This window comes from Mirounga angustirostris, unplaced genomic scaffold (assembly GCF_029215605.1).
Source record: "Mirounga angustirostris isolate CCGP_5_RB_7025 unplaced genomic scaffold, mMirAng1.0.hap1 SCAF_6, whole genome shotgun sequence".
NCBI lineage: Eukaryota > Metazoa > Chordata > Mammalia > Carnivora > Phocidae > Mirounga > Mirounga angustirostris.
This window is the reverse complement of record NW_026991714.1, coordinates 90,337,845-90,914,560: the sequence shown is the minus strand read 5'-3', so window position 1 is coordinate 90,914,560 and position 576,716 is coordinate 90,337,845. Positions and strand designations below refer to the sequence as shown.

Below are 576,716 nucleotides of genomic sequence, written 5' to 3'. Positions count from 1 at the left end.
TTTAATATTTAGAGTGAGAAAATGCCCCTGGGCAAGGTCACAGAGAAGTTTCTGAGCCAGGTAGGCTGTGACTGACAACAGTGGCCACTATTTTGTGGGTAAAACGAGGTGAGCTGCACCACTGGGCCTTTCCTCGAGCTTCTGAATATGTGATTGTAATCACGTCACCGTAAACAAGTATTAACTGCTTTGCTCTGCGGAGAAACTAGAAGAAGTATCGGAAAGGCATTCACTTATGGGTTGTGTGATCTTTACAGAAGAAGCAAGAAAATTCCTAAAATATTAGATTCTGAGCTTTTTTCTAGGTGGGGTAGGTTTGTTGTTTTTCTTTCTTTTTGGGTGATACCCAACCTCATGAAAATATGCAGTTAGTCAAGTTATTCCACACTCTGCTGAGCAAAACTGGTGTTACCCCATAGAGTACTTTCTGGTCCTGACATGTGTTACATATTGAAGATTTAGGATTAACTATTCAGGAAAGGCATTCAAAGTCTGTTTTGTGGTCTTCAGATACAAACTACAATGTAGCCTTCATACTTGAATGCTTTAAAAATTTTTTTTCTTTAAATTTATTTATAACTAGAAAATTTTTATTAATTTCAATTCTAAGAGGATATATTCCAATAAAATGTGGCCTCTTTATCTAAATATTTCCTAAAAATGTCTTGCTTTAAATTTTTTATAACTGGAAATCTTAATAATTTCTGTTTTTATTTCCTTCTCTTTATTCCACACCCTTTTCTGTAAGAATTTTGGGCTCAGGTCTTATTTAAAAATGGAAGAAATACAAAACTAAAATGTTGGAAATATTCCTGCTGAGAGACTCAGCTAGAAGTAATGGTGATGGTAAAGTATGGTTGATCTTTTTTTTTTTTTTAAGATTTTATTTATTTATTTATTTGAGAGAGAGAGAGAGAAACAGCACGAGAGGGGAGAGGGTCAGAGGGAGAAGCAGGCTCCCTGCTGAGCCGGGAGCCCGATGTGGGACTCGATCCAGGGACTCCAGGATCATGACCTGAGCCGAAGGCAGTCGCTTAACCAACTGAGCCACCCAGGAGCCCAGTATGGTTGATCTTATCAGGAAAATAAGCTTACTAACACAGAGACGTAGGAGAAAATCCAACTGGGAATACACCTTGACATCTATCATCGACTATGTCCATGTATGTTGGGTGGGTTTTGGAGTTTTAAATGATGTTCACAGTGGTTCTTGTCTTGTATGCTTTAAAATGTCACTGACTCCCTTTGACTGACATATGAAACCTCATGTCATTGCAGTTTGGGGCTTCATCTTCTTGAAGCTGGTCAGCAGTCAGCAGATCTCATTTGTAGAAAGATGCTCTGGGAAAGAAAGGCTTACTGTTAAGCATGTCAGGCCTCTTTCCTTGAGCTGCCAGCAGGTTGGAGCCCAGCAGAATGAGCCGTGGACACCTGCACTTGGGTGAAGCACACTGTCCTGGGCTCCGTGGGTGCTGTTCCGCCCTCAGCAGAGTTGTCGTCTCAAGGGACAACAACTTTAGAAGTTTATTTAGAGAAAGAGCTCTAAGAGATGCAGTTTGAAAAGGTAATAGATTAAAAAAATAAAAAGATAACCTAAAGAGCAATAACAACACAGACTTAAAGGTGTATTTTATACTGTGGTGTGTGACTTTTGGTGTTCATCTGAAAAGGTTGTTTGGAGAGAGCTTGTTTTGAACCAGGGTGGTAAGCTCATGATTAAAAAGCCAGAGAAGTAATATAAATGAATAAATGCGGGGCAGTGTAGACGGTTTCATAATTTTGTAAGAAAAGCCAGAAGTCTAGATTTCTAGGTTAAATCTCTTGATATTGAAATATTGAAACTAATTAATAATATTTTTTGAAAAAACTCATTGTGTGGCCAAAACAAGCAAACAGACCCAATGGGCAGTCTCCTGGACCCCAAGTTTGTATCTTTGTTTTTAGTTGTGTTGGCCGTAGTCTCCAGTTCTCTGAGTAGACCTTTAGAATCCATGAATTCTCATCTCTGCTGTTGTCCAGACGGCAACCATGATGTAACTGTCGTGGGCTGAGTGTGCAAACTTGGTTGTTATTCCAGTTGACGTGACTGCAGTGCCTCAAATTTTCAGTCAGCAAGGGACTTAGGATCCTTTGAGGGAGGAATTTGCAGAAAGGGTGACAATGGGTTGGGAGAATATCCTGGAGATAGTTGTGGAGCACTTTAAGAAATGCTTTGTCAACCACCATCCTGATGGCACAGGAATGTATCATGTGTGTTTGAAGACTCAATGGTGCCCCAACAACCGAAGGCACTCATGATAAGGACGAGTAAAGATCAGAACGCGTGAAGTTTTAAGAATGCCTTAACCAGGGGCGCCTGGGTGGCTCAGTCGGTTAAGCGACTGCCTTCAGCTCAGGTCATGATCCTGGAGTCCCCGGATCGAGTCCCGCATCGGGCTCCCTGCTCGGCGGGGAGTCTGCTTCTCCCTCTGACCCTCCTCCCTCTCGTGCTCTCTGTCTGTCATGCTCTCTCACAAATAAATAAATAAAATCTTTAAAAAAAAAAAAAAAAAAGAATGCCTTAACCAGTTTATTTCACTTGTATCTTCTTATTTCAGTATGTATAAAGGCCATATATGATACAAGTTTATGTATGAGCGAGTGAATATTTTCAAAAAGAATAAATTTGAAAGTTCATGTGGTAATACTTTCTCACAATTTCATTGACAGTATTTTTCTTTGTTACATTAAAAATGGCACATCTCATAATCAGTGACATCCTAAATTGATGAAATACAATAGTGAAAAACTGACTTTCCAAATTAAAAGTCAGAGCTCAGAAATAGCTTGTGTTTTTAGGACTAAAATTAGAAACTTGATCATGCTAAGTATCTATTAGATGAGATTATAATACTGTGATGCTAAATTATAATTTTTAAAATGCTATTTAGTTCTGGAAAATAGTATTTTTATTCAAGGTTAAGTCAAAGTCAAAATAAATATATGGATGATATACATCTTCTTTTCAAGTTCTTTCATCTTACTTTGTAAATGGCAGCTTGAGAGTCTGCTGTGTGCACCAACTTCAACTGGTAAATAAGACCAAATCAAATGTGAAAACATAATTGAACATCCTGGAAGTTAGTTGGCTCTCACTTTAATTCCTTCAGTAAATATATTTCACCAACAATAGCCCTTTCTTTTCCTTTTAATCTCATTCTTATTTTTAAAAATATAGTTGTATTTTAATCTGTTGTTGACTGGTTTGGCCATCCATTTTCATTTTCAAAGCGTATTTTTTTTTATGCTTATAGCACTTTATTTATAATTGCCTCAACCTGGAAATAGTCCAAAGTCCATCAACAGGTGAATGGAGAAATAAATTGTGATTGTGATGTGATTTATTTTTTCTTTTAAATTTTTATTTAAATTCTAGTTAGTTAACGTATAGTATAATATTGTTTTCAGGAGTAGAATTTAGTGATTCATCACTTACATATAACACCTAGTTCAAGGTGCACTTTGAAAGTATGACAGTGCTAGATGTCCCCAAATATTCAGTTTCTAAATTTATATATTAGATATTGTTAAGTTGAAAGCTCAAGAAAACAAAAAATCCAAACGGGCATTTTGTTGTGTGATATATTGAAAAGAGAACCAGTATCATGATATTGGTAATATATGTGTTTGAAGAAATAGAAAATGTTTAATTTAACTTGATGTGTAGACAGTTCTTGATAAGAACACGACTAAATCTTCTCCGAAACTGTGGATGTACAGAAGTTAGGTAACTTGATTTCTGAAGAGACACTGAATGATGTGGTTGACATATTAATCAGAAATATAAAAAGGCGTAATATTTAATGCAGAGGTAAATTGAAAAGGACAAACCAAAAACCTTGTTAGTTTATGAAAATGTCAGAGAACTATAAAGAAAATTTCACTTTGTGATAGCAATGCCTTGTCCATAGATAGATCAGCTGCTACATTCTGTGTTCTTGCTTTTCTGCTGGACATAAAAGGTGAGCACAGAATGGTGGAGTTAAAAATCATGTACTTTTAAGTCTTTATATTCTTGTTTTTCCATCTGCCATTTTGTTTTATGTTTATCTTGTAGAGAATGTATTTTATTGTCTTTTAAGTATACTATTTGTCCTAGAAATACCAGAAAATACAAAACAGCAAAAAATAGAAGAAAGCTACGTAAACATTTTGAAAATTCAATTCCATATTTTAGACTTTTTAGAAATTCTCATCTTTCTTGGACTGTTTAGAAGACTCCAAACACATGTATTTTCCCTTTCTTTTTATAAAATGGTACACTAGCCTGAAATTTTTTCGAATACATTTTATACCGAATAAATGCCTCTTAATTCTGTTACTTACAAGAAAGGAGTCTGTTAATCATACAATTTAAAGCTACTTAAGATAATAAAAGCTGCTCAGATATCTTACCTTAATCAAGCCTATTTATCTCTAGCACACAAGAATGTTTTTATAATATAAAATATAGATGTGTAACATATAAATATATAATGAATATTTATATATAACATATAAATGTTATATAAAATATTGTATAATGTTTTAAAGCCCTGTAATTATTTAGACAAATTTTATGGTACAATTCACCCATGCTTTTACTGTTGTGATTTTTAGTTTCAATAATTTCCTTTTTCACAAGATATGGCAGATTATGGAATAGTTGTGTTGTTTTAGTTCAAATAATTCTAGTTCATGTCAACACAAAGAGAGGTTCTTTATGAAAGCATAGTAAGTACTCTTCTTATTTTTTTGGTCCTCTACTACTCTCCTTATTAGGTACCTGTTCAGACAACCCAGAGTAATATGCCACCTAGTGACCCCATTAAGAATTCACAGTTTTCAGTCAATGATCCAGCATGCATTAAAGCCATTTCAGAGTATAGGTCTTTATCAAAATGCTTTTTAATGACACCTATATACATGTTGCTTTGGATCTTCTCTTTTATTTGTATTCTCAAATTTCAATTATGATAAGAATATTTGGATTGGATATAGAAGAAACTTCAACATATAATTTCCTTCCACCCGACCTAATAAGAAATGTGATAGTCCTCAGTAAAATCTAAGTTTAATGGCCAAATTGCCTAAAATTCTGGGCAGATTAATCTACTTTGTGCATTGAATAAAGTTTAAATGAATTTAAAATACACTGAAAGCATAGTTCAACAAAATACGAACTTTAGGGAGAAGTATTATTAGGTCTTTCCCCCGAAGAGGAAATAAGCGTCAGGGTCTTTGAGCATTACTTACATTAGTTGTAAGAGAAATGCTGTATTATTATTACACAAGAACAAAATGTTAAGCCATAGCAAATTAGTAGTAAAAACAATATTTTAAGGACATTCGGATGAGGATAACTTTATTGAATTGTAAGCTGTTATTAATTATTAATGTTTTAAACTGTCATTTTTGAAGCCTATTTCAAAGTGGTTAAATATTTCAGACTCATGGTGTATAACATCTCTTGGAAAACCATGGTGTTTCTGTGTACACGCCAGTTGGCGTGTGTGTGTGTGTTTGTGTGTGTGTTTGGAACAGGCCCTTCTCTGTCGATCGTATGTGTGACAGTGTCTTATTAGCTTGGCTTCTTAGAGAACTGTAGTATTCAGAAGCTCTGGTAGTAAAGACTTAGCTTCTTATTTAATTTCTTTTAGAATTAGAGCACCCATGAAATTGCAGTTAGTGAATTTGACAATGATACTTACTCTTAGGTGTGTGATTTGGCTTTTGTAGGGTTTAGGTTGTAGATTAAGTGAGCAGAAGTTACAAAAACTGATTGTAGAATGCCCCAAGGCTCTCACCTTCAGTTTTCTGATCTGCAAAAATAGGAATAAGATGATGTCTGCCTTGTGAGAGTGGTTTTTGTTTTTTTTTTCCTTCAAGATTTTATTTGTCACAGAGAGAGCGTGCGAGAGCACAAGCAGGGGGAGCGGCAGGCAGAGGGAGAAGCAGGCTCCCTGCTGAGTAAGGAGCCCGGTGCGGGACTTGATCCCAGGACCCTGCGATCATGACCTGCGCTGAAGGCAGACACCCAACCGACTGAGCCACCCAGGCGCCCCCTCATGAGAATGTTTTAAGAATGAAGTGAGATTGTAAATGTGAACATGTTCTCTGTTATAATGTGGAACAAGAGTATAAATGTAGGTTTCCAGGGGCACCTGGCTGGCTCCCTCTATAGGGCGTGTGACTCTTAGTCTCTGGGTTGTGAGTTCGAGCCCCACGTTGGGTATAGAGACTACTTAAAATTTTTAGAAATTAATAAATGAATAAATCAACAAATGAAAGTTACCATAATAATTCAATACTACGGTATTTTAAGAAGTACCTTTTTATGAGAAATGGAGTAATAAAATACTACAACTTCCAATTATAAGGTAAGTAGGTCCTAGGGATATCAGCCAACACTGCCTTATATATTTGAATGTTGCTAAGAGAATAGATCTTAAAAGTTCTCATCACAAGAAACAAATTGTATCTATATGTGGTGATGGATGTTAATTTTAAACGTACCTCGGTGGTCATTTCATAATGTCCACATATATCAAACCATTATGTTGTACACCTAAAACAAATATGAGATTCTATGTCACTTCTAGCTCAATTACATTTTTTTAAAGGCAACATATGCAGATACAGTGGTTAAAAGTATGCCTGTTTTCAAATTCTGCCTCCCTAACTTATAGCTGTGTGACCTTGGACAAATTAATCCACCAGTTTGTGGCTCGGTATAATCTGTAAAATGGGGCTAATATTATCTACCTGCATAGGGTCGTTAGGAGGATTCTATGAGTTAAAGACCACCTGGGCCTGGAAGCACTCCGGGAGGGCCTGCCAAAAAAAGTGGCCTCATGCTAAATAAACCCTTTCCTGATCTTTTATTTTGATGCAAGTATTTCCTCTACATGCTTTCTTGTAATTATTGCTTTTCCATGTAGTATGCATTCTACCTCTTGTATTGCAAAAGTTAAGCCTGCTTGCGTTTTATAGATAAAGAGGGGTCATATGCCTGAAGGAAATAAAGACAGCGCAGGAATAAATAGGCAATTGAATGGAATAGAGTGGCGGTTATTGCTTAGTTATAGTTCATACTGGAATGTAATAGTTTGCCCTGAAGTTGCACAAGGCTCCTTGTGTTTGCCTTGGTCATTTCTGCGGACCCTCTTACATTCAGGGAAAAGCTCTCAAGTAGAGAAATAGAGAAATACAGTTGCTTTCAGGAGAAACAGTGGAATTAGGGATCGCCATGATATTGCAGGATAACTGAAATGTCAGGGAGGCTTGCTTTCTAGAAGACACTGCGAGGCCTCACATGTTTATCTCTCAGTCCCCCTGGGCTGAAGCCTCTTTATGAAAACTCATGATGGTATCATCTAGTCTTCTAAGTGGATAATGGCACAGATCTAGGATTGTGCCAGTCATAAAATTTTAATGACAAACTGAGGTAATATTGCTATTGTGCAACATCCTTAATTTGAGGAAATATTAACTATCATATCACCAGTTCTTAATTTATAGTGCCCTCTCTGTGTTCTTTGTGATCTCTGATTTTGTGGGTTCTCTCTGGACACACAAGGTCTTTTGCTTTGACTTGAGAATGCTTTAAGCTAAATATAGTGTTTTTTGCAGTCCCTTGAAAATCTTACACATTCACGAGAATCGTGAGAACTTTTCTTGCCATCATACTTGGCAAGCATAAAGGCTTCTTGAATATTTGTTTTTTGGGTTTTGAACCAAGTTCTGTAACACATGCTAGCACAGAACTGACCGGAAACCCTGGTAATCTAGAACTATTTTTTTCTTCATCTGACTCAGATCCCTAGAACCAAGTACCTAGAACAAAATTTTAGTTCAATAAAAGACACCAGTACTCTCTCTGGAGACTCATGGCTGGACCACAAGATAAAATTGCTGTCCCCAGACAGATAATTTCTGAGGCTGCTAGTTCTTTAATCTCACTTTCCTCTTCTTTCCTATGACATCCCTTCCTGTATCACTGAGTTTCTCTCTCTTCTCTTGTTCCTCTGACCTTGCTGGTCATTCTTCAGCACTCTGATTGCTGCTTTTCCCACCCTAATACCATCACGATTCATCACAAGAGTGATGTTCCTATTTTATGTATCTTTCATATTTACTATGGTTGTTTGATTTTTTTTTTTTTTTTTAAAGCATAGAGCTTTGCAGGTAAATTAAGAGAGCCTTCCAGGGAAGAATCAAGAAGGGCCAATCTCAGCCAAAATAACGTGGCATTTTCTTCCATTTTCCAAAACATTATCTACTCCCCATAACGCTGAATTCACTGGAAAATCAGATAACGCTGCATCTGCCACTGCATTCCTTAAGAATTTTATTTTATTTTATTTTATTTTCCTTAAGAATTTTAAATGGGGGCATCTGGCTGGCTCAGTTGGTGAGGCATGTGACTCTTGACCTCAGGGTTGTAAGTTTGAGCCCCATGTTGGGTGTAGAGATCTCTTAAAAATAAAATCTTTAAAAAAGAAAGAATTTTAAATGATGTGTGTTAAAATATCTGTGGAGACAAGCAGTATGGAAATTTGTAACCACCCGTGATGAGTCTTTAGACTTCTTTAAATGTCCTATGTTAAGCAGTGCTATACAAAATGATCAAGGCAGCCTTATAAATGAGGGGAAAATGGTTAAAAACATATTTATTTTACATTATTTTGTTATTTGCCTGTGTTTAGATTAAAATCCAAGTCTGTCATTTTGGAGTGAGTTGTCAGATATTTTCCTATTTGTAACTGCCATTTAGAGATAACTTAAAGTTCAGTGCAAAGTCATTATTTTTTTATTTTATTTTATTTTATTTTATTTTTTTTAAAGATTTTATTTATTTATTTGAGACAGAGAGAATGAGAGACAGAGAGCATGAGAGGGAGGAGGGTCAGAGGGAGAAGCAGACTCCCTGCCGAGCAGGGAGCCCGATGCGGGACTCGATCCCAGGACTCCAGGATCATGACCTGAGCCGAAGGCAGTCGCTTAACCAACTGAGCCACCCAGGCGCCCTAAAGTCATTATTTTTTAAAGGAAGAATTTGTTAACCTGTCAGAGTTAAAGACTATTAATGGTGATTAAATATGAGAGAAAATGGAAAGCAATATTTCACCTGCTGTCCTGAGGAAAGCAGGAATGTACAAGGGTGGCAAATGAGAATGTTATATTCTTAATTTTTACATTTAGTATTTTGTAATCATCTTTTTATTACTCTTCTTTACCTCTCACAAATTATAATGATATTCTGAACTTAAATTCTGATGTAACAACATCAAAATCAGATAGTCTATTGAGTTAAAGGGTAATATCTCAAAAAAGGTTGAAATAGTACAAGCCTAATATTCTTTTGTGCTAGGAGACATTGAATGGGCTCTTAGAATAAAGTGTATATAGATATTTATTGATGCCTGCCCTATTCTCTAGGTTGTGCTGTGTGTGTGTGTGTGTGTGTGTGTGTGTCTCTGTGTGTATGTTTCAGATACTGCCTTTTACCCAATATGACTGCTTTCTGTAAATTTCTGGGCATACGGCTTACACATCTCTAGAGCCTGCTGTGTTTTGCACTGTAATAAGACATAGAGAGAGGTGTGGACAAAGTCTTCTCCCCCACCCCCTCTCCTTCCCCTCAAGAAGTTTACCTTCTTAGTGAGAAGACAGGAGCTTATACAACAAGAACCCTGGTGGAACAGACACAAAATGGAGAATAGACCATGTTCTCCACACATTTCACAGAGATGAGCCTTGTGTCTCGGTAGAGTAGAGAAAAGCCCCACACTGAACTAGGATTTAAATTGCGCCTTGAAGGATTTGGCAGTTTTAAGTAAGCTGGTGGGAGAAAGTCAGCATTGTGAAAAGAATGGGATTTGTATTAACAATTAACTGAAAAGTGTTGAGTTAGCCATTGAAAATTTTAGATAAGATTTTGTGAGATTTTAGAAAACAGTTATTTCCTTCAGAATAAGTACTGCAGGTACATGGTATGAAAACCACAATGTGTGAATAGTGGGTACATACACCATGACGAAGCAGTCCCTCTGCAAGGCAGGGTCACTGTTACCAGTGTCCTTCCAGAGACAGTCTGTGTATACTCGTGTGTGTGTTTGTCTCGATCCATTGATCAAGCTGTCTGTATTTTTTTCCTGGACTCAACTTTTTCCACACAGAGTTACCTTGTTCTTTGCTGCAGGCCATCCCATTATTTGGAAGTGCATACTTGAGGTACTTGGACCCCTCACCTACTGATGGACACTTGGCTTAGTTTTAATCTTTAGCTTTTCCAAATGCTGCTGCAGTGAATGTCTTGCCCATTTATCTTTGTGCATTTGTGTCAGTGGGTTTGTGGGATACATTCTTAGAAATGGAATTCTGGGAGCAAAAGACATACACATTGTCAATATGTAGGTATTGCCAAATTTCCTTCCACAGAGTATCTCCCATTTTATCCCATATTTGCCTATCAATAATGTATGGGATTTGTGTTTCCTGAAAGCCCTGTCTTCATGGAACATTGTCAAGACTTTGGGATATTTTTCAATATGAAAGGTGAAAATGTATGTCACTGGAGTTAAATTTGCATTTCTTAGTTTCACAAGATTTTAAGTAATATAAATAGCATGTTTCCTCATGGACTATTTAAAACAGGACATTTGAAAAAGATTTGCTGTAAATTTTTTACTAGAAGGATTACTCATTGGATAAGGTCTCCGTAATAGCTAAAAAAAGTCAAGCTAAGGGCAAGCTGAATCATGTTGGGTATGTGGGGGACAAACTGTCTCTGTGTTGTGGGTATGTGGGCAGCAAATTACTTCTACATTTTTCTGGCTTTCACAGTTTTAAACCCTATTAAAACCAGTAAAAGGAAATGTAGTGTTTCAAACTTCAGCCTGACCCTGAGTGGGCTCAACTGCTTGAACAAATGACCCAGTGAATGGATTGGAATCCTAACCTTTAGACAGGTGAGATTTCAAAGGTTGAGAAGACAAATCTCCTGTTCTAGTTTTATTCTCTGGTTGTCTAGTTATTTTAGTTCTCTCCACCCAATACCAGTCAAGGACAGAATGAAGGAACATGCCTTATATTACCCATGGTGTCCAGAAATCATAAATGTACTTTATAGATAAAATGGCTCTGGGTTTCTTTGTGTGAATCCCTCACTCCCCTGCCCCTTTATATCCACACCTGCTATGAGGCATTTTGAAACTTAATATAGTTGTAGGATTTATCTTTTTAGTTAAAAAAAAAAAAAAAGAAACCTCATTCAAGGGAGAATACAGCCAATCCAAACATACTTAGCATTTTTTCATGTTGTGGACTGGTGTTCGAAGGAAATGCCGCTCCCCAAGCGCGATTAGGTATTTTAGGGTAAATTTCTGTTGTAACTGTGGTGTGAACCTCAGACATGATACAGGAAACAGACAATTGCTGGGGGTGGGGACTTTTGTATTTTTCTCTAACAACATCAAATTGAGTCCAAAATTCACAGGAAGAGGAGAAAAGACATTTTTTAAAAATTACAGCCAGACAGTTGGTGATTGGTGTGTGGTGTTCACAAGTATGAGGGGAAGTGAGAGGATGTTTCTTGGCATGGCCGTCATATTCCTAAATAAACTACACGTGTGTTTACAAATTAAGAGCACACTAGTCTATGGCACCTCAGTCCCAAGGGTGGTTGCGCGCTCACAAATGGAAGGCTCCCACAAGGAGCTTTGCTTGCTGTGCCAGATAAGAGAACCCTCACAAATAAGGCAAAACCCCCGTCACCTGGTTCTGAGGAAAAGTCTCTGCTTTATTTTTCACCAAGTACCTCCCAATTTAGCCTTTTGGGGAAAACCTGTCAGGCTGCCATGACAACCCTATTTTTCCTTCCCCAAAGGAGCTCCCTCCTTTGCCAAAGCCATATTCTAGCCTAGAAAGTAGTGCGACTTCCTCTCTAGCCACACTTCTGGGAGTACTCTAGGGAGTATGGGTGTTATTCCTACGCTATTTATAGCAAAGAGACTTAAATGAAAGCTGGGTGCTGTGGCGGCGTAGGGGGTATTTTTAGTCCTTGCAGCACTTTGCGCCTTTTCTAAAACCGCCGGCTTCTGCGAGCAAGATGTAAAAGCCCTAGGTTTCTTTCTTTACAGATCTGTAGTGCCGTTAAAAAAAAGAGAAAGAAAGAAAGTTTCTCTTCCCTCACATTTCCAAACCTGCGGGCTTGCTGGCAGTTTTCATATAGTTGAACACTTTTTTCATTCTCCGCACAGGCCTGGCTTGAGTGGTGTGCCCTCACTGGCTCGCTGATTAGAACGGTGGTGTGTGCGTACTTGTGAAAAACGTTAACACGGAAGACAGCAGGTGTGAAAATGAAAATGCCCCTTTAATCCCGATCTGACCAATTCTCCTCAGTGAACAGTTGGGAGGAGAGCCTGACAAACTTTTCTTTGCATATTCTCATTACATGTAGAAGCCTACACACATATATGCTTATTTTTGAACCTCAGACAATATTATATTTCTTTCCTGAGCTATTACTTTTTTTTTTTTTTTTAAGACTTTATTTGCGAGAGAGACAATGAGAGACAGAGAGCGTGAGAGGGAGGAGGGTCAGAGGGAGAAGCAGACTCCCTGCCGAGCAGGGAGCCTGATGCGGGACTCGATCCCAGGACTCCAGGATCATGACCTGAGCCGAAGGCAGTCGCTTAACCAACTGAGCCACCCAGGCGCCCCCTGAGCTATTACTTTTTTCCATTTGCCCGTATAGTTTGATTATCATTGCATGCCGATACATGTTGAATTACCTAATTACTTTTTACGTATTTGATGTTTGCTTAGGATTATGCCATATTTTAGTAAACCCAATTGCTGTTTGATAGATATGTTATTATCTTAGAGGCTGCTGCAGTAAATATGCTTGTGCATGTAAGAATGTGTACTCGTGCAAATGTTTCTCTGGCATGTTTGGAGTGGAATTTTGATATGTACATTAAAAAAACTGAAGACTTTAAGATGAGCAAATTGGCACTGTCATGAAAAGTTTCTCAAAGGTAGGGTTCTTTTAGAGCCTAAAACCAGTGGCCACATTGGTGTTAGGTCCTGTCAACTCCCCATTCAAGGTGCCACAATGCAGGAATCTTTCCTGGGCTTTAGAGACATTCTAAACTCTTCTTTATGTACCTCTGTGGAGCTCTCACCATGGTGCCCCTTGACTTACTGTCATTGCATCTTTATCCCACGTACTCCTCCTACCATACCACACTTTCTCTGAGTTGACAGTATTTAGTATGAATTTGATAAATTTGTTTGTATATAATGTGCTTCCAAATGGAGCCAAGATAGTAATTTAATCTAGTTGTAATAACCATGTTTTAGAAAGCTTACACCCATTTGGAAAATTACCTGAAGGATCCAGTTGGACCTCACAGACCTCATAGGCTTAAAACACAACTGTAGCTTAAAAAGAGACTAGGACCAGGAGCTGGAAAACCATGCGGAGCTAAAGTGCCTCCATCTCCCCAGGACCGTATGGTTTCTGATCTCTATTCCTTTGTGCCCATCTCCATTTTTCGGATGATCAGTGGTCTTGCCCACCAAGCAGAAGTAAGACACCCCTGGCCATTTTTACATCACTGCCTGGTTCAAGCCTTTTAAAAGAGAACAGTCTGGAGTCCTGATTCCAAATTCCTAGGACAGAATATTTTATTGATTGGCTTAGTCAATGTGTCTGTCCGTGGGATAGGGAATTAGGTTAAGGATTGTCAACATGCCTGAAGGTTTCTTCTTGTCATTCAGTTCCTCTTTCTTGGATGTTACTATCTCAGTGCTTTGCCACCCACCCAAAATGTGCCCCTTGCCTGTGACTTTCCCTCTCATGATTATGCATTATTCTTCTGTGGCACTTAATCTTGAGCTACTTATTTTTTGTCTTTTTCTCTCATTATAATATTAGCTTTGTGGCTATATTGTGATTATATTCATTGCTGTAATCCCAGGGCCTAGAAGACTGCCGGGTGCACAGTGGGCACTCAATAAATATATGCTGAATAAAGACACAGATGGACAGACTTAGAAGATGTTCCTATATCTTGCAGAGGCTGTGCCTTGGGGATTTTTAGTGGCTAGCGAAATTGTACATTTCAGCTTCTCTTGACTACTTTCCTTATTTGAAAGAACTATGTATTTCAGTACCTCCTGTTTTAAATAGGGTTTGCTAGATGGTTTCCTGGACTGGATGAGAAAGTCAGGTATAATTTTGTTTGATAGTAGCATTATTGAGATGCTGGAGGATTGCACACTTTGTTCAAAAACGAACACCTAGTAGATAATGGATCTTATTTTAGAACCCAGGTCTCCTGATTCCTATACTAGCGTTAATCTCATCAGTAATTCCTAGCTTTTACAATTAATTATGTGGAGTTAACAAGGAGTTTTTAGTTCAGACTCAAAGGTGCTATTTGTTAATAAGGTAAAGCAAAGAACCATGTAAAAAAAATCAGTGGGGGCACCTGGGGGGCTCAGTCAGTTAAGTGTCTGCCTTCAGCTCAGGTCATGATCCCAGGGTCCTGGGATCGAGCCCCACACTGGGCTCTCTGCTCAGCAGGGAGTCTGCTTCTCTCTCTCCCTCGGTGTGCTCTCTCTCTCATTATCGCTCTCAAAAAAATAAATAAATAAATAAATAAATAAAAATCAAAGGCATTATATACCTTTTTAAAATAAAAATTCCTGTGGAATCATTTTATATACATGAAATTTCTAATTGTAAGTCGTGTTTTCATAAATTTGTATTTTAATATCATGTCAATATAATTGCAACATTTCAGTTGCAGAGTGTTAGTTTCTTGTTTGTATTGATGGCCTACTTTATGCTTCCCTTGTTTATGGATCTCTGAAGATGTATTACCAAAGAAAAATATGGTGATACTGGCATTCTCCTTCATTTAGCTTTGCTTGCTATCAACAGACTACTGTGTGCTGTGTATAAGGAACTTTATGGATACAACTTGAATCAGTCAAATGTATAAAACCAAAAATAAACACTGAATTGAAATGTATATGCCAAATAATTCTATTAGAAGTTGTTTTTTCAGGGACTGTAACAGAGATTATAATTTTAAACATGCCACTTCTGAGAAAGTGTAAAAGTCGTTCATTGGTGTGTGTCCCATCCAGCAGTAAATGTATATTTACTACTTTCTGTGTAGGAGGAAAGTGTCCCTGCCTTTTGGAAGTTTTAAATGTAGAAGGAAAAGTTACATTTGAAAACTAACTGCAGAATTACATTGTATGTTAAATGTATATGAACATTCCTTCTTTGTATTTGGTGCAGTGTCTAGCGGATTTCCTGGTGTATAGAATAGACCATGTAGATGTTTGTTGAATGACCAAATAAATGAGTAACCGAATAATTGAACACACTGCCAAGCAGAGTGATTAAGGAAAAGGCTGATGAAGATGTCAGCTTTTCAGAGGCAATCCAGGGGCCAGAATGGGGGGATTTTAGGCATGGGGAATGAACATGCATAATAGTTTCCTTTTCCAAGGAAACAAAAGATCATGTACGGTGGCATAAAAGCTGCTGACAGACTCGTAAGTGTGAGCTGCTGGCCGTTAAGAATCTTGTATCCTAGGCTACACGATACACCTAGTTACAAGACTTTTCTTAAGTGACATCTAAGAAGTTGCTTTAATTTGGAATTCTATGGAGCAAACTTCCTCTTACCTGTTATTCTTGTTTACCACTGGTTCCTTTTCTTTACCTTATTCAATTTCAACCACAATTCTGAAATATCTACTCTGCTTCTAAAAACAACCATCCAAGAACACGTGACCTAACCCAAATAGGAGACCATGACTGGTGAACCATGGCCTCATGGTTAAAGAATAACACACAATTAAGTATAACCACACTTACCCTGCTCAAAGTGAAGTGATGTTTAACCGAAAGGATTTTTGATGCGCTCTGATTCCTTACTGTTATTTTAAAAAAAGAGTTTAGAATTTATTCATTAGGCTAATACATTTTCCCTTTATTCCCGTATAAGAATGAGTCATCATGAATCACACATTATAGGGGCATCTTAGTCATTGTACACAACTGAAATGGTGACACAGAAGACAATGGAATGTCACCTTGTTTGTTCCATGATGGGGGTAAGTAGGACTTAAAATTCAGATCTTATTTGAGGTTATGTCATATGACTAATATGATGACACTTTCATCATATTTTTGAAAATCAAATATGAAATTTTTTTTTTTAAAGATTTTATTTATTTATTTGAGAGAGAGAATGAGAGACAGAGAACATGAGAGGGGGGAGGGTCAGAGGGAGAAGCAGACTCCCTGCTCAGCAGGGAGCCTGATGTGGGACTCGATCCCGGGACTCCAGGATCATGACCTGAGCCGAAGGCAGTCGCTTAACCAACTGAGCCACCCAGGCGCCCAAATACGAAATATTTTATTTCTGTGAAATAAGGCTGCCTAATAATATTTATTCCATTTGAGCAATACTTTTATTTTCGCAATACAAAAAGTTGTAAGTACACTTCATTTCCATAGCATCTACTAATCTCCATTTTCTTCTGAAATTTCCAAAACAAACTTTTCAGTGGCTTGGGGTATTATGAATATACTACAGCAATGTATATGAAGAGTGACTGATGAATCTGTGCGGTAGAAGTGTTAACTCCGCACCATCACTTCCTCTGTTTTCTGTGTGTGAGAGACCCATGCAGCACATTGAGGTTCTCAACTGAAAATGATCTCCATTGTTCTCTTTAAAAGCATTTTTGTATCATAATCTTAAAATAATTAGTATGTTCAAAAGATACGTGGAAAATCTAAAACTAGATTTACATCACACTAAATGGCTGGAATGTTTACCTCATCCCTTCTTAATTTTTTCTCCAAATCTTATATCAACCATTAAAAAACTAAATAGCTATAACAGTGCCATTTCAGGAAATAAGATAACTGTTTTTGTTCTACAAAATGACAGTTCCCTAATGAAAACAAAATTCATACTTAGTTGGTTATGGAATTTAAAATCCTTTCCCCAGATTTTCATTTCTTCTAAGTCCTTTCACCGATATGATATTTCTGTGTGCCATTATTTTCTCCGTGTAATTATTTTTGAAGCTGAATGTCAACATTAGCATTTTCTGGCCCTCGCTGAAGCAGACATTAAGGTTAATGCTGCTGCTGGCTTTGTTTCAGTCAACTGAAGAACTTTGATTGTAATTATTGGTATTACTTTAATTTAGAAAAGTGCCAGTCCCTTTTGTGAGCATGATTTATTCTTGCATAAATCAAATTAAAAGTTTTTATGGCCAGCAGACCTGTCTTCTTGGCTCTTTAATTCTTGGATGCACTATTACTTCAAGAAGAAGGAACTGGAAGAAAGGAGACATGACTTCTCATTAGAGATGAGACAGATTCAGTAGTGGAAATCTTTGTTAGCAACTGACCCACAGTTTACTGGTTGGAAGATTCTTGCTGACCCTTCCTTTTAATGGCAGAAGTGACCATTTTTTATTGTTTATAAAATTCATCTTTTTTGGAGTGACATGAGAAGATCCCATAAAAAAATTTTATGCATAAACTTATTTTGCATTTATTTCAGGATTTTTAGAAAAGAATGCCTCTCCTTGAATGTGAAATGTTTTAGAAATTTACTGGATTACTCATTTTTTTAAATGAGGAAAGTATCAAATGCATTGTTAATTGAATTTAAATTAAAAAAAATGAGGAAAGTGTTTTTATGTTTAGCTTGTAGAATTCTGTTTGAATTTTTTTGGGGAAAAGTGGATGAATTGCAGGTGGCATTTGTCTCATTTTTTGCTATTACATCATTGTAACAGTACACGGCTTGTTAATTTGTTATGCATGCTTTTGAAATTTGTACATTATTCTGCAAAACGAGCTTTCTGGAGTCTAACAAAAGGGATGCAAGTTGTTACATCTTTGAAATAAGATTGTTAAAAAAATAAGATTGTTAATTTTTCATCAACAATTATAAAATGATCTGATTAGGATTTTGATGGAAGATATTATATCTATTTTACTATAGTAAAAGAATAAGAGAAATATGAATTCCTGAAAAATGGTATGATCAACTTGTTAGAAATAGTTTTTAGTCGTTCCCAATGAGATCACAGCATTTTGTAAAGATATTTGTAACCATATAGAATTCTTCCCTGCTTTATTGCAATTTACAGTGATTATCCTCAAAAAGAAAATTATTTGATTGTCACCGAAAGCTTGAATTTAAACAATGAATTGTTATTTCCAGAATAATAATTGTGATTGTTTTGGTTGGAGGCTTCAAGAAATTGCTTTGCCAATATCTAGAGCATTGTTTCTCAAGCATTGTTTCCCACCTAAGGAGTCTCTTTCGACTTTTTAAAAAAATCCCCTCAATGGAATTTTAATATGAAATACTGCATATCTCCATATACTCTTTATATACTGTATTTCTATCTGTGCTTAATATATATAAATAACGTGTAATGTCTGAGGTTGTTTTACCTCCCCCCACCCCCTGCCCTTCATCCACAAGAACCAGTATTTTTTTTGTGGGGGACAATATCGCGCCCTTGAGAATGCATGGTCTAGAGTAGACCCCACTCAGTCCTGAAGTAAGATCAGTGTTAAGCCAAGAGATCACGGCCCCTTGTCTTTATTGCTAAGTATAATTAGCAATTATATATATATACATTACTTACATTACTAAGTAATGTGGAGGATACATAGTTTTCTTACTTATAACAGTAGGCATTCTTGTCATATTATTTCACTACATAGAGCTAAAGAGTATTTACAACTCATGATTCAAAGGGGAAATAATGACGGTCTCCTCAGATCAAGAGGCTTTCAGAGTCTTCTGAAGTAAGGGGATCCCCTACTCAGAGAGGACTAATTTGGCTGGACATCACTGAATCAGAAATTTCAGATGACCTTATTTTCTTCTACTGCTAAGAAACTAGAGGGATGAAAAGTAAGGAATTTCCCAGTCAGGATTTGGCTCACATAGTACATTAATTTAATATCTGGGCTAAATCTAAAAGCCCACTGATACTGATTGATGACATAACTGCAAAATCAGAGCCCAATAAAAGTGTTGTTGTTTTTGAAACTACAGATGCAGTGGTGTCAGGTCACCAGCCTGTCCTCCTAGTGGTAATGCTCAGCGATGTGACAAAAAGGAGAGCGTGTCTCAGGGTTGCAGCCCTAGGGCCCTAGCTGCTGTGCGCACAGCCAGCCTCCAGCCATTGGGTGGCTATTTTCCCAGCTGAGATCAAGTGGGGTTTGGTTCTGAGGGTCTGTGAGGCTTAACAGTGGAGGTTGATTGGCACTGGTTGATCCTGCTGCGAGTTTGTTCCTTGCTGAAAGGCTAGGGAAGTATTTTTCCATCCTACAGCCTTGGGACTTTTGTCACAAGCCAGGAGTTCACCAATTGCAGTAATAAGACACACGCATTTCCCCCCCTACTTGAAGCTTCGGAGTCGTCATTTTAACTGTTACAGCTGGCTTATGGCTGCAATTCCAGACTAATCACAGTTTTCTCACATATACTAATAGCTCTAATTTAGAATTCTTTTAATAATTGCACTCTCAGGTAGAACTGATAAGCTTCTGAGAAATGGAAACTTTGTATATACCCTAGAGGAAATTTAGGTCGTTGTAAATTTAATGCCCTAATGTACTGTAATGAGTTGTATTATTTTTCTTGAGTGCTTCTATAATTTATACATAGGACTCTTTGAACCAGTTTCAAGTAGTAAAAAGATCTATATCTTAAAGACTTTGACTTGTTACTGCAATTTAGAACACTCATTTATCTTTTGTTATTGTATAGTTGACCTTTGACCTTTGCAAATTTAACAGCACAGTCCCAGTATTTCCCAAGTGATCCAGAGTAATCTGTAATTTTGCTGAGACATGGATGTGTGCAGGGTTCTAGAAGTCTGGGGTGCAGAAGCAAGTGACTTAGTGAGCAAGGTCATCCATCCACTCAGGGTCTACTGCCCATTGTACCTACATTGTCCTGTATTCTCTGTTGCTTACACATGTGGAAATTATATCCGGGAGGGATCTATGACTTTGGGGAGCGACAGATGTCTCTTGCTCTTCTAATGATATGTATCAGCACTGTAGTGTAATTGTTACTCTTTGGTACTAGTGGAGTAGCGATTCTTACCACCAGCTAGAGATTCTAGGATGGCTCTCCTGAGAATCACTTCCATGGCCATAGGGTTGTGGCAAAACCTCAGGCCTGTCAGGGCAGGAAAGAAACGGACTTGAATGAGGCTTGAAATATAATAATAGAAACAAAACTCCTTAATTTCTTATTAAATATTTTCATATATCCAGTGTTACCATACTGTATGAAGGTACTTAGATGGTAGAATGGCTTTTTAATTAAGTCTTTGCAATTAGATCAAGTAGAATAGTGTAAAGGGGCTCGAGAGCAGTCTCTCTCTCCTCCTCTTTAATCTTCTCTTCCACCAGCTAATCATTATAAATTTACCTTTGGAACATAAAACAACCATATCTAAGCCTAATTTAGCCAGCTCATGACAAAAATAATTTGCATTACAAATAGTGGGGTCAGAAACGAGTTCCGTTTTGCACTGCACTTTGTCTTCCCCTCATCTCCCACTCTTGTTGCTCTTTCCAACATCACAGATACTTCCCCCCAAACCCACAGAAATGTCTTCTTTTTTAAAATTTTTTTAAAGATTTTATTTATTTATTTGAGAGAGAGTGAGAGTGAGAGCACAAGAGGGGGGTAGAGTCAAAGTGAGATGCAGACTCCCCGCTGAGCAGGGAGCCCGATGCAGGACTCGATCCCAGGACTCCGGGATCATGACCCTAGCAATGGCAGTCGCCCAACCAACTGAGCCACCCAGGCGCCCCCAGAAATGTCTTCTTAACTCCACCTTCTGGGATACTACTAAGCTATAATATGCTCTAACTTTATCTTTTGTTCCTGAGAAACCCTTATCGACATGTCTGAGAGGGTTTTTTGTGGATTAGGCAAGGAGAAAAAAAGAACCCCATGTAGAAGAGCCCAGCGTAGAGAGCATGGAGCCCCCACCCTGGAGGGGAAATGGGCTCTCACTGGGGAGTGGCCGAACACTTCACCTGCTGCAGTTCATAGATTCCTCAACTGGACCATGGTGGGATTTTCTTGGATTGCACAGATACAGTCCAGCTCTAACATTGTAGTCTTAGTAAATTCTATTGATCTTAGTCACTCCATCATTTATGCAACCCGGGAGCCATTTTTTGACCCAGGGCCTGGTGCCATCTGCATTTGGTTGGCATAGCCCCGTTCAGATTGGGCAGCCAGCTTGTCAGGATAGACTGCTGATGGGAGCAGTGGTTGTCAGCCTTTAAAGTTCAAGGATCGGTTTCACATACAGGAAATGCTGGAGAAACATCTTAAGATTTCATTGCATTCCTACATGTTACACTCTATTTTATGACTTTTCTGCTGGATAAGACCTGTTTGTAGCCCTTACCAGGCTCTCATAGATACTCCTGAGGGTACCTGATAAACATTTAGCTCTGCCTCTTATTACCAAATGTTCCCTACACAACATTGCACAGCACACCCTGCTCAGCTCAAAGTTCAGTCTCACACTTATTCCCACCAAATTTTGCATCTTCATTGAGTGCAAAAATTATTGTACATAGGGACCATATTTGGGAGCATGCTTAGAAAGGGCATGTGGCACCCTGGCTGAGAACCAGTGGACTAGAGAGAGAAGTGGTTCCCAAGGGGGCTCAGACGAACAGCATCAGTAGCCATATCACCTGGAACTTGTTAGACATGCAAATTATCAGTCCCTCTCCCCTGTTCTGCTGAATGCAAACCTCTGCAGTTGGGATAATGCAATACATGTTTTAACAAGCTGTCCGGGTCATTCTGATGTGCACTGAAGTTTGGGATCCATTGTACAACAAGAATTATTTCCATGCATACACTTAACTGTGAGAAATAGGCATGGGACTGGGTCTTTTTAGTTTGCCATGTGTAAATTAATCTCAGGAAAGCATTTGGATTGATCACAGCAGACTTTGGTTTTAGGAAGTGATTCTCAAACTCTGGCTGCGTGTCAGATTCAGGCTGTTAAACAATACACATTCTTGTGTTTCATCCAGGATATTGTAATTCAGTCTAAGCTGGGGCCTGGGAGCCTGTTTTCAGCAAACAGCCAGTCTGCAACGTGCTTGTGAATTACTGCTCTGGCTCCCGGCTTCTGAGTGGGCGTTAGAATCACCTGGAGAGTTTCTTTAACCAGATCCCTGGCCCCACTCCCAGAGATTCCTCTTCAGTAGATCTGGGATGAGACTTAGAATTTGCTTTTCTGACAGATATTCAGGTGATGCTGGTTCTTGGCCCTCAGTACTGGTCTAGAATGCTGTAACACAGACGTCCAGATCCCAAATAGGTGTCATACTTTACTTACGTGAGCTCACTATAAGTTGTAGCAGTCTCCTCCAAGTCTTTTATTTATTTTAATTTTTTTTTTTAGTTTTTGAAATAGAAGTATATTCACATAAATAATTTTTAAGTATAAAAGGATGTATAGTGGAGTGTCTCTCTTTGGGTCCACAGCCACTGATTTTTCCTCTCCAGAACAACTAATATTACTAGTAAATGACATATCTTTCCAGTGATATTTATGTTTATATGGACATACATAGATAAGTGTACACAGACTGAACCTCCTTTTTAATTAAAATGCTAGAATCCATTGCTCTGTACCTTGCTTTTCTTACCTGATACATTGTGTGAATCTTTCCTTTCAGGACATGGAGGACTTCCTGGTTCTTTGGTGTAGCTGTGTAGTAATCATCGTGTGACTGCCCATAATCTATTTAAACAGTCTCCTCCTGATGGACATAATTGGGTTTCTAGTCATGCAGTTCACAAATAAACCAAAGAGCAGACACCCAAAGTCCAGAAACCTCCTGTTTGAGCAAATTGCCTCATACTCCCCATTAGCTCCTGAAGAGGTGACTTTGGCATTGTCCAATAATTATATTCCCATTGATTCTAGGTAAACAAGAACAAAGTTTAGTTTTGATCAGCATAAAATATAATTTTTTAAAGATCTATTTATTTGAGAGAGGGAGTGCACAAGCGTGAGCGCAAGGTGGGGAGGTACAGAGGGTGAGGGAGAGAGAGAGCACAGAGCCCTGAGATCACTACCTGAGCTGAAACCAAGAGTAGGTCGCTCAACCAGCTGAGCCACCCAGGCACCCCTGATCAGCATAAAATATAATTTTTAAAAATTGCCATTAAAATATTAAATGAAGACTTTTACTGGGTAATGAAGAGTAGACAGTAGTATTTATTGTGTATACCTTGGGGGCCAGGCCTTTTCACTAACATATTCTCAAACTCAAGTCATCAGAAGGCAACACTTCAATAGATATTAATCCTGTTTTTACACAGAACTAGCATGTGGCTCAGAGAAATTAAGGTTTGCAGCTGGTAAATAGTGGAGCTAGTTAGCTCACTTCTTATTAACACCGGCACCCTGTTCTTTCCCTCGTGACTGTCTTCAGTTTAGTGGTGTGCCCGAGACCGTGGGGATTCAGTCGCAGACCCAGCACTCCCACTCTGTGTGGCCCCAGGGCTCCTGCGGCAGGGCTGGTTCTCAGTGAGTTGAGGCCTCTGAGGCACAAGATTGAAGGAGAAGCTTACTCGTGAAGTCATGCGTGGATGCCCTATGTGTGTCAAACCCTGTGCCTTGGTTTCCTAATTTACAAAGTGGGGATAAAAATCACATCTACCTCATAGAGTTTTTTTTTTTCCTAAATGAGGATTAATAGAATTTACACACATAAAGTACTTAAAACAGTGCCAGGCCTACAGTAAGTTCAAGTTAAAGTTAGTTATCATTAAAATTAAGTTTCTTGATATTCACTTACATAGAACAGTCATAATCCTGCTTTAGTAAGTGGGACTTTGGAAGCTAAAAACTTTTTTTAAAAGAACAAAGGAATATTTTTATAGCTCTTTATGAGCTTGCTTTCATGACCTAACTCAAATGGGAAGATCCTGACATATCCTTTAAAGTCACCAGCTTCTGAAGATCCCACCAGACCACCGCTTGGGCACCGAGTTGTTTCTGTGTCAGGGGCACGGGGTGGGATGGCAGGACTCTGGGATAGATTGGCCTGCCCAAGGGGTCGAGCCTGGGGCCAGCTTTCTTGTGACTCAAGTTCTGTTTCCTTCCCCTTTAGAGGCAGGAGGTGGGGTGGGGGAATCCCAACTCCGATTTAATGCCGGCTTTTATTCAGTTCCTTTTGAGAATTCCCTCCTTCCCACACTTCCTCCCACTCAATACCCAAAAATATTAATGCCTGAGAAATAAAATGAATTCTAAGGCTTTTAAATAAGTACTTCAAAAATGTCTGTCATGTGTCTTTATATATCTGTAAATTGTTTAAAAAATAACAAGGCTGGTGTTCGTGTGTAGATAATGATGATGTCTGATTGCTGTATTATCTTATATATGCCATTGGGAACCAAGATGAACTGATAAGTGATCAAAAACTGTTCAATCGATGTTTTAAGGCATGTTTTTTTCTTCAAGAATGAATTTGCCTTCAGACTGCATAAGTAAACATTTGAACTTTACCATTTTTGCTTTGGATAGGAGAAAAGTGAGCTCAGTTAGACTGTATTTCCTACGTACGTATCCCGGAGTGTGTGCACGAGCCTATATTTCATCAATCTTAATTTTCAAAAATAAATCGTATTGGTTAGACCTCCATCTATGTGTGGGGGTGGCATGAAAGATCAGTTTGTGACTAACAGCCTCTTCCATTGTGTACATCTGGGAAGACAGTCCTTTGGCTCCTGATTGTGACTCTCAGTGTGTTTATGACTAGGCAGTTGAGAACATTTTGTGATCTGGTGTTCAGAGCCTTCTGAAAGCCTTTGCTTGGGAAAAGCATACCCAGGCCTGATGACTGCATGCTAGCTGGCCTATCTGTGATGGTTGCTTTTGGTGCTTCGCAGATAGGCTTTCTTTCACCCTTATGGTCTATCCCTAGTTTAGCTTGGGAGAGCAGCTGTGTCGCCATTCACTTGTGCACGGGTCTTTGCACATGCCTTCTGTACATAGCATGGTGCTATCATGAGTTATCATCAGTGGGTTGTTAGATCATAACATTCATGGCGATGATGAACCTGTCTTAGCTTTAACAGATGGCTCACGTGTGAAACTCATGAAAATGTCGATACAGGGTTAGCATCATGGCATTATTATAAATGTTAATGGCAGTCGTCTCTGTTCTCTAGGACAGTGGTGTTCACACTATTTCAATCATTTATTCCAGTAGTAAAAAATCAACACATGCACTCATATAGGAGTGGTTTTCAACAGGGGATGGTTTTGCCCGCCTGGGGTACAATTGACAATGTCAAGACATTTTGTTTGTTACAGCTGGGAAGAGGGTGTATACCGACATTTAGTGGGTAGAGGCCGAGGATGCTGCTAAACATACTAAATGCATAGGACATCCTCCCAAAAGAAAGATTGTCTGGCCTAAAGTGTCAATAGTGCTGAGGTTGAGCGATGCTGATACACAGGCTGAACCATATGAAATGGCCCACAATTTCTAATTATACATATAGATCGAACCATATGAAACTGCTAACATTCTATTCATTTGTACTTACAAATGCCAGTTTCACACATTTCAACATAATAGGTGTAATTATAAATTGTATGAACTACGCTACCAATAAATTATTTACATAATAAAATTCACAAAATAGCGTCTTTTGAAGGGGTTATTTAAATAGAGTTTTAATATTTTCTTCTTATGTCCCTGTAGGTCATTTTGCATATACTCCACCTTGGAGAATACTGCTCTAGACTTTAGTTTAATCTAGAGTTTGATGTGACTGCCATTGATTGACTTACTAGGCTAGAGTGTATTATATGGTGCTCTTTGGTATAGTTAGGGGTTCTCTGGTGGTGTCTGGAGTGACTGGCTGCTTCTTGGAGGGCAGAGCTGCAGGAATCTGGGCTCTCATCTGTTTGCCCCCTCAAGCAGAGTAGCTCTCCTTAGCAGTGGCTTAGATCTTGAGCTTCCGTTTAAATTGCATTTGCGGAGAGGGTTTAGTAGGCAAAATTACACTCTGTGAACCACTGCACTGGACAGTGACCTTCTGAGGTGCAGGGACTATTTCCTTTCTCTTTATTCTCAGTACACAGCACATAGTAGCTGCTCAATAAATGCTCTTTTGCATGAATTCCATAGGACATTCTACTTGAATAAAGAAGTACTTTGAATAGAGGAGAGTTTTTTCTCTTAATATCATCTTTTGAAAAACTCTGATTTCCCCAAGGTTCTTAGGTTTATATGCTATTTTTATTTTGTTGGTTTATCAGGTGGTATTTATTAAGAACTCATGTGGGTGTGGGTGTTTCTGAGCCCCCCCCTTGTATTCTTAACTTTTCTGCAATGAATATGGATTAGCAAAAACAAAAGACTTCTGCATATGGTCACATGATGTGCATTGATCCTATAAAGCACGTTGGAGAGATTCAGTGCATATCATCTTAGCACATCAGCAATGGATCAACATTAGACTTACATAGGGAGCTTTTAAAAAAATGAAGACATCAGATTTGGGGTAGGTCTCTAACATCAGTAAACTTCAAATGGTCCATAGGTGATTCTAGCTTTCAGTTAGAGCTGAGAGCCACTGATTTAGAAGTTAAATACCATTTGTGCCCTGCAACTTCTTTTTTTAATATAATTGCCTATCTTGCACTTTATGTAAAAGGTTTTCAATATCTATATATTCAAGGGGAAAAAAAATACCTGATGCGGATATAAATGTATATACGTGAGTGCATGTGGAAAAGAGACTCACTCTTTGTCCAGTTTGCATTTTCTCCCATGAGCATTTTTTTTTTTAATGCAAGAGCAAAACAACAAATAGCACTCCTACCAATCTACATTTTTTGTTTCTTCATATTAGTTTTTTCCTAAGGACTCTGTCGTAGGTCTCTCATTCCTTTTCTATGGCACTGACATAATTTCTTTGGAAATCTATTGAAGAAAATATTAATTTGCATTTGGAAAAAGCTGATTATCTCTCTCCTAACAGCCTCTTTAGAAAGATTCTGATGTATTCCTATCACAATGCCTTTTTTGTTTCAAATTCTTTATGGGTAAGCATGTTATATCAAAGAGCTGTTTTATCACAATGGTCTGCAATAATCACTACTGACATTTTTATGAGTCACTGCAAAATTCAAAGAATGTCTCTCTGATGGAATGCACAATAAAAGGGACTCCAGTGTGTAGAATCAGGGTATCAAGAATAATGTTGTATATTACAGTTGCCTCATCTGAGATGGATACTGTCTTTAAAGTTGCTACTGATTTCACTGTTCCAATAACACTGAGGAAATCATTCTAGGGAATTCATTTTACAGTATTCTGAGAACAGTCAATTAAATACATCTATTGTATAGTCAAAAAACTGACATTTCAGAAAGCCCTTCTAATTTTTCTGTCACTCTGCGTAGAATGATGAGTGTGTTTGATTTCACTAAGAAAGGTTTACAAGTGAAAAAATACCATTAGGATAGCAAGTTTTTTCATGGCTGACTTGTTGTTTCATATTGTCTTGAAGAGTCAGAGCTTCTGACAAATCCCATCTGTCCTGATGAGCTCACATCATGTTTTACCTCTTTGCTCTTTGAGATTCAAATATCCTTTCTTTGCAGTCTCATTGAAATAGCTTGACCAGTTTGGCCTGGTCTTTCTTGACCCCCAGCCTCAGGCAGTCTGGCCCAGTTCCACACACTGCCCCCTCCTTTTTTTAAGATTTTATTTATTTACTTGAGAGAGAGCGCGAGAGCCAGAGTGAGCACAGAGGGAGAGGGAGAAGTGGACTCCACTGAGCAGAGAGCCTGTCATGAGGCTTGATCCCAGGACTCTGAGATCATGATGGGGAGCCAAAGATAGCCGCTTAACCGACTGAGCCACCCAGGTGCCCTGCCCAGTTCCTTTTTATACAAATAATGTAAATTTCACGGCTGGGTAGAGTAATTGAATGGACAATAACTAGCCTTTGTGAGGCGCCTGATCATTTACCAAATGCATTATCCCATTTGCTCCCTGGAACAACACTAATGATGTAGGCTTTCTGTTCTCTCCCACTTGCATGTGGGGCTCCCGGAAGCTAAATGATGGTCCAAATCCACACAGTTTATACAGATAGAACCAAAACACATACTAAGGGGGGGTGGGAGTCCCTTTTTGTTGGCTGTGGCAGTTAACAAAATCTAGTATGTCTCCACCCACAAGGAATTGCAACTACAAACAACAAACCTTAAGTCTCTAATTTTGGTAAGCACCGAAGTTCAGTACACACAAGAGGCTTCCAGAAAGCATTTACTGTGGTATCTCTTTCCAAAGATGTCTAATGTTGAGCTCTTTTCACATCATGTTCTCTTTCTTTAAAAAGGTGCTAAGAGTTTTCTTGAGCCCTTCTAGCTTTTGTCTATTCCTGGAACAGTGTGTGCAGTGATTTTCCCTAGTGCACCTTGCATTTATCTCAATAAACAGTATGTGTTAAAATTTTTACATGGCTTCTGGGAGTGACAGTGATAACATCCTCTTCTCAAGATGAATGTTTATATTTATAATAGAATCTTCTGACATTTTTGCCCAAACGGGAAGCTTCTGTTTATGTATGTAAACTGTGTTGTAATTTTATACTTAACCAATTCCTCCTACAACTTCCCATTAAAGTATTTGTTCTTTGGGGTGGGGTTTCTACAAAGAAATTCATGTCAGATGAAATTATTAGAGGGAAAATAAAGTATTTAAATTAAATTTATTTGGGTGTTGAATATCACAATGCTTTAAATGAATAAACACTACAAAGGACAACGTTTGCTTTATTGATTCAGCTTCAACTACATTACAAAACATCACACTTTGTGGTTTTAGTTCATCACGTGAGCTGTATGATCGTGGATTTTCATTACTTTTGGGGTGATTCTGCTCTTCAGCCTTGAGACTGTGCCCTCACAGGAGTCTGAGATGAATAGAATTTCACTTGACCCCAATCTCAGTTTTGTTTGTTTGTTTGTATGTCTTTATTCAGCCAGGAGCTCTTGTGGTTTCTGCTCTTCTGTGGACTACCCTCTTCATTGCCACGCTCCAGGATAGTGCCTAATCTAGTGTTTCTTCAACCTGCCTGGTCATTCAAATTACCTGGGATGCCTGATTAAAATTCCCAAGACCTTTTCTCGGAGACAAGATTTTAGTTAGCCTAGGCGATTGTTGTCATCATGGTGTATAACCCATTAGCTGAACCACCATGCCCAGGGCAGGCAGTTGGTAGAACTAGAGATAACCAAGATAGTAGGGATGGGAGAAAGAAAGGGGAGGCCAGAAGGAATTGGATTGTTCAGTTCCTTGTAGACATAGGCATTCTGTAGCATCTCTCTAATTTAATACAAGAAAAGACCTGGCCAAAATCTTGGATCTTTTGAATAGTCCAGTGTGGGTTTATACATATGTTTGCAGATGTATACGTTTGCTTTTACATAGCTGCCATTTGGTAAGCACCCAGTAGGTCCTACATGTGGTCTCATTTAATGCTACAGCAGCTTTTTTTTTGGTGGTAATGGCAGAAAGAGTACATTAAAAAATCATGTACTAGATCATTTATCTAAAAAAAGTAGGTCTCTGACAAATTACTTTTAGTAATTAAATGTTTTAATATACAAAGCTGTTTTGCACAAATCTACTTGTGTATATGCCAGGCACAGTTGTAAAAAACTTTGAATTGGGCAAAGAAAAAATTACGAGGTGTCTTTTCAGGGGAATATTAGGTGATGTCTACTGTGTTCTTCCAAGTCCTGTAATTCTCTAGAGGTCTGTGTCTTTCATTATCATTAACATGGGTTGCGGAACACTGTTAGTAAGGCAAATAATTTTTGTCTCATGGCGACGCAATTGACACCATGCATATTCTTGGTGGAAGAGGCTGGTTTGGTATCTGTTAATTCATCTTCGCATTCCAGATTGCTTATGAATGTGTCTGCTCTTTGATATGGTTGTAACATCCTACTGGTTCCTTCATTAATTTAATGGCTTCCATAAAATCTTTAAAACCTGTTCTTTTTATATGTGTAAGAATCATCATGTTAACCTTTAAAAAGATTATCCTTTAGCTCCTATTATTCTTACAAAGCCTCATGAGGATATATAAAATGGGCATTATTATCTCCATTTAACAGATGGGAAAAATTTAGCCTGTGGGTGGGATTAGGAACCTCTAATCATCCAGATGATCTGGATGAGTATTTAGGAGTTTCTGGTTATGCTACACCATGGGATCTGGAGCTAAGCAGTTTAGTGTGAAGGCTCCTGCCACAGCCAGACAGGAGGCAAAAATCCAAAACCTGGGTCAAGGATGGAAAGGCAAGGGTCGAAGATTTAAACAAACAACAGTTGTGGAATATAGGGCAGGTGAGCTGAAAAGTTTGAATCTGAGAAAGGGGCTAGACAGTAAGGAGCCCGTGATCCAAGCAGAAACCTGGCCAAAAAGCATGCATTGCTTACAAAAAATATGTCTTGATATGGAGACTTAGCAGTCCCTTTGTGGTCCTGTGTCAGCAGGAAACAACCCCAGCCCCCATTTAAACTAAGCATAAAATTGGAAGAACCTGGTCCCGAGAGGGAGCTGCGGGGGTGAGGCAGGCAGTGACTCCTGCAAGGGAGGTGGGGACAATGACCTTCAGCTGGGCTCAGCTGTGAGGAATTGCATTGATTTTTAGCCATGTGGTTTCTTTCAGAAAACTGCACACATTCCCCAAATCCCCGTGGAGCTGACATTTTCTTGCCACTCTGATTAATCAAACTGTGTTCAGAGTGAAAAAAACTTCTCTAGCCAAACTGTTCTTGGTGGTAGCAACATTACCTGGTCTTTGTTTTTTTGGTTTTTGTTTCCCCACTTGAAATTATTCCTGAAGTTATGTTTGCTCCCATTCTAATTTGGAAGGAGGTTCAGTATTTTGGTAGCTTTCCTGATCTGTTGCAAAGACTCAGGAACTGATTATGTTTTGGAAGTGATCAGGAAATGTGGAGATTTTGTAATTACTTTGTGGGTAGGACCATCTTCAGATTAAGGCAATCTTTCTCACAGCTTTGATCAATTATATTCAAAGGGGAAAAAAAAGTGATTCCAGAGTAGACCCAGCATGGCTTGTAAGAAACTGTTTAAAATGTAAGATGTTAAAGTGATTTGGGTGCTTCATTCCACACCATTATCCAGTGATGCAGCTACTGTTTTGCATTAATCTCTAATTTTAACTATGAGATCTTGCAAAGGTAACTCATCATGATTACAAATGAACTTTAATCAGATCTGTCATGAATTTACTAGTTATTTTTTGTGCTCAGATCTTAACCTCTGCTCAGAACTCCAAGCTTTATTTAAACTCTAAGGTACTTAATACAAGTATGATTTAATCCCCAGTCTACTCTAGGAACCTAATTAGACACATTAGCTTTTCACATTACATAATGTATAATACAAATGATGGAAGTCCCGGGATGGGACATTTAAAAAAGTTATCTGTTGTAGGATATAATTCATTCTTAAACTGTGACTTCACTCATGAGGCAGATTCATTAGAACTCAGGAGATGTAAACATACTGGCGGTCTGTACAAAGAAAAAGATCATCCTTTTACAGCTGATATATGAAGAAAATGATAAGTTCATTATTCACAGGCATGATTTATATTTCCCCCAAATAGATGAAACTTGGCTATACTCACCAAAGGGCTATCGCTTTTAATACTTTATTTTTAAAATTTTATTTATTTATTGATAGAGAAAAAGAGCATGCGTGTGCCCATGAGTGCAGGGGGAGGGGCAGAGGGAGAGGGAGAGAATCTAAGCAGACTCCCCACTGAGCGCAGAGCCTGATACTGGGCTCAACCTCATGACCCTGAGATCATGACCTGAGCTGAAATCAAGAGTCGGTTGCTCAGGGCGCCTGGGTGGCTCAGTCATTAAGCGTCTGCCTTCGGCTCAGGTCATGGTCCCAGGGTCCTGGGATCGAGCCCTGCATCGGGCTTCCTGCTCGGTGGGAAGCCTGCTTCTCTCTCTCCCACTCCCCCTGCTTGTGTTCCCTATCTCGCTGTCTCTCTCTCTGTCAAATAAATAAATAAAATCTTAAAAAAAAAAGAAAAAAGAGTCGGTTGCTCAACCAACTGAGCCACCCAGGTGCCCCTTATCACTTTTTATACTTTTAATTTTGAAATAATGCATTTTTTAGAACATAATGGCTGGCTTGCTTCTGAAACATAGTGCTCTGACAGTGTTTAGCTGGTTTGTGAATCAAATTTTAAAGAACAAAGGAAATGAAGCAAAGTAGAAAAAATTACAAAATTGCAAAGTAGAAAAATGATCAGAAGTTTTGGGGCAGGTACAAATTTGGAGAATTTGGAACATGTCACTCTATGTGTAATTGGTCTGTTAATATCTAAAAACTGTTTTTGATTTTTACCTTTGCCAAGGGGTCATTTTATACAAGTTTTGAGAAGGGTAAGTTTTCTGTTTGCCAATCAGTATGATTTAAGTGACAGCAGTGGGTAGAAACACTATAAGTACTCGGGGAGTAATATAAAAAATAGAAAAGCCTGTGCTTTTACTGGAGTGGTTTATGACCTTGATGGCAAGGCAGAAAAAATGGACAAAAAATTCAGAGGACAGAGTATTAAAAGATTGTTAGCATACTGGAAATTGTATACACATTGGGCAGGTTTCTGAAGATGTCTTGGTTGAAAATTTTTCTCATCTTTGTTTTACTTCTTTGAAATGCCTCTTAATTTCATAATTTCTTTTTATCCCTGTGCAGGTCAGAATGAGAATGGGATTTGAAATCAATAGACCTGAGCTTGAAACTTAGCCCACCATTTTCTGTCGTTGAGTTCTGTGATTTTGGGCTGACAGTGCTGAAATGGAGACCCACAATCAGAACACAACACCGTATCACTTCATGACAAAGAAATTTCTCAACACTGGTTGCCCCTTTAACCCATCATCCTGATCCTGCACACACCTGGGGCTTTGAGGGCATTCTTTATGATTCCGTGCCTTTGTTCCGACCATGGTGGGGATATAATGAAATTAACACGAGAATATAAGCTCTCTGAAGGCAGTGATTCAGTCCTTTTCACCCTGTATCCCAGTACCTAGAACACAGTAGGTGTTGCATATACATTTGTTGGCTTATATAGAAGTAGAATACCTGGGATGAAGGCCCAGGCTTGTTCTTAGCTGACACTCAAGTCTCATCCTCTCTGAGAATCCATTTAAAGATAGAATTTAGAGAGGCACCTTTCCTATAGGTAACACGAGGGGCCAGAGCAAGATAAGTTTCTCCAAGGTGTTTTGCGGTTCAGTTAGTGGGAAATGATTTCTCCCTCCTCCAGAACTCTCTGTAACAGATTTTCGTTTATCCTTCCCTTTGATTAATTGTTCAACCGTGGTTGGACTTTTAAGGTTCTGCGGTGTAGGTACTTTGTGTGAACATGGATGGCATTCCCTATAGCACCTGCCTGGAGCCTTAAATATATAAGACACTCTGGGGATTTTAAGGGAGTTTCTGGATAGACCTTGTCTGTATTACGAGAAGTGCCTGGAGACGCACAAGCAACTTTGTCAGCCTCTTTGCTGGAGCTTGTCATTTTTTTTTTAAGATTTTATTTATTTATTTGACAGAGAGAGAAACATAGTGAGAGACGGAACATAAGCAGGGGCAGAGGGAGAGGGAGAAGCAGGCTCCCCGCTGAGCAGGGAGCCCGATGCAGGGCTCAATCCTAGGACCCTGGGATCATGACCTGAGCCGAAGGCAGACACTTAATGGCTGAGCCACCCAGGCGCCCCAAGGAGCTTGTCATTCTTAATGTCTCATCCAGGGCATTGGGTCTGGGCCAACGGTACTTCTCGGCTCCTCAAATATGGCGGACGTGCTTTTCTTTATTCTCCTTATGCCTACAGCAAGGAGGGAGGCAAAGGTAAGATTCTCTTACTGTATTCTCTAGCATCTACAGGAAAGGCTTATTATGGTGAAGGGGTGGGGGGTGAAGAAACTTAATTTCCTATCCCTGAGGCAGGAGGGAACCAGGTCAAAAGGAGGCTCGGAAGTGAGCCAAGAACGGGATGGGGAAGGCACCAGTACTTCCCAGCAAAACTGGGGCTGGGTCCTTTTATCCTTTTGGATCAGTTGCGAATTATCAAAATGCCTACAGGCATCATAGACCAGATTTGCACGTTGACTTGGATAATCAAAAGCTGTTTCCAATCAACAAATTTGTATTCAAGCCATTGGTAGTCTTGAGGTGAAAATAGTCTTCCTGTCATTAGGGTTAATTAGTGTTGTGTGTTTAGGAAGTTGGAGAGAATGGTTTCGCACAAGGTGAGGCTGGGGTTTGGAAGGGAGGGAAAAGTGGAAACTGAATACTGACTCGTCTCTAGCAGTCAGCTAGGCTACTGTGTGCAGCACGTCCCAAAAAGGCAGGAACGTAAGGCTCCTTTGGGGCACACACTCTCAGGCCTCTCCCCTGGAGGTTCAGATTCAGGGATGCTGTGGTCGGGTTGGGAATCTGGATTTTTAACAAGCGCCCCAGGTGATTCTTATAAAGGGGTGAGCGTGCGGAACCTGCTGATAGCCTCTGCCTGGGGGCTTTAAAGTTTGCAGTGCTGAGGCTCTCGAGCCTGTGGTTGGGGCGGAGTCTGGAACAGCAACGCTACAGCTTTTTTACGAGTCACCCTGCGTGTGTCATTTTTTTAGGGAGTAGGAGCTTGCTATTTTTTCCTTTTTGACATTTGCTGGTACGCACCATGTTATTTGCAGATAGGAAAGTAAGTGAATTTTACATAAATTATTTGACTGTACCAGAAACTTCTGGCGACAGTGAAATAAGTTCTTCCATGATTTCTTTCTTGTCCCAGGCTTTAGATTTAGATTTGACTCAGGTGACCTCCAGGGTGGCGTGGTGTTTTGCTAAGGTATTTTGGCTATTCTAATTAATAGCAAAATTGATCACATCTTACTATGTTCTAGGACTTTGCTAAGCAAATGAATCATACCACTTAGGCTTCATGACCTCCCTGAGACATAGTAGTATTCTTATGCCGAGCTGGGAATGGGGGCTCAGAGAGGCTGAGCAACTAGCTGGTGGTTACACAGCTAGCTAATGTGGTGGTTCTCCGGCTCTTAAGCCTTGCCCTTAGCCGGTGCCCTCTGCAGCATGCTAAAGGGAGAATCAACTGTGGTTGGTCCCTGGGTACCCTTGGGAGTCATCTTAATTGTTCTTACACAGAATGCATTTCTTGTTAAAAACCATGTTCTGGATGGGCATATATTTTACAACTTACAAAGCACTTTCAAATGTAAAATTTTGTGTGATTCCCAACAATCCTGAGACCAGCTGTGTAAGAAAAAGCAGAGTCTTAAAGCAGTAATGACTTGTCCAGGGTCACATTTTTGTTTTCTCTTTTTAAAAACTTAGTTAAGCCTTCGGTGTAGCTAATACATACACGAGGCACGAGAGCCAAATGGGACGAAGAGTATGTATAAAAACCTTTTTACGGGTCTGCATTCCCAGCACCCTGTTTCCTTCCCTGAGGGTAAATCCAGGGCTGGAAACCAGCCCTGCTGACCCCAGTCTTGTGGCTCCCGTGCTGCCCCGTGGCTCTTTGCTGTTGGAGCTCTCAGTAACCTCCTGTCAGGACTTGTCCCTGCAAAGTTGGACTTGGATGAGTCGAGTGCCTACAGTTTGAAAGACTGTAGCAGTGTATTCCTATCGATAAAATAATGTGGTTCTTCTTGCTTTTTGAGAAGGAATAATGCAGTTCTTAGACCTCTGTAATAATTCCAGACCTTGGGAAAACATGGCCAATGGAAAGAGCTTTGGGATAGAGCATCCCCAGGCTTTGAGTCAGCCAGCTGTGTGTAATCTTGGGCAAGTTATCTGATCTACTCTGACCCTCAGTTTCCTCATTTGTGAAACTGGTAGGATTGTGAAGATGAAGTGAGGTTTACTAGAACAGGTCCTGGCTTTCAATACCTATCCCCTCAGTCATATGAAACTATGTTAGAAGTAGCTTTTCCTCCTATTTGGGCTAAAGGTGCTTGATACTTTTTTCCTCCTTTCCAGATCCACCCTTACAAACATTTGGCTTAAGATAAGGCAGTACTATACACTTTTATGGTAGCATGTCTTCAGGGTTGTGGAATTAAGTCCTTGGCCTGTGGGACTAAGGGGACCTTACACATTTCACCTCTTTGGCTGCTTTAATTAGGTTGCTCCCAAGTTCCCCATTAATCTGGATTCTGGTTCCCTATTTATCACATTACCCCTGCCCTAGTGAGCCTCTCTGTGAGCACTGACTAGTCAGTACTGACATTGGCTTCTTTGTGTGATGTCTGTCTTTCCCATTTAGGTTGCAGCTCCCTGAAGGCAGAGGACATATTTACTTTATGCATCGGTGTTTATCCAGCACGAGCATGGTGCCTGGCACATTGTGGGGCCCAATCGTCTCTACCAATATAATGACACAGTATTAGCTTTCTGTGTTTGACCGTTGGTTTGCTTCTAGTTTTCTGTTTAGCTGCTTCCCGTGCCTTCTAATTCTAAGCAAAACAGAATAGGAGGAAAGAGGAATTTCTCCTGTCTCATTGCTATAGCCATGAATCCTGTAGCCGATCCCTTGAGACTAGAACTCGGCATTGCTAAGGGACATGGGTGGTTCTGAAATGCGCCGCTTGTTGTGAACCCCTGGATACACACAGCCTCCTATAACTCGAAGGCACTGCCATTTTAATAATGATTTATAATTCTATCAAAGTACTCTACTACTGAACTAATTAAGCATGATTCTAGTAAATTTAGCACTCATTTATTTTGAAAAATTATTTCTATCCTTCTAGTGGGCCAGGAAAGTTCCTATGTGAGCATGATGATCCTCCTTGTGGATATATTGCTTTCTTGTAAAATCTTAATTTCACCTTCATTTCAAGCCAGGCCAGACTAGACCCTGTTTAATGTGCTAAGGCTGGAACCCCTGGGGAGCATTTATGGCCAATGCTTCCTGCAGTTGCACTCGATTCCCTAAGTAATAAGAAAACTGGAGAGTAGTTTAATCATTTTTGCCCTTGTTTGGCCTATGATGTCAGCTCCTTTCTGGAAATGTTCATATCTGTATCACCTCAGAATGTCTAGCACGATACATTACCTATTGTAGGCTCCTGGTCCGAATGTTCTGAATAAATAAATAGTTTTGGTCTAGTATTCTCATTTATTATTAAACCTGTTTAGCTTGAAGCTGAACATATTTACATTTATTTAATGAGCGTGGTCTTTTTTTTTTTTAAATTTAGCACTCTTGTTATTTTAGAGCCTGTTTAAATATGTGGTTAGAGTCCTCAACCAAACATACAATTCTTTACAGTAAACTTTGACATTTTATATAAAATATCTGGGAGAAGTAGCTCATTAGATGTACCTTTCATTTATTTACTGTTTTTGTTGTTGTTAAATTTCTGATTCAGTTAGGTTGACATAGTTATAAGCAACTTAGAAACCTACACCTAGACTAGTGACCTACTTCATCCTCTGGTGACTCTATTTTCTTTCTTTCTTTATTTGGAGATCTTTTTAGGGGTGATCTCAGAGAAGAAAGAACGATCACAGAGCAAGGTTGATAGCGAGGGAGAGTACAGAGAACCTGAATCTGCTTTATGTTTTCTCTGTTCATTTTGGGCTTCAAGGAGGAGAAACCCACTCAAGAAAGCTCAGATAGGAAGGAAACTATTTTTAAAGCACTAAAGGAATAGATACTGGGGAATTGAACCGCAAGAAAATAGCACTATTTCCCTGAGGAATAGGGAAACTGTCAGGCGGCTCTGTTGTCTCTCCTTTTTGTCTGAGTTGTATGATCTCTGTTTCGACTTTCCTCTGTTCGTCTGCTTTGTGGTTGTATTTTTTTTTTTTTTTAGACAGACTTTTCTTCTCACTCACTTCCACACAGCCCCATATAGCCTCCTATAATGGCCACCTCCTCCTCCAGTGGTGGACTGACTTGGTCTCAACATTTTTAGCTCAGGCTGGGCTAGCATTGCTCAGGTGTCCCTCTTGGGTGGGTTTTGGGGCATCTGGTACGAGTATGACTGCGTAGGCCCACCTCTCCAGGAGGGCCTGGGGTGGAGGCAGATCCTCTCTGAAATATGAGAGCAGAGAGGCAAAGATCAGCTTTGCTAGTTATATTTTCTTTTCTGAAGTAGATTGTCCTTGATCACATTGGTAATTTTTAGTCTTTGAAATTTTTTTTTTTTTTTTTTAGATTTTATTTATTTATTTGACAGAGAGACAGCGAGAGAGGGAACACAAGCAGGGGGAGTGGGAGAGGGAGAAGCAGGTTTCCTGCCGATCAGGGAGCCCGATGCTGGGCTCGATCCCAGGACCCTGGAATCATGACCTGAGCTGAAGGCAGACGCTTAACTGACTGAGCCACCCAGGCGCCTCTAGTCTTTGAAAATTTATGTTTGAAAAGAGTGCCACAAATTACACAAAATGTGACTATGTGAGGCCAGACTACTATGCCTGGTAGACCTGGAGTTCAAGTTCCCTGGTCATTGTACAGCTCCACGGAAGTCTGTATTCATGTATGTGTGCAGCAGTCAGGCGACCACTAGATATCTTTTTTTTTTTTTTTGGTGTGTGTGTTTGTGTGTTAAATGTATTTTGAATTGATCTTGCAATAGTGGGCAATTTTGAGCAAATCAGTGCTAGAACTGGGGGCTGATAATCCCCCAGGTGAAGCCTAAGCCCAATTCTGATACTCCGGGGACCATTTTGATCGCTTCATGCCTAACCTTACAGCTAATTAAATTTTGAATATCATCCCTGGTTAGCATTTTTTTTTGGAGGGGGCAGATTTTTATTATATCAACCTGCTGACTAGTCTAGATATATTTTTTAAGGCCATTCTGATTCTGTAATAATTACTTGTTTCTTACTACTACTTGAGTTGGTGCTATACATAAGATCATCTGTTAAACAAATGTTTCCCCTTCCGTGAATGCTGTGCACTACTTTTAAAATATTATACAGATGGAGTTCCTAATTTTTCACAGTATGTAGAAGGCAAACAGGAAAGCATATTTAGGGGGAGGTTGTTATGTTACCAGTTTGAAGTCATTTGACTTTAACATTAGGGCCCATTTTTCATTTTCAACCCTCCCCCGCCCTTCTCAACACTAACCCCCATTCTAGCCAAACATCCCTTAGCTTCCGAAGACTTGTCCCCTTCAGTTTTCACCTCCTTAGAATTTTTTTTTTGTCAAAGAAACCTCCCAGGTTCCTTCTGCCAATGGAGTGTGGTCTCTTCCTGGTCTGAACACTCACAGATGATAGCACTTACCATCAGAACAGTTAACCACTTACAAAGTAGAATCCTGACTGGTAGTTGGCTTTTTATATTTTATTATCTCCAACTAGTTTTTTTTTTTTTTTTTTGAATTAAGTAAACTCTACCCCCAACATGGGGCTCAAACTCACAACCTTGAGATCTAGAATGACATGATCCACCAACTGAACCAGCCAGGCACCGCCCCTACCCTCCACTAGTTTAAAAGGTTTTGAGAGTGATAGCCATCTTATAATCTTTGTGCCCACCATAGCATCTCACACCTAGATGTGTCTTTGTTCACTTGTTGAACACACCCTGTGGATCAAGTGTTTTAGATACCACAAATACAAAGGTAGACAAGCTGCTCTCCAGCAATTATCAAGAATTTCGTGAGGGAGGCAGACCTGTAGCTTAGACATTAATAGAGGTACTTATGCAGCCTCTTGAAACAAATTCAGATTTCTATATCTGATGTTTTAATCTTTATGCCATGAATTGAGACACAGCTATTATTTTTAACACTAAAGTTCATTATGAGAAAACTCCTCAGCTTAGATTTTCAGTGAAAAGTAGTAAGTATGGGGGCGCCTGCGTGGCTCAGTCGTTAAGCGTCTGCCTTCAGCTCAGGTCATGGTCCCAGGGCCCTGGGATTGAGCCCCACATCGGGCTCCCTGCTCCGCAGAGAGTCTGCTTCTCCCTCTGCCTCTGCCCCTCCCCCTGCTTGTGTTCTCTCTCTCTCTCTCAAGTAAATAAATAAATCTTTAAAAAAAGTAGTAAATATGAGTTATTTAAATTAAGGAAATAATTGTTCCTCCTTATTGTTTCTATTTTTAGTTTATCTCTGGTGAATTGCCCAGATCTCCCCGCCTACAGCCCGCCATGACTGCTCTTTCTCAGCTGTGCCCACAGTACTTACCCCTCCCTGGCCGTTAACATATATATATATATATATATATATATATATATATATATATATATATATATATATATATATGAAATCCAAATAACGGTTTTTTCTCTCTCTCTTTTTTTTTTAAGATTTTATTTGTCAGAGAGAGAGAGCACAAGCAGGGGGAGTAGCAGGGAGAGGGAGAAACAGGCTCCCCGCTGAGCAGGGAGCCTGATGCAGGACTCGATCCCAGGACCCTGGGATCATGACCTGAGCCAAAGGCAGACCCTTAGCTGTCTGAGTCACCCAGGTGCCCCACATAACAGTTTTCTTAAGTCTAATATTTCTCTTGTCTATGTCAAAACTGTAGAGTAATATTGTTATATAAAATTTAATTCCCTAAAGAACCAATTTTCCAGATTGTTAGAAATCTTTGAAAGGATCATCTTCCCGTTAAATTAGGAGACTAAGAATGTCTACAGCTAGGAAATTATTGATAGCATCCTAGGCCAGCAGCAAAATTGTTTTCCTTCTGTTGTAATGAATAATTGATTTGCTTAAGAATTTTCCTTTGTCCTGTGGAAAGATCTTTTTGCTATTTCCTCTGTGTGAAAATAACCCCTGGCATATACACCAAGACACTTTCCCACGTGGGGGTAACTTTAACATTTAAAACCAGTAGGGTTTTTTCATTAATTGGATGAATATTTCCTTTCAGAATTTTTTATTCTTTAGTTAAATAAAAAACCAAAAACATTCCAAGGAATATTGCATTGCTTGATGTACAGGGCAAAAAGAGTTCAAGATAGGAGTGAGTGTTGGTTTCCAATCACTACACTGAGACAACTGATGCAAAACAACCCTATTGAATTCTTGTTTCTTCGTTGGTTTTTTTTTTTTTTTAAGATTTTATTTATTTATTTATTTGACAGAGAGAGACAGCAAGAGAGAGAGCACAAGCAGGGGGAGTGGGAGAGGGAGAAGCAAGAACCACCTCATTAGAACAAAAGACAGGGCACCTGGGTGGCTCAGTCGTTAGGCGTCTGCCTTCGGCTCAGGTCATGGTCCCAGGGTCCTGGGATCGAGTCCCACATCGGGCTCCCTGCTCTGCTGGAGGCCTGCTTCTCCCTCTCCCACTCCCCCTGCTTGTGTTCTCTCTCTCGCTGTGTCTCTGTCAAATAAATAGGTAAAATCTTGAGAAAAAAAAAAAAAAAGAACAAAAGACACTGCTATCACCTAGGAAATTCCAAAGGATTTAGGAGCTCTGTGTCGGTAACTGGGGTCCACAAATAAGTGTTAGAAGAAAAGATTTTCTTTTTCTTTTTATTTGACAGAGAGAGAGAGACAGCGAGAGAGGGAACACAAGCAGGGGGAGTGGGAGAGGGAGAAGCAGGCTTCCTGCGGAGCAGGGAGCCCGATGTGGGGCTTGATCCCAGGACCCTGAGATCATGACCTGAGACGAAGGCAGATGCTTAATGACTGAGCCACCCAGGCTCCCCTTGTTTTTTTGTCTTTACTTACTTCCCTGTCTCTGGGGAGATGAAGATGACCTTTTTCTACACGGGAGAAGACTCAGACTGATGTCTGCATGGTATACTTACTTTAACTGATGGCAAAGGTGGAAGTTCTCTGAAACCAGTGACTTGTATCTCTGTCCATAAAGGGTGAGTTCCCTGGGTGTCACGCATAGTGAAGTTGGACACCCTCTGCTCTATGTGGAGTGCTGCTAATGTTTCCAGAGCATAGATCATTCCAGGTTCGCTATTTCAGTCTTGACTCAGTAGGTCTATGCCTGAGATTTCATTACACTGAGGGTCAAGACCTTTAAATATCTCCAATGCTGTCACTACCAGGAACATTTGATTCCTTGTTTAGAATGGAAAATATTCTGTATACTACTCAATTTGCAGTCTCCTGCTGTTCAGAAAAAAATGATCTTCACTGCTGTGCTGCTCATGGTTGTGTGAATGGTAGGGGAAATGGCAGGTAAAAAGCAGGGAAGCAGTCTGGTACTGGGGCAGATGGGGTTTATCATTCCAGTGTTCTGCAGAGATGAGGTCTTCTGAATGTGCATAAGAAGCTGAAGCCATGTGTCGTCATCTGCAAATGCTTTGCAAATAAGGTTCTGAGACACGTGAAAAGCGATTTGCATAAAACAACTGTATTAAAGACAATCTCTAGAAGATGCACTAAACATCCATTTTCTAGCTGTTATTAGGTTTTATCATGCAATTCTGGAATGGAACTTTTTTTAGTACAGTGAAGCACAGGTGTATTAGTGCTATTCTTCTACCACAATAATTACCTTATAGTCTTGTGGAATTTATAAAAAACAGAACTTGTGGAGCTGCTTTTTTTATTCCTTAGTCTGACTCCTTTTCCTGTCCGATTCCTTTTCTAATTCCCCGGTAATGGAAGTTAGAGCCATAGTAACAAAATACCCATCCCAGACATTTGTCGATGCGGTAATGGAAGTTAGAGCCATAGTAACAAAATACCCATCCCGGACATTTGTCGATGGCTAGCATTCTCTTGCTAACAAATTTAGGGCAGAAAAGAGACAAGACAAAGTTGGGACAATTTTGATCATTTCTGTTTGAACTAAAATTGGCTTGTGAGCATATAGGTATAAATTCTCTCCAGAGCATTCAGGTAGTATCCAGAGAGTAAATATGAGTAGGACAGAGATCCAAAATACAAATCCTAAGAAAGAGTAGGCATGATGAATGTTTTTTTTTCTCCCTTTTAATGAAAAATGTTCCCACTCGGTAGACCCCTGTCTCATATTATCTTTATAAAGAGAAGAAGATCAGTCATGCAGCTAGATGCCAGAAGGTGGTCTAGAGGATATCTTATGGTCTGGACACCTGGGCTGCAATCCCAGTGAATGGCCATGTTAACTTTTGGCCTTTCATGCTACATTTCCAAGTCTCTGTTTCCTTAGCTATAAAATAAGAATCATTTTTTTTTTTTTTTAAGATTTTATTTATTTATTTGACAGAGACAGAGTGAGAGAGGGAACACAAGCAGGGGGAGGGGAGAGGGAGAAGCAGGCTTCCCGCAGAGCAGGGAGCCCGATGCGGGGCTCGATCCCAGGACACCGGGATCATGACCTGAGCTGAAGGCAGACGCTTAACGACTGAGCCACCCAGGCGCCCCAAGAATCATTTTTTAAAGAGGATTTTTACTAAGGTAATTTCAGCTGATGTGTAAAAATGCTTAGCCTTGTACTTGGTACCTGGTAGGTAATCAATGACTATTAATTGAATTAGATCCTTTCTGTGATTGGCTTCAATGAGAAGGACATTGGTGGAGGAAAAAACCACATGCATGCCAGAACATACAAAGAAATATTTTGCCTTCATCATCTGCACTCTAGAAAGTACTACGCATGTCCAAGAGATAACTTGCCTGATATATAGATGCATGTGTACAGCTATATCTAATTATCATCTGCCTACCTGCCTACTTATCTAGGTGATAACTTTAATGAATGGACATACTTTGTAAGGGTGGATTTGATTTTTGAAAATGTTTTTTGGCATTAGGTAAAGGACTACTCCCATCAAGTAATACGGTTTTTAGTCAAAAATAAAATGTTACCATAAAGTAATGAGACTATTGTCTTGTAGAATTCATATGTCTGAATATAGCTTCAGAAAAGTTTCCAAAAATAGTGGAATAGCTATTGCCGGGGAGGAAGCACATAGCTTCCAGGTAGGGATGCTCTGTAAGGAGGTAAGACACCTTTGACTAAAAAAGGTCCTGTTATATACATATTATATGCCATTTAATATACCATGTATCAATCCTATGAACAATCCCTGAAGGATCTTTCATGAGACCAGTTTTATAGAACCAGTCCAAGGACAGATAATGACTTGATACTTACAAACTGATTCATCGAAGCATTTTATTTCTCTCAAGCTTGTATTGTTAATACTTGATTCTAAGGGAATGATGTTCTTTGTCTTACAGAAAACAGCTGTAAAGCCATATTGTCATTTTGATGTTTTCTGACACACACAATTACAGACTTCCTCATTCTTTCAGTAACATATCAAAATGAATCCCATGAGGGAAAGAACTTGATGTCTTGGCTCAGGAATCTGTGAAATCTGAGTTGATGATAATAGAAAATAGATCTCTTTATTCTAGCTTTGTCACTCCTGGCCATGGGGCTTTAAGCAAGTTTTCTAAATCTCCTACTTCTTAACTTCTTGATTGACAGAAAATGAGAATAATACCAGTTGTTGCCTCAAAGAGTTGTTTTAAAAACAAAATGAGTTTGCACGTGTAAAATGCTTTGGTACTTGGCACATGAAAATAGCCCAGATATTAGCTGTTGTGATGGTTTCAGGTATAGAGAGCTAGCTCATTTATTTAGGTTTCTTTCTTTTCTTTTTTTTTTTTTTTAATTTTTCCTAGTTCTGTGTCCTTGGTGCATCCGTATTTTAGACATTCCCTATGCTTTGAGACAAGAGGAGTGCTCGTGCTAAAACGTGCCCCTGCGAATGTGCACCCTGAAGTGGATAAGGGCAAAATGATGGTGTTTGCTGCTCTATTTATGGCTTTTTACGCTGTCAGTTGCCTAGGAGATCATTGGCAAAATCCCAGCAATAACTAGCACCATTTTATCCTATAAAGAGAGAGCTGCAACTAATCTAGTAATAATCATTAGAGCCACCCTCCAGATCTCGAGCGATTGCCTTGTCTCTCACTGTTCTATTGCCGTATCTTCTCGTCACCGCACCATACAGGAATTGACTTATCAACTCATCATAAAGAAAATAATGACTCCATTTCTGTATCCAATTATCTTGTGCCTGCTTAAGAAGTCCTAGTTTGTCCATGGGAGGACGGACCGTCTGTTTTCAAACGTTATTAAAGGGCTCAAGGTTATATTTGTCTTTTTCTTTATCACATAATCTGCTTTAAGTCAAAGCTAATTAGTAGACATGTGGGGAGATAAATGTGATTAGAGCCTTTTAAACCTTTGCTCTTTCTTTTTGTAGGTAAGTGAACATGGCATTGGGCGTTGCTCATTATGCTTCCTGTCTGGCTCTTCCTCGTGTTGTCATTTTATGGACTAAAGCTCAACAAGGCAGTTAAAATAAAAATACTGAGATGCAGGTACTGTGGATACTATTGGAGTATATGTTCTGAGAGAGATGGTAAGTGTGTGGTGTTCATTTTAACATGACCTCATGATGCCAAGCTGGGGACCCACTTCCCTTCCCCCTCCTAACAAAAGTGGCTGTGTTGGTTTAATAAGCATCTCTAGTTGGCACAGCCAAAAGAATGAAAATTGAGATTCATGTTGCAGACCTGTTGGATGTGCTTTCTGGAAGACAACTAAAAAAACAAAAACCTAAAATCATTTGGTGGTGTTGGTATTTTAAATGAATCTCTACCACTGTGCGTTGTATTTCATATATGGCCAGTTTGGAATGAAATTTAGAATATCGTGATACTACGGTAATGTAATGTCACTAGATGGTCTGCGTAGCTCAAAAAAAGAAACTCTAGCCTGACAGAAAAGGGTCTAAAGTCCCAGCCAAAGTAAAACACTAAATTAATAGTTGCCTGAGGACTAGAGTATTATTAGATTCCTTTTTTGGAATTCAGAGTTCTAAATCAAAGAAGTATAATTGGAGTTTTCTTTTTAAATATTTAAAAACTATATTTACTAGGTAGACATTCAAATATTAGATCTATATTTAGAAGGGAATCTAAAGGCATTTTAAGCTAAATAGGAATGTGAATTTCCGTTTGATTCACTACTGAAAAGATACTGTCATTAAATACTTACGAAATATCCAACAGCTTTTTAATATTATAGGACTGTTATAGCTAAATCCTTGATATATTTCCGTTGTTAATTTCTAAGAGTTAAAAGTCTAGTGACACCTATGTGTTTTTTGAAATTTGGAGTTCAGTTCACTAGCTGGCCATTTCTTTTTGTTGAGAATTATTAATTTTTCATTCTGACTAAAAATTAGATCAGAAAAGTTATTTAAATATAAATTCTTGATGGGTTGTTGTTGTTTTTATTATGAGAAAACAAATATTCCATACAGGCTTTCTTTTGAAATATGCATAAGTATATTTTCACGTTGATACTACTTAGAAATTACCTGAATTTATTGGTCATCTTATAGCTTCATCTGGGATAAGAGAATAGAAATATTATCATTACCTGTAGAAATTTTACTCCACAGGGACTCAACATTAAAAGTATTGCAAATGCTGATCAATTTCTTTTTTTCCTAGGAGGCAATGTTTAGATGATAGCTATTTGAAGATGATTCCTTTAATTCTTAAGTGTTATGCTGCTGTGACATTAACCTTTGGGGATGGTTACTTTAGTAGAAAACAAATCTCTGAAAGCACCAAATTTTGTACATCTGACACTTCATACAGTCAATTTCTAAATGTTAGATGGATATGTGAATAAATCTCATTTTTATAATGGTGGTTATATTCTCAATGAAATGTTATCTTTTACTTATCACAAATAGGGGACCTCTGATTTATAAATAAGTAGAATATTACCATTTACAATGTAACTTGTTTTACTGGTAATGAGAAATACCCTTGAAAAAAAAATAGGACATAAAAACAGAACTTTCACAAATGAAGCCTTGAGAGAATTAGTCATGAACCTCAGGCCTCTGAAACCTTTAGTTCGTCTTGTATGTTGTAAATTTTAATATTTTGTTTATCAGAAATCAATCTCAATCAACATTATGCTTGGACCCAATAAACATCATATTATCAGTTCCTACTATCGTGGATTTCACTAGGGCATTCCTGGTCAAAAGTTTTGAATTCTGATTAGAAGCAAAATCATGCCTGTATCGCTGAGCTGCAGAAATCCAGAGCCTTTGGTTTTTGGGGAAATCAAGCATTCTTTAGAACCCTCCAAGAAGCTTGAAGATAACTTAAAATATTGGTAAATTGTGTTTGTTTGGAGTATATGGTTCATACTATGTCATCTTATGTCCTAGCAATGCCCCAGTTGTGTCTTTCTCTTTCTTAGAAATTCAGGAATAACCAAAGTTGTTGATATTGGGGGAGCTTTCCAGAGCCACTCTGAAATTTCCTTGAGTGACTTTTGTCTGCAGTGTGTTGCATACTCCTGTAAAATGGGTTCTGATGATGACCAAGCTACATTTCTTGTAGGAGCTGAATCATTTTGGTGGACTTTATAGCAGGACAGTGACTTCCTTTATCATTCAAATAAGGCCACTGGATGAGAAGGAAATAATTATATTTGAATTTCTGCTATGTCAGTGAGCATTCTCCTCAGTTTTAGTGTTTACATTTGGAAACCTGAAATAATCACCCTGTTTCTTTTATGCTCTGTTGTGCTCCGCTGAGGAATGGATTTCAGGGTCTACTATGAATATGAATAGTTACTTAATTGGATGAAGAAACTGGACCCAGGTGGCTGTAGAAGTAGGTTGTTTTTGAGGGCTGACTGGACAAGTTTGAGCCTATCCCAGGTGATCTTCACCTTTTCATTGTGTAAGCCAAGATAGGTTACTCGATCTGTTTGGAATTAGAATATATTTTTCAATTGTGGTTGGAAAACACAAAGTTGAAATTTCATTAAGTTGGAAGAATTTTTTCTAAAAACTCTAAGTCATTTCGGAGTTTTCTGATGTAAATACTAAATCTTGACATCTAAAAGAAACAAAGATTGTGAGTGAGTTGGAGTTGGGAGATAATTAGGACATTTACTGTACCTTTGGACCCTGCCTCTAACTGTGACAGACTTTGCATCCTAAGTAACTATATATATATGGCATAGCAAATAGCTACCATTAAGTTTGGAAATGTCAGTAAATACAAGGTTTAATTCATAATCGTGACAATAACCTTTAGTTGCATTTTTCCTTGTAATTTTCCAAGAAGAATAGCTAATACTTAATTTGAACAATGATTAGCCCTCATGTATTAAAATGTTGAAGACAAACTAAAGGAAGATATATCTTGGTGGGCAAAACAAGTGATTAACGTTTAACAAACTCTCAGTCAAATGATAAATGAATTTGAGTAAAATATCAGTTCTTTCAAAAGCATAATTTTATATATCTTGCATGTTAAAATTTTCAACAATCATGCATTTTATAATTCATGTCAATTCAAAACAGTATATAATAGTTTTATGAATCTAGCATTCTTAGATTCTCTTTAAGTAAAACTTCTCACTATGAATTTCATCATAAACAAGAGATTTATCTAAATATCATCATTACAGATTTATCAATTGCCAGCATTTTGCTGTAATTACTGTAGTCTTTGGAGGGGTTTGATGACCTATTGTAAAACAAATCTTAGACATATCATTTCCTCCTCAATACTTCAACATTCATGTCAAGGAAAGGGGACCTTTGCTTATATAACTAAAATATTATCACACCTGGAAACTTCATAATCATTCCTTCATAGACTCTAATACCTTAGTCTATGTCCAAATTTCTCATATGCCTCAAAATGACTTTCTGCAGCTAGTTTGCTTGAATCCAGTCCAAACCAGTTTCCACTTGTTGCATTTGGTTGTATCACTGAAGGGTTTTAAAATTCAGAATAATTTCACCTCCTCCTTCCTCTTTCTTGTGCCGTTGACTTGTTGACGAAACTTGGTCAAGTGTCCTAGGAATATTCTCTACTCTGCATTTTTCTGGTTTCCTTTTGCTGGTGTCCTTTAATTTGTTCCTCCATTCCACCATACCTGTAAACTAGAAGTTGGATCTAAAGGATTGACTACATTCAGTTTTAATATTTTCAGCAAGAATACTTCACAGATGAGGCTTTGATAGATCCTCTCAGTATCTCAACCACATTTGTTTAGTAACTAACTTCATTTCATTCCATTCTTCAAGTGGACATCTTACTATAATTTTTTAAAGTTTTTAATTCCAGCATCAATAACATACAGTGTTAATTTCTGGTGCACAATATAGTGGTTCAACAATTCCATATACTACCCAGTGCACTCCTTAATCTCCATCCCCTATTTCACCCATCCCCTACCCACCTCCCCTCTGGTCACCATCAATTTGTTCTCTAACTTATTTATATATTTAATAGCAATTTCTTTTCAGAAAAAAAATTGCCTTTTCCTGCTCATTTAGTCTTTAGTGTAATTAAATCCTTTAGAGTGAATAGTCAACTTCAATTAATTGATGCCTGAAATATGGGAAGCAGAGTGGACCCTTAATGTCTCTGAATTTCACCCTGCATAAAGAAAGCTGTATTCTCCATATTTGTCATAAACTGTAAATGACCGACCAGATGGAACCCCCTGCCCACACACTGCCCCGTTGTGAGCAGGTATCTTCCCACTATAGAGAGCTTTTAGTTACATGGACTTGCCACTTGGATCTTGATGCATCAGGGTTTTTCTACCATTGTTATATTAGGAGTTCATGTATTCAGGTTTTGGATGAACAGCTAATACATGTCACTTAGGCATAAAATAGATCACAAGAAAACATGGTAAGTGTTTGGTTTGCTTACAAACTCTGGTAGATCCATTGTGTTGTCCTTATTTTGATATTTTAATTCAGCATCTCTTCCACTTGTAGTCATAACATATGAAATTCTCACTATCAGGATCATTCTTTATGGGCTTTTTCAAAATGTGTAATAGAATGAAATTAAGGTATCCCATTATCTGGGAAGGATAATATAAGACTCACTGTCACCCAACCAAATGTTAGCTACAGTGGGTACTATCAGAGGAATGTTCTAACCTTGGATGGGCATCTCATCTGGAAATATTGCCTGGGACACTGGACATTTGGAGAACAAGGCCTTATGATGGCCTAGTCTCATAGTAGAAGTGGGGAGACTTTAAAAGGAGAATGGGAAATCTAATGGGATTTCTGACTCTGGTTTCTAATAAACTGAATTTTATTGATAGTGCCTATCCCAGGCTCCATAGCTCATGGAATGAACAGTGGATTTGGAGATAATGAGTTTCAGTTTTGTATTTTAAGCAGTATAGTTTGCTGGTCAAGAACACAGGCTTCAGGTTCACATTTGGGTAGACCCAAATTGCTGTTCTTGCATGTGATCTCAGAAAATTTACGACTTTCTGAGAAGCCCTAGTTTCCTGATCTCTAAAATGGTGATAATAGACCTTAATTGTTATGAGGATTTGGTGAGACAGTCCACGTAAGTGCTTTCATAGTTCTTATATGTAGGAAATAATCAAAGAATGTCATCACTGCTCTTTCACTATTGATGGTAACTAGTGGTTGCTCCCTTTAAGACCTTCATAGTGAATTCTGTCAGATCTATATTTGTCAGTTGGACTCCCTTAGTTTTTAGGTTTCTTTGACTAATGATAGTTATTTATTAAAAAATTTGCTCTTTGTATGTCAAAGATCTCTAATGATAAAAACTAAATTTAGTAAGTTTAAAGAGCAACATGTCAGCAGAAGCTCAATCACCCTGTTTGTGGATTGTCTAATACATGAGTAAAAATGGATATGAACTTTCAGAAATATAAAGTTACATATATGAGGCTACATACTTAAGCATGCATATGTAATTTCTAATAAATATATATGATGAACCAGTAAGGTTGTAGTTATATTAGTTAACCAGAGAGCCTTCTTTAGTGCCAAAAATTCTGCCAAATGTTTTATGTCGATATTTCATATAATCTTTGAATCTGTGTAACTCTGGAGCTGTGTGTTATCTTCTATATGAACTCTCTAGTTTTCAGAACCTGTTGTGAATTTAGAGGGTTCTTCTTGCCTTCTCTTTGCTAGTGTGATATGTTCTAATGAAGGAAGAGTAAGTGTTTGCGTCTTGTGGCCTGAGCGTTTTGATGATGGCTGTGATCACCTGAACTCAGCTCTGGTACTTTGGTTACTGACAGCTCAGCCTTGAGGCTTTGTCATTTGAGTGAAGACTTTTCTAGCTAGTCAGAAGTTCTAGATAAAGCGTTTTCTGTTTATTATTTTGGTTGAAATTAAGATCTTCTCTAGTCATCCAGGACAACATCCGAAATGCGTCCTCTTTTAAAGGACTACTCTTCATTTTGAAGGGCTGCCCCTCAGGTGAAGAAATGTATCCTCCTTTGACAGCATGAGGTTTAGGATGTGGAAAGAAGAACGCACTCTCCCTGAGAAAGGGAGTTCCCTGTAATATAGTTTGCATTTGGCTAGGATGTAGATTAGAATGAGTGTTCAGCTCTAATATCTAAACTCTGTCCTTTCCCCCCACCTCCTCTCAGCGCCCTGCCCTCCCCACCCCCTAACTCTTTGGCTTACCTTAAAGTCCGAGTTCTCAGAAATGTATTGATTTGGACTTGCAGGGAATTTATGTATTGGTGAAGCATAATTTTGAATGTTGTTTTTTTTTTAAATGGTGTTCTTCATTGCCTCTTCGTGGTGACCCAAAATGATTACATAATTAAATTGAGAATGTAAAGTCCTGGACGGCAGAATATTTATATGGTTTTTGCATCTCTCAAGGTAGATAGCATTTTCAAATAGTAATATTTGCTTAATAAAGAGATAAAATTGCCGCAGTCAATTACCTAATTGAGAAGTGGCGTAGTAGTACGTATGTGTGCAGAGACTTCAAGGTGACTGCCTTTAGTCCTTTAAGAAAAGGTGCTAAACCCTTCTAGAGAAGTGGTTTTCAAACTTTGGCACTAAAGGAATCACCTGAGGTACCTCGATTTCCCTGATAGAGATTCTGTCTGAGTGGGAATGGGGCAGGGCCTGGGGATCTGTATTGCAAACTATCCCAGTTATGTCCATGCTGGGGATCCCCTTACCATCTGTGAGAATCACTGCTTTAGGCTTGCTCCTGTCTGGGGCAGGAGGATGGGGGTCAGGGATCATTCTTCTGGGGACTACTCCAATCGCACAATGCAAGGCTTGATCTTCCTTCCCTTTCTGTAAGGCTGTGTTATCAGCCGGTAAATCAAACAACATTGTAGCTTTTTCTGGTTCATCAGAGATGCAGCAGCAACTCAGGTAATTTAGTCAAGCTCTCTTGTTTTTTTTTTTTTTTAAAGATTTTATTTGACAGAGAGAGACACAGCGAGAGAGGGAACACAAGCAGGGGGAGCAGGAGAGGGAGAAGCAGGCTTCCCGCTGAGCAGGAAACCCGATGCAGGGCTCGATCCCAGGACCCTGGGATCATGACCTGAGCCGAAGGCAGACGCTTAACGACTGAGCCACCCAGGGGCGCCCTGAAGCTCTCTTGTTTTTGATAAATGATACAGTTGTCTGTTTTATAACAGGTGGCATTTAGTTAACCTAGATGCTTCTGAAAGATGCTTCTGAATTCTTTAAAATAATTCAGGAGGTGTCCGTGTGGGAGGGATTGTGAGCAGTTTGGCCAAAACGAGTGTTTTTATGTTTTGTTTTTTTTTTAAATTTTTAAATTTTTAATTTTAAAATAGATTTTATTTATATATTTGACAGACACACAGCGAGAGAGGGAACACAAGCAGGGGGAATGGGAGAGGGAGAAGCAGGCTTCCCGATGAGCAGGGATCCCGATGTGGGGCTCCATCCCAGGACCCTGGGATCATGACCTGAGCCGAAGGCAGATGCACAACGACTGAGCCACCCAGGCGCCCCAAGTGTTTTTATGTTGATAACCACAGTGCACCCATTGCTTAGCTTCACTGATTAACTATGCAACTCTGTATATGTTATGTATATTTGAGTTTTTTTTTTTTTTTTTTTTTTACTAATAAGACAATAAATTGAGCTTAAAATATTCCACTAAACTGGGCCAAGCTCCGAGTTTTACTGTCTTTGAACTAGTCCCTCAGAACTGTATTGTTCAGATGCTCTCAGAGCCTGGCTTCTCTACAGACCACGCTTGCACACTGCAGGCTGAACATAGGAGGGGAAGACATACCAGCCTTGGGGGAACATTCTGTTTAAGTAGCTTTTATTAAACTGGTGTTTTTCCTCCATGTCTCTCACATTTTAATCTGGACAGAAAAGGTCAAACCAAATTGATACTATTTGGATATTTGTTTGATTCCTTGATTAGGACATTTCTAATGTCTCATGAATTGTATAGTTTTTAAGAGCTGAGCTTTTTAGTATCTTTTCCTTTCTATTTATGAAAACGTGTGTATAGAAATATCTGTATGTAACTAGAACTAGAAGTCCTATGATATTCTTTATAGAAGACTGATAAATGCTACTCACAGGTACCCAAATGCGGCTGGATAGGAGCTAACTAAATTTCTTTTTGCATGGTATAAGATTCCCATGACTTTTCAGAAATAATTTGTATGACTTTATTCATGACCTTTTTGAAGGAGACTATTTTTGTCAGGTAACTAGGAAACTGACTAATTTTTATAAACATATCTGGGCCGTTGGACCCTGTGAGGGCAGGAGCGTGTCCTCATCTGCCTTCCTTGCAACATCCTGGAGAACTGTATAACAGGGACTTCGACTATAACAATAAATAAATGAACAGTAGTCAAAAGAACTGCCACTCTACTGTGACTAAGAAGATAATGTGACTAGATTGTTTAAAACACTTGATGTGACAGGCATATATTCATTGAAATAAATCATTCTCATTGGGTTAGTGTGAAATGCTTCTAATCTCTATCCTTAACATGGCTATATTGATCTTTTTATAAATATATTTTATTGACCACATTGAAATTTGGTCTTTTAATAGCATACAATGATAACTAATTTTTTGAACGGCAGTCTACCTGGCAAAATCAGGCAAGTCAGTTAAAGAAAATGGAATGGGATAGAATGTTGAACAAGTGTTTATGCGTGCATTGCAAAATTTATTGTTAAATATAAAAATAAGCTAACCTCAGATTTGCAGTTTCATTCCCAAATCCTCTCTGCAAAGCAGTAATATACCCAGATTCAACATATTTAAAGAGCTGCACGTCACAAACAGTGCTTTGTAAATAGGAGTTCATTTTCTTTTGAAATTCTCCTTGAGCTACAATAGCTCAGGAGTGTTCGAAGAGCAGCTGTTCTAATCCCACATGGAGACTAGATATGCCCAACAGTTCAAGGACACAGGAGGTGAGGGTCTGGGGCTAGAGAGGGGGAGATGGGAAAGAGACTTAGGAAAAAACTGGAGGAGCAAAGGGGTTGAGAGACAGTTTGGAGGGAGGGATTGTGGGTGGATTGTCAGAAGTCCGACGGTGATAACGAATGCTCCCATGGGGGACACAACCGCTGATAAAACCTGTAAAGAATATTTTGTTTTACCGAGAGATGCCAAAGGTTCTATTGTCTGAGCTACAGGGGTGAAATCTTACTGCTGATTTATGGCAACCATATTTTGTCTTGCTGAGTTTGTTGTGCTTTGCCTGGTACATCTTAATCCCTGTATTGTGATTTAGGGCTGGGCATCAGAATCACCTGGGTAGTTTGTTCAAGCTGTGAAGGGAACCTGAACTTCTGACTTAAATTCAAAGGCTACTATGCTAATTAACTGAACATTTTTAGTAGGTGAATATTATGACACAAAATCCCAAGCAAAGGAGCCTTCTCATTGTTCTTTAGAAGAACCTCAAGAGCTGTATGTAGGAATACCAAAGCAAAATTAAAAACAAAACAAAACAAAACAACAACCCAAAGTTTAAAAGATTGATCATGCATGTGTTGAGTTCCCCCCTAGGATTTTGCTTTATGCATGGTTATGTTTGTTTCTATCACAAACTCAGAAGAGCAAAATCTGTCCATGTGGCTTCCTAGGACTTAATTTTGTGTGTTATCTATTGTTGGCCTTTGGGATTGAACATTTTTAAATGCAAGTAAATACCAGGGCAACCACCAATCACTCTGAGTATGCCATCGAGAGAATTGATATCAGATGCACATTTATTTCAAATCACTTGGACTATTTTTTTTTCTTTTTTTTTCCCCAAAGCCTGTGTTCTATTCAAAGAGAAAAACATTCTTCCTGTGTGAAGTCCTTTCTCAGAAGAGAACATGGTGGTAGTCTATGTAAATGTTTGTAAATGATGAGGAAAGATGTGGTACAAATGCATAAGAAATTGGAGACCCATACCCTATTCCTCTGTCTACCTCTGAGCTAACTACTAGCCAGACTGTTCAACCTTGCCTTGCCTTGCGTTTTTCTCCCTTGTAAATTAGGATGATCTTTTTTTTTTTTGTCTCAAGATATTGTACAAGGGATACCAAATAGGAGTGGAACATGTCTCTTATTTGGAAGGAAAGTTGTCTTGCCTTTAGAGTAATTAAAATTGAATAAATTGAGCTACAATAGAAAGGAAAACTAATATTCATATAGAAGATTTTCTTCTTAAAGTCATTTTGGAGAAAAGTGAGCAAATTAGATTTCCCCAGAGGTGGAATACAATCCAGGTTTCTAATTATGAAGAAATCATAGTTATAAAGAAATAGGGAGTAGAATACATTTAATTTTGCCTTGCTTGTTTTTAACAATGATTTGTTTTGAGTTGGGGGTCGAGTTTACTCAATTTTTTTTTTTAAATAAGAGCAGGCAGTTTTGCTATTGAAATCTCTGGGCTGGGAGGTGGTGAAGAAAGGAAGAAGAAAATGAAACATGGATACACTGGGGGATCTGTCCTTAATTTAGATTACATCAGCTATAAGAATACCTATTACATGCCTTTTGGAACAGGGATTTGCAAAGATAAGTTAATTATTAAAGACAAGCCTCTGGAGTCTTCTAAAGAATCATAAATAATGGTTTCCTCTCTGCTTGAGTCTCCATGTCTTTTAACAGTCTCTGACCCACTCCATGTTATACTTATATAATTGCAAACTTACTTTTCCTTCTCCTCCCTCTACCATATTGGAATTTGCAGTAAGATTATAGAATTTCCTTTTTAATCTAAGTATTAAAAATCACACCCAGTGTTTTTCACAGTACTTCATAAGAAGTTAGCTGTCATGTTATTGTTTGATTTTGAATCACTGTTGGACTTTTTTGCTTTTTGCTGGAACGCCACACACACAGTGAACAGTCGAGCACTGCAATAGAATTTTAGAGGAGCTATCAAGAATCATGGGCTCTGTATTATTTCAATGAGAACTTAAGCAAGAGGTTGAATGGAGAATATTCCAGAATTTTGCTTCTCAAACTGTCATGTGTCTACCAAGCATTTAAGGATCTCGTCAGTGTGCAGATTCCGATTCAGTAGGTCTGGGTGGAGCCCACAAATATGCTTTTCAACACACTCCCAGCAATGTCACTGGTGCTGGTCCATGGACCACACTTTGAATAGTAAGGTTCTGCAACCATGGCATAAATCTTAACCTTAGGGGTTTTAGTATGGTTTTATAGGAATTGACACTCAAATGTTAGTTTTGGTTTGTAAAGCTTTAGATAGAAATTCTTAAAATTGCCCCGTCAGTCTGTACTGAAAGACCATTGCAATTTGCTGCTGATACGGACTTTTGGCCATTTTGTGGATATTTCTTATAGGAAATAGTGGTCTCTCTCTCTTACCAAAGAATGAGGAACAGGTTTCTTTCTGCTTTCTGCTGTTTCTAATTCTTTGGAGAAAGCATTGCTAATATTTCTCAGTTCTTTTATTTATTTATTTATTTTAAAGATTTTATGTATTTGACACAGCGAGAGAGGGAACACAAGCAGTGGGAGTGGGAGAGGGAGAAGCAGGCTTCCCGCAGAGCAGGGAGCCCGATGTGGGGATTGATCCCACCACCCTGGGACCATGACCTGAGCCGAAGGCAGACGCTTAACAACTGAGCCACTCAGGTGCCCCAAGATTTCTCAGTTCTTTTAAAGCTACAGGAATCTAGGCTTATAAATATCTTTGCTAATCCCTGTAGAATTAATCTTATTCTGTGGTGATGTTTTAGAATGGTAAGGTTACTGTTTGCATTAGGTTGTACCTATCTATGTATTTATGACGTCAAATCTATGTTATACGTAATATTAACTTTAAGTAGGAGTACTTAAAAATATGAAATCATAACTCAACTGTCAAGATTCCTACATTCCATTTTATTATTTTTTTAAAGATGTATTAGAGAAAGAGCATGGGGTTGCAGAGGGAAAGGACAAGAGAGTCTCAAAGTCTCAAGTGGACTCTGCACTGAGCGCGGAGCCTGACGTGGGGCTCGATCTTATGACCCTGAGATCACGACCTGAGCCAAAACCAAGAGTCAGATGCTTAACCAGCTGAGCCACCCAGGTGCCCCAAGATTCCTACATTTTATTTTATTTTATTTTATTTTATTTTTTATTTTTTTTTAAAAGATTTTATTTATTTATTTGAGAGAGAGAGACTGAGAGAGAGAGCACATGAGAGGGGGCAGGGTCGGGAGGGTCAGAGGGAGAAGCAGACTCCCCGCCAAGCAGGGAGCCCGATGCGGGACTCGATCCAGGGACTCCAGGATCATGACCTGAGCCGAAGGCAGTCGCTTAACCAACTGAGCCACCCAGGCGCCCAGATTCCTATATTTTAAAGTGTGTCTTTATTGGAGGTAATCGAGAGACCATCTCCCATAGTAACTAATTAAAAATAAAACCGAGGGCACCTGGGTGGCTCAGTCATTAAGCGTCTGCCTTCGGCTCAGGTCACGATCTCAGGGTCCTGGGATCGAGCCCCGCATCGGGCTCCCTGCTCCATGGGAAGCCTGCTTCTCCCTCTCCCTCTCCCCATGCTTGTGTTCCTGCTCTCTCTGTGTCTCTCTCTGTCAAATAAATAAATTAAAAAATAAATAAATAAAAAATAAAACCGATCAAATTTTTAAAACGAAGCCTAAAATTACTTTATTGGAACTGGTTTTTACTTACCCTACTGCAGACTTACATAATGACAGGCATCAGGCTAGACTTTAGGGAGAGAATGAGTAAATATCTGGTATTTTTATTCTTAGTGATGTTTTGATAAAATACAATAATCAAAAGAGGAAGAGTGCTTATGTTGATGTATACAGAAATATATATCAATAAAATCATATATGTACAAATGATTCATAGATCAGATATTTCTTGTGCTTATCTTTCCATATTGAAGCTTTTTTCCCTCTTTGTTTCAATAACAGCACTTCCTATTTCCACTCTAATGATTTCCTTCCATCTCCAGTGAAACCTTATATCTGTCTGTTTTTTGTTTTTGTTTTTGTTTTAAGATTTTTATCCATCCATCTGACAGAGAGAGAGACAGGGAGAGAGGGAACACAAGCAGGGGGAGTGGGAGAAGGAGAAGCAGGCTTCCCACCGAGCAGGGAACCTGATGCGGGGCTTGATCCCAGGACCCCGGGATCATGACCTGAGCTGAAGGCAGACGCCCAACAACTGAGCCACCCAGGTGCCCCAGTCTGAGTGTTTTCTACTTCAAGTAACAGAAACCCTGACTCAGTCTGACTCGCACATTAAAGACCACTATTTTCTCACATAGCTTGAGGTCTAGAAGCTGCACACTCCTCAGATCAGGTTGATATATTAGTTAAGCAATTTCATTAAAGGTCAGGTTCGTTCTTCTCCTCAAACAAGGAAAAATTTCCCATAAGTCTTCTTCCATACTTCTCTTTGGCCTTAGTTGGGTCCGTGAATACCCAGTTTACTAGCAGAGGACAAGAATTATGACTGACATGAGCTGATCATTTATAGTAACAGAATGGATGGCAGGCGATCAGGGTCCACTATCCTCTGTCTCTGCCAACTTTAAAATGTTATATTCCCCAGCTTTGTGTTTGAGAATCTAGTCTCAATCTAGTGTGTGTAATTTTATCCACCCCCATGGCTTGACTACCACCTTGGTGTGTGAAAATAGTTCCCACATCTATACACTCAACCCAAAATAGTTTTAGATTTTCATATCTATACATCTAGTTTCTTCCTGGAAAGCTCAACTTGAAATTGCCAACAAAGTCTCAAATCCATTATAGTCCAAGATTGAACTGATGGTCTTTACTTAAAAATTCCAACATCTCTACTCTTAATGTGGCAAGTCATTTAACCTAAAACCCCAGCAGTCCTGTTTGACCACTCAGTTAATCAGTAGCCAAAATCTGTTGATTCTTCATTCTCTTCTCTTGGTCTGATTTCCTTCTTTCCCAATTTCTGCTGCCCCCTTTGAGCTCTTATCATTGCTGGTCATTAACTCTTCTGTCTCCATCCAAGCTACAGCCCCTTGCCATTTCTTCACCTCTACTCAGTCAGCTGCCCAGAAATACAGCTCATAATTTCTGACTTGAAATCGGCTGCTCGCCTTTGTCAAGTGAAATTCCTTTCCATGACCTATCAGCATCTTCTGTATCCTAGCCTTATCTCATGCCTTGTATTTCAGTTAGCTTTTCTTACTTTGACCCCAAACATGCAGTGCTTGCTCTTCTTCATAGTGCCCGTGTTCCTATTTCCTTTACTTCTATGTCTCCACTCAATCATTATCCCCTTTTTAAAGACTTCAGAATTCTTCTACTCCCTTTATATTCCCAGGAGAATGGAGAAGGGGGCAATGGTGGTGTTGGTAATGAGAATTAACAATGACAACTAATATCTCAGCATATAGAAATACATATAGTATAAAGTATGCATGTAAGTTGTATAAACACTGTTCTGAATGCTTTATACGTATGAAGCCATACAAAAACACTATGAGTAGACACTCCTATCTCTATTTCCTAGTGGAGACTGAACCACAGAAATGAAGTCACCTGCCCAAGGGCTGTAAGCAATGACATTGGGATGTGACCTTTGTGTGGCCCTTGGGTCTGTGTTCTTAGTCACTATAACTTCCTGTGTCTGTCATTTGATCAGCTTTTTCTTGGGCAGCATTTTACTTGGGACATATTTTTATTCTTGCACTAAAAATATTGCACTGCACTGTCCTTCCTGTCCAATTTCCACTTCTTTGCTAGAAGTTCCCTGAGCAGTTCTTATTCACACCCAGTCCCAAACACAGTAGGCACAAGGTGTTATTAGGGTGAGGATAGGAAAGAATGGCAAGAATGCTTGCTTGGTATAATATTTATGGATCAAGAAAGGAGTTCTGCATTTCTCCCAAACACTTGAGAACTGTGAGCAGCTTTCTATTTGTAGTGGCAGGGCTTTTGATTGAATAGTTTAATGTCTTTAGGGCAAAGGTATTCCTGCATTTTTGCTGACTCTGAAACTTAAATTCAGGACACATAACCCAGATTCCCTCAGTATGTATGTTTATCAAACACAAATCAGTTTCAAAAAAGACACATGAGTATTCACTGAGTCCTGCTCATAATATAAACTGAAGCCAATCTGTATATCTACCAACAGGTGAATGAATAAACAGAATATAGTATATTCACATAATGAAATATTACTTGACAATAAAGAATAAAAAAGCATGAACAACTAATGTTATGCAACAACATGGAAGGATATCAAATATATTGAGCAAGAGAAGCCAGATACAACAGTACATACTGTATGATTCCATTTCTATGAAGCTACAGAGGAGGCAAAATTACTCCTAGTTCTATAAACTGGGTGAGTGGTGGCCTGAGTGGGTGAAGTGGAATTGATCGAAAAGGGGCAGGAAGGAACTTTCTTGGGTGATGAAGATGCTTTACAATTTGTTTTGGGTGGTGTTTACGTGGGTTTAGACAGTTATCAAAACTTAAAAACCCGAACCCTTATTTTATTGTATGTTAATCATACTTCAGTTTATTATATGTTAATCATACTGCATTTTATTGTATGTTAATCATACTTCAGTTTAAAAAGACGGTGGAAGTAGGGGCGCCCAGGTGGCTCTGTTGGTTGGGCATCTGCCTTTGGCTCAGGTCATGGTCCCAGGACTCTCCCGTAATCAAACCCTGCATCGGGCTCTCTGCTCAGTAGGGAGTCTGCTTCTTCCTCTCCCTCTACTTGCCCCCATCCCCAGCTCATGCTCTCTCTCATGCCCTCTCTCAAATAAATAAAATAAAATAAAAATTTTAAAAAGATGGTATAAGTAGCTAGCAAGGGAAATGGAGATCAAAAGGATTTTTTTGGGGGTGGAAATATCAGCAAGTTTATATGCAAATATAAAGTTGAAGGGAAAAATACTGCTGAATACTCAGTGAAGTGATGTACTTGAATAGGACCAAAGGTGGGATGCGAGCACAGGTGAGGGACTAGCTTTAGAAAGGCCACAGATGAATTGCAGTCTGTAGCTATAAATTGTGGGGGGTGCTTGGTTGTGTTGTTCTGAGTCGACACGAATCTTTGCGTGATTTTTCTCGGAAGTAGGAAGCCAGGACAGCAGTTCATAGTGAGGGTAGTGGAGGAGATGCAGGAAGTTAGAGGAGTATAATAGAGCAGTGTCATCAGAAGCGTGATGCATGTTAAAACAAATTTGCTGGCCCCCGCCCCGGAGTTTCTGGTTCAGCAGGGCTGGGGAACGCTCCGCAAATGGGCCAACAAGTTTTTAGAGGGACCTCAACAAGACTGTGGTCTTGAGAACCACTGGCATAGAGTTCTCACTTTCATTGTTGAGACAGTCCTGCTTTCAGGTATAAACCAGTTCATCCCTGGTGCTAGAACTGTGACGAATAAGTAGGCCAGGCCATGGCCTCCAGTTCAGGATCATCCGAGTACCACCCTGTCTGGTTTTAGAAAGAAGAGAGGTGGAAAGCAGTGGGTGCCCCAGGTGAAGGAGGGGTAGGTACTGGGAGAGACGGGTGGGGAAGGGAGTAGCTGGGATTACCAAAGCAGATCTTGCTGAGGTCACCTTGGTTTACTGTGCCTTGAATAAATGTGGGCAAAAAAATAGGTTTGTCCTGTTCAGTATACATGAGCATAACTTCAGATCTTAGGAGCGCTTTGTTTTCCTTTCTACCTATAAGGAAAATTTTAGAAAGTTTATTGATGGAAATAATATTACATTTTCTTAAAAAGGCTGGTACTTCATTTGTAAACAAATGCTTTCTTTGGTATATATTATATACATCATATATGTCATAAGTAAGATCATGTGAATATGATTGTGAAAATACCCATGAAATATTTAAAGGCCTTTTAAATTTTATGGACATACATGCTGAAGTTCTATTGAATAGCAATAGTGAACTGTGACTCAAACTATATATACAATAATTAATATACCTGTTTATATAGAGAAAAGGCTAGCTGTGGCTTTTCTCTAAGTAGTGTGACCACAGATGATGATTTAGTCTTTCCGTGTTTTCTCAGATCTTTAAAATGAGTATAGGTTATTTTCATAAGAAACTTATTTTAAAAACTATTTATAAAAAAAAAACTATTTATAATAACTAATACAATAACCTATAACATGTAACATAATAACTAAACAAAAACGAATTAATATTTTTTTCAGTGCACTGGCTTGGGATGCTTGGGTTCTTGGGATATTACCTATGAACAAGTAAGATGTTCCTGTCCTTTCAGAGCTTCTATGTTCAGACATTAATGATTAAACTCCCTGCATCTCAGTGAAGCTCTTGTTCCTGGTGGATATTTCAGCATAAGCTAGCTGCACATTAATATTTTCGTTTGAAGTACTGTTATTCACGTTTGTTTGCCCCCTATGGATTATAAATTTTGGGGGATTATGGGCTACAGCCACTGGAGAAGTTATAATTTGTTTCAAAGGCAACCATGATAAGAATGAAAGGGCTGTAATTTTGCCCAGAATAAATTATTAAATGCATTTTTTAGTATAAAAATATATAGCATCCATTTCTGGTGGGAGTCTATTCATAAATGTGAGCAAAAGAATGCCAAGAATATGCTTGGTAATGTCAGATTATATCAAATAGGATCAACTCTTTGATTTAAACAAGTTAGCCACTGGCATTATAGTATATTAATCTGATGCATGAATAAGTAAGGGCTCTTATAAGGGTTCTTCTTTTGTAAACACTTGGTTTAAAAATGCATTTTTTTTGGCAGTCAAAAGGAATGAAGCGCATGCTACATTCTACAATGTGGATGAACCTTGAAAGAAACCAAACACAAAAAACTAACAGATTACTCCATTTATATGAAATATCCAGAATAGGGAAATCCGTCAAGACAAAGTAGATTCATGGTTCTCTAGGGCTGGGAGTGGAGGGGGATAACTGGGGGTGTTTACTAATGGGTGGAGGTTTCTTTTTGGGGTGATAAATCCTAAATTGCACAGCTCTGAATACGCTAAAACGATTGAATTGTACATTTCAAATGGGTGAATTATATGGTATGTGAATTATATTTCAATAAAAACTGTCACAGAAATTGTTAAACATTTCTCAAGTCTTTAAGAACTCCTCATTTAAAGTGTGGTGCATCTTTATCTTTCTTGGATGACCGATTTATGGCACTGCCAAAGACTTTGACTCAAGCATCCCTTCCCGCTCACCTTCCCACTCCTTCTATGGCATGTGTAAACTGATCTGAGCATTTATACTTTGAAGTATAAAGAGAAGTGAAAGAGAACTTGGCCTAAGGGAGTTTCTTAAACTGAGTTACTTTTGGCAAACATTTTAATTAGCTGATAAGCAGAGAAAATCCAGATGGTATCTATCGCCTGTAATTAAACACTTTAAAACTTGTTTCAAATTCTCTACTCTCTCCCACACATCATTTTTTCTCTGTACTTTAATTTCTTTGGTGTAATAGAAAAAACCCTCAAACTGAAATCTATTTGCAGGTATGTTTTTTTTCTTATCTTATAATAAATTTTGATTAGATGCCCAGGGTTTCAAAAGGTAACCCCAAAACCAGGAGCATCGAAATTATCTGGGGAATTTAAAAATGGAGATCCTTAGTCAAGTTTCCAGAGATTCTTGGGGGAGGCGAGTCACCAAATACACTTACCAAATCAGAATTGACCAGCTGGTACCTGGAAATATGCATTTTACCACGTAGTCCTCCCTCTGCCCCCCCAATAATCCTTATGTGCACTAAAATTGAAAATCACTGCTAATTTATTAAAAATCCTGTCCATCGATCATGCCCAAGTATTGTTCATGTCTTTTCTTTCTCACTTGGTTTAGTTTTTCCAGGCATTAGGATACTCCTTTGCTTTAGTCTTTCCTTAATGAAGAGTTGGGCCAAATGCTTATCTGAGATACATTTGATTTTCTCTTGAAGACTGCTTCCACTTTTTCCCCTTTAATTCCTTTATACCTCTCCGTGTTTCTTTACTCTCATACAATGTATTGGGTGATTGTAGATGATATGTGCTAAATACTGGGTATTCTGAGTATTCCAGGATGAATAAAATTTAGTTGGTGTCTTCAGAGACTAACGGTATAGATTTCTCACTACATGGTTGAGTTTTATTTCCCCTCTAAAAAAAATTCGATCTTTTTTTTTTTAATAAATCATTCCACCCTGCCACATAACTGCTCATAGCTATAACTTTTAGAACTAATATATTTGCATTATTAAATTTGGAAAATATATGTGGCTCCTCAGCTTAAACATTTAGCTTTAAACATAAATAACATGGAAATTTAATAAAAAATACTGAATTTTATTTATAAGACTAGAATACAGACTAACATTTGCCACATAACTTTTAGGAGTTAGTCTCTTCTGAAAAGCATCTTTTAAAAGTCATATTCCTACATATGCTACTGAAAGTTGGAGAGACCCATTTCTTTACGTTTGCGGCGGGAATAGATCAATAATAGAAGTTATTAATTTACTTTAATATATATTGTTAAATAATTTTTTCCTTAACTTTCCATGGCTTGGAGTATTTTAAAAATATTGACTGCAAATAGGTTACAAAATAAAATCAAACTTGAAATTCAAGTACGCTTATATAACTTGGTCATACTTTTTTTTACTAATCACCATACATTTTAATGGAGGTTTAATATTTTCATTAAAACTGATAAACAACTCTTGCTATTCTTTTACTTAATTCTCACTTATATTCTAATTAATAAATTCTTCCCATCACATGTATTTATAACACTGCCAGGAATTCCTGTCTGAGGGCTTGCTGTTAGCGTGTCGATGTGCGTGACTGACACCTGGCGCGTCCACCTATAGGATAGACTCAGTCCTGTTTGAGTTAAGTTTTCCTTTTCAAGAACCTCCTTCCTGCTTCATTGGTTCCTTTTTTTTCCCTCCTTCGTTTTGCCAACTCATTCTTCTATTTTCTCTTAAGTTATACCTTTCCCGATCCCCTCCCTTTTTAGTATCCAAAAGCCCATTTTTAGGTGTACTACTTAAAATTTACAGCTACTTTAGATAGAATGTTCTCAATGTGACTGTGGTGTTCATATTTCCCATGCCATCTCAGGTTATCCTTACTCTCCCTGCAAACACAAGTGAAGAATGCCAGAAATTTCTGAATGCTGGAGATACACTGTGAATCAGAAAGCCACAGGCTCTGCCCCAACAGCTCATGGAGCTAATTATAAATCAGTGTGACAAATGTTTAGATTTGTTCACGGAACTATGGGGACATAGGTGGGGGACACCTAACCCACCCTGGGAGAGCTTTATCACCTTCCCCACCTGCCTGCTTCCCTCTATCTCCCTCAGAAGTCGTGGGTCCCTTGTTAGTCTTCCTATAACCCCTTTAGACAAATCTCTGTCACAGAACTGAGCAAATTATAAGGATAATCCCTTCCACGTGACTGGGACTCTAAGATTCCCTGCCTGTTTGCATGGCTTCATTCACATCCGATGAGAAAGATCAGAAATAGACTTCTCTTTGTGTTCCATCAGTCAGACTTGTTGAGACCTCAAGCCTTCCTAAAATTGGAGGTGTCATAATCTGTGGTGAGTACTGGGTTCCTGAACAGGTGTAGACATAGGGAGAAACAGATTGCAGCCTGTAGGTTGTTAGAACCTAGGGAACCTTGGGTGGCATGTAATAGAACCCAGTCATAGTGCAGATGATGAAGCTGGGACTCATAAGCTGAGTGACTTGCCTGGATTTACATGCCAAGAGTTACTTTCAGCATAGCTCCTATGTCTCTTAATTCTTTTTTTTTTTTTTTTAAAGATCTTTTATTTGACAGAGAGACACAGCGAGAGAGGGAACACAAGCAGGGGAGTGGGAGAGGGAGAAGCAGGCTTCCCGCAGAGCAGGGAGCCCGATATGGGGCTCGATTCCAGGACCTGGGATCATGACCTGAGCCGAAGGCAGATGCTTAACGCCTGAGCCACCCAGGCGCCCCTGTCTCTTAATTCTTTGTTTCCTCCAGTGCTCTTTTTTCTGACCATACTGCTTTTCTGAAATTAGTGGCCTTTTATTATTTTTCTTTGGTGAGCCTCATGGATAATATCCTCAGATTTAACTATATCGGTGTTATATAGTTAAATGCCATTTTTATAAATGTAAAATACACATATGTATATGTATAGTTTCAAAAATCATTATTTTACTTGCTATAAAGGGGAAAGTAACATTGGGGTCATCTTAATTGTTAGATGTAACCATGTAATAATTTCTTTTATATATTTTTAAGTGTTTAAATTCCAGTTAGTTAACATGCAGTGTAATATTAGTTTCAGGTGTACAATATCATGATTCAACACTTACATACAACACCCAGTGCTCATCACAAGTGTCCTCATTGATCCCCATCACCTATTTCACCTGTCCCCCCTGCATATCTCCCCTTTAGTTATCATCAGTTTGTTCTCTATAGTTGAGTCTTTTTCTTGGTTTGCCTCTCTCTCTCTTTCTCTTTGCTCATTTGCTTTGTTTCTTAAATTCCACAAGTGGGTGAAATTACATGGTTTTTGTCTTTCTCTGACTGACTGATTTCACTTAGCATAATACTCTCTAGCTCCATCCATGTCATTGCAAATGGCAAGACTTCATTCTTCTTTTATGGCTGAGTAATATCCCATTGTATACATACTACCTCTTTTTCATCCATTCGTCAGTTGATGGACAATTGGGCTATTTCTGTAATTTGGCTATTATAGATAATGCTGCTGTAAGCATCGGGGTGCATGTATCCCTTTGAATTAGTATTTTTTTCCTAAAAAGTTTAACTCAGAAATGGAAAATTCTCAATTTTTTTATTGAGGTATAATTGACCTACAATATAATATTAGATTCAGGTGTACAACATAGTGATTTGACCTTTGTATACATTGTGAAATGATCCCTACCCAAGTCAAATTACCACTTGTCACCATTCAGTGTTAATGCCCTATTACTGATTGTATTCCTGATGCTTTACATTATATCCCCATGACTTACTTATTTTATAACAGTAAGTTTGTACCTCTTGATCCCCTGTACTCCTTTTGTCCCCCCACCCTACTCTCTTTCCTTCTGGAAACCACCAATTTGTTCTTTGAATCTATAAGTCTGGGTTTTGTTTTGTTTTGTTTTGTTTTGTTTTAGCTTCTACTTATAAGTGCAATCAGGCAGTATTTATTTCTTTGTCTAATTTCACTTAGCACAATACCCTCAAGGTTCATCCATGTCTATGCAAATGGCAAGCTTTCATTCTTTTTTTATGGTTGGATAGTATTCCGTTGTGCATATATACCATGTCCTCTTTATCTAGTTGTCCATTGATGGACACTCAGTAAATAATGCTGCAAGGAACATAGGGGTGCACATATCTTTTCAAATTATGTCTTCGTTTTCTTCAAATGGATACCCAGTACTGAAATTTCTGGATCATATGATAGTCCTATTTTTTAATTTATTTTTTTTTTTGAGAGAGTGAGCGAGCACAAGCAGGGTGTGGGGAGGGGTAGAGGGAGAGAGAGAATCTCAAGCATGCTCCATGCCCAGCACAGAGCCCATCATGGGGCTTGATCTTATTACCCCAATATCATGATCTGAGATGAAATCAAGAGTTGGACGCTCAAACGACTGAGCCACCCAGGTGCGCCTATTTTTAATTTTTTTTTTAGGAACCTCCATACTCTTTTCTGTAGTGGCTGTCCCATTTTACATTCCCACCAACCATCACAAGCATCTGATTCCTCCACATTCTCACCCCATTTGTAATTTTCTACTTTTTTGATAGCAGCCATCCTAATGGGTATAAGGTGATAGCTCATTGTGGTTTTGATTTGCATTTCCTGATGATGAGTGATGTTATGTATCTTTTCATGTTCCTTTAGCCCTCTGGCTTTGAAAAAAAAATCTGCTCAGATCCTCTGCCCATTTAAAAAATCAGATTTTTTTTTTTTTTGATGTTGAGTTACAGGAGTTCTTCATATATCAACCCCTTATCAGATATATAATTTGCAAATATCCTGTCCTGTTCAGTGGGTTGCCTTTTAATTTTGTTGATGGTTTCCTTTGCTGTGTAGAAGCTTTTTAGTTTGATCTAGTCCCATTTATTGAGTTTTGCTTTTGTTGCCCTTGCCTTTGGAGTCCGATCCAGAAAAACATTGCTAAGACCAATGTTAAGAAGCTTACTGTCAGTTTTCTTCCAGGAGTTTCATGGTTTCAGATAGTACATTCAAGTCTAATCCATTTTGAGTTAATTTTTGTGTATAGTGTTTAGTTTTTTAGGTAGTGGTTTAGTTTCATTCTTTTGCATGTAGCTGTTCAGTTTTCCCCACAGCACTTATTGAAGAGACTGTCCTTCCCCCATTGTACATTCTTGCCACCTTTAACCATATATGCATGGGTTTACTTCTGGGCTCTCTATTCTGTTCTATTGACTTAGGTGTCTTTTTTATACCAATACCATACTGTTTTGATTATGGTACCTTTGTAGTATAGTTTGAAATCAGGGTGCAGGATATCTCCAGCATTGTTCTTCTTTCTCAAGATTGCTTTGACTACTTGGTCTTTTGTGTTTCCATACAAAGTTTAGCATTATATCTTCTGGTTCAGTGAAAAATGCTATTAAATTTTGCTAGGGATTCTGTATATTGACTTGGGTAGTATGGACATTCTAACAATATTAGTTCTTCCAATCCATGAGCACAGAGGTTATCTTTTCATTTATTTGTGTGTTCCATTTTTTTAAATCAATGTTTTAGGATTTTCAGTGTATGGGTCTTTTACCTCCTTAGATATATTTATTTCTAGGTATTTTACTCCTTTTGATGTGATTGTAAAAGATTGTTTTCTTGATTTGTCTTCCTGATAGTTTATTATTAGTGTATAGTGATATAACAAATTTTTGTATATTAGTTTTGTATCCTGCAACTTTACTGAATTCATGTATTTGTCTCAACAGTTTTTTGGTAGTCTTTAAGGTTTTCTATATATATAGAATCATGTCATCTGCAAATAGTGACAGTTTTACTTCTTTCTTTCCAAATTGGATGCTTTTATTTCTTTTTCTTTTCTAATTGCTCTGGCTAGGATTTCCAATACTATGTTGAATAAAAGTGACAAGAGGGACATCCTTATCTTGTTCTTGGTTTCAAAGGAAAAAGTTTTGGCTTTTCACCATTGAGTATAATACTAGTTGTGGGTTTGTCACATATGGCCTTAGTTATGTTTAGGTGCATTCTCTTTATACCCACTTTGTTGAGTTTTTATCATAAATGGATAATAAATTTTGTTAAATGCCTTTTCTGTATATATTGAGATGAATATATGATTTTTATCTTTCATTTTGTTGATGTAATTTATTACTTTGATTGATTTTTTTTGAATGCATCCTTGCATCCCTGGAATAAATCTCACTTGATCATGGGGTATGTATGATCTTTTAATGTGTTGTTGAATTCAGTTTGCTGGTATTTTGTTGAGAGGATTTTTGCATTTATGTTCATTAGCAGTAATGGCCTGTAAAATGTATGTGTGTGTGTGTGTGTGTGTGTGTGTGTGTGTGTGTGTGGTGTTCCCGTCTTTGGTATCAGAGTAATGCTGGCCTTATAAAATGAGTTTGGAAGTGTTTCCTTCTCTTAAATTTTTTGGAAGAGTTTGAGAAGGATAAATATTAAACCTTTGAATGTTTGGTACAATTCACCAGTGAAACTGTCTGATACAAGTCTGGACTTTTGTTTGTTAGGAGGTTTTTGATTACTGATTCTATCTCCCTTCCTAGTTATCAGTCTATTCAGATTTCTTATTTGTTCATGAGTCAGCCTGGAAGATTATGTTTCTTGGACTTTATTTTTTCTAGGCTGTGCAATTTGTTGGTGCACAGTTGTTCATAGTTTCTTATGGTTTGTGTTTCTGTGGTATCAGCTGCAACTTGTCCTGTTTCATTTCTGATTTTATTTGGGTTCTCCCTTTTTTTTCCTAGATGAGTCTGGCTAAAGGTTTGTTAATTTTGTTTAGAAAAAACCTAGTTCTTGATTTCATCTTTTCTATTGACTTTTTCATCTCTATTTCATTTCCACTCTGATCTTTATTATTTCCATCCTTCTACTTACTTCAGGTTCTGTTTATTCTTCTAGTTCCTTTAAGTATAAACTTAAATTGAGGTTTCTCTTGTTTCTTGAGGTAGGCCTGTGTTGCTATGAACTTCCCTCTTTCCCTTCATCCAGCTTATCAGTTGTCAATTTATTGCCATTCTTAGTTCATTTGTTTCTCTCATCACACATATATTGATCAAGGAGTACTTTAAAACAACCCCCAAACATCATATTATTTTATCTGTAAATAGGACATATATAATAGATAAGAACTTAAAGTATTTTTTTAAAAACCATTATTTTGTATAAAAAATAATGCTTTGATATCCTCTAATATCCATCTACTCAAATTTCTAAGATTGGATTTGAAAATTTAAATAGTGAATCACTTCGACTGGCTTCCTGCTTTTATTGATTAGCTTGATAAAGCCTCACTCTCATTTCATCCTAAGCCTGCCTGTCACAGACATCACCTGCAGTATTTCTCATTCTGTCTTCTCCTCACTGGCTTTGTTTTCCTTGTCATCGCTCGCTCTCTCTCAATTTGCCCTTCTTACATATATATTGAATATCATATACATTTTTAATACCTTCCTATTGACTACCATTGATGGTGAGTGTTAGTTATACTTTATTGCTTATTTAGGATGTCAGTTTAATAAGGAAAAAAAGATATCTCTAAGAGTATGTATGTAGTGTCAGGAGGTAAAAGTCCAGGGTCTTCACCTTAGCTTTACTCTAATAGTGGTAACCTGGGCAAGTCTCTAAGTCACTCTGAGTCTCTAGCTGTGAAATGTGAACAGTCATTGGCCATTGTTCTTGTCCTATTATATGTGTCTTTCACAAATGTATACAAGCCATTTTGCACCTAAGTTTCAGCATGAATAATGAAAAATTCTCTCTTTGTCTTCTAAGTTCTTTGTCAGGGGTATGGCAATGCAGAGTGTGCATTTGACTGGGTTCATGGTTACAGGGTATCCATCCATAATCGTTTCTGGGGGCTAAAGGGAGAAATCAGCAGAGAAGCATTTAGACTTAAAAAACTCTTACATCATTAAAATCAGAGGCATAACAAAATGTATTCTGTTATGTTCAAATTGCTATGGCATATTGATATAAAAGCAAAGAAAAAGGAAGAAAAAGATGCCACTTACCTTTTGAAAGCATAAAAAAAGAGCTGAATGGAACCCATTAAATCAAAGTCGTGTTTCATTCTATTTCTCACCATGCTGAAAATTATCTTTGAAGGAAAACGAGCATGAAGAAGGGTGAAAATGGGCAAAAAGTGTGGGGAAACATACTATTGTTTACAAACTTGGGATGTCATATCTACAAATTTGAAGATTCTAGGAATACTGCATGTAAAAATATTTTGGAAATGTTATTTATTTTCATTTTCAGAATTAATGTTTTGTGATACAGTTTTATAGGCAGAAGTCATTTTGCTTACTGTGAATCTTGATTTTCCATATTCTTTTTTTTTTTTTTTTAGATTTTATTTATTTATTTGAGAGAGATCACAAGTAGGCAGACAAACAGACAGGCAGGCAGGCAGAGGGAGAGGGGGAAGCAGCCTTCCCGCTGAGCACAGAGCCTGATGCGGGGCTCAATCCCAGGGTGTTGGGATCCTGACTGAGCCGAAGGCAGACGCTTAACCGACTGAGCCACCCAGGCACCCCGATTTTCCATATTCTTTTCCAGGAGAAATGACATTTTAGAGTGACTGAAAGATTGGGTCCTGGAGTCCAACAGACCTTGTTAGCAAGTGTCAGAGCTGGGATTTCAAACATTTCTCAGGACTGATAAAATAGACAACTTTGCCAAGTTTCAGTTTATTCATGTACAAAGTATAGAGAAAATACTTACTGTAAATTGTAAGAATTAAACAAAAGATTTACCTAATAGAGACTAGTGCTGACACATCCATGTGAAGCAACAAAAAGACATGGCTATCATGTGTCCTTCCTGGATAATCAAAACTTAGGATAATCCTGTGATTCATTCTTTAACTTTTCTCAATAAGCATGGTTCTGTTACATAATCGGTTGTACTATGTTTTTTGTTGTTTTCCTTGCGACCAGAGTCACTTATCTTGGGTAAATTATTTTTATTTTTATTTTACTTCGATAAATGAGACCTTCTAGATATTGGTAGAGTGTGGTTGTGATTGTTTTGATTGGGTTTCTGAGAACACTTGCAAACTGGATGAAGGAGATTTTATTTTACAATGGTCGGGGATTAGATGAAGGAAAGACTGGGAATACCTTTGGTTTGGGAATTGGAAGATTGGGTTCTGCCAGGAACTAGTTGGTGATTTCAGGCAATTTACTTCATCTCTATGGACACCACTGTCCTCTGTTAGGAAGGAGGGGTTTGGAATAGATGATGGTTACGGATGCTTTCAGTTTCAACATTCTGTGATTATCACTGGGAAGGTAGAGCTTCATCATTTGAACCAGAAAGAGCAACCCAGGAGCAAGGCTTATGGGTGGGAGTTGGGAATGAAAGAACACCAGGAGATGACAGAAGGCATTACTTTTCAGAATGAAGGGAGCAATATGGAGAGTGGGAGGAAATAAGAGAATTAAAGAACAGAAAAAGAGAGCAGTGCCAGGAATTTCTAGCTGTGTCCACTATTATTTCTGGTACATGTTTTTGTTTTTTGTTTTTGTTTTTTAATGCAATATTCAGTATGTAGACTATAAACCCAAGTTCTGGGGAAACCCCAGGTCTTTACAGCTCATTGGAGACAAAGGTAGTGGGTTTTGGTGTCCGTGCCGGGATGTACACAGAAGTATAGTGTGATGGCTTTCACTCTCAGGTTAAATCAGAGCTTCAAATGTGTGGCTTGTGTTGATAGCCAGTAGGAGCCGTGGGATTGCACTCGGTAGCCAGGCAGCAGAATGTAAGACATGGCTTTTGCTAGAGGCCTTGATATCAGTCATGCTGGCGGAAATGACAAGATCACTTTAAAAACATGTTGCTTATGTTGCCTGATGCCAATCTTTTGTAGAATTTCCAAAAATTCTCATTGTGACAATCTGGGATTGGATATAGGCAGGTAGGAAGATCAGTATTTAGCAGTAAAATATTCCTTGCTACTCTTTGTAAATAATCTCTGTTGTTCAGCCATTTTAGGTCACTTTGAGCAAACTTTAAAGGTTTCATAGTTAGAGATGAGAACTTTGGCAGAGCTTCACGAAACAACAGTATCTTAATGAGGTCATTAGCTTCTAAAATCAGGAGTTTAGTCTGGGTTTCCAGAAGCATCATGTGCCAGTGGATTCGTTGACAGTGTAATTCAGGGAAACTGCTCCTAACAAACGAAAATCTACAAGATGCTGATATATAAACCAACATGATGATTTACAATGAAACCTATGAATAGATTCAAAAGTTTTGTCAACTCTTTTCTGTCCAAATGAAAATTTACCTGGAAAGGCCATTATTATCAGAGTTTGCACAGAGTTTGGAGAAATAGTTGAATGACTTCCTTGGCCAGTATCATTAAGTTGTGATTATCTGTAGTTCAGGGACAGATCTACCCAAAGCACTGGGTATCCAAGCTGACTGACCAGGGAGCTGCCTGTGGTCATTTTTCCCTGCCTTATTTCTATGTTCATCATCATATATGAATTCTGTCTTATCATTGTATTTCCATTTCTAGTAAAGTGCTTATCATATATTTGCTGAATTATTGAATGAATTGGTAGGTGCTCAAATATATTGATTTGAATTTTGTTGAAATTGAATAATAATCTGTTTTATTTTAGCTTTCACATCACTTTTTCTTTTGCCTCTTCTGATTGGAATTGAATGTTCCCACGTTTCTGGGCCACAAATTGGGTTACTTTGTTATCTTGTCCATTAGGTGTGAATTATTTCAAGTTTCATTCTCTTTCTTCTACACATTCTCTCTACATAAATACTTCTGTTCCCATGGCTTTTTAATACCTTTATTTTTTTAAAAGATTTATTTATTTATCTGTCAGAGAGAGAAAGAGAGAGAGAGCGAGCACACAAGCATGGGGAGAGGCAAGCAGAGGTAGAAGCAGGCTCCCCCCTGAGTAGGGAGCCCGATGTGGGACTTGATCCCAGGACCAGCCACCCAGTCTTCCCTTTTAAATACCTTTAAAATGCTGATGATTTCTACTTCTAATAGGTCTTGAGCTCTCGTGGCCATTTCAAACTGAACATGACCACACTGAACACATGATAGTCACCCAAATATGCCCTTCTCTAAAATTCTCCTTCTTTAGTAATGACTCAGGTGCTCATGTTGGAACCCAGCAGTAATTCTTAATCTCTCTCTGTCTATACATCTAATTAATCCTGGTGTGTCAGTGTTCAAAAGTGGCCACATTTCCTAAACAATAGTGTTATTTTACCCAGGTTGTGCCTACCACCTTTCTGTATTTCTGACTAACCTCCAAATGTACTAAACAGTTAACGAATTTTTGCCTAGTAGTAAGGACATATTTTACTTGATGACTTTGAAAAATATTTAGCTGATATGTAGTTCTGTAATTTGATCCTATGTTTTCTAAAACCATCAAAACTCAGAAATGAAGTAGTCAGCATATCCTTTGTATGTACACTTTTGTTTCTTAAGAGGAAAAATCATTCAGTTGCCATGATCTGTTATGACTTGGATTTTAACCAATTCCTAGTACAACCAGTCACAATTTTAGTTTAACTTGTTAAAAATTGATGAACAAAATAGTGTAAATCTTGGAAGTGGCCTTAGTAGCATATACCTAGAGATACTTGATTAATATAGGTAAGAGACTGGTTTAGGAACAGCTGTATTTTCTTAAAAAATCAACAATATTGATAACAGTAAAAACTATTTTCATGTGCCAAGAATAGTATTATGTATTTTTCATGTGCTACCCTACTGAGACTTCATAACAACCTGTGAGGTAGGTTTTATAATCCTTATTTTATAAATGAGAAAATTAAGTTTCAGATCAGTTGTGATCCAGGTCTTTTGACCCTAACGTTTGTGTTCTTAACCACTAATGTGCTATTTGGTTTTCCATGATTTGTGTTAATGAAGTGTATCTATTAGGTTTTGCTTCTTTTAGTAAGAGTGATTCCATCAATGACAATGATTAGCTTTAAAATATAATGTTCTCTTACCTTCCTTATGCTTATTGTAACTAACAATTACTATCAAGGTGGGTTAAATTATCAGAAACTTATATCCTTCTTGTACAGTTTTTCTTTGTTCTCAGAATTTGCTCATATTAAAAATGATCTGTATATACTTGAAAAAAATACCTTTTATTCCATCATCAATTATTTAAATGCTGATGTCAGATTAGAAATGTGGAGCTATAATGGTAATTTCATGAAGTGCTATTAGTCACTCTTCATCCCATTTGATTTTTATTTTACCACTGTATAAAATCCTCTGCCATATAACCTGCTAATATAGCTATAGAATTTTTTTAGCATTGCTGAAAATGCATAATTCTTATCAACAGAATCAGAAAATATGAGAAAATGGCCATTTTCTAAAGTTTTGAATTTGAATTTTTAATAGGACCATGAAAAGGACCCCATTGGCTCAGGCTAATGATCTACCCAGGTTCATTTGCTAAAATTGTTGAGTGTTGGTTGTTCTACAGATGGATTGTTTGGAAAATTTCCTGCCCTAAATGTTATGTCATACTCCTCTCTTGGGGGCAGAGGGGAGAACAAATTCATTATTCATCCCCAATCTCTTTCCCCAAGTATTTCTTTTCTCAGTAAAAAGACTGGTATTTCTTTTCTCAGTAAATGAAAATCTTACAGAATTATCAGGTATGAATTTTAAACTTTATAACTTGCCTTCATATTATTCTGGGATGTCCTTTCTATGGGATAATTATAGATTGCATGTAAATGTCCATTCAAATTGTCCATTTTCAACCTCTTTCTTAATCTTGTCCTTGTACTATGGAAAGAATGGGGGCATACACTTCTCTAAATGGTTTTCAGAATCCACCTTTTTTTGCTTATCTGTTTTCTCAGTCATTTTGATAATTTTTATGTGAGAGTTTAACAGACTTCTAAGATATTTCTATTTATGCATTTCTATCTTCGAGCTTGAAGTAACCGTCCTGGAACCAGCATTCAATATCTTACTGTTCTTGTAGGTGTAGAAGTCCTGTAACACTTCGTATTTTCTGCTATTCTTCCTACTACCTGGGGTGTGTGTGTGCATGCATGTACTTGTTGCTTTGCATTCACCTGTACTTTGTGTCCCCAAGACCTGTTTTTTCTTTAGAAGTTAGAGCATCATTCCGATTCCAGTGGCACAGGAAAAAGGCGTCTATAATTCTTTCATGTAATTTCCGTATGCTTTTCATTTGTTGCCATATTTATTTGCTGCACATTAAATCCCATAATTATGAAGTCTCCAGAGGGAAAAGTTTATTTTCAAAGATAGGAACATCAAAGGCCGTCTGTTATCCACTTCCCCCACCTGCACCCCCCCATTCTTTCCATTAAAATGTGTATTTTAAGTAGCAATTTTCTGAGGCATGCGAAATTGTGGAATTGCATAGATTTTATAAAGGGGATTCACTTGAAGGCTAGAAGTGACCTTTCTTGGCGAATGTTCTGAAAGAATATTGCGGGCCCAGTGTCCTAGAGTGTGCTGCCATTAGCAATCGTGAAGCTGAAAATGCTCACAAACAACCTTTCATATTAACTTAGGAGGAAAAACAAATGTCCCATTCATGGTAATCTTAAGTTTCCAGCTAAAGTTGGATGATTATTGTTTTCCATTTTGCATCTATAATCTAATTTAACTTTTAAGTGAGGACCTTATTTTCTAGATTAAAGAACTGAATCCCCAGAAGTTCATTGACTGATTCAGGCTGATGTAGCCTATAAATAACAGAGCCAGGATTCAAATCTAGACTTCTGAGTATAAATCTATTCTCACCACTGGAGAAGAGTTACAATTTTGAAAATTGCCCCTTTAAACCTAGCATATGGTGAGTCTATATAATTTTTGGCATTGCATAAGATAGTTTAAAATAGCAGAGTAACAACCCTATGAGCTTATAGTTTTACATGAAGTCCTTGTTGGTTTGAACAAAACTGTTTTCTGCGTCCTTTTCATCGTTTCCTGAACAAGTTACATCATTTAAAGAGGGAGGTCACAATCATCAGTGCCTGGAGAAATTACAGTACTGTTTATCCCCTAAAAATACAGTTCTCATCATTCAATCACATGTGGGCTGTCCTGTATTTTGAATGTTGATGGCTTTTAAGTTTATTCCTTTTGTTCCCTCAACTCTACTCCCTCCCTCCGTCTTCATTGGGAAAACTATTCTGGAGAGCGCATTTAGAACTCCACTGTTCTCTTGTTCTTCAAGTCCCCTTTTAAGGTGTTTTATTGCTTACTTTTAAAGCTCCTGCTTTTAGGTTGAGCTGGAATATCTGTTGGCATGCTGTGTGAGTCTTCAGTGCTTCTTGGCTACTATAGAACCAGAGTTTTTAAAAAAGCAATTGCATGTCATGAGACCAGAGTCAATGTGGTGGCAAGATGGACAGATGCACTGGCGGGGACGTGGCCGGTCTTGGAGACAGGCTCTCTGACTTGTGAAAATGCATCTGTGTAATTGGGAGTGATGATCACTTGCTAGGATTTTTACCTTTTTTTGAGGAGGAAAAGATCATTCTGAACTTTATAAACGATTTTTGCGTACAGAGCTGATAGACTGTTTCAGAATTAAACGATATGGCCTCCTTTTTGAAAACAGTTTCCAGATACATTTAGACCAGGAAAAATGTGTACACTTGCTCTCTTAAGTAAGATGAGTTCTGTTGTTAATTCTGAGATAGGATTAAACCATGTCTGTACAGTTGATGTGACAAACTGAAGCCAAAATGTATGGCCACAGCTAACACCAGTAACCAGGAAGTGCAACTCTTATCTACAGTTGGTAACCCTAGGTGCAGTGTGCTTGTCTTGTCATGACTTATCCCATGGGTGTTTTTCCGATAAGGATTATGGTCAGTAGGTATGGTTATCAATGGCGTCCATTTGCTTTTATGAAGAAGAGGTTAAGATTTGTGTTCAAGGTTTCATTTTCATTCAAGCAGCACTGTACCACATGGTGGTATACATGCCTCAGTGCTTCCAAATGAGTCACTGCTGCCCACAAGTTTTATGAATCTTTTAATTTCTGACTAGATGTGTATGGTAGCTCTTGAATTCAGTTTGGGGTTATTTAACAAAAGAACATTTAGATCATGGGTACATATATACATATAATAGCCAAATTCGCTTTTTCATGTTTTAGATATAAAAACCTTAGAGAAAAAAAATTTAAATGTAGAAAAATATAAAGAAAATAAAAATCTTCCGAACCCCCCATTTTGAAATAACTACTAGTCACGAAGTAGTAGATATGCTCAAGAGGTATACACACACACAGACATGCATGTATTTCTTTCAAAATAAGCATGGACTATTTGAAAAACAGTGTAATTGCCTACATAATGATTAGATTTTAGATTTATGCTGGAAAATCCCCTAAGTCCCACAGAGCTTCTCATTAAGTCTTATTCATTCATTCATGACCCGTATTATTTTCAGGTGTACAACATAGCGATTTGACAATTATGTAGATTATGATATGCTCACCACAATAAATATAGTTCCCATCTGTCACCACATAGTTATTACAGTATTATTGACTGGATTCCCTATGCTGTACTTTACATCCCTATGAAGTCATATTCTTTTTTAACCAAAAGAAAAATTCAAGTCTGAGTCGTTTGCAAGGTCGTGATTGCTGGAGGCCAAAGTGTGAACTCCCAGATCCTGAAATCATCCAGTCTTCCTGTTCTGTTGCACATCCCTGAGGTTTTTATGTAAAGCTGGGAAATGATGTTTCATTTGATGACCCTGCAGCTCGTGGAGAAAAGCAAAGCCATCTTGAGCCCACTCTCCCTGGCTGCCTTCTCTTCAGAGTGACATAAGCAATCTGGAGAGATTTTGGCTCTCCTCACTGGCACTAGAATGCCTGAAAGATCTCTCATGCTGCCTGTGCATAGGGGATGGGGAGAATGGTCTCCATACAGATGTTAGTTTCTTGGCATCCTTTCTGGGTTTGTATTCATTTCCCCTTCCCGCGCTCCCCAGACTTTTTGAAAAATTGTTAGAGGGCACTGAATTCTATCTGTCCCAAACTGCAGCAAGCTTGAAATTCTTGGGAAGTTTTGGAAATTTTTCTTTTACGTTAGAAGTTTGTCAGCTTGGCATCCTATCATAAGTCAGCATTTGCTTTGATAGAAAGAGAATATGCTGAGCCGTCACCACCCACTCCTCCCTCAATTAAACAGGCACTCCAGGAAAATGTCCACATGTATCCCTGGGTTTTTGTACTCCACTCTCCTCACCTCCAGCATGTGTACTTGAGGTTGAGAAGCCACGAGAGGCATTCATTCATTTAAGTCCAGCACCTGGTGTTCCTATGTGAACACAGTAGGAAAAAGTGTTGCCCTTTCTTAAGAGGACCTTCATGCTCATACCCTTTTTGCTATTCTGAAGGTAGGGTCACATTTGAGACGAGAGTATTATTGCCTCAATATTTTTTGAGCCATGTTAGTAAATACAAAACCCCGAAGTTACATTTTTGTATTTGAATATGGAATTAATATGTAGACAAAGAATACTTAGGCATCTGGAAATTTTGGAGCATTGGCAAGTAGATTTGTATCCTAGTTTTTCTTTATAAATGGATACATATAGGCTTTTAATGTAATTATTTGTAAAAATGTAGAAAATAGAATTATAAAGAGAAAATCAGTGTCAATCCCATCACTGAGACCCCCCCCCCCAAAAATCACTTTTTTTAGCATTTCCTTACAGAAATTTTTTCCATTCAGATATGAGTGTGAATGTCTGTGGGTATGTATAGACATATTTGTGAGTATTGCAAAATGGTAATCATGTTTTATGTTCAGTTTTGTATTCTGCTTTTTATTTGCTGTATTGTGAGCATTCATTGGTATCATTAAATATTCCTCAGTTGTGCTGAAAATATTCTCAATTGTGTACCCTATTACTTAAACATTAAAGAATACCTATCTCACAGCTGTGTGTGGGGACAGGGTGGGACACTCTCATTGAAGGTGTTTGGTAGGCTTGGTAAATGGTTGTTGCTCCCATTTCCAACATTTTTAAGTTGCTTTCCAGAAGTTTTGTGTGCACAGTGTGGAAGAGAATGCCCTCACCAGCAATGAATGTTACGATTTTACAAATGTGGGGTAAATTTAAAACTTCAGTTTTCTTTATAATGAGAAGTTATTCATTCACCAGATTATTTCTTGAGCTTCTACCACGTGCCAGGGAACGTGTGAGCAGTAGAGACAGTCCCGTCCTCAAGAAGTTTGCAGTTGCCTGTTCAATCACTGTTGAAAGTAATAGTGCATGAGTATTTTAAGGGGAGAAAATTCGTTGGTCTGATAAGTTTGTAAAATGCTCCAACTATATCTCACTCTTGCATGCTCACAGAGCTTATGAAGTCTTTAAGCATGTCTTGCAGGGGGAAAACACCCAATATTTAGCTTCATTAAATCAAGCATTTAGTCAACAAATCTACCCACAGAAATCTTTATCCCATCACTCTAGGGTTCTCTTAAATTCTCCTAATGAGTATGGTAAATTACTTAGTGCCACAATATTTTTTGCAATTTTTCTGTTTATTTATGAAATCATTTATTTGTTTTAGGTCTGGATTGGAGGTTGAGTTGTTATAGGAAAAAATCAGTGTGGTGGTATAAATTACTGATGGACATTTTTCCTTGTCTGGAGTTAGTCTCAAATAATAGCATAAAGACCATCAATACCAAAGTGCTATCCTGAGATTTTAGCACTGCTTGATAATTACAGAAGACTGCTGTAGTGCTTACCTACGTGTGTCTGCTTAAGGATAGTTCAGTTAGTTTCTGCCTTGAACCTCTGAAGATCTCTAAGTTTATTTGATATCTGTCATAGCATGACTTGAAATGCTGAATTGGAAACCACTTGATCTGATAAAATCTCCTTCTCTAAAACTTTTTCTATTAAGTATCTCTGAAATAAATTCTGAGAGGACAAGGGCTTTCACTGATAATGGCTTCTTATCAAATATTAATATTGTTATTAATCTGCTTTTGGCTTCTTTTTGTAACTCTTCTCTTGAGAGCCTTTAACAGTGGTGCAGGCAAGCTCTATTACCCAGGGATGGCACCAGGCAGTGAAAGCAACATTGACAGGTATTTATAAGCCAAATTTCCTTCTCAGCTGACTTATTCAGATATGTTTTTCTTGTGCAGTATTTCAAAAATGTAACCTGTTGTCAGGCCATAAGTAAAAAATGCATTTTGATGTATCTGAAATGAAGTATAAGGAAATTGGTAGTTTCTTATACTGCTGATAGGAGTTTTAAGTTATTCTAATATCCTTGGGTGGCAGTAAAATGTATAGAGTTTTTGATTGAACAGTTAAACTATTAGAAACCCCTAGATAATGTACAAGGATAGTACATTTCAGCTCTGTCTTCCTGTAAGGTATTAAATGTCAATAAATAAAAAAAATGTCATAATTACATCCATGCAACTGAATACCAGGCAGCCATTAAGAAGTATAAATATATCTGCCTGGGAAAATTTCTAGCAAATAATACTAAGTGGATAAAAGCAAGAAGCCGAGTGGCTTATACAGAGTGATGCCTTTTAGTTAAAAGTAATAACAAAAAAAGTTATACATACATACACATATATATATACACAACACATCCATGTATGTGTGTGTATAGGTTTTCTGTTTTGTTTTGTATTTTTAAAGAACTATACACAGGAACTGTTGGCTATGTTTCTTTTGGGGATAAGGACCAGGTGTTTTGTGTTTTGCTTTTTACATATTTTTTTTTGTATTTGAAATTCTGAACTCACCGCATTTATTACTTTTTAGTTTTGTTTTGTCTATGGGAGTTGTCTGTATGGTGTGATTTGGGGTCTTTTTTGGTAAGTATTAAATGAGATAACACACGTAAATAAGCCTAGAGCAGTATTACATTGATGATTTCAATCCAATTTTTAAAAATCAGTATTATTCAAAAATAATAAGGGGCACAGGAGATGAGAGAGAATATGCCATGGAAAATCAGGAATGGAAATCAGGGAGAAGATTTGAGAAGAAAGATTTATTTGGGAAGTGCAGGGAAAGGTGGCTTTCTTTTTAAAAGAAAAAAAAAAACTTTACCAACTACAATTTCTTCACTTTTAAGTTTTATTCTCTCTGCAAATCTTCTGTGTTTGTAGTTGTGTTTCTGCCTTATTTTTTGGTTTCTTTATTACTGGATTCCATCTATTCTGTGCTGATACAATTTCTCCCACTTTCGGTCATTGGTCCATGTGGCTCTTGGCTGTGCTCACTTCAGCTTCAGACCGCAGGGACGAGCAGGGATTGGGGTGTTGACAGCAGGTAGCATCAGCTGCTGTCAAGCGCTTGCCACTGGCTGGCCACGTGGTTGATGCCCTCCAGCAGCCTGACTTTCAAACTTCCTAAAATGTGTACTTGTCCTTATTTTTGTAATTTTTAAAAAAGATAGAGAGAGAGAGCAAGAGCGAGTGGTAGAGGTGGAGGGAGAGGGAAACTTAAGCAGACTCTGTGCTGAGTGCAGAGCCCTATGGGAGGCTCGGTCTCACAACCCTGAGATCACAACCTGAGCTGGAACCAAGAGTCGGGCACTTAATGGACCGTGCCACCCAGGCGCCCCTGTGCTTGTCCTTATTAAATCAAATTTTGATGTTGGCTAGCTTTATATTAGGAGACAGTGAATTGCTGGATTTTTTTTTTTTTAATGGCTGTGAAATTGCATAATCATGATACTTCATTGGTATTTTGGAAAATGTGAAATAGTGCATGGTAGAAGAAAATAATTGATTTGCAAGAAGTCATTGTTTATTTATTGTCGTGATTATTTAACTTACCAAACATAGCTCTCTTACTGTGCAATTGTATAAATGAACAGCTGAGGCCTACAGTTACCCAAAATGACTAATTCCTATCCAACTGAACAACACTGAGCTATAAAATGCACACTTGCGCTGTGTTATCGTACATTTCTTGATGCTCAAATGCTTAATATCCCACCATTTCTGTGATTTTTTTTTTTTGACTTGACTGGTAAACCAAAGAAAATCCAAAGTACTTTGCATACTAATATGGGGGATTATTATAAATATATCCTTATCTACACAAGGAAAACAGTATTCAACTCTGATTTTGGTCCCCGTTGGCTTTTCTGTGTCACTAAGTCTAAAGTTAAAAGCTTAGGGAAGGAAATCCACATGAATAAATAGATTATCATAGAATTTGTCTGTAACTATTCAATCTAGCTTGTAAAGCTCAATGCCTAGCATGTCCCAGTTCCGTATAGGTGTGACCTTTGGTTAGGTGAGAGAATTGGTTACATTGGCACAGATTTTTTTTCCAATCTGGTAAATGAAAGGATGTGACTCATTGATAATGGGTTTATAGCCAGTTTTTAAATATAGCCAGTTTTATTTTATTTTATTTTTTAATGTTTTTTTATTTTGTTAATCACCATACATTACATCATTAGTTTTTGATGTACTGTTCCATGATTCATTGTTTGTGTTTAACACCCAGTGCTCCATTCAGTACGTGACCTCTTTAATACCCATCACCAGGCTAACCCATCCCCCCACCCCCCTCCCCTGTAGAACCCTCAGTTTGTTTCTCGGGGTCCATAGTCTCTAGTGGTTCATCTCCCCCTCCGATTTCCCCCACTTCATTTTTCCCTTCCTGTGATCTTCTTCTTTTTTTAACATATAATGTATGATTTGTTTCAGAGGTACAGGTCTGTGATTCAACAGTCTTACACAATTCACAGCACTCACCGTAGCCAGTTTTAAATGTAATAAAAGTACACAGTTGTAAACGAAATACTATGATTGGTTCACGTTCAATGTGAGTTCATAGTAGTATGGGATGATGACTTCAAAGAAATATTAAAAACAATACTGATCAAGGCAAGACTGTCTTAGGATTTCATTGTAGCATTATCTTTAATGATTGCATGGTATATAATAAATAATACTAACCAGTATTTACTGAGTCACGGTGCCACATTGGAGTGCTTTAGTTGAACTGTGATATCCCATTTATTCTCACCTTCACACAGGCTGTATCATTAGCTCCATTTTAAAAGGTAAAGAAATCTGCCAAAGTTCACCCAGCTGGTCAGTGACGGAGCTAGGATTTGAACAAGGCTAGAATATCCTTGTGGATGAATTGATAAGCATAGCAAGCAAGAAATTGCTTAGGGGACCCCTGGGAATCGAATAGGAAGAGAGACAGTCTGACCTTTATGATGACGTTTTGCTGTTTTACTTGAAATGCACATTTGTGGAATATCAGATACCCATACTTAAATGAGTACAGCCAAACTGTTGCAGTTTCCTTTTCTTTCAGAAGTAGGGTATATAAAAATCTGTTTTGCGTAATTCACTAATGAGTTTCTCTACAAACTTATGGGCATTATCCATTTTAAGTACATATGGTGTTGGACTACATACATACAAAAATGTTATATATATTTCCCATTTTATCTATAATTTAATTTTGTTACTAATTTCGTTGTCATGTAATATGTGAATTCAGTTTATCTCATTGATTTGCAACTCTGTAGATTCCCCCAACTTATTAATAAATAGCCTATAAAAATTTCAAGGAATAAAATTACTGTTTGATTTTTGTTTCTAAACTGGTTTCCTTTTCCTTTACCTGTTCTCTGCTATGAGAAAACAATATGAGTAGATATGTTACATTTACTGGGAAATACTTTTGGTTGAAAAATAATATAAAATAATTAAACCATTTTTGCTCAAATTATGTAAAAATTGAATATATGTGTTTTAAATATTTCTTATAAATATTTAGGTGAAAAATTCTCATGAAAGATTAATAATCCCAAGCTGTGGCTAAATATACATTCATTGATAATTGATATTTAAATGTGACCAACACAAACTTGATGGGCAGTTACTTTTGAAATCTTTAAGGAATAGAGCCATACTTTTCTATATATCTCATGGTGATTCCCCTAGGCAACCACTGATCTAATTTCTGACTCTGAAGATTTTTCTATTTTGGACATTTCACCTAAGTGGAATCATACATTCTGTGGCCTTTTGTGACTGGTTTCTTTTACCTAGCATAATGCTTTCCAGTTTCATCCATGTTACAGCATGTATTGGTACTTCATTCTTTAAATGGCCAAATAATATTTCACTGTAGGGCCATACTACCTTTTGTTTATCCATTCACCAATTGATGGACATTTGATGTTTCCACTAATGTTTCTACTTCTTGGAAATAATACTGCCGTGAACTTTCATGCACAAGTGTTGTATGGACAAGTTTTCAGTTATTTTGGGTATATACCAAGGGGTAGAATTGCTAGGTCATGTGATAACTCTATATTGAACCTTTTGAGGAACTCCCAGGCTTTTCTAAAGCAAATGCACATTTTATATTCCTATCAACAGCGGATGAGGATTCTTTACAATGGAATAATAGAGCCTATTCCACAAATGTCATGAAGATTAAATAAGGTAACATATGGTGGTTTAGCACACAGTGTGAGGGCTCAATAAATGTGTCCTTCTTTGCCTTGTCATCATTAGAAAGACCTCTCTTATCTTGAGCCAGAAGAATTTAACTGAAGAGAAACAGTGAATCTACTGCCTCCACTAAAAGTAGCCCTTGGGATACTGGAAGACAGTTATGATGACCAAAGACCTTACTTGAACAAATTCAGTCTTCCTCTGTTAGCTTTACCGTGTACATAAATGGGCACATATATTTTTATATAATTACAGAAGCATTCAAAAGGACCGAAGAGTGAATGACCTGACCCTCAGTGTGATGAAAGGGTGAGAGCTCTTGGCGAGAACCGACTTCTGTCTCTGCCACCATCAGTCCTTGAATTGTTACTCAGCGTCTCTGTAAAACAAGGACTCAGATGAGATGATCTCTAGGATCACTTTCAGCTCTACTTGACATTTGGATTTTTTTTTTTTTAAAGATTTTATTTATTCATTTAACAGAGAGGGAGAGATAGCAAGAGCAGGAACACACGCAGGGGGAGTGGGAGAGGGAGAAACAGGCTTCCCGCTGAGCAGGGAGCCCAATGTGGGGCTCGATCCCAGGACACCGGGATCATGACGTGAGCTGAAGGCAGACGCTTAATGACTGAGCCACCCAGGCGCCCCTGACATTTGGATTTTAATATAGTCACAAAAAAATAGCTTAAATCTACATGTTTGGACTCTTCCAAATGAAATACCTTTCCATTGTTGTAGAGCATTTTGTCAAGTTTTGCTATTAAATTCTAGAATTCCAGAGTTCATTTGAGAAGAGATGGTTCTGTGTTCTAATAGAGGAATCCTGGAAAATTTAGCCTAGGGGCAGAAGCAGCCGAGTTTCTTTCTCTCCCTCTGATCTCACTCCTTTTCTCATTTGAGTTTGGTTTAATTATACCCCAAAATTCTTCTAGAGCAATGTCTTTTCCTCTGCACTCAACAGTTTCCTGCCCTATGGACACAATGACTGATGACTAGTCAGGAATATATTTCACTGGACATTGAATAGGTAGATGTAGATATATATGTTATCCCAAGTAACTCAGAACCCATAAAAATTGCCCTGCAATTTTGTGCAGGTATATAGGAATTTTCATGGTCTACATAGACTCCAGAAATTCTGAGTGTCTTCCCTATTAGACTCAAGGGCAACACTCCTTCAAATGCTTCCTGGAATTTTGTAACTCACTAGTGAAACTCCTGTCCTGGTCTCAGTAGTAAATTAAGAACTTCTCATGATAATCTAGTTTACCATAGAAACATGGTAAGAAAATAGAACTCTTTACCATTTGCTTTGAAGAGCCCCAGAGATGTAGTGTGTGGCTCATTGATTTCTAGATAGAGAATAAACTGCAGCAGGTGAAGGAAGTGTTCTTATAAGCATTATATTTTTTTAATGTTTTAGGGTGGAGATTTTGCATTTTTATTTTTTTAAAGGTTTTTTATTATTTATTAGAGAGAGAGCACAAGCAGGGGGAGCAGCAGGCAGAGGGAGAGGGAGAAGCAGGCTCCCCGCTGAGCAGGGAGCCCCATGCGGAGCTTGATTCCAGGACCCTGGGATCATGACCCGAACTGAAAGCAGACGCTCAACTGTCTGAGCCACCCAGGCGCCCCAGATTTTGCATTTTTAAATATTGTGGGTATAAAATTAGTTCTACACATTGCAACCAAATTATAAGTGACATTTGTATTACAACTTTGACTATTTGCCATGAGGCAGTTGACATTGGGGAATAGCAAGGAGAGCATAAGCATAATTTACTTAGTTTTTGAAGATAAGAAATAGAGCAAAAATGTCCCATCTTCATATGCTAAAGGAGAGAAACAAAGACACTGGCAAACAGTAGTTCTCAGTACATTCTGTGAGGGGATCACTTTTAGTCAGATAATGTTTAAGAAGTTTTAGAGAAGACTGCCTATCTCCCTGCCCTCATAAAAAAACTTTACGAATCTGACAAATTATGGCAGAAATCTTGGAATCATTAGAGGTTATGTCATTGTCCACTATTATCTGGAAATAATATAATGAAATAATCTGGAAATATAGTATAATGAAAAAATATCTGGAAATAAATAATGAAAAATTATTTAAGGAAAAACTTGTTTTGAAGTACCACATTTTATTTTATTTTATTTTATTTTTTTAAAGATTTTATTTATTTGAGAGAGAGAGAGAATGAGAGACGGAGAGCATGAGAGGGAAGAGGGCAGAGGGAGAAGCAGACCCCCTGCTGAGCAGGGAGCCCGATGCGGGACTCGATCCCGGGACTCCAGGATCATGACCTGAGCCGAAGGCAGTTGCTTAACCAACTGAGCCACCCAGGCGCCCAGTACCACATTTTAAAGCAAGAACTGAACAAAAGTATTTTTAGTTAAAAATACTGAATACAAAAACTGAAGGAAAAAACCCTCAGTAACTTCATATATAGAATTTTTCTTCCCCAAATAAGTCATTCGGATTGTGCACACCCCTTGAGTAGTTCCATCATGCAGGTTGTTCTAACGTATGGTGACGAAAGCACCAATTAGCACACTCAACCTCTAGCATCATCATTTCCCAGTAGACTTTTAGCTGTTTCGTCCTTAATGTGAGTACCTAAAGTCTCCACATGGGAGGTGCAAAGTTTAACACAGCCTGGAGATAAATTCTCCATGTTAAGCAATGCCAATCTTCTCTGTGTTTCTGGACCATTTTAAAGTTATAGTGGAGTGCATTTCTTGGCAAAGAAGAAGGAATCTTTTGTTCCCCAGCAGAGAATTAAAATGTCTTCTTGATGGAATGAAGCCATCGCTCCCCAGGGAGCACTAGATACATGGAGAACTCTCCTCCAAACAAATACAAAATCTTTCTGGAGGAGGAAGAATTGAGTCTATTTTATTATGTTCATTAAATTTAGGTTCAGAAAAAGAAAAAGACTTTCTTTGCAAATACTTTCCAGTTAGCTCTCTCAAATCTGGGATGTTCTTGGGTATTTGGAGTTTTTTAAAGCAAGGTAATAAAACCATTACAGCTGAGAGTGAAATAGAATAGTTCTGGCATGCCAGAATTTCCTTAGCTTCTCCTTTGACAGGTTGCTAGCCTGGTAGATCAGGAAATTTCAGTCTATGTTTGATAAGATCACCCTTGATATTCTTATGGGAAAGATGGAGAAATTTTAGGAAGACAAAGAATGGCAAATAGTTGAATGATCCTACCTAAAGATAACAGGGAGTTTTATAAAAACATGCCACAGGATTCTGTCTTGGGCCTTGACCCAACCATTTTTGTCAGTGACTAGGATAAAATGTAGACAGAATCTTCTTGACAAAAAATATTGTAACAAGATCTGGAAAAGTGGATCAAAGAGATGAATCTTAATAGGGAAAAATGTAAGATTCAAGAAAATCTATGGAACAAGTCCAAAAGAAAAGAGAAATTTCTTAGCTGTGGAACCTCAAGGAAAAATGTAGGGCAGAAATTTTCAGCTTTGGTTACACATTCAAATCACATGGTGGGTATCTGGGAAGCATTAAAAAAAATGCCAATACTTGGGCATCACTCCAGCCAATTAAAGCAGAATCTCTGAAGTGCATGTATTGGTGTGTTTAAAAACCTCCGCTGGTGATTTTATTGTGCATCCAAGGTAGAGAACGACTGAACTTATTATGTAGGCACATTATAAAGCCGGCTAGGAAGTAACAGATACGACCATCCACCTTTTTTAAAAAGCTAAATTTTTCTTGGTTGGTAAAACCACAGAGTATTATGGAAAAAAGGGAAGAACAAGATTAAAATGGTGGAACGATGCAGGTCTTCTCTGAGAACTCTTTAAGCAGTTGGAAATGCTTAGATGGTTAACATCAATAGGCAGTAAGCATTTTTAAGGAAGAGATTTCTGCCTGTGTACCTTTAAATACTCCGGTGTATCAAGGAAGAGTCCTCTGGGTTACTATTCTGGGGATGTTACAAAAAACCTTAGGCTAGATTGCGTATAGAGAGTCTGCATATTATGAGGCTTTCTTGCAAGAAATAAGGGTTTCCTTAAACTGAGTCTTCTTTTGACAGTCAGGGTATATGCATGTGTATTAACGCTTGTGGTGTTTTTTGTTGTTGTTCGTCAACAGACTAGTTGAGAAACCACTGATTTCTGCCAGCCCTTGACCAAATCTTCCCATTTTGCCCTTCCTTGTTAAAGAACATTGTAAATTTCTTGTTTCTTCTAGTTCCTTTCTCGAAGCACAATCAAATTGCATATTTCTACACCTGCACTTCCACTGTTCTTTCTTTAGTTCCCTCGGGCACCCAAACCGCTGAGCGCTTCTTTCACAACTGAGCAGTGTTCTAAAGAACCTCCCCTTCCTCTTCCATCTTGAGGTGGGCAGCTGGGACTGGCTTGGTGAGGACAGAAGGGGGAAGAATGTGAGAAGAGGTTATTTTCACTTCAATCTCTTCACTCTGTCGGCATTGAAATGTGTGAATTGATATTTGATTGCATGATTCTCGACCTTGCCCAATCTGAGCTTGCAAGGGAGTCCTTTCAAACACTTGTGTGGATATTGAGCCACTTCAGTGACAGTTATGTTTGCCTTGTTATTAACTTGTCCTCAAGTTACTGGTAGCCTTTTCCTGAGGACATTTTTTTTTTTTTTAAAGATTTTATTTATTTATTTGAGACAGAGAGAATGACAGAGACAGAGAGCACATGGGAGGGGGGAGGGTCAGAGGGAGAAGCAGGCTCCCTGCCGAGCAGGGAGCCCGATGCGGGACTCGATCCCGGGACTCCAGGATCATGACCTGAGCCGAAGGCAGTCGCTTAACCAACTGAGCCACCCAGGCGCCCTCCTGAGGACATTTTTGCTGTGATTTTTGATGGGGCGTTGGAGTCCAAGCATATACCTAGACTAAGCAGCCTACCCGAGTGTGTCTTACATACACAGAATGTACCTGAAAGAAATGTGTTATTGGACCCATCTGGGCCAACAGTCTTTATTGTGCCTGCTTTGTCAACGTGTCTACAACATCAGCAGGTGAAATTCTCTGTAACAGTTGTTTAGACATTCCTATCCATTAGCAATGAATCTGTGCACTGAAATTATCATTTTGATCCAGTTATTTTTTTGGTGACTATTTTAATAACTGTAAAGCATTATTAACATGTGTTATTTTCATTATTGTTTGTCAGGATAAAGAAGTAGCATTCATTGATGATTGTTCAGGTTTGAGAAAGGAGTTTCTTCAGGTTTAGTATCAGAGAAGGAATGCTTGCTCTATGAGGGAATGGGCCAGAAATCAGGGCCTTCATTTTAATGAGATGTTAGCAGGCTGTGATAGGAGGTGATGCTAGGGAGGGGCCGCACATGAAAAACCAATGAGAGCATTCAGGGTAGATTTGTGCACAGTTAAAAATGGACATGCATTGAGAGTTGTGTGACCCATGCTCAGATCATGTCCCTGCTTCTGATGGGTCATTGACTAGAAGCCACAACTTTTCTGAACACTTGTGTCTTTGTAAAATGAGAATATTTGACCAGAATAATTCTACAATCTCTTGTCACTCAAAAACCTCTATGGTATTATCATTATAAAGCCATATCCCATTAATTAATAGTATTATGCCATGGTTATATTTTAATAAGACTTAGAAGTAATTTGTTCATCTATATAAACTTGCTGTTCTTGCATTGTCTTGTTGGCATCTTTACATGGAAAATAAAATAAATTCTTAGGATTTTGGGCAATATGGACTCTCAGGTATTTTTTTGGGGGAGTTGTAATACTTTCAAAATCAAGAGAACTATAACATTTGCCCTCTCACTGCCACTTTAACTACTTAGACACTTCAAAATATTAGTGAGAATATAAATTCAACATACAGGTATCAAATAATACAAATAGATAACTCAATGGGATAAAATCTGAGCAGTGCCCTTCAGAAAGCCCTGAAAACACTAGTCAGTCTAACGTAAACGCCCAAGGAGACAACTCGTCACTTTCTTAAAGAAATATTCAAGGATAAAGGAAAAATGAGATGATGTATCTGTTGAAACTGCATGATTCCTATTGCATTTTGAACAATGGGCCCCTACGCTCCGGGTGGATGCCAATTTTAATTCTGTGAAAATTGAGAGTTTGCATTGGTCATACCCAGCTAGGACAATTGACAAAGTGACCCAGATATGCTTTTGTCTGTTTGTTTGTTGTTGTTGTGGTGGTGGTGGTTATTGCTATTGTTTTAATTTTCAAAAACCGTATGTTTTCTGGATTGGATGTGCTTGTTTCTTTGTTCTAACACAGTACTTTATGGTAATTATCTTTTTGTGCCTTTAAATCGCTTAGGTAAGTACCATGCAAAGTTATATTTTCTCCTTGGGTTCTAATGATTTTTTGCTTTCTTAATATTGCTTTTCTGGTTTCTTTAGTTTGCTGAATCATTGCCTGTGCCTCTGGGAGACATGTAGTTATTTCCCAAAGGATTCACCCCCGATGAGACGTGATTGCCTACATATTAGCAGCTTAGGTGTTTCTGCTCTTGGCTTCTTTCTTGATAAATCACGGTTGTTGCAGAGCAAGTGTGCAGCTAAGCTCAGGAATAGCAGATTTCATGGTGGATGGGCCCAAAGGAATTGGTGACATGTTCTTCTCTGGCTTTTCTCTTTAGACCTTGTTTCAGATGTCAGAGGGTATTGGTGATAAAACCATTCTGCCATCTGCCCTTTTGAGCTGAGGGGTTTCTTGTTGTACCAGGCTTCTGTCTCATACTCTTGACTACTTTTGAAGCTCCTGCCACCAGGTGTATTATATATTTCAGAGACACAGGTGCAGGGGGTTTTATAAAGACCAACTAGAAACATGTCTAAGAGAGAGTGTAGGTTTCCAAAAGAAGTAAATTACTGGAGATGTCCTCACCTGGACAGTCTGAAGAAAATCGGGGTGATGGATCTGCGATCACTTGGGTTAATTAAGGTCATATTCCATAAAGTGGCTGTATTTTACTTCCTGGGCAATGAAGACTGGGAAAGCTCTTTGGAAACAGTTTGAAACACCATTATGCATCATTAATTAGAGCTGACAAAAGTGGCAATCAGTCAGAAAGAGAAAAGGCCTAGAACAGTGCTTCAACATTGAAAGCAGGTTATAATAAGGCAGAGGAGGGTCCCAGGCAAGTGTAAAAACAGCTACAGCTGCAGGGTCTGGAAGAGTCCATAGTACCTCATTCATCTCGTCCAGGGTTGTGATTGTCGGGTAGAAGCTTCTGGTTAGTACAGGATCCAGTGCTGTTTCTCCAACCTGCCAGGCCTTATAGGCTCTGAAAGTAAGGTATATGGCAAGAGACAGGCAGATGTGGACAGCTTTTAGGTAAAGGAAACACTGCAAATATTGGCAAAAGCTTTCGGCTCTCACACCAAGTGATTTAAAAGTCTATTAAATGTCACAGGGACAGAATCTCATACTGTTTATATAGCACGTCTGTCCTTTAAAAAATGAATAGGCTTGTTTCTTGTAAACCAGTTGTCCCAAGGTAATGTTGAGGATTTTTCAGCTTAGGTTCTTTATGATATAGGTGCCATCACTCATTTTGATGCACTGTATTTTGTGGTACTTTTTAGTTTGCCTTTTATTTCATATAAAAAAAAAATCTCACCCATATTTTAAGTAGAATAAATATGTCATCTACCTTTTTTTTTTTTTGCCAGTAGCATTAAGACCAATCCAATCCCCTTTGATAAAGGAGAGGCATATCCACAGTCTCTGTTTTGGGGGATATGAATAACCTACCTGTCCTTCTTACTTTAACTACATTATTCATAGACCCTAAACTATGAGACCAGTTTCCCTTCTTCATGCAGGCAAAATTCCACTGAAATAATTGGGAGTTTCATGTAACTCTGGCTGAAGTTAATAGTTTTCTTCTGCTGCTATCCCTTACACTGCCCATTGCTATGTGGCAGATATTTTTACGTAAGCTTATTTTTCTCTGTTTCCCTTTCATTTACCCATCCAAAATAATATTGCAAGTTCATAAGGAAAAGTAACCTTTTGCTTTAATCTCCTCTGCTCCCAAAGGATAGAACCAATCTCCTTCTCCAGCAGGTTCTTGCTGAATTTTCTTAGCATAGCTGTTGTCACCTACAACTGTTGTATGTGACGTCATAATCAGCTGGCATTTGTCTTTTTCTTTCTCTAGACTATGAACGCCTTTTTTGAGGGGGTGAATATCTTATTATTCCTCACAGTGGCCTAAGCTGTACCAAACACATGGTAGGACCCTAGAAATATTGAATTGTATCTTCCTTTGAGGGGCGTTATGGGACATAATTATGGAATATGGAAAGCATGTGCTGCTAGCAAATTTCATTTTCTCAAGTTACTTTGACAGCAATATGAGATCATTGGAAGAAGCTAGTTTGAAGTGGAGGAACATGACAGAAAAGAGTATACTTCCATTTCCGAGAAATTTCCTTCCTTACCAATAGGGTGCCAATTCAGTGAAGATGATTTTTGCACAGAATAGCACAACTTGCCTGAAAAATTTTTGCATATAGGAAATAATAGCAACCAGTGATTTTTGTTCATGCCATGTACTAGATATTTTCAAAGGTACTTTCTATCCATTACCTCTTTTAATCCTTACAATAACTCTATGAAAAAGATTGTATTTATTCCTGTGTATGTGAGAATATAGAGAGAGGTTATTACCCAAGAGCATGTTAAAAATAGCACAACAGACCCATGATTGAGCCTGTTTCTGATTCCGATCACATCCTCCCATCTATATGACACTGCCTTGCACCATACCCCACCACTGATTCTCCCTCTCTCAGACTCAGCAGGATTCACCAGGCTAGGAAGAGTGAGGACCCAGAGATTAGGCGGATGTGAAGGGAAAGCTGCTTTTTAAAATAATAAGACAGAAACTAGAACCTTCAAGGAGATTATCTTGAAGGACACCCTGAGGCCCTCACTCTTTTCCTCCCAATTTCACCTTCCCCATGAGGCTCCTTCCCTTCCTGTTTCTCAGCCACCTTCCTGCCTCAGGGAGACACTGATGATCTTTTTATCCTACGGCTTAAGGGGTGATGTCAGATGATGCCCTCCTTTGGTTCCATTAACATAGCAGAGCCCACTGGAACTTGCTAGATGCCACGGGAGAACAAAACTGATAAAAACACAATTTTAAAACTTATTAGCAATCCAGTCTGTAAATTCCAGGCTTCTGTTTTACCTGACTTAACTTTCTGCCCATTTCCTTCAATATCCATTATCCAGTATATATTAGCATAGTGAGTCACTGAATCCTATTTAGTGGCAGAGAGCAATCGGCAATAGGCTAAGGTTGGTTAGCATCAGGAACTTGACCGCAGGAAGCAGAGACCTAGACTAAGAGATGGGGCTTCAGGAGTCAGACAGCAATCCCCAAGTTAACTCTCACACGGCAAGACTTGAGTTTTGGAGGAACTTGGGTAGCAGATTAAAGCTAGGGCTGCAGCTAGATTGAGTTGATGTTGGCTGATGAGGTCCAAGGGTGGTGCCAGAGGCTGCTGCTGGGTCATCTGTTGATGATCACAGTGCCTCGAATGTAAAGAATCAGAAGGACAGGACACATGGTATGGAGGCAGACATGTAGTCAGGATCACAACGGTCAGTTTTGGTCCTGCTCCTTATCATGTTATAGTTGTTCACTGGTACTTCAGTTAGGTCAGTCATGGTGGGAGGCGGTAGGGAGATGGGGGTTGTCCCGGGAAGGGTGTGTTTCCTCTCTCTGTGTGATCAGGCTAGCGGGTAGGTATTTGAAAAAAAATATTGATCAGTGTTTTAACTTTTTTTACCCAGGGGGGAAAACAACCCTCTTGTTTTTATAATATAGAGTATGGAAACTAAAGCTCCACGGGTTCTTTTTGGCTAGTGGTAGGGAATACAGTGATTCACTCCAAGGAAGTGAATCAGAATCTCCTGGGGAAGGTGAGCTAATTTTGTTTATTCAAAGTGGGCACTGGTGGCTTGGCTCTTAACTGGAATTTTTTTTTGTCAACTCCTGACAGGCATTTACTTCCTTGGTTAGATGCAGGAAAGGAGGGTTTGCTCTCAGACTGAACCCCTGGCAGGTGTCCTCCACTAATTGGATTAGTGATTCAGTCTTTGAATATAGATGGATCTCCAAATTATGTTGCATGCATGACATTTTAAAAAGATGACATGCTGAGCCAAACCAGCTGTGAAGACCTGGCGTTCCATGCCTAGAAGACTCTTAAGACAGATGCACCTTTAACCAAAAAGGACTTGGTTAGATAGACTGAGGAGGGAACTATTTATTTTATTTATTTTTTAAAGTTTTATTTGTTTTTTAGTAATCTCTACACCCAACATGGGGCTCGAACTCACAATCCCGAGATCAAGAGTTGCATGTTCTTCCAGCTGAGCCAGCCGGGCGCCCTGAGGAGGGAACTATTTAAAAAATCTTTTTGCAGATGCTCTCTCCATAGATCATCACCATGTCTCCCAAGAGGGGTGACTCTTAAAGTTAGAGTGGAAAGAGGATGGACACCATTAAGACCTAAGAAGGATTCGTTCTTAAACCAGCAGCCAAGACTGAGTTCAGACATTGCCTGATTAGGGCCAAGAATGAACCTGCAACAGGGTCAGCCTGTTGATGGAGTCACAGTGCCTCAAATGTATGGAATTAGGAGGACATATAATGAGACAGGCATGGAACTAAAATTAGTTAACTATTTTATTAAAGTCAAAGTAATTTTGGAGTGTGATGTAGACAAATGGTTTACATTTATAGGCAAAGTAAAGGGAATAAATTTTAAACTGTGTTTAAACAACAGACATAAGAGTTTTAAAGTAACCAACTATAAGCTACTTAATCTATAAGGAATTACAGAATGTTAGCACACTGAAGCTTCTCAGTGCATTAACTTTTGTTGCCCAGTTGAATTATTTTGTACATACTTTGAATAAAGCTTATATCATCATCTATGTTCAATTGAAGAATATCTTGACCCAAAGTAAAAATTAAACAGTATTGTTTGAAACTATTTGTATTAATTGGCATTTTTCAGTACTGTGCACCCCAAAAGAAACTACAGACCTAATTTGAATGCTGAAACAGATATGATCTATAATGCTCAGTTTGAAATTTGGGGATAAATCTAGTAACCTTATTATTTTCATTAATCAACTTTAGAGTGAGCAAATTTGATAGAAAAATTAGATTTAATAAAATAATTTTAATATTTAAAAACCTCTTGTCCTCTGCATTGAGGGCTTCTTAAGATTTTGTTTGAAAATGGTTACTCTGCTTTAAAAACATTTTCACAACAAATGTTTAGACACACACACACACCAAAGAACGCTACTTAATGCTGCTTATTATGATACAGAAATGTAGTTTTCACAATTATTTACAACTTTTCCAAATTTAAGAACATGGCCTTCTTCGTATTCAATATATTTTGAGTGATTAAAAAATTATTTGTGAACATGTATGAAGTTTTACTGTCTTGACATTAGATTCTTTTGTGGCTCAACTTTCTTAGTAAAAACGTCTTTCATTAGTGTGTCAGGCCTGGCAAACATATTCGTGAATCCGACAAGTTCAAGTATGGAGGGAGATTACTTTATCTGTGATTTTCAGGTAGAGGCAAACAGAACAGAGGATCCCTTGTGTGCATTCAATGAAAACATCACTCCAGGATGTCCTATTTTAGGCACAGCCAGAGGGTGGCCTATTTTCATCCCAAGTGCTTTGAATGGGGCTTCTCTTTGCCCGGGGCCATCCTGTAAACCATCCTCCTTGGCCTTCTTCCCTGTTATAAAGGAAGTGCTCTTCCTGTCCTTATCAGTGTTGGGGTTACAATTTCAAGGGGGGCTCTGAAGCCAGGAGACACATGAGAGATCCTAAGAGGCTGGTTTGGCATTAATAGGAACTGAAGGAAAGAGCCTGAGGGCATTCTGTGGGTAGGAAAAGAGAAGGAAAAAAGTGTCATTCTAGATTGTGCTTCTACTGGCTTTCCATGGATTGTGCTTTTTCTCCCCCTCTCATTTTGCAGGATATAGAAACCAGAACATTTTAGTGTCAGAGAGGACCGAGAATGAGGTTATCAAGAGATACAGCCCTTGAGAGATTTCTACTCTGAATCAACATGACAGTTCAGTAGTTAGAATTCCAACTGCTATTATGATTTTGTAGATGGAACAAAAATACAAAAGAAGCATCCAGTTTCTTGTGAATTTAAATCCACACTTTCAAAATAGAAGGGAAGAGTGGTGGAGGAGAAAAATGGCTTTAAAAAGACCGAGTTTGCATATTAGAAAGAAAACATGCCACAGCTGTTTGGTTCATTGTTAGATGTAAATAGTTAGAAACCCATAAACCGGTCATGTTCAGTCTGGCTATAAATTTATATTTCATTTGTTTTCAGTGTCTGGTTACCAGTAGTAACCAGATAACCAGATTCTTATAAATCCCTGCTAATGGGACTATCCCAGGTAACTGCTAATATTTAGGCATAAAATTTCAGAAATTATAACTACTTCAGAAACAAGAACAATCTGGGAAATTCCCGTTTAACTATATTTTCATTTTCTGTTTCCTTTTGGTTGGGTCTAGTGGAGTAAAAGGTCCATCCTCCGTCAGAATAAAGGGGAAAACAAGGGAAAATGAGAAGGGGGAGTTCAACTTTCTCAGACATTTATTTGCCGTTTGTTCTCGATGTCTTCTAGATCCTATCCAAATCCCAAGGCCTTTTACTCTTCGTCTTTACGGTCTCTAAGACACGGGGAGTTTGGTAGCAGTACTCAGAGAGAGAGAGAACTGGAGATAGATTTTAATTTCCTTTGAGAACAGAACATCATGAGAACAATTTAAATGGCTGGAAAATGTATTCAAGTTAAAGAGGGAACTCTTAACTTGAAGGAGCTGGAATGGATTATGGAAGTGGGTCAGAGGATTTTATCCTCCAGAAAGTTTCTGCAATGTGCTGGGGTGGGGGTGGGGACGGGACAGGAGCACCTGTCACGCGTCAGCATCCTGCCAGGCATATGTATGTTCAAGCTCCACCACCGCTGCGTAGCTTCCATGTTGCTAATGAACTTGATGTAGGAGTAGACACACCCCGAGGTTGAGCACTTTACCCAGGTTTTCACAGCTAGCAAATGCTGGAGCCAAGATTGAAATTCAAATCCTTGAGGTTCTAAAAGTGCTCCACAGTGCCTCTTCCCCTAAAGATCATATTCATAAGTTTCGTTTTCTTTGAGGCCAACGACAAAATTGACTTGCCGAGTTTCTTCTGTCCCCTGCTGCTGTGTGCCACGGAACAGAGCTCTCATTGACGCCGTCCGCACATCCCCAGGCGCCACGGAATGTGTCCAGGATGGTTTGTGTCCGGGGATATGTGATGGCATCCTTTCCCCAAGGCTGTGAACATGTGAATTTCTTGAATTCATTCAGCTATGTTAAGCTTTCCAGTAGCCCTATAAGAAACATCCTTTCCCAACAAAACCTGTAAAAGGACAAGTTAAATGAAAAGAGGTATCCAAATTCTGTGGGCAACCTATATATAATTTAGATCAAAAGTATGATCTTTGAGAACTTCACTTAAAAAAATAAAACCTCGTATAATTAAATTGAGTTTGAATTTCTAGGTATTTTCATAAAATTCAAAAAAGAACTTACGATCAGAAAATTCACTTTGTGAATTATATTTGGCATTTATCACTCTTTGGTGGTCTTAGGCAGACTCATTACAAGGGCTCTCCGTCCTTTTAAGACTTTCAAGACATGGCAGGCAGAATGAATACTCCCTAAGGTCCCACTTCATTTCTCTGGCTATAGAGTATCAAGAACACTGAAAGAGTATAATGGGTGATTTTTCTAGTGATGGTTGTTTTTGCTGCTTTTGTTTCTTTTCTTTTCTTTTTTTTTTTTTTTTAAGATTTTTTGTATTTATTTGACAGAGAGAAGCACAGTGAGAGAGGGGACACAAGCAGGGGGAGTGGGAGAGAGAGAAGCAGGCTTCCCGCGGAGCAGGGAGCCCGATGCGGGGCTCGATCCCAGGACCCTGGGATCATGACCTGAACCGAAGGCAGATACTTAATGACTGAGCCACCCAGGCACCCCTGCTTTTGTTTCTTTTGCCATTGCTTTATTCTTTTGGAGTGGCTTTGCCATTCCTGCATTCCTGTCTGCAAGCGTTAGGTTGCTCTTCTTGCTAGCACTTCTATCAAAATGTCCATGTCTATAGGAGAGTCTTGTCCACAATGAGGAAATTCTGGGCTGCCTGATGTTATTTTCGATGTACACCAGAGACCTCGTTGGAAGAACAAGATCACCGTGGCTCTTTTCTTTTCTTTTCTTTTTTTAAAGATTTATTTGAGAGCGTGCACAAGCTGGGGGGGGTGAAGGAGGGGGGAGAGGGAGAAGCAGACCCCCGCGGAGCAGGGAGCCCAACAGGACTCGATCCCAGGGCCCTGGGATCATGACCTGAGATGAAGGCAGATGCTTAACCAACTGAGCCACCCAGGCGCCCCTCACCGTGGCTCTTGAGGTGAGCAGCCATTCTTGTATGCTGCCAGACCTTCATCCCAAAGGAACACCACTGGTTGCCGTGAAGAAACCACATAGGAGAGACGGTGGGGCTGCAGCCGTGGTGGTTACACAGAGATCGATAAGGGCACATTTCTGGCAACGTGATTGGCAGGGAAACAGTTCCTTGAAGTTTGTCCCTGGAAAAAGGTGACTAAAAGTGTTCCAGAGATTGATCCATCCACTCTGCGGGTTCGTGCTGTGCTCTGCTAGGGGATGGATGTCACCTTTCTTACCCCACACTTCGCAAGATTTCAGGTTTAAAGATAACACGTTCAGTGAATTTGCGGGACGTGTTATGCTGTTTTTGTTTTCCTCCCTAGAAGACAACGTACTTGAGCAGTTTATGGAGCGAGACAGAGAGGGTGCCTGACACCTGTGTTTTTCCATGTGACCTTGCCACTGGGCCTCCAGTGTGTGTTCAGTGTCCTAGAAGATGGTAGAAACCCTTGGGATAGACTTGTCAAATCCTTCAGTGGTGGCAGAAATCACTCCGTTCCTTAAGTGACTTCTGTCTCTCAGGCAAGGCTCCACACGGCAGTGGAGCGTGAGTCACGAGAGCAAACAGCACAGAGCCAGCTGCCCTCAGTGCTGCCACACGGCCCGAGGATACCGTAAGGCCAGCTAGATGGCCCAGGTCTGGGTGTTTGGAAACAGTCGTGGGTGCAGGCAATCGGGGCCGGAAGGAAAAGAAAGGAATGAGAGCATGATTCCATATTCTGGGCAGAAGGTGAAGTTTACCTCTTGCTTCTCCCTCTCCCCTTGTGCAGCTTTTGTACTTTTCCTGGACCCCCATGTGTTCTTTACAAGGTGAGGCCTTGTGAAATAACAGATGGAGCACTAGACCAGCGGCCGAGATACTTAGGTCGCAGTTCCAGCCTCACCAAGTTCTCGACCAGTGGTTTTGAACACATAACCTCACCTCTCTCCAGCCTTAATTTAACACTCATCTCCTTTTAGAGGTTTTAGGAGTTTCCGAGGGCTGCCGTAACAAATTACCACAGAGTGGGTGGCTTAAACAACACAAATTTATTCTCTCTCAGTTCTGGAGGCACGACGTTGGAAATCATGGCGTTGGCAAGGTTGGCTCCTTGTGCCGGCTCCTAGGTGGTTGTTGGCGATCCTCGGCCTGCCTTGGATGGTTGTCCCATCATTCCGATCTCTGTGCCCGTCTTTACGTGGTCTTTCCCTCTGTGTGTCTCCGTATGTCTCCTTTTCTGTCCCTTAGAAGGATGCTATTCACTGGATGCAGAGCCCACCCTAATCCAGGGCGGTCTCATCTCAGGATCCTTACCTTAATTACATTTGCAAAGACCCTTATTCCCGGGAAGGTCCCATTCCAAAGGTCCGAGTGGACATATCTTGTTTTGTATTCAACCCACTACCGGGGTGGCAGTATCTGCTTTCCCTGCTGCACAGGTGTGTGTTAGGGAGCCGTGAGATAACCCACATGTGTTTTGTGAGAGGGCAAGGGCTGTGTTTTATTCTTGTCACCGTCCAGCTCAGAGGCCTTTGTGAACACCCCCCCATTTGTGGAAGCCGCTCTCCTCTTCTTGTATGCTGTTTCCATTATGATCTGATCCTGAGCTGTATCTAGAGATTTGTTTCCTATCACATTCCCTACAGCATCTTACACTCTGGCCCCAGAAGATTACTTATTTTTTGAATCCTCATGCACCACACCCTCTTAATTTCCCCCGCTTTTCCTGCCCCCTCACTTTGCACTCACTTTTCTCTCCTACTTATCTTCCACGACTGGGCTGATAGCCCACTTCCTTGGCTAACTGTTCTTCCCCTAAGTTGAAATTCCTCCAGGAATGTACTGAAGCTAGCTCACACTGCCAAGAGAGCCGAATGCTGAGGGTTAAATATTCAGTAATGCTCTGGCAGCTTGAATTTAGCCACCGTGGGAGTGTTTCCATCATGGAAATTGGCAAGTGCCTCAAAGGAGAGCATTTTCTTTCTTTTTCCTAGCACACCACTGCGTCTTCCCTTTCTCTGCACCTCTGTAGCACATTGTTTTTGCCTCTCTTTTAGCATCATAAACATTATCTGTTTATTCTTAATTATTGAAATAGCCATGAGCTTGGTAGATTTTGAGTTCTTTGACACCAAAGAAATAGGCTGTATTCTGTAGAGTTGTCTTATATCTCACAGCACACGTGCTATGGACTGGTGTTTCCCAGGGTGAACGTGTTGAAGCCTTAACCCCCAATGTGACTATATCTGGAGGAGACAGGGCCTATAACGAGGTCGTTAAGGTTCAGTATCATCCTAAGGGTGGGGTCCTGATCCAACAATATTAGTGTCCTTATGAGACGAGACACTAGAAAGTGAGTTTGTTCTTTCTCTCTGTTCTACGAGCACACAGTGAGAAGGCAGCCATCCACAAGCCAGGGAGAGAGCTCTCACCAGAAACCTAGTTGGCTGACACCTTGATCTCGGACTTTTCTGCCTTCAGAACTTTGAGAAATAGAAGTCTGTCATTTGAGCCACTCAGTCTGTGGGATGTTGTTAAAGCAGATGAGCAGACTAATACAGCACCTAGTACATAGATGATGCTCAGCAAACATTTGTTAAATTGAGTCAGATAAAGGAACAAAAAGAGTAAGGACAACCAATGTTTATTGAGCCCTCCCTCCGTGCCAGGAACTCTGTAAAGCAAGTACTATTATTAGACCCATTTTATAGATGGTAACTGAGGCTTAGAAAAGTGAGTAGTTTGCCCAAAATCTGATTGTATAGCCTAATTCTTAAACACTATATTACATGTTTTTTTTTTTTTAAGATTTTATTTATTTATTTGACAGAGAGAGACACAGCGAGAGAGGGAGCACAAGCAGGGGGAGTGGGAGAGGGAGAAGCGGGCTTCCCGCCGAGCAGGGAGCCCGATGCCAGGACCCCGGGATCATGACCTGAGCCGAAGGCAGACGCTTAACCTACTGAGCCACCCAGGCGCCCCTACATGTTTTCTTGAATCAGATGAATTTCCTATCCCAGACCTATACCATCCAGAGGGTAGCCACTAGCTGTGTGTGGCTATTGAACAGTTGAGAATGTGGCTGGTCTGAATTTTGAAGTACAAAACACCAGGTTTCAAAGACTTAGTATGGAAAAAGTGAATGTCAACTATTGAAATGTTTAAAATAGTAATATTTCAGAGTAAGGTATATGGGGTCAAGTCAAATAATTTTTACCTCTTTAATATGGCTGCTAGGAAATCTTAACAACACACGTGGCGTCATTATATTTCTGTAGAAATAGACACAACTGTTTCCCAGGATCTGGGAACAGTAGCTGCTGAGTTGCTATTCAGTGTTTGTATACCCAGAGATCTCTGTGTAGGGCCAGACCCGATCATTCAGACACTATTCCACATGCCCTTAACTTCCTCCGGAATTTGCCTTCGGTCATTGCCCTGACCCTCTGAGACGAGCATTTGCCAGGGATAGAGGGATAGAGCCCAGTGCCTTAGTCACACTGGCATCCAGGGAGTCAGGGAACAAGGTTGGAGCCGTTGGCCAAAGTATTATCTCCAAATAATCTGTGAATATCGGTTACAATAAATCTTATGTCTGCTCAGTTGGAGGGAAGCCTCAGCTCAAAAGAAGATATTTCAAAGGAATTAGTAATCGATTCCTCTCTTCCTTTAAAGGGCAGGAAACTGCTTCCAGTAAACACAGAATCAGCCATGCTAGAATCCCACAGCTCTCCCCAACTGGCAGGTTGAGGTCATGGGGATGGGCAGTCACTTCCAGAGGAGCAGAGAAGAGAGACAAAGCAGGTAGCTAGGACTTAGCTGTTCTTTCCCCACCAGGTTATCGCAGGAGGCAAATAGTAAGGAAGGAAGTTGTATGATTTGTGTAAATAGGTCAAATCCTTTGGAAAAGAGAAAATGAAACACCAGTAGGTGTCAGTCAAAGGAATCCACCGGCCTCCTCGCGTTTCTGTTTCTCTGCCAGGGGAGTTCTCACATGCTCTGAGTCAGAGGAAAGAGAAGATGTAGGGACCCTAATTTTCCTGCCTTTCTAACGAAGAAATAAATTCCAAAAATGTTATGATGACATTATGTTTCTCCAGAGTGCTGTAGTTTCATGTAATTATTTTGGATTTTCTGCGGTGGTCTAAGCTTCTCTGTGAAGCCCTGGAAGCGTCGTGAATCTCACTGATGTTGCAGGCACGGAGCCTGGCTATTTGTGCCCGAGCTGCGGCGAGCTTGATGCGGTCTCTGACGAGCGGTTGCAGAATGCTGCAGGAGGCCCTTCCCTCCTGTCTTCTCCAGATTCCCCCGGTGCACGGAACGGGTCCTGTCTGCACTCCTCTGCTGGGAATGTGCGGGGCTTTGTGGAGGGTGGCAGGGAGGGTCTCCCCTGGCAGGGCGAGGACCCACCTGCTCCTTCATTCACGGAGCCCCGTGTGAATTTCAGGGGTCACGGTCTCCGTATCGGTTAATACCATTCCTCTAAGGAGAACAAAACCGTAACAGCTTCAGAGATGGTAAAGATTTTTAAAGTCATCTCGTCGCTCCCTAATTTTTAAAGTGAACGAGCCGGCGCGGTTAAGTCCTCAAGCAGGGCATGTCCGTAGGTCTTGGTGCCGCTAGCCTAGCCCCCTCCCCACCGTGCCAGCACGTCCTCATTGCAGCCACAGGAATAAACTAGGATGGCGGGATCCTGCTTTTAAATCAAGGTCAGAAATAAGTGATTGCCCCTTTTTGGCATAAGATGCAAAAATGCGTGCATGATGTATTTGGCCCTGGGAGCATCTTGTCTCACCGTGATTTTGGAATTCCCAGCTGCGTCGGTTTCGTGGGTTTCCTGGGCAGAGCTCATTTGTTTCTATTCGTGCAGATGACGGGAACTGAGCTCCTGCTCCTCCTGGAGCAGCGCAGGCTCTTCTCCTGTTTGTTAAACAGGAAAAAAAAAAAGGGAACTTGAGTATCCTTCAAAAAAGTATGAAGTTTCCTCAGGGAGAATTAGCTTCTCCAGCAGCGGTAGGAACGCTTCTATTTTTGCCTTTCCTGCACTGGCACCATCCCCTCCCCCCACCCTTATGCTGGGACTTCATCTCTGCTCTCCCTCTGTCCTGATCCCCCCTGGGTCACAGGTGGGGATGTTTTTAGAATGCTTTAAAGTAAAACGCCTCATTTTCTTCCTGGTCTCTTCTACCTGGGGGAAGCCCTCTAGGCTTTGAACACACACCTCTCCCTTTTCCCTCTAGGAGGAAGCAGGGCTCACGGCCACCCATGATGCATGATGCAGCTGGGTGGCATTTTGGCAGTGCGGTGGGCCCTGGGACAGTGCCCGGGCTCACAATCCCCTGGCATTTCCTGTACTTGTGGAATTTGTTGCCTGTCACTTTTGCTAACCAGTGTGGGTTTGTATTTTAAGCAGACTTCCTGCTTCCGCAGCACTTCTCACATACAAGATCCACAGTAACCCGAGGATCAAACAGAACGACTAAATGGCTAAGTACGTTCATCTTAAGTGGCACTTTACCTCCAGACACCTCTTGGGTTCCATCTTATGACTTTTTTCAGAGGCGTTGTCATTAGTTAGGGTAGTTTTGAGCAAGGCTTCATCTGTCTTAATTAAAATAAAAGTACCTTACTGTAGCCTAGTCTCGTTCCCATAGACAAGCCCCCAAATTACCCTTTGAAGTTGAAGATGCTTTTAAAACAACCTTGCCATTGCTATTTGAAAAAGCAGTATCAAACTTGATAGCCTGCACATGTTACCGTGGCTGGATAGAAAAGCTCCAAAGAACAAACGAGAGAGAGAAAGGGGAATAAAATGTTTTGTTTTGATAAAGCTGTCACCAAATGTCATTCCAAACCCAAAGAAGTCCCCCCAAATTCTCTAAACCTTGAATTCATCTACAAACCGGGAACTCCTATTAATTCATGCTAATCGTAGGAGTGAAGAGATGGAGAGGATAGAGGAGCGCACGGAGCATATCAGGTGCTACCCAGAATTAATACTAATTGATTCCAACTCAAGCTGCTTAAGCTTTGGAGATGAAGGAGTTCCTGGGGGCATAATGGAGTACACTGTGAGATGCAATTTTCTCAAATTCAGTTGGCCCTGGATGGATGCATTCCATTCTGATGGTTGAGATATTTGCTTCCTGGGAGTGTTTTCCTTCACTGCAGGCAAGAAAAATTGCTCCTTAAAATATACCTCTTCATGGTTGAGAAATACAAAACCCTCCATGGCTTAAAATTCCAAATGGCTAGCTGTTGTCAAAAGTACCAAGACATGAAAGCATCCAGGCACCGGTCTTGCTATGCTGTCAAGTTGGGTATTTATAGCAGGTCCTCATTGCCCCCGCCTTCCCTTCCTCCTCGTTCCTCTGAACAAACAGGTTGTAATTTCAAGAGCGGCACTAATAGAGAAAAATGTTGATGATAAATGTCCATGTTTGCCTCGGGCAGTTAGAAAACACATTAGCTTTCTGGATTTGTGTTCCCCCCACTTCCAGTGTCTGTATTTTTGTCACTGATGAATCTATTGCTGACAAGACTGGTAAACAAGATGTAACTGACCTTGAATCAGCCCCTTAGAAATTTCCCTGATAACCTGGTGGGCCACAAGGCTTGAGAACTATGGCTCATTATTTAGGTTACTGTTCTGACTGGAAGTTACCCAGAAATTCTTGTTTGAGGCTCTTATTGCAGTAACTTATGAAATTGTGTTTGATGATGTGTGAAACCTGCTATTTGATAGTGAGACTTGTAAAAGCAGGAATGGTGGTTACATCTGAATTTCAATTCTCATTTTGCAATAAGGTGGAGGGGACAGATTGCTGAATTTTCTTTAAATCTGTGATTTCAGCTGAATTATTAATTTAGTTCTTGTAATCCTAGTTTGTGCCAAGCACCAAATGTTATCTTTTTCCTAAACACAGAACTTCAAATGAATTTTTTCTCATAATCTGGACCATTGTATTTTATTTCAAAATTACTTTAAGATCAAGTTTATTAAAGAGTAAAACTAGCTCTCAAAACAGATTTTCTCTTACTTTACTCTCACTTTCAAGCTATATCATTGTGATGCTCACAGGAGGGATTCATTTTCAAAACAGTGTAAATGCTAGAAGATCTTATATATGATGAGATTTAATTTATCAACACTGTGTTGGGTTCAGTTGATGTAACTACAAAATTGCAACCAAATCAACACAGAAAATTAGAAGGTCCTCCAGATACCACATGACCTTTATGACAGATTCACATTTCAAAACTTAAATATGTTAAACACATTAAAGAAAATGTTTTTCTTAGCAACTTAAACTTATTTAAAATGAAAAAAAGGACCACTGCGCCCTCTAGTGACAAATCATAAATTAGCAATCAAATGCCATTTGGTTAATATTCCAAACCCCTTGGGAGGAAAGCCCTGTGTTTCAGTGGAAACATGAGTTATGACTAAAATCAGTAGATTGAAATGTGAAAAAAAAAAAAGAGCGTGAGGGGCAAACCTGGGTGGCTCAGTCAGTTGGATGGGATGGAGCCCCACATCGGGCTCCTTGCTGGGCAGGGAGCCTGCTTCTCCCCTGCCTGCTATTCCCCCTGCTTGTGCTTGCTCTCTCCCTCTCTCTCTCTCTCTCTCTGTCAAATAAATAAATTAAAAAAAAAAAAACAAAAAAAAAAAGGGTAAGTAGGACACACTTTGTGTTTTTAAGTGTTAATAGTCCAGTCCGTCTCTCCTTTTATTTAGTTTATACCTTCTTTTTTGTTTTTTGGGGTTTTTGAGAAGTATTAGATCATGTGAAGGGGTTCAGATGTACAAGCTTGCAGATTGATTTTGGAGTTATTTCACCATTTTCAACTTCAGTAATACTCCATTTTGCTCTTTAGTTAGGATTACGTATTTTAGTTCTGGTACTGGAATCACTGGCTAGAATTTCAGTACTAGGGGTGCACAGTAAATGGATATAAGGTAAAAGTAGAAAAAAAATACTACCAAAAGAAAATGAATGCTTATAATCCCACTACTCAGAAGTATTAGTGTTAATATTTGACATAGAGATGTATCTTTTATCATTTTTTAATGAAAAATACTGCCATTCTCATGCCAAATGTCAGCTCAGCAGCAGCATTGGGGTGGCTCCCTGGTGGACTGAAGGTGAGTTCAAGGGCTTAAGATGTGTTGGTAAAATGTTGGGTTGAGCTTATTCTGATGTATGTGCAGCTGAGATGAATGTGGGCCCCAGGTAAACAATATCTGCCACCTTGCGGGACACCCATCAGGGAGTTAGTAACTGTTCGCTGAATGAAGGAGGTAGACTCACTATTAAATCAGAATTTTGTAGATTAGAGCTTTTGTGATATACTAACCCAAGATGGACATCTCTTTTCCGATCCCCCAATGTCTGTTGGGATCACACTGGGGCACTCTCCTTGAAATTTCAAAGGCTTTTATTTTTAACGTTGGGGATGCTGAAATGAAGGAGTTTAGCTTGGAAGTGGGCATTGAACGATGTGATTGGGCAATTTTGGAAATTTGTGGTTTGTTATTTTTGAAAGGCTTGTGCACAATCTCTTTTTTCACTTTCATCATTGTCTCAGGGTCCTAGTGAGGAATCAGAGGCAGGGCAGAAAAAAGCTAAGCATTTCATCTAGGCCACCAGACAGCAAGGATCCATCCTCACCCTGCTTCCTTCCCTAGTCCAACGCGCACACGCACATGAAAAATGCTTGAGTCTAACCTGCCTCCTTTGTTTCCCCACCTCTATGCCTTTCCTCCTGTACCACACTAGGGGGGAGTGTTGCGAATAGCAAAAGAACACAGAAAGGAATGTATAATGGAGATTTTATTGTACTTAAAAAATAGTTTATTTCCTTATGTTAGATATAATCATTTTCTAAACCTGAGTAAGTTGTTTAAGTACTAAACAGATTTTTATAGGAATTCTGCTCACGTAATTGCTGTCATATGTGTAAGGGACCTACATATAGCATTTCTGAAAGAAAAATGCTAAATTTAGGAAGTAGAGATTCAGCTGTAGAAACATCACTTATTAGCAAAAGATACAGAGGAAAAAAAATCTTTTGGTAACATGAATTGGAGATTTCACTGTGTATTCATTCATGATACCTTAATAAAACTCATGCTTTGACTTAGAAAGATTTTTTAAGTATATTCGGATTACAATCCTGGATTTTAAGTTCTCAAGAAGTTATTTGTTTTCAGCTATTTGTAGCAATTTTTCTGATCTCTGTAATATCAGGCATGGGATAATATTTTGATTAACGATTATAAAAATAGTAATGGTTATTGAAAAGCAATTTCAAACAACGTAAGAGGAATCATATTATAAAGAGAGTAGAAATTGTCCACAATCCCTTTTGCTACCCAGACATGACTACTATGAATGTTTTGGTGAATATCTTTCTAAATTTTTTCCTGTCTTCTGCTGCTTCCCCATCCCTCTTCCCCACCCTCCTGCCTACAAGCAATAAACCCTAAATCCACATTACCAGCTCAAATATGTCTCCTGAGTGCCACGCGAATGTCCCACGCGCTCCTCAAACTGAATACTATTTTAAAACCAGTTTATAGAGAACGACTTCTTTTTAATTTTTTCATGTACACAGTCTCTAATATTAGTTCCAATTGTTGAGGCAATCTGCCAGACTCCTACAATGTATGTCCTACATTCATTGAGGCTACTGGAATAAATTCAGGTTCCTTTTTGCCACATAGTCTCTCAAGCACCGGGACCTCTCGGATCAAATCCCCAGGGAGCAAGATGAAATGCAAATTCCTGTTCTCTGCTTTTGGAGAGCCGGAGTCAGTGGATATTTGGGTGAGCAGCTTGGGAATCTGCATTGGTTCCAGCCCACCGCCACCACAAGTAATTTGGTACAGCTGGTCCCGAGCTCCAAGTTGGTGAAATTCCACACAAAGTCAAGGACAAGCAGGTGAACGTTGATGAAATTGTTACTCTCTTTGTCTTCCTCCCACTTACCCTGAAATTTGTTTTGTTTCTGTTTTGTTTTCTGGCATACATTGTTGTAGCCCCCAAGCTTGTGAATACCCACCTGCTGGCAGCTTGAGTCGTCTTTGAGTTGTGGAAGGTTCCTGGGGGCGCTCAGCAGGGAAGGGCATACGGAAATGTGTGTACAGATTGAAAAACTCCGTGTGTGGAATGTGTTAATTAACTGAATTTTTTTCAGCGAGGTGAAATTTGCTACAATTTGTTTAGGTTTTCACACAGTTTAGTCAGCTGCTGGAAGGAGGGATGTCCAGCTAAGGTGGGAATTTAGGACAAAATTGAAGTATAATCATGAAGTGTCAGAGCTGTGAGAACTTCAGAGATCATTGGAACCAATGTTCTTATTTCATGGAAAAGGGAACTAAAGCCCAGAGACTGTAGTATCCAGTCCAAGCCACTCAGCAAGTTATGGTCAGAGTCAGATCTAGAACTGAAATCTTCACTCCAGAGTACCACCTCTGTCTAGCGTGTGTTCTTATCCCAGATTAGATGGCACCCCGAGGCTTATAGGGGTTAACATTTAACCCCCAGGGTACCTGGTTTCAGGGTTTCACAACTCCAACTCTAAGTTCTCAGACCAGCTCTATTATGTGTGTGTGTGTGTGTGTGTGTGTTTTAAGGGGAGTTTGGAACAACAAATTGTAGCACATTGAATCCTATTTACTAGAGCGTCACATCCCACTCAGTGGCTAAGATCTAAAAGTCAAGGCATATCAAAATGAACCTTGAAAAGCGCTTAGGTAACGTATCATCTCTCAGTTTCAACAATACCGATTTCCCCTCCAGCTTTGGAATAGATCTTTGTTTCTTCCATGGAATTAGTTGGTTTGTGTTTGAGAATGATGTTATAAGAAATAAAATACTATTTCTGGGCGCCTGGGTGGCTCAGATGGTTAAGCGTCTGCCTTCAGCTCAGGTCATGATCCCAGGGTCCTGGGATCGAGTCCCGCATCGGGCTCCCTGCTCCTTGGGAGCCTGCTTCTCCCTCTGCCTCTCTTTTTCTCTGTCTCTCATGAATAAATAAATAAAATCTTTAAAAAGAAATAAAATATTATTTCTAACACTAGAATCACAGGGGTTCCCACATCCTCAAGATCCTGAGGCTTTCTGAGGGCATGATAGACTCTGCTCACTTGATTTGGGGGGACTTGGGAAACATGCTCATTCTGTGGCATGGCCAAAGGAATTTTCCTCGCTTTTATACTTGTGTCTCTCTCACTCACGCCCAGCAGCAAGGGACCAACTCATTTGCTCTTGAGGGGAATGACAAGCGAAGTGTTATCAGGGAAAGATCCCACAGCTCTGCTACAGTTTTCCTCATGGTGAATTATGGAGAGCACATGGTTATTCTTTACTAGTTCCTTCCCTGAGTAGGTTACTGCTGGCTGCTCAAGACTGTGGAGGTGTGGTTCTAGGGACTTATTTGGTCTTCTTCTCTTAAAATGTACTCCCCCGGCCCCTCCCCCCCCATCACTGTGAGGTCATTAATGGCTGCAGATGGCTCCTGCGTTCACGTTTGCCATCTTCCTCCCCCTACCTTGCATTTTAGACTAGGCTTTTTATTGCTTTAACGGAAGAAATAGAGCACCAGATGCTGGAACGTCAGGAACTAGGGTAGGTCCTTAAAGGGATACAGTCGAGGAGGAGGAAGTTGGGAGAATAAATTGCGTAGGAGCCTCATATCTTGTCATGGATGGCAGAGTTGGGACCCCATTTTTTCAGAGAATAGAGTTCGGGGTTTTTTTTTTCTCCATGTCTGCCCATCCCAGCCTCACCCTGCCTCACCCTCTCAGCTCACAGGTGCATGTATGTAACTTTGGAGGAGAAAAAGCTGGTATATCAAAAGTTATTTTTCATTAGATACAATGATAAAGCACTAGTTAATATGGGAGATCGAGTGGAGAAGTCCATGCAGTAACCACACATAGGGTTCATTGTGAATTTCTGGAGAAGATGTTTCTGTCTCCTTTCAGCTTTGGTAGACAACTCAGGTTTTCCATCTTGAAAAAGTAGGAAATAGTGCTTTGTTATTTAATAATTGTCAGAAATGTTATAGAAGCACAGAATCTTGGAGTTCGTAAGACCTTCAGAGCTAACTCGCGACAGTGTGATGAAATGGAAAGATATGCATTCTGGGGGCAAACTTCAAATCAAATCTGACTTGCTGTGTAGTCCCAGATAAGATACACAATCCTTTTAAGTCTGTTTCTTCATCTGACAGAGCAGTCAGGATGAAGACATCTAACGAGTAAGCTTGTTGTGAGTACTTGTTCTGGGTCAAGAGATAAATACATTCACATTTCTGCCCTCCTGCCTTTATTATGCTTTCTCTAGGAATTCTTTCCACCATGTTCTGCTTATTTCCAGAAACAAGGAACTCATTAATTCTTTGGACAGCATTTGCTATTTTGGGAGCTTGAGTGTGTTCATTCATTCTTGTATTCAGTCATAGTTGTTGAGCCCCTCCTTGAGCCGGGCACTGCTCTTTATATCAAATTCAGAGTCAATATCCCTATAAATTCTGCACTGGGACCCCCTCTTCTCATCCCGGCGATGATGCAAGTTTCCCACATGTGAGCCCTTTGGCTGGGTAAGGACAATCCTTATGTCTTCCGTGCCTCTTTTCTTCTAAGAAGTGTCTTCTGTGGTCTCTAGCCTCCTCACTGTTTTTTTTTTTTTCCTTTAAATATGGCACCCAGGAATCCTACCCCACCTGCTGTTTGGCTCATGCAAGTAAGGCTTTTACTTCCCCTGATTAGGACTATCTGCCCGGCATGATGCATTTGAAGACTGCATTTGCTTTCAGCTGCTTTTAGGTGGTAATTGTGAATTGTTGATGCCTAAACAAATGTCTCAATGCGCTGGGGAGTCAGTTGTAGCTCTGGGAAACAGACAGTCACTCTGTTAAAAGGAGCAGTGTTCCAGGTGCAGGGAAGGAACAGCATGTGCTAAGGAAGGAACCTCTGAGAATACAGTTGTGATGAGGACTGGTGCGCTCTGACCCCAGTCTACGTCTGACTAGATACAGACTCGATACCGTGATACGGATTCTCTGCAATACTGTGCTTATGTCTATTGTTGTTCTAAGTCCAAGACAACATTTGTGGACCAAGATGGGTTATATTGATATGACACCAAAAACACAAGTAACCAAAGTAAAACTAGATAGATTGGACTTATCAAAATAACTTTGTGCCTCAAGAGACACCATCAAGAACGTGAAAATACAGTCCACAGAGGGGGAAACAGGTTTGCAAATCAGTTGACAAAGAGCCAATCGGATATATTTATGAAGCTGTGCAGTCACCACCATCATCCAGTTCCAGAACACTCCGTCACTCCAAAGAAACGTGCCGTGCCTACTGGCAGCAGTTGCTCCCATTGCTCCCCCTACCAGCCCTTGTCAATCACTAATCTACTTTCTGTCTCAGGATTGACCTATCCTGGACATTTGCTGTAAAGGGAGCCAGGTAATATTTGTCCTTCTGTGTCTGGCTTCTTTTGCTGAGCATAGTGTTCCGAGGTTACATCCACACTGTAGCATGTCTCAGCATTCTGTTCCTTTCGAGGGCTGAATAATATTCCATTATATGGACAAACTACGTTCTGGTTCTCCGCTTATCAGTTGATGGATTGTTCCTACTTTTTGGCTTTCATGACTAATGCTGCTGTAAAGATTTGTGGACAACTTTTCATGTGGAAATAGGTTTTTAATTCTCTTGGGAATATATGTAGGCATGGCATTGCTGGGTCAAATGCTAACTGTCCCAGTTTTTGAGGAACTGCAAAACTGCTTTCCAGAATGGCTGTACCATTTTACATTTCCACCATGTGTGCAATGTGTGAGGGCTCCAGTTTCTCTGTATCCTTCCCAACGCTTGTTTTGTTGTATATCTGTTTGATTATAGCTAGCCCAGTGGGTGCGAAGTGGTATCTCATTGTGGCTTTGATTATTTTCCCTCATAGCTAATGATGTGGACCCTCTTTCACATGCTTGTTGGCTATTTGTATACATTCTTTGGAGAGCTATTTAGATCCTTTGCTCTTTTTTAATTGGGTTTTTTTTATCTTTTTATTATTGAATTGTAAGGATTTTTTCCACATATTTTAGAATTTTTAACTGAGGAAGATTTTTGAGAAAGGCAAAGAGTTTTGGTGATTAGAGCTCATCTAGAGAAAAGATCTTACAAGGAAAGGAGATGTACTTGAAATAAGAGCAATGAATAGGGAGACACAACTACACTTATTTCTCAAAGCACGAATTATGTATTTTTTATAGATGGATCATTATTTCCGATGTAAAACATCATTTATATCAAACCAGCAGGAAAATAAAATTTATTTACAAACTCTTAAAGATAAACATTCCAACAACCAACACACAAAAAAATTCAACCCATAATCCTGTAATGTCTTGTAATACCAGAAAACACTATATATTTTTAAAAACCTTGAGCAAAGTATTATGATCTTTTGTGAAAAGTCCCTTGTTTCTTGTGCTATTTCAGTTATCACTTGTATAAAAATAATCATAGTTCTCAGGATTGAGGTTGGACCATGGGAATAGGTGAGTGTTCGGGTGACCTCTGACCTCAGCCTCCTTTCAGATACAGTGTAACACTAGTTCATTGCCTCCTGCACTCCCTCAGCTACTTCTTACATCTGTACAGAGCTTTACATAAATTCTGATTTGGAAAAACAGTGCACATGTTGAAAAGGAACCCAAGTTCACATGAAGCTGAATTTTTTTTACATTAATCAAAAACGGAACATCAGTTTTCCCTTATTCAGAGAGTGTTCAGTGAAAAATTCCAAAGTGCAAAGTCATTGCAGATACGTACATTATGAAACCATTGATTTGAGCCTCTGTGAAAATGCATATACTGTACTAAATAATGCAAAGTCAAGTATTCTGGGGCGGGTGGTGCTGGCGTTCCTATCAAGTTATGCTTTTTTTTTTTTTTTTTTTTGTCTGCGTGTCTTCTCTGAATCTTCCACGAGGTGGCAGTGCAGGGAAGCCATATACTGTTAGAAAGTCCATTTGGACTGAACATTCTGGTACATAAATTGGCCCTGCTGAAGAATTTAAGGCTTCCTACCTACAAAAGACTGTTTTCTGAACTAGGAGTTAATGTTACACCGGATTACATTTTTAAAATAAAATAGGGCGCCTGGGTGGCTCAGTTGGTTAAGCCACTGCCTTCGGCTCAGGTCATGATCCTGGAGTCCCGGGATCGAGTCCCGCATCGGGCTCCCTGCTCAGCGGGGAGTCTGCTTCTCCCTCTGACCCTCCCCCCTCTCATGTGCTCTCTCTCTCTCATTCTCTCTCGCAAATAAATAAATAAAAAATCTAAAAAAAATAAAAAATAAAATAAAACACAAGATGGAAGGTGAATCACATTACAGATTTCTTTTGGCTTTATTTTGTTCTTGTTTTAGCCCACAAATACTCATTCACACAGTGAGTTCATGTACATTATTCAACATGTGATTTGATTTACAGGCCACATGCCAAAAACTCCATTGTATAATAAATAGGCTATATTGCTTCTTAATATTACAAATGTCGGCTGTGATAGAGTCACATAATTGAAAATAAATTTTGAAAATCAAAGTTACAGGCTCTTACAAATATCTATATATTGTGTTGAAATTAGGATGAACGTTCACAAGTAAAGGTAAAAGTATATTATTTAATAAAAAAATATGAGTGAACACAGAAGTGTTTGTTAATATTCCACAGAGATTTTGAATGTTTAAGTCCTTCCTTATTGTACAGAGCTTTGCTTGTGTATCTTTTTTTTTTTTTAAGATTTTTATTTATTTATTTGACAGAGGGAGAGAGATAGCAAGAGATGGAACACAAACAGGGGGAGTGGGAGAGGGAGAAGCAGGCTTCCCGCTGAGCAGGGAGCCCGATGTGGGGCTCGATCCCAGGACCTGGGATCATGACCTGAGCCGAAGGCAGACGCTTAATGACTGAGCCACCCAGGCACCCCAATACTGTTACCACATTTAAAAATAACAGTAATTAATATCTTCAAATGTCAACTAGTGTTCAGATTGTCGATTGCCTCATGATTGCTTTTTCTTTTATAGTTTTTGTCTTGAATCTGGATCCAAATAAGATTCGTAAATTGTGTGATTTCATTAAGTCTCTTTAATAATATATGGATTCCTTTCTCATCTATTTTCTTTTAAACATTTTTTAAAAGATTTTGTTTATTTATTTGCCAGAGAGAGAGAGAGCACAAGTAGGCAGAGTTGCAGGCAGAGGGAGAGGGAGAGGGAGAAGCAGATACCCCACTGATCAGGGAGCCCAATGCGGAATTCGATCCCAGGACCCTGGGATCATGACCTGAGCTGAAAGCAGACATTTAATGACTGAGCCACCCAGGCACTCCTGCTTGTATACTCTTATTTGCCTCACAAAACATTTGACTTTGTTTTTAAGTTAATGAGCAATAATGTAACTGATACTTGCTGTGAATTTCAAAACCCAGTTGATACATACCAAGTCTAGTAAGAGAGATTCAGGATTATCCTCAGCCCATGCCTGTGCTGCTGGCATGATTGCACAAGGAGAAGCAACACTCATCTGAGCTCCGTCTCATGTGTACTCAGGATCCTGAGACAGATCAAGAACTCGTATGTACTCCGGGAAATCCTATCAGTGGTGTAGTAAGAATGTTTTTCTAAAACAGTCTGTAAGCGCTATCAAACAATCCCAAACCCTTCTCCTGGTTCCATCCCAGCCCTCCACCTCCCATCCCCCACCCTCCACCCACCTCACCCCCTACCCTCCACCTATCTCACCTCCCACCTCACTCCCCATCCACCACCTCCCGCCCTCCACCCACCTCACCCCCTACCCTCCACCTATCTCACCTCCCACCTCATTCCCCATCCACCACCTCCCACCCCCCACCCACCTCACCCCTCTCCTCTACTTATCTCACCTCCCACCTCACCCTCCATTCACCTGGCCCCCAACCCCCACCTACCTGACCCTCACCCTCCATCCCCCACCCTCCACCCACCTCACCCCCTACCCTCCACCTATCTCACCTCCCACCTCACTCCCCATCCACCACCTCCCGCCCCCCACCCACCTCACCCCTCTCCTCTACTTACCTCACCTCCCACCTCACTCCCCATCCACCACCTCCCGCCCCCACCCACCTCACCCCTCTCCTCTACTTACCTCACCTCCCACCTCACCCTCCATTCACCTGGCCCCCCACCCCCCACCTACCTGACCCTCACCCTCCATCCCTCACCCCCACCCTCCATCCCTCAACCCCCACCTACCTCACCCCCACCCTCTACCCACCTTCCCCAAGTTGCTTAAGGATTCATTTCCACTAATTACATTTCCATTGTCAGTGTTCTTCATTTGTCTTTCTTTCTTTTTTAAGTTTTTTTTTTTTTACATACAGTTCTGGCCATTTACGCTATGATCAGTACCAGAAATGCGGTATTAAAACTTTTTAAAATTTATGGATAGTCCTTATTTTTTAGAGCAGTTTTAGGTTCACAGCAAAGCTAAGCAGAATGTACAGAGATTTTCTACGTACTCTCTGCCGTCATATACACACAGCCTTCTGGTGGGTGATGTTGTAGAGTGTTGGGGTTAGTTTCTGTTTTCCTGATCATACTGTTGCAAAGGAAGCTTCCATCTCCATGGCCAGCCATTGGCGGAAGCTGGAACGGAAGGGGATTTTTGATGGTGGAGTTGGCCTGATGCAGGAAGAAAGGCCTGGGGCAGATTTTCAACTTGCTCATAAGCTGTAGTAGTTCATCCTGTAAATGACTTTCTCAGAAAGATGGAGGAGCCACACTGGGATGATTTCACTTGGCAAGAACTTGCCATGCTCTCTTCCTTACTGTAAGATCTTAGAATAATGCTGATAACAGTTTTATTCCTGAACCCGTGCAGGGCCTCCTCCTAGGCCTCAACCTTAATATCAAGGATTGTAATATTTGATATTATGCTTGTTCAGCTTTTTCTGGTTCGGCTTGTTCAGATGCTTTTTTTTTTTTTTAAAGTTGTCCATTTTAATTATTATATGAGAAGGAAAATACTATATTCCATATTCCTCCATGTCTAGTCAATTCCCAGAGTTAAGAAGGAATAAAATAAATGTCTTGGAATGAAGAGTGAAGTGAAGATGGTTAACTTCCTGAGTGTTGGCAGGTGTTCTGTCAGCCTGAATCAAAGGGGGGCCTAGGAGGTATTGGTTACAGAGTTCTAGGTCCTGTCAGCCTGGTGCTGTCCAGAGAAGACCTTTGGGAAGTTTATCCTCAAGGAAATACAAAATACCTTCTAGGCCAGCTTTCTCCTGGGCAATTAGGGCACTTACCTCTTAAGGTCTTCATATAAAGCAGGAGAAAAACTGGTTTGAGGAAAAATCAGCATCCGTGTGGTCATAGCAATCGTTCCACCATCTCTGCCTTTAAGAAGATGGCAGCCTTGGAGGCCTGCCCTGAGGAGCACTTGCTCCGCCTTGTGTGAACATTAGGCCTACTTGCTGTGAAGTTATCGATACCCACTTTGCAAATAGCCATCAGAACAGTGCTTACTGATGACCTCTTCTGACATAGCGTAGGCTTCTTTGAACATTCCGAATGTTCACTGCAGTCCATGAGATAGGTGGGACAGAGTGTGGCATGGGGACAGCTCGTGGTCCAGGTGGCTTGGAATACAGGCTGACAGGCAATGGGTAGGGTGTGTCAGAAATGTAGAGACACATGAAGCACCATCGAGAAGTGTATGGTTGGTCAGGGGACATTTTGGGGGCCAAATACTGTCTCAGAATTTATACTTCAATGATAATATTACAAGTTAACATTTGTTATGTTCTAGGCCCTATGATAACATTCCATGCATAAACTCATTTAATCCTCACAACAGACTTGTAAGGCACACATTTTACCCCCTGTATTCACACGTGAGGGGACTAAGGCTCAGAGAGGTTAAGTTCTTCAGCCTAGGTCACACAGCTAGATTTGGTAGAGTTAGAATTCCAATCCAAATCTTCGATTCCAAACTTATGATTTTGAGTTATGAAAGATGTTTCTGAAACTCTGGGAATCTGATTCTTCCAGGAATTGGGGGAATAAGAGTTCATGATTTTTCTATTTCCCCCCAAGTTGATTGACTATATTCTACCCTAATCAATTCTCGGGGGGACAACATGTCTTAATTTAGTCTGTTGTCATTAGTATCTTAGACTGTGTGGCTTATGAACAAGAGAAACGATTTCTCACACCTCTGGAGGCTGGAAGTCTGAGAGCGGGGTGCCCGTGTGTCACATTTTGGTGTGAGCTCTCTTCCAGGTTTTAGACTGCCACCTTCTTGTTGGGTCCTCACCGGCAGGGCAGGAGCTAGTTAGCTCTCTGGCCTCTTCATATAAGGGCACTAATCCCATTCAGGAGGGCTCCACCCTCATGACCTAATTACCTCCCAAAGGTCCTACCTCCTAACACCATCACATTAGGGGGTAGGATTTAACGTATAAATTTGACAAGGACACGAACATTCAGTCCATAACAATACAGGTAACTAGGAGGACTACCCATGGATTGCCAGGGGTGTATCTGCTCATATCTGCTGCACTGATGTAATGATTGGTAAGCACCCCCTTCCACTCTCCGTAGTGCCCCAATTTGGACAACCAGTTACATGGTCACCCTATGTATAACCTCATTTCCGCCGGAGCAGATCTGAGAAGAGAAACGACCTGTCAGTTTGGAGTCCACAAGCAGATGGGTAGCCATCTTGGGGTATTCCACCCCAAGACAACTTGAGAGGAATGACAACTTTTGGTCATTGAACTGTCTTGAATCTAGATGTTATGTGCTGCAGATCAGTGAATTCTGGGCTGGTATTCCCTTGCACTCCTGTATCTAAACACCACGGTTCTCCCTTCCTCATTTTCTTGGCACTCGTCCTTCTGTCAGTGTCAAAACTTGCTGACCAGACTTCCAAGCTCCTGAGACACTGGCCACTCCATATCCAAATCAAGGGTGTTAATCAAATGCATTGGTCAGAAAAACTTTAAATAAAAGCTTTCCTGGTGGCATTATAGTCTTATGGGCCAGATGAGATGCTCAAGTAAAATTTCCAAAAATTTCCTACGATTTCATACAACTTCATACAACTGGTTATGACTTATACATGAGCAGATCTGGCACCACATTGGATAAATAGATACTCTTACCAGTCATCACAATCAAGGAACACTAGCACTTTCTAAACTTTTGTTTTGCCTTTGGGAAAAAGCGTATGAAGATCAAAGCAGTGGGGTTTTTTTTAGTTTCACTTTATCCTGTTTTAACTCGAAAGTGATGAAATATTAAATAATGTGTACTATTAATAACATATTTGCATATGGTGCTCTGACTTTTCAAAGAAGGTTTGCATCTGTTACCTTATTTGATCCTCCAACACTCCTGTGATTAAAGTAGGGTGGGAAATTTTATCTGTTTTAATAGAGGAAGCACCTGTGCTGGGGAGAGTCTAAGTGATTTTCTACCAGTTAGAAATAAAGTCAAGGCCAAAACTGGAAACTGTCCTCCCAGACCAGTCTCTTCCACCAAACCAAAGAAACCTCGGACTATTCATTTCCATTTCATTGGTATGTTGACCCAAAAGCTTAAAAATCATGCTTATTTGGGTTATACTCACTTACTGTTTTTTCCTACAAAATAAAATAATAATCTATAAAGAATTTTCTGGAGAAAACAATACCCACTCTATCTGGAGTGAAGGCATTGTTTGCTGTTTAGAGTGGCTACACCGTTTTTTCCCTACCTTGTGTCTCCCTTCTATTCAACATCTCATTACATAAGCCTTTTTCACCTCCTCCCTTACTTTCTCCTAATGTTTTAGAGAAGGTAGGAATAGGGGCTGCTTGGAAGAAGAAAAAAAAAAAACACCTCAAGTTATGTTGTTTACAAGTGACTAATGATTGTCAGTTGGATCTGAGGGAATACAGAGTTTCGGGATCGTAACTTCAAAACCAAATGACTCCATATCCAAAGATGGGGACCCTGTGGTCTGTAATCACATTAAATTTTGGCAGTAGAATTACAGTCAGATTTTAATACTGAACATTTGAGCTGCCAATGCATTAGTTGTTAATATTATCCAATAAAACACACGGAAGTCTCAATATAAAGAGCAGTGCTTATTCCTGGGGCTTGGATTGGGAATTATATTGAATTGTCTTTCTCACAACATGGAAGGCAAATTAAGACGTGTCTTTTTCCTCCCAAACAAGGGAAAACCTCCTTGGTAGAGTTTCTCCATTGCTTATGCGTAGTTAGTGCAAGTAGCTGCTGTTTCCAAAATGTTATAGTCCATTCTAGTCCCCATGGAAACAAGGTTGGAAACCACCCAGCTCTTTCTATTGAAATTATGGGGAAAGGACAGTATTGATTTGTTCAGGGAAACTCAGCATGTCTCCTATCCAGCCCTTTCTTAAGTCTTAGGAAGTGATTTCATGGAGTTTCTGGAAACAAGTGTCACATGACATTGCCAGTAAATCCATGTTCTCCAGGGTTGTGGTGTCATTTTTACAATTCTGGCACCGCAGGGAATGATGTCATGGTATAGTGATGAAGCAATCAAGTCACTTAAAAGTTAATTGTGAGGAACAGGAAAACGTTGGAGAGCAGCTTTTTTGGGGAGTATTTTATTTTATTTTTATTTTATTTTATTTTATTTTTTTTTAAAGATTTTATTTATTTATTTATTTGACAGAGAGAGACACAGCGAGAGAGGGAACACAAGCAGGGGGAGTGGGAGAGGGAGAAGCAGGCTTCCCGCAGAGCAGGGAGCCCGATGCGGGACTCGATCCCAGGACCCCGGGACCATGACCTGAGCCGAAGGCAGTCGCTTAACCAACTGAGCCACCCAGGCGCCCGGGGAGTATTTTAGATAAATGTCTTCTTAGGCCTTATCTGTCTTGGTATGGAGCCACCAAAGCAAGTCACAGCACCCTGAAAAACGATGAGTTGTGTTTCGAGAAGCTAACCATATTTCAAAGGAATGCTGAACACAGAATCTAGGAATGGCTCCACACTCAGCATTTGATAGAACTGTACTCATGCTTGGTTGTGTTTCAGACAGCTTCATTGCTTGAGCTTCAGGTTTGTTTTTTTTTTTTAAGATTTTATTTATTTATTTGAGAGAGAGAGAGCATGAGAGGGGGGAGGGTCAGAGGGAGAAACAGACCCCCTGCTGAGCAGGGAGCCCGATGCGGGACTCGATCCTGGGACTCCAGGATCATGACCTGAGCCGAAGGCAGTCGCTTAACCAACTGAGCCACCCAGGCGCCCTGAGCTTCAGTTTTTGATATGCTTGCTTAATTCAGTGATGGTCCAAACAGGCTTTTGAGGGACTTTATAAACAGCTTTGAAGAGTTCATTGCCTAAACTCACTGCATGAAAATGCAATTCAATTAGCCATTCAGAATTGGGTACTGGGGGAAGCGAAGCAGTGGGGAAAAGAGATCTAGCTGGTACTGCTGATATGGGCTCTGGCTCTGGGAGGGCATGGCGGTGCTGATTGCGTTCTCTGAATCAGTGCTTGCTGCCTCCTCATGGAAGGAAGACAAGGGTGCCTGCCAGAGTGGAGGCCTGAGATCCTCACCAGCAGCCATACTGGCAACTGCTCATGTAACCATGTTCTTCTCAGAAAGAACATGGGTGGTGCCCACTTATTCTGTGCACTTACAAAGAGTCTGGGCTCCAGTCGGGCTCTACGTCTAAGCCACCGACTAACCTGGTGACCTTGGGAAAGTCACTTCGCTGCTCTGGATCTGAAGATGAGACACCATCAGTGTTTTTCTGCTCTTTTTCTTTTATTAAGCCATGAACCCTTTTAAAAACATTAAAATTTCATGCCCTTGTGTTTTTTTAAATCACAAAATGCCCGTGGTGAGTACTATCAAAAACAGTATCATATTGAATAGGTTATTTTTGAAAGATACTTAACAGACTCGATTCTGATAGGCCATTCCTTTCACTTCCCGAGCTGGAACTCCAGAGGTTTCCGAGGGCTCTAAAACCCTACATTCTATGTCATAAGACCTATTGATACAAAAATACTTTTTAAACAATCACCTTGTGTTTTTTTGTTGTTGTTCTTCATGGTTCATCAAGAAGACTCACTTTACTCTTCACTTTTTTCTGGGTGTGAACTGCCCTGGGGTTTCCCCTAAGATGCCGACACCTGTGTGGGCCAGTGCCAGGATGGGTCCGGCTGCCTCTGTCAAGACCTTTCTGTAATTTTTACCAGAAAGAAATGTTGACTGCTGTCTTCTTTGATAATCTCTGATCCTTTTCTTGATGTAAATGTAGTGTTTTGTCGACCTGGTTACCTGCTTTGGAATTCGGGGTATAACTGTTGCTCTGTCTACGGATGATTCTCAGAATGACCTTCACCAAATGCTCTGTTAGTTTCCCATGTTGTAATGTCTTCTTTATCACTTACTTTGCTCATCTGGTTGCACAGAATGTTAGAGCTGGACAGGAACTCAGAGCGTCAGATTCAGCCCTCTTGTTTTTGCAGATGAGGAAACAGAGGCTCCAAGTTCATCCCCAATGAACCTCTCTGGGAATCGGATATTATGATTTTGCTTAAATGGCAGCCTCTCCCTTACTATGGTTACATGACACCTACCGTTTTCATAGCCCCAATTTGCATCAGCTGCTCTTTACATACTGTCTTCCTTACTTCATAAATGTAGAACTTGGGTGACCTAATTGAACATGCTGATTTTTGCTTTGCTTCTAAAAGCTTCTAAAGCTATGAATAAGTAATTGTGGGAAGACGCTTGATGGCCTTTCAGCTGAAATAATAATCTCTTGGATTGATAGAGTGTCTTTCCTACAAGAGCTAAAAGCACCTCTTACATATTAGCACATTCATCTTTGATATCCTTGTGGAACTACAGGGCCAGACTTGATCATCTGGATGAACAGAACTTTGAACAAGGCTTTGTTGAATGCCCCACTATGTGTTCTGCCCATAAGTAAATGAAAGTTGGCGGGATTTAAAGAAATTAGAAGGCAAGATCCTAGCTTTTGACTTCTTGTCATAATAGGATATAGCATCATGAAACAAGACCGAGAACATCAGGAGGCTTTGTATGGTCATGAAATTAGGAAAAGTAGAAGACGGTAATGTCACAACTGGAGACAAATATAGGGATGTGCCAGCTGTGGGAGCAGGTGGGATGGAACAGACTTCTATTGGAGCAAGGTGGTGGGAGTGAGAACTAGGTTTATTTATGTTAGATAGTAAAGCATCCGTGATATAGTGGGGGTTTTATTGGCCGCACTGAAAGCAAGAAGCAAGAGGAGACCAAGGGAGAAGGTTAGAGAATGTTTGAGAATGTTAGAGCTGCCAAGGTTAAAAACAAATCAACTGAAGAGCAAGAAAATTAGTTTGAAGTTTGTCTACATTTGCATACCACTTAAAGCTTTCTCAAAGTATTTTTACTTCCCTGTATAACGATCTCTAAGGCTTTTTCCTAACCCAGCAAAGGAGTCTACTCTTTTTTGTTGTTGTTGTTCCTTTTCCCTTTTTCTTCTTTAGATGATTAGGATTGTACCCATTTTAACAGATGAGAAAGGTGAGGCTGTCTCAAGGTCACATGGGAAGTAGTAGCATGAAGACTCAACACACCTCATATCTGCTGATCCTCTGGTAACTCGCACTCATTATTCTACCCCTTTTATTATCTCTAAGCTTATTTGAACTGAAACCCAAGACCCAGTTCTTTATGTGGGCTTTGCTGATTTACCTCAGTCATTCCCTTGCATGCCACAGGGGTCCACCCAAACTTCATTAATCTTTCATCATCCACTGGCTTTGGAGCTTTTCAACAAGGCAACAGCCTGCCTCAGGAAGAAAAACTTCTATTCACAGAGTATGTCTCTATTGTTAGGGTTGGTTACCTAAGCAAGGGCTTTAGCCCAGATTAAAGACAGGTGATGGAGAACACAGTGGTGAATGAACATGGGTCCCAGGGCAAAAGGGAAGGCAGAAGCTCTCCTACTTACCAATGACTGCAACTGCTTCAAGGAATCTATTATTTAAACACACAGGTCTTATGAACATGGCCAGCTATTACTCATCCTTCAAGATTCAGCTGAGGCACCATCTGGTCTAAGAAGTAGCCCTGAACTATACTTCTTTGCTGTCTCTAGGTGGGGATCGGATATCCCTTTGCACGTCCTGTTCTATCACTGACATGGTACACTGAAATAATAATAAATGTCTGTAAACGTCATTGTTTACCTTACATCATCACTGTTAATTCCTCTTTAATCTCTGTAACCACCTCATCCTTGGCACATAGGAAGCAATCAGGGAAGTCTTGTTGAATAGAATCAATGAGCCTATAAGAGGTATTATCTAGATTTTTCCTATGATAAAACTCATTTTCAAAATGATTCACTAACTTTACTAAGGTTCACAGCTTGGAACTGGGGGAAGGAACTGCTGTACCACACTGCATACCAAACTTCTGCTTTAATTTCTGTCTGTTCCATCTAATCATAAGGACAGAATTTAAGGTCAAGTACAGGAATGATACCTTTTTGTTCTCATTCCCTAAAGCCCAGAATATTAATATAGGAGGTGCTCAATAATGTTCAATGGGATTGATTTGAATTCTCTTCTTCTACCCCTTTTGATTATTTTTATTTGGGACACAGGACCCACCTCTACTTTGGCATATATGCTAAAGAGACACTATAAACTATTTTATGGCTTGCAGACATTCAAAAAGACTTGATTGGTTTTTTTCCCCTAAAATTAGCTTTCCAGTTCCTCTTCTTGGTGACTTTGTTATCTGTCTCCAGTGACTCTAGAAATAATGAGAGTGGTCACATAATTGATCACACTTTTGAGAATAAGAGGGAATGTTGTTTATAATTACATCAGGAGAGGAGACAGAATTGGGACTGTCCTGGGCGAACCAGCTTGTGTGGTCCCCGTGAGTGTGATGCATCACAGAGAGGAGAGACTTAATGCAGGGCTTTGAACCAAGCCCTTAAATCAGACTGTTCTCTTCTCAGTTTCCTATGTTGTAGAAAAGCCCCGGCAGTCTAGCACATCTTCTCAAAATGTGAAATTCCTGGAAGAAATCCGGAACGGTCAAGGAATTCGTATGTTCTTACTAATATCAATATGCTTGCATGTACCTCAAAGTTTATTTTTCTGCAAAACCACCAGTAGAGGTAATTTTTTTGAGTTATTAATGAAATTTAATAAAATTATTTAGTCAAGAAAAGTACATTGGTATAAAGTTATTAAAAGAAATAATAGTTTATAATATAGTATACTTATATACTATACAACTATATACATAGTACATTTATCTACAACAGTATAGCCTTTCATTCTTTTTTTAAATTAAAAAATTTTTTAATTTTAATTCAATTAATTAAGATATAATGTATTATTCATTTCCCGGGGCACAGGTCTGTGATTCATCAGTCTTATATAATACCCAGTGCTCATTACAAACATACCCTCCCCAATGTCCATCACCCAGTTGCCCCATCTGTCCACCCTCTTCCCCTCTAGGAAGCCTCAGTTTGTTTCCTATGATTAAGAGTCTCTCATGGTTTGTCTCCCTCTCTGGTTTCAGCCTGTTTCATTTTTTCCTCTCTTACCCTATGATCCTCTGCCTTGTTTCTTAAGTTCCACGTATCAGTGAGATCATACAGTAGAGGTAATTTTTAAGAAACGCTGGTAGGAGAGTTGTTTGCAACCAGAGCTACGGACCTCTAGTGTGCTGTAAGCCTTTTATGGGAATACTGCCAAGTTTGGATCATCACGTAAAATGTGTATTCTCGGTCTTTACGCCATCTCTAGAATGCCTGTCTGTTGACATCCTGTCTGACGTAATTGGTCATGAAATGCAATCGAGAATAGAGACCAACTGACTCTTAGTTAAAAGATAAAATGTTTGGCCACACGAAGCCATTGGCAAAGATAACGTTTTTCCTGGAATATACAAGAGGTTTGCTTTGTTGGTATGTAAGAGATACGGTCAAGGCAGTTGTCCTCAGTAGTCACTCTGGCCAGAAGTGTATCCACACGGAGATTGGGACAACTACAGATGCTATCAGAGACACTGTGAGTCAGTGTCTCTGCTGTTGTTTGATTGCTGGTGGTTCTGGGAGTTAAACCAGAGTGTGCTGTGAAAACAAAAGGATTGGGAAATGCTATTGCAGAATTCCGTACTACTCTATCCTACCTTGTGTAAGATTATTTTGGCTCAGAGGCAGCTGTAAATATTATTTTTTCTTCTTTTTTAAACCAACTTTGTCAATAAAAGAAAGGTGATGTGCAGATACTTGAGTTGGAAATAGACCACAAACAAGTTTTTCTGACTCAAATGAGATAAGTTTATCTTCTTTGGTTCTCCTCTTGCACTACAAATATATTTAGGACATATACCTTTGGAGAATTTCACTAGATTGGTTTTCATCTGGACTAATCTTTGGGAATTATTTGGAGGTGTGTTGATTGCTATAGCAACTAGAGGGACACCATTGATAGTTGGGTGGAGGTCAGGGAGAGTACAAACCCTTCGCCCTTCAATGCACAGAATTGTCCTGCACTATAAAGAATTGTCCTTTCCCAAATGTCAGTAGTGCCCTTTTGTGCAATGCTTGGAGCGCATACATTCTGATTTGGAGAGCATATTTTCTGTTTTCTTCATATGTACCAACGGTGAAACAATGTCTTTAGGTTTTGAAGTCACTGAAAATTACTCCTCGTTGACCTTTTTATTCTGTTAGTTGATGTGATTATTTTGACAAGTTTTTAAAAAATATTTGGCAGAACTAACTGTATTACCTTTTGCAATCTACCTACTGTCTATTTGCATTTTAAAACTTCCCTTATTGCAACAGCTGTACAAAGGCCATTACAGATTAGGAGGAAGAAAGGAGACCATATGTATGAACCAAATTAATGAAAGGCAAAAGGAAAATGTTTTTCTCAAGCTTTGTGCCCAGAAATGAATGAAATAATGTGTTGCTGAATCCAAATTGAACTGAAATATAACAGATAAAAATCTTATAAAAAGATATCCTACCTCTTGCCCCTAGAAACTTAGATGTTAGGCAGATGTTTATGATTATTTCAACTAAGATAACAGTATAGGGTCTGGGTCTCTTGGCAAATCACCCAAAGTTTAGAGCAGTTTTCTCAATTAAAATTTACACTGCTAATCACATATGAAAGCAAATAATTTTATAGATAGAAGATGTTCAACCGGTATTTGTTGACATTTGTATGAATGAATAAATGAATGAATGAATGAATGTTCCCTGTGGCTTTTATTAGCCAAGATCTGTGGCTCTAAGCCACAGCCAAGAGTAATTAAAGGTAGAATTGTTTTGGGGAAAACTTTGGTGGAAGTTATTTAAAATTAAAAGACAAGACAAAGTCAACATTTAAAAAATACTCCAAGGATAAAGTCTGAAAATAGATGATTTCTTCATCCCTCAAACCCAACCCATTTCCACAGCCCTGCTACATAATGTCTGCACTGAACTTTTGTCCAAGCACTTCTATATTTTTATACATCATAACATATATAGTTCCAACAATCCATTTTGGGGTCTGGGCCCTCCAACGAAAGCCACATGTCAACAGACTTTCTCCTTTTGGCCACCAGAGTGTCCCCTAAAATAATTGAACCCTGTGGGTTTTAAATATAGACCTGACTGATGTAACTTGATTACAATGACCAAGTTTGAATTCCAGCACAAATGCTATGTTTACAAGTCAGAGTATGGTTGGATTTTTAACAATAGATTTTAAAAGGTCTATTGAGGTTATCTGTGCCTCCTTAGCACTTTCCTTGAGTGCTTATCCACTCAACAGAAGGGCTAAGGTTTCACTTAGCTAGCCCCTTAGAATGAGGGCTTCAGGGGAACGGCTGGGGGGGGTGGGGTGGAAGGAGAGGTCACGGGATCATGGCATTGTCATACCTGCAGGGACTCCATTGGTGGAAATGCGCTCAGTCTACTCATTGCCCCTTACTTGATTTCCCCCTAAGGAATGGATACCTGATCGCTCCAATCCCACAGGGCAGTAGGTGGCGCAAATGGCCCCTCCTCACTCTTCACAGTGTCCTTGTAGTTTGCAGGGAGTGCTGAGAGGTTGGTTATCTTCTCCCCTGACCCACGCTTACTAAAGAAAACTTTCGCCTTTTGCCCACCCATTATTTTTATTGTGGTAAAATACATATAACGTAAAATTTGCCATTGTAACCACTTTTAAGTGACATTAATTATATTCACAATGTTTATAACTGTCTCTATGATCTATTTCCAAAACCCTTGTGTTACTGGAAACATAAACTCCTTACCTATGAAGCAATTACTGTCTAGTCCCCTCTCCCTCCAGCCCCTGGTGACCTCCGTTTTCTGTCTTTTTTTTTTTTTTTTTTAAGATTTATTTATTTGACAGAGAGAGCGAGAGAAGGAACACAAGCAGGGCGAGTGGGAGAGGGAGAAGCAGGCTTCCCGCAGCGCAGGGAGCCCGATGCGGGGCTCGATCCCAGGACCCTGGGATCATGACCTGAGCCGAAGGCAGACGCTTAACGACTGAGCCACCCAGGCGCCCCGTTTTCTGTCTTTATGAATCTGCTTACTTCAGATATTTCATGTAGCATGAATCCGAACTTAATTCCTTGTTATGGCCCGACAGTATTCCACTGCATGTCTGTATCATATTTTGTTTATCTGTTCCTCTTTTGATGGGCACAGGCACAGGTTCTTTTCACCCCTTGGCTATTGTGAATAATGCTGTAGTGAACATTTCACATGCAAGTATTTGTTTGAACCCAGTTTCACTTCTTTTGGGTAAATACCCAGCAGTGGGATCACTGGGCCATATCGTAATTCTATGTTTAACTTTTTGAGGAACCACCAAACTATAAATTTTTATTTATTCCCTTTTGGGAAAGGGATCATCTCCTCTTCTCCCCAAGTCTGGAGATGACCAGATGCATTATTGGAGCTTGCTGTGGATCTGCGTCTTATGTGTAAGCACTGCCCATTTGGGTGGGAGGGGCAAGTGCCCTATCTAGAGAACAGTTCATTTAGATCCAGACTAATACATAATACACAACTGTCCTGGAAACATTTTTTTCATATTTGTTTACTTTATGGAACATGCACTTTCCCTGTTCTGGGTGGAATTTAACTGTATTTATACAGTAAGTTCACCAGTAACTGTTCTGGAAGGCAGGCATACTTTATACGAAAGTTGCTCAGAAGACTCGGTTGTAGGCCTAAGTCTACTGGCTCATAGTCTGTGCTCATTCCTTCGCACTGGGTCTCATGACTTTGGCTTCCTGCAGTTATAGGCTGTCAGAGTTGGAGAACAGGGCCACTGAGATCATGTAAAAAATCCCTCTTCCTTTTATAGATGAGAAAGATGAGTGATGTGCCATGCCCAAATTCACATTTCAAGCTAAAGACTGAGGTGGGGCTGAAATGAGGTCTGCAAACTCCTGGTCCAGTACTTTTTATATTAAATTCATCTCTTCTCAAAGAATGTGTGTTAGACTCATGGAACATTTATAAACGTTTCCAAAACTTTAAGTTTCATTTGAGAATACAGATGTTTATATCCATAGATGATTGAATTCACGCGTTAGTGCTTTGAAATAATCAAATTAAGAATTTTTATTTTAATCTAAAATTTTATTATTTAGAAATAAAAACACGTAGGAGAGAATTCTTTTCTCCTGAAATGGATTGTAAATACGACATTTTTACCTGTAAAAGATCTAATAAAATTATGGATGTAGAGCCTGGGTTTGGATCAGTTTAAGAATATGAAACTTTATGAAACCCAGGGTATTTTATATCTCTGAAAGTGTCACTGTAAGTAAAGAGGAATCAAAAAATATTTTTAAGTTCTCTGAAAATTTCTATTTAGAGTTGACAGGTTAATACAGAATGCTCAGTTAAATTTGAATTTCAGATAAACAATAAATTTTTTTCTAGTTAAAGTTTGTGTATGTAATATTTGGGACTTACACTAAAAATTTATTTATTGTTTATCTGATATTCAGATTTAGCTGTATATTATTTGCTAAATCTGGTAAACTTATTTCTATTATATTTCTAATTTTTGCCAATATTACTATTTTTTAGAAGATTTTCATATTCTATGTAGATCATCCCCAGTTTAGGTGCAAGGTGTCACAAAATGAATAAAGCACCTCTTTCCCTGAAGGCATTGAGAGCAGCCCTGACCAGATAGAATTGTTGTGCTAAGTGCAGCTCTGAGGGCAAAGAGCAGAGGTGCGCAGCCAGCCCCGCGGTCCAGGGAAGGTTTCCACAGGGAACGATTGCTGGGCTCAAGTTCCACAGGTGAGAGAAAGTTAACCACGTGACGAGACATCCAAAGGGTGTTCAGGCAGATGCAGCGGCAGCAGTGGGCGCTACGAGGCATGAGTCAGCATGGTGTGTGTACGTTGAGGGTCTAGCGAGAGTCAGAGGGGCGAGAATGTTAAGTCTGCTCAGAGTTCTGCTTCAGACACACCATGCTGGGGTGACCTGGAGGGAGCATTTCAGGAGGATGGGACTGTTGGTAAGAAGGTCAGCATGGAGACTCCTGCAGTAGTCCACCTGGGACATGATGAGTCAGAACCAGGGTTACGATGATTGAGGAAGAAACAGACCAGACCAGATGTTCCAGAGATCAAAATCACCAGGCCTTGCTTGCTGATTAGATGTGGACATCACAAATAGCAGGTGATAACTACATAGGTATTTTCACTTCAGGACAATAGACTTGTGTATGTGGATGAAGTGCACACAGTTGTCAAAAGACCCTTCCCATGGTAATTAATAGGTGTATTAGTTTTCTTTCAGGTGGTTGTCTTGATTATATATATATGATGACCTTGATCACCTGTTCACCAGGTAGGAAAGAATGGTCTAAGAAAAAGACAGTGGTACTTATTTTCTTAATATTCGTTCCTCAAAATTCTCTCTAGGTTGTAGGGTCTAATTTATCTCTGTTGGTCCTTGTGGCCTCATCCATCTGCCATTTTGTTCCCCTCTGATAGTAGCAACAAGCCTTCCATGAAAACCACAGAAGTTCATATAGGTTTTCATCCACTCTTTCTGCAAGACGCTGACCACTTCATAGGTGGCACATCCATCTTTCACTGAGATCTTTCTGGATCCATTGTTCGGCTGCAATCTTCTCGAAAAAATGCATGCTCAGACATCTATTTTTAAGTTCAAAACCATTACATGAAACAGCAACTTTGCACAGAATTCCCACGTTCCCAGGAAATAGGCCTGCACTATGAAACCAGCTGGACAAACACATCAGCTTCTATACCTGTTTTTATAACAGGTTTCAGATCTTGGCTGGTTTATGACTTTTTATCTAACCCTTGGGGCATTCGATTTTCTCTGCTGGCCCCAGTGAAGTTGCTCTTTCTCAAACCACCTGAATCCTGGCCCAGTGATTCATTTTGGTCTGAGATACCTTCCAGAACCTTTATGTCTAATACCTCTCTTCCAGGACTTCATTCCCCTCTGGATGCGCATGTTCTCTAGAGGTCTCTTTCAGGTCTCAAGCTTTTTCTTGCCCACTCCTCTCTGTCCAATTAATTCAGTTCTTTTCAGTTGGCTGTATGCTGCAAAATGTTCCACATCAAATCTTCCTGCCTTCTCTAGAGAGCTGCCCAGGCTTCCTGCTTTTCTCACATGTCCTCTCTACCATCATCCACTTCCCTTCATACTTCTCTCTGGATCTTAGACAGCATCTATTGTCAGACATATTTTCTCTCAAAAGCTATTTTTAAGTCCATTTTATTTTGGTATTTTAGCACGTGTGTGTGTGTGTGTGTGTGTGTGTGTGTATACGTATGACCACTGGTGAAGTCAAAATATGGATATAGAACATTACTGACTGATAAGACTTTTGACAACAAGAAAAAATGTTCTAGGGGAGCCTGGGTGGCTTAGTCGGTTAAATGTCTGCCTTCGGCTCAGGTCATGATCCCAAGGTTCTGGGATCGAGCTCTGCATCGGGCTCCTTGCTCAGCGGGGAGCCTGCTTCTCCCTCTCTCTCTCTTCCTGCTGCTCCCCCTGCTTGTACTCTCTCTCAAATAAATAAAAAATCTTAAAAAAAAAAAAAAAGAAAAAGTGTTCTATTCTGTACTGTCCAATATAGTCATCACATGCTGCTGTTGAACATTTGAAATGTGGATGGTGTGGCTGAGAAAAGGAACCTCTCGTTTTGTAAATTTTTAAAATCCAGGGTCCTGGGATCAAGCCCCACATCGGGCTCCCTGCTCGGCAGGAAGCCTGCTTCTCCCTCTCCCACTCCCTCTGCCTATGTTCCCTCTCTTGCTGTGTCTCTCTCTCTGTCAAATAAATAAATAAAATCTTTAAAGAAAAAAATTTTTTAGTGTATTTAAATAGCCACGTATGGAGACTGTACTATACTGCGCAGCTCAGATATAAGACTTTTCCATCACCCCAAACTTCCTTAATTCCTCTTTCCAGTGCATCCCCTCCCAGCCCTACTCAGCAAGCATTACTGATGTCGAATTTTCTTATTTAGAACTTCTTATGAGTCAAGTCACATTGCTTATCTTCTTTTATGTCTGGCTTTTTAAAACAGTTTTATTGACATATAATTCACATACCATCCAATACGCATATTGAAAATGTACAGTTCAGTGGTTTTTACTATCTTCAGAGATATGTGTGGGTCTGGCTTCTTTTGCTCAACATAATGTTTTAAAATTCATCCATATGTAATTGCATGTAATAGCTGTTCATTTTTATGTATTTTCCATCATAGTAGAAACCTTAATGTAAATTACTGTTACTGTAGCCCATGTAATCTACGTGTCTAGTATTTGAATGAGCAGGATTTCGGAATCAGAAACAGCTGTGGTCAGTGCCCCTGTTGCCCATGGAAATCTTTGCTGATGTTTGATTTTCTTTGCTGCCCTGGTCAAGTATTAGGGCTCGCCCCACAACTTGTTTTGGTCACTCTCACAATAACAAAAGGCCTCTGGTCACTCTGTCACAAGAAGACTCTCATTTAGGAAATTAACAGGCTTTTTCAATAATAATAATGATAATAAAAACTTGGAACTTCATAGAAAGTTAAAGCCTTTTTTCTCCTTCCAGCTGGAGCCCGACTGGAAGCTTGGGGCTGGTGACAGGAGCGTGGAGTTGGGGCCCCACTTTCTCACTGGGCATTTAGCCTCCCTCCCCCACTAGCTCATCCAGCCTCCAGCTGCTCTGCGGTTGGAGCAGGTGGAGGGAGCAGAGACCGGACTGATCGCTGATGTCATCTGGAGAGGGTCCCCTCTGGCTGTTAAGGAATTGAAAAGTTCTCCTCTTTGTGCTTTGCACATGCTTAAAGCTGCTGCGACCCTCTGCCCTTTTTAGGGGCCCCCTTCTGAAAACATTCAGCTGTTCTTCCCCCGACACAGGCTGGCCTCTCATTTTTCTTCCCTCAGCCTCTGGGGTATGGGAGGCACTCTTGGACCGGATGCTGGGTAGCTGCAGACAGACTGTTCTCATTCCTGAGGCCCACAGCTGATCACAAGCGACACCCGGGCACTTCGGCCCTGCTGCAGGTGCTCTGGGGAATCGTAGGCACCTGCCAGGCAGTCTGGTTCCTTCTTTCTCCTGCCTGCTGCCTCCTGGCACTTGCGTGGACATGCACGCAGCTTCTGGAACCCCAGACTACCGAGGAAATTCCTTGACTCTGCTCTCGCAGTCACTGGTGGGGGAGGTGGGGGTACTCGGAGCATGCCGACGTCTGGAGGGATTCCTGTCGGCTCTTCTAAGCTCTCATGGTCTGAGGTGAGCAGTCAACTGAGGTCACAGAACTGGCTCTCAGACGTGATGCTGCCTTCGCAGATGTTTGCAGATGCTGCTGCTGCATCTGATACCTCGCTCTGCAAGGTGGACGCGCTCGGCCCGTCCCCCGGCTTTTTATGCCCTCAGCCAAATGGGAGATTGAAGCAGTCTCACTTTAACATCTTGTTAAACATGCATATGATTTTGGCAGCATTACAGCATTGACCTTGCTCTTGTGGTCCATCCTGTATAGGAGAGAAGGCATATTCATTTCAACCCTACCCACCTTCCCAAACCCATTCCTTCACAGTGGCATCCTTCCTTGATCTCACAAGGTTGTCTTCCCCAGAAATCGTACAGCTCCTTGTTTGTACCACCTTTTCTGTTTGTAACTACTTATGAGATCTTTTACTGTAGTTATTTGCGAGTATGTCTTGTGTTTGTTGAATTGCACTGAAGATCGATCATTATATAAATAACCTTGTACGCTTCTGAGAAACACTCAGGAGTTGTGCATTCCCGTCATGTGCTGGAGTCTACACCGCCTGACAATGAGGAGTACATTCAACAGCTGAACTCAGGGGGGCTACAGGACAGTGCCTCCCTGCCCAGCAGGGGTAGGTGTGGGAATTTGCTGAGAACGGATTGAATCTCTTTAGTAGAACAGGTCTCTTATAGGCATGTTTTTACATGATGAACGGAAATGTTGCTGAGCTAAAATGCCATTTTTTTCTTGTGCTGTAAGAATAATAGAAACCATCTTTTTCAAATTGCAAATGTTTTCAAAATTGGGGCAAGATAATAGTGCTTATTATCCTTTTGTGCTCAATTTTATTATGAATTATATAGCACCTGAGAGTATATTTTAGTTTATTTATTAAACATCCCTAAAATACTCTTGCATTGGGGTGCCTGGGTGACTCAGTCATTAAGCGTCTGCCTTCAGCTCAGGTCATGATCCCAGGGTCCTGGGATCCAGCCCCTCAGCGGGCTCCTTGCTCAGCAGGAAGCCTGCTTCTCCTCTGCCATTCCCCCTGTTTGTCTTCCCTCTCTCGCTGTGTCTCTCTCTGTCAAATAAATAAATAAAATCTTTAAAAATATACTCTTGCATCATTCTGAATAAAACATTTCCAGCTCCTTTTCATCTGAAATAAACTTGCTTTGCTTTTATACTTTTGCAGGATTATATGTTTATTTCATTTTGCAGAACCTTGTAGATTTCCCTAAAGTTAATGGGATATTTCATGGTAAATGATACTATTCTGGAATTCAAGAGATGGGTCTTAGAGATTTTTATATTGTCTCCATAGAGAAGAGATATTTCTTCATGACTATGATAGGAAGTAGATGTAAAATTTGTCAGAGTAATAAAGATTTTATCTGTATCTTTTCAAAACTTGTTTGTAGAGCTTTACCTGAGGCACTTGGCACGGAAGTGTAACAGGTACTCACATAAAGCAACATGGCAGCCACCGGTTTCACATGTCACGAGTTCTTCACTTGTGTGCCATGTGGCTCAACATCACAAGAGGAAATAGACTTCTTTTATGAACTCAATATCCTTTCTACTAAATTGGCCAAAATAAAGGCTTCATTCAAGGTCATAAAACTTCAGTGAGAAAGAAGTGGTGGGGCGCCTGGGTGGCTCAGTCGTTAAGCATCTGCCTTCGGCTCACGTCATGGTCCCAGGGTCCTGGGATCGAGTCCCGTGTCGGGCTCCCTGCTCTGCGGGGAGCCTGCTTCTCCCTCTCCCACTCCCCCTGCTTGTGTTCCCTCTCTCTCTGTGTCTCTCTCTGTCAAATAAATAAATAAAATCTTAAAAAAAAAAGTGGCTAGAATTGCTATAATCCCCTCTTATAAAAGGGCTTAAGATTAGTACAATGGAAAGTTGATCATTATTTTGTGCTTCACATTTCAGTTTTGTACACTCAGATTTTACTGTTCCACAAACTGGGGAGAAAGATGATTAATGAGGACACTTCGTGGATGATCCATCCTTTTATTGATTTGTTAATTCTTTCAATTTTTTATTGTGTTTCTATTAGGTACAAGATACTGTGCCGGGTGGGAATAAAAGATAAATGAGGTATGGAATCCGTCCTCAAGTGACTTTACAGAGAAATAATATATGCACATTAAAATAATCAGAATCCTAAATAGAAAGTCTTGGTTGTCATTAGAAAGGTAAAATCAATTAGTTGCATGTTTGTTGCATGTTTTCTGTGTGCTGGGTGCCATCATCAGCAATGAGGACACCATGGTGAGAACACAGTGCCTGTGTTCAGGGAGCTGTTCTGGCTTAACCTCCCCAATAGCTGGGTAGTAATGGGCAGTGAGATTTTTAACACTTGCACAGTTCATTGACCTGGTGGTTGCAATAATCTCTCCAAATGCTTCCTAACTAGCAGCCAAGGGGAGTCACCCTCCTCACGTGCCTTCTCAGCTTCATTTTTCGGGCTCTTTTCTCTCTTGGGTCTTCTCTGGTGCTTAGAAGCATTATAGAGATTCAAAAGTAGTTTCTCTTTAAGCAAAATTGTAGGATCCATTAAAAGTAGACAGTACACAGCTGAGATTAATTGCCTTGGCTCTTAATCTTTTTTTTTTTTAAATCAGGCACTTCTTTTTTTTTTTTAAAGATTTTATTTATTTATTTGAGACAGAGAGAATGAGAGAGACAGAGAGCACATGGGGGGGGGAGGGTCAGAGGGAGAAGCAGGCTCCCTGCCGAGCAGGGAGCCCGATGCGGGACTCGATCCAGGGACTCCAGGATCATGACCTGAGCAGAAGGCAGTTGCTTAACCAACTGAGCCACCCAGGCGCCCTTAAATCAGGCACTTCTACAGTACTTACTGAGATAAACGTGTCACAAATATTAACTCATCTCCATAAGAACCTCATGAGTAGTTTCTTTTTTGTCCTCATTTCAGCATTCTAGAAGTGTGAAAACTGAGGCACAGAGAGGTTAGGTCATGTGTCTGCGGCCATTCTTCTAGCAAGTGGTCACTCTGGGAATCAAGCTCAGGCAGTCTGGATCTGGGAGTCTGGGCTCATCTCCAGGACCCCAGGACCCCAGGGCATCTTTTTTTTTTTCTCTTCAGTTTTATTGAACTATAACTGACATATAACTTTGTATTTATTTAAGGCATACAACCTGATTTGACATATGAATATATTATGAAATGCTTGCCACAAGTTCAGTTAACCTCCATCACCTCGTATAATTAAAAACAAATTTTTTTTTCTCCTGACAAGAACTGTTAGAGCTATTCTCTTAGCAGCTTCCACTTCTGAATTCATTTGTGTTCAGACTTACCAAGGCTGGAAAGGTTGGCACCAGGTGCCCCTCCCCCAACTGGGGTCTGGTTGTCTTCCGGGGTCCCCCATGCCCACCCTTCCTGAGTGTTCGAGGCAGATCACCTCCAAACTGGTCCTTTCTCCCCAAGACTGCTCCATTAGAAGGGCTGCTTTTGTGGTTGATGATGTTGTTCTTGTTCCATGCACACACAAGAGCCAGCGAGAAAGCAGAATGCATCCTTAATAGCCCAACGACTTTCTCTAGCACAGAGCAGCTTAGCATTTCTGTTTAGGATGCCATGACCGGAAAGTACAGTTACTGCTCACCAGTTGTAGTTTTCAGATTGAAGCCTATTTACCTTTGAACTGTAAACATAGCATAACTGTTTCTCTTTTCCAGGTTAGAAAAACAAAATAGTCTGTGTAAGAAAATTCACAGAGGGTGATAACCGCTTTATCTTGTCTCTTCCCAACTCTGCAAGTTGGTGTAGTCTAATGGCTAAAACAACCCCTAAATTTGACCCAGTAAAGGTTTATTTCCTGTTCACATCACAGTGCAGTGTGGCCTGGCAGGGGGGGCGGGGGGGGCATGCAGTTATTTGGAGTCTAGGCCCCTTCCGGTTTGGAGTTCCACCTCTCCCAGGCCCTTGGAGTCCTTTAGTGGATCCTTGGTAACTGGTCAACAGCCATTAGAAGAGAGGGACAGAGGGAGAGGGACAAAGGTTGTGTGGAAGTTTTTAAGGGCCAGGCTTTGAGGTGCCATATGTCTCATCAGTCTGCGTCCCTTCCGATGTCGGTGACATTGCTTCACCTAGCTGCAAGGAGGCTGGGAAAGGAAGTCAAGGGATGTGGCCGACAGAAGACTGGACATCGTGTGGAGAATCACTGGGCCGTTTCCGCTGCACCAACCCAAGTTTGATATTCAAAAAAATGTTTTTCCCTTTCTGTCCTCCTTCCCTGCCTTCCTTCCAACAAATATTTAGTGAGAGCCTCCTATTAAGCGTCAAGCACTCTAAGCTCTGTGGAGTACAGTCGTGAAAAAAACACATATTGCCCTTCTGCTGGAGTTTACAACCTGGTATAAACACATTAGACTTAGTCCTTTGAAGGGAGGTGTGTGGTGCCTGAAACCTGCAGCGGAAGGAGCTTACTTTGTCAGGATGTCAGGAATGTGGAACTTCAGGGCATCTTCCCATATCCTGACCCCTGAGGGATGAGGAGGCATCATCCAGCCAAAGGGTGGAGGTTGGAGGGCTACAGCAAGGCCCGGCAGAAGACCAGAGTGCCTGGAACACGTGCAAGATGAAGCTGAAAGGGAGGTGGGGGTCAGAGCACATGGCCCGTGACGAAAGGCTGGTGAGAGAAGCTTCCATCTGGTGGGTGCTGGTGCCCTTCACTTAGCTAAGAAACAGTGGCAGACCGGTGGGGAGGGGGCATATCATGTGTTTACTTTCGGACGTTGTTCAGTTGAAGACATCCAAGGAAAGAGGTCAGATAGACGGAGAGAGCAGGAGGGAGAGGGGGAAAGAGGGAAAGGACCAATGGCAAGTAAATCAGCCAAGGCTGTTCTGTATTCATCTTTCACTTAATCAGCAGAGAACGCAGTTGTTGGTTTTAGCAAGTTGCACACGAGTTGGCCAGGATTACCCACAATGTGATATGTGAGGGATGTTTGCAGCAAGTTCATTTCAAAAAGGAACTGTGAATCCCAACTGATGAGAAAGGTTAAAATCAACTATGATTTTCTCTTGGTCTTTCTAGAACCGGAGAAGTTGATTTGGGAGTTTTCATTTATTCATACTTTATTTGTGAAGTTTCATAAACTGAACTCTCAAGCAATGCAGAGTGAGGCTACATGGCTACAGGAGTAAAGAGAGCCTTGAAAAAAAATCAAGCTGAAGAAACAGGGGGGAGAAATCAGCTGCAGTGCTCCCCGTGGCTGTAGCGCGGTCTCATTTCAGGAAAAAGGAATTTGAACCCAGCTGGCAACTTGCAGTAAGGATTTTACTTTGCCTTCCTTCGTAGATACATTGACATCACTGCCTGCTTAATGAGGACAACAGTGTCAGGCAAAAGCCACATAATAATAACATTGCTCCATGCCTGTGTGTTTTCTGAACTCCTTACTGTTGCTAATTAGTTAATGTACCCAGTGTTATTCGCTGATCTCAGAAGCACATCTGAGAAGGTGGAGTCTGCCCAGAAGGATCTGAGTTAGTGCAGAAGCCTGGCTGGGGGCAAAAAGGGAAGAAAGAAAGAAAGAGAAGAAGCCTCAGCTATTGGAGGAATGTGTCACCATCAGCCCCAGCAACTGACGTGATCTACTTGCGCAATGGGGGGAGATGTCTCACCACACTGCACTTTATTCTCTGAAGGAGCTTATAGGCTGATGCCTTCGTTCCTTTTTAGCCACTCCTCCAGAGCCCTGCCTTGTCTGAGCCGCACAGCTGATTGCTGGAATATAATGGCAAAGTTCAAAGTTGAGGGAATGTTTCAAAAGAGGGGGAGTCCCCGATTCTCTTGCCTTCCTCAGATTAATTCTAGAGAAGCTGGGAATAAAGTAGAAAAAAAACCCCAAAAAAACCATCCTGCAGGGGGTGTGCTGGGAAGTGAGTTGCCCTCCCAATATTTGTTAACTCTCCAGAAGGCAAGTTCTCTGCTAGATGGTAGCTCTGCCACTCCCCAGCCAAGGGGCATTAGGAAAGTAATTACTCTTTAGCCTCAGTTTACTCAGTTTGGGAAACAGGAATTATAACACCTACCTTACATGACTTTGGTATAGATTTGTTAGATAAATTATGTAAATCCTGCTCCCTGGTGAGTTCTTCATACACACTAATGAATATGTGAATGAAGGAATAGAATGGTTAACAGAGTGTCTGGCACATAATAAATGCTCATTTAATGGATCTATAATTATTGTGGTATTTTTTAGGAAGCCGTTAGAGAAAGTGGAAGAAATCTCTTCCCTTGTAACCTAATGCTTGGCTATAACCCTTGCAACTTTGCTCACTGACATATCGAGGAAGAGATGGTTGGGTAATTTGCATCCTTACAATTCTGTAGAAGGGAATAAATTTGAATTATTAGCATTTTGCTCCCTCAGTTGCTTCAAGGTGTTTGGAGAGAAGCCAAAGATAAGAGTGTAGAGGCACCAGACACTTAAGGAGAAAGTCAGTTTTCAGTGGGATTTTGTATATGAGGGACACACAACTTGGCACCAGGGAATAAATGAAGTCATACAGGTTAGAGAAGTGGCCTGAGAGAAAGCAGAAGTTTTAACTAATTTGTTTACTCAGGCGTGGAATGGGGGGAGAGTGACTGCGACCTCCATGTGATAAAAAAGAGTAGAAAACCTAGAGGGCCCTCAGTGAATTCCTTTCTGAAAGTTAACATAGAAAATGCAGGAACAATCATGCATTTCCATTTACAGTGCAATCATTTAGAGATTTACTGAACAAAAAGTCTACTATGGTTAATTAGTTTGGTCGAAGTAAACATTAAGCAGCTTGTTTTTCTTGCTGTAATTCATCCAGGATATGAAGTATGGTGGCAAAAATAGCAAGTGAGAAAAAGACAAGGTATTGAAAAAAATTTATTAAATATCTGCTTTAAAACAGGTACTATGCTAGTTACTTTATAAGAGTTACCTAATTGAAGTATCATAATAACCCAGGGGTATATAAAACACGGTCAATCTGACTCTAAAATCAATCCTTTTCTATAACTTCTATAGTGAATAAACTTGCATTATCATCTAGGGATCAGCAAACTATAATGCATGGCCAAACCTGGCCCTTGCCTTTTTTTGTAAATAAAGTTTTATTGGAACACAGCGATGTCCATTTATTTACAAATCGTGTGTGACTGCTTTCATACTACAAAAAAGCAGGGTGCAGTAGTTGTGGCAGTGAATGTATGGCCTAAGATACTTGCTATCTGGCTCTTTATGAAATAAAGTCTGATGTTTACTATTTCCTGTACTGACACTTTGGGTAAGGTCCCTTATGAGACAGTATCTTCAGTTGTAAAACACAGTTGATGCCAGCCTTGTCTATATTTACAGAGTTGTTGTAAGAAACTAATCTCTTATATATGAAAATTGTATAGAAACAAATGTGGTCTGTCTACCTTGTAGTACCAGTTTTAGTTTTTATTAAGCTATTAATATGCTATTAAGAGAATGCTAATAAGAGAATTTTCAAATATACCAAAAAAATGCTATTAAGAGAATTTTCAAATATACAAAAATTTGAAAGAACCATACAATGAATGCCCATATTCCCACTGCCTAGAGTCCACAATTAACATTATTCTGTATTTGTTTTATTACCTGTGTATCTGTCTGCCAATCTATCCATCCATTATTCCATCTTATTTTTTATGCATTTCAAAGTAAGGTGTGCACATTAGTTTAACTGGCAATCAATATGTGTTTACTTTTTTTTTTTTTTTTTTTAGGTAAAATGTACATACTGTGGCATGCACAGACTTAAGTGTACCCTTTGATGAATTTTTACAAGGGACCCTTGTTGAGATATAAAACATAATGATCACCCCAGAAAATTCCCTCATGCCCCTTCTCAGTCATTTCCCATCTCATCCCGACTTCCAACAGGCAACCACTGTTCTGATCTTTCTCACTTAGCATAATGTGTGTGAGATTCTGTGAGTTATGTATAACAGCAGTTGCTTGCTTTTTGTTGCTGAGTAATATGAATTGTATGAATGCACCAGTTTGTTTATTCATTTATCTGTTGATCCACACCTAGGCTGTCCCTGGTTTTGAGTTATTATGACTAAATCTGTGAACATTATTGTACAAGTATTTTGTGAACATATGTTTTCTTATCTCTTGTGTAAATGTCTGGGAGTGAAATTGTTGAGTCATAGTGTGGTTTTATAAGAAACTGCCAAAGTAATTGTACAGTTTCACCCCTTTCTCCCATCCCCCAACAATGTATTAGAGTTCTGGTGGTTTCACATTCTTGCCAACATTTGGTTTGTGTCTGTCTTTTTAACTTTACAGTTTCCAGTTGGATGGTATTTGGTATCTTGTGGTGGATTTAATTTGTATTGCCCTGATAACTAATAATGATAAGCAGCCTTTTATGTGTTGGTCATTTATAAGTATCTGGTAAGATAGAAGTTGAGTTACTTCTAGTGTATAGTGTGAAGTGGGAATAGAGGCTCATTATTATCCATATGGCTATGCAGTTGTTCTGCACAATTTGTTCAAAAGACTTTTTTCTCTCAATTGAATTGCTTTGTACCTTTATTATAAATAAATCAAAGATGTAACTGTAGGTCTATTTCTGTTCCATTGATCTGTCTGTCTACTTTAACACCAGTACCATACTCTCTTGATTATTGTGGTTTTATAATAAATCTTAAGGTAGTAGGGTAAGTCTTCCAACTTGGTTTTTATTTTTCAAGATTGCTTTGGATGTTTTAGGTCCTTTTTATTCTATTACAAATTTTTGAATAAGCTTGTCTATTAAAAAAACTGGGTGAAGTTATGATTGGGAATTCATTGAATCTGTAGATCTGAGGAAAATGGACATTTTAACAATGTTGGGACTTCTAACCCATGAATGTGGTATATCTCTACATTTATCTAGATCTTCTTTAATTTCTCAGCAATGATTTCAATATAGTTTAATTGTGGAGGTCTTGCATGTCTTTCATTAAATTTATTCCTAAGTAGGGGCTCCTGGCTGGCTCAGTCAGTGGAGCATGTGACTCTTGATCTTGGGGTTGTGTGTTCATGCCCCATGTTGAGTGTAGAGATTACTTTAAAAAATTATTCTGAGGTATTTAGTGATTTTTGGTGCTTTCAAAAGGAGGATTTTTCTTTTTTCTTTCTTTTTTTCCCTTGAATTTTATTTTCCAATTATTTGCAGCCAGCATATAAAATATAGTTGATTTTTGTATGTAGATCTTGTATCCTAAAACCAAGCTAAAGTCACTTATTCTAGTTGTTTTGTACATTCCTAAGGATCTTTCTATGGAAACAATCATGTCATCTGTGAAGAGTCCATTTTATGCTTACTTTCCAATCTTTATGACTTTATTTCTTTTCTTTAACTATTTATACTGGCTAAGATCTCCTGTATGATGTTGAATAGACGTGGTAAGAGGGAACATGCTTACTTTGTTCTTATTCTTAGTAGGACAGCATTCAGTATTTTACCATTATATATGATAGCTTTTGTAGGTCTTTCATAGACTTTTTTAAAATCAGATTGAGAAAATTTTCTTCTAATTCCTAACTTGGTGAATTTTTTAAAAATATCATAAGGGTGGGGCGCCTGGGTGGCTCAGTTGTTAAGCATCTGCCTTCAGCTCAGGTCATGATCCCCTGGGTCCTGGGATCGAGCCCCACATCAGGCTCCCTGCTCCGCAGGAAGCCTGCTTCTCCCTCTCCCACTCCCCCTGCTTGTGTTCCCTCCCTGGTTGTCTCTCTCTGTCAAATAAATTAATAAAATCTTTAAAAAATATATATCATAAGGGTGTTTAATTTTGTCAAATGAATTGTCTGCATTTGTTAAAATAGTCATTGATTTTTTTTTTCTTTATTGGATATTGTGACGCATTGTTTTCATTGACTTTTATGAAGTTTAAATCAAGTTTGCATTCTTGGAATAAACAAATTCTGTTGCTAAATTTGATTTTGCTAATATTTTCTAAATCATTTTGCATATATCTTGATGAGAGAGATGATTTTGTATATTGTTAATTTCTTTGTTAGACTTCGGTATTAAGATTATGCTGGCCTCATAAACTGAGTTCAAGTGTCTCTATCTCCTCTATCTTCTGAAAGACTTGGTGTGATATATACACATATTCATTGAAATATAGTTGACGCACAGTGTTACATTAGTTTCAGAAGTATAACAGTGATTGAACAAGTCTGTACATTATGCTGTGTTCACAAGTACAGCTCCCACCTGTTACCATACAACACTATTACAATACCATTGACTGTAACCTGTGCTGTAACTTTTATCCCCAAGACTTATTCATTCCATAACTGAAAACCTGTATCTCCCACTCCCCTTCACCCATCTGGCAGTCATCAGTTCTCTGTTTTTTATGGGTCTATTTCTGCTTTTTGTTTGTTTACTCACTTGATTTGTTGATTAGATTCCACATATAAGTGAAGCCATATAGTATTTGTCTTTCTCTGTCTGACTTATTTCACTTAGCATAATGCCCTAGAGGTAGGTGTGTGTGTGTTTGTGTATGTGTGTGTATCTTACATCTTCTTTATTCATTCATCTATTGATGGACACTTGAATCGCTTCCATATCTTGGCTATCATAAATAATGCTGCAGTAAACATAGGGTGCATATATTTTTTTGAATTAGTGTTTTTGTATTATTTGAGTAAATACTGAGTAATGGAATTACTGGATCATATGGTAGTTCTATTTTTAACTTTTTGAGGAACCTCACACTGTTTTCCACAGTGGCTGCACCAACTAAGATTCCCACCAACAGTGTATGAGGGTTCCTTTTTCTCTACATCCTTTCCAGCACTTGTTATTTCTTGTCTTTTTTATTCTAGGCATTCTGACACATGTAGGGTGATATGTCATAGTATTTTTATTTATTTATTTATTTTCCTTTTATTTTTTAAAAATTTTATTGTATTATGTTAATCACCATACATTTCATCATTTGTTTTTGACATAGTGTTCCATGATTCATTGTTTGCGTATAACACCCAGTGCTCCATTCAATACATGCCCTCTTTAATACACATCACCAGGCTAACCCATCCCCCGACCCCCCTTCCCTCTAGAACCCTCAGTTTGTTTCTAAGAGTCCATAGTCTCTCATGGTTCATCTCCCCCTCCAATTTCTCCCCCTTTATTTTTCACTTCCTACTATCTTCTTCTTTATTTTTCTTTTAACATATAATGTATTTGTTTCAGAGGTACAGGTCTGTGATTCATGAGTCTTACACAATTCACAGCGCTCACCATAGCACATACACTCCCCAGTGTCTATCATCCAGTCACCCCATCCCTCCCACCCCCCACCACCCCAGCAACCCTCAGTTTATTTCCTGAGATTAAGAATTCCTCATATCAGTGAGATCATATGATACATGTCTTTCTCTGTTTGACTTATTTCGCTTAGCGTAATACCCTCTAGTTCCATCCACGTCATTGCAAATGGCAAGATTTCATTTTTTTTTGATGGATGCATAATATTCCATTATATATATATACCACATCTTCTTTATCCATTCATCTGTTGATGGACATCTTGGCTCTTTCCACAGGTGGCTATTGTGGACATTGCTGCTATAAACATCGGGGTGCACGTACCCCTTTGGATCCCTACATTTGTATCTTTGGGGTAAATACCCAGGAATGCAATTGCTGGGTTGTATGGTAGCTCTATTTTCAACTTTTTGAGGAACCTCCATACTGTTTTCCAGAGTGGCTGCACCACCTTGCATTCCCACCAACAGTGTAGGAGGGTTCCCCTTTCTCTGCATCCTCGCAAACATCTGTTGTTTCCTGACTTGTTAACTTTAGCCATTCTGAGTAGTGTGAGGTGGCATCTCAATTGAGGTTTTGATTTGGATTTCCCTGATGCTGAGCGATGTTGAGCACTTTTTCATGTGTCTGTTGGCCATTGGGATGTCTTCTCTGGAAAAATGTCTGTTCATGTCTTCTGCCCATTTCTTGATTGGATCATTTGTTCTTTGGATGTTGAGTTTAAGAAGTTCTTTATAAATTTTGGATACTAGCCCTTTATCTGATATGCCATTTGCAAATATCTTCTCCCATTCTGTCGGTTGTCTTTTGTTTTTTTTTTTTAAAGATTTTTATTTATTTATTTGACAGAGAGAGATACAGCGAGAGAGGGAACACAAGCAGGGGGAGCAGGAGAGGGGGAGAAGCAGGCTTCCCGCTGAGCAGGGAGCCCGATGCGGGGCTTGATCCCAGGACCCTGGGATCATGACCTGAGCCGAAGGCAGACGCTTAACGACTGAGCCACCCAGGCGCCCCCTCTTTTGGTTTTGTTGACTGTTTCTTTTACTGTGCAAAAGCTTTTTATCTTGATGAAGTCCCAATAGTTCATTTTTGCTCTTGCTTCCCTTGCCTTTGGCAATGTTTCTAGGAAGAAGTTGCTGCGGCTGAGGTCGAAGAGGTTGCTGCCTTTGTTCTCCTCTAGGATTTTGATGGACTCGTCTCACATTTAGGTCTCTCATCCATTTTGAATCTATTTTTGTGTGTGGTGTAAGGAAATGGTCCAGTTTCAGTCTTCTACATGTGGCTGTCCAATTTTCCCAACACCATTTGTTGAAGAGACTGTCTTTTTTCCATTGGACATTCTTTCCTGCTTTGTGGAAGAGTAGTTGACCATAGAGTTGAGGGTCCATTTCTGAGCTCTATATTCTGTTCCTTTGATCTATGTGTCTGTATTTTTGCTGGTACCATACTGTCTTGATGATGACAGCTTTGTAATAGAGCTTGAAGTTTGGAATTGTGATGCCACCGGCTTTGCTTTTCTTTTTCAACATTCCTCTGGCTATTCGGGGTCTTTTCTGGTTCCATACAAATTTTAGGATTATTCCATTTTTTGAAAAAAGTGGATGGTATTTGATTGCATTAAATGTGTAGATTGCTTTAAGTGGCATTGACATCTTCACAATATTTGTTCTTCCAATCCATGAGCATGGAACATTTTTCTATTTCTTTGTGTCTTCCTCAATTTCTTTCATGAGTATTTTATAGTTTTCTTGAGTACAGATTCTTTGCCTCTTTGGTTAGATTTATTCCTAGGTATCTTATGGTTTTGGGTGCAATTGTAAATGGAATCGACTCCTTAATTTCTCTTTGTTCTGTCTTGTTGATGTATAGGAAAGCCAGTGATTTCTGTGCATTGATTTTATATCCTGCCATTTTACTGAAGTCCTGTATGAGTTCTAGCAGTTTTGGGGTGGAGTCTTTTGGGTTTTCCACATAAAGTATCATATCATCTGCAAAGAGTGAGAGTTTGACTTCTTCTTTGCCGAGTCGGATGCCTTTGATTTCTTTTTGTTGTCTAATTGCTGTGGCTAAGACTTCTAATACTGTGTTGAATAGCAGTGGTGATAGTGGACATCCCTGCTGTGTTCCTGACCTTAGGGGGAAAGCTCTCAGTTTTTCCCCATTGAGAATGGTGATATTCGCTGTGGATTTTTCATAGATGGCTTTTAGGATATTGAGGTATGTACCCTCTAGCCCTATACTCTGAAGAGTTTTGATCAAGAAAGGATGCTGTACTTTGTCAAATGCTTTTTCTGCATCTATTGAGAGGATCATATGGTTTTTGTTCTTTCTTTTATTAACGTATTGTATCACATTTATTTGCGGATGTTGACCCAACCTTGCAGCCCAGGAATAAATCCCACTTGATCATGGTGAATAATCCTCTTAATGTACTGTTAGATCCTATTGGCTCGTATTTTGATGAGAATTGTTGCATCCATGTTCATCAGGGATATGGGTCTGTAATTCTCCTTTTTGATGGAATCTTTGTCTGATTTTGGGATCAAGGTAATGCTGGCCTCATAAAATGAGTTTGGAAGTTTTCCTTCCATTTCTATTTTTTGGAACAGTTTCAGAAGAATAGGTATTAATTCTTCTTTAAATGTTTGGTAAAATTCCCCTGGGAAGCCATCTGGCCTTGGGCTCTTGTTTGTTGGGAGATTTTTGATGACTGCTTCAATTTCCTTAGTTGTTATAGGTCTGTTCAGGTTTTCTATTTCTTCCTGGTTCAGTTTTGGTAGTTGATACATCTCTAGGAATGCCTCCATTTTGTCCAGATTGTCTAATTTGCTGGCATATAGTTGCTCATAATATGTTCTTGTAATTGTATTTCTTTGGTGTTGGTTGTGATCTCTCCTCTTTCATTCATGATTTTATTTATTTGGGTCCCTTCTCTGTTCTTTTTGATAAGTCTGGCCAGGGGTTTATCAATCTTATTAATTCTTTCAAAGAACCAGCTCCTACTTTCATTGATCTGTTCTACTCTTCTTTTGGTTCTATTTCATTGACTTCTGCTCTGATCTTTGTTATTTCTCTTCTCCTGCTGGGTTTAGGCTTTATTTGCTGTTCTTTCTCCAGCTCCTTTAGGTGTAGGGTTAGGTTGTGTATTTGAGACCGTTCTTGTTTCTTGAGAAAGGCTTGTATTGCTATATACTTTCCTCTTAGGACCACCTTTGCTGCATCCCAAAAATTTTGAACAGTTGTGTTTTCATTTTCATTGGTTTCCATGAATTTTTTTAATTCTTCTTTAATTTCCTGGTTGACCCATTCATTCTTTAGTAGGATGCTCTTTAGCCTCCATATATTTGAGTTCTTTCCGACTTTCCTCTTGTGTTTGAGTTCTAGTTTCAAAGCATTGTGGTCTGAAAATATACAGGGAATGATCACAATCTTTTAGTACTGGTTGAGACCTGATTTGTGATCTATTCTGGAGAATGTTCCATGGGCACTAGAGAAGAATGTGTATTCTGTTGTTTTGGGATAGAATGTTCTGAATATATCTGTGAAGTCCATTTGGTCCAGTGTGTCATTTAAAGTCTATTGCCTTGCTGATGTTTTGCTTAGATGAGCTGTCCATTTCAGTGAGGGGGGTGTTAAAGTCCCCCACTATTATTGTATTGTTGTCAATGTGTTTCTTTGATTTTGATATTAATTGGCTTATATAATTGGCTGCTCCCATGTTAGGGGCATATTTACAATTGTTAGATCTTCTTGTTGGATAGACCCTTTAAGTATGATATACTGTCCTTCCTCAGCTCTTATTATGGTCTTTGGTTTAAAATCTAATTTGTCTGATACAAGGTTTGCCACCCCAGCTTTCTTTTGATGTCCATTAGCATGGTAAATGGTTTTCCACCCCCTCACTTTCAATCTGTAGGTGTATTTGCATCTAAAATGAGTCTCTTGCAGACAGCATCTCGATGGGTCTTGTTTTTTTTTTATCCAATCTGATAGCTGTGTCTTTTGATTGGGGCATTTAGCCCATTTACATTCAGGGTAACTATTGAAAGATAGGAATTTAGTGCCATTGTATTGCCTGTAAGGTGACTGTTACTATATATTGTCTGTGTTCCTTTCTGGTCTATGTTGCTTTTAGGGTCTCTCTTTGCTTAGAGGACCCCTTTCAAGATATCTTGTAGGGCTGGTTTCGTGTTTGCAAATTCTTTTAGTTTTGTTTGTCCTGGAAGCTTTTTATCTCTCCTTCTATTTTCAATGACAGCCTAGCTGGATATAGTATCCTTGGCTGCATATTTTTCTAGTTTAGTGCTCTGAATATATCATGCCAGTCCTTTCTGGCCTGCCAGGTCTCTGTGGACAGGTCTGTTGCCAATCTAATGTTTCTACCATTGTAGGTTACAGACCTCTTGTCCTGAGCTGCTTTCAGGATTTTTATTTGTCTCTGAGACTTGTAAGTTTTACTATTAGATGTTGGGGTGCTGACCTATTTTTATTGATTTTGAGGGGGGTTGTCTGTGGCTCCTGGATTTTGATGCCTGTTTCCTTCCCCAAATTAGGGAAGTTCTCTGCTATAATTTGCTCCAATATACCTTCTGCCTCTCTCTCTCTTTCTTCTTTTTCTGGGATCCCAATTACTCTAATATTATTTCATCTTATGGTATCACTTATCTCTTGAATTCTGCCCTCGTGATCCAGTAGTTGTTTATCTCTTTTTCTCAGCTTCTTTATTCTCCATCATTTGCTTCTATATCACTAATTCTCTCTTCTGCCTCATTTATCCTAGCAGTTAGAGCCTCCATTTTTGACTGCACCTCATTAATAGCCTTTTTGATTTCAACTTGGTTAGATTGTAGTTCTTTTATTTCTCCAGAAAGGGTTTCTCTAATAACTTCCATGCTTTTTTCAAGCCCAGCTAGTATCTTTATAATCATCATTCTGAACTCTAGTTCCGACATCTTACTAATGTCTGTATTGATTAGGTCCCTGGCAGTCGGTACTGCCTCTTGTTCCTTTTTTTGAGGTGAGTTTTTCCATCTTGTCATTTTGTCCAGAGAATAGATGAATGAGAGAACAAATGCTAACAGGGTAACAATGACCCCAGAAAAATATACACTAAACAAATCAGAAGAGACCTGAAACGAGGGGAAAAGAAAGGGAAAGAACAAAAAAAGAAAAAGAAGGAAAAAAAGAAGAATATGACCAGATATGATCAGGCTGGTGAATAGATCAGTGCCACACACTAGATTTTGGGCCTATTTTGGTCTGTTAGAAGAAACTGCCTCCCCAAATTTTTTTAAAGAAAGAAAACTTATATATGTACAAAAATAAGGGTAAATACGATGAAGGAATGGAAGATGACTGTAAAGATGGAAATTAGAAAAGATTTTATAAAAGGAATTGATAAGATAAGAAGTTGGTTAAAAAAAGAAAGAAGAGAAATTAAAAAAAAAACAAAAAAAAAAAGGGAGAGAATGTGATCAGGCAGGAGACTAGAACAAAGCCATACACTAGATATTTAGGGTATATTTCGGCCTGTTAGAAGAAACTGTATCCCAAAATTTTAAAGAGAGCACAATTTATATATATATATATATACCAAAAATAAGGTTGACTACAATGAAGGGATAGAATATGACTCTAAAAATGAAAAATAAAAAAGAATTTTTAAGAACAGATTGATAAGATGTTGGTTGAAAAAGTGGAAAATAAAAATTCAAAAAAAAATAGATAAAGAAAATTTAAAAAATTAACTTTGAAAGACTGAAGAATCGGGGGGGGGGGGAAGCCATGAATTCTATGTGCAGTGTTCCACTAGTGTTGGAGTTCTGCCATTCTCATTGATCGGTAAACTTGGTCTTGGCGGGCTGTTCTTGCTGATCTTCTGGGGGAGGGGCCTGTTGCTTTGTTTCCCAAATGTCTTTGCCAGAGGCAGAATTGCCCCACCCTTGCCGTTCCGGGCTCAGTAATCTGCTCGGGTTTGCTCTTGGGAGCTTTTGTTCCCTGTAAGCTTTCGTACAGCTTTGGAGGACAAGAGTGCAAATGTCGGCCTCCCAATCTCCGCCCTGGAGGAGCCGAGAACTCGGGGCTCCGCTCCTCAGTGCGCCCCCAGAGAAAAGCAGTCAATCCCTCCCGTCTCCATGGTCTCCGGCCGCACTCCGTGCTCACCTGGCCTGTGATCGAGCCTTTCTATCTCTGGCACCCGACCCCGTGTGGAGTCTCCAAACCCAGCAGATCCCTGTGGTACGCTCCTGTGCCACTCCTCCTGGGGAGGAAGGGGAGTCTCCCTGGATCTGCCACGTGTTGGGTCCTTGCTGGAAGATCCGACTGTGCTGCGGATCATGGTTTATGGCAACCCTGAGCTGAGAGCCCGCGCCTCGGCTCTGTCTCTGCAGCTGGCTTCCCCGCTCCGATACCTGGAAGCTCTGCAACACTCAGGCAACCCCAGTCTTTCTGTGACCCCGAGGGTCCTGAGACCACACTGTCCCGCGAGGGTTCCACCCCCTGCTTAGCCACTGGAGTGACGTCCCTCAGCAGAGCCGACTTCTAAAAGTTCCAATTTTGTGTTCAGTGGCTCTATCACTTGTCAGAAGCGGCTGACGGAGGCCCCCCTCCCCTGCCGTCTGTCCTCCCTAATATCGCCTCGGATTCACTTCTCTGCACGTCCTATCTTCCAGAAAGTGGTCGCTTTTCTGTTCAGAGAGTTGTTGCTCTTCTTTTCTTCGATCTCCTGTTGAGTTTGTAGGTGTTCAGAATCGTTTGATCCCTATCTAGCTGAATTCCCGGGACCAGATGAAATTTAGGTCCTCTACTCCTCCGCCATCTTGCTCCCGGAACCCTGTCATAGTATTTTTGATGTGCTTTTCCCTGATTATGGGTGATATTGAACATCTTTTCATGTGTTTGTTAACTATCTGGATGTCTTGTTTGGAAAAATGTCTATTCAGGTCCTCTGCCCATTTTTTAATTGGATTATTTGGGGGTTTTTTGGTGTTGAGTTTGATAAGTTCTTTCTATATTTTGGATGTTAACTCCTTATTAGACATATTATTTGTGAATATCATCTTCCATTCACTAGGTTGCCTTTTCATTTTGGTGATGGTTTCCTTCACTGTGCAAAAGCTTTTTATTTTGGTGAGGTCCCAATACTTTATTTTTGCTTTTGTTTCCCTTGACTGAGGAGACCTACCTAGAAGAATGTTGCTAAGGCCAGTGTCAGAAAGATTACTGCCTATGTTCTCTTAGAGTTTTATGGTTTCAGGTTTCTAATCCATCTTGAGTTTATTTTTGTATGTGGTGTAAGAAAGTGGTCCAGTTTCATTCGTTTCCATATAGTTGTCCAGTTTTCCCAGTACCATTTATTGAAGAGACTATCTTCCCCGTGAATATTCTTTCTTCTTCTGTCCTAGATTAATTGGGTTTATTTCTGGGCTCTCTGTCCCCACTGATCAACATGTCTATTTTTGTGCCAGCAGCATGCTGTTTTGATTACTACTGCTTTGTAGTATATCTTGAAATCTGGAATTGTGGTGCTTCCAGCTTTGTTCTTCTTTCCCAAGATTGCTTTGGTATTGGAGGTCTTTTGTGGTTCCACACAAATTTTGGGAATATTTGTTCTAGTTCTGTGAAAAATGCTGTTGGTATTTTGATAGAGATTGCATTGAATTTGCAGATTGCTTTGAGTAGTATGGACATTGTAACAATATTAAGTCTTCCAATGCATGAGCATGGAATATCTTTCCATTTGTTTGTGACATCTTCAATTTCTTTTATCATTGTTTTATAGTTTTCAGAGTACAGATCTTTCACCGACTTGGTTAAGCTTATTCCTAGATGTTTTATACTTTTTGGTGCAATTGTAAATGGAATTTTTTTTTTTTTAGTTTCTTTTTCTGCCACTTCATTATTAGTGTATAAAAATGCAACCAATTTCCGTGTATTTTGTATCCTGCAACTTTACTGAATCCATTTATTACTTCTAATTATTCTTTGGTCAAGTCTGTAGGGTTTGCTATGTATAGGATCATGTCACCTGCAAATAGTGACAGTTTAACTTCTTCCTTACCAATTGGGATGCCTTTTATTTATTTTTCTTGTGTGATTGCTGTGCTACAACTTCCAGTACTATGTTGAATAAAAGTGGTGAGAGTGTCTTCTTCCTGATCTTAGAAAAGCTTTCAGGTTTTCCCCATTGAATATGATGTCAGCTGTGAGTTTTTAATATATGGCCTTTATTATGTTGAAGTATGTTTCCTCTGAACACACATTGTTGAGGTTTTTGTCATGAATGGATGTTGAATTTTGTCAAATGCTTTTTCTGCTTCTGTTGAAATGATGTGATTTTTAACCTTCATTGTGTTGATGTGGTGTACCATGTTGATTTGTAAATATTGCACCATTCTTGCATCCCTGGAATAAATCCCACTTGATCATGGTGAATGATCTTTGAATGCAGTTTGTTTATATTTTGTGGAGGATTTTTGCATCTATGTTCATCAAGGATATTGGCCTATGGTTTTCTCTTTTGTAGTGTCTTTGTTTTTATCAGGGTAATGCTGACCTTGTAGAATGTACTTGAAAGCTTTCCTTCCTTTTCTGTTTCTTGGAATAGTTTGAGGAGAATAAGTATTAACACTCTTTAAATATTTGGTAGAATTTGCTTGTGAATCCATTTGGTCTTAGGCTTTTTTTGGTGAGAGTTTTTAAATTTCTGATTCAATTTTGTTACTAGTTATTGGTCTATTCAGATTTTCTAGAGTTGGTGTAATATTGATATTTCTTTCCTAAAAATTTGATAAAACTCATCAGTGAAACCATATGGGTGTGGAGTTTCTATGGTAGGATGATTTTATATGATTTTAGTTTCATAAAAAAAAAAAATCTCTAAAGGTTTTCCTTTTCATCCTTTGTCAGTTTTAGTAAGTTGCGATTTTTTTTGAGGAATTTGTCCACTTCATCTAAATTTTCAATTTACTGGCATGAAGTTATTCATCATATTCATTTATCTTTGAATATCTAGTCCCTAGTATTTATTCATAGTATTTGTAAATTGTATTCTCTGACTTTTTTGGTATCAATTATTTGTGATACATAACCAGTCACCCCAACATTAGTAAGTTAAAATAATAATGATTTATTTATCTATGAGTAGGCCATTTGGGCTAGGATCATTTAGGAAGTTCTTAGAGTCCAGGCAGGTTCACAGAGGGTCTTTGACCAGCTGCCAGTCTGCTAGGTGGCTCTGCTTCTGGGGTTTGGGTGGCTGTTGGCTGGGAAATGGGGATAAGGTGCCACATGTCTCTCATCATCTACCAGGCTAAGCCAGGCTTGTTCACATAGTGGGTCAGCAGTGTTCCTAGACAGAATAGAAATGTGCAAGTTCTCTTGAGGCCTAGTCTTGGGATATGACAGAATTGTTTTTTATCCACATTTTTTTGACCAAAGTAAGTCACAAGAACAACCCAGATTTACAAGGTTGAAAAATAGACTTTACCACCAGTTCCAAATGACTGTGGATGTGAGGCAGGGGAGAATTAAAACCATTTTTGCAATCTATCACATACTATGGTATACTATTGTGGGCGAATTGTCATGAATTTGGCAGTTTTATGTAAATAGTTGTCTTATCCATATTGTGATACAACAATCTTCATGCATCTTTCTGGAATTTACAGAACATTAAGTTTTTTGGTGTCTAATCAAAAGCAATGTCTTTCCTCCCATTAATACTTAGGAAGATTGTGATTGTTTATATGTTTTTGTTTTATACATAATTGTATATTTTGGTTATCTTCACAACCCCAAACCAAGTTTCAAGCTATTTTTTGGTCCATAATACTTTAAGAATTCAAAGTGTGGCACTGGTGAAAATTATCATGGGTATGTTGATTTGGGGCTTAAAAATAGGTTGAGTCTTAGATATTTCTCAGCTGTGGATAAACTGTAGGTAATACGGAAGGTAAGCGGTTTACCTTAGCATAGGTAATATATGTCTCTAGGTTTCTCTTCTTGTCTGTCAGTAGAGCAATTCTTGGACACAGAAAATGTAAGTAGAGTTGGGCATGTGATAATGGGATACAGTTTAATTCTACAAATCTGTAAGCATATATTTACATCTTGCTATTAAGTCACATTCATTTCACCTTTTTGGAAATCTTCCTCTGGAAATTTAGCCTACGTTACCTATGTATGTGTGAACTCATCTGATGAAAAGAGTGGTCATTGATAGCATTGTTTCTGTCATGGAAGAATTGGAGGTGATCCAAATGTCTAATGGAAGGGGGTTGATTTTTTAAAATATGATGATTCATCACATGAAATACTATACAACCACTTGAAAGTTATAGAAGAGTAATTAGTGACCTGTATGGATGTTCATTGTTTATATAACATATAATTAAACATATAAAACATATATGGCAAATAATTAAAAGATTATGAAGCTATTTGTGGGATTATATTTTTGATAAGATACAAAAATGTTAATGGTTGTTATTTCTGAATAATGGCAATATGATTTTTTTCTAGTTTTATTGAGATATAATTGACATACAGCATTGTAGTTTTAGGTGTACAACATGATGATTGGATATATATATATATTACAAAATGATTACTATAATAAGTTTACTTAACATCCATCACCTACAACTCTTTTTCTTGTGTTGAGAACTTTTAGGATCTCTTAGCAAGTGTCAAATATATGATACACTATTGTTAACTTTATTCACCACACTATACATTATATCCCCAGAATTTATTTATCTTATAACTGGAAGTTTGAACCTTTTGACCGCCTTCGCCAGTTTCACCCATCCCCTCTTTGTATCTGTGAGGTTGGTTTTTTTAGATTCTGCATGTAAGTAAGATCATACAGTATTTGTCTTTCTCTGTCTGACTTATTTCACTTAGCATAGTGCCCTTAAGGTCCATCCATGTTGTCACAAATGGCAGAATTATCTTCCTTTTCGCAGCTGAATAATATTCCTCTGTGTGTGTGTGTGTGTGTGTGTGTGTGTGTGTGTGTGTGTGTGTGTGGTGGTTTGTGTAACATTTTTTAATTTATTTGTCTGTCTACAGACACTTGGGTTGTTTCCATGTCTTGACTATTATAAAGAAAATGTGGGGTGTAGATATCTTTTCAAGATAGTGATTTTGTTTCCTTCAGATACATACCCAGAAAGGGTATTGCTGAATCATTTGATAGTTCTGTTTTCAGTGTTTTTTTTCCCATTAAGTGTACTCTTAATCCCCTTTATCTATTTTACCCATCACTCCCCACCCTTCTCCCCTCTGACAGCCACCAGGTCTCTGTATTTATGAGTCTGTTTCTGCTTTTGTTTGTTTATTTGTTCATTTGGTTTTGTTTTTTTAGATTTCCATGTGTAAGTGAAATTATATAGTATTTGTCATTGTCTGACTTATTTCACTTAGCATAATACCTTCTAGATCCATCCATGTTGTCACAAATGCCAAGATCTCATTCTTGTTTATGACAGTAACATTCCACTGTGTGTGTGTGTGTATACATGTGCGCATATATATATTTCCAGTCTAACTGCTCAGCTCCCTGACAAGGTAAAACACATTACATGTCTGTAGTAAAGTGGTATTTCTATTGAGTAAATCCCACTATTACCACTGATTGGCTAAACTTCGCTAGGTTTTAGTACCATGGCTACAAAACAAAAAGGCTCTATATTGAAGATTTTGATGTATATTTTATTTTCATTGACTACACTATTGGGACCAGTTCCCATCTAGGAAATAGTTAATGCAGCGTGCCATCTGTAATGCACCAGCATGTCTACAAGGGGGTAGTGAAATTTTGTGGGACCCAAATTAAATTAGATTTACATTAAATACATGCTGGCGAGATTTTTAAAGTAAGGCCAAGTGTTGTGGAATCACCCCCTCTGCAGGATAGACCACAGTTTGAAAAATGTTACTGATATGTTTTATCTGGTATGCTGCGGGCAGGCCCCCAATACATCTGGGTGTGTAGAGTTGAGTGCATGGTTTCTGGGGTAGGAGGAAGTACTGGGGAAGATTCTGCAAACCTCGGGAACCATAGCGGCTCCGTGCCTGCAGCGCTGTTGTATAGGCAGTTTTTTCCATGTCAACACCTGCTCATTAGGAAACGGACCAAGACTCCCCAAGAGCTCTCAGATGGCCTGAATTCTGTATCCCTGCCAATCCGCTCTAGAATTTAATAACAACCATGAGGTGAAACTTGGGCCTTTCCTCATTGCTAATCCCCCAAACCATCTGGCCTTTCCCTTTCTCTGAAAAACAGTTGAATGTATGTGTTGGGGTAAAGGAGGAGGTTGGAGCTGAAGAAGAGGAACAGACCTATCATTTGTTTCTTAAAGGACAGTCCACTCTCTTTTAGGCAGATAGAAGTCCTTGGAGATCATAGCTCTAAGCTTGTCTTCCATAGTGTCCACATCTTTGCCACCTAATTGTTTGAAAATCACAACATTCATTAACTATTGACAAATGTCCAAGTTTAGTTCCTTTAGTGAAATAATGCCAAAAAGAAGCATGTACATCTGTAATCATGATTCTGATATTAAAAACAAAAAGTTATGCATTTTCTCTTTAATTTTCTATTAGGTTTTAGTAGAATATTAGAAATATGGCAGATACTCCGTAAATAGTTGTTTATTCCTGCTCTACAACGGAATTGAAGTCAGTTAGTAGGAAATGCATAGACTATAATAGTAAATTACAAATAAAACATCAAACTTCCTCTGCCCTGCTCCCAACCAGGGGAGGAAATAGAATGCCCATAGTGAACCACGTGGCCTATGCAATGCATGGAGAATATCGTGGTTTTGGTCTCGTTGAAGGCTCATTCCAGGGCAAATGCTCCTCAAATGGAACTACATATGAGATCAGTTGTTCTACTTAAAATTGTTCTCTTACTCTCATACTACTGAGCACTTGTTGAGTTTGCGTGTCATAAATACGTGTGTAGAATTATGCTACTTCAGTAAGGGAGGTATCAAATATTTGTCAGTGAGTGAATTAATAAAGAAATTTAACTTGTCTGTACATGGGTTAGAAAAGCCAATAGTAATATGTCTTTCTATGACTCAAATGACAGTTACTATGTTCACATACAAAGGGTAGATGCTCATGGGTATTTTTGCAAATATACACACAGTCACACATTTATGCATGTACATGTGTATACACATAAATATTGCAAGCATCACGTTTGAAGAGTAGTGTCCATTCACTCTTTTTTTCAGAAACCCTCAGAACAGTATGTCATCAGCAATGTGATGCCTCAGAAGCGGGGAGGTGGTCAGGAAACTGTGGGCCTTGGGCCAAATCCAACCTTGTTTTTGAATCACCTACAAGATAAGAATGTATTTACCTGTTTAAATGGTTGAAAATGAATCAAAAGAAGAGTAATCCTTGATGACACATGAAAATTATGTGAAATTCCAATTACAGTATGCATAAATCAAGTTTTATTGAATCCTAGCCACATTGGCGTGTTAACCTATGGTCTCTGGCTGCTTTTGTGTTACAACAGCAAAGTTGAGTAACTATAACAGAGACCATCTGGCCTGTAGAGCCCAAAATATTTACTGTCTGGCCTTTTACGAAAATGTTTGCTGACCCCTACCCTAGAAAATACAAAAAATGAGTAGGATGGAATCTGCCTGACCACACGCCTCATAGTATTTGAAAAGATCTAGCCTCTACTGTGCCCCCCCTTTTTAAAGAGAAATTGGAAAAGGATAAGAAAATAGTTTTCAACTTTTATCTTTTTAAAAAGAGCCTCATAACCTATTTTCTCCAAACATATAACCTTATATCCCAAACAGAATATTTTGAATATTCAAGCTTTACTTTTTAAAAATTGAAGTACAGTTGGCATGATAATATTCTGTTAGCTTCAGGTGTGCAACATAGTGATCAGCCATTGCAGTCGACCCTTGAACAAAATGGGTTTGAACTGCACGGGTCCACTCACAGACTTTGATAAATACAGTTCAGTACTGTAAGTGTATTTTTTCTTCCGTATGATTTTCTTCATACTTTTCTCTAGCTTACTTCATTGGTAGATACAGTATATAATACATATACAAAATATATGTTAATCTACTGTTTATGTTATTGGTAGGGCTTCTAGGCAATAGTAGGCTGTTAGTAGTTAAGTTTGGAGGGAGCCAAAAGTTATAGGTGGATTTTCAACTGTGCAGGGGGTTGGCCTCCCTAACCCCATGTTGTTCAGTGGTCAACTGTAAATACATTACAGCGTGCTCCCCATAAGTCTAGTTGCCATTTGTCACCATGCAAAATTATTACCATATTATTGATTATATTCTCTGTGCTGCACTTTTCATCCCCGTGACTTATTTATTTTATAACTGGAAGTTTGTATCTCTTAACCCCTTTCACCTATTTTATCCATCCCTCTCCTTCTCCCCCATGGCCACCCCCGGTTCTCTGTCTTTATGAATCTATTTGTTTTTTTTCCCAAACTTTACTAACCCTTGTGATTATATCCTAACATGATACAATAAAGGGCAGGTAAAAAGGTACAAAGTTGTGGAACATACAACAGAAGGTTTAATTAGTCTAATTTATAATTGGCCTTCTGAAGCAACGTGAGAGGGAAAACCCACCAAGACTTACCAAGGTGTAGGACAGGTAGGAAGGGGACAAATCCTAAATGCACTTGCAGCCTCTGTGTGACAGACCTACCTCGATAATACCTTATGTTTACATGTAGCTGTTTTTGTCTAATGTGGTGATTGTATTGTTTCATAAACATTAGCTATCAAAACATACTAGTAAGAAGCAGATGCTGTTATTTCCATTTTACAAGAGGAAAGGGCTATAAACTTTGCATATAGCTCTTTCTACAGCAGTAAGTCAGTGCCAAATCCAAGGAGGTAATTTTTTTTTTCTTTTTTGTCAGGTAGAAATCTCTGCATGATTGATATGGTCCACAGTATGATAAATGATGACGTGAGTTGTAGTGTGAATAGTTGACTGATTTCCTTTACAGCATCTGGCATAGTGCTTAGTCATTACTATACTACCCTTGGCCACTGTATATGGCCTCACAAGTCAATGAAAAATTTTCTAAAAATAAGAACCTTTGCTTTCTCATGTGCACCACTCCATCCCTCATATAGAGTTTTAGCAAATGATCACTGAGTAGGCCAGCAGATTCCTGAATTTTCAAATCCTATCTCCTTCATACCTTTGACTTTTAGTTTCCTCTTCAAAGAAATGTTTTGAAAGCAGACTTACTTCCTTACATCTTGACAAGAACACACCCATGGAAGAAGCACACGTAAATCCATCATTGCATCCTTATTGTAATTATATTTTGGCATCACAGTGTGTGTATGCTGGGAGAAAGACTTTAGAATTCCTTTCCCTTTACAGATGTGGGACTCCTGAGGAAGGATAAGGGACTTCTTTAAAGTCTTACAACTATATGTAGCAAAGTTGGGGTAAGAGCTGTTTTGCCTTACTTGCTTACCTGTGTTATCTTTCCTTTGGGCCACTTCAAATATGATTATGTGTAAACATTAAATAAAAAGGGTTTAGTGAAACATCTAAAGAATATCCTTTCCTACAATGTTACGTTTGGCTCTGAAACAAGGTTTATCTCTGCAAGATGCATAGGAAAATTTATTCTATTACAGAGTGGACATTCTCCATCAATCTTATTGGGATAGTTATTTAATCATAAGTTAATAAAAGGTGATAGAAGCTATGATTATCCAGATAGTTTAGGAGATAAGTGATACAAGAGCATATCTATTGTTTACCTTCAGTAATAAATATATTTGAATTGAGCACATTACTTGAGAAAACATTCACATTCACCATCAGCCACCACAATCAGTATCTTAGTTAGAGGGCTATTTTGGGGAATCACTACCCTAATAGAGTGAAAGACTCAACTCACTTGTCTCTTCACCATCTTGACTTATTTTTCCTGGAGAGTCCAAGATGGAAAGAAGCAGAGTCCATGAACAATGGTTCCCCATCTAGTCACTTTCAATTGGGTCATATGGCTTTATTTTCTTAACAACACATGTTACCATCTGGAATTATCTTCTTCATGGATTTGCTTGCTTGTTGACTCCCCTGTCCCATACTCACAAGAATGGAAGCTGCAGAGTGTGGGGCCTTTTCTGTCTTATTCTGCATTGATATCACCAGTGCCTGGACCCTAAAGGGAATTCCACATGATCTGTTCAGCACATGAGCAGTTGGCTATGTGTCGAGAGTGTGAGGGATCAAATTGTGAAATTGTAAGTTCTATGGATGGTCAAGAGAGACGTCGTACGTGACCAAGATAGCAGTCTTCTGAGTGCTGATCTCTGTGCTCTAACTTATATGCCCAGCTCTGCTTCTACAGCATCTGTACGCATGCTGGGATTGCTGGGTCACTTGTCTCTCTTCCATCGATTACTGGACAGCAGGAACCAGTCCCATTCACCTGTATGTCTCAGGTGCTGAGCACAGTGACCAACAGGTGAATGGGCAAGCCCCTGCGTGCATGAGTGGTTCTTTTAGCACACACGCCTGGGAACCTACTACTCTTTGTGCTTCGCCTTTTCAAACAGAAAGCCTAATGACTGACTGCTGAGTGTCTTCTCGTGCTCATTTGCAGAAATATCCACCTTTGGGAAGATCATGTCTGGCAAATTAGGCTCTTTTTGTTAGTATGAGCTCTTTATATAGAAAATCACTGTAGTGTGAGCCACACACATAATTTCAAATTTCTAATAGCCACATTTAAAGATCTTTTTAAAAAGTTAAATTTATTTTAATGTTTTATTTGAGTGAACATATCCAAAATAGTTTCAACATGACTCAATATAGACAATTATTACTGAGGAGTTTTACATTGCTTTTTCTCATATTAAGTCTTGCAATCTGGTGTTATTTTATGTCTTCATTTGGATGCTAAATTATTGGAAACTTGATCTGTATTTTTCCAATAAAATTTGAAGTTGGAAAAGTCAATTCCCATATCCAAATTGTTCCAAACACACTGCAATGTGTTCCAGTATCTGAACTGAGTACATTTTTAAATTTAAAACTCGGTTCTCCAGACATACTAGTCACATTTCAGTGTCCAATCGCCAGATCGGGCTGGTGGCTACTGTATGGACCAGCACAGATCACAAACTCTTCTTCAATATACGTTTCCTCTGTATCTCCCTTTATTTCCAAACACCCACAACCTTCTGTCACTTCAAATCCTAGCATTTTGGGTTCGTGACAGGGTGGTCCAGCCACATCCTCCTATAGGAACAGGGGCCCAGAGAGGAAGTGGCTTGTTCAGTACACTTCGTTTGCCCACCGCTCAGCACTCTGCCAGGCACCACCAGTCTACTCCGGTCAGAGAGACCCGGGGAAGTGCCCGTGGGGCTCTTTCGTGCAGAGTGAGGGATCCCCTCGTCCCTGCCGGCCAATGTGGCCGTGGTGGAGAGACCTTGGGGAAGCCTGTCCCTACTGCACGTGTGAGGAGGCCCCAGGCTACCAGCTGGCTGTGCAGCACTGAGGTGAGCCAGCGAGCTGGACAGACCGTCTGCTCCAGGGATGGAGGGCAGACGGAGCACGAAGACTGACGGGCCTGAGGCCAGCCCTCATGGATCCAAAGGTGCCACCCCACGATGGCGTGGGAGGGACCACCAGTCTTTCCGTGTGGTCCGGCGAGTCATTTTTTTTTTCCCTTTTCTTTTTTTTTTTAAGCACTTCATGTGTCTCATCTGAAAATGAAGAAGAATATGTGATTATGAGTTGAGAATTTCCCAAGGTGCTTTTTTGTCATTTATTACCATTGACAGGTTTAGTGCTTGTTTTCTTTCCTGTTCCCCACATTGTTCAGAACCTGCTCAAGGTCTCTTGACATCATCTTTATCTAGGATGCCAAAATTAATGAAATGACGACGGATCCACTTTTCATTGTGAAGGAAAAATATTTTGACTCTTACGGTGAGGTTGCTCTGCTTCTGAGAAAACTGAAGTGGGTGCAGCACGGATAGTTTTCATTCCATCAAAACACACACTTTGCTCATTACCGAGAGCACAGGGTAGGTTTGGGAAGGTACAGCCTCCCTGGCAGATGAGAACTCTCTCTTTTTTTTTTTCTTTCTGTTTCCCATCCTCCATTTTTCTTTACACTCCCCATCCTCCCCTTCTCTACATCACTGTGTGATATATTTTTTAAAGTGCACAGTTATTAAAACTTCAAAATGACCAAGAAGACAGTATCCTCTTCATAGAAATCACGTACATTGTTTGTGTGTCCACCCAGCTCACCAATGTGGAGACACAATACAGAATGACAACCGAGAGTAGTCAAGTTACTAATTGGCTGAAGTAATAGAGTTTGTCTCAAAATCCTGACAAGGTGTAAGCTTAAACTGTGAAGAAAAATTACCCTCACTGGCATCTGAAGTCTGTAAAACATTCTAATGAGTTGACTTGGTTTTGTTTTCAGTGGGATATTTAGTCATAAATCTTTGATTCCTGGATTAGAAATTATTTGGGTACAAACATTACTCCAGCTGCCAAGCTAGAAAGTGATTTTTTACTGTTTTGTACTAGTGTTATACTGTAATGCACAGATAGGAAATCCTGTAAATAAAATTTGTCACTTCTGGGAAGAACCCAGGAATTATTTTGGGCAGAATCATAAGGAAAGTTTTTGACTTAAGTTCTGGCAACCAAGGTCCAAGCAAGGAAAAGACCAGGACTCCTTCTTGCTGTAGGATGCTGGTTTTCAAATTGCTCAGCCAAGCTGCCTTCCACAAGAAGGGTAGGGGGACATAAAGCTGGGCTCTAGGATACCATTCCTTCAATTCTGCTGTTATGTTGATTATAATTGCCTTTCCTATAGGACATTCAAAGAAGGATTTCTGCTGTGAATAAATTTGAAGGATCACTTTTACTTTATTTTTGAAAGGATGCTTTGGGAATTCCTATAGCTGGAACTTTTATAAAACCAGAACAGATTCCCCTCCCCCGCTTCCCTGGAGAGAAGTGGCTTAAGTATAGTCTTTCTTTAACTTTGAACAGCTTTGACATTCCATGCCCAGGCCATCCCCATCCTGTGTAAGTTCTGTGCAGTACACCCTCATGGCCAGTGTCAGGGAGTGGGACTGGAAAAGTTACCGGGTATGCAGGCGGTAATTGATGTGATTGAACCTTGCATCTCCTTCCTGCTCTCATAGACCAGCTGCCCTGCTCAGATATACACTCTTGTACCTGCTGCACCATCCGTTTTACTTAGAAGATTCATACTAGTTCTGTAACCTTGCAGAAGAGAGCGAACTCGAGTGGAGAAGTTTTAGGAATCTTCAACCAGAGAATCAAGTTTTTAAAAGTTCTTTTCATGTTTCATTTTCAGCTCTTATAAATAGCTTGCTTTCTAGAATTATTGATAGAACTCTCAATTCAGTTTGGGAGGAAAAAACCTAGTATTTGTGGCTATCATGTGTAAATGCCTTTGTATTGAGAATAAGTACACAAGAAGCTGAAGAGTTACTTGTCAGGGTGTAGGCTGGGCAGGGAGAAAAGAACTAAGACTTTAGTAGTACAACAATCAAAATCGTAGACCCACAGGGCTGCCTTCCTTGGCGGTATTGCTGTTAAAAGTTCTTCTGGCTTAGAAATGGAGGACAAAAGCCCACATTTTCTGTAAGAAAGAAAATCTAAACAAACCTTAGAATTTATTTTTTGATGGGTTAACCACTTACTGAGATACTGCAAAATCCAACATCACAAAAAGTTTCTATTATGGCGACAAAAGTTATGATGGATTCTCAACTTCTGATTAATTTGAGGGAAACCAAGAATTATTCTAGTTTTAAAAAATACCTGTGGCCCGTTTTCCTAATGTCCAACTATGCTTTGGCTGAGATCAATGGGAAAGTATAGCTTTGCAGCCTCAGACAAAGAGGTTACTCTGATCAAGGTTACTTACATATTTTAAAGTATCATTAGTGTCTATAAAGAAAGAAAAAAGGGTCCAGGAGCTGGTGGGAAACCAGCCAGTTCTTTAGCTGGCTGTTCTCTTCAGCTTGCAGAAAATAAGGAAAGGAAATCATATGAATTTTCCTCAAAAGTACAGGATAATTTGTATAAGGGGAGACTGTACAAAAGTTCTAATTTTAATTTTTTTTCTCCATCCCACCTATTCCTATTACAATAAAAAAATTATTCTGGTAGAAAACCACTTATTTATTTATTTTTTTAAAGATTTTATTTATTTACCTGACAGAGAGAGAGAGAGAGTGAGAGAGGGAACACAAGCAGGGGAAGTGGGAGAGGGAGAAGCAGGCCTCCCGCCAAGCAGGGAGCCGGACAGACGCAGGGCTTGATCCCAGGACCCTGGGATCATGACCCGAGCCGAAGGCAGATGCTTAACGACTGAGCCCCCCAGGTGCCCCGAAAAACCACTTATTTTTATTACTAAGTGATTTATTACTGTGATTTGTCACTTTTGGATCTGAGTCTCATTTCATTCCCCTCCTTCCTTTTCTCCTCCGTTTTGCCAGATGATGGTTTGCTAGGCAAGGGAGAACCTTTCCAGAACTCTTTCTTCCTGAAGGTAGTTTGTGTGGGGAAGAAGCACATGAGCATCATCAGCACACGAATAGGCCCCTGAGAATGGTTTGACCCATGTGGTTTTCACGCGGTTCACAGTGAGGCCCAAGAGGAGTGTGCCGTCCATTCGCAGCAGGGCCGGAAAGCCATGGGCCCGCCATCTTTCCCTTTCCGTTGCCTATCACTGCCCGCCAGAGGGTCAAGCCCCCTACAAGGGGACGGGGAGGAAGATCTTTGATCTCCAAGTCTAAAACGTAGTGGGTGGATGTTGTTTGCAGGAGCTCACACTGGAGGTTCTTTATGAAGCAGGTGAACAACAGCTCCAGAGAACCCCAGCCGACTCTTCACGTGGCGCCTTTGGCCTTCTTGCTTCAGCTTTCACACATGTTAGCCGTCAGTCCTGCAAAGCCAAAAGGACCATCTCTAAAGTTACGGACTTCTTGTATTGGAAGAAGCACGTGGCCTCATGGTATTGGAAGTACACATACTAAGTCTCTTCAGTGGAGTATCATCTTTTCTCCCCCTGCTCATTTTCCTGGTGCCTTCAGGGTTTCCTACCAGTGCTCAAGTGTTTTAGGTCCAGTCTACCATTCAGCCATTTCTTGCTAAAACCGTGTGAATCGCCTGTGTGTATACATGATTCCTGACTTCGTCCGTTTCTTCCGGTGTGTGCCTCGGCAGAACCACCCCGGCAGGCCTGGAGAGTGACTGCTGCTTCACTTCACATCATAAATATTCAGAGGCTGCAGTCAGTGAGGACTCAGGTGGCAAAAATAGTAAGGTGATGGAAGCAGCCCCTCACGTGAAAGCCAGATCTCCATTTCAGTGTCTCCGAACCCCTGATTGCTGCACAGACTGCCCGTCCTCGACCCGTGGACCACATGAGAGGAGAGTCCTGGGGAACTCCTATGAATCGGGCATCTGTTCCATACACCAACATGCTCACGTCTTTCTGTATGATGTGTTGTAATCAGCATGTTGTTTTTAAAAGACAACAGGCCCTTCTGTAGTCCTCGCCCACAAAATGCATTTAGGCAGATAGTTCAGCATAAAGGACGCACTGTTGAGACCAGCAATGCATGCATTGTTTTCCCCGTAACGCGGTCAGGATCTCCAGAGCAAAATTTAGTGCATTTTGTGAAATCTTATTTTATGTATTTTGTCCCCATCAGCAGTTAAACTCAAGTAGGAACGGCTCCATTCTCTTACGGGTTAAATTATGCTCTGTGCAGAACTAGTGGTGATGTATAAATTGCAGCCCTGTCTTTTTTTCGAAGGATTCTAAAATAGGTTTTCAGAATTAGTGCTGGATTTTCGCTCCTGCATGTGTGGTGACTCTGGACTTTTTCCCTTCAGAGAAGCATCCTTTGCAGCATTCCCCCTTCCGAGGAATCACTTAGACACTTCCAGCTGGTGGCAGGGGATACGGCCATAATACAGCTTCCTCTGCCCCAGCTGTCTTTCTCACTACGATAAATGCATTACGATGGCTGCACTCTCGTGTAAAGGTTCAGGTGGAGGAAGGTGGAGGATGAAGTCTGGAAACCGTCTTTTGGGTTTTTAAAAGCTTCAGCTTCTACAGCATCTTTGCATTTTGCGCGTGTTCCTGCTTCTGGTCAAAGGTTTCTCTCCAGTGATTGGAATGCTGCTGTAAGCCTGGCTAAAGGTGCCTGAGGAGATCACCTTATAGGAAGAAGCCCTGCGTGCTTGAGAAGCTCTTTTTAAATGCATTATGGCTCATGCAGCCTCACAATTAAAGAAAAACAGGGATTTAGAAATCAATGCTGAAGAAGAACCTGAGAAAAAAAGGAAACACCGCAAACGGTCCCGGGATCGGAAGAAAAAGGTAGTGGTCTCTGCCAGAGCATATAGCTTGCCTGGCTTTTTTGTTTTAATCTCCTCCTGGCGTCTGTTGGAGACATGAAGGGCTATTTTTACAGGCTGTGTAGGGGCTGAATTGGGAACAGATGATGAAGCCCACCGGTCGGGCATGGCCGCAGGACGGGTGAGGCGAGGGAAGGTTTTATGTTGTGTGGGGGTGATTGCAGGGCTGATGCGGAAGGTGTGCTTCCACCTCGAGGAGGCTGGGGCACGCCGGCAGGACACAGAAAGGGGGTGCAAGGGAGTGAAAAGTAGTTTCTTCCCAGCCCCATCAAGGTGAAACGGACTCCGGGGACTTGGGTTTGAGGGAGAGGCCGGAGAGCCAGTCTTGGTACTTCTTGGAGGTCTGGCTCGTGGAAAAGGAGCTTTTGTGCTAGAACTACTGTCACTCGCGTGCGTTTCTCCGGCAGATCTGTGACCTTAAAGACGGAGCAGAAAAGTCATTTCCTGCTTCGCGCTTTTCCACCTTTCTTTCTTTCCTCTTGCCCCTTATTTCTGTAAGGTGCTGCTCCTTAGCTTGTGCAATAGCAGTAAGCTGCCAGAAATAACTTTCTTTTGTTACATGAGGCTAAAATCACTGGGGTTTGTTTTTCTTGGCTGGGGGAGAGGGATTATCCTGGATGCAGGAATTCCCATGGCACCAGTGGTGGGGACCCGCAGGCTTCCATGCTGATTGCTTCTGATTAAAGCATGGGCATTGATCATCCCCAACTGATATTCTAAGGTGGTGGGGATGGGGGGAGGAGGAAAATTCTAGGTCAGTGGTGTTTTATTACAGCCTGAGAGTACTTACTGAGTGTTTAGCGACTGTGCCCTTAAATGTGACTCCTAGGTACCGGGTGGGGAGTGAGGGCCCAAAGCACTTTTCCTCCATGGCAATTAATAAAAATTGACTAAAACTCTGTGATCTGAATATGAAAGTCAGGTCATAAAGCATTTTAATGGCTCTTTGTGAGAATTCCCAAGGGAAAGATCATCTTAATTTGCTCTGAGCAGTGATGCATGTGCCTTGTAAATGACATGCCGATTTCATCCACCACATGTACCTCTCCTCAGGGATGATCAGGAATATTTCTGGTGCCTTTGCCGTTTTCTTCAGAGTTAGGATCAGTAAAAGAAGCCTCTCTGCCATTTGTTACGTGGCAGGCTCGATGAGATTGAGTTTGGAGGGCTACATTTGCTTTGCTGCAAGGTGGTTCATATAGATTGTCCCCCCTTCAGTAGTCTTGTAAATAAACTTCTTGGATATATTTTCATGAAAGTACGAACTCAGGTTGCATATTTCAAAGGCTTGCACAGCAGAGTTATGGAATTGCCATATCTGGCTGGGTTCTGGTCTAATTGTACCGTGTCAGGTTGTCTGTGCATAGGTCACTATGGAGTGCCCCCTCTCCACACATCTTTGCCCACTCCCACCACGATAAACTGGCTTCTAAGGACCATGCGGGAAGGGACATGTGTTTGTATAAAGATACAGCGTCACCACTGCTGTTCATACCCTGTGTAAGAGTTGTTGGCTGAGCCAGGCTTTTGCACCACAGTTTCCTGTGGTGATGACAGGCCCGCTGCCTTGGGGCCTGGGCCCCTGTTTGACTTGGAAGCAAAATCGGGAAGGGGCCAGGCAAAGGGAGCTTCTGGACTCACTGAGCTGAAGCAATTGCTTTGTGGACCAAAGTGCTTTGTTAATGAGTACAACAGAGTCTGTCCAATGTAAATCTCTTAGCAACCAGAAGGGAACATGGAGAAATATCAATATCGCTATGTCAACGTGTAAGCAGATTTAAATGTTTTGTTCTCAGGACAGTCACAGAGGTGATCCAGAAAGTGGCTTGGGGATAACACTTCCATTGCTGTTGTACTACTAGATTTATGACACAGTAAGATATGCATATTCCCTCTCAAAGATATATGTATTTCAGGAGATTTAAATATTCCTAGTCCAGTGATTTCAGGGACCACTTTCAAAGTATGAAGTCAAGATTAGATTACTTTGAAGACATAATCTAGATTCTTTTTTGGTCATATAGCATATGTACCACAAAGTGAATTGTTTTGACTTGGTGTTTCTTTTTCCTACCTTTTCCTAAAGATCCTAATTAAGGCTCGTGGGTTACTTTGCTCCGTATTATAGGTCCCATGTCAATTGGAAAAGCTGCTTTTATATACTTTGTGAGTTGTTATGGGGTTCGTTGCTTTTGCTCATATGTAGAAATATCCTCTGGGATCTTTTAATTACATAAGAGTAATAGTGAGCAATCTCCTAAAATCACAAAATAGACAAACTTAAGAAAAATGTAAAGAGTATCTAATTTGTAAAATAAGGAATTTGGTTCATGGTACCCGTGTAGTTCAGGTCTGAGCAAGCCCAAGATGAACCTTTCCTGATTCTATCCATATGGCATAACATCATACAGTATGGGATATTACTAAGCATTATAATCAAATCATAATACATGCATAAAATCAACACTGCATTCACATTTCATCAGTTTAAAAAAAAACCCACATTTGGTCTATTAAGAATATTGATAACCATGAATAAGTGATTACCAATTAAAAAAATAGGAAACTTCTAGGAATTTATAATGACTTGAATTTTTATAAGGGTGTGTTTTATTCTTGCCATAGCAACTCGTGTCAAGAAAAAGATCTTCCTATTTGTTAAAGGAAATACACCTAGATGGATGAACCCTTAATCTTTTTATCACCGGTTTTTCTGACTTGAAGCAAAAAAAAAAAAATCCAAAAAACTTTTCATGAGTATTTTGTTTAAAAGTTTCTTTCTACTGCATTTACAAATCTCCCTGATGCATACTTTCCCATCGCTCTTCCCTGATAGATTTTTCCCTTCCCTCTCTTCCTCTCCTGATGGGCTGCTGAAGCTGGCCGTGAAAGGGTGGCGTGCCCACGGTAGATGGAGTGCTTTTGGGTGGGTTAATATTGGATCCATGCCCTGACTGAGCAAGTTGCAGAGAGGAACTCTTTATATCCCCTGCGCTGAGCAAGGGCCTGGCCCACGGGCGCTGGTCAGTAGATGACCCAAGCTACTCCTATGGATTCATGAGGGCTAGAAGTCACAAATGCTCTCAGGCCCACATGTTTTGCCTTCTCTCCATGCAAACTATAAGATACGTTTCAATAATGAGGGGTATTAGGAGATTGACCTTAACTTATTCAATAATTTTTTTTTAATATTCACAAGTATGCTTGTATATATGTATTACATCCTATAAAAAATTTTTGAGGTGATCTAAGGAAATGTACACTAAAAAAAGAAACATATATGTATCACTGACATAGGATAATATATACTGGGATAAAGTGGCATTCAATTTTATGGTTAATATCGTTTCTAATTATTGACGTCAGACTCATACGGCTACTCAGTGGTAGAGCAGGAATGAATATTCATTGCTTCATTTTTGCATTCATGCATTCATTCAGCAGACATTTATTGGGTGACTTCTCTGGGTCAGGCATGGCATCCGGTGGTGGAAGCAAAGCTAAAGGAGGCAGAATTGCAATAGTACAGTAACTCCCTGCAGAGCGAGGAGAAAGATATGAGCACCATCAATCACCCTACATAACATGTGGAAAGGGAGCCACAGGAGCCCAGAGGAAGACTCCCAGTTCAACTTGAATTGGTGAAGCTGAGCCTTGGAGGAGGAGTGAGCAAGATAGGCAAGGAGGAGGACAGGAGTCCCATGCCCAAAGTGGTGGAAGTAAGAGGGAATGCTCAGGTGTGTGAGAAACAAACATTAATAAAGAGCAAAGGGGATGGGAGTGTATGGCAGGAAAAATGGCTGGAAAAGTAGTCCGGAGCCAGGTCCTGAAGACCTTTGTATGGGCTTGGAAATCACCCTCTCAAAGGAGAGGGACTCGAACCCACTTGAACGGCGGTGGTAGGCTGGGAACCGAACAGCTGCATGGTTTAGAACCATCCCTCGGGTGTCCATGTTGCAGACAGCAGCCGGGCTAGTGGTCCGGAAGCGCTGGTGGTGATTCGGGAGTGAGAGAGGCTGAGGGGCTGAACCAGGGCAGAGACTGTGACAGTGTAGAGGGGGTGTTGCATCCAGGAGATATTTAGGGGAAGACTCAACAGAACTTGGCAATGGACCGAACGTAGGATGTGAGAGGGAGAGATCGGATTCTAGGGTGACTGCCAAGTTCCTGGCTTGAAGCGGAAGATGAATAATTAAATTTCCTGGATTCAAGTCTTTTCTCCCAGGACATTTTTTGACCACTTAAAATGTACCAGATAGGGTTTTAAATTGCTTTGTAGGTGGAGGCTCACTTAATCTTTACAACAAACCTACAAAGAAAGTATTTTTATCATCCCCATTTTACAAATGAGGAAACTGAGGCACGAACCCATTAAGCTTTTCCTATACTGTTTAGTGGTACATCTGAGATTCCAGCCTGGAACGTCTAACTCTAGCTTATGCTCTAACCTACAGCACGAAACAGCATATGTAATTAATATTTTCACAGCTGTGTATCAAAATGGACTTGATTCAGAGAATCTTCTAAGTGATCAGCTATTTCCTAGACATCGGGAACCTCAAATAACAAGATTTATATCTCTAAGTAACCCAGTGCAGTATGAGCAGTGTGTCTGTTTTTCTTCTCTTCTGCAATAGCCTTTTTTTGAAGATTTATTTATTTATTTGAGAGACAGAGAGAGAACACGAGCAGGGGGAGGGGCAGAGGGAGAGAGCGAGAATCTCCAGCAGACACCCTGCTGAGCATGGAGCCTGACATGGGGCTCAATCCCACAACCCTGCGATCATGGCCTGAGCCGAAATCGAGTCGGACGCTTAACCAGCTGAGCCACCCAAGGGGCCCCCCCTCTGCAATAGATTTTAGTGTTTTACCTGAAGAATTTCTTTTTAAAATTTTGAACATAAGTGGAAAATTACCAACACCAGGACTTGAGATCCTCAAAGACATGTTGCTATAATAACATAACAGTGCCTTAGGTGCTTGCTGTATACCTGGCGATGTGCAGCGTAATTCCCGTGGATTTTTTCTACTGTTTTTTCTCACACCTTCTTTATGAGGCAGGCATTATTTTCATCCCCATTTTTTATACCTAAATGAAGACTTAAAGAGAATAAATAACTTGCCTGTGGTCATACAGCTCATACGTGTTGGGGCTACACTTAAATTTGGGTCACAGGACCCATTTGGAATCTATTTAACCCACTGGGTTTATTGTAATAAAAATCTGGCAGTCTCTTTTAGGATTAAAGCAGTGTACGGATTTGAGAATAAATTTCAGGAGACATAAACAATTGAGTATTATCTCTTGCTGTAGATGCTTAGTGCATCTATAATGCAAACGTATAGACATTTATAGGCCTTCACCATGCCTAGTTTCCTATGCACCTATGGCACCATGATGTGAGATGCCAGGCAGGGGGAGGTTTTGGACTACAGTGACTGGACCTTTGAGGGAGAGGATTGGGTGGACCTATATTAGATAAAAGGAGCCTACTCTGTTTCTGGCTGTGCTGAGTATGTAGACTCCAGATGTCTATAGAGTCTAATTTCTCTATTAGCATCCTTGATATTCTGCACTGTAATTATGAGCTTGCATATGTCTCACCCAGGAGACTGTGAGGGCAGAGGAGGTATCATATCACCTACTATAGAGGTAGGTGCAGAGTGGGTAGTAGATGGGAGGGAGGTGGACAGATGAGAGGCAGTATCACGCAATAATTAAGAGCATGGACTGTAGAGGAAGATTGTCTGAGTTCAGGTCTTTGCACTCGTAGCTGGTGTGACCTTGGGGAAGTTATTTTACCTCTCAGTGCCCCAATTTTTTACCTGCAAAATGAATATAATAATAGTACATACCTTTGTCAGAGGGTTGCAATGAGATCTCAGTGAATTAGGATTAGAACAGTGCTTGGCACAAAGCAAGAGCCACATAGTGGTAGTTGTTGCTGTTGTTATTGATATTCATAAGGAACAGAAGAATGAATGGACTGTTTCCAACCTGAGCCTTTAGGGATTGTGCCAACAAGTCAACTCACTGAAGCCAGGCAGGTCAGCTCCCTAGGAGCACGCTGCTGCCCCATCTCCACTCTTCCTCCATTTGGAAGAGGATGGATGGAACTCATAGAAAAGTTGTAAACCTTTGTCCTTTGACATTCCATAGCATTTAGGAATAAGGAAGCAATTAAATAAAACTTGTCTGCTCATTGGTTCTCTGTGCTCTCTCTTCCTATCGTGATACATCTTTTTATTCTCAAAGTCATATGTTCATTTAAAAAAAAAACACTTTCTTGCTCTTGATCAATTACCATTATAATCAGTGCAAGATCATGTTAGTATAAGTTATACATTTATTAATGTCTGAATATGTTATTTAAAATTTTGTTAGTTTTGTCATCGGCAGTCTATAGCTATTGAACTGTTTCTTCATTACTCTTCAGGTTCATGGTCTTTTCTGTCTCTTGATTTGCCTTTGGCAAGATGATATTGTATTGGGTGTATGTGTGTTTTATTGAATCTCAATGTGGAAAAATGTTTGCTTTTAGTAGGTATGTTTGAGGAAAAAGAGGATTTGGCAGTGCTTCATAATTTTTGTAGTTATATTGTTAGAAAAAGATACATTAATCACATCACATTTTACCAGTGTCTCTTCATTTAATAAGAATGTATTGTGTGCTGACATTGTGCCTGTCACCATGCTGGGGACTGGCAATGTAAAGGATGGGACCTGTAGGCCCATCTACATGCTCCTTTTTTTTTTGAAGATTTTATTTATTTATTTGAGAGAGAGAGAGAGCTCAAGAGGGAGGGAGGGGGAGTCTGATGCTGGGCTGGATCCCAGGACCCCGAGATCATGACCTGAGCTGAAGGCAAATGCTTAGCCAACTGAGCCACCAGGTGCTCCTACCTGCTCTTTTATATTCTGCTTGTACTACTCAACACAGGTAGGGGTGAAGGACTGGAGAAGAAAGAAAAAAAATAAAGATGCTAACAGTATGTCAGAGTGTTATCCACATGTTCAGAGGTTTTAGCCTAAGCTTAAGTTTGTTATGTAACTTGCCTCAGTAACAGAAATAACTGGCCTTGTAATTGAGCTCTGTATGGTTCTAAGTCCCTGGCTTGGGCCATCAGAATAGATGGATTAGATTTTTAAATGTGAGGCTCTTACTAATAGACATCTATGGTGAATTCTTATGTGAAGAGAAGAATAATCACTGTTGGAATGTTAAAAGGTAAATTATTTAGTATCTGAAATTTTATAAATTATTTATCTTTCACTGTAAAATCTAAATATTGCCTAAATCATTACACTTAAATTAGTGTACATTTAAGTTAGTGCGCATTTAATTTTAATTTTAATTTTATTTTTTTTAAGATTTTTTAAATTTATTTGACGCAGAGAGAGAGGGGGAGAGAGGGGGAGAGCAAGCACAAGCAGAGAGAGAGGCAGAGGAAGAAGCAGCCTCCCCCGCTGAGCAGAGAGCCCGACACAGGGCTCGATCCCAGGAGCCTGGGATCACAACCCGAGCTGAAGGCAGCCACCTAACCAACTGAGCCACCCAGGCACCCCAATTTTTATTTTTTTAAAGATTGTATTTATTTATTTGAGAGAGAGAGAGTGAGAGACAGATCATGAGCAGGGTAGAAGGGTAAAGGGAGAAGCAGACTCGTGGCTGAGCAGGGAGCCTGACACATTGCTCGTTTCCAGGACCCTGGGATCATGACCATAGCCAAAGGCAGACACTTAACTGACTGAGCCACCCAGGTGCCCAAAATAACTTTTAAGAGGAATCCAGTCGCTGAAACAAAGTAGAATTGTTCACTTCTATCTGTTGATTGATGAATAGGTTAAACGTTGAGGGATGACGTCTAAATACAGTGTGACACTGTTGGTTGTATAATCCAAATAGTATCCTAAAGAAAATACTTGCATAGAAAGGTAACATTTGAAAACAAGGAATCTGCTCTAAGTTTTACCCAGACTATGGTGTTTCTAGTTTGTCTAAATTAAAAGTAGAAGAATTGAAAGCAAATTAATGGAAATGAAGCCTGGACCTTTCACATATATTTCAGATTTTTCTGGTGCTTATCCCCTTCATTGAAGATAATGCTATCCTGGACCCAAAGTGGCATCATGAAAAAGAATGGCCCATCATCGTCAAATATAGGAGCTGCCTATAAAAAGTATAGATTTCAATTTAGATTTAGTTGGTTCCAGTAAATTATTTCTCAGTTATAGGTGACCTTTCTACTAATTAGGATCGTATCATCAGTTCTGTTTGAGTTTATATGAAGCCCATTAGAATGGATAGAGACTAACATTCTTATGTGCCCGGCCCATAGCTTGCCCTTTGGCAGAACAAAAGCCAACCAGTACCATCACCATAGAAGGAGAAGGATACATGGACTGTGTGGAAAAGAATGGGAACAGAGAACTTGGCCAGAGAGGGTTGGAATTAAGTCCAAAGTTTTCTAGTGACTGGAAGCCAGTGACACTAAAACATTTATAACTATATGTAGGTATCTCTAAAAACTTCATAGTTTCAATACTATGAACAGCATTTTATCCTAGCAAAGTACAGTTTTCTAAGAGGTCTATACGATTGAAGAGGGTAGGAAAATATGGTAAATTTTGTTTACTAGAGGATTAAAAACATTCATAAAGCAGGCGAGCAATAAGGAGAAAGTTGTGGGGAGGGGGATAAGTTTTACAAACCATGGTGATGGAAAGAATGGGCTTTTGGCCTCGATAAGAATTCATATTGCAGGTGCCACTCATTAGCTGTGTGGCCTTGAACTAAATTTCTTTGGGCTTCAGTTTCCACATTGTTCAAACCAGGATATTAGTCCTTTACTTGCATACATACTGTAAAGAGTAGAAACACTGTAAAGGCATTTTGCCAAGTTCCTGGCATAAATAGAGAAGTTAGCAAGGGCTTCCAGCCTCCCTTCCTTGGAGCATGGGCTCTCAAATGTAACCGGTGACTATAGCCAAGAAGCAAATGGACGAGCTGAGTAAATGAGGGGATGCTTTCAAGAACTTTTATACCTAGCAAGCACTCAGAAAAGTATTTGGTGGATGAAATTTTACTGATAAACTGGTATCCTCAAAAAGTCATTTGAGCCCGGCAGTTCAGCTCTTTGCAAACTTTTTTACAGCCCTCAGGGAATTAAATCTGTCATTTTGAGAAATACTTCCAAAGACTCACATGTTAAATACATTCTTCTATTCATTAACACTATTATTAATTAGCTTCTCTCAGTAGTTAAATGCTAGCCTAGGTTGATATTAAAGAAAGCTTAAGAGGGGCGCCTGGGTGGTTTTTGAAATGAGTATATTCCCGATGTCTTGTGTTTCATGCTTACTGTTTTCATTTTTTTTTTTTAAGATTTTATTTATTTGAGAGAGAGAGAGAACGAGCAGGGGTGGAAGGTTAGAGGGGGAGAGAGAGAGAGAGAGAGAGAAGCAGACTCCCTGCTGAGCAGGGAACCTAACGTGGGACTCAATCCCAGGACCCTGGGATCATGACCTGAGCCGAAGGCAGATGCTTAACCAACTGAGCCACCCAGGTGCCCCTCATGCTTACTGTTTTTATGAGAAAGCTATTGAAGAAGCTGGTTTTAAAGAACTCAGGGTCTCAAAACAGACTTATTTTCAGAGGCTAAATTAGAAATTCAAAATAATTTGTAGAATGGTAAGAAATTAGCAGCAACATTAAAAAAAAAAAAAAAAAAAAACCTCCTTGAGCTGATGACACTGATAAATGTTGGAAGTGAGTCACTAGGCACCGCCAGATTCTCAGCCAGGAGAGCTAAGACCTCTTAGGCCTTAGGAAGTGATACTCTTTCTATTTCCTTGACGGTAAGAACAATGAGTAAAAAGCTCAAATTTGGGAAAGGGAGTAGGCAAAAATTGGAATCTCAAAAAAATGGATTGATTATTTGGAAAGGACGATTTTAGGCTTTACTAGCACACTTTAGTCTGAATCAATAGGGACCCTGCTAGCAAAGTTAGGCTCCACTTACAATAAAGTAATTGGCAGGTGTGGAAGGCTGTTCTCTTGGTTAACGCTTTGAACCTCTGAGTTAGATGGCTTTATTCTCCTTTTGCAGATGAGCAGATTGAGACTCTGACACTGAATTTAACAGTAACAGTGAACAGACAGAGGCAGAATTTGAACCCCTTTCCCCCCTTACACTATTCTGCTTAGAGATGATTCACCACTCATGTCAGATTCTTACATTTGGAGAAAGCTTTTGCTTTTATTTTTCATTATTTTCTAATCAGTTATTAAATCATTTTTATGCCTCCCCATTACCAATGTTACTGTTCATTTGTTTTATGCGACAAATACTAGATAGGAAGTACTTTTTAAATAATGATGCATGACTTAAACCCTATGTTTTTATCCTCACATGTTACATGGGGACATTAAGTATTACTGCAAAGCACAGAGTAATTTTGAATCAGGTACAGAAAAATCGTAATTGACCTTGTCACTGTGGATTTACCATTGTCTAGGGAAGCAACATTAGTCAAAGCCATAATCTTGAACAATGCATTTTGTTTTCTATTAGTCCCCAAAATGCCCAATCTCATAATTCCCAGCCACATTCCTACTACCTAGCTGCTTAGGGGTGAATGAGAGAGGATGTGCCTGAAGGTTCTGAGGTCACCGAATCCCCACACTGTCCACTGTTTCCCCCCCACCCTGCCCCCCTCCCCTTCTGTAAGGACCTGCTCTCCCTCTGTGCAGTGGTTCGGCCACTGCAACCTGATTCAGTAACATAATGAGTGTATTTACTTAGCTCTGTCAACACTCAAAATGCGTTTGCCTGCCTCGAAATAAGAAGATAATCACATTGATGTTGAAAAGTGCTGAATGCAATTAATTTTTTTCCTTTGAAGAGTGGCCATTGTTAAGGATCCCTGCTTTACTATGCCTCTTCAGCTGGAGTCGTTCTTTGCCATCTAAAAATAAATGGTTTTGTGTACACATTTATTCTAACCACATTTATTCCAAAGAGAATTAATATATCAATACCAGTGATACAGGCATGTGAAACTCACATATTCACTCATCATCATTAGTGTGGAATTAATCATCCTGGTAATCCTCCTCAATTCCAGTCTGTGATTCATTTCAGAAGGTTTTGATTGTACCTCATCTTAGCTGAAATTAGGTGTTTGAAGGGGACCATGAATACATTAGAATTGGTGTTTTCCCTGTAGACTGTGTTGTGACCTGGCTAACACGAGCATGGTATTCCACAGACACTGAGCGTGCTCAAGGCAGCCTCACTTCTCCCGCTCCACTGTGTGTGGATCCAGTTCCTGGGCTTTGTCCAAGCTCTCCACCAGAGAGCTTGTCTCCACTGGCTGGTTGTAACTTGATTTTACATAACATGTTTCAGTGGATTTTTCTGTGGGATCAGATTAAAATAATTACATAGCCATCCAGTTGGCATCTGATAGGCATTATCTTTTTGTTTTCTGGTGGATTAGTTAAGGTTTTGTTTGCAGTGTCAGGAAGGGAGAGTGTTCTTAGGTGCATTTGGCATTCTCGGCTTTGACCTGCTTTCCTAGAGCTGCTTTGCAGCTTTAGCGGAACCTAAATTATTAATGCGATCTGTGCTGTATCTGCACATAGGGCTTAATCCAGCCTTTTTTTTTTTTTTAAGTGCTGCTGGGGATCACTGAAATAATAGGAAAATTGATTTTTGGAGGCTACGTGGAATGAGGAATGGGCCTGGGTGTGAGCCGTGAGTCATGGAGGCTTGGGTTTGAGGCTCCTGACTGTCACTTCTTTGCTGCATGGTCCCCAGTTGGTTACTTGACCTCTCTGAGCCTCTGTGCCCTCATCCACAATAACACCTAGTACAAAGAGATGTTGTGAAGATAAAATTAAATTGAACATGAAGTGCCTGGCACAGGGCAGTGATTCAGCCAATGTTAATTCCTCCCACTTCCCTGCTCCTTCCTCTTCCCCTCGTCCACTTGGAAAAAATGAGTTTATTTTATGCTGAGTGTATTTAGGGAGAGTTGTCAGTTAAAATGAGGAAAGTAAATTCACTGACGGTCATTCCAAGCAGGGTAAAAGTAAATACAAATTATATGCATGTGTGTATGTGGAGAAAAATATGTATTTATATAAAATGTAATATTAATAATTATATGTACATACACATATATATGTGTGTGTATATATATTAGATATATTCCAAATATTTATTATTCATATATATTCTACATAAGGCAGTTAAATCCAGAGCCAAATTGCTCTTACTTTCCATTAGAAAGAAATGGGGTTTCTGGAGAGAGCAGTGAATGTGGTGCAGGGTGTAGGAACACCTGGGTTCTGGGCAGGTGCGATGCCTTTGCCGGGATCGCTCCATTCAGCTCCGGCTCCTTCTGCAGCAGCGCCCCACCTCCAATGCAGGTGTCCCCGTAGCTTTTCTAAACTGAGTGAGAAGCCAGTCCTTTTTCCCCGGGTATGCCCTAATGGATTTACCTCTGCATTAACGGTCTCCCTCTGGCAGCTAGCTGCCACTTGAATCCCAGACTGAACTCTACTTGGAGGAAGCTGGTCAGCAAGAGTTCAGTTTCAGCGGCTCTCCTGAAAGGGCTTCAGAGACGGTCTGTGATGTGTGTTTCCTCGGGACAAATGCAGAGAAGTAGACAAACTGTGGGCAGACAGGTTTTCTTGCTAAATATTACCTCCAATCAAAGAAGACTTCTTTTAAGAGCTTTTGGCGCATTGAATACCTGTTTGCCACCTTTACCCCCTGCTTGATTACTTGTCATGCCCTGGGGCATCTGGCAGTCCTCTTACCTGCGTCTTTCCCACCATGTGAATAATTGATGTACATCGTAGGTGGAGCATTCCATACAGGGAGGCTAAGGTCACCCAGAGAAAGCATTACTGTTACCATTTTGAAATGGGTTTTTCCAGTATTTTTCTAAGCATGTATATACGTAGTTTCTTCTTCACTCTTCTTCTGTTTTCTTCCTTTCCTTCTCTTCCCTCTTCTTTCTTTTTTCCCCCAAATTAATGGAGATAATGGTAGTACCTCCTCTTTTGTTGCCTCATTTTTTTCCCATGGAACAATATAATGTGAACGTTATGTTTATGTCAATAAACATATTTTTGTAAGGTTTTTAATGCGTCTTTGGTGTTCTGCTTTATGGATGTACCAGAATGTATCCAACTAATACCTTATTTTTGTATATTTGGTTCATTTCAGTTTTTGTTATCATGAAAAATGGTACAAAGGATAATAGGGCTTCATCTTTTTCCACAACTGAAGGGTTCTCACTTTCTGCTCTCCTTTCTGGCGACTCCTTAGCCAAGCACTCTCGGTCCTTCATTCTGAGGCCAGAGCCCCATGTACCACCTCATTTTCCACAAATACGCTAGTTGACCTTACTTGTCATTGGAGGGGACGGTCTTTCCCTTTCCCAGAGCGTACATACCCTGGCTTTTCCACCACAGGCTTCGTGCCGTGTGGCCTGCAGCGCTTCCCTCCCCCATTCTCCTCCAGTGGGGGGGTCCTTTCTTTCCTCGTACCTGGTACAACTCTTTGTATCTCTTAGGAACGCTATATGGAGCTATAGTCCTTTGTGTATGAAGGTCTCTAGGTGAAAGAAGTCCCAAGTCTCGATTTTGAATCTTGGCATGGCCCCTAAGTTTGCACCTTCAGCTGCTCTTTCCATGGCTGTTCTTTGTTGAGAACCGTGACAAGGTGGCGTGGAGAGGCTCCAGCGGTTTCTTCGTGCTCATCTGGACTACTGATTCCTTGGAGCAGGCTTACTCCTAATTCCTAGTGTGTCCTCTTCCAGGCCACCTTGGCTCTGTCCTGTTAAATGAATAAATGGCAGTGGCCACACAGCTCTCTGCCCAGGATTCTGTGCTTTTTCTCCAGATTATTGGAGGCCTGTGGCTGTCAACTGGCAAGAGAAGAGGTTCTGCCTTATACACCGGGGGGTTAGTGTGAGCAGCCAGCCTTCATTGTTTGGGGCTGGGGGACTTCCCAGGATGGGACATCTTCAGTGATAGAACTGGGACAACCCCAAGGGTGTATTAGAACCGGTGGCCTGTGGTGGGGCTAGGACAAATCGTAGAGCGAGGAAGAGGTCCTCTGTACTCCCTGCTTCTAAAACTCTCTTGGCTTTGCTAACTTGAAGGGCTTGCCTTCCATCTCCTCCTTCTCCTCCAGGAGTCTGTAACCCATTTTTGTAATTTCCTGTCATCAGTGGGTGTTACTTCTTCCTAAATTTTCAGTTCTCTCCCGAGCATTCAAGCACAGTGGACCCTTCTGCATGCCATGCCATAGTGCATATAGGGAAGTACTTAAATCTAGCTTTGGGCAACTCCTGCTTTCATTATATAAGGTCTCATCTAGGACCCGGTTGCTTTTGCTTTACTTTTATTTTATGGGCTCTTCAACTCCTTGGATCATGTGTTTTACTTCTTAATTTTTTTTTTTTTCATCTTTGGCTTAAATTTATTTTTACCACCACTCAAATTTAGATTATACAGTACATACAGGGATTTTTGTTTTTGTTGTTAGTTTTATACACTCTTTAGGTTTAGGGAAAATTGCTCAGGGCAAAGGAAAGATTAAAATATAGGCAAAGTGATTAAAAACCCTAGCACTATCACCTTATTTTTATCATTCCCAGCTTGGACTTGCCAAAGCGGTCTCCTCCTCCACCATGCCACTTGAACCAAGGGAAGGAGACGTCAGCCTTCACCCCATCTCTCCCAGGGAGAAGCTCCTCGCCTGGGTGCCTCCTTCCACCAGGCAGTGGGGGACTGGACACAATAAAGAACTTTACTACTTTCCAACCTAATTTTCATTTAGTTTCTCATGTCCTCGACAGAGGGAATCTGCCGTTATTTTATTAGAAAATGTTTTGATGTAGGCCACTGCAGAGCTACATAACTAAAATGTTGTGTGTGCAAGAGACTCACATTTTACTTAAATTTATATGATTGAGATAACAAACATGACCTCAAATTGTTTTACAGTGATACCTAGGTAAGAAAAAAATCCATTTATCATGCCCCAACTTTCATACCAGTCACTCAAATTGTATTTAATGGATTAGTAGTGACTTTTACGGACTGCAGATTAAAACAAGATTCAGTTACTTTATTAGGATGAGTCAATGAATAATTTCATTTTATTCAGTGAAAAGAAGAGCTACTATAGAAATCTGAATTTGAACCTATAGGACTTACGTAAAGGACAGCTACATCCGTTTTGAAGGGCAGAGTTGTGTGGAAAATCCCCAGAGTGTCTAGAGTCGTGGAATCTTAGAGGTGGAAGGGACTTGGAGGTCACGGAGCCAGGGCCTCTGCGGAGCCTGCCTGTCCTTGAGGATAGACGGCTCTGTGACTGGCTTGTCAGTCTCTGCTTATGAATCGCCTGTGACTGGAAACGTCCTACCTCTAAACATAGTCCACCCCATTTCTGGACAGTTCTAATTGTTAGAATATGCTCTCTTATTTTGAGACTAAATCCAGCACCCTGCTATGTCCACCCATATGCCAGTTATTTATATAGATGAAGATAGATGTGTTGGTGCTGTGTCTTCTCTCCCAGTGAAATGCTCCCTATTTCTTCAGCCAGTCCTCATGAGACCCCGTTCTTCCTCCATTAGCCATCATGTGCACCCCGAACTGACAGTCTTCTGCATGGAGACCATCCAGCTCATGCTATATTGATACAGCTCAGCCTCTGCTGTCGCCTCTCTTTATAAGAGGCCAAGATCACAGTCATTTTAGGGAGAAGACAATTGAGCGTCTGTATAGCCCCTTTTCACAGGAACTTTGTTTCTGTTTTGCACATGGATTTTCTCCTTCCTCTTTCACTTTTAGCTTTGTCTCTTTGTTGGCATTGAAATACATACATCTGACTGATGTGTGAACACACTGGAACATTTATAAACAGCAGTAAGTACAGATTTATAAAGATACAAAAGCTCTGTCCCCACCAATACTTATCTTCTGTATTTTCCATTGTCCTATCTCACATTACTCTATCCCTCAGACTCAGAAATTACTTTCTAAGTAAGTACTAAGTACCAACCATACATCCTGCATTGTCCTTTCTCTCTCTTTTACTTGGCTTCTGCCCTCCTGTTCTTGTTTCTGCTTTCTTCCTTAAACATCAGAATTTTCACTAGAATTCACTTAGACCAGACGGAGATAGATCAGTATCAGTTGGATCCACGAGAGGAACAAATAATGTGATGTGTTAAGCTTTATCAAAGGTTGATTTTTCATGTCTCAGGTTAACCAATTTAACTGGTAAACTTTTGGCTTCTTAGAGACTTTTATGGACTGAATCCTTAGACACTTAAGTTATGTGGAACTATTTTGATAGGAAAATTAGCCAAATTAATTTGGATGTAAAAGTAACAAAATTCTGAAATATTTGTGTAGTGCAGTGGATATGAAACACACATAATTGTTTTGATTCAGTAGCACTTCAGTTCAACAAATATTTATATGCTTTAGGAATCCAAAGAAAAAAAAGATGTACTTCTAGACCTTTGGGAACTGGTAGTTTAGTAAGGAAGATGGACAAGTTGGAAAGAATTAAGATAGTCTTAAGTGTATGAAGTGTATGAAGTGAGATGGAGGCCATGTGGGGGGGCACAACTATGGTGCAGAGGGTAGAGAGAGGTGGACATTGAAGCTGGCTCTCTAGACCGAGAAGTGTGAGCACGGTTAGAAAACTTGTAGAAAGAGGTAGGACTGGTCAGACAGGATGGCTAAATGTGGGTGCAAGAGAAAGGAAGGAGCCAAGAAAGATGTGTAGGGGCTGTCAAATGTGAGCATCTGTGGGGCACCTGGGTGGCTCAGTAGGTTAAGTGTCTGCCTTCGGCTCAGGTCATGATCCCAGGGTCCAGGGATCAAGCCCCGCATTGGGCTCCTTGCTCAGTGGGGAGCCTGCTTCTCCCTCTCCCTCTGCCTCCCCCCAACCCCTGCTTGTGCTCTCTCTCTCTCTGTCAAATGAATTAAAAAAAAAAATGTGAGCATCTGAGAGGCTAGTTATACCTTGTGTTAAGAAAGAAATGCGGAGGATGGGGACACCTGGATGGCTCAGTCGGTTAAGCATCTGCCTTCAGCTCAGGTCATGATCCCAGGTTCCTGTGATTGAGTCTTGCATCAGGCTGCCTGCTCAGTGGGGAGCCTGATTCTCCCTCTCCCTCTGCTACTCTCCTTCTGCCCCTCTCCCTTTCCCCTCCCCCCTGCTCATCCTCTCTCTCTCAAATAAATAAATAAAAACTTTTTTTTTTTTTAAAAAGAAAGGCATGCAGAGGTATTGGCTTACATGTGTGTAGGATGTACCCCTTTTCCTCCTGCTTTCCCTGATTTTTACTTTGCAAAAATATTATCTTATGTTGACTTTTAACTTGGGTTTTCAGTATGAAATTCTGCACTTGGGACACCTGAAAGAGCAGAGACCTACTGAGCTGATACATGAAAAGCCTGGAGAATAATTACTGAATTGTTTGAGAGATGTGGAAGTCTTGCTTTCCGTCTAGGCTGTCATTCATCAGGCATGATGAATTTAGAAATGCTGGTTGAAAGACCTCTCAGATTTAGATTATGACAGTCTTTATGATAAGAACTGTGATGTTCCATTCTTGTTCTCCCTTCCACTATAAGTATTTGCTATATTCACAGTAAACCCTTTACAACAGTGACATGTTTTAATGTATTCTTCCATTTTGTGAGCAAGGTATTTATAGTTATTTTAAAAGGAGGGAAGTGAAAAAAATAGAAGAAAATCATCCGCAATAAACTGCATGATCAATTTAATGCATTTCTTCCACATCACAACTTTAAAGGTTTAATTTTCAGAAGTTTAGAGAAATGAAAAAGATAATATCTTGAAAAACAAGAGAATGGATTTTCTTACAAATATGTTCATTAATAATTATAAGCTTGATTACATGTGAGATGTAAGAATGCTCTGAAATGGATTCTGAGAACATGCACTACATTTAACCTTTCTGAAATGTGCTACTTTTACTAAAAAAAAGTTTAAGTTTGAAGTTGCATATTAAACACTTCTGCAAGAATATTAAAATGCACTCAGTCGACCTTTTGTAAAACCCTTTTGGGGAAGCATACATAGTATTTTGATTAAAAATTTTGCTTTAATATTAAAGCCCAAATAACCAGTAAGGAATGTCATCACCCCAAAATTCGTGAGATGATTTTTTTTCTAATTCTTTTTGTATGTTTGTGTTCATGTGTGTTTGTATATCTTTCTGTATTTTTAATTTTATTAGCCTGACAACTATATATCAGTATTTGCAGCTATTAATTCTAGCACAAATAAAGAGACATCAAATCTCATGAAAGACTTGAGCTTAGTGGAGAGTCAAGGCAGACAAGAGAAAACAGCTTTTGGTTTGTTAAAGATAAAACCTATATCTACTGCTCAGTGCAATGGGCGGTTATGTTAAACAGGAAGTTGCCTGGATAGAGTGATGCAAAATACATGGTGGCACTAGACAATGGAAGGGGATCCTTTTATATTAGAGTAATTGGGTCTTGATGTATCTGTCTTTTGAGGTCCACTATCCAATTATCATAAAACGAGGCGCACACATATTCTTTCAAGAGAGGCCTTCCGACACTCACGGTTCTGTGCCGTGGACCACAGCTGGGACATTTGCTTCAGATGTGGTTGGGAAGTCCCTAGGTCCCTTGTGTCATCATGGGGAATGTGGCAGGAATGCCTAGCCTAGACTTTTAGCTTGCACTTGCAATTTAATGTAGAGCTTTTAATTGCATTCTCAGCAATATTTGCTTTCATCTCATAACAATAAAATCTTCATGGTTATGTCTCAGGAAAGCGTGGCACTGAAGCGGAGATGTGTGGGCCCAGGAGTACCTCAGCTTTTACGTAAACGTTCAGCAAAAGGCGTTCTCTTTATCGGCCTTACAATTATATGTCCAGAAAATTCTGAAACTTTGTGCTTAGAAGGATCTTACTGTTGTTTAATGTTTCCAGGAAGAGTTTTTTAAACGTAGTTATAATTTATATGAGTCAAATGCAATGATCCTGAGTATATATTTAATCAGTTTTGACAAATGCACAGTTGTTTATCTGATTCCCCCAACGAGATGGATTGCATTTCATCGCCCCTGGGAGCTCCTTCCTACCATTTGCCAGTTAGTGTCCCTCCTCCGCTGGAAGCAGCCAGGGTTAGGATGCCCAGCACTGTTGTTGAACCTTAAAGTTAATTCTGAGAGTCTTCTCTGTCCAAGAAGGATCTTTAAAACTATGTTTTCTTTTTATTTATATATTTATTTATTTATTATTACGTTCAATTAGCCAGCATATAGTATGTTTTCCTTTTAAAGAGCTTTACCCCGCTAAGGGGGTGGGGAGGTGTGGTAATTCAGAAGGACATGCATAGGCCAGGAATGGGGATCTAAAACTCGGCCATGCAGAATTTCAGTGTAGTGCTTCTAAAACACATGAGTGTATCTTAAGTGTCAAATTGTTACTGAAGGAGGAGCAGGTCCCTTTCCAGCCTGTCAAAAAGATTTCAAGCAATTTGATTTCTTGTTGTATTTTAATTTGTCTCTATGTCAATTTCCACTTCTGGTAAAAATTACCAGCAGTGCTTTGTGATTATACCTTCACTTTGCAGAGTATGTTCACCCTTCTGTAGGGTCGAATAAATAACCCATTAATGGAAATTTAGCAAGAATGAACAATAAATGCCATGGATGAAGCTGAAAAGTTTGGCATAATTCCCTAAATGTATAGAAACAGGCTTTGCTTTGGTGTCCTCTCAGCCTCTGTAGGGTGATAAAACAAACCAGATAGATTTCACATCCATTTCTCCTCCATGACTATATACCATTGCCTCCAAGGTGAGACTCTCTCATTTGGTTCTCATTGCAACCAGACAAAGAGTACTTCTGTTCTCTCCCTTAGAGACAGACAGATGGACGGAGACAGAGAGAGAGAGAGAGAGAGGGAATGTGTGTGTTGAGCATTCCATATTACCCCTAGAGATTTTTCTGTCCCTCCTTTTAGCTAATGTTTTCTTCTTCATAAATACATTTCAGAGGCAGGGTTGGAATAAACTCAGCACTGCAGAGAGATGAAAGATTCCAGGATAGAGGGCTACTTTTATTTCAATATTGCAACACATGGAGTATAGAACGAAAGAAATTGTGCTGCTGTTGAAATTTATTCTTTTTATTAAAATAGACAAGCATTAAACAAGCCATAAAATTTCCATCTGTATTCACAGCAGGCTCCCACTATCCAAAATACAGATTCCGCCCCCCCTTCTTTCTAAAACACCCAGGACTGAAACAATTCAGTATCTGAGCCTGACAGAATCGTAATATTTGATTTCTAACAGCGAGGGAGCTCCTCATCTGTTCTTTTCGATTACTGCATCCATTTTAAACGGAAAGCGCACCTTCTATAGGTAAATGTCACTGAGGACAGGGGACTTGGGTCAGAAAGAATCTGCAGTGCAGCAGGGGGAAATGCTTGGGCTCCCGGCTTGGTGATTCTGATGTCGTTCTGCTTTCATCACTTCACCAGCCTCATCACCTTGAGAAGGAGAGCAAAAGGCATTTTTACACAGTGTGCTGATAATCAGTCCAGAAGTGAGGCACCCATTGTCATTCTAGCACATTTCTCTCCATTGCCTAAAGGACAAAGGCTTTGAAGAGTGGGAAATTGCCACCAGGGCATGTAAGAGTGAAAGGCTCTCTCAGCTTGAGGGAGAATTCATTCTTTCTTTCCCTAATTTCAAAGCCAAACACTTGCTTGGCATTTTAGGCGTAGAAGGCATAGAGTTCTAAAACGATGGTTTAAAAGGTAATTGTAAATTCTAATCTTTTTAGCAAACTGGTGCCCCACTTGGAGAATACTCTGTTTCAATTTTTTATAAAGGCAGTCCGATAAAAAATTTAAGCACACTCTTTTAGGAGCAAGTTTCTGTCAGATGTCTCACCAAGCTTCCCTTTGGTAGAACGGTTATGTAAGGCTGGATGTGCCATCTATCTGAGGAGTGGACATCTATCGTGAATATGGGGCCCCAATGCTTTCTTGTCTCTCCCCGAAGACTCTATCATTATGGCATTTCTGGCTCAGTTAACTTAAGTGTAATAGAAAGTTTTAATAATGTTACTCTGTTGGAATGACATTGGCCAGGGTAGGAGTGGGGTGTCCTTACCCCGAAGGGTACAATACAGTGTCCATACAGCGGTATAATTTAGTAAGAAGAAAAATGATGGTAGAGCAGGTGTGTCCACTGGAGGAAGGGATAGGATACTACAGTGCTTGGAGAGGGGCATCAGAGGACACTGAAGAGGAAACCTGAAAAAATAAAAAAATTTCGAAATCTCAAAAGATGTGTATCGATGTGTTACTTACAAAGGACCTTCTCGTACATTATCACCTTTGATCCTTGTAATTCTGTGAAAAGGATACTCTCATTTTCTTTTTCTTTTTTTTTTTTTTTTTAAGATTTTATTTATTTATTCATGAGAAACAGAGAGAGAGAGGCAGAGGGAGAAGCAGGCTTCCCGCCGAGCAGGGAGCCCGATGTGGGGCTCTATCCCAGGACCCTGGGATCATGACCTGAGCCGAAGGCAGACGCTTAACCATCTGAGCCACCCAGGTGCCCCGATACTCTCATTTTCAAGAAGTTATATTACTTGTTCAAGGTCAGTTAGCTACCAAGTTACTTTGAATCCTGGGTGATAGTCTCCCTCCTTCCCTCCTTCCTTCCCTGAACATGCTAGAGCATAGAGTGTCCTCATCTGAGCACAGGCAGTCTGGGGACAGGTGAACTGGTCTCCTTACATTCCAGTGTTTCTCTGGAGAACGGCTCAAGCCTTGAAACAAAGGAGTGGTATTTGGCCCCAAATTTAAAATATAAATCGTGTGTGTGTGTGTGTGTGTGTCCTCTATGAGACGAAAACTGGAGAGTAAAAGAAATTTTCATTCCTGATGATAAAGCATGCTATCAAGTTGCTTTCTATACCAGTCGAACCAGAGTACACCTCTGCAACGTGGTGACCTCGTCATCCCCTTTCCAGCGTTAAGTGTTAGCTTTTTCTTTTCTTCACCAATTTCACAGTTGAACAATGTTCTTGTCATTATTGTTTCAATTTGCAATATTTTATTATTAGTGCCAGTGAGTATTTTTTCATGTGTTTGGGAGCCATTTGCTTTTATCATTTCTGGATTGCCTGCTCCTATAACTCACATGTATCCTGCAGCTGTCCTTTATTTTCAATAATGCCTGTTTTTCAGTTCAGAAGTAACTAGGAAAGCCAGTCATGTGGTCCTAATGTTATTATAACATGCCATAAACATGTAGAGATTGAGTTTGCATCAACAGAAAATGTTAAAGAACTATTTTTAAGTAACCAATTCCCTAATCAATGAACTAGAATTTTAGAAACCCAGAAGGTACTGATTTTTAATATTTCAAATAGGACCAACAAGACAAAGTTAGGACCACAGCATAACCTGCTATATGGATAACAGCTCCCAGAATTTGTGTAAGCCAAGTGAATGGACACATCTATTTTGTTGTGTCTATATAATTTATATTAGAAAGATAATACCTCTTAAGTCTACGCTCAGAATACAGTTGCAGTACCTATTCATTTTCCCTCTGGCACCAAACTGAAAAAATGTAATACCTACTACGCCCAGAGTCATAACTGCTGACACAAAGCAATTTCAGACATATAACCAGAGTGAAAGCAGTGAGGAAAGGTCTAGCCCTGTCTAGATAGTATCCCAGGGGCTGGAGGAGATGCTAAAAATATTTGTTTTCCTGGCAGGGTCATGAGCAACTGAAGTAAAAAGGGAGAGAAAACAGTTGTTTTTTTGATAAAGAATTTCCAAGTACAGTGATTTAATACTTTGGTCTTAAAAAATAAGTATGTTTGCTCTTGGCAGGAAAGGGACAACTGAGGTTTGGTATATCTTACGAAGATTAAATATGTGTGAAGTTGTTCCAGCAATTCTGTGTATGGTAATTTATTACAGACATACCTCAGAGATATTGTGGGTTCAATTGCACACCACCGCAGTAAAACAAATATTGCAAGAAAGCGAGTTTAATGAATTTTTTGGTTTCCCAGTGCACGTAAGAGTTATTAGCTATACAATAGCATTGTCTTTCAAAAAAAAAATGTACATACTTTAATTAAAAATACTTTATTGCGGGCGCCTGGGTGGCTCAGTCGTTAAGCGTCTGCCTTCAGCTCAGGTCATGATCCTGGGGTCCCGGGATTGAGTCCCACATCGGGCTTCCTGCTCGGCGGGAGGCCTGCTTCTCCCTCTCCCACTCCCCCTGCTTGTGTTCCTGCTCTCGCTGTCTCTCTCTGTCAAATAAATAAAATCTTAAAAAAAAAAAAATACTTTTTTGCTAAAAATCATCTGAACTTTCAGCAAGCCATAGTCTTTTTGTCGGTGGAGAATCTTGCCTGATGTTGATGGCTGTTGACTCATTGGGGTGATGGTTCTTAAAAGTTGGGGTGGCTGTGGCAATTTCTTAATGCAGGACAACACTGACGTTTGCCACATCGATGGGCTCTTCCTTTCACTTGAATGCTTGCAGGCCATTGTAGGCTTATTAACTGCCCTGGTTTTACTACTGTTTGTCTCAGGAAGTAGGGAGGCCTGAGGAGAGGGAGAAAGATGGAGGAATGGCTGGGCGGTGGGGCAGTCAGAACACACCCAACATGTATCCATTAAATTCTCCACCTTATATGGGTGCAGTCTGTGTCACCTCAAAACCATTACAATAGCAACATCAAAGATCGCGGACCACACATCACTGCAACAAATATAATAACAACAAGAAGGTTTGAAATACTGCAAGATTTACCAAAACGTGACACAGAGATGCGAAGTGAGCAAATGCTGTTGGAAAAATGGTGCCGATAGACCTGCTTGACAGAGGGTTGCCACAGTCTGTCAATTAGTAAAAACCACAGTATCTGTTAAGTACGATGAAGGGAAACAATAAAATGGAGTATGCCTGTATTCGTATTATTATCAGTTATCATTATCTCTGTCACTACCACTGATACAGTTCGGCATGGTGATCAGGAGTCAGCTCTGCAGCCTCCTCCCTGTGTCTCATCTCCATTCCTTACTCACCTGTGTGGCTTTGAGTTAGTTAATTCACCTCACAAAGTCTGTTTGGTCATCAGCGAAACAGAGAACCAAGAATTCTTGTCTCCAGGTGATTGTTGGGACAATTTCCTGGAATGGTCAACCTAAAGTGTTTCAGAAGTGCTAAGTAAATCTCCGATGCTTTCTTATTGTCTCATTAAAGAACATACTTCGGATTAAATCTTGGCTGAGAGTTTCATGGAGAGATTTCTCTTTATTAGCCAACAGAAGATATTTCTTAAGCATTAGGCAGCCAAGAGAGAAATGCTCCTTATAAGTCGTAAATGCTTGTAACCTCATCCAATATAATTTACTCTTCCTGCTAAGAGCAGATTGCCCTTTGTTGTTTTAGAGAGTTATTCTATAACAAGTATTTGAAAATTGTTCAGTGAAAAGATGATACATATTACTTATCAGGTTTTGATTAATGGAATTGAGAATGAAATTTGAGAGTGCTCTTTAAGTGTTCATCTATAACTTACCTCATAAGAATGTATCCTCTGTTGTTATTTCCTTAAGATCATTTTGCAACTTATGTGTATTTCATATTGAATGATACTTCTGTTCTGCTTCTTGGAAAAGTATTCTTTGTAAAGAACATCTTGCTCTTGTAGGAAGTTTCCTATTTTCTTCTCTTTTCCTTCTCTCTTTTCCAACAAATATTTGAACACCTATTTATCAGGCACCATTCGAGACCTCGCAAATCGTGGTAAACGAGAGTCAGCGTCTTGCTGTCTTAGATTTTAAGGCCTATGTTTTTCATACCTTGAAATTTATTATACATTTTTTATTTCACACTCGGATGTGTGGTGATTTTTGGTTGTTTGCTTTCAGAGAAATAGATCCACAAAATAGCACCACGTAGGACAGTGTCCCTCAGCCTTTGGGAATACAGAAAATGTCTCCCTATTTAGATTTCCTTATGGTAATTGTTCTTTCCTTTAAAACACATGGTTCCCCCCAACTTACTTACGATTTTGTAAATTGTCCATATTCAAAATGATTGGCTTACTTTCTCAGACCCTGGGAAACAGTTTTGTGGCTGTTGGGTTTGTTAGGACAACAGTCTGCATATTCCTTGTCTTATTTTTCTAACTAATTATATACATTTTTATCATTAGATCTTTCTTCCTATAGACCCCTCTTTACATGATGTCTATGATCTTGAGCAGGCTTGAATAATCTCTTAGACTGTTCAGTTGGCCAAGATTCATGATCGTCTAGATGCTGTTGTTTTCTTTGCTGTTAAAATTTAAAAAAAAACAACAACAAAAAACCCCAGCTACTTTCTTTTAAGTCCACTGTGCTGGTAATGTTTTGGCTGTTAGCTTTTTTAAAAATTTGCCTTATGTTTTCATATAAACTCCTGAAGTTTCTGCCAGAGGAAAATGGATACAGAAAGGACATCACATGCATACATGCCCTTTGCCTAATTGTGCTGCCTTTTGTACTCTCATTTTTTATTCCTACCTTATATTTACTCTTTGATTCTATAATTCATGTTAGGATTTGTTTGTTTTGCTTTTGGTACTTTTGAAGTTGTTACATCTCAAACCGTGTTTCAAATTCATTATCAGATAGTGTTGTCATATTTTTCTAACAAATACACACTTTCAGGCTTTCACACTAAGGGGAAATGTTGCCCTGTATACATAGTTATGCCTCCTGAACCTGAAAGGGCCATGTTTTGAGAGCATCGGAGAGCTGTTGAAGGTGCTCGTTCTGAAACCCGCTCCCCGTTTTGCCCCATCTTGGCCCCTTATTCTTGCCTCCATCCAGACACAGTCTTAGTTGGAGGAATGATATATTGATTAGGAATGCTTTCAGCTGCAAATAGCAGTATGTCCGACTCAGAGTGGTATAAACGGAGAGAGGTTCCTGTTCCCCACGAAATGAGCTGTCTGAATATAAACTGCTGCTGGTGCTAGATCAGAGGTTTAGTGATGTTGACCTTCACTCCTTGCTTCCTGCCTCAGATATTCAGTTAAGGCAAAACTAAGTGAAAGACAGGGCTAGCTACTGCAGTGCCTTTATCAGAGAAAGAAGATGCCTTTCCAGCTGCCCCTAGCCGACTTCTCTCTCACTGGCCAGAACCGCCTCTTCTAGCTCCCTCCATCTACAAGGGAGGCTGAGAAACGGAGTAGCTAGCCTTTCTACTGCAGAGGTAACAAAAGAAGGACGGGTTTGGGTCATTCAGTGGGTGACCAGAGAACGAGTCTGCCTCCACCCCAGGTAACCCAGTCCATTCACCCTCCCGGAGCCCGCTCTAATCACCACCCCCACCCCCCGGGTGAGACTGTCCGGATTTGCTCAGGCAGAGTTTTTCCCTGTGAATCCAGCTGCCCCTGAAGTTGTCATCAGTTAGACTAAGCGTGCTCCCTGGGCAAGACCACATGACTACGCGCGGTACCTGAGAGACGGTGTTCAGTGAGGTTTGCTGAAAGAAAGAATGAATGTGCGGGGTGTGTGGATCCCCTGAATGTTGCCGAAAGCCAGCTGCTGGAGGTAAAGGCAGAGTGCTGAGTGAGGAAATCTCACTTCACCTGACATTCCATCTTTGGCCCTGGGCATTCCCTTGGTGAAATGTGAAACTGCAACCCTGACCACTTGTATTCATTAAGATACTACGGGGAGTTTTTGCCAAAGTCCTGCTGGCTCATGTGTAATAGAGATATTCTAGTTTGGGACACTAGACTTTCTGCCTTCCTAGAAATTTTATACATAGCTTTAAATAGTAATCATCATTTGGTCTTTTGCTGTTATAAGTCTTAGCTCAGCATAACAATCAGTAAAGCTCTCCGAATTGAGAAAGTCTACAAAGTATCTATTCATAGGAAATATTCTTGGTTGTGCCAGAGTAGGCATATAATTTAAAATACAGTTTGTACTTTCTGGAATTTATCCTAAGAGGATGATGAAACAAGTGTGCAAAAATATGTATGCAAAACTTGGGCGGTTTTTTGTAGCAGTGTTTTACAATAAAATTAGGGAACATTTCAACTTAGCACTAGGAGTTGGGTTATATAGATAATGGAATACTATGGAAGCATTAAAAATGATCCTGCAGGATATTCTAATCACATCAAAATGTTGCTTGGTTTTTGAAGTAGGCTATGTGGCTGGGAGGCATAACCCCTCTCAGTTTACAAAGCTGTGCTTGAGGCAGGTATCAATGTCTTTTTCACCAAAGTGGTAGACAGTGCCTAAGTTTTTCTGCATTGTTTGATTTTTTAAATAATGTATGGTTTGCTTTACAATCAGAAAATATAATTTTCACAAAAATACGCCTTAGGTTAATGCAAGAATACATAGAACCTCCACCACGTGGAACCAAACTAACAGTAAAACCTGAATTAACATACCTTTTCTTTTTTTTATGTTTACAACAGTGGGAAATCAGGACAAAATAAACTATAACCAAGGATCTACTGTAAATAATAGTTGTCAAAATATGTCTTAGAATATATCTCCTCCATTTCTCCCAATACCTTATTCTACTACAATGAGTATTATCCATGACTGTGAACTCCTGCGAGTTCCTTTCTTAATGAACAAGTGGCTGAACAATGTGAAACACAAGTGAACTAATGCATTTACAAAATATTTTCAACATCAAGGGCTAAACAAAAAGTATTTGCCGAAAAGTCTTGAGCTAAACCAAAAATTAAATTCATATTCCATTCTCTGAATATTCCAATGAACAAGGCAATTCACCATAGAAACTTTGAAGAAGTGATTTAAAAATTCCTCTTTGAAATTCCAATATCTCAAATTACAATTACTAAAGGCCCCTAAAGTCTATAGGTGAAAACTTCCAAGAGTGGTTCACTTACATTATTCCACTGTCCTGTTTTTTTTCTAAGTAGTGTAATTATTAGTAACAAAATTCTGACTCAAGTGGCAAATATACTAGAAAAGATTTAGGCACACATTAGTTCTGCACAATATTGAATAACTTCCTTAGGTACTTGAGAAAGAAAAGATGACCCTAGAAGAAAGATTTTTAAAAACGGAATTGATCTAATGTTTTGATTCCAGAATATGTCCAGTATCACTCATTTTCTTGTTGTAAAAGCCTGTATGTGACCATGGAGTTTTCAGGCTTAAGACTAAAGATTTTAAATTTGTATTACTTAATAAAATAGACCTACCTGGACTTTTGTTTTTAATTAATAGTTTCAGCAGGTACAGTATTTTTCATTTTCATCCATCTTTCTAGGAAGAACCACTTAGAAAGAATCTCTCTCTGTAAATGTCAACTTCCTTTTTCTTTATGGATAAATCATAGGTAGAAACCAAGAAAAATAATCCAGAGTTTCTCCTTATAGATAAAGGTTTTGTAATATTAGATGCAAAAGTTAAAATTGATTTTTCATCCAAAAGACTTCTCTTAGCTTCAGGAAATCCAGCTACCTGTCTCCTTGGGTCTCCTGTCACTGAAAAGAAAACGAATGTTTTAGATAGTACCCTCAATTTTATCCTTATATGGTAAGAAACATTTCACATCTACTTTATTAAAACAAAATGAAACAAATATCACACTTCAGATTTCTTGACCTCTTAGCTGAATACTCATGTTCATTCAGCAACCTAGAATAAAACAATTCTTTCTAGTACAATTAGATCTGTGCTTAATTATTTAGGATCGTGTCAAAATAGGTGAATACAGTAAGCCTAAACATGCAGTTGTCTCCTGCTCTGCCATTCACGCACGCGCACGCACACAGTGCCAGACACACTGAGACTTAAACCTGTATGAAAAACTCTATCAAGGGGCGCCTGGGTGGCTCAGTTGGTTAAAGCGACTGCCTTTGGCTCAGGTCACGATCCTGGAGTCCCTGGATCGAGTCCCGCATCGGGCTCCCTGCTCGGCAGGGAGTCTGCTTCTCCCTCTGACCCTCCCCCCTCTCATGTGCTTGCTCTCTCTCATTCTCTCTCTCTCTCAAATAAATAAATAAAATCTTTAAAAAAAAAAAAAGAAAAACTCTATCAAAACTGTTTTTCCGATTCTGAAAAAACTAGGTGTTTTGGACTTTTTTCAGTTAATTTACTGTCTCTGTTATAGCTCAGAAGTACCGAGAGAATTACTACTAATACCGTTTACTAATAGTAATAGAGTACTACTAATACTAATAAAATAGAGATTTTAGAAATGAATAGTAGAGCTGTGCTTAACCTTCTAAATTTGGTCAAATTAGATTTGTTGGCATTATCATCAGGAATTTTGAACTCTCAGGTGGAATGGCTGAACTCTTTTTTTTTTTTTTTTTTTTTTTTTTTTTTTTTAAAGATTTTATTTATTTATTCATGAGAGACAGAGAGAGAGAGAGGCAGAGGGAGAAGCAGGCTCCCAAGGAGCAGGGAGCCCGATGCGGGACTCGATCCCAGGACGCTGGGATCATGACCTGAGCCGAAGGCAGACGCTTAACCATCTGAGCCACCCAGGCGCCCGGAATGGCTGAACTCTTGATTCAAACCAGCATGTGATTTAAATAAGCTTTGTGTTTAAAGGAACCTAGAAAAGACCAGTTTAAGGAAAGCATAAATCACAGTAACAAAGTAAATTCAGGGATTAAGAATACAAGTGAGTGAAGACCTTCAAACTGATCAATATAGGATACAGAGCATTAATAAAAAGTAGTAATTCATTTAGGTATGATTTGAAGAGGTGCTATCAGCTCTTCACCACATTAAGCCTTGGTTATATTTGCAGAGAGAAATTGTTCTCAGGGAGCTATTCTGACCAGCACTCTCAATCAGGGTGGTAACATACGTTCCAGCTAGAAAAGAGTGCCATGGGGACCACTGGTATCACTGTTGTCAACCACATCATGAAAATGAGGATAGCAGGTGCTTATAAAAGAGCATATAGTCAAAACACTTTTCGAACTGATTTTCATCCTCATTACCATTTAGGTAGATCTGGCAAGTAGTCAAATATCAGATCTTCCCTGAGCAGTTCCCTTGTGCAGACACCTTTCTAAGTATCAGGGATACAGCAGTGAACGAGGCAGCCTGAGACCCTCAGAGGTTGGAGCTCGCATGTAGTGAAGGGAGTCAAATAATAAATACGAAAACAAATAGGCCAATAGGACAATTTCCGTTCCAAATAAATGCTGTGGAGAAGGTAAAGGTGGCCAAGTTATGTAGGTAGTGACTGGGGGAGCTGCTCTGTATAGGGTGATGGGAAACGACCACTCAAGGAGATGACATCTGAGTTGTGATCTGAATTATTAAAAGGAGAAAGTTTTTTTCCCCAGAGGAGCTTATCAAGTGGAAGGAACAGTAGGTGCAAAGCTGCTCGTTCACTGCTGTATCCCTGATACTTAGAAAGGTGTCTGCACAAGGGAACTGCTCAGGGAAGATCTGATATTTGACTACTTGCCAGATCTACCTAAATGGTAATGAGGATGAAAATCAGTTCGAAAAGTGTTTTGACTATATGCTCTTTTATAAGCACCTGCTATCCTCATTTTCACAGTGTGGTTGACAACCAGTGCAAAGCCCCTGGGTATAGGTCTCAGCTGGCATGTCCTAGGCTCCAAAAGGTGGCCAAAGTTCCAAGAGTAAAGTCAACAAAAGAAGGGTGGGAGAAAGTAGAGCTAAACTGAACCTTAATATGCCTGCTCTCCAGCCGACTGTAGCTACATCAGCAGGACAGTCAGGTGTGCAGGTATGGTGATCATCAGGGGTCCAGACTTGAGACCTGAGACAGTCATCTGTGAGTGGATTGAGTGATTTTAAACCAATGGGACTTGATTGGGGGCAACTAAAGAACCGAGGATGACCAAGCACCAAGCTCTGGGGCAGCCTCAGTATTTGGAGGTCTACAAGAGGAGGAGAGACTAGAAGAGAGACTGAGAAGCACCACATACTGAGGTCAGAAGAAGACCAGGTACACCCACATGGTTATTTGGGGAGGAAAGCTCATTATGGAGGAGGGTGTGGCCAAGCATGTTAGGGGCTCTATAGTGTTAAATAAATAGGAAATTGGCAACTGACTTTGTGAGATGCAGGTTACTGGTGAGCTAAGTGGGTTAAAGGAAGAAGAGACATAAGGAAGCAAAAAGATATTATATTGAGACATTTTATCATGAAAGAGATTAGAGAAGTGAGGGAATAGCTGGAAGAGAAATGGGGCCACAGGAAAGCGTTTGGGGTTTGGGGGTTTTTCATTTTGTTTCATTAGCATCGGAAGGATGGGAAAAGCATCTCACTGATGGGAAGAAGACTGTAGAGATGAAGAAATCGTCAGTGCAAAAGAGAGAGTGGAGAGGATGACAGTAGCTAAGTTGTCCTCAGGAAGTCAGGACAAGCCCTGAATGGTCTGAGAGAGCCAGTGCCCACACGGGAGGGTTGACTTCACAGAAAAGCAGAGACACCACTTCTGTTGCAGAAGGAGAGGAACCAGAGCACCTGCAACAGATTTGGGAAGGTTGCTAGGGGCGATGGCGAGAAGCTGACTTAGTACTCATCCCTGTGCATCTGTCTTCTCCATGAAGGATGTGGCAGCTGAAAGTGATGGACAGAAGGGGATTTGGGAGAAGGAAGAGGGAGGCCTGGGAGTGAAGTCTTTGGAGGGGAAAGCGAATTTGCCAGGAAAGCAACTGGATTTGCTTAAACATGTTTGGGGGGGTTTTCCAGAAGGGTATGTTTGAAATGCCAAGGCCGTAGTATATAAAGGGAGTCGTTGCAATGCCAGGACATGGAATATATGCTAATAAGGAGGAATTTGAAGACAAGATGGGGGTAATGGGGAGTGAAAGTGGAGGAGTGAGATACTGTGTATTTTGGAGGTGATGGAGCAGTTGGTCATAAAGTATGGCATATGGCCATGTGCGTACATGGCTGAAGTGGATTGGCCTGAAGGAGGTCAAGGACTTGAGAGGCCAGAGCCTTGGAAATAGCCGCATGAATGCTGAAGCTGCTAAGAAATCTGCTGGGAGCAGCAATAGAGAAAAAGATGTTGGGCCATAGGATGCTGTCATCAGTGAGGCAGAGGGTGTAGTGAGGATTGCAGTGGATGAACGGATGAACACAACAAGGAAGACTAATAGTTGATAGTCTGGTGCTTCAGAGGATCTGGGTTTCTGAAAGAGCAAGAAGGAGAGATGACTTGGAAACTGCAAAAGAGAGCAGGAAGGGCACCTGCTCCCACTGCCAGGCCCTGAATTATGTGTGAGGCATAGAAGGAAAACAGACTTCACATGAAAGGGTTACACAGGATCTAAGGGAGACAGCCCATTTCTGTTAGGATAATAGGGCAATCAGAAAGTGTATGGAGGGCGCCTGGGTGGCTCAGTTGGTTAAGCAACTGCGTTCGGCTCAGGTCATGATCCTGGAGTCCCAGGATCGAGTCCCGCATCGGGCTCCCTGCTCAGCAAGGAGCCTGCTTCTCCCTCTGACCCTCCCCCCTCTCATGTACTCTCTCTCATTCTCGCTCTTTCAAATAAATAAATAAAATATTAAAAAAAAAAAAAGAAAAAAAAAGTGTCTGGGACATTTGAACTCAGATAGTGACCAAGGTGACATGGATATGAGGTGAGGTGGGACTGCACCTGGAAGCCTCTCAGAGAAAGGTTGTTAATCCCCTAGAGTGCAGAGCATTTAGCTGGGGTCACTGCATGGATGTTCTGTCCTCCAGCCACTGGACATATGAGCTGGACAGGGACTTCTTCAGGGAACCACTCTATTAGCTTCCTGAGCTGGTGGTACCCAAGAGAGGAACTGTAGATGCCGGTTGATGCCATACCTGCTGGGAACATGCAGCCAGAGGAACTCTCTGGGCATCTGATCTTCCTCGTGGCAGCAGGAGTACCACTGACTATATATGTAGATTGGATCCATTGTGTAAATACATGCTGAAAAGCATGAGTACTCAACTCCCATGATTTCAGAGAATTATAAATTATATATATGAACTCAGAATAATTTCCCGTGAAAATTGTAACAGTGGAGGGAATTAAATTCGCAGGGGAGTCCATGAAGACAATTCATATGCAAGATGAATAAACCAGGGTTCTAAGGAGATGACAATGCTCCCCATCCTTGAGACCATTTCCTTTGGGAAAGTGCATTCTCTTCGCTGCTGCTTCTCCGGGCTTCCACATCAGCAGCCCAGCATGTATTTCATTCTCTGTTGGGATGTTTTATGTATGTGTTGCTGTTGCTAGACTGTAAGATCTTTGAAGGCAGGGCTGTGCCTGAACCATAGCATGATTTCCATATTGCAGTGCCTGACGAGCACTCTGAAATGTCTCCTTTTTGTTACTCCTTTGTCCTTTCTGGGACGAGACAGGAAGCAGAAACAAAAGAAGGAAGAGGACCCTTCTAGGTCTCATTTTTCCACTTCTGTCTGAAATGTAGAACTTTAAAGTTATCAGAGGGTAAGATGACATTGACTAAATTTAGCCATATGAAGGAAGGGGCCAGAAGGAGGTGTTGGAAACCATCTTAAAATATATAATCAGTTGAAGAAAGAAATATTGTACTATTACTACGGGGGAGAAGAGGTACTTTCTGGTCTTTTGTGAGCATGGAGAAGTTGAGCCTCTGGGGGAATGTCCAGCCAGCTTGTCCTTTCTCTCAATTAGAGCAATGTTTTCTGAACTCTCTTTGGCCTCAAATGCCTCACAGAGACTACATGTGATGAAATCGTAGGAGCATATTTTGCCAGTATTTAGGCTCCATTTGACAGTCTTGTTCCCTGAGAGCATGGGCAATGATAATCCAAGTAAAAGTTATGCCAGTAAAGGCCCAAGAAAACGTGCAATTCAAGACAGTGGCGCAAAATCCAACCTTGAATTGGAAAAAACAAAAAATTGGATCATTGATTTCCTCCCTTTTAATGCCTTGAGGGGAAAGCAAAGATGCTGACTTCTTGATAAGGTTTATTTTCAGTTGAACTTTTTGACAAGAATAGTTGTGTTTTTTTTTTTTTTCCCATATATTTGCAAAATCTTGAAAATTACAATTCTTGAAGTTATGAAAAATACAGATTATAAAAAGACAAAAATAGCAATCATGAAAAGTCTTAACACCCAGGATTCACCATTATTAATAATGTAGCATATTTTCTTCTACTCTTTTTTTCCATGTCCCAATTTTTTAGGGAACTAAGTTATATTCTCTAAACAGTCTTGATAAAAATAAATTTGAAGTCTGTTCTTAGATTAAGCTACAAAATACAAGATCTTACACTTCTAAAATTAATTGTGAAGATGATCTGATTCAGGGCTATTTCTTTAGCAGAAATATAAAATGCGGAATTGTCTCTTTAGAGAACACAAAATCATCAATATCTAAAACTTAAAAGGAAAGGTATTTTTTTAAATTTAAAGCTCCATAAGCATAAGATAAACTTGTATTATGATAAAAGTTTACATTTTTTGTACAACCACATTTTAGGGGAGAACTCCTTTAAAAGAGGAAAAAAGCAAAGAATTGACATTAAACACCCAACCTACATCACTGTCCCTTCTCTTGACCAGTATCCGGGCAAGAGCCAAGAAGAACTGGGGCAAGGAGCAATGTTTGTGTTCTCTGTTCCGTATCTCTAGGGTTTGCAGGAGAAAAGGTGGCCAAGAGCTTCCTGACAGGTGTTCTTAACTCCAGCGTTTTGGAAAGTAGTATTGAAAAATGGCGTGGGTTCTAGTTAGTTTTCATTAAGGATTTAGCAAACAATGTCGAATTCAGTTTTCTATTGAGTTTGAAGATAATGTCTGACTTTCTGTGGCAATGAACGTGGTTTACTAGTGAGAACAGTTTTTCAAGCAAGCGAAGACGTGTTCCATCTCTCATCACTAAAGATGCCTCTACCTCCCGGAGAACCACTTAGTTATCTAGAAGGCTTGACTTGCTGTCACCTCAAGGGTTTCTCAAAACTCTTCACATCTCTTCTAAGGAATATTTCATCTGTCTTGGGGGAGGTGAAGAATGGCTCAAATCCTGATGGTTTATTTTCACCATCATTGAACAATTCACAATTCACACAGTATTCAATGGTCAAGTCTAGCTGATTGTAGAAGGTGGGATGGAGCTGAAAATGGGGCTGTTTATTAGATTTTGATTGAGGGGGCACAATACTCTGCTAGAGACAGCAGTGTTCATGACATCATGGACCACACGTGGGCATGGAGATGCCCCAGCCAAGCACGGCCACTTGGTGCCTGGTCACAGGCCAAGCCCACGATGACAACAGTGCATGTGGCTCTCTGGCCCTGCCTGCTGACCTCCACTGGGAAAAATTAACAGGCTGGGATCTCCCTGGAAAATCCTGAGACAATGAACAAGTGCAGAGGTTCATGGGGTGAAACAACAGGTTTCTGGGGCAGTGTTTAGTTTAGCAATGGTCATCATTCTAAAAATTACCCCTGTGACCTGTGTAGTGTCAGTGGTTGTGGAATGTTCCTGACCTTTTCCCCCAGATCAAGCAGGGGCACATGCACAAAACAGAACAAGGGATGCTCACGTTCTGCCTGTGCTGCTCGTGGGGGCCATGGACCAAAGGTCTCAGTCACACATAGCATCTTCAAACCAGACAACTCCCTCACACAAGAGTAGTCTCAGTTTGTGCTCATCAGTCAACAAAATTAATGATAAAAAGGGAGACTGTGTGGCAAGAAATCCTGTAGAGAGTAAATAGTATGTATGAGAATCCAAGGAGATGTGTTGGGCAGGGATAATCAAGGAAATCTTTACAGAGAAACTTATAGTGAAATAAATAAGAGTAGCTATTAAATCAGACAATGCTCCAATCCTGGCTTACTATAGCGCATATGATAATAGTTATGGGGAACTCATGGACTAAAGGGATTTAAGGATCTAAGATTCACAGTTTCTATTTTTCACTCATTCATTCATGTTCTCTTTTCCTCTTTTCATCCCTTTCTTCCTCTTCCTTCCTTCCTCTACCAAGAGAGTCCTGTTCGATTTACTTAAGCTAAATATGAGCCTCATTCAGCTGCACTGTGTGTGTATACATACAACAACACAGCACTTACCATCCCTGAATCTTAGAAACTTTAGTTGAATGGGAAAGTAAGTAGTTCATAAGCTTTGTTGGGGAGGAAGAATTTCCTCTGCCCTTCACGGTCCTTCTGGCTGGACTAAGAATCAAACTGACATGAGACAGATTAACAGGAGAAAATCAAATTTAATTTTGTACATATGGGAATCTACCCGTAAAGACATGGAAATTCCAAAGACAGGCAAAATGAGGTATATAAGTCATCCCAAGCTAAGGAGAAGGGGGCAAGGGTCTGGGACTTTGAAGGGAGGGAGTGCAATTCACAGGAAGATGAAAAAGAGTAAATGTTTGGTAAACAAATATTGCTGATAACCCCACCCTCTTTTCTTTTGGAAAGAGAAGGAAGGAGGGGAGAAACAAGTGTTGAAAGAGTTGGAGCAGTTCAGGGTGCCTGGGTGGCTCAGATGGTTAAGCGTCTGCCTTCAGCTCAGGTCATAATCCCAGGGTCCCGCATCGGGCTCCCTGCTCCTTGGGAGCCTGCTTCTCCCTCTGCCTTTCTCTCTCCCTCTGTCTCTCATGAATTAAAAAAAAAAATCTTAAAAAAAAAAAAAAGAGTTGGAGCAGTTCAAAAGGTGGGGGGGGGGGGGGTCAGAACCTCGTGGGAATAAGGTTCTTACCTGTGCTCTCAGTCCACTATCTTTACCCACAAATGCCGACACTGAAGGGTCCTGGGCTCTGGTGCCACATTTGCACAGCTGCTCACTTGCTTGTCTCTAGGACCAGCAGTTACTGTGAACTTAAAACTCAGCATGTGTGTAAATGTGGGCGCTTCCTCCAGCCAGTTCACTAGCGTCTGTTGGACTAGGTGTGTGAATGAAGTCCAACGGCAAACCTTCAGTGAGGCCTTTATTTTCAGGTGTGGGAGAGTTTATTACTCAGGCTCTGTTTTTCCATTTGCTGTGTACTTAAAGTCATGATTCAAATAAACAGAAGTCAATTGTCACTGTGCACCTAGACATTAAGTATAAAATAGTATTTTTTTTTCATTTTAAATGCATTTCTAGATGCCTCTAATGCATTGGCATCTAAGCTTTTTGTTTTATAATCCTTGCTAGAAAGCACTTTTTAAAGTAATAGGGATGTACCTTTTCATTCGGGATGCTTGCTGAGATGTTCGCTGGGGCCCTGCCAGCCTGAGCAGCTGTCCCCTGCCCATCTCTGACTGCCTTTTCCCCTGTAAGTTCCCTGTGGCTCACCCAGATCCTTCTACAGTGTGAATTGTAGTTAGCTTTCTCTTTACCTTATCCTGCCATGCAGTTTTCCCCTAAAGTCTCAAGGCAGTAAAGTTCAAAATAGAAATTAACATGGTCTGTAGATCTTGCATATTTTTGTAAGAGAACGTGGACTCAAAAATGTAAATGAGTGGTCTTTTCTTTCCTTTCTTCAAATAGGGAACTTCCCAAATGCCCCTGCCCTATGGATGGAGCAGTCTGTGATAGCACTGAAGTGAATAATTCTATATTTGGCAGTTGTATGTCAAAGCAAGCCTCAAAAACGCAGCAGATGTACGTTCTGGGAGACTGCCATTAGCATGCATCTGGGGAGTCATTTAGTGATTATTGACAGACTTGGGGATGGAGGTGGGGAGGGGGGGTACCCAGGACTTTCCCCCTCATTGTTTTATTTTCTGATTGTCCCCAAAGAAAAACCTTTTGAGTCTGAATCCTTAAATGAACCTTTTATATTTAAATGCTTGTGGTCCTGTTAACTGTGGGAAGCCTTTGGATTGGAGGTTTTCCACTTGGAATTGAGAGAAGTAAGCCTGGCCTCTTGCATTGTTTAAATTCTAATTGTTTCTAAGAGAAAAGCATTTGAGGAAATGCGTTGTGCCCTCTGAGTGGCATTGTCTGATTTTCAAAGTAGATTTAAGGGATTTTTCTATGTGAAACCAATAAAGCAGGTTAAGTAATTAGAGCTAAATTATTCTCCCTGGAAGACAGCCAGGTGAAGGGCCTGGGCAGAATGGCAGGGCCCAGGGGACTCACAGGTCGGCAGCAGTGTCTTGTCTTCCCCCCACCAGCTGGTGGGTGAGGGGCTGCTGCAAACCCCCAGGTCCCCAGGGACAAGCTCAGCTTTTGCCGCACTTCTGTCCAGGAGCCTCTTCCTCACCACACACTGTAAATTGTGCTCACACTGTACTGTTTCTCCTCTTCCTGTTCCTCCAACCTCCTCTCCCTTTTATCTTGGTAACAGTTATGGTTATAGCTTTCCACGGCTGTTTTTCCTTTAGAGATAGGAGCTGGGGCTTAAGAGACTCTTGGTGTTGGATTTCTGAAGGCTCTTTCCTGGAGAAGCAGGATTGAGAGCATTGGGCTGAGCAACCCACGGACCTGCTTCATCTACTCATAGACAAAGGGGACTAACTTCTACAAATTACTTAATATCTGCCTGTCCCCCCCCCCCATTTGTAACATGCCAAGAGTGAGAAGACCCCATATTGCTTGCTCGTAGTATAGTGAAGATCTGTTCACTCTCTAAAGCTTTTTGACCATGTTCCCTGAAAGCTCTTACAGCTCTTTCTTACCTTCTTTTCCTTTAGGCTGCTCCCTCCCTACTGCGTCGCCCCTTGTGCCCATCAGTCTCTTCTTAAAGCCAGAACCTTTAGCTGCCATCTGTGCTCCATAATTAATAGTCTACATTTGCTGGATGTTTACTATATACCCTAGTGTGCATATTATATTATAGATATTTGTGTATATTGCCTTATCTCCCCCATAAAGTCAGAGACAAGGCATTTTCCTTCTTTGACTCTCCCTAGAATAGTGCCTTGCACATAGTAAGTACTGAATAAATGTGGTTGGCACTGTAGATTTCAATCGATTTGAAAACAATGTAAATAATAGATATGTTAGTTATTAGGCGTGTAGGCTCAGCACCATTGTGTCCTATTCCATTTGTTTCCAGAAAAATGCTTATTAACTATATAGGGCTCTTTTTTTTTTTTTTTTTCCACCTGCTACATTCTTGTCTTATCACCTGTTCCCTCTGTGTCTCTCTTTACTTCTGAGGAGATGTGATTTGTCCAGGGACCCTCGTTACTGGGAAGTTTCTTATTTTCCCGTGAATATTTGTGCCTCTTAGAAGGGAGAACAGAGAGGGGGAGAGTCTGTCCATCCTCATTCTAGCTCCTATTCCAATGTTGCTATTATTTTTATACTTTCTTCTTTTTCTTTGTATTTAGAAAGAGTTAGGGTTCACATGGTTTTTTAGCAGGTAAAATGAGTTAATTTTATCCAAAGAACCTGCGTTGAGTCCATTTTTATGTGAAACAGTGACTGTAAGTGAAGAGGAAGGATTAAGATTTTCACATATTTTGGACTTTTTTGGTGTGTTAAAAGAAGTATGGGGGTGGATTTTAGATGCACTGAATATTTCACTGATGTGTTTGTTGAACATTTGATCTTCCTCAGCATGAAACAGTTCTCCCTAACTAATCTCTGCTTCCTATTTTTATGAGAACTGAAGGATAGTTCCTTCAGTTTGGAATCGCCTGCCAAACTGTAACACACGAGGTCTTTGTACTTCTTTCTCCAGGAGCTGATGAAATCCAGCATTCAGACTGCATAGACATCTTGCAGAAAGAGATCTTTTTTCTGATTTCTCTGCTTGAATTCATGAGATCACAAGTTAAATGAAAGGTTGAAGTTCAAGTAGCAAATAAAAGCCCAAGTGTCATACCAAACAGTTTGCACCGAAAATGTTCCTCATGTCTCCCCTTAGAGCAACTGTTGCTCCACGAAGTTGTGTTGGCATTTTGTCCTTTCCCGTGTTTCTCTCACGAGTCTGTCTTGTCACCACTTACTCAGCCCTGGAGGAAGCCTTCTTCAGAAACCAGTTCGTGCTGGGAAAACGGGAATGGCTGTAGAGAGCTATCCATACATGTGGACAATGTGCGCATGACTTTGGCCTCCCTCCTGTCTTCAGAAGTTAGAGTCTCGGATCTGGTAGCAGGTCTTTCAGCTTTATGTATGTTCCTTTTCACTCACCAGACAGTACTGAGAGCCAATCACATGCACCTTACACTGTTCTAGGCATTGCGAGCTGATACCATCTATTGAAACTAGGAATTCATTTCTTGTATGGCTCATGAAATCAGCTCGTTTTCTTGTAGAGACACCCCTTCTATAAAGTAGAAATATAATATCTCATGAGTGTTAAAACTGCTCTTACTACTACTACTATTAATAGCACCTATCAGATACAGGGGCTTTATGCCAGGCACTATTATAAATCCTTAAAGTATAATATCCCATTTAAACTTTTCAGCCCTCCGAAATGCCTACTGTATCTCTTCTCTTTAACAGCTGGGAAGCCTGAGGCTCATGGTGGTTAGATTACTTGTCCTGGATTACACAGCTAATGTATTTCAGAGCTGAGTTCAAACCCAAGTCTGTTTTACCACTAAGTCTGTGTCTTTAATCACTACCTCCTACTTTTTCTGGAGATTGTCAAATGCCAATCCTTCCTGAAACAGCCGGTTACATTTTTGGCTGGTTCTGAGCTTTTCTTTCATAAAACAGATAAGGCAAGTGAATGAATAATTAAAATCCAAGGATCTGTAACTGAACCGATGTGAGTTCACTCCTTGGTGAGTCAGAAACTGCACACAAGGTTGGTTGTCACACAAGGAATACTTTTATTTATTTGCAGCAAATAAGGAGATCACAGGGAATGGCTTCCAAAGCTGTGACTCCTCATAAGAGGGTGAATGGGTTCCTTTTATTTAGGGTTAGGATGAATATTTAGATAGGGAAGCCTTGTCATCATATGTAGAGGCGGGCATAAGGTCATGCACGCGCCTATGCATGCGTTGTATGTTATGTAAATGAGGCTGAGGTTCCTCCTTGGGTGGAGAATTTGGTATTATATAATGAGGTAGAGGTAATTGTGGGTCATTCTAGAGGTCACTCCGTCATCCATCTGTGCAGGTGCAAGTCAGGTTTAGCTCAAACGGTCTTGTCAGGGCAGTCGTCATCACCTGGGGGCTGGTTTCAGGTTTTATTTGCCCCGAGTCAAGAGGAAAGCCAGAAAGAAGAGCTTAGGGGATACTGTAAGACAAAGGTTAGTGAGTATAAGCAGATGGGCAGTAAAGGCCAGGGCGTGGCCTCTAGCTGGTGACAGATCCAGGTTTCCATACCACCCGGACTTGGGATGGGCTAGCTGGGGTGACAAAGACTTAATACTCAAGAGTTTGCTTAGGGAATAGCAGCAAGTAAGATGGAGGAGTCCCTTTCGTCCTTTGTAGGATTGGTAGTTCATCCTTGCTCTGTTGCTAATAATGCTAAAAAGGATGTAGAACCCTAAATCAGTATAGGAAACAAAGCCATTTCTTGGCTGAGACCTCCAATGTAAGAGAAGCAAGCAAAGCAAAGCGCGGTGGTGGTGAAGGGGCTGAGGGAACTTAGAGGTTCAAGGACACACCTGAAACCGTAGAGCCTATTTTTCACTTAGGCTAAAAAGAAGCTGTGTTTCAAAGTAGTCACATATTTTTAAATGTTTAAGGGCAGTGGTTCTCAAAGCTTCGTGCCTAGGCCAGCAGGATCAGCATCATCTGGGAATGTGATAAAAATACAGATTCTCAGGCTGCATCCCACAGCCACGAAATCAGAAGTTCAGGGGCTGAGTCCCAGCAGTCTGTGTTTTAACAAGGAAATTCTGTTGCATACTAGAGTGTGACAACCACTGGATTAAGATTACCTTGGTTTACCGTTGCGAGTCGATCTGGTGACACAAGCAGAAGGAATTGATTTATAATGGTGTCAACTCACCTATCTGGTACTTGACTATGTAATCACCATTTATTGTCAAGAACATTGACAGATGTCACTCTGTTTCATCCTTCTTCTAATCCAGTGGGATGTTCTTGTCTCTGTTTTACAGATGAGGCAAGAGGTTCAGAGGTGTTAGGTGACTAGTCCCACATTACATAGCATATACCTGTCTTGGGATTCAACCCAAGTTTCTGGACACATGCTTAGAAAATTAGACAAGATATGGCACCCCAAGGAGCTCACGGTCAAGCAGGAAGACAGGTGCACTGCAAAAATTGGAAACCCTACTGTCTCTATAAACTTGTATTCATAGTAGTAAAATTAATCTTTTCAACAGAGAGTTAACCAAACTAATGTTCCCTTGTTCTTTAAAAAAAAAAAAATCCACATAAGTCCTTCTCAACAAGGGATAAGGTAAAGAGATCAGACACGCAGTCTTTTGTCTACATTTTATAATCATGGAACACTATGTAAATGGTTATATTTCAAACCCATGAGGCTTTTGAACACCAGCTAGCATACAAATTCACTTGGTAAACATCTGTCTAGTGTGTACAGCACGGCATTAGGTACTGGCCAGAAACTAAAAAAATAAATAATAGATGGTCTCAAGTCACTTAAAAGGTTCTTTGTATGAAATCATTAGAAAACAATAAAGGAGTATCAGGGCCTCAGTTGATGTGATGAAACAGTGGCTGAGCAGAGGGTGAGATCAGTGAGGGTCAGAACATCCATTCTCTCTAAGTAATTCAACCCACCAGGGTTTTCCAGGAGAATAAATCTGTATAATCAGCAAATTGAAGTTTGTTACCCTAGGCCCAGGGCAAAGAGGAATGAGGCGTAGCTTACTCTGAGTGTGTGTGTGTAAGAGAGAGAATATGTATGTACCTACCCTTGCATATGTATTTCCACTTAGTGAGTGTAGTCATGTGTGCATAAAATCTCAACAATAATTGCTGGATCGCTCCCTATGTGTCTCCTTACACATTCTCTAACAGTGTCCGATGATCTCTATTGTTCCTTGTCTTCCCCAACACTAGGTATTTATTATCAATATTCTTAATCTCTACCAATTTAGTAGGCAATATAATATTATTTTGTCTCTATTTATTGAAAGATGTGTAAGTTCGGGTAATGTTTCATATGCTTATTTTCTCTTTATGTCCTTTGCCCATTATCTTTCAACAGAGGCTTTTCTTATTTGTAAGAATCCTTTGTACTATACGGATGGCAGCCCTTTGTTGTATGACTTGCTTATATTTCTTGCTGTTTGTCCTTTTTTTGATCTTACATTTTTGTGTGTCGTATAGAAGTGTTACATTTTTATATACAAATGTATCAACTCTCTTCTCTATGACTTTTGGATTTTGTTTTCTACTTAGACTTCCCTGCTTCACAACTATTCAAATATCTGCCCATGTTTTCAGCTAGTTGTTTTGTAGGTTTATTTTGTACTCGTGTTTTTGACAAATTTAAATTTTATTTGGTGTAAAGAGTGAGGAAGGGACCTAGCTTCACTTTTTTCTTTTAGTGGCCATCCAAGTACTCCAGACTCAGTCATTATAAATATCCACTGACTTCAGATACCACCTCTGTTATATATTAATCTTCCAAATTTACTTGAGTGGTTCCATTACTTTTGAACCACTTTTTGGACTTTCTGACATCTTCCCCAGATTAGTCTATGCTCCTAGACATGCTAGTTAATTAGGGACCACACTTGTTAAAACAGCTTTCTATGAATACCGCCTCCAGTATTTTACAAAAAAAGAGTGAGATGTAAAGATTATTAAAGGGCATTTTCATCAAGAATATGAGATTAGTGACTTTTAATGATAGATTCTCCAAGAGTGCGAGATCTAGGAGGGTCTAGAGCAATGTCTAGAAGAGGAATAGATTCTCAATAGATAGGCGTTGAATGGATGAATTGGTGCTTTGGTATTGTCATACTATTTCTGTCCTTCACTGTCTAAAAGATTTAACATTTCATCCAGATAAAGAAGTAATATACCTAAGTGGGTATGATTCAGCTATTTTGGATTTGGTACAACATGTCAAAAGCCATAAAACTTTAACATAATCTTTAACCTCTAAGAATCTAACCAAAGGAAAGAAATCAAAAAGGAAGCGGAAAATTACATACATAAAAGTTCTTATAGTAACACTCTTTATATCAGGAGATACTGATAGCAAGTAACCAAAATGGACAATAAGGTAAATTACTGAAAAAATAACTTAAAAGGAAAATCTGGATATAGTATACCAACTATAGAAAAAAAAAACACGTATGCATTTATGGTAAGAGCCTAGAATGAACAACATCAAAATGATTGGTTGTGCTGGGAGTGATACGTTGGACTCCACTCCCCTATCTTTCAAATGTTTATAATGCTAGCTTTTTGCGTGGATAGCAATAAAGAGCGCAATGAATGTAATTTAATGCTGGATTGAGGCACAGGCACACATACAGGACCCTTAATTGAGCATTATTTCACGATACTGGCTGCTGATTCAGCATTTTGGGCTTTATGCAATGAGAAATGGCTAAAACCAAGTGACATCTATAAGCAGGGTACTTCTTTGGAGTTCCACCTAGACAAATGTCGAAAGTTCTCCTAGCCTTTGGAGAGTGAGGAGGTCCCCAAGTAATGTCTCCTTTCTATTCTTTGTGTACGGACCCAACCTATTTATTTGAATCTCTTTCATCTTTCAGAGTTAACCCCACATTTAATTTACATGTATAAATCACATAGTAAATTAGATTTCTGCAGTTACCTGTAAATTCTTTTTTTGGCTATGGAATAGGAAGGAGTGAACTACCTCCCACTGATTATCCATGTCTTAACTCTGTTTTCTGAGTTGTGTGACTTAGGAAAATCTTATTCTCAGTCCAGTATTACAGCTATGTGTTTGTTATCTAAAAACTTTTGAAGAGGTTTTAAGTTCTGTATTTAGTGCCAATAGCAAATGTGACAGATAAATTTTCAGGGTTGAGAATGGGGGAGTGATGACATTTTTAAGAGGAGCGTTGTTTGTAATAGGCTGTGTCACTGAGATTAGCATGGGGTACAGCTATTATGATCTGTTTTCTGTGTGTTTGTGCAGTGTTTCTCAGACTACCTGTTGAGCTGTTATCTCTATTCCTCTCTTCTCCCTTAAAATCTCAGCTCACGCATAGCATCTTTGGCATCAGGACAAGCCGGCTTAATAGCTATATTACCTATATTTCACTTTTATTCTTCCGTCTCTACACCCACAGGAAAACCTTTCTGAGTGATATTTGCCTTGGCTTCCATGTGGAATATAAAGCTGTGGATGTGATATTAGACACCTGAAGTCAGTTCACCAATTGCTTTGAACGCCTTCTTTCCGTCTGTACAAATAGTGACCTGTCGGATTTGGGATATTGAAAGCAGGTGATTTAGGTGGCAATGGCGGGGAAGGGCAGGCAGTCTCAGCCCTTGTGGAGTTGGTTTAGAACTATGTGGTAACTAGGATCTGCCTCTACTTCAGCCCCTTGGCTCGTTCAGCATGGAGCAACCTCTCCAAAAGGCCCGGGTCTGTGGAGTTGTAGACCTGGCTGTTGCCCTAGCGCAGTGGTTCTCACAGTGTCGTCCCCAGACCAGCAGCATCAGCAGCACCTGGGGGCTGATGAGAAATACCGATTCCCAGGCCCCACACCGGACAGCCTGAAGCAGGGACTCTCCGGGTGGGCCCAGCGGTCTGCTTCCACCAGCTCTCCCAGGGATTGTGAAGCGTGCTCAAGGTTAACCGCCTTGGCTGTTACAAGGCAGAAACGTGGCCCACGAGCACATCCTTACTGCCTGCTCCTTTCCATTATGACTTCATAGTACATAAAACCCAAGTTCACGTACCATCGATCTACCTCCACTCCTACTCCTCGGAGGAACTGTTTTTGATCATTTCCTGTTTAGATATTTCAGTAGTGCTTCTCATAATCGAAAATACATTCTTCTTTATGTATCAGCTGTAAGAAGTATTTATGGCTTCCTTCTTTGAGAGATGAGGATTTAGTTATACTCCCTTCCCTTTCCCTTGCCTCCTCCAAAATTTTTCTCTCTTACTTTTTTTTATTTGGTTCTTCCAGAGATTACCTTCAGAATTTTAAATGACATACTTCAATCCTTAAGTCTTTACTCACTGGACTTAGTACTGTGTAAAGTAAAGAAACTGACATCCACTTCCCCACCTCATCCTTTCTCCCTCCCTCTTTGAGGTAATTTTAGATTGTTGACATTTCTGTTTTACTGTGCTGCATTATTATTGCATAATTGATTTGTTTAGACATTGCTTTTGAAAATTAGAAATGTTTGCAATAGCATGGTTGTATAAAACATTATTCACTGCAGAATGAAGAAAGTATGATTGATCTTTGACATAATGCCTTGCCCACCAATGCATGTCCTGTCATTGAACCTAGGTTTGATTCACAATCTTACTTTATCTCATGACAAAGTGTTTTCTGTAGGCATTAAGCAAAAATGTGGCAAAGTGAGTTTGGGAAACACTCACGTGAAAAACAGACTACTATAGGACTCTTCAAAGCCCTTGATTTCTGATGAAAATCATTAATCTTCAAGAGAGGGGTTGGTATATAGCATTTTTCAGATGGAACCCCTTTTTCGTAAAGCATCTCAAGGAATTAGTCTAATGTAGAGCATCCTGTGGTGAGTGCTGCCCTGTGGGGTCTGTAAGTCTCCTGCTCCAAGACCTCCTTTCTGCCTAGATTCTACATCCTGCCTATTCCCTAATTTGTCTGGTCTGATTCTCAAACTTAGTGAATCATTGTTCACCGAGATCCTTGTCCTGACTTGCCGGATCCAAGGAGGTTCTTTTCCCCTCAGCTGCCATACCAGCTTCTAAGAGCTACATGCATATGCTCTATGCTGTAGTCAGGTACTGCCGGGCACCATTTTGCCCGCCAGAGTGCTCGTTCACTGATTTTCTTTTATGAGATACTATGGTTGTGATTTGCATGCTTCCTAAATGCTTGGTTTCTTTTTTTTTTTCCCCCCAACTTATCCTGGAGATAGTGACCTTAACCAACCTACTCAGAAGATATTTTCTTTCTGAAAAGCAGAGTCATCTAACAATAAAACAAATTGACTCAAGATTTCGTGATTCAATATCTAAATTCTTATCTTCTTAAATAAAAAGGTCCTTTATTTTGAAAAGGAGTGTTGTGGAATATGGCAATGTAGCAGAACATTTCATTTCAGTCTGATTCATGCTTTAAGAATAAATTATCCCGTTCTTCAGGACAAAGACCTTGTCATATTGCAGAGTCTAGGCAAGCACAGTAAATGGACACAGAGTAGATGTTTAATAAAAATATTTATTAATTTTGAGTAAATGAAAGCTTCCTTCCTTTGTTCCTACAAATTCAATTTCTTTTTCTCCCCTTTCTCATGAATGTGTAATTTCTCACTCAAAAGAAAACAGGTTTATATTTATCTTTCTGGAAGTTGTCCCAGGTGAACCACCTTTGAGACATTTTGTTTTGTCAAACTGACCACACCCCCCATAGAAGCTGACAGTCTCCAATGAAACCTTTGTCCCATGTGGATTAACTCAGTCATGAGGTACTTAAAAACCCATCTAGATATTTTTAACCTAAAATTAGCACTTCCTGTTTCCTTTGACTAAATTGAGTATTCTGTGTAACCATTCATTCAAGAAACCAGTCACTCAGTGCCTACTCTGTTTAAAGCGCTGTGCCAAGCAAAGAGTAGAACGGAAAGATGAGCAAGGCATTATCCTTACCCTGAGATGCCCACTCTTCAATTGGGAGCATCAGCCATTCACACAGGTACATAAAATGCAAAGCAGAGGCATGCCATGCAACAGAACCAAGAATACGGTCCTGCTGGCGATGAGGAGTTCTCTGAATACAAAAATAATCATATTTAGGTTATTTTAGTGGAACCTCTGATATTATCCAGTGCATTAATGGTGCATCCTAACTGGTAGATGGTGGAATATAAAGAAACATAAAACCTGGTTTGTGTCTGGTTTGAAACATTTGATCAGGAGACAAGCCATGAATGCAAAAATTGGGGTAATAATAGAAGAGGTAACCAATGTAAGCCAAAAGATACATGAGCTGTCAGAGAGCAGAACATGATTAATCACCAGATGAATAGTTTTGCATTTCAAAAACTCTCTCACTGGTTTCCATTGGTCTTTTACACTTTCTCAAGAAATCAGAATGTCCCAGACACTTAAGAATAAAAGTACCAAACGTGTAGAGCTGAGCAGCCATGTCAAGGCTGGAGAGAAAAAGAAGGTCAGAATCCTCAGGAGCAGAGTTCCTGACTGAGGAAGCAGTCAGGTTTCGAGGGGCTTTGAGCAGATGCTAGAAGGGATAAGAGGCAGCCAGAATAGAATAGAAAAATGATTTAGAATAATCCTGAATTTGAGTCCCAGTCTACAACTGTGCTCATTTTGAAGTCTTGGGCCAGTTTTGTAATCTCCTAAGCCTCAGTTTTCTTATCAGTAAGATGGGAGTAGCAATAGAATCTATAGGGTTGCCATGAGGATAAGGTGAAATATTGCACGTGCGGCGTGCGGCGCAGGGTTTGCATGCACCAAATCCTTCGCTGAAGCTGGCGGCTCAGGGCTTCTCACTGCCTCTCCTGTGTTAAAAGATAAGAACAGTACCTCCACGTGGGCTTTTTTGGTGTGCCTTAAATGAGATAAGCACGCAAAATGCTTCTCTGGGGCTCAGCTTACTGTCGTGCGATGTATGCGTTGCCCATCTCCGGAGGGCGTCGATCCCCTCCTCACCACCATAGATAGGTACAGGTGCTAGTACGCTTTCGTGGAGACGGAGCAAATCCTCCCGATAGGCACAGTCATCGTGTTTGTCAGCATTGTGAGTGCGTGGGAAATGCTAGCTAGGACCCTCACTGCCGCCACCAGCACTAGGACTCCTCGTGTTTGACTGCCCCCATTCCCTGCTCCCAGAGGCCTGCCCCCTGCCCCAGAAGGAGAAAGTTGTCTGGCCAGGTCAGAAGAGCTTCTCTGGTTCTGTTATCTCATTCAAGTTTTCAAAAACTGTGTAGAATAAACATTGTGTTTCGCATTTCATAAACGAAAACGTTCCGCTTCTTGCTGAAAAGCCCATGGCCCTTAGGTGATAAAGCTGGGATCTAAACCCGGGTCCGCTTGATTTTATTTTTCCATTAACACACATACGGCCTGCCCAGATGAAATGTCCATCCTTGCTCTAAGTGACAGGGAGAATGGACTCAAATACCATGTGAGAGGAGTGTGGTCCAATAAGGATGTAAATGTGAAATGGTGACACATTTAGAATCTACATATGGCTGCTGAGGAACTCCCATTCACCTGTGCAGGTAGAGGGTAGAAGGTTTCCTTCCCTGAGAGAAGAAGGCTCACGGATGTTTTAGCTCTCTGATATGTTTTCATTTTATTTTGCAGCCTAGAAATAATCTTGGCCTCTGAGTAGATTACATTTTCATAGCAATGTGGAGGATTTCACTCCCACAGATGTTAATGGAAGCCATATAGCGATGCAGCACTTTCAAAATGTACCACTTAATGTCTGAACCTTTTAATCATGCTAGGAATTTTTCGCTAGCAAATAAAGATCTATTTTTGTACTAACAAAGAAAAGAAACAAGCACACAATTCTGTTTCACTCTGCTCTTGGAGTATATACTGATTTTCTCTTTGGAAATTCACCAAACATCTGTGAAGCTTCGAATCTCTCAGATTCAGTGGCTTCATACTTAAATACAACTGCCACTTTTTTGGAGACCAACACCAAACAAACAAAGCCTTCAGATTTTTCTGCGTTAAACCTCTAAGAGAAAATTCTTCTAGGAAGAGTCAGAGAACAAGCCTGTATCAGAGATTTATTTAGAAAGGCAACATAAAGATCTTACCAAAGGATAGGGAACTTTCAGCCCAGTCTCCTCTACCTTACAACTTCACCATAGTAGGACATGAAACTCGGTGTGGCGTGGACCCCACCAGGGCTGGGAAAACACCATTGTGTCGCCATTGCTTGGCACATGTTGACATATCAAAGATATGCCCTGATGCCATTGACATTACATAACAACGATAACAAAAAGACTCGACACGCTATTCAGTTGGGGAGGTGAGTTTCATGCATATTTTTCTTTCAGTATCAATTCTCTAAGTGTGCTTCCTGGACCAGCAGCATCAGCATCATCTGGGAACTTGTTAGAAATGCACATTTTTTTTTTTTTTTTTTTAGTGGGGGGCAGAGAGAGAGAGAGAATCTTAAGTGTGGAGCTCGATCTCATGACCCTGAGATCATGAACCGAGCTGAAATCAAGAGAGATCTTGAGGGAAATTAAAAATGCTACTCCAGTGAACATACGAATGATAAAAAAGCCAAACAGTCTTATTGCTGATATGGAGAAAGTTTCCATGGTCCAGGTAGAAGATCAGACCAGCTACAACATTTCTTTAAGCCAAAGTCTACTCCAGAGGACGGCCCTAACTCTCTTCAATTCTCTGAAGGCTGAGAAAGGTGAAGAAGCTGCAGAAGAAAAGTTTGAAGCTAACAGAAGTTGGTTCGTGAGATTTAAGGAAAGAAGCTGTGTCCATAACATAAAAACACAAGTGCTGATGTAGAAGCTGCAACAGGTTATCCAGAGATCTAGCTAAGATCTAGAAGCCACAAAGGTGGCTACACTAACAGATTTTCAATGTACAGGAAACAGTTTTCTGTTGGAGGGAGATGCTAGGACTTTCATAGCTGGAGAGGAGAAGTCATGCCTGGCCTCAAAGCTTCAAAGGCCAGCCTGATTCTCTTGTTAGGGGCTGACAAAGATGGTGACTTGAAGCTGGAGCCAGTGCTCATTGACTGTTCTGAAAGCCCTAGGGCCCTTAAGAATTCTGCTGAATCTTCTATGCCTATAGTCTATAAAAGGAACAACAAAGCCTGGATGACAGCACATCTGTTTACAGCATGGTTTCCTGAATATTTTAAACCCACTGTTGAGACTTACTGCTCAGAAAAAAGATTCCTTTTAAAATATTACTGCTCATTGGCAGTGTACCTGGTACCCAGGAGCTCTGATGGAGACATATAATGAGATTAATGTTTTCATGGCTGCTCACACAACATCCATTCTGCAGCACTGGATCAAAAGGTCATTTAGACTTTCAAGTCTTCTTTTTTAAAGAAATATATTTCATAAGGCCATCGCTGCCGTAAATCATGATTTCTCTGATCTGGGCAATGTAAACAGACAACCTTCTGGAAAGGATTCACCATTCTAGATGCCGTTAAGAATATTCATGATTCAATAGTCAACTGTGGAAAGAGCCGAGGTGTCCATTGACAGATGAATGGATAAAGAACATGTGGTACATATATACAATGGAATATTACTCAGCCATCAGAAAGGTTGAATACCTACCATTTACATTTACATGGTTGGAACTAGAGGGGATTACGCCAAGTGAGGTAACTCAATCAGAGAAAGACAATTATCATATGGTTTCACTCATATGAGGAATATAAGAAACAGTGCAGAAGATCATAGGGAAAGGGAGGGAAAACTGAATGCGAAGTCATCAGAGAGGGAGACAAACCATGACAGACTCTTAACCATAGAAAACAAACTGAGGGTTGCTGGAGAGGAGGTAGGGAGAGATGGGGTGACTGGGTGATGGACATTAAGGAAAGCACATGATGTGATGAGCACTGGGTATTAAACGCAACTGATAAATTATTGAACACTACATATGAAACAAATGATGTAGTATATATTGGCTAATTGAATTTTAATAATAAAAAAATATTGTGATTTAGGGGCGCCTGGCTGGCTCAGTCAGTAGAGCATGCTATTCTTGATCTCGGGTTGTGAGTTTGAACCCCATGTGCGGTGTGTTTACTTAAAACGTTTTTTTAAAAAAGAAAAAATATATTTGTGATTCATTGGAATAAGTCAAAATATTACCATTAATTGGAGTTTGGAAGAAGTTGGTTATAGCCATCATAGATGACTTTCAGGGGTTCAAGGCTTCAGGGGAGGAAGTAAGTGCAGGTGTTGTGGAAATGGTAAGAGAACTAGAATTAGAAGCGGAGCCTGAAGATGGGACTGAATTGCTGCCATCTCATGATCAAACTTGGAAGGTTGAGGGGTTGCTTCATATGGATGAACAAAGAAAGTAGTTTCTTGAGATGGAACCTACTCCTGGTGAGGATGTTGTGAAGACTGTCAAAACTACAACACAGGATTTAGGATATCACATAAACTTAACTGATAAAGCAGCGACAGGGTTTGAGATGATTGACTCCAATTTTGAAAGAAGTTCTGCTGTGGTTAAAATGCTGTCAAATACCATCGCGTGCTACAGAGAAATCATTCATGAAAGGAAGAGTCAAATGATGCAACAGACTTCATTGTTGTCTCATTTTAAGAAATTGCCACAGTCACCTCAACCTTCAGCAACCCTGACCAGTCAGCAGCCATCAACATTGAGGGAAGACCCTCCACCAGCAAAAAGATTATGACTCGCTGAAAGCTCAGATGATGGTTAGCATTTTTTTTTAGCAATTTTTAAATTAAGATGTACACGTTGGTTTTTAAAGATATAATGGTATTGCACACTTAATAGACTACAGCATAGTGTAAGCATAACTTTTACATGTGCTGGAAAACCAAAAATTCATTTGACTCACTTTATTGTGAAGTCATTCATGGTGGTGGTCTGGAATGGAACCTACTGTATCTCCAAGGTTATGTCCATACTCTGATGGCTACCTGAGGAACTGAGGCACACACTTCTAGTCTAGGGGGAGTTGCATGCTTGCCAAGTATACGTCACCATGTAAAGGAAAAACAGACAAGGAACACAAATGAGGGAAAAGCTTAAGAGATCATGGGGTCAGAGGAGAAGCATGGATCTTAATAGAGAAAGTATTCAGTGGGAGCCAATAAGAGAAAATGCTGTGATTGGAAGTATGAACCTGGATTTGAAAAAGGAAAGGAAATGGTGGGAAAATGTGGCGTTTGGAGGAAAATAGAAAGTGTTGTGTGTGAAGGGGACAACTCAGATTGTAGCGTTTGACAGGAACAGAACATTCGGAAAACAGGATGGAGCAAGATGGGGGCAGCCAAGAAAAGACTGGATGGAAGAATTGGAATACCATGAGCAGTAGGAGAGAATGTAGAAAGCATGGGGGTGGGGGTGGGAGTGAGAATTTTATATTTTATTTGGTCGGCTAGACTTAAGGACTTTAGAGTTCATTGTTGTCTTACTGTTTCATCATCAAAGGATGTCCAACTCACACAATGAAGCCATCTGTCAGTGTCCCCACAACTGCCTGACCATCTTCCCTGAGAGCCCCCGCTGGATATTTTCATCTTTGGCAAGACAGATTGTTTCTCTTCAACTGGTTTTAGAGGCTTGTTCTTGATGTCCAACCACTGAGCAGTAGTCCCTTTCTTTAGTCTTGTGAAGTGTGTTCCTGGAAACCAAGAGGGAAGGACCAGGGGGCCCCAGAATCAGGGGCTTCCCTCAGGAGCCCTCGCCATCTACCTGATATTGTGACAAACTAGGTCAAGGAAGGATTCATTCTCTTTGTCTCAGCACTGAGTACTTTCCTCACTGAATACATGACTTGTGCTTTGGAGGTGCTCTCAGTCTATTCCCAGGGCTGCAACTGGGCATGAGCTGTGGGGTCAAAAGCATCAGCTTGTATCAATAGATATATAAGCTATTCTTTTACAATTGTCTTAAATAAAATGCATTTTAAAATTTCTTTTTTAATACTCTGGTGTTACTATTTTCCTTAAAATGCATGTTAATTTTAGAAAATGTAGGTAAGCAAAAAGAACATAAAAATTGGGCCGCCTGGGTGGCTCCTTCGGTCTGACTCTTGATTTCGGCTCAGGTCATGATCTCAGGGTCGTGGGTTTGAGGCCCACCTCAGGGCTCTCGCTCAGCGGGGAGTCTCCTGGAGTTCTCTCTCTCCCTCTTCCTCTGCCCCTCCCCCCTCTCTAAAATAAATAAATCTTTAAAAACAAAAAAGAAGAAAAGAACATAAAAATTTCCCCAAGTCTCACCAAACCAGAAATAACTGTCACCATCTTGGCATTGTGCTTTCTTGTATTTTTCTGTGTTTATGTTTGTGTCCTAGCAGAAGTAAATTCATTCCTTCAGGAATATGCATTGGTGGGATAGTAAATTGGTCTTCTACTTCCTGTTCTCCATTGTGAGCTAACAGTTACTGTCATTTCTTGAATCAAGGGAGACGTTATGAGGAAGTGAGATCCCTGGTTTTCAAGGGTTTCCGCTCACGCTTGCAATTAAAATTTTTCTCCTTAAATTCTTTCCTATCCTCCTGCAAATATGCCCAGTTCTCTTCCAATCTAGCCTGGGTCACCCCAGGATCCCCTGCCCAGTGCCTCCCCCTCCTTCTTAACCTCACTTGTTTGCAACCTCGCTCTAGAAGCAGCCTTACTTCCCAACCTGTCCCATGTGACTTTTGCCTGGTCTCTGTCCCCAGGTTTCCCTGCCCCCCTAACCTGGATTTAAAATATTCTCAGTAATGCAGTGATCATAAAACTTCAGAATCCAAAGAACATTTTCTGACTGGGCTTTTCTGCTGCAGTTTACATTTAGGATTATTGCTCCTTAAAATTCTAGTCTTCTTCACCTCTGTGACTGAGCCTGAATTGACACTCTTTCTCTGCCACCTAGAGGCAAATGTCTCAACCTCCCTGTGCTTTGTTTGCCTCACTTGTAAATTAGGGATAATAATAGAACCTACTGCATAAGATTTTTATTAGGATTGAATGAACAAAAACTTAGAAATTACTTACAAAGTACCACAAGAAATAGAATTACTTACAAAAACTTACAAAGTACCACAAGAAAAAAAAAAGATAATGATCGTGTGGATGATGTCTTCCTCTACCTGTTTACTTCATCCTGGTGAGGTTGAATCAAAACTGGTGGGTTCATTAAAACTCTGATCATTTCATCCGCAGTTGCTCAAAAGTCAAACTTCCAAGAGCTATCTTCATTGCATCCGTTATGTAGTTTTGACTCTGCCCTTATTTGCTATCCTATAGCTGTTTCTAAAGGCTGGAATTTAGATGGGCTGACTTTCCTCATTCTCCCTGCCAAAGAGAAATGGTCCAGGTCTGACTTTTCTCATTGGCAGGGAATAGAACCTGGAAGAGAACAGCTTTCAGGTTAAGTGCGGCCAAAAAAATATATCCTTCCCTATGCAGAAATCGTTTGTTCTATAGAGTGTGGATGTATGTAATTGTATAATTTATATTATACAATTATATTTAAAATATATATTATATATGTATATATTAAAAGTATAATATACAATTATGTTTAAATGCCTTTAAAAAAATAAAAACTTGAAACAATAGTAATAAAAAGAAAAAACAGAAACTCCTTTTTTTGAGCTATCACAATATATTTTTTGAGCTCCTCTCAAAAAATTCCCCCTGTGCAGAAATTGTTCGTTCATGTGTATGTGCATGTGTTATGTCTGACAGTAGCATTATTCCTTTGAGAAAACAAATTTTTTTCTTTTTTTCAAGCTGCTTAGAGGTTGGGTGTAAAGTAGACAAGAAGTTTGGCTTTCACACTCATATTTGTAGCCCTCACTTCCCCTGTCACCCACAATTTCATGCCTGATCCTGTGTGTCCAGGGACCCCTACTGCCGACTTGGGAAACATCTCATACCCTGGAATGTGCTTTTTCCTTAACAACCCTCAGGCACGCACACACAGACACCCCTTGCTGAATGTTCCCTTCCCTCAAAGTGGCATAAAGTCTCCAGAACTTGAGCTTTAATAAAAATCCAAGTGTCTCCTTGGAAGTGACATTAATAGTGGGAATTTAAGGCTATATAAGGCCAGCATTTCAGATCTCTGAGAATCTGATGAAAGTGATAGACTCTGCCTTCCACCCCACATCTATACCTAATAGACACATACTTTTGGGGGGTTCAATAATCTCCTGACTTTGGCCCAGGGAGTCCAAGTTAATAAATAAAAACCTTGAGTTTAAATGATTATTTCTACACTCATAAAATGCTGACTTGTCCATGTCTTTATCACTAGAAGGGGACAGTCCTTTGCCCTGTTCTCATTTTTAAGATAAAGCACTTCTCACTTTCCCTTGTTAAATTAGATAAGAAAAATTTTTCTGGATCACAAAAGACTTCTGAAATCCATCATCCAACATTAAGAACATGCAAGGTCATGACTTTCCTTTGCATCTCCTGGAGCCCGGGAGGCCCCAGCCCAGCAGCTTGCAGACCCACTAGAGAACTTCCCAAGGAAAGAACCACCACCTGCTTTGAACTGGCCACCTCATTTTACCTTTTGGACTCCTTTAGCTGGTATATATCTCATGAAGCCAGGGGAAGCAGGATTGCTAAGAATGAAAATTTTAACTACACAAGTACATATCTTGTGAAGTAGAAGGGGAGGGGAGAATTCTAGTGGCTTTGGGATGCTATTTTATGTAGATCATTTTTATCAGGGGAAATATTTTTCACTGACATACACTTTAAAATTAAACAATTTATGAAAGTTACTAATGTGGTCAAACTAAATATATGAAGCCATGTAAATTGTGTTGAGTGTTGGTAAAATCTTTATTAGGTGACAAAGTACAAGATAATTGGTACCCAACATCCCCAAGACTGCAAACATGGTGTAAGAGCTATGAATACGAATAGAAATTAACCTAATTGCTGTCACCTGCTTTTTTAACCTTTTATAGGTTAGCGTTAATTTCCGCTCTCTTTTGAAATTCCAGTGAGATCTGAGCTAAGGAAATGAAACAAAACACAGCTAAACAATATGTATTATACATCATTAGTGGACAACTGATGGAAGTAAAGAAAAGAGTAATATAATTAGAAATTAAATAGTATACAAGATTCAGAATATAGCAGAACATCTGTGTCTTGTTTGGCCTTTTCTGTAGAAAAGTTACTTTAAATACCCTATGGAGATTTGGGGACTGCAGATGTATAACCACATGACCCATTTTAGAGTTCTTTATCAGAATTAAAAGATTTAAAAAGCCTTTAAAAAAATCTCTAGGTCTAATTTTTTATGCTTCACATCCTGCAAGGGGTATATATGTGTATACATACTTTAAATAGGCCTTGCCCTGGGGTGCCTGGGTGGCTCAGTTGGACTTCGGCTCAGGTCATGATCCCATGGTCCTGGGATCGAGCCCCACATTGGGCTCCCTGCTCGGCGGGAAGCCTGCTTCTCCCTCCCCCACTCCCCCTGCTTGTGTTCCCTCTCTTGCTGTGTCTCTGTCAAATAAATAAAATCTTAAAAATATATATAAACAGACCTGCCCAAATAAGCCTGAAATTTGCTCAGAGTTATAACACTGGAATGGTATGGTTTATTCTTATTTCTCTTTATTCTCCCAGCAGCTCCATTCTCTTTGTGTTGTAAGCACTTTGCACAGTTCAGTGATTACTCCGATGCTATCTTAAAGCTCCAATTCTCGGAAGGGTCGAAATTAAACGGCATTTGCAGACACCCCAGAGGCAGGACACAGCCCGCAGCCTCAGACTCGTCGTTGCAGAAGGCAATTATCAAAATAGAACGATGCCTCTATTTAATATGGTTTAGAATTTAGAAAAGAGTGCTTTTATTTGTATGTCTGTATTGGGTCTTTCCTGGGCGTCTGCCTGTGTTCCTTTTTTTCCCCTCTCAGTAGCCACTGCCAAGCAAATGTGGCCATACTGACAGTTGCCACTTGAAGAAGCCTTGCCCTTCCCTTCTGTTCCCCCTCCATGTGTCCCTTTAGCTGGGCCAACTATGAGGTGACTGCAAAGAGGGGCAACTGGCAGAAATGGGTAAATATCATTCTAGAAGTCAGAAAAGAACACATACTATACGTGCCAGATGCCTGCATCAGAGCGGTGGTGCCAACATCTGCAGACACAGCCTTTGCGAAATTCGTACTTGGATTAAATGAATATGTATTTGATTTAAGGTAAATTTCTAAAGGAAAAGCACAGCATCATTTTCTCTCCACGTTGTATTAATGCATTTTGCGTATAATCAAGCTGCTTATGTCTACAACAGGAAATCCCTAGTCGTTCTGAATAAAGCCCTGAATTGCTTCTTTATACTTGCTTTCAATTTAGGAGCAGAGTATTAAGGGAGCAGGCCCATTTGCATGTGTTTATAATGGCAGAGATGGAGGAGTGTCTTAATTAGTTTTAATCATGAGAGGAATCGTAACTAGATGATGTCCATTTATGCTGAGCTCAGCACAAGAGAAAATGAGCTTAGGCTGCAACAAAAAGAAATTGAGTTACCTACATGGATACATTTCCTGCTGCTGTGAATTGTTCCAATGAGTTATTAAGAGACTGAATATGTAGTTTACAAAGAAAGAAGGTAGTGACCCTATCTGTGATGAAGGGGGAGATGAGCCAATCTCTTCTTTTTGATGTACTATTGTTCAAGTGGTTTCTCTGCAGAAGTAAGATGCATTCAGTATTCATATCTGAATGTAATCAGGTCACTCTTGAGTTTTAATTGATAGTTGTGATAAAACAGTATATTTTAATGTAGAATATGAACTTTATTTTTTAAATCTCCTGAAAAAATCAGGTTTATTTCTTAGCCCCTGCTAACTCAAGGACAGGCTAATGTGTTTATCAAAAGAAATGAGCTGTGTGGGTTCACCTGGTGGAAGTGAGGGAAGCAGAAAACAAATTCTGGATCACAGGCAAGACTGGTGAATGACCCTGTGTGGTGGCTATGGTGACTTTTTTTTTTTTTTAATGAGGCTGGTTTAACTTTACAGTGGGATTTTCCTCTACTAACATTTTAACTGTTGCAATACTTATAGAAGTAATTAGTCTCATTTTTGGAAATAATTGACTTAACGCCTGCAACATATTCCATCACAGGGATGTAGTTCTTTTATTTAACCACTACTCTATTGTTAGACATTGCTTCTAATTGTTCCGTACCGTGAATAATGTTGCAATGAACATTTACTGGCAAATCTTTGTCTGCGTTTGATATAATTTCTTTAGCAATTAGTACTTTTAACTCCATCTTTGTCTCATGATCTAAAATTGATACTGCCTTATAATTGATTTCATAAACCTACATGACTACAGAAGGGGTGTATGGGGTTAAAAATGTCACTGAGACTTTTATTTCTTGTTGTATTGACCTACATTGTTTCATCAATTGTCTCTCAGAAGTATCATAGCTGCATAGACTTGAGTTTCTTATCTTGGAAATAACTACTTCAAATGAATTAAGTCTAAATTTGAATAGATAAAACAGGTAGATTTAAAGATGACTGCACACTTTTTATTTATTTTCACTTGAAGTGTAGTTGAGACACAATGTTACATTAGTTTCAGGTGTACAACATAGTGATTTGACAGGTCTGTGTGTTACCCTATGCTCATCACATCTGTCACCATATAGCGCTGTTACAATACCATAGACTCTGTTCCCTATGCTGTGCCTTTTATATCTCTGACTTACTCATTCCATAACTGGAAGCCTATACCTCTCACTCTCCTTCACTGCACACCTTTTAGAAATAATTCTTTTTAAAGAGAGGATTCACTGAGGAGTTCATGTAATTGTGGTTAAAGTGTGTTTAAAATATAACCAAACACACCACACTTCCGTGTGCACACACACCTTTCTGAAAATCAATCATTAGACTCTAAAGTAGCTGTTCACAAACCTGACTGAGGGCCCGGGCTCCCTGAAAGATGCTTTAACAATACCATTTACTAGGCCCACTAAGTCCAAATAGCCAAGAGGTGGTCCTGGAGAATTGGTATTTTTTTTAAATCTGACCAGTTAATTTTGACAATCAGCCAGGTTAGAGAGCTGTAGAGCCAAGGACATATTTTAGCCTTTATCCTGTGATGCTCTTTAGATTTAAAAAGACATCAGACAAAAGGAAGGAGGCATGGAAGAGCCAGGAGACTCCATGACTTAAGGCAGCACAGCCTTTGAGCCTCTCTTTTACTTCTAATAAGTCCCACGGTGCTCCCCTGGATCCTCACCCCTGTTCTCTCCTGGACCTTTAAAGGGGACAAAGAGGGACTCTGGATCTGGAAGATTGTGTAGCCCTTATGGACTGTCTTGCTTGCTTTGTATAAGGCAGTATTTACCAACCTTCCCACTGTTCTAAATTTACACACTAATATGTATTGTATCTAACCACTTAGAAAAACAAACAAAAAATAGAGCTTGCTGTCCTACCTAAGAGAAAATTGTTTGCCCTCTCCCTAGAGCTCTTACAAGACAGAGGACAGTCCCCCTAAATAATTATTTGTTAAAACTGTTGTGTGCACTGAGTATGAGCACCACGAGCACCTATTAAAGAATGGGCACAGGAGGGAGAGAGGCCATGACTTGACAGCTCGCATTCCATTAACCCCATAGTTAAATCACTTGGTGTGGCTACTCCTTTCTCCCTCCCCTTCCATGAATATTTGTATGAAAGCTATATGCTCAGATAAAAATAAATGTATTCAGTCTCTGCCCCGGTGAAAGTTACTTTTTAATCTGGGAGTGAAGACAGTGAGGCCGTCCGCTTCTACCTGTTCATATAAACCATGGACAGTGTCAGCAGGAGGGTCAGGGAGAGGGGAGGTGGTTCTGTGATTGGCTGATCCTTATATCACAGGTGGTGATGGTAGGAGAGTTTTGGGGGAGCCTGGTCTATGACTGAAAGGAGAAGAGGGGTGTGATATTAGAGACCAGAGGGGCGGAAATACCTTCTCAAGTCCAGATACTTACACATCACAAGGAAGGAAGAAGCAAGGAGAGATTCCCACATCAGGATAGAGAAAGATCTGGAAATAAAAGTAGGTAGGTAAAGTACAGGCTCCTGGTAGAAACTTTCCAAGGCAAGAAGCAGAACTTTACCCTTGATCTTAAATGACACAGGAAAGCTTTTGCAGGGTACAACAAAGTGGCACCAGCTTTGTCTTTCTTGAGCAATAGCTAACTTACTGGAAGATATCCAAGCTGTCTTCTAGGAAAGATTGGAAAACCACAGAGAATCCAAAGTCTATTGTCCATGCTACGTGTCCAGGGTGGAGAGTGTGAAAATCTGCCCCTCAGAGATACTTCAAACCATCTCACCAACGTTTATGGTTTGTGGCAGCAGGGAAAGAAAGCCCTGCAGGGTGTCATCCTGGTGATTCAGTGCTCCAGCCAGAAAATGACTTGCAATTTCTTTCTTTTTTTTTTTTTTAAGATTTTATTTATTTATTTGACAGAGACACAGCAAGAGAAGGAACACAAGCAGAGGGAGTGGGAGAGGGAGAAGCAGGCACAGGCTTCCTGTGGAGCAGGGAGCCGGATGTGGGACTTGATCCCAGGACCCTGGGATCATGACCTGAGCCGAAGGCAGTTGCTTAACCGACTGAGCCACCCAGGCGCCCCTAAAGTCTTTTTTAAAGTTTTACTTATTTTTATTTGACAGAGAGACACAGCGAGAGAGGGAATACAAGCAAGGGGAGTGGCAGAGGGAGAGAGAGAAGCAGGCTTCCTGTTGAGCAGGGAGCCCCATTCAGGGCTCGATCCCAGGACCTGGGATCATGACCTGAGCCAAAGGCAGACGCTTAACGACTAAGCCACCCAGGTGCCCCTGACTTGCAATTTCTACCCACAGTCCACGGAGATGATATCCTCTTACAAGCAGAGAGGAAAACCAGATACAGGCGTGCATTCTGTGCCTCTGTGGTGGGCAGGAAGCAGGGCCCAGGTATCAGGAACTAGAGGAAACTTTGTCTTAGATGCTCTTCTTTAGGTGCTTCTGCTGGAATGGATAAAGCTGAACAAGACTTAAGACGCTCTGTCACTGTCTTTAAGATTCACATGTCTAGGAGAAAGTGTCTGATTGGTCTCAGCTTGGTTTGAGTGCTTACCATTTCCCTGGGTGGGCAATGCACAAGCTGGTGAAAGCTGAACCAAGGGAGAATCGAGGTGCGAGAAAGGAGCCTGTGGTACGCATATGAGGTGTTCACTGAACAGCAGAAATACCTACCTCAATTGAGAGGTTACCGGGAAGCTTCTCATTTTGGTATTCACCAAGTATTTATGAAGCACCTACTATGTGCTCTTCTAAGAACCATGGATCTAGCAATGGGCACAAAAGACAAAGTCTTCCTGCTCACTGAGTGTATATTTTTGGTGGTCAAATAATCATAGTTGATAGATTGTTTGGTGGTATGGAGAATATTCTGGAATTGTGGGGGTAGAAAAAGATTATATGGGTGGGAAGACAAAGTGAGACCTCTGCAAAGAAAAGAAAAGAAAAAGGTTTTAGAAGACATAAAGACCTTTGTGTTCCTCATTCCAGAAGATTGCAAACGGAAGCTGACGGACCACTTCTTGAAAATGTTGTAGAGTGATTGTATAGACTATATGAGGAGAGGAGATGGAGGACACCCTTTGCTTAGGGCCCTTCCAGCTCAAAAGTTCAGTGACTTAATGACAGCTCCATCAGGCAGAGTTGCCACTGGGAATCAGACACGGAATGAGGGAATTGGGGCAACATTATCATCATGAAGGAGACATTTCTTCCTGGCGACTGGGGACTCCAGAGTTTACGGGAGGAGAATTCTAAGCTGGAGAACCAGATGAACACTGTCAGTTTATGACCATACTGACACCTACTCACCTGCTGCTTCCGCTTTGTCTTGCATCCCGGCACGAACTGCCTGTATTCCTATCTAAGGCTCTCTTCTTGATGTGTGCACTAGGTCCTCAGTCCAGCATTTCTCCCTTCTCCTTCTGTTAGTTTTCCTCTCCTTTGTGGGTACTTCCAATTAGCACTCCTGGGTTTAATTTCTCCTTTCATTAAAAACAACAACAACAAAAAAAACCAAAAAAAACCCCACTCTTTGTCCCCTGTCTTCCTCTAGCTTCTACCTCATTTCTCTGTCCCCCTCACTGCTAAGCTCTCCTAAAGAGCTGTTCCCGAAGCTTCCCCTTCCCTCTCTCATGAGCCCCCTCCAGGCAGGCATCTCCCTTACCACTGGAGCAGCACTGCTCGTGCAAGGACACACACACCTCTATGTGGTGAAATCCTATAGTCAGTCCGCAGCCCTCATCTTATTTGACCTGGCATTTGACAGATCTGATCACTTCCTTCTCTTTGAGACCCTTGCTTCACTTCTAGGAAACCTCTCTGCTGGTTTTTGTCCTACCTCGCTAGCTACCTTTTCTTATTCTCTTGGCTGATCCTTCCTCCTCTCTCCAACTTGTAAGTGTTGTCATACCTCTAAGCTCAATCCTTAGATGACATCCCTTTCCCATTTACCTTTCTTCCTTGGTCATCCCATCCAGTCTCATGGCTTAAAAAAATCTATCAATATATTGATAACTCCCAAATTTATATCCAGACATACATATCCAATCTCCTAGTCAGAATCTCCATTTGCATGTTGGGGATAGACAATGTTGTTGCCCCCTCCATATTTTCTCAAAACTGTGCATTTTGGCCTAATTTCTCTTTTTTTTTTAATCCAAGATTTTATTTAAATTCAAGTTAGTTAACGTATGGCCTGACTTAGAATCGCAAACTTCTATGACTTTGCCGGAAGACTTTCTTATCTGCTAGAGTCTCTGTGGCCTACTTGGCCCATGTATGAAGCTAAGTTAACTCTCTCTCAGAGTACCCTTCAACCAGTGACTTATAGAGGTTGATAGGTAAATGCTCTGCTCCCTCACCTTAGGGACTTCTGTGCCCCTGCATAGAGGTATGTTCTGTTTCCCAGGGTTCCCCAGAGATCTTGCTCCATTTACCCATGGCGTCAACTGGCTTGGTAGTATAATCTACATGGAGCCCTTCCTATACTTGTCACATTTCTCCAATCCCCTACAGTGTTTTCTGGGATTGTCTCCCAAATAAACTACTTGTACTCAAATACTTGTCTCAGGGTCTGCTTGTGGGGAAACCCAAACTAAGGCAGATGTCAAATAGGTAGCTCAACTCTAACATTTCCCAAACCATGCTCAAGATCTTTACCTCAGATCTTTACCTGCTCTTCTCATGGTCTTGCCTGCCTCAGTAAGTGAATAATTCTACCAGGTACTTGTGGTCAAAGCCTTGACACATGTCTTTTTCTCACACCTCATACCCAACTAGTCAGCAGATCTACCTTCAAAATTCATCCACTCGTTTTTTGTCCATAGGATTGCACTCTGACATAGTATAATATTCAACATTTTAAAATTGTTTGTCTTCAGACAAATGTACTTCCATGAGGAACAAAATGTTCATTTGTTTTGTTTGCTGTTGTACCCTCAGTGCCTAGAAGAGAGTCTGGAAACAGTCAACCTTCAAAAAATAAAATATTTGCTGAATGAGTTGCATATATGGGGGGGGGAACGGTTCGTGAGAAAATGCTTTGGGGGTGAAGGTGTGAAAGGGCACTCCATAGAATTCTTGGAGATGATGACTGCAGTTGTTTTCCAAACCAAACATCTTTGCTATTTAAGTATTTGTACAATTAGGAAAAAGCCCTCTGGGGATTTCAAAGACCCCCTGGTTTAAACTATAGGAGCTTACCACAGGAGGATGCTGTTACAAAGAGGGAGAGAAATTCTAACGCATCATTTTTAATAAGGAAGTCTGCCTCTTTCTACCTCTTCCACCCCAACAGTTGTACATGTTCAGCTTTACAGGAACACACCTGTTCTTGTAGGTATTTTGAGAATAAATTTGCAATTGGCAGGACCACTTTGAATAAGTAAAATTACTGTCAGGGTCAGTAAATGAACTGGCATCATGCCCCTGATGATCCACAAGGGGCAGCCAAGGAAGCAAGGGGGCATAGAGGTGAGGGCCTGGGCTCTGAGTTCAACCTGCTGACTTCAGTGCCAGCTCCATAGCTCACCAGCGGCACCACCCTGGGTAGCGTTCCGTGACCTCGTTAACGTCACCTTCTGCACTTGCGAAATAGCAGTGCCTATCTAATGAGATCATTGCAGAATTAAGTGGGCTAATACATGCAGAACACAGAGCAGAGCACCTGGTGCAGAGTGAGCCCTGAGTAAGTGTGAAATATCCTGCTCTGGTTGGTTTATATATTTACCTATCGTATGTCCCAGACTATACTATAGCTTCCGAGACGTAAGCTGTGCATTTTCATAGCATCGTTATTATGTTTGTATAATGCTTCCTCTGTTTTTTAAATGCTTTTCCACATTTAATATTTCAAAATAATACCTCTGTAATAAGAAGAATATGTATTATCCTGACTTTAGTTAGGCAGCACGGAAGGTTTTTCTATAATAGGATATTATAGTAAGCCTGGGGACATTGCAGAGGAGCATGCTGGGAGGATTTTGTTACTCTATACATGCCCACTAGAGATTCTGAATTACTGCCACACGAAACCACTCTTACAAATGGGATGGGGTGGGGCACCTGGGCGGCTCAGTCGGTTAAGCCTTCCACTCAGGTCATAAACTCAGGGTCCTGGGATCGAGTCCCGCATTGGGCTCCCCTGCTCATTGGGGAGCCTGCTTCTCCCTCTCCCTCTGCTGCTCCGCCTGCTTGTTCTCTCTCTCTTCCCTCTCTCTCTCTGTCAAATAAATAAATAAATAAATAAATAAATAAATAAATAAATAAAATCTTTAAACAACAACAACAAATGGGATGGGGTGGGATTATGTCCCACAGATTGAGTACACCCTGTTCAGTGGTATTTCACAGTGTGTGCAGCAAATAAACCTCTCTCAACTCCACTGCCCTCCCCACAATAGACAGGGAATGCCACCTCTGTAGGTTTTGCCACATCCTGTCTGTTCCCTTCAGATCTTTGTAATCACTGAGACTCTCCAGTACTCTGCACGCAGCAGACTTGGGACAAGTTGATGCTTTGAATACAAGCCCAAGGAGGGCTGCAGTGTATACTTCTGTTCTTCATCCAGTCTTGTGTTTCTCTCCTGAAGGGTATCCAGAGTGGGTGAAATGAGGGGCAGAGTCGAGATGAAGTCACACGCATGGTTCTGGGCCACTCCAAAGGGACTTTGTAGATGGTAGAAGTGCCACTGCCACTAAGGGAGGCACAGGGCCCGGCTCCTTTGCTAGCCCAGGAAAGAGAAGTTGCCCAACTGGGGAGAAACTCACGTTAAGGCATTTAAGGAAGGAGCCTTAGGTAGGCATAATCAGTATGCAGAGGAAGCATCAAAGGCTGAAGGAAAATGATGTCGATTTTCTCTAGAAATTCCTCTAGAGCACCAGGTTGAGAATCACTGGTCCAGAGGAGTTGGAATGAAGGAGGAAGAGAATATAGAAAGAGTCTACGTTATGATTAATCACCATCAGTAATGAATAGGTATGATATATAGACAACAGAGAGGTAGAACTCTTGGGCTACTCAATATACTATAAATCTAGGAAATCTGAAGACCATAGCTTTTTGTAGTCAAGTAGAGAAAGATTTCTTCATAGTATAGCTACGTCTCCAAAGATTTTGCCACTTAATCGTGGATGGAATATATCCCCCAGGAATGTAAGCTCCTTGGAAGCAAGGCTCTGTTCACTGCGTAGCCCAGCAGTGAGCACAATGCCTGACACCTAGTAAATGATTGTTATATATTTGTTCAATCAATAAAGGAATGCATGTTAGAGCAAGCTGGAGGCTTAAGCAAAATATACATTAATATACTAAATATTGGGAATAGAATGGAAGACATATTTCATTATAATAAATTCTACATCTCCATCCAGTTGTTTTTCCCCAACCTGGCATTTATTGCATTATTTTGTCTCCATTGTAATGATGGGGGACTATGTTAATAGCAGATATTAGAAATTAAAAGACCTAGCTTAGTCCACTCAAACCCAGTCCAGCCACCTGATTTGGGGAAAGGTTGTTAATTTCTCTAAGGATTGGTTTCCTTGTTTATTAAAGAAGGATTGTAGCAGCTGCACGGAGGACCTCCCATCTCAGGTACTAGTGATGATAAATGAAGTAATAAATGTCACAAAGCATTGGAAACTATAAAGAGCCCTCTACAAATGTGTAGCTATTGGAACAGCCTGCATATAGTGCTTTTTTTTTCCCCCAAAGGCAGGGATTTACTATACAGTCTGGTAATATTTTGAAGGAGTTGGTAATCATGTGTATTAAGAACACCAGCGCACCGCCATTCTGTATGGATGAACGAGAGTGCAAGCCTTGACGACCAAGTACTTAAGTTCTGTGAGGCCATGTTGCTGATTACTGCAGTGTTCTTCAGAACTTGTGGCATTAAATGGCTTCCCACTTAGGAGCACGCTGATCTTAAATGCCATGGGAACTTGGGGTAATTGTCAGTGTTTCTTAGGTGGAGGATTGTTTTCTTCCATAAATTATCACAATATTTGGTAATTTTCTAAACCAAATATTTAAGTATCAGCATTTTGAAAAGGGAGCGGGCAGGGAGGGGGACAACTTTTTCTTTTTCCTGACATTCTAGTTTTTTTGTTATGAACCGCCCCCCCCCCGCCAATGCCCATATGCAAAAACACAAAAACAGAATTTGCATTCTGTTTTTCAGCATTCAGAAAGCTACTACAACCTGGTCTGGTATATTACCAAAGAGTTTTTCTTTGAGACAATTCACTTATTGTCGTAAAGGATATACAGTAACTCAGAACTGTGTTGGCTTAGGCTTGTGAGATAGTTGATCCCATTATCTGTTGTCACTGATTTGAGAGTCTGAACTTAGAAATCTAAATTTTAGGCTATTAAATTTTTATGTGGGTATAATGTAAATTATAAAGACGGTCTTTATTTATAAAATTGGATATTCAGTAGATAGGATTTAAAAATATGAAATAGCCTCTGAAACTAATAATATACTGTATGTTAATTAATTGAATTTAAATTAAAAGTAAAAAAAAAATAAAAACAAAAACAAAACAAGACAACAGGCCCAAAATGGAATTGCTTATGCTAAGCCCCGAGTCACCAAGACTTAACTGCGGTTTCAGCTCTCCCAGAAATGGAGTCTTAAACAAGCCAATCAGGAATCTCTTGATCAACACTAGTTAGGTCATCTGCCTGATGAACCCCTTCTAGTCCCTCCAGGGAAAGTAACCTTGCAGTAACCAATCTGGTGGGTTTTTTTTTTTTTTTTTTTTGCCTAGTATAACTTCCTTGTTCCCATTCCCTTCTGCATGTACAACTCTTTCTTTTACTTTGTATTGCTCTTCTGAGCTCCTTTGTATATACTAGATTGGATGATGCCTGATTCATGAATCATTGAATAAAACCAATAAGATCTTTAAATTAAAAAAAAATATATGAAATAGGTTCAGGTAATCCAGATAAAGGTAAATTATTTGTGTAAACTTCACATGGTAAATGACATTTCTTTTAAAGATTTTGTGTATTTTTATGATCTTATGAATATGAATATGTCAGAATTCTTTTATGAGCTGATGTTTGGGACCATAACTATAGCACAGTATGTAGCTGATAATATTATGTCAGGTGACCTTTTTTTTTTTTTTTTAAGATTTTATTTTTAAGTAGTCTCTACACCCAACATGGGGCTTGAACTTACAACCTTGAGATCATGAATCACATGCTCCACTGACTGAGCCAGCTAGGTGCCCCTTCAGGCAACCTTTTTAACCTCAGTTAACTCATTTATCAGAAAAGGACAGTAGGGGCGCCTGGGTGGCTCAGTCGGTTAAGCGTCTGCCTTTGGCTCAGGTCATGATCCCAGGGTCCTGGGATCGAGCCCCGCATCGGGCTCCCTGCTCCGCGGGAAGCCTGCTTCTCCCTCTCCCACTTCCCCTGCTTGTGTTCCCACTCTCGCTGTGTCTCTCTCTGTCAAATAAATAAATAAAATCTTCAAAAAAAAAAAGAAAAGGACAGTAATATCTACTTTGTAGAGATGCTATGAGTATTAAGTTAAACTTTATTCAGTGAATGATTTTTTGAGTATACACATAAAAGTAAGTTATATAATATGGAAGAAGGTGACAGGTGCTATGGAAAAAGAATAAGCAGGCTAGGGAGGATGGTGGTGCTGGGCGTGTGTTTGGTTAAAGAAGGTTGTCTATGTAGGACTGTCTTGAGTAGGCAAACTACTTAGTACATATCAGGTGTTCAAAAAAGGTGAACATGCAGATGTATGGGTGGAATTTGCCCCTGCCATGTGAAAATCTCTATAATACATGGGGATGGAAGGATGGATGGATGGATGGATGGATAGATAAGCTATATTTATGATATGGATGTGAATGAGACAGGGCTCTGTTGTTTGTTTGTTTTTTAAAGATTTTATTTATTTATTTGACAGAGACATAGTGAGAGAGGTAACACAAGCAGGGGGAGTGGGAGAGGGAGAAGCAGGCTTTCCACCGAGCAGGGAGCCTGATGTGGGGCTCAATCCCAGTACCCTGGGACCATGACCTGAGCTGAAGGCAGACACTTAACCACTGAGCCACCCAGGCGCCCCGGCTCTGTTTTTTTTTTTTTTTTTTTTTAAAGATTTATTTATTTATTTGAGAGAGAGTACATGAGAGGGGGGAGGGTCAGAGGGAGAAGCAGGCTCCTCGCCGAGCAGGGAGCCCGATGCGGGACTCGATCCCGGGACTCCAGGATCACGACCCGAGCCAAAGGCAGTTGCTTAACCAACTGAGCCACCCAGGCGCCCCCTCTGTTGTTTTTAATCAGATAATTATAAAAGGATTTTCTCTTCCTTTCTGTAAGCATTAATAGTGGTGATTGTAACTAATATTTGTTGAATACTTACTGTAAATATATTAACTAACCCCTTTGTATATGTTAACATATATTTACATACACTCACATTTCTTGCAAAAACCCTATGAAGTAAAACTATCATCCTCATTTTAAAGATTAAAAAAAAAGCCTAAGAAATAAGAGGCTGAGTAATTTGTTCAAAATTAAGAAGTAGGAAGGAGCAGAGCAAATTTTATTCATTTTTTTTAAAGATTTTATTTATTTATTTGACAGAGAGAGAGAGAGCAAGGGAGGGAACACAAGCAGGGGGAGTGGGAGAGGGAGAAGCAGTCTTCCCTGACAAGCAGGGAGCCCGATGCTGAGTAGGGAGCCCAATGCGGGGCTCTATCCCAGGACCCTGAGATCATGACCTGAGCTGAAGGCAGTCGCTTAACCGATTGAGCCACCCAGGTGCCCCTGGAAGGAGCAGGGCAAATTTTAAACCCAGGTAGTCGGGCCTTTGAACCTCCTCACTAAACCATGATACTTGCTGCCGCTCCGTTTTTATAAAGGCATCTAGTTTGTTAAGGAATCATAAATTTACAGAGCTTTTTTTGTTCTATTTCTCCTTCCTCACAGTTAACAGTTTTCACTGGGTGAAGTCCCAGCTCCCAGAACCTGCCTTAATGGCAACTTAGAAGAATCCAAATACTCTGAAGTGTGCCCTGCACCCCATCAAGCTAGGAGAATTCTCGAGTCCCCCTGGTGCTCCACAGGGGCTGTGGCTGGGGGGCTTGATTTTAGCCGGCTTTTGATGCCAAAGGAGCCCTCAGTCTCTGGAAATCCCAGAGACTGAGTAAATTAGAAAATCAAAAGCTTTTCTTCACATTTCCACCAGAATTAGCCTCTCTTGCATATAGAGTGAAAGCTGGGGAGGTTTCCAACAATCCTGAAGTATCACCATTGGGTTATTCTGCTTTATCACCTTCTTGCTCATAATAGCCATTGGTAGAATTTTGCTGGAACACCTAAAATAATCCTTAACATGCTAGTTAGGGAGAGGACGGTTGGTAAATGGAGCCAGCTCACGCCTAGCTCAGTAAAACTGCTGCGGATTGCTCAGCTGAGAAGGAAAGCTAGGGGGAGGCAACAGTATATTATTTTTAGTTTAGAACTTTCCCAAATTCCGTGGAACAAATTTAAACCAGTGAAACGAAATCTCCAAATTAAATTGTACCAAGCATTCTTTCCCCAGTGACAGGTGGAGAGATTTTTAGACAACTTCCTTCGTGTCCATTTTCATTACTAGTGTTTTCACGAATGACTCATTTCTGACAGTGATGTTGGCAAAAATCACAGGGATTCTGGAAACTGTTTTTACATTTTCATCAATCTGTATTAGAATTATTGCAATCTTAGTGGACTCCCAATGGGGTTCACTGCCAGAATTTTTGGGTTCTTGGCAGGTCCTCAGATCCATCAGGTCAAACAAGAAATCATCTTGTGTATTTTATTTGCACACCCTAGTGAAACAATAGATTTTAAAACACCATAATACACACTTCCATGACAGATTTAAATAAGAACAAGGTAATATCCTAGGAAATACTAATAAAAATGCCAGGTAGGGAGTCCATTCTGTTTATCAGACAAAGAATTCATAGATATTACTTAACTTTTTCTTGCACCAATGTCTTGTCTCCCCTCCTCCTCTGGCCTCAGTGGTTGTGACTGTTTGAAATTCTTGTGTACCCACCCCCAACCTCCACCAACTTACACAGTGCTGGGCCCTGATGCAAGGGTACAAGAATAGGATGGATAATAGGCTTTATAAACTGGAAAATTCTGCATTAATCTAAGTTACCCTTAATCAGTGAGTCATATCATCATTTCCTCTACGTTGCTATAATTGTGTGGTCTCGAAGTCACACTAGCAGAAGAGCTTTACCTTTAAAGTAAACTCACATAGCTTTTGTACACGGCCCTCATCTGGAATGCGGGTGCTTTCCTTTCAGATCAGTCCTTCATCATGTATTTCTAATTTTTAAATTAGCCGCCAGTGTGAAGAAAAAAAATGGAGACTTGCACTCAAAAACATCCAGATTCACATCCTTTCTTGAAATATTAGAAGACCCACCCATTGCGTGGCTCCCTGATGGTCTAGAAGAGCCACCTACCTATCAGCAGGAGCTGGGTGGGCCCTGCCCCATTCACATGCAGCCTATACCTCCAGTCGAGGCCTATGCTTCCTGCATGAAATGTTACTCACCCAGGGAAAGCAAGGCTCCTGTTTTCAGCCCTGATTATGCTTTTATAGTTTTATATTCATGTGACTGTTTCACAGGAATATGCTTATTCCTTTTCTGGTGAGTCATGTACTACTCATATGACACATGTTTCCAAGACTTGTCTGGTTCAGACCTGGCTTTATTTACATAACACAATTGAAAATTGCTATTTTAAGGGTTAATTTGGTTAACTCCTGTTGGATGTAGTGCTCTGCAGATTCTTCTCTCCCCAGAATAACACAGTAATAAAGACACCTTGCACCATTCACTTACAGAACAACAGTGACTTCCTACGATGTTATGAAAAATAATTGGGAAAATGAACACACAATGCCTTGTGCAGTGTCTGGAATATATCATAAGCATTCAGTTAATATCACTAGCATTAAATATGTCTGCCTATATCAAACACATTTACTGGACAAAATCTGATGAAAATTACCTAATTTGAAATTTTGATAATTTTGGGACACCTGGGTGGCTCAGTTGGTTAAACCTTCGGCTCAGGTCATGATCCCAGGGTCCTGGGATCGCGTCCCACATCGGGCTCCCTGCTCAGTGGGAAGCCTGCTTCTCCCTCTGCCTGTTGCTCCCCCTGCTTGTGCGTGTGCATGCTCTCTCTCTCTCTGAAAAATAAAATCTTAAAAAAAAAAAAAGAAATTTTGATAATTTTGGCTCTTTAACTTGATGGGGGATACTTTTCTCGAAGTATCCCCCATCAGAATCTCCACAAAAGTAATTGTTATTTATGCAACCGCTCAAAAATGATTTACTATTAGGCACTGTTCCAGATATGAGGGGAGCCGTATTAACCAACAGGCAGCTTCTTGTCCTGGAAGATTTTACGCTTTAGCAGGGAGATAGACAATAAACGGATAGAGTTACATACTAATTCACATAGAGATAAGAGCCAGTAAGGGCCAGTAAGAAAAGTAAAACGCCTCTCTGGCTCAGTCGGTAGAGCATGCAACTCTTGATCTTGGGGTCATGAGTTTGAGCCCCACTTTGGGTGCAGAGATTACTTAAAAAAAAAGTAAAGCAGAGTCAGGCTGGAGTAATGGGTGGGGTGGGCTCGAGGTACAGCTAAAATGTTTAAGATAGACATCCCTGAGAAGGTGAAATCGGACATGCTCTGATCAATTAGAGGTGATTTATAAACTTTATTCAATGTCATCTGTTGAATTATTTATTTTTGTGTTTATTTGAGACTTCCTGTTTGCAGAAACATTTCTGTGAACATGGAACGTGTTACCATAGCTGAGTTTAATGAACATGGTTTGAAAGTAGAGGAAGAAATATTTGATGGAGGTGCTGAGTTGCAGGGGAAGAGCCAAGGTCAAAGCAAGACCAGCTGAAGATTCAAGACAATGAAGTGATTGATGGTTAAAGAAGTTCAGGAGGAAATGAACGGCCGGGAGGGCAGGCAAAGAGATAAGCATTAGACAGACTGAGAAAACCTAAATATCCCAGCTTACCCTTTTCTGTAGTTAGAGACAACTAATGATAAAGGGAAGTCAGCACTTTTTCCAACTATGAGTAAAATGTTAACCCTGTGAGTCAAGAGAGGCTCATTTTTTTTTTCAAACCTGACTCCCTTTTAGAGTATTACTATATTCGTATGGTTGTTACACCAAAATATACTTATTTCTTTTCCTCTGGCTCACATATTACTCAAAAGTCACCCGTTTCCTGTAACTTTGAGACTGCAAACTCTCTTGAGGCTATTTCTCTCACAGTAATGTTAACCCCGGCAAAGCCACGGCCCATGTCAGCCCTGCTGCCCTGGGAGTGAGTGCCATTTCCAAAGTGGGTAGGCTCACTTCTGTTCTGGTTAGTTCAACCAACAGCTCTGGGTGTTGTGCTAAAGGAAAGAGGTGCAACGGGGGATGGGCCACCGGTCCTTGGAGATTAACCACTGCAGGCCTGATCTTCCGTGCGAGAGCCCCACTATGTCTGTGGTGGGGGCGGACCCGGGCGTTTTCAGTGGGGCCTTGTTGATGCCCGCTGTCATGGATCTGCAGGGCTTACTCTTGGGTGTGACCAGGCTCAGGAACTGGAGTACACTGCAAGGGAAGGGTCTAGCTGAAGGTCACAGCTTTGGCTCAGCAGCAGCCGGTTGTCACCACGTGGCAACAAGGGGCTAGTTTTGCCAAAGCATCTGATTTTTTTTTTTTTTAAGAAGCAGAAATCTGGCTTTCTATGCGAAATCTCTTTATTTGTGAACATTGGCAGTAAGAGTTTTTTAAAAACTGTTTTTAAGCCTGAATGAGTGCTTTAATGAAGGAAGATGTAGAAACCGCTAATGAACATTATGACTTTGGACAAGTCGTTTTTCCTGTATGGGTTTCTTACCTCAGGAAAATTGGGTCCCATTGTCTGTGAGACCCCTTCCAGTCCTAAGATTCCTTGTTTGCCACTGGGAGACCTCAGCTGCATTGCTGTGATATGACAATGTCAGTAGATTATGGGTCCGTGCCCGCCTTTCCCACATACGTCCCTTTAGTGCAGAAACAGAGCATCCAACACTCGCTTCTGCCTTTCTGGACCATTAGTGAATATACCGATAGAGAGTAGACACTTTCAACATTCAACAGACATTTATTGAGGGCTTGCTCTGTGCCAAGCCCTGTGCCAGGCACCATGATTTAGGCTTCTTTATGTGGATAAAGAGATTTATTCGTTCCAACTCTGAAATGCAGGGTACTTGGCCCAGTACTGGGCTCAGAATAACAGTTCCATAATTGTTAGCTTTCTTCTCCACCTTCCCTGAGGCTGTCCCCATGGAGGATGCTTCCAGAACTCTATTTGCTTGACTTTTTTCCTCAGCCTAGGATCTGCTCATCTTCCTGTAGCAATTTTTTTTTAAAGATTTTATTTATTTATTTGACAGAGAGAGAGACACAGAGAGAGAGGGAACAGAAGCCGGGGGAGTGGGAGACGGAGAAGCAGGCTTCCCGCTGAGCAGAGAGCCCGATGTGGGGCTCCATTCCAGGACCCTGGGACCATGACCTGAGCCAAAGGCGGACGCTTAATAACTGAGCCACCCAGGCGCCCGTCCTGTAGCAATTATAAGTACCCTCCAAAGCCAGCTCAAGCCTGCCATCTTTGATTTCTGCCTACAAACTCTGAACTCTGCTTATTCTCATTCACTTAAAAATATTTATTGAGCATCTACTATGTTCCTGGTCTTGTTCTACCAGTGAACAAGACAGACACAGCTGTGCTTTTACCAAGTAAAATTCTGTGGGAGTTGAGAGGGAAGGAAGAAACAAACCAGGAACTAGCAAATCAGAAACTTGTCAAATAATGTGACATCGAAAATAATGGTCACATCGTGGTTATTTCAGACCTACATTGGATTGAGTGGCCAGGAAAGGCTTGATACTATTTACTCTTTGGCCTCATTGACAAGAAGGAACTAGCCATGGAAGACCTGGCAGAGGGAGCATTCCACACAGAGGAAACAGCAAGTGGAAAGGCCCTGGGGCAGGAATGAAATTAGCACTGGGAGGAATATAAAAGAAACCTACCTGGCTGGTGCATAAATTGGGAGGAGCAGAGAGAGGTAATAGGTGATATCAGAATTTGTTTAGGTATAGATGTTTAAAAATTATTTTGTGCACAGACGTTTTCTTTTCCCCCAACTGGAGTATCATTTCCTTAGAGGAATTGGACTGGTCTCTTTTTTTGGCTTCTGTATCCCCCCGTTGCTTAGGTGATATAAAGTTAAATGATGTGGCAAAGTAGAGTTACCTTTCAGTACGGTTTGATGTAGGAAGATTCAGATCGGGTGTGTCTGATAGCCTGGGCGGTTTGAAGGGGTGTCTTCTTGTCCAGCTGCCACTTGAGCAGTGCACGTGGGAGGACAAGTGATCTTCCCTTTCTTCCCAGTTCATCCATGTGCTGTTTTGACTGCATATTGCTCCTGAGCCAGTAGCCAGCAGACCTCCATCTGGTTTCGGAGATAAAGACGCCGCGATGTTTCCACAAGTCTTTGTAATTAAACCACCACCACCACCACAAGATGGCCTTTCTCCATCAAGTCTGGCACTTTGAGGAGAGGAGGCGTGCTTATTCCCATCTCTGATACCTGCTGCTTCCCAGCCCCCTTCGTCCTCGGCCGCCTCAGAGACTAAAGATGGCTGGAATGCGGGCTGGAGTCATTAAGTGCGCTCACCCCTTAGAACAAAGCACATGACACACGCCAGCCCTCTCCTCCGAGCAGCAGACCGTCATGGGACTTGCCCCACTTGATCTTTTGAGTTCCAGAGTTGAAGAAAAGGACATTGCAGGGAGAATGATGTGTGAAGATAATTAGTTCTACCCCCTTTTTGAATTTCTAGAGAAGAATGCTTTCAGCAGCAAGCAGCTAGCTTCAATAATTCTATCACTTATACCCGTTTTAGACATTGGGCATTACTTGTGTTAGGATCTGGGGCTCAGCGTGATAGCAGTCAGATGGCAGGTCCATCTGGGAGGCACTGGGGCTCCTGAGTCTAGAGTTGTTTCTTAATAACTTGTTGTCACGTTGATTTATTAAATTGTTCTCTGTCTCCTGCACTTTTGTTGATGAATGCATTTTTAGTTCCTCGTATTAAACTATTATTTACTCTTCTCCCTAATATATCTAAATCATGCATAATTTCTTCCAAGGAACAATTTTCTGGAATACAGTTAATGTTTCCCCACTCATAAAAGATAGCCAATGTTCTTCAAAGAATTATCCACATTTAACATGTCTCATATAATATGTGTGTGTGTGCATTCATGCGCATGTGTGCATGTTCATTACAAAAGCTGTGCCTGGAAAAAGCGTCTTAGCTTTTTCCTTTCACTTGTGAATATTAATCTGACATCCATAAATCAGACCTAGAATGAGAGCATTGCAATTAGAGTTGAATAACCATTGGAAGATTCCTGGAAACCTAGATCATTGTGTGCATCTGTATGTGTATCTATGTGCATTTTAACTCTCTTAAGATTTGTAAAGAAATCGGGCACACCAATTTCTGTCTGGTAAAGCACAATTTAGACAACTGCTAAGGGCTGGCCTGTGGTGTGACTGATTTTGCAGACCTAAGTCCAATTTCTCTCTTTCTTACCTTTGGTTTCTTCTTTTCTGATGGTTCAAATAGAGAATATTTTAAAGAGTCAGTCTGTTTTTGTTTTCCCTTTACTTTCAAGTGTTAAACAGAGTATGTTAGTGTTCAGAAGGCAGAGGAAACTACTTATGCAAGTTATTCTGGCCTACGAATTCATTTTCAGAAATGTGTACGGTTGGCACAATTTATGGACACCCGACTGGAGTGGTGTGTCAAAATCGAGAGTGCACAGCTGTAAGCTCATCATCTTTAAAGGTGGTGTTCTCAGGCTATTCAAAGCCCCCCGAGTTCATTATGTTTTCCAAATCTCACGCCTTGATTATGCACAACAGTGGAAACACAGTCAATTTCATCTAGCTAAGACTATTTACACTCAATAGAGACCTTCAAAAAAGGGAAGGAAAAAGTGATCATTTCATAATCAGTTTTGAATTTTGCATGCTTCATGTTTATGTATTAAACGGCATATGACAATGCAGAAATATCTTGCTGTTCTGTTTCTTCAGGCTACACTGAACACAGCCTTGGAAGTCCAGAAATAACCTGGCTTTCCTAATGCAACTTGGGCTCATAAAACCAGGGTGTCTTTGTTGTTAATGAACAGCACCTTTTATAATCTGTTTGCTGTGAAGTATGCAGGCATTGGGAATCCATGTACATGACAAGCTGGTGGCGATGTGTTATCATACATCATTTGTTCTCTTGTATCTTTGCCAATGGGACCCCCTTTTTTTTCTACTGGTCTCATTTGCACGTAAAACCATTTGCAAAATGAAGGAGGGAGGGTATGTTGAGTGCATGCCTATCATTTCTCCTGGAACACAAGGTTTTAAGGGAGTGCAGGAGCAGGGTTGGGCAGCAAGGGATGGATGGGTAGGGGTAGAAAGCTGTGAACTCATTGCGAGGCAGAGGTCTCCCAGATAGAGGAATTTGTAGGAACGTGTATCCTTTCTGTTAGGGATAAAGCAAGCCTCCTGAGGGTTTGCTGCATTGATCATTCCCACCATAGAATCCCTTGTTTTAGTAAAAGTAACCCCCAAGGTAGCTATTGTGTGTCCTGACCTAATCACTAGATTTTGGATGGTGGAGGCTTGAGGCCCTGGATACGGAGAGAAAGAGATGTGGAATCACCTCGATGACCACATTGCTGCCTCTCCCCCCTCACCACGTTGAGTTCCTGACCCCATGGCCCCACTGGAGCCATCCCAAACCAGGCTCCTCCAAAGTCAGGGGTCTCCTGACCAATCTGGGTCTCTCAACTTTTCTTTTATCCTTTATCTTGTCAGTTTCTCTGCTCATAAAGAAGGGTAGAATGTGCCCTGATGAAGATATGGAAAATGTTGAATACAGCCAATCCAGATTACTTTGCTGTTTAAAAGCTCCCTTGTAGATTAGATCATTTGCCCTCCTACAGGCTCAATGAGCTACTTTTTCCATGTCTTCCCTGTGAACAATGCCTATGTCATGGTCTCAGCTTGAAAGAAGGCGAAAACAAGAAAAAGAGAGAGTGTACTTTGTTACTACAAGTTTGCAGGAGTCCTATCAATGATGTAAATGCTGTTATCATGTTTTTTTCCTTTTTGAAAACATTGTGTGTTTTTGTTCAGTATTGAACAGAGAAAATCATACAGGATCTAGGTCCTAGTGCTCAATATTTTGTGTGTGATACACATAGAGAGGCTAGAGAATAGTATTAATATTTTAAATTATTGCACAAAAAGATAATGCTATTTTTTGTTACATAAAGCTAGTGGGTGAATGCATTCTACTGGATTATAGGAAGTTTCTGCTGTTTTCCAATCTCAGCGATCAGACAGTATGCTAGGTCCACAGGATTCTCCACTGCCTTTCAAAAATGCATCATAGTGGGGCACCTGGGTGGCTCAGTCAGTTGAGATCCAACTCTTGATCTCCGATCTGGATCTCAAGGTTGCGAGTTCAAGCCCCACATTGAGCGTGGAGCCTACTTAAAAAAAAAATGCATTGTAGGGACACAGCCTCCAAACCCCTTGCTCTAGATTAGGGGTTAGCAAATTTTTTTCTGAAAATGAGCAGATAGTATTTTAAGCTTCGTTGGCCATACAGTCTCCCACATACTCCAATAAAACTTTATTTGTGAACACTAAAATTCGAATTGCATACGATCCCCACGTGTCATGGAATAATATTGTTCTTTTAATTTATTTCAACTAAATTGTAAAAGCCAGTTTTAGTTCAGGGCTACACAAAAACAAGTAGCAGGTCAGTCTGGGTTCTCAGGTTGTAGTTTGAAGAACCCTTATCTCAAGACAAACTGATCTTCACAGTGAAGAAGTTGGTATGTGGCGGGCCCACTTTCAGGATGGACATGTGGGAGAAGGCCACTCTCTAGACATTTGCTGTGTCTCAAAAGGATCTATGAAGCGGGGTGGGGGGGGGTTCAGGAACTTCCAGCACAACCACGAAAACCTTCTTCCCCTTGCTTGAAATGGATCTGACACTGGAGATTATCTCTGAAATCCACTGAATTTGCAGATGGTACCAAGCTCTCCTCTGTTTCTCTCTGCCTCTTCCCGCTTTCCTGAAACATCGGGTTGGGCACGTCTGTGTGGAGCCCTTGGTTAGAGATTGGAGACACAAAGATGCAAGCAACACGTGAGTGATCACAGGCTGCAGCAGGCTCAGAGGACTGCGTGGAGGATCTCACCCAGGGTGAGCAGCCTGTTGGAAAGGATGTGCTGTCCTCCACCCTGCTCACCCAGACCTCATTGTCTGTTCACAGGGAGAACTTTGAGAGCCAGTCCCAGCTGGAGGACTCATGATTCAGGGTGGCTTGGCATGCACAGACACTGAACCCTTGGTTCCTAGTTGGGAACCTGAGTTGGTGGGAAAGACCATAACTTCTCAGTTGCTCTATATTTTAAAGATCCACCCAGAAAAGTATTACCAGGCTCTGTTCTGAGCTGGTAGCTCTTTCCGTACACACCCTGATGCAAGTTTCTGTCCCTTTATCTGAGCCCCCAAATGACAAATACCAGAAGCAATGCTCACACCATCATTCTTCAGGAGCATTGTCTTTGTAGAACAGTATTAGTGCACCTTGAAATCACAAGTTAAATCTCATTTTGCAAATTAAATCCCCGTGTAAATACCCTAAGTCTTTATGCTTGTTATAGGGATCCCATCATGAATTCTAGGCACTAGGACATCTTTAATTCATAGTATGCCATCGCAGAACTACTCTTGGGCTTCCATTTCTGTATCTTTAAAATGATGGGGTTTGATTAAATGATCTCTGAGATTATGTGATTTACTCTACTGTGTATCTTTTATGTCAAAATATTTTTTTAAACATTAGGTTTTCTTGAGGTGGGGCACAGTTGTCCTCATAAGATGTGGTAAAAGCTATGGCTCATTTCCCACTATTGAGCATTTAGTATTTTCAGCAGACCCACCGGACTCCCATTTCAGGCTCTGTCAGCCTCCTGTGTCAGCCCGGACTCACCATTTGGGGATGTTCGCTTCCATCCCTGCTTCTCTTTCTGCAGCTGCAGTATCTGTGACATGAGCAGCATTAGTTTGGGAAACAAAATGTCCTGGCCAGGGGGTGGGTTGAAAGACACAATTATGGGAATTATTACTCTTCTTACTTAATATAATTATAGAGCATTTTTCTCTGAAGAGTTCCACAGAAAGGTTGAATCAGTTGGGATTATTTATCCTAGGGAAGAGAAGACTGGAGGGGAGGGGATAACTCAGTAACAGTCTGGAATATTTGGAAGGAGGTAGCCAAGTGTCCTGTCTTCTCACTGAAGATTGAGGATGAAGAAATTGGTGGGAGAGGTCTAAATTAGATGTGAGGAATAGCGCTTTGCCAAAAAGCATGATTAAACACCAACATGAGTTCCTTCTGGACAGGTCTGGATGGATAGGGGGCTTGGATGCCTTGCCTGGAGCCAGACGCCTTGCTGTCTGATTTCTCTTATAGACACTAGGGACTGCCCGTAGGATCTAGGGGACAGAGTCACAGGTATGGACTCATAGGCCCACAGCATTCTGATAAACCAGATGTGGTTAACGCAGACATTAAAGAACAGCCTGGAAGAGAACAAGCAATATAACAAATGTTATCAGAAGGATGTCTGCAGCTCCAGAAGAAAGAGCTGGGCTTGGGGGTGTGGCCTGAGGTTTGATGGAGTTTGCCCTCAACTGAGCAATGCTTGGCCTGGGGATGGTGAGGATTTCATTTGCCAACCTCACCATCTTCAGAGCATCAGCTGATGGGACCTTTCTCCTTTCCGACTCTGTCGCCCACCCATCTTGTGTCTGTCACAGGCAGATCAGACTTGCTATGTTCCAGAGATGACACTGGGCCCACCTCACTGTGTGTCCATCCAGAAATAGGCACAGAGCGAGAACGTGGTGGTTTTCCCGGTTTTTCCCATGCGTGTTTTCCAGCACGTCAGGTGCCCACGCTGTACGTGGTGAACCCAGGAGGGAGGGAAGAAAGAGATGTACAGTCAGTAGTGAACAAACTCCCCCAGGCATTTCAGAGCCATGCCTGATCCTTTCCCAGACCGTCACCCTCCCTTGGGTGTCATGTGCCCCCCTGGGGTGTCACAGTCCCTTGGGAATCACTTGAGCTGTGATCAGAAGCACAGGTTTTAGGGCAAAGGCCCAAATTCAGATGCCTCTGGGTAGCTTAGCACCCAAGGAGTGAAGCAAAGCAAGGCAAGATAGTGAGAAATGCTGGGGGCAGAAGTGGAGAGCCATCACTCAATACCTGGAAACTGGCCCAGTGCAGACATGGGCCCAGAGTTGCCCGATCCTTGCATTATTATTTTTTTAAAACAAGAACTCTAGATTTTGATATGAAATTAATCAATTTTGAAATGTTGGCAACTAAAAATATTTTTTAAAACACAGTGAGAGCCAAGAAAACCTGTATTTATTTGCTGCCGGTGTGACCTTTCCTTTAGAATAATATGGAATTAGGTTCAAATCTTGACTGTTTAGTCGCTAGTGGCCTTGGCAAGTTATTTAACCTTTCTGAATTCTAGTTTCTCTCTCACAAATGAAGAAAGATTGCTTCATAGCATAGCTATGAGGTCTAAAAGAACAAATGTAAGAAATTAATATAGTATCTTGCATGTAGAGTACTTAATAATTATTAAATAATAATGGCCATGATTATGTTATTATTAGATTGGACCGTATGAAATTCCTGGAATACACATGGATTTGACCTATAAAAATGGCAATCTCGGGGCATCTGGGTGGCTCAGTCAGTTGGGCATCCGACTCTTGATTTCTGCTAGGGTCATGGTCTCAGGGTCGTGGGATTGAGCCCTGCGTTGGACTCCACACTCAGCAGGGAGTCTGCTGGAGATTCTGTCTCTGCCCCTCCCTCTCCCTCTGCCCCTCCCCCTGCCTTCTCTCTCTCATGAATAAATAAATAAGCCAATCTCATGTGGTTCAACATAATATTAATATAAGATCCTGCCCTATATACATTATTATTATTTTACCATTATTATCAATATTAAGTTGACCTACTTACTTCTTAAACACATACTTACAATCCCTCCTCCCCTATTCTATTTTTCTCATAGCACTTATCCTGTTGATCATTCTCAATAACTTATTTATTATACTTATGGCTTATAGTCTACCCCAGCTCTGCTGGTACATAAGCTTCATCTAAGGCAGGGATTTCTGTATTTTGTTCATTGTCTTTCTCTACCTCACCCAGCACCTAGAATTATGTAGTAGGCTCTCTATAAGTATGTGTCAAATGGACTTATACACTTGCCTTCCTAAAGTTGAATTCAGTTCCCCACAGACACTCCTTCAGGCCTTACAGTTTTGAGGAAGCTATTGATTAGAACTGTTCCAAATAAAACATAAAGGATGATTGTCATCTTGTGATGATGGGTTTTTTAGGGTGTTGACTCTTGAGCTCAAGTGTAATGTCAGACTAGTGAAAAGTTGCATGAATATTACCTGTCCCAAATCTGAAAAACTGAATTCAATTAGTAGAAATAAAAATACCTAAATTGAAAAAAAAAAAATTGACCAAAAGCATTCAGTGAGGTTTTGTTTCATTTCGTTTTATTTTGCTTTGTTTTTCTGGTCAAACATATGAGCTTTATATGATGTTATATTTGTAAAAGATGCATTGTTTTTGCCCTGGGATAAATGGGAATTTGGTTTGTAAGAGAACTCTCCTTGGTAGTACAGTATGCTTTCACTGTGTGTGTGTGTGTGTGTGTGTGCTTGTACATGCATCCATATATTCACTAGTAAAGCTAATACAGAGAAAGAAATTAAAATCATAAAGGGCAGGCCTGCCTGGATTCCAGAGACAGAGGAGAAAATGGTGGTATTGTCTTTCGGAGGAATGTCAGAGTAGTCCCCATACAGAGGAAAGTGCTGATAAGCAGAATGACAAAAGCCGGTTTCATGAGTGATTCCAGCAGCTAGGGTACACTCCCAGCTGATTGCCCTGCTATTTTCGGTATTTCACGTATCATGACTAAATGCACAGAGCTTGACTGGAGGCCACAAATATGGTAAGTCAGTGGGGAATTCTGGGAGCTACTCTCATTTGTAAGGACCAAGGCACCTACCTGCCCTGCTCTCATCTGCCCCTCCCCACCCCCTAGTTCAGTAGTAAAGAAAATTCTGACCGGCTCCTACCTTCTTACCAGGACGCAGGGGAAACCTTTACGTTTCCCAGGGCAGATATTTTTAGACTCGATGCTCAGTCCAAAGTGTTAACTAATTGAGTTATCAGGTTTCATACTTGGCCTCAGAGAATGGCAGTGGAAGAGGGAGAGAGCTTCCCAGAACAAGTAAGCGTTTACAGTTTCCAAATGAAATGCATTTTCCTTATAGAAGTGCTGCTTGGGCTTGAATAGTTGTGTCTTTTACAAAATGCGTGTTGCCAGATAGGAAGGAAGCTAGGCTATGTGTACCACGGATCGCCTGAGTTCAATGTGTGTGGGACAATGCACTGTCCTTTCTTTGTGTTTTGCTCGCATCTGGACCCTAGGTACGTTTTGCCTTTGATGTAATGTGGAGTATGCTGGGCTCAGGCGTGTCTGAAGAAGATGCTTAATGAAATGCAAAAAGACTCCAGGCAGCGTGGGGTCCAGGAAGGGCCTAGTGGACCCAAGAATGTAAGGTTTAAATGTTCACACTTTCTCCAGAGAAATGTAAGAGTTTTAAAACTCAGCTTTGTCTGGTTTACTGACAAGGGGGAGTGTAGAATTTTACAGTTGGGAGAAAACACTGTGGAGTTAAAGTTTGTTTTTAAAACTCATATAAATGGTAGATGAGGGATGGGATATCTGGAAGTTGGAGAATGTAATTTTATTTTGGTTCAGTAGAATTGTACATAGATCTAAATATGTCATCTCATTTAATAATGTTAAAGAATTAGCATAGTAATCCATTGTCCCCTTAAGGGTTACTGTATGGGGGAAGGAGGTAAATGCTTGCTTTATGTGTATACAATTTTGAATGTTTGATTCTGAGGGGATCATAAGATGCTATTTTGATTATGGCATAGTTTAAGATTTCATGTGATCTCTTCTTTCTACCTATGTCTTTTCAGTTAGCACCAATTTGTCTACTTATGAGAACACACATGTACTCACATGTGTACTTTGCTATTAATACAATATATTAAGTCCTGAGCACCAGATGAGCGTTTTGCGTGCACTAGTCCTAATGTCTAGCGGAAGACATCATAAAGATGACGATGTTGGTGCCAGTTCTAACATTAAGGAAAGACGTGCTAGTGGTTTTGAGAAAAGAACTGTCATTTCATAGTGTTATAAAAAGCAATTCAGAGAACTCTCACAATTTTGGACCTTATTTCAAATGGATTCAGTTTTAATCTCTGTGTTCTTGGAAATAGGTTAATCTTGTAGCGAAGAACATTCTTTCATGACCTTTACTGAATATTGCTGTACTTTTATGTAATTTTAATCTCAGTGAGACTTTGCAAACATTCTGTGTGCCTCAGAGAAAGGCCTTTTCAAATTAAACTTGAGATTCATCTTAAAGATGTAAATATTTTTCATGAATTCCAGACGTTAAGGATAATTTACTAGTAATATAAGCATGCTGCCAGGTGAGTCCTAAAAATTACATCATGTCACCCTAAAAATAATCAATTCACCCATCAAAAATTACAAGCTGTATTGAAGGTTGAATTTCAGTTGGGCATTCTGTTCTGTTAGTTGTAGAACCGAAAACTTTACATATAATCGGAATGACGTTTGCTGATGACCTGGTGAGACTTGGCTTTGAAAAATACTAATTGCTAGGAAGTTTCAAGCCAAGTGCAAATATAACAGATCTTAAAGAATGTACTTGAAAAGCTTTGGCCTCTTATGAATTAATGAGTTAATTTAAAAAAAAAAAAAAAAGAAAAGAAAAGATCCAAGATCCAAAAGGAAAGCTCAAATAAAAGCAGACCATCTTGTTTCTGCCTCGTGTCAGAATATATCAACTAAATGGTGAGAGCATTTGATCTCAGCCCATATGTGCAGCATTTTCTGTTTTGGTGGGCATGCTGTTTAAAAAACGTGTAATAAAATGACAGACTGAATTTGAAATTATCCTGCCCTAAGCAGTGACTCTGGAAGGGTACTGACCCGACACAGATTGCACAGAAGTCCCATCACAATAGAGGGTAGCGTATACTATTGCTGTCCTGGGTTTATTTGGACAATGAACAAGAATTATTCATCTCCTGCTTTCGTCTCTGACTTGAATGGAAGACTGAACAGTTTGTCTGCATGAGCTGAACTATGGATAAAATCCTTGCAAAGAGGGTATAGTAGATAATTACATTTTCACAAATGATCATTAATATTCCTCCTGCTACTTCTGTTTGGCTTGTGATTTCTGTAATATTGTTTAGAGATTTTCTACAGGATTGCTTATTCTGTGTTTTGGGAGAAACTTTCAGTGATTTTACAACTTTTAATTGTGAAACATTTGTAGCCCAAACCTTCTAGAAAGGTAGAGTGTTTGTACCTCTGCCAGTTTTAGAAATTGTCATGAGTTGCTAATCAAGTCTTTATGAAAGAACTAGTTTTGCCATAAATGACTGATGAAAAATTAACTCTTAAACTTGAGCTCTTAAATAATGATCAGGCAAAAAAAAAAAAAAAGAAGAAGAAGAAGAAGAAGAAGCTAGATCCTAATATTGAGCAAAGCCCAAATTTAATACAATTTTAATATGCATTTCAGAGGCAGCTAATGATAAGATCCTTCATAGCTGTGAATTATTTTTAAATCCTTTAAAATTACTCTATCATACCAAATAGAAGTTCTTGGTATCATTTCATGTTCTATCTTCAGTTCACTGGGTTCTATTTTATATGTCTGATTTTTTAATAATTCATTAATAAATACATACTTGACTGTTGTGAGAATCCACAGTTTTATTGTTGATGATTTTCACTTTAGAAAGCTAAGGGCAAGTGGGAAAATTCATATAGTCAAACTCAAGAAAGGTCACAAAACCTGTCTTTTTGCTGCTGAAACTATCTGTGCAGTTTCTTGTTTTAAAATGGAAACTTAGTTATGCAGTAAGTATGGTATTTATTTACCAGCTAAGTGTGCTTTCTTCTATGTGACAGTGTGAAGATACTCCCTCCTCTCAGTTATAAATTTGGGTGATAATCAACCCTAAGCAACATTTATAAGACAAAAAAGAATTTAAAATCTAAGTGTCCTATCTTTTTAACCGTCACTCTCTTTATAATACTAAGGCATTTTTAGTCACAAAGTAAAAAATATATTTGCCAATTCTTTAATGTAAATATTTATGTGTTATATTTTTTTACTACATCCCCAAAATATATTGCAAAGGCTAGTATTAAGAATTAAATCATATCTTCTAATTAGACTATTGATAAATATTAGACTATGCAACACAAATTTCATAGCATATTAGGCAAATATCTGCAGTTACTAATTAATCATTTATTAAGCATAAATATCTGTAAGGGGTTTTTTTCCTCTCACATGAAATACAGATCTGTGTAGACATTCAAGACAGATACTCATTTCTAGATAAGAAGGTTGGGAAGTGAATGCATTTTTCTTTGGTCAAGTGACAAGTGAGTAATGCAGCTAATTTAAAAAGTAGAAGAAATCAATAATGTTAAAAATTGCTTTGTAAAATCTGGTTATGTGTCAGATTTTAGTCTTGAATTCTTGATTATATTGTGTTCTAGTTCAGCATCACTCTGATATTATTTTACATGTTTCGAGAATTCAATGATTATTCTGTTGTATTTTGAAAGCACTTGTATCAATAAGATAAATTATACTTTGAATACTGTAGCTTTTTAAACACAGGCTGTGTCTTACTCATCTTTTGATCATCAGAATCTGGCACATGTTGAGCATTCAATAAGTATTTGTTAAAATTTTTTAAACAAATCCTTATCTCTGAAGAGTATAGCCTCTCATCAAGAGTAATTGCTCAAAAGAGTATTTTAAGCATCTCATCAACAGAGTTTTTGAATTAAATTGAAAATAAAGTGATATTATATAGCTGAGAAGTCAAAAATACTTAGTAAACTAGATTTAAAATAATGGTTGGCCTTCTAGTCACCGTTTAGTCTTATGATATAAGGCACAATATTTCTAAATATTTAAATATTTCAAAATATTTTAAACAGCAGCTAATTTTTCATTTTAGTGACTAAAATTAGACTGTTATTTCCAGGCTAGAAGTTTCCCAGGATATAGGATTCATGTCGATAATTGTGTTTACACAATAATGACAAATTGTCTATCAAGAATTTTCATGTTATCTTTTCTGATATGGTGGTACACTGGCAATGAGATGGGTTGTTTATTTCTCACATGTCATTTCCAAGAACGTTAAGTTGATGTTCTGAGGACAGCATTATCCACTGGAGAAGTGTAACTCTGGGACTGTGGATGTGGACTCTTGGAAAGAGCCTATCTAGGAAGAGGGCTGAAACAAGGTAGTGAATAAGCAATAAATACATATTTAACTGGTGGGAGAATCCATAATTTTATTGGCAGTAAAAGCAGTAAATAGGTAGCAGTTAGAGTAATTCTGGTCTGTACTTTGCAAAAATAGCAGCAATGCATTTACTTACACTTTGTCTTCCTACTCAATCCTATTGCCTAAATTATTCTTTTAGGAGGTAATCGGCCTTAGTGCCATGAAGTAAGTCTGACAACTTTGCTATAGATCAGCCACTCTCAAAGCGTGGGCCAAGAACCCCTGGGTATCCCTGAGACCCTCCCAGAGCACCTAGGAGGTCCTTCCTTTTCTAGCTACATTATCTATCTGAGACTGGATTTCCTTCACATACTTCAACCAAAACAACATATGGCCAAAGATTGAATGCAGAAGTAAATATGAGATCTAAATATTTTCTCTTGTCAGGCATTATTGCAAAACTATAAAACAATACCAATCTTCTTATATTTTTTGTTTGGTTTGGAAGATACCATTATTTTATATGAGATATATATATATATATATGATATATGTTTTATGTTACATAGTATGTGTTATTATTTTAAAATAAATATTTGTTTAATTCTCAGTTTTATGTTCCAAGGTAGTAAATAGCAATTGTTATAACCCTTTTATTCAAAAGCTCTTTGGGGATACTCAATAATATTTAAGAGTGTAAAGGGACCCTGAGACAAACAAGTTTGCGAACATTACTCTAGACAGCGTGCAGTGTGAACCTTCTCTGGCCTGGTTTGTATGCCTCGCTTGGTTGCTGAAAGCATTGGTCAAATAAGGTCAAGTTCATGTGTTCAGTCCCTGTGTGATCAGTTATGTGCACTTGACTGTCATGGTAATTGCCATAGCCAAGCAAGCTAAAACAAATTAAGAAATATTTAAGGTGATAATAATAGATAGTATTAATTAAAGGCCAACTGTGTGCCAGGACATTTCTAACTGCTTCGCATATATTATCTCCCTTAGTCTTATCAAAAGCTGTACACGTTAAATTTTACTGCTCTTCTCATTTTACAGATGAGTAAACCGAGCTACAGTGTGTTTAAGTCTCTTGTCCAAGGACGCCCAGTTTGTAAATTGTACCAAGGTTTTGAATGGAGGTGTTTTGGCTTCAAGAGTTTGAACTCTGAGATCATCAATGAAAGTGGATAAATTCATTTCATTTGGAGATAGATAGATCTATCTCCCAAAACTTAAAAAATACATATGATATTCTACCCCTGAGTTAGCACCTTCATCTTCATACATGAAGGGCAGCTTCTTAGATATGAGTCTCTATTCCCAAGATCCCTGCAGTAGATCTTAGCCATTTGATTATAATAGAGCTGGACATTTCAAAGTCAGCCACCATGTTGTAACTACTTATAACTGCACATTCCAGTGGTTACCTTAACTTTGAGATATAGTCTACTCTTTTTTTTTTTTTACAGTCTACTCTTATATGTTAAACTTAAAGTAATAAAAAACAACATCCTTCTTTATCTTTACCACGTGTTTTCATTTTTTTAAGAGACCTCTTGCACATCTGGGCATTATTTGCTCTTTCTCTCTCTCTTCCATTTTATTGCATTCAGTGTAAAGATGTTAAGTCTTCTAATTACAAATCTTGTCCAGGAAAATGTAAATGCCACCTGGAGATTATTTAATATTCCAAAATCATTCTATCTATAAATCTACCTATCTACCTCTAACTTCACTAGTGAACTAAACTTATTTTAAAATACATTTTTTATCCATTCAAATAAACTTATTTAGCTATGGTTTTACCAAGGGTTTCTAAAATCCCTTTATTGATGACAGACTCGAGTAGCAATGAAAAATTAAAATGGAAGAGCAATAGCATTTTGGCATCTTGGTGTTGGTAAGAGTCCCTATGAAACCGTGTTCCCCAGAAGCCCCCCAAAGAAGGCAGATAGTTTCCTATACCAGCGAGTCTCCAGCTGCAGCAGCTGGTACACAACATTTTAGCATGGTACATTCAAGAACCTTTCATCTCACTAGCTAATGCCTCCTCTCCCTCTGATGCCATGAGCCTCACCCTTCAATTCCTCTGGGCTTTTAACCCCAGACCTCTAATTATCTGGCCAGGAAGCTAAGTCCAATGCATTGTGATTGCCTGGCTGATCCCACTCCATAAAGTATATTTGTGCAGTGGAAGAAACTACATATGTTCACAGTATTGTCTATCCACACTAAAAACCAAGCTATTTATTTTCTAATCTCAGAAAGAAAAAAGAAAAAAAAATGTTCATCTATTCAAGTAAACACTTTCTCTTTTCTCCTGATACCTAGACCAATTTTAGCTTATCACTGTTTTCAGTTGCTATATTTAAGATGTGAATAGTTCGCTGGATTAAATATTTTAGGACTCACGCCAATACCTCCTACATAATAAGGATCCTTAGGCGTGAAAGCCCTGTTCTGATTCATAACATACCAAATAAATGGAAAAATCCCAAACAGTTGATATGTCTTATATAATCTACCATGTGTAATGCCAGAAGTAACTGCTCTGTATTTCCTAAGTGATAAGTAGCAGTATCTTCGTATTACAAGGTGCATTTCTAAGGGATTCCGCAGTTCTTTGTTGTGGTTGAGCCAGCCTGTGCAACAGCCTGCCATTTGTTTTAAAAACAAAGGTGTACACAGACTCCCAAATTTTGGCTGCATAATACTATCCCATGGGGGCTCAGAACAACTTCATTTGATGGCTAAAGAGACAAAGCTGGCTGCTTCTAGCCCTCTTCATCTGTGTGGCGTGGGTCACGATGTTTAGATGCACCACGTGCCCCAGGATGCTCAGGATAACCGTGTAGGGAGTTGCAACATGGAAGACAGTTCCGGGAAAGGAAGGGTGAGCAAGTACACCTTGGAGATCCCATTTTTTATTGGAGTCTGGCAGGAAGATCTCCAGCCAAGTACTTATACTAGTTCAAACCATTAAATTGTTGACCAATTCATTCTTGTTATTGTACCATGAGGTAGGGAGAAAACATAAAATCCAGGAATCCTGATTTCTATTTTCAGCAATTTCCCAACTAGTTAAGCAAATCATACCTCTCTTTGCTTCAGTTTCCTATTTATACAGTAGAGATGATGAGGTAACCTCAACCTACCTCAAAAACCAAAATGAGTTAGAAAATTTGAAATATACATTTTTTCTGATAATACAAAGCAAAGCTATATATTAAGACTAAGATTTAATCATTACTATATTGAATCTTTACTGACCAGTTGACTAGGTCTGGGCTATGTCTCTTGAGATTATTTAGTACATATTGTTGAGGTGAGTCAAGGGCACTTCCATAAATTACTCTCCTGCTCTAACAATTATAAATGAAGACATGGTGGGGTACATGTCAAGTGATTTTTCCAGGGGTGGGAAAGCCTGATCACTTAAGACAGCCACTTCCTCGGGTGAACAATGGAATACGGATTCTGCATCAAGTATTTTATAGGCAGCCTCGCTCATGGGAAAGCAAAAGAGAATTTCTTTAAAGACGTGTTCATGTGGGAAATAATTGAGACAGATGAACTAGATGAAACATAGCAAGAAAAGAGAAGGGGTGACTGATAATGAGAAAGTTTAAGACCCTAGAGGCTCTACATTTTTTTTGTTCAGCACTGGCCTTTTGCCTAACAAATGGAAAAGGCTTTCAGTCATATGTTTTGGAGAACCTGGCATCGACAAAATTTACACATCACAAACCAACAATAACTGCTAGCTACTTTATGCAACCTTCAGTTACATTCTTGCTTTAATTTAATGGGGAAAATAATTCTCTGAAATAAAAATGATTAAAATTTTCAGAAGAGTTAAATCTTCCTCGTGTTAATATTCCATCTTTGTGATGGATTAAGGTGGGGGAAAAAAAGAAAAAAAGGAAATTCTCCAGGGCTGTTGTATGTTCTGAGTTGCTGAGCACTGAGAGAGCTGTGGATAGACTTTTTTTTTTCCCCAAAGCAATGTATTACCATTTCTCTTGTGCTTTCTCATCCCAAGAGATAACCAGAAACATGTCCAAACACAGCAGAGTTTTCAAACATGCCTGGTAATGAATCCACCTGGAAAACATACATTTCAGAAATAATTTCCCCATCTCTGGCTATCTTCCAGGCTTATTTATTTGGATCTTTATATTTTAGAATAACAGAAAGTAAATTGTTTATGAATTTTAAGGTTAACGGGTCTCTGCTGTATAACTGTATTCTCCTGCAAGTAAAGACAAACTCACCCCATACTAAAATGTCCTTGAATGGAATAAAGTGAAGAGTTCATTTTGTTTTCATTTTAAACTTCAGAAATATTTTGGATAAGGAGCTACATCTCTTTCTATGTCTGGTATTCAGTACCCTGGCTAAAATGGAACTTTTATTAACACTTCTCCATTTTTGTTCATGTGGGAATAAACTACCTGGTTTTAGCTCTAAGAGTACTTTCACATTGCACAGTTATCGGGGAGCTTTTAGGGAAGGGAGGAACTTACCTGTTACTTAGTTAAACTATTCTAACCTGTCTATTCCTAACATCATTTATAGCATTCTGCCTAATATACAATCATGTTAGGACATAATCTGTGCCCACAGCCCATTAAGATACCTTAAAATTCTATAGTGTAAGGAAAGTTTTTTAAAAGAAAGTTGTAAGTCACAGTGGTTTGAAATTGTGTCCCAGGCTATTACAAAATCAGAACATAAGAGTACTATATTGACCACAGAATATTAAGACATACAAAACTCTCCTCCCTTCATACAAATGGTCTTATGTCCCTTGAGAGGTAGGTGAAACTTGGTCTTTAAAATCTTACTTTATTTATGTTCCCAGAAAATTTCAGACAAACAAATAAATCCTGTTTTGCAGCCGAACTGAATCAACTTCACATTGAGGAGTATTAGAAATTCCCACCCACCACCAACACCCGATGTGCTTTTTTTTTTTCCCTATGGGAAGCATCTTTCTTCTCAGTATTTATTTTTATTTCTAATCAGTCTCCAGGAGAATTTTTAGGTCTCTGAATTCTGGGTGAGAAAAGACACTGCAAGGGGCCTGGATTCTGGGTCTTCCTTTTGATGTAAACCAGATCGTAGTAGACAGACTTGATGAGAGTGGGTTTTATCAGCATGGCCAAGTAAATCTCTCTTAAAAACACTGTCTTTAGGAAAACAAAAGCCTGCCAGCACTGTATTTATTTTTTTAACTGGTTCCCAGTCCCCTCTTCTTAAAGATAAAGATGGAAATGTTGTTTTGCCTTTCAGCGTGAGAGGGGGTCACTGTGCGCAGACGCCCTGGAAGATTCGAAATGTGCACCAGCTGGGACCTTTCTGGCCAAGGGCCCAGTGGAAAGATGCTAACCATGCTTAACATGTGTTAGGGGACAGTGACCTCATTTTCAGGGATGAACTAAGGTTAGTTCCAAGCAAAGTCCTTACAAACAAAGGCAGCCTGGTAGCAATGGGAAGGAATCTGTGGAGACAGCGCCTGGTCCTTCGGGTGGTTTTGATAGAGGTGATTACAAATACAGATAGCCTTTAGAAGCATTTTCCTTACTGGTTAAGCCCCCCCTCCCACCCCTCCCAGTGCTGATTTATAGATGGAAAACGCTGGTTTATATAAAGTAACTGGGTAGCAATTAAATAAAAAAGAATGAAATCTTAAGAACTCAAGATCTTCCCGAACTAAAACGGTTCGAGTTTTTTCAAGCACTTGCCATACAAGATTCCCTTTTAGGATCTCTGCACCCCACCCCCCAAAACACACACCTAAAAAGGACTTACTTGCTAAGATAACTAATACCCCTTGGTGGGGTGGGGCTAGGGGTGGGGGAGAAAACCCGTCTCGGAAAGATCTGCCGTGGCTATTGACAGGAGGCAGATTGTGGCCTGAATGTCACAGTTGTTGGGGTTGCGCAATTCATCACATTCTTTTGAAATTGGTCAGAAATTAGATCACTGTGCAGGAGATCTATAAAATATCAGCACATAATCTCTTACTCTCAAATATCTGGAAACTTTGAGTGGGCACTATCTGAATGGCCATGTCTCAGGGTATAAACTGCCGTTCTGCTCTTGTCTAGTGGGTAAGAAAAATAAAAAATAAAAATCCCTCCTTTGTTACCGCCCCTCCCCTTCACATGCTTGGGCAGTCCCGTGGCTCTGTGTCCACTCTCAAAGCCCTAAATTCAGAAGAATGTGACTCTCAAGTCACTTTTTTTTCTGTCGAAAATTGTTTTATTCCTGATAAACATTATCAATCTTGGATTTTGAGAGGTCCTGCAAAGCAGCTCCACTTATATTTCAAAACTATAATTGACATTAAATCACTAAGTAAGGAGCAGTGGCACAGAGGACTTTGGGATTTTGATAAGCAGCCCCCATACAGTGTAAACCCCTTCCTGACTGAGAATAATCTGTATTACTTTATTCACCAAAAATTACTGTCCCATATTACCAAGAAAAGCCTGACATCTGAAGTTTCTGGGCATAAAAATTTGCTTTAAACTGGGGGTATAGAAGAGTATACTTCTCTTTGGGGGGGGGGGGCAAACATGAAAGCCAAAATTTAAAAATCTGGCATACAGATCTTAAACATTGTCTTAGTGAGATTAAAAATCTGTCAGCAGACCTTCAGAATGCCCCTCACATCATTCTTTTCTTTTCCTTTCCACCTGCTATTGCCCCCAAATATCCATATCACATAGAGCCATATTTTTTCTTTTTTTATTGAAGTATAATTAACATACAATATTATTTTAGCTTCAGGTGTACAGCATATTTATTCAACAATTCGATCCATTACTCTGTGCTCACCAAGGTAAGTAGAGTCCCCATCTGTCATCATACAATGTTATTACAATATTATTGACTATATTTCTTATGCTGTACTTTTCATGTCTTTGACATTTATTCCACAGCTGGAGGTCTCTACGTCTTTGTCTCCTTTATCTATCTCAGCCATCCCCCACACCCACCTCCCCTCTGGCAACCACCAGTTTGTTCTCTGTATTCAAGAGTCTGGTTTTTATTTGTTTCTTTGTTTGTTTGTATGTTAGATACTGCATATAAGTGAAATCATACGGTATTTGTCATTGTCACACAGAGCCATATTTTTATTATAACCTAGTTCAGTGGCACTCACATCTGGTTACACATTAGACTCATTTGAGCTGTGTTTATTAAAATGTCCCATCTCGGACCAACTGAACCTCTGGGGGTAGGGGCCCGAGTGATTTGTTTATTTGTTTAAGTCTTCCCCTGGAGATCCTTCAGGCATAATAGATTGACAACCATTTGTCTACCCCTCCTTTTGTCTCCATTTTCTCCAACATGAATCTGCTGTCAATTAATTGGGCTAAAATACAGATCTAACGATTTCTTCCCACTCCGCAAAACCTTTCGCTGGCTCCTGATATCTTTATGATGAAGTCAGCTTTCAATGCCATTCCAAACCTTCTGGGAACCTCTCCTTTACCATTCTCTCCAGGGGCCTTCCTTTTTCAGTAGAAATTGTTTATTTGCCAATCCTGAAACCCTGTTATTTCTATATCTCTGCTCACTTTTCCTTTCTTCTTCTTCTTCTTTCTTCTTCTTCTTCTTTCTTCTTTCTTCTTTCTTCTTCTTCTTCTTCTTTTTATTTATTTGGGCACCAGCAGGGGGATGGGCAGAGGGAGAGGAAGAAGTAGGCTTCTGGCTGAGCAGGGAGCTCCATGCCTGGGATCATGACCTGAGCTGAAGGAAGATGCTTAACTGACTGAGCCACCCAGGCATCCCTCCTTTCTTCTTTTCCCCACTGACTGGAGCCCTGCTAGAATTCCTACGTCTCCTCCTGCTAGCTGTTTTCCCAGCCATATTCAGTATGCAGAAATGGCTTTTCTCAATAGCGTCTGTGGACTTCATCATCTTCTGTAGGTTCTGCTACCATAAAATGTCATTCCACATGCCAGCTCCAGCCTGCACAGCCAGACTGTAAGATCACTGAAAGCAATGACTGTATCCTCAGATTCAAGGCCAAGTAGACATCACTGCTAAACTGCTGGATGTTAAACCCCATATTGATTATGAACCCCCAATCCTGGTGATGGAATAAACATAATAGCCACTTTGAAGATTTGTTTTACTGGTTAGGAGAGACCTAATATTGATTTCTTGAAGACCCAGACTTGTGATTTCACTTTTAGCACAACCGTGCAGAGAAGTTAAGAATGTGGATTTAAGTAAACAGATTTATTTGTTTTCTGATGTGTCTGCATAGATATACCTGGTGCTGCCATTCACATTTGAATCAGTGCATCCAGTGTGAGAAGATCATAACATTGGTGCTCTTTCTGGGCCATATTTTCTGAGGTATGACCAGGCAACAGGTCTATTAGATCTGGCCACCTAGAAAATGCTTCTGGAGGTTTTTATTAGAAGCAGCTTTATTAGGGGCGCCTGGGTGGCTCAGTCGTTAAGCATCTGTCTTTGGCTCAGGTCATGATCCCGGGGTCCTGGGATTGAGCCCCGCATCGGGCTCCCTGTTCCACGGGAGGCCTACTTCTCCTTCTCCCACTCCCCCTGCCTGTGTTCCTTCTCTTGCTGTGTCTCTCTCTGTCAAATAAATAAATAAAATCTTTAAAAAAAAAAAAAAAAGCTTTATTAGAGGTGTCTTCGAATCCTCTTGAAATTAACTTCTTGAGAATAGAAAGAATGATTAACAGAAGGCCTTTTATTCAGCAAAATTTTTATTAGTAGTTATTTGGCTAATTAAAAAAAAATAACTAATAGCCAGGAATGCTAAAAGGTACATATATTTGGTAAATATTTGATTGTTACCGTAAGTCACAGAAAAGTACATCCATTTTCCCAAGGCAGATATAAAGATGAAGCCTTTTCTCTGAGTGTGGATCCCCTGATTGTAATTCTCTTTGGCCTTCTATACCATAAATGCTCTTTCTAGGAGTCCCAGTTTCAGTCTCTTTGAAGGAAAACTAGAGATTAAAGCAATCTGTGAAGTAATCTGAGTATAGAATCTTTCTGGATTTTTCTGGTTTTTATTTTAGTCTCTTACCGTCATCTCATTCATATCTGATTCAGCAGGAATATTTTTAGGAACTTCTTTCTAATAAGTCTTTCCAAAGCATTTAATTTAGTTTTCATAAAAATATTCTGTCTCTGCACTATTTTATACTTTAAATAGTACCTAATTAAATTATGTAATTACAACAACCAGGACCACTGGCATAAACATGTGAGAAGAAAACCACAACTGATTACCAGTAGGAGTGGGGGCATCTGTATTTGGGCATCATCCTGTGTTGACAAAAGGAAAGGTGAGGGACAGATGTCGGTTAGAAGAACAATGACCACACTCCAGCAGTATCTGGAAAGAACCTAGCAGAGTACCTGTCACTCCGATGAATCTAAATAAATGTTGTTGCTCTTTCTTTACTTCTTTACTCATCAAATGTAAGCTCTTCTTCCTCTTTTATATTACTCTGGAGCATTTAGGCAAGGAAGCATTAGAGAGTGGAGATTAAAGGCAGAGTTCTAAAACCAGGGAGATATGAATCGAATCTTGCCTCTGTCAGTTTCTAGAAAAATGCCCTTGGGTAAGTTACCTAACCTGACTTTCTGATCTGTAAATGTGGATGATAGTAAACACAGACTTCACACAACTGTAAGAATGAATGTGGGGCAATATATGGAAAATGCCCCACATATAATAGGTGTCCAATCATTGTTGGTCATGATACTATGTTATTAGATATCAGAGCACTTAAATGCCTTCTGATTCACGAAGTACAGTAGATTGCAGACCTCACCTGCATGAGCTCTCTGACAGTTATTGCCAAAACAAATACGTTGCTCCACAGGTGATCCCAGCAAGCATCACAAAAATCGGGTACTTTGCCCAAGGTGAATTAGGGAACCAGAGTAATCTCAGACCCACTGAGCACCACTCCCTTTATCTTCTCTTCAAGTGCGGAAAAACCCCTAAGTCTGTCACTAGACTCTTAACCTTTCTTTGGTAAAATGGAGAGGTAGTAAGAAAGCAGACTTTTTGGGGGGGCCAATTAAGTTGATGTAGGTTTTTGCTCCTCGAGGAATAGTTAGAGCATTGGACCATGCAAGGGATCTGCATTTCTTCATTCAGCATTTTCCGGGATTCTGTTATGTAGAACTCAGCCCTGAACAAGACAAGGACCTGCCCGAAAAGGGATTGTAGTCCATCTTGATAGACAGCCGGTACCTGAGCAGAACAGACCAAGTGCTGTAGGAATCCCGAGGGTGGAATCATGTGTAGTGTTTGTGGAGGAAGACTGCACAGGTGAAGTGACATTTGAGCTGGTCTAGGATTGAGTTGCTGGATCTCTTGGTGGAAGAGGGGGAGCGAAGCGGGGGCAAAGCACCCGATTTTTGTGATGCTTGCTGGGATCACCTGTGGAGCTGGTGGTCAGCATTACTGGCAAAGGGATGTGCCAGGAAATCATGGGGACTATCTAGAAATATTCAGCCTTTAAGGAATAAAAAGCTGTCTAGATGGCCTTCAAAATCAGCATTCCTGTTTTTAGTTCAGGAATATTTTGGTTTAAAAGCAGAAACATTTTTACAAATGAAGCATGCCGTCAAACATCAACAGATAAAGCAGTTAACAATGTATCTACCTGAGGTGAAACTGCAGACAGGCATAAGGCAATCCTCTTAGGTGGTCTCGCTCTTGCTCTCAGGATTTTTTTTTTTTAAAGATTTTTTATTTATTTATTTGAGAGAGAGAATGAGATAGAGAGAGCATGAGAGGGGGGAGGGTCAGAGAGAGAAGCAGACTCCCCGCTGAGCAGGGAGCCCGATGCGGGACTCGATCCCGGGACTCCAGGATCACGACCTGAGCCGAAGGCAGTTGCTTAACCAACTGAGCCACCCAGGCGCCCTGCTCTCAGGATTTTTGACTGCCAGGGCTGCACAGACCGCTGGAGTAGAGGAGAGAGCTTGGGCTTTTCTCAAGCAGTTCTGGCTTTCAATCCTGGCTGCTTACCTATTAGCTGTGTGACCTTTGGCAAGCCACTTACTTTTTATGGAACTCAGGTTTTCACCTGTCATGAAGGTTCCTGCCCTGACTGAATTTTTAAGAAATAAACACTAAAAATGCTTGTATAAAAATAATATACATAAAATGCTTAGTGAAGTTTCTGAACTGCTGAATTGCAGCCGTTCGTCATGATTTTCTCAGAACCCCCAGCGGCTCCTCAGTGAGCTCCTGAACAGTGTTCAGTACTTCTGGAATATTCAACTAGGGATAATGTACTGACTACAACCTCCTAGAGGTGGTTTTGTTTTGTTTTGTTTTGTTTTGTATTTATTCATTTGAGACACAGAGATAGAGAGAGAGAGAGAGAGAGAGAGAGAGAGAGAGAGAGAAAGCATGAGCAGGGAGAGAGGCAGAGGCAGAGCGAGAAGCAGGCTCCTCGCTGCTCCAGGAGCCCGACATGGGGCTCGATCCCAGGACCCTGGGATGACCTGAGCCTAAGGCAGACGCCTAACCATATGAGCCACCCAGGCGCCCCCTCCTAGAGGTTTTTAGAATGATCTGGGCATCACACAGCTAGGGTCTGAACTGAGCAATTAGAGCAGGGTGAATGGGAAAAAAAAAGGTTAAGCATATTTCCAGCTATAAGGAAAGCTAAGATGTTAGGATAATGACAAAACTAAGTCCTCTGAAGTGTATTTATAAACTGGCACAAAAGTAAGGGATCTATAGAGGTAAAATGACATGAAAGCAAGAACCAGTTTCACGTGTCTGCATAAACACAGGGCACAGGAGACAAAGCCTAGAACATGCCCAAAGTGCACAGTCTAAGAAGAGATCCCCTAATAAACTGGGCCCCGAAGGGTGTGGCTCCCAATATAAGGGTGGACAGGAAGTAAACCCACCACATAGAAAGTGTAGCAAAAACTCGCCTGTCTCAATTTGTCACCAGCTGGAAGGAAAAAAAAAAATCTTCCCTGAGAATTTGTAACCACAAGGAATCCCTCCTATCCATACCAGTTTGAGGTCTAAATTTATCTGTGTAGTCTTTTAAAACAAAAACAAATAATGCTCAAGGCAAACATTTATTTTAAAAATAATCTTGGGTTGATAGTGCCTCTAGGCAACTGGAAGAAGCAATCATAAAGTCCTTTTATGAACATGGCATCATTAACCCAGGCCTAAAAGAATTCCCAAAGATTAATTTCTAAGGAATATGAATGAAATCATGATCAATAATCACAAACCACAGAAAGTGTAAACTGGTACAATCACTTTGAAAAACAATTTGCCTTTAACTAGTAAAGTTGAGTTAGCACATACCAAATGACACAGCATTTATGATACTAGGTATATACCTTAAAAATCCTTGCCTGTGTGCACCGGGGCTGGTGCCAGAATGTTCACGGCAGCCCTGTTCACAGTAGACCCAAACTGGAAACAACTCAAACATTCATCAACTCCACAGTGGATAAAAAGATTGTGTTACAATCACATAATGGAATCTTCTGCAGCCGCCGTAATATATGGACTACAGTTACATATGTCAGCATGGATGATTCTAAGAAACGCAATAGTGCACAAAGGAGGTATGTCACAGAAGGATCCATAATGTAGGATTCCTCTTATAGACAATGCAAAGATAGTCAACTACATAATATTTAGGTTAGAGAGGTTTACATAGATGTTAGAACTATGAGGAAAGACGTGAGAATGATTAACTAGAACAGAGGATGCCTTTGGAGAGCTGGTCAGGGAAGTCTGTGGAGCTTGTAAATTTCATTCTTGAGCTTACTGGGCATGCTGGCATTTCTTTATTTTTCTCTAACCTGTTCACATATGTTTCATGCATTCTTTTGTATGTATAATACACAGTATAAGCACTTTTAAAAAAAATATTTATTTTTAGAGGAAGGGGGGGGAGGGGCAGAGGGAGAGAGAGAGAATCTCAAGCAGACTACCAGCTGCGTGGACCCCACTCAGGGCTCCATCTCATGACCCTGAGCTGAAATCAAGAGTCAGACGTTTAACTGACTGTGCCCCCCAGGTGCCCTGATAAGTACTTTTTTAAGGGAAGATAAAAACTATAAAAGCCTTTGGAGACAGAATATTTGATAGGAAGCATATACATAATTTCTGGAAGAGAGTTTGAGGGAAGGAATAAAAAAGAAACAAGTAATCAAGGATTCACACCTCTCATTTCTCTCTCTCTCTCTCTCTCTCTCTCTCTCACACACACACACACACACACACACAAACACGATCTGTAGCTGTGGATGGTGACCAATGTTAACTAGACTTACTGTGGTGATCATTTTATAATATATACAAATATCAAGTCATTACATTGTATACCTGAAACTAATATGATATATGTCAATTATACCTCAGTTAAAAGGTTCACACCAAAGTTGTATACCTGAGTGGCTAGGAGATTTGGGGACCTTCAAACAAAAATAAGAAAATCAGAGGAATTTGATTCACGTCTCTAACGTTAGTACCTAGTTACAGTGGCAAATGAATTATAGGTTCTCAGTAATGTTTGTTGTATGTGGAAGTACTTACATAGTTAATTTAATGGGTGGATGGACTGATGGATGGATAGAAGATGAATGAATGAATGAACCAAGAGTTGCCAAGCATAAACTATGGAGCAAGCACTTATTAAGCCCCCCCTTTTTTTTGAGAGAGGGAAAGAGTCTGCACATGCATGCTTGAGTGGGTGAGGGGGAGGAGCGGAGGGAGAGGGAGAAAGAATTTTAAGCAGGCTCCATCCTCAGCATGGAGCACGATGTGGGGCTCGATCTCATGACCCTGAGATCATGACCTGAGCAGAAATCAAGAGTTGGACATCCAACTAACTGAGCCAGCCAGGTGCCTTAAGCCCTTTCTTAAAGTGGTGATTAACAGCCTAGACTCTGGAGTCAGATTATCTGAGTTTACATTTCTGCCATTCATAAGCTGTGTGTCCCTGGGAAAATCAGGCATCCTTTCTATAGCTCAATTTCCTCACCTGTAAAATGAAGCTAGTAATAGTACTTTATTTGTATTAGTTGCCTAGGGCCACCATAACATACCACCACAAACGTGCTGACTTACAACAATAGAAACTAATTCACTCACAGTTCTGGAGGCCAGAAGTCCAAAATCAAGGTGTCCACAGGGCCCTACTCCCTCCAAAGGCTCTGGTGTATTCTTCCTTGCCTCTTCCAGCTTCTGGTGGCTCCTGGCATTGTATGAAATATTAGTTTACTAGTGAGGTTGGCACTTGGGAAATGCTTATTCATTCCAATCACTGCTTTCTGCTGAATAATATCAATATTCCAGTATTGGTGGGAATGCTGAGTTATTAGGTTAATTCATAATAATGCTTGACTCTGTCCTACAGCTATTTCCTTGAAAAACACACATGGTTCATATTTCTTTCCTGTCTAGTAAAATGACTAAGTAGATAAGACATGAAATGGTGATGAAAGATATTATCATTTTTCCAGATTCTTCCTTCAGACTTTGATCATCTAGGGGGAAAAAATGCTGACCAATCTGCTTATATTCATTTTATGCCAACTGACTCCTTAGGGGTGACCTCCTCTGTAGGACTTTTCATGTGGCAGAGCTCAGCTCATGAGACCTGATTTCCTTCCATAGTGCTATATCTAAAACTGGCCTTAAGAGGCATTGTTATGATAGAACCTTTTAGATGAAAAAGCAGGCTGTAGCCTGTGGTAAGAATAACTCCTAGGGGGCGCCTGGGTGGCTCAGTTGGTTAAGCAACTGCCTTCGGCTCAGGTCATGATCCTGGAGTCCCGGGATCGAGTCCCGCATCGGGCTCCCTGCTCGGCAGGGGGTCTGCTTCTCCCTCTGACCCTCCCCCCTCTCATGTGCTCTCTCTCTCTCTCATTCTCTCTCTTTCAAATAAATAAATAAAATAAAATCTTAAAAAAAAAAGTAACTCCTAAGTTTCTAATGAAATAATAGCTAAGAGGTGCAGTACACTGATATTGAGCCAAATACAAAATCTTATATATATTTTAGCATTAAGGAAATAAAGAACATGGTATAGGTACTATAGGCAGAATTTGAGAATAAAATAGTGAAGAATCCATTATTTACCCTGCCGCCTAAGCACCATGATTTGGAAAAGTTTAAGAGTGAGGTGAAAGCAAGCAAGTCTTCATTGGTGCCGTTCTGCTGCGCTCGCCGCCGCGCACCTAGGTGTTGGCACGACTAACACACTGGCAGGACTCAACGGATATTCGTGGAAGGAAGATGTGGCTGCATTGCTTGCAGGTGCTTGACAATAAATGGAGGATCTTGGTTCTTTTTCTGTAGTCATGAATAACTTCACTTCCTAAGTCGTCTTTTTTCTTCAAGGCAGATTTCATTTTCCTCCTCTTGCTTTTTCTTTGTATTTTCCTCCCTCTTCCTCCCCCCATACTCTTTCTTTGAAGTATACAGTGGCTGATTGTTACGTATTCGTGTGTTCAGCATGCCTGTATGTAATAGAGAGCTGAGAAAAGTGAAGAAAAAAATTGTGTCTTTCCTCTTGTTCTTAAAGTTCTCAGGTGATAAACTAGCTACCTCAGAGAATTATCTGGTACCAGGGTCGCTGGGTGAAATAGATACAGTGAAAGTATCTGCCAGAAACCCTTTATTGTTAGAGTAGGTGTTCTTTTTTTTTTTTTTTTTTAAGATTTTATTTATTTATTTGTCAGAAAGATAGCGCACAAGCAGGGGCAGCAGCAGACAGAGGGAGAAGCAGGGTCCCCACTGAGTAGGGAGCCTGTTGCAGGACTTGATCCCTGGACCCTGGGACTGTGACCCGAGCCGAAGGCAGATATTTGACCGACTGAGCCACCCCAGCGTCCCTAGAGTAGGTGTTATTAAACAGGAATCCATGAGAAGCCTTGGCAATCCTAAACCACATGAAATGAGTGTGCAAATTATGTGTGTACATGCAGATTTGATGTGTATATGCAGATTTGGTGTATGGATGCATACATGTGCAATTGTTGGAGGAAAAGAATTTACTCGTAACTTTTGTTAATCTCAAAAGAATCTGAACTCCAAATAGGTAGAGAACCACTGAATTAGAAAATTTGGTTTATATTGTTTGTAGTTGGCTTTGCTTTAGAGAGTCTGGTAGGAAAATTCTGAGAGGTAAATGGACGGTATATACAATTGCCAAACTTTTCAGATGTGGGATGAATGCAGAGGCTTACCTTGAATCATGATACCTCTTTTTGAACTTCTTTAGCGGCTGTTTTTATGCACTCTAAGTCAGAACTGGGGATGCTTTACTCACCGTTGTTATCTCTGGCAGTTGAAATATCCAGGCAGACTGATGTCATTTGTTCCCATAACAGCATCAGAGCCCTTCTGGGCAAATTCACTGATAAGTCATTGAGCAGGCACAAAGAAGGTGATGTTTTATGGTACAATGAGCCATCCTTGCATAGGGAATTTGTTTCTAACTGAACTTTAAACCAGACAAGAAAACCCTAACCATCTCAAAGTAGTGAGCCTCTTTAAAAATCGTATTTTATTTTTCTTGAAATTCCTGGAAACTTTGGTTTGTCCTTTGTCTTATTTGAAGCTCTGATTAAATGATCTGCATGCTTGATTCAAATCCCAGTTTTATTTTGGCCATAGCTGCGTGTGTTCCCAGGTACCTGACTCAGTGGCTTCGTTTATCATCTCTGGCGGTCAGCTTGGTATTCCAGCAGGTTCTCCATTGAAATAGCTGCTGTTGTTGTGAAGAAGACTTCCTGTAGTGTTGCAGGCAGTATTTTAATTAATACAGTTACTTCCACACAATTTACTTACTTATTGGTTCATTCATTCACAAGACATTTGTAGGCACCTGCTATGGGCCAGAATGCTTCTAATTGCAGGGGAAACAGAAAGATGAATGTTATACTATAGTCACTGGCTTGTGGTAGGTCAAGGCATGTGGTAACTCAGGCCAAAGATTTAAGCCTATGGAAGCCTACAATCTGTAAATAAATTGGTTTACTCTTTATTCAGAGCAGTGATTCTCAGCTGGGAAGTCCCTCCCTCCCCTGCTGCCAAGGGAAATTTGGCAATTCAGGATACATATTTACTAGTCATAAATAGGGGATAGTTGGTAAAGGCCAGGAATGCTAGTAGACATCAACACCGAGCAGGACTATCTCCCACATCAAAGAATTACCTGGATCAAAATGCCAGTAGGGGCACCTGGCTGGCTCAGTCTGTGGAGCGTGTGTCTCTTGATCTCTGGGTTGTGGGTTTGAGCCCCACGTTGGGTGTAGAGATTACTTAAAATCTTAAAAAAAAAAGTGCCAGTGGTGCTGAGATTGGGAAGGCCTGATTTAGAGGAAAAGGGATAGTCCCTCAGAGAGGCATACTGCTATACATGAGAAGGGTGGACACTATAGAGATGGACGCCTCTCCTTCGAGGACTTGAGCAAGTCAAATCTTAACTAAATTGACCCACACCAGAACCAAAGACCCTTCTGAGAGGTGGGATTTCCTTCAGCTCAATTACATTTCCAGGGATGAATTAGCATCCCTCAAAGATTGGCATCTTGTCTGCTTTCCAGTTGCCTGCCCCTTGATCTGCCTCTGCTTGTTCTCAAGGGGCTTACAATTTAGGGAGGAAGAAGGACAGGTAAACCCAAAACTATAATGCTGTGTGAGAAATACCAAGAGGGCTTAATGAAATTAATGCTGTGGGAGCACTGAGCATTCATCTCTGCCCGGGAGGTCTGGGAAGGCTTTCCAGATGAGGTGGCCTGTGAACGGGGGCTTTGAAGGGATTCTCCAAATGGCTGAAAGAAGACAATCTCCTCTGTTATTTAAGCCACACCCTGCATGATTGCATTGATAACTAGCGGCAGATGGTTTTGGCTCCCCTTTCAGGAAAACCTGCTTCTGTGGTGTCCTGCACGGATGAGGACTCCTTTCCAAATTGTGCAGATCCAACTCTGAAGTCTTTCCTTTCTGTTAAAGATTTCACTAGTAGGTGGTTTCAACCCTGCAATCGTAGGTACTAGAGTTTAGCAGAAAGGCAAGAGTTGTAAGTTTTTGGTGAATGAATTACAGATTTGGTGTTTGTTGTTTTTAAATTTATGTGTATTTATTTATTTGCTCCTGCTAATGCTCCTAATAGAGTTTTCTCAGGTGGTGACCTTAGCTTGCTTGAAAATATATGGAAAGCATGCTTCACAATTTGGGTAGACATTTATAAATGCTTTTCAAATACATCCTGTGTTCCAACATATGGCTATGGGCTGTAGGAAAATCCAAGAGAACATCTCCAAATTCCTGTTAAACTAGTATAACAACATTAAATGTATTTGTGAAGCTACGAATTGAAAAATTGTTTATAATAGTTAAATATGAAAGAATGGAATAGATGTGAAGTTTCTGACAAAACAGAATAGTGAGATTTTCATAATCAGACCACCAGGAAGTTAATGGGATTGCTCTTTACTCTCCAGGAATCGTATGTTGATTTAAGGTACCTACATGGTATGGGAGATTTTCTCTTTCAGTTCAGGATCGGTTATGACATCACACAAGGGGTAATTTTGTACACTTGAAACTAACTTTTCAAGAATTTGTCCTTTTCCTGGTGACTTTACAAAGACCTTTAAGAGTATTTTCATGTTAGAAATATAATAGTTCAATTTAAAAATCTTTCTTTTTAGTTTGGAGTATAAGCTGAATAGTTCTAACATATCTATGAGTTTCATTTTTCATCAAAATGTCCTTCTTTTTTATTTTAGTCTGATGCCAATGCAAGTTACTTAAGAGCAGCTCGAGCTGGACACCTAGAAAAGGCCCTTGACTACATAAAAAATGGGGTTGACATCAACATTTGCAATCAGGTTAGTTGTGGTTATTGTTGCTGTTTGATTTTTGACTTAAAATTTTAAACATCCAGACTATAAACTCCTTGAATCTTTCATTAGTTATTACCAAGACTTTCTTTTTTTTTTGCCAGTTTGGGTGGTTTTGTTTTTTGTTGTTGTTGTTGTTGTTGTTTTTTCATATTTTCAAATGACTCTGCTTTGTTAAAGGAGCATTCAGAAATGCAGGTAGGCGTCCTTTAATAATTCCTAAAATTTAGTAAATAATGATACCAGAACAACCCACCTAAATTTTAACTACCTTTATTCCTAATTCAAGTTTCAGCACTGCATACATACAAGTAATTGTTGGTGGGTTATGATCTTCAGAGTTCTTTTTTTTTTTTTTTTTTAAAGATTTTATTTATTTGACAGAGAGAGATACAGCGAGAGAGGGAACACAAGCAGGGGGAGTGGGAGAGGGAGAAGCAGGCTTCCCGCGGAGCAGGGAGCCCGATGCGGGGCTCGATCCCAGGACCCTGGGACCATGACCTGAGCCAAAGGCAGACGCTTAACGACTGAGCCACCCAGGCGCCCCGTGATCTTCAGAGTTCTAAGTAGACTAAAGTTTGCTGCTCTATTCTCAACCTGCTGAGTAAAGCTTTCCCTTCACTCTTAATCAGAACGGGTTGAACGCTCTCCATCTTGCTTCCAAAGAAGGCCATGTAGAAGTTGTTTCTGAACTGCTACAGAGAGAAGCCAATGTGGATGCAGCTACGAAGGTCAGTATCCCACATTTAATGCTTTTTATGTCACTTGACAAATTCAGTGAGGATTCAGCCCTTGATAAGAATCAGGGCAAGCTTCTCATGAGATACTTGTCAACCATGTTCTCTTTGGGAAACTTATAAACATGGAGGGATTCCATATTTTATAAAATGTTGAAATAGAGAAATAAAGAGGGTGAGTTGATGTATCTTTTCATTTTACAGAAAGGAAACACAGCCTTGCATATAGCATCTTTGGCTGGGCAAGCGGAGGTGGTAAAAGTCTTAGTTACAAATGGAGCCAATGTCAATGCACAATCTCAGGTAAACCTACAACTCTACTGCAAATAAATGTTGTTATAATTTATAGATGTTCTTTGGGCCAAGTCCTATATCCTCTAAGAATACAATTCAATGAATAAATTGTCACAAATGATTTAAATTCATATATATCCTCTTTACGTGTGAGAGAGATTTTTTAAAGTCATCCATCTATGAAACTGGACTGGTAGTCATAGACACAAATGTTTAGGGAATATCTGTAATGTAGAGTCTTACACTATTTTAGGATGCTAGCTCAGTCTACTCTCAGTACCTCAGTAGTCTCAGTACAAAGGAAATGAGAATTCCTATATATGAGGAAATGCTCTTAAAAGTTCATTATACTTCAGTGCTTTATTTAGTTGAAAAAAGGGAGATACTGCTTAATTCCTGTTTAGTAACTAAGGCCTCATTGTTGTTCCCTGAAACAGATTAAAAAAAAAAAAAGAATAAACTTTAGAATTCCCCAAATTAAAATTTCCAGATTCTTTGTTTCAGATATAAGCTAATGATTCATTCAGTAGGACCTCCTATGTGCTCTGAGTCTTGCATGAGGTTCTAATTAGATTATCATTTGGTAGACTTTCAGTCTAAAAGAATTTACTTTAAAATAGGTTTAAAAATGGTCCTCATAATCCGAATTTTTCATTATTTCAATCTCCACAGAAATGAGGTTATATAGGAAAGCAAACATCATCATAACACAGAAATATCTGCTAAGAACCTGACCATTTTTAAAACTGGTCCTTACTCAAGTGTTCCTTCTCATTGGATGCCTTCATGTACTCCTGTTTGTCCATCTGTACTCCAGGCAGTTGGATACTGAACAAATTGATTACAGAACAAAACCGCAAGTTTTGCAAAAGACACAGGATGACATGAAGTTAGGGGGATGGTGTTGGAGAACCCTGGGTGCACAACTAAGCGTGGATTGTGGTTTTCTAGCGATGTGTGAAGAATTAGGATGATTTCCTGATAAGTGTTTCAAATGAGAATGATTTGAAAATCAAAAGATTAAATGACCAAAAAAAAAAAAACCTAGGTGAGGTCTTTGGTTTGCAAATGCATTTGCAAAAAGGCTGTCTTTTTACTTATGCTGTGAAAATAAAAAATAAAGGACATCAAGCTATCATATGATTTTGTTGGAAAAATTTTACTTTTCCTCCACAGAAATCCTATTTGGTTTAGTCTTTGTTCATTTTGAGAACTCATACATGAATTTCAGTTATAACCAATATTTTGTTAATTCCTAAACTTCTACAGGTGCTAGTTTTGTCTTTTAGAATAAAGTCTCAATCTAACTTTTTTCATTATTTACTATGGCCTTTTGATTTCCATTTTTTTTAAGATTTTATTTATTTATTTGAGAGAGAGAATGAGATAGAAAGAGCATGAAGGGGGGAGGGTCAGAGGGAGAAGCAGACTCCCTGCTGAGCAGGGAACCCTATGCGGGACTCAATCCCGGGACTCCAGGATCATGACCTGAACCAAAGGCAGTTGCTTAACCAACTGAGCCATCCAGGCGCCCTTGATTTCCATTTTTAAGTGTACTCGATTTCCCCAGCCATCTTCAGTACTGGTTATCTTTGGCTAACAGGAGCCTCCTATATTTTATGGGTCCACGGAATTGGGGCGACTTCCTCCATGGTTACTACGGCCATAGTAACATGATGCTGATGCTGTTAAATATCAGTGTCATGGAGAAGCAACCGCACAACGCTTCCAAACACGTGATTTCTTGTATGTCTGATCTGATTCTTTTCTAGTTCCTTGTGGTTGGACCTTTGATACGTGGTCCACTTATGCTGATTCCCTAGGAGGGTTTACTTAGAGTAATAATGCTTTTCCAGAAGGGAATGATATAAAGTTGAATATTGACAAGTATAGCCCATTGATAGAGATACAGACCAGCTGACTATAAGCAAAGCATCATGCTTTTCAAACATCTTTTTACTGGAAAATAACTAGTGTTAAGCTCTGAGAGAGTGGGAGAACTCTTTAATCCATTTTCATTTCCTTTATCCCCCCAAGGGAGAAGAAATAAATTTCCTTCTTTTAAACATTTCACACATTCCTGACCAATGTTTAGAGCAGCCATAATTTTAAACCTCCTTGACGATGTCGGAGAGAATCCGCAATTGAAATCAAATCCTGACCCGATTTGATTTCAGTTTATACACATTCCCTAGTGATGATGAAGTGACGGAGAAGAACATGGGCTGCAGAATTCCCTGTTCCTTGTAGCTGTGCTTGGCATGCCCTGCCCCGACAGTTCGCAGTGAAGCAGGCCCCCTTCATCTGGACACCTGCCCCCCTGTGCCTCTGAGTCGCGTCATTCCTTGGACAGAATAAGTAATAAGATGGCCATGCAGCACAATGGGGTTTCCATGATAACTCCTGGTAGCAGCTTTTCAATAGGAATTCTTACAAAGAACGACAAGCGATAATGCCATGAGATTAAATTCCATTTAGGCGTCAGCACATAAAGCATCACAGGAGTATTAATATTCAAGAAAGACAGCATCCCTGTCTGAGTGAAGTTTTAACCAAATAGGTAATATGTAATAGCCAACAAGAACTAGTGCCAGGAGAGTCCCCCACCTTCCTTACATATAAAAATTCTCCTTATCTTGAAAATAAAAATGAAATTGGACAATATCAAGTTCTGATCTTATAAACTGAGGGTCTGTAAGCTAAGAAGTTTTAGATGTTACTTTAAACTAATTTTTGTCATTGCTTTGATCTTATATCTTAATAAGTTAGTTAACTCTTTTTTATATTACTTAACATTCCAGAAATGATTTAGGCCTACCCTGAGAAAGAAATTGGGTTGGATAGTTAAATTGTGATTATAAAGAACTCTACAATGATTAAGTCCTTCATACTTTGTGCTAAATATGTCAACAAGGATTACTAGTGTTTGCAATTGGAAAATCTCAAACTGCCACATCAAATGACAGCCCTCAGTCTTTTCTCCTTCTCTGTCTTTATTCTGTAATATAAGGCACAAACTGTGTTTATCAAGAAGCAAAGTCTGTTTCAAATAATATTTTACCATAACTATCAAAATATTCTAAATTTTCATAGTAGTATTAACAGTGAGAAGACCCTATGGGGTTTTTTTTGGGGGGGTGCTGTTTTTTAAAATTTTTATATTGTGTTTATTTAAACTCTGAATAGGTAATACATTCACATGGTTCTACCATCAAAATGCATGAAAAGACAAAGTGGAGGGCCTCCTCCCATCCCTGACCCCCATCTGCCCAGTCCCCACCCATCTCCATCCAGGGTGAAACAGGTACTGCATTTCTGTGGATCCTTTTCAGAAAAGATAAGACCCTTTGATTAAAGCAGTGCCTCCTTGGTCTTTTTCTGTTTTTAAATGTTTCCTTTGGTGGGGAGGTCAGGTCTTGATGAAGTCAGAAGATAGGTATGATAGAGCCTCTCTGTCCTTTGACCTTATAGCACACCTGTAATCTAACCAACATTCACAAAAATCAATATCAGATGTAAATCAGTGTAAATCTGATGCTCTGCCCTTAACGTTTTAATTCATAGGAGCACTTCATGATATACACAGGCTGACTCTAGGAACCTAGGATTGATAAGAAAAGTTCATGGATGAAATGTCAGCCCTTACTTAAATGGAATAACAGGAGGACTTTCTTCTTTACTTTATTTGGGTGGATACTAGGCAGCATGCTTCGGTATGATCTATAAATTTATAGGTCTGCATATTTGCATGCTTTTGATAACACCACAATAAATGTTCCGAGCAAAAGGTGTTGAAGATAATGGATAAGATCAGGTATGGAAGAGCATACTTTCTCAATCTTGAGCTGTTCTGCCTTTTGAAAATTGAGTCTATTGTTGCTACAGAAAAAAAAAACTGTAAATTGGGCACCCATATGTTCCATTTTGGCCAGCTCTTTGTTTTGGAAATTTCCTAAGTTAGGAAATTAATTTAAAAACAAAACAAAACAGTGGTATGCTCTTTTCTCTTAAGAGAAAAATAACATTCTTTCTGAAATCGGACCATTCTCCCAATCCAGATACTATTTTACAAAAAATCATTTCAGCTGTAGGTTGTCCCATGACAACACATTGAATTACTTATGCCCTAAGCCTCTTTGTAAGAGAGAGTAATGGTAATGTTTTTATTCAGTCTTTCCAAAGGATGCTTATAATTACTCCCTAGAACCATAACTAAATAGTGTACATGTGTTCTCATGCCATGTTGATCCTTTCTTGATAGATGAGATTTGTATTAAATGGTGTTATTGGGATTAAAACTAACTTGAGCAAAAAAGAGAATTTATTGAAATTATGTGGAGAACACATAGAATAGAAAGCTAAAGAAGCTTTTTGGAAAGCTTTGGAAACTAGATAGTTAGGGTGAGAGTAATCAGAAGCTATACGGTAGAGTTGCCTTTCGATATGGTCTTTACAGACCAGTTCAAGGTGGGGAGGGGGGACTTTGCAGAAAACAGAATTAAGAAAGAGAATAGACCTGGAAGAGCAAACAGAAGATGTCCTGCACATATGTTTACCCTGTGGTTGAAGAAGGGCAGGCTAATTTTTCTCAAAGATGGCCAAGACACATGCTACCTACATTTCAGGGTAAGAGGTAGTCCCCTAAAGAAAATCAGAGCAGTATTGCCCGAAGGGGAAACAGATGCTTGGTGACCAAAACTAAAGCAAAACAAAATAAACACACAAGCCTATACATACCCCCTATAAAATGGAAATTTCCATTATGGAGGAAAAAACAAAAACACCAAAAACATTTTATCAATATGAACAGCAGAAGTAAAATGAGGCCATTCAATACCATTCAATGTATATCAATACATCACACTATATATTGTGTGATTCCATTTATATGAAATGTTCAGAGAGATAGAAGGCAATGAGTGGTGGCCAGAGGCCATGGGGAGCGGTGAATGGGAGTGAATACTAATGGTACAGAGTTCCTTTTTGCAGTGATGAAAATGTTCTGGAATTAGATAGTGGGGATGGTTGCCCAAGTTTGTGAATATACTACAACCCACTAAATTGTACACTTTAAATGGGTGAGTTTTATGGTATGTGAATTATATATCAATAAAAATTTATAAAAATAAAAAGTATGAAAGAATGTGACCATTCCAAAAATGACCAGCTTTTGGGCAATGCAATAGAATGGCAGAACTCAAAAAAAAAAAAAAAAAAAGAGAAGCAATTGTGGGAAAACAATGAATTACAGGACTCAATCTGGTTGTGATCCTTATCTACATATTATTTTTGAGTAATTCCAGTTCCACAGTTCACTCTGCTGTTGTGAGAAGGGCATATGGAATGATTTAAAAGTTGTGATTCTTAAGAATCACTCTTTGGAAGCTCCAGGTCTGTAAAAACAGCATCTTTTAAACCTCAGTACCTAGTCTTGGATTATCTTCCTGGGTCATGAAAGGTTTGGTTCTGGAAGATAAACTCAAGAACAGTCTGCATACATTGGGCCAGAAGCCAGATACTTATAGATAGACCAGTGTTCCTTAGATAATCGTGAACTACAGCAAAACCCTGCCCTGCAGTTGAGAAAATAACATCCATTTTCAAGATTTTTCTTAAGAGCTTTACTCCTAAAATCTGAATCTTCCATCTAGAAATTTCAGCTGATGAAGAAAGACAGATACCTAGTAGTTCACTGAGCTATCACAAAAATCCACCCTGGTTTTTATCTTTCTCTTCTTCCTTAATATTTTCAATAGTTTTTTTTTTCTTTTGTTTTGGTTTTTAAAGGATATTTAATTCAACCAAGGATAAAATGATCTTCCATTTTGGTCAAATGAAGGAAACAAAAAAAAATAGCAATATAAGAGTAATCCTAAACTACCTGTCAGTTTCCCTCATAGGTCTGGGCAGAGTGACAAAGATGAAACACTCCAGGCACATACACACAAACATGCACACACACACGTGTACACACATATTGCGTTGCAGTTATTCCATGTTCCATGTTTGATGTTGATAAAACCTTTCATGATAGAACAGAGTAACAATGAACTTCAGTGATGTCAGTAGGTAGATAATTTAAAGGGAAGAAGCTCGAATGCTGTGTCATATTCTACTGCTTCTAATTTCGTGTCTCTGATTTGGAGCTTGGCAACTGGATAACCTAGCTTTTTACAATTATGTGTAAAATAGAATAAGTAGAATAGAGGAACCCTCTGATGAATAAGAATGGTAGATTTGGGAGAATGGTAGATTTGTTATGTGACATCACTTTTATCATCAGCTCAAGGATCTTTTTAACTTACTTTTAAATTCGCAGCTAAAAGCCAAAAAAGTGATGTCACCAGAGCCTGAATTATAGATAAGTAAGGTAATCATATAGTAAATGATATTTATAATGATGAACCTAAACCTTTTGAATCACAAAAGTTTGAGTAATAGTCGATACATTTTATTTAGAATATATTTTATTCTTTCCAATTGTATAATGTATACAATAAAATTTCCAGAACATTCAGTTAAATAGAAATGTATTCTGAAAAAAAAAATTTTTTTTTTAAAGATTTTATTTATTTATTTGACAGAGAGAGAGATAGCGAGAGCAGGAACACAAGCAGGGGGAGTGGGAGAGGGAGAAGCAGGCTTCCCGCGGAGCAGGGAGCCCGATGCGGGGCTCGATCCCAGGATCCTGGGATCATGACCTGAGCCGAAGGCAGACGCTTAATGACTGAGCCACCCAGGCGCCCCGTATTCTGAAAAATTTATTCAAAGAAAATTTGCTATAGTTTGAAAACTATGTTTTGATATATGTTTTGCAGTAAGATTTAAAAATATTACATAGACAACATATGAAAGTATTTCATAGATGTGAAATAAATTGTTCTAGAGAACAATCACACATATGCAACATATTTTTTTAAAAGATTTTATTTATTTATTTGACACAGAGAGACACAGTGAGAGAGGGAACACAAGCAGGGGGAGCGGAAGAGGGAGAAGCAGGCTTCCCGTGGAGCAGGGAGCCCAGTGCAGAGCTCGATCCCAGGACCCTGGGATCATGACTTGAGCCTAAAGCAGATGCTTAATGGACTGACCCACCCAGACACCCAAGCAACATATTTTAATAAAAAGCTTAAGATGCAATGTACACATTCATGTACTTGAATCCAGGTTCTTTGGCAGTTGGCCACATTTCAGACAAACATAAATACATACCTATACATAGTGTGTGTGTACATATATGTACATATGAATGCATATGTGTGTATTCTGAACATGAAACTACCACATCTTTGCTAAAAAAAAAAATGCAAGGCAGGAAACTTACAAAAAATCAACTACTAATTGAATTCTGTTTTGAAATTGAAGTATATACCCTTTTGCATATTGATATTCTTTCCTTTGCTCCAAGTCACGTCACCTGTGGTGAGTTTGAAGCTCCTTAAAATTAATATAAATTCCTTCCAAATTAGGAAATATTTCAGACTCTTAATTTTATGTGAAAGTATTAAACCTTTTATTTAAAGTAGGTAATTATTGGTATGGGGGAAAAAACTCATTGGGACAATGACCAAATGTATTTTTCTTCATATCCTCATATCATCTAGGAAAATTCTTTACTCCTGGTAGGTGCTCAGTAAGAGGCTGATGATTAAACAAATGTACTTATTTATCTAAAGTGGATAGGTGTGAATTATACACTATTAGCTATGAACTATACTCAAGTTATAAATTATGAACTGTAATTTTGAAATACACTTAAATTCTGGTTAAACTATCATGCTTAGGCTTTTTAATAAATATGAATATCTGCATTAAAGTATCATTAAAATTATTATACACAAGCATTTTCTGGAACATATAGTATCAGTACCATGGAAAACTAGATTGGCCCTATAATAAAGCCACAGACAAACATAGAAACATTTCATTTCTTCTTTTGCAGAATGGTTTCACGCCATTGTATATGGCAGCCCAGGAAAACCACCTCGAAGTTGTCAAGTTTCTTCTTGACAATGGTGCAAGCCAGAGCCTAGCCACAGAGGTAAGACATGCTGGTTCTTCCTGTGGGTAAGTTCACATGGGTGCAGGACATTTTGTAAGCCTGGAGTTATAGCATGGAAAATTTGTCCCACTAGAATTTAGTTACAGTCATATATTAATGTGAGGATTCTTCAATGTTTATGAAATATACTAGAAAGTCTATTTTCAGTTTTTAAAGAATCTTCCATTGCACAGATACCTTTTCTGCTCTTAAATGCCTGGGTCTACCTTATAATTGAGCTATTTGTTTAATATCTCCATATTTGCTTTAGAACACTTTTCCGTTTCTTATAATTTTGCCTCAAAGTCAACCACTGTTTTTGAAACATGTTTGTAGTACAAGTTTGAAAACTGTTTTTTCCAAATATAAGTTAGCATAATTATAATGATTGAATTTACATAGTTAACTAGATTTAATTCACATTTTTCAACAAAACTATTATATGTTTTTAAGTGTTACATAAACATGGTAGTGAAGAAATTTTTGCAGTCTTGAATAGAAGAGTTGTTTTAAAATAAAAAGTTACTTAAGTCATTGGGACTGTCCTAACGTAATACAGTTTATTTTTTAAACTAAACTGGATGGAAGATTGTGCTCCCTTGTGAAGTGTATCATTAGAACTATATTGCTAATATTAAAAGATCAACATTTGAGTATTCTCTATTTTTAACAAAATAATGAAAACAGATGCAGGATTATCCCTGTCATAATACTGCTCTTCTTAAATTCTGACATGTTTTCCAAATGGCACAAGAAAGATCGTGATAGAGGAATTGCATATAACCTCACCCAGCTTTTGAGATCGTGCCTTCTGGGGAAACCACTAAATAAATGAAGAGGCAGTTCACACAAAAAGAAGTACAAATGACCATAAATGTATGAAAATATCACATCCTCACTCATAGTCAAAGAAATATTAATTTATTAATCAGTTAAAAAATGAGATCCAGTCTTTCGCCCTGGAGTTGAGAAAAAGAATTTGAAGAGTAGAAGAAATGGGAGCTTTCCTACAGTGGTGGTAAAGTTGATCATTGGTTGCAACACTTTTGCAGAACATTTAACAGTAACTGTCAAAAGTTAGTGTTTATGTACCTTTTTACTTAGCAATTCTGTTTCTTCTAAGAATTTACATTACAGATATATTAGAGGGGGATACAAAAACAGTATACAAGAAGTTCATCAACAGAATTAGTATGAACAATTTTTTAAGAACTGGAACGAACCTAAATATGCACCAGTAGGAAACCTGTTTAATAATATTGTGATACTCACACAATAAAATGCTATTCAGCGTTGTCAAAAATGAGGCAAGATTATAGAGGCTGATAGAAGAAAATATCCATATTGTTCTCAGTGGTTTATTCTGAGCAGTGGGAGGGAGATTTACTTTTCACTTTATACCCTTTCATACTGTTGAAGATTTTTATCATGAGAATGTATTGTTTTTGTGATAATATTCTTAAGGGTAGGTAAGAAGTAACTACTGGTCGATAAGAAAACACACATTTGGTAGGCATAGAGCAGTGCTTACTTGTTGGATAAGAGAAAAATCCATTCCCATTTTTTGATGGAAATACTAAATAATATAAATATCCCAATGAAAGTGATTTCATAGTACTTTCTTGGCCTGTGAAGGAGAAGGTAGTCTTTTTAGACTGTGATGTACAGATCACTAAGTATCTCTCCTTTAGAAGCAGGTTAAGTCCAACTTACTGCTACGTCCTTGGCCTGATTGTGGTTTTTAAAACCTTTTCTGTATTAACTATGTACTGTATACCCTATCTTTTCCATATATATATATATATATATATATATATATCTTCCTTCTTTTACTAATTAAGATTCTGAAGCATTAGGTTAAAGGATTTGTTCATTTACCCCACAAGTAATTATTAAGCACCCATTATGTTCCAGATACTCCACAAGGCATGGAGGTTCTCATGGAGCTTCTGTCATGTTTCCTTTTGGCTTGTATTTTTCTTCTTCTTTTTTTTTTTTTTAAAGATTTATGTATTTATTTTAGAGAGAGCAGACAAGCAGGGGGAGGGGCAGAGGGAGGGAATCTCGGGCAGATTCCCCACTGAGTGCAGGGAGATTCCCCTCCTGACTCGAGGCTGGATCTCAGGATCCTGAAATCATAACCTGAGCCTGAAATCAAGAGTTGGCTGCTTAACTGACTGAGCCACCCCAGTGCCCCATGTATTTTTCTTTTAAGTATAACTGCACAGAGAGAACCAAACTGTTTAGACTGGGTTTGGAGCCAAAATCGGGAGCTACTAATTTTAGCTATTGACACCTTAGAGCTGGTATCTTTGTCTCTTTAATTGGCTTATTGCAGGAAGCACATTCTTGTGGGTGCTGTGGTCTCTGTTGCAGTTTATTTTCTGGTGCAAAGTAGTTTCCTTTATGTATAGGCCCTATGGGCTTAAAAGTTCATATTAGCAGAAAATATAGCCATTTAGTTTTGATTCAGAACCAGAAGCGGGCTATCATTTTTACCCCTTACATTTTGTCCAGGTTTCACGTTCACTCTTAATACACAATTTTCCTTTGACCATTCTGTCCTTTAAAAAATATTTTTTCTTTTGTTTTGTAATAGTAATAGATTACATAAATGAGAAAGTAAAGTGAAAAGCAAAAAGAAGAAAAAGCCACTGTTAATTTTCCCTAGAGATAACATTTTGTTTACTCCTTAAGACCTTTTGGTATATGTACACAACGCACATATTTATCTTTATGAAAATGAGGTCCTATATTTACATAGCTATGTAGATTACTTTTCTCATAACATTAAATTGCATTCGAAACTTCATGCCCTTAAGGGTAAACCTGTGATGTTCTTTTGGTAATGTCTTGGTTGTTTTCAGCCTTTCTTAAGGCTGCAGGGGAAGTCCTTCTAGCTACGTTAATGATCATCCTTTCCCTCTATTGGGTCTCCCTGGAAAAGTTGAAAGGGGCAGATGGAACTTCAGCTGGTTCTCGAAGCATGAAGAATAGACAGAATTTGTATATGTGAGTGAGGCGGAGGACATTGCAGGGTGGGGGCATGGCATGAGTATAGAAGCCAGCGTAGAAATAGTTTCCACACCGCAGTTAATAAGGAGACCTTTCCGCAGGAAAGGATTTATATGAGAAGAATCTGGGCAATAGTGTCCCTTAGGTGTTTGGGGCCAATATTTTACACATCCTTAAATATAAATATACTGATGTGCATTCAGTCAAAAAATGGTAGGAGCCCTTGTCTGATTTTCCAGCAAGGAAAAAAATGATGAAAGTGGTCTTTTAGGAAGACCAAGAAGACACTAGTGTGCAAGTCACTAGATTTTCTCTTTCTCCCGTATGAACACCCTTCCACTGGAGTAGCCCTCTTCTTGTAGCACAAGGCTTACCGATATAAAATATCATGCCCAAGTAAAATAAGTACCTTACTTGCCAGTTCTCTAATAAAAATAATTTATAAATGTTCTTTTGAGTGCATGACAGTAAAAGCATAGAAGAATTCAAATTTGAGCCAGTTTTAGGATTTTCTACTCCATGCTGTTTATTCCACTGTCAGTAACCTTAGATCATCCACCGATTGCTTAACCACAGCAAAATCTGTAGCTGTCTTCTCTCTGTCAAGTCCCAGGGCAATACAGTGGGGAGGCTCAAAATGCACAGACCTGAGTGTATATCTCAATTTATTCTAGTCCTGTTTTGCATGATCCCTGTGTCTTCTCCCTTCACTGGTCAGAGAGGCCAAGAGTGTTTCATAAAGACCTTTCTTAAAACGACGGTTACTATGGTTCACCAATTAACATATACAGAGTGGCCACCAGATATGTGCTAGGCATCAAGGTGCAATGAGGAAGCAGACAGGCCTCTCCCCCAGTTTTGAAATATCAGGGGAAATTTTTATAGCTTAATTAAATAAGATCCTTGGAAAAATTTACCTGGATTTAACCTGAAATATTGTTTTCACTGCAGTTATTTTCTGGATATTGAAATTATGGTATCTTTTTCCTCTTTATGTAGTACTTTTGTGTATTTTCAAGATTTACCCAATTAATGTGTATTACTTTTTAACAGAAAAAAATCCCAAAAACTTATTACAAATTTTTTTATTATTTTCTGCTTTGGTAAATATATAAATATAAACAAGTATTTATAGACATATACATATATATATGTGTCTTTTCACATATCTGTCTACTTGAATATGGTAGCTTTAAACAAAAATTGGTCGCTCGGTTGCATTCTTATTTGTTAATCAAAAAGAACATGTCCGCTAGGGCCAGTCTTGACCCATCCATTTATTTGCAGGATGGCTTCACACCTTTGGCCGTAGCGTTGCAACAAGGTCACGATCAAGTCGTTTCCCTCCTGCTAGAGAATGACACTAAAGGAAAAGTGCGTCTTCCAGCTCTTCACATCGCTGCCCGAAAAGATGACACGAAGGCCGCGGCCCTGCTGCTGCAGAATGACAACAATGCAGACGTGGAGTCAAAGGTGAGGCGCGAAGGCGGGCAGCCGGCCATGCGCTCTCCTGCGCTAGCACCCACGCTGTAAGAATGCCTGGTCTGCCTTTTGGCAAGCTTACCCCAAAGCCTTAGCCTCACTGGGAGCAAGGACAGTACGTGTCCAAGTCAGCCGATTGAAGGCGCGGCCCCCTCAGCATTTCCAGCTAGGAGGTAACCGTGCATGCTGCCTGATGCATGCTAACAGGGAGGCCACATCCAAGGTCCATCTATAGGCACCTGGTAGTTTCCTTCCTTCTAACGTATATTTTGAATGTATCCAACACTTCAGCTCAAACACCAGGGTGGAAAATTACAAAATGCTAACCACAATGTGCACAAATAAACCTTTGGCTGGTATCTGAGATGAGAGGCAATGCACTGAGTATTGATCAGTTGTGGAGAGAGCGTGCCGGCAGCCAGAGTCCCAGCCGAACGTTGCCATTGCCTTGACATGTATGACCTGAAGGTCTCTGTGAAGGAAATGTGGCATTTGGAACAGGCCATTGTGTAGCCCTCCATTCGGTCTAGCTTTCTTTCTGTGCCTCTTGTGCTCCCACCAGAGCTTCCATCCTCATTACTTAGCTGCCATGAGCTTGCTGCCGTCCATGTCACCGAGAGCGAACTAACCGTTCATTTTTTCCTCTTCTTTGCTTCCAAATGTGTTAACCTAGATGGTGGTGAATAGAACAACAGAGGTATATATATATATATATATATAAACATATGCATATAATCTCTGTCTGCATCATCACTTTCCCATTACCTAGTGCTGCTGCCTCATTTCTTTCCCTCCTTCTTTGCATCGCCTCTGTAGGCTAGATACCTGCTTTATGTCCCCGCCCCCAAAGTAGCATGTGCCAGAGAAGATAGTAGTTCGATTACCAGGGCTTTCTGCAGCTGAACCTGGTGTTGGAAAGGAAGAATGAGGAATCCTTGAGAATGAAGGATGTCGCAATAGAGTTGGGTGAGATGAAGAGTTTTGATGCTTTAGATGCTTATCAGCTCTACCTAAAGCTGCAGACAACCCTGTCATTCTACTCCTCCAGGACTGATTCTTTAGAGTTCTGCATGACACTTAGCCTCAGTGGTGTCAGCAAAATGAAAGTTACCTCTGAATGGTACCAATATTCCCACCCTCCCCACAAGACTCAGTAAGATAGCTAGCATGGCTAAGAAGCTTGCTAACAATCTAGAAATGCATCTAGCTCCTATAAGGTTTCAATCTTTGGGGACTAAGTGAATCGTTGCATGTTTTAGCATTTTTTAAGGAAGTAAAATGACCTTGGTATGACTAAGCTAGAGGAAATGAATAGGCATTTGCTAATAAAGAGACGAGCTTGTGGATTCTTTCTAAAATGCAATCACCCGTTATACAAGACCAATTGTAGTTCTCTCCCCCAAAATTGCTTTTGTCATTAAAATTGGCATTTACTCCATACTGAATATATTAAACAAATTGAATTTCGACAAAGAGTTTCAATGGACAATTCTATCATTGATAATAAAACAGTGGTATTAATCAAACCTTCTGTAAGCAATAGATTTTTCTTGTCAGCCCTATTTTGATGTTTTGAAACGTTGGCTTCTGTATAGTTCTGCTGCCGAGTCACTAAAATTATTCAGTCTGCACCCTTGGTTCCTTCCTGGCTATTCCTCTGCCTATGAGTTGGGCGTTTGTTTGAAACCCTACGAACAATTGGCACTAATTGAAAGAAACCTAGTACAGAATGGAATGTGGACCTCAGCATATTTTGCTTCCTCCCTTTGATTTGGGCAGGGTTATGGTATTAACGTGTCGGACAAGGGGCCAGCAGGAATCAATTGAATGTCTGCTATGTTTTCTTTGCAGAGTGGCTTCACTCCGCTCCACATAGCTGCTCACTATGGAAATATCAACGTAGCCACGTTGCTGTTAAACCGAGCGGCTGCTGTGGACTTCACCGCGAGGGTAAGAGCAGGGCGCTAGGACCCGCCCTGAAAGCATGTGAAAGCCTTCTGAGCCCTCCTTGCCTGACAGGAGGAGGGGGTTGGGACCGCTGACCTCTAGGTCCTACCTACTAGTCAGCGAAAGCTGTGATTTTCGACTTCTCCTACTGCATGTTCTTGCTTTTATACAGGTGTGCCTGTTTCCTAACAGGATAAATAAGCCATGATCAGGGCGCCTGGGTGGCTCAGTTGGTTAAGCGACTGCCTTCGGCTCAGGTCATGATCCTGGAGTCCCGGGATCGAGTCCTGCATCGGGCTCCCTGCTCGGCAGGGGGTCTGCTTCTCCCTCTGACCCTCCCCCCTCTCATGTGCTCTCTCTCTCAAATAAATAAATAAAATCTTTAAAAAAAAAAAAATAAGCCATGATCATGGGGCGGTGGGGGGAGGATACATATATACGTGAATGTAGCAGATGCAATTCAAGGAATCACAACTGGAAAGTACAAACCCTTCCCCGGGTAGAAATTTCTGAGACTGTTAGAAATGGGTCAGATGGCACTAAGAGTGCTTTAGCTAGCAGGGTCTTGACCTTGCAGATGAGAAGAGCGTGAAATATCTGGATGAGATCCAAACTTCAGAACCCAAAACACAGAGACCGTCTTTTGCTTTTATCGTCTGTCCCCTACAGACTTTCATAATGAGTCACAAGTTTCCGTACCCCGACTAAGTTCATATTCCTGGAGAAAGGAGTTACAGTATCATGTGTATCCCTCGATAGCAGCCCAGCCGTCCAGAGTAGTAGTGTTCTGAGTGTAAACACCAGTCTGGTGCTGGGCCTGATCCTGAGGCACCTCATCATCGGAAATAGAAACAGAAAGGAAGGACGAAGCAGGATAGAGGAGTAGCCTGATAGTATGGGCTCAGGATTCAGACTCCTTGGGTTCCAATTTTGGCTTTAAATTTTCTTGGGGTCCATCAGTTTCCTCATTGATAAGATGAAACGGTGTGTGAATTATGAAATTGAATAATAACAATAATATAATATCACCACTCCCTCAGGGGGTGACTGTGGGAATTAGAAGGGTACAGGGCCCGACACGTTGTTGGCAAGTACAGCATCAGCACTGGGATTTCGAGCATAGCGTGTGAGGTGGTGTTTTTGCTAGAACCTTACTCGTGGGAGGAAAATGGGGTTAGATGAGATCGGAGAGAGGCCATATACTAGGACTAGCTTTAGCAACAGCAGTAGAAGCCATACCATCTTTGAGGTCGCTCCTGTGTGGCAGATGCCAGGCTATGCACGTTTATCTCATTTATTTGAATATTAAGAAAAGTGTTATTTATCCATGTTTTAGAGAAGAGGAAACCAAAGCTTAGCAATAAGAAGCGGCTGGTCCAGGATCCCAGAGCCAACAGATTAGGAAAGGCAGGATAGGAAAGCTCCCGGCCACTCCAGCCTTCTGTCTCCCTTACGCGACTCCAGGTGTTCATTTCTCCCTCTCTTCTTATAACTCATTAGTTCTATAAAAATTAGTAAGAACTCAGATTGTACTGATATAAAAGCTATTTCCTGCCCTCTTGTCATCGGCTTGCTGAAAGCCTTGATCGGTTTAAATGACTCAGGAGCGCCTGTCAGCTCCTGGCACTGCAGAGCGTGTTATTCCTGCACGGTGCGTGTCCCTGGCATTCAGTCACATGGCTGACCTGAAGCCTAATTTGACATTTTGAAGGACAAAGTTAAGCACCTCGTGCACAGGGGCACGTCACTGCGAAAACTGAAGTTCTTGTCTTGAAGATGCGTTCTTCTGGTTTTATTTCTGTAATGCACAGTATAATGAAAACCTCATTAAGTCATATCTTCTAATTAGGACATTTGGGAAATTTATGTCAGGGTAGCGTTTGAGGTTTGTCTTTGCGCCATTGTTCAGAAACTTCCTGATGCTGCTGAAAATAAGAAGATTGGGGCAATGTTTAAGGGATCTAAGAGGACAAATTACAGTATTTTCACACTCCTTCGAGCAATTCCAAACCATCCATTTACATTAAAACAATGAACGTGCTAATTACAAACGAATGCTTATTTATCGATTAAAGATCAATGGAGATCTCAGACCCACCTCGCTGTTAACCTTGCTGTGGGTTAAAATAATCACATTGTGTTTTTGTTTAAAATATGTTAAAATTGAGACTTTTTATGGATTTACAAAAGCGTTTTCTCCAGTCATCCCTAGTTAATGAGGCCTACCAGCACTCTGAGCTGAAGGCTGTGGTGTAATTTGATTGTACTTCGTGGGAGGCCTGCGCGGTCCCTTACACCCTGACACAAGGCTCCCCTCTGCAGCTGGTGATGGATGACTTGCTTTTGGATGTCTGAGAAGAACTAGTCTTTGTAGACAGCTTCAAGAAACCCGTTTTAGGTTCCAAATCTCTAGCAATTCTATTACCTAGTAACGCAGCATCTGCACTTGGGGACCAGGGCCTCTCCCTGCCCAGTTTCATTGGGCAATTTCTGCACCACACGTCCCTCGGGGGTGTGGCTGGAACAGCTTCGGAGAGTTAAGACGCCCCAGAACACAGATGGGAACAGATTTTACCTGGTCAGAACAATGAAGGGAGGCTCATTAAGCCCTGCTTGCTAAGAGCTAGCTGCGGATCATAAGCCTCAGGAACCGGGTCTGAGCGAGGCAAGGATTAGGTGGTTACAGGTAAATTAAAAACCAACAGCAGTCCTTGTCTTAGGGGGCTGCTGGTTTCTGCTCGCTGGCTGCGACAGATCATTGGAGAAAGGCAGATACAGTCTCAGAGTTCTCTGTGGGCTGAGGACATGGCCTAGACAATGGCTACCTGTGGGCAGAGAGAGCTGGGGAATAGGAGCAAGGACAACTCTTCTGGAATCATTTCCTGCATTTGGTAGATATGCACTTCCAAAGCAGATACGAGGCAGAAACAAACATGGTGTCGCTGAAGGGAGTACACAGCAGAACAGATTGCTTTCTGTGCTTCTCTGCAGGGCTAGCTAATTTATGCAGCAGTAAGGCAGCTCCTCGCCAATGGCAAATGTGTACCTCCGAGTTGCAATTCCCGTCACCCATTTAGAGCACACTTGCCTGTTTACTGCACCTTCCCTTGATTTTTATGATGATGTCTGTTGTGATTTGTGTATTATAATGTTGCGATGTCTATGGAAGAGACCCCAAATATTTCCTTTTGGATCTTGCATGAAGACCTGGGCAGCCTCCTGGGCCCACTGCAGGGAAGTAGTGGGGTGGCTGCTTCCTGCTGCAGGGCAGCTTTCGCATTCTTCACCCCGTGAACGGAGTCTGCTGACACGGCATCGACATTGTCAGAATGGATGCGTGACCCCCTGCTCTCTTAGCAAATCATTCTAGCTCTCTTGGGGAAGAGGATGTAACTAAGACACACCAGAGCTGCTAGTGATTATCATTCCAGGAAGGAGCATTTTGCACTGGAGTAACTGAAGGCCAAATCAGTATGTGCATGCCTGCAAAGTTCCTTTTATTGACTGAGCTAGATTAATACTTTGCTGGCTCAGAGGTTTTTTTCATCAAATATAATGGGCCACCCAACTTAATCTTCACTCGTGTCATTGACTTTTCTCCTGTAATGATTATCCAACTCCCCATTTGCGGAGATAACTGAATAAAATATCCTTATATAGGTCCTGCCATTTAGTACTTTTTGGTTTTGATCTCTGGGAGGAATTAGGGATTTATGTGTTTGAGTGTTGTACCTCGTTTGTTTCCAAAAGGATTTCAGGTGGTTTGCAGATTAAAGTTGTACAAATTAAGACATCTAAGGATGAAACAGAAAAAGCAAATGTTACCAAGCAGCTGGAATGAACCAGTGAATACAACTGGAGAATAAATTTAGGCCGTAAGGGCTTTGATATATGTAGCGGAAAGGGAAGCATGGATGATAATAGTTTTCATTTTTTGACAAAGGAAATCTTACAGTTATCTATAGAGACCATTTTTTGTGTATGTGAAATAACTAAAATATGATTTTTATCATGTGAATTCTTCTATTAAGAACAGTGAGTTTCATAATTGACAATACCTTTGATGACTGTATTTCAAAAGGCTCAATTCCAAGTGCCCCGTCCTGCCTATCTGGTCTGTGAAGGCACCTGGCCCAGGGAGGCTGAGGGACTATGGCCCAGGTGCTTAGCTTGATGATGTTCTAATTGTATCTGATAGAACTGGGCGTGTGTGTCACAGATCACTGACTGGTTCACATGCCCATTGGACTGCCTTTCTCAAATATCAGATGTTTTGAACAAGATTTTGGCAGGTGCTGGGCCATATTCGGAACTCGATTAAGTCGCATGAAAGGTTACTTTATTTTTTTATTTTTAATTTTTTTTAGATTTTATTTATTTTTTTGACAGAGAGAGACATAGCGAGAGCAGGAACACAAGCAGGGGGAGTGGGAGAGGGAGAAGCAGGCTTTCCGCAGAGCAGGGAGCCCGATGTGGGACTCGATCCCAGGACCCTGGGATCATGACCTGAGCCGAAGGCAGACGCTTAACGACTGAGCCACCCAGGCGCCCAAGGTTACTTTATTTTAGATAGGTGAACCGCTAAACCTGTTGGTGGAAAAATGAAAGTGTCAGACTTAGACTCCGCCCACATAAGAGGTCAACATGATTCAGCATGTGAATGAGCAAAGCAATGTCCATGGATAAACATAATCTGGAGATTTCCTTTCTCAATTAAATTCAATCTAGCAAACATTTAAAGAGCTTCTATTATGGGCTAGAGCTGGAGATTCAGACTTGAGTAACCTAGTGCCCTTACTCTACTAACTTGTTTGTGTTGCAAAGTGCTAAACCATACAACATAGTCTCTCTCTTAATTCCCTAAAGCACAACTGAGTCTAGGTTATAATACCAAACATGACTTTTCTAAAAACGTAGAGACTGATGAAGGGGGTTCAGATCAGAGAAGCAAAGCTGAAGGACTGGTTCTGGACAACACTGCCCCCAAAAGTCCATAGGCTATGACCCATTCCCCAGGGTACCTCTGGGTACCACCCTCCTGAACCCCCAGAGGCAGAGTCTATCTTGCTTTCCCCCAATGGCAACCCCTTTTATCATGTCTCTCCCAGATGGATTCCAGGACCTTAACCTAGTCTCTGGGCCCAGTGACAGAGATAACCCTGTTTTCTCCATACCTGGGCCATCTTAATTCAGTAGCCACCATCTAGTGGGAAGTAGCTTTAATTTAAATTAAATTAAATTCAGAATTCTATTTCTCATTCTCAATAACCATGTTTCCAGTGCTCAATAGCCACCTGTAGCTAGTGGCTACGTATTAACGCAAAATACCTAACATTTCCATCAGCACAAAAAGTTTAGAACAAAGCTGAGACACCATTAGTCTCAGGTCTTTCTTCCCATCAACATAATAATTATCTCTAAATGTAACTCCCTCCTCCAAGGAAAATGATCCCTTATATAGTTATGCAGAGCAGTTTTACTCCTGATGGACTTACCCTTTTTTGCTCCAAAGGAATATTTTGCCTTTCTCATTATGTAACTAGAAATCACCATTGCCGCCACCACCACCAAAAATAAAACTGAAATGTTTTTGCAAAAAAGAAATAAAAATTACTAGAAGCTTTAAAGTAGTGATTTCTCCCCAACTCATGCTATGTGAAGTTCAGAAGTATTAGAAATGAGATAAATCGGGGCGCCTGGGTGGCTCAGTCATTAAGCGTCTGCCTTCGGCTCAGGTCATGATCCCAGGGTCCTGGGATCGAGCCCCACATCGGGCTCCCCGCTCTGCAGGGCGCCTGCTTCTCCCTCTCCCACTCTCCCTGCTTATGTTTCCTCTCTCGCTGTGTCTCTCTCTGTCAAATAAATAAATAAAATCTTTAAAAAAAAAAAAAAAAGAAATGAGATAAATCTCAAGAGAGGTCTTCAATTGCCGGAGATTTTGCCACATAGTTACCTCACTTCTGAAAAATCTGTTTTTTAATCTGTTTGAAGGCTGCTTGCATCCTATTCCTCAAAGATGCTTTCTCTGACCCCCCAAAGCAAGCTGCTATGCCTGTCACGTCACTAGGCGTGCCCATCACACTCTGACTCGCTCTCACATGGTAAACATTGCATATTCTTTCATGTATATGGTATTGTGTGTCTGGCACACTCTCCTTGTTAGCTAAGCCCCTTGAGTGCTAAGATGCCTCATTCACCCTCCCTGCTGAGCTCCTCGTCTAGAACCTACTCTTCTCACCTGGGAAGTCTCCTCTTCCCCAGTACTCACCAAGTGCTGAGCGCTGTGATAACCACTTTCACATGAAGTTCTTCTTTTCCATCTTTCAGCGAAGGACTCAGCAACATATTTGCCATGTAGATATTTTTAGGAGAGGTAGACATTTTATTTCAGAGAACTATTCCTCGGTTGTTGTACTATAAGAAGGCAGGACTTTTTTTTTCCTCTCTCCCTCTCACTCTTTTTCTGCCTGACAGCCCTTTATCTGCTTTTGATGAAATGGTACTTTGACATACAGCTGCATCCCATTCAGCCAGAGGGCTACAGTGTGAACGCATGTGGGACCCTGCTTGCTACAGGATAAGGGCTCAGTAGATGTTCATTTTCTTCCTTTCTTCTGTCGGTGAAATTTGTAGTAATAATGATTTATTAAAATAGTTACAGTTTATTGAGTATTTACTAAGTTTCAGCTTCTTTGTTAAGCACTTGGCATGTCCTGTCTCAACAGTCCTATGTGGGCCGAAGTAGGGGTGCAATGAAATGCAGCTCCCACATCCTTGCACTTGCAAGACTTTGAATTCCTCGAAGGCAGACCTGTGTATTAGTAACCATTTTGGAATCCCTTGGGGATAGTCCAGCACTTAGCACTGGGAAAGACTCAATATATATTTATTGAATTCGAGAGTAAATGAACCTATAACTTGCAGGTGCCCATGTCACTGCTCCCGGGCAGCCAGCCTCTGTGTAAATCCACTTTGCTCAAGCCATAGTCCTCTCCCTAGTCTCCGAACTTCAAACGGAACCTCAGCTGGTGTTAGGGAACTGCTTCCCAAACTGACATCAGCGCATGAAGGGAGATGGGAAATCCACAGGATTCTAATACTGGGATTTTAAGCAAGTGCACCAGACCCACAGATTGAATGTCAGGTGCCGAGGGGCAAGTTTTTTTGAGCGGCAGGAGGATTTGTGATTCGACAATGTAGATGACCTTGGAAGACAAGAAGCCTAGAACAAAGGGCCATTCATCCGTGGCCACTACCAAGCTTTGTTCAATTAAGGGTGTTTTATTAAACAGGGCCTCAGGTTCTGGGCTATTAAGTCCCAATCAAGGCCACCACCAGATGGTGCTAGAAAAGACATCAGCTATTCCTCCACAGAGAAGGGTGCGCAATAAGAATGTGACTCTTGTAATGGTTTTATAAGGATGCAGCACTTCTGAAGACTCTACTTTGGTTTGGGTGACAGTGCCAGTGAAAATATATTTTTAATATATTTCCCCTGCACTATACAATAAAATACAATAAAGCAAATGAAAGAAAAGAAAAACCACCCATAACCTTCCTATTAACCTTTTTAACATTAAATATCTTTCTTTACAAAGACAAAAGACACGCACACATAAACACATTCAATTCTATTGATACATATCTTCAAAGATAGAGTAACTTAGATTTATTTCCTAGTACAGGCTCTGCAGCATTAAAGACCAAGACTTTTTAAAGATTTTCTTTATTTATTTGAGACAGAGAGAATGAGAGACAGAGAGCATGAGAGGGAGGAGGGTCAGAGGGAGAAGCAGACTCCCTGCCAAGCAGGGAGCCCTATGCGGGGCTTGATCCCGGGACTCCAGGATCATGACCTGAGCCGAAGGCAGTCGCTTAACCAACTGAGCCACCCAGGCGCCCAAGACCAAGACTTTTTAAAAACCACGTTTGGACGGGGACCCTGGGTGGCTCAGTCATTAAGCGTCTGCCTTCGGCTCAGGTCATGATCTCAGGGTCCTGGGATCGAGCCCCGCATCGGGCTCCCTGCTCCGCGGGAAGCCTGCTTCTCCCTCTCCTACTCCCCCTGCTTGTGTTCCCTCTCTCGCTGTGTCTCTCTCTGTCAAATGAGTAAATAAAATCTTTAAAAAAAAAAAAAAAAACCACGTTTGGAATGAAAATGGAGATGTGGGAGCATTAGCAAAGGAATGTGAGTTATGGGAAAGCAGCCATGCAGCTACTGCATCAACCATGATATCATTGGCAGGAGGACATTGACATTAACACACCAGGAGGAACAAAACCAGGAAACCAAGGGCACAGTGGTGGGAGATACACCTCTTATAGAGAGCTGCTCTTAGCATGCTATGCAATCTCCTTCCTGCCTTTTTCATTTCATTTCCTGAATGCCACATCAAAGGAGAACGTCCTATATAATTAAAAAAAATTTTTTTTAAAGATTTTATTTTTAAGTAATCTCTGCACACAACATGGGACTCGAACTTATAACCCTGAGATCAAGGGCTGCATGCTCTTCCAACTGAGCCTGCCAGGTGGCCCACCCACCCGCCCCCCCGCCCCTGCCCATATAATTTTTAAAGGACATTTTTCTCTTAAATCCTTAGTACACTGGAACTTACTGACATCTTGCTGTGTGAAATAGGATCTGTGTTTTTTTCTTCTGACGAGGTGATGTTTCTAGGTTGTAGCAGCATAGGGAAGGAGTCCTCGGATTTGTGTTGGACCCCTGGCTCTCTTTCTGCTGCATCATCAGTTACTGATGTGGTCCAGGGCAAGTCTCCACATCATGGGGCCTGCAGCTTTCCTAACAGCCCGATGAGAGAGACAGCAGTCAGTCATAAGCTTTTCCCCTCTGCCTTAACTCATAAAATGGGTCCAGTAATAGTCCCTCATGCATAACGTCATTGTGACTGAATGAGATAGTCCACATTACTTGCTTAGCACAGTGCTTGACCCACAGCACATGGGCAAGGGCCCCAGCCATGCTTGTGGTGGAGGTGGTTGCTACTGCTTGCATCCCGGAGGAGACCCGTCACTGTAAGACACATTTGCCTGAGAAGCGTGACATTGTCAGTCAAGCAGGTGCATCATGGCAGCTCTCTGGAGGACTTGTGGAGGTAGTTGAAAATGTTGCTTCCCAGAATGTTGGATTTACACTGTTTGCAGTGCTATTTATCAGCATGAGAAGGTAGTCCTTTAAGAAACAATGACTATGACGTTGTTTGAGACAGTAAGACTTCTGATTAAATCATTGACATTGGAAGGTGCATGTTTCTCTTTGCCTCGCTTTTCCTCACTGGCCATGTGCCCTGCTTCCTGCAGTGCTTCTGCCCTAGAATTGTTGCTCTGAGAACATTTTTAAGTGACCCGAATAAATCCTATTTGGAAATTCAGTGAAATAAAGTTCTATTAAGGTAGGAGTTGGCAGAGCTCACTTTATTCATTGGCACTTTAAAAGGGAATTATTCATCGGCTGTAGAATGTTCATTTCCTCCGGTGAGTGCCGACAGCAGCAAAGGGATCATGCGCCCCTCTGCTGAATGTTCAGAACCCTGTCCACGCTGTCACTGGAGAGTGCATTTGCAGCAGCTCGGCTGCACCCTCGTCTGCTTCTGAGCCCTGCACATTCTTGCATGCCAAAAGCTTTCCCTTCTTCCTCCAGTGGTTTGAAGAATGTGCAGGGTGAAGCGTGAAGGGACACCTAGTGGGAAGAGGTTAGGACGGGGCAGAACCAAAAGGTTGCAATGGGTGAACTTGAGAAACATGAACAGTCACTTACTGGCTCTCTCCCAAGTCAATGCAGGAGGTTCAAGGAGACAAGTTCAGGCAGGAGATGAGCATGCGCTAGCATAGTTGGGAAAAAAATGGAAGAGTAAGTTGTGCTGGAAACAAGGGGATTAGAATCAAGTCCAAGAAATGGAGACTGAGCCCATTTGCCAATGGGAAGTGAGACTGGAAACAGACAAATATTGTTGACCAAAATCACCAGACTGTTCATTAGCTCTCTAGAACTCATTTTTCTACTAGTTGCAAGTTTGTGCCCTTAAGCAACATCTCCTCAATTCCCAGCCTGCCAGCCCCTGGTATCCACCATTCCAGTCTGTGTCTACAAGTCATTGCAGGTCTTTAACTGGAGAAGTGGGATGGTGGCAGTGGTGTTTAAGATGTATTATGACATACATAATGAAGGGGAAATGAAGATACTTGGCTGTGAGCTATGGCATGCTCCAGTCACACAGGGAAAAGAACTGCACTCAAGGAGAAGCTTGTCCAACCCCTGGTATGATGCTCCTTCCTCCCTGGCTTGATGCTCCTTCCTCGGGGATGATTTCTTTAGAGTCCTACTACATCCACAGTTTCTCAGTAGCAGAAGGGGGATAATCATTCTCCATAGAGGATTTGGAAATTTGCAGAGGCATTTTTGGTTGTCATCGTGGCTGGTCCATAATGGGACAGGACCAGGATGGCTAACCCGCCTTCCATGTGTGGGACAGACCCATGCAAATAACAGTATCCCAACCAAGATGCCAACAGTGTCCTCTGAGAATGCTGGAACAAACATCTCTTTACAGCTAAGGTAGGGAGGTGGGAAATCCCAGGATGGAGAAAAGGGGCCCTAAAGTTCATCCTTAGAGCACTGAGTTTCCCCCAGTGATATACCCCAATGGGTGGGGAGGGCAGAAGACCCTAAGTTCCCTTTCAGCTCTTAATACTGAAGGTTTCAAATATGAGGTCGACAAAACTTACACAAAGTTCAAGCTAATTTAGGTAGCAGCTTTCATTTATTACTAGGCATGAGGTACTGTAATAAGGTTCCTATACAGTATTTCATGTATTCCTCTCAGGAATCCTGTGAGGTGTGGGGGTATGATTTCCATTTTACACACGAGGAAGCAAGGAGCGGTATCACTTTTGCAAAACCACACAGCTTTAAGGTGTGGAGCTGGAGCTAAGACACAGTAAAGTGAGTAAAGTAAAATCAGACTGAAAAATAAACGACACTCAGACTGTGTCGTTCATACCATTCGAACGTTGGAGGCAGCGTGTCCGGGCTTCGTACTGAACGCAGGACCCACAGGGAAACCAGAACTGATCACAGCCCGTCTTGCACCAGCTGGCGATTCGTTCTCTGCTTGCGCCAGGGTTGCAAAGCGAATTAAATGCCTTTTTAAAGAGGATTTTAAAGGACTTTTAAAAAAAAATTACCAGGAAATCCCATTACACATTTAAGAACAGTTAAACCGGAAGATTAGCAAACCTAAAGAGTAACAAATGATCAAATTCATTCTAAAATATAGTGCATTCTCATCCCCCCCCCCATGTTTTATTTATCTCTCTCACTTCTGCGTTTTTGAATCCCTAAAGATCATGGTTTGAAATGAACTCCTGATATTTAGAAACGTAATGGCTTTATGACAGAAAGGTATAATATCCATTTTCTGTTAAGAAGAAATACAAGGCAGGCTTGTCTCTACAGGCAGCGAGTTCCTCTGAGTTTGAAAATTAAAAGCCCCTTTTTCATAGTCTCCAAGTCAGGGCCTTGCAGCCAGTTTCCCCAGCTGGCCAGTGGACCCCCCTGCCCCCCATTCCCTTAGATTTGGATGCAGTACCTTTGGGGCGGACTTTGTAATCTGTGTTTTTAACAAGGTGATTCTTCTGACCAGACATAATCAGAAAACACTCTCTGAGGCCATGCTATGAAAATCTTTATCTAAATTGTCCAAAGTTGAGCCATAGAAGTCTTTTTTTAAAAGATTGATTATTTATTTGAGAGAGAGAGTGTTTGAGGAGGAGGGGCAGAGGAGAGGGAGAGGGAGAAACTCAAGCAGACTCTTCACTGAGCATGGAGCCCCATGTGGGGCTCAACCTCATGACCTGAGCCAAAACCAAGAGTTGGGTGCTTGACTGACTACACCACCCAGGCACCCCAAGTCATAGAAGTCTTAATAATTCATTGGCTTATAACAACTATCTTTATAACTCCTTAATAATGTAACCTTGAATTTACATCATATGCACAGTTTACAGAACACTTATGTACAGTGCATCATTTGAGACCACAGAGTAGACATTTTCACAGATGAGCAAACTGGGATCCCAAGAAGTCATTTGTCCCAGATCCTATGGAAAGTGAAATAGAGTAACAGGGATTTAGATCCAGACCTTCTACCCCATTTTATCATGCCTCATGCATGACCATCAGTGGCGCCCGCGGTGCCCAAATGGCAGCTGAGGGTGTGTGGTATTGGCCGCTGAGTAGCTGAGGTCTTCATGGTCCCTAGAAGAGCAGTACCATCTCCTTAGGACAAGTGCACTGCACACAGGGAAGGCCATTTGCACCAGGACTACTTTTTTTTCCCCAAACCATTTTTCTTTAAAAACTTCGAAGACCTTGTTTTCATTTCTTAACTTGTTTGAAACTTGAGCAAGGATCTAATTTATCCACGCAAGGATCTGCTTTGTCCAAAGACCAAACGAGGGCAGGATACTTGAGAAACTAACAATTTCAAGTTAACTGACATCTCAGAAGCCTATACGAGTTACTTTTTGGATGGGAAAGAAAATTATTTAATACAGAAGTGAATCTCATTCCAGACTTATCAGAAATGATATAGGAGTGTGGAAAATGTATCATTGTAAAGCCCCTTAATATTTTTGTTTTTAAGAATTTGGGATGGTGGAACATGAGAAAAAGGGGTGGACTTTTTTATTAAAGCGATAGCATTCATTAGAAACATAACAGGAAATCTAATATCGCTAGATTAACTCATTTTAAAGAGTTACAAAATTTCAGAACAACTTTTCTCAATGTATAGAAAACAGTTGATTACTTTGTAACTGAATTTTTAATAGTTCAGTTACTATATGCGTCTCTACTCGGATATTTCAAGCTAGGAGGGGCTTTCTTACTGTAATACAGAGCAGGCTACTTTTGAATGAGCGCTAATAGTGACACCTTTAAAAAATCTGAAAGCCATGAGTTCTTCTTATTTAAAATGACAGAGCTGGACTAGCTACTCTTTTAGACTCTGCTTATTTTTATTAGCTTTGAGATACGCTCTTTCCTTTTTGGTTGGAAGCTGTATGCCAGCAGCATTTTCAGTATGGAGACAGTGCTACTTGGATTCAGAGCTAGAGCTGATGTTTGCCCAAGTTAAGAAGAGACTCTCCACCTGGAAAGGGCAAGCACAGCTTTTTAGAATCAGACAACTGAGGTTAATCCTGGCTCCAGCATTTTCTAGCCATGTGACCTGAGGCCCCTTCCAGCTTCACCTTGCTCACCTGTGAATTTGAGCTAACAGCATCTATTTTATGGATTTTTATGGAGATTAAAGAGATCTATCTCATAGAACCAGCAAAAACAAGAGCCTAATAATTTATAGCTCTTTTTCATTTTAATTACATTTGTCCTGCAAAACAAAGAGTTGCTTGGTCTAAATCAAGAGGTGTCAATTTCTTTAGCAGAGTTCTTTTTTCTAACAAATTCTTATAGGATGAAAAGGCATTCAGTAGTCAAAAACTCCTCATTGTTTATGGAATTATGGAAACTCTGAAATGTATCCTGAAAGATATATTTTAAAGGCACATATTGGGGGAACCTGGGTGGTTCAATCAGTAGAGTGACCGACTCTCGATTTTGGCTCAGGTCGTGATCTCAGGGTCATGAGATTAAGCCCTGAGTCAGGTTCTGAACTAAGTGGGGAGTCTGCTGGAGATTCTCTCCCTCTGCCACTCCTCCTGCTCACGCTTTCTCTCTCTCTCAATCTTTAAAAACACACATACATTGAATACCCATTAGCATGACTACTATCAAGACAAAAAAATGGAGAGAGAGAACAAGTGTTGGTGAGCATTTAAACTGGAACCCTTGTACTCTGTTTGTGGGATGAATGTGAAATGGTACAACCACTATGGAAAAGTTTGGAGGTTACTCAAAATGTGAAGTATGGAGTTACCATATGATCCAGCAATTCCATTCCTGGGTATATCTACAAAAGAACTGAAAGCAGAGTCTTGAGGATACATTTATACACCCACGCTCATAGCGACATTATTCTCGATATCCACAGGGTGGAAGCGACCCAAGTGTCCATTAAGAGATAAATGAATAATCAAAATGTTAAAGCTAGTGAGAGACCTGGCAGAGCCTTATCTAAATTGTTGATGAGAGATCTGCTATTAATCCAAGTGAAAACTAACAGTATTCATAATAAACAGCCTCATTTTATCCTTAAAAGAAAATAAATAAATTCCTTGAGGTTTTTAGAGCAGAACAGATCTAAATACTCAGAGCCTGGCTTCACAGCAGACCTCACACATTCAGGCATCTGCTGCTACTCCCGGGGAGCCCAACACCAGCCAGTGTCTAAGCCAGTGGGAGCTGGTTAGTCTCTGTGGGAAGGGAGTGAGGTGGGAAAGTCAATGGCCTCAGCATTTTCAGCGTCAGTCTTAGCAGGACCTGTGTGGACTTAACCTCCTTATCCAAGAAACCAGCAGTTAGTAAAACTGGAGAAGAGGAAAAGATTTCACCTAAAAAGACCTATTTCATTGCATTAAAGCTTCATGAAGTAGGAGGAGAACGGGCTTTTACTAACACTGGTAGTCATCTTAATAATGATTGCTATAGTATAAAGGAAGTTTGAGTTTATTTTATGTTTTTATTATTAATATTAGAACATTTAAGTTTGAAATTTTTTTTAAAGAAAAACCCTACTATGTGTCAGACTGGAAAAGCTGGAGTATTAAATTAGATTCCATTGTTTGAAATTCTCCTGGGTATGTCCTTGAAATCTCAAATCCTTATCACTGAAAGCATTATTTGTGTGCTTATATTTTATGTATTTATAAAGGTATTAAAAAATCAGGCATCCTCTTGAAGAGAAATGAGGTACTGATACATACTTCAACATGGATGAACCTTGAAAACATTATACTAAGTGAAAGAAGACAGACACAAAAGGCCGTATGTTGTGTGGTTCCATGTATATGGATTGTCTAGAACAGGCAAATGCATAGGAAGTGCAATAGTGATTGCCAGGGGCTGGGGGATAGACAGAAGAATGGGAAGTAACTGCTTAATGGGATGGGGTTTCTTTGGGGGATGATGAGCTGTTCTAAATAGATACTGATGATGGTTGCACAATTTTGTGAATATACTAAAAACCACTGAATCGTACACTATAAAATGGCCAATTTTATCATATGTAAATTATATCTCAATAAGCCTGTTATAAAAATAAACTACTGGAGAAGACTTGCAGTGGATTTTGGCTCAATAAATCAACAGAAAAGCAATAAAAATCAACAGAAAAAGAACACATTTTAATACTCTCGAGGAAATGAAAGTGAACAGGAATTCAATTCTGTGTTTTTTCTCCATTGTATCAAAATCTATATATCTATAAAATATCACTGACCAAGCATATATTGTTTGGAGATTGGCACATATGACTTTGTGATAGAAGAAAAAACTTTTTCCTCTACCCTCCTGGGGTCTTGCAAATTAAACTAACAAAAGACAGATAAATGAGAGAAAGGCTTATGATGCATACAGAGGCCTTCCTAGAAAAGAAGTGAAGACCCAAAGAGGCAGTTAGACCCCAGGGGCTTATGTATCATTTTAACAAAGGGTGATACATTTGGAGAAGTGCAATGACAAAGGGAATTTGGGCTTCCAGAGGCAGTGAATTTGGGAAAGGTGAATATATGGGTGGGGAAACTAATGGATGCTAAGGGTTGTTCAGTTTTGCAGATCCCAGTCTTGCCTTCTCCATTGATGAGAGATTCAGAGATACCTTATTCCTGGCTTGGGAGAGGGAAACACCTTCCCAAAGGGAAATCTGTGCTTTGCTTTTAGACAGAAAGCTCAAAACAGTCTTTATGCCCAAGTGGCACATTGTGGGGTGGCATACTCTGATCTCCTTCAGTCCTCCTCTCAGAGGCTGTAAGACTTTTCAAGAGATAAATATCTATGAGGTGGATGACAAAATCCAGTAGGCCTTGCTTAAATGTCTTCCCAGTGCTCACTCTGTGAACTTATTTACTAATCATTTTTTCTGTTTCTACTTACACTAGGGATAGTGAATAAAGAGACTAGCAAGAGGACACACAACAAATCTTGAAATGGGTGTGTTTTAAATGCAAGTCATTAACACATAAAAAACTTCCGTTTTCAGATATCTTGTTTTGCCACGTTGACAAACTTTTAAAACCATAGTAGTAACAAGTGTAAGAATTAGCAGAAGATAACAGGTTCCCTCTCAATTTAACATTTAATTATTTTAGAATTTGTATTCAATTGAGACCGTATCAAGGAACTAAACTAAAATAGTCTTACTGTTTAATTTTTCATTACCTGAAAGACTTGAGTGCGATCATACTGACTCTTCTACTTAGTGATAACCTCCTAGATGTTTTTAAAGAAAAGGAGAGAGAGGAGAGGGTACAGGGGATCAGAAGTCAGCTGCCCTTTATATATTTAAACAGAATGAAAAGTCTACCATTTATCACAAGTAAGGTAGGAAGTGGCCCTGATTTCACTTTAGGAAGTTGCAGAAAAAATCTGGCCTTGGTGACAATTTCATAAAGGGCCTCAGCTACTACCCCAGCTGGGTTTTTCAGAAACAGCTGAGATCTCAGAAAGAAAGAAGCCAGCAATTTCACTATTTCCCAACAGAGCTAGTTGTTTCTTCCAAATCCCTGGAAGTTTAAAAAAAAAAAATTAAAATAATAATAATAATAGTAATAAAGGATGCCTTTCCATGATTTATCACATTTTGTCACATACATCGTGTTCTATCAGCCACCACTCTGGCCCTTCTTGCCTTCTTCTCTGCCATGACTCACCTCAGCACACCCCTTCTGGGCTTTTCACAGGCTGAGCTGTGCTGAGCAGACACAAATCAAATACTGTTTGCATCCATCCTAAGAACTGCCCCCTTTAGCACCTTCTTAGAGTTCACACATTACTTCCGCTCTGCCATGTCTTTTCTACCCAAACTCTTTCATAATAATGTCTTTGTGAGAGGCGGTCATGTCATCCATTTTTTCTAAAGATTTTACTTATTTATTTGAGAGAGAGAGAGAGAGGGAACATGAGCAGGATGAGGGACAGAGGGAGAAGCAGACTCCCCGCTGAGCAGGGAGCCTGTTGCGGGACTCCATCCTGGGACTCCAGGATCATGACCTGAGCTGAAGGCAGACGCTTAACCGACTGAGCCATCCAGGTGCCTCATGTCATCCATTTTTAAATGTCCAGATGAGAGATAAGAAAAAGAATAGTAATAGCTAACACCTGTATCATGTTTACTAAATGCCAAGAAACATTCTTAAGACTACCCTTGTTAACTCACTTAATCCTCATGACAGGTCTATAATATGGATACTATTATTGGCCTCATTTTACAGATAAGTTTGGGGTATGAAGAAATTAAATAAACTCGTCTAAGGTTAGGCAGCTAGTCTGGGGAGGCTTGGGATCTGAAGCTAAGTGGTCTGGCTCTGGAGTATTAGCTCTTAACTGCTGTACTATTGGACCCCAGTGCTCTCTGTATCTGCTTGCACAGGAATGCTCTAATAGTAAGAATTGGTTATATATTTGTACTGTTTAGAAGCTCAGGAACAGCATGGTCTGGTCTAGTGAAGAAAGCATAAACTTTGGGGCAAATAAATTATGGCAGCTTTGTGACTTTTGGCAAGCTATTTTGATTTTTTTTTCTAGTTTCCTCATCTGTAAAATAAGGAAAAAAATTAGAGAGTACCTGTTTTTAGAGTTTGTGTGTGGGTTAAATGAGATAAGTAATATGGACTACTTGTGAGTATATGATGGAATATACTGAATTTGTAGGAGTCCCGCGAGTGCTTACCTTTGTTCTGGGTGATCTTGCTTCTCTTTTCCCTAAAAGTGGAAGGCAAAACTTGTTCTTCGGGATTGAGATTTTTACTCCGTAACGTCAGTGGTTGTTGTCTTCAAGAAGGATAGGCTGTGGGTGAAAAGTCTTACTGAAAAATCAAGATAAGAGAAGATCAGCATAGAAGAACATGAATGACTGAAAAGAAAAGGCTAGCAATCACACTGTGGTGAGAACACACATCCACACATGAGCAGATACAGTCATGATCCAAGTTGCTTTTTTAAGTACCTGGTTAGGTTGTTGGCCGAGAAATCTGAGAGAATTAAACCAGCTGAGTACTGTAATTTTCTTCAGTCAAAATTCTGAATATTTACCCAAATGCTGTTAATGTTTTCATAAATATTTTTACAGCCAATTTCCTTTGTTTTTTTAATAAAACGTATGTGTATATATGTGATGTGATTGCTTTTTTGGCTTTATCCACCATCTTCCATCAAGGGTTGAGGAGAAGTAAATGCCAGAAAAAGGAAGGCACTGGCTCATCAGATTTACCCTTTTTTTTTAGAGTGAATAATTACTACATTGACTAGTTTAATGGAAAAGTTCAATGAAATAAGATTCTGTTGTGCTGGAGATGAAAACAGTGATTTGCAAATAAGCCCAAAGAACTCAGTGAGATAAAAAAGGCAGTTTCTGGGGATCATGGCCGAGCCGCCAGCTCTGTGACTCCTGGCAACCTCTTACCCTCCCTGGCCTCCTCCTTATCTATAAAATAGGTGATTAGACTGAATCAGATGTACTCATCAGTTAACAAAATTTACCAAAATGCTAATGTACTCTATTACACTGAACGTTGCATCTTTGGCATAAGAAAAAAAAATTCCATTAATAAGCTACTTCATAAAAAATTAGAGTAGCATTTACTCTTGTTTGCACTAAATTCAGGTCAAAACTCTAGGTTGAATGTATTTTAATCCAAGTTTTAATTAAGGTTTCTTCTTAGAACAGATAGACCTTTAACTCTAGCCGTATGTAATTTTGTACCTCTAGGCTTAACAGGTTCCCTTAAAGTTCAAATGCAAGGCAAGTTGATGGGTAAGTAAAACCTCTCCTTGGCTGTCAGAGTGGGGAATGCAAATGGTACGAGCCAAGACAGAGATGGTGATGAAGGGCTGCAAATTAGGTAATGATAAAGAAGAAATACAACGATTTTTCACATAGTAGAAATTACTTAGGAAAGCATGAAGAAGCAAAAGATCATCCATAATCTCAGTACCGAGAGATAGATGATTAACATTAGGGTCCATAGTTGGACAGCTTTTTTAGAATGTAGGTATACATATACTTATGCATAAATTTGAGAGCATATTTTTATTTAATAATGTGTATTTTGTATGTTGTTAATTTATCACAGTCTACCTTCACAGTTATGTCACCTTACACCTAGTGTGGAGCTGACAACTGTGTCATTCTCACTTTTCCATCTATGTGTCAGTGGTGTGCATTTTACTTTTGCATATGTTTTAAAGCCCCCAATTCACTGTTACTGTTTCTGCTTTAGATAATCAATGATCTTGTATATTTGCCTTCACTTTTGCCATTTCTGTGTTTCTCTGTGTGGGTCTAAGCTTCTGACTGGCATCATATTCCCACTGCCTAAAGAACTTCCTTTAATATTTTTTGTATTACAGGTCTGATGGTAATGAAATCTCCCAGTTTCTGTTTATCCTAAAAAGTCTTTATTTCTCCTCGGTTTTTTAAAGATATTTTCACTGGGTATAGAAGTCTCATCAGACAGGTGTTAACTTTTCAGTATTTGAAGATTCCACTTTGTTGTCAGCATTACATAATTTCTAAGGCTGTCATTTTTGTCCTTGTTCTCTATATGAAATATGTCCTTTTCCCCTCTAGTGACCTTCATGATTTTTCCTTTATCTTTTATTTTCAGCAATTGGACTGATGTGTCTGACTGACATTTGGTTGTTTATAGTTTATCTTGCTCGAAGTTCTCCAAGCTTCTGGGATATGTGGTTTCATACATTTCATTATTTTGAGATAATTCTTGAACATTGTCTCTCCGGGTATTTCTCCTGCCCCATCTCCTCTCTTCTTATGTAACTCCAATCAGTTGTTTTATACTGTCCCCCAGCCCTTAGACTCTGTTCTTTCTTTTCCACTCTTTTTTTTTTTCTTTGTGTTTGGATCATTTATACTGATGTATCTTTAAGCCCACTGATGCTTTTCTTAGCTGTGTGAAGTCTAGTGATGAGCCCATCCAAGGAATTCTGTGTTTCTTATATTGTGGTTTTTCTTACCGAGGGTTTCTATTTGACTGAAATCCCATGTCTTTGGTGAAATTCCCTAACTTTTGATACCTGTAGCTCACTTGTTCCACTGGGCAGAATGCAAGAGAGACTGAGGTCAGTAGTGTCTTTGTGTGAAAATGGGCATACCTCTCTGTCAGGCTGTACATGTGGAAGGTTGAGTCAGTGTAGTCAAGAGTTAGCGGAGTTTACATCTTGTTTGAGGGGACTTCAGCTCCCTATAGAGGAGGGCTACACTGCCTCATGCTCAGGGTAGTGGCAGGGGAGGGTGGGGGGGGTCAGAGAATGTTATGTGGTGTAGGTGCTCCGTCCTCAGTTCTCCCTGCACACGTGAAGCATGAAGGAGGTCTCTCACTAAGCTCCTATCTGACCTCAGCAGCTTACTACTCTTGCTTGTTACTCTATGCTAGGCTTGTGCTGGGACTGAGGGTTCTTTCGTTCTGGATCAGCCACAGTCTTAGATGTGTGCCTAGACCTCAGGGTTGGGTCTTTCTTTTTCTTTCTTTCTTTCTTTCTTTCTTTCTTTCTTTCTTTCTTTCTTTCTTTTCTTTCTTTTCTTTCTTTTCTTTCTTTCCTTTCTTTTCTTTCCTTTCTTTCCTTTCTTTCCTTTCCTTTCTTTCCTTTCTTTTCTTTCTTTTCTTTCTTTCTTTCTTTTTCTTTCTTTCTTTCTTTCACGATTTTTATTTATTTATTTGACAGAGAGAGAGACAGTGAGAGAAGGAACACAAGCAGGGGGAGTGGGAGAGGGAGAAACAGGCTTCCCGAGGAGCAGGGAGCCCAATGCAGGGCTCGATCCCAGGACCCCCGGATCATGACCTGAGCCGAAGGCAGGCGCTTAACGACTGAGCCACCCAGGCGCCCCAGGGTTGGGTCTTTCTTAACATTCCCACCTTTTCGACTATGGCAATCAACCTCTGCATTTTATCTGTGGTTTTAGAGTTGAAGGCTTTTCATATATACTGCCAAATTGCATCCCAGAAAGCATGTGTAAGTTTACATTTCACGAGCAGCAAATGAGGGTTCTCTTAAGCATGCATTTTCATCTCTAACATCACTGGGCTCTTTTGATATGCTGGGATTCCATATTTTTGTTGTGGACTTATACAATGGAAGTATAGCACTGGGTCATGTGCATAGTAGGACATAAAACATTTTTATTGGTTAACCAATGAAGCAGAATATAAATGTGCCATTGAGTGGTCTAGGGGTACCACTTTCATTTTGATTTGTTCCTAATTGACAGAAGCAGTCACTACCAGATTCAGGAACACAGAAGTATGTATTTCATTCAGAAGCTCCATTTGACAGAGAGGAGAAGCAATAGTTGTTTCTAGACCACTGCCCAAGAGTCTAGGAAACTGAATTCTCATCCCGATTCTGCCTCTAATTCACTGTCTTTTAATATACAAATTACTGACCAGTTCTATTCCCCCGTTTATCTGTCAAATAGGATTAGTGATTTAGTTCAATAGAGGGTGGTGAAGATAAAATGAAATTATGTAAGTGTGAGCCCTTTACAACACTTTTTAAGTGCTACAGAAATATAAAGTATTCCTCTAGGGTCAGAGAGGTGTAGAAAAACGTGGGAGTTAGAATTTCAAGGCAACTTTTGACATCTATGTATCACTGTATGAGAGAATACATGAATATGGAAGAGAGCAAAATTAGAAGTGGAGTCTTTCTCTCACTAAAATTAGCCTACTTGTAATGGAGGTTAATTAAGTCCTTCTCAACCAGGCAAGGGCACAGTTTTAAAGGGAAATCACATGTAAGCCCTGACTCCCGCCGGGGAGGGATGAGATCTTTGCACCATCTCCCATTCTGGGCTCAGTAAGCTTCCTTTAGACCATGTTTCCTACAGACCTAACCTGCCTCTCCACCTGCTGTCTCAGGTCTAGAATTCACCCACTGTGCTGCTTGGGTCTGCACTCGGACAATGGAGACAAGCAAGACAGTTAAAAAGTCATCAGGAATTTTGTTTCCTTCTGCCAGCTTTCATTCACACCAAAAATAGTCCACACCAAAGGGGACCAAAGCATACACAATGCACAGCATAGAGTTCTACTTCCTCTTTTGTAAACTGTTACACATAGTTGAAACCTTCAGCTGTAGCCTGGTAGATCTAGAGCAGGGTCAGCAAACTACCATCCCCAGGCCAAATCCGGCCCACCGCCTGTTTTTGTAAATAAAGTTTTATTGAAACACAACCATTCCCATTTCTTTACATATTTCATATGGCTGCTTTAGCCCTACAATGGCAGAACTGAATAGTTGCAATAGAACTTGTATGTCTTGCAAAGCTGAAAATATTTGCTCTCTGGCCCTATGCAGAAAAAGTTTGTCTACCCTGGTCTAGAGCCATGATACTCATCCTGTGTACTCCCCACCAGCATTACTGAAGCAAATTTGGTTTCCTGAGGTCTTTCTTCTGCTTTCATGTAATGAATCAATTGATACTTTGGCACCTAAGAATGATGAGGGCAAGAGCTGTTCAGATAGGAGAATGTAATGCTAGGAGCATTATAGTTTATAATATTTAGAAAAGTTTATAGAAAATACAGGGCAAAAGAACATATCCAATAACACTCCATGAGGATGAAAGCAGCTAAATCTAGAGGTTAGAAAAGTCTACACAATGAATTACTCAGTTTTTTCAATAAATAAATAGTCATGGAAAAAAGAACGCGGAGTTGAGCTCCTACAGAGATTAAGAGACGTAAGGGACATTTCAAACTAATTCAGGTGTGGCTCTTCTAATTTGAACAACTCTGCTGAGCTAACTGGACATAATGGGAGAATTTGAACACTGACAGGGTCTTGGTGTTATGAAGGAATTATTTTTAGTTTGTTAAATATGATAATGGTGTTGTGATGACTTGTTTAAAAAAATCCTTATCTGTTAGAGTTAAATTGCAGTATTTGTGGGTGAAATAATATGCCTAGGATTTTTCTCTTCCTTCTCTTAAATTTCTGCACACACACACACACACACAAAAAAAAATAGCAGGGAGCATAGAAGAAATAAAATCACCAAAAGGTTGATAAGTATTGAACCATAGTGATAAGTACATGAAGCTCATGCCTTTCTTTCAAACTGTGTATCTGTTTGAAAATTTTCATCATAAGTTGTTTTCTAAAAAACCCAAGCTGAGTCATACTTTAATTTGAATCCTGGTTTTGCCAGCTATTTGTGTTTTGGTAAAATAGACATTATAAGTCAGATTGTTTATGGCATTGTGAGGATTATGAGAATTAAATGAGACAGTAAAGAGTTAAGCACAGCGCCTAATACAAGGGAATGATCAGTACCTGGGAGCTGTGACATTGTATCTGCTATCAAATGACAAGAACATAACCCCTCACAAGCTGAGATTATGCATCCTATAATTGACTTATGTGAACACTGGACCTTAAATCCATATTGTTGCTACACAGGAGTAAGGAGCCAAAATAGATAATGTTTTCACTGTATACACACACTTCCCTGACAGTCTGGAAACAGCCATAGTGCCTGTAAGATGCATGGAGGGAAGACCTGTAGTATTGAGGGGTCATGACTGGAATTTCAGATTGTCCTAACAAGATGTGTATTCCTCAATGGGAATTTCAAAAACAGTTTTCTGTGACATTCCTAATAAATGCCTGTGAACATATTTTAAAAGCCCCACGTGCATGGGCAGTCCTGTGACTTTGGTACTGACCAGTTTCCTACTTGGAGTTGCTGTTGTCTCTCCTTGATATCTTGTGCTCAAATGAACCCAAAGATGGCTCTGAGTAACATGATACTCCTTTCACTGAGTCTCAGCCAATGTAATCAGCCACTTAGTCAACCACTCATTACCCAATAGGCATCGTGCAAGCTTGTAAGACAACACGTTGACTTAACGCTGCAGGATTTTAGAGCAAAAAAAATAAAAATAAAAATAAAGCCGTCTCATCACCAGTCACTTCAGTCAAATGAAATAAAGTTGGACCCACCTCCACAGACTGTGTTCCTTAAAATTCATCCCTTTTTGGGAGGGATGAGTAAAATTACTGTCAGAAATGTTGGGATGTAAATTTACTGAGTAAAATTACACTCAGAAATGTTGGGAAGTATTCTGTTCACAACGGCTGTTAAAAAGAAAATTAAAAAGTGAGAACATGTTGGGGGAAGTTGAGGAAGCGCTGTTTTGGTTGAACTAAAGATACCGAAACTGTACTTCTTTTCTGTTCTCCTACAGAATGACATCACGCCTTTACACGTTGCATCAAAAAGAGGAAATGCCAATATGGTAAAACTATTGCTTGACCGAGGAGCTAAAATTGATGCCAAAACGAGGGTAAGAGTGCAATTTGTGTACATGCTTATACTTCTTCTCAGGAAGTAAGAATTCTTCTGATACCTTCACACGGGCTCAACGCTGGCTTTACTTTTCCTTCATTTGTTGTAGTCTCTGAGAAAATGACTGCTAAAGTTATTTGTCCTAAAATGGGATGCTGATCCAAATTTATAAATCTGCAATTCAGTCACTGCTTGACACTGCAGTCTGGGCTGTTTGGTCAGTTTGACATTAAACCGACAGTTATTCTATTTAAAAACAAATCTGTCTACTTTTGCACACTGCTGGTGGAAATGGAAAATGGGGCAGCTACTATGGAAGAACGTATGGAGGTTCCTCAGAAAGTGACAAATAGAACCACCCTACCATCCAGCAGTTCCTCTACCGGGTATTTACCCAAAAGTATTGAAAGCAGTATCGTGAAGCAATATTTGCCCACTCGTGTTCAATTGCAGCATTATTCGCAATAGCTAAGAGGTGGAAGCAAGCCAAGTGTCCATCGACAGAGGAATAAAGAAAATGTTATGTATACATGTGATGGAGTATTATTCAGCCTTAAAAAGGATGGAATGCTGTCCTATCCTACAACAGGAATGAATCTTCAGGACATCATCCTGAGTGAAAGAGGCCAGTCACAAAAGTATAATACTATATGATCCCACTATTCTAAGGGGTATCTAGAGTGGTCAAAATCATAGAAGTGGAAGCAGAATGGTGCTTGCCTGGGGCTTTGGGGACAGAGAAATGAAGAGTGTTGTTTAATAGGTATAGAGTTTGAATTTTACAAGATGAAAAATTTCTAGAGATGTTACATAACATGTGAATACAGTTAACATTACAGAAATGTGTACTTAAAATGGTTAAGGGGGTACATTTTATATTGTATGGTTTTTTCCCACAATTTAGAAATTAAAAAAAAAAACCAACTACAAATTCTGTTTGGCTAGGTGTTTGGCATGCTGCTTGATTTGGTGAAATGCACTGTGGGTAGGGGAAGGAACTGAGTCCCAGAAGCAAGTTCGAATCCCAGATGCTAACCTTAGCCAGTTGACTTCAGTAAGCTGTTTAATCTTCTGCATGTAATTTCTCTATCTGAAATTAAAGAAAATTAATGGCCACCTTGAAGGGTTGTTGCTCAACAACATGATCATGTTAATGTGTGTAAACTGTGTTGGCATAAAGTCGGCCGGAAATAAGTCCCAGTCATTGCTGATAACTTCAGAGGTCCAATTAGCACTAAACTTCTGACCAAGGGATTATCGTTTTCAACATTTCATGTATTTGTTATAAGGTGTGAGTGAGAGTGGGTAACAAAGGCTAGTAACAAGGTGATCTCACTATACATAGCCCTCTATCTAAGAGTCTTGGATAGTTTGTAGCCCCCGCAATCCTGGGCTTCCTCCGTGCAAGAATCCTGATCTTAGTGTTTCCATAACTGGCCTGGTAACCTGAATTTGATTCCTGCAGCTCCTTGATTTACTACTTTATTTATTGTTCACTGCATTGATTCACTCAACCAATATTGAGGGTGCCTGTTGTGGGGCAGACACGACGAGGAGATAGAGCAAGACTGCAAGACACTGTCCCTCCCCTCGTGAAGCCGATGGGCAGTGTGTCCCCTGTACTCTGACCGGAAGACGGCCCCGCCATAGGTACTTAGCAGGAGATCCACACTGCTTTTTCCTGAAAGCTATGTCTGTACCTTAAAAGAAACAAGCTTTCTAGAGAGGAGGAGTGAAGAATGATGAAGTTTGACCCCCTAGAGGACTGTCTGGCTGGGCAGGTAAATTGAACAGAGCTCTTTTTGAATTGGCTTTGCATTATTTAATAAGAAGCCATAACCATATGCTAGAGCTGCTGCTTTAAATGGCAGAGGTCTTCCGCTAATATAGGCTATTTAAAGAGGTTGTAAGGAATAAGACAGAATCAGTGCTTATGCCTCTTGATTACCATGTAGAGCTAAAGGATCATTTGTGACTAGGGAGAATTTTTATGAAAAGAATGAGGAATCCTGGAGCCAAGCAGGAAAGAGGAGATTGAAGGGATATACCTGGATATCTGGCTAGGGTTTCAGTGGCTAAGTGGATTAGAAATTACCTTATTTCTCCCTTGATAAAATCATGAATCACAGGCAAAATTCCTTTTTCATCATTTTGCATCATTTATCAAACACTTACTTGCTGTATTTGATACACTGACTGGATGAAAAGAGTATCTGGGGGACTCAGGCCCCAGGTTTATGGGGCATATAGCGACACCAGGGTTAAAACATAAAAATCTTCTGGATAAAAGTATCCGAGATAGGGAATAATGTAGTAGGCAACTTGGCACACTGTGCAAATTCAGGATGCAACTTGGTTTCTCTGCCATTTTGCCTCCCTGTTCTGACAGGCTCTCTGGTTTGGAATAAGATGCGGACTCCTTTTTCCCATCCATTCAGTTGTAGCTGGGATTTTCTTCTCTCCTGTGCTATGTGACTGGCGTGTGAACGTGAAGGAGACAGAAACAGAGACCAGAGAAGCCTGTCCTGCTTCTGTTGTTGTCCCGTAGGGAGTGGGGGGAGGGTGGGATGTGAGTCAGGCACAGGCTGAATTCCTGGCAGGCCGTATTGAAGAAAGTGTAGTACATACCCCAGATATGTAAACTATGCTGTGTTCTTCTCATCAAAGCTTCCCTTCTGTCTGGCTGAAATGACTGAGTAGTGGTCGGGTGTGTGGGTGAAAGGGAAGGAGGCAGCTGAAATGTCAGAAAGCCCTGGGGACAAGCCTAAAAACACAAAATTGTTCATGAATACAAGTTTTAACTACTCAATCCAGTAGCTCTTGGGAAAATAAATGTTGTTATCTACTGATCCACCTCCTACCAGGTACTCATTACTGTTATGGCTACCTTGTTGCATCAATAGTCTTCCCTGTTACATGCAGTCCCCCATGTTTAGAGACAGGAAAACATCCCTGGATTTCACTTCAGGGGCCAGCACTCCGTGGGACCTGGTCAGCTCCCTCTGTTCCCTTGCATGGGCTGCTGACCTAGTACAGGACTCAGGTTCAAAGCAGACTCTTAGAGCCCTTTAATTCAAGCAAGAAAACCTGAATTATGCTAGAGTAGTTTAGCTAGGACCTGAGCAAGATCTTACCAGCTGGAAAAGCAAATGAGAGTGCATTTTATTTTACCTCAGTGACCTGATCTCGAGTCTTAAGTGTGACTTGCAAGTAAAATTGTGATCTTGGGCAAGTTCACCCTCCTGAGTCTTAGTTTCTGTCCCAGCACAGATGGGGAGTTGTTCCAGATGGTTTTACAAGCTCTCCCATTTGGAGGGGCACTGGATATTGTTAACTAAGAATAATTAGTTACTGTAAAATTCAAGATGGTTATATAAGTTAGGTTGACGTTACCAAGATATAAAGTAAGAGACCTCAGCTTCCATCCCCCCAACGAAGATTGTTAGGCAGCTATCCACAAAGAAAAGCAGAGAGCTTAGGAGTCTACTTAAGAATCTTCAGTGACTGGGGGTGGGGGCGGGGGTAGGGCAGAACCCTGAGAATAATTGCGGAAGAAGGGAAGGAAGACGAGCTTCATTTTGCCTGCATCATCCGATGCCGGCCTGGGAATGCCTCAGCCTGAAAGAATTTCCCTCACCAGGAGAGGGAGAGTAGGGTGAGTGGCCGGCTTCCCTAGCCTGCAGGACACCGCGGGAGGGAGCCCACCCAGAGACTGGCAGAGCTGCGATGACTAGAGAGAGGAAGGAGCAAAGAAACGTAGGTGCTACTCGTATCAGGCCGCGGCGGGCCGCCTGCAGATTTCACTGGGTTCTGCCCCGCGGCTATTCACATTCACAGACCCCAGACTCCTGAGTCCTCCCTTCCCTGCTCCCTGCTTCCTGCCCACACCCCACCCCCACCTACCTCCACCCCCTGCTGCTAGAGCCAAGGGTCCACACCAGCAGCCAGCCAGTACAAGATGGCAGCCACGAACCCCGTGCGGACCCCCACCTCCATGTGCACACTTGGGCCTAACGCCTCCGCACACTGGCCTGATCCTCATCACCTTCACTGCTGTCCACGTACCTGTGGCACATCGCAACAAGCCAGGCCCTCACAGCGGTTTGTGGGTCTGAATTTGGCTCTGCTCCAGTCACTGGCCTTCACCCCTTGGCACATGTGTAGGGAACCGTCTAGTGGTGCACCTGTATGCCCCAACCAGACCCTCATTAGTGGCCTCCGAGGCTAGGCCCACACCCCTGGGGAGACCCTGCAGCCTCAGTAAGACACACGGACAGCCATGGTCCCCACAGCTGCTGGTGCACCTGCAGCTGGCCCTGGCCCCCGCCACTCTGTGTATGTTTGCAACCAGGCCCCACCACTGCATAGACCCGCAGCTGGCCCCTGCTGCTGTGTGCACACCACCAGCTCCGGCCACCGCTACTGCGCGCCCCAGCCCCTAGCCACTGGCCCTGGAGGTGCCGCGGACGACTCCAACAACCCTTGTAGCCACGGCGGACCCCCCACAGTGCTCACCAAGAACCACGCAGTTGTCAATGTTGTGGAGCTGAGTGGCCTGAGCGGATGAGACATCATATACCCCTGGGACGCACCCCCGCATTTGGACACACATAAATGGCTGCCACCTTGTACCGGGGCTTACCGTACACTCCAGCATGCCCCCACCCACGGGTGAAGGTCTTTCCATAGCTAGGTCAACTCATCAAATCTGCTAGAGGTGACTGCTTCTTTAAATGTGCAGACATCTATATGCAAGACTACAGGGATCTTGAAGAATCAGGGCAACCCAATACCACCAAAGGAACACAGGAAACTTCCAGTAAGTGATCCTAAAGAAATGACGATGTCAGAATTGCCTGACAAAGGAGTCAAAATAATTGTTCTAAAGATGCTCAGAGAGCTATAAGAAAACATAGTAAAACAATTTAATGAAATTAGGGGAAAAATACAAGAACAAAATGAAAAGTTCAACAGAGATAGAAAATATAAAAAGAGAACCAAGCAGAAATTTGGAGCTAAAGAAGACAGTGACAGAACCAAAGACCACAATAGAGCGCTCCAACAGCAGAGCGGATCGAGCAGAAGCAAGGGCCTTTGAAATTATCCAGTCAGGGGAGCAAAAGGGGAAAAAATGAAAAGGAATGAAGAAAACCCGCAGGACTAAAAAGGCACCACTATGTGAAAACAATCTACCCATCACTGAGTCCCAGAAGGAGAAGAGAAATTTACCCGAGGACTTAACAAACTGACTTCCTGACACTACCCCCCAAATCCGGAGAGTTGTAAGGGTCAGGAGGGGGAAGAAACTAGACAAAGAAGCAGGTGCCCCTAGAGAACAGAAATTGGAGTTTTTTAAGAAAAAATATTAAAGAAAAAGCACCCAGTGGTTTTATGCAAAAAAAGAAGTCACTAGAGTTTTATTGATTAATTGATAAAGCTTTAATACAGCATTATACTGCATTTCCAAGTTGTGGAATATTATTCAGCCATAAACATAAAGGGAAATCCTGCCACTTGCAACAACATGAGTGGACCTTGAGTGCATTATAGGAGGTGAAATAAGTCAGACAGAGAAAGACAAATACTGCATGTCTTCATTTAGATGTGGAATCTAAAAACATCACACCCACAGAAATGGTAGAAAGGTGGTTGCCACAGGCTGAGAGGTAGAGGAAATGGGGAGATGTTGGTCAGAGGGTACAGAGGGTACCAATTATAAGGTGTCTCTATTCAGGTATCTAAGGTTTATCTTGGTGACTATAGCTAACAATCCAGTATTGTATATGCAAAAGGTGCTATGAAAGTGGACCTTTAGTATTTTGACCATAACAAGAGCAAAAATTATGTGAGGTGAAGAATGTGTTAAGTAACCTTATCATGGTAAGCATCTCACTGTGTATGTGCCAGATCATCACATGGTATAACCTAAACCTACACAATGTTCCAGGTCAATTTTATTTCGGTAAAGTTGGGGGGACGCTGGGGAAGAGGCTTATACATGAATGTTCCTAAATTATTTAGCTAGGATCTGATGAACCACAAAGCCTGTGGTCCTTCTTCTATTTAGTTCATTTCAAGAAAGCTTCTCCTATTTTCTCAGCCTCTTAATGGACTGATGTCAACTGGCTTGTTATCTTATTCTCCCGTAGAATAGACAGGAGTAGGTACCTCGAGTATCTCTGTAATACTGGTGGCAAATGTGCTGAGATATAAACATTTATCAAGGCAGATTTTTCCAGTCTGGTCTATATGCAGATCCTAATTTTAAAATAATTTTTGAAATTTGTTCATTTTTTTCAGTAAGATTTTAATAGCTTTATTTATAGACAAATGCTTTGCAAAGAATGGCTACTTGTGATAGCCTGCTGGTTTGTTTTTTTATTTTTCCTTTAACTCTAGCTCTGTGTAAAGCTAGCATGTATACTTCTTGAAGGAAGATACTTTGCAATGGGTGGTATCTTGTCATTTTCCTTCTCCTTTGCATCAATTCCCAGCTAAATCAAAGGCGCAATGTGGACCCGAATCAGAACCATTTTAAGGCTTCGTATCATCTTCCGAGTTCTCTCTTTTCACTGTCTCTTCTCTACCCAATAGTAAAGACAGCTGTGCTTGTATTTAGTGCTTCAGAAAAGATGGCCGACTTCCAGGTAGAGTCAGTAATACCAGTGCTCTGATTCCCAGAATGCCGCTCTAATCACGCCTCTCCCAGCTTCCAGTTGTCCTAGCAGGTGCCACTGCCTGCATCCTCATACAATCCCATTACCACCACATCACATTCTTGGCATTCAGATGTACACATTCATCTCAGTATCTTACCACTTAGCATACTTCCTGGCATATACCAGGTGTTTAGTATTTGCTGAATATATAAAAATAAAAGATACTCTCCTTAGTGTTAATTTGCCAAAGGTCTTAATTTTCTTCACTTTATACTGATCCTTTGGTAATGTAATTTTGCTCCCTGAAGTTAATGGCTTCCAATTGATTTATAAAAATGAAGAGATATTTGTGTGCAAGTACATAAAGGGTTTTCAGAATACCTCGAATCTGTTGGTTGTTAAATTCTTACTATTCTGGGAAGGTGTCAGGGGACACTTGGGTGCCCTGTAATTTTAGCTTGTCCTTTCCCAGAAATGCAACTGGTTCTATTTTACAGGTTAAATACAAAGAGAAGAGTAATATGGGTATTGACTTTTACTTTCTATTTTATTTCCAGAGGTGTATTGCCCTACCTAAAAATAAATCCTTAAAGAAAATTTAAATATTTTATGGTCATAAAATAGTCTCCATCAAAGAGAAAATTCTAATAAAATACATTCTCCTTAGAGTTCCAACATAGACATGTTGACTAGAGCATGTGAAATAATGCAAAATACTCTGGGTTTCTACATTAATCAAGATGAATTTGATACTATTTATTTCATTCAAAAACAAATTAATTTTTAATTTTTACATCACAAATATTAAAAGTTAATTGAAATTTATTTGGATTCAAAGAAGGGCAATGTCACCTTCCCCCTAAATGTTACTGTGAACCTTAAACTGGCTCTAAAAAAATTAAGTCTTTTTTTTTTTTTTTAAAGATTTTATTTATTTGAGAGAGAGAGAATGAGAGAGAGCACATGAGAGGGGAGAGGGTCAGAGGGAGAAGCAGACTCCCTGCCGAGCAGGGAGCCCGATGCGGGACTCGATCCGCGGACTCCAGGATCATGACCTGAGCCGAAGGCAGTCGCTTAACCAACTGAGCCACCCAGGCGCCCAAGTCTTAATATTAAAAAAAAGGAAAGTACAATTAATCATGAAATGCCCTTAGCTTTCAAAACATGAAAATCTCTTTAAAGGAAAGAATGCTTTTGAGAGTTGCAAAGAGTTCTGAGAACATGACAGGAGCATGTTCTCCCCCTCTGTCTCTCTCTCTCTATTTCTCTCTCTCCTAATGATTTTACAGCATATTGGAAACCCCATTTCCCTTACCAAATTAGAGATATAAAACTATTGGGTAAATTTTGTGTGCCACTGAAGCCAGACTCTCGTGAAGAATCTACAAAGCAGGCTCAGGACAGGTATTATTTACATTAATTCCTGTGTGGTTCTAAGTGCTGGTGCCCAGAGGGTACTCTACTCTTTCTCCTATTTTCTTGTGATGTATGTCAGTAATGCTCACATCCTATTTCTTTTAAATAACTTGACATCCATTAGGCACACAAGTATTCTCTAGTTATCAATGGTAAGCATCTTTAATTATCCTCCTTCCCAAAGGAAAGATACAGTAAATAAATAAGTCATTATTGCTTTTTTAAAGTGTCAACTTTAATTTGAAGTTTTTCCATGTGACATCTTCTAAGAACTATATAAAAAGCAACTTTATGTATTTAAAATCATATTTTATAATAAGGTATTCAGTTTCTACCTACTGAAAATTCAAGAAGTCTCTTACCTATTTATAGAAGGAATATTCCCAAAGTAGTGTGTGATAGAAACAAATATAAACTATGATGGTATAGTGTGTAGAAGTCACATATTCATGTTTTTACTCAACTGTATTAGAGTTTTGACTTCAAGTAATGATGGAGTATTTTATATTGAACTAAACCTCCTGCTGATAAAAATCATAATCTCTGGAAATATAGTTTTTAAAAAACTTCTTTGGAGGCACTGAAAAGTAATCAAAACTTGGCATAAACTGGAGTGAATTCAACTTTTGAAATAACTAAATAACATAAGATGAGATCTATATTTATATGGCAGGTACTGTGATACAATTCATGGAGAAAGTCACAGTGTTATTGTCTTGAGGTCAGAGGATCAAGTTTGGGGCTGTAAGAGTGGCTGGATATTCAGGGAAGAATCACTGAAAGGAGGGAACCACAAATAAAGAGCTGAAGTCAATATAATAACTCCCCACAATCCTTGGCTGAGCCCTGAAGTATGTATGTTGGGGGGGTTGAAACACCAAGGAGGACATAGGGAAATAACAGGTTAAAAAAAAAATGGAAAGCTGAGAAGAAAGTTCAGCAGGGCCTTTTGCAAGGAAGACAATCACCATATCAGGGAGGCTTGGTAAATATCTTTGGTTTTTTATTAACTCTACAAGGACTGCATCTTAGAAGTTATGACTGTGTCCCAAGTCTAAACTTACTCTTGGAATAAGGACAAAACTGAAACAGACCTGCCATTGAAAACCTAAAACCAAGTCCCTAAAAGATCAGAGTTTTTATAACATATTATTCACAATATCCAGTATTTAAATTAAATTTAACATATAATTAGTAGTATACATGAGAGGCAAAAAATTCTGACTTGCAGTCCAAAGGAAAAGTTATGTAATAAAAACAGAACCATAGATGACTCAGATGTTGGAATTAATAGACTTTAAAATAACTATGATAATATGTTAAAGATCTGAAGGAAAAGATATAATGAGTAAGGCAAAAAACATTTTCAGGAGAAATAAGGAAATCATAAAAAAATAAATCGTAGAACTAAACAATATCTAAAATTAAAAAAAAATTAACTGGATGGGATAAAGAACAGATTGAATACAAAGGGAGAAAGAATTGGTGAACTTGAAGACAAGTTGTAAAAATCATCCAAACTGTAGAACAGAAAGGAAAAAGATTAAAAATCAAATTAACACCGTATCAACAACCTATGGAATACTAGCAAGCTGACTAAATACATACGATGCAGCCCAAGAAGCTGAGGAGAAAGAGAATGGAGTAGAAAAGATTTCCACTTCAATCATAAACTGCAATCCCTGGACCCAGGAAACTTAGCACACCCCACGGAGGATAAATACAAAGAAAGCCACACAGAGGCACATCATAGTGAAGCTGCTAAATGTCAAAGATAGAGAAAAAAATGTAGACAGCCAGAGAAGAAGACGCATTATAAATGGAAAAACAACGATGAGACTGTGATCTAACTTCTTATCAGAAGCACTGGAGGCCAGAGGTACCTGGGTGGCTCAGTCGGTTAAATGTCTGCCTTCGGCTCAGGTCATGATCCCAGTGGGATCGAACCACACATCGGGCACCCTGCTCAGCGGGAAGCCTGCTTCTCCCTCTCCCACTCCCCCTGCTTGTGTTCCCTCTTTGCTATGTCTCTGTCAAATAAATAAATAAAATCTTAAAAAAAAAAAAAAACCCACAAAGAACAGAGTGGGGAAATAGACAACAAATAGCATAAGAGTGTGTGATCTAGGCTCAAGAGAGAAACACATGGTTGTCTAAGCAGAGAGAACAACAGAAGGACTTTGCCTTTTTTAGTTTAATTTAAATATATAGAATGTATGACAGGGACAGCAAGGAAGGGAATTAGAAAGAGATACTTCTCTCTCCTATACATAAATGTTGGAAATGAATTCTAGATCTTAAAAGGAGATTGTCTTACAGTAGAGGGAATCCGATGCCTCAGATGGAGGCAAGACGAAGTATAAATTCTGAGTCCAGCCATTTGCTTGCGCATGACCTTGAAGAGGTACATCCATCCTCAGGAGCAGCTTTCTCATCTAAAAATGGAACTTCTGATGCCTTCCTCGTAAGTTGTAAAGACTCAAGAAGATCACAAATACAATGTGCCTGGAACAACAGGGGGGTTTCAAAAAATGTAATAACACTCCCTCCTAGTCCAAATCTACCACCACTGAACACACACAAAATGAGGATACAGTCAGAATTTTTGGTAAAAGTATACAGATATGAGAATAGCATTACTGTTGGACTGCAGTTGCTGCCCTTTTACTTCTCTCTAGCTGTGTGATAACTCTCCCCTCCCTGAGTAGTACCTGCTTTTTGTTTCATTATTTTCAGTTTTCAATTAAATATCACATCCTGTTTTACATCCATGATAAAGGAAAAGAGTTCTCTCTGCTTGATTTCCTTTTTCTTCTCTAGGGTGAGATTTATTTTATTTTATTTTATTTTATTTTTTTTGCTTACAGGGAAGGAAAGAAAGGAACCTACAGAATATAAGTCAAAATAAATGTCCATTTTTAAAAGTATTTCCCAAGTCATGGATTTATCATTTCAGTATTGGCTTTGAGCAAATTCAGTCTGTTAAGAACATATTCTGGGTGCAATATTTTCAGGTGTGATGCCTTCGTGTCCTGTTCCATGCTTTTCAGCAAAACAGGACCTGAAAGAAAGCCTTTTTGACCTTCGAGTGTACAAGGTTTTGCTCTTAGGCTAACACAAGAGAGCATTTTGTCCAGCCAGTAAAGTACAGTTTCCCACCTCAGTAATAAGATTACTGTCACTGAGGTGAAATATGAGATCTGGATGAGCCAGTTGGCTTTGTTTCAGAATTCTCTCCAAGGGAATTACTTGTTCATTATGTTAGCGCTTTAAAAATCAGGGGAATTGGAAAAAAAACGAACCCTGTGCAATTTCACTTCTCTCCCGTAATGTTACTATGGCAACTCAGCATCCCTCTCTCCCACTCTGCTGTCCAAGCACACATGCCACCACCATTCATGAGACAGCCTCCCTGGCGCCCTGGGAATTGCCTGTGTCAAGTATTTGCCGACCGGAGGTCGACACTGTCATATGCAGCTGAAGAACTGCTGTTTGGTCCTAGACCCATTCTAAGTAACCCTGTATATTAACTGTAAATTTCTAGGGGCTGGGAGCAGGTTAGAATCCTCATTTTATATTGGAAAAAAACGCTGCTCTAGTTTTAAGGAAAGGAGTACGCCTGATCACCGCTGTGTTCCAAAGCACGGGATCCACAAGAGCTCCCTTTAGCCTTTTAAGCTTATAGTATTCTAAGTAAGAGGAAAATATCTTACTTAGAACAACTCCTCTGGTATTTTTCTTACTCCGAGAGCTGAAAAGACTCGTCATAGTGTTTTGTCACATTTTTTAAATCATTTATTCATTGAGAATTTTATTTTTCTGGAAAGAAAGACAAAATCTAACACTCCTGAAGTACAAAATGAGTCTAGTCTTAAAAAGGTAACAAGGAAAGGAATTTTTAACCAACTAACTAGAAAACCTTTTTTGAAAGACTAGTGCCAAAATCCATTCATTTGGTCTCTCCATGCGTTCATTTACTCATTTTTATTAAGCAACTTTCACGGATACAGTACTGAGTTACCTTCTCTGAGAGTGTCAAATATCCCTTCAACTAGTAGCCTTGTGCTCAGAAGCAGTCTCGTTGAAAGGATAATACCTGTTCACAAAGGACTAAGACACTCAGTAAAAAGTTAGAGTCCCCCAAAAGAAGTACAGATAAAACAAGGCAGACGCCCTGCAAATAGGATGCTTGTGTCCAATTTTGGAAAAGATTCCTAAGAACACAGGACTTTGAAACGGTACACATTGGAATCTTGGAGAAAGTGGAAAGGGGACTCCATGCAGGTACCCCATGTGGGCAATTCAGAGAAGCAAGAAGACAAAGAGCTGCAGAGAGTTTGTGGAGGGGGATAGGAGGGAGGGGCACTTGGGAAGGCTGCCCGCTCTAACCCTGGGAACTGAGGCTTGGCCAGAGAACGAGTGGCAGTTATGGAAGGTCCTCGAACACAGGGCTTCATAATCAGAACGGTGCTTCAGGTGCGTGAATGATAAGCCTCACCCATTTCAAAGCAAAAGAAATTAGTTTGAAATTCAAATTTTTTAAAAGATTTTTTATTTATTTTATTTTTATTATTTTTATTTATTTATTTATTTGAGAGAGAGAACACAAGAAGGACAGAGGGAGAGGGAGAAGCAGGCTCTCAGCTGAGCAGGGAGCCTGATGCGGGGCTCGATCCCAGGACCCTGGGATCATGACCTGAGCCAAAGGCAGACGCTAAACCGACTGAGCCACCCAGGTGCCCTGGAAATTTAAATACTTAATTTTTTGTCCAAAATATAGGTATTAAGTCAGTGCCGGCTAATTCCCCCCCTTTAAAAAAAAAAAAAACAAAAACAACTGAGCTAAGTGTGAAGCAGTACATGGCAGATACCTTTCAGTCTCACTGCAGGTCGGCTGGTGAGCTGTCTTCTTTTTTTTTTTTTTTTTTTTTTTAAGATTTTATTTATTTATTTGAGAGAGAGAATGAGATAGAGAGAGCATGAGAGGGGGGAGGGTCAGAGGGAGAAGCAGACTCCCCGCTGAGCAGGGAGCCCGATGCGGGACTCGATCCCGGGACTCCAGGATCATGACCTGAGCCGAAGGCAGTCGCTTAACCAACTGAGCCACCCAGGCGCCTCTGAGCTGTCTTCTTTGTCACCTTAAAAGCCGTGACGCTAAAGACCTTGCATTAACTCTGGGCACCAGTTCTCCACTGACCTGTGAATGTCCCCATAGCCAGGTCAGGCCGTCGTGACATCTTGTACAGCTTCCAGATGAGGCAGCTCTCCTGCTGGGATCCGGGCTATTTGAAGTCATGCACTTTGAAAAGTTGCAGAGCAAATATGCGGAAGATCCAAAGGAGTCAGCCACTCACGATCAATGTTAAAAATACTGCAAGTAAAAGTCCAGTTGAAAGAGCCATGCTTCAGGTAGCTCTTTGCAGTTAGCTGGGAACTGAAGATCTTACCCTGGGGAAGCAGCTGACTTGATTACTGAAACCAGGTGATAATAGGAACAATGGCACTTCACAGCTCTTATACTGATGAAAAAAATTACCTTCCCCAGCTGAGTCTCTAGAGTCAATGAGTTTTTAATAAATAAACACCAGAGATCAGAGGCAGCAGCTGCAGAATGTAGATAAAGGAAGGCTCAGGGTGGCTGAAAGTTTGAACAGAGGGGCTTTGTTGTAATAACTCCTCCCAAGGCACGCCTCGTCTGCCCCGCACCGTCTAGTCGAGTTCTGCAGTCAGCTTGTGCCACCTTGGGTGAGTCATTGAACCTGCTGGAAGCTTTAGAGTCTTCATTTATCACATGAAGATTATACATTTTGTATAGGGGTAGTTGTGAGGATCAAATGATATCATAGCTTGGATTGGCTTCACAATAATCTAAGAGAGGAGAAAAGGTCAGGGGTGTGGATGAATCAAGCTTGATCAGGAGGTGAGAGTTGATGCTGAGCACCAGACACCAGGAGACTCATTACTCTATTCAGGCTGCTTTAGTCTGAAATAGGTTTGAAATTTTCCATAATTAAAACTTAAAAAAAAAAAATGAAATGGGTAAAAATGTACGTCTATAAGGAACAGTATGTCTCAAAGGATTGAGGGGTCACGATTTTGCTCTCAGCTAGCCAAATACTTTGCATCCAGTATATAGCAGTTTGCTTTGGGGAAGATAATTTTTAAGGATAAATGAGTTGGGCTAAAATAATTATTTTTTCTGTGCGTCCATAGTTTGAACATGTCTGCACATATTCTGTCACCTCTTGTGTCTTAGAGTCTACTTATGAGAAAATGAAAGGAACAGTTTTGACCTTTCAGTTCATGGAAGACAATCACTATATGACAGGGTCTGTGTGGAATGTTTTTTTGTGTGTGGTGGAAGGTAGATGTAATTATTATTTCTCCTTCAGATATGTTCAGGTTTTACATTATTAGGAAGATCCTTGGACATCATGGTGTTTTTTTTTTTTAATCTGTTCTCAGATTTGATTTTATCCTATTTTATTAGCAAAATGCTATTTCCAACTTAAAAATCTGTACCTTGCTTTAGTTTATAAGAGCAAATGTTTTAAATCAGCATAAAAGGCAGAATATTTGAACATGCTGACAGCATGATCAAATGAGGTCATGTAATGCTTGTGATTCAAATTTCATTTTTTAAGGAATTTTAATTCTGGGTTGTGGCTGGTAGGTTAGAAATAGGATTGTACCTCACCTATTATACATTAGGATATTTAGGGTTATTTTCAAGATCTGCTCATACAATCTAGAAAGTCCTTCTACCCTAGCACCAAAGAAAGACCTAACCAACTCTCAGATACCTGGCCCCAGGGTGCAAAACCTGGGGATAAAGGGGGACAGAGTGGAGCAAGGGGACGAGTTCAGGGTATCGGTGTCATGTTAACAACTATGTGACTCTAATGATCGAATAACAAATTCTTCTGCTCATTGGATGGGTAGAAATCCTGCTGCCAAAAAAATGAAGGACCTAATAGAGTTGTCTTATGATGCATCACTGAAAAAAATCTTTGGTGAAACATTAGGCTATTTTGGCATGTAATTCAGGAGTTCAAAGAATTAGTGTATCTGCTTTAACAAAAGTCCATTTACTTATTTATGCAGACAAGATGTCTCAGCACTAACATTTATAAAAACAAACATTGGGATAGTGTTTGCACCAAAAATAATAAAATTCCTAGGGATAAATTTAACTAAGAAGGTGAAAGAGCTATACTCTGAAAACTATAAAACATTGAGGAAATAAATTGAAGACAACACAAACAAATGGAAAGATATTCCATGCTCATGGATTGGAAGAATAAATATTGTTAAAATGTCCATATTACCCAAAGCAATCTACGGATTTAATGCAGTCCCTATCAAAATACCAATAGTATCTTTCACAGAACTAGAGCAAACAATCCTAACATTTGTCTGGAACCACAAAAGACCCCAAATAGCCAAAGTAATCTTGAAAAAGAAAAAAAGAAAAAAACAAACAAAAAAACTGAAGGTATCACAATCCCAGATTTCCAGATATCCTACAAAGCTGTAGTAATCAAAACAGTATGGTACTGGCACCAAACTAGACACATATATCAATGGAACAGAACAGAGATCCCAGAAATAAATCCACAATTATATGGTCAATTCATCTTCGACAAAGGAGGCAAGAATATGCAATGTGAAAAATACAGTCTCTTCAACAAATGGTATTGGAAAAACTGGACAGCTACATGCAGAAGAATAAACCTGGACTACTTTCTTACAACATACACAAAAATAAACTCAAAAATTAAGGGCATAAATGTGAGACTGGAAACCATAAAAATCCTGGAAGAGAACACAGGCAATAATTTCTCCAACATTGGCCCTAGCAACATTTTTCTAGATACATCACCTGGGGCAAGGGTAACAAAAGCAAAAATAAACTATTGGGACTACATCAAAATAACAAACTTCTGCATAGAAAAGTAAACAACAAAACTAGAAGTCAACCTACTGGATGGGAGAAAATGTTTGCAAATGATATCTCTGATAAAGGGTGAGTATCCAAAATATATAAAAAATTTATACCTCAACACCAAAAAACAAATAATCCAATTAAAAAATGGGCAGAAAACATGAACAGACATTTCTCCAAAGACATCCAGTTGGCCAACAGACACATGAAAAATGCTCAACATCTCATCATCAGGGAAATGCAAATAAAACTACAATGAGATACCACCTCACACCTGTCAGAATGGCTAGAATCAAAAACAAGAAACGAGTGTTGGTGAGGGTGTGGAGGAAAAGAATCCTTTGGGTACTTTGGAAGGAATGCAAACTGGTGCAGCCACTGTGGAAGACAGTATGGAGGTTCCTCAAAAAATTAAAAATAGAATCACTGTATGATCCAGTCATACTGAGTCTTTACCCAAAGAATATGAAAACTCTAATTGGAAAAGATACATGCACCCCTATGTTTATTGCAGCATTATTTACAATAGCCAAATTATGGAAGCAGCCCAAGTATCCATCAATAGATGAATGGATAAAGAAGATGTGGTATAGGGGCACCTGGGTGGCTCAGTTGGTTGAGCATCTGACTTTGGCTTAGGTCATGATCTCAGGGTCCTGGGATTGAACCCCACATCAGGCTCCCTGCTCAGTGGGGAGTCTACTTGTCCCTCTCCTTCTGCCTCTCCCCCTGCTCGTGCTCTCTCTCGCAAATGAATAAATAAAATCTTTTTTTAAAAATGTATGTATACACACACACACACACACACAGTGGAATATTATTCAGCCATAAAAAATGAAATCTTGCTATTTGCAACAACATGGATGGATATAGAGGGTATAATGCTAAGTGAAATAAGTCAATAATTCCACTGATATGTGGAATTTAAGAAACAAAACAAAGAAAAGAGACAAAACAAAAAACAGACTCTTAACTATAGAGAACAAACTGATGGTTACCAGAGGGGAGGTAGGTAGAGGGATAGGTGAAATAGATAAAGGGGATTAAGAGTACAGTTATCAGGGTGAGCACTGAGTAATGCATAGAAGTGTCAGATTACTATATTGTCTACCTGAAACCAATATAACACTGTATGTTAATTATACTGGAATTTTTAAAATATAGAAAAAATTTTAAGAAAAAAGACTGCATTTGACTTTAAAAAAAAGGGATAGTGTTGATGCTGTCTCTCTCTCATTCCAGAATAACTAATATTCATTAGCAGATACATGAACTAGTTGTGAGAACATACTTCTCATTAAGAGAGGAACTTTTTAATAAATTGGTGCTCTTGTATAATAATCATAAAATTTGTAATGTTTTCACTATTTTGACCAATTATGTCTGAATAATTATAATAACTCCAATTAGGAGATTTATTTTTGATGCTTTAAAAGCTTATGTTCTCAGGAAATCTGTGAACTTTTAAAAATTTAACTTCTATATTTTCATAACAAAGAGATATGATACAGTAATTAATTAAAAATACACAATTAAAAATACCGAGCCTGGGTGGCTCAGTCAGTTAAGTGTCCAGCTCTTGGTTTCTGCTCAGGTCATGATCTCAGGGTCATGAGATCGAGCCCCATGTTGGCTCCGTGTTCAGCAAGTAGTCTGCTTGAGATTCTTTCCCTCCTTTTGTAGGGGAAGTGAAATGGACAGAGAAATGCAAGAGGGAAAGGACCAATGTCAAGTTCCTATTACAAATTCCTATTTTATGAACTATTGGGACTTCATCAAGATAAAAAGCTTCTGCAAGCAAAGGAACAGTCAACAAAACTAGAAGGCAACCTACGGAATGGGAGAAGATATTTGCAAATGACATATCAGATAAAGGGCTAGTATCCAACACCCAAAAAACTAATAATCCAGTCAAGAAATGGGAATATGACATGAACAGACATTTCTCCAAAGAAGAGATACAAATGGCCAAGAGACACATGAAAAAATACTCAACATCACTTGGCATCAGGGAAATACAAATCAAAACCACAATGAGATACCAACTCACACCAGTCAGAATGGCTAAAATTAACATCAGGAAACTACAGATGTTGGCGAGGATGTGGAGAAAGGGGAACCCTGTTACACTGTTGGTGGGAATGCAAGGTGGTGCAGCCACTCTGGAAAACCGTATGGAGGTTCCTCAAAAAGTTAAAAATAGAGTTATCCTACGACCCAGCAATTGTACTGCTAGGTACCCCAAAGATACAAATGTAATGATCTGAAGAGCCACATGCACCCCAGTGCTCATAGCAGCAATCTCCACAATAGCCAAACTGTGGAAGGAGCTGAGATGTCCTTCAACAGATGAATAGATAAAGAAGATGTAGTACATATATACAATGGAATATTACTCAGCCATCAGAAAAGATGAATACTTACCATTTACATTGACATGGATGGAACTGGAGGGTATTATGCTGAGGGAAATAAGTCAATCAGAGAAAGACAATTATTATATGGTTTCACTCATATGAGGAATATAAGAAACAGTGCAGAGGATCATAGGGAAAGGAAGGGAAAACTGAATGGGAAGTCATCAGAGAGGGAGACAAATCATGAGAGACTCGTAACTCTAGGAAACAAATTGAGGGTTGTCGGAGGGGAGGTCGGTGGGGGGATGGGGTAACTGGGTGATGGGCGTTAAGGAGGGCACATGATGTCATGAGCACTGGGTGTTATATGCGACTGATGAATTATTGAACTCTACATCTGAAACTAATGATGCACTATATGTTGGCTAATTGAATTTAAATTTAAAAAAATAAAATGAGGTTGACCTTTTAAAAAAAACAAATTCTTATTTTAGAAGTTTATTTTTTACTTTTTAAAATGGTGGCTATCAAATTACTTATGGTATTTCAATTCCTTTCGATATGGAAAAAGTAGTGAAACAATTATATTTTTAATGGTGAGTATTCTAATATGTGGGAAATTACACACTTTACAACTACTTAAACTTATGAAAAATTTAGTTCTCTGGTTAAGAGTAGGAAATTATTTTGAGATATGTGAGTAAATGTTTTAAAGTCACAGGTCCACAGCATGTTGGATGCTGCACCGAATCCTGAAGAAATGCACCGCATTTACGGAATCTCCCAGCGAATCCAACTGAAAGTGTTGCCTTTGTTCCACAGGATGGTCTGACGCCCCTGCACTGTGGAGCAAGGAGTGGTCATGAGCAGGTGGTGGAAATGCTGCTCGATCGAGCTGCTCCCATTCTTTCAAAAACCAAGGTAATTTCTTCCCAAGTTTTTGGACATGGACTGTATTTAGCTTTACATCCCTTTACTGCTTATTTAACTTATTTAACTGCCTTTTGAATAGTAGAAAAATGATACCGTTCCAACTTAGCAATGAAGAGTACTTGCCTAGTTCAGATCTTGGGAGAACCTCAAAATCAATTTGGGTTTATGAGACCTTTTGATGGAGTGCACTCTGCCACAAAGTCATTTTTGTATGTGTTGCTTGTTTTTGCTTTATTTTGGGAACACTGAATGCTTGATCTTATAACTCAGCCATGATTGCTTATTGGCAAAAGAAAATACAAGATCTAAAGTCTCAAAAGTCTGGGTGCTGGCTCTCTTTCTCCAGCCCTTTGGTTTATTTCTTAAGGGCTCACAGACTATTAAAGAAGATATTGTTTAACTGATAAAGGCTGGAAATTTTGGAAAGATGGCATCTTGCTTGGGCCTTTGGCGAAGTTGACATATGCAAAAGGAATGCGTGATAATGAATGTTTTACAAAATGTCTTCTGGATTTTTCTGATAAAACATTTTGACACTATTTAAAAAGAGAATATTTGTAAATAAATTTTGATATAACTATTTTTATTAATCAAATCAGTGATTTTTGGAAGCTGCATTAAGCTTTTTTTTTTTTTTTTTTAAGATTTTATTTATTTATTTGACAGAGAGAGACACAGCAAGAGAGGGAACACAAGCAGGCGGAGTGGGAGAGGGAGAAGCAGGCTTCCTGAGGAGCAGGGAGCCCAGTGCGGGGCTCAGTCTCAGGACCCTGGGATCATGACCTGAGCCAAAGGCAGATGCTTAAGGACTGAGCCACCCAGGCGCCCCCTGCATTAAGCTTTCTAAAGAGCCTTATTTCCAAATGTCATCAAAACAACAAAAACACATGTTACTCCTGTTCGCAAGTACTCTGGTCAGTGTTTTCTCAACAGCCCTAGTGGAGATGGACCAGACAATTAATTTTTAAGAGAACAAGGGTTTTTAGGCAGCAGATGACATGGTTTAGTTGATATGATCTGGCTACTCTGACTGTTGCACGCTGGGAATGGGGCTGGAGAGGACCAAGGAGGGATGGGGGACAAGTAAGGAAGCTGCTGCAGGGTCCAGTTAGTTGTGACGTGGCTTGGAAGACAGCAGTAGAGGTGGAAAAAAGACATGTCTATAGACATCACACATCTGTTTTTATTTCCTTTCCTGTGTGTTTGGGGGTGTGTGTGGGTGGGCCTGCACACACACACGTGTATGCCCTTGTAGAATTTATCTTTTTTTTTTAATTTTTAAATTTTAAAATTAATTTTCATTTTATCAAAACAATAAGGCATAGCTAAAAATAAAATTGCTATCTCAGTCTTTTCTCCCTTTTGCGCATCTCATTGTCTTTTCTTTCTTTCCAAAGAATTTCCTTGATTTTTTTTTCTTTGTGCTTGTAATGTGCAAGAACATTTTCTTGTTCTCTGATAACTTCTTTTCTTAAAGTATCCAGTTCTTGTTTAATGGATGCAATATAGTTTCTGAGAACACTCGAGATAACTTTTCTTTAATTTTTGTCTGCCTCTCTTCTGTCCCTAATTCCTCACAGTTTCTTTTTTCTCTTTGTTGGCTTTGGCTCTCTCTTTCATGTTGGGGGTTTCCCACAGATGTCTGTTCCTCACCATCCGTGTCAGGCACTGACATTTGAGTGGAAATTCTATGCCAGTGTAGACAGGGCTCCACTGCGGTGTATCAGGTGGTGGTTGGACGCGTCGCCCATGTCACAGTTAGTTACCCTTTTTTCTGGGAAGTTCAGTTTTTTTGAGAGACGAGTCCTCCAATCTTTTGCAGTGTACGGCTGTGTCAGTACATTCAGAGTCAGAAAAAGGAAAAGGGGCTGTCATTCTGCCAGTCCTCTACGCATACACCAGTCACAACAGTGATAACGAATGTTCACGTGGTGTCTACTTCATAGCAGGCTCTAAGCACTTTACATATATCAACCCGTTGAACCCCACAATGAGGCACTAGTCTTACTACTAGGCCCTTTTTGTAGATGAGGCGACTGAGACCCAAAGCGATAAAAAAGCTTTCTCAAGGTAGCTCAGTTCATGGCAGAACAAGGATTTGAACCCAGGCAGTCTAACTCGAGAGACCACACCCTTGATACTCATACCATCCTTCCTTTTTCTGTGAGCACCTGCTCTCAGTCCAGAGCCTCACCACTGCCCCATGCTCTACCCAGGCTCCTGCATCCAGAATCGCTCTGCTTCAATTTCTCCAGACACTAAACTCCTGATTTCCTGTAAGGACAAGTGACAATCATCTGGCTTTGTAAACCTGACAGCTCCATACACAGGTGAACCAATCCTGCTTTTGACTCCAAGCCTCATCTTTATCTTCCAAGGTGTGCTGTGTTTCTATATCCCCTGCCTTCGGGGCATCTGAGAGATAAATCACTTGTCTTTATTTTACCCAGTGGTATGTTGGAGCCAGATCATTGAGCCTACCGTGTGCATCTTTTTCCAGTTCTATATTCAGTGACATCATGTTGATGGCTTGAAATCGGTCATGGTGGGGTTCTTTACGCCATGGGGATTGGCAAAGGCCACATATTGGGGTTTTTCTTTTTCAAAGAGCTGTTATTGTTAAACATTAACTAGTATACCACTGATGATACCCCTTCACAGACACTTAGTATTCCACCACCTCTCTTCTGCCAGATGTGTTAATGCACTAAACCCTCTTTTCACATTCTAAAATTTCTAGACATCACACATCTGTTTTTATTTCCTTTCCTGTGTGTTTTGGGGGTGTATGTGGGTGGGCCTGCACACACACACGTGTATTTCCTTGTGGAATTTATCTCTTTTTTTTTTAATTTTTAAAATTTAAAAAAAAATTTTTTTAACACAAAATGTATGATTTGTTTCAGAGGTACAGGTCTGTGATTCAATAGTCTTACACAACTCACAGCGCTCACCATAGCACATACCTTCCCCAATGTCCGTCACCCAGCACCCCCATCCTTCCCACCCCCCCATCACTCCAGCAACCCTCAGTTCGTTTCCTGAGTTTAAGAGTCTCTTATGGTTTGTCTCCCTCTCTGGTTTCATCTTTTAAATCACTTGGGAGTTTGGGAAAGGATGGATACACATAGGTCACGTATACCATGTTTGTTCAGAAAAGTCCTCTTGCACTAATAAATTCCTGACCAGCATCTGACTACCTCTCTGCCTTATCTCCTGTTCTGCTCCCTGCCGTCTTCCAGCCAGCTGGCCTGCTTCCACTTCCCAGAATACACCAGCTTTGTCCTCATGTCCTGTGCCTATAGATGAGTTCCCTCAGCTTGTCCCAGATCTCTGCGGTCTCCACCCATTTTTCAAGTCCAATCTTTTCTTCTCAGGGAGGCCTTCTTGTTAGCTTATCTTCTTGTGTGCTATCTCTCTCTTGGATAAAATGAAACCAAGGATTTTGCCTCCTTCAGTGCGGTACCCCAAGCACCTAAATTATTGTCTGGCACACAGTAGACCTCCAAGAAACATTTCCTGAATGAACGTTAAGTGAATGAATGCGTTCCTGGCTTTAAGGCCATCTGTTTAATTCCTTAAAGCTTTCATCTTTCTGAGCTAAGAAAAGCCGTCGTGTTGGATCTGTATTTTCAGCTTTATGAGGGAGCAGGATGTAATAAGAACCCTCTCCCTAGGGCAGATGGTCTTTACTTTCTTCTCCTTCTCCAATGACCTATAAGTTACCTACTCATATATTATTTTGTGTATTGTTAGAGAATTTTCTTCTTTTGTTGGACTGCCTCCCATTTCTACTCTCCACGACTGTCATTTGATCTCTGAGATTTTGTTTCTTTGTTTACTTCACCGTTCAAAACATAAAGCAAAGGAATGTCTTGGCAGGAAGGAAAGGAGTGCCTTATGTACGTATGCTCATGGGAGGCAGTATCTCAAATGAGAAATGTCCCCATCCTTTGTTGCACATTAGTGTTTACTTTGATTCAGACTGTTAGAGTGAAATTTTTTAGGCAGAAATATTCTGATTGACCGACCATGTATGAAGTCTTTAAAGTTACATGAATATTTATTTTCCTATATATGCCGGGCAATCTGGGGAAATTATAATCCATGAACCTTTTGCTTTCAAGGAACACAACTAGTGTTGTGTTGAAATATATCACAGTGAACGAATGGTACCGTGAGAGCGGCTACGGGAAGGCTGGCACTGTTTCTTCCTATCTTGATCTCCTATTTTATATCATTTATAGATAAATTACGGGAAATACCTTGGCCCAGAGGATTCAGAAATCCCTGTGTCATCTGTGTCTATTTAATCCATCATTATTTTCAAAGTTCACCAATGACAAGGTTTTTGGAAACTGAATTTGCACTCGCTTCCTGCCCACCCCCCGGATATGTTAAACTATGTTACAGTGATTAATAGAGCCTCTCTTGATAATTGGATTCTCTAGAAATTTCCCAGGCTCCTCCACTTTGCCTCCATATGTAAAGGAAGCATGCTTGAAAGGACTGTCATCTAAATACCTTATTTTTACCTTCACTGGGAAACAAGTACTGGATGCTAAATGTCCCTCCAACCTGTTTTTAAGGCTTTATTTACCTTTGAGCCACTTCATTTCTTCTCGCAACTCTTTAAAGAATTTTTTTACTTATTCCTACCACGCGTGATTAACTGTGTCATTGAACCCAGTTCATTTAAACTGGAGGCAAGCGTTAGTTAATGGATTGGTCAGTGCCTTGCCTTTCCTCATCACAGACACAGGGGGGCACCAGATTGATGGAAGAGGGAAAATTTCATTTCTACATTGATACGAAATGAAATGTGTTGTTTTCGTCAGGTCTTTTTTATTAATCAATATAATATCAATATCAAGTGTTAGTAACTTGTAAGGAAAAATAAAAACCAGTGTAATGAATACCAGTCTACTTCTTTTTTTTTTTTTTAAATCTTTTTCACTTTTTTTTTTTTTAAGATTTTATTTATTTTGACAGAGAGAGAGAGACAGCGAGAGAGGGAACACAAGCAGGGGGAGTGGGAGAGGGAGAAGCAGGCTTCCCGCGGAGCAGGTAGCCCGATGCGAGGCTCGATCCCAGGACCCTGGGACCATGACCTGAGCCGAAGGCAGACACTTAACGACTGAGCCACCCAGGCGCCTCTTTCCCTCTTAAATATTAAGAATTCCAGGGATGACTTGCCGGCTCAGTCGGTGGAGCATGCAACTTTTGATCTCAGGGTTGTGGCTTTAAGCCCCATTTGGGGAATGGAGATGCTTAAAAATCTTTAAAAAAAAAAAAAAATTCCAATTAACTGGGAATATGATAAATAATGGACATTAGTGCAATTCACATTTTTTTTTTTTTTTAAGTAGGCTCCACGTCCAGCGTGGAGCCCAGCACGGGGTTTGAACTCACAACCCCAAGATCAAGACCTGAGCTGAGATCAAGAGTGGAATGTTTAACTGGCTGAGCCACCCAGGAGCCCCAATTTACCCTATTTTTAAATCAGAAAAGAAATTATCTTGGAAAATTTGGTTTCAACTGATAAAAGAAGTGAGAGGACTAGTTTTAAAAGTAGCTATAGTTCAAAACAATCATCAAAACCTTTTAAAAAGAGGGTGCCTGGCTGGCTCAGTTGGTAGAGCATGCGACTTTGATCTTTGATCCCGTGGGTGGTATAGAGTTTACTTAAAATTAAAAGTAGTATTACATGTTAACTAACTGGAATTTAAATAATGAAACTTAAAAAAAACTTTTAAAAAAGAGAAGGTATTTCTGTGTGAAAAACTAGGTTTTCACCTTTTCACATTTGTACTGTATTTTGTGTTTGGCACATTTGCGTTTAAAAGGTAAAACAGTAAACTCTGATTTTCTTGCGTGTTCCAGAATGGATTGTCTCCATTGCACATGGCCACACAAGGGGATCACTTGAACTGTGTGCAGCTTCTTCTCCAGCATAACGTGCCTGTGGATGACGTCACCAATGACTACCTGACTGCCCTGCACGTGGCTGCCCACTGTGGCCATTACAAAGTCGCCAAGGTTCTCCTGGACAAGAAAGCGAACCCCAATGCCAAAGCCCTGGTGAGTGGCTCAGCTAACAGGTCCAGCCTATGTTGTCTTGCTGACAACGTGTGACCTCCACAGGAGAGGGATTACCTTGAGGAGGTAAAAAAACAGAAGGTCTAGTTAAATAAAGTGTACGTCCTATCAACTATTTCAAATATCCTTTAAAGAAATGGCCTATTTCTGACGTGAACAAGGCTGATAGATCTTACATAAGTAAGACCCAACGACTGTGTAAGTACAAAAAAGACTGAGATGGTCACACTTATCTTACTGAAGGTAAACTTATAATTATGTGAATTAAATTTTTTTTCTGAGATCCAAAAACATGAGGCAAAGTGGTCAAAAAACTTTCTCTTACACATCAGCGGTCTGGGAATTTGTGAGCTGAAATTTTGTGTTATGTTTACCGTGTAAGCTAACGTACGGCCTGTCATCTCCTTTTCCTACTGATAAAAATGAAAATTTGGGCCTGATTTGTAGTCTTAACGCCTAAAATGATCTGTTATTTTAACCCCTAGCTGTATTATAGTTTGATTTTCTTGATGAGATAGTGTTTTTGTCTTTGGAAAAATAAATAATCCCAATTTGGTAAGCTGTTTAAATTTAGTTCGGAATAAGCACCTATGTTTAGGAAAAAAAACAGTCACCAAATGTTAGGGAAAACATGTGAGTTGACGAGCAATTTTGAGGTACAGCCTTTCATCTGATCAACTGATTTAGGAAGGGTCACTGTTCCTTTCCAGCTGGTGCTGTCTCCCTGTCCGAAGGGCTCCCCAGAGCCTCAGCTGCTCTGGGGCCCCAAAACTCGAGGACTGAGGAGCACTCCGACCCCAGGCCGTCATTGTCACTCTAAAAGCTTTTACCACAGCAGCATTTCAAGAGCTGTTGACCTGCCCAGTATATCAAACATATCTTTGAATTCTGAGAAGGGAGGAAAAGAAATTAGCAATCATGACTCATTTTTCCATACAAGAAAAAAAAAAAAAAGCCTTAGAACAGGGTGTGGGCATTCACTCTTATTTTCCTCTGACTCGGAAGATTTCACAACATGTGGAGGTTGTAGCCAGTCCTCCTGGGATGGACTATGGCCAGGTAAACGATCTCAGAATGGCTATGGAAACACCTCTAGTGACTTTGAAGTAAGCTTTTATAGTGGACCCTGATACTTGATGGTTCTCTATGGCGACTGAAAAATGCTCTGTGGTCTCAATTATCAGGCAGTACGATTTGGGAGGTAATTTGTTAAAAAGCAGACTCCTTTATTAGATTAAATATTAAACCAAATGATCCAAATAACATTGGGCTGTTTCCTGCTTCCTTGGAGTAAGCACCTATTTGAACCTTAAAACTGGAAGGGATGAAAACATTCTAGAACCAGTCTTGTAGTTGTCCTAAAATGCAGCAGAGAATACTGAATGGTATTGGCAAAGTTTTGACTGTGAGGACAAATGTTTGGGCCCAGCTGTTTTTAGTCTGTATTTGAAATGAGATGGAGGAGGGAGGGACATATTATTTGGAAGAGTGAATTCCAAAATAAAATAATCTAAAAAAAAAAAAAATGCATGACCATTTTGCCTCAGCTACCAAGAGGCTGCGACAAAAATTCACTTCCTGTTCATGATCACCAGAGTACTGTGGATTTCTAGGAGCATCTAGACTACCTACGCTTCCAGAAAAGCATCTGCATTCTGTTTAACCCCTCCTTGTTTCATTTACTTCCAAATCCTTGCAGAACATCATTTTCCAAACATTTTACCACACTCAGAGGAATTGGATTTCCATGAAAAGCAGTCATGCTTCTGTGTCTTTGTCCCTTTCAGAATGGCTTTACTCCTCTTCATATTGCCTGCAAGAAGAATCGAATTAAAGTAATGGAACTCCTTCTGAAACACGGTGCATCCATCCAAGCCGTAACCGAGGTGAGGGGAGTAGGATTTCTGGGGTTCTCCAGATCACCAGGGTGTACCTTCACAGCTGGACTCTCAGAGCCATCCTCCATGAACAGCTCGTTTTGCTGTGTATGTGATTGCTACTGATTACTTTCTGAACCCTTCACCCGAGGGGCTGCACGTCCGGAGAACAGACACATGTATGGGGGGGGGAATGAGTGCAAACTCATCATCCAAAACACACGCTCCGTGCTCAAGGGTGAGTGGCACCATCACTGAAAGCATAATTTACATGAGATCCTGTCATGCAGCGCTTCTCAGTTGGGGGTGATTTTGCCCGCCAGGGGGCATCTAACAAAGTCTGAAGGTATTTTTAGCTGCGACAGCCAGATGGTGCTACTTGTGTCCAGTGGCTAGAGGCCAGATGCTACGGAATATTTTACAGCGTACAGGCCAGCCTTCTACACCAAAGAACTATCTGGCGCAAAATGTCACATGTGCCAAGGTTGAGAAACTGTATACCACCACCTCTCCGTGTTTGTAAACTGAACCTTTCTCTCTCTCAAAATTCAGAATTAATGAAACACAGAGTTGCTGAAGTTAATAGAGGACTAGCTCCAGGTTTCTTTTGTACAAACCGACATGGAACTCAGAGGAATGTTCCACCAGGGCCAGTGCTGAGCCTGCAGCACAGCAACCCGAGCTTGGCCTCCACCCCTCCAGACTCTCCACCGCTGCCCCACCCCTGGCACCCCGGTCTCCATAGATGCCAACCGTGGCACCTCCCTAGACTGGACACCCTTTCATTCACCTCCCTATCTCTGCACCCTGCATGTGTCACCCCCGCTTTGCTCAGCTAATCCTACACACGCTCCAGGGTGGGATCGGGGGCCACCCTCTCCAGGAAATCCTTCACCCCCTGGCCTGGTCTAGGAGCTCTTCCTCAGAGCGCCTCTTCCCGTGCCTATTTCCATCGAAGCACTTATGACCTAGGCTCACCTGCCCCAAGAAAGCCCAGGCTCCACTAGCGCAGGCCGAGACCCGCTGGTCTGTAGATGCCAGCAGCACAGTGTAGGCCATCCAGTAAAGGTCGCTGAATGCACCAATAAAGACTGGTGCATCGGACGCAAATATAAAATTTGAGATCTAGCCCAGTGACCGTTGCTTTGCCTCAGTTTCTTATCTGCAGATGAAATATTTGCCTTGATTTGTAACAGAATTTTAGAATTATTAAGTGGTTGAAAATATTAAGACTACTGTGTTCTTTCATCACTCTTATGGCTTTATTATGGCACCTGTGATTTTAAAAGCTTATTCTCAGCGCACAGCAACCATTTTTTAAAGGTCAGAATGGGCTCTGAAATGAAATTTTTTTGACTGATGTTCGAATAAATATCCAGAGACGTCAGCCGCTGAGCAGGGACTGCTGCCAGGCCTGTAGGTACTCCCTCGGAGCTTTCAAAGGCAGGGCAGACCGAGATGAGGGCTTGGCCCTGCATATATGTTCTAATGACTCCCCCTGCTGATGGAAGAAAGTGCCAAATTACAACACAGTTCTTTTCTCCAGTTTCCTCCGTTCCCACTATTTGAAGGCGGGGCAACCAGAATTCTTTCTCTTCTGCCTTTTACCTCACTTTTATTAGGCAGAATTCCTTTCACGTATTTTTTTGACATTTTTTGACATTTCTCAAATTTCTGTTGTGATTGGTATCTCCTTCTCACTCTCTTTAAAAAAAAAATTAGCTTTTTCTAGCCATATTAAATATTTTAAAATATTTTTACCAAATGATGATGTTCATGTTGCAAGTGGAATGAAATTCTAAAAAATTACAAATGGCATCATTTCACATAAAAAGCACAAATGTTATGGGTGTGTGTGTGTGTGTAGGATTGAGACAAACATAACATTTAAAGTCTGGTCTAGTGACCATTGTATTATTTGCCTTAATCATGTCATAAAACTATAAATATTAATTTATAATCCTAAAATTAAAAAATTAAATGATTAAAGCTATTAATGCCGATTTGCTCATTTATTAGAAAGTTGGCATTAAGTACCATGCTCTTTTGTGTATAATGTAATCAGTTGATTCTTAGTGCATGGGAATCATTTTTAAAGGCCAAAATGAGATCTGAAATAAAAGTCAACTTTTTACTAATATGTATGTAATCACATGCACACCGCTCTCTCCCCACCCCCAACACACACACACATAATTATATGCATAAAGAAGGTTTGGTAGCAAAGGCAAAAAAACTTCAAGTCATTTTTCTCTAATTTTTTCTCATGGATCTTTATAAAATACATGAAATCTTTCTTCCTTAGTGGATATGACATAGGTCTTTCATAATCACTGAACCTGCTTTAAGGAAATGATGATCAGGTACTGATACATTATCTTATAGAATCTGTGCCCATAATAGGCAATGTCCTTATGTCTTCTGATCTGATCACTCAAGTGGTTATGTTAAGGTGGGTGGGTGGGTGGGTGGGTGGGTGGGTGGGGAGCAGGCAGGGAGGCAGGCAGACAAAACCTATTTATGATAAGATCACAACATTTCAAACTCTTTTCTTCCTAGTCGGGCCTTACCCCAATCCATGTTGCTGCCTTCATGGGGCATGTAAATATCGTATCACAACTAATGCATCATGGAGCCTCACCAAACACTACCAATGTGGTAAGTATCCTTTTAAGAAAGAAGGTCCAGGGGCACCTGGGTGGCTCAGTCATTAAGCGTCTGCCTTCGGCTCAGGTCATGATCCCAGGGTGCTGGGATCGAGCCCCGCATCAGGCTCCCTGCTCATCCGGGAGCCTGCTTCTCCCTCTCCCACTCCCCCTGCTTGTATTCCCTCTCTCGCTGTGTCTCTCTCTGTCAAATAAATAAAATCTTTAAAAAAAAAAAAAAAAGAAAGAAGGTCCAATTATGGATATTTAAGAAACTGGTAAAGATTGCTCTTATTTACATATTTTTTATTATAATTAAATTAATTACTATTTACTGTGACTGCTTAAAAGGACAAAATTTGAGAATACCTCTGGTTTCCTTTACTTCGAAGGCAAGATCCATTCAATTGCTAGCTGGTCACAAATTGTTAGGGCTTACGGGTTGTGTGCATTAACCTTACAGATATGTTACTATTGGACATTATGCTCTGAAAAATAGCTTTTGTGGGGGGGAGAAGAATTTTTTTTTTTTTTTTTTTTTTTTTACAATAGCAGTATTTAGGAAGTGTTTCATGTTGAGGAAGCACTTCAAATTATCATTATTGTAATTTCAAGTAAAATCAAAGTAATTTTTCTCTTTAGTGTGCTTCACCATGTTATAGCAAACCCATGGTTATAGCAAATCCATGTTCATAGATTATTGGGTGATATTGTTTTTCCACACTAATCATTCCTCTGCAGAACCATGAGACTCATATCAGAGTAAGTATCAGAGAAGTGATTTCTCACGCTAGATCTACACGTGGCATTTGACATTATTTTACAGGACTTTTAAGTTTGACATCATAGTGTTATTAGCATAACAGACTGCAAGCCTAAGAACCCTAGTTGGACTCATGAGCACCAAAGCAGTAAAAATCAAATAAACCACACTCTAGCACAGAAGGGGCCAGCCGCAAGGTCCTGCACACTCCCCTGAGGGTGGGCTTCCAGTAAGGCTCTCTGTCTTCTGGTGCCCAAATCAACACATCCACAAGATAGCAACAGACCAGCTTCTCAGCTGACAGGTAATCTTTTCTGTTACTAATGCCAGAGAGTGAAGGACTCACTTCATAAAGAGGACCCTGGATAATATGATAAACTCTATCCCCAATGCTTTACCAGTAAACATAGTAACAAGTTACATGTGAAATGTGTCTTTGTATATCCCGCCAAGGAGGTGGATATCCTGTAAAGCAAGGCTTGATTTATAAATGGAATTTGTAGGTGGGTATCAGTGGTGTGAGAGAATCTATTTGATTTCTGTGACTTTTTATTTCTGTCTCTCCATGTTTTTTATGTGGTTTTCATTTTTTATTAAATAAATGAATAGATAGCATGAATTCAATTTATGCAAAGACTAGGATACTGGTGTGCTGAGATAAAGCAGAGAGTGCAAACCAGCCATCCCCAGCCGAGTCTGGCCCTCAGGGGTGTCTATGTTGCCCTTGAAGATTTGGGTTTTTGTTTTGTTCTGGGAGCAACTCTGATTTTGTGGTCCAGGCTTAAGAAGTATACATCAAAACTGCCACTGCTTTTGAAAAATAGGAAGGTGTGGCCTGCCAGGGCTGGCATCCTGCACGGCGACTGAATCCGTCCGCATATCGGGAGGCAGTGGCCTCCCATGGGCGAGGCGTGGGGCTCTCTTGTGGAGCATCCCCAGGTGCCCTCCTTCGCTCATCTCCTCTCCTGCTGGGCTCCAGTGAGCATTCAGCTCTCGAGCCCTGAGGAGGCCACACAGAGCAACACTTCTGACACTGACAGAGACTGGGCTCCCCAGTGTTATAGCAGTCCTTCGATAGTGAATCAGCTGGATGTGAACTTCTTGAGTATTTAATTTCCTACCTTTCCTCATTTTCAATAAGGAAGTACTTGGGACTATTTTTTACCTAAAAAAAAGCCCTCCATCATAAGCTTTATGCAAATAAGACATGCCACCCTTCTTGAGAGCTGCAGTTAATTACCTTTGGCTCCTGTCCCCCAGAGAGGAGAAACAGCACTGCACATGGCGGCTCGGTCTGGCCAAGCCGAAGTTGTGAGGTATCTGGTGCAAGACGGAGCTCAGGTAGAAGCTAAAGCCAAGGTACGTGTAACACATCAAAGTGTGTGCTGTTGAGGAAAAAACCCTTGATTTAATTGCAACCTTTAAACACATGCTTGCTCTCTTCCAGGAATACTTTTATAAAATAATGATGAAAGTCTCTATCCATGTGATATTGTAAAAAAAAAAAACCCCAACACATTTGTCCATTCAATTATTTGACAAAATTAAATGGAACAAGAACTTTGTGCCAGAAAGAACTCTGTGTCCTTGGCATATTGTTAGCCCCTAGCAGATGTGGAACCAAACCGAGACTTGGTCCAGAGTTCTTCGCACTCCACAGAGAAGGCCTTAGGCTCAAAGCTTCTAGAACAAGCACAATTCGGAAGCGTGATTGAACTCTTTTGGTTGACTTCTGTGTCACTTGTCACAGCCATAAAAGGAAAAAGAAGTTTTTACTTTTTCTTCATAAGTTGTGAAGCTATAAACCCTGAGACTTGAATCGGAATGGCTTTCAGGGATGGGCCTTTATGTAGAAGAATGTCAGGGTTGAGTTTGAGTGCTTCATTCTCTGCCTGGTGTTTAACTTCCAGAAGAAACCCACTTACCTGTCACTATTGAGATGGGTAGTTGGTCTGGTTATCAAAATGGCAATTCAGGTCAGGAATCATAAATAAACATGTAAACGCCTTAGCCGCTTAATTTAACCTTCATATATAAATATACATTTATTTCCATGGTGTGCAGTTTCTAGTTTCAAGTTAAGTAGAAAGAAAACCAAGACTGGGCGCCTGGGTGGCTCAGTCGTTAAGCGGCTGCCTTCGGCTCAGGTCATGATCCCAGGGTCCTGGGATCAAGTCCCACATCAGGCTCCCTGCTCAGCGGGAAGCCTGCTTCTCCCTCTCCCACTCCCCCTGCTTGTGTTCCTGCTCTTGCTGTCTCTGTCAAATAAATAAATAAAATCTTAAAAAAAAAAAAAGAAAGAAAGAAAACCAAGACATGTATGAAGCAGTTTGTATACAGAATATTTCTAGACTTTTATAATATTCCCCCAATGTATTTAGCCACCTCACCTGTATCTAATTTGACAATTGTTTTTTAGCAACTTCTGTCAACACTCTCCAAAGCTTTCAACTTAGTATTCTTAGGGAAAAATTAAGCCTTCCTTTTCATACTCCTGTTTTACCTGCTAACATATTGTGTGGTTATATAATTAAAGTAATTAGAGCAAGTATAGCACAGAGTAGTAAGGTGACTAGTACAAACTTACTAGTGTGGGAACAAACACAACTAGATCATTGTAAGCATGAAATCTGCAGATGAGCACCGAGGTTGTAACATCCTGAGCATCAGACACACACTTTGAGTGTCCAATATACTGTGGTGCCAGTTGGTGGATTTTACAGAGGATCTGGAGACCTTTTCTATAAAGGGCCAGAGAGTAAATATTTTAGGCTTTGCCAGATGCACCATCTCAGTCACAGCTGCTCAACTCTGACGTTCTGGAGCAAAAAGCAGCCATAGGCAATACTGCATAAGCAGAAGGGCATGTCTGTGTTCCAATAAAACTTTATTTACAAACACAGGCAGCAACTGGATTTGGCCCCTGGATTGTAGTTTTCTCACCCCTGATCTAAAGAGATTGGTTCAATCCACTTAATCAGTAAAGTGCAATGGATAAGAAAGGCTGTACTCCACCGTGGATTACAAGAAACCTCATTTTCTGAGTGTTGTTGGTTCCGTATCAAGCATTGTACCTAGGGAATGGTGTCACCCACAAGCTGAAATGGAAGACAAAATTTAGAGTGATTATTTTGTTAAGGAGGCAGTATGTATCATGATTCGGAACCTGACTTCCTCAGTCAGACTGCCTGGGTCTAAATCTTGACCCACCACGTCCTAGCTGTGTAATGTTGGGCAACTTAACATCTCTGTGGCACATTTCTTTTCCTAGTTTCTTCATACAGAAACTGAGAATACTGATAGTTGCTAGTGATAAGATTGGTGTGACTCTGAATGAATGTAGGTGGAGTACTTAGCACAGAGCCTGGGACATGTAGATGCTCAGCAAATGTGCAGTGGTCTTGGTAGCAGGAGGAGAGTTATGGGAGATCTTTCTGTGGCAAGTATCTTTTTCTGGTTTCAGTATTCTTCTTCTGGTGGCTCCCCCAATTCCTGTTATACTTCCTACATAGATGCTCTTGCTTTGGCCTTGACTCTCATCCTACTTCGGTTTTCAAAGCCATCTCCTGTTCTCCAGCTACTTCTCTCTACCTTCCCTACAGGAAGTACTTACCTGAACTTTTTCCCGTTCAAGTGTGGGATTTCCCTTTGGATGGCCACCACAGGGCATCATTGGGCAAACTAGGAAAAGATGCCTCTCCCCCTTGGGGATAAGACCCTGAGGGTGCAAGATTTAGTGCCTCATGCCTGGGGGTAAAGTATAATAAGGGGCCCTTCTCCTTGAAGCAGATCTAGCCCATGCTTGACAAGCAGAGGGTGGGCTGGCTTTCAGCCCTCTGGGCTGGGAGCCTTTGTGCAGGTAGACCTGTGCACCCCCTGTGCTTTTGACTATGACAAAGTGGTACCAATAAAATAATTCATTCCATATGAGGGCCTCATAGCTGGCAGAGGTATAATCCCCTTTCTAGTTACTTGTGTTTTACTAGGATTCATTCCCTTATCTCCCAAAAAAGGAGCCACTGGAGGTTAAAATTTTGGTAAAGTATGGCAGGTACTAGTGGGGATAATTTATAGACAGAACTGCCTTTCATACTTTTCATACTAATAGGTTACTCGAAAGGTATTGAAGGGGCTTAGACCCACCATCTTCACCTTTCTGGACGTTAAAGAAAAAGATGAGATGGTTTTTAGCATTGAATCAGAGAATTGAAGGTAGCCTCTGATACCAAGCAGAGTTTGCTGAATGTCTCACAATGTCACCATTGTTTTCTCAGCTAATCACCTTGTATTTCTACCTTGCTGCTTAGGATGACCAAACCCCACTGCACATATCTGCCCGACTGGGGAAGGCAGATATCGTACAACAGCTGTTGCAGCAAGGAGCATCTCCAAATGCAGCCACGACTTCTGGGTACACCCCACTCCACCTTTCGGCCCGAGAGGGACATGAGGATGTAGCTGCATTCCTTTTGGATCATGGCGCATCTCTATCCATAACAACAAAGGTATGAAAGTGAGTCTTGGAATCCTGCTGTGTCCCCCAACATCCATCCTCCTTACAACTGAGGCCAAGTATACAAACCACTTTCAAATCAGGAGGTGAATTTTTCTTGGGTTATTTTTGTTTGTTGTTGTTCTTTTGTTGCTGTTGTCTTGTATGGTGAATGGTCTGATTTTTAAAATCTCAGCTCTGATGCCCCAGAGCAATAACCTACCACTCGGTTGCTGTGCAGGTGCAGGTTGCAAAATTTAGAGCTCACTTTTTGCTGATGCCACGTAAACCTAGTGAGTGTGATAGAAAGATGAACCGGCCTATGGCATGTCTTAGAAAGCTAGAAATGGGTCTTTCGCTCTCATATTTGGATGCAGAGATCAATACACGAGACGATTACAATAATTGGAATACGTAGAAAACTATCTGAATACATGATGACTGCCTCCAACTTCACCCCCTGAGATTCTTTAGGCTCTTCAGTAGAGTTGAGATGCACAGTTCCTGGATCTCATTTAATATCTGAAACAGAGTAATGAGTGATGCAGTTTCGAGTGCCCTAGGCCTCCCGCCATGCCGGCTGCCCATTGGCTCTTGTCGGTGTTAGTCTCATGAGGTCAAATATGCTGATGACCCTCCAGGCACTGATTCATGCTGGGGACCCTCCATGACAGCAGATGCGGACTGACTGGTGGATGCCCGGATCCTTGTGGGAGTAGGCAGCAAGAGCAGCTACTCAACTCTCAGTGCCCAACTCTTGCAGATTGATTGGGCTGGAACCATGTGTTATTATTCAGTTCACCTGTGCTAGCTAGAATGCGAGAATCTCTGACTTCTACTCCTGAGGACCAGAGCATACCTAAAGATAATGTGTATACACGCAGAAATTGGAGAAGAAGACACAAAGGGCTCCAGTCTGGTGATGTGAGATCCTGGGAGGTCCAGACTTGTCCTGGATTTTCCCAAGCCCTCCAAATCCAAATTGGGCCTGGGACCCAGGAACCTATTCTTCCCAAAATATGAAACGCCAAAATAGCTCTAGAATAAACCCCAGATCCAGCTCTCCGCTGGTCAGATGCCTGAGAAGTCCCAGAGTTAGTGGCATATTGTGGCTCAGTCAACAGAGACAGAAAGATTAAATATCCTGCTCCTCCTTGTTGATAAGGGGACTCGGGCTGTCATCTTCCTGTGTTGGTCCTTCAATGCAGGCTTAACCATGCTTCATCATTAGAATAATTCATTAGAAAGCAATGTCTTTGTGTCATTTCTATTGTTCATTATTTTTATGTTTCTTATTTCAGAAAGGATTTACTCCCCTTCATGTGGCAGCGAAATACGGGAAGCTGGAAGTAGCCAATCTCCTGCTACAGAAAAGTGCCTCTCCAGATGCTGCTGGGAAGGTATGGAGCTGACCGCCCTGTAACAGGCCACTTCCAGGGTAACCAAACAAGCCTTTGCTCCTTCACCAGCAGCCACCCAAATTAGGACTAGGCCAGAGTTAAGTCTCATAGGATGAAGATCCCTTTGGACATAGGAGGTGAATGCTGGGGTCCAAGCACTGGGAAAACTGGAATGTAAATTGCACTCTGTGTTGAACCCAAACTAACCCCATCTCCTATATCCAGGCCTCTGCTGTTAAGACACTTTTGACGCTGGTTGTTGTTCTCTGCACGTGTTTTCAGAGCGGGCTAACTCCACTGCATGTAGCTGCACATTACGATAATCAGAAAGTGGCCCTCCTGCTTTTGGACCAAGGAGCCTCACCTCACGCGGCCGCAAAGGTACCTGGGATTGGCCCGCCTGGGGAGGCTGGTGGGCAGCGTCTGCCGGTCTCTCTCTGTCCATCCCCTTTGCTGCTCATGTGGCACCCTCCACCTTAGACATCACGGAGAAGTCACGGACACAGAAGTGCCTCGGGAAATCTGTGCCTTCAGCTATTCGGTCAATAGTGTGGTAGATGCTCAATAAATCCTCACTTGCTAATTGATTTTCCTTAAAAATCCAGGACATCCTGGGGCCTGTGAAGGAAAAGAAGTTGAGGTACTGTTCAGCCAGATTAAAAACATAAGCACAGCCTGAGGGAGTAAGAAAGTCTGAGTTGTCAAAGTTATAAAATGTGTTATATTTTCCTGGCCATAAGACATTGCCTCTGAGTTGTTTATTTTTGTTTAATAAAATAGGTTTGGAGGTTTTATTTACGCATTTTTAGTATTCCTAAGGGGAATCTTTATTCCTCTTGTTAGAGTATTTTTGACCAGTAGACAACCTACATTTCTCAGAAAAGAGATATGTAGGGTATATGGCTTCCTAGTTACCTGGACATGCTGACTTGAGGGGCAAATCATAAAGAAGAGGTTACTTAAAGATAGGTTAATCGAACACTGTTGGTTTAATAAGCTCTCTGTTGAACAGGTGGCTGTGATCTGAGAAAACTGGAATGATACAAACCACAACTTAATGCTGTCCTGTGCTTTTACTCAACACTATTGTTGAAGGAACTTTTAGCATTTTTAAGCTTTTTACATCTTTGGGTTTTTTTTACTCTGCCATTTTGGGGCAGCTCTGGTGCTCTCTTTAACCTTAGTGCTTACATCATATCGGTTGTAATCAAATCTGAAGGGGTTGTTCTAGAATGCTTTGAAGACTTTAAGAGAGAAGGTTTTCAGGTATCTTCTTTTAGGGGGTAGGTTAACTTTGACAAGTATTTCTCCTCAGGACCTCTTTACATCTATGTCTTAATTATTTCCTGCCCCATCCTCTCCAGAATTGTACTCAGTGAGATCTAGAATTCAGAATCATACCCCTAAATTTGCTTTTCATCTAAATGTGGCTTCCCCCCATAGTTTCTGATCCTGACAAACATTTTTTTCCATCATAAAGCCATGCCTCGACTTTTGGTGAAGCTTTATCTTTTTTTTTTTTTTTTTTTTTTTTTAAATTTTATTATGTTATGTTAATTACCATACATTACATCATTAGTTTTTGATGTAGTGTTCCATGATTCATTGTTTGTGTATAACACCCAGTGCTCCATGCAGAACGTGCCCTCTTTAATACCCATCGCCAGGCCAACCCATCCCCCCACCCCCCTCCCCTATCTTTTTAAAAATGAATAGCAGCATTATTCCCTAGAGCCAAAAGGTGGAAGCAACGGAATTATCCACTGAAGAATGAATGGATAAATAAAATGTGATGCATACCTACAATGGAGTATTATGCAGCCTTAAGAAGGAAGGAAATTCGGGGCACCTGGGTGGCTCAGTTGGTTAAGCGACTGCCTTCGGCTCAGGTCATGATCCTGGAGTCCCAGGATCGAGTCCCGCATCGGGCTCCCTGCTCAGCGGGGGGTCTGCTTCTCCCTCTGACCCTCCTCCCTCTCATGCTCTCTCTCATTCTCTCTCTCTCAAATAAATAAATAAAATCTTTAAAAAAAAAAAAAAAGAAGGAAGGAAATTCTGGCACAGGCTGCAACATGAATGAGCCTCAAAAACACCATGCTGTGTGAAATAAAGCAGTCACACAAAAGGACAAATACTGTGTGATTTCGTCAAGTAGAGACAGAAAGTAGAATGCTGGTTGCCAGGGCCCAAAGGGAAGAAGAAATGGGGAGTTGGTGTTTAATGGATAGGCTTTCAATTTGAAGATGGACAGTGGTAATGGTTGGAGAACAATGTGAAATGTACTTAACAATGCACACATTGTGCACTTCAAAATGGTGACAATGGTGAGTTTTATGTAATGTATATTTTATCACAATGTGAAAAGTGAAAAAAATTACAATGTAATTTAATGATTGTCTATTTCATTTCAGTATATTTTAATATCCTTCTGAGCCTGGGCCACTTTTGTTATGTTATAATAACCCCAGGTTCTTGGTAGGCAACCAGTGAATAATTAATAAGCAAACAATTCATTCCTCACATGAGAGTAATAACTTTGACAGAACTTGTGCCAAGCAGTTTAGGATGGACAAGATTCATAAAGCAGTAAGTGAAGCAAAATGGAGTGCAGTCCACCCTTCCATCCATACATTCTGCCTTTCAGTCCACGAATAACTCTGAAATAGATCAGTAGTTGGTATATTTGCAGTTAGGTTCTTGCTTTATATTTGTCAAACAAGACTCCATGTTTTCATGTCTGCAGAACATCTTTAACAAAGGGTTGAAAAGAGTTATCACATCCCTTTAGCCTTAGGCGTAGCTTTTACAGCCAGTCAAAAACAGACTTTTCATGAGATGAGATGTTAATTCTTGCTGCCACGGGGCACTTGCCCCTCTAGGAGCCTCCGTAAGCCATCTCTGGGGCAGTGATCCTCGTCGGGAGCTTCTAGGCTTTGATCCTGAGCAAAGCCTGTTCCATCAGTTAGGGATAGGCGTCATCTACTGGAAGAGACCTAGCTACAGTTGTTTAAATGGATGTGGCTCTGGGCGCCTGGGTGGCTCAGATGGTTAAGCGTCTGCCTTCGGCTCAGGTCATGATCCCGGGGTCCTGGGATCGAGTCCCGCATCGGGCTCTCTGCTCCTTGGGATCCTGCTTCTCCCTCTGCCTCTCTCTCTCTGTCTCTCATGAATAAATAAATAAAATCTTTTAAAAAATAAAAAATAAATAAATGGATGTGGCTCTATTTTTCTCAGGTTATAAACACTCTGGAGGTGGGCAGTTGTTGGTGTTGGTTCAGTGTTTCCAGAGTGTTAAGGAAAGTTCCTTGTGATTTTTTTGGTTTTTTTGTTGTTGTTGTTGTTTTTTTGGACTTTCCTTTGAGAGATTGTTGTTACCCAGACTGCCAGGCCCTCTTTTTAAGCCACAAGCAAGAAAGAAAGTCAGACAATAGGGCATTCCCAGAAGCTCCACCCAGCCCTTTCTCCTTATGTCTCATTGGCCACCTCTTCCTGCAAGGGAAGCTAGGAAGTGTAGTTTTTCAACCGGGCACAGTGCCAAGGCACTTTTGTTAAGGAAGGAGGGAGAATGGATATAGGGTCAGCAAAGAACCTCCTGTACCCCGGGGAAGCTTTAGCATTTCTAAATCTGATAGTGGTGAAAATGGGGGACAAAGGCTCAGTAAGGCCCGATTTGAGCCGGAGGCTATGACAACAGTGACTTCAGTGTGAACTCTTCCTCAATTCACATGCTTGGTTCTTAGGGTATGTGATGCTTTCTTGCCTTTTCTTCTCTTTCGTAGAATTGCCAACATATTTTCTTACTCATACGTGTCCTAGAAACACGATGTGATCTTGTAATGGGGGAGGAGGAAAGGTGCTGGAAAAGGAGATGGGCTTCTGTAATCCATTTTAGCCGGATCTAATTCCTGAGGCAGGACCCTGCACTAGAAGGAGGATAACCTGGGTACTTGTGGAAGGCATAGTGAGCCCTAACTTGTCATTTGTCAGATTTCTCTTTCATAAAATATGCAATATATCTATTGATATGGAACAGTAGATAGAGATGGTGAAATTTCTTAGAAAAAATATAAAGCATGATATAAATATATTACTTTGGGTCGTTTAAAATTGCATTTCCTTTTGTTTTCATCTTGAAATGCAAAAGTACACTTGGCAAGCATTTTGTCCTCTGTATCAAGGGGAGAAAAATATTTAAGATAATTCTGTAGTTGAATCTCTCACTATTTTCTTTCTCTTCTGATAAATGCATCTGTCCCCTTTAGTGTGACAGGAAAGAATCATTTGACTTTCCAGAAATTAGAAAGCACTTAAGAAATTTAGAAAATTTCTTAAGGTCTCAAGGTGAACTATTTGTTTATTATTTGAAACATGTTTTAAGTCTTTCTGTGATGAACTTCCCATTCTAAAATAACACCATCGATTGTTTTTCTCTTGCTTTATACTTTCCTTTGTAGCTCAGGTACAGAGCTCAGAATAAAGCCCTCACTTGTAATGAGTAACTTGTCTGAAGTCAGCATGCATTACAGAGATGCCAGAGCTTCTCTGGATTAGTATTCTTTAGGACCTAGGATTTTTGGGTGGAATTAAAAGTAATCAAAAGGATTGTCACCTCTCAGAGGACACTGACCTGCCTTCAGGTTTTGAAAAGTGACTAATGTGAAGATTATGTCCGTGCAAAAGCAAAAAGAAATAAGATGCATGGTAAGAAGCTAAACTCAGACTACCTTGCTGTCACCACTCTGTGTAGCCAGCGTTAGACATATTGACTAATCAGATGTCCTATTTTAGCACTGTTTTGTGAATTTTGGTCTTTTAGGCAGGGGTGGGGATGGGAGCGAAACAGACCTCCCCCTCCTGTCACTTGCTGTAGAGTTGGGCTCAGTCCAAAGCTCTACATTTGGCTCTGAAGGCAGTCTCTTTAGGGTGTGTCTGTGCAGAGGGACAAATGCTTCCCGGGTCAGCTGGGGTTTCCAGATGGCAATAGGTCAAAACTAAAAATAGGGATATAAAATCTTCTACCCTGCCCATCCCATTTGGCAGAGTGTGGTTTCAGAAGAGTCTGGAGGTGGCATTTCCACTTGCATGGGTTGATATCCAACAGCTTAAATCCTCTACAATTGATTATAGGAAGAGTGTCTGTCAAGTGAGAAACACTCCTCCTAGGACATGCTAGTGACTTAAAATATGAGGGTTGATTGCTGTAGGCTGACCTATCAGTGGTACAGCAGCCCCTACTGTCCTCCATGTTGACTTTGACCCATCTGTATTGCTTGGAAAGATCGCGACTGGTAGTTGTCTAGGTTTGGATCATCTTCCCAAATATAAATCCATGAATTCTTTTTTTTTTCTCTAAACCTCCTTTTCTATAAAAAAAGTTGTTCTAATTTTTCATTGGCATATTTTATATAGTCAGATTCATGCCCAAGTCAAAATATAACCTTGCATTTCTCTTAAATGACTGTAAGGCAGGACAAGTTCCCCTCCCTAGCATAGGGGACCTTTCTTTCTTAGAGCAAAGGACTTTGAGGGATCCTGAGGCACAGCTAAATAACAGTTTGCTGAAGAAATTTAGGTCGCCTCTACCTTGAGCGCCAAGGGTCAGCCAAGATGAGGATCCCAGAATGTTCAAAAAGTTCTAGTAAGTCTGACTCAAATTCTAAGGATTCACCAGTCACCGTGAGGCATTAGTAGAGATACAAAGACAAATATGACACAATACCTGCCCTCAACAAATTTGTATTTTAGCAGGAGGAAACAGGTGTGGAAAGGAAACAGCTCCACTAAGTATCTCCAAGACTTTGATTAGAGTCAGTTAGGTTGGGGTGGGTATAAGAGGGTAAGGAGGGGATGAAACACTTCGTGAGAATATGACCCTTGAGCTGAAGCTTCAGCTGGAAGATGCTGGCCCCGAATACCTGGTGGGGAAAAACATTCTTGATAGAGTGGTACAAAACAGAAACATGAGCTGTATCTTATTTGGGAAACCAGTTCAGCTGAAGCATAACCTAGAAACTAGGGTTTCATAAAAGAGACAATCAAAGGGGCCATGAGAGGAGGGTGCCTGGGTGGTGCAGTTGGTTAAGCATCCAACCCTTGATCTCAGCTCAGGTCTTGATCTCAGGGTTGTGAGTTCAAGCCCCACATTGGGAGCCTACTCAAAAAGAAATAATAATAAAACAACGGGGCTATGACAGTAGATTATAGCATCTTGACTACCATGAACATTACATTTTTCAACTTGTTCGAAACAAATAACCATTAAGGATGTTTTAAAGGCAGAATAATAGCTCTAAACGTGCCCATATTGATTGTTGTTTCCTACTTGGGTTTCCTCTCATTACCAATTTAAATAAAGCAAGTAGTGATTGAGCACCTACCAACGTAACTACTATATTCCTTTTGTAAAACCAGTGGTACTCTGTTTCTCTTGCATTAAACCATCCACAGTATGTTTTCCTGATTTAGAAATGTGGAAGATGAGGGCAATACCTTAATGGCACAGTGCGATTTATCAGTTTGCTTATGTGATTCTCAATTTTTAAACCGTCGAAGAAAATCACTAGAAAGGGAAGCATTCTATTTGAAAGTGCACTGCACACATTTTTATCTCGTTCCTGGGCATGTGACCAAGTGATTCGTGTTGACAGAATGGTTATACGCCACTGCACATCGCTGCCAAAAAGAACCAGATGGACATAGCGACAACTCTGCTGGAATATGGTGCTGATGCAAATGCGGTTACCCGGCAAGGAATTGCTTCTGTCCATCTTGCAGCTCAGGAAGGACACGTGGACATGGTGTCACTGCTCCTCGGCAGAAATGCTAACGTGAACCTGAGCAATAAGGTAACCTTGCTTTTTCTCTACAAAGCTTACAACAGAACCTTACCTCTCAGAAAGGTCACTGAGAAACATGAAGAATCCAGGTCAAATCCAATTTGTAAAGCGTAATATTGCACAAAGATGTTTGCCAAAATGTTTATTATAGCAAAAACTTTGAGAAAATATGTTTAAGCAGTAAGATAATGGTAAATCAGTAATTGTAAAGTCTTACAACTGAGTAACATATAGCCCTAAAAATGCAGTCCACAAAGTTTTTTGAATAACATGAAATTTTGTTAGAATGTTAATTCAAAGAGCAACATTGTTACCATACCAGAACCTAGTAAGTAGTAAGTTGTAAATTGTCGCCTGTTGATTTAGTCCACAAACATTTTGGGGCACTTCCTCCTTACCTGTCCCAGTTTTAAGTCAGAGATTACAGATACTGGAAATAGTGCTGCCTTCAGAGAGTTCATTAACAGAAATTTAGAGTAGGTATTTTATTCATAGGCTGGAAAGGTTGTTAGTCTTCGTATGTAAATTGGCAGTTTCAAGGAACTGATGAAGCCTCTGTTCCCCAAATTTTTCAGACTCCCCTGCCTTCATAGTTGACATCCAACTCTTTGTGAAGAATTTTGTGAAGCAAAGCAAAAATCCAGCCCACAACTGGCCAGAGACATGTTAATGAAGTTACGACCTCTCATTGCATATACGGGGCTTGCTGAACTGTTTATTAATACCTAAGTCTGAGATCTGCTCAAAACACAGAACAGATGTTTCTAAGTCTTCCCTTCAGATAACACAAAAGCCGGCAAGAGTGCCCCCAAATTCTTGATAATCCGAACTCCCTGGCTTCTTCTCTCCCAGTGGTGATGGTACACCCATAGCTCAGATATTGGAGTAGAGTTTCAAGATAGCAAGAGTTTTATGATGACAAATAACAAGTAACTTAATTTTTTTTTTCCAAAAATATGGCCTGTGTTTTGGAATCACAGAAGCTTTGAATCTCCTGGGTGTGAATCCTAAGCCTGATTTACTTGATGTGACCTCGCCAAGCTTCTATTTTGTCCTCTAGTAAATGAAGACAAAATACTTACCTCACAGAGATGTCATAAAGATTAACTGAAATAACATTCAGCACTTTCTACTTAAAGCAGAAAAAGAATAGTTATCTTAATTTTGGACTTCTCACAATTTGGGGAAAAGGTTATTCTGCACTAATCTGAGTTCCCAAGGTTGTAAATTAACACATTCTGTAGATGAAAAGACATACATGAGAAAACAGGGAAACCTTTTTTTCAGTTTTAGTATCTTGAAAATCCTTTATGATCACTGCAGAGCAAACACATTTTTTCATATTTTTCTGGTGTAACAATTTGATTTTCTCATATCTTTCTTTTTAAACATTCCTTTTAGGAATGCATGTCTCTGATTTAATAGGAATCACAGAGCAATTTCAAATAGCCATTATCAGGGTTTTTTTTTTTCTTTTTTTTTGAGTTTTTTAATTTTGAGGGTTCAAATACTAACATAGAGACCAGGCTTACAATAATCTGCTACAAAATTCAACTTGTCTTAATGAGGTAGAAGACCTGGTCTTCTCAAATTGAAGTACATTCTGGCATCCACTGAGTCTATTTTAAGAGCCCAGAATAGTATAGCTCACTAATCCTCTCGGAGACAATATAGGCCTTAACAATTGGTTAATAGGTAAATATTTTCAGTAGATTTGATACCAAAGTACAATGTGACTTTTTTTTTCTTTAAAATCTGGCAGTCAAAATAAATAAATAAATAAAATACTCCAGTCAACTAGTTGCAGTGTATATCCAGCCTTGCATTCACCTTAAAATCATAGACAGTTTTAGACTAAAAATACTTCAGCATTTCTCAGTGTTTGCTTTGGTAGACTGGACATTAGCGAGGGAATTCTGAGGACCACGTGATATAGTTAACCAAGGCAACCTGGACGTCATCAGCCACCTTCCTGAAAAAACTTGACATCAGCAGAAATACTTCCAGTGAAATTTTAAAAAGCAGATTAGCTGGCTTCCCATTAGCACTGTGTGCCTTAGGAATTTGCAAGAACTTCACGGCACCTAGAAATGATCTAATATGAAGGCATTTGTAAATCTTCGCTTCCTTTCTCAGTTGCCATGGTCTCTATAGAAAGTATTAAATAAGTCTTGAGGTGAAAACAGAACATGAGTAGAACTTCATTATGCAATAAGGAGCTCAGAGAGTTAGTTCTCTGTCAATTTGCCCTAAACTGCCCGAGTTTTAAACACCTGCCCATCCCAACTCCCCACTTAACACCAAATTTTATGTCCTTGCTAAAAAAAAAATCAATATTAAAAGAGAGACATAGCTTTTATGAAAATTGATGTTGAACTAAACCCTTCATTGTTTTCACTTTGTTCTTTTCTTATTAGCCACCAGAAGTTCCTGGTCACTTTAAGGAAAAGAGGCCATAAAGCCCAATTACTACTGAAGTGTTAGCATTTTATTCGATTCACTTTCAGTTTTGATGTTCCTACCTACCTTCCCACTTGGATTTTGCAGACCACAAGTAGCTCCATTCCTTTGTACTGCTAATGGAATATTAAACAGGGCTGTTGATATTCTGAGTTGGTGGTGTTCTCTTATTCCAAGTAAATGCCATTTTTAAAATGAGCAATGGTTGAAACCTTATAAAAGATTAACAGGTAACTTCTGAAGTCAAATGGGGCTGTTTTAACCATCATGCTATTTTTTTAAAGATTTTATTTATTTGACAGAGAAAGACACAGCAAGAGAGGGAACACAAGCAGGGAGAGTGTGAGAGGGAGAAGCAGGCTTCCTGCCGAGCAGGGAGCCCAATGCGGGGCTCGATCCCAGGACCCTGGGATCATGACCTGACCCAAAAGCAGACGCTTAACAACTGAGCCACTCAGGCGCCCCCCCCCCACCGTCACGCTATTTTTTAAAAATCTTTTTAATGGAAATCATGAAGATAAATGGAAGTTTTTCTTTATTTACCCTATTTTACCTAAAGGTGATTGCTTTGTCTTCTGATTTGATAATTTAGTAGATGATTAAGCGCTAGATGCTAGACACTGGTTACGTAAAGATTAAAGATACATCTGCCTCAACAAGCTCACAGTGGTTTGAGGAAGACAGACAAGAAAACAGAATTTTAGTGCAGAATTATGATGCTCTTAGTAGAGGTGAGCACATAGAAGGTGTGCACATAAGTGTAACAATGAGCCCTTTGAGAGACAAGGAGGGAGGGAGAAGCCCAGGAGAGCTGGGAGTCACCCCATGCCACAGCTAGAGTGGGGAACCCATGGGGGCAGCGTGAACATAGACTTCGGAACGTGAGAGAGTAGGGCACGTGCCAGAAGACATTCCCCAAACTTTGCTGAGAACCATCCGTAAAGAATCTTCAGAAGTCTTGAAAAGTCTTTAACTTAAAATAAGTGACCATGTCACTTGTACGAAATATTATGGCTAAAAACATTTGTTTCCTCTCAAGTAGAACATGGACGGGGTGGAGGGACGGGAGAAATAGGGGCTGGAGATTGAAGAGCGCACTTGTGATGAGCACCAGCTGATGCATGCAAGTGTTGAATCACCATCTTGTACACCTACAACTAATAGAGCACTGTGTTAACTAACTGGAAGTAAAATAAAAACTTAATAAATCAATAAGGTAGAAGAGGGGACATGATTCTCAGATGATGTCAGTTTGGGTGATGCCAGTTTTGGCCCCAGCCTATTTTTCTTGGATTTCAATTGAATGCATCTGCCCTCCTTTCCATATTTCCTCTTTTCTACAGTTTGAGTGGGCTTCCTCCCAAATCCTGTAAACATTATTAAGAAGTCAAGAGCAAATGACTTGTCCTGAATAAATAATGTTCGGCATCTCGAGGGCTCTGTGCCCTTGCTGCTCTGGCATCTGATTCACTCCTCTCCTCTGACAAAGAGGACGGCTGAGGTTCTCATCACATGGATGCTAGAGGAAGACACAGAAGGCCTCTGGGATGCAGAGATTAACTTCTGTGCTCATATTAGGGGAAAGAAAACAATCTGGAAGCACTAACGCCGAGTTACTTTCTCTTAAATATTATTCATGAGAAGACACTTTAACAGCTACAGAGGATTTTGAAAGTGGAGTACAGTCTTGGTGATATTTTTCTTGGCCATTGGAACAACTAGGTGGCCTGCGTGTTCCGTGGTAGACTCAGTTTCAAATATTCAGTCTCATTAAACAGATACCCCATCTAAATGACCTGGAAATTCTCATGATACAGCATTCATTTTGCATTTCCCAGGCCATCTTTCCTACCCAGAAGCAACATATAGAATATATTTATCAGCTTTGGGTATTCATATTTGTTGGAGAAAATATTGTCATCATATATTAATTTATCATCATATTTAATTTATAACTAATTTTTCTTTTAATAATTTCTGCTAATGCCAATGCCAATGGTAATGTGTTGAAATTCCTGCATAATTTTGCAAAAGAAAAGTCTCTAGGGGGGTTTGGTAGGTATTTATTTACTTATTTTTTGAGTATAGTTGACATACCATCTTACATTGGGTTCAGGTGTACAACTTGGTGATTTGACAAGTTTATCCATTATGCTGTGTTCACAAGCGTAGCTGCCGTTTCTGTCCTGTCACATCACTGTGACAGTATCTTCGACTCTATTCCCGTGACTTATTCACTCCATAACTGGAAGCCTGGACCACCCCCTCCCCTTCACCCATGTTGCCGGTCCCTCCATCCGCCTTTCTTCCGGCAACCGTCAGTTGGTTTTCTGTATTTACAGGCCTGATTCTGCTTTGTGTTTGTTTCTTCATTTAATTTTTTTTCTTTGCGGAAGTATTTTAAGGCAAATCCCAGACATTATATCATTTTATATCATTTTTTTAAAAAGACTCTAGTTTTAAAAAATGAACACTGAAGTATGTAGTAGGAAAATGATATAATGTCTGGGGTTTGCCTTAAAATGCTTCCACAAAGAAAAGAATGAGCAGGAAGTAGGGCTGGATGAAGCAGATGTAGGAAAACCTTGATGATTGCTCAGTCTGTGCTGAGGACACAAGGTCCAGGCCACCCCCTCCACTTCTGAGGGTGTTTGAAATTTTTCATGAAGCCTGCAGGTAGCAATGTTGCCATGGTGCTAATATGGAAACTTATCCTGCAGATTTTTTTAACATACCAATTCTAGGCTTCCTGTCCTAGAGTTCATAAACTGTGGCTGGAACATGCCTGTGTGCTATACTCCCTTCTCTAAGATGACTGTACTTTGACTCTTTCTCAGAGTGGCCTGACCCCGCTCCACTTGGCTGCTCAAGAAGACAGAGTGAATGTGGCCGAAGTCCTCGTAAACCAAGGGGCAAACGTGGATGCCCAGACAAAGGTATACAAAAAGAATGTGCCGGTATAAAGTGTCATTTAGTGACTCCTATATGGAAACAATAACAATTTGATGGGGGGGTGGTGAGGACAAATTTTCCATCCTATCTCTTACACATAGTATTTCAAACATACATCTGTGCAAGGGACACCAAAGTCTCTGGTGACAGTGGCCCAGATGCTTTTATCTTCAGTGGCCTAGGCACTTTATCCTGGCTGCCTGTAGATGCCCACCGTGGTAGCGCTATTATTGATCCTTGTTGCAACAGATCTATCCTTCAATGGCAGAGTGTAAAATCTTGCTCCTTTCTTAGCTGTTGTGATTGACTTAATGCATACAGAAAAATTTATCAGTGATTTGTGACCTTCAACTTTGTTCAGACGTAGTCTATAAAAAAGGATAAAGTAAGTTTTATTCAATTATTATTCACTTGCTACATTCCTTATGGCATGTGTGGTTGCTAGCATTTCTCTCTCTCTCTCAGACAAATAGCACTCTTCAAAAAGAAAAAAAAATGCTACTTAATATCCTATAATGCCACAATTTCAAACTCAGATAAGAAAAATGGATGTTTTGTGTCTTCATCAGAGATAGGACTTCGTATTAATCTCATTTCTCTGAGCATTTTCTCTCAGCACTTTTTTTGTTACCTCTTCATAGCAAACTTGTTTTATCTACTCTAAAATAGAACTCTCGTTTCTTTCTATGTGTCATATTTTTGACACAAAAGTGAATGCTTATTAAATATTGTGACTACAAACATCTTGGGTATCCTATAGATCGGTTCTGAGGTGTAGTGATCCTGAAGATATTAACAAATATAGAAGTATCACTAGGAGTTCGCCAAGTAAGAAGGTATTCACACATCAGAAGCAGACTGGATTTACTGGCTAAGCACAGAGGGGACAGCCCGAGTAGACCGCACCCTTTGGACACTGTTCGCCTCTCTAACTACAGCTGCACCACCCACACTGTGTTCTAGTAAAAAGAAGCTGCCTGAAAGAGCTCTGACCAGGCAAGATCCTGTCTGTGTTTTAAACTCTGTGTTAAAATAGTAAAACAAGCACCGTTGTCCCTGGCCAGGACAGCCCTAGGTGGGACTGGGGGTAGGTAATTCCCTTTCTGGAATTTCTGTGTCCTTGCAGTCTCCGTAGCCGGCTTGCTCAGCGATCCTTTCCTCTATCCCCGCTCCCACTCTAAAAAAATCTCATTGTCCTTAGCCTTGAATGCTTCCCTAGCTAGCTGAGTGTTTAGCAGTAAAGGCACTGGTAGCAGCTGAGTGATTTCTTGTTACTTTCCATTTTGAAAATAAAAGCATTTTTAATTCTGAAAAAAGAATCAGACTGGGGGCACCTGGGAGGCTCAGTTGGACTCCTGATTTTGGCGCAGGTCATGATCTCAGGGTCATTGGATCGAGCCCCACATCAGGCTCCACGCCAGAGCCTGCTTAAGATTCTCTCTCTCCCTCTCTCTCTCTGCCCTTGCTCATGCTCTCTCTCTTGGGAAAAAAAAAAAGAAGAATCAGACTGAATTTAGCTTATTATTCCTTATTTTATTAACGGTAAATATATCCATCTTGTGTTGTTTCATTTACACACAAAAACACAGACTTACACACTTTTTTTGGTTACCTCTCCCTTGACAGATTAAAAATTCTAGGAGTCCCACACAGGGTTAAGTTTCTCAGTACGTTTTTGCCCCTGCACATCCGAGGCGTACCCTGTCATTCAGTCCGGAAGTGAGATACCGATCCTCCAGAGCATGTTGGGAGGCAGGATGCGGTGCTATGTGCCTTCTTGCACACGGGGCCCCTGGTTTAAGAGTCTAGGGCCTCTACCAGGGTCTCCTCCTAACTCCACCCGCCCACCTCAGGTCATGGTCAGTAACCATTTTTGCCCTTGGTGTAATATTTATGAAGCATGTTCCCTTTCCTGCCCTTTACAAGTGATGCCCTTCAGAAAACACCTCTCTGTCTCTTACAAATTCTTTTCTCTTCCTTTCTCATCTCAGCAAAGATCATAGCACCCGAAAAACTGAGGCTATGATTGTCCCCTTGCTGAGAAGAGCAGAATGGCAAGAGATGGGTTGTTGGGACTTGCTTTCTAATCCTGTGAATAAAGGAATTTATTATATTCTGTGAACTTCCAAATTCTTACTAGTGAGATGACATCCCTGCGCAGCCTACAGGTGTTGAGTATGGTACCATCCAATTCATTGGCTTAAATTTAAACATAGTAATCATGAAAACATCGAGAGCTCTTTTCTGTTGTGGGGAAAAGACTGGAAAATCCTGGTAACAGCTTTCATAGCCTTCCCACTGGCTTGCTGAGCTTCTATACCTCCAACTCTGTATTTGTGGTTCACTGAATCAGATCAGACTAAATTGTCCTGCTGGCCACAGGGTTTAATATTCAGTGTGGTTCAACTGAAAAAAAGCCACTCCTTTTGCTTTTTAAAAGGATAATCTCCTGAAGCATTTTATTTAGGCCACCCAAAATACACTGATTCTCAGGGGTACTGATTAGCAAATTAATAGTTAAATTATATTTCTTTAAATGTGTGTAAAATAATGAAAAAAATTATTTGATACTCATTTCACATTCATTTTTAGAGCTCCTACTAGATGCTGAATTCTTAACAGGTTGATATGTTCCTTGCCCTCAATAGTATTTATAGTCTAGAAAGGAAGATATGTGACAATAAAAATAATACAATAATATAATAATAGCAAAGTGTATTACCCATCTTCTCTGTGTCATGTATTAAGTGCTTTACCTTTATTAATTAGTTAAATCCTTACAACTACCCTAGAAGGTGGGTGAGATTGGTATCCCTATTTTACAGATGAGGAAACTGAAACACAGAAAGTAGTTACTTGTATAAGGTCACACAGCGAATTAGTACAAAGCCTGACTTTAACCCCACATATAAATAAATAATTTTAGAAATATTGTCATTAACTGAATTATTTTACAAAGGTGGGGAGTGTAGAAGGGAGCTATAACTGGTTCAGTATCACAGAAACAAGAGAAAAAAATTGGGGGCATATCCCAAGGTGCTGCCAGAAAATTAAGATTTCAGAGGGCCTTAATATGCCAGGCTGAGCAAGTTCAGTTCAGCTTTTTATCCTGTTTGCACTGGGAAGCCTTGGAAGGCTTTAAACAGAAGAGTGGGGGCAGCTGGGTGGCTCAGTCGTTAAGTGTCTGCCTTGGGCTCAGGTTATGATCCCAGGGTCCTGGGATCGAGCCCCGCATCGGGCTCCCTGCTCAGCAGGAAGCCTGCTTCTCCCTCTCCCACTCCCCCTGCTTGTGTTCCCTCTCTCTCTGTGTCTTTCTCTGTCAAATAAATAAATAAAATCTTAAAAAAAAAAAAAAACCCAGAAGAGTAATAAGATCAGACATCCAGTTTAGAAAGATCCCAGGAGACCGTGCAGAGACTGAGTTGGTCCAAGGAGTTTGGAACAGGGGCCGTTGAAGGCTACTGCCAAGGTCCAGATGGAGAATAAAGAAGGCCTCCACTTAGGGGCAGATGGGAAATTGATGAGCAAGAGAGAAACTGGAGAAATACTTAAAGAAGTATGAGCAATAAGACGTGAGGAAAAGTGAGAAATTGAGGATGAATCTAAGGATGTGAGCCCTGTGCCTAGGTGATCACAAGTACCATTCAAGGAGATTAGAAATAAAGGAGAGGAAGCTAGCTGGGGAAAGAAGACCAAGAATTCTGTATTGGGTATGTTGTATATTAGATGATTTAGGGGCTGTCTAGGTGGAAAAATCCAGTAAATGACTTAAAGTTTTGGCTCCAGGGTGTAGGATAGGAGGTCTGGACTAAAGATCCCAATTTGGAAGTTGTCAGAATAGATGTATTAATTGAAGTTGGGAATGCAGATGTGATCATTGAGAAACAGCATGGAGGAAATCAAAGCCCAACCCACTGGGATCAATGATATTTTAAAGTGGATGAAGGAGGTAGAAGCAGGCCTAACGAAGGGTAGGAAGGTGATCAGGAAAGAATATGACATGGACGCCAAGTCATGAATGACTGTCCAGGAGGGTGTATCAGGCGAGAGAAGCACTAAAGCACATCACTGGGTTGGCACGTGAGTGATTAGAAAGCAGGTCCCCTGGAACATGGGAGGAAGGGGGTGGGGAGGGAAGAGTGAGTGAAGATGCCTTCTTTCAAGAAGCTTAGCTTTGGAAGCATCTAGACCTAGAAAAAGAGACAAATATTTAGAAGAGGTGTTTTTGTTTCTAGAATTGGAAATAGGTAAATGTATTTGTTGGCTGAGAGGAAGGTGCCCGGAGAAAGAGAAGAGGCTAAATTATAAGATGCATCAGAAGTGGGATAAGCTACACTAGGGATAGAGATGGCAATTTACTTATTTTTCTCCTATCATTTTGAAAATATTCATTTGCTTTGCCCCTTCTATAATACCTGAGATATTTTGCTTGTTTTTCTCCTGCAGTTTATCCCCACATTGATTTTGGAGGTAAATAATAAAGCAAAAAACTAGGGGGGAAATGTTCAACGTTTTTTTTTTCTTTTAGTGTGTTGAGACTTTTGACTATACTGCCTTCAAGAAATTAAATACTGAGAGTTTATTTTCAGAGAGTTTATTTTCTAAAGGAAAAATTCCTGTTTGTACTTTTTCAATTTCAATTAGTTATACTGAACTAAAATTTTGAAAAAGCTGTTTGTGAGACTACCTTACAGTCTTCCATGGATCTTTACCTGCCATATTATCAAGTACTATTTCATATAACATGTGACAATAGAAAGATGTTCCTTAAAACAATAGCATCAACACATAAAAATTGAAAACAAAATTTTTACCTGAAATAAATAAAATCAGGGAGTAGTCGTAGCTGTGAAAAAGGAAAGCCAAGGATGGACTCCTAGAGGACCACAGATTTTAGGAGGTTGGGCATAAGTGTGGATTTCCTACTCCCTCTCTCTCAAACCATTTGTGTGGGGATGCACCTGACTACGACCCAATAAGATATGGTCTTGTGGTACCATAGATCAGAAATACCAGCCTGATTACTCCATCTGCACCTTTTAGCTCTTCCTACACAATTACAGCCTTTCAGTATTGCCTAAAGGAGAAGACAACTCCTGCTCGTAAGGATGGGCTAAGTAGGCAACAGTGGAAAAAGAGGCAGAGACTGCTCAGTTAGCTGAACTGTGATTATTTCCTAGCCATTCCAGAAAGAATAGTTGGTCTTTCCAAAATCGATTGCTGCTAATTGGAAGGAATTTCTCAAATCACATCTCTCTGAGCATATTTGTGCAAGGTGCCATTTAATGTGGGAATTTTCTGGCCCTCAATGAATGGAAGAGCCCCAATTTGGTTTCTCTAAATGCCAACTAAATCTTCTTGGGCACACACATGTATTTTTTAATAAAATACTTTAATGCTTGTGGAACAGCAAGAAGACCAGTGTCCTCAAGTACAACAAACAAGGAAGACATTAGTAGGAATGAGCTCAGACATTTAATGAATAGGGGGTATAGAGAAGGGACCAGATCAGACGGGTCCAGTAGCCCATTATAATGACTTAGGGTTTTACTAGGAATTAGATGGAAAGCTATGAGGATGAGTAGAAACTGAACATTAAGATTCTTAACATGATTCAATTTCTTTAGTATACTTAGCACAACAGCCTTTAGAAATTGTTGCATCATTGCTTAGGCATACTGACTAAAAACCTAAAAAGTTTCTTTTTTGAATTTTTATTTTTTTAAAGATTTTATTTATTTATTTGACAGAGAAAGAGAGATAACATAAGCAGGGTGAACAGCAGAGGGAGAAGCAGACTTCCTGCTGAGCAAGGAGCCCGATGTGGGGCTCGATCCCAGGACCCCGAGATCATGACCTGAGCCGAAGGAAGACGCTTAACCCACTGAGCCACCCAGGCACCCCTAAAAACCTGAAAAGTTTCTTAATATTTAGATTTAAAAAATATTATCTGTATGTTTTTAGCTTGGGATTAATCCTCTACCACGAAAGTTGGGAATAATGTTACTTCAGTTAAGCTAATTGTACTGAGAACCGATTGGAGAAAACCTTTTGCATGCCTCCCCCACTGAGCGGCATTGTGATTCCTGATGCAATAGTCTGAGTTCCTCAGTATCGAGAAAGAAGCCTGCAAAGTTAGGCAAGTTAGTTCTGGTTACCAGGATAGGATCTCCTTCATCATGCGTGGAGCAGCTTCAGGGGCTGAAAATCAGACTCACGTACATGGTTATGGCAAGCTTTAGCAGTGGGAGTCTGGGCAGCACTGACTGTTCGGTTTGTGGAGCAGAATCTGACCAGAGTAAAACTCTTTAGGGCAGCACATCCTGGTGAGATGTCTTCACCTTCCACAATCAGCTGTGGTCTGGGCATGCCCTTTTCAAATTCAGATATACCCATTTGCTAGCACGTCTTAGTCAGTTTGGGCTGCTATGACAAGAATACCGTAGAGGGGACAAACTGTCATTTCTCAGAGTTCTGAAGATTGGGAAGTCCTAGATTAAAATGCCAGCAGATCCCTTGTCTGGTTTGCAGGTGGCTATCTCGTGCCTTCTTGTTGTAGCTTCACGTGGCAGAGAGCAGAGAGAAGAGGCAAGCTGTCTCCTATCTCTTCCGATAAGGGCACTAATCCCATTCATGAGGGTTCCACCTAATTACCTATGACCCAGTTACCTCCCAAAGACCCCATCTCCAAATACCATCACACTGGAGATTGGGGTTTCAGCATGGGAATTTGAGGGGATACAAACATTCTGTCTATAGCATAGAGTCACCATAAAGATACAATAGTGCCTACCGTATGAGGTACAGACCCTTGAAAACATGGATGCCCCACCTCTCCCCCCACGCACACTGAGAAGTGTTTTTAAAAACTCAGTCCTCTCCCTTTTGTCAATCTGGTGCTGCTAGTGTCCTCATAAACAGAAATTAATTGCCGATGCTGAAATTGCATGGCGGTGTCTGTTACAATGTGGCCATCTAGAAAAGTATCTGGAATATCCTTATTTTAAAAAATAATTATACACACATACATAATTTTATATATGTAAGATATATATTTTTAATAGATACAACTTATAATTCCCCAGGGGTCAGTGGATATTAATTTGGGAAGCAACTTAACTGCTTTGTCTGAATCAGTTGTTTTCAAATTATGGGACCCTAGCTGGTAAGCAGGAGACTTTAACTCCAGCATGTATACCTGGATCAAGTTCACACTTCTCAGACCTCCTGAACTCCCACCAGCCTCTTCTGCGTTCTGATAATCGTCTGTTACCTGGCATTATCATTTAGCCACTTCATGGTTTTTTTCTACCTCCATTTTATGCTTTTCGAGAGTAGAGTGATCAATAAATCCTAGTCTGCATCTGTCCACAGAACATTCTTCCTGTCCCTTGACAACAAGCCACTAAATCGCTCTGTCCAGGCTGTTGACTGGGCCATATTTCCTTCCCATCTTGAAAAGTTGGTGTGAGAATAAAATGAGCTGATGCAAAAGAGAGCGCTTTGGGAAGTTCAGTAACTACTTACATGTGACATGGTATTATTTTTATATCTCACACTAGCTCTCAGAAATATCAAGGGCATCATATATTTATGTAGGGGAAAAAACTATGCCAGCTCAAAAAGACAGGTTAAATAATACTTTTGCTTCTATTTAGGGTAGCTGTTACTGAAAGTATACTTATGAGGTTTCTTTTCTGAAAAATGTAATTACAGATGGGATACACACCTTTACATGTGGGCTGCCACTATGGAAACATCAAGATTGTTAATTTCCTGCTCCAGCATTCTGCAAAAGTTAATGCCAAAACAAAGGTAAAGACTTTTCTTCTTTGTATCCACCATCAAAGTCACTGATTTTGTGTCCGAGGAAGTAAGAGTCTTCCACCTTCCTTCCGCAGAATGGGTATACGCCGTTACATCAAGCAGCTCAACAGGGACACACACATATAATAAATGTCTTGCTCCAGAACAATGCTTCCCCCAATGAACTCACTGTGGTAAGAGTGAAGGGAAGGGAAGAGGGAGGCTAAGGGAAGAGGGAGGAGATAGACCTGGATGCTGGGATCTTCTTACATTTTTCATCATGCACCAGTGTCACTGTTTTACTAAATGGAACATTCAGTAGAATTCAGGCCAAAGGACAGTAGCTATATTGTGAGCCGTCCAGAGAGATGTGATTGGTGCTTCACCCTTAAAAACTACAAACCCATTGCCACCTAGTAGGAAATACATATACAGAAAGAAAAACATGTTTGTCCCCTTGATAACTTAGAATGTTAAGAAGCCTTTTGGATTCCATGTGTAGCAGCCAAGTCTCTGCTGTGTGAGTGGGAACAGGTTAGGTGGGTTTTGTGCAAGGCACGTCTCTAATGAAATAGTGTTTTGTGTATGACAGTGGGTGGGACCAACGAGACACCCACCTGCTGTTTAGTATGGGCGAAACACGTGGAAACACACAGACACCGAGACGCAGGGAATGACTTCTTAATTCCTTGTGCTCGTTTCCCTCTTGCCAGAATGGGAACACTGCCCTAGCCATTGCCCGGAGGCTTGGCTACATCTCAGTGGTCGACACCCTGAAGGTAGTGACTGAGGAAACCATGACCACAACTGTAAGTAGCAGACGCTGGACCTCGCCGCCCTGAGAGCCAGCTCTCACGCCGTCGATTTTCTGGGGCTTTTGGGAGAGGAACCTACTTCCCCCCATTCACAGACTAAGCACCACGCCTCCAAATGCTGTCGCCTCATTGCTGACAGCCGGCATGGCAGCTCTCGGTTCGGACATTGAGACACTAAACACTTAAAGTACCTTTTTATTTTTTTTATTTTTTTTTATTTTTTTAAAGATTTTATTTATTTGACAGAGAGAGACAGCGAGAGAGGGAACACAAGCAGGGGGAGTGGGAGAGGGAGAAGCAGGCTTCCCGTGGAGCAGGGAGCCCGATGTGGGACTCGATCCCAGGACCCTGGGACTATGACCTGAGCCGAAGGCAGACGTTTAACGACTGAGCCACCCAGATGCCCTTAAAGTACCTTTTTAAAAGTTGCATTAGTAGCTATAAAGTGTTTTGTCCCATGGAAAGCTAAACGTACGCATGTTTGTTTTGATATAAAAACATTTTTAATGAAATGAAGGCAGAAATATTTTAACATCCACCTTTGGCTATGTGAGGAAGTTGAAGATAAGATGGTTCTTTAAAATGTTATGACTCATAAATAATGGATACACTGTTGTCATTATTGTAAATGCATTTTTTTACAGTGTCAAAATAAAACATGAGAGAGAGGATCAGAACTGATTTTTGTCACCACTCTCACTGCTCTTCCATTCAGCTATTAGAGTTTTCACAGGAAAACCAAATAGATGTTTTGTTAAAATTACAAATAAATCTTTACCAGGAGGCCTTATTGCGTCAGATACATTTTTACAAGCTGCAGCCTCTAGGATAAGTCGTTTCTTATTAGCACCATCTGGAGCCTCTGAACTGCGTGAGGATTTGGTAACTGTGGAAGCAAGAGCAGATCTTGCACCATATCAGAGGCTAGTTGGAGTTATTCCTGACTCCGTGACTCAACACACATGCCTGAGACTGGCTCCGTACAATGTAAACTTAGGACTCTGGGACATTGGGTATTATCAGCTCTGCCTCCTTTTCTCATCCACCACCTTCCGATGTGAAGGGAGGCATAATCAGCATCTGCAAACAGTTTGTACACACAGTGCTTCATACAAAAAAAAAATGGGTTGAAGGACTCTGTAGTAACCTACTGGTTGAATTATTTGGCGGTGTAAAGGCTTTAAAAGCTAAAAAAAATAAGCTTGCTGATTGCAAGGGAGAAATTATGCAGTTTGCTGAAAAGAAAGCAGTAGCTTTAATGGGCTAGGGCAATGGTTATGAACCAGGGCGTGTTCGTAACTTCGAGGTATAGTTTGTATAGAGATAAATTACTATATTGCTTTTATATATACCTCTTGAGTATTTCATGATTTAAAAATCGTTATTAAATTCTTGAGAAAAGAGTTTAAACAAATAATGTTTATTAACTTTAATCTTATAGATACTCCCTTTGCTTTCTCTAGAGTGGGGGAAAAAAGAGGGAGAAGGACAAGGTATTAAACAATGGTCAAGTGTCACAATACTATAAAAGATTTGAAATCACTGCAGTAAATATATAAAACTTTTTCATTGTTAGAGAGTTGAAACCTATATAATCGTTCAAAATATAATTCTTGCTTATTGAATGTAAATGATGTTCTCACCCATTGGGAAAGTTCAGAATGTTTCTTGAATATCAAAGATGCTTGAGGAGCACACCTGGCTGGCTCAGTCGGTAGAGTGTGTGACTCTTGACCTCAGGGTTATGGGGTCAAACCCCATGTGGGAGGTAGAGATTCTTAAAGATAAAATCTTAAAAAAAAAAAAAAAAAAAAAGCTGGAGGAGAAAATAAAGTTAAAGACAGAGGAAGTAAAGTTCTAGTCCGAGAGGGGATTCAAGGCTCTGGTTCCAAGTGAAAGAACAAATATGGGAGTCAGGCCATATCACTCGGTGTCATCCACTGAGTTGTCTGGTAATTTCTGCAAGAGAGAGAAGATAGGACTCATGCTTACAGGAAAGATCCAGTTTGCCTAATGAAGTAAATGAGGCTTCCACCAAATGAAGTGCTCACATAGATTGGAAAAGAGTCCACTGAAGTCCCTAAGTCTTAGTCCAGCATTGCGGTATTTGAGACTTTATTTCAAGCTGAGACACCACCTTGTCAGCTGTGCTTTTAGCGGTTACATGTAACCTGGCATAGATGAGAACTGGCAGATTTCAGGGTGGAGTCTGTGATCCTGAGCTCACTAACCACAGTGCAGCCTGCACGGCCCCTTGCTGGGGCCCCAGTAGCCATTGACTCCATAAGCGGACATCCAGTTTTTCAAAAACCTTAAAAAGATCCGTCTTCCCTCTCAGTACAATGTAGGACATGGCAATTCTGAGAAAGATGGTTGAGTTAGTGACATTACAATCATGGCAGAGTAGGAAACTGAGGACCTAGAAGCTGACATTCAAAAGATGAATTAAGCATTTAAATTGCATTGTTTGAAATATTCAGTTCCCTCATTAGCAAAGAACAGAGGACATCTCTCTCTCAGATAACTGGTTTCTAATACTGTTCTGTAATAAAGGGAATCAGGGCTCCTTCGAGAAATAGCTAAATCTAGATCTGGGGAAGGAAAGTAAGGAAGTGTCTCCCCACCTCAAGCAAGGAAATCAACATGGAAACACACCATTATGGGGCTGCGTCAGGGACACAGGAGTCAACTGAAAGAGTTCCCAGTGGCCAAAGCTGGAACAATTTAAAATGGATGATAGATAGATAGATAGATAGATAGATAGATAGATAGATAGATAGATAGAGAGTGAGTGCAAAGTATAAAATAAATTTCCATGAGTCCATACTGATACAGATAAATGACTGAATACATGGGGAAGAAGAGGCAAATCAGGCAAAAAAAATTCCAAACAATTTATGAAAATACTTCACCCTCAAGGAGGTATAGAATGTAATTCCCCCTGCTTAAGGGTGGGCTGAGTATAGTGACTTCCCTGCAAAGGAAACAGTATGGAAAGGGACATGGGGGAAATAGAATAACTTTACAGCAGAAAAACCTGACAAACACTGCCTCAGCCAGGCAACCAAGGTCAACATCAGCACTGGTAAATCCTGTTGATGGTATGGACCCTTGATACTATGTGATGAAAATAGCAATTTACCTCTGTGGTCTTCCTCCCCAAAACATGTAACCCAGTCTAAACATGAGAAAAACATGAAACAAATCCAAACTGAGGAACAGTCTACAAAATTCCTGACCAATTCACTTCTAAACTGTGAAGGGCGGGCGCCTGGGTGGCTCAGTCGGTTAAGCGTCTGCCTTTGACTCAGGTCATGATCCCAGGGTCCTGGGATCGAGTCCCATTTCGGGCTCCCTGCTCAGCTGGGGGGTCTGCTTCTCTGCCCCTTCCCAGGCTTGTGTGCGTTCTCTTTCTCTCTCCCTTTCTGGCTCAAGTAAATAAATGGAATCTATAAAGATAGACAGACAGACATAAAATAAAATAGAATAAAATAAAATAAAATAAAATTTAAAAACTGAAGGTCATTAGAAGCAAGGCAAGTCTGAGAAACTGTCACATTCATAGGAGCCAATGGGGGCATGACAGGTGAAGATAAGGTGGTATCTTGGATGGGAACCTAGAACAGAAAAGGGACATTTGGTAAAAATTAAGGAACTCTGAATAAAATATAGACTTTAATTAATAGTAATATGTGAGTACTGGTTCATTAATTATGACAAATGTACCATAGTTTTAACTACTGAGCTTTTTTTTTCTCAGTTGCCTTATTTAAGTACGTTATCTTCCCTTGTACCATTAGCCTTTCGTATGCTCAGAATAAGAAGAGGACTTGTTTCAAGTCTAAAACATTAAGTCATTAATATTTTTAACAAGTTGTCAGTGTCCTTTGGATGGATACAAGCTATATAGGTAAAAAGTCATCAAAGAGCAAGTAAAAAATTCAGTAAGGCCTTTGCTCTGTAATATATAGTTCTTTAAAATTGCATGGAGGTGAAAATGATCTTTCAAATGCATAACCTCTAAAATATTTTCTGCATGGCATAGTTGAAAAAATTGTATAATTTATGCAATCTCAATATTTTATATTTATTCTAGGAATTAAAAGGTACATAAAGAAGGGGAAGACAAAATTAATGGCTGACTTGGCACAAGCAATAAAGACACAATGCGTGCTGTTCATTTGGCTTATCTTCAGCCAAGACTTTTAGTGGAATGAGGTGGCAGGTTCCTCGGACCATGAAAAAGTATAACAATGGACTAGGAGAGGCGATACCTCTCTTCTCTTTTCCTTTGAAAAGCCTCATTAGGGAGCTAAATCTTTTAAGCTAGTTTGCTTTACCACTAGAATTCTTTCACCTTATCTTTCTTCTTAGCAGTATATATGGTGAAGACCTTAATGCTAAGGGAAAATTTTGATGTCATTTTTATGTGAGAGCTTCATGATATTCAGCACATCAGTCCCATAATAAATCAACTGATTAATTTAGAAAGAAATGAATAGTCTCATTAAAATGTTCAGTCTGCTTACACTAAAGTGACTACTTTTTTGTTGTTGTTGTTACTAGACTGTCATAGAGAAGCACAAAATGAATGTTCCAGAAACGATGAATGAAGTTCTTGATATGTCTGACGATGAAGGTATGAAAACCACCTTTGTGTTCATAATTAAGAGTGACTGTGTATCTGTTTCCTTAAGAATGTTTATCGCAAAAATGTTTTTAGAAGTGTTAATGTGTTTTGTTGTCATAAAGAGGGTATGCATTTTCCACACACTTACACTCTTCACTTAAATCATGCAGTTCGTAAAGCCAACGCCCCTGAAATGCTCAGTGATGGTGAATATATCTCAGATGTTGAAGAAGGTATTTGCAACCTTTTACTGTAATGGAACTTAACTACCAGCTTTATCTTCCATTTCTTATCTTCGAAATGTAACACTTCCTTGAGTTACTAACTCTTCACTTCCGATTATTAATTTATGTACCATTTAAAAGATGTATATATGGTATTAGTGGTTTCTTTAAAGCCCCTCTCCTTGAATCCATTTTCCAGCTTGGAACTACAAGTACATTAGTATCACTAATGACGTGGATTGCTTTCTATTTGTTTCTATTAAGCAGAAAATTGATTTTTATTGTTTACATTTGGAAATATAGAAGAGGAAATCTGATTAATGTTTACAGCTAAAATATTTTTTAAAATAAGTAAGAGAAGGTACCTTATAGGTAAGGAGCTAAATGCTCATTGTAAGGTTTACTCTAAGCTTAGTAGTAAAAGCAGCTTTTGAACTTGAACCAATAATGAAAACTCAACCTGAACAAAATTACTTTCAGAATATAAATTTTCGGGTGCCTGGGTGGCTCAGTTGGTTGGGCGACTGCCTTTGGCTCAGGTCATGATCCTGGAGTCCTGGGATCGAGTCCCATATCGGGCTCCCAGCTCAGCGGGGAGTCTGCTTCTCCCTCTCCCGCTCCCCCCTCTGTGCTCTCTCTCATTCTCTCTCTCAAATAAATGAATAAAATCTTTAAAAAAAAAAAAGAAAAGAATATAAATTTTCAATATTGATTTCATGAAAGAGATCAAAATATAAATTCTTGTAGCTGTACTTCATTTGCTTAAAAGAAACTACTTGTTTTCTGCCTTATTTAAAAAATCAATATTTTCCCAGCTCATGATGTATAGATATACTAATGAATGATATTTTAAAAGTTTCATTGGAAAATTAGCATTTTTACAGTGAATAAATATTGTAAAGATGGCAAATTTTGGAGTTTTGCTGGAGTAATGCAATACGTACTTATAGTAGAATTTCTAGTATATTTATGTTTTTTTCTTACACCACCTGACTCTCCCAAATGACATCTATATTTTGCCACCTCTCATGTATTTTTCTCACAGATCAGACTCAATGTTGTTAGTCTTTCTCTGTGCTTAGGTAATTTTCCCTATTTTAATTATTGGTTTCTCCTTTGAGTTGCACAAATTTAAATGAACATCTAAAATAGTGGGAAGCCTACATAATCCAAAGTGAGTGCCTTTAACTTTTTTGGCATCCAGTGAGTGCCTGCTGGAAGTGCGATCTGGCCAGGAGAATGCATACCTAGAACAGCTAATGCCTTGGTGGTCACTTAGGAACCTGGACAGAGCTGTCTCATTGTTCGTAAATGTTGTTTTGATAAATGTTAAAGGTTTTTACTCATTTTTCTTTCCTTTTGTCTAAATCATCAGCTATATATTTACTTGTTTAATCCCCAATTGGATGTTTGTATCATCTTTAGGCCTTTAAGAATAATATGCCTTGCTGTCATATTATATTTGAAGGCCTTCTTATGTAAAGTTTGCTGAGTAATTTCTTATGTGCAGAAGACAGAAGGAAAATGTTCTCACATAGATGTGTACGCACACAAAACATGTCAAAAGTATATTTTCAAATGCAATTTTGTGAAATATGACAATCACAGACCTAAAAATTTGCTAGTTTTGGACAGAATATCCAAAATAGTTGCAGTGATAAGAGGCCAAGTTTGAATGGAGTATATAACAGCTTTATATACATGAATAGGCAAACAATTTCCCAAAAAAGGAGAAATTTTGAATTGTTTCATTTGAAGATAATTCATCTAGCCATTTAACTAGAAATGACAGTGATTTCTTATGGATTTATCTCAGCTTGGGAGTTTGAAATTAATAAACAAATTTTAATTCTCATTTTATTCATCTTTCTTTAAACTTTTTGGCACTTGCCTTATGGGTGTGCCCACAGGCTATGAGAATCAAATGTCTATTGGTTTCATAATGTTGTAGAATTTAATGTTGGGAGGAGTTCCTAAAAGGTCACTTCAGCCATCTATGCTAGAGTCACTTCTATAAAGTCCTCTCTGAGGAGGTCTTTTGCCCAGATGCCTTAATGACAGAAATTCCCTAATTCCCAGCTTGCTTATTCCACTGTAAACAACTCTGACTTTAAAAATTCTTCATTTCACTAAGTGTCCTTCTCATTGATTCAGGCTCTGATATATTTGGCACTATTTAACACAAAACTGCCTCCTCCGTGTGACAGTCCTTCCTTCTATTTCTCGTTAGTCTGTTTTTCTCCAGGTGTATTATCCCCCTCCCTCACCACTGTGGCTCTCTCACTCTTGTCTCCTATGAACATTGCAGGGTGTCCATTTCTACCTCAGATGGAGGTGACCAGAACTGAACACAGTATTCTAGGTGTAGTCTGATCAAAGCAGAGGCATGCAGGGCCATTGCTTTGTCCGTGGACGATATTACACATCTATTATTGAAGATTAAGATGGTTTTGAGGTTATAATAGCCACTTAATTTGACTCCTATTAATACCACTGTCAGCTAATGTTCCTAAACTGCTTACATGAGCGCCAGGAAGCCACGTCTGCCCTGTCACGAATTTACATCGTTCTGTGCTGCATAAATTAGCATTTCTGTATTACTCCAAATCCCCCCCCCATTTTAATTCTAAAGGGACCCCTACAGTTTTAATGATAGCTTTTACTTCTGACTCATTTGCCTTATAGTCTTGCCAGCACTTTGCTACTTTAGTTGGATTCGGAGCTGCTTGTTTTGGTAAGCCCTTACAGACTGGGGCGAATGTTTATTTCCATGTAACCACAGGGATATTGTGAGTATCTGTCTCTAAAGAACCAGTAAGAGATCATCACACTGGTATCCTAGGGTACTGAGGAGATCAGCAGCTTTTAAAAGCAAATAAAAATGAAAAGTGATATATGCTGCCAGGTTTTCTCAAGAAAGAGAAAGAAGAATGAGTTTGAAATATGGAAAAATATAATTTTAATTCCATATTATAAAAATTGAGTAAATATTAAGGGAATGGTGCTGAGAGTAATCTTTCTTGTCCTTTTCCTTTTTCTTCTTTGTCCTTCTCTTTCTCCTCTTTTTTATGAGAAATTAGTATAGGTAAAAAATGTTTGCATTAATTTCACACACTAAAAAATCAAGAAAACAAATCTAGACAATGTTATGAATTAATGACCTAGGGGAACAATGGAGCCAGGTTACAGAGTAGAACGAAGGCTGAAGTATCAGCAAAGTAGAGTAATAGAAGGAAAGGTGATAAAGCAGCCTTATCTAAGCCACATATTACCTAGGTAGGGGGTAAGCAGAGCTCCGAGAGGACCAGTGTCTTAATGCCCCACTTGTCTTCTTTCCCAGAAAATATGTTGCATACATGTAAAATTAATATACATACAAAATTAATGTTGGTTCTAGTGCCAGTTACATCCTTAGGTTTTGCAATTCAGTTTGCAATTTAAAAGAAAGAAAAGAAAAGATGAAGGGAGGGAAGAAAGAGAAGCAGAGAAAGAAGAGAGAGAGGAAGGAAAAAAAGAAAGAAGAAAATTGAGATTAAGGTTCAATCTGTCTTCTATTTTGAGTCCTCCTCCCAAGAGATTTTAGAGTTGGCTTTGGTTCAATGCTGACTTTAAATTATAAATTCCTATCAAGTATATTTTGTAAAATTTTAAATAATGTATAAAATGTTGTCTTAGCTTGCAGAATTCTAGGTTGGGTTATAGTGACAGATTTAAAGAATGAGAAATGGAATTAAGCCATGGGAAGTAAAAACCAGAAGCAACTCTGTGCAATATGACTCTACTGAACAGGTTTGGGAGACAACTGGGTAAAACTGGGAAGAATTATGTAATTCTCAGCTACTTACAATTTTGATAGGGCTGCAAAATCTCACTCAGGATCAAATGCAAACAATGAATATTAAAAGGAAAAAAAAAATAAGAGGCTAAGTACACATGTGGTAGAAATAATTATCAGATAGGTAGAGGTTTGAGACATAAGAAAGCAATAAAATTTCATCAGATGTTAGAATGATGTGAGGCATGAGGAGAGTTGTACTCAGTCACCTTCGTGCCAAATTCAGTGCCCAGTGAACTGACTCGGCATCATGTAGCCCATGCTGTCCACTACCCTGATGAGGTAGCAAAGCCCACATAAATGTTGAGTAGCTTGCCCAACTAGGTTAGCGGCAGAGCTGAACAGGAAGACAGATCAGACAGTCTGGGTCTAGATCTTCTCTTTCATTGCTACTCTAACATGATCTGTTTTCTTATCTACAGAACCTAAGAATATATTGTTTTTTAAGCTTTAAAAAAGGGAAAGCTTGGAAAAGGAACAGATCATGGTCTTGGAAATTATCACAAGATAATAATTACCTTTCAATGACCTTGATAAGACTATGGTAGAAATAGTATACTTTCTTCTGACCATCTTGGTAAAACAAATATGCAGACCAAGATGCAAATTCCAGGAAAATAAATATAAACATAATTTAGAATAGATCTTAAGAGCTCAAAGCAAGTAAACGTATCTGAGCCTTCTCAATTTGGAGAGAATAAGTAGAATTTGAATGGCACAATCTAAAACTCAAAAAAGTAGGAGAAATTACTTTGGGAGACATGAAAATGGATATCAAGAAAATTATCATAAAGATGTTCTTTTAGGACCCCTTCTCACAAATGCCTAGGACTATCCTGCTTTCCTAATCCCCTGGGCATGCTAATAAATAAATCAGGCTATTAAGTGTTTAGCTTTATAGATCTGGAAAGAAGCCTTGAAGACTAGCCTGCCCCAGGTGGTCCAAGGGGGTGGTGGTTTTTATGCAGAAATTATTCCTCACCTGAAATGTTATCATTTTGCAAATACCTGTTCAATTATAACATCTAGCCTTTTGCCTGATATTTCTCTGATTACAATTGACCTTTCAAATAGACATTACATAATTGCATGCTTCTCTCAGTGATAAAGTCAAAATGAAATACCAGAAGCAGAGACCCAGAACCTAGCACAGTGCCTGGTACAGAGGAGATCTTCACTATGTGTTTGGGCAGTTACATCGCAGTGGAGGGAGACTCAAGGAAAAGCAAGTTTTATGGGTTTCTGAGAATAGGCAGGATAGAGAAAATTTGCCTGTCATGCCCCTCTTCCTTCCAATAAACACCTTCGTGCCGAGACAGACCTAGACTATGGATTGTATCAACAAACTACTTTATAATGACACTCCTAAGTTGTTTCTATATCTCAAAGAATTTAAAGAAATTATCAGCAAAAGAAAAAGCTCCGTGAACTGGGGCAGAGGCCTTTATTCTAAAACACAGTCCACCCTGTCTTTGGTATCCTATCTTTGGTTTGGGAATTGTTGAGTGATTTTGATCCACACTGTCCACCTACCCAGCACGTACCTGATGTTTCCATCTAGATTCTCACAGACATCTAAACTTATCATGCCCTGGACACCTGCTCCAAACGGAGTCTCTTCCCAGGCTTCTCCATCCTAGTGAGCGGCTCCATCACGCAAGCCAGCCCTGAAGTTATGTGTAAATCTCCCTTTTCTTAGCACTCAGGCCCAGTCCAGCAGCAAGTGCTAGCAATCCTTCCAGAACCCATCTCACGTCCCTCTTCTCTGCCTCCCCACCACCACCGCCCAAGCCAGTCCCACCCGTGGACTCCCTGCCGTTCTCTTGTGGGCCACTGCAAGAGCCTCTGCACTCCGTCCACTTCTTTCCCTGCAGACTCAGATTTATGCACAGCATCCTCAGCAGTCTTTTACAAATATAAATTGGATCATATCATTCCATTTCCCAGCTTAAAACCCTCCAAAGCTTATAGTTACATTTTTTTTTTTAATTCCTTCATGGTGTTGCCTATAAATAGCTCATTTGTTTTCATTTGTCTGTGATATTCCATTGTCTACCTCTACCAGAAGTAATTTATCCATGCTGCTTGGACATGGAACTGTGGCTCGTTTCCAATTTGGGGCTATTGCAGACAAAGCTGCTACAAGCCTTCTATCTGCCCCAGGTACACGGATGCATGGATTTCTATAGGGTACTCACCGAGGACTGTAGTCACTGGGTTGTAGATTATGCAGAGACAACAGAACTCATCAAAACCGGGTAACACTAAACTAGGATTCTAAAATTAGATAGTGAGGCTATAAAAGAAAAAAAAGGGGGGGGCAAGGGGAAGAAAGACATAAAGTAATTACCATGAGGGAGGGAGGAGGAGGCTGTGATTGGGATGGGATGAGGGAGGCTTCTAAGGTGCTGATGTTCTGGTTCTTGACTGGATACTATTTGTTTTGTAACAGTTTGTGAAAATATACTTTTACATTTTCCGTACTCATCTGCATGGTTGCTGTATTTCATGATAGAAGTAGCCACCCTCTCTCAATAATGTGTAGCATAAATACAAAACTAAGATAAAAACCTCCTGAGGCTTTACATCGCACTTGACATAAAAGTCGGACCCTTCCGTGGTCAGTAGGTTCTGTGTGATGTGGCCCTGGCTACCTCTTTTTCGCTGTCCTTTATGTCCACACTTCTTAACTGCATCCTAATACTCATCTCGAGGTACTGGTCATTAATTTCCAAGGGCAACACGTTTTTTCTGTTACAGGCCAATGGTAAGTATTTTCAGATTTTCACACCACGTGGTTCTCCAGCCCAACTACTCAGCCCTGCCTTTGTAACACAATGGCAGCGTGAGACAAGACCTCAACAAATGGGCTTGGCTGTGTGACAGTAATTGATTTAAGGGGCGCCTGGGTGGCTCAGTCAGTCAAGCGTCTGCCTTCGGCTCAGGTCATGATCCCGGTGTCCTGGGATTGAGTCCCACATCAGGCTCCCTGCTCGGTGGGGAGTCTGCTTCTCCCTCTGCCTGTCGCTCCCCCTGTTTATGCTCTCTCTCTCTCTCTGTCAAATAAATAAATAAAATCTTTATTAAAAAACCCAGCAACTTGATTTAAAAAGTTGATGGGAGACGGATTCAGGCCACAGACTGCAGTTTGCCAATTTGTGATTAATTTTGTTCATTTTCTTTTAAAGTAGGCAGTTTGCTCCATGGGAGTGGACCTGTCTTTATCCCCGTCACAACATTTAGGACATATACAGATAGGTCCTCTTCCACAGATGAGTGTATCCATGGGCTTAAATCCACACATTTATTTGTGTCTGTCCCCTGATAAGATTCCATTGAAATGAACATTCAAAACATCATAACAAGGTACTTACCCTTTATTGAGCACTTTCTATGTGCCAGGCATATACATTTGATGCATCATGTCATGTGACCTTCACAGTGATCTCTGAGTTAGAGACATCGGTATGCCCATTTTATTGATGTGGAAAATCAGTTCCAGCAAGGTTAAGGACCTTGATCAAGATTACACAAATCAGCGCAAGGGATTATACACGAATCCCTGCCCTTAACCTCTGCTCTGACATCCCTGATGCCTGGTCATTTAGATACAGTCTCACAACAGTTAGATTATTGCAAATTTTAAATGAGATCATGTATAAAGGGTTTAGCCCAGAGATCCCAGTGACTATTAGTTACAAGACACCTTATCTTGCTGAGTTTTCTCCAAGTAGTTGAGAGAATTATTGGTACTATTATTACTCCAATCCACATTTATTCTTCATCTAAAGCCCTAACTTGAAGTGCTATTAGTTCTGATTTACATTAAGGAATCTGAGGCTCAGTGGGTTTGAGATATTTGTCCAGGTTTACATAGTCAAGGAAAATGGCATTTGAATTAGGTTTTTTGCTCTGACTTTCTACTCAAATGAGATGCGGTAGAGAAGAATAGATAAAAGTGACAAGGAAATTCAGAAGAAGGGGAGATTACTGAAGGCCTCAGGAAGGAAGTATATCAAGGAATAGATAGAATGTGGAGAAGCAGAAATTTGGGGGAAGGTGGAAAGAAGTGTTCCAAATTCAGAAAATGTCAGAGATGGGGCACGTGGTTGGCTCAGTTGGAAGAGCATGCGACTCTTGATTTAGCAGTCGTGAGTTTGAGCCCCACTCCCGGTGGGGTATAAAGGTTACTTAAATAAATAAAACTTCAAAGAGAGAGAGAGAGAGAGACAGAAAAGCAGAGGACCCCGCAGAAGAACTCAGCACACAGGAGCTGGGGAAACTGAGCACCGACCAGAATGGGGACCCCAGGAAAAGGCAAAGGGAGGACAAGAAGCAGTTCTAGAAAACTCCAGGCACATTGACATGTACAGAGGAAGAGGAATGCCAAAGGATATGGGGGGGGGGGGGGTGAACAATAGAGGAAGAAAACCAGAAAGAAGAGCGGGTTCTAGCAAAAGCCGGGGAGAATCCCTGACAGGGTCCAGTCAGCCGAGCGTAGGCGATCTGCGGATCCCTGGTGATCTCGGGAAGCCGCCGCATCCGTGACACACTGGATATATAGACACAGAATAGAGCAGTTCTCATGTAGCGTGTGTGTTTTTTTTCCCCAAGAAGCTGTGATAGAATGAGTAGCTAAAGCAGCCGGTGGAAGAAATGGACACACGGATTGTCTTAAGGGACGGCAGGGAATGCAACATGTTTATTGATTAAGGTCAATAAGTGGTTTCTTCATTTGCCCAAAACAAGTCATTGAATATGCTTCCCCCCCCCCCGACCCCCCATCCTCCAGTTATTTGCGTTCCTGCCCACCTACCTGGAGACTCTGACCTGCTTCGTGTGGAAGTGGGTCCTAATCTGACCACCCCTGACCCTTTCCCTTCACACTGGGACCCCTGCTGCAGAGAGAAGGAAGTGGAACACCAGCACTGGGCATGGATGGGGAAGGGGACGGCAGGGTAGTGCCGAGGGCCAGGAATGAGAGGGGTTGAGAAGCAGGGGAGACGTTACAGATGGGAAGGGGTGGTCTGACCAGCTGGGCCAGAACCACAATGAGGCTAACTGACAACAGAGCCCACCCGTCTTTACCTTGTAAGTGCACATCTTTTAGGTAGAGGTAGGAAATATAAAACAAACCAACAAGCACGTGTTTGTTGCCCTGCACAAGGAAAGGCAGCTTGGGTATAACATTAGAAGGGACCAAATGCTTGCCCACAGAAGCTTGTGAGATCCTGATATTCCTGTACACCCAGGGACAGTGGTCATCTTCTTGCACAAGCTGTCCTTATATGCCTACATAAGGAAGAGCCAAGGCTAACGAGGTCTGGATTGGGGGTTGAAGCTAGACAAAAGTAGCTAACAAAGAATATAGAAGAATTCATTGTCATGACACTACCACCTTGAATTAAGCCACCCAATTTCTCTTTCGGTAAGAACCAACATTTTAGTGCCTGACTTCACAGGGCTAGTCTGTGGCTAGTAATTTATTCATTGTCTAGTCTTCTTTACAAGTGGCATAGATTTTAGATAATGAGAACAGTGTGCGTAACCTTATACTTCTTTCTACCTGGATTCTGTCTCTAGTCTCAGGTGTTCATGTGACCAAGTCAGGGTAATCTGATTTAGATGCCGGAGGGCAATTTCTGGATTAGGGTTAAGGTGTATTGATAAGAATGATAAGAATATGAAAAAGTTACAGCATCTGTCCCAACATTGTCTTTTTCTACCTCTTCACAGGAAGGACACTGAAATCGTTTTCCTTTCTGGGATGAGTTTGTTTATTAACCCAACCAAGATCACAGGGGACATTTTTCATTGCTACATCTGGAAGAGTTCCAAGCCTGAGTCATGCATGCTTATTTAGAAACTATATCTAGCCTGGATTAAGGAGCAGTTTAAAAACTGCGATCCAGTTTTTTTAAAAAGAAGCACATCTAGCCACAAAGACTAGAATAAATGAGAGTAAAGAATCAAATGGACTTTGTTTGCTCTTAAAAAAAAAAAAAAAAAAAACCTAGCCTGAGCAGAAGGAGGCCTTTGTTCTGTGGGAGAACAACAGCTTGCTCGCGTTGGTTATGAGATGTGCAAACTTTGCCAGTCAAGCCTTATTCCTTTTGGCCACTGAGGGGGGCTGGCTCTTAGAAGCACCTAGAGCGAAGGGGAGGGTAGGCAGAGCGTGGGACATGGCCTCCCCCAAGAGGTGCATGCAACCCTTAATAACACATACTTCCTTAGCCTTCTTAAGACCACCGATCTCACCCATGGCTCATCTCTTTTCTCAACTTACCCCGTTGTTCTCATTGAGAAGGAAAGCAAGAAAACATTACATTCCAGAATGTAGTTAGCAAACTGTTTTGAAAGAACCACGACCACTGGCAGAAGGTGCTGGAAAACAAAAGGTTCCTGTGAAGGGCCCGCATCTGCTCCTTCCTGGCTGAGGGAGCTCGCTTCCTTTTTCACCTGGCCCCAGGGCGCAGGGGGGGGGGGTGCGGGCAGCCTCGCCCTGAGCCTCCACCCTCCCAGAAGGCCAAGCTGGGCCTCCAGCCTGGCACTGAAGAGCCTTGCTACATGCATGACCTCATGAACTAGATGGTGCAATTCCGTCAGCCGCACATCACCTCCCCCTTTTATCAGTCTCTCAGACGGTCACAGGAAACCTTGCTTAACCTGAGCGCTTGCTCCAAACTGCAGTACGTGCAGATCTGGAATCTAAGGAACTTGCCATTGTTATTTGTGCAACTCCAGGGTAGGATCGGACCCTTACAACAGAAGTCTGAGCGCGTCGGGCTCCTAACATGACCATGCTCCCTCTTCCATCCAGTCCCCGCTCCCTCGCTTTTCCGAGAGTCAGAGTAGCAGGGGATGGAGGGAAAAGACGCATGAGCAAATACTGTTGTGTGGATTCTCTAGGCTGAAAATGTATTGTCTAAACACTAGGGGGGATAGACATCTTTTGACGAATGCTTTGAATTGATGGAAAATGTTTTCAGAGTTATCTGTATTTTTATGTCCCTTATTTGAACCTTCAAAAAATAAAATATGCTGAGTCTTATTTGTCTCATCTCTAAACGGGTTAATTATACCACAAGGAGCTGCTGAGAAGATGAAAAGATATAACATACCAAAGCATTTAGAACAGTGACCAGCACAGAGTAGGTGCTCAATAAACGGCAGCCCTCCCCCCCTTTTTTTTTAATCAGACAGAGGCAACTATCAGTGAATCCTGCTTCTGCTATAGATTAGAATTATGGTGGGAGAACATGAAAGGAAGAGGGAAAGCTTTGAGGGTTTGGGTCTTCAGTGATTGTGTGTGTGTGTGCATACTATATATGTATATACATATATATGTATGGATCAAACGAAATGAGTGCATTTTCACCCACTGACGGACATATGTTGCTTGTCACTTGGATGGCAATTGTTATACTATAATCCAACTTCAGAGACCCTATAAACATGGCCCAACATGGCCCTCACTTCCCACAACTCAGTTGCCTATCACTTGAATAAAGCTGGCTGCTTGCTGTTCTCAGAACATTCCCCCTCTTTCCCTCTCGTGCCACGTCCTGTGGCTGGGGACGGCCTACTTCCCACTACCACTCCCCTCGGCCTGTCTTCACTCACGCACCTCCGTTCAACATCTGCCCCACCTCCTCAATCAAAGGTGATGCCCTCTTCCTGGGAGCTCTTGGACACGTCTGTGATTACTCATGCACATCCTCTGACATGGGTGTGGTGGCAAAGAGCTTGGGCTATCCCAGACTCTACCACCTTCTAGACATGTGATCTTTGAACAATAACTGCACCTCTCTGAATCTGTGTCTTCATCTAGAAAAGGGAAATGAGAGTACCTGCTTCATGGGGTTGAAGAGTAAATGAGATGTGCATATAAAGTGCCCAGCACAGTGTCTCACACATGCAAAGCACTAAGTCAATTATAACCAGCAGGAGACGTAGTACAGTATTTCTATTATTGTTTGTGTCCCGGTCTTTATTGGAGACAAAATGCCTCAAAGGCCATAGTTGGCTTTACTCGTAACAGAGCCTAGTCCAGTGCCCTCCTGTCTCACTGCTCAAAGTGTGGTTTTCAGTCCCCTGGGAGCTCGTTCCACACGCAGAATCTCAGGGCCAGCCTCAGACCTGTGGAGTCAGTGTCTGCAGTTTAACAAGGTTCTCAGATGATACAAACGTGTGCCTGGAAATTTAGAAATACTGCACTCCATTCACTGAATTCCAGTGCTGAAGCAATTTTAATTACTCTTGTAATTCCCAGCAGGAAAATAGATACTTAATTCTCTCGAATCAATACTGCCATTAGATAACTGTCACTTACGTGTAAGAATCCCTTAAACCAGTGCTTATCACAGTGTGTGGTTCTTGGACCCGGAGCAACAGATTCCCTTGGGAACTCGTAGAAATACAGATTTTCAGGGGTTTCTGTTGCATCCTACAGATTGAGAACCACCACTTTAGAACACTGGGGAGCTATTAGAAGTGGCACATAAATAATGTGCATCTCCTTCTTCCCGCCTTGTGATTTTATCCCTCCTGTTCCATCTCTTAAATAGTAAGGTCACATAGCGTAAAGAATTGAGTTTCCTCTCCACGTTTGCCAAATATTTGCTGGTGCACATACATATCCTCACATCTACCTGGCAGACCTGTGTGTGTCAAAATACCTATTCTGGTATACAGAACACAGCCTATATGACTTATCTGCAGTCATATAAGTATGACTTATATGTATATATAAGCACACATATAAGTATGCAGTCCCTGTATTTGGTTTTGTTTTATTTTGTTAATTTTATTCATTTTTTGAATAGGTGATAGATGCACATGGTATAAAATTCCCAAGGTACAAGAGTTTACTGTGAAAAGTAAGTCTCCCTCCTTCTCCTCACTCCAGTAATATAGTTGCTGCCTCCAAAGGCAATCACTGAATTTTCACTGCACACGTTTATTGAGCACCTACTGTATGCCGGGCACTGTTCTGGGCACTGGATGTGGAACAAAACAGACAAAAACCTCTGCCCTCATGGAGCTTACACTTTGGTTACCAATTTCTTATAGTATTTGTTCAATAACAACATATTACAGTAGTTAAAAAGTGGGGCTCTGTAGTCAAACCAACTGACTTGGAATCCAGTTTTACCCAATTTCTAAGTGATCGTGGGTTATCTGCCACTCTGAACTAGGTTTTCTTTATATTGAAATGAGGACAATTCTATTTCATAAGGTTGTTACAAGAATTGCATGAAATAATGCTTACAAAGCACCACACAGTGCCTAGAAAGAACATAGTAAATGCTCAGTAGATACTAGGGGTGATTATAATGGTGTGCTCTCATGCTACTATTCTATAAGGTAGACTAGACATGCTTAAAGGATTTATTTTCCCAAGTTTTCATTTCTTTTCTTTGCTATGTGGTGGTCAAAACAATCACTTTTTTTCAGAATAAGCACACTAAATCTAAGTTTCGATCATTAACTATTTGTGAGACTATTTGCTGAGTTCTATTAAGAAAGCAAATCCTGGGCGCCTGGGTGGCTCAGTTGGTTAAGCGACTGCCTTCGGCTCAGGTCATGATCCTGGAGTCCCGGGATCGAGTCCCGCATCGGGCTCCCTGCTCAGCGGGGAGTCTGCTTCTCCCTCTGACCCTCCCCCCTCTCATGTGCTCTCTCTCATTCTCTCTCAAATAAATAAATAAAATCTTAAAAAAAAAAAAGAAAGCAAATCCTAATAAATCACTAGAGTCTAGATCCTCTGTATTCTTTCTAATCTAGCCTTTTTTTAAAATCCCACATGATTTGAAGGTTTTCTACTATTAGTTCATTCGAAGTGTAATGTATTATTAACTGCAACTGCATAATGTTACAAAGTATAATACCTTGGGAAGAAGATTGTGCATTTCATAGCAGAGGAATGAAGCACTTCTGAGCAAAGTTTTAGACCACGTAACTTGGTATAGTTACCTTAAGGAACTTTCTTTATGATTCTTGTCTCCAGACAGAGGGGAAAACAACTTTCAACCCCTAGGAGAGCAACAAAAGTATTCCTCGGTGATGATCTTAAGATGGAAAACAAAAAAAATGACATGCAAAAAAAGAAAACTCCTAGGGCATGAAGACACTTTTAAATATTAGCCAAGAACTGTTTCCTCTATTCAGCGTAAAAGGGCTGATTAGTGGGCACAATGTAAGATTGCGGGGAAGTTGGGTTAGGTACATTCCGTCACATGATAGGAGGACTAGGAAGAGGGGATAGCTGGAAAATTGAAGTGAAATGCCTCGAACAGCTTTTATTATTGGTGAATGGTGGGATTGAGGTAGACTGGGGTGTTTTGTGTTCTCCTTTAAACATTTTCCAGACACTGGTATTTTATTATCAGAAATGGATTAACAATGAGAACACCAGTGCTCATAATTTTAAGAGGCATAAAGTCAGTACTAAATAGATGAGGCTTCCTCTGGTGGCATTTACCAGGGTAGTCTTCCTGGACTTGGTCTGTGCTATTAGGTAGCACGCTACAGAGCTAACTCTCAATTCACTAGGGATGCATTAAGCAATCAGCATGTGACCTCTTTGGCCTACCTTTGGACCTTGTCATTTCTCATTCCTCTCTGTTTCCACTGCTTACTGCACTGTAATGACACACCTCTAAAATCAGTGGCTTAATTTATTATTATCTCCCATGGTTGTGTGAGTTAACTGGGTTCAGCTGGATTCTTGAGCTCTTTGCTGAGATTACAGTTGGGTAGCAGCTGGGGTGGGAGCAATATGGCAGAATGTTCGATGTGGTATCTTCAGTTATAGGTCTGTCAGCCCCGCAAGGACGGCCCTGAAACAGCTGAGGGCTAGCTGGGCATCTCTCTCTCTCTTTCCATGTTCCCTATGGCTTCTTTGACTCTCTTTACAGCATGGTGGTCTCATGGTAGTCACATATCTTACATTGGGATTGGCTTCCCCTAAACTAGTGTTCAAAAGAGAGCCAAGGAGAAACTACAAAGTTTCTTTGAACTAATGAAAAGTCATGCAAAATCACTTTCCCTGCATTTTATTGTTCAAAACTGAACCAGCCCAGATTCAATGAAAGAGACGCGGTTCGTGGTGGGGGTGGGGAGAAAGCTTCTTTAAATGCTAGCTGCCACACCCTCTTCACCACAAAATTCGCAATTTTATCTACAACACAACTGTTATAACACTGCACCAAACACTTCAAGGAAACATAAATCCACACAAGTGCTTCTTAGTAAGTGAAAATGTGTGATTCTTGCTAATATATATTTATTTCAACTAAATATATCTGATATTCTATCAGAGTTGTCCATTATCTTTGTTGGCTTATCTATGTTCAGGCCTGTTGGTCCGAAGCTATCACTAATCAAAATATTTTTGGGTTGTAGAATGAATTAGAGGCCATTAACAAGCCAAGCCGTTCAACACAATTCATGTCATTCCTTTCTAATTTTTTATTAGATTTGTGTTGTACTGTACAAAATTATAGAATATTTTGTTTATTGAAAGGAGAGTGAGTGTGGTCTATTATTATTCATTCAATCCGTCAATCAACAAATACTTATTGAGTACCTAGGAGCCAGGCCTTGCGTTAGGCAGTGGAGAGCAGAGACGGTGTTACAGAATAACACTAACTGTGCTGATGAAGCCCTTATTCTGTGCATTATTTCATTGAATTCCCTCAAGAGGGCTAAGATTAGAGGCAGAGTTATTATCCCAGGTTCGTAGGGGTGGAAACTGACTCAAAGTAAACAGTGTTCTAAAGGTCACCTAATTAGCAAATGATGAAGCCAGGATTTGAATCCAGAGCACCGACTATGCAAGACTGCCTTAAAGTAATACCATCGCCCGGGTTCCTACTTTCTGAAACCCCTTGTAAGAAATGTTTTCACCATGTCATAAGGCTATTTTAATGAATCTTTGGCCAAATATATTGATAGCTCTCACCCCCATTTCAACTCTGGGCATCTTTTGGTTTCATAGTGACCATTTTGGAAGTCTAAGAAGGATGGGTAAAGAAGAATAGAAACTTAACTTTATTAACAGTTTACTGTATACCAGTCATCAAACTTGGCATGCCAGAGAGTGCTAAGTTGCTGTGGCCTGTAGATGAGCAGAAAATCACAACCACCAGCCTCTTTATTTTTTTTCTCACCCATCCCCCCACCCACCTCCCCTCTGCAACCACCAGTTTGTTCTCTGTATTTAAGAGTCTGGTTTTCTTTGATTTTTGTTTTGTTTTGTTTTGTTTTGTTTTGACTATGCTCTTTAATAAAAGCCATGATGAAATCCAAAAATATTTATGGGGCTGTTGCAATATGCCAGGTTCAGGAAGAATTTGGTTCCTAATCTAGCATGGATCTTACCCTCCAGTGGGAGAGACTAAACAGACGTTTTCCCTGGCAATACTCTCTGATAAGGGAAGCCCACACAAAGAACAGTGCACTAACTTAAGATGGTGAGTCCAGGACAGGAGGAATTTTAGAGTCAAAGATTGAAGAGATTACTCAGGTGAAGAAGAGGGATAAAGATTCCATCAAGAGTGCACGCTATGTAATGGTTCAAAGTCTAAAGAGTTTCGGAATTCTAGGGACTGAAATAATTCTGTATAACAGACGGGCAACAGGTGTGCTGGACTGGCCAGGGAAGGCCTGCCGAGAAGTCAAGAGGAAGGAACCTTTTCATTGCAGTCCTTGTTAGGAAGCTTGACTGAGCGGCAGTCACTGAATGAGGCTTTGCTAAGCAGTTTAGATCTTAAGTGCAGATATGGAAAACAGATTAATGTTTAGTCATTTTTCCATCTTAACCATGACTTCCCCTTCCATTCTTTGCAAAGTTGGAAATTTCTTCTTTTGCTTGGGAATATTTTTCAGTACATTTTCAATACATATTTTTTTTTGCTTGGGAATATTTTTCAATACATAATTCAAGCCATTATAAATGGCTTCCCTTCTATTCCTGCAAATTTACCATGTTGATTACAGTCAGGCTGCTCAAATTAAAGCCCCGGGTCTCCTGTCATCTTACTATTAGATGGGTCATGCATTCATTGAGCTCTGCATTTATCCAGGAAAAACAAATGTGTTCCCCACTTCCTCGGTTCTACAGATTGAAATTTCTGTATCTTTAGAGAACAATCCAGCAGATAGACAAACTCATGGAAAAGTGCTGTAAACCACTTGTTTCAGCAAGACTGTTCAAAGCCCTTTACTTAGTGTCTAGCCTAACTTTCCAGCTAGTCTGAGAAAAAAAGCCATTGAAATCGCCTCTCAAGCGTACCCAGATGGAGGATGCAGAAGTCCTGCTAGTTTTTTCCTCCACTGCCAACACAAACAGGGTGGAGCAGCTCAAAAGGGAGGCCAGGAGTCCCAGAGAGAGGGAAACAGTGTAACAGCAAAGTGACCGAAGCGCCTCCTCTGGGCTGCGTCCTGCCCTCTGCAGCAAAGACCTCTTGGCCCCTGCTTGGAGCGCTCCCCACCGAGCCCTCTCAAGGAGGGAGCACCAGGGAGTTCCTTTGAGGGTGTTAAAGAGCCGAAAGAACTTATGCCCAAAGTGAAGCAGACATCCACTTGCTTTTTCCAGCTCGTCTCACTTCTGCTCCTTTCTTCCAACTCTTGATAAAAAGCAGTGGGGATTCGTGTATCCTCCAGTGCTGCTCGGAGAGATTCGGGAACCACCGAGACTCCTTTCGGCCCGCCAGTTTCAGCACCTCGGCTCAAGGGCAGGCCCTCCCTCCTGCTCTTTTTTCCCCCTCCTTCCACCTGACAGGGACCATAAATAACCAGGGCTCCTGGTGTTCGCAGCCGAGAACAAAGTTGAAAGTTTGCCTGGAGCTCCGGGCCACTCCCCTCCTGGGCCACTTCTTTGTTTTCTTCTGTTTTTCCTCTACCTGGGTTGGCCGTTTCTTCATTCATGTTGGAGAAGAGTCACCTCGTAATTAAACGCAGCACCCCGCTCGCTGGCTCTCCCTAGATTTAAGGCTGCCGCGGTTACCCAGTTAGGCACCGGCCATTGGTATCAAATTACCGAAAGTCTACACTGGAGCAGTCCTCATATTTACATACAAATAACTCAAGGGCTTGCATTTATGTCACCATTCGGTCCTGCTAGAGGCTTGCCAGCGGAGTTTTTGGTCCAATCAGAAGGAGCTTTAAAAGGATGTCTGCAGAGTGATCAAAAGGGTCTTCTCAATTAAGGGTAGCCAGGTTTGGCTCTTTTTTATTTTATTTTTTTCTGGTTTGAAATATCGAAAATCTCTGAACTCTGATGAGTTAGAAAACGATGTGTACTTCTTCAACTGCCTGTGAGGACACGAAGATGCTGAGCAGAACCCAGCGGCGGTGGTGAAGTCGGCGAATACAACCCAGGGGTCGGTTTGTTTGGGCTGATTCCGAGGTACATTCTAAATCACTGCTTAAGGAATTCCTGGAAACATCAGGGAAACATTTGATCAGCCCCGCCTGGTGGAAATGGCTTTACCACAGAGTAAGCGCTTTCTTTAAGTCGTACTTGGTGTGTGCTGTGTTTGTTTCAGATGCAGTGAATGTGCAAATAGCCCAGCTGTGAATAGTTACTTAAAATAATCTCTCGGTACTGGGTAGTAGTAGAAAGCAGATCTGTTTATTTTTTATATTTGCAAAAACAGTAGTTGACAGTGTATTTTTAGACTTGATTGGTAGTTTAAAAGCTAAGCTCTTGTGGTTTCCTGGGTTTAAATGAATGGAAATTATAAACGGTACTGAATGAAGGAATTGGAAAATATAGCTGGGACAGATGAATCACTTACCTTTGAGAAAACATAACATCCACGCTTTTGAAATCTCTCTCGGCCAGCCAAACTTGTGTCCAGAAAGGGAAGGAGAGTCATAAAAAGGGGATTAGGTTTGCCTGCTTTGCAGAACTAACTTTTCCACCGACTGTGCTGCATTTTCAAAAGGATGGGAACCGTCCCAGAGGGCAAAAGGCATTTGAAAAACCTGCTCTGTCACTCCTGGAATGTGGTTTTTCCGTGAGGTCATGTTATGCCTATGTAGCTAGTAAAAGTTTTACGGAATTAACTCTTTGTATTGATGGGCAGAGAGCAATTTATATAGTTCTTCTTTCAAAGTGCTGGTCTCTGCCTTTGGACTCTACAGAAGGTAGAGCTCCTTTCCAAGTCACCTTCCAGCCCTGGGGCAGCTGGACCGAGCTGTTCATGTGACAGGTGTAGAAACAGTTCGAAATTGATGTGTTTCAACGTTCTCCAGCGAAGCAGTGAGAGTTCCGGTTAAATGACTTGCTAGTTTCTTACATAAGCCCCAAACTGAAATCTTGTGTGTGAGAAGACATTTAAAAAAAAAGTCCACTCCTTTCCCATGTCTAATTTCCAGAGTAGTAATGGCAAGGTGGCTTTTAGTTTGCAATCCACGTCCATTCGGACAAGTTGCCCTCCTTGTGGTGAGGCGTGGAAAGCTAACTGACAAAAAAGATCCACCTTTCTAGTCAGCCAGGGCTTGAGGGGGGGGGATGAGATCGGGGAAATATTTTAAAATTGGTACTGAATCCCAGGAGCCCTTTCGCTACTTACATTCACTCTTGAAATTATGAACTAACCTCCCCTCTCCTTTTTCCTTCTAAACGTAACACATATTATCTGGGGGTAAGGGAAAGTGAATGAGAACATGGATGATTTGCTGATGACCAAAGGAGTGGTTTTCTCCACAATAGACGCATTTTCAAGAAAGGGAAGCTTCTGATTCTGGCTTGCTTTGTGCATTGGCAGGTGAGGACGCCATGACAGGGGACACGGACAAGTATCTTGGGCCGCAGGACCTTAAGGAGCTGGGTGACGACTCTCTCCCCGCCGAGGGCTACATGGGCTTCAGTCTCGGGGCCCGTTCCGCCAGGTATTTTATCGTTGCTGGTTTTCACAGTTAATTTAATACAACCATGATTTGTCATCAACCAAAGTCATTTTCACGTTTCACATTATCCTGCGATGTGCTCTTTGGATGAGGGTGTGAATTTGGTAGAATGTTCTCACCGCCGGTGTACATGCCCTGCCGTTTTCTTTCGTGGTTTTTCGGTCCTTGATTTTCCGTGATTAACATGTCGAGTGTTGGTTTGTTCCCCCCTTGCAGTCATGTTTCAGGCATGATAGTAGAAGAGCTCACTGACAGAACTGGGAGGGCCAGTGTGGTCTCCGTGTTTCAAAATTAAATTGTGTTCCATAGTGAATGAAAAATCTTATTTTCCAGTAAGTGCGATACAGTTGTATGGATTGCTCACTCTTTTCTCTTCTTCACTGAAAGCATCATTCATGATTGAGACTTAAAAGAGAGCATTTTTGAAAAAAAAATTACATATAGTTTATTAGGATTGTCTGCCAAGTGTTTGGGTATCTCTTCTAAAACTATGCCATTACCTTGTTTACAAGGGATGCGTCAGGAGTGCCACCAGACTTACCCAAAGTCACAGACAGGAATGGTAGCAAATTCAGTCCTTAAAACTGAAGTGTAAAACTTTTGCATGTGAAAAACCTTGGCTCATACTTACCTGACGCTGGCTGAAAGAAACAGGACCTTGTCCAGAATTTGGGGACTTCTTTTCCCTGGTTGGTTTAACAGCATGTTTGCTGACAGTTAAGTTATTTTAAAGCTAATAATTAAGCTTTCTAAGCCAGAGCCCTGAGGACATTTTCCTATAGTTTAAGGATCTGTTGTAAAAAGTTTCATTGTCTAATAGTAAATGGCACTTCCCAGAAAGTAAAGCCTGGGAGTTTATTCTCAGTGTTGTTGATGTGGCCAGTTTAGATACTGAATAGATTTTTCTTCCAGTTTTTTTATTAGTGGAATTTGGAACGTCATGTAACTCCATAGAATTTTTGCTTGATAAGTGTATTTATAAAAGTCCTTAAAAGCTTATTGTAGCAGGTATCATTAATAGGAAGGGGAAAATAACTTTTTAAAAATACATAATGTTTCAGGTAAGCGCACAGAGCCACAAGCTACAACTGAAAATAGGCAGAATCTCAAAGGATCTCAAGAGAAAATTCTATTTGGAGGCTTAATAGCTTTTGCAATCCATTAACTAGCTGATTCACTTCCTCAGATAATATGTAAAAGCTACATTTTGTGAATCAATCATTTGTATATAGAAAATTGTAGAAGCTGACATCCAGTGAGAGATGAAACCAGCATATTGTCTCTTATAGTTTTTCTCAAGACAGTTCTAAGGCTTCCACATTCCTGGTCTTGATTGCACCGTTATGATTTGTTGCTATTATGTGTAACTCATTTTTTTTTTACATTGGCAACTCATGTTATGCTCAGAGGCAAATCTGCAAATAAAATCTATAAAGCCGATATATTTTTTAAAGTATTGTTAGAGTATCACCAAATATAATATTCTGAGTGTAACATTTAAAAGGAATACATTCAATGTGTAACTCATTCAACCATAACATTTTTTTTCTTTTTTCCCTGTCTGATTTTTTTGCTTTCCACTTCTCCTGTGTTTTTCTAAAAATACTTTAAATTAGTCCCAAGATCAGGTAAGAAGATATGTCCCTTTTACGGTGTTTTCTGCCCTTCCCTGATTCATATTCTCATTTTTATTTTCTTCAGCATTGTGCTGTGCTGTGCTGCAATGTGCTTTTCTTTTTTTTTCCTGCTCAACATTAGAAAATCACTTTTGTAATTCTGAGAAACTTAGGAAGTAACTAAATGTATGACAAGAGATGTGACTAATGCAAAATTGAACACTTAAGGAATTTCTTTCCTTTAACAAAGTTTGTATAGTGCATGATGTAACTGGAGAACTTTCATTGGGTTTGAAGAAAAAGTCTTGATTTGAAAAGCAGTCTGTTTGCTGGTGGCCGTTTTATTTGACTTTGTGCTAGGTACATTAGTATAATTTTAGACTTCTGAGGCATGTGTTTTTCTAACACTTCCTGTATTTAACACTTAGGGTGTACCGATGGCTACAAATAATATAGTTGACCTTAGTTAAAAACAATTTAATGCTTTCCAGATCCCATGCAAATAATATCTAGTTTTAGTAGCTGAAATGGCTCTGATGTATTAAGGATTCAGAGCTAAGCTTGATGGACATAATGAGCTCCATCTGTCTAATGTAACTTGGTTGGGAACAGTGAGGAGCAGGAACTTAGACATTGTATAAAACGAAGACATCTTTAGGCTTTTCCATTGACAGCACCCAGTTTCTAGGCTCTGTTCTTCAGTTGGTACTCATACAGATGTTAAAAGAAACAGGATATTTTTAAAATATTAACAAATCTTAGATAGATTTAAAAACTGAAGTTAAAATGAATAGGTAATAATTTTTTTAAACATTTAAGTGTTTGTTCACATATCCTGTAACGTGGTTCCACCAATGTTAGCATATGCATTGGAAACCAGAATTTCTAAAAATGAATGTGCAGTGCAGAGTGGGGCTTCCCAGTGCCTCCCACACCACATCACTGGGGCAAATGGAACCTTGCTATGAGTGCTAGAAGTTACACTGATGATGTAGCCCCTAGCCACAAAAGACTGTTTAAATTAAAATTAGTAAAAATTAAATAAAATTCATTTCAATTCTTCAGTCACACTAGCCACGCCTCAGGTGTTCAGCGGCCACATGTGGCCAGTGGCCACTGTTTTGGACAGTGCAGATTAAGACATGCCCATCATTGCAGAAGGCTCTATTGGACAGTGTTGAGTTAGAGAGTAGAAAGACAATATCTGCTTTTAGGGGAGTTAGATTGTATTTGAGAGAAGGTAAGGGGCTAGAAACAGGAGTAACAGAAAAAAAAAAAAATGTTTGCCACTGAAGCAGGAAAAAAAAATGAAGAGTTATGTGTCCTGTGACTGGGTCCAGAAGGCCCACCCATGCACATGGCCAGGCACGTGGCTTACTAGGTAACTCCTCTGTGCAGAAATAAGGCTTAGTTCTTTCTGGTTTTGTTTTTGCTTCTCTATCCAGTCTCTAACATTTGTGCCTTACTCATAAGAGTCCGTACATATTTGCTGAATACACTAGAGAACGATGGTTATTTTGAAGTTGAAGATCCCCCCAAGATTCTGGTGGAAGGCAAGGCTCTAATCCTAGAAGAACGCATCTATTCATTTGTGTAGACCCTTAGAATGATTCCTGTAATTCAGGGGCCTCTGTATCTTGTTATAAAAATACCCACCTTGGGTAATCTTTAGTATAGTGAGCAGTGGAGAAAAGAAGTCATTTTGTGCAAAGCAAGAAACCATTTCTTATATACCTTTTTGCTGTTTTCCCTGTCACACACTCACAAGGCAAGGCCAAGGCCTGATTCTATTGGTAAAGATTCAAGCAGCCACATTTAGATCCAGACAGTTTATTGTTTACATGGGCAGTGACGGGTGGCAACTTCCCACTGTCCTTGTCCTCCATATGAGTAAGGACGCCACCGAAACAAAAGGGGCTGTCTACCTACCACGGTAGTTGTGGGATACTGCATTGCTGGGACTGCCGCTAAGAGGTTTCTTGTTCTGCAGCTCTGTTCCAGGGAGGGCAGGGCAGGAAGTGTCAGACCTCCTTCAAAACAAGAGCAATGCAAAGTTACCTTATGACAGCCTATCACGATGGGTGGGATAGGGAGGCAAGACAGACATGACCTCAGAGCAGCTCCTCACAAGTTTGTCCTCTGTTTCTGGAGGATTAATCCCAAGGCGTTCTGCCAAGGCTTGGATTAGCTGCAATCCCAGTATGCATATGTGCAGGCTTCCCAACATCCCTTACTCTATTGTTTTTTAAGTCGAGATGTAATTAACATATAACATGTTAGTTTTAGGTGTACAAAATAATGATCGCCACAATAAGTCACATTAACATCCATCACCACACATAGTTACAAATATTTTTTTTCTTGTGATGAGAACTTTTAACATCTACTCTCTTAAGCAGCGTTTAAATACTCAGTACAATATTATTAGCTAAGTCGCTGTGATGTATACTGCATTCTCAGGACTTACTTATTTTATAACTGGAAGTTCATATCTTTTGAGCATCTTTGCCCACTTCTCCTGCCCTGCCACTCCCTCCCCCCAACTCTCTGTTGGTTTTTAGTTTCGAGGTCAGTGTGTGAGAGGCATTTCAGGACATCAGGGGTCTTGCACTCAGGGGCTGTGTAGAGGATTTAAGAGAGGCTAGAGAGGAGAACAATATAAGGCACAAGGAAGGAAGGAGGAGAGCAAGGAAAGACAAAGTAACCAGGTGTGAAATTTGAATTTTTCAAGGCCAGAAAGATGGCAAAGATCACGCAAGGTCTGTTTGTCATAAGACCTTTTCTACGTTTTCCATGAGTCCAGCTGTAAACCCGAGCTCTTACTAGGTTAAACCCATATCTGGTTTCCAGAGACTTATGAACACACCCATTTGCAGCAGTCAGAATTCCATTCAATAGTGCAAGGTGAACAGATATGGACCAGAAATAAAGGAGACTCTAACATACGGTCTTACCATAGAAAACTCTCTCCAATTATCAGATTATAGAGAGTCATCTGGTTCTTCTCAATTGCCATGTTGGTTCAGCTGTGATGTTGAAACATCCAAAGTTTTCATGCATTTCATATTCTCACAGATTTAACACCATTTGGCCTAATTTTAAACAAAATCTGATCATGAGATTGTCCAAGCTGAAGAGATTTCCTCAAATATAAAGGATTTTATTTTTGATGATGTCTTTTCGAGAACGACTTCTGTTGATATTTTTAGCCATCTTGCCTGTTTTCAAAGTTGCATGCATTAATTTTATTTTATTCATCTCATCATCATCCACCACTCTTGAATGGTTAACTGTAAATACAACAGCCTCCGCTCCTTCAGTTCGGATAGGTCGTACACCTTGAACAGAAGCTCCTACGCACGGGACAGCATGATGATTGAAGAACTCCTCGTACCATCCAAAGAGCAGGTATGTGTTCTCCTTCAAATATTCTTGGATTGTTGAATTTCCGTTGCTATGATTGAATCGAGCTCTTTGTCCCGTGATAAAAACGGTATTTCTACATGTTTGATTTTGCATTCATAAATCTTCCTGTACTGCCATGGACACAGGAAAAAATCACTGGTTAAAAAAAAAAAAGAAAAAAAATCAATTGTGCCATATACAGAAATAGCCTGCTTGTCTGCAGGTGAATCCCTAATGGCCCACAGAGAGGAACTCAAAGTCCTAGCAAAGACATGGGTCACTTTCTCACTTCAAGGTCAAATCTATTTCAGTTTTTTAAAAGAATTAATAATAATTGGTAGCTAACATTGCTGACATCATCCACATGAGTGTTTGATTTTCCTGAACATACTGGGTGCATGTTGGAATTTGCTAGAATTGTTTTAGCATGTAGTTAAAGATGATATTGGTCAGGTTTTTGATCCCTTAGCATCAAAGCTACCTGTGATGGGCCTTCTCAAGACGTGATAGTATTTTGTTTTCTACCAGAATCTCTGCTGGTGTTCATGCCATTTCTTCTTTTCAGTAATTGTGGTTGAAAAGATACTGGTTTAATGCAAGAAGTTCCAGCAACATAGTCCTGCTGCATGTGGGCTCAGGGTGGTTCATTCTTCTAGACACACACAGTACCTGGTTTTAAATGCGCACAGTCATGAGCTAATGATGGATGAAACTCTTTGGGCCATAAAACTAATTTCGAAGGTGGCTTATCATATTTAACCAATGTCAATAGTGGGTGAAATTATGCTAGACTTATTCAGTGAACAATGAAGGTAAATTAGAGCAGATGAGTAAGTGATAGGAACAGTATCACCAAGTTAGAGGTTTAATAAGCAACCGGTAGTCAGATTTTTGGGACTCCTCTGTGTTTAGAGATGCTGACTTCCAGACATACAGATGTACATTGTACTTCACAAGAACCTACAATAAATATTTTATTACTCTACACTCTCTAGAACATTCTTCACAAGCAGATTTTACAGAGGTGAATACAGTGGCTGTTCAAGTGTTTGGTCAGACATAAGCACCCTTTGTAGAATAATTACAGGCATGATAGCATGTCAGGGTTAAGTGGGTGTTGGCACAAGAGAAAGCACTTGTCTCCACTAATGAAGCTAAGCTCTTGGGTATAAGGTGTTGCCCAGGTATTGGTTGAGATGTTCTGAGGAGCTGTCTCTTGGTTGGCTGTGGTCATTATCCTGGTCGGGTAATCCTGATCTCCTCACGTTCCCAATTAAAAGGAGGTGTTATTCGATATATGGATGACACAAGTGTAGACATGCCTTATTCTCCAGGCCTAAGGAAACCCCACAAAACTTACAAAATCGCAGGTGATAGGCACTTCCTTGGGTATCAGTAACACTTTGGTCATATACAAAACGTGCCTAGTTCTAGAATGGGATCTCAAGTGCTTGATTGAACCTAATTATGGTTTATATTTCTGAATATATATTTACTTTGGGACAAGGGTCTGAAATTGGGACCACCACCGGCACCATAAGCTCACCATCACCGCCACCATCACTACCACTCCCACAGCCATAGTTATACTACCTTTCGATTTCTACCTGTCAACCTTAAAACAGAAGGGTTTGCCATGCCACAAGGCTGCAAACAGGCTTCCGAGGCTTCTCACACCATCATTATCTGTTAGCTGCTGCAGAGACCCACTTACTCAGGTGGGCGGGAAGGGGCAGCTTTAATCAGAATGAAGGATTTGTGAAAAGAAAGAAAGGGTAAGGAGAACTTTAGAGGTAAAACTGATGTTCTTTCATTGAGTTTGTGGCCGCTTGAATTTGAAAAACACCTCTGTGGCTGTCACAAATAGCTCTGTAGTGTAGTCAGGGGAAAAAAGAGCTTAGGACATCTCGAAACCTTTACAAATAAATCTTTAAGTTGATAACTGCAGAGGTGGGAAGTTGCTTTCTTCAGTGACCACAGAGAATCCCATGGTCTGCCAGGTATTCCTTGTGGAACTAGCATGTTTAATGAACACATACACTGTTCATGGCCATACAACTTCATGATAAATTCACCAGAGATTTGAAAAAAATGTATGAACAACATAAAGACATCTTAGGGACAATTGAGGACACTTGAAAATGTACTGGCTAGGGCGCCTGGGTGGCTCAGTTGGTTAAGCGACTGCCTTCGGCTCAGGTCATGATTCCAGGGTCCTGGGATCGAGTCCCACATCGGGCTCCCCCTGCTCTGCGGGGAGCCTGCTTCTCCCTCTGCCTCTGCCTGCCACTCCCCCTGCTTGTGCTCTCTCTCTCTCTGTCAAATAAATAAATAAAATCTTTAAAAAAAAAAAGAAAAAGAAAATGTACTGGCTATATTGTTAGGAAATTATTGTTAGTTCTGTTAACAGTGACAACGTTATTAAAGCTATATAGGGAAATATCTCCATTCCGGGGGTATGCATGCTGCACTTTTCAGCAATGAAGTAATCATTAAGTCAGCTCTTTATTTTCAAATGGTTCAGCCAAAAGAAGTGTGTGTGGAGAGAGAGCTCATGCGAGCATAAATATGGCAAAATGTTAATTTTTTAAAAAGAACTTATTTATGTGAGAGAGAGAGAGAGCACACATAAGCATGGGGGAGGGGCAAAGGGAGAGGCGGGGAAGCAGACTCCCTGCTGAGCAGGGAGCCTGATTCAGGACTTGATCCCAGGACCCCGGGATCATGACCTGAGCTGAAGGCAGATGGTCAACCAACTGAGCCACCCAGGCACCCCAAAATGTTAATGTTGAATCTAGGAGAAATGTATATGGGTATTTCTTATACAGTTTTTTCCACATCATTGTTTGAACTCTTTCAAAATAAAAACTTGGAAGAAAGGGGAAAACAAACTCCAAAAGAGGTATGTTGACTTCTTTAGTCTCTAGTATCTCATTTATTACAGAAGAGGGAAGAGACTAATTCCTCAGAAGAGAGGCTTTACGAGGGAAGGAACTAGTTACACTCTGCAAGACTAATGAGAAGCATTTACTTCTCAGTATGCTTCATATAAAGCACAGACTTTATATTAGAATTAAGTGGCAAACATTATTAGTTTATATCCATCATGCCTCTAAATCTGTATCTATAAACTTGAAAACGGAGTTCCTCCACAGTATTGATTTTGTCTAAAAGCATGCAAGAAGCCTTAAATATTTAGAGTTCTTAAGGCAATGATACATGACTTACTGTCAGATTTAAAACTGCCCCATCATTGCCTAGTTAAAGTTGTGTTGACACATGAAGGTGGAAAATGAATAAAAATGAACTCTCCACGTGCAGCTCGTTTTCAGCAAGAGGCGACCTCACCAGTACAAAGCATAGTTAGTTGCCTCTTTATTATCGTGCTGCTGATTAATCAGTTTGCACATTAACGGCAGTTGAAGTACAGTTGAGGCTCAGGATAATTAGCACAGGCCTGCTGCTCCCATATTCCTAAGAACCTAAGCTGTTGAAGGAAGGTATGGAGGCCAGAGCTGGGAATGGAGTTGGGAGAAGTGAGCCCATCATCATGGCCTGCTGAGCCTTAATCATGAGCAGTCTGTAAATCACTTAATCCCCCCTTGGATAATCAAGAGTGGACTCTTATTACTGTGAGATTGGGTTATCCATGAACTCCCTATACTTTTACCTTCCCTGTACCTTGTAATCAAGGGTCACCTGTAGATATGCCTCTGAAAATATATATGTAAATAAATCATGCCTTGCATTTGTCAGGTTTTATTATTTAAGGCAGTGACTCTCAGCTCTGACTGCTCATGAGAATCATCTTAAAGAATTTTTAAAACACTTTTGCTCACCATATGATTTCACTCATATGTGGAATTTAAGAAACAAAACAAAGGAAGAGAGAGAGACAAACCAAGAAACAGACTCTTAACTAAAGAGAACAACCTGATGGTTATCAGAGGGGAGGTGGATGGGGGATGGGTTAAGTAGGGATTAAGGAGTGCGCTGTCAGGTGATGAACACTGGGTGATGTATGGCAGTATTGAATCATTATAACATACGCCTGAAACTCATATGGCTGTATTTTAAGTAACTGGAATTAGAAAAGAAACTTTAAAAAAAATTGCTCAGCGGCTGGGATGGTCTAGGCATAGAATTTTTTAACACACCCGGAACTGAAAACCACTGATTCCTAGTCAGAATTCTTTTTTTTTTTAAAGATTTTATTTATTTATTTATCAGAGAGAGAGAGAGCACAAGCAGGGGGAGCGGCAGGCAGAGGGAGAAGCAGGCTTCCCGCTGAGCAAGGAGACTGACGTGAGACTCGATTCCAGAACTCTGGGATCATGACCTGAGCCAAAGGCAGACGCCTAACTGACTGAGCCACCTAGGCGTCCCCCTAGTCAGAATTCTTAATTGGGAGAAGGGATGTCTGGCTGGCTCATTTGGAAGCGCATGTGACTCTTGATCTCAGGGTCATGAGTTCGAGTCCCACCCTGGGAGTAGGATTACTAGAATTCGTCATTGGGGCATACATTGGAATCACCAGCGGCTCTTTGGAAAATAAGAGGCTGACAGAATCAGAATCTCCCTCGCTGGGTTCCTGGGCACGTGCGTTTCTTAAGGCTTCACAGGTGATTCTGGGATGCATCTCTGGATAGGAACCATTGATTTAAAGCAACTCTGGCTGGGATCTTTTTGTATATTGATCATTCAACATCTAATGTATTTGTTTTATAAGCTCTGATTTGTGCATGTCAGACTGTCTTGGAACAAGATCTGTGCTTGGAAACATTCTTTTCCAAAGAGAAGGTAACAAAGACAAGGGATGATTACAAACTGAAGCCGGGTTGTCTAGGATGAATACAATAGACTGGTTCTTTCATTTCTTCTGACATAATTACTGAAAGCAGCTGTTTGGTATGGCTTATGTAATTGCTGTGTATGATCCACACCAGCCAGTCCTCATGATCTAAATGGAATAACATTCAGGAGACACTGTGTCAGGAGGTGTGGTGGTGCTTATGGTGACAGTGGTGAAAACAGTTCATGAGCTCCTACTGTGTGCAAGACACTGTTTTAAGTGTTTTACTGGTATCAACTCATTTACATTTCACAAAAACCCTTTGAGATCGTTTCTTGGCTCCATTAAAAAGGTGAAGAAACTGAGGCACAGTCAGCTTAAGTAACTCATCCCAGGGGACGCAGGGGGTAAATGGCCGAGTCACTGGTCATGTGGCTCCAGGCTGCTTCCTTAGAGGCTGTCCATCTGCATTGCTTCGTGTGTGAAAAGAGCCATCAGAGAGCCCTCAGACTTTATACTCTGTTCTCTAAGATGTCACACTTGTTAGTATTTTTAATAAGGATGTGGTACCATCATCTTTATCCTTTTTAAATTTTTGAAAAGATTTTATTTATTTGAGAGTTAGCGAGAGAGCAGGGGAGAGGGGCAGAGGGAGAGGGAGAAGCAGACTCCCCGCTGAGCAGGGAGCCCAATGGGGGACTCCATCCCAGGACCCCGGATTCATGACCTGAACCGAAGGCAGATGCTTAACCGACTGAGCCACCCAGGTGCCCCATTTTTATCCGTTTTTTAGCATGAAAGTTTATATTTAGACACGTGTTCTCTATTATGCTTATGCCAAATTCTAATAATAAATTTCTTATTTAATGTGATTTAAAAGGAACCAACAACTTATATTCAGCAACGTTATAAAAATTATGGAGAAAATTATTATGCTAAAAGTCATGGCATGTAAGGCATCATTAAAGGAATGGAAATACTTGACCTTCACGTAGATATGAGGTAGAAGGCATGATAGTGGTCTAAAAATGTTTTGCAGGCTAACCAATTAGTTACACTTCCTTTGAATGATCCTAGAAGTGTTTGTAAGACATGGGATGTATGGTACACAGCAAGCAGAAACATTTAATTCAGCATGATTTCTGGTAGTTATCCAAGAATAGGAGAAGAACAGAAATCACTTAGGGACATGGGTTGGTTTCCACTTTTTTCGGTAGCAGACAGGATCTGATGGTCAAACCTGTATCCCCATCCGTTTCTCAATGTCATTTAGAAGCGTCAGAAATCCCTGCCTCTCCTCCAAGGACGGGCCCCAAACTTGGCCATTCAGAGCTTTCCTTTTCCTGGATTACAGTGATTATTTTAGGTTGAAATGTAAAATCTAAGCCAGTCTAATGAGGCTCAAATTTGAGACTTTCTGTAGCCTTTTGGGGTTGCTAAGTTCTAAAGATGGTGTCAACCCAAAGCTGCTAAGGATGGAGCATGAAAACAAGCAATTCCTGTCATCTTTTGAGCCATGGCTGGATTCAGCCATGCCTAAAGTTAGTCCCTCCCAGACTTTCTTGCTCTATAAAGCAGTGAATTAATCTCAATCTCCTCCCACCCCTGGGAGTCAGGGAGTGTCTTAAGCCAGTTTAATTGGGGTTTGGGGCCTCACTGATGTGCTTATATTGGTGGTGGTCAAACCTGACATGAACAACCACATATCAAGGGCAACATAGAAAGTCTTCTAGCATCTTAAAGTGCCATTCAATCGTGAGATTCTATTTTATGCTTTCTCTCTAGAGCTAAAGGAATGTAATCTTAACAAAATAAGAAAATGAGCTATAGTTTAAGAGAACAGCTATAAATTTGGGTGTTCTAAGCAAAAACTTTTAGAAAAGCATTCTTTGCTAATTGCTCACTAAGCAGTGAGTGCCTTCCATTTCCTTTCAATTCCGTTGCTGTGGGGACAGTGCCTCCACGAAAAAAGAGAAATGGGGCAGCTGCGAGGCCCTGTCCCTCTCTTAGGAGGCTCAGGAGGTTGCTTTGGTTTTGCAGTCTTCCTCTCTCAGACCAGATTTGCCCACGTGGCTTATGTCTCTGGGGAGGAGTGGCAGGGCTTCTACTACTGACCAGGTGAGAAGGTGGAACTAAAGGAGTATGTGACGGTTGCTCTGGCTGTTTGAATGGGAGCTGAGGGGTCATTCTGTCCTCTGTTGGAGGCTTTATTCGAGCCTCCCCGTACCTGGAGGCAGCCGTCCTACGTGCCACTTCATAACTCTCTCATTTATCTAACAGCCCAGGACTCCAGATCCTTCGGGTTAGACTTGGTCTTTTTTAGGCTAAGCATGATCTCGTATATATGTGAGTGGGAAGTGCTCATATATATATATGAGCTCATATGAAGTGCTATGTACCACTTGATGTGTTAGCAAGTCAAATGTGAATTGGAGGGTTCTTCAGGAGAAATTGCACGTCTGTCACTTTAAGACCTAAGCAATTGCCACTTATCTCAGCAACAGAAAAGAAGATTGCCTAATCCCAAAGGCTGGTTATGCTAACGCTCAGTTTTTCCTTCTCTGCCCCCCACTCCATTTTCCTCCTGCACCTCCCCTTTCCCCACATCAGCAGATTAGTCCTCCTGTTCTTGTGTTGAAGGTAATTCTAAGGGGCTCTCAGAAATGTGCCTGGTGGTAGAAGGTAGCCAGCCTGGGATTAAAGATTTGCTAGAGATAGTCCCCTGGAAGATAAACACCTTTGACTAGTGACATTTAATATGCTGCTTTTTCTCTTTGGAGTGCTTTGCCAGCATTACTCAGGTGATCATTCAACACCTCTCACAGATTGGTCAGCAAGATCATGCATTTTTTTTTCAAGGGTGACAGGTTGGTGTTGTGACTTACTTAAGGTAGAACAGTTTAGATGTCTTGAGCTGGATGTTGTGTTAACAGCTTCCGTGATGACCTTGATTCACCTTCTTTTGTGGAATTTGGTAAATAAATTATTTTGAAATCAATCAGATTTGGAAATCCCAAAGAACTCAGCTTCTATGGTTTGCATTTTAGACTCAAATAAATGTTAGGGGTGATAATAGTTGACTTCAAGAAAAGAAATACTTGGGGGAAAAAAGACCTGCTTTAGTAAGCCTTTAATTGTTATTTTATTTTCTGCTTAAATCAGGTTTTCTTTTGTGGAATCCATTTTTTTTTTAAGATGTACTGCATGATGTTTTGATATATGTATATATATTGTAAAATGATTTCCATAATCAAGCTAATTAACAAATCCATCACCTCCTGTACTTACCATTTTTATGTGTATAGTAAGAACAGTTGAGATCTCACTTAGCAAATTTCAACAATATAATACATTATTATTGACCACAGTCCCCATGCTATACATTGGGTTTCCAGAATTTACTCATCTTATAACTGCAAGTTTGTACGCTTTAATCAATATGCCCCCTCTTCCTCCACCCCCCAGCCTCTGGTAACCACCGTTCTATTGTCAGTGAGTATGGATTAAACTTTTCTTTTAAGATGGAATCCATTCCTTAAAAGAATATTTGCAACTAGTTGCGCTAGATGTCCAAACAGACCCGTAGCAGTTTGCCATTTCACTCATTGTCTGCTGTAGATCACAATACTTAGAATACTTATTGTAGTACCTGCCACAGCATTTTATTAATGGATCATCTCACTCCTGCTTTCAGCTTCCTTGTGGACTAGGTACTATCATTACCACTTACAGACAAAGAAGCTGGGGCTGAGAGGAGTATTTCACTTGCCCAGTGTCACTTCAGGTGACACTAGGTGATAGAGCTGAGGCTAGAATTTAGGTCCAGTGGCTACTTAACTGATTCTGTGGCTGACCACTAGGCTGCCGCTCTAATACACCAAGCGTGGCAGACCTGACAAAGCATGTTCACCATGGGAAAAGTTGGTATTTATACAAGTATTTGTCACAGCCCAAACCCCACCATTGTTTGTGAATCCAGCAGGCTGTTTCCTGCAGACTGATAAGACATATGCTCTCCTGGGGCGCCTGGGTGGCTCAGTCATTAAGCATCTGCCTTCAGCTCAGGTCATGATCCCAGAGTCCTGGGATCGAGCCCCACATCGGGCTCCCTGCTTGGCGGGAAGCCTGCTTCTCCCTCTCCCACTCCCCCTGCTTGTGTTCCCTCTTTCGCTGTGTCTCTCTCTGTCAAATAAATAAAATCTTTAAAAAAAAATTTGTAAAAAAAAGACACATGCTCTCCTAAAAGCTCTATAGAGGGCTGTAATGTTCTATCAATTTAAGAAATTAATTATCTCCACTTATAAAAACTCTAGGAAGTTTAGGATTATTATAATCTGTGTTTCTGTTTGCATAGCAATTTAGAATTTTCACTTTTATTTTTTTTATTACGTTCAGTTAGCCAACATATTAGTCATTAGTTTTTGATGTAGTGTTCAACGATTCATTAGTTGCGTATTACACCCAGTGCTCATCCCAACATGTGCCCTCCTTAAAGCCATCACCCGGCTACCCCGTCCCCCCACACCCCTCCCTTCTGCAACCCTCAGTTTGTTTCCTGGAGTCCAGAGTCTCTCATGGTTTGTCTCCCTCTCTGATTTCTTCCCGTTCAGGTTTCCCTCCCTTCCCCTATGGTCCTCTGCACTATTCCTTAGAATTTTCAAATCACTTTCACAATACTTGTGTCATTCCATTCTCACAGTGAATTGGGACAGGTGATCTCATCTGCCAGTTACCCTCATGCAAAAATGGGGGTTCAGTGAGGGGTTTGACTTGTCACTCACTGGGCAGTGAAGTGATATAGCCGAAGTCAAACCCACCTCATGTATTCTTGGTCTAAGGGAACTGACACCACATGGGTTCCCCTGTCCTGGTCCTGTCCAGTTTGTGGCCAGGGGGTAACATTATCTTTGCAAGCCTTTCCTTTCATGGGCTCCTAGTCTGGTGCCATCAGCCAGCTGTTTCTCAAGTAAACCATGTTTACAGTTTTTTAGATAGATGCACTGGGTTTTGTATGTGATCTGATAGTATGCGGTCTACCTGGTGCTGTTGACCATAGCGCGTCAAGGCCACCAGCTAATCTACAGGACTGCCTTCCGCTGGCTCTCGGGGGCAGCAGAGCAGACAGAGAAGGACCTTCCCTGGTGTCATCCTGTACTGGGGTTTGACAGTTGGCAGCCTGGAGAAGTATCTAATACTGAAGTTAGTTGGGTTGTTCTTTCTTTTCCTTGTGTATACACCTTCTGGCCCCCTGCCTCTTTTCTTCTGTGCCTGGACATTTATTTCCAGACCTGGGCATTTGGGTGTGTCCTCTTGTAAAGCCAGTGTGTACTTGCTCTTCTCTTTCCTCTGATGAATAGGGCTAGTGAGAAACTATTTTTGGAAAGTATTAAGCTCATGGAGACAGTGATATCATCATTAGTCAGGCTTTGGACTCTATTGAATAATGTGCATTTTGATTTTAACAGGGTCCTTGACATCACTTCCAAGATGAAAAATGGTGTGCTTATTCTTCATATCATTTTTGATGTGGGCGTAAAAGGTCTTATTAAGTCAGAGTGAATTTTTCCTTAACACAGTGTCCCACGAGAGCTGCCCAGTGCAGGGTGTTGATTTTGTGTCATCCAATTTTTGAAGTTTCTCTCCGAACTTCAGTCTCCTCATCTGGGAAATGGGTATACTATGACTCCTAGTGGGACTAGGTGCTGAGGATTCAGAGAATAAATGACTGTAAAGGTCTAGGACAGTGCTCGACACAGCTGACACACAGGAAGTTTTGGTATTGCTCTTGTTAGCATAGGATTTTAAGCATTTTTGAATCAATAAGTGAGTCCTGCACATTTACAAGATGTGGTTTTGTAACCGAAGGGGCACCACTGGTTGGACATCCGCCCGCTGTGTGCATAACTGTAAAGGTCCTGTGCTGGCACTGGAACAGTTTGTTTTTGCTGTGCTTTCCCCAAATTATCACATGTTAGCAAATGAGCGAATATAAATGAAAGTCCTTTGAAAAGCAGAAATGACTACACATAGAAAGAAACATTAATATGACTCCACACCAACACTGGCCTCAGTGCCGGATTTTTGATGTACATTTTTATTTAATCTCCACAGCAACCAGCCCTCAGTTTGCAAATGAAGAAACTAAGACTGAAAAAAGCTAAGAAACACACTTAGGATCATGAAGCCGGAAGCCATGTTGGGGCATCTCCAAAAGGGCTTTCAATAAAGAAAGATAAGGAAAGGTCAAAGACAGAATATTGCCTTTATTCCTGATGGAGGCCAGGTTGAGGGCTGGCTGAATGTCTGAGCCAACTAGGCCTGCTAACTGAACCCCTGAAATAGGCACATCCCCTCCCCAGTGGCCCACATCACCAACCCCCGGGGCAGGCATACCCTTCAAGGAAGTAAGCTTCGGGGACAAGAGGGGCATGTTCGCTCTCTGGGACCAAGCTCAAGCCCAAGAGAGTGAACGTTGGGTTTGAGCAAAGCCTTCCCAGCTCCCTTTCCCAGATCTACCGGCCAGCCTTCCCAGCTCCCTTTCCCAGATCTACGGGACAAATAAGTCATTCCACATCTCCAGGGCCAGAGTGAATATAAAGGGATAGGAAGAGGCTCGCAGTTATACAACTGAGTTGCCTTTCCAAAATGGAAAACTCATGAGTGGGAATGATATGTTCTCCATTAACAAGTTGCAAAGGCGATTTTTAAATCTAAGGCTGTCAACTTATTCCATTAAACCCTGTGAACACCCCTCCTTGCTGTGGCAAGCTTAAGAGCCAATCTAGTTCATCTTTTTTAACCATCACCATAATGTGATATCCTGTTTATTGTTTTAAATGTCTAATTGTTCAGTAACCAAATAGAGGAAAAGCTTTTCACTGGTACCACAGTGCCATTCACAATAACATATCAGAACATTCTGGAATTCATATTGTTTATTAAAATAAATAAACAGGTGAAATTTGACATTTCAGTTTTAAATAAATGCTAATCGGTAGAAATAAGTATTAGGAGACAGGGAGCTAAGAAGTGAAGCTATAAATTCAGTCTCTTTCTATAAAAAATATAGGCTCTGTCAAATTGCCTTATTTTGTGTTTAGATGGATGCAGCACAGGAAGAGCAAGCTCTTTGTGTTTAGCTTATTAAAATTGGTAGGTCTCATTTATTGCTCATAAACCTAAGCAAACCTCTCTGGGAAAAAAAAAATTGGGACAACTATTGGGGTATACGGGTCGTCATTCTGACCAAGTGTATTTGTTCATTATACACTTGTTCATTTGTGTGATGACAAAGTTTCAGTGAGTGGCAGAGACTTTGGAGGGTAAAGGAGTCAGGAAGGACTGGCAGGGACTTGGAATCCAGGTGCTGGCACGCTCCCGCCTCCATAAATAGTACATGATGGCGGTGATACCTTCTTGCGTGGTATAATTCATTGTTTCAATAATTAATGTTGCCAGTGCATGTTGCTAAGAGTACCAAAGGTAAATAATTTACTGTAATTACCAAAGAGGAGCGGTATTACTTATTTATTAGAACTTTTTTTTTTTTTTAAATGGGTCCATTGTGAAAAGTGACCTCAGGGCCCCCAATGTAGGAATTATATATAGTTTGCTAAAAAATTAAAGTGAGCATCACCACCCACTTTATATTAACATTTGCCCTATTCTGAAGGTTAGTTGGTTGGGGTCTACAAAAGTCAGTAAAATTGGTAAATGAGGCCAGACTAACACCAACACATAATCTTTAGTTAATCCATGTAGAATCAGGGAACTTTTTAAACTGATGATGTGTTGCTCTTGTGGGGTTAGGACCTTGCTATTGTGGCCTCTTACTCTTTTCCAGTTTGATTTCAAGGCCTTTTAAAAAATCTTTGTAATTCACAGTAAGTTTTTAAATTTATGTTTTATTATCAAAGTTACACAAATAAATAAGCCATGTCATTTTATAAGATGTACTCATTAGGAAAGAAGAAGAATCCCCATATACACCTTCAGCCTCCAATTTCTCCTCCCCAGAGACAACTGCTTAGAGTGCCTTTTGATCAATCTTGTAAGTGCTTCTGTGTCTCTAAATAATATGTATATGTGGCCTCTTGTTGGCTTTTGCCCATTTCAGGAATTATTTATTGACTTTCCAAAATGGAAGATGAAGTTTTTATTTTTTGAATACCTCTTCCTTCCCACCATGCATGCTTTCCATCCCCCCACTTTCCCAAAACAGTTGTGTTTTATTTTGGCTACACCAGTATTTAGTGCTTCTATTATTATACTTATGTAAATGTTATCCACAGATGTGAAGTGTATTATGACTACATTTGCTTTTGGGCACAATATTTTGCTTTCCCTAGAGTTTTTTTCATTTGCTTGGTGTTCTCTTTATGTATCCCTAGTCCAGCCCCCAAACTCCAACCCAGTTGTGCCAATCTCCTCTAATATGTTCACACTCGTCAGGTGTTCTATAAATTTCATCTGCTTAATTCATCTCTCTTTGAGCTTTCTTACGTGTCAAGTTCCTTGCAGGCCCACTGCATGGATGTTCTCCTGGGTCTTCCTTCACTGTCACCATGAAAATTCCCTATGTTCTTATATTAGACCCTGTGTCTTCCCCCTTTCTTGGTTTAATCCTTCATTTTGATGGAGTACATCTTCCAATAGTTTCCTTACAGGGTTCATGAAAAATGTATTTTGGGGGGGGTTTATATTTCTGAAAATATCTTAGTTTTATTTTCACACCTTTTTTTTTTTGGCTGGTTTTAGAATTCTAGGTTGAAAATCATTTCCTCTTAGAACATTGAAGGAATTGCTCCATTGCCTTGAACTTCAGTTTCTGCTGTTAAAAGTCTGAGGGAAGTCTGCCATCTGTGATCATGTTTCCTCTCTTAATTTGTAGGCTCTTTCTTTGTCTCCAAGTTCTGAAACTTCATGATGATGTGCTATAGTGAATTTATATTCATAGCGCTGGTCACTCAAGTGGGTCCTTTTACTCTGGAGACTCAGGTCTTCTGCTCTAGGGAAGTTTCTTGAAGTATTTCTGATTTCTTCTCTATTTCACTATTTTCTCTTCCTGGAACTTTTTTTTTTTTTTTCTTGAGAAAGGAAATGGATTTGAAATTCCTGAAATAATCCTCTGCTTTCTTGTGTGTTCTCCTATCCTCTGCATTTGAAAGTTTCCCCCAACCTCTAGATATTTTTTCAACTTCAATGCTCTGATATTTGTTATTTTCTATGAGTTATTTTTTCTCTGGGTTTTTTGTTTTGTTTTGGGTTTAGTATTTTATTGCTTTATAAGCGTAAGAAGATTCTCTGGACATCAGTGAAAAATTTTAAGCTTTCTTCTCCCTAAAATCCCTGTTTCTTCCAATTTTCTTTTGTTCTGTTTGCTTGTTTATTTTATTCCTCATATTAGGTACTTCTCAACTGTGCGGTGACTCTTGGCTGTTCGATCACCACTGAGCTCACTGGAAGCCCTCCACATGGTGGAGAGCTTGCCATCCATGATTTCTACTCAAGTAAAAAGCCAGGGACATTTTACTGGGAAATCGCAATTCCCAGTGAATCCTAAGTCACTGGGAAATCCCGGAGAAGACTTACCAGTTTCTGCCTGGAGGCTCTGTCCCTGTCTGACTGGGGACCAGTAAAGGAAAGCTCTTCCCTCCTCAAAGGCAGCTTCTGTCCTACTCTTCTCCTCCCAGAGTCCAGTTACACGTGGGAAAACACGTAGTTTCCGTTCTTTTTCAAAATCCTTTCTTTTGGGGCGGCTGGATGGCTCAGTCGTTAAGTTTCTGCCTTCGGCTCAGGTCATGATCCCAGAGTTCTGGGATCGAGCCCCCCATCGGGCTCCCTGCTCGGCAGGAAGCCTGCTTCTCCCTCTCCCACTCCCCCTGCTTGTGTTCCCTCTCTCGCTGTGTCTCTGTCAAATAAATAAATAAAACCTTTAAAAAACAAAACAAAAACAAAAATCCTTTCTTTTGTACATTTTTCCGTTTATACTTCCAATTTTCGAATCCTGTTTTCTGTCGTGTCTTGTCAAGAACTGACATTGTATTTACAAGTGAACAAATGCCCATTTGATTTCTTACATATATTCCAGGGCTCTGTTAAATCATCCACCTTTTAATTTCTTTCCTCCATTTTTTCCTCTATTTTCTTCAACATACTAATCATAGCTGTTGTGAAGTTCTTATTTGCTTACTTCAAAATGTAGGATGACCTGGGAATCTGTTTATGGTATCTCTTTTATTTTGTTTTTGTTCCTGTGCTCTGGCCATGCTTGGCAGTTTCTCTCTGCGTGCCGGACATGATATATAAAAAATTGTAGGCACGACACACCCGATGATGATGTAATTCTCCACAGAGCGTGCTCCCTGCCTCTGCTCGGCAAATAGAGTGCTGGCTGATTGTTTCCATGCAGTCAAGGTTTTGCTGCAATGAGGCAAAAACCGTTTGCAGCCCTGGTAAACTCAGACTACCTCGGGTTTGTCCCTGGCCTTTGTGAGGATCCTTATGTGAGAATCTTGCGTGACCCTGTCCCTTGACGAGTCCCAAACTCAATCTTTTCCTCATGAAACTGCCAAGAAGCACCACTGTGCCTTTTAGAGATTTTCTAGTCAGGTTTTTAGCTGTCTGTTCTGCACAGCCCCAGAATTTAGCAAATGTTCTTCACAGAAATCTGTAGCCGCCCAAATCTCCACCAAAACCCCCTTGGTTTTTCTACTGCCCCGTGGTGGCCTATAGGAGGTACAAAGCCCCAATTCTGTCTGCACGGATAATGGACGAAGGCACCCAAGTTAAAAATGGCAACAAAAAGTCCGCTCAACTCTTCAGGGTCTTCCCCTTCTCCGAGGGCAGCCCCTCAGCTCCTCCTGTGCCTCAGCTGTGCTCTGCTGCACTCCGAGCCCATTTCCGGAATTATCTGGTGGTTAGTAGGCTTCTGCTAGCTGCCCTGACCCACTTGGAAAAACAAAAGTCACCAAGATTTTTTTTTTTTCAGATACGGGAAAGAATTTTAAAATTGTAAGATGAATTTGGAGATGTGTTCAAGTCGTTAAAATCATGGTTAGCATTTCCACATCGAATGTACCTTTCGTTGATAGAACATCGTTCATTGGTGATTTGGAAAATATTGCTTTACTAATTTATGCAAATCTTCATATTGTTGATACCCGTTTCTTATCCAAAACGAATGTATTGCATTTGTTAATATCACCACTGAGCTCATCTCAGAGGTGGACATAAAGTTTCTGAAATTCTAATTTTTGCTTGAAAACTCAAATTTTATCATTAGCAACTACTGCCATCAGTTACTTTCCTTGAACTGACAGACTCACATTGTTCATTTTCAAGAAAATAATGTCAAAACCCAAGTCAAAATAATCATAGTTTTGCAATCAGTTGTATACTGTGTTTCATGGAAAAGTTGCTTTTCAGGTCACATCTCAAATGCCTTTCTTCAAGCCGATGATCATACTATAGTAATCAGCAGACGTGCTTTATGTCTACTTCCCATTTGAAATCTGTGATATTCCTTTTGCCGTGCCAGTTACTCAAGATGCTTTCTTAAAAGATTGTAATAATACAACATATCAATAAACTTTGGCTCCTATTCTTGAAACTTCAATAGAGACCTATAGACCTTTAGTACAAATTGTTTATTTTGACTATCTGGACTTACAGAGACATACAGGTGTATTTTGTAGATACAGAGAAACTGTGTCTTGTGTGGGTTGTTGATGGCATATATCATTTTATTTTGTAGCATCTAACATTCACGAGAGAATTTGACTCAGATTCTCTAAGACATTATAGCTGGGCTGCAGATACCTTGGACAATGTCAATCTTGTCTCAAGTCCTGTTCATTCTGGGTAAGTAATCTAAAAGTCACTTTTCTTTATCCTATTAAATGAACATTACATTTATTATTTGGAGTTATAAATTCATATCGACAAGCTTCATATGTATAAAATATTGGTCTTCTGAAGACTTCATTAGTGAGTATATGTGATGTATATTTGTAAGTCATTAGTCAATTTTTTTCCTGAGCAAAATGGTATATCTATTTTTTGTTGGAAAACACAGTGTTAGAAAGGAAAAGAATTAGAGCATTGGTGCATAAAAATTTCTTGCCTGTTCTGGTACTATTCCCAGGTCTTTAATTTTTCTTTTCAATTAAAAAAATTAAATCTAGCCATTTCCCTTAATTTTACTTTATTCAAATGAAATTTTATTTCTGAGTCCCTGATTTTCCTTTCTAATGAAAAATTAAATATGTAGGTATAACTGTTCATTTACCTTGCTGACTGCTTTTGTGCTTTGCTTTGAGCCTGAAATCTTCAGATCAAGTTTGGTACTTTCTGCATTCCTAAAATAAAATTATGATTAAGGTATTAAATTATAATTAGAAGAAGAGAAATTAATTTTAAAATGGAAAGAAAGGGATTCACTTTTAAAGAGTGAATGTACCAATGTGTGTACCCCAGGGGTGCAGTGGTAAAAACCACATGGGACAGGCTCCTTCCTGCTGTCCCACTGGTTGGCAGAATCTGGGGTAGGCGGTAGGAGGTCACCTGCTCCATCTGCGGAATTGATAATCAGCGTACATTTAGATGTGGGATTCTTCACCTGTAGGTAATTAAAACATGGGCTAATTGAATCCACACAAATGGAATGGAAATAATTGAGCTGATGAAAACATCCAGGTGTTTTCACCTCTGAAACCAATATTTAGGCCATAAATTAGTTGTGATCCAGGACAAGGGTGGATTAGTTTACAATTAAATAAATGAACAATAATTAACATTTCTGAAATGCTGTATGTATTACATGAAGTATTTTCTGCTGCTTTTAATTAAAATAAACTGTAATAGCTAATGTTTACTTTTGTATGTGCCTGGCATTGTGTTAAATGTTTTACATGTATGATCTTACTTAATTTTTATTTGAACCTTGAAATGACACTGTGAGATAGGTTTTACTCATTATCCCCATTTTGTAGACAAAAAGTCAGACTCAGAGTAATGCTGCAGGTTATTTAAAGTATTCTTACAGAATTGGCTTGTAGCACGAAGAGCTGCAATTATCATTCAAATGGAAATAATTGACATGACAGGGCTTTATAAACTATAAATTACATGGTGGCCTTTGACTCATTAGCATTGCATTTCTTTAACTCAATCAGAACAATCTTTAATTATAGTAAATTAATTTTTAATTGCTTAAAATATTTACACCACTGATGTTAGATGTTTATGGGCCTAACATTGCAAAAGCAAAAAACAAAAAAACAAAAAACAGTTGAGAAGGAAAATATAAAATACTTGGGACACAGTGAACAGCATGTTCAAGAGTTCCTTGTATCAAGCTTGGTGAATTGTTGCCATGTTACAAAGACCTAGAACCAGCATCTTGTATTCTCTACATGGGAAAGAAAAGTACGAGGGTCTAATTTAGTCAACTCTTGTGCTTTGCTTCAAATGATAGTTTGAACTTCAAATGAGAAGTTGAGGGAGCACAGAATAATAAAATCAGAAGTAAACTTTCCCATACACTGGAGACAATGAAATATCTGAATACACAAATTCTCTCTCCTTCCTCTTGAATTTACTGAAGGCAGTAGGCACGTCCAGGAGAGCAAAAGTAATGGCAGTTAGCGTGGGCTTATTTGAAAAGGAAAATATAGACTCGGTAGACACTTGGAAATGATTCACTAATGCCACGTCTGTGGAATAGCTTCTGTAGCCACTTAAGGCGAATATTTTTCCAGGTTGTCCCACAAATGCCAAATGCCTTGGCTTCATTTTCTGATGGTTTTTATTTTTCCTTTGCTTATCATTGACATTTTCTGTTGCCTGCTTCTAATTATCTTACATTAATTTTTCCCATTTGCTTTCTAAATTATTTTGCAGCTATTCTTCTCCACTTCCTCAGTATGATTCAAGGTGATAACTGTGTCCTTTATGTGTACCACCCTTTTTTGTATTTTTAATTTATGTGAAGTTTTCCCACAGTTAGACGTGTCAATGTCTGTAGTGTATCAGCATTTGTCATCCCGCTATTCTTAAAACTAGAAACATTCATGTGTTAGTTTTAGGATCATTTGTAGTATTCCCGCTTTAGTTTAAATATTAATAAGATACAGCAAACATGATTAAACATCACCTTTTGATTTGTTTCTAATAAGTTATATTGCATGAAATTTTACTTTGCACAGAATATGTAACGGGTGAGTTTGGAAAACAAATCACTGTATTTCATGATGTTACTGAATAACAGGACCCTATCCTGCTTAACATGTATTCTCACCTTTCCTCAGTCTACTGGCTCTATCAAGTTGAAAACCTTAGAACAATAAATGATTGCTAATGACTACCAGCTAGCCACTGGGTGCTATGTGGAACCCAAAGAAAGAGCTTCTTCTAATTTGTCGTTAAAATCTTCTAAGACTTGTTTTTTCCATATAGTTCTGATATTCTTTGTAGTTTGGGTATTTTTATATTGACATGGATAACCTTCTTATACGACCTTCAGACTGCTCAGCCACAAGTGTTTTTTATATATATCTTTTTCATATAGATGTATTTTTAGTATCAGTAACCTCGTCTGACCTAGGCAGTTCCTAAGCACCCTTAACACAAGAGTTTTTGTTCAGTTGGTCACTCAGTTAACATTTGTTATGTGCTTATTGTATTTGGGAACTGTGCTCAGCTGCGCAAGGCAAGCAGTGAGCAAGACAGGCCTGATCTGAATTACCATCTATGTTGTTGAGATCAGCTGTTTATTGCCAGCGCAAACATTGCCCTCCCTGTGTAAACACTCCAGTGTCCACTTGTACTAATACAACCAAATTTTCAAACCCGGAGTTTATTTTTTTGAAATTTTATTTAAGTGATCTCTACACCCAACGTGGGGCTCAAACTCATGACCTTGAGATCAAGAGCCAGATGCTCTACCAACTGAGCCAGCCAGGTGGCCCCCAGAGTTTATCCTGAATCATTTTTAATCCATTCTGTTGCTGTTGTTCCTGATCACGAGTTGATTTTCACTACTGAGTGCTGGGAAGGATCAGGTTTTGTCTTAGGCTTCTTTATAAAGTTGCCCTATTGTCTTCATTACTGAGTAAAGGTAATTGTTAAGTATGTGTATATCTAAGATAATGTGGGCTCACCAGAGCACTTTCAGGAGCCTTGTTATCATTTAGCCCTGGAGGCAATTCATGTGGACACTTGCACAAGTGAACAAGTATCTTTGTCTTTGACGTGGGAGGTCTGTGTTTTGTTTTGTTTTTGAGGGGGTCAGTCTCTTCCCCTCTTACTTTGAATATTAGACTGGTTCCAGTCTCTCAAAGTAGGTCTAATGTTACCAAAAAAACGTAATCCCGAGGAAAATGGCCAAATCCAAAATAAGCAGAAGGGTGTGAAGATGATTCCACCTAACTGATGACCAGAGTTGGTTCTGAACATCTGATTGGCTGAAAAATGAGCCCCATGCTATTGCCTTTCTCCACGGGGATGGCAGGTCAGTTTGCTTTGTGAAAAGGTTCCTCTTCCAAGGTCAAGAAGCATCATCTTAAGGAAAGCGTCCCCAGCTAGGACCTCCATGCAAAGTCCTAAAACCTGTTTGCAGGATGTTAGAACTGTATTTAGATAAACTATAGTAGAGGATTTTGATGGATGGAATTATTCCCTCCCCCCAATACTATAGGTATTCAGATAACTTTCTAATTACCAACATGTGGTGCTGTCCCAGTAATAAGCATAATTTCACATGTGAACATTGGAATGCAAAGGGACGTATGTTCTTCTGTCTGACGTGCACTCTTCCATAGGTCAGACTCATTGGTGTACGTTCACCGGAGTGCTTTTTAATACCAAAGATTCGAGGAGGACGCTCCATGAGCGTGTGATATGAATCAGGAATTGCAATATGCTATAACCCAGATATGATACTATTAATTTCCTTACATTTTCACATCTACATGCAGACAAATAATTTTTCTTCATTAGCTTTAATAGAAGGGCCAATGGCAGAATTATAGTATATAATTTAGAGACATTTTCTAAAAGTCTGTTCAGTTTTATATGGCTGTACAGATACTCAAGTGTAGGTTATTTTAAAGGGTTTTAATGCCAAATTTATACTGAAAAGATTAAATCCCTTTCCATCAAAATTGCCTGAGCAAAACTAGTCATCTGCTTTTATTCTTATATTCTGCTTTGTGGTAGTAAAAATTAGAGTATTCTGTATGATTAAGTATATATTTATTTTATGAGTTGTACATGTTAAGACATACTGTGGAGTTTCATCTGACTTGTCAGGGAGAGAGATTCCATAGTCAGCATCTGGCTAACACCATTTATAGTTAAAATGATGCTTGAATATAGCTGAAGTCATCCACAGAGACCACACAGAGCGGTCTGAGTTTGGGTTTTTACATGCATGACGGTCCTGTAAGAGCCAGTTTTTATGCCAGCTTTGAAACATTCACTGTTCCTCAATTTGAACATCTGACAAAGCAGTTGGCTTCTGTTAGGAGGCCAATGCCCCACCGAAAATAAGTTGTCTCGTCCCACTTTTTGCCCAGTTCACAAGTTGAATGCATGTTTGATGTCACTCCACTGTATTTACTTCCAATTTATTTTTAAAGAGAGGAAACGATAGCTACATTGTCTGTCGTTTTAAATCTTAACATCTCAAAACCTACTGTGAAGGTGGCGTGTTTCTCTCCTTGATTTGGCCTCCGATCTTCTCCCTACAGGTTTCTGGTTAGCTTTATGGTGGATGCAAGAGGCGGCTCCATGAGAGGGAGCCGTCACCACGGGATGAGAATCATCATCCCTCCACGCAAGTGCACGGCCCCCACCCGCATCACCTGCCGCTTGGTAAAGAGACATAAACTGGCCAACCCACCCCCCATGGTGGAAGGAGAGGGATTAGCCAGTAGGCTGGTAGAAATGGGTCCTGCAGGGGCACAATTTTTAGGGTAAGTTGTTTTGCCAATTTTTACCTTGGCCCTTGTATGATACACTTGATTTTCTTTACCCTTTTTAAGTCAAGTAGTTAACTATTAAAACTACTTAGTTGGACCATTTTGATCAAGTACACTTTTCGTGTAGTGTCAAAGGTCACAAAAGCTGTGTAATTCTCTGAAAAGCTAGTAGGCTGATACTTCCTTAACTCAGTTTGCTGGTCAAAGCTTTTACTAACCAAGAAGCATGTTCTCTGCTCAGTGAGTGCACGGAACCCCAGCGGCCCCTGTGGAAGTCAAGGCACCATTCTTAGGGAAAAATATAGATGGCGGAACTATCTCACCACGTTGAGTAAATGGCTACTATGGGTACATGTCTTTTTTAAAGATAATTTCTAGGGAAATAATCCATGGTGATATGGGACTTTGCAAAAAGGAAAAATGAATTCATTTTCTGAGGTGGCACTTGGGTGCAAATCAGGCAGGCTCTGTCGTGACGGACAGTTTGTTCACGATTTCCCCTTCTCGTTTCTCTTCCTGCTGCATGGATGTTATTCAGTAAACTGCATCTTCCTACCAATCCTCCCCCTGTAAATGAGGGCGAGAGCTTGGTTAGCCGAATCCTGCAGCTTGGGCCTCAAGGAACAAAATTTATTGGGTAGGATCTTTATAGACAAGATACAGAATGTCTACAATTCTTTTTTCCATTTTCAATTTTTTTCTGTCACACCCATGGTCTTCTTGTCTTAATTTTATTTTTATCTTTTCAGTTTTTAATGCTTTCAGTTGATGTGTGTCACTGAAAGACACAGAAATCATAGTGGCTTGACTTAACCGTAGCACTGCTACTTCTACCTTGTGCTTTCCGAGCATGTGGAATTCACTGCAAACCTTCTGCTCCATAACTTTGTGCTTCTGTAAACCTTTCTTTAATTTGAAATGTTTCAACTGGTTACGATAGTTTTTAAGACGGACTGACGATCTAATTTTAACCCAGCGTAAAAGAAGGTATTTGCAGGCTTTGAATCAACATTTGCTGTAAATGATATATACGTGTATGAATATATATATGTGTGCATATATATATATGTACATGTCTGGAGTTACAGTTTTTTAAAAGTACGTACTTATGCATACCAAGTAATCTTTATGGGCTTTGTGAAACAAAAGTCCTCAAGAAGTAAACTGAATTTGATAAATGTTGGGAATAAAAGATACTTAAAGCCAACTAGGCAGCAAATAGAATATTCTACTAAAGTTATTAAATTGTCTTGTTTTGTTTTGTTTAAGCTGAAATGTGTTGGTATTTGTTGTTTGTTTGCTTGTCTGTCTGACTGGTGGATTTGCCTTGGCAGTCTGCATGAAGACACCTGTTATGAAAAGTTATGCTTGGCTTTCACCTTCGTCAAAGGCCCTGGTTCATACCTTCTCTCCAGTATTGTTGAATGTCCTACACAAAGCCACATTCCTTAAATATTTACAGAGACAGTATCTGATACATTAACCTGCAAAGATTGTATCTAGTTCTCAAAAAAAAAAAAAAATTAATGTCAAATCAGATGTGGTTAAAACTATGGTAAATATCTTAACTCTTGAAAATATTAACACGCTTAGGAATACTTGATTTTGTTTCTACCTATCAAAAAATAAAGGCACTATAAAAAATTTTAAATCCTTAATTTGAATTAATTCTAATTATTTTGCCAAAAGAAAAATTGTATTTATCATCCCATTTTTAAGTGAATGCTTTTGTAATAAATGAGACGCTCATATGTACTTGTGTTATTGGATCATTGCAATGACTCTCGCTTTTTCTGCTCTTACCTATTTAAACCTGTGTCTCCTGTTATCACATGTACATAAACACATAGGTTAAGAGGTGAGGTTACATACAACCTCTGTAGGAGAATAATGATACTGTCTACTTAAATGTCATAAAATAAAGCTGCACAATCCAACTACATAAACTGTGTGTGATTGTGGTCTGCTTACTTCCATCCATCTTTTTTAGCATTTACCCTATTTTAAAAGTTAACAAAATTACTCCTGTGCCTGATTGGCTGTCTTCAATTTGCAGCCATCCATTCACATTCTTTGGCAAAAGGACACTGTCAAAAAAGTAAGGTATCGCTGTATTACGATTCCAAACCAGCAAGGACTTTCCAGAAGTCTAAATCTTCCTGTGCAGGTTATGCTGGAGTTAGGAAGTTAAGTTGCCCACTACCACTTCACAAATTAAAAATGAGAGAAACTGCCTTAACTGTGTAGGCCATAAAATTCAAAGAAAGTCCCTGTTGGAAGGAGTGAATTGTTACGTCGCTCGTTTGCTTGCTAAGGAACAAACACCTGTGACCTTTCAAAGTAGGACATCCGCAGGATTTCTTTTTCAAAGAAATGACTGTGTCCTTTTAAATCATTAGCTTTTTTGTATAATATAATACAGCTATCGTGTTTTTAAAAATGGACCGACTTTCTTATGGTCGCTTTTAATAACTTTCAATTCCTTGATTCAAAAATCCTGTTTATATGTGCTGAATATTTTCCACTTATTAAATCAAAATGCCTAACATGCAGTAGGCCCTTACGAATTGTTCGCGAATGAATGAATGATGGCATGTTTTCAGGCTTCTGACATATTTAATTAGCAAATGATTCTGCAGCTTTGAAGTCATTCCCAACCTTAGTGGCACCTCTGATTTTCAAATGAATACTGTTATTGAAATTGTTTTTGAAAGTATGATATTAGAAATATATTTCATTTGATAGCAAGATAATGTGGATTTTTTTTCCAGCCCTGTCATAGTGGAAATCCCTCACTTTGGGTCTATGCGAGGAAAAGAGAGAGAACTCATTGTTCTTCGAAGTGAAAATGGTGAGACGTGGAAGGAGCATCAGTTTGACAGTAAAAATGAAGATTTAACCGAACTGCTTAATGGCATGGACGAAGGTAATTACGATGACTCCTTGTCTCTGGAAATGTCGGCAGGTCGAAATCAAAGGCCTGGCCTCACTGAAGTTCACGCTTCTTGAATGCCCCGCGTTTGTATTCTGAGCTGGGAGTCCGGGTCCCCGGTATTTATTGCTGCTTTCTGAAACTCAGGCAGGAAGTCCTTTTAATCCGACAGACTTTTTTTCTCACAATATTAATGTACAAATATTACATTGATGATCCTTTCGGCCTTTAGTCAAATATATTCATCTTTCCAAAACCCAAGGGAGTCTTCTAAGTGCAAGATGTGTAGATAGGGTGAATAATAATGGAAGGTATGCAAAGCATGCAGAACATTTTTAAGGAAATACGTTCACATTTTATTTTTGGAATTATTTCCGGATCCTTTCCTGTATCTCCGTTTTGTCTCCGATTATTTCAACATTCTTTGTGAATTTTTAATTTCCGTTGAAAAAAAATAAGTTGCAGCCTAGTAATTGGAGTCTGTGTCGTATTCTGTGACCTAGTAAGGCCACGTGGCTGAGCATGTCATGCTCATCGGAGCATGTCACCTCCCTCGGTCGTCTGACCCTCAGAACCAAGGAGGTTTTTTGACTAGACGTTGGGAATAGACTTGTTTTGAGACTAGGTACTGGATGCAGAGGTTTCCTTTAAAAAATAAAAAACAATCAGAGACCAAGTTCAGCACAGAATGAATCTTTATACTGACTTCCTAATCACTACAAATTCAGCAATTGTTCTAAAGAACAGCTTTATTAGAGATATAATTCACATACCATAAAATTCACTGTCTTAGCATTTAATTCACTGGCTTTTGGAATGCATCCAGCATAGTCTTCTGGTTTCAAAGGGAAGACAAAGGAGCTAGACCAACTCGGGTGTTTGAGGGATGACCGTGGGTGAATTCTTTGGTCCCTGTGAGCCTCTTTTATTTCTGTAAAACAGAGATCACCTTCCTTCCTTCATAGGGTTGTGACTGGGAAAAAATAATTCTGTGAAGAACTTGTGAAATACAGCCTTTGACACACAGTAAGCCCTCAATAAATATCAGCTGTTGTCATTATTCACTCTAGAGAAAATAATGTCCTGCTGAAGGTTCTGTATAAGACACAGTTAATCACAGCCAACCAAGAATTTAAAGATGTTTTTACAGCAGGGTAGAAGGAAACTAATAATTGTTGAGTTTCTACCATTCATGAGGCAGTGATAAATTCCTTTCTATATGAAAATTTAAAACAAAAGTATAGTACTGTAAAGTAGGTAATTTTAATCATACTTTATAGATGAGGGAACTGAAGTTCAGACCAGTCAAGTCGCTTACTAAGGTTACCCAAACTAAGAAGCAGCGCTGATGTTGAAATCTTGTTCTATCTTGTTTTCAAAGACTTAACCATATCCCACTGATTTTAGAAATGTGTGCCCCGTGGAGAAGAAAATAAACTTAAAGAGGAAAATTCCTACAAACCCCTAGATTTAAGGTCCAGAAGAATAGTCATCTTAAATGGGTATCATTAAATGTTTATATATGATACTGATATTTATACCATATGCCATCTATAACTTCAGATGATTTCTAATAGACATGCAGTGGTAATTAAGAGTTCTAATTTTTATTACCTTATTTTAAAGCATGAAATGTAGTCATTCTCTTATAAGGAAATTGATAAGAAAACATAATTAAAAGTTTTAAAAAGAATACATCCTAAGAGAATGAATTGAATTAGCATATTTTTTTTTAAGATTTTTTTTTTTTTTTTTTTTTTATCTGAGAGAGAGAATGGGAGACAGACAGAGAGCATGAGAGGGGGAGGATCAGAGGGAGAAGCAGACTCCCTGCTGAGCAGGGAGTCCGATGCGGGACTCGATCCTGGGACTCCAGGATCATGACCTGAGCCGAAGGCAGTTGCTTAACCAACTGAGCCACCCAGGCGCCCCTTGAATTAGCATTTTGAAAATAGTAAAAGAATATAGATGATGCAGGATTTAAAAATGGAGAGAAGAAGAGAAGTGGGTTTTCCAGAGAGGATAGTTATTTTGATTAAGGACAAAAGAGTATATAAATATTTTCATGTTTCTAGTGTTGTTTTTTTTAAGATTTTACTTTATTTATTTATTTATAGAGAGAGGGGGAGAGAGAGAACATGAGCAGGGGGAGGGCAGAAGGAGAGGGATAGAGAGACTCTCAAGCAGACTCCCTCCTGAGTGTGGAGCCTGATGCAGGCCTCAATCCCATGACCCTGAGACCATGACCTGGGCTGAAATCAAGAGTTGGTTGCTCAACAGACTGAACCACCCATGTGCCCCCCATGTTTCTAGTGTTTCTTAAATGCCAACGTAGTAGGTTACTAGTTATTGAAATGTAGCCTCTACTACAGAATGATTTTCTTTTTTTTCTTTTTAATGGATAGCTACCTTAATACTGTACTTCCTGAGGGCAGGGTACGTGTCTTAATCACCTTTGAATGTATCAGGCGCAGCACTTATTTAGGTTTCCCCCTACTGCTGGTGAGGGGCAGGAAGAGGAACCTCCTTAAAATTACGTAGCTCTCTGGAGGAAAAGTTCTCATTCGTCTATTTCCTCTACTCCAAATGTCATTAATGTTAATCTCCGGGAGGAAAAAATTAACGAGGAGCATTTACTTTGAGGAAAGTTCTGGGAAGGGAACAATATTCTAGGAAGAATACTGAACATTCTAAAACAGTGCTGTCCAGTAGAACTTTATATGATGATGGAAATGCTCACTATGCATGCTGTCCAACAGTAATCACTAGTCACATGTGATTTTGGAGTACCTGAAATGTGACTAGTGCAGCTGAGGAAGGTAATTTTTAATTTTGTTTCGGTAATTTCAGATAGCCACACATGGCCACTTGCTACGTTGTTGGACACTGTAATTCTAGCAAAAACACTGAGTATTCTGATATGTTCTCCTTCGTTTTTGAGTATAGATTATAGTATGTCCTAACAATCGCAAGTAGAATTTTTTTTATTTCTTAAGGTTTATTTATGGAATGGACTTCCATGATTTCATGCTGATTTGCATTCATTTTGTTTTTAATAAACCAATTTTCATATAGGAATTAGTCCTATTTTTGCTTAGACAAATGATGCCCCCAGTGCTGCTATACTCAGGGCATCTGTCACATGTTTTAAAGAAATGATGATATAGCCCTCTGTGTTATCTTGGAAATAGTAGAAAGAGTTTCTTTGCCACATTCTTATTTATTTTTTTAAAGATTTTATTTATTTATTTGAGAGAGAGAGAGCACAAGCGGTGGGGAGGGGCAGAGAAGGAGAAGCAGATGCCCCACCAAACAGGGAGCCTGACACGAGACTCAATCCCAGGACCCCAGGATCATGACCTGAGCCAAAGGCAGACGCTTAACCAACTGAACCACCCAGGTGCCCCATAAATGTCTCCTTTTTAACCCTCTTCCATATGCTACTTTTATACCAGTCCTATTGTACCTTATTCCCTGAAAATCTTAAAACCCAAATATTTAAAAATCATCTTAGCCAATATTTTGATAACTGATTTTGACTAAAAAACACAATCATAAAGATTAGATTATGGTTCTATAGTATTTCAGAACTTGCAAAGCCTTTCCAAATGCACAATTTAGTAGTTAGAATTTAGGAGTTAGAATAATTCAGTAGTCAGAATAACTTCAGGGAAAGACAGGTTCAAGGAGGAGGAGAATTTTCCCAGTGTAATTGATGGTTAGGGTCAGATCTGTGGACATCACATAGACTGGAATTCCCATCCTGACCCATCACTTATTAGCTGTGCAATCCCAACCAAGCTTTAGTTTCAGTCTGTAAAGTGAGGATACCTCACAGAGAACTAAGGGGGAACTGACAAGCTAAAAATGTGAAGTTCTTCACCCAAGGTCCAATACATGAGAACCACTCAATCAATGTTAGGATTCATCACTGCTGCCATCCATGTACAGTTGTTCAGGAGAGCAGGTCAGGGCTAAAATCTTGACTCTTCCACTTGCCAAACCATCTGTTCTGACACTGGCTGCAGGACAAAGGGGCACTCTTACCTACTGTTCCCAGGTCACTGACCCGCAGGGTGGTGTCTGCCCCCTCTTCCAGATCACACAAGGCTAGTTCAAGCCCTCGTCCTGGTTGATACCTCCGCCTCACCACCACCCAGTCAGGAAATAGTAAAAAGATCTAGCTCTAGACTTCTAAAATCCAGACTTCTGACTCCAAATTTAGCTGTTTTTCTATTATACTCCTTCGCCTTTCTATGTTCTCAAATGAAGGATGCCTATGACAGTGTTTTGTGTGGAATAAAAATGTTACGTAAATGTTAGCTGCTATTTAAAATGTCCATGACTCATCAAGGTACCATCTTAGTTCTTGTGTGACTCAAAAGGATATGATATGTATTCAGGAAAAAACTGTCATTGCAGAATACAGTGGAATTAAGATTTTTTTTCTGCCGCTAGTGAGCCCACAGACAAAAGCATATCGATGGTTACGCCAATGAAGCAGGTGTGTTAGCAAAGCTCTCTTGAAGTAAGAGGCTAGAATGACAGAGGACAGGTGGTCTGGGTGTGAAGAACCTGCTGGTACCGCTAGGATACCACGTGGCAGGAGCAACTTTTCTCTTTGGCAGCAGACATAGGTCTTGTTCAAGCACTTGTCACGTCTCTGCTGAGAAAAAGATACTGCAAAACATATTCATTCTGCTGCCCCCAAAAACATCATCTTTAAAGTGCACCAAGTTGAATCCACTTCGTACGTTTGTTTAAAACCTTTAGTTTGGGGCGCCTGGGTGGCTCAGTCTTAAGCGTCTGCCTTTGGCTCAGGTCATGATCCCGGGGTCCTGGGATCGCGCCCCTCATCGGGCTCCCTGCTCAGCGGGAAGCCTGCTTCTCCCTCTCCCACTCCCCCTGCTTATGTTCCCTCTAAATAAATAAAATCTTAAAAAAAAATAAAAAATAGTTAATCACACTCACAGAGTTTGGTTAAAGATGTTTAAAATTGTGCCTCCGAAGTCAAACCCCAAGGGGTGTTTTGTAGTTTGTGGTTTTGCTGGAACTGGCAATATTTACTCACAGAAGAATCCTTCCTCCTCGGAGGTCTTAGAATTGCCGAGCTCGAGAAATGCTCCTGTCCTGCACCGTCGCTGTGCTCGCTACTAGCTTCGTGTGGCTCAGAGCACGCGGAACTCTGCACTGAGATGTGCTGTGAGTGGAAAACACAGCAGACATACAAAGTACCCCCCACCCCACAAATCTATATCTCATTAATAATTTTTACATCGGTTACCTGTTGAAGTGGTAATATTTGGGATATGCTGGGCTAAATAAAAGATAGTGTTAAAATTAATTTTCCCTCTTCCTTTTTATTTTTCCAGTGTGGCTATAAGGACATTTAAAATTACAAATGTGACTTGCATTATACTTCTTTCAGACAGTGCTCCTCTGGACAGTGTGTAGACTCGTGTAGCCGCATTTATTAGGTTTTAAAATCAAAATCATTGCTTCCTAAGCATCACAAGAATGCTTTGAGGATATAGGGATTATGCTATTCTTTTAAAAATCCCAACCACTGTATTGGAACCAAGTGAGGCTGAAGGTCCCCCAAACAATGCTACAAGGCCAGGAACGCGTTTCCTCGCTGTTGTCATTGCTTCACTTTCCCATGAGACCGAGTGAAAGTTTATAATAATACATTTTAGATGAAATAATTATGCTATTTCTTTTTGTAAATTGAAGCAAGAAAGAGAAATTGATTACCTATAATGTTACATCACAGAAAACAAATTTTCCATAATTTATTATCTTAACTGTATCAAGAGTAACTACAGAAGCAGACTTCTCAGTTAAAAATTGCTACTTTGGTTCATCAGTTGAACTTGTTTTTAATTTATCAGCCATGAGACAGAGTAACCTTAAAGCGTCAAGTTCCATTGTAGCAACAGCTGAGCCCTGAGAAGTGAAGTACGTACTTTTATGTTGTACACAGCACCATCTGTTGGACAGATCTGTTAACAAATTTGAAAAATTCTGGAGGAAAAAGTAAAAATTGAACTTAACCAAATCAAGATTGTGTTAGGATGGGGGAAAAAAGTGCATACCAAATACTGTCAGTTAAACCATCACAAAATACTGACTTTCTATCTGTGGCCCTAAAACTCATTTTAAATCAGTTGCATGACACCTACCACGTTGCAAAAGGAAAGGAACCTATACTAGCCCAGTCCCCCACACCAACTGCCGGGAGATGAGAATGGGACCAAAGCAAATGCACATTAATAATGCTGGTTTTACATATGCCGATGTATGTGAATTTTCCAGCATTTACATGTCCTTATGAGACATTAGCGGATCAGAACAATGACATCAGACACCCTGACCCACATGTCAGACGGAACGGGGCTCTTAGCCCTTTGAGGACAGGGAAGCAAGTCTGAGAAACCAGGTGTAAGCTTTATTACCTTTAGCGTGGGTGTGGATAGAGGCCGGTATGCCAGACACAGCAAATCTAGGCCCCTTGGAGTTCAGTGTGTTTCTGTATCTGCTGGACATGCTGTGTTACTGATGTATGGTGTTCGGCTTTAAAACATTATATATGATCCTGGTTTTGAACATGGAATTATATTGTTTGTCTTTTGCCTGGATGTAGTAGCAATGGTTTAAAAAAAGGTTGAAGAAAGTGACCTAATGGAGCTAATTGCCTGAAAGCCATGCTTTTTTATGTACATAAGTGGAAAAGTAAGCAAATATGGAAGAACGTTTTCCTGGAAAAAAACCATAGAGAAGCAGGTGCAAAGAATGTGAGGTTTCTGCAATCCTGGAGAAAAACCTTAGAATGATTGTTCTGACATGACCAAACATCCGCTTCCTGACTTCTCTTCCAGAAAGCCTTCCCTAAACCCCAGAGTAAGTTAGGTCCACCTGGTAAATATGGCCACGACACCTGGCCTGTCTTCTTCTGTAACAAGCAGCTTTGAACTTTAGTGTCTTCCTTGATGTACTGGGAAGTCCCTGTGGACAGGGACCGGCTCTGACTTGTTGACAGCCATATGCCCAGTGCATGGAACAGCTCTTGGCGCAGGACTGTCATCTTCCCATGTTGAATGAATGGAAACATGAATGCTTTGTATCCAGGCGTCTGTCCCCACTTTTGACGATACATTTCCTTAATAATTCAGAGACCCATACCCTAGAGAGAAAGCAACTTTCTAAAGGAAGGGATGCCACAACCAAATGAGGAGAGGAGGTTTGGGTGGCAGGGCAAGGGCAAATAATGATTAGAAATTCATTTAAAAATACTTTTAAGAAATATGATTGTCAGGAATTATATGGATTGCTAAAACTGGAGGGGAAAACAGATACATCATTGTTTCTAGACATGCTTCATCATTAGCACTTTTAATACATTGTACAAATCTGAGTATCAAAGAAGATCCTTACCTTGCATAAAGATGTAAAATAATGCTGAACCAGACAAACATAAGGCAGATGCCAGAACTGAGTAAGAATATAAGTTAAATTACTAAAATTGTAGGGGCGCCTGGGTGGCTCAGTCAGTTGAGCGTCTGGCTCTTGGTTTTGGCTCAGGTCATGCATGATCTCAGGGTCCTGGGATTGAGCCCCATGCACGTGCGTGCACAGCTCAGAGTCCACTTGGGAGTCTCTTTCTCCTTTTCCCTCTGCCCCTCCCCCTGCTCTCTGTCTCCCTGTCTCTCTCTCTCTTTCTCTCTCTCAAATAAATAAATTATATCTTTTTTTAAAAATTACTAAAATTGTAGATGTGCATGGGACCTCTCTCCACTCTTTGCAACTTCCATGAATCTATAATTATTTCAAAAGTTAAGCAAAATTGAAAGGTTTCTATTATGTTTACATTGAGAAAGAAGAGTCGATTGTATCACCTGGTTTTGGGGTTTTTTCCCTGCAACATCTTGGACAGGCTTGTTAACAAAATTTGCATATTCAGATGAAGCTGAACTTGAATTCCAAGGAGATGAATGTCTACAATTTTCTGAAATATTTGAGTAAATATATTACAAGTGTTCTACTGTTCCACACATTCTATAGCCAGAGTTGAATGATATAGACTGTCTTTTATTTCCTTCATTTCTCCCAATTTATCTATAAATTCTTATATTTAATTTTCTGTAATTGGTGAAACTTTCTTTTGAAAAATGAAAAATGAAATTAAAATGATAGCGATTAAGATTTATACACTGTAGAGATACAGAGTGTCATGTGGGTTTTTTGTGTGTGTTTTGTTTTGTTTTGTTTTGTTTTGTTTTGTTTAATCCAACCTTGGATCTGCCATGGAGTGGTTTTCTGGTTCTCCTCTATTCCAAATCTGTGTTACCTTGGAAAGGATATATAACATAAATTAGTATATGAACAGAACTGTGCTGGTGGTTTTCTATCATTTGTCTACCTCAGAGGGAACTTTTCTTGTCCTGACCTTAGAAACAAGGAACTTATGTTCAGAGGTCAGGAACTTGTCCAAAGTCCAGGCTCACTGTTTGAGGGTTGGATTTGAACCCAAGGCACCTGTCTCCACTGACTTCCCACAGACGCATACTGACTAGCTTGCCCAATTTTAATATTCTAGGACTCCACTTTCCCCCGCCCCTAATATCAAATAGTCCCCTTTAGAGAAACAAGTTGAGCAGAATATTCACCTGACTAGATATTGAACTGTAGTTATAGAAATTATCCTTTGCGAAGACTTGAGTTTGTATTCCTTCTATAGACTATTCACACTCAAACCTGACCTTCACACTCATAAACAGTCTTCAGAAAACAAATTTGGTCTAGGAGAAAGAACGATGGTCCCATTTGAGCACGTTATTGAGACATTTAATCATGTGCGGGTAGGAGTGAGGCAAAACTAATCAAGGATGATCATTTGAAAGCTTTGAGATTAATTTAGTGGGAACCTGATTTCAATCCTGTTATTTATGCTTCAATGTATTATGATCTTCTTAACCATTTATATTTGCAAAGCATTTTTTGATTCTTACTGCTCTGTTGCAAAATCTCAGTTACAGAGAGAGCTGTCCCACTTTTTGCAAATAAAGAAACCAAATGAGTTACAAGGTGCTTAAGAAATTTATCATTAATTAGTGAGGTAAGAAAGCTGTAGAACATTAGCTTCCATTTCTTGCACAGCAGAAAACGCCACTGTAATCAGGGCTTTCTGCTCATAGAGTGGGCCAGTAAGAAACTGTGTCACCTCCTGGACCAGGGTATCTGCGTATCTGTCCATTACTCATCCACTTATCAACCACCACCCCTGTGCCAGCTAGTCTGCAAAGACACTGTGTTAAATAGTGGGTGAAGTTCATGTCTGTGTGACCTCATCCCTTCTCCCCCACCCTCTTCGTAGACCTGGCTTCTAAGCTCTAAAGTGACTTTGGGCAAGTCACTTCCTCTCTTTGAACTTTAGACACCCTCTTTACCAAATGCTCTGTGGGCCAAATAGTAACTCACCTGCCACAAAGTAGACATTCAGTAAGTATAAATTTTAATATTCCGCCTGACCAAAACTACCTGTTTCAGAATGCACCTCTTTGTTTTCCCTTTAATCTTATCTTTTTGTGAAAACTTTATTAGTAACAGATTAAACAGACAGAGGGGGATTCAGGGTCCTTTCATAGTCTATGGCATTATAAACTACCCCAGGTAAGAAGCTCTCTATTTTTATGTCATTTTCTCCTTTAATTCTATAGCTACAGAGTGGTTTAGTAGATTCTTTTAAAAAGCAAACCCATTTAAAACTAATGGACATTATTGCCCCATAAGCTTCTCTTCTCATATTGAACCATCCTTAAGATGTTTCTCATAGGATCCTCTCGTCATGTTTTTAATAATTTGGGTTCTGAGTTTTTAAGGACGGATAACGGGTGAAAGTCTACTAAGACTTTGCTTCCCACACATACCAAGTCATAAAATCGCCTAAATTGAGTGTGAAAGGTAGGTGCCATCCCTGGCCTACCAAGTCAGAATCTCCACAAGAGAAGCCTAGAAACCTGTGCCTTTGATAGATATCGCTGGTGTTGCTTATGATCTAGCCAGTTGGGGCCACACACAAGCTGGGTTCCCTTTGGGTATGAATAGGACACAGTCATCATATTTGTAGATTATTTTGTTGAGTTTATCTATGTAAAGGGTGGGAGCAAAGCAAAGATTCTTGGTAATATATTCCTGCTTCTCTAAGTAATAGACCATTTTAAAATCTGAATACAAATACAGTCCTGGAAAGAATATTGGCATTGTTCATTTTTACCTTATCAGGCTATTTGCCTGGAAATCTGACTTTTCTGACATACCTTTGTAGTTTGCAACACAGAACTTCCAGAAGAGTTTTATATTCTTGTAAGTTTTTGACACCCTTTGGGTAAAATCCATTAAGTCAACAGTAATTTCTCTTATAAACACATGGACATAATAAAATTTACTGTGGATTAAAAAGTAGGAAGACAAGAGCCACTTTCCACATACAATTAAAAAAAAACTATTAAAAGAACAAACAATAACCAGTCTCTACTACTATATATATTTTAAAGCAAGATTTGAAGAATTATGTAGTTCTTTGGTACGAAAAATGTCTCATTATTTCCCAATGAGGGCTTTGTTCAGTGGATACTAGTCGAATACCTGCAATGTGCCAGGCCTCAGTATCAGACATCATTTAGCTTAGTGTAACTTAACTGTGGGTACTTCACATTTTATGAAAAGAAAATCTGATTTGAATACACATTAGTAGATTATCAAAATTATAAATAGAATAAAAAGGCTCGTGATAAGGTGTTCATGATGGGGAATGTGGCCATGAGTCAGGGCTTCCCAATAGCTGAGTTTGGAGAGCCTTCAGCCCTCCTGCAGGCTCCCCTAGTTAGCTGGGTCATTAGTTACCTGAAACAGTCAGCTAAGATCATTTCATGACTGTGTTTCAGTTTCCTTTGTTTAAAGCAAGAAATAGAGAAAAAATTTGAGTTGAATCTACATTAAAATATTAATAATCTGCCTATATCATTTATTATATATATATCATATTATTAAATACTGGTATTAGTATTATTACCCATGTAATAATACACAAGTGTACAGTCATTATAATTTTCCTCTTCTCTTCCCCCCTCCCCTAATTTTAATGTAAATTATAGGAATTTATACATAGACATGTAATGATGTGATTAGTTGATTGTGATCACATTTTTTGCGACTTTTCCATTTAATATGGCTTGGAGATTTACATATTAAAATGTATACTTCTACCCCATTCTTTTTAATACTGCACAGTATTCCATAGTATGAATATATCATAATTTATTTAACCTTTGTCCTATATGATGAGCAATAAGATCTTGTGATAGATTTTCAAGTCATAAGAATTCCCTGGTAATCTTACTGCCTGGCTTTCACTTCGTGCTCTTGCCTCTCACATTTACCTACTGTCTCCATCATTTATTGTCTTACTTATGCAGCTATCCCAGTTCGTAATAGCCTCGCCTTCCACTGTAGCTCCTAAAGAGATTATGCTTCTTCTGATAAACCGATACTTAAGTACTTTTTGTAGTTTTTACATTTGTATTGACTTTTATTCTCAGAAAAAAAGTTAAAAATAAGTATACATAGAAACAGAATATAACCTGGTCCATTTCATCATGCAGAGGCCTGGGAATCTGAATAATTCAAGAAGGCAACATGGGTATGATACTGTTTAAAGAATCGTGCTTGGGGATTCCAGTGTCCTAAATTCACACAGTAGTTGTTTCTTTGGATTGAGGCTTATCTTTAAAATGCCTGTTAATAAAATACCTGTTAAAAGGGGCTTCTGGGTGGGTCAGTTGGTTGAGTGTCTGACTCTTGGTTTCCGCTCAGGTTGTGATCTCGTGGGTTGTGGGATGGAGCCCCGTGTGGAGCCCCGTGGCAGGCCTCCACACCAGCGGGGAGTCTGCTTGAGATTCTCTCCTTCTCGCCCGCCCTCCCCCGCTCATGTGCTCGCTCTCTTAAATAAATAATAAAACCTGTTAAAATACAACACTGAAGCTCAATAATTATGCAGATTTTAATTGTGACAGAGAAATTGCTAGAAGCTTTAAAATAGAGTGGGTACAACACAGAGTGTCCCAGAACCACTGGCCAATCCTAAAAGACGTTAGAAGTCAAGTGTGGAGTTAGAACCCTGAGCTTCTCCCTTCACCACTCACCTGCTGCATCTGAGATGGACATGCTCACTTTATATTCGGGGTGGTTTTAATGCCTGATCAAAGGCCGTGGAGCAGAGATGTGGCCTCGCTGTGCTTCACTACACAAAGGGGCCGCTCTTCGCAGTCCCTCACTGTTACAGGTTCCAGGGGTGATACGGCTCTCTCCCCCTTGACTCCTCACAAATGTACGTACAACACTCACACACGCACAAACGGCTAAGAAGCACGTATTGCCCCAAGTCCCCCAAAAGGTGCCTCGCTGCCCCCCGTAGGCCCATACTGATCTTGAGTAAACATCATACTCACAGGATACACGGCTTGTTACACTCAGACTCAGGAAATTTGTCTTGTTGGAAGGTTGTAATTTCATGGCGGAGTCTTCTTAAATTGCTTGCACTCTGTGGAGTCCGAAGCTATTTCTAAAGGAGAACATGATCACAAGTTTGAGGCTGAGGTAAAAAAATGTCTACTTAGCTGCAGCTGATGGGCTGCACAGCAACTGAAACAAATGATCAGAACTCTCTCAGCTGCAGCATGAATTATGAACTCTGGGAACTCAGACTTTTTAAAATAAGCCAAACCATGGGAAGGGAAATATATCTGCTCTGTATGGAAAACTTTTATTTTGTCAATTGCTGAATAGGTGAAAACTTCCCCAGAATATTTTCCTGAGCAAACTCTTTAGTTCCTTCCTGTCTTTCTATATTAACCTTTTTTTTTTTCTTTAATAATTTGCCTTTGTTTTCTTTTATTTTTCTTTCACTAGAAACTCAGTATTTGGTTTTGGACAGAGCAGAGGAGAAGCAGATGGTCAGGAAGCAAAACGGACCAAATTCCAGTTCCATTTTGGTCTGGGTGGAACCCTGTTCCTCCTATTTGCCAATTAATTTGGTCTTCCCACCTCAGAGTTTGATGGTTAATCTGTAAAATGAGAAAATGTCACTGATCCAGTTATCTAACCATCCACCTTACCTTTCTATAAATTTCTACTCAAAATAAGCCATGATCTCAGTCCTGCGATGAAGGAGGCAGACATGTTCATAGTTAAAAAATGGTAGGACGTGTACTGTATGTATCAGAGGTTGAAGAGAGGGCTATGTGAGTAACAACAAAAACAAAACCAACACCCCTTTCTGAAGTCTGGGAATTTCCCCTTTATTTTGTTAACAAAACCACCCCAACCATGTAAACCCACTGTCTTCTTATCTCCTCACCTCCAGCCCCACCTCCCATCCCTCTGAAGTGACCAGTTGCCAGTGGCCTAGAATGTCTCTTCTACAAATTTCTCTTATAAAAGTATATAAATGTGCAGATTACACATTTCCCTAAAAAGGACCAGCCTATGCATTTTGCTCTGCATCTTTGCTTCTTTCCTCACTTTATATGCTTTATACCAATCAGTCACTTCCAGCCTGGCTCCCTCCTTCCCTCGCATCTCTCACCTATTATCACCTCTTCAGAGAGGTGTTTCCTGATCATCATATTTAAATAATCTCTCCCTCCCCCACCCTCACAATGTCTCCATATAACTGTTTTATCATGATTCTTCCAGTTCTCCCTCGCAAATTTACTTTTCCAAAATACCCTTGGCTAGTCTCAAATATTTATGTCATATCTTGTTTAAGTAGGTATTTCCATGCAAATTATTAAATTTGATCTTTTTAATATATGTTTTTCTGACCAGTTTTCAGCTTCTGTGAATTGCCCATTTACAGTATTTTGCCATTTTCTGTTGGCTCATCTGTCATCTCTGTCAACTCGTAGGTGCCGTGTGTCCCATGTAGCTGTTATCTTTCCTAGTTTCCCTTTTGTCTTTTAAGCTAACTATTTTTGCCATAGAAAACTTTACATTTTTATAGTCAAAATGACCTTTTAGGCTTCTGGGTTTCCAGTTTTGAATACAAAAATTTCTCCTAACCATGGCTGAAACATATTCTCTTGATTGTTTTACGGTAACGTTTTAATTTTTTTAAGAGGTTAAGTCTCTTATCCAGCGGGAATTTGTATTTATATGTAATAAGATGTAGTGATTTAGCTCTGTTCTGCCAAATAGATTTTCATGTATGTCAATGCCATCTTAAATAAGCGCTCTTTCTTTCCCCCACTGATTTGAAGTTTAAATATATGACTTTGATTTAAACATAGTCATTTAAATACATAATATATAATATATAAAAGTAGATACATTTGGACTTACATATATTCCATGTATGTGTATATATGTGTATAAATTTAAATCTATTTCTTGCTCTGTTCTTATCCCTGACCTTTTTGTCTAATCTTATATATGTATTTCTTATATTTTTATATGTCTGTCCATATAACTTTTATTATGATACTTCTAGGTAAGTTTTAAAATCTTATAAGATAAATTCTCCCTCATAAAGCTATTTTTCCAAAATACTCTTGGCTAATCTCAAATATTTATTATTTCATATGATTTTAAAAATCATTTATTTCAGTTAAACCAACCAGCATTCTGCATAAAATCTGGCTCTTGGAAGAAGACCCATCTGGCTGCACTGTAGGGGATGAGTTGGAATAAGGAGAGGCGAGTGGCAGGGAGATGGTTAGGAGGTGACTCAGTGATCCAGGCAAGGCAAAGAGGGCTCAGACAGGGGCTGGCAAGACAACAAGCCTTTGCAACAGTGGAATCAGCTGGACTTCGACCTTTCGATGTGAAGTATCCAGGAAAGTGAGTCAAACTATCGGACAGGAGGACTAGAAAACTGTAAGCCCTTTACCAGAGTTAGTATAAAGGGGAAGAAGTTAAGTTTGGAAGTGGACAGAAGGAAAGATGTATCCATTTGTGGATAGGTTGAGTTTGATGCGTGAGGGTTATCGGTGCATAGACAGAAATAGGTGATGACAATATTAATCATTTGGACAATTTAAAAATATCTTAAAGAGGTTTTCAAATAAAGTTCTAGAGCCTTTCAGACATCCTGAAATCCTTACTCACTTTCTTGTGAGGCCCTGCTTTTTCCTGACTCATTCCTACTTTGGCAGTTTGAGGGCAGATTATTGTAAATAATCACAGAATGAGGTCTCTCTTCTTAAAGAGTAGAGCTCTGTTCATATGAGGTAAAATTTCAGTTTCTGAAGATGTTTGCTCCTCTTCGGTAGAAATATTTTTCTACAAATACTGTATATGAATAGCTTTATAATATCTTTACAAATCTTTATATTATTTTTAAAGTCACTGTCGCTTTCTCTCCATCACAGAAACTCTGTGGAGACCACTGGATACAAGTCATTTTATCTATCAAAATTACACATCAGTTTATCTTAAGGTATTAGGTAGATAGGCTTACTCTCATGGCTTTTTCATTCGTCTTTTCAGAACTTGACAGCCCAGAAGAGCTAGGGAAGAAGCGGATCTGCAGGATTATCACAAAGGACTTCCCCCAGTATTTTGCCGTGGTTTCTAGGATTAAGCAGGAAAGCAACCAGATTGGTCCTGAGGGCGGAATTCTGAGCAGCACCACTGTGCCCCTGGTCCAGGCTTCTTTCCCAGAGGGTGCTTTAACCAAAAGAATTCGAGTGGGCCTCCAGGTAACGTGTGAAAATGTTGTTTCTTTGGCATATGTAGAGAGTGTGAGAGCATGCTCCACTCAGAAAACAGTTGTTGTAACTGTAACTCACCCCAATGATATTGCTAATCAAAGCACTATGCCATTTTGGGGATCATTTACCAATTTCAAATGAAAAGCATGAAGTATAAAGTGAGCTTGGTGGCTTATTCCATAAGGTACGTATTTTAGGGTTTTTCTTTTAAAAGTATCACTTGGTTTCTGATGAAAGATTGTTTTGTTGGGGCACCTGGGTGGCTCGGTCATTGGACGTCTGCCTTTGGCTCGAGTCATGATCCCAGGGTCCTGGGATCGAGCCCCACATGGGGCACCCTGCTCCGCGGGAGGCCTGCTTCTCCCTCTCCCACTCCCCCTGCTTGTGTTCCCTCTCTCACTGACTCTCTCTGTCAAATAAGTAAATAAAATCTTAAAAATATATATATTAAAAAAAAAGATTGTTTTGTTAACCATAGGTTATTGGTATTCAGAGTGACAAGAGCACCAAAGAGCAAATACACCATTAAAGAAACAAACCACATTTGACTTGGTTTATAAGACGCCATTTCATAAAAATCAGTAATAAGGAAACTTGCAAGCTTTCAGATTTTGATTGAAGTAGATCATAAATACTGGGTTTTATCCAAACCATTTGGAACTTGTTTGGGTTTTGGAAAGCTAACTGAAAATCATGGCAAGCGTCATCTTTCTTATATTTATTTGTTTCAGTTAGATCTATTGAAAAAAGAAAAAAGTAAGGAAAGTAATTTAATTTGTGTCAGTTAATATAGTCATTAATAGTTTAACTGAGGCTCTTCTTATGAGGTTTTTTAGAGTGAAGTACTCTAAGTGCTGGGAAGGCCTTCCGTAACCACTTGGAGCTAAGGAGACTGCCTTATAGTTCAGTGACATGAAGTTCCCTTAGCAAAGAAGCCAAAAGGAAGCCATTAGGTTTGGTAATCTCGAACTGAAATCTTAAATCCCCTTTGTTACTTAACTCTGAAGACTCCAATTTTTACCTGGGCACAAATCGCCTATGTGACGTTTTACTGGATGTCCTGCATAGGTTTAAAATACACTAGACTCAATATTTGTATTTGCTGACGTTTACTTTGGATTAGCCTGAAAGACTTCTCCGTGGTGACAACGGATTTCCTGTCACACAAGCTCATGTCGTCCATATTCTGTTGAGGAAATACACCGACTGGTTCCTGCTCCATTGTGAGGTTGTTTGGGTTCTTTTTTTTGCGCCCTCCTGAAATTGTGAGAAAGGATGAAGAAGAAAGACTTGGGCGGGGCGGAGGGGGGTCTTTTTTTTTTTTTTTTTTCTCCTCCTCACTTAAAAAGTCAATTTTCCAATGAGAGAAAAATGTTAAACTTCCACCTAAGGTCCTTTCTCTGTCTTTAGGCCCAGCCTGTTCCTGATGAAATTGTGAAAAAGATCCTTGGAAACAAAGCAACATTTAGCCCAATCGTCACTGTGGAACCAAGAAGAAGGAAATTCCATAAACCCATCACAATGACCATTCCGGTGCCCCCGCCCTCTGGTGAAGGCGTAGCCAACGGGTACAAGGGGGATAGCACGCCGAATCTGAGGCTGCTCTGTAGCATTACAGGTGTGGTTGACTTGTTTCTGCCCTTGCTGGTGAGGCTAGCAACTTGCAGTGACTCTGTACGAACATATAAAGCCTTTGAAACATCCATGCCCACTTTATAAGACTAGAAAAAAAATAAAACATTTTACTTGTCCATCACCCCATCTGTATTGTCCCTGTACCTTTCTTTAAGATGCTGAGACCATGACTCATTTCAAATTCAGTGATATCATTTTCCCTGTTATTAAGTGTAGTATTAATAATAGTGCTCTTTTGGGGCGCCTGGGTGGCTCAGATGGTTAAGCATCTGCCTTCGGCTCAGGTCATGATCCCAGGATCCTGGGATTGAGCCCCGCATCGGGCTCCCTGCTCCGCGGGAAGCCTGCTTCTCCCTCTCCCACTCCCCCTGCTTGTGTTCCCTCTCTCTCTGTGTCACTCTCTGTCAAATAAATAAATAAAATCTTTAATAAAAAAAATAATAATAATAGTGGTCTTTTAAGGTTATTGAAATAGTATTGAATCTACTAGAGCATCTAGGTCATTTCTCAGGGACCTAGACAGAGGTGGTGGACCTAGTAGCACCCTTTAGACTGCAGGAAATTGGACAGACTTTGGAGAAAACAGGCCCCCACAGAGCACCAGGCGTAGGGCAGAGCAGAGGACATGATTCTTCTCACCACTCAATTCCCGAGTTTAATCCAATAGACAAAATCTGCAGGGTCAGGAGAACACATTTTGTGATAAGCACCTGGAATCCAGAGCTTATTTCATTTGATCAACCTAATATGATTTTTAACAGAAAGTCCTAAATTAAGATAGGTTGTTTTTTTTTGTTGTTTTTATGAGTAGTTTTAATGGCTGATTCCTCTTTGTACCCTGGAAAATTACATGATTGGGGCAGTACAAAATCAGCTGCTGCTTAACTTTCTTGATAGTTCTTGTCTTTTTTAAAAAATAAAAAAAATAAATAAGAATTATATTGTCTTTCTGAACAACAGTTCTTTGCACTTATAAATTGCACTTACAAAATGCACTTGATAGCCTGTGGTTGCCCCACATTTAAACCATTCATCAGTAGCCAGAGACACCGAGAAGTAATTTTTAAAAAATATAATGTCTTACAAGGAGATCACTATAAGGCAGTAAAACCACAGAAGGAGAGTAGAGAGGAAAACCACCCTTAGAGCCTGCCATAATTGAACGTGCTGAAGTCTTGCAAGTTCATGGCAATGCCAGAAGAACAAGACGATGATGAAGATTTTACAAGGAACAACTCCCATGATAAAATCAACATATCTGCTCTTGTTCTCCCAGGGGGCACCTCGCCTGCTCAGTGGGAAGACATCACAGGAACTACTCCCCTGACGTTCATAAAGGATTGTGTCTCTTTTACAACCAATGTTTCAGCCAGGTATGGAAATAATGGATTCCAAAAAGCACTAAGGAATTTGTTTTATTACCTTTTGGAAAGTGAAAGTTTTTGTGCTCAATACTAGTATGATTATTTTTTTTTAATTTTGATGGTAAAATTGGGCCTAACTCAGAAATCTAAAATTGACTGGCATAAGTCACCTTACCCAGTTCTCACAAGGAGCTATATGGTGCTAGACTTGATTCTTCTAGTTCTTAGCAGTTTCTGCACTTGTCTGTTGATTGTTATGGAAATCTGGCCCCATTTACTAAAGGAGGCAACTTGTTTTTATTTGTTATGCTTTCAAAGAAAAAAGACTGATAGAATTTCCATTTCTCTCTCATTTTCTTCCATAAAATTCTTGCTCCATCCAATGTAAAATAAGAGATTAAACTCTTAAGCAGGAGTAGAAAGGAAGGCTAATCATGACTAAATATAAGAGGGTGGGGGAACAGAATCTTATGGGAAGGAAAAGAGAGAGAAAAAAAAATCCTTAGCCTTTCCTCAGCAAAATTATAATAAATAATAAATGTAGACCTTCTGTAAACAGAGTAAACATCTTTGCTGTTTCTTTAAATTAACAAGTTAATGTTTTGGTATAGTTCCCTTATATGCTCTAATTTTTTAATGGTGAATTTTTTTTAAGATTTAGCTTTTAAATCACCTCATTTTCATACTTCTGTTTTGTTTTTGTTTTTCTCAGATTTTGGCTCGCAGACTGCCATCAAGTTTTAGAAACTGTGGGGTTAGCCACACAACTATACAGAGAATTAATATGTGTTCCATATATGGCCAAGTTTGTTGTTTTTGCCAAAATGAATGATCCTGTAGAATCCTCCCTGCGCTGTTTCTGCATGACAGATGACAAAGTGGACAAAACTTTAGAGCAGCAAGAGAATTTTGAGGAAGTTGCAAGAAGCAAAGATATTGAGGTACCTTGTTCACAACCAGCCCGTTCCATTACATTCCCCAGATGTGGGGTTTTATTTTAAGGTCATAATGGCACTCACTGGAAATATCAAGCACATTCTTGATTTCAGGTTTTGATTTAAAAATTTGATATAGATTTATTCTCAAATTATTTTATGTGTCTTTGAGGTTATCTTGGTTACAGTGTAGTACTAATGAATCTACATCATGGTCTATACTTCTCTGTGGTGACTCGAGTTGTCTTATTTTTAGGGTCACTGTCTTTAGCACATTACTATGATTTTCCTTTTTCAAACCCAGTGAAAGTATCTGAGTTTAAAAAAAAAAAAAAAACCCTTTCAAAATCTGTATGAAGAAGTGATGTCAGCACTTTCTCAAAGATGTCTAAAGTTGCTAAAATAGAATTGAATGTATAATTCTGTCTTGTACATATGCATGATTCAGTTTCCAATCACAGTAGTTGAATTGTGAGCCAACAGAGTTCTTTTTGTGGCAAATAACACCATAGAAGCAATTTCCTAATAAGGAGACAAATGTGACATAGAAATATGTCAGTCTTTTAATATTATGTGACTTAAAATCTCAAAATTCTTTCAGCTGAAATTAACATTTAATTATGTATTTCTTTTACTCTAAAAGGTTCTGGAAGGAAAACCTATTTATGTTGATTGTTATGGAAATCTGGCCCCACTTACCAAAGGAGGACAGCAGCTTGTTTTTAACTTTTATGCTTTCAAAGAAAATAGACTGCCATTTTCCATCAAGGTAAATCATCAACAGAGACTCTGATTAAAAAAGAAAAAAATGCTCTTAGGAATAAAAAGAAAAGAGTCTAGTGATTTATTCAGTTTGAAATATCCCACCAAACTTGAATTCAGAGGAACAAGGTCAGATTTTGTCCCGGTTCTCCCCGAGTGTACTTTTGAGCCAGGAAAGCTTTATAATTAGTAAAAAAAAAAAAAAGAAAGAATCTTTACCTTTTAAACATTTAAATGATTATTTATGTTCAAGCAGATGTTTGTAAGACCAAACAATCTAGAATAATAAAATGCATCATATCTGGTTAATGCTCAGTAATCAAATAATGGATGAAATCCAAACTCAGTATTTAAGTTCCATCTTCATTTCTGAATGCCCAAGAACATTCTGGAGAGACCATCTTCCTCCTCAGAGAACAGAAGGACATGGGACAACTGTTCAGTGTGATGATTATTTGCTCTTATTACTGTTGCTAAAACCAAGGCCTTGGGAAAAAGAAATTATTGGACAGGAAGAAAATGCATATAACCCAGACTATACAACAGAATGCCAGGGAAACAGGCAGACATAGCAATCCTGGGTCTGATCTCGGAATCGGGCATTCTAAATCCCACTGAGTTCACACGTGACCACCGCCATTGACCTGTAATTGTTACCATCATCTTTTCCCTTTACTTTGCCTGCTTCTTGAAGGGCTCTGTAAAATAAACCTGTTTAACTCCTGAGTCCTCAGAAAAGTCTCTTTCTATAACTGTCAACCACCTAAATTCTTCTAGATTAGAGACACCAGCCAGGAGCCCTGTGGTCGTCTCTCTTTTCTGAAAGAACCAAAGACAACAAAAGGACTGCCTCAAACAGCTGTTTGCAACTTAAATATCACTCTGCCAGCACATAAAAAGGTATCTTTTAATACTGGTTTATTGTAACTCTCTTCCCCCGGTCTTGGAGAAGTGGGCCCTCGGTATGCAATTAAGGAATGCTTTGTAACATGATTAAAGTTCTTAAAACTTGAGTTTTATTAGTCTCTTTGCGTAGATTAAGTCTTGTTACTGTGGTGTCAGATTCTTATGGTTTGTATGATGGAGTCCTCTGTATATTGCTTCTGCTTCTGCTGCTAGCTCATAGATTCTTATGCTTTCGGATAACGTCACACATTAATTTGCCATGGATGTATAGTTCTTGATATTTTGTGTTGGCTTCTTTTGATTTGCTTTGCTTTGCTTTCTTGATTCCGCTTGCATTTTGTGCTCCCTACTCAGCCCTTTTCATATCCTGATATTCTTTTCCCTGCTGTCCGTTATAATACTCCTTGTCTCTGCAATGCATCTCGGAACCAAAAGGAAACAGAGTCAGATCAAGATGATGAGGTAATATGAACACTTCTGCTTTTACTCTATCAGAGCTAGAATAGAAATTAAATCTGTATAAAAGAAGTTGCAGAGGGCTGAAGTGTGGGAAACGTATTCTATTTTTGCAGATCTTAGTGTAAGTGAGGTAAAGGGTATACATTTTTCTTAAAGATTGGTTTGATCTTCCTCCACATATACGAGATTACTTCAGGGCATTCAGCAATATAATCCAGCTAATGATTTAAAAAGAGGAACTAACGTTCTTTCAACATTTTAAAATGTAGTAGCTTGGCATGTATCAATACACATTTGTTCATATCTTCACCTAGTATCCACTCTGTGTAACATTTAAATCAAGAGCATGAGTAACATAAAATTTTATTGTATAAATCAAGTTGTTCTATTTAATACAAAGTATGTGTTCCATGGCTACTGATAAATATTTGGTATTCTATTTGAAGAAAATTATCCTGGCCATTTTTAAGAGTACTGTTGTTCCATTTGGTTTTGAATGAATTTTTCCTTACAAAGGCATCTCCTACTCTTTCTCCAAGTTATAGGATAATTGGATTTTTAAAACTCAGTACTAATAAATAGAATCCATATTTCTAATAAAGCCATTAACCTTTTTTTAACCTCACCTACACTCTATGCCTTTTAACATATAGAAACAATAGCAGTAACTGGAATGAGACACTGTGTGCCCCTTTTCCTTGAATGTACTCACATAGAGTGACTGTACATCATGATATATGTGCTTTCACTACGAATGAATTTGGGGACATTTACTGCTCAGCATCAGAAGTCTCTGTAACGCTCGTCTTGTATTTGTAGTCCCCTGTAGTCTGCTGTGTTGGTGCTAAATGATGGTAATTTGGTTGAGACATCGGGGTGGGGTTGTAGACCCACAATAGGAAATTAACATTTTCATGAGGAAAATCCATCAGAAGAAAAATAAAGATAAACGAGGTATCCACATGCCATCCTACAAAATGTTTCAAAACTATGAAAATGTCACAAGGAAATTGGATAGAGTCTCTTTTTCCTTTTCCCTTTTCAGGCCGAGAAAGCAGATCGACGACAGAGCTTTGCGTCTTTAGCTTTACGTAAGCGCTACAGCTACTTGACTGAGCCTGGAATGAGTGAGTTTTCTAACACATCTACTAATCTATGTGGATTTTTATAAGAAGAGGCATTTTTTTTCTGTACAAACTGAATTTGGGGCCATTTGAAAACCCAATGGCTTAAGAAAAATTGCAGGAAAATTTTATCATGAAATCTAAGTGATATTTTGTACATAGTTAAAGATATGAAGTACAAACTCCCTTAGATCATAATTTCAAAACAGTTTTTTTAAAAAAAAACCATTACCTCTTTTTTAAATTAGAAACATCTACTCATTACTTGTCTTTAAAAACCTTGATTTCACTTTGATTGTTAAGTAGGAGATAACATACCAGTGTTGCTTCAGATCTATGCTCAAAAGGGAAAATATTTATTTTTATATACATGGGTTGGTAGAAAGAATGATAAAGTAACTTTGATTGTCGTCTCATTTTTCTTAATATAGGTAGATCATTATATCTTAGTCCTGATTCTCCTTCTTCCCAGTTTGCAAGAATTAGATTTTCCTACCGCCTTGAGGTAGCACTTCTATACTGATTCCTTATTTCCTCCTTCCTCTCACCCCAACCCCTCCCCGCCCTGCCCCTGGCCTTTATTAAACACCAGTTCCAAGGCTAGTCTTCACTAGACTGGCTAAGCCCTTTTCTTCTCTCAGTGATTGTTTTGGTTCATTGTTAACTGGCTTGCAAGTATCAAGGTATAAATCCACTCAGTCGTATTCATTCATCTGTCTCCCTCCCCACCTCATCTTTTCCTGTTCCCTCAGCCCTCCAGAGAATCCCTCCACCGACAGGAGCTAAGAATGCTGAGAACAGCACTGTGTTTGATCCATCAGAAGAGGATTTTTACAAAAATTATTGTTAAGTTAGCAAACAGTTTCTAGCTGTTTTCCATTACTCACCGTTAACTTGACTCAGGGGAGATTGGAAATTTACCAGTAAGAGCCACAACTTTGGTTTTTCCCAGCTTTCCTGAATTCTTGTTTCTGTGGGCCAAGATAGCATATTAAATGTGCACAAGGAAGACTCCACTATTTAGCTTAGATGGTCTTAGCATAGTCTTCTAGAGTCTAGCTCCTTGACTACTAGGGAAGCTTTTATATTCAGACACAAAATGGAGAGCACAAGAGAAATGAAATGCTACCACTTCATGAATGTTCTTCCAGATCACAGTTTTTGCCTCTAGCATAAATGTCTAAATCCTTCCAAAACCATAAGGGCTAAGTTTAACTCCTATTATCACAAAGCAGGGACGGTATATGTGTATATCTAGATGGTTTTTCAGTATGACTAAATCTGCTGGGTAGAAGTTTTCTGTGGAATACTGTTTTGCCCCAGAGCTAAGGCTCTCAGCCTTAGCTGGTTGGGACTCCTAGGCAATATCCTTAAGATTTGAACGGTCTCTTATGACCCGCTCCTTTAGGTCCAAGGCACCTCTGGGCAGGTGAGCTCCCATATGATTCTGGTCCCTAAAGTATTTGGGGGGGGGATATATGAGCTTAAGGTGAGGTCTGTGCTAAGTCAACTAAGTTTTTCCCACTTGTGAAAGTATTGTTATTTTTTAGTTAGTTTCAGTTATAGTATACTATGTGGCTTATCTTCCTTGACTTTTGAGAGAAGGAAGAGAGTACTTTTCTCAGTTTTATGAAAGGGAGCATAATGGTGGTAAACAGAGGAATGGAAAGGACTAAGATGGGACTATAAGGAAACTAAGGAGATGCTGTGGCCCCTTAATTGGTGTTAGAACTCCAAGTGATACAGCTTTTCCTTCAGTACCCTGTCCTCACAAACCACACTGCCCCCAAATAAAGAAAGAGTCTGGTGTAGTTCAGTGCCTGACATCCAGAACCTCCCAGAAATTTTCTTTGTTATGAAGGGCATCACAGAGTATGTGTCATTAAAGCATAAAATGTGTAACCGATCAGGAAATTGGCTGCTTCACGAGAAGTATAAAACCATACATGTGGTTCAGAGGACTTCTTCGCTTGATGGAGCCAGCCTTCAGTGGTGAAGGAGAGATGCTTTGCCAGTTTCTGGTAGTTATAAAAATAAATTCTCTTGAGATATTGGACTGAGCCCAAGTCACTGAATTGAAGTGACCCAAACCTTCCATTTGCACTGTGGTGTTTCCAAAAGAGTTAAGCAATATAATATTGAGAATTATGACTAGGAAGGGCTAACAAACGGATGAGTTTTTCCTCAGTTCTTCCACATTTCTTTAGAATAATATGTAAGCTTAGAAGAGGACATGTTCTGAATGTCTGAATTTAAATGTACACTAGGAATGAAAATCTTCACCCTTGTGGGAGTAGCTGCTAATCCAAGGACTGGATTATAGCAATGGCCCGGGCACAGCATGAAGAGGAGCATAAAAGATGAAGCAGATTCTCATTTCCTCTTCGCTTGTCACTGTTATTCTGCACCAGTGCTTTCTGGGAGTGAAACTGTACTCAACTTTGACATAGACCGCTAGCCCTTGGCAGGCATTCCAAATCTCTGTGACCAGCTCAGTTTGTTTGTTAGAGCTGCAGAAGTAGAGAGGACCAAGTGTGTGTTTGCTCTCCCCGGGCAAGTGTGCTTACCTCATTCGTGTGTTTCTTGTCCCATTGCCAGATGAATGCTGGTATTAAATCCATCTTTCCTAGTGGTAGGTCTGCCTCATGGCTGCTCCGGTGTTTGGGGTATCTATGAGTCCCATGACCATTCTGGGAAGGCACCAGAATTGGTAGCTTTGCCATGGATAAAAATGTATATGGATAATATACTGTATCCCACTGCAGATACTTCAATATGGGGTGTTAAAAATATGACTGCTTTTTAGATTTTCCCATGATACCTTTTGAGATTTGAAAGTATAATCAATTGTGAAAACAATATCCAAAATAAACGATGTGCTTTTATCCATAATGAAGATAACTCCAGATGTGGATATATTTAGTTGCAGATGTATTTTTAATATGCAGTATTAAATATTTTCCAAAAGTCTCAAAAGGTACCAAGATTTTGCATCTCATGGAAAAAGTGTACTCTTCTTTCGAAATGCTCTTGTGGAAATACTTTTAAAGTTTATATATTGTGCATAATACGGCCTAAAAATTGTATTACTTCATTGGCTTGTTTGCCATGATATTATTGCGCATGATAAAATGTTTTCAGTTGCTTTGCTTGCTTATGGTAACCATGACCCATATTTTCTGCTTTTTTTTCCCCTTTGTGTGTATGTACACATGCATTTTTAAATCATTTCATACTACATTTTCTTTTTCCTCACCAAAAGGAATATGCTGCATGGAAAAAATAAATGCAAACATTCCTTTTCTTTGTTTTTTTTTTTCTTTTAAAGTTCTGACTCAGAAAATTTCTTGCTCTTATTGGCTTTTTATGGGTGTGAAGCATAACCGAATTGTGCATGGAAGGTACAGATTTAAAATCCAGTGGCTTCACAGTTTGCATATCAGTTGCCTGTCACCTAAAAGTTACCTTGGATTCTGCATGAAATAGGCTTGAGTAGTTTTCTAGAAAAGAGTTCTAGATATTTAATGTACAGTGACACACATCGATCCGGTTCTAAGTAGGTGCAATCAGTATCACCGAAAGGCTCAAGGAGAGGGAACGTTAGACCTTGCTAAAATGAAAGTTAACATGGTTGCACAAAACGAACTTGTACCTATACAGGCAAAGCAGAATGGCTGCTGATATTTCGAAACCAGCACATAAGAAAGTCAATAGGAAGTAAGGGAACGGTTTTCCATTGTGGTTATTTTTCTCATCATTAATTCTTTCCTCATGTTTTCTGTTTCTCATTGTTGGCCTCCTTGGTTGCGATGTGCTTTTTCTGTCTTTCATTTCACATTGCTCTGTTTTTTTGTTTGTTTGTTTGTTTATTTTTAACTTTGGACCAGTTATGTCTGTGGAATTTTTTTCCCCCTCTTTTACTTTAATTGTTCCTTTTGCCTCTTCCATTCTAAATCATGCAAACAATTGTACTTGCTTTTGTAATATTTCAAAGTTTACTGACCAATTTTTTTCTCTGGTCTCTCTGTTTCTCAACCATTTTTGTTGATTTTTGTGTTTGATTTCATTTTAAAATTTAAGAAACAGTTGAACGGAGTGCAGGAGCAACAAGATCCCTCCCCACCACTTACTCATACAAGCCATTCTTTTCTACAAGACCATACCAGTCCTGGACAACAGCTCCGATTACAGTGCCTGGGCCGGCCAAGTCAGGCTTCACTTCCTTATCAAGCTCGTCCTCTAATACGCCATCAGCTTCTCCGCTAAAATCAATATGGTCTGTTTCGACTCCTTCTCCAATCAAATCCACATTAGGCGCGTCAACTACATCTTCAGTTAAATCCATTAGCGATGTGGCATCTCCAATTAGATCCTTTCGGACAATTTCTTCACCGATCAAAACAGTGGTGTCACAATCTCCATACAATATCCAAGTTTCCTCTGGTACCCTGGCTAGAGCTCCCACCGTCCCAGAGGCCTCGCCTTTGAAAGGGCTGGCATCCAATGCTACGTTTCCCTCCCGCACCTCTCCCGTGACGACAGCAGGGTCTCTTTTGGAGAGGTCGTCCATTACTATGACGCCCCCTGCCTCCCCCAAGTCAAACATTAATATGTATTCCTCAAGTTTGCCATTTAAGTCAATTATTACATCAGCAGCACCGCTAATATCTTCGCCTCTAAAGTCAGTGGTGTCTCCAGCTAAATCAGCAGTTGATGTCATTTCATCGGCTAAAGTCACAATGACCCCTTCCCTCTCATCGCCTGTGAAACAGATGCCCGGACACACAGAGGTTGCATTGGTCAACGGATCTATTTCCCCTCTGAAATATCCATCATCTTCAACGTTAATTAACGGATGCAAAGCCACTGCCACGTTACAGGAAAAAATTTCTACAGCTACAAACTCTGTGAGCTCTGTGGTTAATGCCGCCACTGACACAGTTGAGAAAGTGTTTTCTACCACGACAGCAATGCCATTTTCCCCACTCAGGTCATACGTTTCTTCGACACCATCAGCTTTTCAGTCTCTAAGAACTCCTTCCGCAAGTGCACTCTATACATCCCTTGGGTCGTCAATATCTGCAACTACCTCATCTGTAACTTCATCAATAATAACAGTGCCAGTATACTCTGTAGTCAATGTTTTGCCTGAACCAGCATTAAAGAAACTTCCAGACTCTAGTTCACTTACAAAATCAGCAGCAGCCTTGCTGTCACCCATTAAAACATTGACTACGGAGACACGTCCTCAGCCCCATTTCAATCGAACTTCATCTCCAATTAAGTCGTCTTTGTTCCTTGCACCCTCTGCCCTTAAGCTGTCTACACCATCTTCTTTATCTTCCAGTCAGGAGATATTAAAAGACGTGGCCGAAATGAAAGAGGACCTAATGCGGATGACTGCAATACTACAGACAGACGTGCCTGAGGAGAAACCATTCCCACCCGAGCTCCCAAAAGAAGGGAGGATTGACGATGAAGAGCCTTTCAAAATCGTTGAGAAAGTAAAGGAAGACTTAGTGAAAGTGAGTGAAATCCTTAAGAAAGATGTGTGTGTAGATAACAAAGGACCACCCAAATCACCGAAGAGTGACAAAGGACTCTCTCCCGAAGACGACTGGATAGAGTTTAGTTCGGAAGAAATACGAGAAGCAAGACAACAAGCTGCGGTGAGCCATCCTCCATCCCTGCCGGAGAGAGTGCAAGTGAAAGCAAAAGCCGCCTCCGAGAAGGATTATAACTTGACCAAAGTTATTGATTACTTAACAAACGATATTGGGAGTAGTTCGTTGACAAATTTAAAGTACAAGTTTGAGGATGCAAAGAAGGATGGTGAAGAGAGACAGAAAAGGATTTTAAAGCCAGCGATCGCTTTGCAGGAACACAAACTCAAAATGCCTCCAGCCTCCATGAGGCCTTCCACCTCTGAGAAAGAGTTGTGTAAAATGGCCGATTCCTTTTTCGGAACAGATACTATTTTAGAGTCTCCAGATGACTTTTCTCAACATGACCAGGACAAAAGCCCCTTGTCTGACAGTGGCTTTGAAACAAGAAGTGAAAAAACGCCCTCTGCCCCACAGAGCGCTGAGAGCACGGGCCCTAAGCCACTCTTTCACGAAGTCCCCATCCCTCCTGTCCTCACAGAGACAAGAACTGAAGTGGTGCATGTTATCAGGAGCTACGAGCCCTCAGCTGGAGATGCTCCCCTGGGCCAACCGGAGGAGTCCGTGGCACCCAAACCATCACCTACTTTTACAGAACTGGAACCAAAGCCCACCACCTCTAGTATTAAGGAAAAAGTTAAGGCATTTCAGATGAAAGCCAATGGTGAAGAAGATGACCACAGCCGAGTTTTGAGCAAAGGCATGCGTGTTAAAGAAGAGACCCACATAACCACAACCACCAGAATGGTCTATCATTCCCCACCAGGCAGCGAAGGTACCTCGGAAAGAATCGAGGAAACCATGTCGGTCCATGACATCATGAAGGCCTTTCAGTCCGGGCGGGACCCTTCCAAAGAACTGGCAGGTCTGTTTGAACACAAGTCGGCAGTGCCTCCAGACGTTCACAAGTCTGCTGCTGAAACCACAGCCCAGCATGCAGAGAAGGACAACCAAATGAAACCCAAACTGGAGCGTATAATAGAAGTCCACATCGAAAAAGGTAACCAAGCTGAGCCCACTGAAGTCATTATTAGAGAAACCAAAAAGCATCCAGAGAAGGAAATGTATGTATATCAGAAAGACTTATCCCGGGGAGATATTAACCTAAAAGATTTTCTGCCAGAAAAACACGATGCTTTTCCTTGTCCAGAGGAACAGGGTCAGCAAGAAGAAGAAGAACTTACTGCCGAAGAGTCATTGCCTTCTTATCTGGAGTCTTCCAGAGTAAACACTCCCGTGTCCCAAGAAGAAGAGAGTCGCCCTAGTTCTGCTCAACTCATATCTGATGACTCTTACAAAACACTGAAGCTTTTGAGTCAACACTCAATAGAATACCATGACGATGAGTTGTCAGAACTAAGAGGGGAGTCTTACAGGTTTGCTGAGAAAATGCTTCTGTCAGAAAAGCTAGATGTGTCTCATTCTGATACCGAGGAATCGGTTACAGACCATGCAGGACCCCCTAGCTCAGAGTTACAGGGGTCTGATAAGCGGTCCAGAGAAAAAGTAGTCACTGCCCCCAAAAAAGAAATTCTCTCCAAAATCTATAAGGATGTGTCTGAAAATGGTGTAGGTAAAGTGTCTAAAGATGAGCATTTTGATAAAGTGACAGTGTTGCACTATTCTGGCGATGTTAGTAGTCCAAAACATGCCATGTGGATGCGCTTTACTGAGGACAGATTAGACAGAGGTAGAGAGAAGTTGATATATGAAGATAGGGTGGACAGGACTGTGAAGGAAGCTGAAGAAAAACTGACTGAAGTGTCACAGTTTTTTCGTGACAGAACCGAAAAGCTAAATGATGAACTGCAGTCCCCAGAGAAGAAGCCACGCCCTCGAAATGGCAAAGAATACTCTTCTCAGAGCTCTACCAGTAGCAGCCCTGAGAAGGTACTGCTGACAGAACTGTTGGCATCCAGTGACGAGCGGGTTAGGGCAAAGCAGCATGGCCATGACGGACAAGGCTTCCCCACAGCCGATGAGAAGCAAGCAGCCAGTCTGCCCAGCAGCCCAGAGAAGAAGGGTCTGTCCGCACAGCCCGAGGACAGCAAGCCCACAGAGGAAGTCCGAGAAAGCATTTCGCAGAGCAAGGCACCAGAAGGGCCCCCATCTGGGTTTCAGCTCAAACAATCTAAACTCAGTTCCATTAGATTAAAATTTGAACAAGGCGCACAGGCAAAGAGTAAGGACGTGTCTCAAGACGACAGAAGGCCAGAGGGCCAGTCGAGAATCCCAGTTAAAAAAATGCAGGAGAGCAAGCTGCCCGTCTACCAAGTGTTTGCTAGAGAAAAGCAGCCGCAGGCCATAGACCCCTCAGATGAAAGTGTATCTGTGCAAAACGATCTGATGGCCCTCAAGGCTACGGATGAGCATGCCCAAAGCAACGAGATTGTTGTAAATGGTTCTGGCTCCGAGGATGTGAAAACACAGAGGACTGAAATGTCAAGTAAAGCAATGCCTGACTATTTTTCTGAGCAACAGGCTAAAGACTTGGCATGTCACGTAACCTCAGATTTAGCAACTAAGGGACCATGGGACAAAAAGGTCTTTAGAACATGGGAAAGTTCTGGAGCCACTAACAATAAGTTGCAGAAAGAAAAACTTTCGCATGTACTCGTTCACGATGTAAGAGAGAATCACATTGGTCACCCTGAGAGTAAGATTGTTGATCAAAGGAATGAGTTTATGTCTGTGACTGAGAGAGAACACAAGTTGTTAACGAATGGCTCTCTCTCAGAAATTAAGGAAATGACTGTAAAATCTCCCTCCAAAAAGGTCTTATATAGGGAATATGTTGTGAAAGAAGGGGAACGGCCGGGTGGGCCTCTGGAACCGCCTTCGAGGAGGAGTGAGAGCTCAGCCGTGTCGCACATCCCGGTCAGAGCCATGGAGGGAAGGAGAATGCTGTCTTCTGATATCCCCGACGGCTTTTGCGAGCAGTCAACATTCCCCCAACATGAACTATCACAAAAGTTACCCCAGTCCAGTATGAGTAAAGAGACGGTCGAGACACAGCACTTTAATTCTATAGAAGATGAAAAAGTTACCTATTCAGAAATCAGCAAGGTTTCCAAACGTCAGAGTTACGTAGGCTTATGCCCTGCTCTCGATGAAACCGAAACCTCTCCCACCAAATCTCCTGATTCCTTAGAGTTTAGCCCAGGAAAGGAATCTCCTTCTAGCGATGTGTTCGACCACAGCCCCCTTGATGGATTGGAAAGAGTTGCTCCACTAGCCCAGACAGAGGGAGGGAAAGACATAAAAACTTTACCTGTGTATGTCAGTTTTGTACAGGTGGGGAAGCAATATGAAAAGGAGATACAACAAGGAGGTGTAAAAAAGATCATAAGTCAGGAGTGTAAGACAGTACAAGAGACCAGGGGGACCTTTTATACAACTAGGCAGCAAAAGCAACCTCCTTCTCCCCAAGGTAGTCCAGAAGACGACACTCTAGAGCAAGTTTCCTTTCTAGACAGCTCTGGGAAAAGCCCTTTAACCCCAGAAACGCCCAGTTCAGAGGAAGTGAGTTACGAATTTACGTCTAAGACACCAGACTCGCTCATAGCTTATATACCAGGCAAACCCAGCCCAATTCCCGAGGTTTCCGAGGAGTCTGAGGAGGAAGAGCTGGCCAAGTCAGCCTCCCTAAAGCAGCCTACAGTGGAGGAAGCAACCGTTGAGCGTGAAACGCCTACCGATGTCAGCAAAGACTCGAACCAAAGACCCAAAAGTAATAGAGTTGCCTATATTGAATTTCCCCCTCCTCCACCACTGGATGCAGACCAGATGGAGCCGGATAAGAAGCATCATTATCGCCCCGAAAGAGAGGTTGACATGATTGAAGTCAGTCTGCAAGATGAGCATGACAAGTACCAGCTGGCCGAACCCGTCATCCGAGTGCAACCGCCCTCACCCGTCCCCCCCGGGGCAGACGTCAGTGATTCGAGTGATGATGAATCCATCTATCAGCCGGTCCCCGTTAAAAAATATACCTTCAAATTAAAGGAAGTAGAAGAGGAACAAAAGGAGATGACAAAATCCAAAGCTCCTGTTGACAAGCCTTCCAACCAGAAAGAATTGGAAACTAATGGATCTGGAAAAGATCATGAATTTGGCCTTGGCCTCGATTCGCCTCAGAACGAAACTGCCCAGAATGGGAACAATGACCAGTCCATCACGGAATGTTCCATCGCCACCACGGCTGAGTTTTCTCATGACACTGATGCCACGGAGATCGACTCTCTGGATGGCTACGACCTGCAAGATGAAGACGATGGCTTGACAGAGAGCGATTCTAAACTCCCAGGTCAAACCATGGAAATTAAGAAAGATGTCTGGAACATGGAGGGCATTCTGAAGCCGGCCGATCGCTCCTTTAGCCAAAGTAAACTTGAAGTTATCGAGGAGGAAGGAAGGGTGGGACCAGACGAAGACAAGCCACCTTCTAAAAGTTCCTCATCTGAAAAGACTCCTGATAAGACTGATCAGAAATCGGGGGCCCAGTTCTTCACACTAGAAGGCAGACATCCTGACAGATCAGTGTTTCCTGATACTTACTTCAGTTACAAAGTAGATGAAGAATTTGCCACTCCTTTCAAAACAGTAGCTACCAAAGGTCTAGATTTTGATCCTTGGTCTAACAACCGAGGGGATGATGAAGTTTTTGACAGTAAATCACGGGAAGATGAGACTAAGCCATTCGGTCTGGCTGTGGAAGACCGCTCTCCAGCAACAACCCCTGATACAACGCCAGCCCGAACGCCCACTGATGAAAGTACCCCAACTAGTGAGCCTAACCCCTTCCCATTTCATGAAGGGAAAATGTTTGAGATGACTCGCAGTGGTGCAATTGACATGAGCAAGAGGGATTTTGTTGAAGAGAGGCTCCAATTTTTCCAGATTGGTGAGCATACTTCTGAAGGGAAGTCAGGGGACCAGGGGGAAGGGGATAAAAGTATGGTCACTGCCACACCACAGCCACAGTCAGGGGACACCTCTGTAGAAACCAATCTAGAGAGAAATGTAGAGGCACCTCCAGTCGAAGCTAACCCCAGCAGCCCGACCAGCGGAGAGTGTCAGGAAGGTGCAGCCAGTGGTGGCTCCTTGGAGAAATCGGCAGCAGCCCCTAGCGCCTCTAAAGTTGACCCCAAGTTGCGCACGCCTATAAAAATGGGAATTTCTGCATCCACCATGACCATGAAGAAAGAAGGCTCTGGAGAAGTGACAGATAAGCTAGAAGCTGTGATGACCAGTTGTCAGGGACTAGAGAATGAAACTATAACAATGATTGCAAATACAGCCAATAGCCACATGGGCACTAGGCCCCAAGAGAAACATGATTTCCAGAAAGATAACTTTAATAACAACAACAATTTGGATTCTTCCACTATGCAGACAGATAACATTACAAGTAATGTAGTTCTGACAGAACATTCTGCACCCACTTGTACCACAGAGAAAGTACCAGTGAAAGTCTCATCAGGAAAAAAGACAGGGGTACTGCAAGGACACTGTGTCAGAGATAAGCAGAAAGTTCTTGGAGAGCAGCAAAAGACCAAGGAGTCGATAGGGATTAGGCGAAAATCCAAACTTCCCATAAAGGCCACTTCACCAAAAGATATCTGCCCACCAAGTCATATGCCAAACATGAAAGTGAGTAAAACGAAGCAGGTCAGTCAATCTGAGAAAACCAAAACCCTTATTGGCTCTTCATGTGTAGACGTAAAGTCCAGAATTCCAGTAAAAGACACACACAGGGATAACGCAGTTAGGAAAGCATGCGCCACACCAAAACAAGGGCAGCCAGAGAAAGGCAAGGCCAAACAGCTTCCATCCAAGTTGCCAGTAAAGGTAAGATCCACCTGTGTCACCAGCACCACCAGCACCAGCACCAGCACCACCCCCACCGCCACCACCACCACCCCCACCGCCACCACCGCCACCACCCCCACCGCCACCACCGCCACCACCCCCACCGCCACAGTAAAAGTTAGGAAGAGTCAGCTTAAGGAAGTATGTAAACATTCCATTGAATATTTTAAGGGAATTAGTGGTGAGACCTTAAAGCTTGTGGACCGCCTCTCGGAAGAAGACAAAAAGATGCAGTCCGAGTTGTCCGATGAGGAGGACAGTACCTCAAGAAACACGTCGTTGTCCGAGACTTCCCGGGGTGGCCAGCCTTCAGTTACAACGAAGTCTGCTAGAGATAAGAAAACAGAGGCAGCACCTTTAAAATCAAAGAGTGAAAAGGCCGGCAGTGAGAAAAGGAGCAGTAGGAGGACTGGTGAGGATGAAGGCAGTCAGGTCTCTCGAGCACTCTTTGCTCACATCCTGGAGAACGAGCGTAGTTCGTAAACACTCTCCGATTTGTAGAGCCTAGTGCATGAACTGTCGTGATTGCCTGTGCAGTGACTTAACCGTAGTTTCTCATTCTGTCATTGTCATCTGTGTGTGCTGTCTCTACACTCTTCTCGCTCCCTTTTAACCAACCGACACCGTAGGCAGCTAGGGAAGCATGCTGAAGATCTTGGTGTCATTCAAGATGAGCAGCTTTTTTTTTTTTTCCCCTAATGTACTAATGATTTTGTCAAAGTAAAAGCACAGACGTTGAAATCCCATCATGGTGTTTTCACCGACACAATGATTCTGTAACCGTTGTCCAGTAGCTAGCTCGTCAGCATGTTTGATCCCATCACATTAAGCATCCATGTAGTCTCACATCTGGCCGGGGCAGGTGACAATCAAGTGAGCCATGTGAAAAGACAAGTGTTCATGTAGGTGACTAGGACACATTTAAGTGTACAGTGTTAGCATTAGTCTCTGTAAAATCTGAGTACTGCTAAAAAACAATTTTCCGGTATCGTGTCTTTCTTGATGATTATTTTAATTAAGAAATTGTAAATCGTAGGTCCACAGAGTCCATGTGAACGGACAGATATCAGGATGGCAATAGTAGCTGATCACCTGGGACTTAGTTGGACAGGTAAGTGCGCACACTCCTGAGTGAAACGAATACAGTGTCTTGATTTCTTTGTCTTACTCACAAGGGGTTCGTTACAAAAAACAGAAGCAAGCAACAAGTAGAAAACAAAACAAAACATTTTTACCATCCACAATTCTACCTACCCAGAGATAATTGTCGATAATACCTTACATCCTGTGTTTTTCAAAGTTTTCTTCAATGCACATACACTAAAGAATAGAAATTTAAATCTTACTTTACTTTAAAGGGAGGCACTTTCTTCACACTGCCATTTCTGGTAATAGAAGATAACATTTTACCTAGTAGTAAATTTATTTTCTGGGGTCAAGGAAAGCACAATTAAGGCCTATGACTTTTAAGTAATCCAAAACTTTAAAATGGTGTATTCCCATAGAGCAGCTCTCTCGGGCAACCGTTCAATTAACCCGTGCCTGTGTTTCCCAAATGTTAATCGCTCGTGAGTCATCTTCACGGTTTTTATGATATACACAGATTATCTGTGTGTTTATTTCCCTGAGACTTTTCTTTAAGCGGACTCACTCCCATGCCCAAAGATTTATTTAAAAGGAAATCTTACATCTTTGCTAGAGGAAAACAAGGATCATTTTCAATAACTACATAAACAAGAAAATAAGGGAATGAGGAAGTTGAACATTTCAATTACAATTTTTTAAGTAGGATACACGTACAGAAACTCATTCAGTTTACAAAAGTCATTGAGTTTGGTGAGATGAATGAAACTGTTTATGATCCGTGTGTAGAAAAGGAATATTTAGCTTGATTTCACTTCATTACAGATGAAGATAAGATTCTGTGTCATTTGGACAATTCTGCTTTGTAGATTTGATGTTAACTGGGCCTCCAAAATCCTACCTCTCATGAATCAGAGAAATTTTAAGTTCTAGACGTTGAGTGTATGTTTTTAATACTCAGCCAAAAAAACACAGTAGCTTAAAATATAAATGTCAACCATTGTCATATCTAAGTCATCTTGTATACCCTCCGTGATAGTCTATGCTCAGGGAAAGAATTATCTCTGCTATTAAAAGGGAGAATATGAAACCAGATAATGGCAAACAAGGTCAGCTACATTTTCTTCCTTTAAATGGCCTAAGTCCTGCCCTCACCCCCAACTTATTAAACCTTCCTGTCTCCTTCCACCCAGCCTCTGCTCTCAGGCATGCTGCTAACAACCAGGAGCCTAGTGGTACTCTGAGGAGACAGGTGGTCTGAGTAATCCTAAGCAGCTTGTTGAGAGTTAATAGCAATTCGTTATATATAAATATTTGCTAACATAAAATTAATAATAATTATATTTTAACATCAGACATTGTGATCTGAAAATACAGTGGAGCAAATGTTGGGTTTGCAGTATTATACGCCCATACTATTAGATTATTTACCTTAGACAAATCCAGTCCTTAAGTCTGTCAGAGTAAATTTTGGGGGAAGATGTGACATAAAGCTATTAAACTGTAAAATTCTTAGCGACAGCGTGTCTTTGCTCTTCACTGGATCACTAGACAGAGGATACAGTTGGGTCATAAGGGCGTGTTGGATGGTAAGGAGTATTGTCTCTTAAAGCACAAAGGGATGAAGATCTTAAAAGAAATTTAACTTTGTCATTTGAATTACTATCTGCTCAGTGAAGATTGTCATTAAAATTATCAATTAGAAGAGCAAAATTTAATCCTGTCCCTCAGAACCACTGTTAACATCTTAATGTACTTTGATTTTTGTATAAAAAGCTTTAAAATGTTATATACACCATGTAATTTTTTGCTTTTTTATTTGTTATTACCTAGTTTCCACAAAATTGCATATTCTATGATCTTGGTTTTCATGGATAAATAACATCTAGCATACATACTTTATAATGGTGTTTCTCTAACTTTGGGTCACAGTGCACTCCTGAGTCATGAAATCAATACATACTTTGGTTTTGTTTTTAATAGAATAGAATGGGGGGAAATGTCTGTGTATTACATGTATTAAGGCTAAGTTTTGCTTCTTGAAGATCTGGTTTCATTTATATAAACATTGCGCTATACAATGTATATCTAATTGTAAGCCATGATCAAAACAGTTCACAAGTCTGCATTAACTCAATTAACTCTTCTTTTGTTCAACATTTGGATTGTTTTCCGTTTTTTAATAGTACAAGCCTGAGATAAATATTCATGTGTGTAAATCATTGTGCCCAACCCAATGTATCATCACGAGAGTTCCTAGAAGTGAAATCGCTTGATCAAAGGATCTGGAGTTTTTTGAGCCTCTGCATGCATTTCGTCAAATGCTAGAAATATTTAAGCAGGGTAGAATCTTGACCAATTTCTTTTCCATAGGAGGATTTTTTTTTTTCCCATTTATTTCTAGAATCACTTAAAGTAATACATACCTGAGGATTTTTTTTTAACTGTACAGGAAATATACAGTGAAAAGTCAGGCTCCTTCTCATCTTCGACTCCTGTTTCCAGAGGGAGCTGCTAATGCTCACACGTATCTTCCCAAAAACACTCTCTGATTGACAAGGACGAGCATACGTGTATACACATTTAGGTGGACGCAAAGCTATTTCCCTTTTATTTGTTAGACAAGTGGTAGCATAGCGCAGACAGCAATCTGGACTGTAGTCATCATTTAACCTCCCAAGTGAATTGCTGAAGGCACATTACCAGCATCTCTTGTGCCCTATTTATGGGTGTGTATCCCTGCCCATCTTATATGAGGCTTGAGCAAAGTGCAAAGAATAATTTGGCTGAATTCAATTCAATTTAATTTAATAAATTAAAAGAATCCAGCAACATCCTCTTCGTACAGATCAAGAATCTTTATAAAAGAATCTCTCAAGAGGGAATCTAATTGTAACTAAGCAGTTATCTCAGGAGAGTTAAGTCCAGTCTGTGTGTGATCACGACTTCCCTGTAAAAGCAAGCGTGTAAAGATTAATGCGCAAGGCTGGACTGGGTTTTACTATACAATTCCTTTGTGTGTGCGTGTGTGTGTGGCAGTTGAGCATTACGTTTATGAAACATATGTGATAAAAGTAGAATGTGAAATCTTAGTAACTCTTTTTCTTTTCTACAGAACTGGCAAGGGAACTGAATTTTTCAGTGGATGAAATCAATCAAATACGTGTGGAAAATCCAAATTCTTTAATTTCTCAAAGCTTCATGTTATTAAAAAAATGGGTTACCAGAGACGGAAAAAATGCTACAAGTATGCTGACATTATATTACTTTAACTTTCAAAACTGCATATATTCAGTATTTTAGATAAGCCTACTGTTAATAGACCAGAGTAATCATAAAGTAATAGCAAGTCTTTTGCAGTTATACTTGTTTAATTTAGCGCTAATATTCTAAACACCTGTCTTTAGGAAGCTTCTTAAGAAAGCAGGTAGTGGTGAATTTGTTGCATTTTGTCTTTCGTTCTCTCCGTGACCATCAAAAATGAAAATCGAATTCTAGCTGTTAAATCATGGGGTAGTAGTCAGAAACACTCTGAGGCTACTGCTGTGGCCAGAGCTAGAAGCACAGGGAGAAAAAGAAAGAAGGATAGGATCAAATCATTTTATTCAGCTTCAACTGTGCTGCAGAGAATTCTCCAGTATTTTTAGGTTCGGCTTGGTTTGGGGGGGCGGGGAGCGGTGCTATACTACAGCAATGTGAAATAAGTTATTGTGGGTTTGCCTGTGTCAGCCTGACCTTAGTAAGTCATTAAAATGCTAAGCATCAGATATGAGGGTGATCTATTTTGACAGTCTAAAAGGAGAGGAACATGTTTAAAATTTTAATAGATCCCCTCGTAACTAAAAGGAGTCTAGCTATTTTGAGGCCCATCTGCTCAGCATCGTACCGTGGAATGAATGTTGCTGTCACCACACATAGCTTCACAAAGTGATTCTTAAGACCCTGACATGACGTCCCTGTAACACCGAGCTTTCTGAGCCCTCTGCATGGTAATATGGCAGAGCCTCAGTGAGAAGGAGCTAAACCACTAGGAGGGTCGAGAACGCCATGCTTTTGTGTGGATATTGGGATGACTGGAAGAAAATAATTTAATCGGGTTTTCAACCCTTTTTTCTCCTTTTTCAGCTGATGCCTTAACTTCGGTCTTGACAAAAATTAATCGAATAGATATAGTGACTCTCCTAGAAGGACCAATATTTGATTATGGAAATATTTCAGGCACCAGAAGTTTTGCAGATGAGAACAATGTTTTCCATGACCCTGTTGATGGTAATTGAATTTAGTGTTCATATTTATTTAATCATTTGATAAAATTTGAAAGTGTGTAGGACAAGGCAGTCACTTAAAACCAACTAAATTGTGATTTGCTTGACTTAATTTCTCATTTTCACAGCATTTTCTCTACTAGAGTCTGCAGATAAACACTCTGATAGAACAAACTTGATAAATTTCTGTTATAGTAAATACAAATAATGAGGTATAAAAGCATAGGTTAACTGAATTGGCATTTCAAATATTTTACATGACCAAGTGGAAGGAAATTTAATACCTGGAGAATGCATTGTTTTTGTCATTTTCACATTAACCTAAAAAACGAGTGAACTCTTTTCTTTACATGTTGATAAGACCAAACAACCGAGGTACTGGGTCAGGTTTAGGCATATTCCTGTTTGAATTCCTGTTTGGGGGGGCCAAGTATTTAAGCATGTACTGAAAAAATCTAATGCATCACTCAAAAACATGTTTTACTTATGTGGCATATTTTAACTTTATATGCTTCCATTTATTGTTTGGAAAAACCCTGCCTGATCTATCATATATAAAAGTCAGTGTCATTTCTAATTCAGTGAGCACAGATGTCACTAATAACATAGTAATTCCTTTTTTACATTAGCTTAATTTATATAAGAATATCATCATCTTTCCTTCAGTATGTAAATTGGGGCATTTTTTTAATCAAAGTATCAAAAAGTATAACAAATACTTTACTATGTTTTTCAAGGTGCTTGTCTTGCTTTACAAATGGAAATTTATTCCTATAATGAATTTTGAGTAAAACATGATGATGGTGTGGAAGTAGAAAGAAGAGCTTAGGGATATTTTTCTACTATCCCCAGTTTTGAAAAATATGGTGTTTTTCCCCCATTTTTTAAACTGGCAAAGTTAGACTAACAAAAATTAACAACTTCTAGTTCTAGATATATTATGTAGCAAAGTTGTTAAATTCTTAAAAAGTTTCTGCTTGCTAAAGTTAAAGTCAACAGAAAATTTATAGCATACTTTATTATCCACATAACACAATGGGCAATAATGTCAAAAGTGGTTTCTTTTTAAGCTTATAAATGCCACAGAACCTTGGAAAAAAGCTCTCTTCAAGGCCTCATCTTATATGTAAGACCATGTAATGGTAGACAGTCTCTTTTTGCACTAAAGGTAGACCATTGTTATATCAAATTCTGAATTATTGCCAAGTTATAGTTTATGGAATCTTTTAATATTCTTTTTGGGGAAAAATTTTTTAAGAAAATACCTAACAAACAAAAAAAAAAAAAAAGGAAAAAGAAAAGAAAGAACTAACAAGCAAGATAACCAGAAAATAATGGAAATAGTCAATAGAATTGAAAGCTTTATTTATTTTTAACATTTTAAAATCATTAAATAAATTCACAAGAATTTTTCGTGGCTACATCTTAATATTTTATGTTTCTTATTTTAAAAAATCATAGGGAAATTTAGGAATGTGTGTATGAAGTAAATTTCACTTATGCAGATTATAAACCTCAGCTAATCTCAGCCAGCTTTTCAACAAGATTCTGGTTTATAGGTGACTATACTTACCTATAGCAGTTTGAATTTACAACAAAAGCTAAGTTGGTATTTGTCAGGGACTGATGGGAAAATTAGGCTCTCATTTTGTAAACCATTGATTCAGAAAATGTGCTTGGCTGCCTTTTTTTCCTGTCTCTCCTCTTTGTTGAACTTTTATGAAACCTCCTTTCCTCACCATGACCAGACCATTGTTGACTTCTCTCTCTGCTGAAGGAGAAAAATATTCCCTTTGTCCACACAGTGAAGGTTAAAACAAGGGAATTGTTTCCTACTTCCCCTCTCAGTAGGCTGGGGAATAAATAAACCTCCGTGTTTCACAGTATTGTCGTGAATATTCAGAGAGCTCTTTGCAAATGGCTTTCTTCCTGTCTCTGTTGTGTATCATTTCTTTTTTCTCTTTATTTGATTTGTGGTTCTGAGTGGACCTCTCTCACCAAGTTCACTAAGACCTCCATATACACCACACCCTTTCATCTCTGTCACATTATGACACCTGAAGATTTTCCTTGGAGTCTTTTCTACTTTATCTGCTTTTTAAATCCTTTTCCTAACATCTTTTTAGATTTTTTTTCCCAGTGCTACTGCTCTAAAATCTAATAATAATTTCCTTCCAAAGATTAAATGTATTTTCCTTCACGGTAAATTTCAAGTGAATAAAAGTGAGAATTAGAGTTGGATAGCATTGCTCATATGTAAAGCTCTTAAAATAAGTTATAAGTGACTTATGAAATTTGGTTTCTTGTGGCTTGCTGTATGCAGTCCACCACAATATGGAATTTTGCATGCTAAAAGTAGAAAGATAATAAATTTGGCCATGGAATAAGTGTATCTTATATAACGATAGCTAATTTTGTATTGGATTGAATTAGTCTGTATATTTAAGTTATTGTATTGAAATTATCAAAATTGATAGAAATCATTTATATCTTAATTAGTATTCTGTTTTATTATAGTGCGCACTAGTCTTTTATTTCATTGTATTACATTTAATTGAACTAAACCAATAAATTTATGAACATTATTCTGTAACTCATCATACATTTTCATACCTGATATAATTTAATTCATTCCATGTGTTTTGTTTGCTGTACTCTAATTCATTCCAGTCAGTCCGAATGTACTGTCTTCCATAGGTTATCCTTCCCTTCAAGTGGAACTGGAAACTCCCACAGGGTTGCACTACACACCACCCACCCCTTTCCAGCAAGATGATTATTTTAGCGATATCTCTAGCATAGAGTCTCCCCTTAGAACCCCCAGTAGACTGAGTGATGGGCTAGTGCCTTCCCAGGGGAACATAGAGAATTCAGCAGATGGACCTCCAGTTGTAACTGCAGAAGACACTTCCTTAGAAGACAGCAAACTTGAAGACTCAATGCCTTTAACAGAAATGCCTGATGCAGTGGATATAGATGAGAGCCAGTTGGAGAATGTATGTCTAAGTGAGTATCCTCAATACCTCGGAAGTATGGCTGGGGTCCCAAAAGATGTTAAACCAGCAGAGCCATTCAAACAGCCTAGTAAAATAGGAGTAAGCTCTGAGCAGCAAGAGAAAGGAAAATCTGGTCCTGATGAGGAGATGACGGAAGAAAAACTCAAATCTCTATTTGAGGACATTCAACTTGAAGAAGGAGTAGAGTCTGAGGAGATGACAGAAGAAAAAGTACAGGCTATTCTTAAACGTGTTCAGCAAGCAGAACTGGAAATGTCTTCAATTTCAGGTTGGCAGAACGAGACATCAAGTGGAATCCTAGAGTCCTCTGCTCAAGCTCGAAGAATAACTGGTGGGTTACTAGAACGGCTGGATGACAGGTATGGCTCCGTTTCAGAAAATAGAAAAGCGAATCACAGGTTACATGTTAGTTAACTGTTTGTTTTAAATACCTGCTTTTTAGCAATTACTCTTTTTCTAAATCACCATTCCAGTTTGGGGATAATACCTGCCTTAAAGGTTGGTTCATTCTGCTAATCCGGAGAGGGAAAGTTACATGACATCCGACTCTTGATCGCAGCTCAGTTCTTGAAATCATGGTTGTGAGTTCAAGAAATCACAGCCAGCCCCCTGCTGGGCTCCATGCTGGGTGTGGAGCCTACTAAAATAAATAAATAAATAAAACAAAACAAAAAAACAACTCCTGATAGCCTGAAGTAAAATGCAAACAGTTTTACATGCATGCCAAAGATGTATATGTTTACTTTAGAAGACTGCTCTTTTCTAGTTTATTACTTGCATTATTCTTTTCACAAAGCCAATAAGTAATGCACTTTCAAAATAATGTAATAAAAAAAACCCCATGTCTTTTACAAATATGAACATTTCTATTGTTTCCTGACTTCAAACATAATATGCTTATTATGCAAACTTTAAAACACAGATGTAAAAGGTCAAAACCCCATCATCTAGCAATAACTGCCACTAAAATTTGAGATTTTTAAGATTTCTTTTACATACATTTTTCTAAATGTCTTAATGTAGAAAATGCAGAGAAGCAAAAAGAAAAGTTATCGGTCCTCCTACCGTACTAAGAAAACACTTAACATTGTATATCCTTCTTTTTTCCTACATGAACATTTTATGTAATTTGCAACATTGCATATGTAATTCTTCACTCCAAATAATATTGCCATGGTGGACACTTGATTACGACCAAAATAATTCCCTAATCATGAATCTAGTTCTTTTTTATAGTGAACTTACTCTAGGAAGGTGAGAATCTAGTGTCCTTCAGATATTGGTTCAAATCCCACCAGCATTAGGTTTGCACTTTGTGACTCTGGATGAATTTCTAAGCTCTAAGAATGTCAGTCTAATCAGCTTTAAAAACTGGAATACTGCTGCTTTCCTCAAGCAGGTTTACAGATTGGAAAAGAAAGCCTATAGAAGGGCTACCGGATGACTGGTACAAATAGTCTCTCAGTACTAGTTGGCATTATTTTTATTTATGCATACATCAGACTAAAATATATTTTACTTCAGTGGCAACTAGTGATAACCTCAGGGTTTTTTGCATCCAACTTAAATTTCTTTCATAACCATATTTAATATTTTCACATTGCTGATAAGCTTCTTGCTCGATAAAAATTCCCAAAGAGGGAGTTTATAACATTTTGCAAAAAGGAGTCTAGAAGATTCCTGTAGAAGAATGGTAAGTCCAAAGAATTCTGTATTCAGCCTACCAGACTGTTGCAAAGACAACAAATAGTACTAATTTTGATGTCTGTGTTCTAATATAGTCACGTAATCTATAGTTGCACAGCAGGAAATAGATACATTTAGATTATAGCAAAGTCAGGATGGCAGGATTCACAACTGGAAACCCATCCAAAGACTGAAATGTGGGATGCTTGGGGTTGCCAGAGCTCTCCAAACAGGAATGCATTTGATTCTCAGCCAGCAGTTTTTTCCCTGGGCAATGCGAAAGCCTTTTGCAGTATCCTCCTCCTCTTTTAGATCGGTGGGTCTGGAACTCTGGGTATGTCCATGAACCTCTCAAGATGACTTTTAAAAATCTCAAATCCAAGTAGCTGTAGCAGTGCAATTAAACAAAACAAAACAGAAACTAGGCAGGTTGGGAATTGGGGTGTGGGGGAAGCCTGGTCCTCACCCCCAAACCCATGATCGCCCCTCACACAGCAGGTTTTTCATGCCTTTCTATTTTATGCCTATAAAAGTGATTTAAAACATGGTTGTTAAAATTTAGAGCTTCTAAAGCTCATTTTCAGCCATGTATTACCATTGTAAATTTCCACATTTTCTCTTTTGCAGCCCTGATCAGTGTCGAGATTCTATTACCTCATATCTCAAAGGAGAACCTGGGAAATTTGAAGCAAATGGGAGCCATGCAGAAATCACTCCAGAGGCAAAGACAAAACCCTACTTTCCAGAATCCCAAAATGATGTAGGGAAACAGAGTGCTAAGGAAACTCTGAAACCAAAAATACATGGATCTGGTCGTGTGGAGGAACCAGCATCATCACTAGCAGCCTATCAGAAAGCTCTAGAAGAAACCAACAAGTTTGTAATTGAAGAGCCTAAACCCTGTGTGCCTGTCAGTATGAAAAAGATGAGTAGGACTCCTGCAGATGGCAAGCCAAGGCTTAACCTGCACGAAGAAGAGGGGTCCAGTGGGTCTGAGCAAAAGGTATGCAGTCCAATTATCTGATACACTGTTAAGCCAAGAGTACTGATGCTTCACGTCCTTTGATTAATCTTGTAACACTGGGCCCAAGGTTCTTTACTATTTCCAAATTATCAGAGCTAACACTAATGGCGGGGCTGAAGAAAGCACTAGGTAAAACACATACTCTTTGATTATATTTTTCATTCACTGAGTAGGAAAAAGGGAGAAGCATCTCTTCAGCCATTTTTCAGGAGAAAAAAGAACTACAGAGATGTTATGTTTAAGGTCCAGTGGTAATTTTGTCTAGGATTTGGATTTGGGTTTCCTAACTCCCAGCCCAGTCTTCTTTCTTATGGAAGGAGGATAATTATTCTGACTTTTCCTGGTTCTTCTGCATAATTTAGAGTTTATAGCGTGTGACCCATCTAAGAGTTCTACCCTATAAGGTCTGTTGTCTGAAAGCATGTTTTAAAAATTAAACCCAGTGTCCAAGCCTGATATGAGGTGGGTATATACGACTGTTGGTTGACATTTAGAAATTTGAAGTTAGAGGTTTGTTCATCTAAGTCGATAATTATCTTAATATTTGTTTTCAATAATTTTAAAGGCTTACTGTCATAGAATTATTTGCTTGCACTTTGTACTTAAAACATGTTTACCATCTAATAGATTTTTTTTTCATTCTTTGAGGTTTACCACTTTTAGATATTAAAAAATTTTGAACTAAAATTTATAATTCATAGATGGATATAAGAAAATAAAAATTAGTTCCATTTCCTACACGTTTTTTTTACTGCTTTTTGCTCTCTCAGTCGTATCTTTTCCTGAACCATGCAGTAGGTATAGGCTGAGACATGGACATCTTGGAATCGTAGCACTTGCAGTTTTCCCTAAAACATCCAGTGGTGCTTAAGACCTACTGCAGTGTTTGGGATTAAAAAAAAAACAAAACAAAAAAAACCCCAAGTCTTTTATAAAATAGCAAGTCCATGATTAAGTCATGGTTTACAAAAACTTTATTAATAAACTCCCAGTCACTGAGGAGCTAATGATCAGCTGATCAATTAATCATATCCTTTCCTTTTCCCTTCTGCAGGCTATCTTTTGACCATTTTCCTGTGTGTTAGGAGGGAAAGTGAGAGGGAGTAAAATTCTCAGGCCTTCCTTTCACTTCCTGACAAATGGGGTGTGAATATTGATTTCTTTCAGTTAATTCTTAGCATATTTAAGCAGTATGACCTTGGATGTTCCCTTTTAAAATGAGTCCACAAAATACAGAAGGAAGCAGTAACATTGTGATGTCTTAACTATGGAAGTTTACTATTAAAAATCCGTAGAGAAGCTCTGAAATCAAATGATTATCTAAATATAAATAAGCACTTGGTGTGTACACATTGGCTACTGGGGAACCGGGGAGAAGGCAAAAGAGGGTCTGAAATGAAAGTCTTAACCCTGAATGGAAGCTCAGCTGAGTTCATCAGTACTGGAACATAATTACTCTTAGTGTTTTCAAATTGCTATGAGATCGTGCTTTTGGTATTGGTTACAGGTCCTACTCTAATGCCTAAAAAGTTTTCATGAGCATAAAAGTTCTTAATGGAGTTAAAGTTTCTGGGACTTTCTGATCTCACTAGAAATCCCAAGATGTTCAGGATGTGTCTTTTTTGGCTAGACTGTAATAGAGTAGTCATCTGATGTATGGTCTCAGAAAACAGTCCCCTTTTTGTCCCCTAAAAAATCAGGTCAAAAGTCCGGGTGCGGCTCTTACACGGATGACTGCTTGCTGTTACAAGGTAAACTTCTGCTCTTTTCCACCTCTTTCCATGCAGTGACCCATGGCAAGCCATACTGAAACAATCCCGTTTGTCTGTCTACTAGTTACTCTCTTCGCCAATTCTAGAGAATTCTCTAAAACGAATCCTGATCAAGATTCTACTACCATCTTCTACCTTTCACCTTCAAATTAGCAGAGACTTGAGGCAGAAAGTAGAAACTAAACATTGGCCAAATGGACATTTTTCTTTCTGAAAGGGACTAGTCTCAGATGATTCTTGATAGGATTATAACGCAATTGATGTCTAGGTTTGGTAGTGTTTGCATTAACATATGTTCTGCTTTTCAATTTACCCAAGTGAAAACCTTTCCCCAGTTTACAATTCTGTGTATGAATAATTCAGATTGAATTTTCGTTTTTGCCTCATCTAATCTGTTGATCCCTGAATGCTGATTGGGAATTCTTTTCTTTCACAATATGAATTCCTCTTTCTGCCTTTTTGAGCTGTTTCAGTGACTCCTTTCACAATACTGGGATCATTGTAAGTTTTCTGAATTTACAATCTTTTCTAAAACATTTTAAAAGAGGGAATTTAGCAGCTAATATCTTTGCAAGGAATAAACTTGAAAACTTTCCTTTTGACACCATACTCTTCAGTAGGGTATTTTGTTCAGGTGAAGTTTCTTAAAATGTTAGGGTTGATATTATATTTTAAAGTATTTGTTAAATGTAACTTGGGTGAAAAATAGTCTATTATCTGACAACATTTTTTAAAGAAACCTTTCTGCCACATTTTTAAAAAATATTTTATTTATTTGATTGATAGAGATAGCGAGAGCAAGAACACAAGCAGGGGGAGTGGGGGAGGGAGAAGCAGGCTTCCCACTGAGCAGGGAGCCCTATGCGGGGCTTGATCCCAGATGAAGGCAGATGCTTAATGACTGAGCCACCCAGGCACCCCATTGATAACATTTGACAATCACTTTAGCTAACACTTGTACCTCCTGTAACAATTTTACTTTTTTCCCCCTATTTTTACCAACACTGCCACTGATTTTTCCAATGGATATTAACTGCAGTTTCTATCTCCGGGACTCTCAGATTTGGGGCAACTAGCAAACTTAGAAAATAAAATGCCAGAACTATTTTCAGAATTCCACCATTAAAATTTAGAGATAAAATCATTCAGTAAATAGTCTTCACCATGACACATTTTTCCCTTTTTCTCATCTTTATTGCCGAAAAATTAATATTTTGTGTACTGCTTGTATTCTTGTCTATACTGTCTTCTTGTCTGTCAGATGTTTTTTCTGTCCTCGTTTCATATCAGATCTTTAAAATAAGACTCCAAGTTTTTACATGTTTTACATTATGTCTTCATTCATTTGCATAAACTCTTACTGAGCACCGATTGTGTGTTAGGAGCCAATTATGCTGCTAAAAATCTCCCAATATAAATACATGTGGCAAACTCTACTGATGTCAATTCTTTACTTTTTTATAAAGTTCAAAATAGGTTTTGATAAAGTTGTCAAATCTGACCAAAATTTCATAAAAATCAGATGCTACGCCTCTTTCTGTAGATCAAATGAAGCATAGCCATTCAGATCAAATGTATAGAGATTTAAAACGAGTTTTAAATAATGAAAGTTTATCTTCAAACTAATAATGAGTAGCATGTAGTTTCTGATACCAAAATGTCTCTTATAATTATTTTTATTTAATTACATTGATCTTTACCATATATATGCACACAAAGATCAATGTAATTAAATATATGTATTAATACACATACACACGTAATACATACATATACAGAGTCATTTCATTTTTTTCTTCCACTTAAATTTTTTTTTAAGATTCTCACAAATACATATCGTGATGTTCCTTAGCAGGGAAAACCAGCAAGTGAAAGTAATTCTTTTTTGATTTCCTTTCTCAGAATGTCTTTTATTTTAAATGTGATGGTAAAATTATCCTAAAAAATGCATTTATCAGGACTTGAAAGACAGTGAGAGTGATTCGAGCTCAGAGGAAGAACGGAGAGTCACTACCCGCGTTATTCGCCGGCGTTTGATTATAAAGGTATCCTGTAGCCGGATTGTGATGGGGCATTGCTATGGGATTAGAAAGTCCTTCCTTGTGGCCTTGAGAATTCAGCATGCTTGATAAGTAAGCGGCTCTGTATATGCTTCTTCGCACATCTGAAAGCTTGTAAGAACCACCACGAAGAGGAAAGGGTCGTGTTGTATGGTAGTGAGTATTCAGTCTAGGCCTGTGTCTGACTCGTCGCAGCTGTAATTTTGTCTGAGAATTCTTGGCATTCGTTTCCTGCCTTCCCTGAAAAAGTCTTGTATGTGAACAAAGATGTTATCTTGGTGAGAGAATAGTTCGTATCAAATGAAACGGTCAGTGGAGACGTCAGAGGCCACATGAGGTGTGAGGTCAGATGGAGAAGGACAATGAAATAATGAAAAGGCTCTCTCCTCGGTCTCAAATTCCTACTGCCTGAACTGCTCTTGAGTAAAAACCAGTTCTTTGTTGCCGATCAGTAGCTGAGAATTTGGTTTTAGCCTGGCATGGATGTATGTGGCAAAAACAAAATCAGGCAAAACCTTCTGAAAAAGGCTTTTAACTTGACTAACATACAGAAAATCTGGCTGTATTTGTAAGCATAGGAGGCATTGTTTTGCTGGATGTAAAAGTATCATCCTCCCCCTGTTGCAGCACAGCAATGAATAAACCTTCATTTCCCCCCCAAAGGCCTATGGAAGCACTGACTTTATATGCCTGGTCAGGTCGGGCAGAACGCTTCCCACAGTCTGCTGCTTGTCTTCATTACTCGACTCTGCCTTTAGAGAGAAATTTCCTGATGTTAGAATAACTGACTGCAGAAACCAGGAAGCCATTTTCAACACACAGGCCTTTGCATGTGGTCCAAATAACTTGAGGCTCCTCGGTTGACAGCTCTGGAAGGAAAGAAGGAAAGGAAGGGAAATATCTATTGAAAACCATTTATCAGATTTATCATCCCTTTCCAAAGTGTCAGGAAACCCATGAGAGAGTAGAGAAGTTGGCTTAGGTATCTAAAACTCCTGCTGCTTGTACTTTTCACGTAGATCAGATGAAAGAAGAGAAGAAAATCTGCCAAATCTGCTCTAGTGTAGGTTTTCTCAGGCTCTGGAAGCATTAGAGAAGAAAGTAAGTCCTTGTCTAAATCTTAAACTATCCCCAAATCAATCAATAGATAGCTATATATATTAAAAACAAAACAAAACAAAAGCATGAATCACTTCTTTGACAATTCCATCTAGGCAAGCCAAATTACTAATTGGTATCCAGCATATTTGCAAGTATTCACCCCGCTTATAAAATCTTCATAATCACTCACCTCCCACACATTCCCTGGGATTAGGGGAAAGAAATACTTAATACAGGTTTTCTGAAGGAGTTAAAACTATACTCTTTGCTCAGTCAGGCTTTGCCCTTCCCAGAATCAACGTCTTCAAAAAATGATATTTTAAAGTGAAACGACCAGAAAAAGCGCACCAAATCATCTTGTAACTTGCTTTTTATGCTTAACATACGACATACTCATGTTGCATCCAAATCCACCTCATTCCTTATAAAAGCTGCTCATTATAGAAGTTGAATCTCCTCTGTATAGGGCAGAAGAAAATAAACAGAATCCTGCAAAAAAAAAGTGAGAGGGAGAGGATAAAGACGTTTTACTCTGAAGAGCACAAAAACAAAACAATAAAAACACAAAACCCACCAAATCAATGAGGGTTACTTCTCTTGGTCTTCTAGAATTCTAGACATGCATTGGCAAGTTAGCTTTTAAGCAGTTTTGTCAGAATGTGTTATCTATATATTTGAACTTAATATATAATTATGTGTAATATATAAACATTTTTATTAAGAGCTTAAGTGTAAGAGAGAAAATTACACTACGATGGCTTCATAAAACAGAGGGGTCTATTCTCCCCAATTCCCCACTGCTTAAAGTTAGTGTAATTTTAGGGAGGTTGAGTGAAATGACCAGAGCATGGGTTTTATAAGTGGAGAGAGCATTGTATAAACAATAGAATCAAACAAACTTGGAGAAACCGAAAGCTAGCAAAAACAGCTATAATTAGGTATAACAAAAATCATTATAAATTACACATATAAGGATCCGGTTACTCGTTTTCTGTTCAGATTTTGGGGGCTGTTGGAAAGTGTCACACTTCTGTTGCTTTTCTTTTCACTCTATATGTTGCTATCTTTCTAATGTTAAAAGAGCTTGAAATTGCCATAATATACAGTACTTATGACACGGAAAACACCTCTGCCAAAAACATAATAGGAGAGTGTTAGGATGGAAAGGGATCATTGATACTAAAATCACTTATTTTCTGAGATGACAAAACCTAGGGACTAGACGGTTGGCTTTACCCAAAACCACGCAGCAGGGCAGCAAGCAGTCTGGGACCCCCCCCCCCCCCAGCCTGCTCTCCAGCCCTCCAGTGCAGTGCCTTCTACCTGCTTTTCCCTCCTTGCTAAGTTCTTTCTCTTCTAGAACAAATTATTAAGGAATAACTTTTCCTAGACCAAATTAGGCACTTGGCCACTTAAAACATTTCCAGTGGCATGGAACAGGGCTGCCGTGGGCTGTCTCTCCTGGAAATTATCTGATGAGACTGGAATGCTGAGAATTTGGCCTTCTTCACGGAGGTTGTCCAGCCTTGGGCCAGACGAGCATATTTAGACTGTTTGCCATAGTAATCCCTCTAGCACTCAGGCTCTCAGAGTTGAAAACCACTTTGGGGTTGTTCCGTCCCTCCCCGAGCTAGGTTGGGCTGCAGTGTCCACACCTGCAGGAGATGGGCTCAGGGCTTCATGACTGCAAGTCGAGGCCAATCCGTCCTCTTAGCCATTCAGTTTGTACAACTGATGGAGTGAAAGTATAATTTTATGGTTTTTCTCTTCAATTTCATATGCAGGTTCACCCATTTCTTCTGAAGTTTGTTTTTATATTTTTGTTTTTCATTTACTATTTTCAAGTCCCTAAGGAATGAGTCAAGTGAACAAACTCTTCTAATTGTGGGGGGATTTTTAGATTTTATAAGCACATCCATTTATTTTTATATAATTTGATAATATCATGGTGTTTTCAAATGCTTAGAAGCAGCTTGAGTAAATTAACTCGTCCTATGAGCTTGTTTATAGTATGTGCTAAGTTAGTGATTACAAAGACAAAAACATTAACTCACAGCCAAACTATTAGGAAGTTTGGTAAGATTCAAATAACTGAATTTTTATTATATAATTCAGCTGTATTTTTATTTCTACTTCTGAACTTTACTAACCATATAAGTTTTCCCCAAATCATCAATCAAAAGTATATAAAGTTTGATCTACTCATTCCATTTCCCAGAGGTAACCACTGTTCCTGAGCTTCAGATTATTTTTATGTACATGTATTGGTATGTATATAAAATGTACACACATTCCCAGCAAGTGGGTTTCTCAGAATATAATAATGAGTTATACCATCACATAGTGCTTAGGAACTTGCTAAGTTATATATGTCACAAATGTGATATCCATCCCATTTGGGGGGAAAGTTTAAGTTCTAATGTTACAGACATCAGAGCCAATTGGTACATCTCATACTGTTATTCCTTCCTTTTATTCAAGGACAGAGGAATAAAAATTATGAAATGCAATGCTTCCAGCAGAGGTCCAAAGGGAAGAACAGCTAGTCTTCATTAAGGTGGCCACCAGGGATGATACTGTGACACCAAATGTGCTGTAATTTTCCTTTGAAATAGGAAAGAAAAAAGTGGGGGGGAGGTGTTGCCAAAAATAATGCCATCAACAAGACCTGGGGGGAACTTTTGCTTAGTTCAAAGTACAAACTGTTTTCTAGAACTTTAGGAACTAATTAGAGATTATTTTCTGTCATAAAGAAAGGCCCAAAAAAGACCTCTCCTGGGTACTACTTGGTCTCTAATATATTTGACAGAATTAAAGATGGATGATTTTTTTTTAAAACCATGTTTCCTGACTCCTTCCTGTCTTCCCTCTTTATCTAATCAACCCCTCACTTATCCACTCCCCCAGTTTAGTGAGTTTCCACATCACCACGCAACTTACTTTGGCCTTAGTAAAGCACTAATTGACTGTATTTAATGGCCACTTAAGATTAAGAGAGGCATCTTTATCTTTAGCTGTACATAAGCAGTATGAATTTTCAGTAGGAAACATGAAAATGCCCACATGCCAGAGTAAATCTCAACAACTTATAGGGCTTGTTATTTATAAATAGGACTTTGCTTTTTTCTAAGGCTATTAATATAAATCAAAATTCTTCTACGTATTCGCTATGTTTACAAATATACCTTATTTCACATTCCTCTCAGCGACTGTCCAGTTAACTGGCATCATTCCCTGCTAAAGAGTACATTCATAACTTATCCAATAGGATTGTTTTACTGGATTTTCCTGGGATCCTCAAATTAGCTACATGCGAAGAGCTGGACATTTCCCTGAGTTAGCTTAAAAATATCTCATTTATTCATTTTTAAACTAGAGGGAAATCTTTCACAACCTTTTATTGGCTTTTTTGATGTCTTTATGCCTTTACTTTTTTTTTTTTTAATGTAGGCTCCATACCCAGTGTGGAGCTCAATGCAGGGCTTGAACTCACAACCATGAGATTAAAACCTGAGCTGAGATCGAGTCGGACGCTTACCTGACTGAGCCAGCAGGCACCCCTATGCCTTTACTTTTAAAATAAAATGAAATTTGTTTTTTCCCCACAACCACAGGAATTAAAACTTGTTGCAGATTTTAGTGTATTTAAGCATGAGACCTCTACATTTTTCCAATTTCCTTCTCCCTCTTAACTGTGCTAACTGAAACTAATCCAAAGGGAGCTAAACATGAGCAGCAAGAAACATCTTATTTTTTTTTTTAAAGATTTATTTATTTCAGAGAGAGCGCGCGCAAGCATGAGCAGGGGGAGGGGCAGAGGGAGAAGCAGACTCTTGGCCGAGTAGGGAGCCCAATGCGGGGCTCGATCCCAGGATCCTGGGATCAAGATCCAAGCCGAAGGCAGACGCTTAACTGACTGAGCCACCCAGGTGCCCCACACCTTATTTTTCTGTACCATAGTGAAGAAAATAAGTCCATGTCTTTCCTAATCATGAACTGTGAGCCTACAATCTGTAAGAATATAAAGGTACTTTGTAAAAAGAATGAAAACAGAATTTTTTGGCCAAACAAGACAATGTTTTAGTCTTTACACTGCCTTTCTATGGGCTGTGACATAAAACAATCACAGAACTTTCTGACCATTGGCTGGCGCTGACAAAATTATCAGGACTACTACCTTTTCCAGACCAACGACACTGAAAGAGTTAGAATCCTGGCTCTCCCGGAAATGTAGCTATCGTCTCTGTGATCCGCCATTTTCCCTGAAACAACTGCCGGTGAACAACAACTGCAGTACACCGTTCCATAGCATTATCCAGGCCACCTTTTCAACAAGAAGTCTGACCAGCAGGTCACTAAGTCCCTAGAGTAGGTCTGCACTTAAGATGTTTGTCCCTGTTCCCCCAAACTATATGTGGCACTAGAAGAAGGTGATATATTGCAAATACGGCCCTATTTTTACTGAGTGGTTTTTCTTATACAATTATAGAGCCAATAGGGAGAGATTAAGGAGCCATCCAAATCTACCAAGCTGGAAAACAGGAGCCCACCATGGGGAGTTAAGACTTTATTCCATTTTTTAAAACTCACCAGAGGAAGATCTTTGACAGTTTCCCTTTCTAAATCAGTTAGCAGTCACTAACGGAAAGATAACATTGTTTTAAATTCCTTTAGTACTGATCTTTTGTCTGTAGCCATGGAGATTAGATGATCTATCATCACAGAAGACCCCTTCATTTGAAAATAGTAGTCAGAAACTGCATACTTCATCAGAGTCATTCCCATTTAAGACCTACAAAAGGCTTAGTTTTAAAGAAAAATAAATAAGAGTTTCTCTGTACCCTGAACTTTGCTTATAAAAAAAGTCTATGTTACCCTTAGTAAATGAATTTTTAAATGAAAAAAAAAAAAAACCAAAAAACTGACAAGGGCAATAAATATAATGCCCCGACTAAGGTACCATCTTAATTTAGATTAAGCACAATGCAACCCAAAAATTATTTGAGAGATTTGGTAGGACTAATCAAGAAACACTGTGATCAAAATGAGATGATCTAATCAGAGCTCTAAACATTGGCTAATTTTTTTTTCAACAAATGAAACCTTTTGGTTCGTATATCAACATGTAACTGTGTTTTATCATTCTTCCTTCTTGGAGTTAGCTGCTAGCCATCATTCTTGTTACATACCTAAGGTTTAGTGCTTTGAATGTTGTTGGCTGCTAAATAACCATCAGAGGAGTCTGCCTTTTCCCCTTGCCCTCGAGTAGCAAGTAGAATTTATACTTTCTTTTTCTAAAAATCCACAGAGCATGTGTGTGGTGTGTGGAGTGGTGTGGAGATCTGTCCCATCTAGTAGGTTGCTAATCTCTATGCCACATCCTTTAGGGAGAGGAAGCAAAAAGCATTCCTGGTGAATCTGTCACAGAAGAGCAATTTACTGATGAAGAAGGCAACCTCATCACCAGAAAAGTAATCATCATTAGGATTTTATGCTTCTCTTGGAATTTAGATTTCCTACTGTTTGTTTGCTGTAGTGTCACCTCTTAAAATAGAAAACAGGAAAATCTCTACTTCTCACTATTGCTTCCTACAGATCACTCGGAAAATAATAAGACGAATTGCTATCCCACAAGAGAGAAAACATGATGACATGGTAATGGAGAGGGGCCGCCAAAGAAAAAGTAGAGGATAATTGCTTTGTGAACTTTCTAGAACATGCTGCTAACAGGCTGGCATCTGCAGTGTGGCAGCTTGAAGTGTTTGCTGCTTTTGACAACCTGTGCATTTGATCAGGGTCAAGGAAAAAGACTTTTCTTCTTAACCTTCTTTAACATTATATATTTTTTACTGTCTTCAGAGTTTTCACAGAGATAAGTTCATTTATGGAGGGTAGAATGTGCTGGTCCAAGCATGTAAGAGAAATAAAATAAAAACCCTCTATCACCACCAGCCCCCTGGGCAGTGCCCCCCCCCCCTGCCAGCCCCCCCGCCTCCGCCTTTACCTTGCCTGCTGCCTGGCCTGGGACCAGGACAGAGGGCGCTCACTTCAGCAAATGTACAGGGTTTAAATGTTAGAATGGCAAAAAAGCTCAGTTCAGGATCCTTACATCAAATCTATACATTTTCCCTTTCCAGTATGTTCTACAGGGAAATCTGAATTCCCTCCTCTTAACCTGAGGGGGGTTCTCCTCTTTGGGTTTATAACAGTCCATTTCCAGTGTGCAGGTGAAAGAACTAAACTCACCGCTGCGCAGTGTAACTCAGCAAATGCTTCTCCATCTCCCAGACAAAACACCTCTGGTTGTCATTTCTTTCCTTTTCTCAGATCTTTACCCTTTTCATTTTGAAAATAGAAACTCCAATAGCCTGTGTTTACGTAAGAAAAAGTGAACTGAAAATTTCTCAAGACTAACTCAGAAAAGTGGAAAGGCTACTGCGTTTCTGTCATAAAGCGGGTAAAAGTGGAGGATTTGTACAACCTTGCTCTTGGAGAAAAGTGTCCCTGGTGCTCAATGAAGAGAGGTCTTGTTTTATGGAAAATGGATGCCTGGTTGGAGTAAGAGGAGGGGGCTGGTAATTCCACAGATTAAAAGAAAAAAAGTCCCTCAGATCAACATTTCCATGGTGTTTAGTTCATGATTGGTGCTTTCCTGAGAGATTTTAGTCTCGACACAACAGATCCCTTAAAATTCTGTTGGCTTAAGAAGAAATAAATTATAATTTAATAATATTTTTTTAAAATTGGGGTTTGGGTGCCTTGAGGGCTTTGGTGATGATTACTACAAGAAGTGAACAGGCTACTCATTTTTTTAAATTTATCACTAACCTTTTTTAAAATTTTACTATTTATTATTTTTATTATCACTAACCTTTTATTTATCACTAACCTACTGAGTTCTTGTGAAGCATAGTTATGTTACTGTATTCATTCTGACGGTGCTCTCTAGCTTGCCTCCATGATGCTAGGCTGTGTGGTTAAGCCAAATAGATTGATTGCATGTATTTTGGGACATGAAGTGACAGTGCTTTCAACTGTGTTTCACTTACCCTAATCCAGCCTCAAGGGACCAGAATGGGAACCGCTGTATAATTAAAACTCTTTTACTATGGAATCTTAATGCGTACATTCCTTTTTACAGCAGGGAGAAGGTTATAAGGTGAAGACAACAAAGAAGGAAATCCGGCATGTGGAAAAGAAGAGCCATTCATAACAGTAAACGGTTAGTCAAGGCGATAGGTGTGTTCATACCGGCAACAGTCGGCCTTAACTTCCTATGAAACCTCTCATTTCACTGGATAAGTGATTCCGATCTCCTTGCCCCCCTCCCTCTGTTTTTCACTGAATTCCAGCTTTGAATACCCAGTGTGAAGTTGGAGTTATTTTTCTCTTTATGTACACATCCATACACACACTAAAACTCAGTTCACAGTCCATAAACTTTCTCCTCACAAATTAGTCAGGAATTTAAATGTAAATGGTGTTTGCAGAAGCAAATGTAAATAGTGACATTTGAGTCTCCTCTAAGAGCTGAGGCTCAGCGTGCAATGTTTTAGCATTCTACAACTAACAGAACTATCTGGCAACAAATAATTCTAACAGATGTGCTCTGATCCAGCCTTTCACCGTTTTAGCAGAACGGCATCTGACAATTTAATTTTGGTTGAAGTATAGTGGTTGCCAAGTTTAAATGAAATGACTGAGATCCCTATATACTACTTGGTGTATCTTATATAAACCAAAGCAAATTAAATAGAAGGTTAATGGACTACTATTTTTTTGAAAGTTAAATGTTTGGTAAGCTTTGTGTGAATTGAACTTTTCCTCATAGGTGAGGATATTTTCTTTAACATTGTTTTCTAAATTTTACATTGTCCTATTATTTTCTACATAGCTATAATTAGGAAAGGTCACTTGAAAGGTGAAAAAGCAGATGGAGCTTTGAAAAGAAATTTGAAAACCTCGCTAAGTCTGTGAGGTGAAGTGGCATGATTTCTTGAGGGCTGCATACGAACGGTTGTCTTAGCCCTGTTGGTCCAAATGAAAAGAATAAATTCCAGTTTGCACTTGCATACATCTTCTGTCCCCCAATTACCAGAATCCTGGTGTTGAGTGTGGAGGTGAGGAACTGAGAAATCTTTGTCTCATTGCCCTGAATTTTGTAGGTGAGGTAACTAAGGCCCAGATAAACTTTTTTTATTTTTTATTTTAATTCCAGTTAGTTAACATAGTGTGATACTGGTTTCGGGTGTACGATATAGTGATTCAATATTTCCACACCCGATGCTCATCACAACAAGTGCCGTCCTTAATCCCCATCACCTATTTCACCCATCCCCCCACCCACCTCCCCGCTGCTAACCATCAGTTTGTTCTCCATAGTTCAGAGTCTGTTTCCTGGTTTGCCTCTCTCTTCCTTTTTTTTTCCCCACTTGCTCATTTGTTTTGTTTCTTAAAGTCCACATATGAGTAAAATCATATGGTATTTGTGTTTCTCTGGCTTATTTTGCTTAGCATAATACTCTCTAGCTCCATGTTGCAAATGACAAGATTTTACTCTTTTTTATGAATGAGTAATATTCCATTGTGTATATATACCACATCTTTTTTTTTTTTCCCCTCAGATTTAGGATTGGGGTGAGGGTATGCGCCTGTTACTGCAGGCCCAGATAAATTTCTAACCCCTCCCTCTCAAAAAACCTTACCATGTGTTTATTCATGCCAAGATTTATTTCACTTCCTTTCATGAGGCTTTCTGCATAGGTACTGAGAAACTCTTAGTAAACAACTTCGTGTGGTACTTGCCCTCCCTGAGCTTACATTGTGGAGATTTAATGTTAACTCGTCCTAATTGATCATATCCGTATTTACTGGCACTGAGACAACTACCAAGAACTGCAGAACATTCTGGAAATAATCATATTTACTACATATCACGCCTCCAAGTGTTCCATCCCGCTCTTCATTTAATTCTCACAGCCAACCCTTTTGGAGAGATGCCCTTATTATCCCCATGTCAGAGGGGAGGAAACAGGGCCCAAATTGCCCAATGTCACATAAATTAAAAGTGGCAGAAATAGGATACCAACCTGCCACCAGAGCCAACACTCTCAACCACATTGACGGGAGACCTGACCCGGGTCTGAAGTGACAGACAGGGATTCCCTGAGAAACAATGTTTGAGCTCAGTTTAAAGGACTGCACGGGACGTGACTGGGTGGAGGAGGGGAGTTGGACGGTGTCTAGGGTAGCCCTCCAGGCAAATAGCAGCACCCTGCAAAGACCAGACCGGGGGGGGGGGGGGGTGTGCAGGAAGGGAGGAGCCATGAGAACAGGTCAGTTTAGCTGGCAGAGAGTTTGGCCCTTGGGTCTGCAGAGAGTGGAAAGTTGGGAGTTTTCAGGCCTCATGAGCCTCTCTCTAGGGATTCTGGCCTGTCACTAAAAGCAGAAGGAAAGCTGTGCAAAGCGTCGGGGTGGGGCGGGGTGTGATTGAATGTACATTCTGCATCACTCGCTCGAGGGGCAAGCAGAGAATGCACCGGAGGTGGCCATCACGGATGAGCAGAAAACCGAATAGGAAACTATATAGACGCTGGCTTGGGCTGTGAGGATAATGACAGGCAGGCTGAATCAGGAGACACCAACATGGCTTGCTTTTCACGCAGGGTGAGGGACAGGAGAAAATGACCCACGGCATCTGTGCCGCAGTATCTAGAACAGACCCACTTCTCGTGCATGCCTGACAGCCCAACCTGGGGCAAGACACGTGTACGCACAGTAGCTGCATAAAACGCTAAGTGTGAGTCCGCGGTCTTGAGTTGGTCTGCAGAAGCGGTTATAAGTGATACGTGAAATGAATCTAGAAGAGAGTTCAGTCAACTTCAATATGCGCCTCAGAGTTTGCCCGCTGGTTCGGTCAGCGTCAGACTCTGGGTGGTAAAGGACCAAGGCGGTCGCCCCTACCAGCTGAGCCATTTTTCTAGAGCCACATATACCCAGTATCTATGAGTAAATGACGCCAAAAAAATAGAACCGTGCTATTCTTCTAGGTCCTTCTGAGTAAATGAATACAGACAGGACAGGGTCACTAAATGTACAAGAGGCCTTCAAATGACAAATAACCCACCCCGTAAAGAAGTTGTCAGGGCTTTGGCTCACTTGCTCCCCCACTCAAAGAAGAGAGAAATTCAGAGAGAAGTCACAGGAATGTGAAAATAACTCCAGCCTAAAGCAAACTTAATGCGTCAGATGGAAAGAACAGTGATTTGACTGTAAGCCTCACGTTGCTCTCCAGGGTGCTTATTTACCTTCCATAAGTGAACTTAGGAAATGAGTCCAAGAACACCACCTGGATTTCCATGACACTGAATGTGTGCTGCGGAAAAATCAATTTGCAAATATATTGAGAGTTTTTATAGCCCTGCTGCCTGCCCTTTTTTAAAAAAAAAAACTGAGCAAATGGAATGCTGCCAAATTTCACTGAGTCTCAGATGGTGACATCAAAATTTTTATTTTTCATTTTAAAACCAGTTTTATTTTGAGCTATCTGAACCCTGCACCCGCTTTTCTTTAATACCAAGTCACAGCCATCCTGTTTTTAATGTTTTTAAGGGAAAAGCAAATGGCTTACAACAGCTATACAGATTTGTACATAGTATGCACAAATGTACTAGAATGTACTAGTATGTAGTGATTTGTAGTTTACAAACTGCTTTTACATTTTTGTCTTATTGTATCCTTCAAACAAGCCTCTAGAGAGGTCAGGCCAGTTTTGTTTGCTACCTTCTACAGATGAATATTCCAAGACTCAGAGAGGTCAATGACATTTCTACTGTCATACAGCTCGATTGGTAGAACTAGGACCTGAACTCAAGATGATTGATTCTCCACCTACTGCCCTTTCTATTGCACTTAGCTGTGTTACTGAAATTATTTATGAATAATAGTCATGATATAGCAAATGATTGCGTATGCCAAGTAGTAGGTAAGATCATTACATACATTACCACATATAATCCCCAAAACAATGCTATAAGGTAAGTGCTACTATCTTTTTTATTAATGAGGAGACTGAGGTTGAGAAAAGTTAAATGATTTACTCCAGGTCCTATAGAGCTGACGAACAAAAGAATGAAATTTGAACTTATCCAGAACCTAAGTTCTTAACTATTACCCGTATTCATAGTTAATTAGTATTTGATGGTGATTAAAGAACTAAAAGCAAATTTGAATCAAATAGATGTCCATAGGCAAACTGTAGTAAACGTCTTCATATTTTACACAATGAAAATACTCAGATTTTTGTTCTTTTTTAAAATAAAGTAGAACTTCATTTTTAAGGTAGCCATAATCCCCAAATGTTTACTTCATAAATACCATTAGAGGGCTGATTAGTGAGGTTGTAGCAAGGGAAGGTCCCCAGATAGAAACCATAAAGGACTGTGGACCAGCTGTGTGCCACACCTCTTTGCGGGAAATGCTCAGGATCTCACGGCCAGATGGAAGCTGAGTGTGAAAGAGTACCCCGCTTGCCAGAGGCAACACTTCTTCTGAGCCAGAAAGTTGATTCATTTTTTTCATTCCTTCAAAACATATTTGAGCTTCCACCTGTCTGAAAGTGGAAAGCGAGATGTACAATGGTGAAGAAAACTTCCACGGTCCCTGCCCTTCCCAATGTCTCATCCCACAAGGGGGAGCGAGATGGGACAGATGTTTAAGGGCTGAAAATATAAAATCCAAGTGCCAATACAAGAATAATGCAGAAACGTAGTTAGACCTTTGGCAGGTGGGGAAGGTCGCTCAGAAGTTATGACAAGGGCTAGGACCTGGGCAGTGGTTTTAGGAAAATCAACAGGTGGATTAGCTTGGGGGGAGGATGAGAAGAAGGGTTGAGTCAAGAATGACTCCCAGGTTTCTGGCTTACACAACTGGGTAGTAAAGAAAGGAACAGACGCAGGATGGGTTTTAAAAAGAACATCAAGCACTGAGGCTTGGACTTGGGTTTGAGGGTGCTTATGAGCCATCCAAGTACTGTATTAGATGCACAAGTCTGGAGCTCCGCAGAAAGGTTGGGGCCGCACCTATAAAAATGTAAGAGTTCTCACTAAAGAGATAAATGTTGAATACCAGAGAACAGATGTGATCATCTAGGGAGAGGGTCAAACGGAGTAAAGAAGGAGCTCAGGATTGAGTCCTGAGGAATAAGATTTTAAAGAGGAATAGAGTTTAAAAGGTTGCCTCTGACCTCTTCCTTTATAGAAATCTCCAAACTATTCTATATCCTCTCACCTAAGATCGCCGACATGTTCAGCCTCAGCCCTCCAGCATACTTGTTTGGTTTTACCTCAGGATAGCTCATTCCATGCAGTTTCATGGCAGTGGATGAGAGAAACGTTCCTATAGTATAGATTAGCTAACAGGCTTTTGTAAGTAGGTCACTGTGTGCGTTTAGAGCTCCTTTACTTTTTTTTTTTTTTAAGATTTTATTTGAGAGACAGAACGAGCAGTGGGAAGGGGCAGAGGGAGAGAGAGTAGCAGACTCCCTGCTGAGCAGGAAGCCCAGTGCGGGGCTCGGTCCCAGGACCCCGAGATCGTGACTTGGGCTGAAGGCAGATGTTTAGCCAACTGGAGCTCCTTTACTTCTTAGCTACTATGTGCAAAGGCTTGTGACACACTGTGTAAGTGGTAGGGAGGGTACAACGCTGTAAGACATTATCCTCGGTTTGACATTATTATCTGAGAGAACTCCTGCCCATTTTAACTTTACAGTCTAGTCCAAGGGGCACACATGATCATAAGTCACACAAATCAAAATACATAAATGTAATAAAAGATAGAAACAGAATGCTCAGGGCATCCACTGGAAGATATAATTACCTCCAACAGAGGAGATCTTTTAAAGTTTCTTGGAAGTGCATATTTGAACTAGTTTTTGAAGAAAGAGTAGCATTTGAGATAGGGCAGTATGGAGAATCAGATGACCTTTGCTTAGGAGTTTGGTCCTTATCCTGGATACTGTGGGGTACCACTGGAAGCTTTGTATAGGAGAATAATATAAGATTTAGGTAACCCTAGCAGTAGTAGAGGGAGGACAGAGTTTGAACATAAGGGCCTCGGTTCTGAGACACAGATGAGGGCCTGAACCGGGGCAGAGAGAATGAAAAGGAGAGAACAGATTTGAGGAACCAGATTAGTTCTGTGTTGGGAGGGAAGGGTGAGAGTTGAAGACATCAGGGTTGCTTGTATAGAGGTAATTATTTAACAAAATCATAGAACCTAAGACCACAAAAACAAAAGGAGGGATTGACGTAGCCTGGGTGATGAAGTAGCTTCATAGATGGTCAACATGCAGGGCCCTCGACATTAGTCAATGATTAGGGAGACAACTCTGGGCCAGAGATCATAGTGCGGTCATTTTTGGTATTTGGGGGAGAAATGAAATGGCCTGAGTGGAGGGAATTGCTGGGGAGCTTACTAGCTAGGTGAACTTAGACTGGTTCTGTGCCTTAATTTCCTCACCTCTACTGGGATAAGAATAACATACCTCGAGGAGTTGTTGGGAGAGTTAACTGAGTTAATACAAGTATATCACTTTAAATAGCGACAGGCAAGCCCATAGTAAGCACTGGGCAAGTTCAGCTGTTAGTAGAATTAAGACAGCCCAGAAGAGCACCTTGACGAGCCTGATCAGTGGCAAGTAGACGAAGATGTGAGGGGTGCCAGGAACAGTGGGAGAAGTGGGAACAGCAGTGTCACTGATGTTCTCTGAGAAATCAGGGATAACTGAAAGTATTCTGAAGTGTAAACTAATATCACATGCAGAGAAACTCCAGGGGAAATTTTAAGACAGGCATTCTCATTCCTCTTTACTAATGCATGAAGAGAGAGAGACAGTGAAACCCCAGTGGTCATAGTTAATGACAGGTCTGGATTTTCACCCAGCAGATTCTCCTGATTCTGCTTCCCAGAAGTCCGAGGTGCAGCCTGAATTTCTTCACTCCTAAAGATTTTCCCTGAATTTATTTGGAGTAGATATGTTTTTATATAGTTTTGTTTTTATTTTTCTTACCCTTTAAAAAAATCCCTAATTAAACAAAAGCCTTGGCTTTGAGGTGAAGAGCAAGGGTTCTAGAGTCAGGTGGCTTGACTTCTGTTTCTCGCTCTACTATGTACTAAGTGTGCAAACTTGTGCTTGTTTTATAGCTCTGAGCTCTATTTCCTTATCTGTAAAATGGAAGATACAACAGTACCTTATTGTTATTAATATTAAATGAGCTAAGCCACTCCACAACAGTGCCTGGCATATAACATTTAATAATAATAGCTGTACAATTTTATTAGTGCTGTATGTTTTTTACTACCAAAATATAGATCAATATTTTCCCTGTATTTTTTTAACTGGCCCTATTTTAAAAATCACAGGTCACTAGAAAAAAAAAAAAAACCTCAAAAAAGCCCCACTTACTGGTAGCAGTTGAACAAATCTACATGAACTGGGAGTTATTTTTAAGTTGCACTGTAGTTTTTATTATGATTACATGAAGTAACTAGAATTAATGCTTAGAAAAAAATTGTTCTTAGCCCCATGACTTCTATAATGAGAGAGACAGAGGGGAAGGAAAGAGAGATGGGTAGGAAGAGAAAGAAATAGAGTAACAAATCTACGTTCTTGGTAGGCTATTAGGAAGGCGTATCAGAAAAGGCTTTCTCTCCTAAAGCTGTAACAAGCAAAGTCTAAAGATGAGTAAGAGTTACCCTGCCAAGGCAGATCTCCTTAGGGAGAGCACAGTCTGAACTTCCATGGAGATGACATTTGACACAAACTTGAAGGATAGAGAGGAGTTAATATAGGTGAAGATTAGGGGAAGAGAAGTATAGGTGGATACAAAATCATGAGCAAAGAGAAGGAAGTTGGAAACTTCCAAACATGTGTTGATGACTGACATGCAGTCTAGCTCCTCCTAGTGTGGTCTGTGGAGTATCAACATCACCCGGGGGTCTTGTTAGAAATGCAGCGTCTCTGGGTTTACCCTGACCTCCTGAATCAGAATCCACATTTGAAGATCCCTTGGGTGATACATGAGGACATTAAACTTTGATAAGCAGTGTTCTAGAATATATCACTGGCTCTTAAACTTGGTTGAACATTCAAATAATCTAGAGAGTTTTTTTCAATGTTTTTTGATGTTGGGCTCCACCCCAAGAAATTCCAAATAAATTGTCATGGGATGTAGCCTGGCTACTGGGTTTAGTTTAGTTTTGTTTTTTAAGCCTCCCAGATCATTGTAATATGCACCCAAGTTTGAGAACCACTGAAAATTGTCAAACAAAGCCACGAAGAGTCGTAGGCATTGAGGCTGATTGGGCTGAACTGCAGAGAGCTTCATATATCCAGCTACAGATGGGTGATTTTTGTTTTTAAGCTGGGCACTAGGGGCCAAAAACCACTGTATGTGGACTTATAAAGGAAATGGTGGTTCGAAGCTCAAGCATACCCCTGACTTGAAAATGGATATGGAAAGCACAACATTCATCTGTAAAATATAAACTTCCATGAAAATCCACTGAATAGCTGTTTTTCTATACATGAAAAATGTTTAAAATTAAAAAAAACATTATAGTGGAATGACTAAAAGGAATGTTTGTTTTTCTGAGTTGTTTTCTACTATCTTTGGGTTTGAAAAGCATGCAAAACCCAAAGACAGATTGCTAAATGCAGAGGCTTCTATCTCATGTATTACCTAAACCCCAAAAGGGAAAAGGACTCAAATTCTATTTCTGAAATGTCATCTCGATGGCTCCTGCCCTCACACTTTTCCATCAGATGGCGCTCTCATCACAATTTGTACAAGGTCAGTATTTTATAATAGGCCTATGGTCTCTGGGCCAAGGCGCTCATGCTTTTTGTAGAACGCTGTAGTTGGTATAAGGTCTTTTGTCCAATGAATGACCTTCCACACTCTGATTGCATGACCAAGAACAAAAGCGATTTACAAGGGGAACTCACTCCCAATTTTTTTTTTTTGAACTATCACTCAAATCCTACCTGAATATAAATGGATATAATGAATAGCATTTTAAAAAAAATTATAGAAACATATCCAATATTTCTATAAAAGATAAAATTTGCTTGCACTGAGGTGATAAGAGGAAGACCTTGCTTCTTATTGCAAGATTAACCTGGGAAATTGGATTGGCTTTTGGAAGACAGGATGCAAAACAAAAAAAGTCCAACTGGGTCGTAGTGATGATTGCATATCTATATAAATTCCCTAAAAGTTATCAGACTATATTTACAATAGATAAATTGTATGGCATGTAAATTATATATCAATTAAGCTGCACAAAGTGGGGGGGGGGTGCTTCAACTAGAGAAAATTGCTGAGGCCCATCCCTAGGAAGACAGAAGGGGAACACTGGGGTCACGTTATCACAGGGCCATCTAAGAACCCTGGTGCCCAGAAGATAAGGAATAAGTGGTAATAACAGGGGAGAAAATCCTGATTTCACTCGGATTTGCCCACTTTCTGGGACACGGCCTGCCCAGATGAGTCATTTTCTTTCTCTACCATTTCTGCAGAGTCATGTTGGGTGCGGCGTGGGGGGGCAATATTGAAATCACCCCAGAAGGAATTGACACTTTGATGTTCTTGGCTCTAAGCATTAGTGACCTGGGGCATGGAGGTTAGTAGCAGTTTTCATACAAGAAAGGAAGCAAGAACCTAGTAGAGCAGACAGAGGAAGTGCTATACCAACACGCTGACCTGAGCCAAGGTATCCTGGGTGATCCATCTTAAAGGGAAAAGGGAAAGAAACTTGTCTGGGGTAAGTGAACAACCTCAAGGTCACTGAGGACACATGGGCCCCAACAGAAGCACAGTTCTGAAGGTGCCCCTAGACCTGTAGAAATGGGGTGTTGCTTACCAGTGAATGAGCACGATTGTTCCTAAAATTGTTCTTGCCTTACTCAGGTTTTCTCTAGGGGCTAGGACTTGTTCTCAGGCGGCATTCAAGCGTGTCACCTTTTCACACTGAAAGAGGAGGACGAACTATATGTAGGAAAATTTTGTTTTATGAAGAAAGCGTGCATAGCAGAAATTGTTGATTTATTTTGACTGTATTGACTGGTTATAAAACACTGATACTTTATGCCGTGATTATCCAGTAAGACAAGATATCCGCGGCCCCCATAAAGAAGCTCAAATATAATGAGTCGATCTTGTCCGTGACTGATGTGGGGCAGGAGGAGGGAAAAAGTATTCTTTGCAGCGGTGGAAGACAGTCTTTAATTTTAATTTGCGCATGGAAAAGCAGTTTCAGAGTAATGAAGGAATGATGCTGTTCTCCCTTTTTGAAAGATGAGTTGCACTTTGGGGAGTGAACACTTGTTATAAAACGTACGGACGTTACTGAAATAATTTATCCTGACTCCGTATCCCTAGCCCTTTATGCCCATGAGAACCCCAGACCCCTGATATTTTGATGTTGATCGAAATCCCAGAGAGCATCTCTGTCAGCCTTCTCATTTTATAGATAAGACGAGGCCCAAAGGGCTGGAGGTGGCTTTCACGAGTACCTGAGTGACCTGATCAGAGATGGCAGGCTCCCTCGAAGAGGGTCTTTTCCAACTCATTCTCGAAAACCACAAAGACAGTGATCAGTGTGCTGTGGAAAGCATGGGTTACCTAGAAAAAAGTCACTGCCTTCAAAGGGCTTGCGGGTACACCTCAGGCTTTGTCCTAGCAGATCACATTGGTCAGATCATCCTGTGAAACCCCCCCCATTAGAAAGTAGACGCCCCGTTCTCTCAGGCTTTTCTGTTGAATGGCAAGGAAGGGTTAGGCAAATTCTTTAAAAAAAAAAAAAAAGGAAAGCAAGCAAGCAGGCTAAACTCATTACCTATTTTCTCTCTTTCCACAGGATCATGTGTTTTTACTGCCAGTATTGAGAAATTCATGGAAGATATGTCAGCAGGAAGTAAAAATTCACGGAGAAGGGTGTGTGTGTTTGCTGCTTCCACACATTAATGGCATGATTTTTTTTTTTTTTATGCAAAAAGAAAAAAAAAAAGAGAACTACCCACATTTTAATTTAGCATGAGCCAATTTACAGAGCATGGAAATTCACTTTCACTCCCAGGATTGGCGCGTGTGCAATTAGCAATGCAGTGTATATACAAGAAGCCATGCTGTTAACAGTTTATCTTAAGTAATTTGGTGTCATTTACAAAAGGAAGAAATTCCTGCCGCCAACACGGACAGAAGATGGGACGATGAAATCACAGAGAAACACTAAAATTACTAACTCCACAACAGCTCGCCTTATTTTTCTTGGACCCAAACTGTCAGGGTATAAACACTATTTGTTTCTTTTTTAAAACATCTATAGTTTTGCTGTAAATAATAACACTGTATAAATTCTAACAGAAAAATAGAATAAATGTTGATAAGGCACTGCCTCTTAGAACACAAACAGAATATTGCAAATGCATTTAACATACTAGGGGTCTCAAGTGACCACCCTAGAAGAGGGGGGAGGGATTCTGGGTGGGGGGACCTTCACTGATTCTTGTATATTAGCAATTATAATGTTTGTATATGCAAAACTGCTAGCTTGATTTAAAAAAAAAACAAAAAAAAACAACAAATCTTTAAAATCTGCTGCAAATTTAAAATTCCCCAAATGAGGAATTCTGTAGTTCTGTGAAAAAATTTTTTCTGCAGAATACTAATATTTTGATGCATGTGTATCACCTTATTTTGATTAAATCTTTTCCAATTTTGCAAACACTACAGTATACTGCAACACAGAAGATTTTATCTGTAAACACAAAGCCCTTCATCTAATATTTGTTGCTATTGCCAATTTTTCAATGAAATGACCTAAAAATGGAAAAAAAAAAAATCCCTATACGGTAGTTGCTTTAGGGGGAGGGGGTGCTGTTAGTGCTTAAAAGGGGGTAATGCTTGCCGCTTTAGAGGTGGATGGTGCTCATAAGAGGCCCCAGTCGGGCGTATTTAAAATGACTGAACCGAAATTCTTAGCTAGTAGAATGGCAGCACGCTGTACAATTACTACTGTATCGTGTACTGGCTATAAGATGTAGACACCTTTGAATAAGCCAATCATTTGTAACCATTCTAGCAGTGTCATATTAGGTTAATAAGGCTGCTGTGTTTTAAAGGGCATTTTTATTTGGGTTTTGGTGAAATCCTTTAATTTGTTGATTATATTCATATAAAATCAGCATTCATTGACACATAGCTCTAATGACATATGTATGAAAAACCATACACTGGATGACCTAGTCGATTATTTAAGCCTAAAATAAATTGTGTTAAACTCTTCACCCACCTCTGCTCTATAGTGTCCTTGTGTTCTCTGGCAAAAGGTAACCGTCTGACTCCTGGGCGTCTGGCCTCCCCAGCCCCCTCCCCGGTCCTGTTCCAGCCCCTGCCTCCGGGGTCACTCGAGTCCCTAACGTTCAGTTGTGCCCCGCAGACTCCCAGCTTGCAGAAATCTGTGGAGGAGCCAAGACTTAAACATTAACTGACAACTGATCTTTGCCCTCATCTGGTTTGTGCTGCCCCCAGAAAAGTGGGGAATTGGGGCTATTGCAACCGCATGTCCGGAAGTTGTACACAGACCCTTGCAGCAAGCATCCAGCCTGCAGTTGTTTTAGCCCCTAAGGCACTCGCTTGTTGGCCATTGGCGTTCATTGTCACTGCTTGTAAGTCGGGAGACGTCACATGATAACCCAGATTCCTAACTTCTCCTAAAACACAGGATTGGGCAACAAGAGCCCTCGTTCCCCGATGGCAACAACCTGCCAGGGCCACGTGGTCCCTGCGCTCCAACCCGGTGTGTGTGGTCCAGGCCACACGGAGGCCAGCCCACCTCTTACATTTATGGGTCCTGACGGGCCTGGGAGGCACCGGAATTTGCAATCACACCCTACATGATAAATTCAACAGGGGCAGAGGCCGTGGCTGTTTTAATTCGCATTCTAGCCCAGAGCCTGGCACATCGTGGTGATACTAGCAATTCTCACTGCTAAACTTGGAACCCTCACTGCATGCTCGGCTGTATACACAAGCGCGTTGCATCGAGCAACTCAGTCCTCATAACCACCGTAGGAGGTAGGTCCTACCTTTGGTGGTAGTTGGCCCCGTACCAATATTAATTGGGTGCTTGGAGCCATTTGACAGCGTCCCGTATTTCTGTCCATTAAAGATGACTGCTGACGGGACACCTGGCTGGCTCAATCAGTGGAGCATGGGACTGTTGATCTGGGGTGTTGAGTTCGAGCCCCACACTGGGGGTGGAGTTTACTTTAAAAAAAATGCTGAATCAGATGAGTTGTTCCCAAAAAGGATTCAGGATCAATGCAGAACACATGTACAGAGAATCTACTCTGCATGAATAATGGGGCTAGACATTTGCATGATATCCCAAACAAATGGAAAGTACCTCTACACCTACACCAAAATCATCTTATGAGGAGCAAACTCAGACCCCTGAAAGGCTTTAAAAAAAAAAAAAAAAAAGCTCCCCCAAAGCTTCTCTTTGTAAAACTGAGATCAGAATTCAGATATTCTAACTTCCCATCTAAGCGTTATGGATTTCTGACTCCCAGTCCTTGACAGATAGGTGTTTATCCTGAATTGGAAACTCAATGAAGTATACTTATCTGGGTATTAAATAATTGTTATATTACATTTATATAGCTAAAAAATTTGACTGCTGTTCAAGAAAAAGCTCATAAATTTACTCAGAAGTATCCAAAATAGGAAAATATTTTATTTGCATTTATACGTGTTTATGTATATATTTATATATGTGTGCATAGATTGAATGAGGGCATACATTATATATTCCTAATAGTCTTTGGCCTGCTGGCTTATAAAAATGTATTTAAGCTTTTCCTTAAATTTACATTGCTGTTTAAAAAAAACAAAACTGATTGATAGATTTCTGATATTTGCTCTGTTTCATTTTATATTCTTAGCAAATTCCTGACTTTGTTAAATTGAAATGTATTATCACTATTGTGTTGCCAAGTTATAGCAATATACTGTGCATGGTTATTTCACCATTTCTAAGAGGGATCCACTTCACCGAACACATAAGCATTTGTGTTGCTCCAGGGCAAATAAAAAATTGTTCATTTCCTTTATTATTATGAGCATCAGGTCACATTTGGCTGTGCAGCAGGGATATGTGGTAAGCCCAGAAATAGAAATCACAGGAATAATAACTCATTCCTTGAGTCGCTGAAGAAACTAGAATCCAAAAGCTAACTTCCCATCTGGATAAGTCTTAGTATTTCTGGTTTGTTAAGGAGGCCCTAACATAGTAAAAGATGTATAATTCCCTAGTCATATAGCACGGCTTCTTTCTCATGAAGTCATGACAAAACAGTCCATAAACAAATATTTTTGACATTGAGCTACGAGTCAAACTTCACAAGACCTCTTTTGATAATGGCGACAAGAAGCAATGGTGTAATTTCCTTATGTGGTGACTTGGCTAACAATGTACCAATACAAAACAAAGAACAGAATAGACTCTGAGGAGCATCCTTGGTAATCAGTCCAATAGCCTTTACTTCTTTAATAGGATTAAATGCAGACAGTTCCAAATAGGGCACAAGGAGCTTCTGCACTGTATCTGCTATGCTCGGTGAGTAGAAGCTGAGTAGCATGTACAGCTAAGTGAGTCTGCAGTGAAGATATTTTATTCTTTATCCCCCAGGCCTTCCTGAGTTAAGAAATAAACATCCCAAGGGTTGCATTTTCAACAGGACTTCCAGGGTGTCCTCATCAATTCCAAAGTTGTCCCAAAGCAAAGTAGCGAGAGACATGCTCAGAGGATTCTAAAGGCTGTGGGAGCTGCTAGGCTATAGGAGGCACCCAGGAAGCAAAATCTGCCAGGACTTTTTTTTTTTTTTTTTTAAGATTTTATTTATTTATGAGAGAGAATGAGCAGGGGGAAGGGGCAGAGGGAGAGAGAGAAGCAGACTCCCCACTGAGGAGGGAGCTTGACACGGAACTCGATCCCAGGACTCTGAGATCATGGCCTGAGCCAAAGGCAGCCACTTAACCAACTGAGCCACCCAAATGCCCCCTGCCAGGACTTTTGGTCCAAGACCACCTCAGAACTTCTTGTTGATAGCCCAGAACATAAGCGCTCTCCCTGCCTCCTTTTCCCTGACATCCTCAGTTGCCACTTCTCTTCTGACCCATAAGTCAAGCAAGGGCATAACTCTGGGAGCTGGGAAAGAACAGTGATTTGCTGGATTTTTATTTTATTTTTATTTTTTTAAAAGATTTTGTTTATTTATTTGACAGAGAGAGATACACAGCGAGAGAGAGAGAACACAAGCAGGGGGAGTGGGAGAGGGAGAAGCAGGCTTCCTGCAGAGCAGGGAGCCCGATGTGGGGCTCGATCCCAGGACCCTGGGATCATGACCTGAGCCAAAGGCAGACACTTAACAACTGAGCCACCCAGGTGCCACCAGATTTGCCAGATTTTAAAAGTCCCAGTCTGTGAGGCACACTACCGGGTCCTCATGCTAGACTGTGCACTTCCTGGAGCAGGGACCGGGTTTTGTTCTCTGCTGTATCCACAGCACTAGAATACTGCTCGACACCTCATAGGTAGTTTGAGTTCCTGAATGAATGAATCCATCACACATCAGAGGTCACAGAACAGTAAACAGGAGATGTTACTCCATGCACCATCTTGTGCACTATTGTCTATACAGTTTCAACCAAGTTGGAAATCAAAGGAAAGCACAGCTTTCAATTCTAATGATTTCATTCACCAAGGACAAATGTGCTCTTTCCAGTTGCACCATGCCCTTGTTAGCCACAAAGCCTTAAATAATTAGATTTGAGTACACCAGTGCCTTCCACGCAAATGGCACACCAGCCGCACTGCTGAGCTGGCCATCTTTCCCATGGCCAGAGCTATCGTCCGTGTCCTTATCACAAAGAGGCCACCGAAAAACCTGGCAAGAATGTGGAGAACCCATCATGAACCCTTGTCTCTGTGAAAGGCACCTTGGTCTCCTCTCTTTCAGATGTGCTAGTCAGATTTTTTAAAAAGTCTTGCTACCTCAAGATTCCCACCCACTGCTGTTGTGTTTGCTGGGTTGGTAAAGGACCAGAAGGTCCAGAAATTATACCCTAGAAATCCTGGGGCCATATCCAGCCTGCAGAGATTTTGTTGGATCACATGAAGTTTAAAAAAAGATGGCCAGCATTTAAAAATCAGGAGATTTTAGGGGCACCTGGGTGGCTCGGTGGGTTAAGGGTCTGACTCTTGATTTCGGCTCAGGTCATGATCTTGGAGTCATGGGATCGAGCCCTGTGTCGGGCTCCACGCTCAGCGGGAAGTCTGCTTAGGATTCTGTCTCTGTCTCTCCTTCTGCCCCTCCCACTGCTCATGCACTTGCACGCTCTCTCTCTCTCTCTCTCTCAAAATAAATAAAATCTTTTAAAAAAAAAAAATCAGGAGATTTTAATCAAAAAATGGATTGTGAGTTCTTTTTAAAATCTAAAGAAGTGACAATGCTGTTTCTGAAATTCCTTCTAACAAAGGCTTACCATGGCCCGCCCTTGTCCTACTGCCTCTAAACCCAATCAACTTTATTCTTGTCTATTCAGTCTCAGTTTGGTCTCATTGGAAAATGGAGATGACAAATTGATGTGATCCTGCTTAAATTCCTCCTTTGTTTTTGGCAAACCAAACATCTACCTCATTTTCATCCTCTCTCTCAGTTTCAATAGGAAGATGGAATAAGGGCATGAGGAACTGAGAAGAGGAGGAGGGTTCTCCCCACCCACCCATCCAGCCATCTCACTCAGCAACAGGCATTCCGGGCTGGCCACTTTCCAGGGGCTATCCTGGGTGCAGGATGCCACAGTTCCCTGCCCCGCCTTCAAAGTGAGGAGCACACAAACAGCCTCTGTGTGCAATTGAAACTAAGGCCCCCTCAGGAAAAAACCCTATGATGACTTGTGGCAACAAAACTGGTGCAGGACACTGTAAGGAGCCCATGCTGGAGGATGAGGGGAGACCAGGCAGAGGGAGAGAAGCAGCCCTGTGGCCGCTGAGTGTAGCCATGGCGCTTTCATATCACACCAGCTGGTCCTAATCCAAGGAGACTCAAGGGCTGATGAAAATAGCAATTCAACAGAAAACTTTTTTTTTTTTAAGATTTTATTTATTTAAGAGAGAAAGAGTAAGCGAGAGAGAGAGAGAGAGAGACAGAAGGAGCAGGGGGAGGGGTAGAGGGAGAGGAAGAAGCAGACTCTGCACTGAGCAGAGAGCCCTACCTGGGGCTTGATCCTGGGACTCCAGGATCATGACCTGAGCCAAAGGCAGATGCTTAACCAACTGGGCCACTCGGGCACCCCTCAACAGAAAACTTTAAACACATCTCAAACTTATTTGATCAACTCTACAAGAGAATACAAGCCCACCTCTCTTCCAAAGATTCTGGATTTAGATGAAATCAGTTGAAACTTTAAATTCATGCATGATGTTTTTCAACTTCCAGATAGAAAGTTCTTCCTAGTCAGACCTCCTCACAAAGTCTCCCCTGCTGATGCTAACCCACACTGGCAGCTCAGGTAAACTAAATGGGTATCCCATGATTCAGCACTCAAATCTCCTACCTTGACAGTTTTTCTGAGTGTCTTGCTCTTCAAGAACAAGGACTGTGCTCTCCACAGTCCCAAGAGCAGATCTGGGCACACAGAAAGCTTGTAATAAATACTCCGCTTTGCATGTCTAGCTATTTACTAGTTCTCTCTGGTGGAGTCTCGGCAGACTCTAGCTCTGCTGCAGTACACGCCGATGGCTCAGTAGGGGTGCACACCCCACACTCCAAAGTCAGGGCTTGGATACAGTCAAGGGCAGAGGTAGAGCTGCCTCACAGCTTGGCTCACTAGCACCGTATCATGGTCAGTGTGACTTGTCTGCCTAGAACCTAAAGGAAGAAATAAATAAAGGGTATCTAAGAAAAAGCCTGTGGAACCTTAACCTTGAATGGTCAAGGCCATCTATGTAAGTAGGTAGGTAGGTAGATGATGGATGGATGGAAGGAAGGAAGGATGGAATGGTGGTCGTTGAAGCATGGCAAGCTTTAGAATAACTGTCATGCTTCTGGCTACGATAAAGCTTTGAATACTCAAGTTCCATAGGCCAAAGTGGTCATACTCTCAAATATCTATGGGCACTTAGGCAGGTCATCTAAATTAGGCAAAGAGGTTGTGGTAGACGGTGTTATACAGAAGTTATTGTCTGCCTCTTCCTGCAGGTGACTACTCTCCAGCCCCATGGCTATCACCTTAACTGTGCAACTTGCTTTGGCCAATAAAAGCAGAGCAGATGCTCTAAGAGCTAGTGCATTTTTCTTCATGCTCCCTTTCCTCCTACCTCAATACCAGGGATGCTCCCCCAAAGAGACTGCTTCCTGACCTGGTGCTGGAGTGAAGGTGATGTGGAGCAGAGACCGTCACCCCGCAATGGACATGCAATGTGAGCAAGAAATAAACCTTGCTAGTAAGCAGCTGAGATTTGTCAGTCATCTGTTACTACGGCATAACCTGTCATTAATATATAAGTCAGGGAGAAGACATTAGGGGTGTTGGGTACCAGGTAAGCATATTCCCCTTCTAAGTTTTTAAAATGTTGGCAATTGGGGCACCTAGGTGGTTCAGTTGGTTAAACGTCTGCCTTCGGCTCAGGTCATGATTCCAGGGTCCTGGGATCGAGTCCCACATTGGGGTTCCCTGCTCAGCAGGGAGCCTGCTTCTCCTTCCCCCACTCTGTGCACATGTGTGCACTCTCTCTCTGTCAAATAAATAAATCTTTTAAAAAAAATTGGCAATTTGATTTTTTTCCCCCAATAATTTTGTGTAGGTCAAACCAAACATATCTGTGAGCCACCGGTCTTCAACCTTTACCACTGGCTGTTGGCATTTGGAGAACAAACATGTACCTGGATCACACTATATAAATTTATTGACGTGTGATTTTTAATTACACACTATAAAGTTGGTTTCCATAAGCAAACAATTTAATTCCTGAGTCAGTCTGAGGGATTACCTAACATCCCCGCCTCAGTGCAGCCTGGCTGTGTTCTAAGTGCCCTTTCAAGTGCTAACACTCTCATTAAGGGTCTAGAGGAGTCACTTGGCTTTTTAAGTTTCATTTCATTGCCTGTTAGTGAAGAGCTGATCTTCCCTTGTGCATCTGGGCCTGCGGTGGTGCCTGCCTCCCTCCGCGGCCACACCCTGTCCAACTCAGCCTTTTCTCTGAGGACCCGGCAGACCCGTGAGCAAGTGCAATCCACGGACCACTCTTCATCTGAGAATTCGCTGTTGCCCGCCCAGTGAGGTAAGACACCAGATCCAGAATGTAAACCAACTATGTTCCTAAGCTTCACTTCAGCTGAGTTTCTTTTTTCTTTTTTAACATCTATGAGGCTTTTTTGAGAAGGAAGTGGTGCACAGATTTACAATCTGGTGCAAGTTCCTCGTTGCAGATTGATGCGCTGTGTCGCACAGCTCTGGCAACACTAGCTTTCTTTTCTGTTCCTCAAAAGTGCCAAGTTCCTCATCTCCTTCCCATCCCATTTGTCCTCTGCCAGGGAACCTCACATTTCACTCCCCAATGTCCCCTCCTCAGGCCTTCCCTGCACCCCTCCCCGACTCCCGCATTATACCGTCACACCTCCATATTTATTATCTTCATAGCATCACCACTCTAATCACTCTTTCGTTTGTATGTTTGTTTCTTGTCCCTATCCATTGCTATCTCCAAAGCCTCCAACGCAAGGTGTTGCAGTAGTGGGCGCTCAGACATTTGCTGAATAAATAAAATGAGGGACGGAGGGAAGGACAAACCAGAATGGCTCAGGACACATTCCATACAGATCTGTATGTGACAAGGAAACACAGCAACACGTGCTGTGACTCATTGTGAAAGATCAGAAAGACTTTGGCTTGCCTTTGAGGGTTGCTGTGCTTCACCCCCCAGGGAAGACTTGCTGAGGAGAGTTTTATAACTCAGCTCCCCCTCCATGGCATTTTATGAGAGCTTTGTTACAGACCGTCAGGTATCATTGTGGTGTTTTTCTGTCTTGTGCTGAGGACATGTGATGGGAAGTTTGTTAAAGTCATCTGGTATGTATCAAAGCATCAGATCTTCAAATGACTCTCTGAATCACCCAAACACACAGCACAGCTCCTGTTAAACTGGTACTAGACAAATGAGCCATCTTGCCAGATGAAACAAGAGTCTTGCTGGTGGGACAAAAACGGAAAAGGGCTGCTCAGACAGCCCGAGGGACTACACTGTATTATGGCTACAACTCTCCCTACCCTGGTGGGGCCAACCTAGAACTGGAATCTAAATTCTCCTTGGGCTTCGCAAGGTTAAAAAATCAGATGCTACAGGGCCTGATGCAAGGCATGAGAAGTGATAGGGCCTGAGAGCACATGCCCCAATTAAAACCATGACAGTGAGTTCTAACAAGATACTATAATGCAGGAAGGCAGGCCCAGGGTTGTCAGCACTTCTGGGTTTTTTCAAGAGAACCTGGAAATCTAAATGAGAATATGGAAGTGGGATATGGGTATGTAGGAGTATAGTATCTATCCAATTCAACTCCAGTGTTATTTATCTCACCCATGCTATGTCCAAGTCACTGTCCTAGATATCTTTATATATCCTAGATAGAACTATTTTTCAAAAATAAAAAAGAACAAGAACTGGAATCCATAGACTCAAGAGGCTTTAACCTTCTCAGATAAGCAAAATAGGTTTTTTTTTTTAAGATTTTATTTATTTATTCATGAGAGAGAGAGAGGCAGAGGGAGAAGCAGGCTCCCAAGGAGCAGGGAGCCCGATGCGGGATTCGATCCCAGGACCCTGAGATCATGACCTAAGCCGAAGGCAGACGCTTAACCATCTGAGCCACCCAGGCGCCCAAGCAAGATAGGTTCTTAAATAGAACATGAGACGATCCGCGGAGGGCTACGTATTAAATAAGTAAATGTGTGTAGAGCACCTTGACGGTCCTGGACTCACAGTCAGTGCCGCATGTGTCGGCTCCGATGATGAATGTTATGAGCGTTAATAGTATAATTACATTATCCTGACAACCATGATCGCAGGATCACCCTGACAAAGTGAACAGAGAAAGCCAGGCAGAGAGTCTTGCACATGTCGGGCGCTCAGTAAACACCAGCTGAAGGAAGGCCTGCTTGCTGAGGGGGCGGGACTTGGGAAATGAGCAGAATTTCAACATATCAAGAAAGGAGGCCTGGGCAAAAGGAACAAAGAGGGTGGAAGGATAAATGCTTCCCTAAAGCGTGGGCAAAGCTGGTTTGGGTCAGAACATCAGGAGAAAGCACAGGAGGCCAGGGTGGAAGGAGATCCTCAGCGGGAGAGCCCGGGCTGCCCGCGCAGACTCTGCGTGGCCTGCAGGAGGCACCGGATCGCATCGTAAAGCCCGCTGGGCACAGCCTGCTAGACAGTGTAAGTGACAACTGGGCCAAAAGAGAGGCTGGTTCTCAAGAGCAGTCCCAAATTTTAGATGTTTAGGACCTGGAGAATGGTTCCATGTGCATACATGCTTCTGTATAATTTATATCACACCGTACTAGTTCTATGGCCTCAGACAAGTTACTTAACCTTTATATTTCTTCATCTGGAAAATGGGGGTGTTAGTTTTATCAACCGCAAATAGTGGAAATGAGATCATCCACGTAAAGCACTTCAAAAAGTATCTGACAGAAAGGAAAGTGCTCCATAAACGTTACTTTTTATTATTTGTGGGGGTGTATTATGCTGAGAGGTGAAAGAGAGGAAAATGCCTTGCTTGGGCCTCTGTGATTTGTGAGTCGTGGTGTAGGTGGGAGGCCCATGACACAACCTTTCATGTCTAGGTTGCTCCACGCTGCCCCGGAGACCAGGGGATGGACACCCACTCTGGGACTCTGCAGTCCAGCCCCATCCCCATCACCCTCCGAGGCTCCAGCAGCCCCCCTCTCTCCCACCCTTGCCGGTGGACAGGTAGGCCTCCATCCCCAGCCCAGAGACAAGAAGTGAGTCTCCTGCCAGGAAACACCCCCCTCCCCACCGCGCTGCGGTCTCCGGTGGTCTCCACCTGCTGCCCCACCCCCTCAGTCAGTAACTAGCTCCCACTCTAAGGCAAGAAGGTCCCGTCGCCTCTAATCTCATTCTTGTTTCTCTAAATTCACTTCCTCTGCTCCATGAGAAAAGAGAAGTACTTTTCTGTTGTTCACAGAAGCGTAAAATGTGTATCTGTGGTGAGGAGCGGAGGTTGAGTTATGAGAAACTTGTATCCAGAACCTGTTTTTTAATGACCTGGCCCCACAAGTTATACCAACAGATTAAAATGAAAAGATTTTGATTCTTTGATTTATCGACCTCTTCAGCATCCACAATCATATTAAAATTCAAAGCTTACCAAGTCCTAAATGAGAGCAAACGCCCTGCAAAAATCCAAGAGGACGTTAGGATGGAGAGCTGCGTCTTCCGTGTCCGGGCTGGGCAGCAGCCACGCCGGGGACACACTGAGTTACAGGAGAGACCACACACCAAAGCTCCGTGATCCCAGCCGCGAAGCCAGGGCCGCAGTCAGGACTGGAGAGGGGGGTTCTCATGAGGATGCAGGGAGGCTTTCGAAAGCAGTAATCCAGAAGCAAAGATGAGTTTGGCAACCAGGCAGTTGGGATAGGAGGTGAGTCAGGAAATTGGATTCAGGATTGCTGTCAAATGCTTTCCCTGTTGCTTGAGCCGGTTTCTATTTTGCCACTTTCAAATGTGGCAGCTTTCATTCCAGCAACATCATAAGGCACCACTTGCCTCAGACGTCAGTCCTTTACAAAGTACCTCAATAACACAGGTTGTTTTTAATGGTTCTGCTATTAATAGTGAATGGTGGCTCTGAGTCATTAGAAATCATTCAAAGTCTATTTGCCTTTCATAAATGTCTATTATTTTGGCTAAAGGACCAGGCACTCAATTTCAGTGCTTTGTTGCTTTTATTGCTTTGCTCCTGTGCCACCAATAGGAACAAGAAGGGACATTAGGCTCCAAAGACTTATTTTTCTCCTTATTTCTCTAACTTTCCAAATGCTGCAAGTTTTCCTTGTTTTTTGGTTTAAGTCTGTTTAAAAATAACAGAGAGATAAAATGTAAATACTGGTTAAAGAGAACTTGTCCTGTTGCCATAAAAGTCTCCTGTGAAGCGAAGGAAACCGCCAACAAAGTGAAAGAGCAACCTACAGGGGCACCTGGGTGGTTCAGTTGGTTAAGTGTCTGACTCTTGATTTCGGCTCAGGTCATGATCTTGGGGTCGTGAGACAGAGCCCCGTGTCGGGCTCTGTGCTGAGTGTGGAGGCTGCTTAGGAGTCTCTCTCTCTCTGCCTCTGTCCCTCCTCCTGCTTGTGTACTCTCTATTTTTCTAAATAAAATCTTAAAAAAAAAAAGCAACCTACCAAATTGGAGAAAATATTTGCAAATCATGTATCTGATAAAGAGTTAATCTCCAAAATATATAAAGAACTCATACCACTCAAAAGCAAAAACAAACAAACAAACAACCTCCCCAAACAATCCAATTTAAAAATGGACAAAGAATCTGAATAGACATTTTTCCAAAGAAGACATGAAGACATTCAGATGGGCAAACAGGTATGTGAAAAGGCGCTCAACATCACTCATCATCAGGGAAGTGCAATTAGAAGCCAATGCGGTATCACCTCATACCTCTTAGAATGCCTATTATAGAAAAGACAAGAAGGACAAATGTTGGCAAGGTGTAGAGAAAAGGGAGCCCTCGTACACCTTGGCATGAATGTAATTTGGTTGCAGCCACTATGGAAAATTATATGGAGGTTCCTCAAAAAATTAATGATAGAACTGCCATGTGATCCAGCAATTCCACTCTTGGGTATATATCTGAAGGAAATGAAAATGCCAACTCAAAAAGATACATGCACTCCCATGTTCATCACAGCATCATTCACAATAGCCAAGACATGGAAGCAATCTAAGTATCCATCAATGGATGAATGGAATATTTTCCATATGGAAATTTCCATAATGGAAAGGTGGCATATTTTTCACTCATTAAAAAAAAAAAAAAAAAAAAATTCCTGCCATTTGCAACAACATGGATGGACCTTGAGGGCATTACACTAAGTGAGATAAGCCAGACAGAGACAACTCCCATGTGATCTCACTTACATGTGGAATCTAAACAAAAACCAAACTCCCAGAGAACAGACTGGTGCTTGCCAAAGGTGGGGGATGGGCAAAATGGGTGAAGGGGGTCAAAAGGTACTGACTTCCAGTTATAAGAGAAATAATTCCTGGGGCTGTAATGTACAGCATGGTAACTATAGCTAATAACACTGAACTGTATATTTGGAAGTTGCTAGAAGAGTAGATCTTAGAAGTTCTCATTGCAAGAGATGTGGAGGTGATGTGAACTGGACTTACTGTGATCATTTCACAATCTATACAAATCATGTTGTCCATCTGAAACTAAGATGTTATATGTCAACTATACCTAAATTAAAAAAAATCTGAATACATCAAGCAAGTAAAGGCAATATGGAGAAATAGAATAGTCACAGGCTTCTCAGTATGACAAATTTGAGTTCAAATCCTGACTCTCGGTGTTCATGGGAAAATGATTTTTCCATACGTACGTGGAATACTAACCCTATCTTGCAAGGATATTTGGGGATTCAAGATAATGTATGTAAAAGTTCTTGTCTGGTAATGTGCTATTTTAATCACAGACAGAATTTTGACCAGGAATTCAATGATTCAATGATCATGCCCTGACAGAGTCAGGTTGAACACCATGCAGATAGCAAAAGAATCATTTTAAAGGTGCCTTGTGCTGTGGCAGGACTGCCGCATGGCTGGGTAGTAACAAATGGAAGGGATATGTGAGGGGCAGGGAACAAGTGGATTGCAAGTCAAAAACATTCTTTGTCTTTAAATATGCCGTTATAACTGTTCTGAAAACTCTTTGTTTCACGTTGTTTGGGATAAATTAAAATATTAAAAAAAGAGAGAGAAAGGTCTTTTCATTATTATTTTTTTTTTTAAGATTTTATTTATTTTCATGAGAGATAGAGAGAGAGAGAGGCAGAGGCAGAGGGAGAAGCAGGCTCCCGGCAGAGCGGGGAGCCCGATGTGGGACTCGATCCCAGGACCCTGGGATCATGACCTGAGCTGAAGGCAGACACTTAACCGACTGAGCCACCCAGGCGTCCCATGGTCTTTTCATTCTTGACAAATGAAACTAAAAATGTGTACCTTTACCTCCTCCCTCAAAGGGAAGAAAAAAAGAAATTTGCTTTTGTCTTAGAAAATACATAATGCTTAAGATAACTCATCATTAAGTACGTTGACTTCCAAAAATGAGCTCTGTGGGTCGGTATTAAATCAGAAGTATGCTTATTGGCTGTACTATGGGGGGGAAAATGGCTTTAAGTATATTTGTATCCCTTTATTTGTCTTAAGTTCTAAACATCCTGTTGTCATGGAAATGCATTTCCTGAGCATCATATATGAGGTGCCTTCATGTTCTGCGTATAGAGATTTCCAGTATTTGTCACATTGACCAATCCCATATAGAAGAAAGCTGATTATCCAGGATTCATATATGATATATAATATCTGAAGCATCTGGCATGATTAATCCACGAGCTGGAACTGAAATGGAGTTGAAAGGAGGCATTGACAGCTCCAGGATGGCAAGGAGGAGGAGAAGAAGAAAGATAAGAATAAAACGATCGAGTGAGGCGACTTAGGTAAGAAGCACCACAGATAAGGCTGCATATTTCTTCTCTGTACTTTTCTAATGCTGATAACGAGTCAGGGTCCTTGGCTGAAAACAAAGGAATCCACCTGGCTAACGTGAGCAAAAAAAAAAAGAGTTTACTAAAAGAATGTCAAGCAGCTCACAGAATCATGGAAAAGGTCAAAGCTTTGGAAAACAGGCACAAACCAGGCGAAACCAGGACACTGGAATTGGAGCCAGAGTCATGTCACAAGCAAAGCTTGGCTAAGGAGACCTTGGAAATGCCAGCCACACTCAATAACACCACTGTGCTCGCTTCGTCGTGACACTCACTCTAGACACAAAATTCCGGGTGGGATGGTCTGACAGGCTAAGCGGGGTTGCATCCTAGTGGCCAGGGGCCAAAAGGAACTTCCACAGCTGGAGGTAGAACCCCCACCTCCTACCAGACTCATCAAATAGAAGGAGGCTTAGATGTTGGGCAGCCCCCACACAAAATCACAAAGTTCCCCCACAGAAAATGTTCTTTTGCATTTATGGTTTATATACTCTTCCTACCTTCAGAGAAGACTTAAAGAGGCTAGCAGTAAAATGTACAGATTCAATGGCCATATGAAAATAAAGGAAAGGTATTTAGAAGCCCTGGAACAAGGCTAGAAAGGCCTTAGATTGGGGCAGAGGGATGCTAGAAGCAAGAAAATAATGTATCCTATTATTTCTGTTACATTTTTCCCTCTCCCTCCCATGATGAATTTTCTTTCATTCTCAGTAGTGTGAAAAGGTATAAAAACACACTCTCAGGCCATAGGACTTCTAGAACTTGTTCTTCTATCTTCCTGGATCAGTTTTCTCAAGTTTTAAATGTAAAGCACAACTAGTAGGTGCCTGGGTGGCTCAACTGGTTGAGTGTCTGCCTCCAGCTCAGGTCATGAACCCAGCGTCCTGGGGTTGAACCCCACATAGGGCTCCCTGCTCAGCAGGGAGTCTGCTTCTCCATCTCCCATCTCCCCCACTCATGCTTGCTCTTGCTCTCTCTCCCTCTCTGAAATAAATAAGATCTTTAAAAAAAAAGAAAAGAAAAAAGGACCGCTAGTATACAATGTTGAAAATCCTGGCACATCACTGGCCATTACTAAAAGCAAAATCCTCTGAATCTCTCCAAGAAATGAAAGTGGTTGAATTCAGGTGCTATGGTGAGATGAACCTTAGCCTGAGTCATCAAAAAACCATATTCCAGCCCAAGGTTTCACCTATTAGAGGTTAGATGACCACAGGAAGCCCACCTAACCTCCATCTTGGTATTCAACATGGCTAGAGTGACAAAAGACTATGTATGAAAGTTAAGGTGATTCCAGACAACTGTATTCATCCATCCATCCATCCATCATTTATTCATTGAGCACTTACTACATGATAAGCCTAGTGAATAAGCCACAAGGTTACTACCCTCAAGAAGCTGACATACTTGTAGGTTATTTAAGGTTTGGATAGAACTCAAATGCCTTCAGTGAACAGAACAGATAAGCCGTGAAGAAGCTGGTTTTTTGGTCAGTATTGAGTGGGGAAGACACTCTGCACAAGTCCTACCTAAAAGTGTTGTCTGTTTAAAAAAAAAAGAAAAAAGGGCATATATGTGAACAAATATTTAAATACAGAATACTGGGTATAATAAAGTGTGTACAAATTAATACAGAAAGAGATTTGTTCAGCATGGGTGTCAGGGTGTTAAAGTTTCCAAGAGAACATGATGCCTAAAAAGGGTTCAAAAGACCAAAAGGAGATGCCCAGGCAGATAAGTGGGACAAGGGCAGCTAAAGGCAAAGTGAGTATCCAGTGCAAAGGTTGTAGGATTGAAACTTGCAGTGTATGATGGGATCTATAAGATGTTTGGAGCAATGGAAACCCAGAAGGAACAAGGAAGAAACGAGACTAGAGAGAGAGACTAGGGACAATGAGTGGAACACCTATTATGACCACTTATAGGCAAGTAGGGAACAGACGGTTTCACACAGAGAACTGAGAGGATCTGGAAGCAGTTGGGTGGATAGATTTGAGAAGCATAAAACTGCAAGTGAAGAGAGTTACTAGAACGGATGGCCATACCACAGGTGACAGATGATGAGGCCCTAAGTGAAGTGGCTGAGGAAATAGACACTCAATCTAAGGACAATCAAGGAAGTAAGGCTGAGAAGAACTAGTGGTTTAATAAATCTGTGAGCTGGGGCACATGGGTGGTGCAGTCAGTTAAGCATCTGACTCTTGGTTTCACCTCAGGTCATGATCTCAGGGTTGTGAGATGGAGCCCCACATCAGGCTCCATGCTCAGCAGGAAGTCTGCTTGAGACTCTCCCTCTGCCCTTCCCCCTACTCACATGCTCTCTCTCTCAAAATAAATAAATAAATAAATCTTTTTAAGAAAGTCTGTGAGTTAACCTAGTGTTAAATGTTCTGCCATTGAAAGAGATCTGTAGGATCAGGGAGGTAGAAAGACAACAAGGAGACCACAGTGTCATGAAAGTCAACAGAGGAGACCATTTTAAATGGACATGAATGTTACCAGTGTGAAATGTAATGGAAAAGTTAACTTAGAGGCAGAAACATGTCTGCTTGACATTTGTAAGGCTTTCAGACATTTTGGCAAAAGCAATGTAAGCAAATTTAATGAATGGTAGGGATTACCCTAAAACAGGGAAATGCATCTCAGAAGAGGACAGTTGTGTTTTGTTTTTTTTTTAAGATTTTATTTATTTGACAGAGAGAGAGAGAAAGAGAGAGCACAAGCAGGGGAAACAGCAGAGGGAGGGGAGAAGCGGACTCCCCACAAAGCAGGGAGCCTGATTCGGGGCTTGATCCCAGGACCCTGGGACCATGACCTCAACCGACTGAGCCACCCAGGCACTCCAAGAGGACAGGTTAGTAGAGACCACGATGAAGAGGACCACTGGCCCTACACGGTAGACACAGAAAGGGAGAGGTGAGAAATGACCAGATAACTCCTATTTTGCACCCAGACATACATTCCTCCTTCTAGCAACAGCATCTTGATTTCCCTTTAGAGAACTAATCTTCCATCCCCCAGAACTGACTTGGCTGGGGATGTAGCCACCATATGGACACAAGACCCAGGCCTGGTCAGAGAATTCCATTCCCTTGGCCACAACAATGGATTCAGTGATGAGCCCATAACCCAAACCAGACCGTGAACACACAATCCTCCATTTGTTTTTCACATATTTGGGTTGGTTTGGTTTGGTTTAGTGTGAACTGGTTTTCTGGGTTTTGTTGTTGGGGAGGGGCAGGTTGTGGAGCCTTGTTTTTGGTTTTGTTTTGTTTTGTTTTTTTAGAGCTTTTGGTTCTTCTCTCTGGAATCACTAAGTTTGTAGGATACATCCCTGGAGATCCCACCAGCTGCAGAAGACCGGCCTTGGAACAAGGCCAGCACAGAGGAAAGAAGCACTGAGAGGTGGGGAGGAAGCAGAGGAGGAGAGAAGGGGGAAAGAAGTGAGGTTGTAATGACGTCATTCAAGCCACACTCATATACTTTTCAATAAAATGGGCCAGTAGATCCTCTCTGGTTTTCTTTCTCTTCTATCCTAAAAGCCCAGTCTGAAACAGCAGGTGGAGAGGTTTAGAAGTAAACCAGGTCCTGCAGCCTTGCCGGGAGCCAGCTCTGAACACGGATCTCCATGTTTGTCCCCCACCCACTCAGGCACCCAGGAGTTTAGGGGCCTTACCCTCCAACGCCCCCAGGGGACTGAGTCAGAAGAACACGTGAGGAAGCTTGCAGGATCTCAGCAGCTTGGCCCTGAGCCCGGGCCATCCTCTTGCTGATGGATCAAGGTTTCCAGGAACCAGCTGTGAGAAATGGAGATAGGGTCCAATTCCGAGGGCTTTTGGAGCAAGGACCCCTGACTGCTGCTATTCTGTAGAAATTAAGGGCCAGACCGCCCTTTCCTGCCCAAGTAAGCCAACTTCTAAAATGCAATTACTGTAAGAAAGAGAATCCCAAACGCCTGCCACTCGGCATTTAAAGCAGATATTGGGCCTTCTTTGTGCAGAAGTGCAGTGCTTACCCCCAGGGGCACCAAACCCACGCAGTTATGTGAGCAGCACCCGCTGGGGTTATACCCTGTTCCACCTGCACCGCCATCTGTAAGGCTCCTGGCAGACACTCCCTAACCAGCTAATGCACATTCGCATCCCCGGCCCCGACCGCCCAGAAAGCCCCTGCAGCTGCGTGAACTCCAGAGTGGGGTGAGAAGAAAGCAGCCATGTGCAACAGCTCAGACAGCAAGAACCTTTAGGGTTTCAGATCTTCAGAAATGAGCTGCTGAGCTGTCTGTATGAACCACCTTGTCCTGGTCCTCGGAGCTGAGTTCAGGGCAGGGTTCACAACCAAGGTTAACGGAACAGCCCACCCCAGTCTGAGCCCCTGTGCATTCTCTTTCCCAAGGAGATTAAGTTGATGAAACAGGGACTAAAATAGCTGCTCCTTAAGAAGGCATCTGGATTTTTGGCAATGGTGCTATTGAGTCCATTTATAATAAATAAAAATCAGGTAATTTAAATGCGGGGCAGCGTCAGAGTTTGGGGCCTTATTTAAACCCTCAGGATTCCATGGTGGCCCTTTCTCCTCCAGATATGGGACACAGTGAAAATTCAGAATGAAGTGCCCAAAATCTTTGCAAGCCTGATACTGAGTCCACCTTCCATGATAGGATTAGTGTGTCCAGTGAGGCCGAGCTACAGGTGTTTGCTCCCCAACAGTTCCACGTGGGAAGTACAGAGAGATTGTCTCTAGCTTCCCAAGGCAGAGAGGGTCTCAAAGACCCAGTAATTGTCCCTAAACCTCAATGAGAGCACCATTCTGATAAGAGTGCTGTGTTGTTTTCCCCACACAGAAAGACTAAAAAGACATTTTTCTTATTTCTTCTGTGAAACTGCAAGTATTCAGAAATCATTTTCTCCCTAACTGTATTGTCCATTGGCAGTTTATTTGTGCTCATGGGTACAATTTGATTGGAGATTTTTAAATTTTTCTTGTACCAGTGAGAACTTCTGCTCACAGCGAATGATCTCCTAACCTCATCTGCATTTTTCTGAGTAGCAGAAACATTCACCTTGGATGATCTAGCCCTTAAAAGTCTGTACTGTGTGTTTGTTTCCAAAGAGTCACTGTTCCAAATAAGAACTGCATTCACAATTGACAGAGGCCTTTGTCTTCTCTCACACTTTCCATGATGGGCTCTCCCAGCCCAGCATCAAATATGCTGCCAGTTCCCAGTTGTATAAATCAAACAGAAAAACCTTTTGATTCCCTTCAGTATTTCAGAGGTACAGATTATAACTAGGAGATCGGAGTGAGAACCTACCATGTATTAAGCACCTAAGATGTGCTTTACAGATACTATCTCTAATCTTAGAATAACCCAGCAAAAGAGGTATTATGAGCCCCATACAGAATTATTTGCTGTTACAGCTGAGATTTAAACTCACATCTACTTAGGCCCAAAGACCAGGATCTTAGGCCACGGATTTACTCACTAGATCAGTTCAAGCATAGAAAGGCAGACATCTTTAGCTCGCAGAAAACAGGAATTTTATCAACTTGATATCACACACAGCACAGTTGCTCCAGGGACTGATTTGGAGACCCTGATGGTGGCAAGAGAGTACTGATCATTAGATTTATAATGATCATACGCTCAGGGATTAGGCCTCATTGGCTCGGTCAATAAGTCGGTAACACTCTTCACAGCAAGGACACAGAGGGAAGAGATGGCCTGTAGCAGACCAGCCAGAGCAACAGGAAAAAGCAGATGCCAATCTTCGTGATTGGGTCCAGTGTTCGAAGGCAGCCAGGTATTTGATATTCAGACATAAAACATTGAACTGAAGAGTTGAGCACCTAAGTGGAACACTTACGAGGCTAAATATTTCCTGCCTGGTAATGAGAAGCAAGATTTAGACAGCCACGAGTGCCCGCCAATGACAAAGCACCTTCTAGAAACCATGCCGATGATCCTATCAGTGTCACCAGATGCATGTAGAAGATAATGGGTAGGTAAGGAATCTTCACATCTCCAGTTCAAACAAGTGAGCAACAAAAATTTTCATCAAAAATATCTGAATAGTTATGGTTCTTATAAAACTTTTAATATAGTGCTAGAAGATAATTAGGAGGACAGAATAATTGGCATTATATTACACAACAAGCAGATGTGTTGAAGTATATTCAAACTTAAGTTGGAGAAAAACTAGACTAATCCTAGAATTCCCTGGATTTTAGTTTACAAAAATTCATATGGATTTATGTGTGTCTGATTCTAAATCTGAGTTTTAAAATACTAAGATTCCAGAAAGACAGGTGTTCTAAAACAAAATTAAAATTAAATCTTATTTAAAACACACACACACACACGCCTCAGCTGACTTGACCATCACATAAAAGACAAGGTCACACTGAAATAATCTCCTATTTTTGAAAGAGAGAAAAAATTTATTTCTCTATTATCTCTGTTATTATTTATTTCTATATTATCATCAAACAAATGCTCTTAAAAACCATAGGGAAAACAGAATCGAATAAGTGAGTTTCGTGGACCTGTAGAATTGAGGAGTTGGGTGGTCAGGGGATGTGTGAACACTCTGAAGTCTTCTCTGTATTTGTGCAGTTGGTGAGAGGAGATGGGGGAAGCTCATCACATGCTTCTCAGAGGAGTATGTGACCCAAATAAGGCTAAGACTGACCGTAGCAAAGTCTGAGAAACTTAAAGCCTTGGCAATTATTGGAAGCTGTGACTGTCACCGATGGGAGCCTAAAATAAGAACTAACTAAAATATATGTACAAAATCTCTGAACTCCAAACTCAGAAGAACAAAGAACCCTTCGGGAATTATAAAAGAGCTGACTCTGTGACCTTCAGTAGCATCCAGAGAGCCAATAGTCCATCAGGTCATTGTCCCTCTCTATCCCCGCTACAAAGGACCAAGCCTAAAATGTGTACGGGATTTGCTTTGTTCTTCCGACCACAGGGCCCTAGCCGCTCACAGCAGCTGGAGCCAGTCCAGGCCACATGCTGGAAGGGGATGGGCCTTGTATTTCATTTTTATAGACCAAATGGCTTCTCAATAATTTATCATCCGTGTGATGGAGAAAGGTACCAATAAAATGTGACTGTAAATCTCCACCTTCTTCCAGGATCAAGGAAAGAACTTAAAGAAAGCCAAAAGAAAAATGACAACACAGCTTTGTGAGCTAAAAATGCAGGTCTTCCAAAATCAGATGCTGCCCCTATTTCCTGAACTAAATGTCTTTGAAGATGTTGAATTTGAAAGGTAGGGAAAATTGAGTGGGGGAGGGGAGAATGTAGAAGAATTGTGCATAGCTGGGCAGCCTATTGAATGAGATCTCCCCGACATAGAGGTGGTAAGAATCCCCTGTGAAACCTGTTATCTGTTATTTCCTGTTAACATGCAGAGCTGCATCTCTGCATCGTGTTTGAGACCCTCGTCCCAGAAAGGGTTCTTTACAGATGAAGGAAAATAAATCACGCACATGAAGAGGAGGACGGGGCTGACATTACAAAGGGCTATAAGGAATAAAACTCAGAACAATAATAATAAACAAAATAATTAAAGAATGTTTAAAAAGAAATAAAACATCACTGGATGGATTTCACTAGAATCTATTTCTGGGATGACTCCTACTTACACATTTGTGGCATTTTGCCCCAAAGAATATATTTTCATTATAAGATTTTTTTCCCTTTTCAGCAAAATTCTGTGGCACTGTGCTCTCTCAGATGCATCGTCAGCAGCTACCTTGAAAGGTCAGTAGCTCTGGCCTCTGAGCAACTTCCACACTGCCCTCTACAAATATAGGCGCCCGTAAGAATTCCAGCCTGCACTGAACAACCAGGCTAGAGACTGGACCCCTTGCTGCCTTGTCAATGTCCCAACCAAACCCAGGGCACACAGGAGGCTATTCTGTAGTCACAGAACAACAACAGCTAACATGCCTATAGAGCTTACTGTGCCCCAGGCACTGTTCCACGTTCTTCTCAAAAACCTTCCATGGTTGGTACTATTATTACCCCATTTTATGGATGAGGACATTGAAACATGAGAAGATTTAACTTTTAACGAAGGCCACACAGTTCTTCAATAACAACCCGAAGGGGGACAGATGATTTTTCCTACTTTTTGGACAAGGACCATGAGCCTCAAGAGGTCAAGTGGCTAACCCAAATTCACACAGTTAACAAAAGCAGCCAAGATAGAATCAAACCCAGACCAGTCAATACTCTTTCCCAATATCTGTTCACAAGCCTTTAACAGCTTCAGCAGCACTTAAATCCTGGACAAAACTTCGTACTTTAGTTCTTTTTGACTTAGAGGACATCAAAAACCATTCTTCCAGACAGAAAATAAGGGCTTTAGAAATAAAGCTCCCAAGAAATAAAAATGTTCTCTAGATTTCTTGTTCTCCCAATTGGTGAAAGATTAATACAGTAATGTGCTTAATTGCTTCAAACTCCACTGGCAAGAACAAACAAGTTTGAAGGTCACGCACACTCAAAATATCAATAGCACAAAAAAGGAGATGAAAATACATATCAGTGTCTTGTCAAGAACAAAGGAATTTCAGCTTACATCACTTAAATTCAGCTAAGGATGAGATATATTAGATCTTTATTTCTAATAAATGAACTATTTACCTTGGCAAACATCGGAGTAGAACTTGCCTTCTGAAGCACAATGTCATTTGTAAAAAATGTACTCATCCCTGCATAATAAGGACATTTGCACTGACTAGAAGCGCTTATAATCTTAGAGAGAAAACAAAATGTTTTTGGCACAATGGTTTTAGGCTTTGAGTTAGATAAACCAGGGCTTAGACAAAGGACTTGTTCTTGGCAGTTCTCTGTGAAGCAGCCAAATCTTGCTGTCAGCACCTTTCCAGCTTACCTGCCTCCCCTGCCTCCAGGTGTGTTCCTAGGACTTACATACTGTTCCAAGGATGTGCACCATCAGATCCACCCCACTACTATTAACATTGCCTCCCTGCAAAGTCTGATGTGACTCTCTCTTTTTGTACAACAAAGACTGACTTTTCTCCCTTAAGTACAGAGAATGCAAGGGCATGTTTTTGAGAGGGGAGAGGTGTGAACTGGAAGAATAGAAGATATTGCTAAATATCTCTCCAAAACCCATTCACTCTTTCTATATTTTTGTAATATAATTCCCCTGCCAGCTAGAAATGATACAGCACAGCATCCCTTCCACCTAGTCTTGACCATAGGACTGACCAAAGTAGTGGCCAATAGGATGTAAGCAGGAGTAATGCATGCAACTTCTTAGAAGTAAGTCATCAGGGGCGCCTGGGTGGCTCAGTTGGTGAAGCATCTGCCTTCAGCTCCGGTCATGATCCCAGGGTCCTGGGATTGAGCCCCGCCTCAGGCTCCCTGCTCTGCGGGGAGCCTGCTTCTCCCTCTCCTGCTCCCCCTGCTTGTGCTCTCTCTTTCTGTGTTAAATGAATAAATAAAATCTTTAAAAAAAAAAAAGTGAGTCATCAGGCCTCCACTCCCTTTTTCCCCTTCCATGGGTGCTGGTAAGCCAGTTTCAAATATGTGGATGAGGATAAAACACAGGGAATGGGGAACAACAAAACAGAAGGAACCCAGGTCCCTGGATGTCCTCAAGGAATAAACCTTCCTATAAACCCAGGACCATCTGCCTACCATCACATCACTGAGAGAAATAAACTTTAATTCTGACTGAGCCCCCGTTATTTTGACCCTGTAAAGTGGTCAAACCAATATCCTAAGTAGTACGGGCAAGAAGAGAAAGACCAGAAGTCACTCACACACACACACACACACACACACACACACACACACACACACACACCTCCTTTGTGCCCAATTTCTTCATCTAGAAAAAGTAATAATACCTCTCTTTCAGCACTATTGTGAGATTACATTAAATAATGCAATGTATTAAGTAGACATCATAAGGTTTCAAGTTATGATAGCTTTAAAAAAGTTACAATCTTCTCATTTGAAACATCAGATGTTCTTTCCTTCTCACATTTCTATGTGCAAAATATCTTAATCAGAAGATTCTAGGAAGATAGCAGAGTAGGAATCTGTCTTCCCACCTGACAACAATTGCACTGGCAGAACTTGTCTAACAATTTTGGAACTCTGGAGTCTATGGAAGGCATGAAATTCTGTACATTGTGGTTAATTTTGGTCAATTTCAGCTGCTAGCAGAGTACCCATCCCTCCCACCCCCATGGCAGACAGCTGTGGACATGCTCTTAGAGCAGCTTGCACACAGCTTGCAGGACTCAAGGTGGGCCTAAAAAACCCTGTTCTTGGGTGTCTGGATGGCTCAGTCAGTTAAGCATTGACTCTTGGTTTCGGCTCAGGTCATGATCTCAGGGTCTTGAGATGAAGTCCTGCATCAGGCTCTGCAGTCGGCACAGAGTCTACTTGGGATTCTCTCCTTTTCCCTCTGCCCCTCCCCCCACTCATATGCTCTCTCTCTCTCTCAAGTAAATAAATAAAATCTTAAAAACAAACAATCCTGTTCTCCACATATCCGGGATCTATGCTCTGATCACTGATTGCTGCTTCTGATCACAGAGGAGCAGAGAGGCAAACAAGCACCGTTGTTGTACCTCCCCTTCCAGCTGACATAACTGCCAGGGAATTGAAAGGCTGGAACAATTCCACCTGCTGCATTCCTTCCCTTCTTTTGGGAGGCAGACATTAAAGATGAAGACATAAAAGCAACTGCATAGATGGGAAAAATTAGAAAATGTGCACACCCAGCAAAAGTCACAGACTCAGAAAAGACCTGAGAAGACCTTAAGCTTACACCTCAGGCTGATCCTTGGCACAGAGACCGCCTATCACAATCAGCACAACAAAAACAGCAAGCCCCGAGGAAGAGAGAGAATCCCAAGTTAACACATTCTTAGATTCAAACGTCCAGCTTTCAACGACAACAAAAGAATCACAAAGCATAATTAAAAAAATAAACAAAACAACAGGAAGTATGGCCCATTCAAAGGAAAAATAAAAATCAACAGGAGCTTTCCCTGAAAAAGACCTGATGGCTGATCTACCAGAGAAAGATTTTTAAAACCACCATCATAAAGATGCTCAAACAACTAAAGGAAGACATGGAAAAAGTCAAGAAAATGATGAATAAAATGGAAATAGCAACAAAGAGAAAACTTAAAAAGAAATTCTGGAGCTGAAAGTAAGATAACTGAAATGAAAAATCATTAGAAGGATTCAAAGGCAGATTTCAGCAGGCAGAAGAAAAACATCAGTGAACATGAAGATAGAGTAATGAAAATAATGGAGTCTGAGAAACAGAAAAAAAAAGTTTAAAGAAAAGCAAACAGAGCTTAAGAGACCTTTTGGACACCATATGCATTGTGGGAGTGACGGAAGAGAAGAGAGAAAGAGGCAGAGAGAATATTTGAAAAATACAGCAGCTGGAAACTTCTCAAATTTGATGAAAGACATGACTATAAATATCCAAGATGCTTAATGAACTCCAAGTAAGGTGAAATCAGAGACTCACGCTGAGATGTATTATAATTAAACTTTAAAAAGACAAGGAGAGAATCTTGAAAGCAGCAATAGAAGCAACTCCTCACATACAAGGAATCTTCCATAAGATTAGAAGCAGATTTCTCATCATAAACTTGGGAGGCCAGAAAGCAGTGGGCTGATATCCTATATCCAGCAAAACTGTCCTTCAAAAGTGACAGAGGTTGGAAGATGGCAGCAGAGTAGGAGGAACCTAGGCTCACCTCGTCCCATGAATACAGCTAGATAACTATCAAATTATCCTAAATACCCCAGCAATCGACCAGAAGACTGGCAAAACAAACTCCACACTAAAGGTAGAGAAGAGGCCATATCAAAGAAGGTAGGAAGTTGCAGAGACACAGTTTGGGAGAGAAACAGATCTTGGCTGCTGCAGTGGGGAGGGAACTATGGTTGCAGAGAAGGGCGAGACACAAATTAACACACAGAGGAACACAGGGGGAAAATGATTCCACATGGCAATCAGCTTGGAAAACAAGAGGACCTTAATTTCTTGCAACCAGCAGGGCTTAAAGCCTGGAGTGTTACAGGTCAGTGTGCTTGGCTCTGGGAGAGCTTGGAGGACATTGGGGCTGCTCTTGGAGAAAACAGGGCAAACAGCCTTCGTACACACAGCACAGATACAGTGATCTGAAGAGTGCCTGTGGCACACAGTGGGGAGGTTAGTTGCTCAACTTGGAGTGTGTCCCAGAGAGGCAGAGTTCACAAAGAGACCTCTCAGGGAACAAAGGAAGTGGCCAGCACCATTTCCCTCCTCCTCTCCTCAGCATAAACACAGAGCCACCTGTAGGAACTTGCTACCTAACTCGCTTACACCAAACCCTGCTCCCCCCTCCTCCTGCCCCATGCTCCAGTGGAACCACCCTTCCTAGTCACACTTGCCCCAGTTCCAGTGATTCTGGCCCCTCCCCCAGAAGACCTGCCCAAACCCCTGTCAACAACCATCTCCTGACCAGAGAGTTTTGTGAGGCCTCAGTTCTGGTGGCAGCAGTAATGGGTCTCATTTCTCAAGCAGACCAGAGCACATCTAGTTAAAACGTGCCACCAAACATTGCCCACAACAAGCAAACAAAGCCCCTGCAGACAACGGGCCTGAAGGATAAAGTAGCCAGGGCACAACAGCAGAGTGCATGTAGCACACATTGGAGCCACTCCTAGAAGCACCAGGCCCTGGAGAACAGGGCACTATAGGACCTTTTCTTTATAAAGCCATTACCCTCAAGAACAGGAGACATAGCCGACTTTCCTAACACAGGGAAACAGTCACAGAAACGCAGGAAAAAATGAGAAGACAGGGTAATATGTCCTAAATGAAAGAGGCAGACAAGGCCATGGCTGGAGATCTAAGCAAAACAGATACAAGTAACATGCCTGATGGAGAATTTAAAGCAAGGATCATAGGATACTCAATGGACTTGAGAAAAGAGTGGAGGACATCAGTGATACCATTAACACAGAGATAAAGAATAACATAGCAGAGATAAAGAGCTTGATAAACAAAAGGAGAAACACACTTGATGGAAAGAAGAGCAGGCTGGAAGAAGCAGAGGAACGAATTAATGACCTAGCAGACAGAGTCATGAGAAGTAAGCAAGCTGATCAAAAGAGAGAAAAAAGAATTATGCAAAATGAGAATAGACCTAGGGCACTCAGTGATTTCATTAAACATAATAATATTCATATTGTAGGAGTCCCAGAAGAAGAGAGAGAAAAGGTGCAGAGAATTTATTTGAAGAAATAAGAGTTGAAAACTTCCCTAATCTGGGGAAGGAAATAGATATCCAGATGCAGGAGGCACAGAGAGCTCTCTACAAGGGCAGATCCACACCAAAACATACTGTAATTAAAATGGCAAAATATAGTGATAAAGAAAAAAATATTAAAAGCAACAGAACAAAAGAAGACAGTTACATACAAAGAAAACCACATAAGGCTATCATAGGAATTTTCAGCAGAAACTTTTGAACAAGGTCATGATCTCAGGGTCCTGGGATAAAGCCATGTGTCGGGCTCCCTGCTCAGCAGGAGTCTTCTTCTTCTTCTCCCTATGTCTCCCTGCCCCCCCGCCCCGACTCATGCTCTCTCGCCGTCCCCTCCACCGAAATAAATAAGATCCTTTTAAAAAAGAAACTTTCTGAGCAAAAAATAAAAATAAAAACAAACAAATAAATAAAAAGAAATTTTCTGAACCAAAAAGGATGGGCATAATATATTCAAAGTGCTGAATGGGAAAAATCTGTAGTCAAGAATACACTATCCAGCAAGGCAGTCATTCAGAATAGAAGGACAGGTAAATAGTTTCCCAGACAAACAAAAACTAAAGGAGTTCATGACCACTAAACCAACCCTGCAAGAAATATTAAAAGGAACTCTGAGTGGAAAGGACAGGCCAAAAATGACAATATGAAAGTACTAAACACAAAAGCAGTGAAAATTAATATTTCTGTAAAAAATCAGTCAAGGAATTTACAAAATAAAAGGATATGAAATATAACAACATATACCTAAAATGGGATGAAAGAAGCAAAGAACAGGTTCAAAATTAAATGACCATCAACTTAATATAGACTGCTAAATGCAGAAGATGTTTTTTAATGGTAACTACAAATTTAAAAAGCCACTAATAAATATGCAAAGAATAAAGAGAAAGAAATCCAATTATGGCACTAAAGTAAACCAGCAAACCATGAAAAAGAGAAGACAAAAAAGGATCAGAGAAAATCTTCAGAAACAACCACAAAACAGGCAATAAAATCACAATAAATATATCAATAATGACTTTGATTGTAAATGAACAGAACACTCCAATCAAAAGACACAGGTGATAGAACAGATAAAAAAAAAAAACAAGACCCATCTATAAGCTGCCTAAAAGAGATTCATTTTAGACCTAAACACACCTGCAGATTGAAAGTGAGTGGATGTCAAAAGAAACCAGAGTAGCAATACTTATATCAGACAAAATAGACTTTAAAACAAAGACTAAAACAAGAGACAAGGAAGGACACTATATGATAAAAGGGACAATCCAACAAGAAAATATCACAATTGTAAATATTTATGCACCTAACATGGGATCACCCAAATACATAAAACAGTTAATAACATAAGGGAACTAATTAATGTTACAAAGATAGTAGGGGACTTTAACACCCCACTTACACCAATGGAAAAATCTAAACAGAAAATCAACAAGAAAACAATGGCTTTGACTGACACACTGGAACAGATTAACATTTATTCAGAACTTCCCATCCTAAAACAGCAGAATACACATATTTTTCAAGTGCGCAAGGAACACTCTCCAGAACAGATCACATATTAGGCCACAAAACAGGCCTCAATAAATTCAAAAAGATTGAAGTCATACCATGCATCTTTTCTGACCACAATGCTATGAAACTAGAAGTCAACCACTAGAAAAAATCTGGAAAGACCACAAATACATGGCGGTTAAGTAACATACAACTAAACAATGAATGGGTCAACCAGGAAATCAAAGAAGAGATCAAAAATTACATGGAAACAAATGAAAATGAAAACACAACAGTTCAAAACCTTTGGGATGCAGCAAAGGTGGCTCTAAGAGGGAAGTTTATAGCAATCTAGGCCTACCTCAAGAAGCAAGAAAAATCTCAAACAACCTAACCTTACAACTAAAAGAGCTAGAAAAGAACAGCAAACAAAACCTAAAACCAGCAGAAGGAAGGAAAAATAAAGATTAGAGCAGAAATTAATGATATAGAAACAAAAAAACTATAGAACAGATGAGCAATGAAACCAGGAGCTGGTTCTTTGGGGGGGAAAAAAATCAATAAAATTGATAAGCCTCTAGCCAGACTTATCAAGGAAAAAGGGGAAAGACTCAAATAAATAAAACCACAAATGAGAAGAAATAATAACAAATACCACAGAAATACAAACAATTATAAGAAAGTATTATGAAAAACCATATGCCAACAAGTTGGACAACCTAGAAGAAATGGATAAGTTTCTAGAAACATATAACCTACCAAACAGAAACAGGAAGAAATAGAAAATTTTAATAGACTGATTACCAGCAAATAAATTGAATCAGTAATCAAAACATTCCTAACAAACAAAAGTCCAGGGCCAGATGCCTTCACAGGCAAATTCTAGCAAACATTTAAAGAAGAGTTAATACCTATTCCTCTCAAACTATTCCAAAAACAGAAAAGGAATGGAAACTTCCAAATTCATTCTATGAGGCCAGCATTACCCAGATACCAAAACCAGATAAAGACACCACAAAAAGAAAGAACTACAGACCAATATCTCTGATGAACATAGATGCAAAAGTCCTCAGCAAAATACTAGCAAACCGAATCTAACAATACATTAAAAAAATCATTCACCACAATCAAATGGAATTTATTCCTGGGTTGCAAGGGTGGTTCAATATTTGTAATCAATCAATGTGATACATCACATCAATCAAAGAAAGGATAAGAATCATTTGATTATTTCAATAGACATAAAAAAGCATTTGACAAAGTATAACATCCATTCATGATAAAAACCCTTAACAAAGTAGGTTTAGAGGGAACATACCTCAATATAATAAAGGCCATTAGTGAAAAATTCATAGCTACCATCATCCTCAATGTGGAAAAACCTTTCCCCTAAGGTCAGGAACAAGACAAGGATATCCATTCTCACCATTTTTTTTTTTTTAAGATTTTATTTATTTTAGAGAGAGAGAGAATGCGAGCATGTGCACACACAAGCAGAGGGAGAGGGAGAAGCAGGCTCCCCGATGAGCAGGGAGCCCAATGCGGGACTCAATCCCAGGACCCTGGGATCATGACTTGAGCCGAAGTCAGATGCTTAACCGACTGAGCCACCCAGGCATCCCACTATTCTCACCACTTTTATTCAACATTTGATTCAACTGGAAGTCCTAGCCACAGCAATAAGACAACAAAAAGAAATAAAAGGCATTCAAATCAGTAAGAAAGAAGTAAAACCTTCACTCTTTGCAGATACACGGAACTATATATAGAAAACCTGAAAGACACCACCAAAACACTCCTAGAACTGATAAACGAATTCTGTAAAGTCACAGGACACAAAATCAACATATAGAAATCTGTTGCATTTCTATACACCAATAATGAAGCAGCAGAAAGAGAAATTAAGAAAAAAAATCCCATTTACAATTGCAACAAAAAAATAAGATACATATGAATAAACCTCACTAAAAAGGTAAAAGACCTGTACTCTGAAAACTATAAAACACTGATGAAAGAAATTGAATACTACACAAAGAAATGGAAAGACATTCCATGCCCATGGATTGGAAAAAAAAATATATTGTTAAAATGTCTATATTACCCAAAGCAATCTACACATTTTTCATCTAAATTATTTTATTCTTATTTATAATGATTTTCTCAATTTTTAACTGAAATTAAAATGTTTTTATTTACAAAATGAGAGTTATTTGTCTCTAATACATAAAGTACTCATTTTCCTAACCGAAATGAAGTAAATAAGTCTTATTTAGGTTCATAGAAAGCTTTTAACTCCATAAAACTTATAGGGGAAAATGGCCATATTTGCAAATAGCCACAGGGATCAAAGTAGGATACAGGAGGGTAATGAGCAGAGTCATTGAACATACTACAGAAGTAATGTATAGTCAATCTCACTGGAATCTGTAGAGTCACATTCTTATATATGGATTTATATTTCATATTGTTCCATCGGCAGATATCCTTATTCTTCAAAGCCCAAGGATCTGCTACTTCTGCGTGAGATCAGCATTCCAAAATTGGAAACTCTTGGTCATAATACATCAAGAAATCAGGGTTCTTGACCACAATAAAGGTTTCCCCATCTTGACTATGCGGCCAATTAATAGTGATAGTGCACAGGCAAAAAAGCTTGGAAACAAGGCTCTGTGAATCTTGTCTGGCATAAATTAGAACTTCAGATTCCTTGGACAAATAACTGGGAGCTTCTATATTAAAATTTTCTGAAACCATCACTGCCTCTGTTACGTTTCTCTCTCGAAATGAAGCTAGCTCATATGGATTCACAAAAAGTCCTGTCAGGATGTACTGTTTAATCAAGAGTCAGCAGGCCTGGAAGTCCTCAGTATTTTCTCCAAATTTCACTTCTATTAAAAGGTCTCTGTGGAAACCATCTTTTAAAATTTCTTGCCTCAAAATAATTTCAGAGCAAGTGGCCCTTGTGCCAGGATTGGTAGGGGTGGCAGTGAAAACTGTGGCCGGTGTGTCGGTGAGCCCAGCCATGACCCAGAGGAGTGGCCAGGCCACTGCCCGGATGCCTGTAACCTGGCAGCCAGGACGGGGAAGAAACGCGGATGGAGGAGCCTGTGCACACCTCAGGCCATTCCTAGAGTGTGCTGCCATGGAATTAGTGACCACCACAGAAGACTCAGTGACACCCCCCTGAGGTCCTGCCATTCCCTGGCTCTCTCCGGCTCTGGCCCCTGCGAGTTCCGGTGTTGTGGGAGGCAGCAGGCCTGGCATCCTTGTTCTCTCCCTCCCTGCCCTTCGCACTCTACACATTCCAAGCAGTCCTGATCAAAATACCAACAGCATTTTTCACAGAACTAGAACAAACAATCCTAACATTTGTATGGAACCACAAAAGACCCCAAATAACCAAAGCAATCTTGAAAAAGAAAAGCAAAGCTGGAGACATCACAATTACAGACTTCAAGTTATATTACAAAGCTGTAGGGTTCAAAACAGTATGGTACTGGCACAAAAATAGACACAGAGATCAACAGAACTGAATAGACAATCCAGAAATAAACCCACAATTATATGGTCAATTAATCTCTGACAAAGCAGGAAAGAATATCCAATGGGAAAAAAACAGTCTCTTCAACAAATGGTGTTGGGAAAACTGGACAGCAACATGCAAAAGAATGAAACTGGACCACTTTCTTACACCATACACAAAAATAAATTCAAAATGGGTTAAAGGCCTAAATGTGAGACCTGAAACCATAAAAATCCTAGAAGAGAGCACAGGCCGTAATTTCTCTGACATCAACTAGCAATTTTTTTTCTAGATAGAGCCCCTGAGGCAAGGGAAACAAAAGCAAAAATAAACTATTGGGACTACAACAAAATAGAAAGCTTCTGCACAGCAAAGGAAACAATCAACAAAACCAAAAGGCAACCTATGCAATGGGAGAAGATATCTGCAAAGGACATATCTGATAAAGGGTTAGTATCAAAACATATAAAGGACTTCTCTAACTGAACACCTCCTCCCCAAAAATAATAATCCTATTAAAAATGAGAAGACTTGGACAGACGTTTCTCCAAGAAAGACATATAGCTGGCCAAGAGACACAGGAAAAGATGCTCAACATCACTCATCATTAGGGAGATGCAAAACAAACCACAATGAGATACTACCTCCCACCTGTCAGAATGGTTAAAATCAACAACACAAAAAATAACAAGCGTTGGCAAGAATGTGGAAAGAAAGGAACCTTCTTACACTATTGGTGGGAATGCAAACTGGTGCAACCACTGTGGAAAAGAGTATGGAGGTTCCTCAAAAAATTAAAAATTGAACTACCATATGATCAAGTAATTCCACTAAAGGGTACTTATCTAAAGAATACGAAAACACTAATCCAAAAAGATATATGCACCTCTATGTTTATTGCAACATTATTTACAATAGCCAAATTATGGAAGGAGCCTAGTGTCCACTGATGGATGAATGGATAAAGAAGATGTGATATGGGGCACCTGGCTGGCTCAGTTGGTAGGGCATGCAACTCTTGATTTCACAGTCGTGAGTTCAAGCCACATGTTGGGGGTAGACTTTACTTAAAAGAAGAAGAAGTGGTGTGTGTGTGTGGCGGAATATTACACAGCCATAAAAGGAATGAAATCTTGTCATTTGCAAGTCAATCAGAGAAAGACAAATACCATATGATCTCACTCATATGTGGCATTTAAGAAACAAATGAACAAAGAAAAACAACAAACCAAAAAATAGACTCAGGGGTGCCTGGATGGCTCAGCTGGTTAAGCATCTGACTCTTGATTTTGGCTCAGTTCATGATCTCGGGTTTGTGAAATCAAGCCCCAAGTTGGGCTCCATGCTGAGCACGGAGTCTGCTTGAGATTCTCTCTCTCCCTCTCCTTCTGTCCCTCCCCCTGTTTGCTATCTCTCTTTCTCTAAATAAAATAAAATCTTTAAAAAAAAATTCTCTTTAAACAAACAAACAAACAAAACCCCCAGACTCTTAACTGTAGAGAACAAACTGACAGTTACCAGAGCAGAGGTGGGTGGGGGGATGGGTTAAATAAATGATGGGGATTGAAGAGTGCAGGTGTTGGGATGAGCACTGAGTAATGTGTAGAATTGTTGAATCACTATATTGTACACATGAAACTAATATAACACTGTATATTAAGTATACTGGGTTAAAATAAAAAAAAACAAACAAACTCTGAGATACCACCACATACCAATTACTATGTTTTGGCTACTGTCAAGAAAAACAAACAAAAAACAAAAAACAGAAAATAACAAATGTTGGTAAGAATGTGGAGAAATTGAAACTATTCTGCATTCTTGATGAGAATAAAAAATGGTACAGATGCTATGGAAACCAGAATGGAGGTGCCTCAAAAAATTAATAATAGAATGACCATATGACCCAGCAATTCCACTTGTAAATACATACCAAAAAGAATTGAAAGCAGTATCTCAAAAATGTACTGGTACACTTGTGTTCTTAACAGTGTAATTCACAATAGCTAAAATGTGGAAGCAACCCAAGTGCCCACTGAAGGACAAACAGATAAGCAAAATGTGATATAATTCATACAATGGAATATTATTCAGCCATAAAAATGAAGAATTTTCTGATATATCTACAACATGGATAAACTTTGAGGACATTATGCTAAGTAAAATAAAACAATCACAAAAAGACAAATACTGATTGATTCCACTTCTATGAGGTACCTAGATTAGTCAAAATAATAGAGACAGAATGAAGAATGGTGGTTGTTGGGGAAAAGGGAGGTTATTGTTTAATGGGTATAGAGTTTCAGTTTTGCAAGATGAAAGAGTCATAGAGATGGATGGTGGTGATGGTTGTACAACATTATGAATGTATTTAATGCCACTGAACTGTACAATTAAAATGGTTAGGATGGTAAATTTTGTCATGTGTATTTCTACAATAAAAAAAACCATGGAAAAAATATATTTATGATCCATCTTCTTCTCTTAATTCTTACTACTATCACTTAAGTCTGGCCAGGTGTCAACAGACTAGCCACAGGCTGAATCCAGTCCAGAGACATGCTTTTTGTTTTTGTTTTTTAATTAGTTGCCAATATAAAAACTGGGAATCTCCAGATAGCATTTTCCACTTAGGAGAACCAAGATTCTTTGGAGAAATGACCGTTCCAAGTTTGGGCAGGAAATTTTAAAAGATGAGCTGGGACATCGTGTCATACAAGATAGTAAAGAAGTTACCAACTTCTTTAATTTGGGGTTGTGTCAAATGACTCAGGGGCCAACTTGCAGAGGCTCAGATGTATAAAATGTGAGATGATTTTATCATCAACCAGAAGAACTGCAATACATTAAAAACCATTGAATATATTTAAATCTTTGAGTTCATAATCATAATAAAAACAATTAATTGATAACCAGGAAGATGCATGGGAATTAGCTCATTATTTTGAAAATATACAAGTAAAAGGAAAGAGTCAAACGTTCTTCCTGCCATCCCTGAACAAAGTACACTGCTAAGTAACCAAATAATGGATAAGGGAAAGTTTCTCTTTACAGAAGTATTCTAGCTAATAAGTAAAGAGGTTCTTATGCGCACACATACACTATATACATATATAATTGATATAATAGAAAATCACTATTCTGCAACCTCAAAAAACTAGTTGAACCAGATATTCAATATGAATGGCTGCTAATATTATAGAAAAGAGAGACATTACATTACAGGTCTTCTGGCATATGAAAGAACACAATACCACTTATTTAGTAGGTTTGCCCAAAAAAGTTGAGCTGAAATTTGATCAAGCTTCTATATCTGACTACCAGTTGACAGAAAATACAGAGGAAAGGTGAAAACATTAAATACTTTAAGGACGCAATCAGAAAAATCCAGACTCTGGAAATTTTTACAGAACAAACATCCCAGTTTCTTTAATACATGAAAAAAATGCAAGACACCCATGAAGGATTATCTCCTAATACTCAATAGCACTGGGGTTTAAAGCACAGACTTTAAGCATCAGAATGTCTTAGAGACAAGTACTGCCTCTGCCATTTATCAGCCATTTGCATGGAGAAACTAACCTAACCTCTTCAAGTTCAGGCTTCTTTACCTATAAAATGGTAATACTAACAGCAACTATCTCATAGAGTTGTGAGGATTGAGATAATGGACATAAAACACTTAGCTCATTGCCTAACTTATGGTACATGCACAATAAGTTATTTTTATAATCTTCATCATTAAAGAATGTGTGCTGAATGAATGATTAAATGAATGACTAGAATTAATCAGCTAAAAATACTGAATATGAACTATTCTTAGCTGATAATGTTGGCCATGTCATTTACTCAATATTTATTGGGCACTGGAGCTAGCGCAGAAATGTACAAAAGTGAGTAAGATGTGGCCTCTACACTTGGACTTTTGCCTTTTCAAAAAAAAAAAAAAATCCTCCATGTCTTAACCCCAAGGAATACTAGCTAATGAGGATGTCAAGTCCCCTCTAACAGTCTGCTGGGAAGAACTCTGAGAATAGAGGACCATCATTCATTGTTCTTTCCTACAGAACCTGATTGAGGGGTGGGTAATGCTCATTGCCATGAGTGTACTCTGCATTATTGAAACACTTTAGAACTATGAACAGTCTTTTTTTTTTTTAATTCTTATGTTAATCCCCATACATTACATTAGTTTTAGATGAAGTGTTCCATGATTCATTGTTTCTGCATAACACCCAGTGCTCCATGCAGAATGTGCCCTCCTCAATACCCACCACCAGGCTAACCCATCCTCCCACCCCCCTCCCCTAGAACTATGAACAGTCTTAACAGACCTTGGCTGCTTTCGTCTGGCTCTCTTCTGCTCTTGTCACTTCCACCTGTTCTTCCTTTCCATCTGCAAGTTTTCCTTCTGCTGCGTACACCACCTGAGGATCAAAAGATAGGCATATTCATCGGTAGGACTTGGACAGCAGAAAATGAGCAAACGGAATGTTGCCAGAATGTTAAGAGAACAAGTACTTCCTCATTAGAGAAGAGACAACTAACCTACTTAAAAGCTGAGATCCGAACGACTAATGCAGGACAGACAGTCCCCACCTTATGAACACTCAACTTACAAATGACCCAGACACACATTACTGCCCTACCCCAGCCCCAACCCAGGAAGCTGCTGTTAGCATGGGCACCGCTAGGTGCAGGAAGAGGGGGGAATGAAGATTTTATAGAATCAGGGGTTCAAAATAAAAGGGAAAAACTGAGACAAGGTTAGCTTGTTTTCATCGCTTGGCATCAGGGAAATCCAAATCAAAACCTCAATGAGATACCACCTCACACCAGTCAGAATGGCTAAAATTAACAAGTCAGGAAACGACAGGTGTTGGCGGGGATGCAGAGAAAGGGGAACCCTCCTACACTGTTGATGGGAATGCAAGCTGGTGCAGCCACTCTGGAAAACAGTATGGAGGTTCCTCAAAAAGTTGAAAATAGAGCTACCATATGATCCAGCAATTGCACTACTGGGTATTTACCCCAAAGATACAAATGTAGGGACCCGAAGGGGTACGTGCACCCCAATGTTTATAGCAGCAATGTCCACAATAGCCAAACTATGGAAAGAGCCAAGATGTCCATCAACAGATGAATGGATAAAGAAGATGTGGTATATACATACAATGGAATATTATGCAGCCATCAAAAGGAATGAGATCTTGCTATTTGCAATGACGTGGATGGAACTGGAGGATATTATGCTGAGCGAAATAAGTCAATCAGAGAAAGCCATGTATCATATGACCTCACTGATATGAGGAATTCTTAATCTCAGGAAACAAACTGAGGGTTGCTGGAGTGGTGGGGGGTGGGAGGGATGGGGTGGCTCGGTGATAGACATTGGGGAGGGTATGTGCTATGGTGAGCGCTGTGAATTGTGCAAGACTGTTGAATCATAGACTTGTACCTCTGAAACAAATAATACATTATATGTTAAAAAAAAAAAAAGAAGAAGATAGCAGGAAGGGAAGAATGAAGTGGGGGAAATCGGAGGGGGAGACGAACCATGAGAGACTATGGACTCTTAGAAACAAACTGAGGGTTCTAGAGGGGAGGGGTGTGGGGGCGATGGGTTACCCTGGTGATGGTATTAAAGAGGGCACGTTCTGCATGGAGCACTGGGTGTTATACGCAAACAATGAATCATGGAACACTACATCAAAAACTAATGATGTAATGTATGGTGATTACAATATCATAATAATAAGAAATAAAAAATAGAAAAAAAAGAATAGCTTGTTTTCCCAACCATATCTCAAGTTTATTCAGTTAACTCTGTTTTACTGCCTGAAATTCTGTATTAGAGAGAGCCATGGTTAGCAAGCAGGGCTTTTTAAAAAGACAACTACTTCTAATGGGAGTTTTTGCAATCCTCTATTACTTTCAGGGTAATTTTTCACTAATGATATGAGAGACTCTTAACGTCAGTGGTTTTTTTTAATGTATTTTTAATCAGAGAGAAAGATCGCCCTGATCTCACCAACCACAATAGGTACTCAGCACCATAGGCACAGCATCCTGAGCAAGGGACGTTCCCTTGTTAAGTCTAATTCACAGCCACCACGTGTTGGAAACCCAACCACCATTTGTACATGTAATACAATAGGAAAGGAGACCCCTGGAGTTCTTATTTGGGGGGTCTCTAAGATGGAGGACAGAGACCTGAGACAGCCCGCAACAAAGTCTACCCCCTGGAGGAAAGCCAACCAAAGTAAAAGAGGCCAACAGACAAAGAGAAGCTGATCTGAAAAATGTATAAGGAAAGAGACACAGAGAAAGAGAAAGAAAAGGAGGAAAAAAATCCTGCTGAAGTCATTTGAACTCCTAGAAATTATGGACTTTCTAGTTACACAAGCCAATACAGTCTTGATATGCTTAATATACTCTGAATTATGGTTTTTTTTGTCCCCTCCAAACAATAGCCCTAGAAGAGCTTCATTCTCAGACCCACTGGTTCACTTCCTGGCTTGTCTCTCCCTGACCACTCAGCAGGCATCCACCTGGTTTCCAGAGTAGTGACCTCTCTCCTCAGGGCCTTGTCTTCCAAGGGCAGCTCTGAAATAAGACTGGCCAGTCCCCCAGATCAGCTTCTCTCCCTGGAGCTGGCCTATGAAGGGGGAATGCTATACTTCTAGGTACAGCATTCCTTCCTAATTACGTGATCTGGGCCCTTATTTTCCTCCTGTGTTGTTGGATACCCCTTGAACAGTACTATATAGAATTCCAAATATTTCTCAACAGCTTTTGAAAACAGTGGAGATACACCGTGAGGGTCCCCAGAGCTGGGTTGTAAATATTTGCATTGGTAGAGTAAGTGAAGTTGAGCAGTGGAATACTATGGGTAACCAATGGGCATTTGTTTATTGCATTTCAGGTTTGAGCTAAGGTTTTTGCCGACCTTATTTCAATGTAGTTTGTGTAGTCATTTCCCAGAAATTACATGACCTTCTAGGATCTTTTTAGATTTTTTTTTTTTTTACATTTGATTACAAGGGGGAAAAAAAACTTGAGACCATATTTAATTCCACCTTTCCTTTTTTTAAAAAAAGATTTTTTATTCATTTGAGAGAGCACGCAAGGGAACACAAGCACAAGCAGTGGGGGAGGGTGGAGGGACAGAGAGAGGGAGACATAGACTCCCCACTCAGCACAGAGCCCTACACGGGGTTCGATCCCAGGACCCTGAGATCATGACCTGAGCTGAAGGCAGACGTTTAACTAACTGAACCACCCAAGCGCCCCTAATTCTACCTTTCTAAAATAAGTATTTCCTTCCAGTTTACACCTAATGTATTTTTTTTTTAATTTTAAAAGTCAGAAAACCAATTTTTTTATTTCTAAAGCTCTGTCATAGATTTCTGGCAGGTGCCGATGGTCACCCGCTACACAAGACCCCTGTAGCTGGCAAACAGTCTAGCCATCAGCAGACCGGGCCAGAGAGGTTCACTGGGGTGGCTCCGCCTCGCTGCTCGTACTGATAACTTCCTGCTTCAGTTCGTCTACAATGATCTTGCCTTCTAAGTCCCAGATCTTGATGCTGGGGCCCGTGGCAGCACAGAGCCTGTAACGGTTAGGACTGAAGCCCAGGGCACTAATGATGTCCCCACCATCTAGAGTATAAAGATGCTTGCCTTTGTGGAGGTCCCACAGCATGGCCTGGCCCTCCTCACCTCCAGAGACACAGAGGGAGCCATCTGGAGACAGACTCACAGCGTGCGAGTACCCTGTGTGGCTGATGTGATTGGTCTTCAGCTTGTAGTTTGCCTCGTTCCATACACTGACCAGCTCGTCCCAGCCACAGGAGACAATGATGGGATCACTGCTATTGGATGAGAAGCAGACACAAGACACCCACTCCGAATGGCTCCCATCCTGGACAGTATATTTGCATACACCCAGAGTATTCTACTACTCAATGGTTTTATGTATGGAGCCAGAGACAATTTGCGACATTGTCAGAGGAGAAGGCCTCACTCAGCACACCCTTGGTATGGCCTACAAATCTGTGTGTGGGGTATCCGTTGAGAGATCCCAAAGCCGGAGGGCTCCACCTCAGGAGTCTGGCCATCTGAGGAGATGACCCTGAGGAACACGCTGGGGATGCCCTAGTCAGTCTCCTCCCTGGTCAGCTTCTACATGGTGATGGTCTTCTCTCAAGAGGCAGACAGTATCATGTCCAGGAACTGGGGAGTGGCGGGAATCTGCGTCAACCAGCCTTTGTGGCCTTGAGGGTACCACAAAGTGTCATCTGCTTAGTCACGGCGGTGCCGAGGGCGGGTGTCCCCTCAGCGACAGGGATGGAGCTGGATGGCTCAGAGAGACTAGCACCATAGCCGCTCCGGCCACAGCCCTACTGGGGAATAAAGAGCTGCATCTGATGTATTTCTATTTTTCCACATGTGGAATCCCAGTGATATAACTGTCTGCTTTGTCACTTATATTAAAAAACAAAAGCTTTTCTCCATGCCTGGTCTTCATAAATATAATTTAATAGTTATATGTGTAATATAATGTAACTGTAAACAGAAATATAATTCTATCTATTCCTTCCAATAGATAATGTAAATTATGAATATCATGTAAACTACATATCTAGTCTCTAGACATTTTAATTTTTTTCCCAATGGAAAGTGGAATTATTAGGTCAAAAATCTATGAACAGCTCTTGCTGTGTATTATGTAAAATTCATTCTCAAAAGAATTATTTCAAGTCACTCCACCAGCCAAGTGCGGGTGCACATGTATCAATGTTTCACTTAACATGCAAGAGATCCTGTCTTTGGTACTATCTTCTTATTTCTCTTTTTCTAATATAATAGGTACATGTTACTTTAATGGACATCATCTAAATTAAAATCTGAATTTCAAAAGGAATAATTAAGACTTAAGAAAGGAGACAAAAATGAAAGCTCGCAAGTATGTAATTTTTCTATTTCTAAATCTTTTGAAAGTTAGCACTATTAATGTATACTATTTATAATTCTTTTCCCTGTTTTAGACACTGTAACTTACAGAGAAAAATGTAATCTTGCATGGGCATGCTATCCTACCAGTAGACTCTGGTTTCACAGGGCATTAAAACAAAGATGCAGATCTGTCATTTTATACTCCACTAAAAACAGGTATACCTTGTAAAAGACAAAACTGTAAGGAACAGAAGAGTCAGAGAAGGCAAAACCTAGAGATTTCATTTGAAAGGTTTTACAGAGTCACAAAGAAGAGGGGTTAAAACTTATGAACCAATACCATTCAAAAATATCCCATGCTTTTCTGACACTTGATGCATCTACCGTCCCTGTTCCAAGGTCTGAATCTTTCTTTAGGACAAGTATCCAAGCGATAAATCTACAGGGTGCTTTACTTAGGAAGCAGTAACAGGCTGAGTGGGGCTATGTGGCCCTAGATGAGGACTCTGGAACAATCTTTAACTCTGGAATTCTGCCAAGAATGAGGTGCAGCTCTGGGCTAGACTTAGGACAATGAAGACTGAAAGGACGGACACATTTAAACAGTTGTGGTCAGACTGCAGAGACTAGCAGCCCTAAAATAGATTGCATGCAAACTTGATAAACAAGCAAGGAATTAAAAACAGTCTATCAGAGAAATGTGTGTAGTCTTCATAAAAGCACTTTAGCAGGTTATATGATGTTTATATTCCAAATGCCATACTCTAAACTTGGATTTCTACAATTCACCCACAGGCTCTTGTTGTTAAGTATATATAACAGCAAAAAAAAAAAGTTAGAAAAAGACTATTTCTATAATTATTCTACAAGAGTATTGAAGGTAATATATGTGAAGTGCTTAGTGCATTCAACCCTTCATTCATTCAACAAATTTTTACCAAGTACCTATTAGGCATTAGAAATTCGGTGATGAATAAAGGTTCTTGCCCTCTGGGAACATACATTTTCACAGGTGGAACAGAGAGGGCAGACAAATAAATACAATACCTCTAATTAAACTATTAAATATAATTTATGTAACAGAAAATTACATTAAGTCCTCGAAGATCACATAAAGAACTAAAATGGAAGATGACAAAGTTGAGGAGGTGGGAAGATCCTAAATGAGATGGTTCTTTGCACTTTACAGCACCTATCATTTCTAGGATCTGTGCTAGTCCTTCCTTCTTCCTCTGGCCTGCACCAGCCTACAGCCGCTGCAACCCCAGCCCGTGTGCACACGCAGGACACGGTCACGCATATGCACGCCCCTTTTCTGATGACCCCGAGACTTGGCTCAGTATTATGAGACTAGAAAACCTTACTTAAAAAAAAAAAAAAAGATTTTATTTATCTAGGGCGCCTCAGTGGCTCAGTCATTAAGCGTCTGCCTTCGGCTCAGGTCATGATCCCAGGGTCCTGGGATCGAGCCTCCCGTCGGGCTCCCTGCTCGGCGGGAAGCCTGCTTCTCCCTCTCCCACTCCCGCTGCTTGTGTTCCTGCTCTCGCTGTCTCTGTCAAATAAATAAATAAATAGTCTTTTTAAAAAAAAAAAAAGATTTTATTTATCCATTTGAGAGAGGGAATGAGAGACCACAAGCAGGGGGAGTGGCAGGCAGAGGGACAGGGAGAAGCAAGCTTCCTGCCGAGCAGGGAGCCCAATTGGGGACTTGATCCCAGGATCCTGGGATCATGAGCTGAGTGAAGGCAGACGCTCAACCGACTGAGCCGCCCAGACGCCCCTAAAAAACCCCACTTTAAAGAAACTGCAGGCAATAGGCACTCTTAGCTGCCCAAAATGATACTTGGTTATTGGAACTGCAGCTTGACATATTTTTTCCAGTCACCACTTTAATCTCTCATAGCACATTAACCAAAAACCACTGAACAAAGAGCATTTGAGAGAAAGAATAACTGACTTTAAACGCGGAGAGAGAAAAACTTGGGGGTAGGAGAGGTGTGTGGGCACTCACCAGGCACTTGTGTAGAGCATGGCCATTCACAGTCTCCACTGAAAGTCGCTACTGGTTCAGTACCAACTGCGACAGTGTGGAAATGACTCTCCCAAGGTTAGAAGTAATCTAACTCTAGTTCTCAGGGCAGTCCTCACCAACTCAAAAGAAATTAGATAAATCCCATCTGGGAAATTGCACCTGAAGGCTGCTTTCTGCAAGTCTCTGGGAGAAGGTTCAGGAAGCCCAGCAATGGGGATCACACCAGCTGCATATATCTCACCAGGGCTAGGAGGGTGAGGAGGAGGGGCAACGTCCAGATTTTGACTCCCACGCAGTCCCACCTGTGTGCTTGACTAACGAGTGAGGGCAGGCATACATCAATGACCAGGATGGCCTTCTTGTCTTACATGAAAACCAAGAGTCATGTTGTAGTTCTGTAACTGCCCCAAGGCACAGGTCTTAATTTTTTATTTTGGCAAAACTTCAGTCTATTGCCATAGACTCTTGTTGGCTCTTTCTGGCCACAGCTTAAAGAGATACACATGAGGTCTCCTTAACTGGATTCACTTGGGATAATTTAACCTCAAAGAGGAAGCAAATGAATAACAGGTTTAGTTTTTGTTTTTAAATAATATGCAGTCACCAAGAAAGAACTGTAATTCAATTTAATCCCATTAATTACCTGGAGGGCTTGTTAAAAGTAAGATTTATCCAGAACCCTCAGGTTCTTATATGGTCTGGCAAATCCATTTATCTAGAGATGCAAAAACCATGTCTTCACTCAGAGAAATAATTGCCAAAGTGTGGTATGTGGGGCTTTGGCACTTAGTAGGAGAGGTTCTGGTGATAGCCCCTGGCCTCACACAGAGACGGTTTTATTCAGTCTGTATGAGATGAGCACCGCTGGTTGAGCTGCCACTGATGTAAATATTTTTTTTTAAAGATTTTATTTATTTATTTGACAGAGAGAGACACGGTGAGAGAGGGAACACAAGCAGGGGGAGTGGGGGAGGGAGAAGCAGGCTCCCCGCTGAGCAGGGAGCCCGATGCGGGGCTCGAACCCAGAACCCTGGGATCATGACCTGAACCGAAGGCAGACGCTTAACCGACTGAGCCACCCAGGCGTCCCCGATGTAAACATTTCTTGGTCATTTGTAGGCTATGTATACAACCCGAGTTGGTTTATAGAAAACAAAAAGACCAACAATTAATTTATATCTGTGGGATATAAATGTAAATAAGAAGATGGTTTAAATCTGTCCTCCCCAAGCACAGCAGGCCCCCCAGTGGTGCCTGGCTTCCAATGGCTGGAGGATCTGCTGCTTGTGTCTTGGGCCATGTGGGTGGGTGTTAAAGAGCCCATGTGGTACGATGGCCATTTCCTGCGTTTGAGGCAAACAGCAGGCGGACTGCCTTCCGACTGTCTTAACAGGCAAAACCACTACAAATTCCAAAATTGGGTGGGCAGTGTAAATCCATGAGAAGAGTGGAAGGGCATTGAAGGAGAAATAAGCACTTCCTATACGATGATGATGCGATGATGACAACACTCTAATGGTAGAGTATTGGAGATTATTAAATAAATGCATTTCTATTTGCAGTTAACTCTAGCTCCTAGTTGACTTATAACTCATATCAAGAGCCATGTAGTGTCTTTATCACCTAAAGATTTTACCTTTCTGTCATTCAAGTTGAGCAAGGAGGTTGAGCAGCATAAATGCAGTCCCCGTAGGAAAGATGATGAAGGAGAAAGCCTGTCCTGATCAGTACCTAGAAATCATGGGTAAGGGTGGGGAGGGGAAGTAAGCTATTTGCCATGTGAACTGACTGGTCTGGGAGCAAAGGATTATTACATAGGTTTGAATAAAAAGCCAGAATCAAAGGAGTTTTTGACACACTCCCCATTTGGAATCTTGGAATGAGACCTCCATGCAAAGCACTCTGCCTACCTCTGGCAAGGGGTTGTGATGGATGGGCTGAATGAAAGTAGAAGAAAAGACAGTGCTCCTTGTTCCCTACAGTGTGTGCCTGGTGTGCAAAGAATACAGAAAGATGGGACACTGTTGGCTTAGTTGGTTTAGTATCTGCCTTCGGCTCGGGTCATGATCCCAGGGTCCTGAGATCGAGTCCCACATCGGGCTCCCTGCTCAGCAGGGAGCCTGCTTCTCCTTCTGCCCCTTCCCTCTGCTGGTGCTCTCTCACTCTCTCTCAAATAAATAAATAAAATCTTTAAAAAAAGGAACACTAGGAGTATCTTTTGTTCTAATGTTTGGTCTTTGACCCCATACCTAACACAGAGCTCATAAATCCCTTGGAATTTAATGGGTGAATGTCTTTTGTTCTGAGGTGACTCTTGATGGGCTCTTGAATGAGTTGCTTGTCACCAGAAAGACCAAGCCATGATAAGAAGCTTGGAATTTTCATTCCCACCCTCCTTTCTCCAGGGAGGGGAAAAGGTCTGAAAATGGAGTTAATGATCAATCATGCCTACGTGAGGAAGCCTCCATAAAAATCCCCAAAGCATGGGGTGTGAAGAGCTTCCAAGCTGATAAGTGCATGCAGGTGCTGGAGGAATGGCTGGCCAGAGAGGGCACGGAAACGCCACGGCTCCTTCCCACATGCCTTGCCCTACATGTCCCTCTCCATCTGGATGTCCATCTGCATCCTTTATCATATCCTTTTATAATAAACTGTTAACCAGTACATAAAGTGTTTTCCTGAGTTTTGTGAGCCACTCTAGCAAATTAGTTGAACCCAAGGAAGGGGTTGTGAGAACTTCTGATTTAGAGCGGATGGGTCAAGTACCGGTGACAACCTGAGCTTGCAAGTGGCCTGTGAGGTAGGGTCAGGACAGTTGCGGGGTTGAGCCCTTAACCTGTAAGATCTGATGCTACCTCCAGGTGGATAGTGCCCGAACTGGTTAAATTATAGGACATCCAGGTGGTGTTGCGGAGAACTGCTTGGTGAAGGAAAACTCCCACACAGCTGTGTCAGAGGTGTTGTGAGTGAGACAGCGCCCTGAGAGGAAAAGACAAGCATAGGACAAAGACAGGTTTTCTTTATACCATCTTTGGGGAAAATATGATAAGGGAAGGGGGCAATAGCTCCATGATGAAGACAGATTTTTGACTGGCTAAATACTTCCTTGAAAGTCTTTTAAAACCAGAAGAAGGTAACATGGTCTCTTTCACCCCCCAAAGCAGCCCTCTGCTATCTAGCAGTGGGTTATGAGAAAGATCTACAGGAAGTAAAAAAGCTACATTTTCTTTGCACATCTATACATCACTGTATAGTAAGTACTATTATTACCCCCCTGTTTTACAGTTGAAGAAATTGAGGCACAGAAAGATTAAGTAACTTTCTCAAAGTCAGTGATAGGGTGAGGATTTAAACTCAAGCACTCAAGATGTAGAACCCATACTCTTTTTTTTTTTAAGATTTTATTTATTTATTCATGAGAGACAGAAACAGAGGGAGAAGCAGGCTCCCAAGGAGCAGGAAGCCCGATGCGGGACTCGATCCCAGGACCCTGGGATCATGACCTGTGCCCCGTTTAATTAAAATTTTTTAAGATTATGGCTTCACTTTACAAGTAGAAAAATACAGTGAGGCTTGTATTAATCAGGAGAGAACTGGCTTCACTACAATAATAAATCTCAAAAACTCAGTGGCTTAACACATGCAATTTTCCTTTCTGCTGCAGATCTGGCAGCTTCCTTTTGAATCCTAACTCAGCAATTGGATCTACTTCTAGCTTATAGCTCCACTACTTCAACCCTTGGTTTCTAGGGTCATTAGAGGTAAGGCATAAAGGAGAATGAAGAATTTACATCTGCTATTAAATGCCTCCATTGGCCAAGAACCAGTCACATGACCCCACTTAAACTATAAGGGGTGGGAAGTGTAGTCTATCATGTGCCCCGGAAGGAAAGAACTGGACATAGGCAAACATAAGTAATCTGTATCATAATGTGATTACCATTGTAAGAACTTAATAAAAGAGCATAGCCTCCAGAGTCAGGCTGCCTGGGTTCCTATCCCAGCTTAGGCACTCACTGACGATGTGACTTTGAGCAAGTTATTCAACCTCATTGTGCCTATTTCCTCATCTGTTCAATGAGGAAAACAATATTGCTGTGCAGGTTAGATGAGGTTGTATGTTGACAAGCACAGTAAATCGTTCACAGAGATGACTAATATAACTCCTCCTATCCTTGTATGCCTGCCCATTTACACTGTGATTTTTCCTCTCTCCCCATAAAAGCATACAGTTAATCACCCTACCCTTGGATCTGGGTTTTACCTGTAAATTGCTTTGATCGATAGAATGTCATGGAAGTGATATGTGGGATTTCTAAGCCTAGAATTCAATGAGCCTTGCAGCTTCTGCTCTTACTTCTTGGAATTCTGTCCTGAAACCTCCATGTGAAGAAATCTGGCCTGGCTACTGGAGGATAAGAGGTCAGTGAAGGAGAGACAAGATGTCCCAGTGGAGGGCCCTTAGACCAAGCAGCTAACAGTGACCACTCATTGCCAGACATAGGAGAAGGGACAACAAGTTAGGCTATCAGATCTGCCAGATAATTTGCAGCCATATGCATAACCACAGGCAAGAAAGCAGAAAAACCATTCAACTGAGTCCGGCCCAAATTGCTGACTCACAGAATCATGAGTAAATAAAATGGTTGTTGTTTTAAGCTCCTAAGTTTAACACAGTGTCTGTCTTAGCTTCATCACACTGCTTAACACAGTGCCTGGCACATAGTAAGTACTTAATAAATGTCAAGTGGTGTTATCACTTCTTCATCTAATTTAAAGCTCATAATATTTATAAAAGGCAGCAGAGATTTCTAATCTCATTTCATAGGTGAGGAAATGAAGGCTCAGAGGTGGTAGATAGTTTATCTGATATCACAGAGTCCTTAAGGAGTCAGCTGAGCATTTAAGACTTGACCTTGTAAATCCTTCTCCAGTGAAGGCCTGTTCTCCACAAATAAATCCTTTCATTAATAGGAATAGGAACCACAGTGGAATATTTGCTCTTACAGTTTTTAAATTACTAATTTCTCAGCAAAATGGATAATCAAGCTCCCAGTGCTCAAGTATTTCTTTTTTTTTTTTTTTAAGATTTTATTTATTCATTTGAGAGAGAGCAAAAGCCAGGGAGGAGTGGGGGCAGAGGGAGAGGCAGAGCAGGGACCCCGACACAGGGCTCAATACCAGGACCCTGGGATCATGACCCGAGCTGAAGGCAGACACTTAACTGACTGAGCCACCCAGGTGCCCCCCAAGTATTTCTTGTTAATGACCTTTAGTACCTGCAGCATCAGGTTGAACTTTAGAGAAAAGTAAGTTATTATTATTTTTTTTAATGGCAAAGAAACTGGTTTTTTTGGAGAAGATGTGAAAAAGATGATCTCTTTGAAATCAGAAATGAGATTTGCAGGGTATCCATCAGCAGTGATCAAAATTCCCTGAAAATGAGCTCTACCACTTTAGTGATAGACCCCACTGACCTGTTCCAATGTCCACTAGTTCCCCACAAATTCCTGCAAGCATATTTTTGGTCATGTATATATCGCCGTGATTTTTAAAGATTTTTGCTCTCTTCTAGGTGAAGGATGAGTTCTATTCCATTGAGCCAACAGAGATCTATTTCTTCTGCATGTAAATATTTCTAATCCTTCTACCTCTGACAAAGTAGACTGGCAAATATAGCTAATTCATCTCTTCCTTTCATTCCCTCATAAACAATTCATCAGGAAGTCCTGTGAACTTTACCTTCCAACTCTACCCCAAGTACAACACTCCTCGCCATCTCTGCTATTACAGCCCCTAGTCTAAGATATCAATGTCTTTACCTTGAACTAGTGGTAGCCTCTAACGTCTTCTGCTCTCTCTAGAACAGAACTTTTTGCAATGATGGAAACGTTCTGTGCCTACACTTCCAGTGGAAATATTCTATGCCTACATTTCCAATATGGCTGCCACTAACCACATGTAGTTATTTGAAATGTGTCTGCTGTAACTTGGTAACTAAATTTTAGTTAATTTTAATTGATTTAACTTTGAATAGCCACATAAGGCTAGTGGCTACCATACTGGACAATACAGATAAAGGGCATGAATTCTAATTATGTAATTTGGGGCGCCTGGGTGGCTCAGTCATTGAGCGTCTGCCTTCGGCTCAGGTCATGATCCCAGGGTCCTGGGATCAAGCCCCACATTGGGCTCCCTGCTCGGTGGGAAGCCTGCTTCTCCCTCTCCCACTCCCCCTGCTTGTGTTCCTGCTCTCGCTATCTCTCTCTCTGTCAAATAAATAAATAAAATCTTAAAATAATAATAATTATTATGTAATTTGCCTGTTTAAAATCCTCCACTGCAATTAAGATAAAATACAAAGTTCCTGCCTGGCCCACAAGGTCCCTCATGGTCTGGTCCTACCTACTTTCTTCCCCTAGCTCAGTACACTCCAGCCATAAGGACCTTCTTCATGTCTCTTGAACACATCAAGTTCACTCTCTCTGACATTTGTTCTTCCTTCTTCAGTGGATCCTCACATAATTGACTCCTTCTTCTCATTCAGGTATCTGCTCAAAAGTTATTTCTTCAGAGAACTTTCTCTAGCTATCAACCCTAAAGTCTGCCCTAAATCCTAGTCTATTCAACACATTACAAATCAGACATTTATAACACTTATCATAAACTGAAACAATCTCACGTGTATATTTATTTCCACATATTTGTTTCTAGTTTTGATTGTGTCCTCCATCAGAAAAAAAAGACCATTAATGCAAAGACTTGGCTTATTTATCACCATCCTAGTGTCTTGATGAATGAGGGAATCTGGGCTCTTGAGGTGAGAGCCCAATGGCAATACCAGTGGCCCAGTGTTTCTTTGACTATTACATGTTGAGGGGATTACATGTTGTTTTTCCTATGACTTAGCACTTACTGAGTGCAGGCAACATGTCCTAAAAGAGAATGAACCAGGCCTTGGCCGATGGGCTTAGACTTACTCTGGGAAGGTATGAGAGCTGCAGAAATCATTTAGCCTTTCTTTCTCTTCCCCATAAGATTCTGACCATTTCTTCTTACTAGTGGCCAAAGACCTCTGGTGAGAATGAAGTCACGAAGAGTCTTCCACATTCTCTCATCTCTCTGACCACAGTGAATGTGAATGAAAGATCCAGAAAGAATTTTCAAAAGCTTGCTGCTCAGTCACCAACCTTTGGGAGAAGCTGTGGATTGACTGCTGCCTGCGCTGAGGTCTCCAGAACTTGCGGCGGCTTTCCAGGCGAGCTCCTGTTGCTGGTAATGAGACACGGCTGACCCTCACAGCTGCATTTTAGTCCCAAACCCGGCACTGACTCACACGGAAGCTCTCTGATTTCCTGAAGGATCTTCCACAGGGACATTCCACACTTTCCAAATCTTTCCTGATCTAAGAAAACCAGACTAGGGCACAGAGGGCACAGAGGGCAGTTGCAGCGGAATGGTGGCTACCAGTGTTTAGCCTAATTGGCAAGCGAGCAGTTTCCATCTCAGTGTGTTCAAGCGCATGGAAGTGTCATGAAGAGTGAAGACTATGCTCTCCCAAGTGACGACGACCAGGGTGACTATCCCCTGCCCGATGTGGTCCCCGCTAAGAACCTCTCTGCCACCCAGAAGGCCTTGAAAGAGAAGAAGGCTCCCTGGAGCAGCCTCTCCATTGAGGAGAAAGTTGAATTGTACCGCATCCAGTTCAATGAGAGCTTTGCTGAAAGGAACAGGAACACGAATGAGTGGAAGATGGTTGTGGGCACTGCCATGTTCTTCATCGGCTTCACCGCTCTCATTCTGAATTGGGAGAAGCACTCCGTGTACAGCCCTGTCCCGCACACCTTTGAAGAGGGTGGGTGGCCAAGCACACCAAGAGGATAGTCAACGTGAAGGTCAACCCGATTCAGGTCTTCTCAGCCAAGTGGGACCATGACAAGAACGAGTGGAAGAAATAGGAGCCTGCCACTCACCGATCTGAGCCTCACCTTGTTCTGCCCCCTCCACACAGCTCAGCATCTTCACTGGAAACTGTTGTATTGCAGCACCAGTGCTAATAAGCGAGCAGTCTATGTGGAGAAAAACAAACAAACAAAAACAAACCCAGACTAAAGGTGAAACCAAATAAAGCCTAGGGATTTGGAATTTTAGTCATGTTCTTTCATGTGTCAGTAACTATAAGGCAGGTTCACACAGAGTGGCCATAATGTGGTTAAATAGCAAAATTCCTGACTACTTCCGTAGTCAGTGAGAAATGTCTGAGAGCGTTTCATAGAATCAGGACTTGTGTGCAGAGAGGAAAACATTTCAAGTCAAGGATTCATTCATTCATTCATCAACTCCTTCATTCATTCATTTCCTGCAATAAAGATTTAGGAAGCTCCTGCTATGTGTCAATGACTCTGCAGAGGTGTGGGGAAACAGAGACGAATGCTATGTAGCCAGTGGTTTTTGACCTGAGACAATTCTCCACCACCTTTCTGATAAGAGACCAGCCCTTCCCCAGCATGACAGCATTGGCCAACTGCAATGCTCCATTCCCCCAGCCTTAGTGACTCTCCTTTCAGGAATTTTCATCTGGGACTAATAGCAAAGACTGCCATTTGCCTGTGGGGACACCATCCTGAAAACCTAGTACCATCATAGCCAAACAATCCATCGTGTGAAAGAACCGTGTCTGCAGTAGGAGTGAAGGAAGCCACTACACAGCCTGAAGCAGAGTGAGGGGTAATGGAAGAGAAGAAACGAGAAGAGGAAGGAGAGGAAGGAGGACAGGGAGAGAGTATGGGAAGTAAGAGTAAGACCACTTGGTATTATTTTCTGCCTGGATCCAGTCATGCCAGATACCAGCACCATCCCTCCCTTTTAACAAATCAATTTCATAATCCTGAGATAATATATATTGCCCTCCTCCCACGCTTCTTTTTTCTTTTTTTTTGTACAATGATTTCAGTTACCTGCCAACTGAGAGAATTTAGATGAAATCAGAGAATTTGAGGAGGTCACTTTAGTAGCACAGCAATCATATTTATAACCACAAGACAAATGTGATATAGGCATAAATACAATATACAGTCGTGTCAGAAAAGGGAGAAGGATCAACTCCACCTCGATGGTTCCTAGCCCAGAGGCCAGGGCTTGGTTTCTTTTGGGGAGCATGTTGCCTTGTACTCAGTAAATGCTAAGTCATTGAAAAAACATCATGTAGTTGCCTTGTCACTCAAGAAAGGCTTTGTGACACTGAAGTTAAGTCTGGAAGAGCATAAATCTGCCAAAGCTGAGAAACTGGGGAAGATGCAAATGGAATGGTATTAGAAAAAATAGACCTTAAAAAAAGAGAGAGAGAGAGAGAAGAAAAAAAATAGATCTTAAAAAAAAAAGAACAAAGAAAAAAAATAGACCAATGATTCACTAGATGTGGTACCCTTGGTATGGCAGGTTAGAGACATCCACAAATTCTTTGCCACTCCTCCTAGTGAGAGGTGGGATCTAATTCCTCTACCGTGGACTGATCTTAGTGAGTTGCCTGATCAATAAAATGCTGTAGAAATTATATTCTGGGATTCCTAGATCATAAGCAGTTGTTTTATGCCACTAAGTTTTGAGATGTTTTGTTACATAGCAATACATAACCAAACAACATAACCAAAACAATTGGCATAAGAAGAGAGTGGTTTTCGTATTAAAGGTAAGGTTACAAAAATTGGCAGATCCTGGAGGGACATGTAAAGAGCTTGGATTTGGGGGCGCCTGGGTGGCTCAGTCGGTTAAGTGTCTGCCTTCGGCTCAGGTCATGATCCCAGGGTCCTGGGATCGAGCCCCACATCAGGCTCCCTGCTCTGCAGAGAGCCTGCTTCTCCCTCTGCCTGAAACTCCCCTTGCTTGTGCTCTCTCTCTGTCAAATAAACAAATAAAATCTTTTTTAAAAAAAGAGCTTGGGTTTTATCTTATAAGATTTGAAGATCCATTAAATACTTGCAGTCTAGGATAATCATTCCAATGATATTATGGAGACTGGATTGGAAGGGAACCAATCTAGAATTAGGGATAGAAACCAGGTGTAGGTAACTGCAGGAATCTAGGCATGAGATGTGAGGACCTGCCCTAAGATAACAGCAAGGGGGACTGAGAGGAAGGATCAGTTACATGACATGATGGAGGCAGAAATGAGACACTGATTGAATGAGAAACATAAAGAAGAGAGGTAAATATCAAGGCTTGGATGACTGAAGTGGACATTACCAGATTAGAAACTATATGAGGATGAAATGATTTGGACAAGAGTGATTAAGAGTTCAGTTTTTGACACAATGAACTAGGGGAAATCTGAATGGAGATATCTACTAAACACTTAGCTCACAGCTGCAGTTAAATGATTATTCATATCTTTTGTTTAGCATCTGTCTTTCCCCGCTAGATTTTAAGCAGAGACTATTTTTGTCTTATTGACCATTGAACACCTAGCACCTGACAGTGTGTCTAGAACACAGCCAACCTTCAATGAGTATTTGTTGAATTAACAAATGAATGAAATGATGTCTAGCAGGGGACTCTACCACAGTAGTTCTCAGCTTCAGATAAATATAGGAATTATCTGGATAGCTTTCAAAGCCACTGATGTCTGGATCCCCCTACCCTTCCCCCAGAGATTCTGATTAAATTGGTCTTGGTTGCAGCCTTGGCATTAGGACTTTTTAGAATCCCTAGCTGATTTTGATGAACAGTAAATACTGGATGTGTGAATCTGGACATGATCTGCATATAAACAGCTATGACCTTAAAGTTGTTCCTGTCCCAACAAAAAGCTAAGGTGGACTATCAAACTCTTCCCAATATAAAATTACTTCCCATAAGTTCTGTCCACAAAACAGAGCAGAGGAGCAAAAAGAGGAGCCCTCAACAAGGGTATGTACAACCAGCATTTTGCCAGTAAAGGAACTAAACCTCCTTAAGTTTTAAAGTTACATGGAATTAGGCAGTAGATAATTAAAAACAGCATTAGCCAGACTCATAGAAAACTATAGAAATATGGTTTTGGACTCAAACAAAACCATCAAGAAAGTGAAAGAGAACCCACAGCCTGGGAGAAAATATTTGCAGAACTATATCTGATAAGGAACTTGTATCCAGAATATGTAAAGAAATCTTATAATTCAGTATTAACACAAATAACCTAATTTTAAAATAGGCAAACAGTTTTAACTATCATCTGTATGGTAATGACTTCTTCATTTGTATCTGCAGTCCAGATCTTTCTTTTGAGCTCTAGCCTCATACGTCCAGCTTTGCAGGGCGTCTCCGTTAGGATGGCTTACAGGACAACAAACCCCAAAGATCCAAAACTGAATTCATTATTGGCCCCCACCCAACTGTCCAGCTCATAACCTTGAGTGTTATCTTCTGTGCCTGCCCTTCTCTCATATTCTGTACCTAATCAGTGATTGAGTCCTACTCGGTTACTCTTAAAATGATCCAGTTCTATCTAACACCACTGCCTCTGTGCAAAAGTTCACCTTTTGTTCTCTCTTTTCACCTGGTAAACTTCTACTGGTTGATCTTTAAGGTTCGGCTTAAAGTCACCATGTCTTCATGAAAGCCTTCCTTGATGTTCCCACCCTCAACCCATGAGACTGAGGTGGTGTGACTTCTCTGTGTTTCTAGAAAATCTGTTATCCTTTATAGCACTCTTCATACCCTGGTTATCTTTTTATCAGTCTCCTCCACTAGACTAAAAATTCCCTGAAGACAGAGAATGTGTTTTGTTCATTGTGGGCCTCCATTACACATAGCACCCCAGGCCTGGTACAAAGTCATTGTTGAACTCAGCTTGAAGGGAAACTAGAAATAAAGCCCACATTAGTACATGTGAGAGCTCATGTATGAAAGTTTACTCAAGTGTGTTCCATGAAATACTATTACCTTGGAGGTAAGGGGAAATTAAGTTCTATGGTCAAATAAATATGGGGAAAAACATTGTATCTTCATTTTAAAGATTATTGAAGGGGTATCTGGATGGTTCAGTAAGCCTCTAACTCTTGATCTCAGCTCAGGTCTTGAACTGAGGTTTCTGAGTTCAAGCCCCACATTGGACTCCCCTGTGTGGAGCCTACTTTAAAAAAAAAAAAAAAAAAAGGATTATTGAAAATTCACAATGTTTTCTAACATATCAAATTCTATGAGAAGTCTTGCAATACAGAAGTCCTTTTAAAATTTTGCTATCTTGTCCCCCAAGTAGATTGAACATGGGATCATTTGTTAATATCCTGTGGAATGAATGGCCTACAGATTTCTTTTAGGGTGGCAGATCAGTATATCTCACCCTTCTTTTGGAGAAGCTATTCCCATCCCCCTACATTGGGATCAGCAAATTTTTTCTGCAATGGGTCAGATAATAAGTATTTATACTTTTTTTTTTTAAGATTTTATTTATTTATTTGAGAGAGAGAGAATGAGAGAGAGCACATGAGAGGGGGGAGGGGCAGAGGGAGAAGCAGACTCCCCGCCGAGCAGGGAGCCCGATGCGGGACTCAATCCTGGGACTCCAGGATCATGACCTGAGCCGAAGGCAGTCGCTCAACCAACTGAGCCACCCAGGCACCCTATACTTTTTTTTAAAGAGGAAGAGAGAGGTAGGGAGAGAGAGAGAGAGAATCTTAAGCAGGCTCCATGCCTAGTGTAGAGCCCAATGCAGGGCTCAATCTCACAACCCTGAGGTCATGAGGAGCCAAAATCAAGAGTTGGATGCTTAACCGACTGAGACACCCAGGAGCCCCAGTATTTATACTTTTCTGACCACATACATCTCTGTTACATATTCTTCTTTGCTAGTACCCTACCCTACCCCCAACTTTTTAAAAAATACAAAAATCCTTCTCTGCTCAATGTGTGCACACACACACACACAAATCAGGTGCCAGGGGGCCATAATTGCCAACATCTGCCCTGGATCTACATGGTTATTATCTGGGCTACCACCCTCTTGGCCACAGCTTGTTTCCTCTAAGGGTGGCTAAATAAACCAAACTGGGAAAATTAAAATCTCTTCCCTAGGAAATTAGAATATGACTAAGAGATATCTGATTGGTCTTTTAAAATGAAGAGAGGGGAACCTAAGAATAATTCTCAATAACTGTGTCCTGCCATGTGGCCTGAGAATGGAAAGAGAGACCCTCTGAGAGATGGGAATGAAGCAACTGAGAAGGAGAGATAAACAATGGGTAGAGGATTACCTGAGTATCCTACAGTCCCCAGGGTCTGTGTTCAGTCTTTCCTGTGTTTCATTGCATTGCTGCCCTTGCATACCATGAATATCTCTCCCCAGCACTATCCTCAAAGTACATGCTGTTCCTTCATCTAAGATAGGTAGAGGTGGTTTCTGTCACAGGCAACCAAAAGGGATCTAATAAATATACTTTGGAAAATTAAAAAAAAGAAAATAGGCAACAGATTTCAATAAATATTTCTCCAAAGAAGACATGCAAATTAGTTAATAAACTGAAAAAGATGCTCAACATCATTAGTCATCAGGGAAATGCAAATCAAAATCACAATGAGATAATACTTCACAAACACTAAGATGGCTATAATTTGGGGGGAGAAACAGAAAATAAGTGTGGGCAAACATGTTGAAAAACTGGAACCCTCATATATTGCCGCCCTCTATATATGGCAAAATAAGATATAAAAAAAGTGGTACAAACCACTTCTGAAAAATCTTTCAAAATGTTAAACACAGAGTTTCCGTGTGACTCAGCCATTCCATTCCTAGGTATCAACACAAGAGAAATGAATGTCTGTACAGTGACTTGTACTTAAATTTGTTCCTAGCAGCATTATTCATAATAGCCCAAAAGTGGAAACAACCCAAATGTCCATCAACTGGTGAATGGATAAACAAAATGTGGTATATATCTATACAGTGTAATAACATTCAGCAATTAAAAAAACCCAAGTAGATTTTTAGGCCAATGAAAATACTCTGGATGATATTGTAATGATGGAGATATGTCATTACACATTTATCCAAACCCATAGTATGTAGCACACCAAAAGTGAACCCTAAGTTAAATCATGGACTTTGGGTGATTGATTAGGTGTCAATGTAAGTTCATTCTTGGTAACAAATGCACCACTCTGATGAGTGATGTTGTTATTGGGGGAAGTTACGTATGTGTAGGGGCAGGAAGTATATGGGAAATCTCTATCTTTCTCTCAACTCTGTTGTGATAGGTTGTAAAAATACAGGGGCACCTGGGTGACCGGGTGAGCAGCCGGCTCTTGATTTTTGGCTCAGGTCATGACCTCAGGGTCCTGGGATTGAGCCCTGCATCAGGCTCCCTATTCATTGGTGAGTCTGCTTGTCCCTCTGCTTGTCCCTCTGCCCCTCCACCTGCTTGTGCTCTCTCTCTCTGTCAAATAAATAAATAAAATCTTTTTAAAAAGCACATATTATAAAGATTTTTAATTAGACTTCATGTCAAAAAATTATTTCTGAATCCAAAAGATAAGAAATAACAAGTGTTGGTGAGGATAGAGAGAAAAGGGAGCCCTTGTGCACTGTTGGTGGTGTGCAGCCACTATGGAAAACAGTATGAAATTTCCTCAAAAAATTAAAAATTGACCTACCATATGATCCAGCAATCCCACTTCTGGCGATTTATCTGAAGCAAACAAAAACACTAACTCAAAAAGATATCTCACCCCCATGTTCATTGTAGCATTATTTACAATAGCCAAGATATGGAAACAGTGTAGGTGTCCATCAATGGATAAATGGATAAAGAAATTATGGTTATATATTCAAGTGAATATTATTCAGCCACAAAAAAGAATGAAATCTTACCATCTGTGACAACATGGATGGAACTTGAGGGCATTCTGCTAAGTGAAACAGAGACAGAGAAAGACAAATAACATATGATCTCATTAAATGTGGAATCTAAATTTTAAAAAGTAAATTAAAGGGGCACCTGGGTGGCTCAGTCGTTAAGTGTCTGCCTTCGGCTCAGGTCATGATCCCAGGGTCCTGGGATGGAGCCCCACATCAGGCTCCCTGCTCAGCGGGAAGCCTGCTTCTGCTTCTCCCACTCCCCCTGCTGGTGTTCCTTCTCTCGCTGTCTCTCTCTCTGTCAAATAAATAAATAAAATCTTTAAAAAATAAAATAAAAAAATAAAAAGTAAATTAAAAAAAAAAAAAAACAAGCTCATGAATTCAGAGAACAGCCTGAAGGTTGCCAGAGGGGGGTTGCTGGGGAAGGGTGAAATGGGTGAAGAGGTCAGAAGGTACAAACTTCCAATTATAAAATAAATAACTCATGGGACTGTAATGTACAGCATGGTGACTATACTTAATACTACTAAATTGCATATTTGAAAGTTGCTAAGAGAGTAAATCTTAGAAGTTCTCATCACAAGAAAAAAATTACAACTATGTACCTAGACTTATTGTGGTGGTCATTTCATAATATATACAAATAACAAATCATTATGCTGTACATCTGGAATTAATATAATGTTATGTGTCAATTATACCTCAATTTTTAAACAAACTTTAAAAAAAGAAGAGTGAAAATATGTACAAGGGGGTTAAAAAACTAAACCTGATGAAAACCGGTGTAACTTCATTAATAGCAAACATACACATTTTATTTATTTATTTTTTTAAAGATTTAATTTATTTATTTGACAGAGAGAGACAGCGAGAGAGGGAACACAAACAGGGGGAGTGGGAGAGAGAGAAGCAGGCTTCCTGCTGAGCAGGGAGTCCAATGTGGGGCTCGATCCCAGGACACTGGGATCATGACCTGAGCCAAAGGCAGATGCTCAACGACTGAGCCACCCAGGCGCCCCAAACATACACATTTTAAATTTGAGAAAGACGCTTTACCCTTGTGGCCTTCCCCACTAAACCTGTAACTCCCAGCTAACCACGACAAAAACATCAGACAATCCCAAATTGAGGGACATTCTACAAAATATCTGAATAGTACCCTTCAAAACCGTCAAAGTCATCCAAAACATGGAAAGACTAAGAAATTGTCACAGAACAGGGGATACTAGAAGACAGGATAACTAAATTCAGCATGGAATCCTGAACTGAATTCTAAAACTGACAAAGGACATAGGTGATATATGTTAATTATGTATGAGAAAAATGAGTGAAATGCAAGGAAAATCTGGAGTTTACTTAATTGTAATGTGTCAATGTTGGGTTGTTAGTTGTGACAAATGTGCTTGGTAATATAAGATATTAATTTTAGGGGAAACTGGGTTATAGATAGACAGGAACTCTCTGTACTCGCTTTGCAACTTTTTTGTAAATCTAAAGATATTCTAGGGGCACCTGGGTGGCTCAGTCGGTGAAGCGTCTGTCTTCAGCTCAGGTCATGATCTCAGGGTCCTGGGATTGAGCCCCAAGTCAGGCTCCCTGGTCTGCAGAGAGTCTGCTTCTCCCTCTCCCGCTGCTGCTCCCTCTGTTCCTTCTCGCCCTCTCTCTCTCGCTCTCCCTCTGCCTCTCAAATAAATAAATAAAAATCTTTAAAAATAAATAAATAAATAAATCTATTCTAAAATCAAAGTTTATTAAAAATAAAAAAGGATTTCTGTTCATCAAAAGACACCCTTAAAACAAACCACTGGCTGGGAGAAAGTGTTTGTAATAAAAATATTAATAAAGAACTCAATTCTAAAAAAAATGTACATATGTATACATATATGTGTATATATATATATAAAACATCCATTGGTGTACTAAGGGCAGGGCAGTAGGAAATTATGCCCTACGTGCAGACAATAAAACATTGTATTGTCTGTGAAGAACGTAAAAGCAATAATAAAACTGACTAAAAGTTGGTATGTACTTTATTACCTTGGGCTGGAAATTCTAAACAACATCAAAATGACATACTCATCTAGGAAAAAACATCATTTGTTGGTGTCAGTTCTAACTGAAATATGATCCACAGACCTAAAGTAACCTGAGATCCTTTCAGAGAATCTATGGAGTAAAAGTATTTTCATAATAACATAAAACATCATTTGGCTTCTCATTGTGTTGACTACGTGCTCTGATGGTCCAGAAACCATGGTGAGTAAACCTGCTTACTGGTCAGCAAGGGAGCAGCACAAATCGTGCTAGTACACATCGCATTCTTCACCACTGGACACTCACAGTTAACAGTAACAAAAACCTAATGTTACTTAAGAATGTCCCTAATGAAACAATAAACAATTTATTAAATCTCAACCCTTGAGCGCCCATCTTTTTTGAGTAATGAAATGAAGTCTAAAGCACTCTGCTATCCCAAGGAAGAGCACTTCAGTGATTATTTCAACTGTGAGCTGATCCAGCCACTTCTATGGAACACCATTTTGAGTTAAAAAAAAAAATCTGATGCGGCGCCTGGTTGGCTCAGTTGGTTAAGCGTCTGACCCTTGGTCTCAGCTCAGTTCTGATCTCAGAGTCCTGAGTTCAAGACCCATATTGGGCTCCATGCTGGGTGTGGAGCCTACTTAAAAAATATATATTGACAGGGCGCCTGGGTGGCTCAGATGGTTAAGCGTCTGCCTTCGGCTCAGGTCATGATCCCAGGGTCCTGGGATCGAGTCCCGCATCGGGCTCTCTGCTCCTTGGGAGCCTGCTTCTCCCTCTGCCTCTCTCTCTCTGTCTCTCATGAATAAATAAATAAAAAATCTTAAAAAAATATATATATATATTGACATATATATCTGATAGACTATAGTTATTCAGACCTGGTTATTTAGTAGACATTATCTCAAAAATGACCTAAGTAAGCCTAGCATTATCAAAGAAAACAACTTAAATATTCATTACCTAAAATTTGAGTTTTCAAACCAAAGTTGAATGTTGGAAATCTGTATCTGCCACTGTGAGCTTAAAAGCTTCCATGAGCATACACTCTTCTGATGAGGTCAGCGGTGAAATTAATATGATGTTTTTGCTATTACAAAAAGGAATGTGTCAACATTTAGAAAAGTTGCATTGAGTCAAGGAAATAATATTTTCCAAATCACCAATGCTCTATGCTACAAAGTCATGCATGAGAAAAAAAGATGCATTCAGGATGTAAGATAGGCCAACAGATTTTAATGTAACAGAGTATGAAAAGTTTATTTATGTGGTTTCAGAACAGGTTATAACTAACCTGTAAAAAACTACTTCTTGCCAAGTTTTGGTGTAGCATCAAGTCTTTGAAATCTACAATTATTTCAGTAGGATATTAGAGACCCTCTCTTCTCCAAATACACTGGAGTGTGTGAGGCCAGATTCTTTTCATATACTTTAACTAGAATAACATATTGCAACAAATTGGATGCAGAGGCATGTGTAAGACTCCAGCTGCATAAATATAAGATGATGTCATTCTTATCAAGAAATTTTGTTTGGTTTTGGAAAATTAATTATTTTTTATAAATTTGTATTGTGTATGTTAATAAGCAGTGGATTATGTGTTTTTAAGATGGAAATTTAATTCAAAAATAAATATTTAAATTATTTTTCAGTTTTAATTTCTAATAAGGTGAATATCAATAGATACAACACATAAACAAAAGCAAAGAGCTCAATAATTTGTAAGAATGCAGTAACATCCTGAGAACAAAAAGGGTTTTTTTTCCTGAGACCAAAAAGTTTGAGCACTGCTATTCTGAACAACTGTAGCTACTATTGTTGAATTTTAGTATTACATGTAAGTATCAAATTAGCATACCTTTATTACTTTTCCTATAATAAGCATTTTGTTCTATACAGAAGTTAATTCAAAGAACTTCACTTCTTTTTTCTTTTTAAGGTTTTACTTATTTATTTGTCAGAGAGAGAGCACACACATGCAGGGGGAGCAGCAGGCAGAGGGAGAAGCAGGGTCCCCTCTAAGCAAGGAGCCTGACACAGTACTAGATCCCAGGACTCGATCCCAGGACCCCCAGGATCATGACCTGAGCCAAAGGCAGATGCTTAACTGACTGAGCCACCCAGTCGTCCCCAAAGAACTTCACTTCTACAATTAACCAAATACACACAGACTCAGCTACATGCATTCGTTTCAGAGAGTAAGTTCTTAATGCAGAATCATTCAAGCTTGCTTCATGCATAGTTCTTGTCTCCACCTCTGTGGAAACACATATTCCTACATTTAAAGAGTGGATTCAAAATAACACGATAGAGCAATGATCATAATAAAGACAAACAGAGCTCAAGTTACTTCAATTCTGTAATTCTATGTGACCATTTGGAGCTTTTATATGTGTTTAAAATTTAACACAATGAAACAGTGGAAACTGTGAGGTACAATTTTTTTTGAAGGGTGAATTTTAGTTCATAAATGAAATATTTTACTAAATTTTAATAGAGCTGAAATGTGTTCTTTTTAAATTGTTCATTGTTTTTTAACCTAAAGAGCAAATCAAGAAAATAGTTTTACTACTTATTGCATTATTGTTGCTAAAAAGAATTTTGTCATATCAAGAAGACAAATGACATTCTTCAGGTGTTACATGTAATCACCACCAAACCACACTAAATGATGACATTTTGGATACTGTCCTCCCAAGTTCAGCATCAAAGCCTAGTGTTTTAAGGATGCCCATAGAATCTTCATATGTCCTCTTTGTGTCTGATTTTTTAATCCACTCAAAATTATGACTGAAATTCATCCATGTTGGTGGATGTATCAGGAGTTCAATTTCTTCAATCTTCTCAATATGGTGTCATTTTCCACAATATTGTTCATGTCAACTTGTAAGTGAAGCCCTCTCAATTCCTTATGCAATTAGGTACTCCTTCTGTGCTCCCATAGCTTCTTGTAGGTATGCAGTTCAACTAAGAGCACTTACCACATTGAAGTTAGTCTATCATCTCTTTTAAGCTAGACAGCTGGGGAATTTAACTCCTAGCGCAGGGCCTGACACGTAATAGAATTGTGTTCATTGTATTAGTCAGGAGATATATATATAGCTGGAGACACAGGAAAGCTGATAGTGTGGTTCCAGTCTGAGTTGAGGAGCCTAGGAAGGACCAGGGTAGCTAATGGTGTAGTTCTAGCCCAAATGTCAGCAGGCTTAAAACCCAGGAAGACCCAATGTTTCAGATTAAGTCCAAAGGCAGGAAAAAAAAAAACTGATGTCCCAGCTTGAAAGCAGTCAGGCAAGAGGAGTTCTTACTCAGCCTTTTTGTTCTATTCAGGCCTTCAACTGATTGGATGAGGTCCAACCACATTAGGGAAAGTAATCTGCTTTACTCAATCTACCAATTCAACGTTAAGCTCATCCAAAAACACCCTCACAGAAACATCCTAAAGAATGTTTAACCAAATATCCGGGTACCCTGAGGCCCAGTCAAGTTGACACAGAAAATTAACCATCACATTTATTAATGTTTCTCTGTCTGCATTGGTCTTTGCCATCAACAGCTCAGGAGCAGAATAATCATGTAAAGATCCAACTTGTACAGCAGAATGAAACAGAGCTCACGAGGGGTATATAGGAGGCAGGTTTCACTTCATTAAGAGTTAACTTCTTTCTGGAGGAGCAAAAATGAGTAAGATTCAGATAGGAGGAGACTTACTATCGAAGACAAGATCTTACAGACAGGAAGCAGCTTCAATGCAAAAGGCTCTTCTGCAGTTTGGATCCAGATCACATTTGCAAGGCAGTCTTTGGCTAAAGGAGGTTCCTGAAACTGGTACTCAGATAACGAAACACACAGAGTGCTTCCCTAACTGGGGTAAAGCCAAAAAAACGGTCCTGTGCTGAAATAACCATTGTTGTTAGCCTCAAGGATCAGTCTTGGCTCTGAGTTAGTTACCATGGAGACCATCTAAATCTTATGTTTTTCCTTAGTGATGTCCAAGAAAACTCAGACTGATAACTATACAGGAGATATTCTAATATATGGCTTTACACCAAAATAGATGATTAGGTCCTTGGTAGAAAATAAAAGCAATGGTGTTTATGCAAGAATGTGAAGGCCAGAGTTCTCTGAAAATGCAAAACTTGATAAGGAACTATAATCACTCTTTACATTTTATTTCACTTTTCTGATTTCTAAGTAAAACATGTTTATTTTAGAAAATTTGGAAAATACATAAAAACATAAAGAGGAAACTTAAAACCACCCCTAGTCACTTTTCTCCTTTTATGGTGAGAAAGAGTATAAAGCAAAATATGCAAGCCTTTTCCTCCTCCCCCATCCTTGAGATAACCACCTTCATCAATTTAGTCCTTATCAGCCTTGCCAATTTCTCTCTTGCTTATTCATTTATTGATTCAGCAAAAATGTATTGAGTGGCACCTTGAGCCAAGCACTATTCTAAATGTAGCCGTTTCACTGCTAAATAAATCTAAGATCCCTATTCCCATGGGCTACATTGTAGTAAGAGAAGACCTATAATAAACCAGTAAACAAATGAACAAACAGAAAAATACTTGCTGGTAATAAATGTTATACAGAAAATATGATGGCAATATTATGTCTGACACTAGACTGTGAAGATAAAATCAGCCCAGAAGACCAAGGGAAAATATTGCAAGTACAGAGAAGAGTAGGGGAAAAGGCTCTATGATCAATACAGAAAGCCAGTGTGGGTCTATAGCATGGTGGGATGGAGGGAGGGAGTTATGAGGTTGGAGGGATGAGCCTGGGACACATCACAGAGGGCTTTTGGGGAAGAGAGTGTCAACAGAGGCTGGTCTTTAAGTCAAGAGGAAGCCACTGAAGAGTTTAAACAGAAAAGTGATAAGCTCCAATTTATATTTTTAAAATTTTCACTCTGGCTTCACTGTGGAAAGTATATTTAGACCTGAGATTCCCAACATGAGGTCAACAGACACTCTCAAGTCCATAGATAGAATTCAGGGGGTTTATTACCTTGAAAGGGAGAAAACTACCTGGCCCAGGCCCTCTATGAAGTTAAAATCTCAAAATTATCCTATTGTGTTTATTCTCCAGTTAGGCTTCCTGAAATATCAAAACGATCCTCTCTGGTTTCCCTGAGCACCCTAGTGGCAGGATCTCAGTTTGACAGGAAGTCTCTTCTTTTTTCTGTTTTTCTTTTTTCTCTTAGGGGAGTATTTCAATCTGAACCCCATTGCAGGCCTACTAACTTAAAAGACTTAGATTCAAAAAATAAAAGTGAACAGATTAAGAGTGACTTTGGGGTCAGGGCAAAAGAACCCTCACAACTTGAACCCCATACTTCCATAACCTGCCCCAGCTGATCTCAGATTCTGGTTCCCTGCTGCTGACTGCAAAAAGGAATAAGACATAAGAAATGCCTTGTAATAGGGCAGGTAAATGGAGTGTGGGAAGCACACTTGTAAAGAGAGATGAAATAAAACCCTTCTTGAGATTGTTTGCTTAGCAGTCTTTCCCAAACATGGGCACTAGTTAAAAATACAAATACCTGTGCTCCACCCCAGATGTATTGACTCAGAGTTTCCAAAGGTGGGGCCCAACAATCACCTCTGGGGATTATAATGATCAACCTGTTTGGAAAGCACTAGAAATACCTGTGGGGGAAAATCTAGGAGACCCCATGGAACATTTGATTAGCAGGCCCAGACTGAGAAAGCATAGTCTTACTCTTCTAGCCCTCATAACTGGTTTGTGGCTCAAATAATTGTGGGCATTTTCATTCGCAGATCATTAAAAGGGTGACTGGCCAGTATATTAATAAACTAAACAATTGATATTTGATAAAACCGCTGAGGTTACTGACATGGAAAAAGAGAATAACTGAATTTAACTTTCATTGTACCCTTCAAGATGTAAAAGTATTTCTTTTCATACTGTCAGAACAAGTGGGACTCCGTTTAATGTGGCCGAGGACCATATAATTTATTAAATGATACTTGGAAGCCCTCATAAAAGTGATTAATAAGTGTGCACTCAGAGCTCTGAGTATAGTCATTCTTCAGATAGTCTATTGTTCCTACATTCAGAGAACCAACTTGAGTGTGTCTGAGATTTGTAGGAGGAAGGGCTGTTTTTCATTCCTTCTTCTTTTTTTTTTTTTTTTTTTGAAGTGGGGGGCAGAGGAAGAGGGAGAGGGAGTCCCAAGCAGATTCTGCACTGAGCGGGAGCCCAAGGCAGGGCTTGATCCCACCACCCTGAAATCACAACCTGAGCCAAACCAAGAGTCAGATGCTCAACCAACTGAGCCACCCAGGTGCCCCAGGGCTGTTTTTCAAAAGAATCACAGAATATTACAGAATTACAGTCAGTGATCTCATGCAGTCTCTCATGGCCGTCAATGCTGTCTACACACTGCTAGCTCCAAATTCATACGTCTGACCCTTACCTGCCCCCAAACATCAGATTCTTATATCCAACCATTTACGTGCCATCTATACTTACTTTAATATGCATCTAAAACTGTACAAGGCTACAACTGAACTTCTGCTCTTCCCCTGCATCCCTCACTCTTTTCCATCTCAGTTAATAAAAACTCTGTTTCTCTGGTTGCTTAGTCATCCTTAATTCTTGTTTCTCTCCCACTCCACATCCACATCCATTAACCAATTCTTTCTACTTTCCCTTAAGAATATATCCAGAACTCACCCACTTTTCAACACCTTCACCGTAACCATCCCAAGCCACCATCAATTCTCCCCAGAGAAGTGCAGGAGCCTTCCAGCTCGTCCTCTTTGCTTCTGCATTTGCCCTCTTCCATCTACTTTTAACACAGCAGCTAAAGGGTTCTTTTCCATTTCTTCAATTTTTATTATGGAAAGTTTTAAACAAATACAAAAGAAGGGAGAAGAGCATAACAAAACCCTGTACCTACTCATCATTCAGCTTCAACAACTACCAATGTATGGTCATTCTTGTTTCTCCTATATCCCCATTAACTTTCTCCCCGCCACAATGGAGCCTTGTTTAAACCCTCCAATGACTTCCTATCTCATTCAAAATAAAATCCAAAATCCGTTCAGTGCCATACAGGTCTTCCTCATGTCTCTGCTGTCGGGGAGGAAGAATTTCCTCTGCCCTTCAAGGTCCTTCTGGCTGGACTAAGAATCAAATTGACATGAGACAGATTAACAAGAGAAAATCAAATTTAGTAGCATAAAAATTTAATAGATTTAATAGATTCCCTACTCTACACAGACATGGAAATTCCAAGGACAGTCAGGCAACATGATGCTTATATGAGCTAGGAGAGGTATAGAGGTCTGAGGATACAAACAGGAGAAAGACCATTATCGGGAAGGTGAGAGGAGAAGTTTGGAAAACAAAGATTGCCTTATTGTGTCAATAAGTTTCTCAGGTAAAGAGGAATCTGTCAATAGCTCTCTTCCTGGTTCTAGCAGGCAGTTGAGGGGGAGGTAAAGAGCTTTTTCTGAATCTGCTGGGCTTGGATTGCTTTTACCTCAAAATAATGTTCATGCTAAAGTGGCCCATCTTGGGAAGACCTGGCCCTGGCCCACACATATGAATAAACATATAGGGCTGATACTGTCTGTTTCTGAAGTATGCAGTGGTTTCAGAAAAAAAAAAAAATAGAGTTAATTTTTTAAATAAAATGCATGTAATGTGAGGATTTCCACAAAGTATATGACAAGTTGTATTATAATACTATGTGGACAAAATGGCTAAATGTGGTTTGTATTGCGGTACAGACAGGGAACATATAATTTCTTATACAAGTACACCTAAAGAAGACTCACTCCATTAGTGTTGATGATTGGTTAACACAAACACTTCCTGTGGGCTAGTCACCAGACTAGAAAGCTAAATGCTTTCCCTGCTTTAATACCATTTAATCCTCACTGCAACTCTATGGAAATACTACTCTCCGATTTACAAATGAAGAAGTAGAAACGTATATTAGTTAAATAATCTCCACAGTCACACAGCTAGTGATCATGGAGATGGGACTTGAACTCCAGCAGATTTCATATCAGTGTACTCACGTGTAACTGCCATGCATCCTTCCTCAACAGTAATCTGATGACTCCATCCTTATCCTATCCTATACCATTGATTTTTATTAGTAATTTGGATGACGATATAGATGGTGTGCTGATCAAATATAGTCATAATCTAAAGCAGGGAGGAGAAGCTATGGCATTAGAGGTCCGAGTTGGGATTCAAAATTATTTCAACAGGTTTGTTTGGTGCTAGAATAGATAACAACTGACTTTGCAATTTAATGCATGGTTTCTCAACCTCAGCACTATTAACATTTTGGGCAAGATAATTCTTTTTTGTGAGGAGCTGTCCTGTGTATTGTCAGATGTTTAGCAGCATCACTAAACCTCTCCCCACTAGGTGCTAGTAACAGGCTCAAGGTGTGACAACCAAAAATATATTTCCACACATGGCCAAATGTCACCTGAGAGGCAAAATCACCCCCAGTTGAGAACCTCTGATTTAGTCTCTTGCCACAATTGTTTTTATCTAACTCTCATAATTCTGGTAAGAGACAGGTAGAGTTGACATTGAAACCAAAGTTATCTGATTCGGCCTGCCGTGCTCTCACTAAAAAGAAATTAAGGAGAGATGAATGTGAATTACTGCACTTAGAGCCAAACAACAACAAATACATAAGCCCGTGATGAGAGAAGCATGAGAGTTAACACATGTGGAAGAAAACATGTTTTTAGATGAGTAAGGACTAAAAAATTGTAGCAAACATTTGTTAATGGTTTATGCTTTTACAGATTCTAATATGTGCCATGTACACAAGCCCATTTAATTCTCACAGGTAGCCCCATGACAGTTTTATTATTCCCATTTGAGAATATAAGAACACTGAAGCTTAAAGAAGTAAAGCAGGAAAACAGTGGCAGAGGTAAAGGGACTATGCCATGATTTGAATTCAAGCAATCTAATCCTAGAGTCAGTGCTTTTAACTACTAAATAATACACACACACACACACACACAGATGAATAATCAGAGTGATATGGCTGGGAGAAAAATTTTAGGGTCCATGAATAGATGTCCAAAACAAGAGAGTATAGTCCTCTCCTGCTCTGGTGGCTAGGGGCCACACCAGCTTAATGCATAGGGGCCAGCTAGCCCTGTACAGGCTCTGAAAAACCTGATCAGCTGGGTCTGAATCTGTAGTCTACATCTGAAGGAAGGTGGAAGTTCCTCCACAAGAGTTCTGTAGATTCCACTGTCTCTGAGCTTCCGTTGTGCACAAAGTATATTTTGTACTACATCGACCCAGATGAGGAGCTGAGTCCCTTTCTTAAGGTCACAAATCATACAACCTGACCCAAAGCTTTCCAGGGTAGAGTAAATGTCATTTCAGACTGTTATAGAGTAAACAAGGCCCCAGAGTCTAAAATCACACTTTTGACTTTCTGTACTGAAATTCCTTCAGGCAGAAAACACCAGCACCTTCCCTGGGATAAGCTTTGTTAAAAACTAACAAACCAACCAGCCAACCAGGCTCAAAATGAATTCTCTTACCACCCCCCTAACAGCAAACCAAGACTTAATTGGAGGAATGTGACCTATAACCAGTCAATCTGGAATTTCCTGATCAGCACTAGTGAGGTAATTTGCATGATAGACACCCCCCCATGCCCTTCCTCCAAAAGAAGGTGACCTTGTCTGAAACAATCCTTTCTTTTATGAATAACTTCCTTATCCCACCTAGTTTCTGCCTATAAAAGTCTTCCATTTTGTACAGCTCCTTCTTTCTAATTGCTAGATGGAATGCTGCCTAATTTATGAGTCACTGAATAAAGCCAATAAGATCTTCACATTTACTTAGTTGAATTTTGTTTTTTAACACCCTTCTTCTTTCTGTTCTTATCCTCATCCTCTGCTTTCTGAACTACAAATAATCCTTCCTTTATTATGGTGAGCAATCTGCTCTTCCCAAGGTACAAGGATCTTTTGTTTTTCAAATAAGAGGTTTAAGTCTTTGTTATATTTGCAATTTCATATTTGTTTGTTTGGGTGGGTGGCTAAACCAGTAGTTACAATTCTGTCCCCAAGGGACATTTGTAGACAATTTTGTTTGTCACAACTGGTGATGGGGGTGGGGATGGGGGTTTTAACTGGCATCTAGTTCATAAAGGCCAAGGATGCTGCTAAACTGCCTACAATGGACAGGACAGTCCTGATGTAGGAAAGAACTTTAGGGTTCGAAGCTGACAGCCAAGAAAGAATTCTTGAGACATCTTTGGTGCAAAAAGGTGATTTTATTAAAGCATGGGGACAGTACTTTATTAAAGAGCTGCAATGGGGTCATGAGGAGTGACCCATTGTATACTTTCAAGTTGGGAGGGGGTTTGGATAGCATAAGTCTCTAAGAAATTTTGGAAACAAGGTTTCCAGGACCTTGAGGGGCTTAGCTATTGTCGGGAAAAGGTCATTTATTACCTTCTAATAAAACCTTAGTCATGACACCCTTCAGATGTATATCGGTGGGCCATATGTTTGGGGGATGGTTGCCAACATGTATCTTGGGGGTTTAGAGATAAAGGACATTTCTGAAAGAATTTTTATATGTTAAAGTAGACTTACAGGATCCAGGGGTTGGGGGGAGGGTTGGGCTAGGATTGCCTTTTGCCCTTAGCAAAGTGTCAACATCAAGGCAATAGAGTCCCTAGAGGAATGTCACTCTGCCTGTTTCAAGGACTTGTCAATGGACTGTAGATAGCAAGGAAATTTAATAATTTTTCTTCTGCCTTTGTTTCCCACATCAAGTCCCCCACAGCAAAGAATTATCTGATTCCAAATGTCAATGGTTCCAAGATTGATGAACTCTGGGCCACTAAAGAATAAAACCTACTCCAGAGGAAATTCAAAGAAGATAAATTAAAAAAAAACCTTGAAATTGTACCACATGGGGAATGGCTGAAGGAGCCACAGCTGTTTAACATGGAGAAGAAAACTTGGGAGACCATGAGAACTGCTTTGGAAAATCTGAGGAGAGTTAAGGGCCATGCTGGATCTTGAAGAGAGGGTGGTACTTACAGAGTGGTAAATTTCATCGGGATAAAAGAAAGACCATCCTAAGAAAGATGTCTGAAAGTAAAATGGGCTTCCATAATCTTTCCACTGTAAAAAAAACTGGGTGACTCTCTGTCAACGTAGAGAAGAGTCAAGTAACAAGCTCAACCACATCGAATTTCAATTTTTGTTGGTCAGAAATGGTCTCATATCAGCAATTTCATAGAACTCAAACTAATGTTTTTAAGATCTCTTCACTATGGAGAACCTGGGTGGCTCAGTTCATTAAATGTCTGACTCTTAATCTCAGCTCAGGTCTTGATCTCAGAGTCATGAGTTCAAGCCCACGTTGGGCTCCACATTGGGTGTGGGGCCTACTTAAAAAAAAAAAAGACCTCTTCAGTCTAGGATTCAGTAAGCTACTATAATGTCTATGGGTTCTCTCAACTTAGAACTGGCCAGGATTCTCAGTATTTATCTAATTGAGCAAGAGCCATGACAGTACAATCAATTTGAGGGTGGCATCTCAGTCTTAAGCCTGTCTTTCCTTCCTGTCTATTTATATTTATATTCTTGGGTAATTTTAGCATAGTGAAGAATTATTTTCTTTCCATAGGCAACTGCCCTGTGTAGCACTCCACAAACTACCCCAGTCCAGATAAGACCTCTGCTTCTATGCAAGGAGCTTTGTCCATAGAATGTGTGATGCTAAGAAGACTAAAGCTTTTAACTCCTTTCTACTTCTTCTCTGGGCTGCTGAGTTCCTACGTATTCTTAAGTCTTTGATACGGTTTTATAAGTTGTAGGAAATAATGGCCAGTTAACAAATAAAAATTGAAGTTCAATGTGTCTCACTTATGTTTTTATTATGAAGCACTTTTTAAATGCAGGAAATTGAAAGAATAGTACAGGGGTGCCTGGGTGGCTCAGTCGGTTAAGCGTCTGACTCTTGATGTCTCTCAGGTCATGATCTCAGGGTCATGAGCTTGGACTCCTGTCTCAGCACAGAGTCTGCCTGAGATTCTCTCCCTCTCCCTCTGCCCCTTCCCTTCTCCCCCACCCCCACCCTGTGCTCACACACTCTCTCTCTCTAAAACGAAACAAAGAATAGTGCAATAATCACCCATATACCAACCATTTATATTCAAAAAATTTTTTAAACATTTTACCCTTTAAAAATGTATTTTACATGTACATTTGTATATATATGTACTTCTTTTTGCTAAACCATTTGAAAAGAAGTTGCAGAGAACCTATCAGTTTACCTATAAATATCTCAGTGCATCTCCTAAAAATAAAAATAAAAAATCCTACATAACCACAATGCCATTATTGTATATAAAAAATTAACACCAAATCTCTAAGATCGTCCAATACCCAATCAAAATTCAAATTTCTCTAGCAATTCTATGAAATCTTCCATAGTTGGTTTTTTCAAACCAATCAAGTCTATCCAGTGCGTTTAGCTGTTATGTCTCTTACATATTTTTAATATAGCACATTGTTTCAACTCATCTTTGATGATGTTGAGTATTTTATGAGATCAGGCAGTTGTGTTGTAGAATGTCCTACCTTCCGGATTTGGTCTATTGTATTCTTACAGTGTGCTCAGCTTGATCCTCCATCACTTGTATTTATAAACTGGAAATTAGATCTAAAGACTTAGTTCAATTTAGGTTAAACATTTATGGCATATATATTTCATAGATGGCACTGTGAATGTCATATTACATCCTATTAATAAACATCCTATTACTCATATTTCTAAATTTGATGACCAGGTTAAGGTGGTGACTGTCAGCGTGCTTCATAGTAAAGATACTTTTTCCCTTTATCTGGAGGAAAAGCTTTGGCATTGTGAGAGTATTCTGTTTTTTGACAACTTTTCACTCAATTATTTAGCAACTTTTGATGACCCTTGCCTATATCAATGATTTCATGGAACAGGGGCACACAGAATTCTGACTTTCTAATTATATTATCTCTTCTACATTTGTTAGCTGATATTCTTTTGTAAAGGAGCATTTGTCCTCATTAACTAGCACTGAACTACATTTCCTTCTAAAAAGGCACAGTAAATGCTTAATTCTTTCCCTTTAATTAAAAAAAATGAAGATTTTTAATGGTTTTTACTAAGAGGACAGTTTCTACTCTTTGAAATAGAGTAAAAATTCTCAAAACCAAAAGCAAGAAACTGTTTCTAATCTTCTTGGAGAAAGAAGAGGAAAACAGAATTTTAATTACCATCTACAAAATGCAATTTATTTCTGTAATTATTATGTCATTACATAGGAATTAAACTGAAAATTCACCATCTTCAACAACAGTTTCAAAAAGCAATAATTAACTAATAACTAATTATCATATATTACTGCTGCAAACATTAAGAATCATGTTAGAATATCCTTCATTAAAGGGATGAATAACCAATTGCAACAAGTGAAGGTTTATTTGCAAAAATGTGAAATTATTACCCATAAAATTATATTACACTTATTGTCCTTTTTTAGTCCAGTAAAGTCATACTTAAAAAGCCTTTTATAGTCCAGTAAAGTCATACTTAAAAAGCCAAAAAGATGTGAAGGAAATAAAATACATACATGAAGTTTAAAAGGTGAACTAATATTTCTTAGATAATTGGTCACATAGTTAAAAAAAATTAAAATTTTAGTGCAGAAACATCTACAGTCTCTAAAATTTACTTTGGAATTGGCTCCAATAAGTATTCATTCCAGGGAATGTTATAAGACCTAAAATTATACCTATAACACAATAAAATAAAAACAAAACCCGTGTAACCCAATCTCCTATGTCCATTTGGCACCTTTTCCAGTACTACCCCATTCCTTCCCAAATTACAGAAATACGAAGAAACTTTCTTCATAAATTTGCCACACTGGGGGAATGCGGCACTCAAAATGCCAACACTGTATATGTTTTAACATTTTTATTGTCCCGAGGGGAATAGGAAACTCAAGGCCTTCCAGGACAAAAGAAATGTATTCCTAAATGGTTAGGCATTCCTGAGAAACTTAGTAGAATTTCTTTCAAATTGATCATCTTGGGGGGAAAGAGCAAGGAAAAAAAAATAAAGTGCCCACAGTGAACAATCTGAAAAATCAAAGGAAAAAGGCAATTCTCCAGACGGCATAAACTTCTCTAGAGAATTCCCTTTCAGTTTTGGCCACGTAAGATCAGTATCAAAGACATGTTTGATTCTACATCATTCTTAGGAGTGGGTTCCATGGTGTAATGGTTAGCACTCTGGACTCTGATTCTACATCATTCTTTGAAACATGTAGAATTTGATCAATTCCTACACAGCAAGGAAACGAGATTGAAATCCAGCCCAGGAACATCCATGGCACATAATCTTTCCTAGAGTGGGGAGTGAGTCAAATGACCCACCAGGCTTCCATAGTCTTACAATGTATTTTTTCCATGCTACTCAAAGGGGAGGTGGAGTTTTCCTTTGCTATTCTGTCAGTTCTTCTATAATGCTTGTTTTGAAAATACGAATTTATTCCAGTACAATTGATTTATTAGGGGATGATTTAAGCAAAATGCAAGTTTTGCATTTGCTTATGTGTAATTTTGTCTGTGAAAATACCAGGTAAATGCAGAAAACTGCACCCAGCTGAAATGAGCTCTGAAATCGACTCCTGGCCAGTTTACACCACCACCATTATTCCCATGGAGTATTGCTAGCCAATGACTAAGTGCTGCAGAGATCTAAGGCAGGCCCATTCTTAGGAGATTGGGGATTCATTTGACACGTTTCTTTGGCTCAAGAATTCTCATCTTTGCCAAAAGTTTCTTAAAACCACAGGGAAGTCTAAAACTTTTGCTACCCAAACTTCCTTCCTCCTTTCTCTTCTCCACAGAGGTTAGACCTTACATTGCAGTCTGGAAGTTCTCCTAGCCTCCTCTGTCTCCCTTCCCCCAGAGGTATTTTCCCCAATAAATCTCTTGTCCATCTTATCCTGTCTTCACATTTACTTCTCAGAGTACCAAACCTAACACAGTGATCAAAGGGCTATAGATTGAAAAAAAAAATGCCCATGTATTGATAATTGTTGAAGGTAGGTGATGGGTATATCTGACTATCCAGTGTACTCTCAAACAAATAGGAAGTCCATCGTACTACCTATTTTAAATCTTTCTTCTAAGATTTTATTTATTTGAAAGAGAGAGAGAGAGCACTAGCAGGGGACAGGGCAGAGGGAGAGGGAGAAGCAGACTCCCTGCTGAGCAGGGAGCCCAACACGATGCCAGGACCTGGAGATGATGACCTGAACCAAAGGCAGACGCTTAACAGACTGAGCCACCCAGTCGCCCCTATTTTAAATCTTTTTCAAAAAGTGAAAAGTTCAAAGTAAAAGAAGGGAGGGAAGGAAGGGAGAACAGAAAGAAGGGAGGGAAGGAAAATAGAGTAACAACCTGGATGAGATGTCACTCAAGCTCAATAGACCCTGCTTTGTGATCTTTGGTTTGTCCTATGAGAATATGCATTTAAGAAACAAACTGTGAAGCTTTCATTTTTGTATATGTGGCCTTAAACAGTACTCATTACAGTAATTCCTATTTCTCTCCCCCAAGTTCTTGGAAACCACTAATCTACTTCCTGTCTCTATGGATATCCCTATTCTGGACATTTCATGGAATTCGAATCGTATAATGTGTGCCTTTTATGTTGGGCTTCTTTCAGTTAGCAAAATGTTTTCAAGGCTCATCCATGTTGTAGCATGTCTAAGTATTTTATTCCTTTTAATGGCTGAATAATAATCATTATATGGATATACCACATTTATTTATCCATTCATTAGTTCTTTGACATTTGGGTTGTTCCAACTTTTTGGCTATCATGAATAATGCTGCTATGAACATTCGCATCCAAGTTTCTATATAGACAGATATTTTCAATTCCCTTGGATATATCCCTAGAAATGAAATTGCTGGGTAACATAGTAACTCTATTTTAACATTTTGAAAAACTTCCAACCTGTTTTCCAGAGTGGCTGCCAATTTTACAATCCAACCAGCAATGTATGAAAGTTCCAATTTCTCCACTGCCTCCACAACACTTGATAATGTCTGTTTTTGTTTCTTTCTTTCTTAGTGGTGTAAAATACTATCTCAAATTTTGATTTGCAATTCCCTAATGACTAATGATATTGAGCACCTTTTCATGTGCTATTAGACATTTGTGTATGTTCTTTGGAGATACATCTGTTCAAATACTTTGCTCATTTTTTTCCCAAGAGAGGTGACTCAGTTTATTATTCTCAACCTGACCCCATCTTTCCCACTTTAGGCTCCAACACTACATACACAGGGAGGGAGAGGTGAAGCGGGTAAACCACAAAGTTAGAAGGCCTGTGAAAAGCCAAGGTTGTACAACTCTCAAACAAGGAAACAAACTATAGGAAGAGCTCATTGATTGGACACAGTGAGTGTGAGGTGGCCAATATTCCCTGGACGTGGCCAAATGCATAAACCCCTGGCTTCTTGGGCTCAACCTCATCCAAGGTTGAGGTTAGCAATGCTGTGTGCAGGCTTCAATTTCCACAGGGTCATGGGGCATCATCCGCAGGTTGGAGATGTGCAGGGCCCATCTGGTTCAGGGGCCTGATGCTCTGGCCAGGGCTTGGGCTTGGGCAGCTTTGGCCTCGTCCTCCAGCTCATCTAGGAAACGCTCCTGGGACACAGAATAAAACGTGTAAACGTGAATAGCTAGCACCAGGGCCTGGTGCCCACCGTGGCAGTCTCCTGCCACTGGGCGAGCTGCACCTGCTGCATGAATTGCAGCAACTCAGAGGTCAGCTTCTCCCCAGTCAGGCCAGAGGGGCCCTTCCACCAGCTCCCAGTGCTGCCAAGTTGCTGCTCTTCCCTTCATCCTTTTGCTCATTTTTAAATTGAGTAATTCCTTTTTATTATTGAGTAGCAAGAGTTCTTTGCATATTCTAGATGGATTCCATTATCAAATATGTGATTTGCAAATATTTTCTCTCCTTATAACTTGCATTTTTTGATGGTGTCCTTTAAGGCATAAAAGCTTTAGTTTTAATGAATTTCAGCTTTTCTATTTTTTTTATGGCACTTGTGCTTTGTTGTCATGTCTAAGAAACCAATGCCTAATCCAAACTCATGAAGATGTTCCCTTCAAGGAATGTTATAGTTTTAACTCTTACATTTAGGTCTGTGACCCATTTTAAGTTAATTTTTCTATGTGGTGTGAAGGAGGGGTTCAACTTCATTCTTTTACCTATGGATATCCAGTTGTCTCAGCACCATTTTTGGAAGACATTTTTCCCCCATATTGAGTTGTCTTGGTACCCTTGTTGAAAACAGCTAACTATACATTAAGTATTTCTGGACCCATAGTTCTATTCTGTTGACCTACAGATCTGTTTTTATAGTTATCATCTTGTCTTGATTAATGCAGTTTTGCAGTAAGTTTTGAAACTGGGAAATGTAACTCCTACAAATTTGTTTTTCTTTTCAAGATTGCTTTGGTATTCTGGATCCCTTGCATTTCCATATTAATTTTATGATTACCTGGACAATACCTATGGAAAAGACTGCTGGGATTTTGCTAGGCATCACATTGAATGTAGATCAATTTGGGGAATATTGCCCAATATTGTCTTCTAATAGATTGATGTCTTTTTTTTAAAGATGTTATTTATTAATTATTTGACAGAAAGAGAGCACAAGCAGGGGGAGCAGCAGGCAGAGGGAAAGGGAGAAGCAGGCAGAGGGAGAGGGGGAAGCAGACAGAGAGAGAGGGAGAAGCACGCTCCCCTGGGAGCAGGGAGCCCAATGCGGAGCTTGATCCCAGGACACTGGGATCTGAGCCGAAGGCAGTCGCTTAACCTACTGAGCCACCCAGGCGTCCCTAGATTGATGTCCTTCCATTTATTTAGGTCTTCCTTAAGTTTTTTCAATAATGTCTTATAGTTTTTAGTGTGTAAGTCTTGTGCTTTTTTTGTTAAATTTATTCCCATTTCTTCTTTTTGATGCTATTGTAAATGGAGTAATTTTATTAGTTTTATTTTTGGATTGGCTCAATACTAGTGTATAGAAATACAATTGATGTTTATATATTGATGTAGAATTCTGCAAATTTTCTAAACTTATTAGTTCTGATAATTTATTAGTGGACCCCTTAGAGTTTTCTATATAAAAGACTGTGTCATCTGTGGATAAACATGTTTTTCTTTCTTTCTTTCCAGTCCAGATGCCTTTTATTGCTTGTTCTTGCCTAATTGCTCTGGCTAGAACCTCTGGCACAGTGTTTCTGAGTCAGTGTTGAGTGAGCCTGTTGGTTGACTGGGAGGCTCTGCTTCATTCAGGCTTTGGTTTGGCTGTGCTTGGCTGGGCTCAGTTGGATTCAGCTGGGCTTAGCTATCTCTTAGCACTTTATAGAGGCTCCAGAATGCAGGTCTACTCCACATGTCTCCACATTCTCTTTGAACCTGCAGCTACCAGTGACTGGTGAATCACAAGTGTGCAAGAGACTAAGCCTATACTACGAAAACACCTTTATTTAATTTATTTATTTTTTTAAAAGATTTTATTTATTTATTTGAGAGAGAGAATGAGAAAGAGAGAGCACGAGAGGGGGGAGGGT

General features: G+C 40.2%; 1 protein-coding gene and 3 pseudogenes across 2 annotated transcripts; 2 read left to right on the top strand and 2 right to left on the bottom strand.

Moving 5' to 3' along the window:
- Window positions 1-168,674: 168,674 nt before the first annotated feature.
- ANK3 (ankyrin 3) lies at window positions 168,675-498,233 on the top strand. Of its 2 annotated transcripts, XM_064594667.1 has the most exons (47): window positions 168,675-169,510; window positions 276,467-276,568; window positions 277,213-277,311; window positions 277,522-277,620; window positions 285,557-285,655; window positions 289,958-290,143; window positions 292,004-292,102; window positions 316,499-316,597; window positions 335,799-335,897; window positions 341,793-341,990; window positions 343,796-343,894; window positions 346,445-346,543; window positions 348,554-348,652; window positions 351,601-351,798; window positions 353,087-353,185; window positions 353,468-353,566; window positions 359,833-360,030; window positions 365,319-365,417; window positions 373,150-373,248; window positions 373,335-373,433; window positions 373,953-374,048; window positions 378,621-378,693; window positions 378,855-378,917; window positions 398,523-398,646; window positions 403,586-403,688; window positions 420,233-420,339; window positions 425,229-425,453; window positions 428,231-428,385; window positions 443,935-444,146; window positions 445,569-445,776; window positions 447,070-447,166; window positions 447,870-448,098; window positions 448,736-448,861; window positions 449,632-449,754; window positions 451,265-451,346; window positions 455,430-463,289; window positions 463,914-463,988; window positions 467,076-467,207; window positions 468,086-468,229; window positions 471,511-471,601; window positions 473,556-473,931; window positions 475,653-475,703; window positions 477,683-477,769; window positions 484,273-484,356; window positions 484,481-484,540; window positions 486,027-486,107; window positions 496,805-498,233. In XM_064594667.1, exons 1-46 carry the CDS (start codon window positions 169,397-169,399, stop codon window positions 486,096-486,098), a joined length of 13,437 nt encoding a protein of 4,478 aa, XP_064450737.1. In that variant the 5' UTR covers window positions 168,675-169,396; the 3' UTR covers window positions 486,099-486,107; window positions 496,805-498,233. The 2 variants fall into 2 exon arrangements, with proteins under 2 accessions (XP_064450737.1, XP_045733847.1); XM_045877891.3 differs by lacking the exons at window positions 168,675-169,510; window positions 276,467-276,568; window positions 277,213-277,311; ... (19 more) ...; window positions 378,855-378,917; window positions 455,430-463,289 and adding exons at window positions 397,107-397,246; window positions 470,923-471,231.
- A 30,708-nt stretch (window positions 498,234-528,941) lies between these two features.
- On the bottom strand, window positions 528,942-529,662 carry LOC123847055 (phosphatidylinositol-glycan biosynthesis class X protein-like; annotated as a pseudogene).
- A 7,963-nt stretch (window positions 529,663-537,625) lies between these two features.
- LOC123847054 (small ribosomal subunit protein RACK1-like) lies at window positions 537,626-545,203 on the bottom strand (annotated as a pseudogene).
- Window positions 545,204-548,114: 2,911 nt separating this feature from the next.
- On the top strand, window positions 548,115-549,108 carry LOC123847053 (cytochrome c oxidase subunit 4 isoform 1, mitochondrial-like; annotated as a pseudogene).
- The last annotated feature ends 27,608 nt before the right edge of the window (window positions 549,109-576,716 follow it).

Coding starts and splice junctions, on each gene's coding strand:
- ANK3 (XM_064594667.1), top strand. CDS start 169,397: ATGGCTCATGCAGCCTCACAATTAAAGAAAAACAGGGATTTAGAAATC. Junction 447,167..447,869: donor ACAACCAATGTTTCAGCCAG/GTATGGAAATAA, acceptor TGTTTTTCTCAG/ATTTTGGCTCGCAGACTGCC. Junction 448,099..448,735: donor CAAGAAGCAAAGATATTGAG/GTACCTTGTTCA, acceptor TTACTCTAAAAG/GTTCTGGAAGGAAAACCTAT.